Source organism: Bubalus bubalis, chromosome 3, assembly GCF_019923935.1.
Source record: "Bubalus bubalis isolate 160015118507 breed Murrah chromosome 3, NDDB_SH_1, whole genome shotgun sequence".
NCBI lineage: Eukaryota > Metazoa > Chordata > Mammalia > Artiodactyla > Bovidae > Bubalus > Bubalus bubalis.
The window spans coordinates 13,017,154-13,582,973 of record NC_059159.1 but is presented as its reverse complement, the minus strand read 5'-3'; the positions used below and the strand labels follow the sequence as shown (position 1 = coordinate 13,582,973).

Below are 565,820 nucleotides of genomic sequence, written 5' to 3'. Positions count from 1 at the left end.
TTGAATATGCTGTCTAGGTTGGACATAACTTTCCTTCTAAGGAGTAAGCGTCTTTTAATTTAATGGCTGCAGTCACCATCTGTAGTGATTTTGGAGCCCAAAAAAGTAAAGTCTGACACTGTTTCCACTGTTTCCCCATCTATTTCCCATGAAGTGATGGGACCGGATGCCATGATCTTTGTTTTCTGAATGTTGAGCTTTAAGCCAACTTTTTCACTCTCCACTTTCACTTTCATCAAGAGGCTTTTGAGTTCCTCTTCACTTTCTGCCATAAGGGTGGTGTCATCTGCATATCTGAGGTTATTGATATTTCTCATGGCAATCTTGATTCCAGCTTGTGTTTCTTCCAGTCCAGCGTTTCTCATGATGTACTCTGCATATAAGTTAAACAAGCAGGGTGATAATATACAGCCTTGACGTACTCCTTTTCCTATTTGGAACCAGTCTGTTGTTCCATGTCCAGTTCTAACTGTTGCTTCCTGACCTGCATACAGATTTCTCAAGAGGCAGGTCAGGTGGTCTGGTATTCCCATCTCTTTCAGAATTTTCCACAGTTTATTGTGATCCACACAGTCAAAGGCTTTGGCATAGTCAATAAAGCAGAAATAGATGTTTTTCTGGAACTCTCTTGCTTTTTCCATGATCCAGCGGATGTTGGCAATTTGATCTCTGGTTCCTCTGCCTTTTCTAAAACCAGCTTGAACATCTTCAAGTTCACGGTTCACATATTGCTGAAGCCTGGCTTGGAGAATTTTGAGCATTACTTTACTAGCGTGTGAGATGAGTGCAATTGTGCGGTAGTTTGAGCATTCTTTGGCATTGCCTTTCTTTGGGATTGGAATGAAAACTGACCTTTTCCGGTCCTGTGGCCACTGCTGAGTTTTCCAAATTTGCTGGCATGTTGAGTGCAGCAGTTTCACAGCATCATCTTTCAGGATTTGAAATAGCTCAACTGGAATTCCATCACCTCCACTAGCTTTGTTCGTAGTGATGCTTTCTAAGGCCCACTTGACTTCACATTCCAGGATGTCTGGCTCTAGATGAGTGATCATATCATCGTGATTATCTGGGTCGTGAAGCTCTTTTTTGTACAGTTCTTCTGTGTATTCTTGCCACCTCTTCTTAATATCTTCTGCTTCTGTTAGGTCCATACAATTTTTGTCCTTTATCGAGCCCATCTTTGCATGAAATGTCCCCTTGGTATCTCTAATTTTTCTTGAAGAGATCTCTAGTCTTTCCCATTCTGTTGTTTTCCTCTATTTTTTTGCACTGATCACTGAGGAAGGCTTTCTTATCTCTTCTTGCTATTCTTTGGAACTCTGCATTCAGATGCTTATATCTTTCCTTTTCTCCTTTGTTTTTTGCTTCTCTTCTTTTCACAGCTATTTGTAAGGCCTCCCCAGACAGCCATTTTGCTTTTTTGCATTTCTTTTCCATGGGGATGGTCTTGATCCCTGTCTCCTGTACAATGTCACGAACCTCATTCCATAGTTCATCAGGCACTCTATCTATCAGATCTAGGCCCTTAAATCTATTTCTCACTTCCACTGTATAATCATAAGGGATTTGATTTAAGTCATACCTGAATGGTCTAGTGGTTTTCCCTACTTTCTTCAATTAAAGCCAAACTAGCAAACACTTATCCCGACACTGTAAAGTCATCTGCCCTTTCTCCCGTGGATTTGAAGTCTCTCCAATACATCAAGTATGTTTTTATAGAATCAGGGATCTGTTCTTGGATTTCTGTTGTGGTCCCAGTCCAGGCTGCTTTGTAACCCTCTGAACACATCCTGATTCCAGGTGCCTTCAGTTGCAATGTTTTGCTCTTCACACCTGGACCTCAGGGAATCAAGGATTTGATGGCCATAGAGTACAAACAGCACTCCTGATTTCAAATTTAAATTCTGAAAAGGGAGTTCTTTATCTAGCATCCTTGGCATACCCCTACAAGTGTTTTCAAAAACTTGGGCACGTGCATTTTCCTGTGTGATTTTCCCACATTTAAGCAGATTCTCAAAGGGTTACTTGCCCTCCCCAAAATTGTTGAGCTGAGGCTAAAGGAAACTGGTGTGGTTTCTGGTCAGCCTCTCTTTGGGGGCGCTGGGTGGCAGCAGAGGAAAGTGCAAACCCCAGCTCAGACTCACTCAAAGGCCGGGGAGGCCCCCTGCGTTCCTTCTGTGCTACAGATCTTAGCTGTGTTTGGCTGTTTTGCGGTTTATTGGTTTGTGTCGTCTCTTCCTCTTGCAATGAGCTTCATCAGGAAAGGCTTTGGACTCCAACACCTGGCTTTAGCGAAATGCCCCGAGCCTGGAATTAGAAGTGGGTTTAACAGAGGTACCCGACCACTGGGGTGTGGTCAGCAGCCGTGCATGGGATTCTGTGTGAGTTACTTAGTGCCTTAGGGCTCTAGGGGATCAAGGTCCCTGACAGGCAAGATCATTAACATACACAGGACCTGTTGCAAGGTGGGTGACTGGCTATAAAAACAAATTCCTTTCCCTTCATTGTAACCCCCTTCCCCGAGGGCCACACAGTATTCCTCCTGGAACTATGGCCGGCACAGGAGGAAAAACACGAACTCTCCAACAGGCTCCAGGAACTTGAAACCTTGGGGTGCGGTGAGGGGTGAGAACCCATTGGACAGTAATGAGGTGTTAACAACATGCCGTTTGTGCAGAAGCGCCACAGCCGGTGTCAGTGGCCTAAGTAGCACACAGTGTCCTCGGAGCGGCAGCACTCAGCACTCTCGGGCACAGGCTGGCAGAAGCACCCTCTTGGCATTTGCCAGCCAGGACTCATACCTCTTTGTGCACGGGGCAGCTGCTTTCGGCTTGATGAACACAGCAAGTCACCAGGGCAAGGGGTGGGCGGGGGGTGCACAGAACACCTGAGGCAGTCAGTCCCATGGCGGGAGGCCCCTTTCCATCAGTGCTGTGCTTGCGCTTAGTCACTCAGTCGTGTCCAACTCTTTGAGACCCCATGGACTGTAGCCCACCAGGCTCCTCTGTCCATGGGGATTTTTCCAGGCAGGAATACTGGAGTGGGTTGCCATGCCTACCTCCAGGGGATTTTCCCAACCCAGGGATTGAACCTAGGTCTCCCGCATTGCAGGTAGATTCTTTACCTTCTGAGCCACCAGGGAAGCCCCAGAATACTGGAGTGGGTAGCCTATCCCTTCGCCAAGGGAACTTCCTGATCCAGGAATTGAACCGGGTTCTCCTGCATTGCAGGTGGATTCTTTACCAGCTAAGCTACCAGGGAAGCCCAGTGAGGGCTGGACCCATGAGGAACTTTGCTGCAGCCTGGTCAATACCGCCCCTCAATCACCCAGCAGGTGTCTAGGAGCCAGGTACAGCAGGGAAGACCTCCCCTTTTGGAAAAGGGTGCCAGTTCATGCAACTCTAACTTGTCTTAACACTAGCCCCTTGGCAGAGCTGCTCCAGACTCTCCTCAACCTCAGACACAGCAGTGATGTGGAGGACAATCAGGTGAGCTTGGCCAGGAGGTAGAAGCAGGGTTTGAATAGAAGAAAAGAGGGTCTGTGAAGAAGGAAGGTGAGGCTGCCCATACAAAGGTCAGAGAAAGCAGCCGGGTGGTCTGTATAGTTGGGCGTGGGCAGGGGCTGAGCGGGGGCTCAGAACACACACCTCTGGGCAGGACACAGGCTCCAGAGCACCCCCACACTGCGGCCCTGACCATTCACTAATTTATCCATAACTCATGTTACTGAGTACCTCCAATGTGCTGGCCATCACCCCAGGGCCTGGGAAAACAAGAGGAAAATATGGTCCATGAGCCCTGGGAGCTTCAGTTCTTATAAGGAGGCAGATGATAGACAAGTAAGATGAGCTTTGGTGTAAATTAAGTGGGATGGGCCATGCACATGCCTGTGGGAAGAGCTTTCTAACAGATTGATGGGACGTGCAAAGGCCCTGAGGCAGGGGTGCTTGTCTGAGGAGAGTCAGAGCCCAGAGTATCTGCAGAGCAGTGAGAATAGAGGGGACAGCCAGGTCCTGAAGTATCCTGAAGCTTTGGATTTCATTCTAAGTGAGATGAGAGAAGAATGTCATAGCCTGGAAGACAGCAGGAGAGGTTGGGAGACTATTTACCTTAATCCAGGCCCTGGTGAGGTAGTTTAGACCAGCGGGAGGCAGGGTGGTGGTGCTATGTGATGTTGCTATTCAGTCGCTTAAGTTGTATCCGACTCTTTGCAACCCTATGAGGGAGCACGCCAGGCTTCCCTGTCCTTCACCATCTCCCGGAGTTTGCTCAAATTCATGTCCATTGAGTCGGTGATGCCATCCAACCATCTCATCCTCTGTCATCCCCTTATCCTCTTGCCCTCAATCTTTCTCCGCATCAGGGTCTTTTCTAATGAATCAGTTCTTCACATCAGGTGGCCAAAGGATTGGAGCTTCAGCTTCAGCATCAGTCCTTCCAATGAATATTCAGGGTTGATTTCCTTTGGGATTGACTGGTTTGATCTCCTTACAGTCCAGGGGACTCTCAAGAGTCTTCTCCAGCATCACAATTTGAAGGCATCAATTCTTTGGCAGTGATGGGAGTGTGTGAGGGGAGTGCTGGGTTTGGAATACATTGTAAACTAAGAGCAGGAAGAAATCAAGGAAGGATGTGGGATTTGTGAGAAAGAGCCAAGCGGAGTTGACACTGCGATTTGGCCTGAGCATTTAGAATAACATGGCCTCTTACTGAACAGGAAGCCTGAGGTTTCAGGATTGAATGGAAGGCTCTTCTTTGGATGTGACATGAGAGAGGTGACATCAGAGTCTTCAACAGAGGAAGCAGCTGGAGCTGGGGAGAAGAGGAGCTCTGTGGGGAGATATGGGGGAGAAGCATGGGGGAAGAGACCACCCAAGGAGGTGAGCCCAGGGGCACCCAGCTTCCAAAGGTGGGGGTAGGTACCTCCTGCACAGGACCCTGAAGAGGTGCCGTGAGCAAGGTCCTGAGACCAGGTGAGGAAGTGTTCAGGGGCTTAATGCTGTGCCATCAGGCTCTTATGTGCCCTGCCCCCACCTTCTCCCAGCACGGTGCACAGTCTGGGATCTCTTGTTTGCCTCCCCTCCTCGCCCCCTCCCCTCTGCTTATTGGGTTTCTGGCTGGAGTCCCCAAACAGGACAAGCAGGAAAAACTGGCCTGGTGGGGGGTGGGGAAGGTTGGGGGGAACATCGGTTTCTACTTGGCTACTGGGCTTTGAGGAGGGGAGGTTCCTGGGCCACCCTCTGGGATGTGGAAGTTTCAGGTGTGACCTCCAGGAAACTATCCCCCTGCTTATTATTTGAGAGCCTCTGCAGGGGCTCAGCCTCCTCCAAGAAACCCTTCCTCTCAGGGCCACAGGTAGAGAGATTCCAGCAGGGCACAGTCCGTGAAGGGCAATTAATTTTGTCATTTGGATTTTTATTTCAAGAAAGAAAAGATAAAGCGTTGTACTTGTCACCTTTAGAAGCAGGCCCACAGCACAGAAGCACGTTGTATGATGTACACAGCCTGATCAGCAGATCTGTTTTGGGCTGTGGTTGGTCTGGGCGGAGCGTGGGGCTCAGGGTTAGAAATTCTGTGGAGGCCGTGGAAAGGGAGGCGGACAGGGAACATGGCAGTGGAGAGGGGGTGGGAAGACAGCAGCTCACAACTGCCCAGAATGTCGGAGCAGAGTCTAGTGAGAGGCAGAGAGAGAAAGGCGGGCCTGGGACGGAGGGAAAGAAAACCAGAGCCTGAAGTGAAAAGGGACACACTTGGGAGGAGACTCACCTTCTGAGTCTTGGCACATTAGACGTGGCGTCAGTCTCCGGCTTTGGATCTGTCGACCACAGCGGGTCCTCTCCTTGGAGGGTTCCTATAAAGAAAGTTGAGCACCAAAGAATTGATGCTTTTGAACTGTGGTGTTGGAGAAGACTCTTGAGAGTCCCTTGGACTGCAAGGAGATCCAACCAGTCCATCTTAAAGGAGATCAGTCCTGGGTGTTCATTGGAAGGACTGATGCTGAAACTCCAATACTTTGGCCACCTGATGTGAAGAACTGACTCATTTGAAAAGACCCTGATGCTGGCAGGGATTGGGGGCAGGAGAAGGGGATGACAGAGGATGAGATGGTTGGATGGCATCACTGACTCGATGGACATGAGTTTGGGTAAACTCCGGGAGTTGGTGATGGACAGGGAGGCCTGGCGTGCTGCAGTTCATGGGTTCTCAAAGAGTCGGATGTGACTGAGCGACTGGACTGAACTGAACTGAACTGAAACTGTTTCTAGACCCCAACCTCCACTTGAGGGGACAGGGACATTGTGGGGGGTGGGCAGAGCAAACTCAGGCCTGGTTCCCTGGCGCCTCTTCTCCTCCAGGCCTCATCCTGGGCCTGCTGAGTCCGGTCCCAGCCAAGAATCCCCCACCCTTGAAGCTAACCAAGTTCCTCTTAGTAAATTTGCATTTGCATCCTCACCTGGCCATGGGCTGTAACTCTTCACTCTCTGTTATACTGGGAGTTGAAGTCAGTTTCTTCCCACACTTGCCAGAGTCTTGAATAAAGTCTCTCTTGCACTTTCTAACAAGTGTCCAGTGAATAATTTGTCCTTAACAAGGGTTGTGAGAGGGCAGCCGTGAGTGTCTAGTGGGGGCCTAGCAGGAGTGAGAGCTGTGTACACAGTTGTATATATTCCCTTGTGTAGCCAAAGAAGTGGTGGGACAGGTGAGGGTCAGCCCCAAGACATGAACCCCAAAGCTGGGCACCATACTGGAGCACTGGGGGATACCCAGTAGTGGCACTGGTTGAATAGGCACTATGGGAAGAGCAAGAGGCCTGCTTGGACAGGAGGAGCAGCATCTCAGGCAGGGTGGCTGGTGGGGTGACACTGGGGTCCCTTGGGAAGCACCACTGACTCCAGTTCTCAGAGGGGCTGCAGGAGGGCAGCGTTCACAGCCTGTCTCCCCTCTGCCCCTCCCTTCTTCCTGGTTCTTCCCTTTCACTCTCGTAACAGGGAAATCATGTTTGCATCCTTTTTGCCAGGATCATTTGGAGTCAGGTGCCTGACTTTAATGGAGAAGGCGATGGCACCCCACTCCAGTACTCTTGCCTGGAAAATCCCACGGATAGAGGAGCCTGGTGAGCTGCAGTCCATGGGGTCGCGAAGAGTCGGACACGACTGAGCGATTTCATTTTCACTTTTCGCTTTCATGCATTGGGGAAGGAAATGGCAACCCACTCCAGTGTTCTTGCCTGGAGAATCCCAGGGACGGGGGAGCATGGTGGGCTGCCGTCTTTGGGGTCGCACAGAGTCGGACACGACTGAGGCGACTTAGCAGCAGCACCAGCAGCAGCCTGACTTTAAAGGTGATGCAGGAAACATGCTTCGTGTCACTCAGAAAGTCACCAACACATGCTCCTTCCCAGTGATGTGGCCTCAAGTGTTTTCCCCTGGGTTTCTGGACCTTGAAGGCAAAGCTGGGTCTCCCCCTGTCTGACCTCTGATGTATTTCTGAGGCCCGGAAACCTAGGGAGGGTGTGAGGGTCTGAAGCATGTGTCTGGTTAACCCCTCATTAACACGTCTGAAATGCAGTGTCTTGGAGCTGCCACACCAGCCATCATAGGCATCCACCCGGCCCACCTGGCTCTGGCCTGCCTGTGCCTGGGGTGGGCTCTCCTCCAGGAGTCAGCTCTGGACATTGCTGGACGGATGGAGCACCTGGGCCTCATCCCTGTTCTCCTCCCCTGTCCAGCCCCTCCCCAGGGTGTGAAATCTGGTATTTTTCAACTCCAAGCGGCAATCCAGGTAAGGCAAAAAACTGTTCTCTGGAGCTGGGTTGAGAAACAAGTTGGGTGAAGTAATGAGTTGAAATGGACTTGACTAAGTGCCAAGTTGTATCTCAGCTGAGTGTCCTGGAGACTGGAGATCTGGTTCAATTAAGCTTTAATGTATTTTTTTTAGGTGAGCTGTTAACACTCCTGTATTTAGTTAAGAGTCAGCTTTTACAAAGAATGACACCAGGCTCCTGAATAACAAAGGAGCAAGACCCAGGAACACCCCCAGTGTGTGTGTGTGTGTGGGGGGGCGGGGCTGCTGTCACCTGGGTGTGGAGGAGCTGTGCAGCCGAGCAGAGGCAGTGGGAATGCAGAAGCCCAGAGGCAGACAGATTGTGCAGCTTGGTGAAAAGGCAATGCTCTATCTCGAGTGGAATTCGAGGTACACACTCATAAGCCACACAAAACTTGTAGCAGGTTCCCCCAAATATTCTTTCGCACCCTCTGCAGCCTGTTCGCTGACTTGGGGTGTCCTGCCAAGGGTCACCTCTTGAACTAGAGATCAGGCCATGTCCTTGGAGCTCTGGGTGCATCCAGAAATCAGCTGACCCATTCCATGGGAGCCTATGTCCTTACCTGAACCCTGCTTTATCAAGGAGATGCCTCAGCTCTGGGGCCTGCGGAGGACTGGGGCAGGGAGCCACGGTCACCGTGGCTCAGCGTCCAGCCCTCCTGCGCTCGCCCATTTCCAAGAGGAAGTCTGGGAACGGAGCCCAGCTCCTGGCGCCAAAGCTTTGCTTCTGCCCTTCCTGACTCGAGAAATTGGGGGCCAGGTCCCTGGCCTTGCCAGCCTACACCCCTACCCACTGTCTTGAACCTGTTGGGGGGCTCCAGGAACCTGGGCTAATGCCCAGGGCTTGTGCGGGGTGCACACCGAGGCTCCTTGTGGCCAGCAGGTGGCGATGCAGGAGCGCTGGAAGGGCAGCGGTCTGGGCTTCCTCCCCGTGGGACCCCCACTCCCTGCAGCCTTCGCTGCAGCCCCAGGTGGTTGCTGAGCCTCCCCTGCTGGCTGGGGAGTGTGCACTCAGGGTGAGCGGTCAGGCTGCAGTGCTGGGAGGGCTGGGTGAACCAACGCAGAGGCCAGAGCTCTGGGAAGCCCTCCATCTCTTCCCTGTGTTTTCTGCCCTCCGTGTTTGATGCTTCAGGGGTGGATCCACTTAAGCAACCTGGTCAGCCCTTGATGCCTGTTTCATGGATCAGAGAGTAGAGGCTCAGGTCAGGGGCAGGACCCAGGGTGGACACGTGGCAGCCCTGAACGGGCGGAGGCAGAAAGTCAGCATGTTCTTGCCATTTCTGTTCTAAGCCCTGGAGTCTCAGGTCAGCCTGGGGCCCTCGGTCTCCAGCCTGTCCATCAACCCAAGGGTGTGTGCAGGGCTGGCAGGGTGGGTGTCAGTGAGCGTGCAGGGGTGTGAGGTGTGGATGTGTTCCCTGTGAGTGAGTGTCTGGGTGTATCTCACAGTGTGTGTGCGCGTGTCTGTGTATATGAGTGTGCAAGCAGTTCCTGGGTCCTGTAAGCTTCATCTCTTCCTCGATCTAAGATACTTAGACAAGTTGTCTCACAAATGCATCCGCAAAACGGGTCCAAACCATTTCCTCTGCTCAAAGGGAGCACCCAGTGTCTGCAGGTGGAGATGTCGCCACCCTTCATGTGACTTCACTCAACCCTGTCCCCGCTGACCCTGGAGGTGCCCCCGGGATGGTGACCATTCTCGGAAGGAGACGCTCGGTGAAACTCATCAACTCCCCGTTGCTTCTAGGAAACAGTAGTAACTTTGCTCATATTCAGCAAGTCCGAGTTGCCTCAGCTTGGAGGTCATGCGGCCAGGCTTCCTGGTGCCAGCGGGTGACTCAGCTCGAGAAGGCACCCCACCCACCCACAGCCCTCAGAGGCTGGCCACGTCCCGCCTCTGCAGGCCCAGCATGCGGGTTCTGTTCCCTGGCTGCGTCACCCAACCTCCTGGGGTACATCTCACCTCCCACTACCCTATCCTGGGGATACATGGGGTGTGGCGGGTGGGGCCCACAAAGCCCCCCAGTAGCTGATTAAAACAAGCTGGGCACTGGTAGCAGCTGACTCAAGGAGCTGAGCAACTTGAGAAGTGACAGCCATCAAACACGCCAATGGCCCTGGCAGGTCGAAGGATGAGAGAGGAGGGCTGGAGGGCTACAGAGCCGGGACTTGGGGGCCGTGGGGCCCGGCCAGCTGCTGGCCTCTCCTGGGATTTCCAATGTCTGTTGGCACCCCTGCAAACCTGTGTGGGAGCAGGAATGCTGAGTCACAGGCCCTTAGTCAGCTTATAGAGACATTTCAACACGTGCAACATGAAAGATCCTGCTAAGAGAAAGGGCCCGGGGTGTGTGCATTTTGTTGACAGAAAGAGGCTTGGTGGGGACAAGGGGCCATGAGCAGAAACCTGAGTGGGCCCACAGGTCCCACCAGTGTGCCTATAAAGTCAAAGTCTGGAGGTGCTCCCAAGAGTGCCCTATCTGTGCCCAGTTAGACTGTCCTGAATGTCCCTGTGGGCAGCGAGCAAGTCCCCAGGCTTGAGTGCCCTGTGGACCTGCTGTGGGGCTGTCTTTCCAGACAGTGAAACTTACCTGCTCTCAGGGCAGGGCTGAGCCCCAACCTACCTGTTCTGATCATCCCAGGTGAGGGTCCAGAGCTCCCACAGGCAGTGTGTGAGTGGGGTGCGAGGCCTTGCCCAGAGCACCCACCCTTGGTCCAGACCCTTGTCACTTACATGTCTTGTTGCCCAGACCTCTGCCCGCACCCTCCCAGGAGGATTCTCAACAATGGTTCTTGGCTGCATGTCCCGTGTTCCAACTCAGCTTAGATGTGCCCCAACCACATTTAACCAGGTGTCGCTGAGCAGGCTGTTCTCCAGGGAATGCAGGAAGGGGTGTCTGAGCCCAGAGTATATACCCTCCTCTGTACAGACAAGAAAACTGCTACCCCACCGGTGTGGTGCTCTGCATTCCTTGGACTTAGGAAGCCTCCTGTGATCCTGGTTGCCCCAGTTGTTCCCTTCTGGCCTCTAGAAAGATCTCCCATACCCCCAATCCATCCCCTGCCCTTGTTGTTGTTGTTTGGTTACTAAGTCATGTCCTACTGTTTGCCAGGCTCCTCTGTCCATGGGATTTCCTAGGCAAGAATATTTTAGAGTAGGTTGCCATTTCCTTCTCCAGGGGATCTTCCTGACCCAGGGATCAATGTCTCCAGGTCATTGATATCCATTAGCAGGACAGGTCTGTTAGCATTAGCAGGTGGATTTTTTACCACTGAACCACCAGGGAAGCCCACCCTCTGCCCTACTGCCAGCCAAAGTCCACTCAGGGGGGCCCAAAGGGATGCTCAGCACCAATACCATCTCCATCAGACTAACAGAAGTCGGTGCTGATGGCCTGCCCTCTCTTGCAGAAAGATGGGTGGGGGTACTGGTGAGAAGTGAACCCTTTGGTTTCCATTCAAAGCTGTTTGGTCCACACGAACTCAGCAGGAACCGGCTGCATTCACAGCACAGAGCGAGATGCCCCAGGGCGCTCTGCAGACTTCACCTCCAGAGATTCCATCCCCCTGCCCTGGGAGCAGTTGAAGTCCCCACACCCAGGAAGCTCTGGCTTTGAGGGTCCCTGGTAGGTTCTGACGGGCCTCAGCCCTCCAGGGGTTGGGGGCCCTGCAGAGGAGGGTGGGATCAGCACTGGGAATCCTGCTCCTCTGTCTTGGGTCCGTGAGAGCTGAGACAGCAGAGAAAGGGCGAGGCTGAGGGAACTGCTTGTGGACAGGGCTGGCCGCCCCACTCCAACCTCCCCACCGCTGGCTGCCGCCTTGACCCACTGCTGCCCAAAGTCTAAGGCCTCTTTGTTGACAAGCCACCATTCTCTTGCTCCAGCCCTAATCCAGCTCCAATTAGAGAGAGAACATGTGCTTTGGCTGAATGGTCTGACTGGTTGCAGAGCCCGAAGGCCTGCTTACCCGCTGGCCGGCTGGCCTTGCACAGGGGCCCTGCCTTGCTTTGCGGAACGTGGCTATGAGAGCTGTGGCCACTCCATACAGAAACCAGAGTGCCCGAGGAGCACGTCTGCAGGCTCCGGGCACCGCACCCTGTCTGCAGCCAGAGAGAAGGGGATGGAAGGAGTGAGTGTGTCTGCAGGATGGAGGAGGGTCAGGTCACACCAGCCGGCGGGTCAGGAGTGGGGCAGCCTCTTTCTCTAGGCAAGGAGGACTTGGAGGGGCTCTGCCCAGCTTGCCAGGAGAGGGTCTCCTCGAACAGGAAAACTGACTTTTCAGTGAAGTTGTAGCTTCTGGAGGCACAAGTTGGGGAGGAGGCAGTGATCATCAGGGAGGGGTCATGCTAGGGTCTTATCCATGTCATCACAGCCTTGCCCACCCAGAGCACCTAACAGGATGCTCCCAGCCACTCTGGGTGGGCTGGGCCCCCCTCACATTGGCCAGGAGGCAGGCAGCCCATCTTTTTCAGGATGCCAAGCTTGCCCTGCCTGAGCCTGTCCTGCCCTGATGGCTTCTGTGGCATCTCATTCGCTGCTATGTGGCATCAGGCAAGTTCCCCAACCTCTCTGTGCCTAAATTGCTTCACCTGTAAAATGGGCACGATTGCAGGACTAGCAGCCCAGGAACCGTTGAAGACTCTTCCTTCCTGGAGCCAGGCCGGTCCATGAACTCTGTGGCATGAGCCCAGGAGGATGAGGAGGTGGTGGCCAGCTGTGGCAGACATACATTCCGCGGAAGAAGCCTTTGGGGACGGCTCCCTCCACATTCTGAGCTTTCTTCCTTTTGTGCATTAGCAAGTTGGCACAGAAATAGCCAGAGCTTCCTAGACCTATGTAATGTAGGTTCAGAGCCTTAAATGATGGGCTCTGGGGCAGAACTGAGCAGCCTCTGAGGTTCAAGGATGAACCCCCACATAGTGAGTGTTCAGCCTGGGGCAGGCAGTTGAGGATGCGGTGATTGAGCAACAATGGAGAAATGGATGACAAGAGAAGAAAGGGATGGGGACAGGCTGGGTGGACACTCAGCGCCCCTGGGTAAGGTTGTCACCAATACCCAGAGGGAAGGCCAAGGCCACCCCCAGCTCTAGCCTCTGTGGCTGCCCAACCCGGTTCTGGTGACTCCAGTTTGTGTGTTAGTCACTCAGCCGTGTCTGACTCTTTTCGACCTCTTGGACTGTAGCCTGCCAGGCTCCTCTGTCCATGGGATTCTCTAGGCAAGAATACTGGAGTGGGTTGCCATTCTCTTCTCCAGATGATCTTCCCAACCCAGGGATCGAACCCAGGTCTCCTGCATTGCAGACAGATTCTTTACCTGTCTGAGCCACCAGGGAAGAAGCCCTGCTTGGAGTCTGACCTTATTAAAGTTTGTGTTGCTCACAGATCCTCTTCAGGCAGTTCCATGAACAGAGTCCTGAACTGTGAGGACCAGCCTCATAGGCTCAAGATTCAGGTTCACAGAGACTGGCTCTGTCCAGTGCACTGGTCCCCTCTGGGGGAGCTGGGAGCCTGGGGAAGATTTTCAGTTTCTAACTGTGTTCAGATGCTGTGCCTTGCCATTAAACACTTTAAAAAGAAATCCAGCTATTCCAATATTTACCTTCTGGTCAACTCCATGGCCAGAGAGGGCAGCATGGACAGGCAGGAACTGGGCCTGCAAGATAAGAAGTTTGAGGCTGAGCCGAGAGGCATCCAGGTGGATGTTGATGATGCTTGACTGCTTCCATCACTTAAAGCTCTGCATCCACTCACAGCATCATCACAGGCTTGAAAAGAGCAAGACATTCTGCAAAACTCAAATGCACACTCCATTGCTGGGTCAGTGAGGGCAGGACTGGCTCTTTGCTGAGCCCAAGAGGGGCCGTGGGAGGTATGGACTGGGGAGGGCTGGCCAGGATCAGATCCTGGCATCTGCCCTGCCTGGCACTGCCCAGCAGGAGGGACTGGAGGAGACGGTGACCCCATGGGAATGGTTTAGCAGTCAGACTCAGATGCGGGGGTCTCGGTACCACCCAAACACTGGCTGACCAGGGACTGACCCCAACTGGCCAAACCCTGTGCCCACTCCCAGAAGCACTTCCCACCCAGTGTCTCTAGCCTGGATCCAGGTACCTGGGCTTGTTATGGTAATGTGTGTGTGCTCAGTCATGCCTGACCCTTTGGGACTCCATGGCCTTTAGCCCGCCAGACTCCTGTCCATGGAATTTTCCAGGCAAGAACACTGGAGTGGGATGCCATTTCCTTCTCCAGGGCATCTTCCTGACCCAGGGATCAAACCTGAGACTCTTGTGTCTTTTGCATTGCCAAGTGGATTCTTTTAAGATAAATCACAGCCCTGGCCTTGTGACATGCCCTATGTCCGGTGGACGCCCCACAGGTGTTTGTTTGGGGGATTTCTGGGGAAGGGCGTATTCCCAAACATGACTCCTTCCCAGCCAAGGTTCCTTCTCCTCTCCCTTCATCCCTGCCACCCCAGGACCCCACCCAGCCACGGGGCAGAGAGATGTCCTGACTCAGGCAGAGCTGGGCCAGCTCAGCTCCCGCACCAGCTTCCTGCCGAGCTGACCCGGATGTCTGGAGCACTGCCCGTGATGACCTGGACCCCTGAGCCACCTCCACAGCCACGTGCCTCAGGTCTGGGGCTGGGGGAGGAGGTTTAGCCCAATGTAGGCCCCCAGGGAGGTGCCCCCACCCCAGGGAACGGGGGTAGAAGGCACAAGGGACTTCCTCAGCATGTAGAGCCTTTCAGTCAACACTGAGCTGAGTTTTCTTCTCAAGTTCACATTCAACATGGTCTTAGGCTCACGAGGCAAATGATGTGCCTGCCGGCGCGGCAGCTGCCAGTTGGAGTAGGGTGGCCCTTATCCTCCCTGGGTTCTTCTCTCTCCAGCCCCAACCCTGTAAGTGAGAAGCCTGTGTCTAGTTAGTGCTAAGGGTCCTCGGGCTCATATTGTGAAAATGCTCGGTGGACTTCAGCCCCCAAAATCACTTGCGGCCGCACTGGTCCATTCCCTCTAAGCTGTCCCTGGCCTGCAGGTTCAGAGCCCTTCTCCATAATGAGGTCCAAGGCCTCGGTCTGCTCCTGCTCCCCTGACCAGCAGAACCACAGGGGTTACTGTCACCGCAGCTGGGGGGCAGGGGGGGCGGTGCTGACCTCCTAGGCCTCTAGCAATTGTATAGATCAGGTGAGAAATTTCTGCTTATTCGTGTGAACACATAGATGTAGCTCCTCACAAGAAACCAGAGGCCTTGTTGGTGCCCAGGCTCTGGGGGTGACGCTCACCATCCCCCACCAGGTTGAAGGCAAGGGTGGACACGGGTTCTGTCCCATGTTCAAGCAGACCAGCCTGAAAATCCACCCGCTGTGCTCTGTCCCCAGGGACCAGGGTCCCTGGCAGGGATGACCCAGGAAGCCCTTGTGTGTGTGTCACTGGTTGGTAAGGTCCTGTGGTTGGCAAAGAAGTTCTGAACCAAGAATGAACACCAAGCAATTAACATGCGCAAAAGTGCAGCCAGCGCGGGGGAGCTGGGAGCCTCTGCCTGGGCTGGGTGTGCGGTGTGGCCCGAGTGGCCTGCCTTGCCGAGCCCCGCGAGGAGCAGCCCAAGGACCACGGACTCTGCCTCTACCCTCCTGTTACCGGGGACGAGTCTGACTCATGTGTTTCCTGTGACAGCCGCTACATCATCACATCCGCTCCGAGAACTATTTTTAACTGATTTATGTATTTCTTATATGAGGAACACATCGACTTCTGTTTTAGTCCTTTTTACAGGAAAGTGTTGCAACCGTGCTCAGCTCAGCAACATTCATCGCCACAGAGCGGTAGGGGAAGGCCGTCTCCCCTCCACAGTGTCACAAAAATTAATAAAGTTGGAAATGCGAAGGCAGGCTCAGATGAAAAGGGGAAAACTCAACAGTTTTCCCCTTCTGTGGAATTCAACATGCCTGTTTCGAAAAGAGCACGCTGTTTCTTTCCATTCCTGTGGCAGGTTCTCGGGGCCTCTGCCATTGCTGCCAACGCTCCCAGACTGACCTCCCCGAGGTGTCCTATCAGGAAGGCCCAGCCCCCTAGGTGCCCATCCTTGAGGTGGTGGCCCTTGGGCGGGCAGTATGGGCATCCAGCACAGCCCCTTCTCTGTCAGACGAGGTCCCACGATGGTCACTGAGGCGGTTTGGTTCTGCGGCTCTTGTCTCCTGGCCGAGCTCCGTCCCTCAGTGGCACAGGTCACCCGGCTGATGCTCACAGCTGTGGTGGCCTGTGGAGGGTCCTGACTCAGCTCCCACTCTCAGCCAGGCCACTCTACTTCTCGGTTTTGTTAACTGCTCCCCTTACATCCCTTTCTGGCTTTCAGGGCCTCCATGGGCTTTGTCAAAGCCTGGTTGGACATGACCACATTGTGGCCATTTTCTCTCCAGAGGCCTCCCAGAAGCCTGGCAGGGCCGTCTCCACCCTGAGGTCACCAGGGGGAGGGACACCCCACCGAATGTAGGTGTTGGTCTCACTCTGGCCAAGTCACTTTGGGGGCTGGGGATTTTCTTCCCCTTCTTGGCCCTAGCTTCCACCCCTCTTTTCTAGAAAAAGCAGGAAGAGGTGGGGGGACCCCAGGCTGGGGAACCACTTGGAAGCTGTGGAGTCTCCCAGGACCATTTGGTCTCCTGCAGACCATCTGGCTCACTCCTGTCATTCACACACAGGTGCTCATTAATCTGCACAGGAACCTTCTGGAGAAGAAGAAACTGAGGCTCAGACCGGCTCAGCAATACAACCCCCTCCCGCCCTGCCCAGCAGTGAGGGGCAGGGCATGGATTCCAGCCTATGCTCCGTGTCCCCACGCTATAATTTGTGTCCTGCAGGGCTCATGATATCTAAGACTTAATGTGGAAAAACGGTTCCACTCTGTCTCACCCCATACCCCAAAATAAACTCAGATAGATTAAAGGCAAAATGCATAATTAAAAAAGCACTGGAAGAAAATACAAGAGCGTATGTGCACATTCTCAGGAAGGCAGGCAAGATGCAACATCCAAAGGAAACAATTGACAAATCTGACAACATAAAATTCAAGGACATCTATGTGATGAAGGGGCTTCCCATGTGGCGTGAATGGAAAAGAACCTGCCTGCCAATGCAGGAGGACATAAGAGACGTGGGTTGGATCCCTGGGTTGGGAAGATCCTCTGGAGAAGGGAATGGCAATCCACTCCAGTATTCTTGCATGGAGAATCCCATGGACAGAGAAATCTGGAGGCTACAGTCCATGTGGTCACAGAGAGCTGGATATGACTGAAGTGACTTGGCATGTAGCACGCACACGTGTGACAAAAAAACAAACAAACAAACACAACAACCCATTATTAATAAGGCAAAATATTAAGCAACAGAATAGAAACAAATATCTGCAGGGTAAATACATGGGCTGATAGTCATCACATATAAAGAATTCCCACCAATCAGTAAAGAAAAAACCAACAACCCAACTGAAAAGTGTCAAAGGAGAGAAGCAAAAAGGATATAAACACACCTTAATGAATACAACAAAATAGTCATTCTCCATATTAATCACAGAAGTCAGAAGCTGAAGACTACTTGATGATGAGAGCCAGTGTTGGTGAAGTGAGAAAAAGGGGGTCATTCACAAACCATACACACGGGCATGAATCAGAACAGCCTTTTTTTACAAGGTGACTTGGTGATTCCATCAGAAATTTAAATGCACCTTCCCTGTGACCCCTGCCCTGTGGAAAGAGTCTGGGCTGGGATGTTAGAGGCCACAGATGGAAACAACCCCTGAGGGATCGAGCCCTGAGCTTTCACCTTCCAGGAAAGCCAGTTGTCATGGAGAACTCAGAGCCCTGGGTGGTGGCCACGGGATCTGAGACCTTCGAGGGACCAGTGGGCTGGGAGTCTGGTAGGGAGGCCATGTCCACCCCCAGACCCTGTGCTGGCTGGGTCTGAGGGGCTGTGGACATGTGGCCAGGACCTGTGGCCTGTCCTGGACTCTAAGGGGCCACCGTCAACCCTGGCAGAGACACGGGCTGGGTAGCAGGACCAGGTTCTGGGGATGGGGAAGTAGGGCCTGACTTTCCAGGTCTCGAGGAGGTGCATGTCCCTCTGCGGCACCCCACTACCAGGACAGGTGTTCAGGCTCCCCACCCCACTCCTCCCTAATTTGTTTCAGGATCCCTTAGCCCCCAGGTCTGGCTCCCATCCTGGCCTTTCACCAGTGGTCTCGCCATCATCTCCTCCCTCCAGCCTTCCTGTGCACCCACCTCGCCACTGTGTATCCCGCACCCCTGAAGTCCTGGACCTTCCCGGTAAGCCGCCCTCCCCTCACCAAAAACACAGATCCAAGGTTCACCACTAGGGTCAGTCTCTGCTGGATTCTCACAAAACCTGAGGAAGAAAAGGAGGCCTAGAGAGGGTAAGAGACTCAGCGAGGTCACACGGTGAGCAGGGAGTGGGGAACACTCAGGGTCTGGCTCAGGGTACTGACTCGGTCGTACTCTGCAGGTAGGCCCGTCTGCCCACCACGTGGCCTGCCAGCTCGGGACGAGCTCCTCCCCCCACTGGTGGGCTGTGCAGCCACTGAGGCCATGCTGATGTGGGCGGCCCTGCGTCTCTTCTCTCTGGGGTGACTTTGAATCCCAGGGAGCCACAGCCCCCGCTGCGTACGCTGCCTCGGCATGAACTGTGCTGACCCTGCCTTGCGGAGAGTTCCAAGTCTAATTCATACTCGCCATCAGCCGGTTATTTGATCCAGATGCCTATGAAGTGCGCTGTGCGCTGGGAGCATCCTGGTCGGGGGTGTGTGTCCCGGGCAGGGTTCCCGTCTCATGACTCAGGGAGTGGGGTCTCGGGAGGGGTGCATCCCCTTTCCTGGGAACAACCTGGGACTTGTTCCAGGTGCTTTTCCCACCCCCGCACCTCGGGGCCCAGGGGAGGCACAGAGGAAGGGCGATTGGCTATGGTGGGGGGGCTGAGGCATGCGGGGGTGGGGGGTGGGGGTGGTCTTGGACACCTCCCCACCCTTCTGCCCTTATCCAAGTGCCCTGAGGATCAGGTATCACCCAGGAGGGGCCCTCTGCCCACCTAGGGACTGAGGCCACGGGCCAGCAGAGACCTCATTCCCCCCGGGGCGAAGTACTCAGAGGTAGCCAGACGTGGGGTGGCCCTGAGGGTACCTGGGGGGCTTGGTCACCTCAGGCCCTCCTGCCCCTTGGGAGCTGAGGCTCCCTGTGTGAGACCCCTGGGCCTGATGAGACGCTGCAAGGATACCCTCTGCTCCTGCTCCCCCTCCATCTCCAATCTGGACCTTGGGACTCTTCTGGAAGTCACCCCCTCCATGGCCCAGCCCATCATCTCCTCCTGGTGGCCCCATGGAGTCTTCTCCATGGGGACACTCGGTCAGATGGCGCCCCCTCTGCCGGCTGCCTCCCTAGGCTCCCAACTGAGAGTCAGAGCCACGTCCCCTGTGGCCCGCAAGGCCCCCTCTCACCACCTTACTGAGCCAGGTCAAGAAGGACAGGCTGAAGGCCGCTTGCTCTCCTCATTACAGAGGCCGACCCCAACCCCATGTGGGGCTCTCCTCTTGAGCACACTCGCCAGCTGGGGTTTGGGGTGGCAGAGGCCCTGAGGGGGCCCAGGGTCCTGATTACCTGCTGAGGCCTTGTTCCCACCCTCTCTGGATGCCTCCCTCCTTCCTCCCAACGTTTGCCCAGCTCACCCTCCAGATGGGACTTGCCCCCTCCTCACAATCAGCCCTGTCGTAGGGACGCGTTCCTAGCTCTGGAATGATCAGCTGCAGCCTGGCTTGCCCACCCTTGGGGTGACTCTCTGGACAAGCCCCTGCAGGCCCACTGTGTGTGCATACCTGGCCAGAACAAGAATGCCTGCGCGCAGAGCCCAACCCAAGGCTGCGTGGAGATCCCCTTGGGGGCCAGGGCGTCAGAAGGGACTGGAGGACTGGATGCCCCCCAAGCACATCCTGGCCCTGCCCAGAGGAAGGCATATTCCTTCCCTCTGAGTGGCACCAGGTCTCAGCCTCTCTGCCAAGCAGCCTCAGTGGGTGGGGGATGGTTGGCCTCCTGCCCACCCCCAAGTCATGGTGGCACCCCAGGCCACCTCACTCGGGGGTTCTCAGATGAGCCCTGAGTCTCAGAGCCACCAATGGCAGGGAGGACTGGGCCTGGCTTCAAATATGACTCTGGAATTTTAAGAGCAAAATACTAGTTAGGTCAACATGGGCCAGGGCCTATTTCCCACCCCAAACCAAGGTCCAGGGGGACCTCTCATCCCCAGCATACCGGGTGTGCCTGCAAAGAGTGACCACAAACCAGAGTCATGTCCAAAAGACACACACTCCGGCGTCCTCCAGGGCCTGGGGGAGGGGCTGGGAAGTCTTGGGGAGGCCTGTCTGCGGGACACAGCCCAGGCTGGGAGCAGAGCATGGGGCACAGCATGGCCTCCGGTCCAACCAGGGTGGGGTCCGGGCCTCTGAGGACCACAGAGCTGAGAGTCTGTCCGTGTGGATCTCACAGAGGCTGGGAGTCCCTGTGGCGCTCATCCTCCCAGCGCATAGGCTCCAGGTGGGCGGTGGGCCTGGGCCAGCCCCGCCCCGCAGGAAGAGCCCACGCCAGCAGCCCCGCCCAGGCCAGGCCACGGTCAGGTCCCGAAGTCCATCAAAGAACAACAGACTGACGTTCAGGCTAAATTCAGCCAGCCTAAGTTTCCACCCTGATGCCCACCTCAGCTTCCCTGTTCCTAGAGGAAGATGCCCGCCCTGCTGTGGCTTCTCCAGGCTTGGGTCAGAAACACAGATGTGGAGCTGTTGGGGCCCCACCCCCAAGGCCCCTCCTGCCCCTCCTGTCAGCCTTGCTGTGACCCACAAGTTTCTCAGGAGACCCAACACAGCCTGTCCCAGGAAGCAGGTCTTCCACGTACCTGTTCCTGCAGACCTTGCTCCTCATGCCCAAGGTGAACTATCCCCCCAGCAGCCCCATGAAGAGTGCTCACAGCTGCAGCCCTGTCCCAGTCTGTGGACTCCTCTGCTGCCCCCCAACTCCGAGATCCCCAAGAGGTCTCTGTGAAGCCCCAGCCTCCTCCTTCCTCCACCTTTGCTCTGTCCTGAACTCTGAACCCCGCCCTCTCTGGCTCCCACCAAGAGCTGTCTTTAGGCAGAAGCTGACTTACCTGGAGGTTTGCAGGGTGGCTTGGGGACATTCCCTGGTGGTTCAGATGGTAAAGAATCTGCCTGCAATGTGGGAGACCTGGGTTCGATCCCTGGATCGGGAAGATCCCCTGGAGAAGGGAATGGCAACCCACTCCAGTACTCTTGCCTGGAGAATTCCATGGACAGAGAAGCCTGGTGGGCTACAGTCCATGGGGTCGCAAAGAATCAGATAGGACTGAGCAACTAACACTTTGGGGACATGCACAAGCAGAACCATAGGGCCCGTGAGTCCTTGCTGTTTGTGGTAGGAGCTGGGGTCTGGACACCAATCCCCAGGGCACAGAGCAAGGCCTGACTGACCACAAGGCAGCCTGATGCAGGAGAGTATCGGAGCCCCCTGGGGTGGTGTGAATAAAAAATGTTGGTCCTGAAGCAGGAGAGCCTCCCTTGACACCCTTCGCCCTCTGACTTGGGCAGCACCAGATCCCCTGGGATCTTCTCGGAAGATCCAAAGAAGGGGTTAAGGGAACACAAGGAGTGAGGAGGCCAAGTGGGCCTGAGGCCCATGGAAAAGACCACCCTCTTCAGGGGCTCCACCTATGAAGCAGGGCAGACCAAATATGGGGTGTTGGTCCTGGGCCTGTGCACCCACTCTCTGTGGGAGTCAAACAGGGAAGGACAGAGCCCACAGCCAGGGAAGCACCCCCATCTCCAGGACAGCAGCTCAGGAGGGTTTCAACCCCAGGATACCTGCTCACCCTCATGGGGCCCTAACAGTTTTTATTTCAAGACATTCGCATGTGTTAAAACAGGAAATAAAGTAGGTGAGAAGCAGCGTCCCCCACACTCTCCTGGGGTAGCAGGCTCTTCCTGTGGCCTCAGCCCCACCCGCCCCCACACAAGCCTGGGAAAGACCCCCCAGACACAGCCTACATCCCGTCCAAACCCTGCATTCCCAGCTGCTGTTTCTCGGAAGCATTTTGACTTACTTGTGCATGTGAGCACACACACACGTGTGCACACTTATGCCCACACACAAGTACACAGGCACAGAGCTGGGCTCAGAGGCTCTACTAGGTGACCCATGCTGTGCACTGGCAAAGGGGAGGCATTTGGAGTCTGAGGACAAAGCTCCACAGAGAGAACGTGCCCAACGGACACCTGGTAGGAGGAGGGAGCACCCAAATCAGAAACAGCCTGAAAGGCCTTAGTGACAGCTGCTCAGTCGTATCCGACTCTTTGCAACCCCATGGACTGTAGAGTCCATGGAATTCTCCAGGCCAGAATACTGGAGTGGGTAGCCTTTCCCTTCTCCAGGGCATCTTAACATCAAGCAAACAAAATGGCTTTACTTTTGCTTTTTGCAAGGCAGTTTCTGCAGCAGAAAAGTGGAAGTGCCTCCGTCCCAGGAATGATGTTGATTTTTGTTGTTGTTCAGTCACTCAGTCGTGTCCAACTCTTTGGGACCCCATGGACTGCAGCATGCCAGGCTTCCCTGTCCTTCACCATCTCCCAGAGCTTGTTCAAACTCATGTCCAGGGAATTGGTGATGCCATCCAACCATCTCATCCTCTGTTGTCCCCCTTCTCCAACTGCCTTCAATCTTTCCCAGCATCAGGGTCTTTGCATCAAGTGGCCAAAGTATTGGAGCTTCAGTTTCAGCATCAGTCCTTCCAATGAATATCCAGGGTTGATTTCCTTTAGGATTGACTGGTTTGATCTCCTTGCAGACCACGGGACTCTCAAGAGTCTTCTCTAACACCACAGTTCAAAAGCATCAGTTCTTCGGTGCTCAGCTTTCTTTATGGTCTAACCCTCACATCTATACATGACTACTGGAAAAACCATAGCTTTGACTAGATGGACCTTTGTGACGTTGACTTTAGAAGTTTATTAACATAAAGATATGGCTGAAGTCACGTGTGCATATTTTAATCCAGCTAGGGGAGGCCCCCACCTGTGGCTGCCCTCAGAAGGCCTCGCCCCCAGGTGCCACTATGTCGGTCACCTGTAGTCCAGGACTCAGGCCCTCGGGTGCTGTGACAGCTGAGCCAGGATCGGGAGCAGGACTCTGTCCATCACAGTCCTGACCAAAGGTAGAGGCCCCTCTCAGCCTCCATGCTTTTCCTTTACCACCACCTTACCCTCACTGCAGGAGTAAAATTGGAAGTAAAGGGCCTTATCCTTTCAGTTTCTGTAGATAAACAACACCTCCACCCGGGGTGGGGGTGGAGGGCCAACGGGAACTTCCTGTTGGCGATGTTACATGGCTTGGGGTTGATGATCTCTGTGATGTTGACAGGCAGGAAACGGGCACCAAGGAGAAGTTCTTTGAGAGGGAGGCCTAGTCCCTCTATGGCAGTGGGGCCAGCACAGAGGGGACACAGCCAGAAGAGCCAGGTGGGGGGCTCTCCCGGGGGCAGCAGGAATGGAGCAGGAGACCTGGGGCTGTCCATTGAGGGCTTGAGCAGATGCAGGGGGTAAGCTGGCCTGGACGAGAGGGGTGCTGATACACTCAGGGATTGAGGAGTGGGTGTGTGCGTGCGTGTGTATCTGGTTGTGTGGTGGATGGATGAATAGAAAGATGATAGATATTCAACAGAGATAGGTGTGTAGCAGGATAAGTATAGGTACAGAGATTGTGGATGGCTAGACAAACAGATGGGCTTCCCAGGTGGCGCTAGTGGTAAGGAACCCACCTGTCAATGCAGGAGATGTAAGAGATGTGGGTTTGATCCCTGGGTCGGGAAGATCTCCTGAAGGAGGGCATGGCAACCCACTCCAGTATTCTTGCTGGGAGAATCTCATAGACAGAGGAAGCTGGCAGACTACAGGCCCATAGGTTCACACAGAGTCGGACATGACTGAAGCGACTTAGCACGCACGCAGACACACAGAGGGACAAAAGGGGAGAGGCAGATGTGTGTGGAGACGTGTGTGTGTTAGGAGGCTGTAGGCTCCGAGAAGGCAGTATCTATGGGGATTGAAACTGACAGAAATTGGGTCCAGCATCAGGGCTACCCATTACTGGCCATTCAACTATGAACCTAAGTGACCCCTCTGTGTGCTGTAAGCGGGTATTCATGTAGCACCAGGACCCACGTGTGGAAGGTCACTGTGAGTGTGAAATGGCCCTTGAGCAGCACAGTAAGGGACTGAGGTTTGCTACCTGGCTTCTTATTCTGGTCTGATGGTGGGCCAGCCATGGCTCTAGGGCTTAGGACATGTCCATAAGAGATGGACTCAGACCCCTGCCCACCTGTCTGTAGCAGGGAGGCTGACAGCACAGTCATGAGGTGTTTACAGGTGCAGGTCGGGCAGGGGTCAGTCAGCAGGTACCAGCTGACCTCAGCGAGAAGCGCCTGGAAGAAGAGCAGGGAAGAGCATTTGCAGTTCTGGGCTCTAGTGAGTGAGGAGCTGGCGTGCAGAGGAGAAGCAAGGAGGCTGGGGGTGTGGGTCGGTGGGGAGGAGCACAGGGTCCTGAAATTTCTCAAGACCAGACAGGGGTCGGCCCCCTCAAGGGCCCAAGACTCACGTTTCCACCATCCCAGGGGAAATGGGACTCCAAGTTGGCCTCAGCTTGATTGAAAAAAACAAAATAAAACAAAAAGCTATGACACGTCTGGCCTGCTGCTGATGTGGTGAGAATTGCCCGGAGCAGGCACTTGAGGAGCGTGGAGAGGGAGAGGGACCACCCTCAAGGCTCTCAAAGGCGATGAGCAGGACCTCTCAAAGGAAGGCCAGGGCTCTGACCCCAAGAGGCATGATGCCTTGGGGAACACAGACCCCTGGGGACCTGACAGGCTGGCGTGGAGCTGCTGAGGAGCCTGGGTTCCTGGGTTCTCACGGCTGGTCTCTAAGGAGAGCGGGGGCAGGGGGGGCGTTGCTGACACGCGGGGCAGGTGGGGCCTGTTTACATCCAACAGGCCAGCGCGGCCCCACTTGAGTCAGAGTGTGAAACATCCATCAACAATGCTTCAGAAACACAGCTCGACGGCGGCTTTCATGGGCTGTGACCAACAGTCCCAAACCTTATTTTCCACAGGCACCAACAGATGTTTAAAATTGGGGCGGAATCTCTAGGACCCAACATTTCTCAAGCGGGGCCCTGGAGCAGCTCCAGGGAGCTGGGCCCAGGGCCCTGCTCTGCTGTTCTAAAGCCGCCCTTCGCACGTCAGGAATGTCAAACAGAGCTGACCTCAGCGCCGTCCTCTCCAGCAGCAGGCGGGCTCCAGGGTGTTTGTCTAATTAAAACAAACTAGTTGGGCGGTATATTATTTCTCCAACCAAACAATATTGAAGCTGCATGTGCGATACATTACTATTGCTTCCTGCTGGCTCCGGGGCTCCTGGGTGAAGCGCACTCATTTTCAAGCCTGCTCAGCACATTTAGCAAGTGGAAAAGAGAGACAATTGTTTCCTATTTCGCTGAGGAAATTGAAGCAATCAGAAAAGAACTTCCATGTGCTCCCACCACTGCCATGGCATCTCCTGCCCCAGCCCACCCCCATCCCATACTCCCACCCCCAGCCAGCCAACTCTGCCGGGTGCCCTGGATCTAGCCCCCTCCCCCTACTCAAGGATAAGGCTCCCCACCGTGAGTTTCCTCAGGACCCAGTCCTTCTCCACAGCACTCATGCTGCCCTACTCTGTGGGCCAGTGGCACCCTAACAGCTCAACATCTTTCTGTTTTTCACCATAAGCCCCTCGGAAAAGAGCCTGGCCCCCTACATCTCCTGTCTTAGTCTTTCCTATTGTTGCTGTTCAGTCACTAAGTTGTGTCTGATGCTTTGCAACCCTGTGAGCTGCAGCATGCCAGGCTTCCGGGTCCTTCACTATCTCCTGGAGTTCGAGCAAACTCACATCCATTAAGTTGATAATGCCATCCAACCATCTTATCCTCTGTTGCCCTCTTCTCCTGCCCTCAATCTTCCCCAGCATCGGGGTCTTTTCCAATGAGTTGGGTCTTCGAATCAGGTGGCTAAAGTTTTGGAGCTTTAGCTTCAGCATCAATCCTTCAGTGAATATTCAGGGTTGATTTCCTTTAGGACCGACTGGTTTGATCCTCTCCAATTCTTTTCTCTCCCCTCGTCCACCAAAAACACTTTTGCTGACCTCCACTTTGCTAAATCCAGGGCTACCCTAGTGACTCAGTGAGTAAAGAATCCACCTGCAAAGCAGGAGACACAGGAAACGTAGGTTAGCTCTCTGAGTCAGGAAGATCCCCTGGAGGAGGGCATGGCAACCCACTCCAGTATTCTTGCCTGGAGAATCCCACGGACTCTCATGGCCAGAGGAGCCTGGTGGGCTACAGTTCATGGGGTTGCAAAGAGTCACAACTGAAGTGAGTGAGCATGCATGCATCTTGGAAGATCAGCAACAGCCAGAATAGAGCATTGCTCCCCTTGGGGAAACTCCTTCTTCCTGGGATTCCTAGGACCCCCCTGTCTCCCGGTGCTCCTCCTCCATCATTGACTGCTGTCCTCCACTTTGCCGTCTCCGTTACTGACTCTCCTTGTCATCATGGCCCCTGTATTAGTTTCCTACTGCTGCTATAATAAATTACCACAATTTTAGTGCCTTAAAGCCACACATTTTCATTGTCTTACAGTGCTGGATGTCAGAAGTCCAAAATGGATTTCTTTGGGCTAAATCAAGGTTGTCGAAAAGATTGCCTTCCTTCTGGAGACTCCAGGGAGAGTTCACTTCCTTGCCATTTCTAGCTTCTAGAGGCTGGTCTCTTTCTCCAGCTTCAAACCAGCCACCTCATCCTTCTGATCTCGTTTCTATGTCACATCTTCTCTAACTCCAATGTTCCTGCCTCCCTCTTATCATGACTCGTGATTGCATTGGGTCTACCTGGGTAATACAGGCTAATCTTTCCATCTCAAAGTTGTTAGGTTTCTTTAAAAAATTTTTTATTTTATTTTTGGCTGTGCTGGGTCTTCACTGCTGTGAGCGGGCTTTCTCTGGTTGCAGTGAGCAGGGGCTACTTCCTAGTGGTGGTGCCCAGACTTCTCATCGCGGTGGCTTCTCTAATCGCTGAGCACGGGCTCTAGGGCACTGAGGCTAGGCAGCTGCAGCTCACAGGCTCTAGAGCACGGGCTCAGTAGTTTTGACACACGGGCTTAGTTGCCCCTTGGCATGTGGAATCTTCCTGGACCAGGGATCACACCCCTGTCTCCTGCATTGGCAGATGGATTAACCACTGGACCACGAGGGAAGTTCTCAAAGTCCTTAACTTAATCACATCTGCAAACTCCTCTTGGAGCTATGAGAGCAGGTTCACAGGTTTGGGGAATTGAAATGTGAGTATCTTTGGGGGCCATGAGTCTGCTGATCATGGTCTGCCCTCTGGCCTCCAAAGGTTCACATGCAACATCCCATGTGTAGAATACTTTCATTCACCCCAATATCCTGGGTCCCTGGGGAGTGGCATCCTGAGTCACGTTCCCAGTGGGGAGCTGTAGCTCCAGAAAGTGGCCCACTGGGTCAGGTTGTGAGAGCAAGTAGGTGGCAGCACCAGGCTGGCCTACTGTGTGCTCTGTCCTTCTCGCTTTATCATGTCAGCTGAAGGAAACCAAGGGTTTCAGAAGCAGAGGGCCAGGGGCAACTTTGAGGCCACGTCTTGTGTTAACTTTGCCTTAGTCCTTTGGCCAGTCCTATAGCAGACGGCATTGTCTGCTCACAGTTCTTCCATCTCTCCTGCCCCTGTGTCACAGCCTGGCTTCGTGTCCAGCTATGAACAGTGGACCATGGGCAGTTATGCACAGACGTCTCAGAGACAGGACAGACAGGACCCTCTGCACCCCTGGTCTGCTCCCCTCTTCCATCAGGGTCCCGGGATGAGAGCTGAGAGGCAGACCTGACCCCACCTCAGCCTGAAGCAGATTCTGCCATCCACACACAAGCATGAGTGAGGAACACACATTTGCTCCTAAACCACTGAGACTGGCGAGGTCTCTTGTTACACGGCATTGTTGCAGCAAAAGCTGACTAGTAGAGAATTCGGTACTGGTCGTGGAGTGCTGCCATAATAAAACCTAAGATAGATAGCTGATAAGCCGGGTGGTGAAGAAACTGTTTTAGAAAGTTGGAAAATGTCAACCTATGTTATGTAATGGTGGAAAAAAAAAAAAGTCACTCAAACTGATTCCCTCAATAAGCTAGTAAACAGGAAACATACCTAACGCAATTCTGGGGTAGAGCTTTCCAAGCAAAATATCTCTAGAGTGGATTAGGTGTTAGTGCTGCGTTTGATCAAGTACCTCAGGGGCAACTTTGAAGAAAAAAAGATGAGCTCAGCAAAGAATGGACAAATCTGCTGCAGAATTGAGAGGAAATACAGGGAGCCCAGAAACTCTAGCCTTTGCAGGATTAAGAATTGGGCCTGTTCCTTCCACCAATAATGAACAGAAGTGAGTAGCCACCTTGAGTCAGAGAAGGCTTTTAAGATGCCCTGGAGTTGAGCATCCCAGCACAGACCCTGGCGCCCACATCAGTCTATTCAGCACCAGATCTCTGCGTGGCAGCCGACCACCATCCAAGACGACTGAAAACAGGGAGACCCACTCCCCAAGCTCCAAGGACACAGCCTCGGGGACCTCTGCCGCCACGGCGCTTATCTCGATGTTTTCAGTCTTTGGAACAGCCCCGCGGTGGCTGCCATCCTGTTATGAAGGAAATATGCTGAGGGAAAGGGAGTGGGAGCTCGGACAAAGACAATAAACAGAGGTGTGCCAGGAGGGAAGCATGGTGCTCAGGGAGGCTCCAGCACTGCCCATAGACACCAGCATCCTTGCCCTGAGCTAACCCTCTGTTCTCCACCAGCCAGGGTTTCGACTTCAAACTCGCCTTCGTCAGGTTGCCCCAAAGCAGGATGGGGCAGAAGGGTATATGTCCTGATCCCAGGGCCCTTTGCCCTCTATTCTTGTACAGGGTCGCCTTGTGGCCTCGGCCCCCAGGACCTCTACCCAGAAGCTGGTGTCCAACACCTTTGCCCAGCTGGTCCTGTGAACATGGCTCTGTGTGATAAGCAAAAGGAAGTCTGAGATTTGGAGCCAGATCTGGTTCAAGTCCTGGCTCTGCCGCTTTACAGCTGTGTGGCCCTGAGCAAGTTTCTTAACCTCTCTCAGTCTCGACATCCACATATATGAACCAGAACTACTACCAAAACCAATCTCAGTATGCGATGGAGAGGGGGCATTCCCCAGAAGACAGCCTGAACAACAGAGGTACCTTAAAAGCCTCCCTGGTGGCGATGGGGGAAGCAGAAGAGGTGATGAAGACCATGACAGTATTATTAATATCAAGGAAGTGAGACCAGTGCCCACAGAGCCTCTGCTTGTCCGTGCGCCTGATGGCATTGGGGGGACCCTGGCCAAAGCCTGGCAAGGCGCTGGGACATCCTGACACAACACTGATGTTTTCACAGCAAGAGGCTTTGCCAGGATAAAGGGGAGACTGGAAACCAAACGGTAAGAAAAAGCACAGGCAGGCCCAGGAACCAAACCGCGAAGATACATGGGGCTGAAATGATGAAAGAGGCTGTGTCAGGATGCATTTGAAGAAGCCCAGTTCCGTCCCTTACATAACAACAGCAGCATCTATTATCTGAATGAAGAAACACAAAGCCTACTTTTCCTGAGCGTCTCTGTGCTCGCAGTGCAGCCAACACTCCTCCCTGCTTGGCCGATAGGGTTTGAAATCAGTTTGGATGCCGGCAACACAAGTTTTTTTTTAACATTATCATTTTGCATAGCAAATGTATCCTTCTGCTTCTCTTACGCAAAATGTGTCCCTCTTATGGCAAAAGATAAACTCCAATCTGATGCAAAGAGCCGATTCATTAGAAAAGACTCTGATGCTGGGAAAGATTAAAGGCAGGAGGAGAAGGGGATGACAGAGGATGAGATGGTTGGATGGCATCACCGACTCAATGTACAAGCTCCAGGAGATGGTGAAGGACAGGGAAGCCTGGTGTGCTGCAGTTCATGGGGTTGCAAAGAGTCGAACACGACTGAGTGACTGAACAACAACACGTCCGTCTAAACTATCACAAATTCAAGTAGAAGTAGATAGTCTTTACATTAACAGGACTGTTATTTTTCTAGGCTCACTTCTCCAAACGGTAGACACCCCTCCCCCCACCTCCACTCATTGTGTGACTTCCCTTTGGACTCACGCCCTCCCTCAGGGCTTAGCCAGGGGGCCTCCACGAGGGGTGTGGAAGCTGGAAACTTCAGTAAATACAGAGGCCAGCCGGGCTCGGACTGTCGTGAGCCAGTCTCATCACTTCCTGTTTGTGTATAGGGCTGGACCTCAAGGAGACCACAGGCTCTGAGCCTCTCTGCCTTGGGCTGTCCTGGCCCCAGTTGGAAGGATAAACCTGATCCCATCGGCTCCCAGGCACTCCCCATGAGCCCTGGGATGGCTCATCTCTGCCTGGATGAAGGCAGAGACCAGTCTGCCTCACTTGAGTGGACCCTTGTTCAGGCCACATGGGCCTTCTGAATTCCTTCCTGTTCAGCCATGAGCTGAGCAATGGTGGCCATGAGCATTAGGACAAGGGCTTCTTCCTTTTCTCTCCACAGCAGGTGGGAGCTTCAAGCAAAGGGGTCTGAGCTCCTTGCCGACAGTTCTAGATCAAGGTGGTCTGAGTTGGCCTCTCCACCCTGTATGCATTTCAATCCCACCTCCACTCTTCTCTCCAGCACAAAGGCAATTGTTCTGACCTTTAATACATTATACTTTCTGCAAGGGCTTCCCAGGTGGTTCAGTGGTAAAGAATCTACCTGCCAAGGCCAGAGGCTCAGGAGATGTGTGTTTGATCCCTGGGTTGGGAAGATCCCCTGGAGGAGGAAATGGCAACCCACTCCAGTATTCTTGCCTGGAGAATTCCATGGACAGAGGAGCCTGGTGGTCTACAGGGGATCTATTATGTTTTGGGGTCTCCAAAATCACTGCAGATGGTGACTGCAGCCATGGAATTAAAAGACGCTTGCTCCTTGGAAGAAAAGTTATGACCAACCTAGACAGTGTATTAAAAGCAGAGACATTACTTTGCTAACAAAGGTCCGTCTAGTCAAAACTATGGTTTTTCCAGTAGTCATGTAGGGATGTGAGAGTTGGACTAAGTGCCTAAGAATTGATGCTTTTGAACTGTGGTGTTAGAGAACACTCTTGAGAGTTTCTTGGGCTGCAAGGAGATCAAACCAGTCCATCCTAAAGGAAATCAGTCCTGAATATTCATTGGAAGGACTGATGCTGAAGCTGAAACTCCAATACTTTGGCCACCTGATGCAAAGAACTGACTCATTTGAAAAGACCCTGATGCCGGGAAAGATGGAAGGCAGGAGGAGAAGGGGACGACAGAGGATGAGATGGTTGGATGGCATCACCGACTAGATGGACATGAGTTTGATTAGGCTCCAGGAGTTGGTGATTGACAGGGAAGCCTACCGTGCTGCAGTCCATGGGGTCGCAAAGAGTTGGACACAACTGAACTGAACTGAACTGCCCACTTTTTGTTGTGGTTCTCATCTTTTCCTTGTAAGGGATTTCTTGTACATTCAAGATATTAGTCCCTAATAGATTTTAGAACTTTAAATGCCTGTCCCAATCTGTGTTGGCCAGTGGGTTTTGTAGCAACACTTCCACAAGCACCCAGTGTGATCCCCAAGAATAAATGAAGTAGGCACTGTTTCCAAGCCTGCCTTGTTGATGAGGAGATGGGGGCTCAGAGGGGCTAAGCCCCTGCTCCAAGTTCTCTAGTCAGTGAGGGAGGCAGGGTTCAGACACCGGCTCTCTGCTGTGGCTCTGCACGTCTCAATTCTTGTCCTTTTTCCATGGGACTTGACTCATCAGTCTCCCAAACTAACGGCAAATACCAGGATCTACAGGGCCACTCCGGCCACTTCATGTGAATCATCTACAGGAGAGATCAGTGTTTACTGAATTCAATTTTTGATGTCGTGAAAGGGGCTTTTGTTTTCACTGAAAGGTTCAAAAGGTTAAATTCAGTGAAACCACTTTAGAATGTTCTACCTGATGTCATGTGAGCAGCTGGACCAAGCACTTCAGTTTTCACTCTGACTCTGCAGCCTTGGTGACCTGCCTAGCAGGCTAGTGGCCTGCCTCGTGGCCCACACCAGGGTCTGTGCCCCCACCTTCCCTGGGGAGTCTGGGGAGAGCTGGGTGTCAAGGAGACACCCCCTGCAACCCGCCACCGGGCAGACAGCCAGGGTGCACCTCGTCTGACCTCTGGCGTTCCGGCCAAGCTTTGGAGCAATCTGCTCCACGTGAACACCACCGGGAAAGCCGGCTTTGCTTTGGAATGTTGCTTCCCTCCGTCCTTTTGCCCAAAGCCAGGCACCAAAGCGGGTCCTGATCCTTTGCCCGGATCCCATGCTCAGGGAGGGAGCCACGCCAGGCAGCGGCTTGCAGGGTGTGCGTGGGGCAGTCAGCGCAGACTTGCACTTTACCGACAGTGGACAGCTGGACATGGCCCTCACAGGGGAGAGGGAATCTTCTGGAATAACTCAAGCCCCTTGAGACTCCTGACCCAGATGGAGCCTCAGGCTGCAAAGGACTCAGGCCTGTCTGGACCTCAGAACCAAAACCAGCTTTCCTGTCCTGTATTCTCCAAAGATTGGCTCTCGAAAGCGGGGTCACCTCCCAGAAAGCAAATGTTTTCCACCACGCTGACAAAAAAAAAATAACGAGTCTGGCACCCGGGTCTGTGCTGCTCCCAGCCGAGTCACTCGCTGGCCTCTGTACCCGAGGTCGACTGAGGAACCAGGGCTGGAGCGTTAACACGGAAGGCGGCTGCCAAACACGGCACCCGGTGCCGGGCAGAGCTGGTGGGGGGGCAGGGGGCAGGGGGAGGGTGCCAGGGGATGTTGTTTTTCAGACTGTTGTCAAACAGTTTTTTCCAATAAAAAATAAAAAGCCTTCCAAGGAAGAGAAGAGAGGAAGCTGGAAAGCCTCTACCTCATCCATCCTTATACATTTAGAAAAAAGAGACCAGAAGTGGAGGAAACCAAAAATAAAAACACTTTGGAAGCAGCACACTGTGCTGGCATTTCTGCCCGCCCAGCTCCATTCTGGAGACCGTTTCCCCGGCTTCACCCCCAGCTCCTGGAGACTTTGGATGGGTTGTCATATCCCAGAAACTCAATTTCTGAAGCTGAACGCACAGAGCTGTTTGGGGCTTGAAAATACAATCCTGGGACGTCGTTTTGTACTACTGCTCTGACTGCTGTTGACTGCAAAAGGGGCTCCCCTTCTTCACCCTCCTTAAGGGGAACCCATGCACAGACCCAAATGGGTTTGGAAAACTTGTCCCCATTTCTCTCTCCCATGTTTGACTCGGGCCAAACCCAAATTTCTTTGGCCCAAACCCTCCTCACCTCCTCCAATGTCAGACCACGTGCTTCCAAGAAATGAAATCCACGTGTTTCTGAATCATTTCCACTTAAGTCATCCAGATGAAGCTCAAGAAGCAGGTTTTGTCCCGGAGACGTTTTCCGAGTATCCCTGCATGCCTTGCCCGGTCTCCCTGAGTGACAGGAAGCTCCTTTTGGCCAAGAGATACTCTACCAGCTTCCAGAAAGGCTCCAGCACAGTTGAGGTGATGAAGGTCCTAAGTCTGATGGCCACAGCACCTGGACGTTCAGAACCCATGGAGCTCGCCCAAGGGGATGGTGGGTGACCTGGACATAGATGCTCGTGGTTACATCACCTCCACATGCGATTTCCTCCCCAAAGCCACTGAGTATTTTTCAATAAGGCTGCAGGGTGAGACCCTAGTGTCAGTAGCAGATTCCTCCCTGAATGTGATTGCAGATAAGATCTCCCCTAAATATAGAAGCAGATGCCACTTGGCAGGAGCATCCTCAGCTTTCATGTCCCTGTCCAGCCAGTGAAGACTTTACTCACTTGCATTGCCAGACCAAGTGCTCTGTAAATAAAATTCTCCCTGGATGTGGAGCCCAGCCTGGGTCGATGTGAAATTTGATAGCCTCAATGAAAGGGCCTCTATTAAAAAATATCTCCTCTCACCGGCTGGTATTTCACCATTAGAGATTCATCCCTTTGGCTTAGATGTGTTGCTAACATTTCCTATGAAATGCAAGTATCTGGATGTGGAGGACACCAGTATGTTATCAATCACCAGATCCTCTGTGGGCTTTGTTTGGCTGACACCATGCCGTGGAGAAGGAAGCCATTGCAGAGATGGAAGGAGTGGAATGGTGGGTGATAGGATGCCAAATGGTCAGTGCAATTGGCAGAGAATAGCGAGAGCAGTAGACACATCTGAGATCAGTAGAGAGACCCCTGTGAATGTTAAGTCGCTTCAGTCATGTCTGACTTTTTGTGACCCTTTGGACTGTAGCCCACCAGGCTCCTCTGTCCATGGGGATTCTCCAGGCAAGAATATTGGAGTGGGTTGCCATGCCCTCTTCCAGGGGATCTTCCCGACCCAGGGATTGAACCCACGTCTCTTATGTCTCCAGCCAGGTTCTTTACCACTAGCACCGCCTGGGAAGCCCTAGAGAGACCTCCACTGGATAGTAAAGAGGCACAAGTTAGCTGTGGGTGCACCAGGCAGGGAAGGCAGGCAGAGCCGAGAGATATTCGTGTACCCCAGTTCTCAGCCCTCACTGCAAGGCATCTGCACACCCAAGGCTGCCAAGACTCCCCAGGGACCCTTGCTCAGCTGACAGGAGGTCACAGCCAAGTGGAGGCATCTGGCCACAGCTGAGCACACTCGCTGAGCCAGCGCAGGGTGGGGGATGGGGGCTCTGATGGCTGGAGGAGGGCGGGCATTTACAGCGTGTAGGGCTTTAAGGCAGCCAAAGTAAACCCACGTGTGTGCAGTTACATAACCTGCTCAGCCAGCCTGAAACAACCTCCCGCCCCTGCCCCATGACAGCAGGAGCCAGGACCTGGGCCCCTGCAACTTCCCCTGTGAGCAGGCGAGGGGGCTCAGACCCTTCTCGGGGTTCGATGCATGAACAGCGAGGCTGTGGGGGATCCACGGGCTTCTGGAGAGGGAAAATGCTAAATGAAGGCCAGAGCCTACAGTCGGTTCCAAGAGGGAGCTGACGACTTGTCAGCAAGCCCAGGTGAGGGGCTGAGTGGCCAGTGCCGGAGACCGGGGCCCACGCCAGCCAGCAGAGCCCCGGACGCCCAGTTCTCAAAGCCCACTGTCCTATATAGACTGAGAGAGTACTGCAGACAATCACACGCGTGTGAGTACACACACACTCACACACAGACATACACATAGAGAGAGACACAGGTGGTTGTGGAGGAGAGCCCTAACCAGTCCAGAGTGGTCCTGACTCACTGGTCTGAAGTGCTTTTCTGCTCGGGGGACTCAGGTTTGTGGACTCACAAAGGACACATTCGGGGGCCTCCCTGCCTCCTTATTGCAGTTCTGACCCCCATTGACTGCACCAGTCCCGGAATCAGAGGGGGTTCACCGATTGCTATGCGACACGGTCCGCCTCAGCCCCCGAGGGACCTGGTACTGGGAGACGTGTGATGAAGGATACACCTCCCCGCCCCCCCCCCACTCCCCTCACTGCTCCCTCTCCAACTCCCTCCAAGCCCTTCCCAGGCCCCCCAGGCCTTCCTTGGCCCCTCCCAGCCCCCCTCAGCCCTTACCTCAGCCCTCTCAGCCCCTCCTCAGTGCTCTCACCTGTCGAGGAAGGGTCTTTTTTCTAGGGAGCAGGACTCTTGCCACAGCCTGGGAGGCTCCAGCATCGTGAACCCTTCCTCTTCCCTTGCTGTGTCGGCATTTCTGAGCCTCCAGGTGATGGACCCTGGGTGGCTCCTGGACTGGGTGGAGGGGAAGCAGCAGACCTGCTACCCCAGCCTTCCTCCCCGCTGACCTGCAGGCACAGCCAGGCAGAGTGTCGGAGGGGCCCATCCCACTGGGGCACATGCGCCCAACTCAGTCCCAGCCCAGCCCTGTCGAGGCTTTCTGCACCTTCAGCCTGGCCCACCATCCACTCCAGACTCTTCTGTCCCAGGAGGGTGTCAGCGTACTATTTGAGAGTATGTAGTTTCCCCTCAACTAGACTATAAGTAGATAAAAAGAGCACTTGAATGAAGACCCCCGCCTTGACATCACCTCCAGGGGCCACAGGCTGACTGTGGCCGGCACATCTTGGAGGCCCCGAGTCTGCCTTGAACTGGCTCCCCAGGCAGATGAAGAAACCAAACAGCACCTTCTCTGCTTCCGACTCCAGAGCCACGCCTGCTGGTACCCGCACCAGGCCTGAGCAGCAGGGATCATTGCCTAGGGGAGAGACCTTGTGGAGGGCTGAGACCACCCACCCCCTCAACTCCTGACAATACCCACCCGAGTTTCAAGGCAGGAGAGGCTAAGGCAGAGACACCTGACCTGAGTGTGCGCTGGGCTGGCCCAGCAGAGAGCAAGGCCTTGACAGGAAGGCCAGGAGGTGGCCATGGGGAAATGGGCAAAATGGCCTTTAGCCACCCCTTCCCTCTGTGGTCTAGCCTCTTCTAACCTTTTGTTCTGATACGGGCAAAATATCTCTTCCCTCCTGTCTTCTCCAGCATTCACAAAGAAACTGATGTTACTCTATTCAATGCCAAAGAGCAAATATTTATTCAGTAAACATTAAGTACTTAGCATGTGAGAAAACAAAACAGTAACTCCCCACGTGCGGTGAGAGCTAAGTATGCCAGGTGCTTCCTTCTGTCCAGGAGAGATTGGGAGAAGGGGACCATGGGCCCCACCTTGGGCCTCAGTGTGGGGATGGGTGGGCACTAGAGGGACAGGTGAGAGCAGACTTGAGGCTGACAAATTGGTGGGGCCAGAGCAGGCCCATGTCAGTTAAGGAAAGAAGGCAGTGTAGCTTTGGGGGAGCAGGGGTAAAATGTTAGTGACACATTCTAACCAAAGGAATGAATCTCTAATGGTCAAATATTAGCTGGTGAGAGAAGATATTTTTGACCAGAGGTGCTTTCATTAAAACTATCACATTTTAGGCTAGGGTGCAGTCAGCGAGTATAGCCAAGAAGTCAAAATCAGGGATCTGGGGAGTTGGTAATCATCCTGTGATTACTAGGATGTGGAGCTAGACTTCAATTCCACAGGTAGATAAATCAGAGATCCTGGGGCAGGGCAGGTGCAAGCTAGTGGGCCTTGGGTGCTGTAAGAGGCCATGCTGTAAGGGGAGGGGCAGCAATTCAGGCTGGAGGAGCCCAGGCAGGGGTGGAGGTCTAGAGGAGAGGTGCGGCCAAGGGTGTGGACAAGTCAGATGGATGGGTTGAGGAGGGGAACGAAGAGGCCAGAGCAACTTTACAGCAACATTAAGAGACATGCAACTTGGTTCGGTAAGGTCAGTTTTACACGAAAACTGCACTTTTATTCTGTATTACAATCACTTATGATACAGGACAGCACAGCAGGAGCCCGCAAGCCTGCAAGGGGTGGGGGTGGGGAGGGTTGCCCAGGGAGGCTGGGGCAGCTGGGGGCGGGGCTGTGCCCATCTACTCAGTTCCACCTGTCTATGAAACAGGGCCTGGCTTATTGGTAGATTTTTTTACCTCTTACTGTTTTAATTAAACTCTCCCCCGACCCACCCCTGGTTATAGAGTTTTTACCTGCCTTATTTGTTGCCAAGGTCTGCTGTGACAAATTGTCACAACCTGGGGGGCTTAAAACCACTGAAATTTACTCTCTCACAGTTCTGGAGACTCGTGCTCATTTGTGTCCAACTATTTTGCAACCGCATGAATTGCAGAGCGCCAAGCTTCTAAAATCCCTGCAGATGGTGACTGCAGCCATGAAATTAAAAGACACTTGCTCCTGGAAAGAAAAGCTATGACCAACCTAGACAGCATATTAAAAAGCAGAGACATTACTTTTCCAACAAAGGTCTGTCTAGTCAAAGCTATGGTTTTTCCAGTAGTCATGTAGGGATGTGAGAGTTGGACTATAAAGAAAGCTAAGCCCCAAGGAATTGATGCTTTTGAACTCTGGTGTTAAAGACTCTTGAGAGTCTCTTGGAATGCAAGGAGATCCAACCTAGAGGAAATCAGTCCTGAATATTCATTGGAAGGATTGATGCTGAAGCTGAAATTCCAATCCTTTGGCCACCTGATGCAAAGAACCAAGTCATTGAAAAAGACCCTGATGCTGGGAAAGACTGAAGGCAGGAGGAGAAGGGGACAACAGAGGAGATGGTTGGATGGTATCCCTGATGTGATGGGCATGAGTTTGAGCAGGCTCCGAGAGTTGGTGATGGACAGGGAAGCCTGGTGTGCTGCAGTCTGTGGGGTTGCAAAGAGTCGGACATGACTGAGCTACTGAACTGAACTGACGCTTCCCTGTCCTTCACTCTCTCCCAGAGTTTGCTCAAACTAATGTTCATTGAGTCGGTGATGCCTTTCAACCATCTCATCGTCTGTCGTCCCCTTCTCTTCTTGCCCTCAATCTTTCCCAGCATATACTTGATAGCCATTTGAATTTCACAGCTCTGAACTACCCATGTTTGACCTTTGCCCATTTATCTATTGGCACAAGATTGTGCTTTAGGGAAAGGTAACTGCGATTCCCCAGGAGAGGAGACTGTCCCCTGGGCTGTACCCTCATTGTCACCAAGGCCTGGGAGCTGCTCCACTGCTAGACCTGGCCCCAGGCATCAGGATGGGCTTCACTCACCCCTCCGGACACCTCTGATCGGCTCCCCCAGTTTAAGGTGGAGATAACATTGCTTGGCTGCTTCTCATGAGCCACCCACTGAGAACAACATTTTTAATGCAGGAGAGACTTGACCATGAGCGCAAAGAAAACAAGAATGCAAAGTTGCTGTCAATGTGATGATTGAATGCTGAGATCCTCCCTGATTAATTAAGCTGCAAATCCAGTATTTGGATACCAGGACTCTCCTCCCCAGTCCCCAAGCCGCATAACCACCACGTGGAAACTGCTGGATGATGGATTGTAAACAGCTGGTGGGATCACGCCTTCACTGCCCAAGGAACTGCAAACCAAAAAAATCCACATGTTTAATAAACAGTTGATGATTCAGAATGTGAATGGAAAAAAGAGATGTGAGCGCTGCCTCTTGGATCTAGAGCTGAGCTGGCTGCGGGCTTGATTCTCACCCTCAGGCACAGGACACCAGACACCCTGCTTGCACGAAGGTTCCCAGGGTCGGAGCCATAGTCCATCCTGAAACAACATGGATGTGGGCACCCCCCTCTGATAGAGGCCGAAGTCACAGAGAGCAGGGCAGGGGATTTTAGGGACACTAAGCACCCAGTCGGCCCTGAGAAGGAAATCAGCCCAGCCTCCCCAGCCCCGCACACAGTGCTGCTTAATAAACATTAGCACATAGGAGGGGGTCCAGCAGTCACTGGGGCCAGGATGGGAAGCTGGAATCCAGGTGGGGCCCCTCTCAGAACCACCGGTCTCATCTTCTGTCCAGGCGGGCGTGCCACGTGTCTTGGGCAGTGACCTGGAGACTTGAGGTGTGCTTAGGAGTGCAACCCCCATGGAAGGTGACAGGGGAAGGTATTGAGAAGCAGGGTGAGGGACGAGGGAGGGCGGGGCTCCGAATACCAGGACTGAAGGGCCGCAGAGGGTTGCTGGGCCCCCGTGAAGAGAGCCCAGACAAAGAGATGCAGCCGGAGCTGGACGCGGTGGCCGGTTGGGGACAGAGGTGAGGGTGGCCGTCTGTGGCAAGGAAGACACATGGGAGTCTGGCCAGAGGACTCGGGGAGGCGAGGGCCATCGCTGGGCTGGGCGGACCTGAGCTCGTCTGCAGACTGAGCCTGCAGGAGTGGGGCAGCGGCTGCAAACAAGGGCGGGGAGAAGTGTCAGAGACAGAGGGGACTGGTGGGGGTGGGCAGGAGGGGGGTGACCAGGGCCACCAAGAGAGCTGCAGCACTCAGGAGGGATGCTGTGAAAAGAAGTCCTTTATTTTTACATTTTTATAATTCTGTCCTGACCATTCTGTTTAAAGTATAGCCCTCATCTCATCATCACCCTATATTCTTTTTTTTTTTTCTGAAAACACCCAAAGTTTATAGTCTCTCTCTCACTCCAGTGCAGGGTTAAGGAAGGCAGCTGGTTTTGTCAGTGACATTTTTCCATCTCCTAGAAATTTCCTGACATATAGAAGGTGCTCAGTAAACACTTACTGGGTGAGTGAATGAAGAACAAGGCAGAAACACGTGCCCTATAGGGTTATCTAGACCTGTGATCAGTTTCAGGGTCAGGATGGTGTTGGCCAAGTGGGCAGAGCCCAAAAGCAGATGGAAGCTCCAGTGCAGACCAGTGAATGGTGCCAGGAGCTGGTTATGCATATATATAAAAAAAGTGAAATTGGATCTGTATCTTGAACCAAACACAAAAGATTGCTTCCAGATGGGTAAGCACTTGTGTTTGAAAATCCAAACTATGAAAGTAAAGCTACAGGACAGTATCTTTAGGTACTCAAGGGTGGGAAGGGTTTGTTAAGATAGGAAAGGGAAAAAGCACAGGGGGAAAGGCAGACAAATTCCCACCGCATCCCAGTCAGGAACTACATCAAAAGACAAAAGGCAGGGACTTCCCCAGTGGTCCAGGGGTTAAGAATCTATGCTTCCACTGCAGGGGGCACAGGTTTGATTCCTGACCAGGGAACTAAGATCCTGCGTTGTTGTTCAGTCGCTAAGTCATGTCTGACTCTCTGTGACCCCATGAGCCGCAGCACACCAGGCTTCCTGTCCTTCACTAGCTCCCTGAGTTTGCTCAGACTCATGTCCATTGAGTTGGTGATGCCATCCAACCATCTCATCCTCTGTCCTCCCCTTCTCCTCTTGCCCTTAATCTTTCCCAGCATCAGAATCTTTTCCAATGAGTCATCTCTTTGCATCAGGTGGCCAGAGTATTGCAGCTTCAGCTTCAGCATCAGTCCTTCCAATGAATATTCAGGATCCTGCATGCCATGGCCAAAAAAAAAAAAAAAGACCAAAGGGTGGAGGGCAGAGGTGAGGAAAGGTCTGTGCAGGAACAGGGCAGGGAGCCCACTTGCAGAGGAGGCTATGGACAGATGCAGAGCTCATTATCTCATTAATAATCAGTGAGATCTCAATAAACCCCGGTGAGAGACCAGTCCATACCCACCATTTTCCCTCAAAAGAGCAGACAAGCACAGCGGACATGAGCAGTTACTTTTGCCTTCCATGTTTATTCCCTGACCAGGCAAGTAGGGGCAGAGCAAAGTGTGTTTGTTCTATTTTCTTTTTTTTAAAAAAATTGAAGTATAGTTGATTTAGTTGAAATTAGTTTTAGATGTATGACATAGTGATCCAGTTTTGTTTTTTACAGTTTATACTCCATTAAAAGTTACCACAATACAAACTATTAGGTATAGAATCATCTGCAGGGATATATTGGACAATGTGGGAAATATAGCCAATATTTCACAATAATTGAAATATAACATTTAAAAATTGTGAAACACTATATGCTACACGTGTAACTTATATAATATCGTAAAGGGGCTTCCCAGGTAGCTTAGTGGGCAAGAATCCACTTGCCAAAGCAGGAGACACAGAAGGCATGTGTTCCATCCCAGGGTCGGGAAGATCCCCTGGAGGAGGAAGTGGCAACCCACTCCAGTAGTCTCGCCTGGAAAATTCCATGGACAGAGGAGCCTGGCAGGCTACAGGCCACAGGGTCACGAAAAGTTGGACACAACTGAGCACATACACACACACAGCAGCTATATTTCAATAAAAAAAGTTAAAGACACTAAAAAACAGTTACCATAGATAGTGATTATAATTTGGTTTTCTTTAAGCTCTACATGTCTTTTGGAATATACTATTCTTTCTGCATGTATGACAACTTTTTAAGGAAATAGAAGTTTCCATCCTTTTAGTTAGAGAAAAATAATTTGAAAAATAGGATTCAGAACTCCAATCTCTGTAGATTTTACCTAATTTATGCTCTGCTTTTCCTTAAAGATCAGGATCATGTCTTGTTCATACTTTTATTCTCAGTACTTACTGCGTGTATGCATGTGCATGCTAAGTTACTTCAGTCATGTCCCACTCTTTGTGAATAATAGGTGTTAAATAAACAATTAGAGGTCTTTAAAAGAATGGAGAATAAGCTTCCCCAAAGGCTGTGTCCCCAGGAACCCTGTAACTCTAGAGAATTCCAGGGGGTTCAAGGGAAGTAAGTCCAGGATTGAATTAAGCTGTGACTGAAGAATTAATAAGAATGACACTTATGTGTGTGTGTGTGCTCAGTCATATCCAACTCTTTGCAACCCCAGGGACTGTAGCCCGCCAGGTTGCTCTGTCCATGGAGTTTTCCAGGCAAGAATACTGGAGTGGGTTACCATTTCCTTCTCCAGGGGATCTTCCTGACCCAGGGATTGAACCCACATCTCCTGCATTGACATGTGGATTCTTTACCACTAGTGCCACCTGGGAAGCTAATCTTTATACAGATGTTCTTTTTAAAACACCAGGACTTCCCTTGTGGTCCAGTGGCAAAGACTCTGTGTTCCCAGGGCAGTGCCCTGAGTTTGATCTGTGGTCATGTTGCAACTAAGAGCACTTGCTGAAGCTAAAGACACCATGCAATGCGACTAAGACCCAGAGCAACCAAATAAATATTTTTTAAAAACCCACTTACCAATATACATCACCTCTTACTACAAAGTTTTCTTATTAGTTACACTTAGCTATTCCATGGAAGAGCTTCATGTATATTTAATAAGAATCATGCTGACCTGAATCTCAGGTGAAATTTGCCCCAGGAGAAGGCCCAGTTGCCTTGTGTGAGTCCTGGATGGAGATGAGGGTCTCTGAGGAGCAACAGGGGACACCCCGGGGACTGGACTCAGGTTCAAGCTGATGCTCAGCCTGAATGTTCACAACAGTTCAGTTCAGTTCAGTTGCTCAGTCACGTCCGAATCTTTGCGACCCCATGGACTGTAGCACGCCCGGCCTCCCTGTCCGTCACCAACTCCTGGAGCTTACTCAAACCCATGTCCATCGAGTCAGTGATGCCATCCAGCCATCTCATCCTCTGTCGTCCCCTTCTCCTCCTGCCTTCAATATTTCCCAGCATCAGGGTCTTTTCCAGTGAGTCAGTTCTTTGCATCAGGTGGCCAAAGTATTGGAGTTTCAACTTCAGCATCAGTCCTTCGAATGAATATTCAGGACTGATTTCCTTTAGGATGGACTGGTTGGATCTCCTTGCAGTCCAAGGGACTCTCAAGAGTCTTCTCCAACACCACAGTTCAAAAGCATCAATTCTTCTGCGCTCAGCTTTCTTTATGGTCCAACTCTCACATCCATATATGACCACTGGAAAAACCATAGCTTTGACTAGACAGACCTTTGTTGGCAAAGTAGTGTCTCTGCTTTTGAATATGCTATCTAGGTTGGTCATAACTTTCCTTCCAAGGAGTAAGCGTCTTTTAATTTCATGGCTGCAGTCACCATCTGCAGTGATTTTTGGAGCCCCCCAAAATGAAGTCTGACACTGTTTCCACTGTTTCCCCATCTATTTCCCATGAAGTGATGGGACCAGATGCCATGATCTTCGTTTTCTGAATGTTGAGTTTTAAGCCAACTTTTTCACTCTCCTCTTTCACTTTCATCAAGAGGCTTTTTAGTTCCTCTTCACTTTCTGCCATAAGGGTGGTGTCATCTGCATATCTGAAGTTATTGATATTTCTCCTGGCAATCTTGATTCCAGCTTGTGCTTCTTCCAGCCCAGCGTTTCTCATGATGTACTCTGCATATAAGTTAAATAAACAGGGCGACAATATACAGCCTTGACGTACTCCTTTTCCTATTTGGAACCAGTCTGTTGTTCCATGTCCAGTTCTAACTGTTGCTTCCTGACCTGCATACAGATTTCTCAAGAGGCAGGTCAGATGGTCTGGTAGTCCCATCTCTTGAAGAATTTTCCAGAGTGTATTGTGGTCCACACAGTCAAAGGCTTTGGTATAGTCAATAAAACAGAAGTAGATATTTTTCTGGAACTCTCTTGCTTTTTTGATGATCCAACAGATGTTGGCAATTTGATCTCTGGTTCCTCTGTCTTTTCTAAATCCGGCTTGAACATCTTCAAGTTCACGGTTCACATATTGTTGAAGCCTGGCTTGGAGAATTTTGAGCATCACTTTACTAGCATGTGAGATAAGTGCAATTGTGCGGTAGTTTGAGCATTCCTTGGCCTTGCCTTTCTTTGGGATTGGAATGAAAACTGACTTTTTCCAGTCCTGTGACCACTGCTGAGTTTTCCAAATTTGCTGGCATATTGAGTGCAGCACTTTCACAGCATCATCTTTTAGGATTTGAAATAGCTCAACTGGAATTCCATTACCTCCACTAGCTTTGTTCATAGTGATGCTTCCTAATGCCTACCTGACTTCATATTCCAGGATGTCTGGTTCTAGGTGAGTGATCTCTTTGTCTCCCCTGGGCCTCCATCATGATTATCTGGGTCAATCATACTATCGTGATTATCTGGGTCGAGAAGCCCTTTTTTTGTATCGTTCTTCTGTGTATTCTTGCCACCTCTTCTTATATCTTCTGCTTCTTTTAGGTCCATACTGTTTCTGACCTTTATTATAACCATTTTTGCATGAAATGTTCCCTTGGTATTTCTAATTTTCTTGAAGAGATCTCTAGCATTTCCCATTCTATTGTTTTCCTCTACTTCTTTGCACTGATCACTGAGGAAGGCTTTCTTATCTTTCCTTGCTATTCTTTGGAACTCTGCATTCAGATGGGTATATCTTTCCTTTTCTCCTTTGCCTTTCATGTCTCTTCTATTCACAACTATTTGTAAGGCCTCCTCAGACAACTATTTGGCCTTTTTGCATTTCTTTTCCTTGGGGATGGTCTCGTTCCCTGCCTCCTGTACAATGTCACGAACCTCCATCCATAGTTCTTCAGGCACTCTGTCTATCAGATCTAATCCCTTGAATCTATTTGTCATTTCCGCTGTATAATCATAAGGGATTTGATTTAGGTCATACCTGAATGATCTAGTGGTTTTCCCTACTTTCTTCAATTTAAGTCTGAATTTGGCAATAAGGAGTTCATGGTCTGTGCCACAGTCAGCTCCCGGTCTAATTTTTGCTGTGTGTATAGAACTTCTCTATCTTTGGCTGCAGAGAATATAATCAATCTGATTTTGGTATTGACCATCTGGTGATGTCCATGTGTAGAGTCTTCTCTTGTGTTGTTGGAAGAGGGTGTTTGCTATGATTAGGGAATTTCCTTGGCAAAACTCTATCAGCCTTTGCCCTGCTTCATTCTGTATTCCAAGGCCAAATTTGCCTGTTACTCCAGGTATTTCTTGACTCCCTACTTCTGCATTCCAGTCCCCTATAATGAAAAGGACCTCTTTTTGGGGTGTTAGTTCTAGAAGGTCTTGTAGGTCTTCATTGAACTGTTCAACTTCAACTTCTTCAGCATTACTGGTCGGCGCATAGACTTGGATTACTGTGATATTGAATGGTTTGTCTTGGAAACAAACAGAGATCATTCTGTCATTTTTGGGATTGCATCCAAGAACTGCATTTCAGACTCTTTTGTTGACTATGATGAAGAGACAGAGCCAAGCAAAAACAACACCCAGTTGTGGATGTGACTAGCAATAGAAGTAAAGTCCAATGCTGTAAAGAGCAATATTGCATAGGATCCTGGAATGTTAGGTCCATGAATCAAGGCAAATTGGAAGTGGTCAAACAGGAGATGGCAAGAGTGAACATTGACATTTTAGGAATCAGCGAACTAAAATGGACTGGAATGGGTGAATTGAACTCAGATGACCATTATATCTACTACTGTGGGCAAGAATCCCTTAGAAGAAATGGAGTAGCCATCATAGTCAACAAAAGAGTCTGAAATGTTCACAACAGATCTGGGCTAAAACAGGGGCTCACACATCAAAGATTGCCCAGACCTCACCTGGCCTTGAGGGGTCGGAGGGTACATGGGGAGTAGAGGCAGGGACCCCAGGGTCACCTGGTATTGGAGGGACCTCTACTGGGAGGACAGATCTGGGCACCTGGATCCCCTGCAATGTGGGCAGTTCCTGGGGGCTTCGGGGTTCTTCAGCTGAGAAAGGTGTTTCTCATGAAGGAACTGGAGGGTTGACCGGGGGACATGAAGGGAGGGTGAAGCACAAACGGAGGGAGGTGGGATTAAAACCCATCTGTCCTTCTCTAATGCAGAGAACATCACCTGGGCCCTGTGGGTCCCATTAGTCCCTGGGAGAGGGCTGACAAGATTCAGGGGCTCACGAGATCCAGGTGATTCTTTGGACCGAGTCCCAGAGGCCCCAGAGGCCCCTTCAGGCTCCTGAACTCTGGTGACTCCCAGTATGTGGCCTGAAGTGGAATTGTTGCAGGTGTAGAAAAGGGGGATCCCTTTGGAGCAGGTTTGGGAAGAGTTGGTAGAGAGATGGGATGGGTGTCCCAGATCCACTGATCCCCCCTGCCGCCCCCAGGCTGGAGGAAGGGCAAGCCTGACCACATCCAGCTTTGTCTCTCCTGGGCCTCCGCTCACCCTGAACTTCAGCGGGCAGAAGCCCCCACAGCCACGAACCCTGTCCAGGCTGGATGTCTAGGGAAGGAGGCAGGACAAGCAGGGCAGTCACTGGTGCTCCAAGGAGGGCCCCAGGGGATTGAAACCAGCAGTGGGTGGGTGGGGGAGCCCCAGGGCAGCATGTCCCCCTGTCTGGGTCCCCACTGAACTCCCAGGAGTGGCACCAGCAGGAAGGTGACCTGCCATGACCTCAGGACCCTCACACCCTCCCTCCTGCCCCGAGGGGTGAGGACGGGGGTACAGATATGACCCAGGCATCAGGGGCCAGCCACCTGCAAACATACTTTAAAAATGAGGTGTTCAATTATAATTTTTTAAAAAGTGCCAGGCCGGACACAACCAGAAACAGGACGCAAGAAGAAAGTAAAAGGAAGAAGCAAGCTGAAGAATCAAACCCAAACTTAAGAAGAAGTGGTGAGAAAACAGGGAACAGAGAAAGCGGGGGTGGGACCCAGCATTTGTGTTTCCAATTAGCCTATTGCGGTGATGCTCTGGGGAAAAGGGCTGGTGACAATGAGCAAAACGTGGCTGGAGGAAAAGGAGCTGGCCGGGTGGCGAGCAAAGTGTGTCTCCCAAATGCAGTGAATTGTTTTCACAAGTAAAACCTCTCTCATTTCAGATCACAAGGGAAAAGTCTTGGATAGCAGCCTGTCTGATGGCCCTGGGCCCTCAAGTCACACAGCCTTGAAGGTTGACCCCAGTGGCCCTGCTCCGAGCTGTGTGCCCCTAACTGTACTCTCGCCTGCCCCTCCCTGCACAGATGGGGGTCTCCTCTCTGGTTCTGACCCAGTTTCCTCTCCAGGGACCTGCCTGGTGTTCAGTGCAGACGAATTAGGTCAGACTTGCAGCATCACTCCTTCCTGTCTTTTGTAAAGGCCCGGGGGACCTGGAACCATCTCCTCCTCACGCGAAGCTCCCCACACGCCAGCCTCACCCCCAGGACTGTTCCTTCTCCATTTGCCTCCCTCCCACTCACTTTTCTGTCTGGATGTTCTGGCCCTCTACCCTTTCTTCCTCACTTCTAGTTGAGGTTTCCTGACCTCGCCAAATAGCCAAAGCACAGTCACCTTCTCGGGTGCTTCCCCAGCAAGGCTGCCCCAGGTCTCCTTTTCCGAGGTCCCTTCAACAAGAGTAGGTGACCAAGACAGGGTGTGTCCCTGCCTCCTGGCCAGACCTGGAGAGAGGGATGAGCCTCCTACATCCACGTCTTCACCCCCCGAGTAGAGGGAGAGTGTGCTGACCATCCTGAGACTGTGGCCAGGCCTGTCAACCCTGCAGGTCCGCCTGCAGACACCCTCCGCTCGGCCCTCCGGGATCCAGATTCCTCACTGCCTGTGGGAGCAGGGGATGCCATCACCTCCCAGGTCTACTGGTGTCTGTCTGCACCGTAGTCTGTTCTGTCCGCGGCCCTCGGTGAAGTCCCAACATGGATGATGGGGGTGGGTTTTGAAGCTCCATGCTGGTCTGTGCTCCCAAGTTCCCAACAATTTAAGGAATGCCGGAGGTCTGGGGTCAGAATGTAAACAAGGCATCACACAGCATCAGCAAGGGCAGTGACCTCGCCGTGAACCGCGGGGTGTCCCTCACGCCTCAGAGGGCCGTTTGTGACTTCGGTCTCATGAAAACACAACAGCTCGGCTCTTACGAGTGTGAAGTTCAAGTCTGAAGTTAACCAACTTTCAAGTTCCAGAAAAATTGCCTACTTGTTATTTTTTCTCATGGAGTTTTTTCTCTTCTTAGGCATGTGGCACGGGTCAGCAACCCTCACATGGACCATCTCAGCACTGCTGCCCGGGTTGCAAGAGGATCAGCCCGGAGGGCAGCTGCAGGGCCAGGACGGGACCAGTGTCTGTCCCCGAGAGACCTCACTGGCAGGCCCCAGAGGCAGAGGGACAACAACTCTGAAAGGGGCTCCTCTGAGGACAAGGCTGCAGTGAAGAAAAGGCAGCGTGCAAATGTCAAGGGGGAGGGAAAGAAGCTGGCTTTGTAGGAGGATATTCCCGAGGAAGAAAGCGGGGATTATTTGAGATCTGATGATTCTGCCATAAGAAACAGAAGCTCTGATAGGAAAATATATACACAAGGCCATGCCGAGGCAGGGTAGGGTAGGGGCAGAGGTGGTGGTGGGGGAGTGGCACCCACGTCCTGAACTTTCATACTGTTTCCATTTTCTCAGCTCGCTTGTGCATTATTCGTAGAAAAAAGTGAAGTTGCTCAGTCGTGTCCAACTCTTTGCAACCCCATGGACTGTAGCCTACCAGACCCCTCTGCCCATGGGATTCTCCAGGCAAGAATTCTGGAGTGTATTTCCATTTCTTTCTCCAGGGGATCTTCCTGACTCAGGGATTGAACCCAGGTCTCCTGCATTACTGGCAGACACTTTATCGTCTTAGCCACCAGGGAAGCCCAGAAAGGAAAAAAAAAAAACAAAAAAACAAAACTGATATGAAGAAAGTTATTTGGGAAGGACTGAAGCCCGTGGATTCTGCGTAAGCAGGGCAACTTATTATCTCCGCAAACCCAGGTCATGGCCCCAGACACCGCCTCCCAGGCTGTGAGCTGGACAGTACCGAGAACATCAGGGTCACCTCCTTAGTCCCCGAGAACCTGCAGGCTCTGGAGCTGCAGCTGCGCCCCCTGCCCTCCCGGTCGCTGCCTCTGGTGCGAGGGCTGGGGGACTCGCAGTACCAACTTGTCTGAGGATGGATTTCCCGGATCCCAAGAGGAGCAGTTGTTCTAAATCACAGAATTAATCTGACACAAGAAAAGAGAGGGAGTAAGAAGAAAAGTGGGTTCTAGAACAAAAGTCATGATTCTTTAACGTGGCTCAGGAGATGCAAAGCCAAACCCCTACCCTGCTCGAGGGTTAGGATTGCATGGTTTTTGCAGGATGGCCCCTTCATGGATCACTGCCTTGTGATTCATCTGGCATGCTGCAGTCCCTGGGGTTGCAAAGAGTCAGACACGACTTGGTAACTGAACAACGACTTGCAGGATGGAGAGGCGCCCTGGGGGACCCAGCCCTGTCCTTTGGGAGGGTGCCGGGGCTCTGACCACTCACACCTGGACTTCCCTGGGCAGAGCAGGCACCTGGAGCCCCCAGCGCCCCGTGTCTGATTTCCTCTGAGTCTCTAGAGGGGAGGTGGGTTCACCTGGAGCTGGGCCACCAGTGGGGACAGAACAATCCTGAGATGAATCCAGAATGTTCCAGCCGCTCTAGCAGGAAGAGGGAGGGCTGGGCAGGTGGCCAAGCCATGTCTGGAAAGCCACAGGGCCTGTCACAGTGGCCACCACACGAGGGACACATGGAAGCCCTGCCTCCTTTCCCAGAGACCAAGGCCAGAGGCTGCAACGAGGAGCCGAGAAGGGGACTCACTTCACAGTTGGTGTGGGCCCGGTAGGACAACGTGCCTTCCCTGCTAGGGTCCCTGGACATGGACCAGGGGGCCCCGAGAGGGTGAAGGAACCAGACTGGCCTCTGCTCACTGGCGACACCACCAGGAGCTCAGCCAGGAGGGTGCCCCAAGGCTGTAATTTAGAGTGCCTATGGCCTGGGCTCCTGGTGTCAGGACTTGGACAGGCCTCTTGGGGTGTGTCACTAGAACTGGCAGGGTTCTGAGCCAGACTCTGGAGAGCAGCCAGTAAGACTCCCCCAAATCTTCACAAGCAGCTCGCAAAAGTTGAGGGGAGGACCCTGCAAACAGTGCCCGGTCAGGACCCACATTCACTGGTTTTAAAACAAAGCACTTCTCTGCTCTTGCTGAAAAGATCACTTGAGCCCCCCAGGCAAGGCCTCCTAACAGGCCATCAGGATCCCCTCATCTGGGGAGTTCCTGTCCCACTGTTTATGCTTAATTGGTTTAGATAGGAATAAAAATGTTAACAAGGAGGGCAGCAGCCAAAACCCACATGGTTCCAACCAATGAGCAAGAGTCTGTAGGCATGTTTTCATCTCTTACTAGCATTTATAACTAGATTGTATTTGACTCCAATAACATTTTTCATTATGGCTCCTTAAGGGAGAGGAAAACAGAAATGCCAAGAAGGGAGGGTCTGTCTGGGTGGCCCTTGTTTGTAAAGTACATCTCCCAGATCTGACTGGGATCCTCACTGCGGCCACTCCCCATTCCAGAGGCTGGGGTCAGCAGGAGCGAGTCGGGGCCCTAGTTCAGTGTGGCCTGGGGCCGACACAAGGAGGAAGGGAAGACAGACACAGCAGCGGCAACTGGCCAAGCCCACCCTCCGACATCCACCCTGCCCTACCCTTCCCTGGCTCTAAGCTGTGCCCCTGGAGATGGGATCCCCGCAGGCTGTCTATGCTGACACACTCCAGCCCCAGCCCCGCTCCAAGCATCACTCTTTGTAGGAGACACGGTAGAGAAATGCCGAATACTGAGGAGTCTGGACTCCAGCACACTGAGCGTTTGTCTTTCCTGTGGTGGAGGAGGGCATCTCTGCAGTCAGACTGGCTGCCCTCCAGCCAGCATCGCAGGAAAGAGGTTGGAACTCTTGTATCCAGGCCACGTGGGGAGTTCACCAAAGTCCAGATAGGTTCAGGGTCAAGGAAAACAAAAAAGGGAAGAAGCTAAGGTTTACGGAGCCCTTTCTAATGCCAGCCATGTACCAGGTGCACAGCTGTGTTATCGCACGTGACCAAAAAGCCCAAGTTAGACGACCACCCAAAGGGAGCTACTGGGCATCAGCTTAAGAGGCAGGTCCAAGGCAAGGAGCAGATGCTATGAAGCAGAAGCAATGTGAAGGGGCAAAAAGGACAGGAAATACCAAAATCAGGAATAAAAGAGGAGTCGGTTACCACTGACCTTACAGACATTAAAAGGAATAAAAAACAACACTATGAACAACTCTATACCAATCAATTAGATTGGACAAATTCTGAGAAAGACATAAATTACCAAAACTGACTCAAAAAGAGATAGAATCTGAACATATAAAGACAATCAATTAATAATATCATCCCACAGGAAAAACCAGTTGACTCCATTGGTGAATTCTACCAAATATTAAAAGAAGAAATGACACCAATCGTTCACAAACTATTCAAAAAATAGAAGTGGAGGGAACGCATCTCGATTCATTTGGTGAGGTCAGTATTATCTCGATATTCTAACCAAAGACATCACAAGAAAAGAAGACTATAGCCTAGTAAGCCTCAAGAATATAGACACAATAGACTTCCCTGGCAGAACAGTGGTTACGGCTTCACCTTCCAACGCAGGGGGTGCAAGTTTGATACCTGGTTGGGGAGCTAACATCCCACATGCCTCGTGGCCAAAAAACCAAAACATAAAACAGAAGCAATATTGTAACAAATCCAATAAAAACTTTAAAAATGGTCCACATCAAAAAGAATCTTAGACAAATACTGTATGACATCACTTAGATGTGGAATCTAAAAAATATAGCAAACTGATGAATAGAGCAAAAAAGAAGCAGAATCACGGATACAGAGAACAAACTAGGGGTTACCAGTGGGGAGAGGAAAGGGGGTGGGACAGTAAAGGGGCAGGGGATTAAGAGGTACACAAACTGTTGTGTATGAAATAAGCTACAGGATATATTATACAATGTGGGGGATATAGCCAGTACTTTATAATAATTATAAATGGAATATAATCTTTCAAAGTTGTGAATCACTGTGTTGTACACTTGTAATATATAATATTATACATTAGACTTTAATAAAGCAGTTAAATGTATTTAAATGTATAGAAAAACTGTACTAAGTACCTCACGTTTGTGTGTGCGTGCTAAGTCACTTCAGCCGTGTCCAGCTCTTTGCAACCCTATGAGCTGTAGCCTGCCACGTTCCTCTGTTCGCTGGTTTCTTCAGGCAAGAATACTGGGGTGGGTTGCCCTGTCCTCCTTCGGGGAACCCAGGAACTGAACCTGCATCTCCAGCAGCTCCTGCATTGCAGGTACATTCTTTACTGCTGAGCCACTGAGGAAGCTCTAAGTACCTCACATATTCTGTTATTTAATAAAAAATTTTTAAAAAGTAAAAAGTTGTCAATGGCTTTAAGCACATGAAAAGATGTTCAGTATCCTTAGTCATCAGAGAGCTGCAAATTAAAGACCACAATGAGATACTACTCATATCCACTGAAATGACTATTATCAAAAAGACACAAGAACAAGTGTTGGCCAGGACACAGAGGAACTGGAACCCTCAAAAATTTCTGGTGGGAAAGAAAAAGTGGAAGAGTTATGTCGGAAAACAGTTTGGCAGTTTCCTTTAAAGTTAAACTTACTGTTAAACTTCCTTGGTTAAACTTACTGTTTAACCAAGTGATTCCACTCCTTGGTACCAATCATGGAGAAATGAAAACATGTCCTCACAAAGACTTGAACGTGAATGTTCACAGCAGAATTACTTATAATGGCTGAAACCTGGAAACAATTCAAATGTTCATTAGCTGGTGAATAAATAAACAATGTGGTGTGGCCTATCCACACAATGAGATTCAATTCAGCAATGTAAAGGAACAAACTACTGATGAATCTCAAAACAAAAGACTACCTATTTTATGATTCCATTTATAGGAAATGTCCCTAAAGGGCACATTTATAGGGACCACAAGCAGATTAGTGGTTGCCTGGAGATGAGAGGGCTTTGGGGGATTGACTGCTAATGGGCATGAGGAATGTTTTGGGGGTAATGAAAATTTTCTAAAACTTTCAGGGTTATAGTGATCACTACACAATTTATAAATTAGCTAAAAAGCATGCATTTTACAATGAAATGAGTTTTATGCACATTATACCTCATTAAAGCTTTTTTTTTTTTTTTTAGTAAAGCTATTTGTAAAAAGCAACATCAGGGACACTACAGACCAGTGTTGCTGCAGTTTGAAAGAAGAGTACACAGTGAGGACCGGAGGAGGCTAGAAGGGTGCCCCTCTCAGGGGACTGACTCACAATAACCAAACCCCTAGATACTGATGTATAAACCCAAAATGCTGATGCTTCAATTTACTGCTCATATGTTAACTGCTAAGTCACTTCAGTCGTGTCCAACTCTGTGCAACCCCATAGATGGCAGCCTACCAGGCTCTGCCGTCCCTGGGATTCTCCAGACAAGAACACTGGAGTGGGTTGCCATTTCCTTCTCCTATGCATGAAAGTGAAAAGTGAAAGTGAAGTCACTCAGTCGTGTCCGACCCTCAGCGACCCCATGGACTGCAGCCCACCAGGCTCCTCTGTCCATGGGATTTTCCAGGCAAGAGTACTGGAGTGGGTTGCCATTGCCTTCTCCAACTGCTCATATGCCCATCAGTATTTTCTCATTCAGTAGGCAACAAATCAAAGGAAGCCAAGTTATAATCAGAAAATTAACAGACAATCAGTACTAGGGGAATAGACAAATGAGTCCAAGAGAAGAATTGTTAATATGTAGTGGGGATGCCCACCTCCACCACAGGACTGTGCCTCCCATGAAGTTCTGAATCCCACATTCAGGGCCAAAGCACCCTCCTTCCAAGCAATGCTGAAGAACAAAGCCAGATCTGTCTTCCTGCACTCCCTTTTCTAGGTGTCATGTAGACCACACCGAACCATTTATACATCTTCCCTTCTCCAGGGGATCGTCCGGACCCAGGGATCAAACCCAGGCCTCCTGCATCGCAGGCAGATTCTTTACCATCTGAGCCACCAGGGAAGCTCCACTTTTCAAGCAGAGCAATACAATGCCTTAGAGAGGCACTTCTGTATCAGCACATATAACGTAAATACCTCACTGCTGCTGCTGCTGCTAAGTCACTTCAGTCATGTCCGACTCTGTGCGACCCCATAGACAGCAGCCCACCAGGCTTCCCCGTCCCTGGGATTCTCCAGGCAAGAACACTGGAGTGGGTTGCCATTTCCTTCTCCAATGCATGAAAGTGAAAAGTGAAAGTGAAGTTGCTCAGTTGTGTCCGACTCTGTGCGACCCCACCTACCAGGCTCCTCCGTCCATGGGATTTTCCAGACAAGAGTACTGGAGTGGGGTGCCATTGCCTTCTCCGAAATACCTCACAGTCAGAGCCAATCTGTTAGGCCATTTCCCAAATGGTTCAAATCTTACATTTGGATTCTCCTTAACCTCATTCATTTGGGGAGCATTATGTGCCAGTCTGGGTCAGCATCCCTGCTTCAGGATCACTCTCCCTGGCCTGGGCTGTGGATCTTCAAGGACTCGACATTTCTCTGTTGGAGTTTCTCCAGGCGGTGAGCCAATAGCGCCAAGGAAGTCACTACATGACAGCTTAGCCAGTCCCCAAATTTCTCAGGGGCCCTGTGGTGTCCAATGAGCTAAAACACACATGCCCCCTGCCCAGTCCTCCCCCAGACTCCTGTTCGCACACAAAGGGTCACAGACCAAGCAGAGTATGAAAGATGTCCAAGCCTCCACACCTAGACTCCTCTGCTTACTCCTACAGCAGGAGTGCTGAACAACGCTTCTGTGATGGACGGATAAGTGGCCCAAGTAAGTGGCCCAAACAGGAACACCCCAGAGTTGGGGTAATCGGGTGGTGGAGCCCTGGGCTTGTCTTCTGTGTGGTGGGTAATGGTCCCTGGACCACTCGCCCACGGCAGCTGCAAGGATGGGCAGCCGGCTCCACTCCTGCCAGGGCCACTGATGCCCTGGAACTGTGGCTGTGTGTGTGCTGGGGTCCGGAGCTCCAGAAGCCCAGTTGGTCTGAGGCTTGTAAGCACCGTGTTGGCACCTCTGGGAGCTGGGCGTGGTGTGGATTGCCCAGCGGCCAGCAAGCCCCACAAAGGTGCCTGCCCATGTAGCCTGGCAGCGGCCAGCTCTGCTAGGCAACTACTGCAGCCTCATCTCCTGGTGGCCTCTGCTTCTTAGCTTTGTGTTGCTGGGGGCAGCCACTCAGGGAAAAATGCAGGCATGACCCGTGTCAAGCCATGCAGATTATGCCTCCCCGGTGCTCACAGAAAAGTCTCCAAGCAGTGTTTACTAAGAGCCAGAACCACCAGCTGGGGCTCCCAGGTCCCCTCTGAGCTGGAAGGGAAAGGCTACACCCCCAAATGCCTGGGAGCACAGACAGCTCTTTCCTCCTAGCTGACTGTCCAGCCTGCTGTGAGGTCACTGAGAGCCATCAGCCTTCCTGGCTTCTACCATGGAGGCAGCGAGGCCAACAGGAACTTTCCCGTGGGCGGCCCCGTGCCCGGCAGCGGGGGTGTGAAGTGAGGGCTTGGCTGCACTTTGCTCAGCACCAGCACCACTTCCTGAGGGTTACGTGGGGGATCTGGAGAGGGGATTAAAGTCTTCTTTTAATTAAAAACACAGAAAACTTCTAAAATACATACAACAAACACTAAAGACCAGCTGAGGTGGAGAGATCAAAGGAAAGTGGAAAAGAAAAGAAAAAAGTAATGGAAGCAGAGAGAAAATTGGCAGGATGGGGAAAGGAGGAAACCAGCAGAGAGAATGAACAGAAATTGCAGGGACCAGGGCAAGTCAGTGAGTGTCCACAAACCAGCCCGTCCCACCTGTGTCCAGCCATGCTCTGCAATCCTTGAAAGGTTTACCCCAAGGGTTGATCCTGGATCCCTAGTTCACCAGTTAGCTGAGCTGTGGCCAAATTCACATCCAATTAGCTTTTATCAAGCACTGAATATGTAGAGCTTTGAACACACAGTTCTGCCTGGGCAGATTCTAATGGAAGGAGCCCTGGGAGATGACGATGGGAGACGTGTTTTGTTTTTAGAAGTCCTGTGGTTGACTATGACCCGAGGAGACCCACACCCAGCTGGCCGGAAGCTCACCTGTGCTGTCCACTCAGCTAGGAGGTGGGGGCCTTTCTACGGTGAGGAAACTGCTCCTTAGCATAAGGACTCATACAACCAAGGTCACAGACAGCAGGCTGCAAGAAAAGATCCCAGTCCAGGTCTTCTGACCACGTTCAGGGATTTCAACTGCTCTACACGAGGGGCAGAAAGGATCAGACTGTAGCCCAGACCAGCCCAAGGCCTGCGGCAGACTCTCACCTTGGGAGAGGAGATCCAGCAACGGCTTTTGGAGTGTCTAAACCTGAGTTCGGTGTGAAAGTGTATGGCTTTCTGGGAAGAAAATCTAGAGCTTTGAAGATCTTTTCCTCTTTTTTTTTCTTTTTGAAATTTCCCTTTACTTAAATGCACATGTAATTTTCAATGAAATGTCATCCGGTGTTATCACATTATGAGTCTGTAGTGTTTTGTTTCCTCTTCTTTTTTTTTTTAGCTTTTAATTTTATATCAGAGTATAGCTGATTAACAATGTTGTGGCAGTTTCAGTTCCACAGCAAAGGGACTCAGCCATCCATACGCATGCATCCATTCTGCCCCAACCTCCCCTCCCATCCAGGCTGCCACATAACATGGAGCAGAGTTCCATGTGCTATACAGTAGTCCTTGTTGGTTATCTGTTTTAGATATAGCAGTGTGTACGTGTTGATCTCAAGCTCCCTGACTATCCCTTCCTCCCATCCTTTCCCTCCTCCTCTGTTTTTGCCCTGCTGATCCTTCTTTCTTCCCCTACCATACCAACCCCAAGCCCTTCCTAGGTAACCCGAGTTAACAAAAAATTGTGTGCACCCCATGTTTAACTTCATGTTTATATACATCATATGCAAATACACAGTGGCTGAGTGAGACAGGAAGCAGTGGCAGCTGTGCCCGCTGGCAGGGAGAAGCATTTTATCACTAACAGGGTTTAGAATTGCTGATGCAAGGTGATACTAAAAAGGAGACAAACTTCTAGGCACTTGTATTATTGCTTTAAGATTCTCTACAGACAAGGTACCCAATTATGGTCTACGCCTGCGACAGACTGCCCCATCTTCCCACCTTGGTATCACTGGAAACACACACACACATGCAGACAAATAAATGAGAACTTGTCACCCCATTTTTGTAAAACTGTCACCCGTTCCATGTCAACATTGTTCTCATTCATGTCTTTGTGTGAATAAAAGTATGTGTTACATTTGATAGATGATCTATTGTTTCTCAACCGTGTTGCATTGATGGGATCCATATTGCTTTTAGTGTTTATTGTTTCTTGAAGACTATTTTCTCTTTCATCCTGTTTCCCAGAGCAAGCACTCCCCACTGGGTCCCTACTCCTTGGAAGACTGACCCAGGGAGGCTGAGTTTTCCCCCCTCATCTCCAGCCCCGAGATCACAAGCCCAGGATGCCTGCAGCCTTTAAAGCCTCTTGAAGATACCATTTATACTTGAGCCTCTTCCTTGAACTTTTAGAGCCTGCAGATCTTTATCAGCAAAGTTGTTGTTCTTGTTTAGTTGCTAAGTTGTGTCCAACTCTTTTGCAGCCCCACGGACTGTAGCCTTCCAGGCTCCTCTATCTATGGGCAAGAATACTGGAGTGGGTGGCCATTTCCTTCTTCAGGGGATCTTCCTGACCCAGGGATTGAACTTGCTTCTCCTGCGTTGGCAGGCGGATTCTTTACCACTGACTCACCAGGGAAGTCCTTACCAGTAAAGGGTTTCAGGTAATTCTCCCTTTTCACATTTTTTTCACCTTTTATTCTTAAAACAATGAGCTTCCACAGGACGCAACCTTAAGAAGAGTGTGTGTTCCAAGCAAAGATGGGGTGCCCTCTCCCTCCCCCATTCCCAGACTTGAACCAATGGAAAATCTCCCAGTGACATTTCCTCCCTCCACAGTGGATCACCCACCATATCCCAAGATGACGTGTGTCATGCCAAGGTTGGCCTGAAAATAAAGGCTGAATGTCCCTTTGAAAAATAATTGACCTGGAAATTTCAGAAGAGACACAGTCCACAGCCTGCCATCACCCTATCCTCCCGAAGAGCTTGTGGATTTCCAATACATCTCACATCTGTTCTCTCCATGAGCTGAAATACGACTGTGCTACACAGGAAACCTAGAACCAGACCCAATCTTGGAGGCTGTTTGCACCTCCTGTGCCCATGAGGGCCTCATTTCAGCAGCGTGAACTTCCCTTACCTTGTTTCTTCCCTTTCCTTTTTTTTTTAATTAAAAGTATTTTTTCTTTCTTCCCTTTCCTTTTCTTCCTCACTTTCCCCCATCATAACCCATGCGGTCTTCCCCCAGGTTGTTCAGTGAAAATTGCAGGGTTTGGAGGTTGCTACCAGCACAGAGCTGAATCCAAGCAGGTCCCTTAAGATGAAATTGTACTTTAGAAGGCGAGGAGTCAGGGCGCTGGAGCCGATGCCCTGGTCCTGCTCTTCCTGGCTCTGACATGAGGATGGTCTAAGCATCACCTTCCTCCTCCAGAAGCCTCCTTCTCACCGCTGTCTCTGGATGGGGGAGACTATATAGGCAAAGCAGCCACAGTGTTAACACAAATCAGGCGGTCAATGAACTTATCTACAGACTATAAAGCCTTTTCCTGTTTTTATAATGTATTATATTCAATTTATAAAACTAATAGAAAACACTTTATGAGACAGTAAGCTGGTAGTGTGGAGACCAGCGATCTTTGATGGGCACTGTGGGTGATGCAAAGACTTCTCAGGGGACCCCTGTACACTTCCTCTGCTCCTGTCCTTGTCCTGCCTGGCTGATCCCAACCCCAGCCACCATGCAGGTCCCTCCCTCCACCCCAGGGCTCCAGCCACCTCCTGGGGCCTTGCTGTGTCTATGGGTTTACTCTCTCGGATAGCAATGTCACTTGATTCGAGTGGACGAGGCCACCACAGGCAGCCAGCTCCTAGGAGAAGCTGTGAGGTCCCACTCAGAGGGATGAAGCTCTCAAGCAACATGAGAAGAAGAGGAGAAAGTGAACTCAGAATAAGCTCCACATGATTCTGTGGGTGCGGTATTAAGGACCCTTGAACAACCCAGACTACTCTCTTTCATTTGCCGGGATCCTATTCAGGTGTTCTTCGGGGAGAAAGGCACACAAAAGAGTATTAATCACCAGGAAAAGTGCATCCCGGTACATCCTGATGTAGTTCATGTGTAGCTACGTCTCCCCTCCAACTTCCCTTTCACTCCCTAACATCTCACCACGCAAATAACAGAACAGGAAGTGAGAGTGAGGGACGGGGACCGGGGTGGGGTTTCCTGCCTATGATCTGAGCCACCCTGGGGGGACCTTCCCCTGCCCAGGACAAATCCCCATTCTTTCATCACCGCCAAAACCCCAGCATCACAGGTGGAAACTTCAGAATTCGTCATCACTCATTATACCATGCAGCTTGGTATTTTGACTATCCCTGACATATAACTCCCTAGCAAGATAAAACTATGTGAGGTGAAGGTTGCTCCATGGTGTCTGACTCTTTGCAACCTCATGCACTATGGCCCACCAGGCTCTTACTCCATGGGATTCTCCAGGCGAGAATACTGCAGTGGGTTGCCATGCCCTCCTCCAAGGGATCTTCCTGACCCAGGGATCAAACCCAGGTCTTCTGCACTGCAAGCAGATTCTTTACTATCTGAGCCACCAACATGAAGTCAGTTATCACAGCATGTAACACTATAGCTTCTCTTTATATTTCCCGTCATTGTTGCCTCCTTCCACCGTGCTCCAGGGCAGTGAGACAGCACCAGGGCACAACAGTCCTGACTGTGAGGTCACAGGGTGTGGCAGGATCCTCTCGCTGTGCTTATCAGGGATGCATTTTATGGAAGTAACTTACTCGAGTGACCATGTCTCTGGAGACAGCCCCCACGTGCGCTGGAATGTGGCTCCTTGCAGGGTTCTAAGGCCGCAGCCTTCAGGCCTGGCATCTCCTGGTCTGTGCACTAGATTAGTGACCCATGGACATCAGGGTTTCTGTGCGACCTTTGGGAGCAGGTAGATGAGGACGGCCTCTGTTAGACTTACAGCCTTTCTCTCACTGACTGCGTATGATCCAGGCCCCCAGGCTCATCAGGGGATATTCCACAGCCCTGACCAAAGACCACGGGCAGACTTCAGACACCAGGGTGGGTGGTGTGCCTGGGTTACCCCAGGCAATGGGGTGACTGCAGCCACCATGGTGCACATGGATCCAGTGGGGATGTGGGCTTGCACTGCCCTGTATGGACCCATGGCTTGATCACAGCCAATCAAGATGGAAATTGTTGTTGTTCAGTCGCCAAGTTGTGGCCGACGCTTTGCAACCCCATGTACTGTAGCACGCCAGGCTTCCCTGTTCTTCACTATCTCCCAGAGTTTGCTCAAATTCATGTCTGTTGAGTCAGTGATGCTATTTAACCTTCTCATGAACATGGAAGGTAGGGGTGTAAAGGACTGCATACAGCTCCTGGAGGGCCTCGTACCTGCTTGTCTCAGCTCAGCTGTCTGAAGCTGGCTGGGCAAATGAGTAGGGTGGAGGCACTTACTGATTTTCTAGAATCTCCTATCAGAATACCCATATCCTCAGGAAGGAAAAGCCTCTAAGATCTAAGTTGAGACCTCACACATTCAAGGGATTTGCAGACCGTGAGTTGGGGGAAAGGGAAGGAAGATGCATCCAAGGGGTATCAGGAGGAGAAAGAGGAGCTTTGGAGAGAATGACTGATTTACTTGCTTTGTAACTTGCCCAGTAGGGGCTTTGGTGGGTAGGGTGTGGGCACACAGGAGTACAGGGACAGTGCGGGGTAGGAACTCAGGATTGCCACACAGACTTCCCCAGTTCTAGAAACTTCTGCGCTGTGACCAAGGATCTTTGCTCCGTGGCTACAGAGAAGTCAGAGAATCAAGGCCATATACTGCTAAGAACCAAGGCACACGCTGCCTGGTTTAGAACTCAAACAGCTGTACATACACGCAGCTTGTCCTAGGCCGAAATGAATATTAGCATTCATGAACTATCCTAAAACTCTCAACACCCCTCAATTCACTTCATGAGCCCTGTGGGCTAAGAAGAGACTCCCAGCCCTGACTTCCAGGAGCTCAGAACTCAGATAAAGATAAGCAAACACTTCCCTGAAGTTCAGGGATGATGCCTGGGAGGCAGAGTGGTCCAAGCAGGATGCAGTCACTCTGCCTGGGGAAGGGGAGAGCAGTCAGGAAAGTCTCACCTGAGCAGGTAACACATGCTCACAGATAAGAGACAAGGAGGCTTCCAGCAGGGATCGGGCAGCCTTGCCCACACACAGCTGGGGAGGAGGGAGGAAGGACCGGGAGCTGGCACCATCTGAACTTCACTCTCAGGTCAAAAAGTGATCTTGTGAAACCCTAACAGAACCTTGTTCCTCTCTGAGACCAGTATTGCGGCCAGCGGGCTGCATGGCGCCTCTGTGAGCCCCAGATAACATGGCAGCTTCTGAGATCTCAGCACACAGATAAGGAACCTGGACATTTTGTCTTCTGGTCATTCCTGTTTAACTCACCCCTCGGGAGGGGGGTGGGAGGATGGGGGAGTAAGACGAAACCCTGGTGAAGAAACAGGCTGGCAGAGCCACCTGCCCAGGGGACCTTTGGAGGATACTACTCCCCGGGGCCTTGATGTTCTAATCAGCAAAACGGGACATGACATGACCTGCCTCCTGGAATACGCCTAGCCAGAACATGGAACAGAACAGAGGCCAGAACAGGGGATGCTGCTGTGTGTAAAGGTGGTGCCAACAAGACGTTATGAATAGATGCTCCTCGAACAACAAGGTGACCAGTTAGACACACAAGTTAGACACACACCTCTCACCAGACACCAGCATCATTCCAAAAGGATCAGAAATGTAAATGTAAATGTAAATGCAGGAAGACCCTAAAAGGAAAGCATTAAAAAAAAAAAAAAAAAGCACCTTTCATCACCTAAAAAAAACAACCCAGAAACAATAAAAGAGGAAAATGTTTTAGTTAAAAAACTTTTTTAATGGCCAAAATAACTATGACACAAAGTGCAAAGATGAATGATACCAGGCTATTCATACTATGTAGGAAGGACTAATCTTTATATTCTAAGAGCTCTTACAGACCAGTGAACAAATAGTTCACCAAAAAAAGAAATACAAATGTAGCCCCTTCAAACACATGATATGCTCAAACTCATTCATGATAACAGAAATTAATTTCAAAACGATATCAAGAAACCGTTTTCCATATATTGATCAGCAAAAGCCTAGAGTTTAACCGTACACAGGTGGGCAGCACAGGAACACTTACGACCCTGCTGGGGCTCCAGGGCGGGAGGGCGGTGAAATGGTACAAATTCCAGTAGAGAGAGGGCTCTTGCTCAGCAATTTCACTTCTAAGAGTTTATGAGATCTATGTAAAAACTAATGTTTGAGAGGAACTGATCACTAAATAGCGTGTTTGGAATCTACACCGTTATTTGAGCCTTACTTTTTAAATATCTCTGAACAGTCTTAAGCTTTGTCAATATTATCACTTACTGATATTTATATTTAAAATATGGCATTGTATATTGCATTACTGCCTTTCACAGTAATGTTACAATGAGAAGATGAATTTTTTCATTATTTTTCCTGATGGTAGATGTGAAATGGTGCTTCAAAAAATTGTCTTTATGTATGTTCATGTGTGTGAGTGTGTGTGTACTGGGACATACTTTTTTTTTTTTAGAGAAATAATATGGTAAATGTTTTAACATTTTAACATTTAACATTCCCCCCTCAAGAGATGGGAGGCCCAATTCTTTGGGAATAGGGGCGTCGAGGTCTTTCTGGCTACTTCCTGCTGAACTGGGGCGGCGAGGGGTATTGGGCCTCCCCCTTTTGCTAGTCTCAATCTTCAGAGTCCTTATAGCGGTGTCCAAGGGTGTGTGATATTTTCCGTGGTCAGCTGTAGTTTTATATCTTTGTTGAACTGGCAGTGCATGTTGTAGCTGGTTGACCTGGTGGCAGAGGCTTAGCCTCTATGGTCTCAAAATTGGAGACTACTGCATACCCGGCTCTTCTTTTTCCATCCAAGACAAAGCTGCTTCCATCAGTGTACCAGATTTCTTCAGGATTGGTCAGAGGATCTTCTGACAATCCCTCTCGGGGTTTTGTCCAATGGTCCAAGGTTTCTAGACAAGAGTGAAAGGGGAGAGAGCCCTTAACCGGAGGTCTTCTGGAATCTGAGACTGGGCCGCGTGAGCTTTCTGCTGAGTTCATTTTTCGCTGTCCCGGTTTCCAGCACGATGGGCCTTCCCCTGCGCTGGGTTTCTTCGCTTTCGCTTCTAGTGCGGGAGCTTCGCTGAGTTGGGCTCCTGCTGTGCTTGGCCTCTTCCACGCAGAGGTTGTTTCAGCCAGGTTAAACCCGAGTCACGGCACCATAGATGTCACGCGAGTGTATGTTCCTCGGTTCTTTGTCTCGTGGGACATACGTTTTAAGTATAAACTGGCTCTTTCAAAATAGCGCTGCCATCTGAAACCTGCTAGGGTGTAGAAGAACTTGATGGAGGGTTTTTTTAAAAGCCCTAGTGAAAAAAAAAAAAAAAGCCCTAGTGAAGTTAATAATGAATTTTAAAAATATATATTCAAAGTTCATGTATTGGTTTTGAAAACTTTATTAAAATTAAGAGAACAATCATATGTACTCACATTAAAAATAGACCTAATGTTTGAAAAATTTTGTATGTTCACATTTGGAAGATGTAAGTTAAATTGCCAGTTGGTACTATGCTCCAGAGTAAAAATCTGGGTGTTTAAAAAGCCAAATTAACAAAACAAGGTGAAGTATTAGGCTAAAAATATAGGATAATATATCTATAATCCTGGGATAGGCAGGCTTTTTATGTCTTTAGTTTTAAAAATCTTTATTTTGAAATAATTTGGAGATGTTACAAAAACACTTACCAGATTCCCTAAACAGTTAATATTTTAACACAGTTGCTTTTTCTCTCTCTTCCTTTCTCTCTCATATATATGTGATGTATATAACCATATATTTATTTGTATGCTGTGTCCTTCACAGTGTATCATATTGAGATAGGCTGGGACCTGGGATCCTTTGCTTGAACTTACATCTGTCTCCTGGAGCAACAGAATACAAAGAAACTACAAGGGAATAAAAGTAACTGCCTACCTGCTCAGTTGGGGTCCAATCATGAACAAGATACAAAAAGGCCACAAACCAACTGGCATTTCTGAGGGGCTAGGAGCAAAAGCTGGGTCCCCCACAGGATCTCTGCACACAGCATCACCAAGAGGGTGGACCCACCACCTAAGCACCCCCTCCAACCCAACCCACTGATCAGCCCCCACTCTCACACCATTTAAGGAACCAGCTCACCCTCCTCAGAGAGCAGGCAAAGGGCACCTGTTACTTATTTTTATTCCCTAGTGCTGCACGAGTCCCAGTACAGCTTTGTCTGAATTCCTTGTCTGGCTTCTCAACAATTTTTATTGATTCAAGAGCTCAAGGACCCTGGTCTGTAACAGTATCAAGAGGGAAGTGATATCTATTTGTCTCATTACAGATAATGTCAACTTGGATCACTTGCTGAAGGTAGTATCTGCTTGGTTTCCCCACTTTTATTCTTTTGTAATTAATAAGTATTATGTGAGAGATAATTTGAGACTATTAAATACACTGTTGGGCACGAAGCGTGCCCACACTTAGTTGTGATCCACACTAAGCCTTTGACTGTGTGGATCACAATAAACTGTGGAAAATTCTGAAAGAGATGGGAATACCAGACCACCTGACCTGCCTCTTGAGAAATCTGTATGCAGGTCAGGAAGCAACAGTTAGAACGGGACATGGAACAACAGACTGGTTCCAAATAGGAAAAGGAGTACATCAAGGCTGTATATTGTCACCCTGCTTATTTAACTTATATGCAGAGTACCTCATGAGAAACGCTGGACTGGAAGAAACACAAGCTGGACTCAAGATTGCCGGGAGAAATATCAATAACCTCAGATATGCAGATGACACCACCCTTATGGCAGAAAGTGAAGAGGAACTCAAAAGCCTCTTGATGAAAGTGAAAGTGGAGGGTGACAAAGTTGGCTTAAAGCTCAACATTCAGAAAACGAAGATCATGGCATCCAGTCCCATCACTTCATGGGAAATAGATGGGGAAACAGTGGAAACAGTGTCAGACTTTATTTTTTTGGGCTCCAAAATCACTGCAGATGGTGACTGCAGCCATGAAATTAAAAGACGCTTACTCCTTGGAAGGAAAGTTATGACCAACCTAGATAGCATATTCAAAAGCAGAGACATTACTTTGCCAACAAAGGTCTGTCTAGTCAAGGCTATGGTTTTTCCTGTGGTCACGTATGGATGTGAGAGTTGGACTGTGAAGAAGGCTGAGTGCCGAAGAATTGATGCTTTTGAACTGTGGTGTTGGAGAAGACTCTTGAGAGTCCCTTGGACTGTAAGGAGATCCAACCAGTCCCTTCTGAAGGAGATCAGCCCTGGATTTCTTTGGAAGGAATGATGCTAAAGCTGAAACTCCAGTACTTTGGCTACCTAATGCGAAGAGTTGACTCATTGGAAAAGACTGATGCTGGGAGGGATTGGGGGCAGGAGGAGAAGAGGACGACAGAGGATGAGATGGCTGGATGGCATCACTGACTTGATGGACGTGAGTCTCAGTGAACTCCGGGAGTTGGTGATGGACAGGGAGGCCTGGCATGCTGCGATTCATGGGGTCGCAAAGAGTCGGACATGACTGAGCAACTGAACTGAACTGAAATACACTGTTTCCCATAAAACTTCTACATCCTGGTTTTTAAAAAATTATGCAAGTTCAATATTCTTTACATCCTAAATGTATACTAAGGGGAAAACTGGTCAAATTAGTGATGGCAGGTACACACAGTGGAATACTATGCAGGCGAGGAAAAGAATACAAAGTTCTTTAGTAACAAAAGGAAAAGCTCTTCAAGAAACAGCAGTGAGGGACTTCCCTGGCAGCCCAGTGGTTGTGACTCCATGCTTCCACTGCAGGGGGCACAGGGTTCCATCCTTGGTCGGGCAACTAGAATCCTGCAAACCACATGGAGTGGCCAAAAAAAGAGAAAGAAACAGCATTAAATTAAAAAGAATTGTGCATCCCTTAAATGTGGGCTGTGGTAGTGATTTCCTAGGATGGAAAGGGAGAGAAAAAGGAACCTGTCTACCACATGCTCAAGAATTTGGGGGTGGGGGCGGGGGCAGGGCCCCATGGGTCAGGCTGGGTGGTCACCTGAAGTGCTGGCAACCCTGCGCCATCTCCCGAGTCCCTTTGTGATGACCAGGGTCCAAGAGCCTAGTGGCTGGGGAGAAGGACAAGTGCAGTGAGCAGAACAGAGAGTGAAAGGCTCAGCACATGGGCACCAACATACATCTTCCAGGGATTCTTTCACTGTAAAACCCACAGCAAAGCGTCCTTGCAAAAAATCACAGATCCGACGGTAAATCCTGAAGCAAACGTGGTCACCATGTCAGACATCTGAGACTTTCACGGTGAGAGGACCGCCCACTGGGCTCAGGGGCCCCTAGACTCGCTCAGAGCCGGATCCGCCCCTTCTCACTGTGGCTCCTCCCTTTCGCACCGTGGCCCCGCCCCTTCTCACCATGGCTCCTCCCCCTACGCTCGGCTTAGGCTGCTTAGTTGTCGGAAACCCAGAGAAGCCTTGATGGCCTCGAGCAGTGTGACGTGAGCCTCAAGAGACGAGTAAACAAAGGTGGTTGTTGAGGTATCCACTGCCGGACACACATGCTCAATCATGTCTTAAACTCCACAGGCAGGTGAAATGCGCACATGAGTCACAGGATGGTCCTGGAGCCCCAGAAGGTCTCCAGGACCCTATGTCCGTGGGGTTTAGGACCACCCTAGGGAGGGACACCTCCAGCCCCTGCCCTCTCAGGGGAGTGGGGTGGAGTAGAGGTGTGGCTGAGCAGGGCCCCCTCCCTCAGATGGGCTACAGGGGGAACGTCTTTCTCTGTGGGGCGGGGGGTGGGACTTCTGTCATGACCACAGTGTCCCTCCAAGCACAGTTGTGACTTTTTCCATCAGAGAGAGAGAGAGGCCTGGCTCCCACCCACCCCAGAGGAGGACACATCGTGGAGTGGCTTTGGGGAGTGGGCCCCTGAGTGGGCAGCAAAGGGAGTGACCAGTGACAGATGTGACCACAGTCTTTCCCAGGAGAGACCAGGCAACCTGAGTCATTGCAGGCAGCCTCTTGAAGGACACAGCACCTGCCGAGGGTCCTTTTCTTATACCTCTCAGTGCTCTGAGGTCTCAAGGGGCCTCAACTTGTCAGTGACCTGGTCAGGGAAGCGGGGCAGAGTCTTGAATGTCTGTGCCGGTGAGGACTGACCACTGCACTGAGCAGTGTCTTTTACTCTGCAACTTCCTCCTTCCTCATTTCATTCTCTTCAGTGATGACAGTGGTGACTTTTGCCATTGCTTTATTTTTAATTTGGGGGGTGGGGTGGGGATCAGGCAAGACTAAGTCAGTTTGATCAGTCCTCAGACTTGGGGGGGATCCTTAACTGGTCCCTGAAATTCAGAGCTAAAATGTTGGTTTGCTAGATTCTGGTTGAAGCTTGTTCTCCTTAAGGAGCCAGATCGTGTGCAGCTGTGAAATAGACCAAGTTATAAATCACACAACATTAAGTATCCGAAAACCACAAACAGGCTATTTCCATAGACACCCAGGCATCCATCAGAACGCACAGCATCACTTAGAGGAGAACGGGCCCTGGGAAGCCGGCCACCTCGGATGAGGCCAGAGCCCTGCACTCTGTTCACAAACACCCCAAACAGTAAATCTCACTGTGGTGTGAGATGAAGTGGGATAAGCTCCGACCTCCTGTGTGAACTATGAAACCCAAGCTAGCTGGTGTAGGTGGTGGCAGTTGTCCCTGGTCCTGACCTCTGACCCTCACTGCCACCTGCTATGAGCGCCAGGAGGTGAATTCTCAGTGACTGTCCATGGCAAGGAGTATGGATAAAGGGACTGATGGCTGTCAGCTTATCACAGAAACCTTGGGTCAGAGGTGGCGGAGAGCCCAACTGAACCGTGGAGCCCTGAGCTGGTGCAACCTCACCAAACGCTTCACCATCTTCCCACAGCTTCTCGTCTATGAAACAGGGACAAGGAGCTGTTTCGAGGAGGAGACCCCACCTGGCCACACCACCCAGGCCTGGCTGCCTCCACAGCTATGGGGCTGTCATACTGGACATGCTGGCACCAGTGTCCAGCAGCACCCAGAGCTCAGAGCAGGAGCCTAGGGGTGTTTGCACAGGAGCAGATGGACAAGACAACCTAGGGATGAGCCCCAAGATGCTGCCTTAACAGGAAGTTTTGCTCACTGCCCACGAGGGGCTGATCCTCCTACCAAACTCACAGGGAAACAGAGCTTCCGGCAGGCGCCTGGGCCCCCCTGCCTGAGTGGAAGGACGGAGACCAGACCTGAGTAGCCCACCCGAGGTTCCCTACCCTCCCCACTCAAGCTCCACTGCAGGGACCCTCCTCCCCGGGCCAGGTCAGGCTGGGCTCCACCTGCTGTAGGAGCCGTGTCTGAGGGCGCGGGACTGTCTCTCCTGGCAGCCCGTCCCCACCCCATGCAGATGTTTCCTGCTGATGCTGCACATTTCTGCTTTAATGCGAGGCCTGCCCAGCACTGAGCACGTGGTGGAAATATGCCGACACAGCCATTTATCTCCCTGTGTTGCAATTCACCCTCTTGGGGCAAAGTTCCAGCTGATGCCTCCAGAGGCGCCGAGGCTGAACTAGAATCTCGGTTCTCCAAGGACCCAGGCGGCCCGGAACCCAGGGCGCGGCAGGAAAAGTGGTTGGGAGTGACGCATCGTGGGCCAGGGGAGCCGTCTGACCACAGTCGCTCAGAGGATGTGAGACATGAGGGCACTGCAATAGCCCCACGCCTGCAACAGGGGGACGAGCATGGCTGGCCCTGCAGGGGCCACTGCCCCCACGCAGGTGGGAAGCAGCTAAAGGACCTGTCTCAGAGCCCTCGGGCTGCTGCTTCATCCTGAAGACTTGGAAGGTGGCGGCAGTCGCCCCCTGAGTATTGCCAGAGGTGCGAGTGTGTGGAACAGAACGCAGAGCCAGAGGAGGAAACTGCCACCATGGGGGCGGGGCTCCAGCAGGCAGGTTCCCCTGAGTCTGACCCCTAGGGTGGCATCTGGGTGACGCCCTTCTTCCTTGGGCTTCTCAGAACTTAGCTCCACACGCCACCACCAGCCCTGGACCAGCCCTATTTGCTCTGCCTTGTTCACCGACTTGACTCCAGTCAGCTGATCTGCACCCTTGGTCTTGATCAAGCCCACAGATGGTGGTACACTTGCCAAGCCTCTGCCAGGGGCTCCACATCCCCCCCACCTGACAGCCGAGGTCTCTCTAGGATCCTACCCCTCCCCTTGGATGGCAGGCTGCTCCTTTTGCAGCCTTGGCCTTGGATGTCCAACTCCTTGGCTGGACTGATCTTCACCCCCACCCACCCCTATCTCCAGTCACTTCCTCAGTGAGACCCGCCCCACAACTTAAATCGTAACGCCCGCTACACATACCCTCCCTCCCCCTTGAATTAATACACGGTGCAGCGTTCTCACTTATCTGCCTCACAAACACGGACAGCAAAGCCAGTCTGTAAGCTCCATGGGGGCATTGATTTTTAATGTTTTTACTATGGAAAATTTCAAACATAAATGCAAAAGTAGACAAAACAGTATGATGAGCCCAACGTCCCGTTACCCAGTTTCAGCAACGCTCAACCCTTGGCCTGTCTTATTCCGTCTCTGCCCCACCTTCGCACGTACCACATTTGCCTGTAAATGCTGCCAAAATAGATGCACTTTTAAAGAATTTAACCACACTACCATTATCACCTAAAAATTTAGTAGTCTTGAAACCAAATAAACGGCCCATGTCCAGAATTCCCCAGTTGTCTCATTTCATACAGCTGTTGTTTTTAAACATCAGAATCCAGAGTCTAAAAAAGGCAATGTGTTAATACGCCCCAAGCTTTATGAATAACACTCTCCTTCGTTTTAATTTCTTGTTGAAGCAATTTCTTGTTGCTTACCCTGTAGAATGTACCACATCCTGGCTCCAGCGGGCTGGGTCCCCAGGTTGCCTGGCTATCCTTCTGTGCCAGTATTTCCTGCAAGCCTGTAATGGACACAGAGATTGCCCCACGTCAGGTTCACTTTCAGAGAAGGCAATGGCACCCCACTCCAGTACTCTTGGCTGAGGGTCAGACACGACTGAGCGACTTCACTTTCCCTTTTCACTTTCATTCCTTGGAGAAGGAAATGGAACCCACTCCAGTGTTCTTGCCTGGAGAATCCCAGGGACGGGGGAGCCTGGTGGCCGACTTAGCAGCAGCAGTAGCAGCAGATTCGCTTTTCAGCAAGAGCACATCCTCACTGGGCTTCCCGGCATGTCTCCTGGGGGCTTCCTCAAGGATATTGCCCTTGACCAAGGGTCCAGGGCTGTCCAAGGCTGCTTTTACCTTCCCTACCTCCCTGTATCTGTCAGCTGGGTGTTTCTCTAAGAACCTTCTTGACTGTGTGGTTACTGTTCATTCAGGAAAAGCAGGATAAATTACTGCTGCTTTCCTTTCCTTACCCATTTTTTCGAGTAATGAGTTGGTTTCCGGCATTTCCCAAAGGTTACTGAGAGCTCCTTATGTTTTTTTTCCCCCTCCAAGTTTTCATTCTTTTCTGGATAGCCGTGGACTCATGCATTGTAATTTATTTATCGTGTTTCAACCCATTTTGGTCACTATACTTCCTGATGCTCTCCTGTCCCGCCTGTGGCCAAGGGGGCCCCTTCCCATCAGCTGCGTGTCATTGGACGAGAGTCAGGATGGCCCAGGCTCATGTGGGCGCCCAACCCTGGCAGCCCAGGCCCCAAAGAAGGACCAGGGCAAGAGTGGGCTGTGGCCCCAAGGGGACAAGCACACGTGAGAACCTCCTTTCCAGACAAAGCCCTGTGCTTCTGCAGGAGCTTGCGAGGGGCTCCTGCAATGCTCTTTTTTCTGGAGGTAATAATGCTTGCTCTCAGCCCCTCAAAGCTCCCCTCTCCCTTTTCAACCTGCTGTGACGGCCCCTGTCCTGTTTTCCTGGTTGTTACAGGGTTTTTGGTTCCAAGGGCTCCACGGCTTCCCAGCCTGGATCCCAAGGCCGGCAAACCACCCTCGACACCTGTGCCAGACCTCACGCTCCATGCTCTGTGCTTCTGAGCTTCCGATATGTTTCTAAAGCCAAACAAAACCAGACACTGGCCCTGGCACTGCCTCCTTGATGCCATCCCGATGTGTCAATTCACTCCTCCCGCAGGTGCCATGGTTTCAGTCACAGGGGTGCCTACCATCCTCCACCACGTCCCCCCCACCTCCAGATTCCCATCACACTGTCAGCCTCCAAGTCCTGTCCCAGGGACCCTCCTCCGCAGGTATGTTGGGCATACATCTGGGTGGACCCCTCGCCTCCTGTCTGGGCCCCCTCCTCCTCCATCAACTCCTCCACTGTGTCTTCCTGGTTTGGGAGTTGCCTCGGTCACCACCATCGCCACCATCACTCAATCCAAGCCATGCTCTTCACTCCATAAGTCCACAGACCTCTGGGCCGCCAGCCCCACTCCCATCCCCTCTTCCCAAATAAAGCAAAAACAATTCGCATCTCCTTCCAGCACCACCTTTGACAGGACACATTGCCGTCTGCAAGCAGTTTTCCCCATTTCGCTTGTGGGAAGGACGTACCCATTCAGAAAGCAGACCTTTCTGCCTCCTCTTTTAAATCCAAAATAATCTAAGAAAAGAGCTGGGCTCCACGGAATAGTTTCCTAGCACCCTTAACGTTGATGGTTAAGCAAAATGCTCCAACACACACGTGTGTTCCCTTACCTGCTGGCTGGTGAGAAAAGCCCAAAGCTGTCTTTTGTGCAGAAGCAGGCTCTCTGCTCCCTCAAAGTGAGGCTGTATCAGGTGAGGCTCATTCCCTACAGACACGGGCCCCATTTGGCACTCAGGTGAGATCATTTACCTGCGGACATGAACACTACTCTGGTGAGGCTGTTCACCTGCAGCGCGGGGTCCCCCCTCAGCACTTGGCATGGCTTCGTGGCATCTAGGTCCCACCTTCCTGTCTGGAGAGGCCCATCTACGTGGATTCTTGCCCTGCGTGTTCCTCTTCCCCTTCTCCTTTCCCTTGACATCTGCCTCTCCTTCTTTGTCAAACAGCTTCATTGAGAGAGAGCTCACACACCATACAACCCACCATCTGAAGTGTACAATTCAGTGAGTGGTCTTCAGCCCATTCACAAGGTTGTGAGACCAGCACCTAATCTCAGCACATTTTCATCACACACCAGAGACCCCACACCAGCAGTGGTCACTCTCAGTCTCCCCCTCGCAGCCCCTGGCAAACACTCATCTCTTTCTTTCAGTGGATTTGCTTTTTCTGGACATTTCACATAAATGGAATTGTGGCTCTTTTTCACTGAGCATCACATTGTCAGGGGTCACGCACGTTGCAGTCTGGTTGGCAGTTCATTCCTTTTGTGTGGCTGAATAACTGTCCACCGTGTGGACAGACCATGTTTTGTTTACCTGTTTGTCCACTGATGGACATTTGGATTATGTTGTTATTCCTAATGGCTTCCCAGATGGCACCATGGTTAAGAATCTACCTGCCAGTCCAGGAGATGCAGGTTCTATCCCTGGGTTGGGAAGATCCCCTGAAGGAGGGCATGGCAACCCACTCTACTGTTCTTGTCCAGAGAATCCTATGGACAGAGGAGCCTGGAGGGCTACAGTCACAGAGTCAGACGTGACTGAAGCGACTGAGCACACACACATACATTACTCCTGACAACACTCTGGGATTAATATGAATAATGTCATGTACAAGGTTTCGTGTGGATGTAGGTTTTCATTTCTTACAGGCTTACTCCTAGGAGTGGAATTGTTGGTCCCATGGTCACTCCATCTGACACTTTGAGGAGTTGCCAGACTGTCTCCCACGGCAGTGACCAGGGCTCCTGTTTCCCCGGCTCCTCCCTCACCAGCGCTTGTTATCCTTTGTCTTTGTTTGTAGTCAGCAGACTGGTGAGGACCTGCGTCCACTCCATGCTGCTCTCAGAGGCTCCCTCTGCACTACCCAGCTGTGCTCAGCCTCCCGAGCCCAGGCCTCCACCTTGGGGAGGCCGGAGCCTCCTTGCCTCTCCGCCTCCCCATGGACCTGCCCCTCTGCTTCCACTGGGGCCTCAGGATGCTCCTTTCTGCTGCCTGTCCTGTGACCCCTCCCCCACATAGCAAACTTTTCCACATTTCTTTGTTAAAATAATTAAGCATGAATATTAAGAACATGTTTTTATGTCAAGTGCACTGTAATGACAGTTGATCGGGGGAAGGCTTAGCGCTCCTCTGAATCCCAAGCTTCACAAACCTGGTCTCCCAGCACCACTGGGGACTGAGGACAGGCCTGGGAAGGATCACCTTGGGTCCAGAACATTCTCCCCGTCCTGCTCTTGCTGTCCCGATGGCTTCTTTTGCTCTTTTCTGGTTCCTCATCTTGATGTTCCTTGTACCTCCCACACCTCCCCATTTCCAACAGGACAAAACCCAAACCTGTTTGCCAGCTGTTGCTACAGGGCTTCTTGATGGCTCAGGTGTAAAGAACCTACCTGCCAATGCAGGCGGCCCCGAAGACACGGGCTTGATCCTTGGGTCAGGGAGATGCCCTGCAGGAGGAAATGGCAACCCACTCCATTACTCTTGCCTGGGAAATCCCATGAACAGAGGAGCCTGGCGGGCTATAGTCCAAAAGATCGAAAAGAGTCGGCCACGACTGAACGGCTAAGCATACATGCTGCAGAACAAGAATTAGTGACTTAAAACACTAAGAAGCACTTACTAGCCTCATAGATTCTATGGATCAGGAATTTGGAAGCCACAAAGCTGTGTTGCTTTGTGGTCTCAGCCCATCTCACCTGAAGACTTGACTCGGGCTGGTGGTTTCCCTGCCAGGGTGGCCCTTCTCATGGCTGGGGGCTGTTGCTGGTTGTTGGTGGAGGCCCATTCCCCTAGGACAAGCCTCAGGCTGCTAGAACGTCCTCTGACCATGGCAGCTGGCTTCCCGCAGAGTGTATGTTCCTTGGGAGAGCGGCCCTTCCTCTGGCCAAGCCCCAGAGAGCACACAGCATCCCATCCTCCACTTTCTGCTGACTGGTATCAGACCATGAAGTCCAGCTTGCACTCAGGAGCAAGGGATTGGTCCCCATCTTCTGCACAGAGTAATGTCAAAAACTTGCAGGTGTTTCCACAACCATTATGCCGACATCCAAGGCCCCACAGCTGGTCCCGCTGCTTAAGGAGATTCACAAGAAATACAGGCTAAGGTTTCTGACAAGTCCTCGCTTGATTTTTGTTCAATTCCAAGGTCTCTAAGGAAGGACAGGCAGGACTGGGGTGAGGCTGGTGTGGGCTGGCACTCCCCAGCCTCCACGGGAGATGGTGCCCATCCTTGGGGGTGAGTAGGCACTGCCCCCCAGCCAGTGCTGCCTCCAGTCAGCACAGGGTCCAGTGAGAGCTGGGGTCGGCGTTCATTCTGTTTGCCCTTCTTGGCCTTTTCTCAGGCTTGGTGCCTCCTTTTTTTCATGTTTGGTCAACAGTCCTCCGCTCCCATCACAATTTTCTCAGTGTTTGCCCACCAGGGCTGCCTGTCAGCTGTAAGAGGGCCCATAAAGCCACCCGGCGCTGCAAGGCCATAGTCGTCCAGGGGCCCTGGCTGCCCCCACACACATTCTTCACCTGCCTTTAATTTACTTTTGACACTGGGGGTCTGAAGTCTCCGGCCCCAGAGGCCCCTTGGGTCCCCAGCTCCACAGCAACCCCACACGGGTCCCTGAGCTAACGAGAGCTCCGGAGTGGCATTGGGAGGGGCTGCTGCCGTGGAGACAGCCGGCAGTCACCCAGTTACTGCGACGGCCAGCCGCACCCTGGGTTGGCCGAGGGAGTCATCTAGAAATATCCTGCTCATCTTGTTTGCACCGAAACTCTGCAGTCAAAGCTCTGCCCCTGAGCTAAACCCCCACAGCGTTACACAGAAGGTCTGAACCAAGCCCCTTGCCCAGCTCCGCAGCCAGAAGGCCTCCAAGCCAGGCCCCTCCCAGCCCCTGACATGCCCTGAGCTTGGAAGGACCCACAGAGCTTCAGGAAGGGGAGGGCTCAGGGCAGCGTGGACCCTGGATGGCAGGGCGACGTCCTGAGGGCTGGGACAGGAACCCACTCCGTCCTGTCACCCCTAACCCATCTGTCTTCAGACCCCACCATGGAGAGACCCATGCCCTCCCCTTGCCAGCCTGGCTGCCCCCACCCCTGGGCCATAGTGCCCCTGAGGATGGCACCCTTCTGTCCACATCAGGGCCCCTCAACCCCCTCCCCCCCTTCAACCCCCTCCCCCCCAGCAAAAACACCTTCACACAGGAGTGAAAGTGGAAACAAGGAAGCAAAGGGAGCTGTGTGATGAAAGCCCACTCTATGCCCACCTTCTCTGCTCCCTGAGGAGCCCAGAGAGGCCAAGTAACTGGCCTAAAGTTGAACAGCCTTGAGTGGCAGCCCTGATGTGAGCTGAGAACCTGCCTTTCTGACTCACCCTCCCCAAGGAGAACGTTTAAGGAAGACAGATGCCTGCCTTAAACGGACAAAACAGAGGACAGTCACCCACTAGAGCGTGAGCACGTTGCTGTCCTTGCGGCTCCAAGATTCCAGGACAGGCTGATTCCTTGAGTCGCACAGGACAGACACCAGCAGCCTCTGTGGTGCGGTGCTCAGCTCTGCTCAGGGTTGGAGGCATCCCCCCTCCACCTCCTGCCCCAAGATGCCGTTGAGAATGAATGAGAGCTAGCTTCATCTCAGGGAGCACCCCACTGGACAGCAGGCACTGGATATAAAGCTTCCAGGGTCCTTCTGTGTCCGGGTTTTACTGTTGACAGTGGAGCGTGGGAGGCATGCCAGACCTGCTCACCCTTGAACTTCCAGCAAGTTCACAACACAGCTCATGACCCGGGGTGTGTGTGTTGCGGAGAGGAGGCGGGGGAGGGGGAGGGGTACTGGGGGTGTGGAACGGAACTGCCAAAGCTGAAAAAACTTTCTCCAACACTTTCACACACCTCCCCATGTTTAATGTCACTGTACAAATACTGGACAGGGACTTGGGGCTAGGACCACCCAGCCCTGAACAAAAATTCAGAAAAATTCACAGAAAACGCAGACCCCTGAGTTTGCCTCCACCATCCAGGCTTCTTCCTGCACTCAAGCCTAGACTGCTCAGATTCAAATGGCATCTGATCTGCGCCCCCCCACCCCACCCCCGCAGCCCCAGAAAGTCTGCCTTGCCTCAAACTCCCAACATGATAGGGCTTGAGGAAGATTGACAGGAAGGCAGACCAATGCCGCCCCACCCTCAATGAGGCACACCCCCGTCCTCAATGAGGCACACCCCTCTCCTCCCTTCCTGCCCATCTCGGATTTCTTTGGGAGAAAACGGTGGAAATTCTAGAGGTAATTCCTGTGAGGCTTTTGGTTTTGCGGGAGGCATTGGTTTGTGGGGTGAACTCTTCTCTTTTGCTGTCTCTCCTTCCTCCTCATCCACTTTGTGAACCACGATACAAAAGAAACATGATTTTTCGGAAGACTGGAATTTACAATGGCACACAGTATTGCCTACAAGACCCTTTCGCAGCTTCCTATCGAAGCCAACCCTTGGCCAGCGTGTGTATGTCTGGGGTGAAGCGGGGCTGAGCATGGAGCCTGGCGCTCAGGACCGAGGCGCTCGCTGCCACAGGGAAATCTTCGCGGCTCATATCGTCAACACTTGTCACTCAGGACTCTTGGAGTGTGATGTCACTCTCCCCGACCCTCACCACCTGCTCCTCTCCAAATGGATGGCACTCTCCTCCCACGATGGTCATGGAGACCCCCGGGCTCCTCATGGGTGATGTCTGGAGGAGGCGGAGGAGAAAAGTCCTTGCAGAGCCACTGGGTCCTCAGCCCAGGGCAGTGTTGTGTGTAGCGCGGGGTGGGGCGGGGGGCGGTGGTTGTCGACCCACAAAACACGGATGGAATCACTGGTGTGCCTGAACCACACGGGCACTGAGAGGTGTGTTCTTTACCAGAAACGTGAGGAGTTCTTGAGCATTGTCCTATAAGTGATACAGTTGATCGGTTGTTCAGTTCAGTTCAGTTGCATCGGTTGTTAAAAATCTAAAAAGCATTCTGCTGGATGTTAGGGACCCACGGTGTTTGGACCCTGAGTCTCCAGCCTCCAGCTTAGCCAGGACACAAGCCCAACCTGCTTAGGCTCAGGCCAGCGGCCAGAGGACAGGGGTGTCTGTCTGACTCATCGGCTTGCAGTTTGGCTAAGCTGCACCCTGCTGCTCGTTTCAGACATGAAACCCTCTTCACGGGGAGGGCTGTGCAACCCCGAGGAGAAGAGGGAGCTGGAGGAATATCTGGTCTTCAAGCTGCAGTATTTCTCATCCCGTTGGACGTGACTGGAACTCCCCAGACTCTTCTAGAACTCTGCAGAAGGCTCCATACAAACCAGAGCGGTGTTGATTATCACCCTATGCTTATCGTTTGGGTCGTGTCCAGGTTCTTGTCACTTCGCAGCTAATTACAGGGCAATGAAATGGTGCTGGCTGTACTTTGAATTTGCAAGCTCAGAGCCAAAGTCCTGATTCCTCTTGTGTCCCTGGCCTGCAGCAGGACATGGTGCTAGCAAGTGGAAGAAGCTGCAGGGCCTGGCTTTTTAGCCCAAACAGCCAAGGCTCTCAAAGGTAGGGACACGTGGTGACCCATCCCCTAAAAGGGAACCCAAGGGAATCCGACCTCAAAAAGAATTCCTCCCTCTGGGATGCTGGGCAGCAGGGGGCTGTCATGCCCTAAGCTGACCCTAGGCTTTGGAAGTGACTCAGGCTCAGCCGCCAGCCCTAACCCACAGGGTCCCCTCCCCTTTCCAGGATTGACTACTTTTCCCCATCTCTTCTGAAGACCTTGGCTGCAGCCCTGGTCCACCTGGCCCTCCTATGAATCCCACTCCACACCCTTGAGATTTAATCATGTCTGATCAGGGGACACATTCTGAATGATTTCCCTGGACTGCCATTTTACTCCCAGAACTTTAAACTCTGTGTGTGCCTCTCACAACCAATCAGCTCTATTTGTGTGAGGGCCGTGCCTAAGACACAGCACTGGCACAGCTTAAATCTCAGAAAATGAATGCAGATGAACAAACATGCTTTAGTTATTCTTAATATACTTACTTATGAAAACAGTATAGCATAAACTTTTAGAAATAAGAGATAGTTTTAAACCTAGTATATTTTTACAGTGGGGTTTCCCAGGTGGTGCAGTGGTAAAGAATCCACCTGCCAATGCAGGAGACTCAAGAGACGGGGGTTTGATGCCTGGGTCTGGAAGATACCCTGGACTAGGAAATGGCAACCCATCCCAGTATTCTTGCCTGGAAAATTCCACAGACAGAAGAGCCTGGTGGGCTACAGTCCATGGGTCCCAAAGTTGGACATGATTGAGTACACACACACACACGTGCGTGCATACACATATTTTATAGGCGACATCTAATCCGAGTTCCAAACCTTTCTCATTGCTTTGGCTCTTCCTTTTCCTATCCTGGCCCCACCTCCTTCCATCCTGGCCCCACCCCCTCCCCTCCTGACCACACCCCTCCCCTCCTGGCCCCACCTCCTCCCACCCTGGCCCCACCTCCTCCCATCCTGGCCCCACCCCTCCCCTCCTGACCACACCCCTCCCCTCCTGGCCCCACCCCCTCCCCTCCTGGCCCCACCTCCTCCCACCCTGGCCCCACCCTCTCCCCTCCTGACCACACCCCTCCCCTCCTGGCCCCACCCCCTCCCCTCCTGGCCCCACCTCCTCCCACCCTGGCCCCACCTCCTTCCATCCTGGCCCCACCCCCTCCCCTCCTGGCCCCACCTCCTCCCACCCTTGCCCCACCTCCTGCCATCCTGGCTCCACTTCTTCCCAAGCACCCAAGTGCCATTGGGAGGGTCAGGGCTGGAGGGGAAGGGGCACATGCCAATGTCACACCCTGAATCTGAGATTCTTTCTTGTTGTTCAGTCGCTCAGCTGTGTCTGACTCTTTTCCACCCCATGGACTGCAACCTGCCGGGCTTCTCTGTCTTTCACTGTCTCCCGAAGTTTGCTCAACCTCATGTCCTTTGAATCGATGATGACATCCAACCATCTCATCCTCTGTCTCCCCAATCTCCTCCTGCCCTTAATCTTTCCCAGAATCAGTTTCTCTCTAGTTTCCAGTAAACAAAGGTGTGCAGCCCTGGAGGACTTTGGGCCTCTGGCCTCAGGGAATTCTCAAACAGCTTTTTTTTTCTTTCAATTAAGGTAAAAATCCACATAGAAAATTATTTAGTCCTTTCACAATGTTGTGAAACCATCACATCTAGTTTCAGAATATTGTCATCACCCCAAAAGGACATCTTGTACCCATTAGCAGTCACTCCCCATCCTCAGCTTTATGCAGCCACCATTCTGTCTGTAGGTCTGACTGCTCTGGATGCTTCGTATCAATGGGATCATAAAAGGTACAACACGTGGCCACATGTCAGCAGCGGGTTTCCCAGGTTCCTTGTGCTGTAGCACGTACTGGTGGGCCCTTCCTTCTCAGGACTGAACAGTGCTCCATTGTGCCCACCCGCTTGGCCCTTTCTGAGTTTCTGGCCCACAGGCTGCTGGGTTGTCCAAATTAGGGAGTGTCCAGAGGGACCCTGTAGGAGCTGGGCAGGCAGGGAGTGTCTGACCATAAGCATCAGGGCATTGGATGTCCGATCGTTTTCCTGTGCAGCCACTGACTACTCTGGAGGAATGTGATCCATCTAGAGAAAGGGGAACTGGTACCCGGTTCTCAGGACCGACATCATGGGGATGGCCAATACTCGGCAGGAGAACAAATGGACCAGAACCTGTCCGTGCTCAGCCCCGAATAAAGAACAAAATTGTACACTTAGTTTGTCTATGTAGGAAAAATGGGCTTCCCTCGTATCTCAGTCGGTAAAGAATCTGTCTGCAATGCAGGAGACCTGGGTTCAGTTCCTGGGTCGGGAAGATTCCCTGGAGAAGGAAATGGAAACCCACTCCAATATTCTTGCCTGAAGAATCCCGTGGACAGAGGAGCCTGTCAGGCTACAGTCCATGGGGTTGCAAGAGTCGGACATGACTTAGCAACTAAACCACCATGTAGGAAAAACAGTAGAGCAAAATCTTCCTAAAATACACACACAGACACGAGAGAGAGAAAACCAATGTGGAGGCCCTTCTAGATCAGACAGTGATCTACAAGAGGGATTCCTGCGCCCCACGCCTGTCGGTTGGTACATCTCTAGCTGCACGAGGGGAGGGGGATGGAGAATGTGTTTGCCTCCCTGAAGGCGACAACACACACCCAGGCCGCACACCCTTCCTGGTCACTTGCCCAGGGAGCCCCTTGCCGGGACCACGTGCCTCAGCTCTGGGCTTTTCACCCACTCCCTGAAAGCCCCGTGAGGTTCCTGGGCCTTAAAGAGATGCATGCCAGCCCAGACCAGCCCCTGTCATGAGAAACAGGCGGCACCTTCTTGCAGAGAATGAATCTCCATCTGTTTCACCTCCAACCAGCTTCTCCCTCTCAGCCAGCCTTGGACACTCAGCAGGCGTCCGTCGTGCAGGCCCCCGCTGCCCATGGAGGGGGAGTTGTATTTGAAGTCGCCCTGAGCCAGATGAATAAGCTTTTCATGGTCCCCCCCCCCACCCACGCTGGACTCAGCCAGAATGTCAAATGGTAATTAGCAGCAGACCCGGCTCTGTCCCGGGCGATATTATCATCAGACTTCTTGGGTTTCAAAGTGAGCAGCCGACATGAAACGGTAGGCGGACTGGTCTCCAAGACGGGCCTGATGGGGCCCGAGAAGTCTTGGAACCAGGACAGGGAGGAAGTCCCCCCACCTGTGGAGCAGGCCTGAGGGTCTGCATGGATGACAGTGGCCAGTGTGATGCCCTTGAGCTCTCAACGCCCGCATTCCTGGGGCCCTGCACACTGTGCCCCCCACCCCTTGGGCTTTGGCCCTGAGGTCACAGAGATCAGCCACCATGGCCTCTCAGGCTGGCCAGTGAGCGGGACTCCCTGGGTACACTCTGATCCTAGCCTTCTTGAAGGTGGTGGGGGACAGGCTGGTGTCCACACAGATGGGCTGTGACCAGGAAGGGGAAAAAACTCTGCAGGAGAGAGAGGGGCTGGGGAGAGGAGGGTCTGGCCTACAGTGAGGCGAAGCCTCCTTTTTCCTTCTAGAACCTTCTCTGTACCAGGAAAGGGCTTTGTATCTTAGAATGCAACGAACTTCCCTGGTGTTCAGGGACAGCAACAAACTCCACGCCCTCAATGGGCCTGGAGCAGTGGGACCTCAGGAGCCCCCTGCCCTGTGAGCCAGTGGCTAGGGCCTGGGGGCCAGGCACATTCTCTCACTCCAACACTAAGCTGCCTCTCTGTTCCCCAGGCTAACACTTCTGGGAGTTTGTGCAAAGGACAGAATGAGAGAAGGGTCAGATGGTCACCATGGCCTTCCTTATCATTCAAGGAGAAAAGGGAGACTTAAACCCTAAGTGTCCATCAACTGTATTTGCAAAATAAATCTGATGCAATTATTAGCCTTCATTTGTGGTCACGGAAATCTGTCTGCAAGACATTAAATTTTAAAAATCAAGCCAGAAAACAGTAGATACAATGTGATCCTAATTTTGAAAAGCCTGAAAACATATCTGTGTGTATTTACAAGTGAAGAGAATGATCTACACCAAAGATTAAATAGATGATTCTGGGGTGTAACCCCAGTGGGTATTTTTTTTACGTAGGAGAACAATAGTCATTTTGTGGTTTTATCTATTTAAAAAATTTTTAAATATATTTTTGGCTCTGCTCAGTCTTTGTTGCTGTGCATGGGCTTTCTCTAGTTGTGGAAAGCAGTGGCTACTCTAGTTGCAGTGAGCAGGCTTTTCATTGTGGTGGCTCCTCTTTTTATGGAACACTGGTTCTAGGTATGCGGGTTTTCATAGTTGCAGCTCGCAAGCTCTAGAGAGAGAGTTCAGAAGTTGCAGTGCATGGGCTTAGTTGCCTGCAGCCTGTGGAATCTTCCTGGACCAGGGATCGAACCCATGTCCCCTTCATTGGCAAGAGGATTCCTAACCACTGGACCACCAGGGAAGTCCCATTTTGTGATTTTAAAAAACAAGCCCCTCAAAATCTGTTCTCAAAAGTGTCGAAGAAGAAATCTCACATCCCCTGACTCAGGGAAGGCCGAGACACATTCAGAAACAAGTATCACTCATTGCTGGAGATTCCCTCGGTCCCACTCCTATGCACACCAGAGCTAGGGTGCAGCATCTTGTCTCGCAGGAAGCAGAAGCCTGAGGGAGGGACAAGGACCCCCTCTGAGGCTCCACACAGGTTCCTCCAGGGCGCCCCTGACTCTGACGTCTCCTGGGGACTCACAGGTTCCTGTACCCCATTCTCATCAAGCACTTCCCCCCATGCAGACCACCATGGGCCTCTCCCAAAGCCCTTCTGCAAACCTTCTCCTGTCCAGCTTCACAATACATCTTGTAAGTCCTCCTGTTGGTTAGACTTTGGTCTAAAGTCTAACTTCTGCTATTATCTGGTTACTTCTATCTCAACGTTCTGCCTGACCACATTCCTTTTCGTAAGGAAAAAAGGAAATGAATCCTTCACACAATCTATCCTCATGAAGAACTCACTGCCAGAGTGTGCAGGCGCTGGAGAAACAAAAATGGCATAGGGACCAGCTACGCTGAGGGCCCCAGGCCCTAGACCGGCCGAGGCCCCTTCCCTGCAGGTCAGGCTTGGCAATCCTGTGCCTGTCTTCCCTTGGGAGTCCCAGCAGAGGATGGAGTCCTTACCCTCTTCCTCTCTCGCTCTCAGACAGCAGAGAAAGCATCAGATGAGGAGGGGAACCCCAGCACCCTGCATTCTGTCTGGGAGTCTGTGGGCCTAAAGTGCCCAAGGGCAGAAGTGGAGTCTTCAACCAAGGAGCAGAGTTTGTAAGCCCAGCCATCATGCTGTCAGAGTTAACTGGCACACACGTTTATCGTCAGAAGATGAAACAAAGAAATGGACTCAGGCTGGCGGTGAGGCTGGAGAGAACTTGACCTCCAAACGTGAAACCCTGAAGACCCAGGATATCATGGGTTCCAAGTGCGCCACTTCTGCCAATTCCTGGTCCCTGGGATGCGACAGGAAACAAGAACATTTTGGAAGAGAGGAAACGTGTTTTGTTTGAAACAAAACATTATACCATATTTACACACCCATGTTCATAGGGTAATTCACAGTAGACAAAATGTAGAAACAGCCCTAGAGTCCCTCGATGGAGGGATGGGTAAACAAAATTTGGACAATGAAATATGATTCAGCTTTAAAAAGGAAGGAAATTCTGGCATACGCTACAGCGTGGATGAACTTTGAGGGCACTGCGGTCAATGAAAGACAAATAGAGTGTGATTCCACTCACATGAGGTCCCTAGGGTAGATGAAATCATAAAGAGAGAAAATTAGATGGGGGGTGGGAAAGGGGAATTGGTGTTCAATGGAGACAGAGGTTCAGTTTGGGAAGATGAGAAAGGTCTGGAGACGGATGGGGGCTCTGGCTGTCCTGCAGTGTGAAGGTCCTTAATGTCACTGAACTGTATACGTTCAAATGGTAAATTTTAGGTTGTGTGTATTTTACCACAATAAAATAAATGTTTAAACATATACATGACCCTTGTCATGGGAATACACGCACGCATGCATAAACACACACAGAGACATATGGTTTAAGCGATTCTGAAAGAAACGTACCAGCAGGCTGACGGTTGTCAGCTCTGCTAGTGAGACCGCGCTGCTTTCCCTGCCTGATCTTTGCTGTGATTTCCAAGTTTTCTGAAAGGGGCAGCAGCATTTGCACAATGGAATAGAAGTTATCAAACGCACATCTTTCCCCACTGAGCCCGCTCTGCTGGCCTTTCAGCCTCCACACAATGGGTCATTCAGCTGCCCTGCCCACTGCCCGCGCACTCGGCCATAAATCAGCCTGACGCTGAGCGCCGCCCGCGGCCCCCGCGGCCTCTCTCCTGCCGCAGCAGGGCCCCGTGTCACGCCCACCTCCCTCCCACGCATCCCCCACCCCCACCCCCAGGCCGCCCATACCCAGCCCCTGGAGGACAGTGACCCACATCAAGGCGGGTGCTGGGTACCCGCCAGCATCTTTCATCTCCTTGAGGGGAGAGACGCTTTCCCAGCTGCGCCACTTTGCCGTCGCCTCGGCTCTTGGTAAAATAAACAGAACCGGTGGCATCTACCGGGTTTCTTACGCATATTCCCCAAACGCATAATTATCTTTCTACGAGACACATTCTTGGTGCATTGCCATGCCTCCATGCCAGAACCCCAGACTGTCTTCCTGCATTCCTGGGCCATGACACCACCACACCATGGCCTGCTGTGCTCGGCCAGATGTGCGCAGAGTGCCTGCCACGCCGGCTTGGCCATGCAGGCTCAGCTTGGGGCAGAGGGACGCTGCAGGTGGGCACCGCAGCCACTGGGGTGAGGGGCTGCCCAAATCCACCGCTGGTGGATCCACCGCCCGAGCCCGGCCTTAACACTTCCTGCCTGCTGCAGGACCTGGACTCGTGGTGGTCATTGTCCAGCCAGCCCCGGGGTGACTGCCCTGTTTCCGGTTCTGCAGAAGAGAGGGCCCACTAGGTCTGAGATCCAAGAGCGGTCAGCAGGCCTGGGGAGGACCTTCCCTTCTGACCCTGAGCTCTGCTGTGAGCGGCCAGCCAGGGACGCTGTAAAGTGAAGCCAGATGGGTCAAAACAGCTTTCAATCTGCTCCAGCCAGCTGGACTGAGACCTCTGGGTTAAGAGACTGGTGGGCCAGCTTGGAAGGGACAATTGGACCCCACAAGCACATGAGGGGTCCACAGGCCAGGACAACACTCACTTAGAGATCACCCCAGGAGCCACTTGGAACAGCCCAGCCCTGGGGCCTGGCAAGCCAAGGTCATTTTCCTCTGAGCTGCTGAGGAGTCCGGGAGAGGGGAGACCTCTCACCACAAACTCACCGAGGGCAGCAGAGACCTCAATTATTAGAGTCGATCAGGCTCCGTCTCAACCATTATGTGTACAGTACCTGTTGTGAATGTTGCCTGAAAATTCTGAGTTACTTCCTCAGCTGTGTGGCCTTGGACTAGCGGCTCACCCTCTCTGTGTTATGGTTTCTTCACTTGTCAGTGAGGACGTGTGTGCATGTGTGTGTGCTCAGTCGCGTCCGAGTCTTTGCAACCTTGTGATCTGTAGCCCGCCAGGCTCCTCCCTCCACGGGATTACCCACGCAAGGAGAGTGAAGTGGGTTGCCATTTCCCAGTCCAGAGGATCTTCCCAGTCCAGGGATCGAACCTGAGTCTCTTATGTCTCCTGCATTGGTGGGCAGGTTCTTTGCCAACTGAGCAAATGAATATGACAATACTGCATGTTTCATTGAGTGGTTGTGCCGTAAGCAGAATGCAGGTTCCGGTATGTGCCCTGCACGTGGTGTTTCCATCGCACAAATGAAGCTCGGATGATTGAGGAGATTCCCCTTGACCAGGAACCTCACAGCCTCCTGATCCCCGTGCTTCCCAGCCTTGCAGCCCAGGCCCCTCCACCCCCCACCATCTCCCACACTTGCCTCATCCTCCTTCCAAAACCCCAGCCTTGTCACTAAATCCCCTGTTCGGAAGTCTTAACCAGGAAGCACATGGGCCACGGGGATGAGGGTCCCCAGAGCCGTCGCTCAACTGGCTGCAATGAAATGTCATCAGCGTGACAGGTGATGGGATGATGGCTCATTTCTCTTATTTTTACTTTTATGACTTTTTCATTTTTCTTTCATGGCACACTTTTCACATGTTGTTTAAGACTATAAAGGCTTTGTTTTCAAATCCTCAGCACTGGCCCTCTCCTTAGTACATCCTCTCTGCTCTGGTCAATTTGACCCAGGCCCGCCCCCACCTCTGCCCGGACTGCCTACCATCTACCTTCCTTTTAGTGTCTCATGTTGCCCCCACCCACCTCACACCCTCCATCTGGGGGCTTCTCAGCACAGCTGAGCCCACCTGGACGTTCCTCATTTTCCACGGGGCCCCCTGGAGGGGCGACAGGTGACGGCAAAAGAGGGAAACCGGGCCTGTGGGAAACTTCATCCCTTCCCACGCCTCCCCTCCTTTGTGACAGGGACATCCATCACCACTGGCCATGGGACCTGAGTCTTCTGGACTCTGTCCTTAGGAGGAGCCCTGGGAGGAGAGCTGGGAAGGAGGACTGGGGAGGAGTTTTGGCAGGAACCCTAGGAGAGGAAGAGTCCTAGGAGAAGAGTTGGGGGGAGAACTAGGGAGGACCCTCAGGAGGAGGATTAGGGAAGAGCTCTGGGAGGAGCCCCAGGAGGAGACCTCAGGCTGGGTGGAAAGAATGAGGGGAGGGGCCACCTGAGGCTCAGGTCTGTGTCCCAGACAGCCTCTCACCTGAGGGGAGATGGAGACAGGGTACCCTGCTCCCAGCAGTGGGTCTCACCAGAGCTCCGGGCTGGCTACAGACCCAATTAGGTTTCTGAGGTTCCCAGTCAGAGGACTCAAGACACTGTCGTCCTTGGTCTTAAGGCTGGCAGAATCACAGAGGCAGCCTCTTCACCATGCCCTGTGCACAGCTTCTGGGGTGACCTTGGAGTCTCAGGGTTGTTCTGAAGTCCGGGGGTGCTGCCTTTGGACTCTGAGCTGCCTGGAGTTGCCATGGACATCCCAGGCACCCATGGATGACAGGCCTATGCTGGGGGATAGGAGGCGGGGGCCCACTGTCTGCCCCCCTCCAACCCCTGAACTGTACCAGGCTGACCAGCCCAGGGACAGGAAGTGTGCACTCTCCAGCCCACCTCCTGAGACTCCTGCAGCCTCAGCAGCCATCCACACTGTCCCAGCCCACCATGACCTCCCCTTCCTGACCCTCTCTGCCCCTCTGTTCACACTCCATGAAACTGTGCTGAAGCGATTCAGTTCAACAAAATGGCCCTTGAGCCTACTCCAGGTTATCCAAAGATGCAAGATCACTTGCTCCCCACATCCACTCTGCACGGACCATCTTCAACTTCCTCCCTGACCCTGGACTCCCTGCAGTTGCCAATTCACCCAGCCCAATGGCCACATTTGCTGACAAGGTTCTGTATATATCAAAGCTATGATTTTTCCACTAGTCATGTATAGATATGAGAGTTGGACCATTAAGAAGGCTTTCAAACTGTTTTCAGACTGGTGTTGGAGAAGACTCTTGAGAGTCCCTTGGACAGCAAGGAGATCAAACCAATCAATCCTAAAGGAAGTCGGCCCTGAATATTCATTGAAAGGACTGATGCTGAAGCTGAAGCTCCTGATGCAAAGAGCTGACTCATTTGAAAAGACCCTGATGCTGGGAAAGATTGAGGGCAGGAGGGGAAGGGGACGACAGAGGATGAGATGGTTGGATGGCATCACCAACTCAATGGACATGAGTTTGAGCAAACTCCAGGGGACAGTGAAAGACAGGGAACCTGGCATGCCACAGTCCATGGGGTTGCAAAGAGTCAGACACAACTTAGCTACTGAACAACGAACAACAACAATGACCAAATTCCCTCCTGTTTCCTCCCATGTCCGGGACCAACAGTCCTGGCCCAGCCAGGCCAGGGCCGTGACAGCCAAGACCGCCCACAGCAGCCCTCAGTCCAGCAATTGTCTCCCCAAAGGATCCAGCAAGTTTGTTTCAATTGCTCTGATTTTCATTTCCTTCACAAGGCACTTTAAATCCAGATTTTAAAATCGCTCCAACATTTGTCATCCTGACAGATGCCAGGAGCAAACACGAACCAGGCCTGAAGTAGGGCATCCTGTGGGCTGAGGGTCTCCACCCAGGACGGGTCTGGTGTCTCGCAGGCAGGGGTGTTGTCCACTGCCCGGTGCCGAGACCCCAACAAAGCTGGGTTTAAATCCTGGTGAGAGATTCTGATTGTCAGGCTCAGGTCATCCTCTGGTCCTGGTGGCAGGCGGCAAGGGTCTCAGGCAGGAGTGTGGGCAGGCGCCTGGGGAGACATCTTCATGGGTTTGTCATGCTTGACCTCATCTCAAGGCCAAATCCAAGAGCTCTCTGGCCAGAGTTGACTGCTCACAGACACACCCTGCTGTGAACTGAACAATTAGTCCACCCACCTCTTCAGCCTTTGAGGACCTGAAAATGAACTCAGGGAAGGGGCCCAGCAAGGGTTTTGTTTTTTTTTTAAACATTTATTATTAAAAACAATTTTTTTTAGCCACACTGTGTGGCATGCAGGATCTTAGTTCCCTGACCAGGGATCGAACCTGCACCCCCTCCAGTGGACGTGTGGAGTCTTAACCACTGGATTACCAGGGAAGCCCCCGGAAAAGGCTTTCCTGAGAGGAGAAGCCTGGTGTCCCAGAACCAGGAGGGAAGGTGAAGAGTTCCCATGAACTCAGTTCCACTTGTTTCTGTCTGTCCACAGTCACTGCTCAGGCGGTTGGGCTCATTGCCCTGGGATGGGCTAGGGAGCTAGACTTCAGTCCGGTGTGCTGGGCTGAGAGACAGGGGGACTCCAGCCCCAGGCCCACTAGTATCGACACTTGTGAGTCTATTGAGATGGAGTGGGAGAAGGCGGAGGCCCTGGGAGCAGCAAGGACATGGGGAGCAAGGCAGTGGCCACCTCTCTGAGCCGCAGACTTTGTGGGCTGAGGGTCATCCTTCAATCCTTGCACTTTGGCTAAGATTCCCCAGGCATGGGCCCTCCTCCTCCCTGGGCGGGACAGTTTGCCAGGTCCCCCCTCCAGGGCCTGATATTGGTCCCCAAAGTGCCTCGTGCTAGGCTCAGGTGTCACCAGTTAGACAAGGGACACAGAGGAGTCTGCTCGCCCCTCTTACCAGCAGGGGCCTCTGGGGAGGAGTCCCATCTCCTATGATCCCCCCATGATTAGACCTTCAGGGTCTGCCCCACCTGGATCAGCGCAGACTCCCCCTGAATCTGTAGCCAGTCCATGTGGAGGCCCTTCCAGAGGTGGAAGGTAGCTGCCAGTGCCCAGCTGCCAAGAAAAACAGGGACGGTGGGGTTCACGTCCTCAGCCCTCCACCCCCAACCTCCCCCCAGAGGCCAGGCCAGTTCACATAGGACAGGAAGCCACGAGTCTGATGGCTGGACCGGCTCCCTCACATCTCACCAGAATGCACTCGCTATCTCATCAGGAAACGAAGGCCGGTCCTGGGTTCGGCCTCTTCTACGTGGGTGGAGGCAGAGGCTTCTCGCAGGCCCTGGGGGCCCTAGAAGGAAAGTGCTTCCACCTGGGGCCAAGGGGCCGCCCGTGGGCTTGGCTGACCTTCCTTCAGCCTTGAGAGCTCGCCCCTCACTGAGTGGGATTTATAAGCTCATAACCCCGCGATGATAGCGACTTGCACATGTGTGATCAGCGTGTGTCCCGCCTTTCGCTTTGATTTGGTGTCAAATGCTAGAGGAGGTGGGCGTTTGGTGGCAGAGGGCCGGCGCCGGTGAGCGACAGCCTCCTGTGGGGGCTGGGGGCAGAAGTCACATGGTCTTTGCTATGAATGGTGTGATCTCATCGAGTACCCCTGGCCCGGGATGTGTCTCCTCTCCTCTGTGTCTGAGTTACACTGAGGTGTACCAGGCAGATGCCCAGGTGGAAACAGAAAAGATTGGGTTGAAGGGAGGTGCCTGCCTGACACCAGTTACCTGTGATCAGGAATGTGCCCTGGACTATTTTTACTTTGTCTGTATTTTCTTTATTTCCCTCCTCTTCTGGTAGAGCTCCTTTTGGACATTTGGTCCAGTTCAGCAGAGCTAAAAGGGAAAGAGGGGTGAAGGCCCCCGTGCTTCTTACCACGGTAGGATGCTGGCATGGGAACGTCCTTCTGCACTGCCCCCAGCCCTGGTCCACAGGACTACCGAGGACTCAGGTCAGGAAGCTGAAGAGGGGCCGTGGGGCCCCCGGCTCTGACACTGCAGGGGTCTAGCTGGGACCACAACACACACACACACACACACACACTTGCCTTTTCTGGGTTCAGGTGTGAGGGCCATAACACAGAGACAGACAGACAGACAGATACACACACACAGACAGACAGACACACACACACACACACACCTGCCTTTCTGGCCCTGAAGTTTTGTTTCTCTGCCTTCCCCTCTCCATCCCTCACACAAAACCCACAGAGGCTTTTTTTTTTAAGCATTTTTTTCTTCTTACCCCAATCAAATTGATGACCAGGAAAGTATGTGGCTTGGTAAGCAAAATTCTTGTGAAGACAAAATTCCAAAGCCCTTGGCAGCCGTGACCTCACCGCACGGATACGCGGCAGATCACGGCTGTTTTTATAAATCGCCGCCCGCCCGGGGGCAGCACACAATGGCCAGTGTTGACACCAGATTCCTCACGTTCCCCAGGCCCCCACTCTACGTGCTTCTGCTTGGGGTGCGTCCCCTGTGTGGCTCTGCGTCCGTCCCCAACCCTGGAGCCCAATCTGTCCTTGGGTGGACGCTCACCCGTGACTGCATGAGGAAGGACAGGCTGGACCCTGGGGCAGGTGTAGCCCCAGGAGCACTGGCCATGGCCCAGGAGGAACCAGCCGCACTGGGAACTGAGGTCCTGCCCTCCTCCCAGGGCTCAGAGCCTCCCTGGGAGACCCAGACCTGCATCCTGCATCACCGGCTGAGTTTGTCCTGGTGGGAAGGTCTAGGGGAGGGGAGGTGGGGGCGATGGGTGTTCAGAGTGCTCAGGGCTATGGCTGCATGCCCCTCGCCCAGAGGACTCTCAGGACCCCTCGAGGTGGCTTCCTTTGGCCTCTGCCCCAGCACAAGCCCCACAGACACCACCAACCCCCTACTACCATGTACTAATTTTTCACAGCACTTAGCCACCTGCCATCCCGAGTGGAATCGCCAAGCAGGCAGGGACTCCGGATTGTGCCGGCACAGAGCGGGCTCTACTCAGAGTGAATGTCAGCTCACACCTCTGGGGGTCTCACCAGCTCTCTGGGGGCCCCCGCCAACTATGACCACACAAAACAGCCGCTCAGAAGGGCGGCCTTGGGGGAGGGGACGGCACCCAGGCCTGCATGACTGATCTCACGGATCCTCTGTCACATGACGCCCAGAACCACTGCTCAGACAGAAAGCTGCCCCAAATCTTACTCCGCAGAAGGGAATGCTGACAGCCTGGCCAGGCCAGTTCCCACCACACAGGCCTGAATTAAACAGTTTAATCAATTAGTGAGATGGAAGCCTCTGTGTCAGCTGCAGCTCTAATGAGGGGCTCCCTGCCCCCACCCGTGGGACGCATCAGCCTTCTCCCTGGGCGCCTCGACAGGGCCGGATTCAGCCCAGGTCCTCCCCAGGCGGTCGCAGCCCCAGGAGCTGGTCTGGGAGCCAGGCCCCAGGGCCTCAGCTGGATGCTCGGCCACACAGGGCCAGGCCCTCCCTGCAACCAACTTTCCCTCCACAGCCCAAGCAGCAGAGCCAGGAAGGCCTGGGGTGGGGGCAGTGGGGGCGTGGGGGAGAACTACGCAACTGTCTCCGTTTGTGGATAAGGACACAAAACTCCTGGGGACCTGGATGTGGCCCAGTGGGACTGAGGTCACAGGGACGACAGGTGGACGAGCCAGCCCACCCCGCTCCCTTCCCATCGTTTCTCAGCCTCGAACACGCACACGCACCACAGGTCCATGCACAGACACACGAGTAGATGCACACGCATGTGCACGCACGGGCTTCCAGGCTGCAATCTCCCAGTAGTTTCAAAGGGTCGGCATAGGACCCAGGCACCCTGCAGAGACTCAGGCCTGGAACCTCCCCTTGATCTGTCCAGGTCAAGGCGTAGGGTCAGGGTCAATGCCAACGTACATGTGTGATCATGTGACATGGTGGGGGCATGTCTTTCTGTTTCTGCCTACCCTCACCCCACCTCCCAGCATCCGCAGCGTGAGGGACTCTGGGCACTGACTGCACCAGCCTGCGTGTGTCCTTCTGACAATCAGGTTGGACTTTTCTCAGTGAGCTAGAGATAAAGCTGCCAACCCACTCATGATCACTACAAAGTTCCTCATATATTTGCAGTGAGGGGGCTGGACGTTTCAACGCTTGGCTTCAGTGAGCAGGAAAGGCCAGCCAGAAAGAAAGCAAACCTCAGCCCAGCCCAATGTCCTCCGACTTCCGTTCTAAAAAAGACAGGGGCTGTGGGTCGCTGAACTCGCACAGGGACTGGGCAATAATCTGGTGTAAATCTCTTTTCTTCTCTGGGCGCTGACATGTCCTGGGATGTAAGCTTGCCCTCAAGCGTGGGGTCAGGCTGCATGCCTATCTGGCAGGGGGACCCTCACCCATACCACCAGGCCCTGGGGTAGCTAAGGAGACAGCTAGGGAAAAGGCCATTTAACACCCAGGGCAATCTCCGCTCTCCACAGAGAGGACCCTGCAGAGGGACACAGGAGCCCAGGCTCACACATGCCGGCTGTGGACTCTATACCCCGACACCGCAGCACCGCTCACCTCAACACACTGTCCTTTGTCCACTGAGGTGTTGAACGGTGGTCCCACCTGGGGGTCCCAAGTGGGGGTCCGGTACTGACGTACCCACCACAAGGATGCAAGCAGGACAGCTGTTGTGCCGCTGCTGCTGATAGTTGCTAAGTCGTGTCCAACTCTTTTGTGACCGCATGGACTGTAATCCACCAGGCTCCTCTGTCCGTGGGATTTCCCAGGCAAGAATACTGGGGTGGGTTGCCATTTCCTTTTCCAGGGGATCTTCCCAACCCAGGGATCAAACACACGCCTCCTGCATCTCCTGCTTGGCAGGTGGATTCTTTACCACTGCGCCACCTGGGAAGCCCACATATCCATGTCGTGCTCAAAGTCACCAAGGGCCGTGCAGGCCGGGGTGCAGGCTTCCTCGACCTCTGGGAGCTGGGGACAGATCCTATAGTGAGAGCCCTCCACCAGCCTCCTGGGTGCTGAGCACAGTGGACACAGGGACCAGGGAGCCCTCTCAGGGCAGGGATGTACTGTCCCACTCTGCCCTTCTTCCCCTAATGCTGTGGGGAGGGCAAAGGACAGAGGGACCTTCGGGAGGGGCCTTGTCTCGTAAGTGCCTTGGTAACACTTTGGAGCACACTGAGGGTCATCTTGGAGGGTGAGAAAATGCCATCCATCCATTCAAGGTGGCAGGATGCAGTGTTTGATGGGGAAAACCCCGGGCTGGCCTTCCTACTTACTGTACTTACTCCCATCTCAAAGTGGGCCCACTCCAGGGGCAAAGCCATCTGAGGCCACGACAGGACTCCCGTGGACCAGCAAGGAACCAGTGAGTCCAGACCCGTCCCACCCCCAGCTGTGCCTGCAGCTGTCCCAGTGAGACTGTCCCCGCCCTTCTGAGCCCACCCTGTCATGCCACATCTGTGTCAGCTGTGCAGGTGAGTGGAGCCCAAACACAGGGCAGATGGGGCATTTTGCAGGGTGGGGCTGGGGGGACAGGTGAGGTCCCAAAATCCAGCCAGAGAAGAAGAGAAGCTGGGGAAGATGGGATGGGCAGGGGGCGGGGGGTGGGGGCGGTCCACAGACAGGACAGGAGAGAGCAATGGGGAGGAGGCATGTGCAGGGCCTGAGAGGGGCCACCCACAAGGAAGAGAGGCCCAGGACGCTGGGCAGAGGGGGGCTGCAGGTGGGCCTGGTAGGTGGTCTCTGGGCCACCGGGGCCCGTCATCACCCTTGGTGCCTGGGGCAAGAAGGTGACTCAGGACAGGTAGTGCTGGAACCACACCTGGACTCTCCTGGCAGTGAGCTCAAAGGCAACCGGTTGCAATGTAGCATCGGGTGGCGGAGTCAAGAGGGAAGCACCTGGGATGGGGGGTGAAGGGCAGAGAGAGAAGGAGAGACAGAGAGACGGACGGGATGGGGATGTCCCTTGCATCAAAAACCACACCTGCCCCGTGGCTTCCGCCTACACGGAATCACTGAACTCTGCGAGTCAGATACAAGTTGGGGGCCAGTTTTCTAAAAACGCAGACACAGGCACATACACGGCACACTGCACACAATTTTAGGGGGACTTCACAAGCACTCAGGCTGCCTGGGGACCCCGCCAAGCCCCCTTCATCCCAGCTAAGGAGGTACCTGGGTGCGTTTGTCTCCTATAGATGTTGCAAAAAATTCCCACAAACTTGTTGTGGCTTAGAAAGCAACACAAGGTTATGATCGCCTGGCTCTCGAGTGTCGGGGGTTGGTTCTCTCTGGAGGACCCTCCTCCACCTCCACAGCCAGCACACTATGTCTCTCTGGTTCTCGCTCTTCTCACTCTCTTCCTTAGAAGGGTTCTTTTACAGACCCCTGTGATGACCATAGGCTTCCCCGGTTGCTCAGCGGTAAAAAATCTGCCTGCAATGCAAGAGCCGCGGGAGCCTCAGGTTTGATCCCTGGGTCAGGGAGATCCCCTGGAGGAGGGCATGGCAACCCACTCCAGTATTCTTGCCTGGAGAATCCCATGGACAGAGGAGCCTGGAGGGCTACAGTCTATAGGGTCGCAAAGAGTCAGACGCGACTGAAGCGACTTGGCCCACATGTACGTAATGACAGTAGGCCCAGCAGAATAATCTCCTCATCTGATTAGCAATCTTAGTTCCATGTGTGGCTTTAAGTCCCCTTTGCCATGTCAGGTAACAGGGATTATGTGGATAATTATTCCACGGATCCCAATGGGACACCTTTGGGAGCCACTAGTCTGCCATCCCCGCCACAGTGGGTGAAGACGACAGACGGGATATGGACCACATTCGTGGAAACACGGCCCAGCCAGCAGGCGGTTGAAACGAATTGTCTCCAGGAGACCCTGTTCCTCCTCCAAAACTGAGTGGTTTCCTCAGTGCCCAGGAGACAGACCCCAAAGGGAAAGGTCACGTGGTGTTCCATCACTGTCCCCGCCCACCGCCCCTCCCTCCCACCGCCCCTCCCTCCCAGACCTGTTTGCTCCTCCCACACACCAGCTCCCCATTTCCTCAAGGCCTGGCTCAACCCCCACCTCAAACACCATGGATAAAACGGCAGTTCATCCGCCTCTGCCCCCCCACACTGCATCCCAGACCCAGCTCTGCCCTTTGTTTCCCTCCACACCAGCGGTCACCTCAGTGTGATTCAGCATCTGTCAGTTTACATACTGACAGTCTCCAGCTCCGGGGCAGCCTCCTGGTGCTGGAGCTGGAAGGGAAGCCCCGCAGGTGCATCTGACTCTAGGCTCCACTCTCACCCAGCAAAGAGGAGGCTCAGAGCGACAGAGCATGTGTCAGGCCATCCAGTCTGGCCTGGGATGTCCACAGGGGCCCTCACCTGGGGGCCAGCTGGCCTCTGGAGGCCAGGACAGGGACTCCCACATGCAGCAGTCTGGAGGTTTCCCTGGGTCCCAGTGGACCACACAGGCAGGTGTGGGTCAAGGGTAAGCCCTGGTGAGCACATGGCCCCTACGCCTGGGGTCCATCCCACCCCGGCTCCTCCGGGCAGGCACCGATGGTGCTGGAAATGAGGTCTGGGGCATATGATGAGCAGCCCCAGCTGGAGGTTGCAGGGTCAGCCTGACTCCTCAGGTGGTCGGGACAGGGGAGAGGTGGGTGGTCCCCTTGCATTGGGGTACAGGGGCCTGAGGCTTCAGGAAGCCCAGACCAGCAGTAGGAGAGGGCCAGGGACCCATATATGTCCTAGGAAAGCACAGGATGGAGAGGAGGAGAAAGCACCCTCAGCACAAGGGCGTCATCAGGAAGCAGGAGAGCTGCTGCCCGCAGACGCCATGGTGGCCAAGAGGCTCAGAAAGTGTTTCCTGACCTTGATGCTATTGGACGGCCCGGGACCTGGGGCTCCCACCAGCGTGCCCAGTGTCACAGAGGCCAAGAGAGTAGGGATATCACTTAGGGTCTGCCAGGAGGAGGTGTTTCTCAGGTGGTTCCTGGGCTTTGGCCAACCGGTGCAGAGTGTGCAAGATGGGAGGGAGTGGACACGAGGGGTGGGGGTGGGGGGCACCACTTGGCAGGAGGGAGGTGGGATCCAGGGCACCCCGGGCCAGGACTCAGGGCTCCTCCACACCTCCCCTTCAACCTCTGGGTGGAGCCACAGGGGGCTGCCGGCCTCTCCATCCACAGAGAGACAGGGGTTGCCCAGAGCCAAGACAGAGACACTGGGCCAAGGGCCCCTGGTCAGTCATAAGGACCCTCCAGAGAGCCTCGGGTGCCTAGTCCCCTCAGGGCTCCACAGTGTTGAGGGGGCAGGAGTTCTGGTGTTAAGAGAGTGGGCTGGTGCATGCGGGGGCCTCAGACCCCACAGCAGCCCCTGGGCAGCAGGAAGGCACAGGTTGGGTGGAGGTGGGGGCTCTGCACCCCTTCAGAAATGGTGACCTTTCCAGCTCCTCCCCAACACCCAGGGGCCCTGGACTACTGCCAGGGCTCTGCTTAGCTAAGGAGAGAAACCTCCCACGTGCCAGCACCAGGCACCCACCTGCGGGGCCGCACTCTCAGCGCCAAACCCCACCCTCTCCCCAACCTGTCCAACACGCTCCCTCCAGCCTCTCGCCAAGAGGCCTCCACCCCCAGGCACTTCCTGCAAAGCTTCAGCCTCACGTGGAGGAAACGCTGCTGTCCACCAGACATCAGCACATGGGGTCAAGGCCCCGGATCCTCCTGGGGCAGATCCCGGCGTCCCTGTATTGACTGACGTGAGGGACGCCAGCCCAAAGCCCGACAATCTGGTTCTGCAGCATCCGCGAGCCCAGCCAGCCCAGAAAACCCAACCCGTGAACCCAGGAGCGGGTCAGCTCCTCCCCCGCCTTGGGCCAGGCACGTCTGCTGCTGTTATAGGCGTCCTCCTGGCGTAACACATCCCAGTGACTAGCCACAGTGGGACCTGTGCCCGTCACCAGACCTGCTGCTTCAGGTCATCACCCTGCTTCTTGCTGGGCAGGTATTGAGCACCTGCTTCTTGTTGCGACCTGCAGGAGCCCACAGGCCTGAGCCAGGGCACACCTGAGCTGACCCACACAGGCCTGAGCCGGCAGACAGCCACTCCTCATGGTGTGCCTGAGTTTTCCGTGCAGCTGGCTGGGTGTTCGTTGATCAGTGTCAGCCTCTCCCAGGTCCTTGGTGTCTCAGCAGTTGCTTGGGAAGAATCACAGACTCGGGTCTGATTACATGAAAAACCTGTTAAGGTGAAGCCCTTAACAGGATGAACAGAGTATCTCCTGAGATTCTGATCTTACCCAGCACCTGTGCATGTGAACTCATTTGGAAATGAGGTCTTTGCAGGTATGATCAAGATGAGGTCTTACTGGATCAGGGTGGGCCTGGGTCCAGCAATTGTTGGGCGAATAAGTGGAGGGACACGTGGACAGAGATACTCAAGAGGGAAGAAGGCCAAGGGAACAGAGACTGTGATGTGTCCACCAGATCAAGGACCAAGGACTGTTGGCAACACCAGAAGCTGGAAGAGACAAGGAGGGGTCTCCCCTGGCGCTGTTCCAGGGAGCGCACCCCTGCCCACACCTTGATTTTGGATTTCTGGTCTCTCGAACCGTGAGAGAATAAGCACCTGTTGTTTAAACTCCTGGGTTGTGGTCATCTGCTTTGGCAGCTGTAGGACGCTGACATCCTTGAGGATCTGGGGCTCAGAACAGCCCCTGGGTATCTAGACACTTGCCCTGGGATCAGGCATTTGGGGGAAGTTGAGGTCAAAGGGCAGGATCTGGGTTAACAGGAAGGGGGTGGGGTTGGTCCACCAGAAAGGCAGGGGTTGTAAGTATGGAGGTAACAGCTTCACTTAGAGTTGGGTCCAGTATGAAAGGTCCCTAACGCCAGGGCTGGCGGTGGGGGGTACTGACCCCAGGAGAAGATCTGACCTGGACCCCCAGCTAAGGGCCACACACCCCTGACCAGGCCCGAAGACAGACGCACCATTGATCCGTCAGAGGCTGGTCTTTATTCCCTGGAATGGAAACACCCTGCAGTCCCAAAATGATGGTGGCTGGCAAAGCCCCTCCTTTAAAAATTCAAAAACAAAATGAAAAACCATTAGGTGTCTGGCTCCATAAATTTCCATCATAAGAAACAACTTTGAACAGTACCCAAGCCTGGTGTCAGGCGTCCGCAGTGGGCTACGGCCCCCACACTTCACCCAACACACCAGCCAAACACGGTGACTTCAGATGCTCAGAAAACAGTATGAAACGGAACACAAAGGCATTTTGCGACACGGGAGTTTGCTTCCTATGGACATTTCTTTTTTAAAAAAAATATAATAACTTAGTTGGCATGTTACAGCATCTCCGATCAATCTGTCAGGGAGTCCTTGGCTGGAACCTTGTGGGGCCGCATGCAGCGTGTGCCTACCCAGCTTGAGCGCCAGGCACCCAGCACAGTGTGAGTGTCCACTGCTGCGGCCGCGGTCACCTGGTGCTCACTCCGTGCCCATCTCGCAGGGGTTCAGCCCCCTCTCCTCAGCGTCCCTGTACATCCTTTGGAAATCCTTGAAGCGTGGGGCGCAGCCAAGCCAGGCCTCCCCAAAGTGCATGTGGCCGGTGAAGAGAAACTCGCCATGCCCCGGCCGGACACCGCACTCCAGTAGCGTGGAGACGCGCCCCCGCCAGCCGCCGCCCTCGCCCTCAGGGGCCGGCCGGAACACCCTGCTCTTCTGCCGGTAGAGCCGGCTCACGTTCAGGTGGATGGCCGACTCCTGCCGCTCCGGCTCGTGGGTGACTTTCTGGATGGAGCCTCGGACAACTGTAGAGGAAGGAGAGGGGAGTCAGCAGGGTGCTCACCAAGCCAAGAGCACACCCCGCACCCCGCAGCAAAACTGGGAACTGATCCTGAATGTTGCCTTCCAGAAATTCTCATTAAAAAGTGAAATCCACACCCAAGAGGCTGCCTAGGGGCTGCCCTGCCACTCACACTGTCGGGGGGCAAAGATGTACTTCTCTCAAGGTCCAGTCACAGAAGTGGGGGAAAACAGAAGGTACAAACCTCGCCGTGCACCAACTTTTCAAGTTGGAACAAGAAAAGTGATTGCAGTTAATACCCAAGATCTGCTGTGATCCTGCATCAAGATTGGACAGAAAGGGTGAAGCTTGGAGAGGAAGGTGACAGGAAGGAGAAGGACAGAGCAGGCACAGGCTTGGGGACCCCTAGCCTGGCCCCAGATCCCCTCTGTGTGGGGCCAGAAAGAAGAAGGGGGATTGCACTTCCACTCCCCAACTGCCCTGGGAGCCTAGAGGGCAGAGTCAGGTCCCGCTGGGCCGGTTCCAGCAAACTCATACTGAGTGTTGCCACCCTTAACCCGAGAACGTTTGTGCCAATGTCATAAACAGGCGGAGGCTGAGTCCCTGACCTCAGCCCTGGCCCCGCCAGTGCCTCTAACTCCCTCTTCGGTGCCTGCAAGGGACCTGGGTGTGGGTGGGGCACCAGGACTTGGGCTCAAGCGCAAAGCAGGAAAATGCTCAATATCCCCTCAAACAGGAATTTCCACCTTAAAGAGGAATTCCCAACTCTCGCCCAGTCCTGCACACAGGTCCCTTCCCTTGGGCTGGGGCTGGGGTCACTCTAAATGAGTGGAAAGGAAGGCATTTTCCCATGACCTGCAATTGGTGATGGAAGGAGGAGCCAAGCCCAGTCTTCAGCAGAGTCTCTTCCCCCCAGGGGGTTTATTTCTCCCACATGGTGGGACCCTTCAGCATACTCACCAAAGTCGCTGGTGCAGACGGCCAAGAGAACCTCTGTGTGGCTGCAAGGGCGGCATGGGGCTGCAGGGAGAGGAGAGAGCCAGGTGCGGGGTCAGATGGGGCCTGTGGAAGCTCGAGGAGCACAGACCCTCCCGCCTACAGCTCACAGGCCATGTAACATCCTATAAATCCTCTGCTATCAGCGGCAACTGTCTAGACCCGGGGGCCTCTGCCATCAAGGTGCCAAGAGAGAGCGAGCAGGCGGGACCATGACCTCTGCCTCGTGGGTGGGGAGATGTCTCTAGGAGTTCCAGGCTCACCTAGGCCACCTGCGATGGCATGAAAATGAAGGGCAAGTGGAGTTTTGTGCTGGACTGCACTCAGCTCATGTCTGCAGTCACACTTGGCAAGCAACCATTGGGCTCTAAGTCGCTTTTCGGTGCCGAAACCAACCCGAGCTTATCTGAAGCCGCATTCCTGACATCAGCCTGGCCAAGAGCCTTGCATGGTCTCGGTGGTCAGGCCTGGAAATGCCAGGGCCTCCCACTCACACTGCCTGTCCCCACAGTCCCATCTGCCACCTCCATTCCACAGGAGGTCAAAGCACTGTCTAGAAGCACCACGAGGCTGTGGCCCTGATAAACGCATTGGTGGGAGTGAGAGACGTGTCCACCTGCTTCAGTGGTGGGGGCCTTGTCTAACCAATGGGACTGGGTGACCACCTCCAAACCCCTCCAGACACCTTTCACAGCAAGCCCAGTTCACAGGATCCCCTCTGAGATCCCTAGATGTTGGAGGGGGCTGATTCCTCCAGACAAACCAATCCCTCTCGGTGGGCCTCTGGCCCAGGTCAGTCCTCACTCTGCCCTCCACCTACTGACTCAGATGGGCAGGAGCCCTCCAGAAAGGCTGGGGACGGGGGAAAGAGAAACCTCGGGACTCGGGGGACCCCCGGGGACCACGGCGCTCCTAACTCAAGAGTGGATGTGGGGAGACACGAGTTTATTATTTGGCTCTGATGTTGCACTTTTCCTCACCTGTTTCTATGGGCCCAAACTCCCTAACAACAGAAACATTAGGTATGAACGCTCACCAGGACAAGCTTCCCTTGGCTCTTTCACATTCTAAAGGCCCCACAGGGTCTCCAGCCTTGACGCTCACTGGGCCTGGACAAAGCTACAGCTGTCTGCCTGCCTGGCTGTGAACTGGGCTGAGCCATCACCTGCCAGGGGCTGCAGTCACTCAGGGCCCTGAAGGAGACAGGGAAACGCGGAGGAGAACAGGAGGGGCCTCTGGGACCCAGAGTGTGTGTGGGGGCAGCCAGAGATGACCCTGGAGTCTCCAGCGTCCTGGGACCCCCTGAGGATGGACATGACGTGTCCAGAGAGCTGGCCTTCCTGTCCTGCTCCCGGCGGGGGTGGGTGCATGCGTCCCAGTCCAGTCTGGCGAGTGCATGACTCACGGGCACGTCTGTCAAGTTATCAGGAAAAAGGAGAAGCCGCAGAACAAGAACAGCCTGTTGGAGCATCGGAAGCATCTGAGAGGACTGAGCACCTCCTGCCCTAGCTCCAAATCCTGTGCCTTCTGCCCACCTGTGGCTCTTTGTCACGAGTGTGGACCCCCAGCCTTGAGGGCCTCCTCTAAAAAAGAGGGTGGTCAACTGGGGGGTCCCCCACCTCTTAGCCTGCTGGGGGCCTGCTGCCCACAGTGGGCCTGACAGAGGTCACTATGGTAAGGAAAGTGGGTTGCACGGCCTCACGTGCACTGGGGGGACTTGCATCTTATGAGAGGCAGCTCATGGCAGTGGGGAGACTTCCCATCCTGGCGGTGCCCCCAAGGGGCAGAAGCCCCCACCTGGGGCCCGGGGCCAGGCTTTGCAAGCTCCAAGGTCAGGGGGATGAGAGGTGAGGTCTGCACAAGCTCTCCAGAAGCTGAGACGGGCCCAGGCCACGCACCCTGGTCGGACTGCAGGCCTAGGTATGTGTAATCACCAAGCCCTGGAGCCTCACCTTCTGTGGGTCATAGGCCCCAGGACCTTGGCTGACTGCTGGGGAGAAAGGTGGCACGAGCTTGTCCCGGGCCCTGACTCAAGCCCAGTCCCATGGAGGATGTCCGAGGACCCGGTGGCCCCAGGGGCAGGTGGGCAGCAGCCTGCAGACCCTCCTGTCAAAGCCTCAATGAGCTGGCGTCACACGGACAGCTGGAGCTAAAAAATCCCGCACCCCCTGCGACTCTCTATGACCCTGAGCTTTATGAAGTCTAGGCACCTTCGTGGAGAATCCAGGCTGCAGATGCTAACAGCAGCAGTCTGGAAACAATTATTAATCGGAGTCAGGCCTGTAAAGGCAGAGTGGAATGTGCTGGTTCCTGACACATCGAATCTCGTTTCCTTGTGGGGAAGGTGGGGAGGGGGTGACCCAGGGGCCGGGTGGAATTCTGGCCTGTGGTTCTCGGAAAAGGGGAGGGGCAGGGGAGTGTGGACGTGGAGCAGATTACTCTGGAATGTGTATAAAATGAACTGAATGAAGTGGGGGAAAAAAACAGGGTCGAGGAGACCAGCCTGGGGGTGGCAGGGACGCAGGTGAGAATGGTGGGTACAGATGGGAAGGGCAGCCTCCTATTGTCAGGCTCCGGGCAGCCCGACGCCCAAGGAGATGTTTGCAGATGGTGGGATGCTGGTTCAGCAGGTGGGATGGCCCAGGTAAGGATGACTGGGGTGGGGATCTTGTGTCAGACGCCCTCTGGGGTCTCCAGCACAGCCTCGCCAGCTGGGGAAATGCAGCATTTTAACAGGGAGGAAAGTGCAGGTGGCAATGTGGCCAGTGTTCCCTAAGCCGAGAGCCTCCTCTGATTGGCATGACAACCCCGCGCTCACCCCAACTCCGGGCTGCAAGGTAACATTGCCCCACAGGACCCTGAGGGACCTAACTCAGGCTGGTCGCCCCCTGTAGAGGCCCTACAAGCACAGGGAACTCCCCCCTCACCGGCCGTCTCCTCCACACCTGCTCTCCTCCCTTCCTTTTCCTGGTGAGCAAGGAGTCACACCTTCCACCCCAAGAGCCCGGCGCTGGATAAGATGAAAAGTAATCTTAATAATGACTCGGGGAGCTGGAGAAGCACTGGTGCAAGAAACTAAATTTTCAGGGAAAAAATTAAGTTCTGTTTCCAGGAAATAACCAAGTTTCTTCTCATTTCTGCACACTGTTGTTTATCTCCCATGGCCCCTCAAGGCCACTCCTATATTCTAAGGTGCCTGAGGCGGGGAATCTCAGCAGGGACCCCGCCCCCAAAAAGGGTCATTTGCCTCTGATTCATCAACAGAGCGGTTTCAAAGAGGACGGGGAGGTGAAGCCCATCAGAAACTGAGGTATCCAGGCCGCCTCACCCCACCTGACACCCACAAGCAGCGATGGGTGCCACTTTGGAGCCTTCCCGGCCGGCACAGGGTGAGTCCTCCTGCCCCTCCCCACCCTCCAGCTGTGGGTCTGAAACACCACTGCTGTCCCCCTTCACCTGCACACAGGGGGCCAGCTCTGGGTGGGCATCACACACAGCCCTCCCCTGCTTCTCAGCTCCCTAAGCAGGAAAAGAACAGGCTGGAATCAAGGGTCCCAGGAGAACCCCAAAGATGGGGTCTGCCTCTGTCCCTTAGAACCAGACCGAGTAACACCCCTGCCCTCCCTTGCTGGCCACCTCGATAGGTCCCCCAGCCCACTGGGCCACGGGGGTACTACCAGTGCCCGTTTACCTGAGTGTACTGGGACCCTGTGGAAGATGGTCGGCCGGGGCCACAGTGAGGCCTCGGCACATGGTCCAGGCGTGGCCTGGAGCTTCTTCCACTAGTGAGTTGCATCTGGCTGCTCGCCTGCCTTTTATATCCTGCCAGACTTTTCCAGCACCAGAGGAGGGAGTGCTGGGTTCCTCAGGTGCCTGGCGAGGCCCTAGTGGGAAGGGGAGGGGAGGAGGCAGGTCTCCCCGCTCTAGCCACGTGGCAATCCTGAGTCCCCCAGGGCTGAAGGACCCCTGCCGCCCGCCTGCCCCTCTGTCTCCGCCTGCCTCTCTGTTCTGGCCTTTTCTTTGGCTGTCGGCACATCTCAGTTCATACGAGGCAGCCGATTGTGCAACATGATGAACACGAGGCTGACACGCTTGCCGTAAACACGCCCGGCGGAACCACCCAGAGCTGCGGCCGGCGAGGCTCATGCACACCTTCCCTCCTCCAGGATCCCGGCCCACAGGGCCTCTACTTTTCATGTCAGCACAAACTGGAACTCGTGACTCATCGGCGAGGGAGAAGGCTTGTCCACCTCCGCAGCAGGTTGCTTCCTGGGCTGCTCGGCCCCAGGACGTGCGCTCACCTCCATGGCCCACGCACCAGGGATCTGGCTTCACCGGGGTCTCCCAGATGGAGCCAGGGCCAGACAGGAGGGCACTGCCCTCTGAGAGCCTGCCCGGTCCCAGGGGAGGTCACTGCTGCCAGATGGCTGGGACCAGCATTCCACATTACGTACCCATTCCTTTGGCATTAAAAGCTTAGGGATGCATCCCTGGGGAGAAGGGATGGACCAGCCTCCCCGGATCCCTGCTACCCTCGCCTCCTTCAGGACAGAGAGGTGCTGGGCCCACAGCTGCCAGACCCTGGGAGCATCTTGAGTCCCCATCTCAAGTTCTGACAGTCACTGCATCTATACTGCCCCAGGCCAGCGCCCCAGCCACTGGGCAGATAGATGGACACTCATGCCCCACTACCCCCAGGGTCCCTGGGATCCCTGCAGGCCCCAGATTTAAAGTGACACTCCAGGGCCAGGCAAGCATATGGCTGGGAGTAACAAGGGCACTCCAGCAGCCCAATGTCCAGCCGCAGCCATGCAACCAGTGTGGGGCCCTGGCTAGTGACCAGATGACCCACCTCATCACATGGGGCCTCCTCTCTGGGACTCCACAGGGCTCTCCCAAATCCCCTTACTGCCCTAGTCTGGAAACATGGACCTGGGGTCTGGGGAAGCTCAGAGCCTGGACCCAGAGAAGGGGAGAGAAAGTCTTGGGTCCCCAGGGCTGAGTCACAGGCTGAGTCACCCCAGGTTGCGACCACATGGTGAATTTTCCACCAGAGACTCCAGTCTGTGCTGACCGGAGCACCCAGGTGGCATCACAGAAAGACCTTTACGCCGTGGCCTCTGAGAATCTGGTGGGAGCCGCACGGCAAAGAAGAACAAAGTTCCAGCCGGAGAGAACAAGTGACCAGTAGCCCAGTGGTCTCAACCCATCAACATCTTAATCAGTAAAAGGAATGCTGGCGAGTTCCTAACATCTGCCCCCTCGGCCAACCATCGCCGTGGTCACACACATCAAATTTGGTGACTGGGTTTTTCCAGATTTTGTTTTTATGGCGAGTTTATCTCCAGTGGCTCCCCGCTCCATACGTACACACGCCAGAGCGAGCCCCGGTGATCACTTGCTGGTGATCAAGATAAAGGCTGTTGTGCTTAAAGTTTTAGTCAAGTCCTGGGGTTTTATAGCCACTTTCAGCATTCCTGACAGGGTCCTACCCAGTCAGGCCCTGGGGGGAGGGGTCCTACCTGGGCAGCCATACGCTGAAGCTCTATAACAGACCAGTTTAGGTTGAGAGAGAGTTAAGGTTTTGGAAAATCATGGGAGTCAAGGACAACAGGACAATATACTGTAGATACACACTCAGGAGAAAAGTCTACATTTCAAATTCTAGGAGGTCTGAGTTTTCCCAGTGGAAGATTTTATTCCCTAAAATGTGGAGACTATACTATTCTTGGGGCTAATCCGCCCCTCACGCCAGGTGTTTCGACCTCAGCAGTGCTGACGCATGGGGCCAGGTCATCCTCCAAGGTGGAGGGACCATGCCAACACCTGGGGCCAGCTCATTCTCCGTGTTGGGGCTGCCCCATGCACTATGGGGTGTGAGCAGCACCCCTGTCTCACCTCCATTACTTGATGCCAAAGCACCCGCCAGGGCCCATCATCTCAGCCAGTCACTGAAGAACAGCTGCCTGGAACCTGCCCCCAAGATTATCCGAGCTCCCACCTTCCCCTTGGGAGGCATCTTGCTACCGACTAGTTTTGGAATTGAGGAAGATGCTGCAGATGGCGCACCCAAGTGCTGCCAGCCCCCGCCCCACACACTCGGACCCTGCAAAGCCATCTGTGCCTCTGGGCTAGAGCCCCCGGGCCTGGTTGTCCCTGATGAAATGACAAGGACCCTGAGTTTGCCCTGTGTGGGAGCTCTTGGGGCCACACACTCCTCTCTGCCCACAGAACTTTCCAGAGACCAACACTGCTCTCCCCACAGGGTGCAGCAGAGCTGTCTGCTGGCCTCAAAGAGAAGGAAGGAAAATCTGAAGCCAACACACCGGCCCTCAGCCACCCAGAGACTCCCTTGGGGACCTCGCCCGGAGTCCCCGGATCGTCACAGCCACTCAGCCGCCCCGCCTGGCACAGCGCTGGTGCCCTCTCTCCACACGGACGAGTCCTCACTGACACCCACACATAAATCGGCTGGGGAACCTGGGACCGGCTCACGATTCAGGACACCTCAGCTCGGGAACAGGAATCAGCCTCAACTCCCACCCAAACTCAAATGTTCAGGGGCTGCAGCCGACACCCAGAGCACCTGACTGACTCGTGTGTCAGGAGAAACTTTGGAGGAGTTTGGATGGTAAAAGCACCCATTTCAAATTGCAGTCACAGCTGGTCCAGGGGAGAAGAGTATACCGGGGGCCAGGACCATGTCACGGCTGTGTTCCGACCCACGGCCATCGTCCTGAGTCCAAACTGCCCACAGCACTCCGGGGGCAGCCTCGGCCACCCTTGGGCAGACCCACCAGGTCTGAAGCCCAGACTCGGGTAGCGTGTTCTTGCCTGGAGATTCTTCCGCATGAGAGGAGATGGGGGCAGGAGATGATGGATGGGGGGCAGGCCCAGCAAACAGGAGAGGAACCCCCTGAGGCCACCCCCGCACTCTGCGTGCCACACTCACCCGCCAGGGCGTGCAGGTCCGGCCCCGTGCGCCTGCTGGTCAGCTCATACTGGAAGCCCGTAGTCCTCCTGCTGATGTCTTGCTGTGGCGTCGCCTCCACGAACAGGCCCCCCTGCTCGAAGCCGAAGCACGGCGCCTGGCCGGGCCCGAGGTCCCCGTCCCGCACCAGCAGTTTCAGTTCTCCAGTCTTTTCCAAATAAATATTGGCCCCCGAGGAGCCCCTAAGGGGCTTGATGCACAGAGTCAGGTTCCGGGAGGGCGAGAAGGTGTTGGGCCGTAGGTTCACGATGAGCGCCCCAGTCGGGTACATCCACTCGACGGTGCCCGCAGAGCAGCGCAGGTAAACTTGCTCCACCTCCTTCCTGTGGGCCTCGTGTGTCAGCCCGCTGCGGAGGGGGAGAGACACGTCAGTCGGGAGACGCACCTGAGCACCGCAGTAAAGAATCCGCCTACAATGCGGGAGCCGCAGTAGACATGGGTTCGATTCCCAGGTCAGAAAGATCCCCTGGAGGAGGGCACAGCAACCCACTTCAGTATTCTTGCCTGGAGAATCCCCATGGACCGAGGAGCCCGGCAGGCTCCAGTCCATAGGGTTGCAAAGAGTTGGACAATGACTGAAGCAACTTGGCAGGGCACGGCAGCACCCCTCACCCACAGACAGGTGGGTGCTATCACCACCATGCAGCTGAGGGCCCATCTCCAGGGAGGGGGTGCGGCCACGTGCTCCCACCCGTCTACTCTGAGCACTTTGGTGCATGTGGGAGCTCCTGGGCCCTCTCAACACCCCGACACTCCGCTGGCCTCTGAGCCCAAGTCCTTGGGGTCTCTCCCTGAGCTGGGATGGTGACAGGTGCAGTGGAGGTGGGAAACACGGAAGGGACGGATCTTCCAAAAAATAAACAGGGAAACACCAGCAAGACGTTGGCACCAACCCAGGTTCCAGATGACCAAATGAGGGTCAGGAAGCTCATTTGATGGGAGATTCCCATTGAGTGGAGTGGAGACCAGGGAGCAGATTCAAGTGACAGGAAGCAGGCTGGAATGCCATGCACAGACAATAAAGAATGCACTCCAGGGAGCAGCTTTTAAACCAAAGGGAACGTTAGCAATTTGTTTGGGGGGGGGGTTGTTGGTAAGTTTTGTCTTTAGGGTCCCTATTAGACACAATGTTCCTATTGTCTTGAAGGCAATGATGTGACCGCTTTGTCATTCATTTGTAAACCTGAAGACCCTGCATTGTGAATCGTTTTTTTTTTTTTTTTCCCCAAAACAAACTCAAATATCATCAAAGCAAGATACACAAGTCAAGAAAAGGTCCTCCATGGGGAAACACAGGAGGGAACTGTGGAAGAAACCACAAAAGATCTGTGGATGCCTGTCTTCTCGATGGGGACTGCTGAGGAGTTCAGCGGGTTTCAGTCCTAATAAATGCCAAACAGGAAAAAATGAAGTGTGCTATGCTCTCGGGGTGGCAGGTCTTGAGTAAGTTGTAACGCTATGTTTTCGAGAAATTGAAACCATCAAAAACGTTCAAGTTTCCCCTACTCAAAACTTGTAATGTAAATGTCAGCTTGTGGTGATGGTTACGTCATGACCACCGAGCAGCCCTGGAACTCAACCCGGTGACTTCAACTAAGTGTTTTATTGCATGAAATTTGGTTCTGATCAGATCTCAGACAGGTTCACCCACATTCTTAGGATTTTTATGTGAAATAAACAATGCTATATTCAGAGCCCTGGCCTGAGTGAGTTACCAGAAACCTTTTCTGCAGAGGAGAAAACACATAACATATGGTTTGCATTTACTGTTGGTGACTCATGCTCTGGGCCCCGAAAAGCCTCGCTTTTCATACGACGGCCAGCTGCAGGCTGGGGCTGCACAGTCACCCTGCAGACCACATCAGAAGGAGGTGTCAAGGAGGTGAACTCCCTCCTAACCCCACTCCCCACCCCCAAGGCCTTGGGTCATAGGCAGCCTGGCCTCAGACGCCTACCGGGGCCGCACACGCAGAACAGACTTACAAATTACAGCCACATAAAACTCACACGAGCTCATCTGACACACAGGAGGGGATGGGTGTAATTACAGTGCTGGGCGACAAAATTAGACTAAATGGTGTGTGGTTGCCACAGATGACTATAATCGGCCCTGCTCTTATGCAGCCAAACAAACTTTATCACAGTGTCCCTCCTCTCCTGGCTCCAGCCTCGAGGGGCAGCTGGACACTTGCCCCATGCCCAGGAACCAATCCTCAACTCTCTCTCCCACAAAAACCATCCCGTTAAAGGCTTTGCTTCCCTCTCAGTGGGAAGAGGGGACCCTAGGGGTCGAGGGAGTGGAGAACCCACGGCAGAGGCTGTGGGTACCTCTCACTACGTTGCCTTAACCTCAACAGTGGAGGGGGAAAAAGGGGTGGGCTTACCCTCCACCCACGTCTTGGCAGGGGTGAAGGGGGCCCTCATGGGGACCGATGGCCAGCCCACGCTGCCCAGGGGGAGGTGGACCCGAGGCCCCAGGGGCTGCCACCACCAGCCTGTGCCCATGACCACACGCATCCATTTACTCGCAAGTCACTCGCCACCTAAAAGAGGACTAGGAACAAAAAGACAGTGGACGGACAAGAAATCACTTGGCACCCATCACTTTACCCTCTAGCAGGTCCACCCCATCCCCAGAACCTGCACAGGCTCTGCTCTGCCTCTTCTCTCTTTTTAAAAAATTATTTATTTTTATTTACTTATTTGGCTGTGCCAGGTCCTACTTGCGGCACACGGGGTCTGCCGTCTTCGTTGTGGCACACAGGACCTTTAGCTGCACGATGTGAACTCTTAGTTATGGCATGTGGGACCTAGTTTCCTGACCAGGGATCAAACCCGGGCCCCCTACATTCTGAGCACAGAGTCTTAGCCACTGAACCGCCAGGGAAGTCACCACCTCTGCTGCTTCTCTCTTGTTCTACTCAAGCATCAGGACCAACAAGACTCCCACTAGGCACCCAACACAGGAGTGTCCACAGTCACATCACAGCAAGAACTCCATTCAGACAGACATCTGCTCGGTTCAGCCTGGGGCCAGCTGAAGAAGATTCACGGTCTACCTAGTACCTACCGGAAAATCTAGTCACCACTGAAAGACTGAAAAAAACTTCTGTTAATGCAAAAGTGCTGGAGATGCAAACACACAACACATGGGTAATGGTCACTGGTGATGGTATTTAACGATTTTCATATGACATGCAAGTGACATCCTAACCAAACAAAAATGAAATAACTATGCCCTGATGTGATGAAGCTAAAGGATGCAGGAAAAAAAAAAATATATATGGTTCTATTCAGCCTTAGGAAACTGAGAAAACTGAATTGATCTTGGATTATTTTAACTGAATTAATGCATTGAAAAGGCGGGGGGGGGGGGAGTTGGCAAGTGTCACTCCCCAGGAGGACACACACCCGTGGAGCACCTTTATGGGAAAGATGGCAAATTCCAAGTTGCTACAGCGACCCTCTGACAGCGTCGGTGCAGTGGCCGCAGAGCCCACACCACTCATACCCACAGCCCGGTCCAAACCTTGAGTCACCAGAAGGAAGTGATGGTCTCTGGTTGACTAAAGTCAGGAAGAGCTTCAGATCAAGGGCGAAACCAAAAGGCTCTGCTTCCTGGAGTTACCTTTCATTTCCCCACCTCGCAGGAGAGACAGCCCAGGTGTGACATACTGGCAGTGCCCAGCCCGTCTCAGTGGGAAAGTTCATGGTCCACCTTTATGACCAGGGCCTAATAAAGATAGGACGCATCCAGCCCTGGCCGAGGGAGAGGGATTTCAAAACCTTCTACTTAATTGTTTGGATACACCCAGAAACACATCCAGCCTGTCAAGTGTGAGTGGCCAGTGTCATAAAAAAGCAACTCCCTTCGTATCAGGGGATCAGAAACTGCCCGGCGCATTGGGGCTTGCACCACCCTGTGCTGTCTTTAGAACAGCTCATAAAAAGTCATAAACGCTACAGAATCAGCAGGCAAACCAGTGCACCAGGGTAAGAATCTGTCAGCTGATCTGTGAAAAAAAGGTAACTGGAGGGGCAGTGATTACAATGCTGGCGTGGGGGGAGGGGGGTCTTATGCTCCTGGAATGTGACTTGGACCTATCTCTGCTCCGATCCTGCCCATAACTTCTACAGCCACTGCAGCCACCCTTGACAAGTTTCTACCTTTAGGGTGAGTGGAGGACATTGGAGGGTGTCCAAGACCAGGGGTTCATTAGCAATGATGGAGGGAGAGGGGGTACAGGCAAGTGGCTCTGTTTCTCCAGGTAGATAAGAGGATGCACAGGAAGAAGAAGGGATTCCTCTACCCCCTACAAACACCTACATGGTCCCCAGCTCCCTCGGGTCTCCAGGGGAGGCATCCTCTGCACACTTGTCCTCCAAGAATGTGAAAAGGGTGTCAGCTCCTCTGGAAATTCAAGCTCACAGGGGTGGGACTGGGTTTCTGTTTTTGATCTGCTGAAGCAGGACACCCCAAGGCCTCATTTTGGGGATGCACTGATTCATCTAGCAGAGGCTGCAAAGCAGGGAGTTTAATTACCAGCAAGGGGGGAAAGGGCAGCCCCAGAAGAGTGTGTCAGAGTCAGAGGCTCCCAGCCAGCTCTGTGCTGGCGCCAGCATTCTCCAGGCCAACCCTCCCCCAGAGCTCGGATCTGCTGCGCAGGGCCCAGTCTCAGCTCCACCAACCCCTGCTGCCGGGAGACCTTCTGTAGCCCGGAGGGCGGGTGACACCAGCCCAACCTCAGGAGCTCGGGACCTTCACTCTGGGATGGGTGGGAAGTAGAAAGGAGCAACGTAATTGCCAATTTCCACAAAGAACTGGGGGCTTCCCGGGTGGCTCAGCAGTGAAGAATCCGCCTGCAACGCAGGAGACCCGGGTTTGATCCCTGGGTGGGGAAGATCCCCTGGAGGAGGAAACAGCAACCCACTCCAGTATTCTTGCCGGGAAAATCCCACGCAGGAGCACGCACACTGGGTCTGGACGTATCCAAGATGACCAGCAGCTGCCCTGCTGACGCACAACCCAGCACCCTGGCACAACTCTGCCCTTCTCGGAAAAACCGTCTTCACTCAAAATAACCCCATGACACCCCCACAGCATGAGGTGTCTGCCAGCGGGAGTCTTCCAACCAGAAGGCAGGGTTTTAGGGGCCCTGCACGGTGGGACGCCCGGACACCCAGCCCCCAAGGGAGTCCCGGCCCACTGTTTTCGGAGAAGACGACGCTAGCATCTCCCTCCCTCTGCAAACTCTCGAACCCGCAACTTCCGAAGCACATGCCGTCTTCTCCGACAGCGAGGTGCCGGGCTCAGGCCGGCGCCCTGGTAGACGGCTGTTCTCGTCCTGAGTAGCTGCGCTCTCACCAACCACCCCCCCTCCCCGCCCACGCTTGTGACTTGCCTGTCACACTGCAGTTAAAAAAAAAAAAGTCCTCGGCTGCCTGCCTCGGCGGAGGGCGTGAAGGGGGGTCGCCGAGCCCAGCGCGCGCTGCCAAGGGCGGCCTGACCTTCACCGGGCGGGGCGGGGGGCTCGACCAGGCCCAGAACTCGCCCGGCGCAAGGTGCCCGCCCGCGCGTCTCCGCCCGTACCGACGTGGTCAGCGCGCGGTCAGCGCCACGGCCCCCTCTCCGACCACCGGAGCCGCCGCTCCCTCCTACCGACCCGTCAGTCCCTTCCCGCTCGGCCCTGAGCGCAGGCCCGGCTCCTCCCGGCCCGGGGCGCGCAACTCCTCGCCGAGGGCAAAGCCCGGGAAGGACAGAGGGCTGACCCCCGATCGCCTCCAGTGAAGGGTCGCGGGGTCGGCGCTGCGGCTCTCTGGGAACCGAGTGGGGACCCGTGCGATCCTGCGCCGGGAGAACGGGCTGCCAGACGGAACCGACCCCACCGCGCTGCAGGCGCGCCTTCCCCTGGGCGTCCTCTGGGCCGGGGGACCGGGACGCCGCGGGCTCTTTTGTTCTAGAACCGGGGGCGGGGGAGGGCGGGGACCGCACTCGGCCTGGAGAGCGGGCCCCCGGGCCCCCGAGCCCCCGCGCGCTCGGCCCGCGCGGGAGGGGAGTGGACGCGAGGGCCGGGCTCGCGCCGCGCGGACTCACCTCCCCTTCCAGCTGCACAGGTCGCTCGAGTACTGCGCGCCCGCGCCGCCCAGTAGCACGGCCAGCAGCAGCAGCAGCGACGGCGGTCCAGGGCCCGGGGCGGGGGGCCTCGGCCACAGCTGCCCCGCGCGCCCCCCAGCCGCCCGCGTCGCGCCCCGCATGCTCTGGCTCCGGCTCGGCCGCCTGTCTCGCGTCCGCGCCAACCGAGCAGACCCTCGACCCGGCGCGGCCGGGCGGCCGGGCTCCGAGTCCAGGCGGTCAGGTCGCGCACCCCCCGCGCCTCCAGGGCGGCCGCCCGCCCATCCCCGCCGGAGTCGGGGCCGCCCGAGCCGCTGGACCCGTGCGCACAGACCCGCGCCCGCCGCCGCCGCTAGAGCCTCTGAAGTCTGCAAGTCCGCGGTCCCGGTCCCGGCTCAGCTGGGGGGCGGTGCCCGTCCCGCCGCTCCGCCCCCGCCCCGGGTCCGCCCCCGCGCGCCGGAACTCCGCCCCTTGCGCCCGCGCCCCGCGCCCAGTACGCCCGGCTGGACGCGGCGGATACCCGAGTCTGCGGCGTGGCAGGGGCGCGGAGCGCCGGGGGCGTGTGGCCCAGGGGTGGGACAGGCTAGGACGCCGCGGAGAGGAGAGGGCTGCGCGAGGGACGGGGAGGAGGGCCCGGGAGGGAAGAGCCAGGTTGGAAAGTGGAATTTCGAGCGGGAGGGGGAAGGGCAGCAGCGCGTCCCGGGCTTGTAAGGTGCGGGGGCGGGGTAGAAACCCGAGACCCGGTGTCTTTGCAGACCGTAGCTGAGCGCCTGGTCGGCAGGTCCCTCCCGCCGGCAGACTGAGTCCGGAATGGCCTCTGGGATGTAGCAGGGGCGCCTGGCCGTGTCACTGCTGTGTGACCAGCCTGAGGCCGTCAGGGATGTTCCTGGCACCCACCCTCCACGGGATTTGAGTGTGCTTTGCGGAAGTTCAGACTGTCACGGGGGAGCGAAGGCCCGGCTGTGGCCGGTGATGTGGCTGACTCAGAATTGAGTGTGCGGTGGACCCTGGGACACCCATTCCACAGAAAGGCTGTGGATTTGCCGGCCAAGGTCACCGCTCCTGTGCATCCCTCCCCCTGGTCACCCGCCGCCCCATCCCTGCTCCAAAGTTAGTCTCCTGCCCAAGCTTCGCGCTTGATTTTCGTGGTGGGGACCTTCTTGTGTACTGTAGGATTTTAGCAGCATTCCGGAGTAGCAGTCCCTGCACCGCCAGGCTTGGCAACAAGACCTGTATGTCTCCAGATACTGCCAAATGCTGCCTGGGTGCAAGGTTTCCTTCTGAGCTCCCTGTTTTCGCAGCACCCAGCCTCGTGAGCACAGCATGAGGAGAGCCGCTGCCTTCCCCAGCTGGTCACTGGGGCCAGCAAGTGCCTGACATCCAAACAGGAGGACAAAGGCAACTCAAAGGACCCTAGCCTCTGGAAGGATGATAAGGATCTACCAGGTGGAGGGAGGGAGCCCTGGCACGCCAGCCAGCCACCCCAGGAATCAGAAGCAGGTTTTTCTGCTTCCTCAGACTCGGGTGTTGATTTGAGTTCCAGAGTCTGAAACTCCATCAAATAGTAGAGAAATCTGACCTGGTTTTAGCATTTCTTTTCTGGCCAATACACATTTCGGGAGGAATTGCAAATCACCTGTGAGGGAGGGGAGTTACTTCCTATTATTTTTGCATTACACCCTTTGATTTGGTTAGAGTTTGGAAGTCTATTCACCCTCTGGAGAAGCCGGAGGCTACAGGGTCCAAAACAGATGAGTCTGGGAGACAGCCTCTGGAGTGCTGGGGCAAGGCTGGGGACGTGGTTCACCCTTGAAAGGGGTTACAGTTGAAGAATCTGCTTAAGAAAGCCCCGAAATAGCAGGTCAACCCACCCAGCCTAAGCCTGGAGCAAGGACCTTGCCTGGTCATAAATGGTGATGTCATCCCAAGACCCAAAGTCAGCTTTAAGGCTGGAGGACTCTACAGCCTGCACCCCTCACCTCACCCCCTTGGAGTGTGTGCCCACTCTCCCCCTTGCTGCAGGTACCAGGGTGCAGAACTGCGCTGAGAAGTGAGTGAGCCAGGTGAAACTGCCACCCAGGCGCAGGGGAGAGGGTTCTGCTGCTTGCAGGTCTGGAAACTGCAACTACTTCTGTGCACGCCGAGCATGTCTGCACAGCAGCACCTCTCACCCAGGGCACTTTGGGTGGTAAGGAAAAGCTATACAAGCAGCCTGGCCCAGCTCATCAACCCCTGAAGGGCCTTGGGGCTGGTCAGGGTCCAGGTCTTCATACAAAGGAAGGTGTGGGTCGGTTTGAGGGCCCCTTCTTGTTACAAATGCAGAGACTGAGTGCTGTGAGCCTGAGTTATCTGCTCAGGGTTTCAGAATTCCATAGTGACTGCTGGACCAAAGAGGAGAGCTGTTGTGGGGGGGCAAAGTGGAGCTGATTCCTGTCCCAGGCTCAGGACTGTGACCTGGAAAGCTGCCAAACCACCTCTGCCCAGGTCCACTTCCCTAAAACAAGCTCTGCACAATGATGCTTGCCGGACCAGTGGAGCAGCAACCAGGAGCCAACTCGACAGCGTTCAGTTAATAATATATCCACATTGGCTCAGCGCTTATAGCAGCAGTGCACATTAATGCAAGATGTCAGTAAGAGGAATCGGGCAGGGCAGGGAGTATATCGGAACTCTCTGTGGTATCCGCTTAGCTTTCTGTAAGCCTAAGAAATTTAAGACAATTGATTAAAGACAAAAGTTCTAGCAGCATTCTTGGGAGAATCTGATATGCTCTTGGGACTGTCCAACCTAAGTCTCTGTGACAGGCCCTCACTTCTGGGGACACAGGTACTTCTGGATTCCTGGAGGGTCCCTGAAGCAGGAATTTCCAGATTTCCCTCCTCATGGCAAGCGCCAGCCTTGGGGTGGGGCCACAGCAGCAGAACTGGTTCCTCACTCAGCTCTGGGCCTCCTGGGCACCTCTTTGTCCTGCAAGGTGGGGCTGATGACCCCCCCTGGCCGTCCAGAGCCACCTCCTGGTGCTCATGGTGTCAGCTCTTGGGGGGCATGTGATGGTGGGGGTCAGGGCAGCACAATGCAGTGGGTAATGGCTGGTTGAGGCTCCCCAGCAAAGACGACCTGCCCCACTTCATCATCCCCTGCCCCACCAAGCGGGGAACAGGGAAACCCTGTAGGAATCCAGTCAGAGAAACTTGGGGTGTATAAGTCCACGGATGGCTGGGGTCGGGGAGTACTTCCCAGTGAGACTTTCTCCCAGTTAAACCCAGGAAGGTGGTGTCCCCACCCCCACCCATAGTGAGAAAGAAGATGGGTGTCGTGGCATCTGAGAAAAGCTGGGTGCTGCATTCATGGTCCTCCCAACACCAACATGCCCACTGGAAGGCAGAATGGAGGACCAGACCCACTGCGATCAGACAGCAAAGCTGCCCATCCGTACACCCAGGTGACAGCCCCACCGTCTTGCCTGAGTTCTTTCCACAGCCCCATGAGGCCAGAGGAATAGGGCTCAGCAATGACAGACCACACAGCACAGCTCAGCGTGCCCTTGAGTGCACACCTCTGCTGGGCCTCGCCTCTGCAGTGACGCAGGGCACTTAACCACAGAGTCGCCTGTCCCACCTACTGGTCCATGCAGGGCATGTAATGACGGAGTCCACGGCCCAAACTCAGGTCAGTATCAACCTTCACTCCTGATCTGTCCATTCACTTAAAGAGATGTTTCCCAGGCGCCTGCCTGGCACATCTCTGGGGTGAGTTCCAGGGCCACAGCCCCGGACCTCGGCCAGGCTGAGAGGCAGCAGCGATGGCCTCCAGTGAGACCACGACGATGGTTATGGCCGGACAACTGCAGCTCTGAAGTGTCCACCTGACCTGCAAGCGCCCATGTGCTCCAGCCGCTCCAGTTGTTCCTTTTAAGTGCGGCAGGGACCCACCACCTGAGGAAGGAAGCTCGCTGGGGTGGGATCTGTGGGGCCAGACATGCTTTACCAGCGTCTGAATGTCAGGGTGCAGCAGGCCCTGCAGGTGCTGGATGGACCACAGACATGGGCTCCGATGTGGCCCCCCCTCCATGGGTCACACAGGCGGTGGAGTCAGGTCTGTTTCTGAGTCTTGTTACCTGCAAAGTAGGTGGAATCTTGATTCTCAGGGGGACATAGAGTGTGTGACATCATCACACAAAGACTTATATAAGGTGGGCGTGATAAAACTCAGCTCCACACAGATGCTGATGCGGGGGTCAAGGTGCCACCCGACTCTCAGCAGGGCTCAGGACCTCGTGGGGAAACCCTCTCCCCAAGCACCGCCCCACCGCTTTCATTGCATTGTGAGTTCTTTGAGCCAGTAATGCTCAGTCCCTGTATATGCTTTCATTTTCTGCCCAGTCTTGAGGTTTTCAAATGTGTACTGATGATCATTCTATCACGCATAATGTCCAGTCACTTCAGTCTGCTCATTGAAGAATCAGCTTCCTCCCCTAGAAACTGGACACTTCCAGAAAAATGTTAAAAGTTTTCCCAAAGGTGTCCAGGGAATTCATTCTTTGGCATTCGAAAAACACACGTTGCTGTTGACATTGGTAAGTCATGTCTGATTCTTTGCAACCCCATGGACTGCAGCATGCCAGGCTTCCCTGCCCTTCACTATCTCCTGGAGTTTGCTCAGACTCATGTCCATTGAGTCGGTGATGCCATCCAGCCATTTCATTCTCTGTCACCCACTTCTCCTCCTGCCCTCAATCTTTTCAAGCATCAGGGTCTTTTCCAGTGAGTCAGCTCTTTGCATCAGGTGGCCAAAGGACTGGAGCTTCAGTTTCAGCATCAGTCCTTCAGTGAATATTCAGGGTTGCTTTCCTTTAGGATTGACTGATTTGGTTCACATGAAAACACCCAGACCCCCATCTGCCAAGGGAGGTTTACACGTGGACCCAGCCCTGTCCCTCCTCAGCCCCTGGATCGCTGTCATTTCTGCCACGCCGCTTTCCCCTTCCAGGTCATTTTTGCTGACCTTCTCATCGGGACATAATTATTGTAATCGTGGTGAAATGATGGATCACGAGCAAACGGTTGTAATTTAACATTTAGCAACTGTACCCAGCAGTGTGTAATTACAATGTGAAACAGCCAGGAGAGTGCTGGCTGGCCCCAACCCAAACACCTTCACCCAATCACCTCTTTAACCTAATTTACTGGCATGTTTGCCGTCTGTGCGGTTGAGAAAAGTGGGAGGGAGAAAGAGAGGGGATCCTGCCAGTCAGCCAGGTGTGTGCGTGGGTCAGCAGCGAAGGTGGTATGATTATTCCTGTGCCCTCATTGCCGTTGTTTGCAGCCGCCACCTTGGTTCAGCCTGGGCTTGGCAGCATCTCACTCTGCCTGGCCGTCAACAGACCACACGGTGGTGATCTCTGGTGACCCCACGGCCATCACATCGGCAGGAACGTCTCTGTTCTCTGAGTGCCTTGAGGCAGCACCCCACAGGGGAGAAGGACCCCTACCCTGGCACCACATATTCAGTGAGTACATGCTGCCGGTGGTTTCACAACCCTCCTCCTCACCCAGCTCAGACATCACTTCTCCTGGGGAGTCGGCTGAACTCCATCTCATCGACTCTGTCCCAGGCAGCTACGGGCCAGGCCTGGCAGTGCCCCCAAGCAGGTACACGTTTCTACAATCCAGCGGCTGCACCCGATCGGTCATCAAGGCTCCTAAGCTGGGCTGGGATCATCCTAAAGGCCTGGCGACCCCAGGGTGGTAACACTGAGAGGGCAGTGTCCTGGGTGCTGAGGGTGGCGTGCCAGGGAGCCAGGCCCAGAGATCCTGCTTCTGTGCATGGGTGCTAGCCTCACTGTTTGCATCCTTACCTGCGCCAGGCTCACCGCCCCGCTGGAGCTCCCAGGTGTTCCCAGGAGACGCTCCTGTATCCTCCAGTCGCTGCTCGCGTGTGTCTCCTGGTAGGTGTGCCACGTGGGCTGCTCCCCACTCAGCCACCCCGCTGGACAGCTTCTGAGGAAGGACTCAGAACCACACTGTCTCCCTGAGGAGCAGAAGTTTCTGATACAGCAGTTACCAATGTATATTCCAGTTGGGCACTTTCAAACGTCTGAAGCTGCCCAAGTCAGGTGCTGCGTGCCCAGCACCACACGCCCTTTGATTCACCCCCTGTCAGCTCGGGCGCATCTTTGTGTGTTTCATGTATGCACATTTGTTCATTTTCTGCTGGGCCATTTATGAGTGGCAGAGGTCATGAGTTTCACCTTTAAATTCTGGAAGAAGAGTCGCTTGCTCCCTGGATGGTGCCAATACCCCTGTGGTTCCGATAGCAGGTGAGGAGCTCACAGGGAGATGAGATCCCTCTGAGGAGAGGTCCGAGTCCCTGTTTTCTCCTTTGTCCCCAGAACATCCAGTATGAGGGACAGAGTCTTTCTCTGCCCCTCCCCCAGCCAGCAGCCCTGTGCTGGATGCACCAGCGGGGCAGGTGGCCCTGGGGTGTGGCACATATGAATTCCCAGCCACACCTGCTGACAGCTGGTCACTCTTGCTGGTGGTGGCCTGTCTTACGTCTCTGGGCCCAGGAATCCAGGCATGTGGCATAGAGACAGTGACCAGGGGCACTCTGGCCTTCAAGTAACCAGGTGTGGCATCCTCTTCCTGCCCAAGAAAGGAGAAAAGGAGAAGGCAGATCCTGCAGAAACTCCATGTGCGCTCAGCGCTGCCCCCCCCCCCAACCCCAACGAGCTCTCCTCTCCCAGGTCCCACGGGTGCCAGCACACTCGGGGACCCCTTTGTGGTCTCAGCCGGGAGCCCCAGCGACAGGCTCCTGAGTCAGTTCTGGGTCACCTGCACCTCTGTGACTCAGCCCGGGCAAGCAGGCGGGGGTGGCTGTAAAACACGCTTGTCTGGAGCCTGGGGGGGTGGGGCTTCGTCCCTTAGCTTCTCTCTCACTTGCCCCGCCCTGGGGAGAGGCCACAGCGGGCTGGACGACTCAGAGCTGCCCCTGCTGGAGGGGCTGAGGGCAAGCCTGCGGGCCCTGCCGTGGTGTGGGGGTGGGGGGACGCCCCAGTTACTGGAGAAGGCCAGAGGTGGTCACTGCAGCCGTGGGCCATCATCCACTTGCCTAGAGGGTTCCATCTGGATGGACAGTCCCACCCAGAACCAGGAGAAGCAAGGAAGCTAGCCTGGGAGGACAAGTGAGAGTCACTTGCTGAGTTAGTGGTCTGTACCATGCAGATGTGCTGGGACGTCCCGTGTGCCAAGGGGGCCTCACCTTCCCTGGGCCCCAGAACCCCGCAAAGGTTGGGTGTGGAGTGTGGGTCCTGGGGCCTTGGGGAGGTCCGGGGGGTGATCACATGGGCTGGGCAGACCAGGAGACAGGCAGACAGTGTCAGGAGGATGATGCAGGAAGGGGTAGGGGAGGGGAGGGACAGGTGCTGGGACCTGGGGCAGAAGGAATGTGGGGGCAAGGCTGGTGGCGTGAGGAGTGTCAGGTCGGGTCACTGGTGTGCTCCCCCCAAAATTGGACCTAGATGAGCTCACCAGGCAGCGAGCTGTTTTCATTACAGACTCGTTCTTCTGGCCTCTGAAGTCATAGTGGATGTGTCCAGTCCTTAGAGAAGGCAGAGGAAACCTATTCAAGAAAACACAGGACAGGAGCTGGGAGGCGGGCCAGGGTGATAGTTTGTCCCAAGTTAATGAGAAGATGTGTGTGGGGCACTCAGCACCCAGCCCCGCAGGTGGGCCTCCTTCTCCCAGAGCAGGACCCCCACCCCCAGTGATGTCAGCCTCTCCCCCCACTGCTGAAGAGGTCAACCCCACACTGCCTGGGTGACCAGTGTCGGCCTCCCCTGAGGCTACCGAAGGTGGGTAAGAGGGAGGTGTGACCCACGAGGAGGAGGAGGGCTATGCTCCCAGAGAGGGGCTTGAGTCTTCTGATTTATGGGAGCAGCAGCCCTGGACAGAGGAGGGTATGGGATACAGTGGGGGGAAGATGAAGTTGTCAGACACGGGCCCCACTGAGTGGAGACTGCAGCGGAGGTCGTGGTGCCAGGGCAGGAAGGGCTCTAGTGGGCTGTTTGGCTGTGAATGAATTGGAAATGCAGGACTTGCCTGTTTCCTGCAGGAGGGGTTCAGAGGCTGGGAGATGGCCCGTCATTTGAGACCTGCTCACCCATGTGGGAGGGTCCAGAGACACAGCTCTTCCCACAGCGGTGAGGAATAAACCTGAGAGGGGAGCCCTGGCACCCCTGAAGGGCTCCAATCACTCCTCTGTGGGCCAGAACTTATAGTGGGAGCCACAGCCACTCAGTCTGGAAAACGGAGTGCCGTGGGAGTGACTGGCTCCTGGGGTGGTTGGCCCCAGGGCGAGAGGGGTATGGTCACCATGATGGACAGCAAGGAAGCAGGCCACCTGGCACAGACCGTGGCCTTGGTCTTCCTGGGAGTGAGACGGATAGGAAGCCTGTTGGATTCTTACTTCATCTGTGTAAGCAGAGAAGTTCTAGGTCAAGTAAACAAAAGTCTAACCCGATTCATAATAGCAGACTCATGGCTTTCCATCACTTCCCAGACAAGAGCCAGTTTACAGACTTCAGAAGCCCCCAAATGAAGGGGAGGCCAGGTCCCCTTAAGGAAGAAGCCCAGTAGAGTGCCAGCAATTCATATTATTACTCTTTCTCCTCATATTCTCTGAGGGACTTGTGACCTTTCACCAGGGTAACTGTGCCTTTAGAAAATGTAACTTTTTTGGGGAATGAGTGCATGCTGCTGACTCTGGACTGACCCTGATTCCAAGACCTGAAACATCACAGTCAGAGTGGGGCTGGTGGAGGTCACGTGGTCAGTGGAGGCTTCACTCAGGTCCACCTCACAGTGAGTCCAGTAGGTCCTGGAAACCACCCTGTGTTTATTTCCCCGGTTCCAGGCTTGACTGGCATTCTCAGCAACCAGCAGAATCCCATGTTCCTTCCCCAACCTGTGGAGTAAAGGCTTTTCTGGTGGGAAAGGCCAGGTGAAGCCCCTATAATAGCCTCCACCTAGTAAACCAAAAACATCTGCTTTATTGACAACGCTAAAGCCTTTGACTGTGTGGATCACAACAAACTGTGGAAAATTCTTAAAGAAATGGGAATACCACACTACCTTACCTGCCTCCTGTGAAAACTGAATGTAGGTCAAGAATCAACAGAACTGGAGATGGAACAACAGGTTCCAAATTGGGAAAGGAGTACGTCAAGGCTGTATATTGTCACCCTGCTTATTTAACTTACATGCAGAGTGCATCATGCAAAATGCTGGGCTGAATGAAGCACAAGCTGGAATCAAGATTGCTGGGAGAAATATCAATAACCTCAGATATGCAGATGATACCACCCTTATGGCAGAAAGCAAAGAGGAACTAAAGAGCCTCTTGATGAAGGTGAAAGAGGAGAGTGAAAAAGCTGGCTTAAAACTCAACTTTCAAAAAACGAAGATCATCGCATCCAGTCCCCGCTTCATGGCAAATAGATGGGGAAACAATGGAAACAGTGATAGACTTTATTTTCTTGGGCTCCAAAATCACTGCAGATGGTGACTGTAGCCACGAAATTAAAAGACACTTGCTCCTTGAAAGAAAAGCTATGACAAACCTAGACAGCATATTAAAAAGCAAAGACATCACTTTGCTGACAAAGGTCCATATAGTCAAAGCTGTGGTTCTTCTAGTAGTCATGTATGGATGTGAGAGTTGGACCATTCTGAAGGCTGGACACCATGGAATTGATGTTTTTGAACTGTGGCCTTGGAGAAAACTTTTGAAAGTCCCTTGGACTGCAAGGAGATCAAACCAGTCAATCCTAAAGGAAATCAACCCTGAATTTGAAGGACTGATGCTGAAGTTCCAATACTTTGGCTACCTGATGCAAAGAGCCAACTCATTAGAAAAGGCCCTGATGCTGGGAAAGATTGAAGGCAGAAGGAGAAGGGGACGGCAGAGGATGAGAGGGGTGGATGGCATCACTGACTCAATGGACATGAGTTTGAGCAAACTCTGGGAGATGGTGATAGACAGGAAAGCCTGGTGTGCTGCGGTCCATGGGGTTGCAAAAAGTCAGACATGACTTAGCGACTGAACTACAATTTGGCGGAAGACAATGGGTCTTGGAAAATGACAGTGGAGTGTCATAAACTTAACCAGGTGGTGACTCCAATCGCAGCTGCTGTTACAGCTACGGTTCCACTGATTGAGCAAATTAACGCATCCCTTGGTACCTGGTATGCAGCCAGCGATCTGGAAAATGCCTTTTTATCTATCCCATTCCATAAGGCCCACCAGAATCAGTTTGCCTTCAGCTGGCAAGGCCCGTGACGCACCTTCACTGTCCTAGTCCAGGGGTACACCCCTTCTTTAGGCCCACATCACAGTTCAGTTCTCAGGGAATTTGAGCCATTCCCTTCCACCAGATAGCACATTGGCCCCCTGCCTCAATGACATCATGCTGATTGGAAGTACTGAGCAGTAAGGAGCAATTAGACTTACTGGTCAGACACTTGCATGTCAGAGTGGGAGAGTTAAATTGGACTAAAATTCAGGGCCTTCTCCCTCTGTGCGTGGGACATGCTGAGACATCCCTCCTAAAGTGAAGGATGTGCTGCTGCATCAGCCCGTCCCAGAACCACGACAGAGGCACAAGCCTCGTGGGCCCCTTGAGATGTTGAGGCAACCTGTCCCTCATTTATGTGTGTTACTCTGCACCTTTTTCTGAGTGACCTGAAAAGTTGCTGGTGTGAGGGGGGCCCCGGGCAGGAGAAGGCCCTGCAGCAGGTCGTTCTGCCCTGCAGATACACTGACACATTCTCTCCGTGTTATTGGGGGAAAACCATCTTTGCTTCGATTTACCATTCCCCATCTGTAAACAGATGGGCTTCCCAGGTGGCGCAGTGGTAAAGAATCCGCCTGCTGGTACAGGAGACGAAGGAGTATTGAGTTCGACCCCTGGGTCAGGAAGATCTCCTGGAGTCGGATATGGCAACCCCACTCCAGTATTCTTGCCTGGGAAATTCCATGGTGGGCTACAGTCCATAGGGTCACAAAGAGTGGGACACCAGTGAGCACAGGCACATCTGTCAATGGACCTGATGAATTCACTGTGTGGATTCTGCAGGGGCTGTGGGGGCCCAGTTGGTTTGTGCCTAGGTTCCAGGATGGGTGAGGGTCCCATTTTCCTTTGTAATTCAGGAGCACTGACCCTCCCCTTTCTCATCCTCCCCGCTGTCCAGTCCTGACCCCCTCTTCCTAGGGTGGCAGCGTGACTGCTGGAAACTGCTGATGTCAGTTTCAGCCTGGAGGCTGGAGGGGCTGATTCTGGGTACCCTGGGCCCCTTGCTCGCTCGTGGCTGGTGGGGAGGTGCCTTCCCACCACCCTTCGACTCTGCTGAGTAGCCGCACGTGTGATGGAGAAAACAAGGTGAAAGATCATGATTGAGTCTAGAAAGCTCATTGAAATGTTTACAGTCATTCTTCATTTTGAAAGTAAATCCACTTACTGAAAGAAAGGTGAATTCTTCTGGAAGTACGGAGAGAAAAGGAGGGGTTTCCCCTTGGTCCTCCCAACTATGCCGCACAGTTGGTGTGTTTGCCAGTGTCCTCTGTGTGCTGCAGGTGTGTGTCTGCACACACACACGTATGTGTGTGTGTGTGTGTGTACGGGGATTCAACAAACTAAGTAAGGAACATCCACACTGGGCCCATTGCACCTTCAGCCCTGGCAGGAAATCTGCAGGGCACTGTAGGAGCCACGCGTCTGGTTCCTATGTCTGTGGGGCAGGGTCTGGATTTCCAGCCCAATTTTAAAGAACAAATCACTGCGCCAAGCTGTGGCTGATGGCGTGACTTTCCTTCTTGTCTTCTTGTGGTCGTGTTGTCGCCTGGGGGACGCAGCGCCAGCCGGGGCGCCGGCGTTGGGGTGCGAGGAGAAAAGACTTAAGCCTGTTGGTGTCAACAGGAAGCCCTTTTGTTGGCGTCTTTGAATTCTGCCTGTTCTCACTTCTTTCAAGTCCGGCCGAGGGCGGGCAGAGCGGCTGCCATCTCCCTGGGTGACCAGCCTCTGAATGTCCACAGTCTCCTTTGCTGGCGACCGCCCAACCTGCCCACCCCACAGTCCCCCCTGACCCTTTCTAGGGTCTCAGATCCCTGCCTCCCCCCTCCGCCAAGGCCACAGCCAAAGGCAGGGATGTGACATGGCCCTTGGGGTGTGGGCCTCCTGAGCCCGGTCCCTCCTGCCCACCCCCAGCCCCCACCACCTCCACCCAGTGAAGGTCCCAGGTGGGCCCTCCCTGGGAGGACGTCAGACTGCCATCCTCAGGGTGGTGGTCAGGGCACTGCTACCAGCTAGGGAGGTGGGAGCCCCCAGGCCCGGCTCCCTGAGGCACCATGTCTTACCCAATCCCATACACAGTAGGTGTTCAACAGGACTTTAAACCAGTGAAGCGTTCTGACCTCAGCAAAAGCGTACTTGAAAGGCCTGGGGCGACATCAGTCTCCAAGATATCCTTGGGGGAAAGTGTCCTGCATAGGAGCCCGTGGCTGTTGGGTTCTGCTCCTCGTGACGCATTGCTCAGGCCACGTGGGGCCATGACCCAGACGTCCCCCATCTCCCTTGTCCTCGGCACTGTCTCCCGGAGGGTGTGAACCCCAGTCCAGACCCTTCATGTGGGCCAACTTGGGAGGCTGACTCCAGCCTCCGACACCTCCTTCCCTGACTTGGAAGAGAGGCGAGAAGTCCCTGGACTAACTGGCATGGCTTGTGTGCCCGTGAACGAGGGCCATGAAGTGGAAGGAGGAGCGGGCCCTGGTCTCAGCCTCAGGTCATGATCGATCCTCCAGGGCTCATGCCACACCCACATTAGCTGTAGGGGAGGGAAAGGCATCACCTTCCAGAAGGGCCTTCTCTGGCTGGCTGAAGGTCCCAGGGCCAGACCCCATCACCAGCATTCACTGCCGAGGGCTTGCTGCCGAGAGCATGGTGGGCATGCGTGGCTCATGGGTTCCCTGTTCTCAGCTCCACTGTGGGGGCCATGACTCTGTGTCCCTGCACGTGTCATGCGGCGGACGATGGCGGCCCCTTGGGGTGACCCCAAGAGCCCCCCCCCCCAACCGGGATCAAGCTGGTGTGCAAAGCTATTCGCAGTGACACACTTCTGTGCTCTCTCGTTTTGTTTCGTTCTCTGCATTCCCGTGCTTACAGGGGTGGTTTCTATGGATCATCAGTAGCTTTGCCCATTTCCTAAAACATCGCCATTTTGGTAAACTGCAAGGATTTTTCCTTCAGAGAAAGCCGAAGTTAGAAGGGATCCTTGAACTTCCTAGCAAAGCAGTGGTGCCCCGTCCAAGTCCGATTTGGGCTTTTGTTCTCCGTCACCTACGTGTGAAGGGCCTCAGCCCCACTGGGCACACTCCCCGTGGAAGACGAAGGTTTCGGAGGCCCTTTCCCTTAGTTAAACCCCATGTGTTTCCTGTACTTCCAAAAATGTCCAAGCAGGAAGGACTAAACCTCAAAAGGCAAAAATAACTGTGTCTCCCCCGCCCGAGATGGCCCTCACAGCCACAGAGCACCATCTGGGCTGCTCGCGCTTTTAGGTCCTGGGTAATGTTTCTTCTCATTTTAAATCTGAGCCGAGCCAACCTAACCTAACCCCACCCCATTCCCCCAAAGACTAAAGTTTGCTTTTCTTAGCCAGCTCAGAGGCCTTTATCTATGGCCTGTCTCACTGAGACAGGCTTCCCTCATGGCTCAGATGGTAGAGAACCCACCTGCAATGCAGGGAGACCTGGGTTCAATCCCTGGGTTGGGATGATCTCCTGGAAAAGGAAATAGCAACCCACTCCAGTATTCTTGCCTGGAGAATCCCATGGACTAGAGGAGCCTGTAGGCGGGCTACAGTCCATGGGGTTGAAAGGAGTTGGACATGACTAAGCGACTAACTCTTGCGACTTGTCTCAGTGGGATCCCCAGGAATCCCTGCAGGGCAGCAAGAGAAAACACAACTGCAGATACCCGAGCAGAGGGAAGGGAGTGCGGGGGTCAGGCCTAGTCAGTGCGGGCTGTCCATGCCTCCCAGGCCTGGGACCAGGAGCAGCCAGTGTGGTCAGCTGGATGTAATGGCTGGGCTCAGAGTGTCTATGGGGTGAAACAGCTGTCCTGGGGATATTAGGGGGATCTGAGAGAGGCCTGGCCTGGGGCCTCATGGTGACCCCCACCCCAGCCAACATGGCATTCTTGTGCTTTTTGTAACGTTTGTCCACGTGAGGGCTGACGAGAAGCCAAGGTGTGAATCAGTGAGGATGACGGGTGACTCAGTGTCACCCTTCTCAGAGGCAGCCCACCGGTTTGTGCCCTCACTGGGCCCTCCTTTTTCAGTCAGGAAGCAGGCTCTGTGTCCCACAGGCTGGCTATGGGGAAGCCGGTTCCCCCCTGCAGCTCCGAGGGGTCCTCCTGACCCAACCACCAGCCTCCCCTCGGGTCACATGAGGCCTGGACTCTGACAGTCAGGACACACACATACTGTCGTCGGGGCAGGACCTGGGCCAGGCAGTGACCGGATAGAGGGGAGGGCAGAGCTGAATCTGAGCAATGACCCACCACTGCTGTTGAAACTGTTCTTGTATTAATACTTTCCTGATAGAAACGGATAAAATGGAGAGGAGGAATTCCCACAGGAAAGGGCAGCCTGGTGACATTTCAGGGTGTCCTCAGCAGGGTGGGGATGGAGGGACCGTGGGAGAATCCCTGGCTGTGAACTCGGGAGCTCCTCACACTGGACATGGCCCAAGATGCCCAAGACTGTGGTCCCTCAGGAGAGCATGGCATCTGTCCCCGGTGGTATGGCTAGTAAGGCAGATAATTTCGGGTGTCTACAGGCAGGGCTGGCTCTGCAGGGGTGCTGACGGCCACAGATGGTCAGGAGTCCTAGCCTTCTTACCTCCCAGAGTCATCCTGAAACATTCTGGGCCAGAAAACTCTCCCAAGGTGAGCCGACCAGGAAGGGGTGACTGGGTTCCCCACACCCTGGGGTGTGAGAGCATCCTTGACCCCATCTCCTGGGGGCTGGGCAGGCCTGCCTGGGACGAGGTGCCCCTCCCTCTCATGGGCCCCCGTGTGTGCCCCTCAAGCGTGTGCTGTGCCCAGGTCCTGTCGGCCAGACACTGGTTCTTGTTGGAGCTTGGTGACCAACAGTCCTGATTTTCTGGGACTAAGGGGGTCCTGGGACATGGGACTCTCGGAGTTAAAACCAGAACAGTTTTAGGTAAACTGGGATGAATTGCTCAAGGCTGATTCTGCTGAAGCCGGAGGGAGGAGGGCTCTGACCTGGGTGTCCACACTGGCAGGAAGCTCTGCTACTCCTGGTCACGCAAGCCTTTAGAGGATAGTGGGGCCCATGAGCCAACAGGGGCCACATCCACTGACAATACTGGCAGGGCACGGACTCAGCTTCCCTGACACCAATCTTACCGGGACACTGACAACCAGCCAACCCTATGATTTTTTGTTTTTTTAATTAATTTATTTTTTACTGAAGGATAATTGCTTTACAGAATTTTGTTGTTTTCTGTCAAACCTCAACATGAATCAGCCATAGGTATCCCCAACCCTGTGTTTTTTAAAGTCAGGAGTTCTGATTCACACATACTCCAAACTCATGCGTTGGGTGATGCCACAGAGTAAGGTCAGCAGGCAATCTGAAAACCAGATTTGGGCTCCATGAGAATGTTCCTCGAAGCTTCGTGGACCACACCCCATCTGGACATTTCCCCTTGTCCCCTTGCATGTCCCCGTGACAGCTCCAGCAAGGGCCCCATGTGGACACTTTTCTCTCCAGCTACCCCTGCAGCTCCTCCATGGTCTCCCTGCCCCAACCCCTCCCTTGGGTCCTTCACATCACTCAGGGATACAGACATTATTCGTCTGCTTTGAAGGCAAGGACGTGAAGCTGAAGGGAGGCTGTGATGAGCTGAGATCTACATTGCACCTTGGTGTCCGCCCAGCACTCTGTGTGGGCCAGGACCTGGCTGGAAATGCTACTGCCCTGGGGTGAGATGATTCAGGGGTGCCAAGCAGTCAGAGCATGCCTTTCTCCACGGCCAGGTCACTCCAGGGTGGCAGGGCTGAGGCAGGACCTGAAAGGCCATACAGAAGCCGGGCAGCTCCCAGCTCAGCTAGGGGTAACCGGGGGCATCTCAGAGGCACTGCTGTGGCCACCGGTGCAACCCTCAACTCCAGGGGGAGTGAACGACCCACCAGTTGAGCATGCATGCTGTCGCTTCTGTTGTGTCCAACTCTTGGCGATCTCACGGACTGTAACCTGCTGGGTCCCTCTGTCCACGAGATTTTCCAGGCAAGAATACTGGAGTGGGTTGTCATTTCCTCCTCCAGGGGAGCTTCCCAACCCAGGGCTCAAACCCGGGTCTCCTGCATTGGCAGGCTGGTTGTTTACCGTCGCATAGAGTCGGACACGACTGAAGCGACTTAGCAGCAGCAGCAGCACCACCTGGGAAGCCCCACTGGCTGAGAGTTGAGGCCAAAAACTCTTCACCTGTTCATGGCTTTGTGGTTTGGGCCCTGCATAGTTCTCTGTAAAGACCCCTTGCGCTTCCTCTTTCTTGGCCTCCTGCAAGTCACCAAGACTTACCAGTCCAGTCAGCATCCAGATCCTCGTGCCAGGAAACCTGCAATTCACGAGCATCAGCACACAGTTTATGAGCAGTGCCTCTCATTCCATTTACTAGATCTCCCTATATTTGTAGATCTTCTCAGGAGAAAACCCTGACTTATCTTTCAGCCAGTCGGCTGTGGGCCGGCGGAGGACTGATGGAGATCTCTCGGCAGGCTGGTTGCAAACTTGGGATTTGTTGAATCGCTGGTTGGAACACCAATCAGACTGGGACAGACTGGCAAGAGTCAGTGTTCTGGGGCCAATGCTCCTTCCTTCCGAAGTTTGGCAATGCTCAATGTTGCTGGTTATTATTTCTTGTTTTTCCGTATCATTAGTTCAGGAAGCTCAACAGTCATGCTGACAGGCACAATGGGCAGTGCAGAAATGCCAGACATGGCCTCAAGAGACAAGTTTTGCTTTAAAATACTCTTACATCTGAGTGAGTTTTTTTTTAATTAAATGCTCCTATTTGATTAGGGCTCTATCCATTTTAATAGAATTTTAGAACTTTACAGTATGTACAGAAGTGATGCCAAGCGCCCTTACAGAGGGATCTTCTTGCTCGGGAAAGGCAAATAAGTCACGGACATCGGTGACCAGTGAGGGGGCTCGACTCGGGGAGGGTCCTCAGAAACTGCAGCTGTGATGATGGTCCACTCACTTGTCCTGGGCAGTAGGGCCTGGCAGGACATGCGAGAGAAGAACCCCCACCCAGTTCCCAATGTGGATTCCAGCAGGGGACGGCATGAGCCCAGGGCTGTCAAACAGTCCAGTTCTAAGAGAAGCCAGGACCCAAACACTGTGGGACTGCTAAGAGGCTGGATGTGGCTACGGGAGGGGGAGGCTTATAGCCCCACCCCCAGCCTTGGAACTGGACCATGTGAATTCCAGGAGAGCCTGAGTTATCAACTGACTTTACTGACCACACCAATCAAAATAACCAGCTGTTTATCCAGACAGAATATACCTTGTTCAGTTGCTAAGTTGTGTCTGACTCTTTGTGACTCCATGGACTGCAGCACTCCAGGCTTCCCTGTCCTTCACCGTCTCCTGGAGCTTGCTCAAACTCAAGTCCATTGAGTCAGTGATGCCATCCAGCCATCTCATCCTCTGTCGTCCCCTTCTCCTCCTGCCTTCAGTCTCTCCCAGCATCAGGGTCTTTTCCAATGAGTCAGCTCTTTGTATAGGGTGGCCAAAGAATATAGCGGGGGTTAGGCAATTTCTACACCGACCACGTGAAATTTTGAATTATTTGATAACATTATTAAGGACTCTAACTGGGCTCCCCCAGTGGCACTAGTGGTAAACAACCCACCTGCCAACATAGGAGACATAAGAGGCTTGGGTTTGATCCCTGTTTCGGGAAGATCCCCTGGAGAAGGGCATGGAAACCCAGTTCAATATTCTTGCCTGGAGAATTCCATGGACAGAGGACTCTGAGGGGCAATAGTCCATAGGGTCACAGAGAGTCAGACATAACTGAAGCGACTTAGCACAGCACAGAACTCTAACTAGATCCAGTGTAGGCACATCTCATTTTCTAGATTTTGTTATGGGTAGACTGTCCTGCATGTATTCATTCATTCTTTCTTTCCTTCTTTTGTTCCTGGTCAGGTACCCTATGCCGTTCTGTTCTAAGTCAGAGGCTCCAGTGAACAGCTGAGCAGTGTTTTCATGGACCTGGCCTCCCAGAGCGAGTAAATCAACTTGGGGATTTCAGGGACAAGGGTGAGTGGGGAGCAGGGTTGTGCGCTCTGCCTGGGGAAGCCCCCCCACCTCTGCTTCACTGGGCTGCGGGCTGAGGTGCCCTGGATGCAGGTGTGCAGAGCCAGACAGGGGCTCGCTCTTGGGAACCAGCTCCCCCATTTCCCAGCCTCCCATCCTGGCCCCGCATCGGCAGCCGGCTCACGTGGCTGCTGGCCTGTGCCAGCCGCAGAGAGCTGGCAGTGGACAAAAAGACAGTCCCTGCCCCCACCAAGGCGGCAGCTTAGAGGGAGACAGTGCAGTGAGCACTTAGCGTAAGGACCCACGCAGATGGGCCAGGGGGGTGGTGGGGTCTCTGAGGAAGTGAGCCGTGGGGGAGGCCCGAAATTGAGAAAAGATAAAAGTGCGTCAGTGGTGGTACTTGCCCCGTCATGCTGGGGTTTTGTGCACTGATTTTCCTCCCTGCCTTTCATCGGTCGGGACTCCTCAAGCTGGTGGGTCCAGGGCAGGTCCCTGGAAGGGAGGAGGGGGTTGTGAGGGTGGGACGTTGCCCAGAACCGTGAAGAAGTCAGAGCTTTCCCTCCACTTCAAGCTAACGGGATGGCCAGCTGGTCACATTCTTCAGGTGCTGACTGAAAATACAGGCTCCTGTGCATATTGTGTGTGTGTGTGCGTGTGTGCTCAGTCATATCCAACTCTTTGTGACCCTATGAACTATAGCCTGCCACGCTCCTCTGTCCGTGGAATTCTCCAGGCAAAAATACTGGAGTGGGTTGCCATTTCCTCCTCTAGGGGATCTTCCCGATCCAGGGATTGAACTGGCATCTCCTGCATTGGCAGGTGAATTCTTTACCACTGAGCCACCTGGGAAGGCCCCAAAGGAGATTATTACTTGCAGGAAAAGCAGTGGTCAGAGGTCAAGATTAGCATGTGTGTTCCTGGAGCCTCCATTCTCCCAGGGGTGACACAATGGAGCCCTGATGGACACTGATGTGCAGGGGGAACAAGATAGAGGCAGCAGGCAAGCCCGCTCTTCCTCCTGTAGGGCACCATGACCTCATTCCTCAAGGCTGCTCAGGAAACAGCCCAGGTAACCAGGGCACCCAGCTGAGGGGGGAGGAGCTCGGGAGACCCATGCAGGAGTATCTCCCAACAAAGGCCAGTTAAGGAAGCTTTGAGATCCAACCTCAGGTCTCAGGGTTCTGGGAGGCAGTGCTGAGGGCCAGACGATGTGTCCTCAGTTCACATACAGGCCACCGATTCCTTGGTGGTTGCTGAGAGCTGTTCCCTCTTCAGGGTCAGGGTCCTGCCTACCTCTTAGGCCTGATGATCTGTGTGTGGGCAGCACCCCGGTGCGGAGCCAGCCCTAGAAAGCAGGAGGCCTGGCTGTGGGCTGAGGGGACAGACAGCTCCTCATGGGGAGGGATGGCTAACGTTTCCCTCTTTGCATCCTGCAAACTCTCACTCTGCCCCATAAAAGGGGAAACTCACTGCTGGACCTGGGCTTCCCAGGTGGCTCAATGGTAAAGGATCCACCTGACAATGCAGGAGATGAAGGAGATGTGGGTTCGATCCCTGGGTTGAGAAGATCGCCTGGAGGAGGAAATAGCAACCCACTCCAGTATGCTTGCCTAGAGAATCCCATGGACAGAGGAGACATAGAGTCGCACAGAGTTGGACATGACTGAGTGACTGAGCACATACACAGGCACTGCTGAATCCAGCCCCACGGTGCACCCCACTTCTGGGGTGGTCTCCTCACTAACAGCCTGGCCCTGGCCTTGACAGTGACGTCAGCAGCACTGGCAGGTGGCCCCTAAATCCTCTGGTGTGCCTACTCTTCCGCCAAGTTCTATCAGATGTGAATTTATCCAAGCCTCTGCTCCCACACATGACATTTTCCTGTTAATATTTAGGAGGAAGATGTCTGGTTGGCCTCTCCTGGGCTTTCACTGAGTACCCAAGGGCCTCAGGCACTAGCACCCTGTGCTGTGCACGTAGCTTCCGCAGGCACCTGGCACCCACCCGTGCATCATCCCAGATTTGAAGAGCAGTTGCTAAAATCACTCCAGAAGGATCCACATGTGCTAACTGTACAACAGGGCGGTTGGAGGGGATGCTATTTTGAGTTTCCATCTGCCTTCCTGATGGCACATCAGGCTCCTCTGGCCCCTTGTTCCACCCTTCCTACATTCCTCGTCCTGACTCAAGTCCAGCCACTGCACACGGTTCTGGGCAGGTCTCACCTGGCCTACAGAGTGCTATGCACACCAGTGCTGAGGGCCACCTGTGGGATCCTGAAGTCACACCCCAGAAGAGTAGGAGAGGTAAGGTTTCCTTCCTTCTCACTCAGGTGGTCAGCTCTCCAGGTCTCAGGAAGGGTCTAGGGGCTCAGCTCCAGTGTCCATGATGGGGGCTGCCTCAAACACAGCATGCTGGTCCTGGACTCTCTCCTCCCCTGCCTTACTCCCCTGCTGCAACTTCCTGGGAACAAAAGCCCAACTCAGGCTCTGCATTCTGGGCTAAGGGGGTTGGCATCCAGGACACACAAATATTCTATGTGATACTTGAATGCTCCTGTTAAATCCATACCAAACATTTGCCCAACTATTAGTTGAATGCTTCCTGTGATGGGAACCTCATTACTTCCCACAGCTGGTAAAAAGTCCAGCTTCAGTTTCTTAACTCAACACAGTGAGTCTCAACTAGTCATTAAAAAAAAAAATGAGAGAGAAGACAGGACACTGGTGCGCATGACACAGTCACACGCCGGCTGCTCTGCTGTGAATGGATTCATTATCAGGGCACTTTGGCCACCACAGGCAGCCTGTCTTCACCCATTCAAGTGCACTGTCCTCCATGGTGCTGGGCAGTTCCTGACCTCCCAGCAGTATTACTGCCCAGTAGAGGTCCAGCTGGAGCACTGTTGGGGTCTGTCCCCTCAGGAAACTTGGACAGGATGCTTGCTTGGTGGCCTTGCAGTGTGGGCTGTAGGGAAACATCCAGCGGCTGGCTTTAAAGCTTGACTTCACTCTTCATGGGCACGCCCAGGGCAGACACATTCTGACTCTGGGTCCGGTGTGGTCAAGCCTAGACCTCTTTGCTGCCTACACCCACCTCATAAAAGGGCTTTTAAATTTTGGAGGCCCTGGCAGTTGGCACTGGGTTTTCTGAATATAACCAGGATTTGCCAAGAGTCTGCAGAAACAACATTTAAAAATAAAGAAAACTGTCACTCATGGGGTGAGCCAAGAGTGACAAGAGCTTTGGGAGACCTGCATCACTTCCTCTCCAGAGGCCCATGACTTTGTCACCTCCTCATCCTCCCCTATGTTCATGTCCCTTGTGGTGGGAGGGATGGGGGTGGGTTGGTGTCAGGCCTCATAGCCTGGCCCCTCTGTTGAGAATCTTCCTACCATGAAGAGAAGAATCTAAACGTCACCCCACCCCCATCCCCAGCCAAATCCTGCACTTTTGAAGTGCCTCTTGGCACTCTGAATGTTTGCAAAAAGCAGACTCTAGCCAAATTTTTATTAGGGGGAAGGCAGTGAAAAGCAAACTTCTGGCAGCAGGAGATGTACAGGAAGCAAGACAGGAGCAGCCAAGCCCAACTCTGATAGCATGTGCTGTGGAGTGGAGGTGCCAGACGCCGTGGGGACCCCTTATCTCTTCCTCCCACTGATTACTGAGACAGTCAAGCTCCAAAGCCCACAGTACGATCTGGAAGTTACAATGTGACTTTTTACCGAGTCCCTTAAAATGGAACTATTCCTAACATACCAACCCTTGGAGCACACCAGGTCCTTGGAAACAAATCCTCAGCTTGCTTTTGTCCCATTGTAGATAAGGACGCATTTTTCACTCATCTGGCCTAAGCGTTCCAATTTTTACAACAGGCTTTGAAAACACTGATGCAATTTAAGGAACAATTACATTTGAAGCAGTGCTTGCAAGACATGAAACAGCAGTTCGGCTTTGTCATAATTGCTGGTTTGTCGAATGATTTGCGTTCAACGTTAGTTTGGGTGGTGAAGGTTATGAAGTTGTCACTGACCCAGATGGGTCGGGACGCCCGCGTGACAGCCGGTGCACTCGGGCGCCGCTCAGGCGCCCCGTCCCCCGAGCAGGGAAGCAGTCACCTGCTCTTCATATAGAACCTTTCCATGTCAGATGGCGCAGAGTCTTCCCACCAACCCCACCTCCTGCACAACCCAGGCACTCCAGTAACACAAGTGTCCCTGAGGACAGAGGAGCTGACTAGCTCTTTCGGGAGCCCTCCAGCCCGACTAGACCGCTCCTCTCCACTGCCCGCGGGTCCCCGCTTGATCGGCGTCCCTCTGCGCCAATCGGAGGCGCTCGGCCTCGGTCCCGCCTCCCGGCGAGCCGCCCGCGCAGGCGCTGTAGCCTGAGGTGGGCGGGGCAGCCCGAGGAGCGCGCGCCATGCATGCCAGGGGGTACCCAGCCGCCCGGGCGATCGGCCCGGCTCGCGCCCCCGCCCAAGTGGTAGGTGCCCGGCTGGCGGGGGTGGGGGGTGGGGGGCGCCCCGCCCCTCCCCGGCCCTCCCCGCCCCTCTGCTCCAGTTCAGGTCCCAGTCTCTCAGACTCCCGCTTCCCCTCATCCGCTCCTCACGTCACACCTCGGTCCCCCTCACCTCCATCCCTCGACTCTCCGCCCCTTCTCTCTTTTCACCTCCATCCCTCTTCCCTCCATCCTCTTCTTCTCCGCCCTGCTCCATCCCTCCATCCTTCTCCCCTCCGTCTTCCCGGGTCTCCGTTTCACACACTACCACCACCTCTTCTCTTGGGCAGCCTGTGAGGATTTCCGCCCAAATAAACGTTTAAGCACCAACAGGCCTGCGGACAGAGTAATCCAGGCTCATCTTTGGCAGAGATTCACATTATCTTTTGTATTGTAGATCTTGAGAACAGTAAAAATATTCTGTCCTTTTTTCCTTTAAAAAATAATTCCAAAGTAAATATGTAAGTAAGTTAGGGAGCTACTTTTGTGGATAACATAAATCTAGGAAGGGATAGCACTGTTGAATTAGATCTTCAGAGTAAAGAACTTGCCTTGACAGAACTGTATTTTCAGTACTTTTGTATGTGAGCTTTGCATAACCATATTCAGATTTAGCATTTAAAAATCCTATCTATGTTTTGTATAGATGTATTTGCACATGTGTACGCATATATGCATATGTACACACTCACTTGAATGACCTGTGTTTCTGTTTTCTTGTTTAGAAATATGTCCACTCTTCTTTAAGGTATAAACTCAAGAGTGGGGACTGACTGTAACTTCTATTTTTGTACCCAAAGTCTGTATTGCTTAATGTGGCAGTATACAGAAGATAAATCCTGTAATCAGTTCTTTTGCTGGCACTCAGGTTTCACTGTTTTTACTTTACACACTTCAGAAATGTTTGCTTTATGTGGGCCCTGTGAGAAGAGGACAGTGCCAAACTGTTGTCCTAAACTGAATAGAGCAAAGGAAGAGAGTGCTGGAGGGAGGTTACCTCCCTCTTCCCCAACCCTGTCCCCATACTTTGTTAAACAAAGTATGTGTATATTAGTTGCTCAGTCCTGTCTGACTCTTTGGGACCCCAGGGACTGTAGCCCTCCAGGCTCCTTTGTCTATGGAATTCTCCAGGCAAGAATACTGAAGTGTGGGGGGGGTACTTAAAAGGGTTTCTTTGTTGCAGTTCCTCCAACATCATGGTTTACTGAAAATGCTTATTTCATGAGTGGGTTCAAAGATACACAGATGCTTGTTTCAACCAAAATGATGATGTTTCTGACCACTGATTGGGAACCACATGAATTTGCCATTGAATTGGGAACATTTTTGATGCCTTTCAGATTTTGTTTCCTTTTTAAAAGCAACCAGAAAGACCAATTCAGGGAAATCTAAGACAACAAATCTTGAGAGGAGGCGTAGGCACCTTTTGTTTGTCAGGTGGTACTCTCCCTGGAATCCTTATTCTGGGTTGTTCTGTAAGTCATGTCTTGAGCTTGGAAAATGAGCATTGTGCAGATGGTAATGGGGAAGTAAATTAGAGTCTTGGAAAGAGAATTCAGTTTCCACACTTGTTTCTCAATTCATTTGTTTTGAATTCCAGTCTGTTATCCTCCCGGTCCATGACGCTGAACCGTGGTTGGACGAATGCTTGGGGTCGATTTTGCAGCAGGACTTTGAAGGCTCCATGGAGCTCTCCATTTTTAATGATGCCAGTAAGGTATTTACAAACTTCCTGTTGGTCATTTAGCCTTAGTGTAAGTCACCTCTGACCGTTTGGAGGAAAGTTTCCTGACCTGCCAACCTCCTTGTACTTTCAGGACAAGTCCATGACTATTATCGAAAAATGGAAAAAGAAGCTGGAAGGTTCCGGCATCCTCGTGGTCATCGGAGGGCATGATTCTCCTTCTCCCCGAGGAGGTCAGTAACCGTGTTTAGTTTATTATTCTTATCAACTTATGTACTTAAATAGTTTCCTGTTGTTCAAATCTTGGTGAAAAGTATGCTAAGTAACATTGGAGTGTACCACTTATTAAGGACCCGGTAGGCCTGGCTTTCTTGTGCTTCAGTAAGGATTTGTGTACGACCTCTGCTCATTCTTGTTCTTACTTTTTACTTTGTATTGGGGTATAGCCGATTAACAATGTTGAGATACTTTCAGGTGAAGAGTGAAGGGACTCAGCCATACACATATGTGTATCCATTTTCCGCCATACTCCCTTCCCATCCATGCTGCCACATAACATTGAAACCCTGCTCATTCCTTACTTATTTAGCCTAACAGAAAGCCCTTAAGTGTTTTTATTCCTGGTGTGATTGGTCATTATTGATCATTTCTAATTCTTTTTTTTTTTTTTTGGCTCTACTGGGTCTTTGTTGCTGTGCGTGGACTTTCTCTAGTTGTGACCATCAGGGGCTGCTCTTTGCGGTTCACAGGCTTCTCACTGCAGAGGCTTCACTTGTGGAGTATAGGCTCTAGAGCACACGGGCTTTAGTAACTGTGGTCTGTGGGCCCTAGAGCATGGGCTCAGTAGTTGTGGCCCATGGGCTTAGTTGCCCCTTGGCATGTGGGATCTTCCCAGATCAGGGATAAAACCAGTGTCCCCTGCATTTCTAGGCAGATTCTTAACCACTGAACCATCAGGGGAAAAAAAGTGAAAGTTGCTCAGTTGCCTCCAGCTCTTTTCGACCTCATGGACTGTAGCCCACCAGGTTCCTCTGTCCATGGAGTTCTCCAGGCAAGAACACTGGAGAGGGTAGCCATTCCCTTCTCCAGGGGATCTTCATAAACCCAGGGATTGAACCCAGGTCTCCCGCATTGCGGGCGGACTCTTTACCATCTGAACCACTAGGAAGCCCTGGACCACCAGGGAAGGCCCCTCTAATTCTTAAAATTCTTTTCTTGTGACATTAGATTTGTTTTTGTCCATTTAAAAAACAATATTCTTGAGGAATCAGCTTTTGGTTTCATTGATTGTTTATATGGTTTTTCTTTTTCCTCTTTTGTCTGTTTTCTATTTCCACTCTGAATTGCATTATTTTCTTTTTTTCTGCTTACTTTGGGTTTAATTTATTCTTTTTTGGAATTCTTAAGGTGAAAGCTGAGGTCACTGGTTTGAGACCTTTCTCATTTTCCAAAACAGATATTTAGTGATATAAACTGCCCCCTAAGTATCGCATTAACATCCCACAAATTCTGATATATTGTGTTTTAATTTTCATTCAGCTGCAAAATACCTTCTAATTGCTTCCTTTGATTTTTTATTTGATTTATGGATTATTTGAAGTAGAGTATTTAGTTTCCAAATATTTGAGGGATTTTCCAGATATCTTTATGTTATTTATTTCTTATTTTAATTCCTCTGACGTAAGAGAACATACTTTTTTGATGTGAATCTTTTAAGTTTAGTAAGATTTACTTTACAGTCCAGGATAAGGCCTATCTCGGCAAATGTTCTGCGTGCACTTGAGAAGGTTGTGTATTTGCTGGTGTTGGGTGGAGTTCTCTGTAAACACAAATCCAGTTGAACACAGTCTTGTTTAAATCTTCTGTATCCTTGCTGATGCAAGGTCTGCTTGTTTTATCAGTTACCGAGAGGGGGTATTGAAATCTCCACCTCTAATTGTAGATTTATTATTCTTTCTTGCTGTTCTATCATTTTTGGCTTTATGCATTTTAAATTTTACGCTGTTAAAATTTGAGACTGTTGTGAAGAATTGACCCCTTCATCATTATGAATAGCCCTCCTAATCTCTGGTAATGTTCTTTGCTCTGAAATGTACTTTGTTTGCTATTAATTTAACTGCTCTGGCTTTATTTTGACTAGTGTTAGCATAGTGTATCTTTTCCATCATTTTTTCCCTTAACGCATTCCTGTCTTTATATTTAAAGGATGCCCCCTTCGTTAGAGATTCTTGTAGGGGCTTCCCAGGTGGCGCTAGTGGTAAAGAACCTGCCTGCTAATGTCGGAGATTTTAGAGCCATGAGTTCGATCCCTGGGTCAGGAAGATCCCCTAGAGGAGGGCATGGCAATGCACTCCAGTATTCTTGCCTGGAGAATCCCATGGCCAGAGGAGCCTGGTAGGCTACAGTCCATAGGGTCACAAAGAGTCGGGCATGACTGAAGCGACTTAGCATACACGCACACGTAGACCGCATATGATCATGCTTTTTAAATCCAGTCTGACAATCTCTGCCTTTTAACTGGGATGTTTACATTAGATACATGTACTGTGATTATTGATGTGGTTAGATCTGAGTCTCTCTTCTTGCTATTATTTTGTTAGTCATATCTATTCTTCACTCCATTTTCCTCTTTTTTTGTCATTGTTTGGGTTGATCAGATATCTTTTATAACAGTGTTATTGAAATATAATTTATACACCACGTAAGTCACCCATCAAAATGTATAATCAAGTTGTTTCTAAGTAGGTTCCCAGATGTGTGCACCCACCACCACAGTCGATTTCAGAACATTTTCATCACCTCAGAAAGGAGCCCTGCATCCTTTAGTTGTCACCCATGCCCTATCCCTCCCAGTTCCGTGCAACCATGGACTTACTTTCTGTTTATAGATTTGCCTATTTTGGACATTTCAGATAAACTGAATCATGTAATACTTGTTATTTTTGTGACAGGTTTCTTTCATTTTTCAGTGTTTTTAAGGTTTATGTTGAGGCATATATTAGTACTTCATTCCTTTTTATGAGAGAATAGTATTTAATGGTATAGGTGTACCACATTTTGTTTATCCATTCACCAGTTGAGGCACATTTGGGTTGGTCTACTTTTAGGCTGTTGTGAAGCATGCTAGTGTAAACATTTGTGTATAAATTTTTGTTTGAACACAGGTTTTCAGTTTCTTTGGGTATATACCTTGTAGTTGTATTGCTGAGTCATACTGTAATTCTTTGCTTTAACACACTGAGGAACTGCTGAACTATTCTCCACATCAGCTGCACCATTTTACAGTGCCACCAGCCACGTATGAAGGTTCCAGTTTCTCCACATCCTCATAAACACTTCTTATTTTCTGGGTTTATTTTTGTTATGGCCATCCTAGTGGGTATGAAATGGTTTCTCATCTCATTGTAGTTTTTATTTGCTTTTCCCTTCTGACTAATGATATGGAACCTCTTCTTGTGTTTGTGTTGGCCATTTGTGTATCGTCTTTGGAGAAATGTCTATTCAAGTCATTTTAAAATTTGATTGTTTTTTTCTTGTTGAGCTACAAGTTCTTTACATATTCTGGATACTAGACTCTTATCAGATATATGATTTGCAGATATTTTCTTTGGGTTGGGCTGTCTTTGGGTTGTCTTCTCATTCTGAGAATATCCTTTGATGCACAAAAATTATAATTTTGATGAAATCCAATTTATTTTTGTTGTCATTACGTGTACCTTTGGTGTCATATCTAAAAACTCATTGCCAAATCAAAGTCATGAAGATTTATTCCTTTGTTTTTTTCAAAGAATTTTATAATTTGAGCTTTTCTATGTAGGTCTTTGTTCCATTTTGAGTTCATTTTTTATGTAGTGTAAAGTAAGTATAACTTCATTCCTTTGCATGTAGGTGTTGAGCGGTTCTGACAGTATTTGTTTCAGACTATTCTTTCTTCATCGAAAGTCTTGGTACCCTTTTGAAAATCAGTTCAGTTCAGTTGCTCAGTCATGTCCGACTCTTTGCAACCCCATGGACTGCAGCATGCCAGGCTTCCCTGTCCTTCGTCAACTCCTGGAGCTTACCCAAACTCATGTCCATGATGAGTTGGTGATGTCATCCAACCATCTCATTCTCTGTCATTCTCTTCTCCTCTTGTCTTCAATCTTTCCCAGCATCAGGGTCTTTTCAGATGAGTCAGTTCTTTGCATCAGGTGGTCAAAGTATTGGAGTTTCTACTTCAGCATCAGTCCTTCCAATGAATATTCAGGACTGATTTCCTTTACGGTTGACTGGTTGGATCTCCTTGCAGTCCAAGGGACTCTCAAGAGTCTTCTCCAACAGCACAGTTCAAAAGCATCAATTCTTCAGCACTCAGCTTTCTTTATAGTCCAACTCTCACATCCATGCATGACTATTGGAAAAAATGTAGCTTTTACTAGATGGACCTTTGTTGGCAAAGTAATGTCTCTGCTTTTTAATATACTCTCTAGGTTGGTCATAACTTTTCTTCCAAGGAGCAAGCGTCTTTTAATTTCATGGCTGCAGTCACCATCTGCAGTGATTTTGGAGCCCAGAAAAATAGTCTGTCACTGTTTCCATTGTTTCCCCATCTATTTGCCTTGAAGTCATGGGACCAGATGCCATGATCTTAGTTTTCTGAATGTTGAGTTTTAAGCCAACTTTTTACTCTCCTCTTTCACTTTCATCAAGAGGCTCTTTAGTTCTTTGAAAATTAGTTGCTGGAAATGAATGCCGTTTCTGGACTCTAAAGCCAGTAAGTATCACACTGCTTTGATTACTATAGCTTTGTGATAGGTTTTGATATTGGGAGGTATGAGTCTTTCAACTTTGTTTTCCTTTCTCAAAATTGTTTTACAATTTCATATGGACTTTGGGTGGACTTCTCTGGTGGCACTAGTCGTGAAGAACTCACCTGCCAATGCAGGAGACACGAGTTCGATCTCTGGATCATGAAGATTACCTGGAGGATGGCATGACAACCCACTCCAGTGTTCTTGCCTGGAGAATCCCATGGACAGAGGAGCCTGGCGGGTTACAGTCCATAGGGTCACAAAGAACTGGACACAACTGGAGTGAGTTAGCATGCACACATCCATGAACCTTAGGATCAGTTTTTCCATGTTTTTGAGAAGGACCATTAGAATTTTGATGGGGGATGGCTTTGAATCTGTAGATCTATTTGGTTTGTATTATCACTTTGGAGCAGGAAATGGCAACCCACTCCAGTACTCCTGCCTGGAAAATTCCATGGATGGAGGAGCCTGGTTAGCTATAGTCCATGGGGTCGCAAAGAGTCGGACATGACTGAGCGACTTCCCTTTCTTTCTTTCTGTAGTTCCTTTTGGAGAAGGAAATGGCAACCCACTCCAGTGTTCTTGCCTGGAGAATCCCATGGATGGAGGGGCCTGGTGGGCTACAGTCTGCTGCTGCCGCCAAGTCACTTCAGTCGTGTCCGACTCTGTTCGACCCCATGGACTGCAGCCTACCAGGCTTCTCTGTCCATGGGATTCTGCAGGCAAGAACACTGGAGTGCGTTGCCATTTCCTTCTCCAGGGCTACAGTCTATGGGGTTGCAAGGAGTTGGACACGACTAAGCAACTAACACACATCACTTTAACAGTAGTAAGACTTCCAGTTCGTGAACGCAAGAGTGTCTTTCCTTAGGTCTTCTTCGGTTTCTTTTATCAATGTTTTGTAACTTTCAAGGTACAAGTATTTCACCTCTTTCTTCAGCATTTGTTTTTTCATTGATCTTGTGAATGGAATTGTCTTTTTAATTTCCTTCTCAGATTGTTCATTGTTAGTGTAAAGGGAAATTGATTATCCTGCGTGTTGATCTTGTATCCTGAAATTTTGCTGTACTTGTTTATTAGCTCTAGAAGTTACTTTGTGTGTGAATTTTTAGGATTTTCTATACTTAAGAACATGTCATCTGCAACTGAAATAGTTTTACTTCTTCCTTTTTAATTGGATGGCTTATTTCTTTTTCTTGCCTAATTGCTCCAGCTAGAACTTGCAGTGTTTAGTAAGAATGGGAAAAGGAGACATCCTTGTCTTGACCCTGATCTTAGGAGGAAAGTTTGTGGTGTTTCACCTTTGAGTATAATGTTAGCAGTGGATTTTTATAAATACGGATTTATAATCATGCTAAGGAAGTTACCTTCAATTGCTAGTTTGTTGACTGTGTTTTTCTTAATCATGAAAGATTTTGTCCATCCTTTTTTCTATATCAGTTGAGATGATCATATAGGTTTTTTTCCTTCAATTCTATGAACGTGATATGTTAACATTGATTGATTTTATATGATGAACTACCCTTGCATTACTGGAATAAATCCCACTGGGTCATAGTGTATAATCTTTCTAATATGCTGCTAGATTTAGTTTGCTAGTATTTTGTTGAAGAGTTCTGTAAAGATTCATAAGGGATATTGGTACATAGTTTTCTTTTCTTTGGATGTATCTGCCTGGCTATAGAATCAAAGTAAGCTGGCTTCATAGAATGAGTTAAGAAGTGTTTTCTTTTCTTCTTCTTTTTTATTTTTGGATGAGTTTGAGAAGGATTGTTGTTAATTCTCTAAATGTTTTGTAGAATTCATTAGTGAAAACATCTGATCCTAGCCTTTTTGTTGGGGGATTTTGATTACTGATTCAGCCTCTGTTTTTGTTATAGGTTTGTTCAGATATTTTATTTCTTCTTGAGTTAGTTTTGGTAGTGTGTTTATAGAAATTTGTCCTTTTCATCTAAGTTTCTAATTTGTTGGCATGTAGTTGTTCATAGTATTCAATTATAATCTTTTTAGGCGTCTGTTAAGTTTAGTAGTAATGTGCACACCTTTTTTTTGGGCTGTGCTTCACAGCTTGTGGGATCAAACCCACACCCCCTGCAGTGGAAGTGCAGAGTCAACCGCTGGGCTGCCAGGGAAGTCCCCCCCGCTTTCATTTTTAACTTTAGTGATTTGAAGCATCTTTGTTCTTAGTGTCGCTAAAGATTTGTCAATGTTGTTGATCTTTTCAAAGAACCAACTTTTGCTTTCATTGAGTCTCACTTTTTTTTTTTTCTAAGTCTCTATTTCGTTTTGTCTCTGCTCTGAACCTTTTATTGTTTCTTTCCTTCTTGCTAGCTGTTTGTTTAGTTTGTTCTTCTTTTTCTAGTTCCTTAAGGTGTAAAGTTAGGTTGTTGATTTGAGATCTCTTATGTAGACATTTATAGCTATAAATTTCCCTCTGAGCACTGATTTTGCAGCCTTCTGTAAGTTTTGGTGTGCTGTATTTTTATTCTGGGGCTTCTCTGGCAGCTCAGCTGGTAAAGAATCCATCTGCAGTGCAGGAGACCTTGGTTTGATTCCTGGGTTGAGAAGATCCCCTGGAGAAGGGATAGGATACCCACTCCAGTATTCTTGGGCTTTCCTGGTGGCTCAGACAGTAAAGAGTCCATCTGCGATGCGGGAGACCTGGGTTCGATCCCTGGGTGGGGAAGATCCCCTGGAGGAGGGCATGGCAACCCACTCCAGTATTCTTGCCTGGAGAATCCTCATGGACAGAGGAGCCTGGTGGCCTACAGTCCATGGGGTCACAAAGAGTCAGACACGACTGAAGCAACCAAATACAGTGCGTTAGGTCTTTGAGCATGTGTATAATGGTTGCTTTGAGGTCTTTGTTAAATCAAACACATGATGCTCTCACTGGAAGTTCCTGTGCCTTCTTTTTCTTTGGTGTCTGGGTCTTGCTTTCTTGTTTCTTCACATGTCTCCTAATTTTGTTAGAAACTGGACATAGTAGATAACATGTCCCAGGTTGTGGTTTCCCCTCCGTCTAGGGTTGTTACTCTTATTGACTTGTTTGCTTGTAAAGTGACTGCTTGGATAGTTTTAGTAAAGTCCGCTCCCCTGTGGCTGCAGTGTGAAACCTCTAATGCTCTGTCTCAGGAGTGCCATGCCAGGCGTGCCCATAGTCATCCTGAGGGGGCAGCAGGGCTGGCCTCTCTTTCCCTGACCACACCCAGCTGTCAAGCTCCACTGATTGCTGACTGCTTTACTGTTTTCAGCAATACCTAGGGGCATAAGAATGATTCAAGTGAATTCAAGCTCCTTCAAAGGAATAGTTCTTGAGGTCAGTGTTTGAAGTTTGTTCTGACACCGGGAGGGCTCTTCCCAGCTGTCTCTTACCAGTTTATGTTTGACAAACTAGTCGTCGCACAGCTTAACCTGTGTTGTTGATGAATCTATCCGTCGCTCTTTGGAAGAAAAGCTGTGATTTCCTCTTCCAGCTGCCTTTACTTCTGTTTTGAGTGTACCCTAGGGCTTAACCTTGACACTCTATTGCAAGTGAAGTAGGGGAAGGGCAGCAACCCTTTATCTCTCTTCATATGAAGCCCCTACCCCACAAGCCAGGGCAAGGGCATTTGGGTCCTCAGTTTTCTTGGTGATACCACACCCAAGGTAGACAGAGCATCCAGTGCAGCATGAGGGCTGGTGGGAAAAGGAGGTCCCACTTTTCGACTGCACTTGCCTGGGCCTCACCCTCAGCAACAGGTACCTGGGGTCAGGACGAGAAATGTCGATGCCCGATCTCTTCCAGGAAAACAGCTTTTGACAGGCCAAGCAGAAGAGGGAAGCTTGTATTTTTGGCTATATCTGTCTAGGGTGGGTTTCCGCCTTAGGGGGAGGGAAGTAGCAGATCTCAGGTCAAATATCTTGTTGTTGTTGTTCAGTCGCTCAGTTGTGTCCAACTCTTTGCAACCCGATGAACTGTAGCGTGGGCTGCAGCCAGACTTCTCTGTCCTTCACCATCTTTTGGAGTTTGTTCAAACCCATGCCCATTGTCGTCAGTGATGGCATCCAATCATCTCATCCTCTAACGCCCTCTTCCTGCCTTCAATCTTTCCCAGGATTCAGGCTCCTTTCCAGTAAGTCGGCTCTTTGCATCATGTGGCCAAAGTATTAGAGCTTCAGCTTCAGCATCAGTCCTTCCAGTGAATATTCAGGGTTGATTTCCTTTAGGATTGACTGTTTTGATCTCCTTGCAGTCCTAGAGACTCTCAAGAGTCTTCTCTAGCACCACAGTTCGAAAGCATCAATTCTTTGGCACTCAGCTTTCTTTATAGTCCAACTCTCACATCCATGCATGACTACTGGAAAAACCATAGTTTTGACTAGATGGACTTTTGTTGGCAAAGTGATGTCTCTGCTTTTTAACACGTTGTTTAGGTTGGTCATAGCTTTTCTTCCAAAGAGCAAGCATCTTTTAATTTCATGGTTGAAGTCACCATCCACAGAGATTTTGGAGCCCAAGAAAATAAAGCCTGTCACTGTTTCCCCATCTATTTGCCATGAAGTGGTGGGACTGGATGCCACCATATTTGTTTTTTGAATGTTGAGTTTTTAAGCCAGCTTTTTCACTCTCCTCTTTTACCTTTATCAACAGGCTGTTTAGTTCCTGTTCCCTTTCTGCCATAAGGGTAGTGTCATCTGCATATCTGAGGTTTTTGATATTACTATTACTGAGTTTTAGTAGATTTTCTTGAATAAATTTTTTTTCCATTTGTTTGGTGCCCTTAGGGCCATTTCCAGAGACTGTAAATGGTTGGGTTTTTAAAAATAAGTTTCACCGGTTTTGCTGGCAAGCAGCTGTGGAGCTCTGGTTACTATCATACCAGCTCCAATAAAAATTCCTTATGGTTCTTCTTCATCTTCTTTGTTGGCTTATTAGTTACAGTTCCCTTTTTTGCTATTTTAATGATTGATTTGAGTTTATAGTATATACAACTTAGCAAGTTCAATCCCTCAAATGTGTGTAGAACTTCATGTATAGTGTGAGCACTGGACAGTGCACGTCCGTTTCTCCCTTTCTACCTTTTTTGGGGGCTGTTGTCATGCATTCTACTTTTACATGTGCTGTAGACCCCACAAATGCTGGTATTAACTTAGTTTAAGCAGTCAATCATCTTTTTAAGGAATTGAAATAATAAGAAAGAAAATTACTCATTTACTCATATAATTATGGTTTTCAGTGCTCTTCATTTCTTTGAATAGAACCAGATGCCCATCTGCTTGTCCTTCTGCCTGAAGGACTTTTCAAAACATTTCTTGCAGTGATGGTCTGTTGACAATGAATTCTTACACCTTTCGTATGTCTTTATCTGGTGCATTTGAGTGTTGGCTGGTGAATCCTGTGATGAAGAAATTTCATCACAAGCTTTATTATCCTTCCTTTAGTCCCTGAGAAGGAAATGGCGGCCCACTCCAGTACTCTTGCCTGGCAAATCCCATGGATGGAGGAGCGTGGTAGGCTGCAGTCCATGGGGTCGCAAAGAGTCAGACTTGACTGAGCGACTTCACTTCTGCCCCCAGAGCCCTTCCCCATTCAGGTGAGCCTGTCTCTTAGGTAACCTGCCTGTACTGCTTTTGTCTTCCTCCCTTTTCTTCCCTTCCATCTTACTCTGTTCCTTTTCAGAGTGGACGGGGAGAAGAGAAGGGGAGGCCTTAGGTGGCTGGTCTTGTGTATTTGTGGGAGCAGCTTCTCCCATCCTGTGCTGCCTCCTGAACCTGCAGTTCTTGTGCTTCGCAGAGATGGAGTGACGGGTGGGCAGTCAGCTCACCAAACAGCAGTGGGTGGAGGAAAGACCACAGTGCAGAAGTTCTTGCCAAGCAAGGCCCCGAATTGTGGTGCTGGGTTTCCTTCCACACCGGCGTCCGACCTCTTTCTGTCTCCTCTTGAGGCTCCTACAGTTTTTCAGTTGGGTGTTCAGAGCCTTGTGATCTCTTGATCCAAGTGTTGACTTGGGTAGAGAGGGAAGACTCCCAGTTTCTTTGGTTCCCTGTCATATCCAATGCCAACAGTTTATCACATTATCTTGGATTTTCTAGTTAGGCAATCTAATCCTGAATAAATATTTTAATTTTGTTTCTTTATTTCTAATTTATTCTTTATTTTCATAAGTAGTATTGGGGTAGGAAGTCTAGAAGAACAATGTGGGATCACATTAACTAGTCCTTTCATTGTGCTGGCTTAGTGGAAATGTGTGTAGTGTTTCTGTGTTACAAGCATGATACTTACTATTGCTTTCTGATAGATACTTTTATCAGGTACCTTGAGATCTCTAATTTAGTAAGCCTTCAGAAAATGAGGTGTGAGTATAGAATTTAATTAAATGTCTTTTAGATATCTGTTAAGGTGATTGTTTTTTTCTTTCCTCCTAACATTTTTATTGTGGTAAATTACATTAGTATTTTTCTTAATAATGAATCACTCTTACAGTGCCAAAATTAATCAACAGTGACAGTATAGTGTTTTTATGCAATGAAATTGATCAGCTTTCTTAAGGATTTTTACATCTGTGTACATAGAGAACATTGGTTTGTAGTTTTCTTGTGTGAGTTACATGTCTGGCTCCATCTGGGGCTTGATAATGTAGCTTCGTAAGAGCAACGACTGCATAGAACATTTCAGTCCCCCTTTGTTTCAACCTCCCCAGTAAACTAGCTTCCAGCCTGCATTTAGATGGCAGGAAAACCATTTACTTATTTTCACGAATAAATGTCTGCTTTGACTAATTGCAGATATTTTTAAAATAAAGAAAATGTGGTTTAAAAAAAAAGTAGATGTATAGGAAAGTCTGCAATGAAATGTAAAAGCCCCACGCCCTGGGAGCAGCCAGTGTGTTTTAGTTCCTACTGGATTTATTTAACTCACAGAATCAGTTGATACTTGCTATGAAAGAGGAAACATTTAACCCACTGAAGGGACTTCACACTTCCCTTTCTCTTTTTTCCTCCCTCAGAGTTTTAGTTTGTTGTATTTATATTGTCAGCGTTTATAATCTTCACATTCTGTTCTGTAACTCTTGTTGTTTTATATACTTGATTAATAAGTTGATTCCAACAGCTTAAACCTTGTGAAAACAGCAGTAGTGGTTTTTAAAATAAGTGACTGTTCTTCACTGCAGACTACCTAGCGGATTAGACTTGGAAGAGGAACTGAAATGAATCTGCTGCTAACCCCGTGCTGCACACTGAGGGGATTCCCAGGTGCCAAGATCTATGGAGCCTTTAAAAAATCTTCTGCTTTATTCCCTTCTATTTATATGCACGTGCCACTGTTTGTTTTTTTCCCTTTGCTTTTTATTTAGTTTTCTTTTTAATATGTTCCTTTTCATTTCTCTGGAATACTTCTTCAAGTAGTTTTTCCATATCTGGTATGTGGATGGTAAAATATTCAGGGTATTTACATGTCTGAAAATGTCTTTATTTTGTACTATGGTTATTTGACAGTTTAGCTGTGTATAAAATTCTAGGTGGAAAATATTTTTCCTCAGAATTTTGGAGTAATTGCCTCATTATCTTCTGGTGTCCGCTGATTCTAGTAAGACATCTTATGTCAGTCTGATTCTTATTATTTTAAAGATATCTTTTCTGAAAGTATGTAAGATTTTTCTTTATGTTTTGAGTTTTGAAATTTCATGAAGCTGGGTCAAGATGTGGTAGTTTCTTCATTTACCCTCGTTTCTATACAGAATGATTAGCTTTGCATTCTTAGCCTTAATTGTAATCTATTGTGCTTCCAGTAGTTTGACTTTACAATTTTCATGTAAAACTTGAGAATAAGTTTATATGCCTGCACAGACTGCTAGAACTGAAGGTGGAGGCAGGACAGATGATAAGACTGGCTGGTGGACAGGTTCCTATAAGTTTTAGGAGTCATGTCTTTCTTTAATTTTGGCTGCATGTTAGAATAGTCTAGCGGGCTTTAGGAAACCTGATGCCCAAGTCCTACGCTAAGATTTTCTTGTGTAATTTGTCTGGGGTACAAACATAGCAGGGGATTTGTAAAGAATCTTCCCAAGAGATACTGAGGTGCATCCACTCCTTTAAAACCCTCAGCAATGTGCAGCTTCACTCTATGGTGGGCTTGGTCCTGAGGGAGTCTTGTTAGCTCCTGACACAGCTGAAGATTTGGGGTCCTCCTGGAATACGCCTCAGATGAGATCCAAGGGGGTGTTCGCTTTGAGATCCTGTTCGGATCCAGTGGGTGACTTGCCAACACACAGGCTCGCCGCTGCTCAGATCCTTTCCCAGTGAGGGGGTCAGTAGGGTTTGGGTTAAGACTGGAGCATTCAGGATAGTTCTCAGGGGAAAGGTGTGAGTGGGAGAGATAGTCCTGCTCTCTCTACACCTCTTGTCCTGTAAGCCCCCTTCTCATCTTCCTGCTTTCTCTCTGGTCCTTTATTCCAGCGCTGGGTGGTCAGGGGACCATGTCACTTTCACTTGATGATTCTTGCTTGTGCCCCTTGCAAGTTCACGTGGTTCTTGCCTGAGTTCTGGGAGGACTGTGTTGCTACCCCTGGGGGACTTGCTGATTTACCTGGAGTTCATCCCCCACCCCCGAGTTGAGCTCTCTGGGGCCTGCCCTCTAACGGGTTTAAACATCCCTGAACACTAGCTCTTAAGGAATATGGTGTACTGTTCTGTGAAGGCGCTTATCCTCCCACCGAGGGCAACCAGGACGAGTGCCCTTTGCTTTGCCTTTTGTAGCTTCCAGCCAGTATTTTTGTTTTTGTTTCTTGGCGGAGGGGGACAAGTAAAGGGTGAATGTTGGTGAAGGTGAGTTAAGAAACAGTTGGACTTTTGCGAATGAAACAAACTTCTCTCCCAAAATATGCTCCCCTGCCCTGCCTCGTGTTCCTCACAAATAGCAGCCAGTGCCCTCTACCTAGGAAAGCAGAAAACTGTAGAAAATATTTTAGAAAAAAATTAAAAATCAGAAATAATTTAAAAATCTTGGTCCTTTAAAAGAAGAAAGCTCTTTTTTTTTTTTCCTCCTTTTAGAAGGTTCATATGGAAAGACTGTGTTGTTTGACGTTGCACAGTGACCCCATGCAGAGGTGCCTTTTGGTGGGTGAGGGCTCCATGGTTGGGTCCACCGCACCCAACCTATGCCTTGATTTCCTTCTTTGTGAACAAGCCGTATCAGTAGTGCCCAGGTGGGTGTTGGCAGGGCATAGGACAAGCTGATGGGAGCAGGCTTCCAGAAGAGGCCGCATGTGATGGGCCCTCAAGAAGTCTAGCAGCTGTTCTGTTATTGTCTTCTTCCTCCTCCTCCTCTTCATCACCTTGTGCACATTTTTAATATATCCCCCCAAATATTTCTTGTTTTCATTATCTTTAGTCTGTTAGAAATTGTTTATAAATCAGTTATTGTGGAACATCTGTTTCAACTTCCTTCTGAAACCTGCCAAAGAATTGATACTTTTGAACTGTGGTGTTGGAGAAGACTCTTGAGAGTCTCTTGGACTACAAGGAGATCCAGCCAGTCAATCCTAAAGGAAATCAGTCCTGAATCTTCACTGATGCTGAAGCTGAAGCTCCAGTGCTTTGGCCACCTGATGCAAAGAGCTGACTCACTGGAAAAGACCCTGCTGCTGGGAAGGATAGAAGGGAGGAGGAGAAGGGGATGACAGAGAATGAGATGGTTGGATGGCATCACCGATTCAACGGATGTGAGTTTGAGCAAGCTCTGGGAGATGGTGAAGGACAGGGAAGCCTGGCGTGCTGCAGTCCATGGGATGGCAGAGTCAGACACGACTGAGCGACTGAACAGCAACAACTATGAACAACCTTTGAAGATTTTTTAAAATCAGGATGTTTTGTATCTTCCATAGTGGAATGAGAGTAAATTAAAGGCATTTTGATGACACCTGTGATTGGTTGTATAATCTCTACTTTAAAAGCAAGTTTTATTTTTTTTAAAAAAGCAAGTTTTATCTTTCATAAAATGCTTTTTATAGAGTAGATATAACTTGAGCCACATCACCTTTGTATGTTTTCTATCAATAACAAAAAAGTAAATTGTAATATTGTGAAGAAATGATTCTGCTGTCTCTTTGAGGTTGGATAAGGCGAATTCGTGGGAATCCTGTGTTACACATTAATAAAATGGAGTTAATTTGATTATGTCTGAAAGGACACATTTTCCAATAATAATATTTTCTTAAATAGGCAATGTTATATCGACTATTGGATACTGTAGCTCCAAAGTATCTATTTTTAGAAGTGTTGGGTATTTAAATTGGGTTAAGATTCATTTACTATTATTTCATATCATAATAAAGCAAAACATTTCTTAATAATGTGATCACTTGCTAAAATTGAAGTAAAACACAATCCCACCCTCTTCTCTCCAAGAGTAAGGAATGTTAATATCGCACCGAGGCGGGAGTTTTTCCTGCTGTGACCATGACAACCGACTCCCCTCACAAAGGGATAGGCCTCCCCAAACATCAGGCCCTGGCACAAACATTTGACTTTTCAAGGCAATAATATTAAAGCAAATTCCTTATCTTTGCCAAACACAAGACTCATCGTGAGAAACTTTCAGCTTCCTTGGTAGATGCGTTTTCCTTCATTACCCAAATTCTTGGGGTCAGTTTTTCCCCTTCTAAAACCCAACACCAATAAAACCACTTTCTTGCTGATTTCCAAGTGATTATGAAAAGTCTCTTCCCGTTTTTTTTCGTTTTGATTCCATGCGCGCTCTCTCTAGGCCTGCCTTGCTTTGCAGTGACGATGGAGATTCAGCTCTAGCTGCTAATCCATCCCCAGGGGTCAGGAGGCAGGCCCCTGCCTCCCCTTCTGTGCTTTTCCTTTGCTTGCTTGTTATACCTGTGGTTCTTTGAAATCTGTGACAGTCCCACTAACTGGTTTGGGTTGGCCAAGCTTTAGGGTTAACACTGGAAATTAAGGTGCTACCTCACATGATAATAGCCAGACACAGCTCTGGGTCATACCCTTTGACGCCCTGCGCGAGGGCCGCGGTCCATCCTTGTGGCTGCAGTGCGATGTGCTCCAGAGCGCGGCTGAGTAACAGGAGGGACCTGCTTTCTCTTCCTGCTCCCCTTACTGCAGAAAATTGGGGAGCACCTGGGATGAGGCCTGGGGCAGACCTTTGCTGGTGTCCCCTGGGACGGCCACAGTCTTCAGGTCATCTCAGCTTTGAGTCAAAGGGATTTATTGTTTTAATTCTGCACACACCTGTTGTGCTTTGTGTGACTTTCCAGGGTGGCACCAAATCTAAGTGTCTCTGTAATGCGATTAGGGTACCGGAACCTCTTTTCTAGGGACGTGGGAATTGTGCCCCTCAAAGGCCCCTTGGCTCCTTCTTTGGGACTCAGTGCCTCCTCTAACCTGCCCTGCCCTCGGCATGCAGACCGGGCCTGCTGTGTATTGATTTCTGCGCTCTGTTCCTGTTCTGAAGCCTTTCCTAGCTGCCCTCCCTGCGAGTGCTGTCTGTGCTCCCCATGCGGCTCACTGCCCAGTCCATCACTCGGAACCTCATTCTCTGAATTTAACTCGTGTTGCCTCTCTGACCCCCTCTGCCATGGTCTCATCTCCTCTCCATAAGCCTCCCTAGTGCTTCCCACCGTTCATTTGGCACCTTACATAGGTTTTCGGTTACCTCTCTTTCCAACTCAGTTGTAATCTCTTTGAAGATGAGGATTTTAAACCATTTATTAAAATGTAATATCCATGTAGGAAAGTACACCTATCATCACAGTACAGCTCAGTTGTTTTTCCACAAACTGAACACACCCTGCAGCCAGCTCCCTGAGGCAGAGCTGACCTCACCGGCCCTGGAAGCCCCCCCATCCCTGGGGCACCGCTTCCTTGATTTCCAGGCACAGGTGCATCTGCAGCCTTGGTGCTCCACGTGCCGTCCCGGTGCTCAGCAGTGCAAGCGGCGCCAGCTCTGTGTGCGGCCAGGATTTTCATACACGTGGTCTATTTTCTATTCTGTGAGGGGTTCTTGTGCCAGTCATGTCTTGGTGAAGTTGGGTCTGTACCTCCTGGGGGAGCTGGGGGGTCCCAGGACATGTAGGAAGAGTAGACACTGACAGGGCCTGTAACTCATCCCTGGAACACGTGTTCAGTGAAATCTGTGCCCATGAAGCGTCCAGTCCAATGAGCTGCTTCTACCAGCCGATCTCTCGGCTGTGTTTGTGGCCCCATCTGTCAGGTAACTGTATCGTGACTTTTATCAGCAGAGGCTTTAGAGAAAGTGTTTCTGCCAGTTCTATTCAAGTCCTTCCATTCAGGGACATTGTAATTTTGTGTTTTAAAAATACTCCCCAGGGTTACATTAGTGCTGTGCTGGATAGATGTTTGCTGGCTTTATTTTCCTTCTGTGAGCACATTCTGCCTTAACACTAGTACTGGGTGGACTCTTGTCTGTCATCATTATATTTACTGCATCAGTTTCATCTAAATTGGTCTGAGTTTTTACTTGGCAGTGAGGAGTGTTCCTAGCTTTCCTACCGTGTACCTCGCAGTAAGTTTTATGCAAGAGAATCCACTAAAACTGAGTTCTAAAAGAGCTTTTCCTTTTCTCTTTTAAACAGTCGGATATTCTAAAAATCAAGCAGTAGCACAGAGCTCAGGGTCTTACCTTTGCTTCTTGGATGCGGTAAGTAACTGTTTTATTTAAAATGTCTGACTGTATGTTGGTTCAGTAATTAAGAGATATTACATTTTAGTGTAGTTCTTTAAAATCATTGTTCTAATATGTTGCAATCAGTCTCTAACGTTGGCAAGTTGTTTCTGTGTAACTGCTGTAGCACCTGTTGAGGGGATTGATTTTTGATCAATGGGGTTACATAAAAGCAGAAAATTGCACAACAGAGAAACATATAAACAAAGTGAAGATAAACTAAGGAGATGTTGACAGATAACAATACTTAGAAGATTAATAGCCTTTAATAGAACTAATTCATGCAAGTTGGTGAGAAAACACAAAGAGTAATGAGTAGTAGATAAACAGAAAAGGACAGGAGTGGAGACTTTCAGAGGCAGATATGCAAGCAATGAGTTTTAAAGATGTTACATCATTTGTGATCAAACACAAATTGAATTAGTTTGGTGCTATGTTTAAAAATGAAATTTAATCGTGTAGTGTTTGGAAATGCCATGTGAACTGGTAGCGTTGACAGCATAATTTTGCATTTTGTGTTAAGAACTTTAAAAAGGCTTATGCTCTGGACCCTGAATTTCACTCTAGGTATCCTTGAAATTCTGAAAAAGATATATGTACAAAGAAGCTCTAGTGTTATTAATTATAATGGAAAATTAGTTAATGGAAACAAGTTAATACTGGACAGGAGAGTAATGATGAATTGAACTGTGGTCAGTCTGTATGAGAAAATTACTGTAATGTTCATAAAGAATTTTTAATAACATGACAAATGATGATTGTGGGTGAAAAAAGAACCCATGATTGTATGTGTTGTGTATACTCATGTGTAGATTTTCTCTTTAGTGGCACTCTGAGAACATTTATCTGTAGGCAGTCTTCCTTGGGCCCCTCCAGGCCTGGGGGCGCAGGGTGGGCTGCACTCCTTTTGTCTGACCTCTGGCCCTGGGGCTCCTTTTCCTCTATTTCTGTTTGTTTCATTTCTTTGATTTTTGATCTTTGTGGTTTTGCATCTGGATTCATCCTGGTGCTCCACCTCTGACACCTGATATTGGACCCTGGCCTCCATACTTGCAGCCCTTCACTTTTCTGAAGTGCAACGTAAGACGGTTGTTTTCTTCTCATGACAGCTGTGTGGTGTCCCGTAGGTTCTGAGCAGAAATCTTAGCTTATTTTCCAGTGTCCATGGTAATTCCTTTCCCTCTTTGTGAACGTAGGTCCCCGGGTCTCAGGGGCACAGAACTGGATGAACCCTGACCCTGGGTTCAGGACACATCTTGGTTGCTGGGCCGTGCATCCATCTCCTCGTTTGTTTCTGCGCCCATGTCTCTTTTGCTAACGCTCAGCACCCATAATCCTGCCGTCCAAGACTAGTGCTAACTCCTGCTCCAACCTTGTTTACACTGCCTTCCACTCCTGGCGACCACCACACAACGCCCTGTCCCCACCCGCTGCTGAACTTTTTGGTGTCTAAGCAAATCTGAAAAAAAAAAAAAAAAATTAAAAAATTTTAGTTGTATTTAACTTTATAAAAAGGGTACCAGGCTGTATAAAATATTTTGGAACTTTGTAAACTTATATTGTTAAGGTCCATCCATATTGTTGCACGTCATTGTAGTTCATTCTCTTTTGTTTTTGTTTTTTAATTGAGGGAGAATTTATATACAGTGAAATGCAAGATTTTCATTTTGCATCAAAATGTGAAAATGGTGTACAAAATGAGCCACGTGAGGGTCCTGACACCCGTACACACCCCTGTCACTCACAGTCGAATCAGAGCAGACGATGATTCCATCAACCAGAGCTGCTCCCAGACAGGCCACGCGGTGTGGGCACCTGCATTTAGCATCCACACCACATCGTGGGCGCCTGTGACTGCAAGTGCTGGCGGGCTGTTCTCTGTTTTAATCAGTGGTGTGAAGGTGCCATGCTGATCATGCTACCACTGGTCAACATTCAAGCAGTTACTAGTTTGGGTTATTTTAATAAAAGTGCCATCACCATCACGATGAAAGCGTTCCTGTGGGTGTGTGTTCTGTTTCTCTTGGGAAGATAAAAGGTGCGGGGTTGAAGAACCACAGGTAAAGGGACCTGCCGGGGCAGTGTGGCCCTGTCTGCTCCACATTCTCCCAGCACTGATGAGTCAGCCTTGGCTTCAACCCCTCTAGCAGAATCGAAGTGCATCTCATTTGTGTTCATTTACATTCCCTGATGGCTAGTGATGTTGAGCACCTTCTCATCGCTTTACGGGCCATTCATAAATCCTTTTTGGTGAGATATCGAAATCTTTGCCCATTTTTTAAAAAAAATTGGAATGTCTTATTGGTTGTCAGTGTTTGGTATGTATTCTGGATACAAGTCCTTTGTCAGATACCTGCTTCCTGAGTATTTTCTCCCCATGTGACTTGCCTTTTCATATTTTAATGGTGTCTTTTGATAAGCAGAAGTTTTAAATCTTGATGAAGTTCAAATCATTGATTTTTCTCTTTTTATAGTTAATTTTTTTTATCTGAGAAGTCTCTGCTTACCCCAAAGAAGTTATTCTCTTGTTTTCTTACTTTCATATTTAGTCCCATGATCCACCTTGTGTTCATTTCTGTGTCTCCTGTGGTAGGAAGCAGGGGTTAATTTTTTCATATGGATATTAAGCGGCACCAGTGCTGAAGAGACTTTCTTTCGTGCTTGTATTGCCCCGGTGCTTTGTTGAGAATCAATTGGCCGTGTCAGTGTAGGTTTGTTTCCAGACTTTCTGTTCCGTTCTGTTTCTCTATTGTCTGCAGCTCATTCATTCGTCTGCTGTACAACATTCCACTGGGCAAGCACACTGCGCGTATTCACCCATGCTCCCACTGACGGGCACCCGGGCCGTTTCCACGCTCTTGCCCTTGTGCATAGCTGCTGGGGACGTTCTTGCATGCACCCCCTGTTGTACACACATGAGAGTTCCTCTGGGGTTCACACCCAGAAGTGAGTGCCCAGGCCTCAGGGGATGAGCAGTTTATCTACAGGGGAGGAGCTGTGCTGCTGCCATGCGGCTGGAGACGTTGTCCCTCCTGGCAGGTCACTGTGGGTCCCGAGCCTCCCCAGCTCTGGGTGCCCTCAGGCTCTTCCATCTCGACCAGCAGGCGGGAGCAGACTGGAGCCTCACTGTGCTTTGATGTGTGCGCCCTGATCTCGAGCCATGGTTGGCATCAGCCCACGTTGATTGGCCCTGTGGGTTTCCTTTCTTCATGACGTGTGTTTGCATCTTTTTGCCCACTTCCCTTTCCAACTGCGAGGAAAGTTGTAGGGATAGTACAGAAAACTGTTTTCAAGGCCAGCATCGCTGACCTGTTCCTCATCATCCCTGAGCCCGTCTGTGTGTATTTCCTGTAAACAAGGACATGTCCTCTGACCCAGAGCAAGGACGTCCTGCCAACAGGTGGCTGACCCTAGTGCCCACCTCCCTCACAGTCACCGAAGGGCCCCAGAATCCATGTTGCCTTTACCTGGGAGTCTCTCGTTTCCTCATCTGGAACATTCTGCAGGCCCTTACTGACTTTCTTCATCTTGATGTTTTCAGAGATTCCCAGGCACTTTTGTAGAATACCCTTTAAACTGAGTGATGGTGTTGGGCCAAGTGTCTGTCCAGAAATCTCAGAAGGGGCAGTGCCTTCTTCTCATTGCCTCCTTGGGTACCTGTGATTTGTGCCCCAACCCTGATGAAGCCCACTGGTCACTTAATGAAGAAGGCATCTCCTATGTGGGATGGCCCACAGGGCCTCCTGCAGAGACTTCTCCTTTGGCCTGGCCTTCCTTGGACAGGGGGTGTGGGAAATGGGCCTTGGCCCCCTGAGCATGTGCTTTCCGGAAGAAGATGGTTGTGGTCTCCAGTGAACATCTGGCTTGAGCGTGACCAGTGTGTTCTGTCTCAGTGCAGGAGTGATGCCAGCGCCGCACGACCACAGCCTGTGTCAAAATGGACCGTTTCTGTAGGAAGATTGGGTTCACGAGGCCCCTTTGCTGGGGCTTTGAGGCTGTATTTTGACTTGTTAGCTTCCTGGGATGCAGTCTGGTGACTGTGTCTGGATTCAGAACATATTTCATTAGGAGCAATAGCATAGCTGGAGGCCAGCTCCCATGCTGCTCCTGGACCAGAGCTCATTCATTCATCAGATCGGTACCTGGATGTGCCAGGTACATCAGCAGGTGCAGGGCATACAGCAACAGAAAGACAGATGGAGACAGCACAGGCCAAAGCTCAGGCAACTTCAGGCCCTGAAGTCGCTGCCTCCCCAGCCTCCCCTGTGGGAGCAGCTGCTGTGCCTCCGGCTCCCACATCCCCCACCCACTACCACCCCGGGCCCTGCCAGCTTTGTCTCTTTCTCAAGTACTTGCGTGGCCCACCATCCTCTCTGGCTTCTCAGTGATACGCTCACCCCTCTGCATATGGTGGGACCTGCCTGCATCTGGGATGTCCCTGCCCCTGCACTTCAGTTCTGCACGCAACATTTATCACCTTCAGTGCTGCATCCTTTATTATCATCTTTGTTTGCCTTCCCTCGTAGAATATCAGCTCCACACCGGAGGGAGTAGGGCTTGTTTCTTCCCTGATGTTTCTGAAGCACCTGGAACTTGGCAAATAGTAGATATTAATAGATGGTTGTGAAATGAATTAGTGGGGTTTGGGTTTATGTGTTCAATATAAATGGTTACATTAGATTGAATTAGTTACTTCTGTATACTTACCTTGGAACCCAGCCATCCTGTTGGCTGTCATTTCCATGGAGAGCGATCTTGAGTGTGTTTACAGATGGATTTTCGGCGCCCATCACTGTGGTGCAGCGGTTCAGAGAACGTGCTCTTAGTAGCCGTTACAGACTGCTGCCTGGGGCCAGTAGTGCCTTTCTAGTGGGTTGGAAGGGCCACCCGGGGCAACCTCAGTGTCACTCCCAGTCCCCGATGTGTCCAAGGATATTCATCTTGGAGAGAAAGTGAGTCACACAAAGATCCCAATTGTCTCAGAGGGTGTCCATCAGCAGTGTTTCTGGTGAGTGGGAGGTTGATGCCCATCCCCTCATGGGAAAGTGATGTCCTCAGGCACAGTCCCTCCAAACCTGAGAGGCAGAGCACAAAGCTCAGGGACTCAGGGACTCGCCCCAGAGGGAACCCATGCAAAGCAGGCCTGGCGTCTCCCGCGAGGGCTTGAGGGCTCCGTCTACAGCCTTCAGAGGACCCACACTTTGTGACCTGGGCACCGCCGTCAGGAAATAAATTCCTACTTAGAAGGGGGTGTCTGTGTCCTTTCCTAAACATATGTTTTGCATTTGCTTACATCATCTTTGATTTCTTTCATCAACATCTTGTGGTTTTTCACAACACAGATCATGTACATATTTTGTTAAATTTGCACCAAAATATTTCATTTCCTTTGGAGCACCTGTTCATGAACATAGCATCTCTAATTTCTGTGTTCATTGTTAGCATCTAGAAATGTGATTATTTTATCTGTTGATCTTGCAGAACTCACTGGTTCTAGGTTTTTAGAGTAGATTCCTGAGGATTTTCTAGATGGTCAATTACATCATCTGCAGACGGTGGGCAGTTTGATTTCTTCTCCTCTGATCTCGAGGCCCTTTTATTTGCCTTCTTGCCTCATTGCTCTGGCTGGAACGTCTGTCGCTTCTGAACTGGGAGGAAGCACCAGCCTTTCACGTTGCATGTTGTCTTCCATTCCTAACTTGCTCAGAATTTTTATCTTGTGGACAGGTGTTGGATTTTGTCACATGCTTTTTCTGTATCAGTTGGAATTTGTTGGTTTTTAAAATATGGTTGTTACCAAAGATTTATAAGATTTTTTTCCATCTTCTTGGAATTTGGGAATTTTTCTCTGTGTGTCAGGAATCATTTCTGGAATGTGGTGAGCTCTTTTAAAATGCAGACTCAAGGTTTTTTTCAGATGAAATGAAATTTTCTGTATTGGCTGTTAATTCCTTCCTTGTACCTTGTTTCTTCCTTTGGATTCTGGTGTTTGAATGCTGGGTCTTATCATTTGCTCATTGCCCTCTTGATTTCTGTTTCTCTATAACTTTGCATTTTATAGTTTGACCCTCCAGTTCATTTACTTAGTTGTGAGCTGTGACCACCTGTTTTGTCTTCGCCTTTGCTGTCAGAAGTTAGATGTATACTTTCCATTCCTCCATGTCCTAGGGCACCTTTGAGAGCTCTTCTTTTTTGTATCTTCCTCCAGCAACTCTAGAGGACTGCCGCTTTGTTTTGTGTCCTGGGTCCTCTCAGGTTCATTAATGGTTGTTTATGGCTCTCTGCTCCATTGGAGGCCAGACCACATGGTCCAGGGACCATGGCAGCAGGCGAGCCAGGAGGTGTGGGGCCTCCTGTCCTGGGATTGAGCCCTTCTGTCCATGGGTGGGTAGTCTCTGCTGGGTCTGGGAGAGACCTGTTTCCAGATGTCCTATGTTTTTGGCCAATTCAAAACCCAGCTCTCTCCCAGCCTCAGGGGTGAAGAGAAGCTTAATCATTTGGTGTCCCTTTTCCCCATTCCTCCCAGCAGCTCTGCAGACCTTCCTGGTGTGCCTGGGCATAACGGCCCTCCCCAGGGCATCTGCGGCTCTGCAGGGTCCTGGAGCTTGTGGTCGGTCCTGGGCTGCTGCCACTCTACCCGGGAGTTCCTGTGCCATTGTGGCCTTTTGTTGCATTCTGGGCTGGCCATTTGTTCCAGGAGAGACTGTCCTCATGTTCTTGGCTCTGTGCCACCCTGCCCCCACCCCGTTCACCTTTGGGTCTAAAAGGAGATGTGGGACAGGGGGCCCTGGGCCAAGCTGAGTCCTCCCTGTGCCATGCCCACCGCAGTCTGGCTTTTTTAATTTATAGGATCAGAGAAGGAACTGGGTTACAGAATCTGGTTGGGGGAAGAGGGGTCTTTTAAATAACTGATTTACAGGTGACTGGAAAAGTGATTTCAGCCTCTGTTGCCGTTAAACATTTTTTCCAAACTTCTGGTAAGTGGAAATATTGACTGGTGTAGATATTAGTGGTTTGTATTTCTATTTCCCCTCCAGTTCTTCCCTGCACTTGTGGGGAGGGGGAGGAATGTGGACACAGGAGGGAGAGAACTGAGTGCCTCCCGCCATGTACCTCCTGGGAGTGGAACTCGAGGCCACGCACTTTACTTTGAGGTTTCTTGAGAGCAAAGCTTTTGACCACAGGGCATGGTGGTTACCACAGGGCTACTGAATAATGTTATTTTCACTATATTTGGAATGGCATCCTTGCCAGTAACTTATTAAATGCAGATGTTGCCAACAGAGTGAGGAAGTTTGTTTCTCCTGTCTCTACAACACATGCCACCTTACTTTTTAAAAAAATTTACTGAAGTATAGTTGATTTACAATGTCGTATTAATTTCTACTATACAGCAAAGTAACTGTATATTTATATATATATATATTCTTTTTAATATTCTTTTCCATTATGATTTATCACAGAATATTGAATATAGTCCCCTGTGACCACCTGATTTTTCTGTTTGACTTGCCAATTTTAGTATGGGATCATTCAGAAAAGAATATTATTATCAGCTAGAGAGAATCTGCTACAACTTTAGAAAACAGTTGAGAAATGTGCGTTCAGGTCTGGAACAGGTGGAGGCTGCTGCTTTCTAGGTGTGCCACCTGGGAATTTCAGCTCCACAGGTAAGGGTTGCTGCCCCTTAACCCCAAGCGGAAGACATGTTGCTTGGAAGCCCCAGGAAAGGGGCAACCAGGCCGGGAAGAGCCAGAGCATGAGACGCTGGGGACCCTCCAGCTCCCGTCTCTTGGCATCTCGCTGTCCCTGAGTCCTCTCCCCTGCCTTATAGCTGCTGGTGCAGAGGAGGTTGTGTGTTTTCATGTGAATATGTTTATAATTGAGCTGAACTTCAGTGGTTTTCACATCAAAGATACTTCTGCCATGTTTTAAAGTTATACTTTGATTTGAAAACCACTGAAGTTCAGCTCAATTATAAACATCTAAACACACCACTCACTTTCCTTTCTGCTCCCCCTTGCCTCTTCTTTCCTTAGAGAAAAATTATGGACTTGGTTGGACCCAAGACCTGAAGGGTATTAGTTAGCTCAGGAGCAGGGCCGTGTGCTTTAGTGATGGCTGTTTCCCAGGAAGCTCAAGCAGCACCCCTGGGAAGTAGATTAGGACCTTGGTTTATTGAGGTGGGGGAGGAAGGGGTGACCCCTTATTTAATGGCAGCTGCAAATTGGTAAAGATCCATGTGTGTAGAGTCTTCTACTTCTGTTCTTTGAAAGAAGAGATAGTCCTTATTCTTAACACTTCTGTTCAGAAGGGTTTTTCTTGAACAGAGGAAAGACATAAAAGAGTTGAAGAAAGACCTGAGAAATCTTGGCATTCTTGCTACTTACACTTCCTCAACGTCAGTCACTCGGTGCCCTACATATTCTTGTTTTGTCGGCACCATAACCTGTTGTGCTTGGAAAGCTATAGTTCTTGCCAGGTGCCACCGAACTTGGTGTTTTAAAAGAGAAGATGCTTCAGACACTGAGCTTTTGGGATATTTTTTATTTGTGCAGAGTGTTTTCATTTTAAGGCTTGGGGAAGGGAAGTGACCCAGGTATTTGTTGGGCTGCTGCTCCCCAGCACTGGTTCCAAAACCTGCTGGCCAGGGAGAGAGCCTGTTAGAAACGCAGATTTGGGGCCCGTTGCTGCAGGGGCTCAGACTCCAGGTCTTCTCAGCAGACCTGGCTTTAAGGAGCTCCACAGTGGTTCTTCTGTATCCAGCCCAGATGGCATGCATGTTTCTATTATCAAGTAGGTCGGTGCTGGACCGTGTTGTCCCAGGTGCTTCATCCACTGGGCTCCCGAGGTCTGAGTGGTCATCTTGTCCACTGCTGTGTCTGGCCCTTACTGCCAGTTTCACTGTCCCTCTCTATCTTACCAAACTGTGGGCACTGTGAAAGCAGAGGCCTCTCTGCCTCCTGCAGTAGTGTCCTGGGCCTGGTGGGCACTAAATTCCAAGCTCCTGCCCTGCAGAGCCTACCACCAGGGTGGACTTGCAGAGAAGTGGCAGAGTTGTAAGGAAAGATGGTGTGGATTCCACCCCAGAGAGGGCGCGGTCTGCTCTGCATGCGTGTGCTCTGGGCAGACCAGGACCACGGACAGTGCCAGGCGTGTCCTCCCCCTCCAGACTCCCTCTGCCCGCCTTCCTGCCAATCTCCTGCTGGTCCGAGGGGATTCTTGTCTTTTCTCCCAATTAAAGGGAATTCCTTCCTCCACCCACCCAGTACAGAGCAAGAACCAGGGGCAGGGGCATTGGCAGCACTTAGGTTTTGGGTTCTGTTGGGAGTGCTGTCAGCAGAGGGAAACGCACAACTTGAATTTTTGTGTATATAGTAAAATTGCATGTTTGATTCTAAGTTATTTTTGTGCTTTTCTTATGCTATAATTATAGCTGTTGAAAAATTATATATGCATATAGATGGAGACTAGAAGGGAACTTAGGATGGTGAAAATAGTATGTTCAGAGGATGATGATATTGTGTAATATATAATACTGAGCATTTCTGGTATTCCTGCTGTGGAGCTTGTGCAATAAACCCAGAATTATAATATTTTCGAAAAGTGCCATGGAATGAACTCAGATTCATTTTTTTCTAAACACTGAGTGCACTTTTTGGTGGGTCCCAGCAGCCTCTGTCGATGGTTGTGCATCAGATAGTTGCAGCTTCCGTGCTGTCACAGGAGATGAGTGCACATCCTTCTGCTCCACCATCTTGACCCGGAAGCCCAGCGCTGAGTGTACTTTGTTAGAGACATTATGCTTTAAAAGGGCTTCCCTTGTGGCTCAGCTGGTAAAGAATTGGCCTGCAATGTGGGAGACCTAGGTTCAGATCCCTGGGTTGAGAACATCCCCTGGAGAAAGGAAAGGCTACACACTCTAATATTCCGGCCTAGAAAATTCCATGGACTCTATAGTCCATGGGGTCACAAAGAGTTGGACATGACTGAGTGACTTTCACTCACTTAAGAATCAGTATTACTGGAATAGTACTTACATATAATAAATTACACTCATTTAAGTGTACATTCCATGGGTTTGACAAATGTATACACACATATAAAAGCCAACTTAGTCAAGTTTAGAATGTTTCCGTTGCCATAAAAAGTTTCCTCATGCCTCTTTGCAGTCATTCTCCCACGCCTTGAAGCAACCGCAAATGTGATTTCTTTAGGTTAGTAATCTAATTATATTATCTGTTCTTTTAGTACATTAGGTTTTTTCTCCTGTTCTAGAACTTCATGTCAGAGAAGGCAATGGCAACCCACTCCAGTACTCTTGCCTGGAAAATCCCATGGACAGAGGAGTCTGGTAGGCTGCAGTCCATGGGGTCGCTAGGAGTCGGACACGACTAAGCGACTTCACTTTCACTTTTCACTTTCATGCATTGGAGAAGGAAATGGCAACCCACTCCAGTGTTCTTGTCTGGAGAATCCCAGGGACGGGGGAGCCTGGTGGGCTGCCATCTATGGGGTCGCGCAGAGTCGGACACGACTGAAGCGACTTAGCAGCAGCAGCAGAACTTCATGTAAATGGAATCATACAATATGTACTCTTGTGGTTGGCCTTTGTTGGCTCAGCATATGTTTTTGAGATTTATCAATATTGTTTCTTATACCAGTAATTCAGTCTTTTTATTGCTGACTAGTGTATCCTAATGCATGGATAAACCACAAATTGTTTATCTATATAGTCATCCATTGATGGACATTTAGGTGGCTTCCTGTATTTGGCTATGATGAGTACAGATGCTCTGAAAATTTGTGTACAGGTCTTATCATGAACATATGTGCTCATTTCTCATGGGTAAATATCTAGAGATAGATTGCTAAATGATACAATACATGTACATTTAACTTTGTGAGAGACTACAAAACTATCTTACAAAGAGACTGAATCATTTTACACTCCCACCAGCAGTTTGAGAGACTTCCAGTGGTTTCGTGTTCTTCCAACACTTGGAATTGTCTATATTTTAAATTTGAGCCCTTGTAGTGCACGTGTGTTTCTATCTCATTGTTTTGGCTTTCATTTCCCTGATGACTAAATATGTTGAACATTTATTTGGGTGCTTAGTGATCATGCTGGAGAATCCCAAGGACAGCGGAGTCTAGGTTGCTTCCATGTCCTAGCAATTGTAAAAAGTGCTGCAATGAATATTGGGGTACATGCGTCTCTTTCAACCCCGTAGCAGCTATAGTGATAAAGCTACAGTGTCATTTTATTGAAAAAAAAAAAAAATCAGGTATTGTAAATCTTCCAACTTTGTTCTTCCTTTTCAAAATTGTTTCAAATCTCTTTAGCTCTTTCAGGATTTCTGCAAAATTTTAGAATCAGCTTGTCAAGTCTGCTTGGATTTTTTTATTGAAATTGCATTGAATTTATAGTTCTGTTTGGGAATCTTAATATTGAATCTTCTAATCTATAAACATGGTATATCTGTCAATTGATTTGGGCCTTCTTAAGTTTCTCTCAGAAATATTTTGTAGTTTTCGATATACAGGTCTTACATAAATTAAATAAAATACTTCCCAAGTATTTTATGTGTTTTGGTGCTAACAAAAATGGTTCATCTCCCAGTTTTATTGCTATAAATATACTATTAATAGATTACCTTATTTGTTTTAGTTGGTTTTGTCTTGCCTTTTGTTTTTTTCAATTAAGAACTCAGTGTTTAGTGACCATGGTATCTGTGAGTAAAGACTGCCTCTTTCTCTCTGGTCCACATGTTTTTCTTCTTTGTTCTTGGCCCATTCTGGGCTGGGACACCCCCATGCAATGTCAAATAGGAATAGTTGTGGTGACAGTCCTTGTCGTGTTCAGATTTTTATTTGTTTCATCATTTACATCATGGGGAAAAAAGCACATGTAGAGAGGAGCATAAAACACAAAGGTACAGCTCAGTAAATCATCACACGGCAAATGTTTCTGAACTAGCATAGAAAATAGCCGCCTCAGTAGCACCTTTCTTGCCCTTTCACAGTTACCTTCTTCGTCCTCCCCAAAGCTAAATATTGCCCTGCCTGTTTTGGAAGATTTTATAAGTGGAATCATGTATAGTCTTCCACATCTGGCTTCTCCCACTCTGTGGCTTGTCTTTTCACTCTCTGAAAGCTGTCTATTGATGAATAGAATTCTTTAAGGAGTTTGATTTAGTAATCTTTTCCTTTATGGTCAGTGCTTTTTGTCTTCTTCATGAGTTATTTTCTCTTACCTGAAGGCCCTGAAGTTATTCTTTAATGTTCCAGATGCTTTTTTTTTTTTAACCTTTTCTATTTTGATGTAAACCCCACTTGAAATTGATTTTGCTTATTTCTGCTTAACATATAAACACAGCACATAAGTGCACAGTCTGTTGAGTTTTGAGGAAGTGAACGCTCCAGTGCAGCCAGTGGCCCAGCCCGGGAATGGAACATGGCCGGTGTCACACATGCCCCCTGTTCCTTGTCAGTAATTCCCCTTCTCTTCTCCACAAGACAGCGGAGATACTAACACCGTAAGTTAGTCATTTTGACCTTTATGTGATTCATCATGTGTTCTGTGCCTGCCTTATCTCACACAACATTACATTTTGGAGACTAGTTCACATTATTTTGTGAAATGGAAGTCACTCTTTTTCATTGCTATGTAATATTCCATGATATGAATGTGCCCAGTTTATCCATTCTGCTGTTTGGACATTGGGGTGTCTGAGTAATGTGCCAAGAAACCCCTGTGCTTATCTCTTGTCGCACGTACAAAGGCACGTGTAGGGACGGGACTGGGATGTCCTCAGGTGCCTATGCTCGGTTTTGCTGGTTGCTGCCAGGTTCCCATGGAGGCTGGTCAGTTTGCACTCCCTCTAATGAACAGATATCCTGGCCGATTTGTATCCTTCCTTGCAGCTCTGTGAGCTGACTTCAGCCCAGCGTGAATGTGAGTGTGGCCTGTTTATGGCCTCTGTGTTCTGTCTAGTTGGGTTGTCAATCTGTTCTTTTGTCTGCTGATACAACAGTGTAGCTTTATAGAACATCTGATTTCATGCTATATGTTCTCTTGTTCATCTATGTAGTAGTTGGGACTATTTAAAAAAAATCTTTTTGCATTGGATAGATGTTAGAGTAATTTTGTTCATTTTCACAAAATCCGCTTTGAGTATTTTGATTGGATTATATTGAAGCAATAGATCAATTAGGTGAGAATGGCTTCTTTACAACATTTAGTCTTCCTAACAATGACTATATGTTTGTTGATTTGTTTAGATCTTCTTTAATTTATCTCAGTAGCCATGAGTAGTTTTCATACAGAGGGCTTATAGTCCTTTGTTAAATTGATTCCTTGATTTGATTTAAAAAAACACAGTTTTATCAGCTCTCTTGAGATGCAATTCACATAAAATCCACCCATTTAAAGTGTACAATCCAACGGTTTTTGGTATATTCACAATGTTGTGCAACTGTTACCACAGTCTAATTTTAGACTTTTTCCATCACCACAAAATTAAAGCCCGTACCTATTAGTAATTACCCCTCATCCCCCCAGCTCCCATCTGTGGGCAGCCATAGCCTCCTTTCTGTCCCTGTGGCTTTGCCTGTTCTGGACGTTTCATATAAATGGAATCTACATTATGTGGTCTCTGTGAATGGCGTCTTTCACTTGGCGTGATGTTTTCAAGGTTCGTCATGTTATAGTATGTGTCAGTACTACATTTCTCTTTATTGCTGCATAGCAGTCCTTTGTATGAATATACACTTTATCTGTTTGCTAGTTGATGGACATTTGGGTTGTTTCCACTTTTTGACTGTTACAAATAGTGCTGCTATAAACATTCCTGTACAAGTTTTTGTGTGGCTAGGTGTTTTCAGTTCTTCCTGGACTGGAATTGTTGGGTCATATGGTAACTCTATGTTTAACATTTTGAGGAACTACCATAATGTTTTCCAAAGTGACTATACCACTTTACATTCTCACCAACAATATATGAGAGTTATTTGACCTTTCTTGATACTACTTTAAGAGACATCGTTGTACCTATATATAAAGAAATTATTTATTGATCTTGTATCCAGAAACCTTATTAAATTCATTTTTAATTCTAATATTTCTCTGTTGATTATCTTGGGTTGTTTATGTAAGCAGTCACTTTTCCTCTTTCTACTAAGCCTTGTAACGTTTATTTTTAATGCTTCTTTATTTGGCTGTGCCGGGTCTTAGTTGCAGTGCGCAGGATCTTTAGTTGTAGCACCCAAACTCTTAGTTGGGGCACGTGGGGTCTAATTCCCTGATCAGGGATCAAACCTGGGCCCCCTTCATTGGGAGCTCAGAGTCTTACTCACTGCACCACCAGAGAAATCCCAAGCCTTGTATCTTTTCTTTTTTTTGACTCAAGTCTCCAGTGAATTGTTAAATAGAAATCATGATAATAGGCATTCTTGTTTCCCTTCACAATCTCAGAGAGCTGAAATCTTTCACTGTTAAGCATAATATGTTGTTTACCATAGTTTTTTTTTTTCATATATAGCCTTAATAAATTCTCTCCCAAAAGCCAAAGAAATATAGGGTACCCTGAGACAGAAAAAGTGTACTGGGATTGGGTGGAAATGCTTCAGAAAAGTGTCATTTCTGTTTCCCTCCATTTTAACTGCTCTCCTGGCACTGTGAGCTCCATCCCACTGTGGTCATCACTCACAGGACTTCCATTCAGGATCTCTCCTTCAACTAAATGTAGTAACACTCACCTCTGCAGTAGACTAAAAGATCTTAAATGTCAGGAAGGAGGTCGTGTCTTTAGGGTGATAGTGGTTAGTGCTGGATATAGAATTTTCAAATGTTTTCCCAGTCTATGATAGTCTTTTTACTTTCTTGATAAATTTATACCTAAATTCAGTTCAGTTCAGTTCAGTTGCTCAGTCGTATCCGACTCTTTGCAACCCCGTGGACCGCGGCACGCCAGGCCTCCCTGTCCATCACCAACTCCCGGAATTCACCCAAACTCGTGTCCGTTGAGTCGGTGATGCCATCCAACCATCTCATCCTCTGTCATCCCCTTCTCCTCCTGCCCTCAATCTTTCCCAGCATCAGAGTCTTTTCAAATGAGTCAGCCCTTCAGATCAGGTGGCCAAAGTATTGGAGTTTCAGCTTCAACATCAGTCCTTCCAGTGAACACCCAGGATTGATCTCCTTTAGGATGGACCTAAATTAAAACACAAAATTTTTAACTTTTGAAGAAGCCCAGTTTGTCAATTCTTTTTCATTATTTGTGCTTTTGTTTTCATATCTAAGAATTCTTTGCTTAATTCAAAATAACTAACATTTGTTCCTAAGTTTTTTTTCTGAAGATTTTTTTAGTTTTAGCTCTTACATTCAGGTCTGTGGTCTATTTTGAGTTAATTTTTGTGTGTGGGTAGGGTCTTATTTACCTTTTCCCTGTGGTGATCCACTTGTCCTAGCAGTTGAAAAGACTGTTTTATTCCTGTTGAACTGCCTTGAATCAACTGTAATTGCCAAGGTATCTCTCTATTCTCAGTTATGCTTTACTGATCACTGTGTGTATCTTTAGGCCACCACTGTAGCTTTCCAGTAGTGAGTTTCAAAGTCAGAAAATGTGCAGAAGCTAACACAACACAATTGTGGTAAAGCAGTTATATTCCAATTTTTTAAAAAGTCAGAAACTGTAAGACCTCCATCTATAATATTTCTTCCTTTCTCAACATTTTTTCCATTCTGGATCTTTTATATTTCCAAATGAATTTTAGGGTCATCTTGTCATTTTTACAAAGGAAGCAAGTTGAGATTTAGATTTCAATTATATTGAGTCTATAGGTCAATTTGGGGAGAATTGCTTTGCTGAGGAATTGAGTCTTCCAGTCCATAGACATGAGATGTCTGGTTTGCTTATTAGGTCTTTAATTTCTTTCAGCAGTGTTTTGCAATTTTTACCATACAAATCTTATACTTCCTTTTGTTAAATTTATACTTCAATATTTTGTCCTTTTGATGCTATTGTGAATGTATTATTTTCTTAATTTTATTTCAGATTGTTCAATGCCAATATATAGAAATAATATTGATTTTTGTGTCTTGATCTTATATTATGTGACCTTGTTGAACTTGTTTGTTTGTTTGTTTTTTGAACTTGTTTGTTAATTCTAGTAGTTTTTAGATCTAGTAGTTTTTGATTTCTTAGGGTTTTCTAAATACAAAATCTTATTGTCTGCAAATGGAGGCAATTTTTCTCTTTCCAATATGGATGCCTTTTATATCTCTTTCTTGCCTGATTGCACTGACCAGACAGAAGTCACAGGAGCAGACATCTTCCCTATTTCCAGCCTCAGGGAAAGCATTCCATCACTCACCATTAAAATGTGGCTGCAGGGGTTTTGTAGGTGAGTTTTATTGGGTTGAGAAAGTTCCTTTCTTCCTACTTTGTCAAGAATTTTTATCATGAATGAAAAGTGAAAGTGGAAGTCACTAAGTAATGTCCGACTCTCTGGGACCCCATGGAATTCTGGAATCCAGGCCAGAATACTGCAGTGGGTAGCTCCCTTCTCCAGGGGATCTTCCCAACCCAGGGATCAAACCCAGGTCTCCCGCGTTGCAGGCGGATTCTTTACCAGCTGAGCCACCAGGGAAGCCCAAGAATACTGGAGTGGGTAGCCTATCCCTTCTCCAGCGGATCTTTCTGACCCAGGAATCGAACCGATGTCTCCTGAATTGCAGATTCTTTACCAACTGAGCTATCAGGGAAGTCCATGAATAACCATTAGATTTTATGAAATGCCTCTATGCACATACTGAGATCATCATGCAGTGATTCTTCTTTTTTTTCTTTCAATGTGATCTGTGACATTAATTGGCTCTCAGATAGTAAAGCAACCTTGCATTTCTGGGATAAATCCCACCTGATTATAGTGTATAATCCTTTTTATATGTTGCTGATATTTTGTCAAGGACTTTTTAATCTCTATCCATGTGGGATATTGTTCTGTACTTTTCTTGTGATGTTATTTTCTTCAGTATCAAGTAATATGAGCCTAAAAGAATGAGCTGGGAAGTGATGTTTCCTCTTCATTTTTTTGGGAGACTTTGTAAAGGTGGGATGTTCTTTATTCTTTGAATGTTTATAGAATTCACCATCTGAGTTTGGACTTTTTTGTGTGGAGATTTCAAATTACTAGTTCTTTTTTTTTTTTTTTTTTTTTTACTTCTTATAGACCTATTCAAATTCTGTATTTCTTCAGTCAGTTTTAGTAATTCATATCTTTCTAGAAATTTGTTCATTTCATTTACATTGTCTAAATTGTTGGCATGTAGTTACTTAGAGTACTCTCTCATAGTCCTTTTAACTTTGGTGAAGTCAGAGCTGCTGTCTTATTTTTTCACTCCTGAATCAGTTATTTGTGTCTTCTGTTTTTCTTGGTCTGTCTAGCTCAGGAGTCTACAGACAGCAGCTCATAGGCCAAACCCACTGGCAGCCTGTTTTTGTATAGCCTCTGAGCTAAAATCCTGGTCTTTATATTTTTAAAGTGTTGTAAAAACAAGACAACAACACAAAAGAATATTGACAGAACCCATGTGTGGCAGAAAAGCTAAAATATTTACTATCTGACCCTTTACAGAAAAAGCTTGTTCATCTCCAGTCTAGCTAAAGGTTTGATACATTTGTTGATGTTTTCAAAAGACCAACCATTATTTTAATTGATTTTCTGTTTTTCTTTTTTTTTTTTCCTGCTTCATTGATTCCTGCTATAATCTTTGTCTTCCTTCTGCTTACTTTTGGTTGAGTTTGCTTTGTGTGTGTGTATGGTTGGTTCCTAAGATCTTTCTTTGTTACTTTAGACATTAACAGCTATAAAATTTTCTCCAAGAATTGCTATAGCTGTTTTGTATTGTGTCCTGTTTTCATTTTCATTCAAATACCTCAGAGTATTTTCTAATTTCCTTTGTGATTTCTTCTTTAACCCATTGCCTATTTAGAAGTACATTGTATATATCCATATATTGGTGGTAGATTTCCCCAAATCCTATTTTTGAATTCTAACAATTTTGTGTGGTCAGAGAACACCCTTTATATGCTTTTGTGTGCTGTGGCTAGTCGCTCAGTCATTTCTGACTCTTTGCAATCCTGTGGACTGCAGCCCACCAGGTTCCTCTGTCCATGGGATTCTCCAGGCAAGAATACTGGAGTGGGTTGCCATGCCCTCCTCCAGGGGATCTTCCCAACCCAGGGGTCAAACCCAGGTCTCCCTTATTGCAGGCGGGTTCCTTACCAACTGAGCCACCAGGGAAGCCCAAGAATACTGGAGTGGGTATCCTATCCCTTCTCCAGGGGATCTGATCTTTAAAATTTTACAATCCCTTTTTTGTGGTGTAGTATACAGTCTGTTGTTATAGGGTAGGAGTTCAATAGGTAGATGTCAGCAAGTTGATGTTATTGGGTGGGTGTCCATAGAGAGAAGTCAGCTGGTTGATGTTGTTGGTTGGTGGTGCTCATATCATCTGTAGCTGCACTATTTTGTCAAAGTTATTCTGTCCATTCTTTTTTTAATATATTTATTTTTTTATTGAAGGATAATTACTTTACGGAATTTTGTTTTCTGTCAAACGTCAACATGAATCAGACATAGGTATACATATAGCCCCTCCCTTTCGAACCTCCCTCCCATCTCCCTCCCCATCCCACCCTTCTAGGTTGACGCAGAGCCCCTGTTTGAGTTTCCTGAGCCATACAGCAAATTCCCGTTGGCTATCTATTTTGCATATGGTGGAAGTCATTTGAGCCTGTTCTGTCCATTCTTGATGGTGGGTTCTTGAAGTCTCCGACTCTTGTTGTTGAATTGTCTATTTTTCTCTTCAGTACCATTCATTTTTGTTTCTTTCTGTACCGCTGTTGTTAGATACATGCATGTTTATACTTGTTGATCTTTCTGATGGATTGACCATTCTGTCAGTGTTTAATGTCTCTCAGTTTCTTTTAATGTTCTTTGTTTTAAAGTCTGTTCTGATTCATGTTAGTAAAACTACATCTCTCCTTTGGTTATAGTTTGCTTGGTGTATCTTTTCCCATTCTTTTACTTTAATCTATTTGTGTCTTTGAACCTGAATTTTTGTCTCTTGTAGATAGCTTATGGGTAGAACTTGTTTGTGTGTGTGTGTGTGTGTGTGTGTTTTATTGCAGTTTGACAACTTTTTGATTAGAGTTTTGAATTTATTCACATATTTAAGGTTTTTACAATTGGATTTATGTCTGCCATTTTGCTATTTATTTTCTTTTCTATTTTCTATGACTCATATTATTTTTGTTCCTCTGTTCTTTATTTACTGCTTCCCTTTTAAAAAAATGAAATAGATATTTTCTAGTGTACTATTTGTAATAAATTATTGATTTTTAACTCTTTTTAAATTATTTTCTTAATGGTTGCCTTGGGAAGTCTTTTATTATCTGTTCTTTTGTGTGTTTTTACTTACATGTCCAGTTGTCTTTGTGTATTGGTCATTGTATTTGAATACTTCTCTGTGGAGTTAATTTGAGGCCATGGATGAAAGTTTTTTCCCTCAGAGATTTTCCTCTGCTTCTTCCAGGTGCTTGGGAGAACCACTATCCTGGGACCCTTGTTATCCTGTTTTGAGGCTTCTGGGCTCTTTTAGGCTACATATCCCATTCACCTTTTGAGGAGGTAACCTGCCTTGGCCTGAGCTCAGAACTGTTGTGGGTTGAATAGCAGGCCCCGCCCCCACTCCCAGTCTTGAGCAGACCCCTGGCTCTCATCTCCACTCCCTGCAGCCTCGCAGGGTTACCAGAACCATGGCTCAGAGTTTAGCTCTTTCTTGTAGATCAGTGAGGACTTGCGGGCAGAGGTGGCTTTCTTCCTCTCTCAGCTGATGATTCTCAGGGATTTGGGCCCAGTAGTCCCCACTACCTTGTAACTCTCTGTTTAAGACTCTTTCATTATCTTTGGGAATTGTTTGTGTGCCATTAGCCTGTCATTTCTGCAAGTGGATGTGGAGGCATTTTGACCTGCCTGGGGGTCCTGCCCTGCCATGACTTAGTTACCCAGGCTAAGTAGCAAATCACAGAAGACAGCTTCTCTCAAGCAGACTCGCTTGCCCTCAGTGTCTCAGGCTTCGGGAAAATGTAGGTAGGTCACGTGTGTGAGTCCCTGATGCTGTGCTTTGGAAATCAGCTCTCGGCGTGCAGGTGGGGCTTCCTCTGCTCTCTTCCCTGTCCTTCAGGGTCCTCTGTGTGAAGTGTGCGTCCTGAGGTTGAGGTGTGACCAGGGAATTGCTACCTGTGTCTTCAAATCTTGTCCAAAAGTCAAGCATAAGGAGACTTTACAGAAACCACAACATCGACCTTGCTATCTTCACAGATCTTCTTGGCTGTTATTTCCTTCATCTGCAAGTGGTTCCTCCTGCCCCTCACCCATCCTGGGAGTTGGTCATCCCTGGGGGTCCACAGCCTTGCTCCCTCAAACAACCCTCTATTCAGAAGCTACTGAACTCAAAGATGCAGGTTTCTTTTAACTCAAATTCTTTGACCAGATTAGTTTTTCTCTACCCAACATTCTTATGGTCAGAAAGGGAACAGTGTTTCATCTTGAATTAGTGTTATTTTTATAATACATTAAAATTCTTTCCCCTTGGCTGCCAAGAACATTTCTTACCTGGTAATCATCGTGGAATGTTGCACACTTTCGGCAAATAAATCTGAAGGTTTTGAACCCTCCCTCCTGTGGTAGGGAAAATCTGTCTCCAGATACACCTTGGGATCAGGACACGCAGACTCTGGGTTTTAGTAGTTCATGCTTGATGACCTTTTATATCCTTCCTGTAGGCCCCCTCCTGTTTGCATTGCAGATACCGGCTGACTTTTATTAAAACCAGCTCCTGGTATTGGGTACCAGCTGTGAGCACAGTGATCTCGACCAGAGCGGGCCCCTCCCTGGGATGGACATCAATGAAAGGCAGTGGGATCACAGCAGAAACACATCTGGGCTTGTTATTAAAATATCACATCACTTTTCATAGATAATAAAGATCTTTTCATGCTCCCATCTTTCAGCAAGTTTTTCCTCTTTCAAAATGGTCTTGGGAGAGCAAGTTGCTTATCTATAATCTGCAGTCACTGTGCAGCTGAGACGGTCTGTTACCCTGCTACGCTATCGCTTTTTGACTTGAATGTTTACTCATTGTGTTCATCCTTGACCTTCTCAGCTTGGGGTCAGGGGTGTGTTAAATGTCTCCTGTATTCTCCTTGTACTTGCAGATGTTCACTTTATTCAGACACCTAGCAGCAGAGGTGATGGAAGACTGTATTAGAATGTTCTTGAGAGCTAGGACTTTGGGGGCAATTTTGCTTTTTGTGTAAATCCTTTAGCTGTAAAACTGGACCTGCATTCAAATTTTAATCCTGACATGTAATTGCTATGAGATCTTGAATGGGTTCTGTAGAGATTCCAAACCTTGGTTTCCTTGGCAAACAATGGGGATAATACTAGCTGCTCTGCCTCCAGCTGTAGAAGATGGTGATAAATAGCACACACACAATAAAAGAGTGTTGTGTAAATGGTGAGGTGAACTGAAAATACAATTCCGCCCTGAACAGACACTTCATTTACTCGGCAAATATTGTTGAGGTCCAGCCAAATACAACAGCTGAGCTGGTTCACACACGATACCATTGCCGTGGATGTCTTGGTGTCATTGAGGATGTATGGGAACTAGAGGCCAGAGGCTTGTGGTGGTGTTCCCGGGGTTCTCACCTGAGTTTGGAGGAAGTGGGGCTTGCGTGTATGGTGCTGCTACTGCACAAGGTCCCAGGGGAGGTCATGCCGTGGGCAGAGGCCAGCCCTGACCCTGACCCTGACCCTGACTGTGGCTTCCTCAGCCCTCCCCACTTTCACTTTGAAACACTCCTCACCTAGTCCTGTGCTGACCTGTGTGCCCCTTCCCACTTGTAACCAGGAGTCGGGGCTGGTTTAGGAAACCCTCAGAATTTCTAGGATTCAGCATGAGGCCACCAGACACGGGGTCACTTTTCAGGAATTTGATCAATAGACCTTCCCTTTCAGGGAAATTTCCCTCTTTTGTCTCTGCCCTGCTGCCTTGCTGTACCCTTTGTGGGAGAGAAATAGGCTGAGCTCTAGCATAACTTCTTTTTATTCTCCTCACATCGCACACCCCACCCCCTACCCGCTACCCCAACCACCACTTCAGTTTTCCTTTTTACTGTCTGAGCAGCCAGGGAAGCCCCCCTGGTTTTCCTTTTTAAGATTCCCAGCTGTGGTTGACCACGCACATGCCCACAGGCATGGTCCTGATGGGAGCCCGGGAAGGATTCGGGCCTGGAATAGACAACTCCTCCACTCCTGTTCTGACTGCTTCCTCCCTGCATTTCTGTTCCTGCCTGCTGAGGGCGCCGCTGCGCTTGGAGGGGCCCCTGCCCTGCCAATCGCCTTCTTCTCCCCGTCCTCTCCCTCCTCCTCCCCCCTCCCTGCTCCTCTTTTATCACCTCCTTCCCCCTCCTCCCCACATTAGCCACAAGCTTCCTCTCAGCTTACTTCATCTGCAGTTCATTTGATTAGCACGTTAGCCCATGTGGCCATGTTGAAGAAATGAGAGACACAATGCAGGTCTTTAGTTTATCTCATTGCTCAGTTTAAAGATAAATATCTTCCCAATGACATTATTTTTAGGTCTTCTATTAGGCATATTGGTACCATATTTGAATTTTTATCAATTTAAGGCAGTTTTAAAATTGTGAGATGAAACACACCTATAGAAAAATACACAGAACATACCTGTACACTTTAAAGATTAATTAGTAAGTAAATACACATGTATTTACCTCCCAGCAAGTAACTGCATTGCTAATACTTAAGAGGTATACCCTGATCCCCTCCCTACAAAATCACCACTATTCTGACTTTGGGATTCTAATTTTCTTGCTTTCTTTATGGTAGTTCATATTATATGTATGTGTGTATCTTAAATAATCAGGTTAATTTTGCTTGATTTTGAATGTTAAATAAATGGAGTAATACTACATATATCCTGCTGCCTTGCCTCTTTCCCTCAGCTGTATCTGTGAGATTCACTTGTGTGCGTGTAGCTGTCATTCACTCTCAGACCGCAATGGTATCTGACTGTAGAGATGCACACAATTTGCTTACCTTTGCTGGTCTCTGTGAACATCAAGCTGTTCCCCATTTTGAACAACACTGTGGTGAACATTTCTCTACATCTCTTTGGTGCGTATGTGTAAGCCTTTTCCTGCCCACGGGGTAAATTAAGTTACTGGCTCTCGGGGATCAGAGTCTCCATCTTGCTGGACACGCCCCACTGTCTTCCTCAGACCCATTCCTCCCAGCTGTGTGGTTCTTACTGGAATTGTCCAGCTTCTCACTCATGCTCCACTGCCTCCTGGGCAGCTGAGTTTCCCGGGTGACTGATGGGGTCCTGGGCCACTGGGCAGTGGCTGCACTGCCCGTTCTGGTCTCCTGCCTGCTTTGCTGTCAGGCTGTCTGTCTTCTTGCTTGTTTGTCAGAGTTGCTTCCTGGAGTTTTCTTTTTTTTTTTAATTTATCTATTTTTAATTGAAGGATAATTGCTTTACAGTATTGTGTGGGTTTCTGCCATACATCAACATGAATCGGCCATAGGTATACATACATCCCCCCCTTTTAAACTGCCTTCCCCACGTGCACAACTCTTTTTTTTTCTTTTTTCTTTATTTCAATTGGAGGCTAATTACTTTACAGTACTGTAGTGGTTTTTGCTGCTTTGCCGTCAGGCTGTCTGTCTGCTTGCTTGTTTGTCAGAGTTGCTTCCTGGAGCTTCAAGTGTGTTCTCTCCTGCAGGATGACGTGATGATGCCTCAGAGAGTGAGGCTGCAACACGAAGCCGCTTTGCAACATCCGAAAAGTGTGAGTATGGATGTTTGTGCATGTCTCTACAACTTTTGGTAGAAATGCCATTACAGGTTTTTTAGATTAAGGGCCTTCCTTAGAACTGAGAGAGTCAGTTTGTAGCCAGACTGGCCCTCGGAGAAAGACGTGTGCCCGGGGTGGCCACATGCTCGCGGCTGTGCCCGGTGTGCCCGGTGTGGCCACACGCTCGCGGTTGTGCCTGGTGGCCACACACTAGCGGGTATGCCCAGTGTGGCCGCACACTTGCGGGTGTGCCCAGTGTGCCCGGGGTGGCCACACGCTCGCTGGTGTTTTCCTTTCAAGAAAAATGTGCTTCTTGTTTTGAGTAGCACTTGTTACTTTCAAATGGGTCCAAAGGATTTTTAAATTTATTTTTTGGTTTGGTTTAGTTTTATCAGCATTTTTAGAAGCTGTGTATCTTGGACATGAAAACAGATTGAGAGCTGTAGGGTGTATCAGTTAAAAAAATCTTATTATCTGCATAACCTCAGACTACACTCTCATCTTTAGAATGGCTTCCTCATTGGCCCCCATGAGTGAGGCTCCCCAGGACCCGTCCTCCAGGGCAGGGAGGCTCACGTCCTCCCGCAGGAGCCCCGTGTATGGGAGCATCTCCCACCCACTTAAACTTGGAAGGACATCTCAGGCCCGTGGGTCACTTGCCCCCTTGAAGCTCAGGGTCCAGGGTGGCCCAGACCTGGTGTCTGACCACAGGGCACTGCTCAGATGTCTATCTTGAAGTTTTAGTAAAAACAGCTTTGAATCCCTGGTTTTGAAAGTGGGAAGGAGAAGGTCCAGGACTGCCTTAGGGTGCATGTGCCTGGCTGCTGAGGAACAGCCCTGGGTTTTGCTCACCTCTGTCCCTGTGCTGTGTCCACACACCAAAGTGTCTCCAGGTCGTGAGTGCACGAGCCCCTGAGATCTGATCCCTGTTGTCTGTGAGGCCTGACGCTATGCATTTCTATGCAGGTTCTATATTTGAGGTCTGACTGTTGCCACTTGGCCTTCATGAAGGAGAGAGCCGGTTCCTGGGACAGGGCTCAGGGCTCAGAGCGTGCACCCCATGAAATGTGTACTGAGTTAAGACAAAGGTTCAAAAACACACTTCCTTCAGATGGTTTCTCAAGGAGTTTGAAGGATTTTTCTTCATCCAGGATGAATTCTTTCTCTTCCAATAGCCCCTAATTTAAGCTCTGAATTTAATCTGCTGATTTTCTCCTTCTAAGAAACAAAGATCTGTATAGTCAAAGCTATGGTTTTTCCAGTAGTCATATATAGATGTGAGAGTTGGGCCATAAAGAAGGCTGAGAACCAAAGAATTGATGCTTTTGGACTGTAGTGCTGGAGAAGACTCTTGAGAGTCCCTTGGACTGCAAGGAGATCAAACCAGTCAATCCTAAAGGAAATCAACCCTAAATATTCATTGGAAGGACTGATCCTGAAGCTGAAGCTCCAATACTTTGGCCACCTGATGCGAAGAGGTGACTCACTGGAAAAAACCCTGATGCTGGGAAGGATTAGAAGGCAGGAGGAGAAGGGGATGACAGGGGACAAGATGGTTGGATGGCATCACCAACTCAATGGACATGAGTTTGAGTGAGGTCCAGGAGATGGTGAAGGACAGGGAAGCCTGGCGTGCTGCAGGCCATTGCTTCGCAAAGAGTCAGACACCCCTGAGTGACTGAACAGCAACAACAACAAAGAGATGTACCCCTCGTGCTGTGTCTGACGGCCTAGCCCCACACACGTGACTAGGACTCTAGGACTTGGCTGTCCTGTGAACACACCTGCACGCTCCTCCTGAGAGCTTTTGTTGTCTTTTCATGGAATAAGTGATTTTCACAACCTTAAGTTTGATGTTGAGGATTCTTATTCCCTAAATTGTGATTGCACTTATATTGCTTACATTTAAACATTTTTAATATAAACATGTCCTTGAAATATGCCTGTAAGAAGATAAAAACAGCTGTCAGCTATGTCTTGAGAGTCCACGCCACTGCTTCTCAGGCTGAACGTTTCCAGAAGGCTGGACTTGAGGGAGGCTCAAAAGTGCCCAGCTGCTCCTTTATTGACAAATGGCCCTTCGGCCAAGGTAGCATCAAGGGAACCAGTGCGTGGCCTGGGGGCTGGTGTCGCCAACTCACCAGGGCTGCTAGAATCCTTGGGCCGGTTCCTCGTGGCCCAGAGTCTGTTCTGTGACCAGGAGGTCAGGGGTGGCGGTAGCTAGAGCAGCCTTTAGAAAGGAACCCACGTCCTCTACTCTGGCCCAGCAGCCAGCACTGCCTACCAGAAGCTGCTCCCAGTGCTCCCAGGTCCATCTGCAGTGTCTCAGAGGTCTGCTCTTCCCAGAAAACTCCCCTGCATGCTGACCAGGGCCTGTGGGTTTGTATGTGTCCTTGCCCTAGCCACCTCCCCGCTTCCCACAGGTGGACATTCCAGGCTTCCGGGGCCTTGGAACTGTCCGAATGGGACCAGGCTGCAGTATCAGTCCCTTTTTGGGTTGTGCCAGCGTATGATACTAGCTTGCCTGCAGACCTGCTCTATCCGTGGGTCCTAGGGGACCCCCATGATGCTGTGGGTACAGCTGAGGGAGAGGTTGGAGCCACAGGTGGGTGACCTGGGACCTCCACCCTCGTCTGCATAGCTATAGAGCCACTCAACCTCATGCTTCAGTGTGGTCTGAGAGTGCCCAGCTGCTGGTGGGCAGTGTGACCATGTGCCCCGGCCACATCACGTTGAATGGCCCACAGCTCTGTGTCACAGGGTTCTGGGGTTTGTGCTGTGACAGGCCCGTTGGGGCTGCCGGTCTCCATGTTGTTGACCACCACCAACTTCCTGCAGGGCTCTGCAGCCTGAGGGCCAGACAGCAGGCCTGTGCTTCTCCAGACCCCACTCTCAACGAGGGTCGGGGTAAACAGGACCCCAAGAGGACCAGGGAGACCTGCCCAGTCCTGTGCCTCTCTCTGCGTGGACCCTCACCTCAGAAAGGGAGACGTGGTGCCCAGACCTCTGGACCCGAAAGTCTTGCTCACCAGGTGCCACAGATGTCCTCAACAGGGTGGCCATTGCGGGAATGTCCAGCATGCAGAACACTGAAAGATGTGAAGACAGCAGAGAGGGTCCCTAGTGCTGACTTGCTGATGCAGCGTGTGAGCGAGACAAGTGCTTCTGCAGGGGTGTGTGGGACCAGCACCCCCATCCTTCAAGCCTCCGGGATGGCCCAATCTCTGCCTTTTCCTCAGAATGTGATACGGTGTTCGACTTCCACTCACCTGGCCCTTCTCTTACACGCGCCCCTAATCACATTCCGGGGAACCCGTGTGAGGGCTCGGCCAGGCACTGAGCCTGCGCTCTCTGGTTGCACCTTCAGGAACCCGGAAGTGGTCGCTGGTAGGGCCTGTGTGCGCACGAGCCCAGGTTATCACTGACCCATGGACCCTTACTCCTGTGGGCATGGTGGGCCTGGTGTCACCTGTGTCCTATGTCCAGCTGCCTCACATGATCGGTGTCACCTCCTAGCCTTACATCCTGCATCCTGAGTACATCGCCCTTGGCATCGCAGGTCCGTCCTCATGGGTGGGGCCTCTCCCTCAGCTGGCGGGTGAGAACTGGTCCAGGTCTGGAAACATTAGAGGTGATTTTCACATAACTGGAAATGACACACAGTTTCCAAACACTGAGAACATATTTTGCATTGAAAGAATTTTGTGTGAAGAATTTTGTAACCAGTGTTGACATTGTAGAGAGTGAGATACTTTTAGATATATTATTCCCCCCACTTTTTTGTGATTGGCTCACATGTGAAGTTACTTTTGGCGGTTCTCACTGGAAAAGATCAGTTTTCATTCCAATCCCAAAGAAAGGGAATGCCAAAGAAGTTCAAGCTACTGTATATTTGCGCTCATTTCACATGCTAGCAAGGTAAGGCTCAAAATCCCTCACGCTAGTCTTCAACAGTACGTGAACTGAGAACTTCCAGAGGTAAAAGCTGGGTTTAGAAAAGACAGAGGAACCAAAGATCAAATTGCCCACATCCGTTGGATAATAGAAAAAGCAAGGAAATTCCAGAAAACATCTACTTTTGCATCATTGACTACACTAAAGCCTTTGACTTTGTGGATCACAACAAACTGTGGGAAATTCTTAGAGATGAGAATACCAGACCACTTTACCTGCCTCCTGAGAAACCTATATACAGGTCAAGAAGCAACAGTTAGAACCAGACATGGAACAATGGACTGGTTCAAAATTGGGAAAGGAGTACATTAAGGCTGTATACTGTCACCCTGCTTATTTAACTTATATGCAGAGTACATCATGTGAAATGCCGGGCTGAATGAATCACAAGCCAGAATCAAGATTGCCAGGAAAAATATCAACAACCTCAGATATGCAGTGATACCATTCTAATGACAGAAAGCAAAGAGGAACTAAAAAGCCTTTTGATGAGGGTGAAAGAAGAAAGTGAAAAAGCTGGCTTAAAACTCAACATTCAAAAAACTAAGATCATGGCATCTGGTCCCATCAATTTATGGCAAATAGATAGAGAAGTTAGAAACAGTGACAGATTTTAAATTTTCCCAGGCTCCAAAATCACTACAGTGACTGCAACCATGAAGTTAAAAGATGCTTATTCCTTGGAAGAAAAGCTATGACAAACCTAGACAGCATATTAAAAAGCAGAGACATCACTACCAACAAAGGTCTGCATAGTCAAAGCTATGGTCTTTCCAGTAGTCATGTATTGATGTGAGAGTTGGACCATAAAGAAGGCTAAGCATCAAAGAATTGATGCTTTCAAATTGTGGTCTTGGAAAAGACTCCTGCGAGTCCCTTGGACTGCAAGGAGATCAAACCAGTTCATCGTAAAAGAAATCAACACTGAATATTCATTGGAAGGACTGATGCTGAAGCTGAAGCTCCAATACTTTGGCCACCAGCTGACTCATTGGAAAAGACCCTGATGCTGGGAAGGATTAAAGGCAGGAGGAGAAGGGGGCAACAGAGGATGAGATGGTTGGATGACATCACTGACTCAATGGACATGAATTTGAGCAAGGTCCAGGAGATGGTGAAGGACCGGGAATCCTAGCATGCTGCAGGCCATGGGGTCCCAAAGAGTTGAACACAAACGAGCAACCGAACAACGACATGTAAGTTCAAAGACCTTGAAATCTAGGCATATATAAGGAATTTGGGGAAAATAGAGGCCGTGTCAGTTTATCTTGTGAAGGTGAAAGTCACTCAGTTGTGTCCAACTCTTTGTGACCCCATGGACTATACAGTCCATGGCATTCTCCAGGCTAGAATACCTTTCCCTTCTCCAGGGGATCTTCCCAACCCAGGGATCAAACCCAGGTCTCCCACATTGCAGGCGGAGTCTTTACTGTGTGCAATACAGTAAAGCTTATCTTAATCTTCCAGTTTATCTTAATCTTAATTTAAACACATTGTCTTGTTCGAGGTTCGAGGTTAGGCTTTTCTCGCTAAGCTTGTGTTAAGTGCACTGGATACTCTTCCAACAAAGGAGAAGCTTTTCTCCCAGCAGTGGTGCAGCTGTGCTTCCTCCCGCATCACAGGTCTGCAGTGAGACCAGGGATTCAGAGCAGCCCTGCTGCACCAGACAAAACCAGCTTGAGAAGGGTTGTTACTGCAGAGCTGGGTTTTATGAAAGTCATGACCTACAAAAATCTTGATTTGCAGTTGCCAGTTGGTGGTTTTGTTGATTATATCATATAGTTTGTTTGGAAAGAATGAAATGAATGCTAAGTATATGTTTGTCCTTGGTCATTACTTCTTTAAGCCCATTTACAAGAAAGCCATTTGATTATGAGGGTGGCAGCTCCCATAAATTGTGCAGCTGCATATTCTCTGCAAAACTTCCGAGATGGTATAACAGGCGTTTCCCCACCCACCTACTGAGCATTGTGGAGCGGGGGTCCGCTCTGGGACAGGAGTTGGGTGGGGTCAGGGAAGCCGCTGTGTTTGCTCCGGGCCCCTCCCTGAGGGTCGCCTGTGATGGGCGGAGGTGGGAGCTCTGCATTCTCAGGAACATGGAGGCACTGAGGGTGAAGGTGCGGAGGAGGCAGGGAGCACCCTGCAGAGGTTCAGGGCGGCCCAGAGCTTTTCCAGCACTCGTGGGCAGGTCCTTCCCTGTGCTCTTGGACAGGGCGATGGCAGGACTTCCCTACATCCCGTATGTGAGTCTCCAGGGGGCTCGGGAGGAGTCCTCGGTGACCTGGCCTTTGCCCACCCGGCCTGGTGGGAACATGAGGCGGGAGGCAGGCACTGTGGGCCAGTCTCCATCTTCAGGTGACACCAGGGCAGTCATCTCCCCTCTGCGCAGTGCAGCCTCTTCCTGCCCTGTGGGTGTGGCCACTGTGACCTCTGTCCACAGAGAGGCACTGACTTGGTCAGGCTGAGTGTGTGCCCGGGAGCGGTGCCGGCGCAGCAGAGAGGGCACAGCTGTTTGAAGGGGCTGGGAAGGAGCTCACGCTGCACGAGGCTGGGAGGCGGGTGGGTCTGCTGTCAGCACCTAGAGCCCAGTAGGCGCCGCCTCACTCTGGCTCGGTCCTCACTGCACCTCGCACACAGTGGGCACCATCTGTGTACCCAGCAGAGGCTGGAAGAAGTGGGTGCAGATGGGGGCTTCACTTAGTCACACAGGACGGAGTCTGGTGGCCAGACCCCATGGTCCAGCTCTGCCTCACAGCACGAGAGACTGGCTGGGGAGCCCTCTGGCCTGCAGCGCCTGGGGATGGGTTTGCAGGTGGGCTTGGGGGCCTCTGTGTCCATGGCTGGCCCTGATGGAGCCTGGGGAGGGGGCGTGTTGCAGACCAGGCACCCATCTCTTGGTATTTGGGAGGTGGGGTGAGTTGGGAGGGGGAGAGGGTGACTGGGGGGCTGTGGGGAGGCTACAAGAGCCCTGCTGAAGATGGACCTGGTCCAGTGCCCGGGAGATTTGAGAGGCAGAGGCGATGAGGACACCTCACCTCCTACCATCCGGAGAAGTTTCTCGGGTTAAAAATCACAGTGATGGAGCGGTGTTCTTCCGCATTTGCCCCGTGTTGATGTAACTGCCGCACGTGGACAGCACATGTCTGTGTGTGTAGGTTTCGTGGAGCGTGGCCGCCCCACACCCCGTCATACCTGATACATCCCGCTCTTGATGAGTAAGCACGGGTGAGCCTCTCGGGAGCTAGGGGGGCGTTTGAATGGCCCTGTTCCCTGGTGGTGGTTGCTGCCCAGGTTGTTACACGTTGATCTGTAAGTCATGATTCAGAAAAGATTTTTGATGACAGTAAGCGTTTGGGAGTATGAAATAAGGAAAATAGTTCATCTAACTTAAAATAGTAAAGCACTGCCCCCATTCCTAAATGTACCCACTTTAAGTATTTTGAGGATTGGATCCATAAGGCAATTAGTTCTTAATGAAATCTAATTTTTGTTTATATTTTAGTCATCTTTAAACTATTGATGAACATAAATTAGGAACTAATTTCATAAATGTAGTTAATAAAATTTTATGCTCTATCCTTCCCCCCACCCCCAGCCCTTACTTTTCATCCTCAGGCCGCGGTTCTGAGAGGCCTTGCGGGAGGGGCCCTCCAGCCACACCGTGAGGACAGTGGGTGGGGAGGGGGGCTGCCTTCCTCTCAGAATTCAAGGTGCAGGTCCTGGGCTCATTTTACAACTTCCTATTCAAGCTTGTTGTCTGGTTTGTTATGTGGGTTTGCAGTATCAGTTCTCATTTCCATGAAGAACTGAGGTTAGTGAAATTTAAAAAATTCAGTTTCTGGGACTTCTCAGATGGTCCCAGAAACTAAATTTTTTGATGGTCCAGTGGTGAAAACTCAATGCTCCCAATGCAGGGAACCCAGGTTTGATCCCTGGTTGGGGAGCTAGATCCCACACGCAGCTAAAGATCCCATGAGCCACAACTAAGACCCAGCTCAGCCAAATAAATAAAAATAATTAATTTGTAAAGATAAATTAAAAAATTCAGTTCCTCAGTAAGAGCTTGCATGTGGGCACTGATCCCAGCAACAGACAAGCCAAGCCACCTTGCAATGGCCCCCTTCCTAAATCAGCCACATGCCAGTCCCTTCCCCCTTTTTCTTTTTCTTCTATTTTACTGACTTTTGCGTTTTATTACTATGTTCCTTCTGTACTTCATGTAATTGGTCTTCATCTTCTGGTTTGTGTTTTGCCTCGAGCCTCTCTCCTCCTGGTTCCCCCTTTCCGTGTTTGCCCTGGGATCCCACTTTACCTGTGCTGTTGCTCTATCCGCTACGCCTCTCTGTTTCGCTTGTTTTCAGTGGTCGGCTTCGGGCCATGTGCAGTGTGTACCTTACCCCTCACACTCTACCGCAGATAGATGGCAGAATCTCACGTGGAGCATAAGATCACAGAATCACATCCCATCACACAGTTTATGCTGTAAACCCCATGCTATTTGTTTTTCTTTTTACCAAAATCAACTGTCTTATAAAGAGGTTACACATGGCAAAATGTCTTCTGCTTTTACACACGTTTACCATAACTGCCACTTACCATTCCTTGTTATCAGTCAGATCGTCTTCTTTTCCCCAAAGAGCTTCCTTCGTCTCTTTTGGTAATTTAACTCTTCTTGTGATGAATTATTTTGGCTTTTGTTTTTCTGAAAAAGTCTCTTTTGCTTTAATTTTTGAAAGCTATAGCAGCTGGCTAATGAATTCTAGGTTGAAGTCCTTTCTTTCTTTAAAGATGCCTCTCCCTGGCCCTTCCCTGGTGGTCCAGTGGCTAAGACTCTGTGCTCCCAATGCAGGGGGCCTGGTTTTGAGCCCTGGTCAGGGAACTAGATCCCGCATGCCACAGCTAAGAGTTCGCATGTTGCAACTTAAAAACAGATCCTGCATGACGCAATGAAGATTGAAGATTATGCATGCCACATCTAAGACGAGGCTTAGCCAAATAAACACAAATAAAATATTTTTTTAAAAAGATCCCTCCCCCTTGTCTGGTTTCCACAGCTTCTGCCAAGAAGTCTGCTGCCTTCCTTATGTCTCTCTGTGTAATGGGTGTTTTTCTCTTGACTGCTTTTAAGATTTTTTCTTTAATATTAGTTTTTAGCACTTTGATTATGATGTACAAACCTGTTTTTTTTTTTTTTTTTTAAAGGTTGACTCTAATGAGGCTTTGTTGAATTTCTGGAATCTGTGGTTTTATAGCCTACATCAAATTTGGAAAAATTTTTGACCATTATTTCTTGAAGCGTTTTCTCAGTCTCCCACTCTTTGTGTTCGTTCAGCCTGTGCATACTGAGCACTGACTGTGTACGGACCCTGTGCTGGCGTGGTGTCCACAGCGGCCTGGCATGAAGGCAGGGCAGGCAGCTCAGGAGAGGAGCTCGGCGCCCTGCCGCAGGCGCCTCTGTTTATGGGTTGCCTTTGTCTGCCCTGTGGCCCAGGCCAGCATTCTTTTAAAAAGTGTTAACGCAAACAAAGGACTTCCCTGGTAGCTCAGATGGTAAAGAATCTGCCTGCAATGTAGGAGACCTGGGTTCAATCCCTGGGTCAGGGAGATCCCCTGGAGAAGGAAGTGGCAACCCCATTCCAGTATTCTTGCCTGGGAAACCCCATGGACAGAGGAGCCTGGCGGGCTACAGTCCATGGGGGTCACAAAGAGTGGGACACGACTGAATGTCCGACTTTCACTTTTCACTTTCACAAGGCAAACAAAATATCCTTTCATTCTTTGTAGACCAACACTCGCATTGATTGAAGCCTCCAAGAACAGCCAGCCTCTGAAGCTCCAGCTTCATTTCATGTCCTCCCAGCCCTGCTCCCTGTGAGACCCCACCCAGTGTGGTTCAGCCTTCCTCAGAGGCAGAGTGGGAGGCGTGGTTTGGGAAGGGGGCTCAGGTGTTCACTGTGGAAATAGCGTGAGTCAGCTCATGTCCCAGAAAGGCCATGTTCTCCTGCCCTCGGTCCGGCTAGAAGTGTGTCTCTCAGCGTGGGCTGGGCTGTGCTAGGCTGACCCTCCACCGCCAGCAGCTGTTCATGACACAGCAGTGTGGGGCCGGGGCCTGGCTGTTTATACAGAAGTTAAGCCTCTTCATCTTCATGTTTGGGAATACTTTTGAAACAGAGGGTTTCTATCTCACAGCTTTGATCCACATGTTTCCTTTTTTCTTCAAAACCTTTTCTGTTCAGCCATCAAATGCAAGCCAGTGTCAACGATACCAGAAAACAGATGGAATAGACAGTTAAAAATATATGCCTTGGTCACTTCAGTCCTGCAGCCTCGCACTGGGCAAGCTGCTCATTCAAGAGCTGTTCTGATTTGTAACTGTGTTTAGTATGTGCTTTTAGGAGAAATACATAAAAGGTTCAAAGAATTCAGTAATATGTAAAAAAAATACACACCTATGGCCAAGTGTGTTTTATCCTAATCAGGAAATGGATGAAAGACACTTCTCTGGAGGGTCAGGCAGATGAGAAATAAGCCCCCGAAAGGAGGTTCAGCCTCACGAGCCACTGGGGATGCGTGTTAAAAGTGCGAGTCACCGCATACACCTGTTGGAAAAGCTAGACCAAGACACATGGCGAGGACGCGGGGAAACTGGTCACACGTGCTGTTGTGGGGATGGAAGTGGTGCTCAGGGAATGAAACTACTGTACGCCCCGCAGTCACACTCCTGGGCGTTCATCCCAGAGAAACGAAGACTTCTGTTCACACAAAAGCCCCTACATGAGTGTAGCAGAATAATAGTAACAGCTTCAAACTGGAAATAGCCCAGGTGTCCTGTAGAGGGTTAAGCTGTGGAGTATTTTTCAGCCAAAAAAAAAAAAAAAGGGAACAAATCTCCAGGGAATCACCCAATTGCTAAAGGCTACACACAATGTGATTGCATTTTTGCAGCGTTCTTGAAAGAATTACTGCATTGAAGCAGCAGGTTTGTGGCCTCGAGCTAGCAGTGTGGGCACGGGGCAGGGCGGGTGGGGTGGGTGTGGGTGGTTGGGGGGGCGGGAAGCAGCCATAAAGGCACCAGGAGAGGCCCCTGTGGCCGTGGAAACGCCCAGTGTCCCTGAGCCCAGTGGAAGCCAAGTGATGGTTTTTCAAGATGTTACCATTAGAGGAAACCAAGTAATAATACACATGGGATCTGTGTGTGTTATTTCTTACTGCTACATGCAAATCTACCATTTCTCTCTCTCTGTCAAGAACAGATTAAAAAACCACAACAAACAAGGACCTACTGTATAGCACAGGGAACTCTACTCAGTATTCTATAATAACCTGTATGGGAAAAGAATCTGAAAATGAATGGAGATGTGTGTATGTATAACAGCATCACACAACACAACCACAGCAACAAAATTCAAGCAAAGCAGACAAAAACCTTCTGAAAACTCTTGAGTAGCATAACTGAATTAATATAAATTAATCACCATGTGTAAGTGTTGTGTATATTAGAGCAAGTTTTAAGAAACTCATGAGGTGACTTTTGTGCATTTCTCAATAAGGAGACTTAGGCAGTGACATAAGTCAGCCAGCCACCCTTGACCTTCCTCACTGTTACCTGATGGTCGGGAAGGTGGGGAAGACAAAGCCTGGGATCAGAGGTTAGTGTCATCTTCCAAGGTCAGCCAGCCTGTGAGAGCCTCATAGGACCCTCACCCAGGGGCAGGCTTTCTGCCATCCTCGGACACCCCAGCTGCCCTCCCCTGGCCAGAAAGGGGGAGAAAGGCCTCCTCCTGCGCTGCGAGGGGCTCCTCCCTCGGAAACCAGCCCATTCTCTGCGTCTGAGCCCTTGGGCTGCTGGTCTCTGAGCATCAGGACCCCTGATATCTGCGGGAGGGGCCAGCCTCCCTCCAAGGCTGCCTCACTGACGGGAGGGCTGGACCCTTTACCTCTGAGCAGTCTTAAGGGTGTTTAAATGCACTGCAAGCAGATACCCGAGGAGAGCATGCAGGGGGGCTTCCCTAGGTGTTGGGTGCTGGGAGTCAGCCTGCGAAGCTGTGGGGAGGGGATGGTGTCCATGGCCAGGAGGAGGCAGGGCCAGGTTCCAGAACCAAGAGCAGAAGGAGGGGTGAGAAGTAATCCGGCAGGGTACGGGAGAGGATTTAGATGGCAGCTAGCATGGATTCTTCCTGGGGCGGAGTGCCTGTCTGATGGCATCACGGTGGGGGCTGCTGTGGCAGCCTAGACAGAGGGAGCCGGCGGGGGCGATGGGCTGTTAGGGCTGCAGCTTTTGTTTATTTAGAAGCTGAATGGAGAAAGTTAGCAAAACACGGGGCTGCCCCCAAGGCTGCATGGCTTTAAGTCCTGTTTGTTATTGTTTCACAGATTATCGGTTGTCAAGTGACGAGGGAGCCCCCCAGTTCCACCGAGCGGTACACGCGGTGGATCAACCAGCTGGCGCCCGACCAGCTGCTCACCCAGGTATGTCTGCCGTCTGGGGATGGGAGGGAGTTTCTGTGCTCTCAGCACCTGTGCCTGCTGCCTCCTGGGTGCCAAGCACCGTCCTGGTAGGCGCTGCCTGGAGGAGGGGGAAGAGCGTTTCACAGGAGCCTGGCCTGGGAAGAGCTGGAGCCAGGAGGCAAGTGTGGAGGGTCTGGCTCAAGACCAGGGAGCAGGACCCATGCAGCCCGGTCACACGGGCTGAGGTGGATGGAGGCAGAGGGCAGGAGGTGGGGGCCTGGGCAGTGCTGAGCAGCTGCAGGGGTGGAGGTATCCAGGAAAGGTCTGAGTTTCTAGTGGAGCAGGGCCACCCCTGAGCAGAGCAGCTGGAGGGGGCCCGGGTCTGGGGAATGAGCTGAGATGCGCTGTGCAGGAGGTGGACCGGATGGGCAGGTAACAGAAGTCCACGGAGCTGGAAATGGGTGTAGGCTGAGGTCAGACTAGAAACCACGACAGGGCAGGGCGCTGGAGGAAGAGGTCAATAAGGGTCTCAAGGTCTCAGCCTGGGGGGTGTCCTAAAGTCCATGGGACGTCGAGGGAATCCTGCGAACTGACCACATGATGAGGTGTTAAGTGAGGATGAGAACCAAATATTCTCTCTTCGTCCAGCTTTGAAAACAAGCCACTGCCTCAACGTGTCAGCACCCACTTTAAGCTCTGTAGCAAGTTACCCCAAAACAGAGACCTAAAGTTGCCCTGGTCTCTTGGGGATGGGCCCAGGCCTGTTCTGTTTGCCTCCTGGTCTGGCCCTGGCTGCCCCACCGACAGCAGACGCTTCAGGCCCCATCTTGCTGGACAAGTCCTTCCCAGGACCTAATCCCCCAGGGCGGGAGAAATGTGTTCCTCAGGGGCTGGGCCACGTCAGAGTGGGGAGCAGCCCCCCAAAGCCCAACCAGGAAGAAGCTGTAGGAGGCGTGGAAACGTTCTCCTCGCAGTGAGGTGCTGGGGTCTGTCCCACATTGCGATTCCTTGCGATCCTGCTATATGATGAAGTGCTTTTTTCTAAACTCTGAGTTTTGAAAACTGAAATCTCAGTATAATGGAGTGATTTATAATGATAATCGGCTTCTGAAATTAGAGCCGCTTATAATTCTGGCATCAAGCGTTCTGTTTGCTGAACTCAAAGTGATGCTGAAGAAACCCTGAGAGTTGAATGGTGCCTGGGACCACCACGTCCCTCTTGTGGGCTATTTCACATAGTTCTCTGGATGATCTGAGTTCTTTACCCTTTCTTCTTTAGTTTTGGGTTTGCCTGTTGCTTCTGTTACCAAAGCTGCTTCACCAGCTTTTAGGTTCTGTGCCATTCATGCTGGTCCACACACATAAAAAGTTCTTTTGCATTTGGATTTACTTTTCCAAATGAACTTTTTAGAGATGACTATTCCAGGAGTGGCCCAGTGGCCGCGGGTGGTGCACTCAGAACAGCTGGTGATAATAGATGCACTAGTAACCGGGGAAGGTGGCGAGGGTGCCGGGAGGCTCAGTGGTTTTCCTGCTGCTACTCCAGCCGTGAGGGCAGGAGGAGAGCCAGCGTGCGTCTCCCAGGAGCCGGCAGGGTCTCTGGTAGTGGTGGGAGCACTTGGGTTGATGTTGACAGTCACGCAGGACAGGGGCAGCTCTGTCCTGTCTGCACTGGGCGGTCCTGGTTCACCCACAGCCACACTGAGCGCCTGGTTGTTGCAGAGCTGTTGGGAGGCTGTCCTTCCCCTCTGAGGGATGTGTGAGCTGGTGGAGCTCTGAGTCCACGGCAGCTTCAGGTCTCTGAAGAGGACGGAGTCTTCTATCCTCCAGGTTGTGACCTGAGCATCCAGAGTCAGGAAGCCGAGGGCTCTGGGCGCACACTTGCATCACCTTGCATCTCAGCTGGCATTTGGATATGAATTTGCAAACCATTACTGGTGCATGGAGAGTGAGCACCGGGCCTGGGACTCCTGGCGCCACCCCGGTCCTTCCGTCCGTGGAGCACGTCCAGCCCGCGGGTCACGGTTCTGGGATGTGCCTGCCCTTTTGCAGATGCTTTCCCAGCACACGCACTGCTGGTTTTAGAACCAAGAATCACAGCCACTTCAGCGGAGAGCTAGTAAGAGCTTTCATATCCTAACTGGGAAATTAAAATGTCCCATTGCGTGTGAGAGTGTTGGCCGGCGGTCAGCCCCAGGGTCCCCTGCTTTAGCGCCCTCAGATGTGGAACTCTGCACTTGCAAGGGGTCTCTGGACACGCTCATCTCAACCCTGAGCCTTCAAGGGTCGGTGAGTCAGTGGGGAGGTGGCCTCGTGAGAGAAACTGCTGAGTCGGCTTCTGCCGTGTGCTGGATTCTCTGGGAGAACCTGAGTCACGCGGAAACTATGTGACTGAATACTGAGGGTATAATTTACATGCAGCACACTCTCAGCCAGAATGACGAGTTCTGAGCCCAGGGCAGACTTAACTGTTAAGCGTCATAGAAATAATTAAGGGAGGATCTTCCTCAGCAGCGTTTCTCTTTAGGAAGTTAGGGGAAATTAAAGAATAAGGTTTCTCAGAGTGAAAGCAGGTATCTCTGTTTAAGCCATTTCTCAACTGTTACAGTCGCAGGAATCACCAGCACTCTTTAGGGTCTTTGTTCATAGTCTAAACTGAGTCACATTTGTGAGGTGGGGAGCAACGTACTTTGGTTTGATTTTTTGTTTTTAACTTTTTATTTTGTATTGAAGTATAGCCAATTCACAACATTGTGATAGTTCCAGGTAAACAGCAAAGGGGCTCGGTCATACTTACTGATTTGATATTTGTGTGTCTACTTGAATGTCTGATTAGATACCAAGGACAATGTTAAATCAGAGTTCAATTCAATTGCTCAGTCATGTCCGACTCTATGCAACCCCTTGGACTGCAGCATGCCAGTCCATCACCAACTCCCAGAGCTTGCTCAAACTCATGTCCATCGAGTCAGTGATGCCATCCAACCATCTCAGCCTCTGTCATCCCCTTCTCCTGCCTTCCATCTTGCCCAGCATCAGGGTCTTTTCCAATGAGTTCCAATAAACCAGAGTACCATAAAATTAATGTTCTGCTAATTCCAAACGTAGCCTGGACCAATGGCCTGGGGCCTGTGCCAGCCTGTGCCACCTGTTTCAGGCAGTGCCCACTTTACACCTTCAGTGAGAGGCTGTTCCCAACAGACCTGCACCTCCTGGATGGGGTTGTGGTGGGGAGAAGGGGAGGCAGGGCCAGACCACATCCCTGCCTCAGAGGCTGCCCCTGGAGGGTCCTGGCAGCTCCAAGGAGAGGTTGGGGGTCAGGGCAGCTTGCATGGGTAGCTGTGATCAGCTCTGGCTGCCTGGAGTAGGTGCTCAGGTTCACAGCGCAAGGAAGACAGCAGGTGTGGGTGTGAGATGCATCCCTCATCCCAGCCCCACCTGGTCCTCAGCCTCCACACCTGCTCCCAGCTCCCCTTGCTCCTCTCTCGGGGGTCTGTGCTTCCTTGGTGTCTTAGCCCACTCACACTGCCACGGCACATACAACAGACATCTGTTCCTCACAGTCTGGAGGCTGGACGTTCGAGGTCAAGGAGCGGCAGGTGGTTCCTCCTAAGGCCTCTTTCCTTGGCGTGCTGATGGTCGTCTCCTCCCTGAGCCCTCTCATGGCCCTCCTTCTCTGTGCTTACTCACTCCCAATGACTCTTGGATCAGGGCCCCACCCTTATGACCTCATTTAACCTTAATTACCTCTTCAAAAGCCTCATCTCTGAATACGGTTTCGGGGTGGGGGGTTAGGGCTGCAGTGGACTTTGGGGGACACAGTTCAATCCGTAGCATTTGGACACCCTCCCTGGCTCCTCCACAGCCCCCTGTGGTCCCCTTGGCCTGGGCCCACAGGACACAGTGGTATGTGGACAAGCGCTGCACCAAAGAGAATGGCCCGCCTCCTGTACAGCCTCTCCTCTCATTCATGGCCCCGTGTGTTCAACAGGGAGGGTGTCACCCAGCTACCATTTCCCTGCAGTATCTGAGCATCCTGAACATGAATGAGAAAAATGTACAGCCCACCTGTCAGTGCTAATGTACAAGCTCTCACTTTATCTAGCATCCAAGGACTCTAGACAAGCAAAATTTCTAGATGATTAAAGTTTACCTCTGCCTCCGTAAGTATAGTCTCTACCTAAACCAGTGCTCCCCAAACTTGTTTGATCATAAAATAGCTCAAGAACTTGAAAACAATGCAGATTCCTCATCTACTTCCATAGTTTCTGATTTAGTGGCTCTGGAAATGTGCATTTATAACACATGCCTGAATATTTTTGATGAAACTCTTTGAGAATATTATTCCTGCTTAGAAAAACTGCTTCCCTATAGATCGTAGAGTCATTTTACGAAGTCTGCCCAATTTAAACACTGCATTGACTCACATAAAAGTTTCAGAAATAGAGTCCTGTGTGCCCTTCACCCGGATCCCCATCCTTGATGTCTCACACCCATAGTATGGTGTTCAAACCAGAAGATGCATGTTGGTACAACCCTGCTCGGAGTGCACACATTCTTGCGGGGTGTGGAGTGTATGGAATTCCATCACACTTCTGCATCATCACAACCCCTGCCACAGTCAGGGTATGGAACTATCCTTCACCCCAGAGAAACTGACACCCCGGAGAAACTGACCCTGACAACACCTTATCTGTCCGCTTCACTGGAATCTTGTCATATGAGACAGTTACATTAATGGAACTGTGACTTTGTCATTCCACTTGATGCCTTGGAGATAACAATTCGTTCCTCTTGTTGCTGCAACATGCCGGTCGTGGGGCTGTTGCTAGAAGGGCTGCCGTGACCCTCATGGACAGGTTCCACTTCCTGAGATGAGCACAAGGGTTGGATTATGCGGCTGTGCTCCAACTGAAGCCCGTGCGAGGCTGCCCGAGCAGCTGCGCCGCCCCCTCCCAGCACTTGTGTTGTCAGGTTCCTGCAGGCCGCTCCAGCCTGTCTCATCAGTGCACTGCCTTGTGTTTCCCTAACGGGGCTTTTCATGATCTTTTGCCCATTTTCTTATTGGACTATTTGTTTTCTTACTGTTGGGTTTGAGTTTCCTTGTGGACAAAAGTCCTTTGTTGGGTGTCAGTTTTGCAAGTACTTTCTCCTCATCTATGGCTTTTCTTTCATCTACTTAACAGAGCCCTTCACAGAGTCCAAGTTTTTAATTCTGGTGAAGTTCAACTCATCTACTTTTTAAATAGATTGTGCTTTGGGTACCAATGTCTCAAGATGCTTTATGTAACCAATGGTCACAAAGATTTTCTCCTGAAGTTTTATAATTTTACATTTTACATTTAGAGCTATGATTCATTTTAAGTTGTTTTTTTGCAAAAGAACTGAGCTTTGGATCCAGGCTCTCCGTTCTTTCTTTCTTTCTTGCTTACAAATGTTCAAGTGCTTCTACACCATTTTTGTTGAGAATACTAGCTTCCTCATAGACTTGCTGTTGGACCTTGTCAGAGACAGGTTGGCTGTGCTTGTGTGGGTGTGTTTCCAGGCCATTCTGTGGTGTTGATCTGTCTATCACTCCATGGCCGCACTGTCCTGGTCACTGCAGCTATGGAGGAAGTTTGAGATCAGTTAGTCTGGGGCTTCCAACTTCATTCTTCTTTTTCAAAGTTTTGTTACTCTAGTTCTTTGCCTTTTCCTCTATGTGTTTTTTCAAACACTGAGCAGTTCTTCCATCCTGAGCAGACACTGAGTCAGTGTCCTACAGTTTCACTCAATTCTGACTCCATCTGCCTGGAGACAGTGTCAGACCCCACAGATTAAGAGCTCTGCCTCACGAGACTGCCTCACTTCAGCCCAGTCACAAGTCCAGGCTGTCACCTGACTGACTATAAATCAGGGTTCCCACCGACCCCCTCCTCTGTTGGTTAATTTGCTCCAGCCACTCACAGAACTCAGAGAAACATTCATTTACACTTACAGTTTACAATCATGGATACAATGAAAAAGGCAGGTGAACAGGTGCATGGAGAGGGGGTCCGAAGGGTCCTGAGCACAGGTGCTCTGTCCCTGAAGAACATGAATATCCACCCACATTGCGTAGGTGGGGAACCTTTCATGTATCACCCCCATCACTGCTGCCTAACCACCGTAACTCAGGGATGATGGTCCTCCTTCCTTCTATCCCAACCGCAGGCAGGTTCCGCTCTAGTCTGGCTCTAACCTGGATTCCCACTGAGATGTCTGGTGCCCAGCTCTTGCTGAGTTGACACAGCACAATCCAGCGTAGTAAGATTTCTTTTTAAGTGCAGGAGAGTAAATTAGCTAGGAATAACTTTGCTAGAACCAAAGATATGGGCAGTCAGATTAAAAGGGCCCTTGAGTATCTTGCCCAGGAGATGAGAAGACCTTGCCCAGGGAGAGAAGAATGGCAGGAACAAATTTGGTCTTGGATTTCTCAACAACTGCAGTGGAATCTGTAAAACACCAGGACACAGATTTCAGAATTCTCACAGAAATGATTTTGAATGTTGAATTCAAAGCCTAACCAAATTGTCAGTTGTGTGAATATACAACTAGGACTTTTTCATGTAAGGATTCAAAATCTTTGCTCCTGAAAAATATTTGTGTCCTTCTCAGAAATGTACTGGAAGACACTCCATAAAATTAAGAAGCAAATTGAAGAGGAAGAAGATAGAAGATCTAGGAAGCAGGTCTCTAACATGGGCCAGAAGAAGCCCAGGCAGGAGTGGGGAGACAGGAAAAGTGCTTCACACTCAAGGAGCATGTGTATTTCCACACTCAGGGAGAAAGGAAAACGAGGGAGAGGCAAGGAGGTGTGTGCGCCAGGAGATGTGACAGGGGTGAACACACGGAACCGGTTCCCAGTGCTTGAAGGGGGCTTCCTTGGCGGCTCAGTGGGTAGGAACCCTCCTGCCAGTGCAGGAGACACGAGCTTGATCCCTGGGTTGGGAAGACCCCCTGAGAAGGAAATGGAAACCCACTCCAGTATTCTTTCCTGGGAAATCACACGGACAGAGGAGCCTGGGGGGCTACAGTCCATGGGGTCACAAAAGGGTCAGACACTACTGAGCAACTAAACAAGTGCTTGAATGAAGGCGCAACAGCAAAGGAGCATAAAGGCGCCAAGAAGAACAGGGAAATAGAAACACATCAGTTGAGGCAGATTACCTCTCGAATGCAGAAGGAGAAACGCAGCAGCAGGAAGTACCTGTTTTTATTCTAATCTGGTACCTTTGACATCCCGACTGCACGCTCTGTGCCCTCGTCTCCGTCTCCCGAGGCTGCCGGGCTCACCCTGGGTCCCCAGCGGGTTATATCCAGCCTGGTACCTGGCGCAGCAGGCCGCTTGGGTGTGTGATGCTCTGGTTGTTCACAGAGGGGCCCAGGCCACCCTTTACTCTGGTCACCCCTCCCCTAACAAGAGCAGCCCCCAACCATCTCCTCTTACTTGCTATTGCACATACATTTTCTTTAAAAAAAATAGAAAAAGGAAAACTTTTTTAAAAATTAAAATATTCCAGGTCTACAAAAGTGCAGAGAATACATCATCCTACCCTCTTGCTGCAGTGAATGCCCTTGGGTGACCCCCTCGCTGCTGGGTCTCATGCGCAAGCCAGCCCCTCCTCTTTCCCTGGACAGTGTGCCCAGGCCCCCCTCTTCAGATTCTGCTGCTCACACCCATGAAGGTCCCAATGTGAGTGCTGGGTCCCAAGGCTGCGTGCTGTTCCTCACCCACAGGAGACCCTAGGGCCCAGGCAGCTTCAGTGTCTCCACTGCCAAATATTCACTGTCGACATCGCGTTCCTCAGTTTACACTCCGAGGCGGTCAGCTCCGCAGCCAGCAGCCCCACTCCAGGACATCTGCCTTGGTCACCAGCACCACCTCCCAGCTTCCTGACCCGACTTCCACCTCCCTTCCCCGGATGGGGCTGACCAAAGTGGGAACCTCGGTGATCTGTGTGGGAGCCACGTGATCCTTCTCTCTTGACCTGGGAAGAGTAAGAGAGTTTGATAGGATGCTGTTGAGCGGCTGAGAGTCAGGGTGGGGAGGCGGGGAGGCGGGTGTCTCCACCCTGGGGGAGGGCAGCAGGGCAGAGGCTTACCCTGTGGGGTCAGCGCTGCAGGGGAGCAGGGCGGGCGGGCCTGAGGTCCAGGGCTCAGGCCACACTGCAGGTCAACAGCAGCCCTGGTAAGAAAGCACTGGTGTCCTGCTCCCTGAGTCCTTGCTGGAATGGGTTCCCCCAACGGGTCGCTGCCCCAGAGGCCCCAGCCTCTGTCACCCCTCCAGCCAGTGCTCAGTTTCATTATTATTGGGAAAATGTGAGAGTTAGCAGCAGCTCCTGGACTCCAGGACCAACCATCTGTGTGACCCACGGGTTAGAAGATATTTAGCAGAACTAAATGAAGGTAACTTCAGCTAACTGAGAAGACAGGGTTTGCAGTGGACTTGGGGTCGCAGGGATTCTTGCCTGCCCATGGGGCCAGGCCTCCCATGAGCCTGCTCGCATCTGCTCTGTCATAGCTGCTTTGGAAGACCTTTCCTGTCATCCAAGCAGGGTCTCTACAACCAGGCTGTTTGAACCCACCCGGGTCACATATTCATTCAGCTCAGTGTGTCTTTCCCTTGAAATTTTGTCCTTCACATCTCAGTGGTGTTTACGTCATTCTAATCAGTTAACGTACATGAAATTTTAAAAGTACACATTTCAAAACAGATTAAGCTGTACCATTTTTATTCATTTTCTTCTTTAAAAGGAGTATCAGAATGTGGCATCTATGTTATACATAGTAGAGCCACAGTCCACTAGCAACTTTTACCACTGTTAGAAAAGTGGTTACTTACCCACTTTCTCTAAAACATACTATCGAGAAGGGAAACTTTGTATTAAAGTCTGTGTCTTTATTAAATCCAGAAGCCATAGGTTTTGGATTTCACATCAAAGTTTATTCTTGTTGCTATGTGGGTGTTAAAATGTCAGAATACTGGAAAATTTGTTATCTGTCTAAAGATAGTCTTCCAACAAATTAGAATTTAGAAATAAGGATAATAAACCACAGGAATCTGGAAATGAGTCATATAAACTTTGCTCTTTTTCTCTAAGAAGAATTCGTATCACTTCCTGGTAAGATATAACTAATGAGGTCTATAAATTTCATTAAATGCTTCATTTTCTTTAACTCAAGAGTTTCTCCTTTCTAAATAAAAACTGAGCTCATTGTAAGTCTATCATCTTTGATTTTGTATGTTTTAAGCACCAAAAGCGTTAAGAAGTGTCCATCCGAACCTATACCTTTTCACATGCTTTTCTTGAGAACCAAGGGTGGACTCATTCAGGACAAAGTATGGCCAGGAGCTTAGGGAATGTTTCGGTTTGTGCTGTAAACTCCCCGAGGCACACTGGAATCAGTTTTTAACTTGTATGAGCTGCGTAGAATGTCTTTTTGCAAAAGGTACTTTCGGTTGGTGGCAAAACGAGGGGAGAGTGCGAAAGCAAACTGCCAGGACCCAGAACAGTGTGACCCTGAGCCTTCTTCTGCTTCACAAAGTTCCAAGAAGCTAGATTATCTAAATCAGAAACTAGATTACTAGATTATAGAGGACATTTGGTGACACATCAGAACCAGAAGCCGCAGTGACAGTATGAGACAAAAATGGATGAAAGGGAATCTGCTATAAACTTGATGCCCCTGGGGAGTCACCATCTGCACTCTCACCTGTGTGCTCACCTCCCCTCACCTGTGTGCTCACCTCCCCTCACCTGTGTGCTCACCTCCCCCTCACCTGTGTGCTCACCTCCCCCTCACCTAGGTTCTCACTTCCCCCTTACCTGTGTGCTCACCTCCCCTCACCTGTGTGCTCACCTCCCCTCACCTAGGTGCTCACCTCCCCCTCACCTGTGTGCTCACCTCCCCTCACCTAGGTGCTTACTTCCCCCTTAACCTGTGTGCTCACCTACCCCCCACCTGTATGCTCACCTCCCGCTCACCTGTGTGTGTTCCTTCGTTTTCCTAATGAACTAATAGGCCATTCTGCTTCTCTTCAGCTGGGACCGTCCCCACCTGCACACATGACCTATGTTCACAGCAGGACACCTGCAGTGGCCTAGTGACCAGAAGCGTTGTGTCCCTTGTCCCCCCACCTGGGTCCTTCTGCCCCTTGAAAACTTGCCTTTTCTCATCCAGACATGAGCCAGAGGAGCTCATTGGTCCTCTGGGAACCACGGCCACTGCTGCTGCCTTTGTGTGGCAGGGGTTGCGGTTTGGCTCCACTGTGGAGAGGTTTGATCCTCCGGTTGGTTGTGAATCTGCTGTGTTTGGGAACAGACTGTGACTCATACTTGGGTATGAGAGCAGGGGTGCTGTTCGGCCCTGAGTTCCAGCTGCCACCTTCACTTCAGGTACCACTTGAGTTCAGGGGCTTCCGGTGTCTGCGTACTGAGTGAACGTCATCCTTGAAGGTCCAAGAAAATCACTGAGATGTGTCCTGAGGTTGCAGACAGGACCTGTTGTCTCAAACAGGTCTCATCCCGCAGAGGGTGCTGGCCTCATCTGTTCACAACAGCTTCTGGTCATCTAGGGAAAAACTCTTCTTTCACATGCTCACCCCTCCTCAAGTAAAGAGAGCTCTTCCCTGAAGACAAACTTTATGGTCCAGGGGGAGGCATGCAGTCCCCATAGAAATACAAAGTAGAGGCGAGGTGAAGAATGTACTTGTAAAAATATCACTGAAAACCAACTAAATGACTTCCCACATGCTGGAGACAAAGGCCACTCGCTGGGACCCCTGGACAGAGGGCAGTGGGTGGGCCAGGGCCCTCCTTGTGGGTGAGGAGGGCAGAGAGGGTCCAGCCACCTGGCACAGGTGGGAGAACAGGGGGCGAAGCCAGCTGCGTCTCTTCTTTGGGGGGATGGAGGGATGGAGGCAGGAGTGGGTGGGAGGGAACCGCTCCCCTTCAACCTGTGAGAAGCAGCCAAGACGCAGGTCCACACCCCGCCAGGTGTGCAGCTTCACCGGGCACCTCATGGGGCGCCTCTGAGCAGTTCGCTGGCGAGGTGCGTTTGTGTTCCCAGGTGGTGTGTGGTCAGCCACGAGGTCTGCCGCTGCCGCTGCTGCCCGTGGGTCAGCTCCCTCCTCGCGGCCCGAGCGCCCTCTGCTGGGGCTCTTGCACCCACACTGCACAGTCATCTGATAATTGCACTTCTGTCACTACAGAACAGGGATAGGACAGTCCCAGGGGAAAGGAAAGACCACCACGGCTCTTGTGTGTGTGTGTGTGTGTGAGTCATTTAATTGACTAAAGGGATGATCTGGAGCAAGCCAGCCCCCGCCCGGGAGCAGGAAGGTGATGGACCGAGCCAAGCCCACCCTGGTACTGGCTAGAATGTGCTGGTGAAACTCCTGGTCCCACGAATATGTGATTTATTCTTATCCTGGTCTCCTCATTAAGAAGGAAGCCATCTTGGGTGTCAGCTCTGTGTTGAGTGGCCGTTTCCACATGCGATTTATTGGAGGTAAAGAATGAAGATAAACTGCTCGTTGGAGTCAGATGTAGGCTGGTCTGGAGAATGACAGCAGGCGGGGACCCTTGAAGCAAACAGGGAGATTGTCCTCATAGTTCCTTTGCTGTAGCTCCCCGGGGGCTCAGATCCAGTGGAAAGCCAGCGTATTCTCAGGTGTGTCCAAGGCTTCATGTGAGTATTAAGGCACAGGCAGGACGCAACCCCTCAGCTGTTGCTAGTCTGAAATCATGGGTGGCTGTTGGAAGCGGGAACGAAAGAAAGCTTGAAAGAAACCATCATGACGAGCCAACTTCTCTTTGAATTTTGAAAATAATTGCCTTGTTCTGATGGGACCAAAAGAAGCGGCCGCCGAACTTGTACTTTCTTCTATCTTTTCTTTGTCCTGTTTTATGTTTTGTTCCCATTCTGCCTTCAGGCAGTGTAGGGTGGTGGCAGTGCCTGTGTCTGTCACAATTTCATGCCTTTTTCTTACTAAGTAATAATCCATCATATACCACGTTTTGTGTGTCCATTCATGTTTTGAGGGCCACTGGGTTATTTCCACCTTCTGGCTTTTGTGGCTAATGCTGCTGTGAACACTGCCCTACTCTGCTTCAGTCCCTGTTTCTGATTCTCTGGGGTATATACCCAGGAGTAGGATTGCAGGATAGTTACATGGTTAACATTTTGAAGAATGGCAGCCGCAGTGTTTTATATTCCCGCCAGCAATATAAGAGAGTTCCAGTTTCTCTACATCCTCGTCATTACTTACAGTTTTCTGGTTTCATTTTTTGTTTTTGTCTACTTTTTTATAGTAGCCATTTTCACAGGTATAAGGTGGTATCTCATGGTTCTGATTGGTAGATCCCTAATGATCAGTGATGTTGAGCATCTTTTTTGTGTGTTTATTGGCCATTTGTGTATCTTCTTTGGGAGAACATGTGCTCAAGTCCAAGTGTGCAGGGTCGAGTGTTGGCGTACCTTCTCCTAGCCCTGTTGTGCAAAACCCCACATATTTCTTTTTTTCCAAAAACTGACTCTTGGGGGGGTCATTATATTTTAGACTACTTGAATCAAATATGTGTCTCTTTAAAAGAAGAAATGTTTAATGATTTAGGGTAAAAAGTCAGGTGTCTTCTGGACATTCATTTTAAGGAAGGTTTTTTTCTAATTTGGCTTCTCTTGTTTGTTTTTAATTCTACCTTTGATTGTTAAAAAAAAAAAAACAACCCAGGGAATTCATCATAAAATTGCTTAAGAATTGCACTTGATTTCCATGGGTCTTGATTGGAGAAGGAAGAGAGGAAGCCAAGAGCTAGGAGGCCGCCTGCTGGCCCTGCTGGAGCACCAGCGGGTCTGAGTCCCCAGCACGGTGACTGTCTCCACACCCGGTGCCGGGACTGAGTCAGATGACCTTCAGCAGGACGCCAGGCACAGCCAGGCCACAGTGAGGAGGTCTGCAGCCCTTTCCGTTGGAGCCCCCAGGCATGGTTCAGGTCATTCAGGATGAGAGGTTTCCTGGAGGAGAAGCCAGTTCACCAAAACGTGAGAAAGAGGTGAAAAGGTGAGAAAGAAAGAGGAAAGAGGTGAGAGTGAGGAGCAGCAAGTGCAGCCCCAAGAAACAGCCTGCCCCTCGGGGTTTGGGGGTTCGCAGCCCCAACAACGCTCAGTGAGAGGCATGAAGGTCGAGAGCTGCCCTGGGAGTGGCAGGTGGGGACAGAGGCCTCTCGCTTTGTTCTTTGTAGATCGAGAGAAACATTACGAAATGCTTTGGAAACTGTTCTGTCTTGTTCAGATAGGATTGGGGCAGGCGGGGGTCGATAAGACAGAGAAAGTATGAAGCTTTAAGAAATGTCTGGGAAGGAGCAACCCCCCCCCCAAAATTATAGGTGTTCTGCTCTCGATGATTAAGTATAATCTGAAATGATTCCTTGTAAATTGGGTGTTAAGGAATTCTCCGTGTTGGGTTGGGGCGGGGGGTGGGGGCTGCCCTGCAAAGCCCGCTCTGGATGGAGGCTTTGTTGCACATTCAGAAAAAACTTCCCTCCTTCCCTCCCCCAAGGGGAGGTTGAAATGTGAATTTGGAGATCAAAGCACAGAGCCAAGAAGATCCTCCTGCGATGACCAGTCCCAGAGGGGGAGTCCAAATGCAGCCTTTCCCTCCCTCCCTATCTCTCTCCTTTTTGCCCTTTTCCTCCCTCTCTCCTTTCTGCTCTTTCCCTCCCTCTCTCCTTTTTGCCCTTTCCCTCCCTCTCTCCTTTTTGCACTTTCCCTCCTTCTCTCCTTTTTGACTCTTCTCTTTCACTGTCATCAAGAGGCTCTTGGGTGCCCCCATCTCTGCCAGCAGCACCCCAGAACAAACGTCTCTCCACCCTCCCTCCACCACTCCTGATCCTTGCTCACCTCCTGGGCACCCACCGTCCTCTCCTGCCTAGGACGCACAGGCATGAATGATTTGGGTTGGGTTCCGCAAAGCAGAGCTTGAGACCATACAGACATGGCAGGGGAGAAGCCGGCCCGAGGCCAGCCCCTGCCAGGCCCACGGGGGTGCTGGACCATGAACCCACACCCAGCTGGAGGGATGGCACTTCCGTGCCCCCCACATCGGAGGTCCCCCAGCTTTGCCACCTCCAGGGACACAGAGTACCCTTGGCATTTCTGGAGGACAAGTTCATGTTCCTCTGAAGGGCAGTTCCCCCAAGGGGCAAGCTTGAGCTTAATGTCATGAAAAGGATAATTCTTCCTTGTTGTTGCCCATTATCAACAAAAGGAGTTAGTTTAACAATTTCCTCAAATAATGACAGACAGGCTTTTCCTGACATTGTCCTTTTTATCATTATCACCAACCCAGTGCTGGGTGGCCGGCAGCCAGCAGGGCCACATGGGAGCTCAGGGCAGAGCCAGCCTCAGGCTGCGCAGTGCCCTTGGCCCCCATTCCAGGGAGACCAGGGGTGGGGGTCCTCCTGGTCCTCGCTCCCTCCACTGACACAGGATCCCTGGCGTCGGCTGTGTGAAGGAGCCGTGTCAAGTGCTGGGCTGTGTGCTCGTCAAGGCCACCCAAGAATATGGTTGACACATGAGCCGTAAGGCTAAGGGGGGGTGGCTGTCAGGGCAGCACGTAACTTCCTGGTGGTGCCAGTTGGTATTGTGTGGCCACAGCCCCTGGTCTGGGGGCAGCCGAGGCGTGCTGAGGCCCCACGGCCCGCGGCGTCCCCACACCCAAGGGCCCAGCCGGCACAAGTAAGGTCCCCACAGGCAGAGCTGCGAGCGGCCGGAGCTGTGGCAGTGCTGCTGGCCCCTCGCTCAGGCTTTCCTTCCTCTCACCTCTGTGGGAAGCTGGCGTCTGGGGGTCCTGGCTGCTGCCCTGTTACCCATCTGCTGCTCCTTATCCCCAAATTTAGGGCCTTTTCACAGCCTTGGTGCAGGCCATGTTCCCCTGTGGAGCCCGCCCCTCTCACTGGCCTGGAGACTCTCCCAGGCCTCCCGCCGCTATGGGTCAGCATGAGTCTGACCTGGAAGGATTTATGGGACCTCCAGCCCCTCGTGGCCTCATCGTGTGGTCTCTGCTGGCCGAGGGCCTGCAGAGCCGAGGGTGGGACAGTGAGGCATACCCAACAGGCACTGGGCTGCTCCACTCTGGGGACCCCAGTTGAAACAAGTGTGTGTGTCCTGCCCAGGGCGCCGCGTCCACCTATGCCCACGCAGATGGGGCTCCCTTGGCGCGCTCAGCCCCAGACAGCGTCCACTCACTCCTTTCCCGTCACAGTGGATGCCTGCAGCCGTGTGTGCCTGCACGCGTGTGAGCAGAGCACAGGCACAAGCTGGATTCCCTCCGGTCAGTCCTGCCCCTCAAGCTCACCCACTCACCCACTGGGCAATCGCTGAGCCCCTGGCGAGCAGGACACCGCTGGATGCCATGGTGCCAGGGCACCGCAGGATGGGCACCCCTGCCCTGCCATGGGAGTCCGGGTGGCGCCAGGCTTGCTAACTGCCCTGTGCGATGACTGGCACCTCAGACACAAGGGATGGGGTCTGAGTCAGAGGCGCCTCCTGGCCAGACCTGGGCTGGACGAGCGCTGCGCAGACGGCAGCACCAGGCCCCGGGAGATCAGAGCGGCTCAGGGCCAACACTGGCTGCTCGCAGTCGAGGGGGGCACATGGTGCTGCCCGCCCACATCTACCCCCAAGTTGGGAGCAAGATGAGGGATTCTGCAGCAGCTGGGCCCCCAGGTGGGCTGGCAGCTGGCCGGGGCAGCGTGTGCCCGGTCGCCGGGCCAGACTCTCCTGCAGAGAAAACCAGTCCAGCCACCAACACCTTTCCTCCACTACGACAACATCGGAAGTGGCTCAGCAGGTGTTTCTGGAACCAGGAAGTGCGGTAAATTGGGCCCCATCCACATGGGATGAGTGTGCATGTGTGTGAACAAAGCCGCTGGCCCTGCTTGGGCATCCTATGGACAGAACTGCCCACAGAGAGCTCTTGGCTATGGCGTCTCGGTTCAGCATCACCCGTGTGGACGGACATGCATATGCTCTGTGTTGTCTGTGCTGGAGGCATGTTGACAGAGCCCCCCACCCCACCCCGAGGGGGACGTCATGAGGCCACGAGGCCACAAGGCCACAGAGTGCAGAGACGTGTGAGGACACGTGGGGTGTCGTGGTCGACACGGTCTCAAACACAGAGCTGCTTCTAAACCTGCTGTAAACCCTTTGTTTCTCTCTCATTTCAGGGGGAACCCAAGCGTTCTGCATTTCATTCTCATGTCAAGTCAGTTTTATATAAAACGAGTATCAATTTTCTACTCAAAATACTTTAAAAAGTGTGCCCATGGTAGGCTGTAGTGTTTTCTTGCTTAATTCCATTTAATAAGTGACTTTTTAGTGTTTTAGTCACAGGGGAAGCACTGACCACATATCTGTGAATGGATGTGGGCCTTCTCTCCCTGTTCTCTCTGATTAGGATTTCAGATTTTAAGGCCTGTCTGAAATCTATTAATTCCACCCTCCATCCAGTTCCGCCCTAGATTCAGATTTAGCGGATGGGCCTCGTTCCTCATTCCTGGTGCTGGAACAACTCAGAGAAATAAAATGGTGATGGTTGAGCATGGGCGAGAAGGGTTGATGAATCCGATGGCTTCCCTGGGCCATATGTAGCCAGTTTTCGTGTGATGGTTTGTGAGTGAAGGGGTGCCCGAGCCTGTGGTCATCTGTCCTGCAATAATTCCAGAAAGTTCAGTGATTCAGACTGATTCAGGCCCCTCAGGGCCTATGAGATGGCCATCCGTTGCAGATCAGCTGCGGAGACCTGACCCTTGGACTCCTTGAACCAGCCACCCATGAGAACATTTCCCAGCAGCGTCCTCATTAGCTGTTGCGTATTCACATGCTGGAAACCTTGGTGCCTTTTTTGAAAGAGCTGCTGGCAAATCTCTCTGGAACTTCGAATGATTCTTTCCATCATTCCTCCAGCCCAGCACTGGAGCTGCAAGTGGAAAACATTTCCCGGACATGGAGGTTTCCAAGGGTTCAGTCTGGAGGTCAAATGCCAAGGTGGACAGGCCCCACCTCATGGAGCAAGACACCATGGATAACACAGCAGTGCCCACTGCGCATGCGGGCACTGGGGCTGGCGGGACCGGGGAGGCCTGCTCTGGGCCCTGGGTGACTGTCCCTTTGGGGGCCAGTATGCAGTCCACAAACAACACGACTGACCCGAGGAGGGTTCACTGGGTCCTGCTGCTGTGACGACTCAGCCATGAAACTGGAGGAAATAGGTCCACATCTTTGCCTCTTGGCTAGCAGCTGCTCCATAAATCTGCATTCAGAGCCCTCATCCTGGATGTGGGGTTTGTGGGACCCCAGACACCTCTGGGCCGGTGTCCTTACTGGGGACACGTGTGGGGGGTCCCAGTGGCAGCTATGAAGGACCGTGGCCCTGAGGGCTCTGCTCCGTCTTCCAGCTCTGGGGGTGGTCCTCTTGCATCACTCCCTCCACACCAGCCCTGGACTGAGCACGGCTGCCTGTGGCATTTCTGGCTTCTCTTACCTTCTGGTCGTGGTATCTCCACCACTTAGGCCATCCAACAGACACTTAGTTGGTTCTAGTTATTTACTGCTGCTTAACCAGCGACTCCATTGGAGAAGGAAATGGCAACCCACTCCAGTGTTCTTGCCTGGAGAATCCCAGGGACGGGGAAGCCTGGTGGGCTGCCGTCTATGGGGTCGCACAGAGTTGGACACGACTGAAGCCACTTAGCAGCAGCAGCAGCAGCAGCAACCAGCGACTCCAAACTTAGGGCTTGCAACAACTTGCTGTCAGTGGTCATGGTTTGTGGATTAAGTGGGCAGGCGAGTGTCTTGGGCTTATGGTGGGCTGGGGACATATGTGGCATTTTTCCTGCTTCCCCCCAGATCAGGCATCTGGTCTCCTTGGCTGGAACATCTGAGAATTTGTCCATTTTATCTGGTCATTGAATTTACTGGTATAAACTTAACAATGTTCCTTTACTTCCTTATTAACGTCTATAGTTTTGTAAAAGTGACATGTTCTTTTATTTCTCATATTGATCATTTGTATCTATTTTTGATAAGGTAGATATTTATCAATATCACTGGTGTTTTTTTGAAGATCAAGCTTCTGGTTTTATTGATGTTCTTGATCATTTTCTATTTCACAGATGTCTGTTCTTGTATCTGGTCTATCCTTTTTCTGTTTACTTTGCTATTTTCCTCTCTACTTAAGGTAGAAGCTTAGATCATTGATCTGAGACCTTCTTTTCTAATATAAATGTTTCAAGCTATAAAATCTTCTCTATTGTTCTGACTGCTTCCCACGATTTTAATATATTGTTCTTTTCATTTTCATTTGGCTTAAAATATTTTCTAAGTTTCTCTTTTTTTTTTTCTCTTCAACCCATGGAAATCTAGAAATACTTTGTTTTAATTTCCAAATATTTGGTGGTCCTACCAAAGCAGCAGGCAATGCAGGAGGGAAGGCTGGTGCTAACAAATTCCACAGCTGCCCAGGCCTGACCCTTGGCCAGTCTGGTGATGGCCTCGCTATTTGCTGACTAAACTCCTTCCCTCCCACCGGTACTGCCCATTGTCTGAACTAGTCTTTGCTGTTTCTGTGCATTTCCTGCTACCTCATGGGCCTATGTCACTTAAAGAATGGATTGACGGACTTCCCTGGTAGTCCAGTGACTAAGACTCCATGCTCCGTTCAGGGGGCCCAGGTTCGATCCCTGGTCAGGGTACTGGGTCCCCCTAAGAGTTCTCCTGCTGCAACTTAAAAAGATCCTGCATGCCACATCAAAGATTGAAAATCCCACATGCTACAGCTAAGACCCAGCACAGCCAAATAAATAATTTAAAAAGAGAAAAAGCGACTCTGAAAATAAACTGTTTTTAAAAAGAAAGAAGAAGAACGTATTGAACTGTTTGGGGACAGATACTTAGAAATACGATGTGATGCAGTGGAAGTTGACACAACATTGTGGATCAACTATACTTCAAATTAAAAAAGAAAGAAGATGAGTCACAAATGGAAGCCAAAATACAGTTTTTTAAAATTTAGTAGTTACATTAAAAAGGTTTAAAAACAGATTAATTATAATAATATCTTCTTTAGTCTAATGTATACACAATATTATCCTTTCAACATGTGATCAATATGAAAATATCAGTGAGATATTTTACATGCTTTTTTTATACCAGGTCTTCAAAATCTGATGTGCATTTTACACTCAAAGCCTCATTTCATGCACCCGTGTGTCTGGGGACTGGGTCTGTTTTCTCTGGTAAGTCCCACAACCGGGGGAAACAGCTGGAACATCAGGTGTGCAGCTGTGGAGTCACTCGCCAGAAAATGCGTCTGGAGTTTTGGCAAGTCAGCGTTGAAAACAGGAAGCTCTGTTTTGCTTTGTAATGGTTTCCAAATAATAGTGTGAAATCAGCTTTTTTCTGTCAGGAAATTACGGAGCACGTTTGTTGGCACTGATGTTTTTGTATTTGCTCTATAATGCTGAGTCCAGAGGGCCTCAGGGGCCCTTCTGTGGCATTTGTTGGCTGTAGACCTGGCTTCACAGACCTTTTAGACCCCCTCCCAACCCCCAAGCATGCCCCTTCAAACACCCAGATGCTGAGATGCTGGGAGTCACGGGGCTCAGGTCTGTACTGATGGCTTCAGGACGCTCGTGCCAGCAGCTTGCTGCGTGGCAGCAAAGATTTTGTTAAAGACTTTTTAAGTTTGTGTCTTTGTACCTCGACTGCAGGCACCACTGACCTTATCTCTGTCGCTAGTGGTTAAAACTCCCATTTTTAGGATTCCACACAAATAAAATTGTAATGGCCGCACTTGGCTGACGTTCACCTGTGTTGCGTGCCTATCGGTTGCTCTTTTGCTGGGGGCGCATGCGTTGCGTCTGCACTATGGCGTCCTGCCATACACGGTTGATGCATAATGTTTAGGTTCTAATGTGTTTTGTCTGCTGTAAAGAAAGCCGCTTGGAACATTCGTGGACAGGTTTTGTGTGGTGTGTGCCCAGAAGCCGAGCGACTGGTTGTGCAGAAGGTCTGAGTACCTGCTCAGCTGCTTTGCAAAGTGGTTCTGTCTCACTGTCCTCCCCGAAACCTGTGCGATTTTTCACTTGGTGGTGTCAGTCTTTTTAATTGCAGCAACATGAGGGTGTAGTGTGTTTCCTCCCAGTTAAAACTTCATTCCCCTGTCCCAGCTAGATAGCAGGAGTGCCCCTCTCCGTCTCCTCACGCCTCCCACCCCCAGGTGTAATCTCTGCAAAGGTCTGTAAACATCTGACAGATGTCCCCTGGGGATTGGGGGTTACACTGGAAATGTTACTTTAAATGGAAAAAGTGTCTTTGCGGATGTGATGAAGGACTTCGAGATTGCCCTGCCATTGTAAGTGTCCTTATAAGAGGAATCAGAGGAGATTTGACCCAAACAGAGGAGACACCAAGCCGCTGGCTGTGAATACAGGAAAAGGGCCCTGAGCCAGGGAGGGCGAGTGGTGCTGGTGGCCTTCAGAAGCTGGAACGATGGTCCCCCCGCCTCTGAATGGAGCAAGGCCCTGCTGACACCCCGATTTCACACTGCGAGACTCACTTAGAACTTCTGGCCTCCAGAACTTTAAGAAAATAAACCACTGTTGTTTTAAGTCACTAAGTTTGTGGTAATTTGTGACAGCAACCACAGGAAACCAGTACAGTTACTGCAAGAAATAAGCCTTAAGTGAATGGGGAGATGCACGGTGCTCATGGGTTGGAGGACTCAGTGTTGCTGAGATGTCTGTCTTCCCCAGACTGATCTGTATGTTCATCATGATCCCAGTTGATATCACAGCAGGGTTGTTTGTTGTTGTTGTTTTTAATGGAAATTGACAAACTCATTCTAAAATTTGTTGGAAATGCAAAGGATTTAGAATAGTCAAAAATTCATCCGAAAAAGAAGAACAAGGTTAGAGAACAAGCACTACCCAACCTCAAGGCTAATCCAGACAAGTGTGTTGGCATAAAGATAGATCAAAGGAATGGAGTAGAGTCCAGAATTGACCTGTGTGTGCACAGACAACTGATCTTTTATCAAAGTGCAAATGCAGTTCAGAGGGAAAAGAGCATCATCTTCAAACAGATGGACACCTGGATATCCATATGCAATAAAATTGAACTTTAAAACTTCACACTATGTGTGAAAATTAACTCAAAATGGATCCTAGAACGAAATGTAGAACTTAAAACTGTAAAAATTCTAGAAGAAAACTTAGGAAAAAAAATCTTTACATCCTTGGGTTAGGCAAAAAAGTTCTCAGATAAGATACCAAAATCACAATTAATAAGAGGAAAAAAATGGGTCAATTGGAATTCAAGAATGTTGAAAACTTCTTTGAAAAACATTGTTAAGAGAATGAAAAGACAGGTCAGGGGAATGGGAGAAAATATTTGCAGATAATTTCTGATAAAGGGCTTGTGCCCAGAGCTCTGTAGGGCTCTCAGAGCTGAATGATAAGAAAATAAACGTCCCCCCAAAAAATGGGCCAATGATTTGAATAGATGCCTCATCAGATAAGGTATATGGATGGCAAATCAGTTCAGCATGGTTCGCCATTAGAAAAATGTTACGTCCTCAGTGAGATACAGTGCAGACCTGTTAGCAGGTCTAGAAGAAAAAGGCTGGCCATCCCACGTGTTTGCAAGAACGTGGAGCAATGGGAACTCACTGCTGGTGCGAACTCGAATGATGCAACCACTTTGGAAAACAGTTTAGCAGATTTTTTAGAAGCTGTCCATTCAACTGCCTTTTCATCCAGTCATCCCCTCTGGGTGTTTACCTGAGAGAAACAGAAGCCTAGAGACTTACACCCAGATGTTCGCCACATAAACTAGGAGCAGCCCGCATCCAACAGGCGAAAGGGAAAACAGCTGTAGTTTAGAGCGAACAGATGGTACTGAGTGCAAGAAACCAGAAAAGACTGCATGACTCTGAAATCCTGGTAAATGCAAGTAATTTACTTGTGATAGAAAGCCAATCAGAGAATCCCCTGGTGGTCCAGTGGTTACAATTCCACACTTTCATTGCCAAGGGCCAGGGTCTGATCCCTTTTTGGGGAACTAAGATCCTGAAAGCAGTGTGTGCCCGCCCCCCAAAAAAGGAAGTTAGCAATTGCCTGGGGGAGGGAGGTGGGAAGCTCACCCCGGGGGACGGACAAGGGCACAAGGAAGCTGGTGATGGGGTGGTTGGGTGTGTATATTTTGGTCACATTCATCAAACTTTAAATATGTACCATGTGTTGCGTGTTGATCATGCTCAACAAAATTGTAAGTCATTGGAGTTGTCCCTCATGCAACTAAGGGAAGACGTTAGTGGGCAGCCAGGTTTGTAGTCTGGAGCATGGGGTCAATTAGAGATGAGTGGTCATTGCTGATGGGCTCCTGGGTGCGAATGCCTATGGATCAGAACTCGGGAGCACTTGCCACTGGGGGACAGGGCAGAGCTGGAGGTCTGAGAATGGGGTGGACCTGTTCTGGGCCGAATGCCCATGTCCTCCATCCTTGTCTTCAGGTCCTGAACCCTCAATGTGATGGGACTAGGAGACGGGGCCTTTGGGAGTGACTGGGGTCAGCTGAGGCCGTGAGGGTGGAGCCCTGTGATGGGATCAGACCCCAGAGCTCTTGCAGCCATGTGGGGCCACACGGAAAAGGCCGCCTGCAGGCCAGGAAGAGGCCCCACCAGACCGGCCCCTGAGCTGTGGTGTGAGTCGCCATCCACGTGAGCCTCTCAGCAGCTGCAGCCAAATGAAGTGGCACAGGGGAGCAGGGCCTGTGTGTACTATCCAAATGTTCAGCTTGGTGGTCTCCAGGCCGAGTGTGTGTTGTTAGAATCAGGAGCACACGCCGGTCACTCTAAGCCAGTGCCGTGGCTGGACACGGCGCCCAAGCTCAGAGGTGTGGGTAAGCATGGCTGTAACCAGGCCCAGCATGGGGACGCTAGCCCTCCTCCCAGGGCCTTGCCTGAGACACCCTCACCCGCTGAGGCTTCTGCACTGCTGGACGGGGGAGCTCGTGTTCTGGGCTGAGAAGGGTGGGCCCGGTGCCTGCCCTTCGCCCCTAATGAAGGCGGAAGTGAGCTGACTTCAGTACTGCCGCTGCTGCCAAGTCGCTTCAGTTGTGTCCGACTCTGTGTGACCCCATAGACAGCAGCCCACCAGGCTTCCCTGTCCCTGGGATTCTCCAGGCAAGAACACTGGAGTGGGTTGCCATTTCCTTCTCCAATGCAGGAAAGTGAAAAGTGAAAGGGAAGTTGCTCAGTCGTATCCGACTCTTTGCGACCCCATGGACTGCAGCCTACCAGGCTCCTCCGCCCATGGGATTTTCCAGGCAAGAGTACTGGAGTGGGGTGCCATTGCCTTCTCCAGACTTCAGTACAGGAGTCTTCAATTCCTGCAAATCCCCTTGCAGGTGGTGGGCTTGCCCTCAGAGCCCGCCTGCCAAGGCAGTGGATGTGTGTTGTCTATGTGTGTAGGTGTGTGCGTGTGTGAGGGGCTTGTCTGGGTTGAAGGCTCTGTGCCCAGAGTCCAGGGCAGAGAGAGGCAGATGTTTGGGTCTCCCTGGAGACCCCTTTGCTCCTGGGTGCTGCCTCCTTCTCCCTCCCTGCCTCAGACTCAGTGCAGGCAGTACAGCGAGGGAGGGAGGGGGGCCCGGTCCCCTTTGTATTTTCCCCACATCCTTCGTGCCCCAGGGTGTCAAGGGAAAGAGCCCTGTGTTCTGGTCTCTAGTTGTTGGCAGAACCTCCATGGCCCAGGCCAGGTGTTGTGGCTACAGGCAGGGCGAATCCCAGGAAGCCAGGAGCCCCTCTCCACTCCTTGTGGGCTGGCAGGACCAGCCTGAGCTCGTGGGAGCAGTGGAGGCAGAATTGTGACTGTGCCAGGGAGCTGGCCCTGAGTCCTGCTGACCTGCTTGACCCACACTAGGGCCTGACCATGTTTCACATCCAGGAACACGTGACCTGAGTGCAGGAAGTGGCCGCAACAGGCCATTCATCGAAGAAAGGGTTGTTTTTCTTCTAAGACAGTTTTGCTCAAGGTTTCTTATAATGAGCCCCTGGGGTTTTAGAGGTGGGATATGCTCATTAAGCCTACACCACCTTCTCCCGAGGGCTCCATGGCTCCCCTGGTCAGGGGCTGGTCTGGACAGGACCTCAGCCCCTGCTCTGCTGCAGGACAAGGAAGGGGCACCCACGGGCAGCCTCAGGTGACAGACGGGGGCACCTGTACACAGAGGGGCTCACACGCTACACATCACACACCAGGTTAAGACACGACATTCCTTCACCTACACACAATTCAAACAGTGACTAGAACTGATGACTGGCAAATTTCTAAGAGGATTGTTAAGACCCTCACGAGTTCTGTCTTGCTGGAAACCACATTTAAAACTCAGAACCCACACGTCAGCAGCCGCTCCACTTCTTAAGCCCAGGGTGGGGTGGGGTGCAGGGGGTCCCATGTCAATCACCAAGCCCTAGTCACCGCAGCAGCCTCGCCCCTTCCCTGTGTCACCAACGAGAAAGTTCCACAAACAGGTTCCCCCAGCCACCTGTGGTCGGTGAGGCTCCTGAGTGAGCAGAAAGCTTGAGAGGCGGGGGCTAGGCAGGGAGTAGTCTCTGGTCGGTGTCTCAAAGCAAAAGTGCAGAAGACAGGCTTGCTCGGGGCTGAGCAAGCTTGGCAGGTGAGGGCTGCGTGGAAGGGGTGGGCTGTCCCAAGTGACTGACTGCTGCTGGATGTTCACAAACCATAACAAAGTACAGAAGAAACTTGTCCCAGGCACAGAGCATGGGGGTCTGTCCGTCCCATTCTGTTCCAGCTCAGCTTCTGGGCGTGACTCCCTGTCCCCCAGACGTGCTCACAGCCTCTCACTGTCCATGATTTGGCTGCAGGTCAGGCCTGACGTCAGGCAGGTTCTCACAGAGTCCATGGCACAAGTGCAGACTTTATAACCTAGTAGAAATAAAGAGCTCGGAGCCCCCAAGCCCAGCTACCCCCCAGTCAGGCAGACAAAGCCCCCCGTGGTGGACACGCAGCTCCTCTCTGTCGTCGCTCTTCCTTTTAGGCATTCCTTTTCATTAGGGTGTAGGTGAAGCTCGATCAGGGAGTGATTAGAGCACAGCCCCGAGGAGCTGGGGGTGGGGATCCCCCTTGTCTGTCCGCCTGGGGAGCCGGACACCATTACTCTGCCTCTAAAGCCACTTGAGCCTTTGTACTGACAGGGAAGGGGCATGCACGGTTTATCACTTTCTGAGTGACTTTCTGGGAGATAACCCGAGGGGTTGTGCGACAACTGTTCTTCCCTGTTAATTGTGTCGATGCTAATTGTTTCCAGGTGTTTACCTCCAACGGCCCCACCGTGATCATGCCCACCTGGTTCTGCTCCCGAGCCTGGTTCGCCCACGTGGGCGCATTTGATGAGGGCGGGCGGGTAAGTGTGGTCCATGGATCCCTCCTCTGGGCATGCGGGGAGGGGCTTTGAGGGCCTTCCCGGCGCTCCCTGGGGCTGCGTGTGGGTGCTGGGCCTCCCCGGGAGCAGCGGGTTTCTGTGTGAAGACCGTGGGCGTCTCCTCTGGGCTCACACCCACGCAGCCACCTCATCCCGGTTTAAGGGCTGTTTGTGGGAAAACGCAGGACACGGGCAGTGCCGCCCTGCCACCCTGGGCGGCAGTGGGAGAGGGGCGCCCCTCGCTCCCCTGAGGGCGGCGGCCCCGGAGCACTGGGGGCCGAGCTGGCCTGGGCCTCCCCTGCAGGGCAGGACCCACGCTGGCCTCTGGCTTAGAAACGGGGACGCAGACCCCGACCTGCTCTCCCTCCTCGACGGCCTTAGAGGGAACACTCCGACGGAACACTCGTCAGAAGGTAAACCAAGGTTGATTAGTTTGCTTTCCTTTCAGTCTCCTTAAATTGGCTCTGAGACGTGTGTTCTGTTCTCATGGTGGATGGAGCCTGTGGGCCAGACGTGTTCAAGCCCATTAGGCCAGAAGGTGGGGGTGACACAGGCCCAGGCTAACCATCTGCCCCAGGACCTTGGCCCTCCGTCCAGCCCGCTCAGAGTCTTCTCTCCACTTTGGAGGGGACTGTCACCCACTGCCAGGGGCCCAGTGGATCCTTGGCTTGGGGCCCCCCTCCTCCCTGACCCCACCCAGCATTTCTCTGACCACCCCCCAGGGAGAGGCCAGCTCCTCAGCTGCCCCCTGTGCTGGACCCTGGCCAGACAGTCCCTCCCATAACTACCCAGACATGCCCTCCATGCTGGTCTCGCGTGTACAAACCAGGGGCCCAGCCCGCCTGTCCTCAGGACTGGCCAGACTGGGGAATGTCTGCACCTCAGCTCCACAGGCCCTCCCTGTCCTGGAGGGTCTCGTGAGCGCGTAGCCACACTCTGCCCAGGGACTCCCACCGGGGGCTGCAGGGGGCCAAGGCCAGAGAGATGGCAGAGTGTCCTCTCTGCCAACAGATTCTCCTTGAAATCAAGGCATGGGGGGAGCAAAGGGACACACCATGAGTCTCCCCACCACTAAGCAGGTGCTGCAAAAGCTGCTCTCACTGGTGCTGAGTCCAAGCACCTGTTCTCATTCCTCTGTGGCAAGTGGCTCCAAGATGGTCATCAGGAGGCATTCCTTAAATTGCAGCCATGACCAGCTTCAGGACGGGAAGTGCGTCAGGCCTCTTAGCACAAGTTAATTCTTCCTGGAGAGAGAGCTGCGGAGGGAAAAGAAAGTCCATCCCTCTCTTTGTACAGGGCTCAGGGACCAAGGACCTGGGCTGGGATGGGGCCGTGGCTGCAGCAAGTGAGGGATGTGGCATGAGGAGGGGGTCACAGATGGCCGTGAAGCCCACCGCCAGGATGAGGACATGAGGTGCTTCCTGGTTCCTTCAGGCCCTCCCCCAAGAAAACAGGTTGAGCTGAAGAGTTCTTTGTGGAATGCATTTGAGGGAGCACCATGTGCTGGGGGCTGGTCCTCAGCTGGTTGTCCGGGTCCGGGAGGCTGCAGTTCTCACCCGGAAGGGAAGAGCAGGGAACTGGAGCCGCCGGGACAGTTGAGGTGCTAAAGGTCCCAGAGCAAGATGGCAGCGAGACTCGGGGATAAACGAGGACACAGTGGGCATGAGCTGAGCCCGCAAGGTGCTCAGGTTTTAAATCCGGAAGATGCACTCCCAGAGTGAGGTGGAGGGGAGAAGGAGAGTTGGAGGAGGGCGCGGGACGGCACCCAGCTTGAGGGGTCTGGATGTTCCCAGGAGGCAACTGTTTCAGGCCCTTAAACCAAAAAGAAAGTGACCAAAATGGTGTTTGTTGGTTCAGAACAGAGCTCTTCTGAGGGCGGGGATGGCAGGGAGGGGATCGTGGTTCCTCAGAAGAGCTGCTACCCGGCACGGCAGACACTTTTCAGAAGTGCCTTTGCACCCCTTGGAAAGATCCTCAGGTTTGGAGCGGCCGTGTGGCTTATGAGCTGCCACCCCCTCTCTGGAGGTGGGGGCCCCAGCCTCCTTTGCATTTCAGCCATTCTGACTGGAGTTGTGTGGTTTCCTGTTGTATTTTAATCTACATTTTCTAGATGACTTACAATATTGAGCAATTTTTCATGTGCGGATTGGCTGCTCCTATGTTTTATGAAGCATCCAGATTTTTTTGCCCAGTTTTGGGTGGAGCGTCTTATTTATTTGGCCAGGGAGGTCTCAGTTGCGGCACACAGGATCTTCCATCTTTGTCGAAGCATGTGGGATCTTTAGTTGCAGCACTCAGACTCTGTGGGATCTAGTTCCCTGAACAGGGATCGAACCCAGGCCCCCTGCATTGGAAGCCCGGAGTCTTAGTCACTTGGATTTGATGCAGGGGGCCTGGACCGCTGGAGAAATCCCTGTGGTGTCGTCTTGTTGAGGTGTTGGTGTTCTGGGTCAGGTGCGTGCTCGTGGGTATTTCCTCCCATCCTTGGTCTCTGTGTTCTGGGATCTTCCCTCACTCCCACCTGTGCTCGCCCAGGTTCTGTCCCGAGGACGTCAGGGCAGCGAGGCTGGGGCGTCCACCTCTGTTTTGTGGGTTTCATCTCCCTGCCCCGGCGCCCCCCGCTCTGAGCCTGGGCCTCACAGGTACTGCAGAGGTTGGCCTCTCAGACACCCAAAGCCAGAAGCCAGCATCTTCTCTCGTGCCTTAGAAACCTCTCTCGGTATCAAAGAAGGTTTGTATTTTGTCATCTCTGTATCGAATGCCCTTAATTCCATATGCTCTTCTTAAACCTTTCCTGCTCAGCTTTTTGTGTTTGTTTTTGAAGGTATTCTGACTCCTACCTGTTGCTTGGATGGCAGTCAAGCCTATTCCCTCTCTCTCTCCTGATTTTGATGTGTGATTTCTGCTCACATCAGAAGGCGGGCCCACATGCTGAGTCCCCAGGTGCCTGTCCGAGTCCTTGGACTCAGCCTCACACGTCAGGCTTCCCCATGTCTGAAGGGCCATGGCATTCCTTGTTCCTGCACATTTACACTGTGGTTTTGGACACACGAAGGAGGGATGGACTGCACAGAAAACCCTGGGCCACACCTTCCCTCCCGTCCTGAGGACACAGCTCTTCATTGCCTCTCTTTGCCTGACACTCCTCAGACTCACCTGGAGGTAACAGGGGAATTCCCCTCTTGTTGTTAAAGACTCTTGGTTTCACTGGGTTCCGACGTGATCTGGTTCCGATGTGGGAACCAGGTCTGCTCTTATCTCTTTTTGGCTTATAGTTTTAAGTTTTAGCTGTCCGCTGTTGCTGTGGTTTTCTATTTCAGTATTCATTATACATTGGCTAGATTTTCTTTGTCTTCCATTTCAACAACTCTCTCTTAAACCCTTTTTTATTATTTAATTTTCTTAATCTTCACTTTCTTGTTTATTTTCCTACATTTCTTCAGTGCCCCTTATTTTTATTCAGATCTGTTTTCCCTGGAGAACTTTCTAATTTCGTCTTCATTTCTCACATAATTTTTATCTTTTTCTTCTATTTCTATTTTGAGTTCAGTCAATCCTCTCTTATTTAAAAGGTTTATTGGGGTATAATTCGTATAATTCACCTGTTAAATGTGCAGTTCAGTGTATTTCAGCACATTCACGGGGATGTACAACCATCACCACCGTCTGATGTTACGAAAGAGCTTCACCTCCCAGAGAAGCCTACCTGTGGTCACGCCCCCAGCCCAGGCTAGTCCCCCCTCTCCTCTGTCTTTGCACGGGTCCAGCTCTGTTACGGAATTTCTGGTTCAAGATGGCCTGCCCCGTTCTCAAGCCTTGTGGAGGACGTGTGATTTCACTTGGAGAGTTGTTCACAGAATTTTTTTCTCCTTGATTTTTGGTGGTGGTGTTTTTGTTTGGGGTTCATGTCTGTTCACAGAAGTGTTTGTTTTCTGTTTCCCGTCACGCTGGCTTTGTGTAGCCTCTATTCACAGGACTCCTGCCCCAGGGTCGCCCCTTGTGTGACCCCAGGGAAGTACAGCAGCGTTGAGGGAAGGAGGGGGAGGAGAGTGTGTCTCCTGCTTCTCCTGTTTCATCCCACAGGGTCCTCATCCCCTTTCTCCACACCTCCGAGGGCACACGCCCTTCCACACCCCAAGAGCCCCCAAGGCAGGGGTGACTCCCCCAATCTTCTCAGGCCCCTGTCTCCATGGAGGACTGGGCCTCAGGACCTGGTTTTCTACCTCCTCTGGCCAAATCCTCAGTTGTCTCTTTGCCAGAAATAAGAAAACTCTGGGGTTGAGTTCCTACTGGTCATGAGCAGAGAGGACATCTTCTCTCCTTCCTAAATCTATAAAGCGCAGAGTTACAATGTGCTCTGGAAAGGTGCCTTTGAAAATGCAGAAAATTAGCAAAAGGAAAAATATACAAATCACCTGTGAGCCCATCACCACACATCTGCTCTGAACTTTTGTGTGGGGTCCTTTTGTCTTTCTTTAACCGTGGACGACTTTTAGCTGAGCTGCAAACATTTTTTCTTAATTTGGCTGCACTGGGTCTTCATTGCCGCTTGCTGGCTTTCTCCGGGTGCGGCTAGTGGGTGCTCCTCTCTAGCTGCAGTGTGCGTGCAGGCACGATTGTGAAAGCTGACTTTTAACATTTTGGTATAAATCCTTTCATGACTTGTGTGGTCTTTGTGAAAACACTTCAGCCACCACAGTGGTCCATCAAGTCACGGAATGACTCAGCAGCTGACGCTGGAAGTGAGGCTGTTCGCCGGCTCCTGAGTCGCTTTCCTGTGCAGCCTGCTGCCCCGTCAGTCTCCCGTGTGTTGAGACCCCCTGGCAGCGATTTCCTGGGCAGGGGTGGCTCTGTGTGGGGACCGATGCGGCGCTCAGTGTGGCAGCTCAGGAGTGAGCCCAGTGGGCTGCCCACACGGTGGCTCTCAGTCCTGAGCCAGGAGGTGGCAGAATTCATGGCCGGGTGATCACAGACCCCAGAGGCTGGGTGCATAGGGCCCAGTCCAGGGATACACTTGGGCCAAGAAGCTGGCCAAAAGTGGCCAGGAGTCCCCTCTCTCCCCAAGGGTAATGGCCACGGGGCTTTACCAGGGCGTCGAGACCTCAGAGGCCAGCCATGCCGCCTTCCCCTTGGGGTGGATGAGCTGGGTGAGCAAGAGTGGCTCTACCGGGAACAGTCAGCCCCACTGTGGTGCTGGCGCTGCCCTGACCTGAGCTTGGGCTGAAGAGGCAGAACAGGCTGGGGCCGGCGCACAGCAGCCTCTTCACTGTGGGGAAACCAGCCTCTGCCCGGAGCAGGGGTCCTGGCAGCTTGCCCGGCTGTCGCTGGGCTCTGCTCACCAGTCACGCCCTGGGTGACCTCCTGTCCAGACCCTCTGCTTTCTTGGTTTTCACCTTGAACTCAAGGAAGTGAAGGAGCTGCGATTGTTATCCCCGTCAGGACTGAGGCCCCCCAGCCCCAGACTGACCAGCAGGGCAGCTGCAGCCCCGCCAGCCAGCCCTGATCTGGGCCCTTCTCCAGAAGAGGGTGGGAGGCCTGGGTTCTCACAGGACAGGAGGACCCCGTGGGACCCTGCAGACCCTCGGAGCAGCGTGCCCGTCAACAGGGAGGGGGCAGTGGGGTCCGGGGTCCAGTTGGAGGCCGTAAGTGAGAGTGACTACGGGGCTTAGGTCTACTCCTCGGGCACCTTCTTGTCCCAGAGCCACCTCTTAAGGTCACGTTTGCCGAGCTCTGGCCATGAGCTGGGGGCAGCTGGATGTGTTGTTTTCCAGCTGAGGCCTCACCAGTCAGGCTGGGCTCAAGTGTGGGGGCCCCGGGCCGACCTCCATCTCCCGTTGCCTGAACCAAGGCTCTGTTCTGAGTGGACACATGTTTCTTCATCCTGCAGGGTGTCCCTGAGGACCTGCTGTTCTTCTACGAGCACCTGAGGAAGGGCGGCGGGGTCGTCCGTGTGGACCAGAGCCTCCTCCTCTACCGCTACCACCCCGGCGCGGCCACACACTCCGTCCTCGAGTACGTGGTCCTGGGGTCCAGACCGGGCGGGGTGGGGGGGACCCAGTCAGGTCTCTGCCCCAAGGTGGGGACCTGGGAGTGTGGCTGACACCAGGGCCCACAGCCTCCCAGGAGGGAGGTTGTCCCCAGTCTGTGGACCAGCGTTTTCCTCAGGATCAAGGCTAAATGTCTGCTCTCACTTTTTATTATTTATTTCAGTTGCTTTGGGTCTTTGTTGCTGCACAGGCTATCTCTAGTTGCAGCGAGCAGGGCCTGCTCTCTAGTTGCTCCTCATTGTGGTGGCTTCCCTTATTGCAGAGCGCAGGCTCTGGGCGCTTGGACTTCAGTAGTTGCGGCTCAAGGTCTCTAGAGCATGAGCTCAGTAATTGTGATACGGGGCTTAGTTGCCCCATAGCACATGGGATTGTATTTTCTGGACTAAGGATCAAACCCGTGTCCCCTGCATTGGCAGGCAGATTCTTAACCACTGGATCGTGGCTCAGTGGGTAAAGAATCTGCCTGCAATGCAGGAGACACAGGAGACGTGGGTTCGATTCCCTGGGTCAGCAAGATCCCCTGCAGGGGGCATGGCAACCCACAGCAGTGTTCTTGCCTGAAAAATTCCATGGGCAGAGGAGCCTGGCAGGCTACAGTCCAAAGACTGGACAACTGGACACAACTGAGCAACTAGACACACACACAATTCACATGTGGATGTTGTCTGCGGGTCTTGTTCTCACTTGATTTGAGCTGAAAGGACTCAGAATGAGCCCAGCCCACCACTGATGTGATGACAGGTGGGCTGGGGGCGTCCTCTTCCTTCTCTGCCCACCAAGGGGAGGCCGGCTGGGGCAGAGGTTGGGTCATCCCCTACGTGGGCCATCGCAAAGGTTGGCCCCCTCCTTGTCATGGCTCACGGCCTCCCAGGTTCCAAAGCTGGAGATCGACTGCCAGGGGTAGGGCAGGGGAGGTGCCCAAAGTGCAGGCTGGGTGAAGACGAAGGAGCTGTGTGTTTTCTTTCTTTAGTTTGAACTCTGTGCATGTGCACATGTATGTTTGTGCAGGTGTGTGCGAGTGTTTTGTTTCAAACCACCACAAGTGTGGAGACCCTCGGTGCTCCTGTGATGCTGCTTACTTGGGGAAAGAGAGGAGTGGAGCCCTGAAACAGGTCTGTGATCAGGGCATCTTCTGAGTGGAAAGAGTGTGATGCAAAGACATGCATTTGAGTTTCTGGACACAGAGGAGACTCTCTTCTCCCCCAGAGGGTATGAGACTCGTTGGAAGGCGTGGCCACTCAGCTGCTGTCCAGAGAGGTCTCCTGTCCACTGTCACAGCGGGCGTGATGCTGATTGGAGAATGTGTTGTGGGGGGATCGCAGATTGCAGTATTCATATTCATTTGGGAGATCCTTGAACTTTTGCACGGGTGCTATTCCTTACTGAAGCTTAGCTTCTTTGTTTTCCAGCTTTAAGCAAAAGAGCTTGATTTCTCTTGTCTTTTGATAGATCTGAATTTTGATATAGTAGCTCTAGTGAAGCGTCATAGGGAGTTTATTGTCATGAACTCGACTCAGTGTGAGTGCGATCTGCACGCATGGGGTGAAGGTCTGGGGGACATAAGAGTCCTAAGTGTGTATATCCCCAATCACAGAGTTTCAAAGTACACAGGCAAAAACTGGTAGAAATAAAGGGAGAAGTAGACAAACCCATAGTTACAGTTGAAAATTTTAATATTTGTATCTCAGTAATTGATAGAAGTTGGGAAGTCTGTGAGGATCAGAAGATTTGAGAACACTGTTAATTAGCCAACATTAGACATTTAAGGAACACTATAGAAAGAAAGCTAGAATCAAGATTGCTGGGAGAAATATCAATAACCTCAGATATGCAGATGACACCACCCTTATGGCAGAAACTGAAGAAGAACTAAAAAGCCTCTTGATGAAAGTGAAAGAGGAGAGTGAAAAAGTTGGTTTAAAGCTCACCATTCAGAAAATGAAGATCATGGCATCTGGTCCCATCACTTCATGGGAAATAGATGGGGAAACAGTGTCAGACTTTATATTTTTGGGCTCCAAAATCACTACAGATGGTGATTGCAGCCATGAAATTAAAAGACGCTTACTCCTTGGAAGGAAAGTTATGACCAACCTAGATAGCATATTCAAAAGCAGAGACATTATTTTGCCAACAAAGGTCCATCTAGTCAAGGCTATGGTTTTTCCAGTGGCCATGTATGGATGTGAGAATTGGACTGTGAAGAAAGCTGAGTGCCAAAGAATTGATGCTTTTGAACTGTGGTGTTGGAGAAGACTCTTGAGAGTCCCTTGGACTGCAAGGAGATCCAACCAGTCCATTCTGAAGGAGATCAGTCCTGGGTGTTCTTTGGAAGGAATGATGCTAAAGCTGAAACTCCAGTACTTTGGCCACCTCATGCAAAGAGTTGACTCACTGGAAAAGACTCTAATGCTGAGAGGGATTGGGGGCAGGAGGAGAAGGGGATGACAGAGGATGAGATGGCTGGATGGCATCACCGACTCGATGGACGTGAGTTTGAGTGAACTCCGGGAGTTGGTGATGGACAGGGAGGCCTGGCGTGCTGCAGTTCATGGGGTTGCAAAGAGTCGGACACGACTGAGCGGCTGAACTGATAGAAAGAAAGTGAAATTGCTCAGTCATGTCTGACTCTTTGTGACCCCATAGACTGTAGCCTGCCAGGCTCCTCTGTCCATGGGATTTTCCAGGCAAGAATACTGGAGTGGGTTGCCATTTCCTTTTCCAGGGGATCTTCCCGACCCCGAGATCAAACCCGGGTCTTCTGTATTGCAGGAAGACGCTTTACCATCTGAGCCACCAGGGAATCTCCAAGGAACACTGAACTCCAGAATATACATACTTTTAAAGTACAAGATAGATATTACTTTGGGCCAATAAGCAAGTCTGAATACGTTTCAAATGATTGAAATACTGGGTATGTTTTATAAATTAGAAATCAATAAGACATCTTGAATATCCAAAATATTTGGAAATTAAGCAACCAAGGGAAAAAAATCACAAGGATACTAGGGGGAAATTTTAACTAATGACAAAACAGTATGTAAAAGTTTGTGGGATTTAGCTAAAGTAGAGTTTACAGTAAAATTTTATGGCTTTAAAAGCTTATGTTATTAAAGAAAAAACTCAGCAATTATCTAAGTCTCCATGTTTAAAAGTTACAAAACTAACAGCAAAGTAAACTCAAATAGAAGAAAAGGAATAAAGAAGGTAAAATTGAAAATGGACTATCAATAGGAAAAAAATGAGTAAAACCAAGAATTGGTTTGAAATAAAATCAGTGCAATTGAAAAACCTGTCACAAGATTGACTTTTAAGAGAATACAGATTGCCAGTATACTGAGAATTAAAGAGAGGACATCGCTACAGATCCAAGAGATACTTAAAGTATAAATAATAATTAAAATTAGATTTGTAATTTTAAAACTTTTCATAAAGAAAAGCCAAGCCAGATGGCTTTACTGATATATCCTATCAAAAATGTAAGGGAGACTAATACTAACCTTACATGAATTCTTTTAGGAAATAGAAGAGGAGAAAGATCTATTGGGTGTTGGGAGGGAGGAGCTTCACACTTACTCCCTAAGACCAGCATGACTCTGAAGTTTAAAATGCTACAAGAATATTACAGGAAAATAAAATTACAGACCAATATCCCTTATGAGAATAGGTGCAAAAAATCATTCACAAAATATTGCCAAGTCAAATTCATAAATATATATGAAAGGATAATACATCATGAATACAAGTCTGGTTTAACTCTCCAAAATCAGTATGATTTGCTACAGTAACAGAATAAAGGATAAAAATCACACACAGCCCAATAGATGCAGAAAAAACATTTAACAAAATTCAATATCCCTTTATGGTTTTTAAAAAAAATCTCAGCAAACTAGAAATAGAAGGAAACTTTCTCAGTCTGACAGTATCTACACAAACCTATAACTAACCTTATATTTAATAATTAAAGACGGAAAGCATTCCCTTCTAAGATCAGGAGGAAGCGATCTCCTGATTGTTCCTCTCACTACTTCTATTCAACATAGTAAGGCAAGTCAGTGCAGTAAGATCAGGAGGAGAAAAGATACAAATGATGCCGTCTTCCTTCCACTTCCTAATGCTTGTATCAATAGACGGCATGATTGTGTCTCATAGGAAATCAAAACCAATAATATAGTCAGTTTTCCAGGATACAAATTTATAGACTTGGAATAAAACAATTGAAAAAAAAATGCAGTTTAAAAAATGTACAGTGACATCAATGATAAAATATTTTTAAGTAAGTGTAACAAAGTATAGCTCTAGCTGCTAAAATCCATTCCAAAAAATGCTGAGGGAAATTAAAACCTATACGATAGATCGATGGAGAGAGATACCACGTTCATGGATTGGAAGATTCATTATTGGTTTTTTTTTTTACTTTATTTTTGGCTGTGCTGGGTCTCGGTTGCTGCATGCAGGCTTTATCTAGCTGTGGCGGGTGGGGGCTGCTCTCTAGTCGCCATGCACAGGCTTCTCCTTGCAGAGCACGGGGTCTAGGACACGCAGGACTCAGGAGCTGCAGTCTGCACTGTCGAGAGCTCAGGCCCAGTAGCGGTGCACAGGCTTGGTTGCCCCGCGGCCTGTGGAATCTTCCCACACCAGGGGTTGAACCTGTGTCCCTGCCTCAGATTCTTAACCACTGAACCATGAGGGAAATCCCAAGACTCAGTATTGTTAACATCAGTTCTGCCCAAATTGATCTGTAGATTCAGTGCAATCCCTGTAAAAGTCCCAGCTGGCTTCTTTGTAGAAACCGATCATCTGATTTTAAAATTCACAAAAAAATCAGAGGACCCAGACTGGCCTAAATAATCTTGAAAAGAGCAAAATTTGAGGATCCATTGTGCCTGATTTTAAGACTCACTCTGAAGCTACACCAATCAGGAAAATGTATTAGTAGCATAAATGCAGAAATACCTATCAGTGAAGCAGAGCAGAGAGTCCAGAAATAGACTCACTACTGATTTTCAACAAAGTCTCCAAAGGCATTCAATGGAAAAAGAAAAATATTTTGAACAAATGGATATGCATATGGAAAAAAGAACTCACCCCCTTATTGAAGAATTAATTCTAGATGGCTTAGATGTAAAAATAGAAGCAGTTAAATGATAAAGCTTCTAGAAGAAAACATCAGGGAATATCTTCACAGCTTTGGGATAGGCAAACATTTGCTAGGACGCCGACTCTTCAGCCATTTAAAACTTGACGAATCGAACTTCAGAGTTAAAAACTTTTTGCTCCTAAAAAGACACCATTAGGGAAATAAGTAGACAAACCGCAGACTGGGAGAAAATACTCATAATTTATGTATCTCACGGAGGACAAGTATAGAGAATATGTTAAGAACCTCTACCACCAAAAAATAAAATCTAATAAAAATAAGCAAAATTCTTGAATGGACATGACACTTCACAAATAATATATAAATGGCCAATTAGTCCATGAAAAAGGTTTCATCACTATTATCAGAGAAATGAAAACTAACCTCTGCACACCCACTGGAAGGGTTAAAAGTAATGTCTGAAATTCCAAATCATGGGGAGAACGTGGACCACCAGACACACATTCATTGTTCTTGGGAGTGTAAACACGGTGCATCCTCTCTCGAAAGTTGTTAGACCTTATTTTATTTATTAATACCTGCCCCATGACCCAGCAATTCCATGTCTAGGTGTTTATCCATGAGAAATGAATGAATTGCTCAACATTTCTCTATTAGCAGCCAAGATCGGGAGCAACCCAGATGCCGGTCAGCAGGTGATCGATAAGCACCGCTATAACGGAGCACTGCTCAGCAGGAGAACAAACAACTGATACTTGCCAGACCAGGATTAATGTAAAAAAAAAAAAAAAATATATATATATATATATATATATATATATATATGTATATATATATATATATGTATATGTATGTATATGATTAGTAAGAAATTAGAAACCGGATACAAAAGCACACACTTTTGCAACAGGCAGAACTAGTCCACAGGGACAAAAACAAGACTGCTCTTCTCAGGGGACGGAGGTACCAGAAACTTTCTGGGGTGATGGAGGTGCCCCACCTCTTGATAGGGGTGGGGGTTACCTGGATACATGTTTGTCATAACCACCTGACTTGTATGTACACCTAAGCTCCTTGTTCTTATTCTATGTGGATCTCATTAAAAATTATCAAACTGTCTGGCAGGTATACCTCAGGGAAGTAACCACGTTCCCACCATCCATAAAATGGAGTTGGAAACACTGGGTGAATAAAATGCAAAGACAGTTTTTCTGGACACAAGTCTTCTGCAGAGCTGAGAAGTGCTTGGACACCTTAGATGCTCTGCAGGGCTAAGAAATGCCTGGGCCTCTGGGGTCTCTTCCACTGTCTCCTGAAGGTTCACGTGCGTGTGTCCTCATTTGAGCTGCTGTGAAGCAGGTGATGTGGAGGCGGGTCTGTGGCGACCCTGGTGGTGGCCGTGTGCCTGGGGGCAGCTATCCAGCCAGATGGCTCGTGCCACATACACCCTCCTCCTGTTCTCATGCGATAAGTCTTTTATGCCGGGACTCTTCTCTTTTCGCAGCGTGAGGCTTTGCCACCCACAGTGTAAAAGAGGTGATCTCATGTTAGTTTCTGTGTCGGATTAAAGTCTTTGAGCAGCAAAACCTCACAGAGCAGTGAGCGCTAATTACACCTTCAGGCTTGTCAATAATTGAATTCCTTCAAAGTCTTTCCCCAAAAGCCCTATGAGAGACTCCCTGAATCTTGTCCTTTACATTTTAAATTGAGAATGATCAACATTTATATCACTTAACAGTTTCATATGAAATACTTCCAACAGCCAGAGGCATGGAGGAATCGTCTTTAAGATGAAGTCACCCATTTCCCCAAATCTCCTGCATCTCCCAGGTTCCATTTCCTGGTGTCCCAAGCGGGAAGTTTATTTGCCACAGGACCCATTTCTTTATACTTTGACCACGTGTGATGTCCTCTAAACAGTATACTTTCTCTCTTTAAAAATGTGATGTTGGTGGCACATTCTGCCTCATTGTTTCTGAAAGTGGCAGGTGCTGGACACCAGGGCGGCCAGGTCTCCCTTGGACTCCTGTGCCTGGTATCCCCCACATTTCCTGAGCACGTGGACATGAGCTGGGCATGTCTGAGGGTCCATGTGGAGCAAGGAATGTGACCTTGTCTTCCAGGCTCCTGGGTTCAGTCACTCAGCCAACAGCTGGAGCGCTGCCGCTCCCCCCAAGCCTCAACCCAGACCAGGGGGACTTGTGGGCGGGCTCTGGGTCGGGGAGGAAGGCCTGGGGCATCACAGGCCCTGCCCTCCTAGCTCACACCCCTCACCCACCCCTCACCCCGGCAGGACCACCATCTGGGACCACCGCGTCCGCTTTCTGGAAGAGCAGGCCCTGCCCCACTGGGCGACCTTCACCATCTGGAACGCCGGCCGGCAGGGCCGCCGGCTCTACCGCAGCCTGACGGTGGGCTCACAGCGCAAGGTGGGGGCCCGCCCCTGCACCACGCCCGCCCCGCCCTGCCCCAGCCCTGCCCGTCAGGCAGCACTGCCCCCGCTGCCCGAGGCTGTGTCCTGTGTCCTTCCCAGGTGGCTGCCTTCTGCGACGTGGACGAGAACAAGATCAGAAAGGGCTTCTACTGCTACGAGGGCTCTCAGGTGCGGGCCCCCCTACACCCCCGCCCGGGACTCACTCACACCACACCTGGCCCACCACTGGGTGCCATCCCAGGCCTTTTGAGTGGACACTACCCAGAACCTTCCTCCTGGGGAAAGGCCATCTGAGCCCAGACAGCTGCCAGGCTTGGAGAGGCAGCCCCCAGGCTCCCGGAGTCTCTAGGACCCCAGAGGGCCCCTGTGCCTGCCCCCCGCTGCCCCCAGCCCCACTGAAGATGCCATTCACAGGCCTGGGTCTGTCCACTGCCTGCCTCGGGAGTCCTGGGGCAGCTGTTGATGGCTGGGCTGGGGTTTTGGGGAGCAGGTCCAGTCCTGGGTCCGGCTGTGGCCCTGGTGCCCATCTGAGGGCGTCAAACTGTGAACAGGGCAGCTGTGGGGGAGCAGGGAGCAACACGGGGCAGCCCATGACCCTCCTCTCCTCTCAGGAAAGGCCCAAGCCCCGGATCCCAGTCCTGCACTTTCGAGCTGCACAGCCACCCTTTGTCATCTGCGTGAAGCTGGTGAGTATCAGCTCTCCTCCCACATGTGGCTAGGACAGCCCCAGGGTCAGGTAGCATGGCGTGTCCACCAGGAGGGCATGGGCTAGGATGGCAGGTGGCAACCGCTGCTCTGGGGGTGGGGGCAGGAGGGTGGCCTGCATGGGGCCGGGGACGGGAACAACAGGGCCACCTCCAGCCAGGCCCGGGGTGTCGGGGAGGCAGCGGTGCCCCATAAGCAGGCTGCATTTCCCACGAGGCTGCCCAGCTGCACCCATGTGGCCCTGCGTGCGTGCGCCCACTGGGTGACCAGCGTCCTGGCGGTTTTCTCTATCACACTCTCACCTTTCCTATTTGCGGCCGCATGGGACAGGTGCTTGTTTCTCAGCTCCAGACTGGACACTGGGGTCCTGCAGGGAGGGTACGAGCTGGGTCCTTGAACTACCCTCTCCTCGTGGGGGTCTCATTCCTGGTGTGCGAGTTTGCATCATGAAGCCCGCTGGTGGGCTCTGGTGATGGCAACCTTCTCTTGGCTTTGGAGCCCTCAGCCAGCTGGCCTGCCCATCTCTTCTCCTTGGTTTCTGGGAGCCTGGCATCGAGGGGCGCTGGCCCTTGGTTGACTGGTGTTCAGCACATTTTCTCTGAACAAGACAAGTTGTGACTTGTCTTTTCACAGGTTATTCCCAGAAAAACTTACTTTTAACACAGTACATTTATCAGCTTTTCTCATGATGAACAGTTCTAGTGTCCCCCCATTTTGGAACTTCCTCCTTGTGGTCAGAAAGATAGTCACAGATGCAGGTGTAAAGTGTCCTTAACCCACCTGGACTGTGGGGCCAGTCCTGTGGGCTCGTGTAGGATGGGGCTGCCCCAAAGTGTCCCTGGGGGGGGGGGCGGGCAGTGGTGGGTGAGTGAGCAGGGCCCCGTGCTGTGCCCTGGGGACGTGGCACGGTGCACAGATGTGCACACAGGCGGCTGCTTCCAGCCTCTGAGGTTGGAACTTCAGTAACCAGGGTCCCAGGCCAGAGGCCTTCCTGGAGGCAGCAGCTTTTGCAGAAGGGAGGCAGTGTTCATTCAACAGTTAGGTAGCAGCAGCAGGGAAGCGGGCAGGACCCGCCTCTCACCCTCACCTCAAGTGCAGACGCTCGCTGAGTCTTGGGCTCAGGGAGCCCATGGGCCCCACACACTTGCACAGCAAAGGCGGCCCGCTCCGCATGTACGCAGTGGACAAGCCCGTGGAGAGCACCGGAGAAAGGAGAGCCCTTCGCTGGTGACTGGTTTTAAGATCCCAGGCCTCCTCCTGTGCCTCCTCCTGCACTGCAGCGCACTCACAGCTTCTAAGTGCAGTTTACTGTGTGGTCCCGGGGTCCCCCAGACCGGCCAGGGCAGCCCACGCTGATGGAGAATGTTGCTTCCCTGAGGCTGTGCTCCCGCGGGGCTTGAGCTGACATGGGGGGCATTGAAGCGTGTTGGTCAGACTGGGGGTCCCGTGCGGGGCTGGAGCACAGGCTGGGCATCCCTATTCTTCTCATCACTCAAAGCACCGCTGTGGTGAAGTCACCCAACTGTTGGGAGAGTGGGCGTGAGGACAGGCTGAGCCCAGGAGCCTGGCGCAGGGAGTGGCCTCAGAGCACCAGCTGGTCCCGTGTGGCCGGGCCCAGCCCTGGGCTCCAGCCCCACAGAAGCTGTGAGGCCGTAGAGGTGAGGTTCCTACTGCTGTCGGTGACTTTGCACCACGGGTGAGCTGAACACGCGGACCAGGACAGAGCTTCAGGGGCACAACAGGCTCTGTCAGTCTGAACACGGCCACGTGAACGTTCAGGTCTGATTTCCGTGGGGTGTGTTTTCAGTTCTCTCAGACACAGACCTGCGGTGGAATCGCTGGTCTTGGGGCAACTTACGCTCCACCCGTCACCCAGAGGTCCCAGTTTCTCACATCCTCACCCACCTCGTGACGTGGGTGTTCATCACAGTTGTCCTGGTGGGTGACATGGCTGTCATGGTGGTTTTGATTTGTGTCTGACAACTGAGGACTCAGAGCATCTTTTCATGGGCTTGTTAGACATTTCTCTGTCTCCTCTGGGGAACTAACTGTCTGTTCAAGTCCTTTGCCCATTTTCCGATCAAGTTGTCTTTTAATCGAGTCTTGAGAGTTCTCTATAGTTCTGGATTCAAGTCCCTGATCAGATGCTACAGCAAAAGTTTTTTCCTGCCCCGTGAGCTGTCTTTTCACTCTCTTAATGGTGTCCTTTGGTGCACAGAAGTGCTTAACTTTGACAAAGTCCATTTTATCAAATCTTAAAGAATGCTATTTATTTTTGGCTGGGTTCGGTCTTGCCTGTAGCCGGTGGATCTCTCGTGGTGGCACCTGGGCTCAACAGTTGCAGCAGGCAGGCTTAGTCGCCCCATGACCTTAGTTCCCCAACTAGGAACTGAACTCAGATCCCCTGCTTTGGAAGGCAATTTCTCAACCACTAGACCACCAGGGATGTCCCCATTTTATCTATTTTAAATTTGACTGCTCCTGTTTGGTGTCACAGCTAAGAAAACAGCACCCAATCTGGGGTCATGAAGATTTACCCGTGTGCTTTCTTCTAAGAGTTTTATGATTTCTGCCCCTTCATTTAGGTCTTGGACCCATTTTGAGTTGATGTTTGTGTGTGGGGTCAGCAGGGGCCAGTTTCATGCTTTTGCTGGTGGCCGTGCAGTGACGGTCCTGGGGCCAGGTGGCCAGATGGCTCCAGTCCCAACCTGTCACCCTGAGGTTTTCTTCAGACTGTTTGCCAGGTTGAACCTGTTATTAAACTAACGCTATACAGCAAGCTACAAACTTAGCCTCAAACAACACACATTTACTATTACCTCACGTTTCTGTGGGTCAGAGGCCCGGGCACCACAGGTGGGCCTCAGCTCCAGGTGAGAGCGGTGGAGCCTGCCGGGGACGCGCTCTCGTCGGGAGGCTCACGTGCGGCAGGTTTGCTTCCAGACTCGTGGCCACTGGCAGCAGTCAGAGCTCAAGGATGTTGGCCAAGGGCCTCAGTGCTTTGCTGGCTGTTTGCCACCCGCCCCCACTCCCCCCATGACGGCAGCTTGTTCTGTGAAAGCCAACAAGGGGCTGGGTCTGTAGCAAGATGCCCGTCACAGTCATGCATGACCTAATCATGGAGTGTGTCTACCAGAAGCAGGGGCTCCACGGGGTGCGGGTGCTGGGTCAGGGGCATGGCCATCTGGGGCCTGACACAGGGACGGACTCGCTGCTCCTGTGGCCCTCACCCACCTGGTCCTGGGTTTCCTGGTTTGAAAGCAGTTTCCTGAGAGACCAAGATAAGCGATGTACCAAGTTGCCAGGGACACTGGATGAATGATGATGGGGTTGCAAGGAGCAGTTGTAACGTGAAAACTTAAAACTATACACAGACAATACCTAACTTTTCAAAGAAGATGGGTTCTCTTAAGGGTCTACTTCTCAGGGACCCAAAATAGCCAGGAAGCAGACACCCCACCCATGCAAACCCTCCCTGGGGAGCAGACGTTGGGTGGGGAGGGAGCACCGTTCCCGTCCCACCACCTGCTCTGTGCCTTTGGAGGGTCTAGAGGCAGAAACACAAACACAGACGTGTAAGTGATTTTTATTTTTGGACACACCACACCACATGGTGTGCAGGCTCTTCCTCAACCAGGGATCAACCCCTTACCCCCTGCACTGCGTGTGTGTGTGTGTGTGTGTGTGTGTGTGTTTTAAACCAACATCAGCATGTTGTACATACTTATTCTGTATTTTGCTTTTTCACCTAATGGTATATCTTGGAGTTAATTCCACATAAACCCCCTGGCGCCACCTAACCCTGTTGTGCTCGCCTTCACTATGAAGGGAGCTTTCTTTCCAGCACATTCGGCCAAAGCATTGAGCCCCAACTGCTGTCCTGAGCCCCAACTCCCCCAACCTGCGATCAAGGCAGATTCTAGCCTTGTTTCTTCATTGTTTCCTAAAAAAATTAAAAGCTTAAAAAAAAAAAAAAAAAAAACCTACCCAAACAACACTATCTCACCCCAAATTTCCAGATATCCCATCAGTGTTGAAATCTGCCCTGTAGGTGTGTTTTACCTTTTCATGCTTGTGTGCTGGAATGCAGACCCGAGGTAACCTCTGTCTCCCTCGCTTTCTTGCGACCTGTTTGTTGCCGAAACTGGCTTGTGGGGTAACGTGTTTCTAGGGGCTCAGGTCCAGGGTTCCTTGTGCCGGCAGGAACGCCTCCTTCACTGCTGGCTAGAGGAGCTTCTGAGGGAATCACGTCCCTTGTCCTAAAAATATCTGCATCCCACTCAATTATACAGATGTTTCATACATTTATTAATCCAGATATTATCTATTATTATCTTACAGAAAATGTACAGAATGTAGCACCCTGCAGACCTTTTTGGCCAACCCAATACTTACTGATGTAGCTTTAGGCCATTTTTACTCTTTGCTGTTAGAAATAACGCTACATATCTTTATATATGCATAATTTTGCTCAAGTGGCTACACGCTTGGCAGAAATGTTTGAAAGGTGCTGGTCAACGAGCATGCCTGCCATCAGCCATGAGACCAGCCATTCCATCCCTGGAGGCTGAGCCAGTTTACACCCCCACCAGTGACCCTTCTCCAGTGGGACCTGACGTCCTGTCTTTGCAAGCTGCTGGTGAGAAACAGTAAGTTTATGGTTCCAACCGGCAATGTCACATTGTGGGTAAGGAGGGCGTCTCTTCACACATTCGTAATCATCTTTATTTCCCTTTGGTACATTATCCTTTGCATTGGCCTGTTTCTCTGATGGTCTCAGTATTTTTCTTTATATAGCAACAAAAACCAACCACTGTCTGTGAAGAGCTGCCGATTCTTCTGTGCCGTTTGACTAAATTTGTATCTTTCGCCACTTGGAAATTTTTTATTCAGGTATAGTCAAAATAATTTTTCAAGACTTTTAGATGTTTTATTCATTCTAAGACAATCATTCCTCATTATGAAACTTTATAAAAACATTAAATCTGGTCCTCAGACTCCAGTATTTTCCTTATATCTTCGATACAACTGGAATTTATTTTGCTATAAAGACTTTCTCTTTCCATGAGGATCCTCAGTTGTCCCCACGTCGTTTGGTGAGACGCCCACGTCCTTGCCTGTGGGGAAGTGCCATCTGTGTGTGTGAGGTGTGAATGTGTATGTGGAGCTCCTTCTGGAGTCCTGGCCTTTTTCTCCTGATCTGTCTGCTTCGCATCATTACTGACTGTAGCTTTATAATGTTCACCACCGAGTGCAGCTAGTCTTCCTTCATTATTCTTTTTAGAACTTTTCTCGCATTTCTTCTATTTACTCTTCAAGGCTGTGCCAGGTCTTAGCTGCGGCATGTGGGATCTGTTCCCTGACCAAGGATTGAACCCAGGACACCTGCATTGGGAGTGTACAGTCTTAGCCACCAAACCATCAGGGAAGTCCCTCTCACATTTTCCTTTGATAAACTTTATTGTGAACTTTTCACACCTTCAGGAAATGGCCAAAGTGTGGCCTATCAGCTGCATCTGTAAATGTAGTTTTACCAGAACAGAGGCAACAAAGGCATAAATACGAACCACCTGCCCTTGAAGAAAACTGTGGCATTCGTTCCAGAACCTGCCGCACAGTTTAACAGATGACGAGCCATCCCCCAGCACTGCCTGGTTCTGTGGTTCATACTTTCTCAGCTAGTCCTTCCAGGCGGAGTGCGTGGTCCTGGCTTGTGTGATGGAGTCGGCTGTGTCCTCTGGGGTCCGGCCTCCTCCACATCAAGCTAGAGGCCGGCTGTTCTCTTCTTGGTGTTGTGGGATCCAGCCATGAGCGTCACACCAGAGCTTCGTGTGGAGGGTCCTGACTGCTGTCCTCGGCTTGTGGGGTGGCCACGTCTTCTGCTTTGCTAGACAAGGCCTAGGGAGTGGCCAGGCCAGGGGACACGCCTGGAGGCAGGAGGGTTCCGAGGCCCCACAGCTAGACGGTGGGGTTCGTTTCTGTCTGATCATTGGCAAGGCTGAGATCTTTCCCACATCAGGTGTGTGGATTTCCTCCCTTGACATTTCTGATCAGCTTGTCTACAGGATTGTGTGTTTCATGACCTATAGAAGTCCCCTGTACCCTCTGGATTCTCGTCCTTGGTTTTGTCTGACCTTTCTGTTGTCTTAAGGAGGTCTGTCCACTCATGGAAGCATCTAACTTGAACAGTTTTGTGAAGTCAGTCCCCTCCCCAGGTTAGGGACAGGCCTGCCTGCCCAGGGGCCCCTCTATCAACCCAGGTCTGTGACCGGGCTGGCCCTGAACCCACATGTGTTTCCTTTGAAAATTGGAGATAATGGGAGGAGAACAGGGGGGCTGAGACCAGGCAGCAAGTAGGGAACAGAATGTGGAAATTCCAGTTGTTTTCCAGGTAGAATGGTTTCCATTCAAATACTTCTAGCAAAACTTACGTAATAGCAGTAGCTGTAGAAACGGCCAAGGACAAGGGGGAGCCTCCATGTGGGGTCCCAGGAGAGGTGACATGCAATGGGAGGAACGTGGTGGTCAGGTCACCCCTCCCACGTCCGGCTAGAGACGCCTGCCCTGCTGGTTATGGAGGCAGGAGGGAACCTGGCAGGTGGCGCTGGGACGAAGGACAGGCGCCTGCAAGCGTTTCCCCATACCCGCTGTGGCCCACACAGGAGGGCTGGGGATCCATGGGGTGGCCACCAGGCAGGCTTGGCCGAACGTTTTTGGACCAGCGAGTCCCGTGCCAGAAAGGTCCCAGGGCGCCAGCAGGGTTCCAGGGCAGACGTGGGCGGAGCCTGCCTCCTGCAGGGCCCCGGCTTGTCACAGCCATGGGGACAGGCCTGGGGTGGGGGCAGGAAGGGCTCTGCCTGCAGCTGGTTGTGGAGTCACAGGCTCCGTCCCTGGGCCGCCTCCCACCTGTGGCCCCTGCAGAGGGCGTGGGGCAGGGGGACATCAGAGAGACCCCAGGATCAAGTCAGGAGCGGGGAAGCTGGGTCTGCCCTGGACCCAGGCATGAGTGAAAGGGACTGCCCACGTGAGCCTCACCGGAGTCCCCGGGGTGGGTCAGCCACCACCTGCAGCGGGGGGCCAAAGGCAGGGTGGGTGGAGGCCCCTCAGAGGACCCCCTGCCCCCCATCTCCCTGGTGACCAGTGAGACACAGTGGCCAGCGGATTCCCTTCAGGCCCCTCCATCCTCTCAGCCATGGAACAGGAGTTCATAGGGAGCACCTTGGGGTCCCCGGCACAGGCTGGACAGAGCTGACCTGTTGCTCCTTCCACAGGACCTTACGGGGGGCGCGTTTGAGGACAACCTGAGGTCGCTGAACCTGCAGGAGGGCCGGGACTTCCTTCACTTCAGCTGACAGACCCGTGGCAGCTGCTCCCAGGTAGGTACGAGGCCCCCAGCAGCTGCAGCCCAGGGCTGAGGGCCAGCAGGGAAGGAGGGCCCCACATGCATGTGGCGGGTGGTGCCCAGATGCCCCACAAACCCCACTCACCAAGAGGGTGCTCAGTGTTTTGACCAGGCGTGTTTTACGTGTGGTCTGCGCCCCACCATGTATTTCTGATGTGTCCACACATGTGTACAAACAGACTAAGACCTGGAACAGCTCCTCTGCTTAGGGCAGGGGCTTGGTTGCCCACCACGCCCTCCTCAGCATCCCTCATGTCAGTGGCACCAGCAGCCTGTACTGGTCACTCCCAGCTCCCCATGGCCACGAACCCCAACGCCCCACTTCGTTCCCAGCTCTGCCCTCTGTGCGGTCCGGGTGGACGCGCAGCTCTGTGTGGGGTCAGCCTACGTTAGAGACGTGGGGCTGGATGAGGCCCCCCAGGGGACAGAGACTGTGCGCTGACGCTTGTCCGGTGGGGAGTCAGCCCCTCTCTGAGTGTGGCGGAGACCTGGGTCGGGGAGGGAGAGGCCCGCAGTGCCTGGCAGGGGCCGCGGGTGTGAGTGGGCAGGGGAGCGCCTCTTTCTCTGGTTGGTCCTATGTTGGAAGTGTGACCAGAATTGGGGAAGGTGGCAGTTCTGACCATGTCCTGGCCCCCGGGAGCCCGCAGCTACAGCAGTCCTGAGTTGAGAAATGGCCTGGCACTGCCCATTTCTCCATTTGGTCTCTTGGTCTCGGGAGCCCAGTGGCTCTCCCCTGAAGGTGATGCTGGTGCCACTGGGCTTGTCTCCTTGATCCAAGAAGAAATCGTCGACGTGTTGAATCGTTAGTGTCATTGATGCCGGAGTGAGTGATGACTCCCAGGGATGGAGGCCCTGCCCTAACAGTTCACATGAACGAGGCAGTAACTCCTGGCTCTGAGGAGGGTCAAGGGGGCTTGAACAATCAGGAGTGGCCGCATTGTGAAGCCACGTCTGGGTCGGAATTCCCAGCCTTGGTGATTAAAGCACTGTGGTCCACGTGCAGAGGGTCTCGGAAGACCCTTCACAAAATACAAAGGTGTCAGTCAGAGGCAGGAGAACTGGTGTTCTGGCCACAGAGCTCTAAAACCTAAAACTGCATGTATTCACACTGCTGCTACTGTTGTCAAAATTCTACGTGCTTTTGAAAATCCACACAGTAGCTGTTATTCTTGTTACGTGGTCACTGTTTTCAGGAATCTGCCTGAAGGTGTTTTTGTCATCACAACTGGGAGGGGCTCCCGCCGGCATCTAGGTTGTGGCTAAACGTTCTGCGATACACAGGACAGTCCCCACAGCAGCTACTCGCCCTCAGGTGGCAGCAGTGAAGACTGGAAACCAGCTGTGCACCAAGGTCTGCGTGCCCACAGGGCCCTGTTTGTTCCTGCCGCGCGGGCTGAGTCCACATGGCCCCACGCGTCCCATGAGAGGCAGTCTGTCCTGTGGCCTGGGTGCAGCGGCACCATCGTGGCTCTACGGCTGTGCCTCACGTGTTCTCACCTGTCCGTCCACATCTCTGCTGCATCCAGACCTCACCCCGGGAGGCGCCGACCCCCCGGCCACACAAGTGCCCAGGTGGGGAACCTTTACGCGCACTGGCCTCTGGACAGGCCTGCGTGGAGAGAAGCAGCCTGTCTGCTTCACAAACCCCGAGTGAGTGTGTGCCCCACTCTGGACAAATGGGAAAAAGGTGCAGACCGTGTGGTTCTTCCACTTCCTGGAGGTCACACGCGGCACAGCTATGAAGCTGCTGACCACACCGTTTCAGTCCAGGGTCTGAGCTACCATCACAAGTCCCGTGTGTGGATGAAACTGGTCCCCGCAGCATTCAAAACAGTGTCAGCTCTGACTGAACAAAACCACAGGAAGGCAGAACTAGCGATGGCCGTGTGCACGGGATGCCAGAACAGGGTGAGGGGAGACACTGTCACACAACCCCTCAAAAGGGCCTGGGGCAGGCGCCCTCTCCCACCCCGGGGCGTGGCGCCTTCTCTGCCCTGTGATCTGACGTTAAGTGTGAGTCTCCTAGAGCCTGTCAATGGGTAAGACCAAACCCAGCAAGGCCACAGCGGCCGTGGTGACGGGACAGCTGGGGGCTGCAGCCGGTCTTCCCAGGCCTGTGCTCCCGGGCACCCCTCCCTGTGGGTCTCAGCAGGGGTGGGTGGGGAGGGACCTTACACGCCTCTCTGGTTCCAGCTCCCTGACCAGACATCCCTGCTGGCACCAATGGCAGACACAGGCGGGGAGCTGCTCAGCAGGGAATTTTATTAAACGTGGGTTGGGGATGAGGACAGAAGCACCGACAGGCCAGGGTGCTCGGGCTCGGGCGCAGGACGCATGTGAGGAGACACCACCTCCAGGTAACAGACGCCAGGTCCCTCGCACACACCAGCCAGGCTGTCGTCCGTCTGCATCTTCTCTGTCAACCGTGCCCGGGCTCCTCCTCCCGGCCAGGCAGGCGCGAGTTCGCCTCAGCGGACAGCAGGCTGCGGGGGACACGGGACAAGGCCAGCCAGTCAGTGCTGTCTCCCCAGCCGCCCCTGCACCCCATTTCTTGCGAAAACTGCATCTGTGCCACTTCCCCGAACATGCTGGGAGCCCCCCGGCCGACACCACCTCTGCACAGAGAGCGGGTATGGAGGGTAACTGTCCTGTCCCCACTGCTTCACCCATCTTTACAACATTTTCCTAATGTTGAAAGCGCGTTTCCTTAGGAAGCTGGTGGTGTGCTTGGCCATCACATGAGGAGACAGAATCAACACTCATCTGGCCACCCTGTCACCAACAGCATCACCTGGGGACCGACTGGTGCTGCCCCTGCCTCACATCTGAGGGGGGTCCTGCAGGGCCCCCAGAGAAGGCAAGGGCCGTACCCTTATATGGCAGGCGGGGGTGGGGGAGACTTCACCTCAGGAATAACTCTGCCACAGAGAGGAGAAATGGAGAGTTAAGAGCACAGTGAACTGAAGGACAATGAAGGGAGAAGTGGCCGAATGGAAGGCACGCCTGGGCCCTGGGCAGCGAGGGCACCACAGCTGAGCCGCGGTGCCGCAGTTCTGAGTGCAGTACATCAGGAAGGAGCGCCGCCGACAAGCAGCCCCTAACAGAACAGCAGGAAAACTGCAGGAAGTTAACAGAAGGGGAAGCGAGATGGTAAAAACATCATTAACCACTGCCAACGATGACAAGAAAGCAAAGAAATGACTGAAAAGAAATTGGCAAACCAACCCAATAAAGCCAAAATCACACATTAAATGCAAGTGGAGAAAACACTCAAGCTACCAACAATGGTTAAACTGGATTAAAAGGAGATAAGACCTCTCTACTGTTTATAAGAACATACAGAAATTGGAAGTGAAATAACGAAAAGAGATACACTACATAAACACTAAACAAAAACTCCGCTGTGGTGCTTGACATCACACCAAGGAGACTTAAGGCACGAGGTATCATCATAGATAAATGAGAATGTTCCCACCGATGTCAATCCGCCAGGAAGACGCCACAGGCTTTAAAAGCTACAGGCACCTGTAGGGAGTGAAAGCGGCTCAGTCGTGTCTGACTTTGCCAACCCTGCTGACTGTGTAGCCCGCCAGGCTTCTCTGTCCACGGGATTCTCCAGGCAAGAATACTGGAGTTACGGGTAGACTATCCCTTCTCCAGGGGATCTTAACAACCCAGGAATCAAACCAGAGTCTCCTGCATTGCACATGGATTCTTTACCAGCTGAGCTACAGGGAACACAGCTTCAAATGCATCACAGAAGTTGAGAAAACTGAAAAGAGAAACTGAGATTTTTCTCAATAATCAACAAAATGGCAACAAAGTACAGTCATACACAGACTGAAAACCAGTCACCTTTCTCAGCCCCCACCCCAAAGCTGGGAAACAGAAAAGATCTAGAAGACAAACTTAAACGGTGACTGACAAACAGCTGGTGGCTGAGCGTGGCCGGGCACAAGGATGAGAAGCCCTGGTGGCCTCTCCAAGGAGCTCATACTCCTGCGTGGTTCCCCTGCGGACCAGGGCCAGGAGCAACTCGGCTTCGGACCTGCTGCTGCAGCAAATTCCTCACACTCCGGTTATCTCATGCCTGTTCCCCTAAAAGGCTGGCCCTCGACAAAAACATTGGAGAAGGCAATGGCACCCCACTCCAGCACTCTTGCCTGGAAAATCCCATGGGTGGAGGAGCCTGGTGGGCTGCAGTCCATGGGGTCGCTAAGAGTCGGACACGACTGAGTGACTTCACTTTGACTTTTCACTTTCATGCATTGGAGAAGGAAATGGCAACCCACTCCAGTGTTCTTGCCTGGAGAATCCCAGGGACGGGGGAGCCTGGTGGGCTGCCGTCTCTGGGGTCGCACAGAGTCGGACACGACTGAAGCGACTTAGCAGCAGCAGCAACAAAAACATACAAAATACAGAAAGGCGAGAGAAAGCAGTCTGAAGAGACAGTGCACATGTGAGAAGCAGACTCAGAAATGGCAGAGGTACTGCAACTATCAGACCAGGAGCTTGACACAACCCAGATTAGTACACCAAGGGCTCTGGTGGACACCGCAGAGGCCACGCAGGGACGGACAGTCACGCAAGCAGCGACGGAGGGGCCACCAGCACTGCGGGTGAAACAGGTGCCTCCAGTGGGCGCCTCCTAAGGCCAGATGGGGCCAAGGACAAAATCAGTGAGCCTGCAGACAGGTCAACAGAAACTTCCTAAACTGAAAGGCAAAGAGAAACAAAAATGGGGGTTGGAGGGGTGGAAAATCCAAGAACTGTGGGACAATTACAAAAAGACATGCAACATCTCTGCTCCAAAAACCATAAAACCCTGAGGGGTCCATGGATGGACACACCGTGTTCTCGGTCAAGAAACTCGGAGCAGAGACGTCACTTCTCACCTAATGGACCTTCAGGCTGCAGGCAACCTTGGCCAAACTCCCAGCAAGTCTATCCTACAGGGGTGGTGCGAACCCAAGGACTGGGAAGAGAAGACGACCGTGAAGCAAAAAGAACCGTGAGGCTGAGATAACTGGGCACTAGGACCCACTGTGAGACCCCAGAGCCCTCCCTGCATCTTGAGGCCTGCATCCGGGGCTGTGGGCTGGCTGGCTCATGGATGGACGATGATCCGAGAATGGAGCCACGCGTGTGGCCTGACGCCACCACGCGGCCAGGAGGAGCTGATCAGGCAGATCGTAGTCCAAACGTAGAAAGTAATACAGTAAAGCTCTTAGGAAAAAGACTGTCAACCCTACAGGAGGTTGAGATACCCAAACAGGACCATATTAAGTCTAAGGACAAGGAGACATTTGCAGGACACACGTCCAGAAAAAGGACCCTGAAGACAAAAGTATAGAAAGATGGGCAACCTGGAGAGAACACAAAAGGTCTGACACGCAAGGAAAGACAATGTCCCAACACTTCAGATCTCATAAAAAGTGGCCACGTTCCTGTCACCAGGGAAACCAGGGAGCGCCCATCGCAGACGCCACACAGCCCTGAGCGCAAGCAGGGAGCACCGTCATGCTGGAGTCTGCTTCAGCACTGCCCGCCCGAGTCCTCGGCCTGGCGAGTCCCCCGGAAACGGGCACTGGTGCCCCGGCAGCCTGAGGCGCACGCCTGGGGTGGCCAGGGCAAACACTGGGGTGCCTGGAGACCTAGAGCTTCAGCACCACGCTCTCCTGCACACAGGTCCTTCCTCAACAGCCTCTCCAGAGCAGGGTTCGTGCCCAAGGTCAGAGGGACACAGCTGGTGGGGACAGGAGGAGGGCACGGGCCCTCCCTAGGACCCCAGCCCAAGCTGCTGCGACCCACCTCCACTCCTGCAGGACCCACAGACTGAAAAGAAATAGAGCCCTGATCCTCTCCAGGCACACACGAAACAGTCTCAAGTCTCCCAATGACACAGAAGCTGCAAGAGCGGCCTGGAGCCCTCAGCGTCAGAAAACCGCAGCGACGAGGCACACGCGCCACAGAGGACGGCGGCCGCGGCGGGCGGACGGCAGCCGGCTCTGGGGGGACAAAGGCCCGGGGGGCAGTGGACACAGCGGAAGACTGCTGTGCTGCTCTGAGGGCAAGAGACGGGTGCTCAGCGGGCCAGGCCTGGGTGCTGATGCTCCACAGGACACACGTGAGACATGCCTGGCGGAAGAGCGTGGGGGGCAGGGGGAGCAGCGGCAGGAGCACCGCCATCGCTCAGGACGGCCCCAGGGCTCAGGGTGGGCCCATCTGGTGGGACGGGGGGGCAGGTGGGAGAGGAGAGTGTGGGCCTCGGCTCTGCCCCCATTCCACAGTCCTGCTGTGCTGCCTCCTGGGATCCTGAAAGGGATCGACATGGAACGTGTGGCACGCAGCTCATCCTGGAATGTTCTAGACCCTGGAACTCAGAACAGGAGCTCATGGAGCTGTGTTTGGAGGTCTCACAAGGAAGGGACCCCAGGTCCCCCAGGTGGCCTGAGGGGCAGGTGATACCTTGGGAACCAGCTGCGGTCTAGGCACGCCCAGGAGGTCACACAGGTGGTTCCGCTGGGCTCTCACGGCCGGGAGCTCGGCGTCCCTGGGGAGGAGAAGGCAGGGAGCAACGTCAGCCATGGGGACAGTCCACGCGGGTAAATCTGCCAAGATCTTCCTGTCGGGTGTGCAGAAACCCCAATGCCCGAGATGAGGTGAAATCAGGGAAAAGGATGCCTCACCCACACTCACACAAGGCCTTGCTCCTGAATGCTTTCTCAGGAAGCCCCACCCTGGGCCAGAGCCAGGAAACACCAAGACAGCAGGGAGGTGGAGGCTAGGGCACAGATGGGTTTTATTTGACTTTGAAAGCTGTTTATTTACAACTTTCATTAAAAATAAAAATTATATTTAGCAACACCATAAAGAAAACTGAGCATGTTTTTCTTTTGTTATAAGATAAAAAAGTTATCCATAAATCCTCTGGAATTTTTTAGCAAAGGAATTGGGAACGCGCCCCCTCTGCCTTGAACTGTGAGAAGAGGAAGGCAGGTATGGGAGCTCAAGGGGACCCTGGGGCCCACCGGGCGCTGGTGGCTTCACGTCACCTTCCCTTCACGGTCCTTCTCAAGCATGGAGGACACGCCTCTGTGCTGTTATCACTGACATCGCAGACAAGCGTGCCCTGTCCAGCGGCTCGCAGAGCAGAGGCGTCCCGTCTCCTGGGGCCATGCTTTCTGCTCTGGAATTTTCATCGCGGGGCCTGCAGCATGTTTACCAGAACGCCCTCCTCCTGGAGGCAAGGGTCTCCCAAGGAAACCTCGACGAGGCCCTAAAACCCGAGGCCCTGCCCTGTCCTTCGGGGGAGCTGGGCTGCCAGGTGGGGGCGGGAGCTGCATCGACGCTCGGTCTCCATGCGCAGGGCTCGGCCCTGCAGGAACGTCACTGTTTTGAGGGAGGGCCACGTGAGGACATGATGCATGTCCCTCCCTCGTAAGCAGGGTGACCCGACCTGGACGGAACCCAGTCCTGGGGGCCTCACTGCTGCTGCCTGAGCAACCTCTGAACTTTGGTTCTGTGCCCAAAATGGGGACGAGGAGCGTAGTCACCTTGAAGGAGCACATGCAAGTGCCCGAGGGTGTGCGCATACGTGTGAGTGGTGCCTGGAGCGGGACAAGCGTCACCCCCGTCATCCTGCGCTGCTGCCCGCTGGACCCTGCTCGTGGGCCACCCCTTCCCTGCTTCTCCATCAGCGCCTCCTTGCCCCACTCAACACCCCTTTCAAACCTGTCATCCAAACCCATCAAGAGTCAAGGAGCCAACAGAGATGGCAGGAACTGTGCTTAAAACAACCCTGGAGCCCTGACCTGGAACGAGGGGTGGCCCTGGGCGCCAGGAGGGAAGTGAGTGTCTGGGGTGGGAGGGAGACATTCCCCACGGAGGGAGACACTGCCCGCCCCGCCACGCCTCCCTGCACTTCTGACACCATAGTTCAGGGGGCGGGAGCTGCCATTCTCAAGTGATTTCAACCCCAATAAACTGCAGAAAGGGCGCCCAGAGCCATGACACGATCAATGGAAAAGTGGCCACAAAAAAATAAGTTAGGCTCTAACCAATCAGTGCTCGGAACAACCCAACTTTTCACTTTAAAAAAATGGTATTTGGTAAAAAATAATTTCACTTCGAGGATCTTCCAACCCAAACACCCCAGGAGCAGGAGGCACCCTCTCCTTCCTCATCCTCTTGGGTGGGAGAAAATGAGCCTGCGCGACAGAAACGCAGACACGTGGGTGAGGAGGGGTCGGCCAGACACCACTGCCGCCTCGTAACCCAGAGCTGAGCCGAGGGCTGGAGCCCCCCTTTCCTCTAACCTCTGGAGGGTTCTGGGAGAGACCACGACACGCTCCGGGGGTCCCACTTGCCGAGGTGCCGCACCCGCCACGCTCCCGGGAGAAGGCTGGGCCACACTCACCAGGCCGTGCTGCTGAGCACAGCCATGACCTCGTCCAGGACCGCAGCGGGCACCACGTCGTAGGTCAGCACCATCTCATACACCTGGCTGGCCGTGTTCTTCCGGATCTGGCAGGATGGAGAGCAGAGCTGATGGGACCTTGGCTGGGAGCAGGGATGGGGGCCAGGCAGCTCCTGAGGGCCCAGAGTCCCGGGAAACCAGGAAAGGCTGGCTGGGCAGAGAGCTAAGAGGAGCTGACCTCTCCCCACTCACCATCCATGGCCACAACCGCCATGGCCACCCCGCAGCCCCCAGTGGCCCTTATCAGGAGGAGGCCGCACAGCTTCCAACATGCCCTCGCTAAAATGCTGCGCTAAACCCTGCCCCTGATCAGAGCAGTCCTCTCACCCGTTTTCTCGTCTAGCCGTGCCTGGTGGGGACTTACTTCATGGAACAGGTGCCCTCAGAACCCCCAGGCCCACCCCCGGGGTCCTGGCCAGCAGCTCAGGGCCTGGAACCTGCATTTCTGATCATGGGGAAAGGGGCATCCAGTGGCCCTACTAGGAAGATGTCACCTTGGGGTACCTCTTCTGTCAAAGGAAGAGAAGACTGCCTGGGAACCTGACTCTGGGGTGGGGGCTGTGGGGCAGGTGCTGCCCCAGGTGGGGGTAAAGCCACTGAGCTTGAGCCTTCCAGAAGCCTCAGAACCAGAGCCCGCAGGACACTGATAGGCTGAACGCCTATTCTCGGTGGGGCACCCAGGCGTACCTGCGGCCAGGATCCCAGGGGGGCAGGGATCCCCCTGAGTGTGGGCGTTTCCCTGGCACCCGGGCCCATTGCCTGGGGCCCCAGGGGAACATCAGGACCCACCCCCAGGGGCAGGGGCCAAGCTCAGCCATCACACGGCAGCTGCTGCAGCCACCAGGCACAGGGCACCCCGCCCACCGTGACGAGGCCCACCCTCCACTGAGGGCCGCCCACGCCAACACCAGGAAGCATCAGCCCCCCAGCACCGGTGTGGGGGCCGGGACACTCACCACGGGGAAGGGGTGACAGAGCAGGAGAAAGAGCTGCAGGAGGACCTTCCTCCTCACGTCTCCGGGGAACTGCACCAGCCCACAGAACCTGCGGGGACCCCACACTCCAATGAGTGACCCACAACACCCCACACCTTCGCTTCCCGGGGGCAGGAGGGGACCCAGGTGCTGCCTGTGAGGACCCCCAGGCCTCAGGGCCGTCTCCCTGCAGGGAGGCAGCCCAGGTTCAATATCCACTTTCTCTCTGTCGGTGGGGGCATCCATACCTCCACTGTCGGGATTGAGTCTTGTTCTATGACAAGGCTCCCTGACCCAGTGCCCACTGACCTGCCTAGGAGGCTGGCCCAAGGGTGGGCAGGGTTTGGCAGGGCCCCCCTGCTCTGCCAGGAACACGGAAGCATCAGAACGAACATCCCCAACCCTGTGCTCAGCTGCTGGGCCGGCCTCCCCCCTTCCCGCCTTAATAAGTTCCTTGGAACTCACACCGCGATGCTGGACCGCAGTTTCTGGACGTCTTTGGATTTCTTGATCTCTTCCTTACAAAGCGCAAGCAGCTTCACACAGAAGGGGTGACTGAAAGGAAAGGACAGGACCTGGAGGTGGGCTTCCGGGGAGCATCTGCCGATGGCGGCCCCCAAAGACAACTCACCCCTGGGGATGCATGCCAGGGCACCCAGCTGGCCCCTTTCCAAGTGCAGCAGGGGACAGAGCCCCATTGTCCTGTTCGACAAGCCACCTTCCCCACGCACCTCCCTGTCCCACAGCCCTGCAACAGGAGGGCAGGCCATGCCCTTGCGGGGACTCGAAGTAACAGGAACACCCAGAACCCCCACCCCACTGCATGCCTAGCCGACGTGGGCCATGGCAGCAGCAGGCTCAGCCCAGGATCAAGGAAAACGACTGCACCGTGACTGGGTCCCAGGACTCCTGCGTCCAGGTTCTTGGAGGGTCAAGGAGGGACCAGGGGCGCCCCCCACCCAGTTCTGCTTGACCGAGGAGAACGTGAGGCCATGGCGACCACGACCAGCATGGGTCTCCATGAGAGGAACATGCTCCTCTCCGGCAGAGCCGCGACCCCAGGCCGGTTCTGGACGCTGAGGTCCCTCCTGTTCTCAGCCTATGTGGCTGCTCCCCAACTCTCCTTCCTGGTGTATTTGCTTCCCCTCTGCTCCCCTCTGCCTAACAGTGGGGCACCCCTAAGGCTCTGCCAAGGCCCTGCTCATCTACATGCCTGCCCCAGCCACTTGTCTACTCCTGCCCCCCCGTGACCTCATGAGATCACATACCACCTGTTTACTGAGGACTTTCTACTGAGTTCCAGCCTTGATGATCCATCTCCTCTGGACGAGATCTATATAAGCACCTTAAACCAAACATTTCTGCTATGAACTGAATGTTCATGTCTACTATGTTGAAGTTCTAACTTGGAACGTGAGGGCATTAGGAGGTGGGGCCTTGGGAGGCTGACGAGGAGCCCATAGGGGATCAGTGGGCTAAGAGAAGACGTGGTCTCTAGTGGTCTCTCTGCCACCTGAAGACACGGGAAGACCACGTCCCTCTGCTGAACTTGGACATCCAGCCTTCAGCACTGGGAGGAATGAGTTTCTGGTGTTCAACCACCCGGGCTGTGGTATTTGTTACAGCATCCTGATCTGCTCGGAGAGCCTTCCAATTCGACCCCCAGGCCTCTCTGGTCCACACCTGCTCCGTCCAGCCTTCCTGTCTGAGAACCACTGCGCCCTCCCAGAGGCCTGCCCAGGAGCCCACAGTCCTCCTCGGCTGCCTCGTGCCCGCACACCCACAGAGATCTGCTGGCAAGCTGCTCCTCTCCAGCACCAGCAGCCACGAACCCCCAGCTGGAGATGAGCCTGACAACCTGGAGTGCTGCTTTCTCCTACCATTTCAGTCTGAAAATCTTCAAAGCAGGAAAATAGGTTAAGATCTGAAACAGAACGCTTAGCAAGTACAGCCATGCAATGTACACGAGGATCACACGGCGCAGCCCGTGCACGCACAGGCCATTGCTCAAACAGGAGGCGTACAAACACGCAGGGCTGCACCACCCGCGAATTAAAGGAGAAACCCTTCGATGTTACAAGAGCACTTGAGAGTCTCAGCAAAGGCAGAGCAACAGGGACCAACCAGATCCACTCCCGCCTGGAGGAACTGACAAGGAACAAGACTCAAGACGGCACCACCGAGGCCTGAGAGGCAAAGGGGGCAAGCCTGCAGCTGCCCAGCTTCCTGCCTGTGGAGGGGGTGTGGCGGGCACACAGAGGGGACCGGCGCAGAACCCGGTGCCACCCTTTTTCAAATTGCAGGCCAGAGGCCTTGAAAGATTCGCCCGAACCCTGCTCAGCACAAGGAGGCTGCCCTGGCTGTGGAAGAACCCCCAGAAATAGGACCAACGACTGTCACCGTCAGCCTAGGGGAGCTCTGAGATCAAGTGACCGAGAGCAGAGACCTCAGAAGTGGGAGAAGATGAACCCCAGATGCCAGGGCTGCAGACGGGGAGGCTGGCGGAGCGGCTGCAGTGCTCCGTGCTCGGCAGCTGAGCAGCCTGAACCCAGTGGGGAGGGGAGTGGCCTCGCATCCGCCCCCTGTGCCCACCCCGCCCGCCTCCCAGTGGCCCCGCTCTGTCTGAGATGGGCTCTTCACCTGGCCCAGGTCTCAGCACCGTGACCATCACAGGCCCTCTGTGATCCCGTTCACCATCCAATCCACCGTCCACAGCGGTGCTGACTGCAGGCCCCCGTCAGGGGCAACGCCCCACCTGCTCCGTGTCCCAAACGGACAGCAGGAGCCCCCAACCCCCACGGGAGCAGCTGATGTTCTTGGTGGCTCTTAGAGTGTGTATAAAAGCTGACCCTGAACATACCAGGAAACTATCTCCCAGAAGCCTGATCTCTGGATCTGATCAATGGTTCTCTGCAAGGTGAGCCCGAGGCTAAACCACTGAGGCAGCAGAACACAGGGAGCACTCACTTCTCCTGGGCGGTGAAGATGTCGAAGCACCCGTTGGCCAGCATCTGGTCCAGCGTCTTGAGCAGCGGCACGGACACCCTGGGGGGAAGGCAAGTGTGAGACGCCAGGTGTCAGAACAGCGGAAGGGCAGACCCGCGCACGTGGGAAACTCAGTGCCGCTGCCTCGCGGGCCTCCCTGGACGGCCAACAGCTCAGCCCCAACCAAACTCCTGGCAGGACGTGCAGGAAACGACAAGCCAGTCCCGAGGCTAATGTGCAAACACCGAGGATGAAGGCAAGCCCACGCAGCGACGGGAGGAAAGCGCGGGCCTGGAGAGCTAGCACCGCTGCCTTTACATAATCGTGGCAGAGCCCAAGTGATCAAAACCGTGTGATCCTGGTGTGAAGACAAGCAAATACTTCCAGGAACAGAAGAGCTGCAGGCTGGACCACACACCCACCATTTCTGAGAATGACGCAAAAGCAACGCAGTGGGAAGGCCAGTCTTTCGCACACGTGGAGCACGGGGCGTCCACAGGAAAACCAGGACACAGGCCTGGACCTGTCGTCGCATCGCACAGAAACCAACCCCACTCAGACCCGAGGTCTGAGCGGAACACTCAAACTACGAAATTTCTAGGAGAAAACGTAAGAGACAGTCGTGGAGCCTTGAGTCACGCAGAAATTTCTTAGACAATGACACAAAAAACACAATTCATAAAAGAACAAGGATACAAACAAGTTTATCAAAGTACAAAATGTTTCTCCTTAACAGAGAGACTGTTACGAGTGTGGAAGACAAGCTAGAGACTGGGAGGAAACGTGCAAATCACATCTCACAGAGGACTCGTCCAACATGTGTAAGGAAACCTCAAACTCCAGCAGCATGTTAAAAACACCCAGTTAAAAAAAAAAGGTCAGAAGATCCGATAGACACCTGACCAAAGAGGCTCTGCAGACAGCCCACGAGTGCCCAAGAAGAGGCCTGGCACCCTCGGTCAGCAGGGGAGGCAAATCACAGCCACGACAAACACCGCAGCCCGTCAGATCAGCTGCAGTGAAAGGGCCGACCAGGCCAGCTGTGGTGAGGCTGGGGGCACCCAGATTTCTCAGTGACAGAAAGCAGATCAGTGGTTACCTTGGGGCCGGGGGGTCACAAGGGGTGGGGGCGGGGGGTCAGGAGGCGAACTGTGGGTGACAGATGTGCTTGAGTGTTTCATGGATGTTGGCATGAGTCACAACTTCTCAGACTGCACTCTTTACGTGCCTCTCGTTAGGTGTCACCCACGCCTCGGAGCGGAGAGCTCTGGGTCGGGTTCCTGTTCGTTCAGACTGTCTGGCTCCCAGGAATACAGCCTATGTGAGGGGCATGCAGTCCAGCCACAGTGACCGGTGCCCGGCTGTCCTGGGCCAGCCGAGCACCGAGCCCAGGAACAGCCCTCTTAGAAGGTGCACGAAACATCCCCAAGTCTGCAGTCAGGGCTTTGGGGTCTACACTCCATTTTCTTGGAAAAGCAGTTAACAAAATGCTACAGCAAAAACGATGAGAAGACTGGTCGCTTTCCAATCCTTGTGGTCACAGTTGTGCATGAGCCACGTGTCGGAACAGCGGCCATGACATGCAGGCAGGCACGACTGGGAAGCACCCAGGCCAGAGCCGGACAAACTGTCTTGGGATCACAGCCTCTGGCACTTTACTTCCAACATACACAGCCGGCTCAGAGTGCAGGCTCCGAGGGGCCTGGGAGGTGACGGCCAGACCCGGGGACGCGTGCTTGGGTCACGCCCTTGCCTGGCTGTGCCCACCTTACCTCCCCACAAAATCCTGCTGGGCAGTGAGACCCTGGGGGTCTGAGAAGTCACTGGGACAACAGCGGCGCTCACCTGTCGTTCAGAAGGTTGTCCTCAAAGACCTGCAGAAGGGTCCCGCCGAGGTCCTCCAGTGCTGCCGGGTCGTTCCGAATCTCCTTCATGTACTCAAAGAGGCCCTGTGTTGAGTACCTGACCTGCCACACAGAGAAGCGTTCTCGTAAAAGGGACAAGACCACCCTGCTCCCAGCTCCCCCTCCCGGGGCTGCCTGTGTGACAGACTTTCGTCTGCTACACAGCATGGGGATCCGGCAGAGGCTGTCCAGGCCGGGCGTGAGGAGCCCATCATGGGCGTGTAGACACCCATATCAGGGAAATAGTTCTGGAGGCAACCCAAGCCCTCACACACTGTCACCAAATTTGTAAGAAGCACCACTTAGATGCCTGGCATCTGGGCGACCACTGCTGCTGGGGAGCAAAAGCAAAGGCACCTCCCCTCAGGATAACACCAAACCCCATCACACAACCAACACCCAACAGGTGAGTCCTCAGGGAGGAGTCAGCAGAGCAAAAGAGCAGGTGCAGGCCTCCCTCCGACAGCAGACACCAGCTCGTGAAACGGAGTGCAGGACAGTGGGTGATGATTATTAAAGAAAATGCAATCATGAGATGTGCAAGGAAAAAGCACAAGAACGCTTCAGATCAAACCGAATGTTTGGTAATGAAATATACAATTACTGAAACACCAAACATTCATGAGTTTGAGCAAGCTCCAGCAGACAGCGAAGGACAGGGGAGCCTGGCGTGCTGCAGTCCGTGGGGTCACAAAGAGTCAGAGACAAGTGAGGACTGAACAGCAATGACAAAATACTCAACCGTGGGAGGGAACAGGCAGGCTACACAAAACTGCAGACACTGGAGTAACTTAACAGGAGCATGAAGGAGGAGAGGATGGACAGTGAGCAGGAATGAGGGGGGCAGACACCTTTCCAGAAGTGATGAAAACCACGAACCCACTGAATTGGGGCCAAGGGAGGGATGAGAGGCGGGGGGGGAGTCACACAGGGGCGACAACAGAGCAGAACAGACAACAAACCACCAACAGAACACACAAACAGGGGACAGGGACCTGGAGAGACCGGCTGGGGAAGCACGGGGCCCTCACTGTGTGGGGGCGTGAATCCAGACCCGAACAAAAGCCAGGGAGCGGGCTGCTGAGCTCCTGCCTCAGGTGCCGTCAGGTCAGGGGAACACCACCCGCCCACCCCCAGAGGGTCCCGAAGGAAGGAAGGAGGTGGCGCTCCCTCACAGGGCCGCCACCCAGGCGCCTGCTCACCGTGGACTCGGTCAGGCCGCCCACGGACACGGCCAGCCCCAGCAGTGTGTGGTAGCGGTAGGCAGGCAGCCCCAGGAGGCGGGCCATGCGCGGGAAGGCCTGGGAGGGCGCGCCCCAGTTCACGGAGGCCACGGCGGCCCTGCAAGACAGGAGCGCGAGCTGGAGGGGCTGCCCCGCGGGGAGCAGGGCTGTCCCCCCGCCCTGGAGCGGGAACCAGTACCTGGGGAAAAGCCTCTCCAGCTCAGGCCGGGCGGGCACGTGGGGGATGGCGGGGCTGTCAGCGTGGAGCAGCGCCAGGAACACGCGAGCTGCGTGTGCACGGAACCGGTCGATCTTCTCGCTCGCCTGCTGGGCTAAGCAGCACATGAGCCGCTGGCAGCTGCAGGCCAGAGTGCAGGGTTAGCTCATCTGGAGCCAGAGAGCGGGCACCTGGGCCAACCCGGCGGCAGGTGGGACGGGACCTGACGCCTCGGAAGCCCACGCGGAGGTCTGGAGTGGAAGCAGTGGGCCTGACATGACCATGGGCTCCAAGAAGGGGAAGAGATGGAGGAAGGGGCATCTGCAGCCAGAGGAACTGGGCTGGGGGCTGCCGGGGAAGCCAGCCCAGGTCTCCTCAGGGGCCTAGACAAGAGCAACGGAGGGGGCACGGTGACTCTGTGCTGGCAAGGTGCCCAGAGGCAGCCCGGTGTCCAGGGCACCAACAGAGCACAGGATGGCCAATCCCCAGCAGCAGCAGGCACGGGCACAGGGGCCCTGAGGTCAGGAGCTGGCTGTCCTCCAACAGGCCTGAACCCCAGGAGAGGCCGAGCCAGGGGCAGAGGCCCTGGTGTCGGGAGGGAGGGCCTGGGCTGCCCCTCTCCCTACACGGGGAGAACAGACTCACAGGGGGGCCTCGATCAGCTCTGGCTGGTTCCGACCCAGCAGGAGAGTCAGGTCCATCAGACTGGTCATGGCTGCCTCGCGGACCCTGCAGAGACACGGAGGGGCTGAGGAGCCGGCCTACTGCCCCAGGTGCTATGTGACCATCAGCCACTCAGCAGGGCCTGGCACCCTCAACCCGGGACAAGAAACACGCAGGAGGCTCGACAAAGGCTGCTGGCAGCCCTTCTCTGAGGATGCTTCCCTCACACATTACCTCAGAAACACCTGACACCCAAAGACAAACGGCCAGGGCCCAGAAAACTCTCCCACAAGTGCACATAGAAATAGCGCTGGTTTCCCCTTGAACCTTTAAGCACAGAACATACCCACTCTACAAAGTCGGTTTGTTTTTTCCTCCTGGCAAAAAAACTTTTAAAGGCTTTTTGAGAGATAAATGTATGTAGAACAGCTCCTGTTTGCTGGTCTAACTCCAGAGTGAGAGCACCATTTCAAACTTGGGACAAAGAACACTCAGTCCAGCTGGGCAATGGGGACCACAAACACGGCCCCACATCACCAGGGTCAGCAGGGACTGCACGCCCGGGGCACCCACCCTCCCGCCAAGGAGTGAGCGCCACCCAGGAGGTAGCACGTGCCATCACGCGGTCAGAAGCCCAGACCCTGAGCAGCCGCCTACACCAGGCGAGACGGAGACCCCGGCTCTGCATTCAGGGCAGGCCCGCTGCCTGCTGCAGAGCCGTCAGCGCCCTCTGGAAGGACGAAGCAGAACAAGAGCGTCCTCAGTGTCCAGGATCCGCTCGAGAGCCACACGGCACACAAAGAACCAGGAAGACGGGCCCCGTGTCCCGGGCAGACGTGAGCCCCGGCTGCAGGCAGAGCACCATCGCCCACACTGCCCTGGGGATCAAGGGCCCAGCCGGGGTCAGAGCCGAGGTCGAGCACCTCTGGCCTTGGTGGGACACTCGTGAGGCGAGCGGGGACGAGGACAGCGCGAGCGCCTCACCAGGCGCCCACGTCCCCGCGGCTGTCGGTGGTATAATCCTTCAGACAGTCCAGCAGCGTGCAGTAGATCTGGGAGACGTTCTCTCTGCACACAGCTTCGTCCGGAGGCCCTTCTGCCCGCACACCAACAGTCTGGCAAATCCTAAAATTAAAAACGTGTGAAACCCAGCTAATGTCTGAGAATTCCATGCAAGCTCTCCTGCCGTTCTTATCATTTTGGCTGGATGTGTCTTTCCTGCCAGGATGCCCTCAGAACAGACCCATAACCTCAGAAGCAGACTCGTAACGCTCCTGCACTAACGCGATGCTGAATGACACGTCGCCGAGCCACATTTCTAGCGTCTACAGTTTCAGGGTGCACCGGGGGCCGTCTGTGGCTGGCCCCTCCTACCCCGCCATCCCACAGAAGGCACTCCACGGAGCTTGTCAGAGAAAGGGCAGCCCCTCCCAACGTGCATGTGTGTGACTAACGTCAGCATTCCCTCCACACAGGCAACCGGGGGGCCACGGTCATGAGCAGAAAACTCAGCCCCAGTCCCTGAGCAGGCCCACTGTCCCCAAAACACAGAGGTAAGTGCACTATGGGTTTCATTATTCATTATGACAAAACCGTAATGATCCTCTATGAGTTGGCATGTTCTCAGACAGTCCTCTGAAAAGAGAAGAAACTAGAAAATAAAAATGTTTGCCTCAAAGTAGATTCAGCCCCTGACACACGGGGCTTCTCACACAAACTGCTGTGAACATCCCTTCATGCTCGGTCGCTGGCTTTTGAGAGGACAGTGACTTTGGAGAGAAAAATCAGCAGGGCTCACCTAGAGATGGCCTTCAAGGCATCCCGCCTGGCCTCAGCAAAGCTCACGTCCTTGGGAGAAATGTGGGTAACGGCCCTCAGGCCTGCTAGAACCTGAAAAGCAAAGGCAGAACTGCTGGCCTAAAGATGCATGTCCGTGCATGCAGAGGGAGACCCGGCTTGGCACCCTGTGCCCAGAACACAGCACAGCATGGCTGGTGGCTTGTCCGGGTAGACCGCATGCCCTGGAGAACACACAGAGCCCTGAGTGGGGCAGGGGTGCCCCCAGCATTTCCCACGGCTGCCTCCTAACTACCCTCCTACCCACGCCCCCATCACTGGCACTCAGGCAATCTCTGCAAGTCTGCCTCCTCCCTCCAGGGCAAGACCCTACACCCAAGGCCAGCCATTCCCTCCCGCTCCCTGCTTGGAGGGGAGCCCTCAGCACATGAAAGTGCCCAGCTGCTCACATCTTCACCAGTTACTCTGGAAGTGACAGTTTTGTTCTAAATGCCAGGTGTTTCAAATAGAAAAGCCCCCGGGCAGGGTTTGGATGGTCTGCTCCCCATCTTGATACCTAAGTTGGTCTGGTGCCTTGGATCCCAAGGTGTCAGGGGCAGGGGAAAGCGACACAGGTGAGGGGCACATGTGTGCCAGGCACCTGGCCACAGTGACACCTGGGAGGTGGGCCGCCAGGACCACGACTGATGTTTGAATTGAGGGAAAAGGGAGTACAAAGGGAAGAGTTGGGTGGGCTGAGGCTGGCAGGGTCTCCTGGGTCTGACTCTGGCACCCACTCTCCCAGGGAGTTCAGGAGCTGAGTCAGGGTATGAGGGGAGCTGATGGATCACCCTGAAAGGAGACAGGCCAAGGATCATGGAGCTCAACGGCAAGCAGAACCCTGCCCCCCGGCCATGCCAGAGCATAGGACCCCGTGCTGGGGAGAAAAGGCCCCTCCCCAGGAGTTCTGGGGTGGGAGGCCTGGGACCCTTCACGTGGCCACGAGGGCAGCCTTCCCAGATGAGGCCGGAGACATTTGCTCCTAATGCAGAAAAGGCTGGATGGCACGCCACAGGCAAGGAGAGGCCGGGGGTGTTTCCACGGAGGCCGAGGCTCCCTCCTCAGCCAAGGAGTCAGCTCCCCCGAGCCTCCTCAGCTAGACTGCTCACCACGCTCTCACAGACCACTCACTGCCCTGGGTGTTCCCCTCCCCTTTCTTACGGATGCACACGCTGGCCTGCAGGAATCCCTTCAGCCTACATACCCCGCTCATGGGTCTGGTCCCACACGACCCCCGCCATGCTAGGCCAGCCTCACCTGCCGGAGCCGGCCCTTCAGGAAGAAGGCCGGCAGGGCACCCAAGGCCAGGGCACAGCCACAGCGAGTCATCTCCTCGGGGCTCTGGAGTTCGGCGAGATACAGCTTCACCAGCTCCTCTGAAAAGAAGGGACCAGAGCGTGACTACTGTTGTCCATTATCCACAAGACACACTCCCCAAGCACAGTCCAGAAGATGAGCAAACAGTGCTGAAGGAAGAAGGGAGGGGCGACTTAGATGCCTAGAGCAGACATGTTTTCAAAGCAGCGAAAATCAGCCAGATTGAAGAAAAGAGGTTTTCAGTAGGTGGTTTTAAGGTTTTCATAAGCAATTTTAATACACAATTTCACTCTTGAGAAAATAAAGCCAACAGTTTTACCAGTAGTCAACACGGTCAAACTTCTGTTTTTTATTCACTAAGAACACAAATGCTTTCCTCAGAAGATGAGGATACTTCCTCAAAGACCGAGAGCAAATGTGGTCCCAAGTGGGACCCCCAGGCTAGGTGCTCAGGCGCAGCAGGGGTGCAGGGGCCACTCCACACAAGACGCCCACGGCCGGTCAGGCAGAAACAGGCAGCGCAGTCAGTCAGGCTGAGAGAGCTCAGGGCTGGGAAAGCAGACCTTCCCACACGGGAGAGGCCAGTCATGGGAACTAGAGAGCAACCGAAACAGGAGGTCAAGTGGAAAAACCAGCTCTGTTCTCTGGAAAGGCAGCTCCGAAGTCGAGGAAGGCCAGACGCCCTTGCTCTGCACCCACCACAACCGAAGAGGCCGTGCTACCGCCTACACTTCAACACAGCAAGGCCTCTGTGATGTGCACGTGAAAACCTCACTCCTCACACCTGAGGGTGGGGGAACTGGAATTCCACCTGCACGGACGCGAAAATGACACCTTTGGTGGAACTTACGATAACACACTTCAGCTGAAAATCCTCTTTCTAGACGCGGAGTCTGCGGATACAGAGGACCAACTGCACTGGCTCTTTAGGTAAAACTGCGTATGGTACGAGGACACAGTATAACACCACTAATTCAGAAAGTCTATCAGAAGATCAGATGACAAAGTATTTTCTAACTTTTGGAAAAATTCCCCAAAAGTAGATTTAGACTACCGCATCCATGATTCCAGATGTACAAGTTGGATTTTAAAAAGGCAGCGGAACCAGAGATCAAATTGCCAACCTCCACTGGACCATAGAAAAAGCAAGGGAATTCCAGAAAAACATCTATATCTATTTCATTAACTATGCTAAAGCCTTTTACTACGTGGATCACAACAAACTGCAGAAAATTCTTAAAGAGATGGGAAAACGAGATCACCTTACTTGCCTCCTGAGAAACCTGTTTGCAGGTGAAGAAGCCACAGTTAGAACCGGACATGGAACAGACTGGTAGAAAGTTGGGAGAGGAGTATGTCAGGTTGTATACAGTCGCCCTGCTTATTTAATTTACATGCAGTGTATATCATGTGAAATGCTGTGCTGAATGAATTACAAGCTGGAATCAAGATAGCAGGGAGAAATATCAACAGTCTCAGATATGCAAAACGCAGAAAGTGAAGAACTAAAGACCCTCTTGATGAAGGTGAAAGACGAGAGTGAAAAAAACTGGCTCAAAATTCAACTTTCAAAAAACTAAGATCATGGCATCTGGGTCCAACAGTTCAGTTCAGTTCAGTCGCTCAGTCGTGTCCAACTCTTTGCGACCCCATGAAGCACAGCACACCAGGCCTCCCTGTCCATCACCAACTCCCGGAGTTTACCCAAACTCATGTCCATCCAGTCGGTGATGGCATCCAGCCATCTCATCCTCTGTCGTCCCCTTCTCCTCCTGTCCCCAATCCCTCCCAGCATCAGGGTCTTTTCCAATGAGTCAACTCTTCGCATCAGGTGGCCAAAGTATTGGAGTTTCAGCCTCAGCATCAGTCATTCCAGTGAACACCCAGGACTGGTCTCCTTTAGGATGGACTGGTTGGATCTCCTTGCAGTCCAAGGGACTCTCAAGAGTCTTCTCCAACACCACAGTTCAAAAGCATCAATTCTTTGGCGCTTAGCTTTCTTCACAGTCCAACTCTCACATCCACACATGACCACTGGAAAAACCACAGCCTTGACTAGATGGACCTTTGTTGGCAAAGTAATATCTCTGCTTTTTAATATGCTATCTAGGTTGGTCATAACTTTCCTTCCAAGGAGTAAGCGTCTTTTAATTTCATGGCTGCAATCACCATCTGCAGTGATTTTGGAGCCCAAAAAAATAAAGCCTGACACTGTTTCCACTGTTTCCCCATCACTTCATGGCAAATAGATGGGGAAAATATGGAAACAGTGACAGACTTCATTTTCTTGGACTCCAAAAATCACTTCAGACAGTGACTACAGCCATGAAATTAAAAGATACTTGCTCCTTGGAAGAAAAGCTATGATAAACCTAGACGGTATATTTAAAAACAGAAACATCACTTTGCTGACAAAGGGATGTAGAGTCAAAGCTATGGTTTTTCCAGTAGTCATCTATGGATGTGAGAGTTGGACCATAAAGAAAGCTGAGCACCGAAGAACTGATGCTTTTGAACTGTGGTGCTGGAGAAGACTCAAGAGTCCCTTGGACAGCAAGGAAATCAAATCAGCCGATCCTAAAGGCAATCAACCCCGAATATTCATTGGAAGAACTGATGCTAAAGCTGAAGTTCCAATACTCTGGCCACCTGATGCGAAGAGTCAACTCATTGGAAAAGACTTTGATCCTGGGAAAGATTGAAGGCAGGAGGAGAATAGGGTGACAGAAAATGAGATGGTTGGATGGCATCACTAAATCAATGGACATGAGTTTGAATACACTCATGAGAGTCTCCAGGACAGGGAAGCCTGGCATGCTGCAGTCTATGGGGCCGCAAAGAGTCAGACAAGACTTAGCGACTGAAAAATAACCCATGATTCTTCCATACTTAAAATAATTTTTGAAGTGTTTCATATATTTTTGAAGTAACTGTAATAAATATTCTGTATTACGATACAAAGGAAAGCTCCAGGGCCACATAACGTGTAAATACAAAGCTTTTTAATATGAAACTAACACTCCGGAACTAGACCCTACAAACAGGACCGTGTGATGTGTCAGATCAACTGCAGCTTAGAGGCTGGTTCTGGAAAACCCAACTGATGCAAGGACATGCAACAAGACAGCTACACCAACGCTGTTCACGGGAAGAGGAAAAGATAATAACACATGAAGGACACGTGCCAGAAAAGCACTGTGGGTCACACAAAAACTCTAAATGCACTTAACCATGAAACAGGTCAGTGAAGTAACCACTGAATGGACAGACTCCAGGGAAAAAGCATGAAATCAGGAGGGCGTGGAAAGGCAGCAGAAGCGGACAACTCTGAGCTGACAGAGCCTGGGGGACGAGTGCGAACGACCATCCCCTGATAATGAGGGCTGGGCCCCGAGGAAGACCAGGGACAGGACAGAAGAGAGGTCCTCCCAGAGACAGAGCTCCACCACAGCACTGGGAGCCTCCAAAGTCCAAAACAGGGCAAAGTGGACTTAAAAACATAACTTAACAAAACACTGCTGAAATAAGAGTTGATTCTACAGTAAAGTGGTAACATCCGGGAAGTGGACCCCACGTGGCCTTAGAGAAGTCTGGCTCCAGGTGAGGATGGGAGGGGCTGAGGAGGGGCGGCATCCCCACGGCCTGCCGCCCACTCTCTCTACCCCCCAGGCCCGTCCACACTACAGCAGGAGAGGCAGGCACCCCACAGCCACCCACCCCCAGCCCCACTGGATGCAGGGCTGAGTGCAGACACCCACTCACCCTGCGCAGCAGCCTCTGCCTCCCCAGGCTCCGGGGCGTGGTACTCGCTGCAGAGGGCGGCCAGGGCCGACACAGCCGCCTCCTGAAACGGAGGAGACGTGAGTGAGCTGCAAGCTCCTGGTCAAGGAGCAGCCAGGTGGCCCTGCGGTCAGGCCAGTGACTTGGTATGAAAGACCCAGAGGCTGATCACATCATTCTTTCTGGTATGTCTGCTAGACACTGTCATCATCGTCAGTCAGATGTGGTCGTAAGTTTACTATTCTCTGCAACTAATACACTGGATATAAAAGTTATTTTCTCCATATAGTGCAAATGTCACGTCTTTCCATGTGAAAGGCAATAATGAAATGTGGTGTTTTCTTCTTTCCCAGCTGAAATAATCATGGAAAAGTGTGTTAAACACCAGAAGCAGCATGGCAATGCCCCTCAGGTGAGCCACAGAGAGGCCTAGTATGCAGTGGAGCTGGGGTCCCAGGACTGCTGGGAACAGGGCTGGCTGGACAAGGAGGAAGGGCTGACCCAAGGCTGGGGCACCTCAGGGGACAAAGCGCAGGAATGGGGTTCACACCACACAGAGGTGCTTGGCCCCTCCTGTCGGCTCCACAGTGACTCACCTAAGCCTTTCTCCATGGTCAAGACCGCATGGGGCAAATGCTGGGTTCGTGTGTTCTTTCCAAGTGAAGGTCGCTTGGTCGTGTCTGACTCTTTGTGACCCGATGGACTAGACAGTCCATGGAATTCTCCAGGCCAGCATACTGGAGCGGGTAGTTCCCTTCTCCAGGGCATCTTCCCAACCCAGGGATGGAACCAGGGTCTCCTGCACTACAGGGGGCTCCTCCACCAACGGAGCTGCCAGGAAGCCCGGTTCTTCCCAGGGCTCTTCACACCAGGGAGCGCCAACGGAGGCGCTGGGGGAGGGCATCCTCGTGCAAATCAGAGGGGCAGACCAAACCACGATCACGACTGGTGTGACTTAACTATGGATTGTTTTTAAAAGGAATTCTGACACCGATCATGAAGAACTCAAATTCAACTAGTAAAACTGTACCTGGATCCTACAGAACGATAAACTTACTTATAGAAAAAGGGATGAAGACTAAAGATATGTCCTATCCACCCAACAGAAAAGCTGAGACACAGGAGGCTGGAGAGCTACAAGAAAGACCAATATCTACTTCCAGTCCTTCATCCTCCACATCAAAGCCTAGTCATTATCAATACCAAGGCTATTATCTCTGCACGGGGGTAGGGGCTGCAACTCTGTTAGTCCAAAGTTCACGTGTCCTGAGGCAGGACAGCAGTGGCCACGGGGATGGGGACACACGCCACACACTCTTGCTCACTTGACGTGGCTGACACTGACATGCTGTCACGATTCTAGCAGGTTGCTCATCCGCACATGAGCATCACAACAGGAGCCTCCAGCCCTAAATTCTACAGCTCAATAGGGAACACGTTTAGAAGGCAAATTAATTAATAAAACTAGAAACAATAATAAAAAATTTAAATATTCTGGTCAATGATGGCTGCATTAGTTGTCCCGATCATAAATTACATAAACAATATCATTCAGAATTCCAAATATAATTACTGGCATTTATCAACCATGTTGGTCTACAAAATCGACTCATAATGCACAGAGACCTTTGAAACACTCAAATATTTACACACAGTGCAAAAGCCAGAGAGCCCTTGCTCCCCACACCTTTATATGTTGTCGAGAGTGACTTGAAATGAGGTGGAGGTTTTTCAAGGTGTCGTTTATCAGCCACTGCCAACCATCTGTCAAAGAAACAAATTCATTCAGCTGGTAAAGAACATTTGCATCAAATTAAAAACACCACCACACAGATCTTCTACCTCTCAAGTCAAAGTAGACGGTGACGTTTGAGAGGAACCTGCAGGAAATCTGAGGTACATGCTCTCCAGGTCGAGTGAAATTCTAAAGGCCTTTGCCCTGTCCACCTATAGGGGTAAACTCTTCTTTCTGCTGTTGAAATGTGAAAACTGTCACGATGGGCAAGTTTTTGTTCTCCTTTTCCACCTGCAAGCTTCAAGTGGTCTTTGCCTGTACTTCTTCCCTGAACAATCCCCCCACCAATAAAAATCAAACACAAAATTCAACTAGATCTAATACTTGGAAACAAACACTAACTCATTTTTTGCTTCTTCCTCAAGTTACAGAACTTCTGAGGCTGTAGAGCACAGAGCCAGCACAGCCGGCAGGGGCGGGGACCCCAGGGCTTTTCTTACTACCTCTCTGTGACCAGCGGCCACAACGTCAGAGCCTGGAGACGCTCCAGACCAGCACCGGGGCCTGACTGCCACCCCTGGAAGAGCCAAGGCAGCTGCTGGCCCTGCCCTCATCCTGCGAGAGCCTGCCCCTCGGGCTGGCACTGTCCAAATGGGAGAGGAACAGCCAAGAATGCCTGGTGCTGGGCACGGCCATGACAGGCAGAGCCCCAGTCGGGAGCCCTGAGGAAGGACCTTGAGCCCTTGGAAGAGAAGGAAGAATCTCTGCTTCTGTGGGGAGAGTGTGGGGGATGCTCCCTGTTTACAGTGGGTTCTTAACAGCAACTTAAAACAGATTCTAACAGGATGGAATTTACCATCCACCCTAACAGGCTGGTCTTCACTTTTCAAGCTGAAGTAGTTCTGGAAGAAAATGCCACAATGTGAGCCACTGGAGAGGTGCACTTACCGATCACGGCGTCACCTCTGAAGGGCATTTTGGAAAGGGCCGCGTTTTCTATTAAAATGCACACTAGGAAGAAAAAGGATGAACGCAATGTCATTTTCCCAAAAGTGCCCATCCCAGCACCCACCCTGACGCACCTGAGCCCAGCGCGGCCAACACCAGCCTTCCCGCCCCTGCCCCTCAGCGCAGGTGTCCGGAGGCGAGCCCCCAGCATGTCCTCAGCACCAGACCTGGCCCAGGCTCGGGGGCAGTGCCAGGAGCCACGAGCAGCAGCATCACGCTGGTGCCCTTGGGGAACCCTGCCCAGACAAGGGAGCGACACATGGAGGCCGCAGGTCTGACCCCATACAAACCCCCAGGGACAGACAACTCAGCTCTCAAACCACGGACACCCATAAGTGACCAGGCGCTGTGGCTGAGCAGCAGGCACCTGCCCGATGAGGACCACGGAGAAGCAAGTTCCCCTGGAGGGGGCTCCCCCACCTCAGGTCAGCACCAGGGTCCGGACAGGGTCAGAGGAGGTAACACGTATCACCCCGACGGGACAGTCCCCAGATGAGCCACAGTGCGCAAAGCTCTGGTAAATTCCTGACCTCTGTAAATAATGCAGTGTTCGTTTTAATAAACTACCACTTCTGCGCGTGGAAACACAGCCCAGTGGGGCTGCTCAGCGGCCACCACCACAAGGACACCTGAGCCTCAGTGTGGTGGCCTCACATGGCTGTCCTGGCACCAAGGAGGCTCTGACCTACCCGGTGCCTGCCCACAGGCCACGTGCCTCTGCCCATCCCACATGGCTCCTCACGCCGCCCATTCACACAGCAAATGCACCCCCACCTCGGTCCCTACAACAGAACAGCCTAATGGTTTCCTCCTACTGAATGAGTAGTTTGCATTTGCTAGAAAAAATCTAACACTACAGAAAAATAAGATAGAAAACCACCACTGACATTTTGGTGGCCATGTAATTTGGGGGTCCCACCACGGACCTTCACAGGCTAAGAGAGCACAGGCGCCCCTCCCGTCAGCTTGGTGCCCTGACCCCATCTTCGCCACCTTGCTCCCGCCTTGACCCCGAAACTAAGCTGAGCTGGAGCATGGCTCCCACACCTCCTCCCACGCTCAGAGGGTCACAGACCATAGGCGCCCCCCGCCATGGCCAGGCTAGGCTGGGCTGGCAGCAACAAACCCCAACCTCAGCGCCCACAGCAACAGAGGCTCCCTGTGCCCGCTGCACAGCCGCCATGCCTCAGCAGGGGTGCCCGTCACTGCCCCCCAGGGACCAGTGACCGGTGGCAGCTGTCCTCTGAAATGCTGCCAGGCCAGCGAGGAAGCCAGCTCTGCAGTCTCCGCGAGCATGGACGCCATCCCACCTCCTCACACTCCCGACTCCCACCGTCCTGAGCACAGATGTGACCTGCCAGCACGAGGGGGCCTGGGGGCCGGAGGAGGGGTGTCCCAGCAGAGCCAGGACGCACACAGGCCCCTCCCCGGCTCCAGCCACCGAACTGCTTTTCTTCTCAAACAACATAACTGACCACGGGAGACCCCATGCTCTTTAGCAGACGGGCAACATCCCACACTATGGTTATGAAACTGTTAATCCAATATTTCCTGTTGGGCTCAGCTCTCCTTCCAGTTTCTGTCATGTCAGACAAGATGGCCACACACATCCCATCAGCACACAGACTGCCTGTCTGTCCAGCAGGATGCCTGTCACCCCTACATGTTTTGGGGGTGCAGAGTCCTAGGAGTGGCCCTGCAGGGCAGAAGACTGCACATTTTTAATTCTAAGAGACAATGCCCTTCGCAACCGGAAAATGCTGTAACAACATATACTCCAGAGCAGGCACTCCATCGGCAGAGGATCACCCAGCTCTGATGTAGCCAATATGATCGAGGAGACATGTCCTCCTCGTGGAGCTAACCAGCATCTCCCCAGCAACCAGGTGAGGCTGAAAACTTCCTGGGTAGGAAGTTTTTTAGGGACCAATGTGATCATCTAATTTCTCCTAACATTTCCTTAAGTTTTAAAAAATGTACCTCTTATACTTAAGTTTAATCAGAAATTAATCAGTTAAGTATCCGTTAATTAGAAATTTAGTTTTGTGTATGTGTGCAGTGGGACACAATTTTGTTTCCTTCCACATGGTTCCTTGGGACATCATCAACCGCTCTATCAACTGCCCTCTTCAGCGAGGTTGGAAACACGTACCTTCTTGGTCACATGTGAAATCCCATGTACGTTTGAAACTTCTGATTCTCCCTTCTGTTTTATCAATCTATCATATTGAAGAGGGAAAGAGGGCAACATTCGCATTCCTAACTGTATCACCCCTTCATGGTACACTTACCTCTACTCATCCATCCCACCCCAGCAGCTGCCAGCCCCGTGGCTACTAAAATGTATCTAGACCCACAGAAGCTGATAATTAAGAGCCTGGAGTGCACACACACGGGAGAAGCAGCGGGCTGAGCGGGCAGCCCTGGAGTTGGGACGTGCAGGCCAGGTGCACCGCCATGGTAACTCTGACCAGAAAACGGCCCGGCCACTTGTCCCTGCAAAGGAGCCCATCAGGGAACTTTACAAGGTGGAGAACAAGTAAATAAATACCCTTGGGACTTTTGTCTTCCTTCAGTGGTGGGAAGAAAGGACCTTGCCCCACAACCTGCAGCCTCTGTTGCTCAGACCTACCTGCTTGTCTCATGAGCTCTCCTCCCAGACCCCTGAAAATTAATGAAAACAAAGTTAAAACTCTTGTTATACAAAACAACGTAAATATTTTCACCAAGTAACAGATGTAACTTCAGGCTCCAAAAAATATTAAGACGACGTTAAAGAGCTGCATTCATTGTTGGCCACGTGAACTACTTTTTATGAAAAGAAATGAAAATACGTGCTGTGACCGCTTATGAGATGATTTTCAGTTTTCACTGGAGACTCTAATCCCTGGTATGAATTATATCACAGACTCACATGTAACAAACTCCAAACACTGTTCAACTCTTATTTTGTAAAAACTACAGGAACTTAAGGCACCAGCAAGATATCATCACCCAGCAGGATCGGGGAGAGGGGCTGCCCGCCTGGACCCCCGACTGACGTGGGACGCTGACGATGGGGAACTGGTGGACATGAGTTCAAGAAACACTCCGGGAGAAGGCAGGAAAGCTATGAGACCATGGCTTCCGGCCCAGGCAGAGGAACAGGATTCGAGTTTGCCCTCCTGCCTCAAACAAGTGGAAAACTGCACAAACATTCAGAGGCTTGCAGACAGAGGTGTGGGAGGAGGGAAGGAGCAGCCAGGGCCCAGCAGGGAGGCCCCCGCAGATGGAAGATGGGGAGGCCAAGGCGGCCAGAATCTGAGGGGCTGCGGAGCAGCACCCCCAGCACTGACCCTGAGCTGCACGTTCGAGAAAGTAAACCGCCTGAGTCTGAAAGAAGAAAAACACTCCTAAGGAGAAGGCGGGGCACGCGTGGGAACCCATACAGGCGGGGAGGAGCCCCCTCAGGCAGAGCACGGGCCTCCTCAGGCACGAGGCACCAGGAGACCCCCACAAGGACCACCTGAGCGGCCGGCCCACTTGTTTTGGCCCTGCCAAGCCTCCAGAGCTGGCTGTGAAAGGGTCCAACTGAGCCCACCAAGCGAGCAGCACCGGATAACAGCAGCCGGCACCCAGCGACAAAAATACCACAGAGCCCAGCTCCCCGCTGAGAATCAGAACACCCCCCACGACTCCAAGAAAACAACCCGCACAGACCCAGCAGCCCCCCAAGACGAGGGGATACACACACAGGGTCATCAGAACAGCTCTCAGCTCATGCACGTGTCCCAGGAGGGGAGGAGAGGGACTGAGTCACAGCAAGACACAAACAGGACCTCAAGAAATAAAAACACAGACCTGAAAAGAAAAACTACACCGAACGCAATCAATGATGATGGGAACAGAAACCAAAGCAATAAAAACGAAGAGGTTAAAGAGACCCTGCTCAAAGACAAGCAAATCACGTAAAAACGACAGAGTCCGTTTAAATAGCCTCCGCTGGACCGAGTACGGGGCAGTTTAAGTCACAGAAGGAATAACAAGGACGTTACTAAATTACAACATGGTGTTGGGGAGGAGGGCGGTGCAGGAGTCTATAGTGATACATCAGACAGACAGCAGGGTGGGAGTGGGCAGGGACGCTGCTCTTTGCAGACAAGTCCCAGAAAATGCACATGGAAAGAACGAGGGAATCAGCCAGGCACCCAATGGCAGACCGCAGGGTGATGGCTGACTCAGGCAAGGCCGGCGCTGGAAACCAGGATCCACGAGTCTTGAAACCACCCGTCAGGCCAGTCGCTAGCTGCAAGGGGGTGCATGCCTCTCACCGGCACGTCTGACCTTCTGGAGGTCGTCCCTAAACCCAGGGGTCAACTCAGCGTCTCCACCAGGGGGCAAGCACACCGACGTCACAGGCAACACAAGGGTCTGCGCGGCCGCACCAGCCACGCCACGGGCAAGCCAGAGCCGGCCGCGCCGGCCACGCCACAGGTGAGCCAGAGCCGGCCGCACCGGCCACGCCACGGGCGAGCCAGATCCAGTCATGCAGGGAGTACCCCAGCAAACCCGGCATGTGCAACGGTACACAGCACACCTGGCCTGAAAAGAGGCTGCGTCATGGAAAGCAAAAAGGGGGCTAACTGAGTAACACCAAACACAGCACAAAAACTTGAGTAGGTCCTAGTTCAAGGGGGAAAAAAGGCTACGGAGAGCATTTGAAGACAAGCTGAAGGAACCTCCACTTACAGGTCACGGAGGTCACATGGAACCTCCTGGGTGCAGTGGAGACGCTGGTTGTTATGTGGTCACACAGGAGAAAGTCCCTCCTCTTCCCTGATCCTTTCTTAAGTTTTAAAGAGGAAGTAACAGGCCCACAACTTACTAAAGAAAACAAATAATACACGTATACAGGGAAAAAGAAAACAAATGGTCAAGATGTTATGAATAACTGACTGAGGTGGGGAAGGGTGAACAGGCATTCGCTGCATGATTCTTTTAATTTTATTTAGACCCCAAACTCAAGATAAAATGTTCGGGTTTAGGGAAAATCAGTCCTTGCTATGTCCTCCCCCAGGAAGATTTCTGAGCACAGTCCGCCCAAGAGAACGCAGTTCCCAGAGTCACTCAGATCGCTGAGAAAGCAAGGGGGCCCCAAAGAGACCAGGCGGACCCAGCACCCCTGAGGCCACAAGGCCGTGGCTCCCAGGACAGCAGGTGGCCTCCCAAGGGCTGACTTCTTCACTCACAGAGGGGCAGGAGCACACCCCCCAGGGGACCAGAAGAGAGGGCTGGTGCAAACCCCACACACAACTCACATTTCCCTCCGAGATCAAGATCCAGCTCCCTCGACCACATGACCTGCCGTTTCCATTTCCCCACAGTTCACATTTCTTTAAGACTTTCTGTCCTGCAAAGGATGGCCTGTCACCACTCCTGCAGGAGGGCCTGACGCTGCCAGGTGACACATAGGGAGTGGGACATGGCCATCACAAGCAATGAGCCCCCCACGCACTCAACTGTCAGAGGAAATTCAACGAGGGCTCCCCAGAGAGCTCCAGGCCCGCTGACGGGAAGTGCCTGCCAGGTTTCAGAGCTTGGGCATTCCCAGTCAGGAGCACCACGCAGCCTGGCCAGGAGTTCTCACCCTCCTGCCCCTCCCCAACAGGGATTCTCCTTCCAACCTGCCGGACACAGCAAGTGCTCAGAGCTCCCACTGCACACGGTGGTCCTCCCAGCACAAGCCCCCCACAGCCAGCCAGCACTGACCACCCCTGGTGTCACGGGGCTGCCCTGTCAGTCTGTCAGAACCTGTGAGATGCTCCAGCCCTGTGTCCTTTGCCAATGTAAGAGGGATCTTCAGGTCACGTGGGACCCAAGGTTCTAGCACCAGACTGACTTAAGGGGTCCCTTCCGGGAAAGATTTACTTCCATAGGCGAGGCTGCTTCCTGGAGGTCAGGGCCAAGAAGGAAGGGTCTGGAGCTTTGTCCCAGCTATGGAGGTCCGAGCCTGAGAAGGCTCTGCCAGGCAGGATCCTCCGTTTACTTGGGCCGGGGGCCCTGTGGGAGGTCAACACTGGTAGTGCCATCTGTGGTGGGGCCTCACATCACAGAGAATCAGCTCAACCCAATGGAAAGCCTGGATGCCAAGGCTGGGGGGTGGTCTCCCTGGGCGGCAGAAGCTGCGTGTCACAAGTAGCCATTAGGAGGGTTTGGGTTGACTCCACGGGGACAGGACCCAGCCAGGAAGCTGTGCCTCATCTGCCAGAGACTCTGTCCTCGGGGCCTTTTATGTTGCCGATTTGAATGACCACTTCTGCAGCAATAAGCCACAGTCACAGCATCAAGAGCTCAGCTGGTAAAGAATCCGCCTGCAATGCAGCAGACCTGGGTTCAATTCCTGGGTTGGGAAGATCCCCTGGAGAAAGGAAAGGCTACCCACTCCAGTATTCTGGCCTGGAGAATTTCATGGACTGTATAGTTCATAGAGTCGCAAAGAGTCAGACATGACTGAGTGACTTTCACTTTGATTTTTTTCCAGAGCATCAAGAGCTATGCTGAGTGCCAAGTCCTTCTGCCAGCCCAGTCCCTGAGCCTGGGAGTGGTCTCGAGGACCCCCAAACTCACAATCAGAAAACAGTCAAAGGAAATGGTGGGGCTAAGCTGGATCTCACAGGTCAGGACTGGACTCTCGGATTCAGGCCCCTGCAGTCTGGTCCTGTGGGGCACGTGCCCTCCCTTCTGTGGTCTGTGTGGGAGTCATACCTGGGGAACAAACACTGCTGAGGCGCCAGGCCCGTCCCACCCAGAGCCCTTGCTACACCAGACGCCACGCGCATCATCTCCCTACGCTGGCCTCAAGGAAGGGGCTTATTTTCTATTACTTTTGAGATTTATCACTAGAAAAGAACATTTAAAGGCAATGAACAGACGTGCATTTGGAATTTGTAAAATGCTAACGATATCATCAGAAGCCTTCAGCTCCAAAAAAAAGCCACACACGACAAAAGCACAATGGCCCTAGGGTGGCCAGGGGTTCACTCCTCAGTTCACTTGGCACGCAGCTCACTCCCTGCTCATCCATGGTTAGTCCAGGGGAGTTCAGGCCACTTCATCAGGAAGAAGTGAACACGTTTTCATGTATGAGAAAATGAGTCGTTCCTCTCTATTTAAAGCAGATGAAAAGCAGGCAGGCAGCATTGGTGGAACAGCCAAGAGCGCCCATGGGAACTCCCTCCAGGCCTCCACCCAAGAAGCAGGAACCGGGAGGCAGAGCCACACCCACGGGTCCAGGTCCACACCAGGCCCCACCCACCCAGCAGGAGACTCGCTCAGCAGAGTTTATCACCTGCAGGATGCCTCTAAGGGAAGGACCATTAAACAGGAAACAGACACCACCAAGAGCCCAAGGAACCTCGTCCCATCTCCACACTGACCACAGAGGGTCCTGACACAGGTATTCACCCAAGAAAAACAGAAACACACGTCCACACCAAGACTCATATGCCAATATGCACAGAAGTGAAGATGCCCATCACCTGGCAAGAAGGTACCAAGCACACAGGTGGCTGACCACCGACAGCTCTACGGGAGAACACACTGCTATACACCAGCCACACGGTGAATCTCAGAAACAGCACTCTCGGGGAGGAAGACCAGACCCTAAGACTGCACAGTAGAGTTCTATCCACACGATAGTCAGAGGGCGGACCACAGCCACCAGGGCAGAGGGGACCTGCTGCAAAGGGCAGAAGGCAGATCCAGCCGGTGCCGCTGCTGCGGGTGGTCTGTCCACAGCCACAAGCCTGTCAGGCTCCACAGTCAAAGGCGGAAGCTTCTCGTCATGTCGTCTGTGAAGCTCAGAACCCAACCACGCCTTTCACGGCTCTTCACTCGCTCAAATACGACACACAAATGACTCAGCAAGGACCACTCAGGAGATGCCCATGACTAGGGGCCCAATGTTTTCTTCACAAAACATAAAACTTCAGGTATGTAAATCTTACCTGTATAACTGACGATCGTAAAGCTAAAAATAAAGAATTGAAAATTAGTCATCTGAATTACTAGGATTTAAAAATATAACACAGCAGGTATATAACATCAACGAGCATCAGAAGGAGAACAGAGAGACAAGCACAGGTGGGCGTCTCACAGGAGGGCTGACAGAGTGCACTCCACTCTCCAGGAGTGCCTTGCTAAGAAGCCCCTCCCTCGTTAAGACCCTCCGGCACAACTGTGCTTGATCCCCAAGACAGCCCAGATTCCTCCTTCCCTGGCCTGGTATGGAAACCGAAGGTCAGAGCAGGGAGGAAGAGGGTCACCAGCCAGTGACAGCAGGGAGATGCCTGGATACCGGACCTGCCCCCAACAGCCCCTCAGGCAGAAAATTAAGCCTGCCAGCCCTTCTCCTGGCAAGGAACTCAGAGAAGCACCTCAGCATCCCACTAACTACCGTCCCTGCCCCCACTCACTGAAAGCTCATGCTGTGCCAAAAACTCCACCCAACTCTCCAGACACATTCTTCAGTTCTCACAGAAACTCAAGCAAGTAGGTTCCGCTATCATCCAGGCTCTACAAAAATAGGAAGCCGAGGACAGGGTGGTCCCCACACTGAACCTTCTACAGCACCACTTGGCATCAGCCTGGCTCCACCGTGTCCAGGTAGCACCAGACTCCACTCTACAGTGAGAAATGAGGGCTTCTCTGGTGGTCCAGGGGTTAAGAATCCGCCTTGCAACGCAAGGGACACGAGTTAAATCCCTGGTCGGGGAAGATCACCCATGCACCACAACTCCCGAGACCAAGCTCCGGAGCCCGAGTGCCCTGGAGCCCACACTCCAAACAAGAGAAGCCATCACCATGAGACGCTCGAGCACTGCGACGGAGAGTAGCCCCCGCTCACTGGGATGAGAAAGCCCGCATGCAGCAACGATGACCCACCACAGCCAAAAACATACACAGAGACACCCTTAAAGGTGAGAAATGCACCTAAACAGATGAAATGACTTTGCTAAAACAGAAATGAAAGCTAACAGCACCAACGGGATGAGGGAAGGACGTCAAAATGGTCAATTATCACATAAAGAAAGATCTTAAAACAGAACTCAGCCCAGAACAACAAATGGTAAAGCCATTTAACACCCAAGAGTGACTTTCATGCTATCCTATAACATTCAGACCCACAGCTCGTACTTCACCAATTTTGAGTCACAAAAAGCCTTTGAGAATCTCAAAACCCAGAAAACACACACATACCTCCTCCCCAGAGAAGTGCATACACAAACCCTGGGTGTGACTGCAGACGTGGAGCCCCCCGTGGGGGTAAAGCTGGGGGCGCAAGGCCTTCTGTGAGCCACCACCCACCCACCATCCCGCGAGGATGCCCGGAGCGAGGAGGGCGGCCAGGCAGTGCAGCAGGACCAGACGAGAGGCGGGCACTCTCTGCCAGGCCCAGCGGGGGACACTTGGCCACACGGGAGAGCCAGAGCTCACCCCCAGGGTTCGTGCCCAAAGCCCCAGGACTGACTCCAGGCTGCACTTGGAGCTGAGGAGCGGGAAGGGTGTGGGGGCAGGGAGGCCCCCAGGCACTGGGAGACCTAGGAGGGGGCGCCCCGGCGGCTCACACTGACCTGCTGGTGGATCTGCTTCAGGCCATGCATGGCTTTCTCATCCAGGAAGTCCGAGACGGGCCTGCAGGAATTCAAACACGACATGTGAAGACCATGATTTTGAGTCTGGGGCAGGGGGCTTGAAATTCCCAGGAGCCCTGGGGAGAGAAGTAGGGTCAACTCAGATCCCCTATCATCGTGCCTCCAGGGAACCACCTCGAGGGACAGGAATCGACTTTATATAACACAGTATTCCTCAAGGTGGAGTTCAGGAGCCATGGCACAGACATCACAGTGTGTGGTGAGCTGTGTCTCTGAGGAAAAGTCAGTCAGAAAGTAAGAAGATGGAGCAGCTGCTTCACAAAACATTCTCGACGTTCAGACGTTCTCAGCCACCCCATACTGCGTCTGTTGTTATTTATACCAACTGCTCCAACAGAAGAGGCTCCTAGTTGAAACTTTTACATCCTCTGGTATTTTAAATTATTCAAAATGATAAATGAACACAGAATACTGAATACACGGGCTACTCCACACCAAGTCTGGAAAACGTGTCTTTGCTTTACCATCTGTTTAAATCTCGGAAAGAATGAGGTGACAAGAGAAGCCCAGTGAGATGGGATCCCCTAGAGAGGACAGGGGACCGCTGACAGATGTTGTCAGATGCAAATGAAGGGGCTCCTACCTGCCCTGCTGCGTGGCCAGCGTGTGCAGGCTGCGGGCGACCTCTGCGCAGGCAAGCACGGCCCCATGCCGAGTGTGCAGGTCTGAACTCTGTGTCATGGACAGCAGACGCGGGAACACTGCCAGGACACAGCGGGAGAGGCACACGGGGTGACTGTCAGACGCGCGGGTTCAGGATCCAGGGGAGAACGCACCCGCTCAGTTCTATCATCATCTCACAACCAGGGCGAAACTAAGGCCTCCGACACGCCGAACCCCATCAGCAGACGCATGAACAGGGAAGATGAATGTGACTTAAGAGGATACTTGTCCCAAATAGCACATATCTCCGGGGCCCCAGACACAGGGTGGTGACTCAGGGTGAGGACAGACAGCAGGGAAGAAGGAAAACAGACTGTTTTCCAGGTCCTTCCTATTGTTCAGGGACCCCCAAGGCTCTGCTGGGGGGCAGGGAGGACAGAGACTGGGCTGTAGAACCCTTCAGCCACCACACATTGACTCAGCCAGGAGTTCCCTCCTTGCTGCTTAGAGCAGAGAAAACCTCGGAGCCTGTGCTCTGGGGACAGAAAGCCGGACCAGAGTCCCTGCAGCTTGGCCGGGAGTACAGGTGAGGAGTCACAACCACAGAGGCTCTGTCCTTCCAGCCCCACCAGCCAGGGAAAGCACGGTCACAGCCATGCAGAGGCCACGGACGCCAACAGCATCCTTGCTGGGAGGGGGCCGTCACGGGCGCTCAGATGTGGCAGTGGTCAGTGTTTAAGAATCCTAGAGCAGTCAGCACTCCTGAACTGGGAAGAAAGTGTCCCCTTCATTCAGGCGGCAGGATCAGCATCAAAGGAAAGTAAACACCAGGAGAGATTTCTGACATTAATTAAGAGACCACGAAGGACCTTCACAGGCCCCAAGTCCTCATGTAAAATCCTAGAGTGTCTGCGTAAAATCAGTAACTCCAACTGAGCAACCGTAATCCAACAACAGTCACTTCTCTAATAAACATCAGTGGGAGTAAGTACAAATCGAAGAAACCTATGTATTGTTTCCTGAATTGAAATCAGATGCCTACTGATTCCAAATAGAAAAGCCATGATGGAACAAATACAGAGTCTTTTCTTAACGATAAGGGCATGTCATTAACTCAGACTGGCCGTCTTGTTCCTGAGTAGAGCGCACTCAGGCCCAGCCCAGGAAGTCAGCAAGGCCCCCGCAGCCCCAGGGAGGCGCTCACTGTTTTGTGTGTTACATCACGAGCTGCTTCACTTGTTTCAAGGCTCATCCTGAAACGCACACAGTGCACAGCGGATCCTCCCTTCTGGCTGGGATGGCAGAGGAATGAACCCTGGGGCTCCCGGGGACATGCACACCTCAGTGCTCACAGCACCTGCGTTCCCAGAGGCTGGGGCACCTGGTTTATGTTCTGTCCCCAACGAAGCACAGACCAGTTCTTCACACCCTTCCCAGCAAGAGAGAAACCCTCAGGTCTTAACATCAGCGTTCTGCTGGGGGTGTGTGTGTGTGTCTGTGGCGCACACACTTGTGCACGTGTGAAGGCATGTGGGCAGCACCTACCTTCGCGGGCGGTGTGCTCGGGCGCTCGCTGTGCCAGGTTCCGCAGCGCCTTGGCGGACAGCTCCCTGATGGTCCTGGGGGCGGGGCAGACAACACTGTTAGTCCTGCAGGCTGAGGAGTCTGGCCTTTCACTCAGAGAGAACAGTGTGCGGGAGCTGTCGCCTGGCCACTTAGCCAAACACTATGAGAAAAGATACAAATAAACTAGCAAGTAAGAACCTCTGTTCGTAAACGAGGGACAGAGCCTTCACCAAGAGGCAGCACTACACGCAAGCCTGTGTCAGGACAAAGCTGCCATCTGCGTGGCGCTGGATGGCCACGTGGGTCTAACCTCCTGCACCCCGAGGGACACAGAGGACAGCAGTACCGGGAGTCTGGGAAACACCACTGGGAAGATCATAGGCTGAATGAGGGAAGTTCCAGTGGCTCAAGCTAATAAACAGGAGGTACACATCACATCAGTGCAAATATCTCCAATCAAGGCACAGTTGGTACGTTCTCAACACAGAACAGGACGACCCCAAGACTGGGTAAAAAGCCAAGCCTGCCAGGGGCCAGACAGGCTCTGATCAAACCCAGAGGGCCACTTGTGAGACGGATGCCTGCCTCCATGCACGACCCCCAGCCCCATCCCAGCAGTGATCTTCCCAATTAGTGCACTTTGAAGATAAGCTTTCTGTATTTAAAAAGAATATTATTTATCATCTAAATGTCAGACCTCATTTATAAAACTCTTAGGAAAAAAACATAAGGGGAAAGCTTCATGACATTATATTTGGCAATGTTTTTCTTGCCAAATCTAAACTTTTTTAGAGCTTTTTCTAAAATGTTTTCCAACACCAAAAGCACAGGCAAAGGAAAAACTATATACACTGACAACAGATAAACTGATTATAGTTAAACTGGACTGTGTTAAAATCTAAAACTTCCGAGTATCAAAGGATACAATCAACAGAGAGAAAAGGCAACTTACAGAATGGGAGAAAACATTTGCAAATCATGTATCTGATGGGACTAACATCCAGAATATATAAAGAACTCTTAAACCCAACAACAACAACAACGAAAACGAAGTAACCCATAAAGATCAACACTTTAGAAAAAAGCAGAAGGTAACAAGTACTGGTGAGGATTTGCACAAACTGAAATCCTTGTGCATTGGCATTGGGAATGTTAAATGGTACAACCATTATGAAAAACTATGGATCCCACTTCTGGGTATATACCCCCAAGACAGAGAGCAGGGTCTCAAAGAGATATTTATACATCCATATTCATAGCAGCATTACTCACAATAGCTGAAATGTGGAAGCAACCCAAGGATGATGGATAAAGAAAATGTGGCAAGTATATAGAATGGACTCCTGCTTGGTCTTATAAAGGAAAGAGATTTTGACCCACACTACAGCATGGATGAACCCCGAAGGACGTTATGTTGACTGAAATCTGCTGGGCACCAAAGGACAAATCCTGCAGGCTTCCATATGAGATTCCTACAAGATTCAGATCCACGGAGACAAAACAGGGTTGCCACAGGGAGGGGAGTCAGTGATTAACGGGTATGGAGTTTCAGTTCTGCAAAGATGAAAAGGTTCTGGAGACTGGTTGCACAGAAAGGGGAATGTACCTAACTGAACATGAAAAGTGATTAAGACATTAAGATAAATATTATGTGCATATTATCACAGTCAAAAATTTTTAATTATGTTTATCTTGACACATACATTATGTGGGGTATGGCCAAGTTTCAGAAAATGTTTATTTTTTTTTAATTGAAGCCCAGTTGACTTACAATGTTGTGTTTATTTCTGCTGTATAGCAAAGTGACTCGGTTATACGTACGTATTCTTTTTCATATTCTTTTCCATCATGGTTTATCAGGATATTAAATATAGTTTCCTGTGCTACACAGTAAGACATTGCTGTTTATCAAAAAATGTTTAAAAAGAAACCCAAAACACTGGATAATACCTTTCAAAAGTATATACTATCAGAGGTGTAACAGGACACCTACACTAGTGGAGAATTCCGCAAGGCTCCCCATTTTCCACAAGCCGTGCATTCACAGGAAATTGAAGAGACCCCGTTTATCAACTGTTAGCTCATATCTCTTGACGGATATAATCCAGGCCAAAAACAGAGAAAGGCAGAAGTATCTCCACCTCTGAAGAATCATTTAAAAATTAGGCATAATCTTGTTCCATGAACCCTAACATTTGAAAAAAGTCTGAGCAGGTATTACCATGAGGACCTTCAGATCTGACTGCAGTTACCCTTCCATTCATGAATCTTGGAAATTTCAGGTTTTTAGAGCTTATACTAAAAAGAATACTTCCACAAAGAATGTTTTAAATAAAATTAACAATTTAAAAAATGAGGAAAAAACAGAAACCACATAGTAAAATGACAAGTGTAAATTAAACGACACAGATAACCACATCAGATGTGAAAAGACTAAAGCCCTCAAATAAAAGGCACTGGTCGCCAGGCTCGACGTAAAGGAGGGACCATCTGCCGTCCCCCAACAGACAGACAGGGATGCGAGGTGTCGGGGGCTGTGACAGGCCTCTTTTTGTAAGGCCCCAAACTTAAGAGTGGTTTTCATATCTTTAAAGGATTTTATAAAGGCCAAAAAACAATAAAATACATGGGACAATGACCCAAAATATTACTCTCTGGCCCTTACAAGAAAAAGCTTGCCAACCCTTAAGCTATAATCATATCAAATTACACTTTAAGATAAGAAATCTAACATGAAACAAAAAGAGACAATACATTTGGAAGATACCAAAAAAGTTAGAAATGTATATGCACCTAACCAGAGAGTCTCACCCAAAATACACGAAGGAAAAAAGACAGAATTGAAAGAAGAAATAAACATTTCAACAACAGCTGGCGATTTCAATAGCTAAAAAGTTTAGTTTAACACCATGGGTGACGCAGTTGCAATTTTGGTTTTAAATGTCCTATTGACTACAAGCAACAGTCACTATAAGCTGGGATTCCAGATGTAGAACCTGGAGAAGCTCCTTACGCACACAGGTGTCTGTGTCCCTCAGACCTTGGCCTGAGCGCCGGCAGCTACGCAGAGCTTCCAAGAGAAAAGAAGCTGTCTTCCCAGAGCTGCGGACAGCAGGGCTGACAGCCCGCGCTGCTCACACCGCGGCCCTCCCCACTGCACGGACACGCTGACCTGCTGCGAAATGCGAAAACACCTTCACACTGCCCCGTAATCGGGAAAAATCAAAGGCCTGCCTGGCTCCAGGAAGGATGGAGGAGACGGCTAAGCGGCCAAATGGAGCAGATGCGAGGTGGGAGGCCGTGGCCATAGAGGGGTGAGTGGATCCCACAGCCCAAGTTCCCTGCCCTCATGACATGGGAATGTTTACACACCCAGCATATGTCACTGAGGTCTCCAGAAGTAAAGCTAGAGGTAGACCATTAACCAACATATCAGGTGTGAAGAGTGGAGCTTACATTACTTCTCAAGTGTTACTTCAAAAATACGAAATCTATAATCAAAAAACATATTAAAGGCTTACGAGTTCAATTTAATCTCTCCCTTGGGAAATAACAAGAATTCTTATTTGACAGATAAATTACTTAGGCAAACACAAAAACACAAAACCTACCCGTCCCAGTGGCCAACCTTCATGGTGACCAGGTGCTCTATCATGGGTTGTGTGTACTCAGGAAAGCCGGCAATAAACATGCTGGAAAAAACAATGTTCAGAGACGGTGAGAATGTGCAGGAACAGGCACTCACACACTGCTTCTGAGAACATAAGGAGATATAACCACTTTCAAAAACTGTTTGGCAGTTTCCTATAAATCTTTTAAGTTTCCTATAAATCCCCTTTTAAGTATTTATCTAAAACAAATGAAGATATAAATCCACAAAAAGACTTCTAAATACATAAAGACTTCAAGCAGCTTCATTCATCACAGCCCCAAAGAGAAAACTCCCTAAATGTCTGTCTATAACAGGAGAACTAACAGATAAACGGCAACAGTGACAGACTCAAGACAGCTCAGCAATCAAGAGGAACAAGCTACCAACACACGCACAGTAAGTGTGACTCTCTGAAACCACTGCGCTGAGAGAAGCCAGGTCCAAGAATCTGTTCTTTCTGATTCCACTTGTGCGACATTCTACAAAAGGCATCAGTGAGCTACGGTGATGGGCAGAGCAGCGCCTGGGGCCAAAGAGCTGAGCTCCTCACATCTCAGTGGCAGTGCTAGCCACCCAAGTGTGCAGGCTGCCAGCACTCACCGAACTGTACGCTTCATATGAGGACAGCTGATGAAGTGTAATTAAGCCTTAAAAATAAAAGTTACATCTGAAAATACCATAGGAGAACTTCTAAAAATAATTTCCAAGTGGGACACGCCTTTCTAATTATGACTCAAAACCCAGAAGCCAAAAAAAGAAGAAATTGGTACCTTCAGAATACTCAACCAAAGGAGAAAAATGCTGCCGGGAAAAACACACCATAAAACAAAAAAATATCTGCAACTGCTATCACAAACAAGAGACTTCTATAACATGGAGTATTTCCAAATCAATAATATCATCACCTAGGAGAAAAATCACCGAAGTTTATAGAAAAGATACAGCTCAAACATTCAGCGTCATTCAATGGGAAACAGAAAGAAAAATTGGTCCAAAGTTTTTGGCAAACTGCCAAAATCAGGGTTTTACAGCTACCGCTGGTAGGATCTAGAAGCACCCAGAAACTGCTGGGGACAGCATCTTGGCACAGCCTCTGGAGACAGCAAGTGGCACTGCCCAGGAAATTGAAAACGAATACCCGTTGGTTCAGCAGTTCCACTTCTATTAATTCACTCAGATATAACTACACAGGTGAGAATATACACAAGAATATTCACTCCACATCGTTCATAACAGCAGAAGACAGAAGCCAATGGTAGGAGGGGGAGACGTACAGGTCACACTCCACATAAAGATATGGAAGGCTCTCCAAGATGCAGGACGTCACAGGCAGCAAACGGCGTCCAGGCTCTGCTGTGACGGCACACGCAGAGCTGCTCCTTACTACTGACAGCCAACTTGATTGCTACAGGCTGACCTCGTCTTATTGTACTCCACACACACCGCATATTTTACTAATTGAAGATACATGGCAGCCCTGCATTGAACAAATCAGCATCATTTTCCAGCAGCATTTGCTCACTTTGTGTGTGACATTTTGGTAATTTTTGCAACGTTTCAAACTTTTTTTTTAATATTATTATATGTGTTATGGTGATCTGTGAACAGTGATGGCTCATGTTATTATGACTCGCTGAAAGCTCAGATGATGGTTAGCAGTGTTTGGCAATAAAGCATTTTTAAATTAAAGCATGTACATTGTTTTTATAGACACCTAATTATTATCCCCTAACAGACTACAGATTTGTGTTAAGATAACTCTCATATGCAGTGGGAAACCAAAAAATTCATGTGACTCACTTTAACGCAACACTCGCTTTGTTCAGCGGTCTGGCATGGAACCCACAATATCCCCACGGTGGGCCTGTATCCGGCCAATCCTCCGTGGATGAGCACTTCAGTGGCTCCAACCTTGTGCACCGTGTGCCACTGCTCAGCATGGACAGAAGGAAGTCAATACGCCCACAGACATGAACCAAATCTCTCTAGAAGACAGAGGAACTGGGGGGCAACAAGGACCCCCAGGGTAGAACCAGGTGCCTCAGAGGAGAGGGGAGATGCCCTGGTTTTCCCTAAACAACTCCTGCACCTTCTGAACTTTATACCATGCACATGTATTACTTACTCAAAAAAATGCACCTTTATACTTAATGCCTCTAAAACACCAACTGCTTACACATACTGTCTGAACCTGCCACACCATCTACATAGCCCCACTATGGACCTGTCCATCACCCATGTGTTACACTTGTCCATCACCCATGTGTCATCCAAATACAGTGGATGACACAGAAGGCCAAGAAGGGGGAACAGGATTTTACCCTGTGTGGGCACAGTGCATGTACACAGGTGAACACGGGTGCCAGGTGGGCATGCCTGTGCTACAAGGCATGAGCTCTGGGAGAGTCAAGTCAGGGAAAATCTGTGCTCCGGGCATGAGAGGAAGAAAAGCAGAGGCTTCTCCAGCAGCGAGCTGGATTGAGAGCCCCTCTAAAATTCAAGAAATCACTTAAGCGAGAGTCAGAAGAAAACAGAAAAGTCAGGACAGTCAAAGCTGTCAGAAATGGAGTCAAGATGTGACTCCTGGTCCCACATAACCTATGGGGCCCTGGCCCCACCCAACAAACAGACCCAACCCAAGCCAGCAACCTGGAGCTCCCAGAGAAGTGGGCAGACAAACCAGCAGCCTCACAGGAAGAACCAGACAGGGGCTGGCCACCTGAATTCTACTCTGAGCTTGGGCACTAACTAGTGGCTGACCTCGGAGAAGACGCACTGCTGGAACCACCAGCCCAGGCGGCGCTCAGCACTTACAGGGACTCAGGCACGGAGGCCAAGTGCAAACTACGAAGGGCATCCACCACGAGGCGAGGACTACAGGGAGGAGAGCCAAGGAGGGTGCGTGACCCACTGGGGGCCAGGAGGCAGGGCGGGGCTGTGACAAAGAGAAAGCATTCCGTCCTGCACTCAGACAAGTGAAGGGGTGGTCATGGAGGCTCTGCAAGTGTACAGGACAGTGAGAGCAGGGCTACGGTGACAACTGAGCTGACACGCAGAGGGCATGTTTGAGGGTTGTTAGGAAGGAAGGAGTGACAGAACTAGGTCACCAACTGGACATGCGGAACGAGAGAAGGAGAAGCAAAACTGAGCTGATGATGTGGACAGCACCATGTTCACTGAGTTAGGAAGTAAGAGGGAAAGTTCACTCTGGGGCTTCCTTAGTTTGAAGCATTTACGGGACAGGAACATGCAAAACGACTGGAAAGCAAACCACTAGAAAGCAAAATATGACAAAATCCATCTTTAGAAGGATGCACAGCGCTGTGGTGCCAGAGATATGTTAACGAAGTTTACAACTGCAAGAAGACAAAACCAACAAACAGTGCTCACAACTGCTCGTTACACTACAGCAGAAAATAGCTGGGCAGAGAGAAGCACCACCCAGACACACACACCCGAAGTCAAGAGCCTCAAACGGCCACCGGCTGGTGAGCAGGGGACAGGCCCGTGCAGGGGGCTGGCGCTGCAGCACTCACGGGTGACGGCACACAGTGACAGGACCCACGCGCCACGCGACTGTCCTACACGTTCTAGAAGAGGTCAGCTCCAGCGACAGAAGGCAGCTCAGAGGCTGTCGGGGCCTGGGCTTGAGGGAACTTTCTGGAGTGACAGAAACGTTCCCCGTGTTGACTGCAGAGGTGATTATGTACCTGCCAAAACTCCCTTTTTAAACTGGTGAATTTTACCGTATGCAAATCAGGAGGAGTGTCTACGTGCGTGCTCAGTACGGTCTGACTCTTTTAGAACCCACTGAATTCTAGGCTCCAGGCTTCTCTGCCCGCGGGATTTCCCAGGCAAAAACACTGGAATGCGTCGCCACTTCCTACTCCGGGGATCTTTCAGACCCAGGGACTGAACCCGCGTCTCGTGTCTCCTGCACTAGCAGGCAGATTCTCAGCCGCTGGAGGAGGGGCACCCGGAGGTGGAGCCAGGTCTCTCGCCATCTGTGCTCTGGTGGCAGAGATCTGTGCCCGCCAACACTGCTCGGAATCTACATGTTAAACACGAGCGATCTTCTGCGTGTCACCAGTACGTGACAAAGCTGAGCCAAAGGAGAGGCAAGACGATGTCAGTCTCCCCACCTGATGGTCCTCGTCCGCAAGTTTCAATTCTGTGTCAGACTCTCCCATCTCCAGGAGAACCATCCACACACCAGCCCATACATCCGCTCAAGATGTGCCATGAGCCCCTCATGTTTGGTGAAGCTGAACTCCAGACCTTCCCCAAAACCCAAGGCATTGTCTCCCTCACTGGTGCACCCAACACCCCAATTCTCCTGGTGACCCAACTCCTGCACCCTAGCTGTCTCCTGACCACGTCCCCCCACCTCAGGAGGGGCCCTGACCTTCCCCTGACTGTCCCCCACCTTGTGAGGGGCCCTGTCTCCTTGCTTCCAGTTACCAAAACGTAACTACAGTGATATGTTCAAAATGCAGATTTGACCATCAAACCGTGTTCCCTGACCTGAGGACAACTCAAGGACCACTGTGGCTCAGCAGCCCCACCCCGCCAGGCCGGGCCCCGCTCTCTGGACTCTCTCCTGCAGGGCTGTCCCCCCAGCCCCACCAGGCTCCTTTGGCATAGGACCCTGGGTGTCAGCCCTGCCTTGGGGCAAGAGCAGAGCTTCCCCAAAGCACCCTATGGTAATGGGGTGCAGCCACAGCCCCCTGGTCCATGACTGTTGGACCCATCTGCACAAACTGCCTCTTGTCCAGGCAAGTGTGCAGAACCCTCTGTAAAAAAAGACAGACCTCAAGCCAGCCCATCTATGAAAAGCAGACCAACTAAGAGACCTCAGCCACAAGAAAAGCATGCCAAGGCCAAATGTTGCACGTTTTTAGCCAGGAAACTTGGTCAAAGGTGGGAGATTCTCCATGTATAATACATGTTCAAAGATTAACAATCAAAGAAAACAGAAGTAAAACATGAAAGAACTGATAAGGCAAAGAAGGCCATTAAATGCTGAGGAAAGGTGGAAAGGATGCTAAAAATACAGAGTCTGTTTGGACAAAGATTGTTTCTGGGAAAGAGGCCAAATGCTACATCTTTTTTTAAAAAAAAATCTGTCCATGCTGGTTATGGAGAAATGTAGTTTCTGCACGGTACGCACAGCAGGGGTGTTGGGGAATTTATCCTTCAGACACATAACGGGTAACAATTTAAAAAGGCATTGGTGTGCTTCCTCTCCCAATTTAAGGCAAATAAGTCACTTCATGAAATCATGCCCATCCTGTACTAGTGTTGCAATGGGTTAATTAACTAAGACACTGGACTCCCTGCCCCACGACTTAGTACACTTTGAAGCGATTTCTGTAAAACTGCCGTTATGGACGTTAAATATTTATTCCTTGACCTGATTGCTCAAATACCTCTGTTTTACTCATAAAGAAGCTAGAGATAACTTCCACTTGGGAAACACTGCTTCATTGAAACAATAAAGGAACAGTCACTTTCAATCTGAGGGTTTATTCTGAGAAGCTCCCCAGCGGAGCAGTGGCCACACAGAAAGCAACACACGGTTTTGGCTCCTGGCTGTTCCCTGTAAAAGACCATGCTCTCAACGAAATAGTGGTTTAAGAGAAAAATCACCACCACAGCAGTGCTCCTCACACCGTTAACACCTCTTTAAAAGGTGAGCACTCCCTTCTCCAGGCCACCCCCGACGTGCTGTCCTCCTTTGGATTCTTTCGTATTTCGTGAAGTTTTATGTAAACGGACTCACACACTAGGCACTCTGTCCCATCAATGAGAAAAAAACCTTTTAAAACAGTTTTCAATCTTTTCACACATAAATTTACTTTCAATGGATCTTCCAGGCTCAAGAGACCAAACGGTGGAAACTGATCTGTGATTCAAAGAAAACATTGTATTTTACGATGACTATTAAAACCTACCTTATAACCAGGAAACAGTTAGATCTGTTACCAACAGCAAAGTAGTCAGCTGTGGTCAAAATATCGATCCCATGAGGGAAAGTACCCTAACAAAAAAATGGGGGAGAAAAAAGAGACGAAAATTATTTCAATGAATAAAAAAGGCATTTTCAAAGTTTGATAACCATATGCACATGAGTTAGGTTTATAAACAAACTGAGAAGTGCTGGGGAACGCAGACTTGGTTACTAAACTGACAGCTAAAACTACACGTCTTTACCAAGCTCATCCCAGGACTTTCAAGTCAAGGACTACTGACTGCCTCTCCGAGGCTGGACACTGTGCTAAAATTATTTGAAGCACTTAAATAAAATTTTTTCCTAACAATACTAGCATTTCAACTTTGAAATACTCTAAGAGCCCTTTCTCTAAACCACATACCACAGAAAGACATCAGATTTCAGCAGAACTCAAGTTCAGATTTCATTCTACCAGTTCCCCTCCAGCCAGAAGGACCCCAGAACCCCTGAGGGGGGCCGGCACCTGCCTGCGTTGTGAATCCTGGATAGGAGCCCACCCCCACAGCTGGTGGGAGAATGAACAAGACACAAACTGGGAGGTCAGGTGTGGGGGCCCGACAGCTAACACCCAGGACCAAACTCTGAAACAAGCAGTTGTGGGGGGGAGGGGGGGGAGGCAGGTCAGGGACACTGGCCACACCCAGCCACACATTCCCAGCCTAGGCCCAGGCCCCACCCCAAAGTCTGCAAGTTATTACTGAAACCACTCTCTGGTGACAATACTTGAAAATCTGACAACATGACAATACGTTTTCTAAAAGGACATAAACGACAAACTTGCAACCAAGGAGCGAATGCTGTGCTGTCACTAACCAGGAGAGGGTCTGGGGAGACCTGGGTCCCTGGCACCCTTCCTCACTCTGAGCAAGCCCTAGGCAGAGGGACCCATAAACCGCTAACTTTCCACACTATCTTTTTGAGGAAGCCCCACACATGAAGAACTGAACTTGAAATCTAACTCTAAATTGTCAATGGACCTTGGCAATTTTGTCACGGATACGACCTCAGGATCAGAGGTTTGGTTCTCAAGTGAACCTAAAAGTCAATCCATCTCCCTACACAGCTCAGTGCAGGGGAGGGCCCCCCAACACCCCAGGGGCAACCGCGCACCAGGCTGACTCCTGCTGGACCCCAGGCCACCCACACCAGCCTGAGGCCGAGTTAGAGGCCCCTGTGGCTGCAGGAGGCGGCGGCGCCCTCTGCTCCACTGCGCAAGCCTGCCGCCTCCTGGCCAACGCTGAGACGCCTCCCGACGCCCCAGGGTCTCCTCCGGCCAGCCACCCTCCAGAGGCTGGTAGCTGCCGAGTGACCAGCTGCTAGCTGCCGAGTGACCAGCTTTCTTTCTTCTAAGTTTTCGGGGTTCCAGGCAGACAGGACTAAGTGACACTCAAGCACACTGGGTCTCAGTCACCTCACAGCAATGGAAGAAAGGCTGAGCCCTTACTAGGTTCCTTCCTCGGAAAAGCACCCCCGAAGGATGCGGCAGCACCTCAGCAATCTCAGTGTAGCACAAATTCAAGTTCAAGCTGCGTGATTTGGTTCCCTCTACCTTTGGCAATGACTATGGAATTAAAGTCTTCGTTTGAAACCACCTTGGCATCAGTTTAGCCTTAACACTGCATTCAGAACTGGAGAGCTCTCCTCAAGGCCCTAACCCCTCCACATGCAGGGCCACAGTTCACAATACAGGCTACAGGACTCCCAGTTAACCCACCCTCCTCACTGCCCCTTGGCGGTTCTATGGCCTTCGATGGAAGGTGAGCAGGTCGGCTGCCTTCACAGACCTGGTCCAGCCTGAAGCTCCACTAATTCCTTTCCCGGCTCCACCCTAAGGGCTGGGGGACCCCTCCAACACCCGGGCCACATGGATGGAAGCACCTCTACCCATGCCCAGTACCCCAGGCTTCCAGGAGACCCTCCCACCATGTACCAAACGTCATCCCTGTGGAAGCTGCAGCATCAGCCCTCTCACCCTGGTCCCTCCCTGTCAGCCTGGGAATGGCGAGTCAACCCAGAGGCCGTGGGCCCAGTGCTGCGAACACAGGCTCTGGTCCAACAGCAAGGCTGACCCTGCTGTGAGAACCCTGACGGACTCGGGGTCACCCAAGGCAACAGTTCTGCACATACAGTTTCTCCCAGATGTCCAGGCAAAAGTCTTAGAATCCCATATTCATTCAAGTCTTCCCTCTCAAGGACAACCACCTCTCCCACCTACCCCCTCTCCTGCCCTCCCACCTGCCAAGCAGCCATTCTGTGTGGGCTCCCCTCAGTCCTGCAGTCTGAACTGTGCCCCTCAAGACCCCAAGGCCCATCACTGCTTGTCCCCAGTATCCTCACACCTGCAACTCACTCACCTCCAGCCCAGATCCCTCTCCTGGAGCCCCTCTCAACAGAGCTCAGCTTGGTATCTCCCCTAAGAAGACCTCTCCTCCATTTGCCACCAGATTGGCCACATGTCCCAGGGTGGTCATCGTCACATACAGTATGAATGACTTGGGGATAAATGCCACACTCCCAGCCCAGACTGACCGGCGGTAAGAGATTCAGCAGGATGCTGCGTCAGGAGGGGCCGTGGGGCGCTGGCGTGAGGAAGCTGGCTCCTTCCACAAAGGGGATAGGCAGGGGTCATGTCTCTGCCCCTGCCCAGCCAGGCTCCTCTGCCCAAACCCCTTTGGCGCCCAGGGGCAACTGCTGACATCAGAAGGGTCTCAGCAATGCACGAGGCACGGATTTCTGACGTTTATGAAAATTACACATTCAAGTTGCCTGTAAAACAGCTACTAATTGTTTAAAACTCGTGTCAACACTCACCGAATTATGAGTGAACCTGTGGCCAGAGTCCCCCTGTGAAGCACTGACTTATTTTAGGTCAAGTCTTTATCCATGTCGGTGGCTGTACTATTTTTACTTCTACATCTACAGGAAGTTTTAGGAATGAAGATATTTAAAAGTAACCATACCTGTCGTCCCACATTCTCCTGAAAAGCAGCCTAAGGAAGAGAAACGCAAACAGAGTGGTGAGTTAGGTGTGCACTCGCTGGCCAGTGGTGGACGCGCAGCAAAGCCGGTGCAGAACAAATAAGCCACGACTTTATTTTTTTAAAATAAAGGTCTCATTGTTGGCCAGTCAGAGCCTCAGGGGTGGTTTTATCTTTCTCTTTTTACATCCTGGTGTGCTCTCAAACCACAGGCTAAGAATTCAAGTTTATAAAATCTGCTAAGCGGCCGATGCCGACTTTCACACCAAAGCCTGATTCAAGGCCCTAGATATAGAAACAGGAATAAAGCCAAATCTATTAGGTGGACTCAAGGCCCAAAGCCCAAGTCATCTTACTGGGGATCTGTGATGGCAGCACAGCGGGTGACACTGAGTGCCTGGCCTCCCCACGCCGCCTTCCCCAGGACTACAGTGGACATGCTCCACGTCCCGCTCACAGGCCCAGAGCGGGGCTACTCAGAAGGTCCAGACCCTCACTTAGAATGAGGTGTCCTCGGATGGACCTTCTTGTTTGTCGTTTAGTCACTCAGTCGTGTCCGACTCTTTGTGACCCCACGACTGTAGCACACCAGGCTTCCCTGTCCTTCAGGGACCTTCTCATCACCAGCTATCAAATGCACACAGTGCAACCTCATTGCCACGTGCCATCCACCAGAGACAGGTCAAAGAGCGGAGGTCAGGTGGCCAGTGGCTTCAGGGAGCTCCTGGGAGGCACAAACCTGCTTACAGACACAGGCTGAATGCCTGGAGCGGGAGCATCCTGGGAATGAGGTCATAACCTCCAGGACTTTCATCTCATGCACACCATCACCATCCCCTGGGAGTGCTGGGAGGAGCATGCCTAGTCGTGCACAAGGAATCAAGACAACAGAACACAAAGACCCCACATAATGTTTAAATGGGCGCCTAAAACCTCCCGCAGGTGACAGAGGAAAGCAAAAACTTGGCGGTCTCCAAGACCAAGCATTCGGTGGCCTCAGGGAGGTACAGCTAGAACCGCCCTTCCCTGAGGGCCCTCGGGCAGCTTTCACACTGGGAGCAAGAAGACCGGACTTTTGCTATGTACCATTTTTCAGCTTTCACAATAAATTCATTAAAGAAAATAAAAAACAAAAATGAAACCAACGAAAAGGCAATGAAAAAAAGATACAGTGTCAATTTATGTAATATGCAATATTTAGGAACACATTTACTATACTGGTGACATCGTTTAAAAGATAAAAAAAGTACAAGATTTATAGGAGAAAGCACAAGCCCTAAAATGGTGACACAATTTGGGGGGGAAAAAAAGGAAATTAGAGGACTCACTCTATCCAGTATTAGGGTTAATATGGAGCCATGGTAACCCAGACAGAAAGGCAGACATAGATCAATGGGACAGAACAGGGAAAACCTTTAGGATCGAGAGCTAGGCAATGAATTCTCAGATTCTTAGACTTGACACCAGAAACATGATCCATAAAAGAAAACAGTAGTGAGTTGGATCTCATCAAAATTAAGACTCTTGTTGTTGTGAAGACTTGTAAAGAGGATGAACAGAAACCCACAAACTGGTAAGAAGAACATGCAAACCACTTGCCCAAGAAAGGACTCGTATCTGGAATACAGAGACTCCCAAATTCAACAAAAAACAAACAACCCAGTAAAAAAGGGAGGCAAAAGACTTTGTTGGAGCTGAAGGCAGGCCACCCAAGCCACATATTGTTATATGAGTTAAAGTTACTTGACAAATGGCCAGCGGGGGGGATGGTATTTAAAACACCCCGACTCTGAAAGCAAGAATAAATGTCTCATGTGAGGGTACATTCCCCATTTCAGGAGGCAAGAAAGCATCCTCATCACCAGTTACGGAAATAAATCTTGTCACTCCTTCACCAGCCCCGTCTGTTAAATCTTCCCAAATAACCGTTTCTTTGTCCAAAAATGATATATAAACAGCCTGCTTTGGTCACTTCAGGGGGCCCATTTTATGAGACCGCCGTGTGTACGAATTAACTTGTTTTTTCCCCCGTTAATCTGTCTTGTGTCACTTTAATCACTAGACCCACCAAAAGCACACAAGGAGCACTGGTGGTTAAACATCACCAACCAACATCTCCCTGAAGAGGATACAGGTGGTAAATACCACACGAAAAGATGCTCGACATCCCTAGCATCACCATGAGAGAAATGCAGATTAAAGCCACGGTGACCTATCGCCACACAGCTAAGCCAAGTAACTAACACAAAAATAACAACACCCAAATGCTGGGGAGGCCGTAGAAAAACCGACCACTGACAGATGACGGAGGGCAGGCTTACAGTGGTGCAGCCCCTCTGGAAAACGGCAAGGCCCTTCCGTGCAGATCTAAACGTGCAACTACCATATGCCCCCCAAATCCTACTCTTGGCATTTGTCCCAGAGAAACAGAAATTGTATTCACACGAAAACCTGTACATAAATGGTCACAGCAGCTTAATTCTTAACAGTTCCAAAGCAGAAACAACCCAGAGGCCCAAGAGCAGATGAACAACACAGGCAGCTGTGCACAGCCAGACGGAACGCAACTCAGCCAGGGGTGGGCCGGAAGCAGGGGCTGCCACTACTGCCAAGGCCTGGCTGGGCTCTGGGAATCGTGCTGCAGGAAAGGTGATCCTAAAGGTCACACTGTATGTTCTTGTTCACTCAGTCGCATCTGACTCTGCAACCCCATGGACTGCAGCACACCAGGCTTCCCCGTCTTTCACCAACTCCCAGAGCTTACTCAACCTCATGTCCATTGACTTGGTGATGTCATCCAACCAGCTCATCCTCTGTCGTCCCCTTCTCCTCCCACCTTCAATCTTTCCCAGCATCAGGCTCTTTTCCAATGAGTTGGTTCTTCGCATCAGGTGGCCAAAGGATTGGAGTTTCAGCTTCTGCATCAGTCCTTCCAATGAATAGTCAGAACTGATTTCCTTTAGGATGGACTGTCTTTGCAGTCCAAGGGACTCTCAAGAGTCTTCTCCAACACCACAGTTCAAAAGCATCAATTCTTCAGCGCTCAGCTTTCTCTATAGTCCAACTCTCACATCCATATATGACCACTGAAAAAACTGTCTAGCTTTGACTAGACGGACCTTTGTTGGCAAAGTAATGTCTCTGCTTTTGAGTATGCTGTCTGGGTTGGTCATAACTTTTCTTCCAAGGAGCAAGCATCTTTTAATTTTATGGCTGCAGTCGCCATCTGCAGTGATTTTGGAGCCCCAAAAAATAAAGTCTGTCACTGTCTCCATTATTTCCCCATCTCTTTGCCATGAAGTGATGGGCCCAGATGCCATGATCTTAGTTTTCTGAATGTTGAGCTTTAAGCCAACTTTTTCAGTCTCCTCTTTCACTTTCAACAAGAGGCTCTTTAGTTCTTCACTTTCTGCCATAAGGGTGGTGTCATCTGCATATCTGAGGTTATTGATATTTCTCCCAGCAATCTTGATTCCAGCTTGTGCTTCATCCAGTCCAACATTTCTCATGATGCACTCTGCATATAAGTTAAATAAGCAGGGTGACAATATATAGCCTTGACATACTCCTTATCCTATTTGGAACCAGTCTGTTGTTCCATGTCCAGTTCTAACTGTTGCTTCTTGACCTGCATACAGATTTCTCAGGAGGCAGATAAGGTGGTCTGGTATTCCCATCTCTTGAAGAATTTTCCACAGTTTGTTGTGATCCACACAGTCAAAGGCTTTGGTATAGTCAATAAAGCAGAAGTATATGTTTTTCTGGAACTCTCTTGCTTTTTCAATGACCCAGATAACCACAATGGTGTGATCACTCACCTAGAACCAGACATCCTGGAACGTGAAGTCAAGTGGGCCTTAGGAAGCATCACTATGAACAAAACTAGTGGAGGTGATGGAATTTCAGCTGAGCTATTTCAAATCCTATAAGATGATGCTGTGAAAGTGCTGCACTCAATATGCCAGAAAATTTGGAAAACTCAGCAGTGGCCACAGGAAAAGGGCAGCTTTCATTCCAATCCCAAAGAAAGGCAATGCTAAAGAATGCTCAAACTACCACACAATTGCACTCATCTCACACGCTAGCAAAATAAAGCTCAAGATTCTCCAAGCCAGGCTTCAACAGTGCGTGAACCATAAACTTCAAGATGTTCAAGCTGGATTTAGAAAAGGCAGAGGAACCAGAGATCAAATTGCCAACATCCACTGAATCATCAAAAAAGCATCCAAACCACAACAGCGCGAAGACGGCAGCTCACCACGCTCATAGCGCCCCCTCCGCCTTGGCACCAGAGGAGAAGGCCCCAGGTCACTGGGTGTGGCGTCCCACGGAGTGCACAAACCAGAGCACAAACCGGAATCCAAGAGGACCAAATACATCGTCACCAGGAAGCAGCTTTGTGATAGGAGAAATTTCATTGCCAGTAATTAGGTAGTCGATCCCTACCTTTTCAAATGAGCTTCAAACAGAAGCACCTTTCACTGAGATAGACATGTGCCACTAAGGAAGGAGGGGTGACTTAGGTGGTGTTTAATGCAAAGAACTTCCACTGATTTTAAAGGATTTTAATTGTAACTTAGAAAAAAAAATTCTGTTCTTCTATTCCACCTCTTCCCTAGGATATCATAAAAGCATCAGTGCTTTGATTTTATTACTGCTTCCCAAAATTAGTTCTTAGGTTCCAATAAACAGAAAGAAAATATAAAAGGCAATTTCTAAAAAAAATAAATAAATAAATAAATAAAAGGCAATTTCTTTAAGGCCTTGCAGCGCAGCTTGCGAAGATATTGGGGATCAAACCCAGGCCCCCTACAGTGGAAGCCCAGAGTCCCAACCACTGGACCACCAGGGAACTCCCCAAAAAGCAACTCTTAAACACAGATTTAACAAGAGTCTTACTGTATTCCAAGGAGTCTTACAATTACTGCCTGGGGGAAAATATCAGGCACAAACGTGAAGATTTCTCAAGGAATCACTAGGTTTCCTACTAATGCTCCAGACAAAAGAAGAGAAAGTGCAGGACACAGACAAGGTCTTGGGCTTTCCTGGGAAACTTTTGCTTGAAACAGTTTCAAAGACCCCACGTACTTCAAAGAACAGAAACAGGCAGGCAGTGGGGAGCTCTGTGACCTGACGCAGCCCCTACATCTGAGGACAGAGGTCGTGATTCCACATCACCCACAAGTAGAGGGCACGGCTGCAACATGGATCCCAGGCCCCACCTTCACTTAGATGGCAGCACCCACTGACACTCGCCCCTCCGGGACCCCCTTGCACCTCCGCCTGGAGGCCGGCAGCCCATTGTGACCCACCCGCCACAGGCTACAGCCCACTTTCCAGCTGGGACCCAGAGGGAGTGGGAGCCACCCTCCCCCCGCCCCTGGGCCTCGCTCCTGCTTCATAAGCTGGTGACAACAGCCTCTCAGGGGAGGTGGTCACGGGTAAGAGCCACCCACACCGTCAAGAAAAGGACCAAACAGGACAACTTACAGAGGCTGCTCTCCTGCAGTTTACATCTCGGTCGAAAACAGTGGCAATCACCAGCGCGCTGTGAGGAAGAGAGGAGGAGGTTCATGAAAGGGACTCTCCACAGACCCCTGGGACGCTGACCCCACAGTCTCCCTCCTCCACGTGCCCAGGAGCCCGTCCATAGCTCGTGGCTTCAGTGGTAGATATGCTCATAGGGCAGCGGGGGTGGCCAACCCCAACTCCACCAGAGCCAGCAGGGGCTCACAGGGAGGGTGGCCTCGTGCACAGGCCTTGTAGGCCAAGACGAGGACAGCAGTATTGGGGGTAGGACCACAGGTACAAACAGAAACAAGAGGGCCCAGGAGGCCAGCGAGAGCAGCGATGAGCCCTGCGCCTCCCCAGAAATGGCAGCCAAGCAGAGCTGCTCTGAGGGGCCTATTTCCCAAGTCAAACTCTGACCACAGTTGGCAAGAAGGAAGCTCCCCCCGGGCTCAGACTGTCCACCAGCTTCACTGAAACCTCCCTTTGCTACATCGTCACCCTCAACCATCAGGGACATATCAGGAGGAGCTCAAGTGCCTACTGGGCTTTGGCAACAACAGAAAGCAAACTGGGACAGAGCGCTGCTGCTGGTGTGACCTGTGAACTGATCTCCCAACAGCCCCCAGAGGAAATGCTTGAAAAGGGGTTATTTCGGACACACAGAGATCTCCTGAAAGAGATGCTGCCCTCCTGTCTGATAGCCATTCTGTTTGGTACTGAAACTGGGGGACCCAACTCTACAAATCTGTCAACAAGTGGTTCATGACGGGTGAATTTTCCCGAATGCAAATTAAAAAGTATAGGCAGCGGGGCCCCTGGGACAGTGGAAATGTGCCTGTGTTAGCCAGGGGCACCCCACTCTATGGACGGGGAGGACACAGAGGAGCACTCTCCCCTGGAGCGGTTGTGTTTCTCACAGGGAGGGTCGGCAGTGTTGAAACCACTGCACACAGACTTTGGGGAGGGAGCTGGGATGAAGAAGTACTGTGCACAGGAAGGAGGTCAGGGGACCGGGCAGGCCTGGGCTGGAATCGCAGGTGTCCACGCAGTTGGCCAGGCTGGAGGTACAAAGGGCAGTGTAGGAGTGGGTGTGGGCGTGGAACCCAGGTCTTGAATTCTAAACACCATTCTCCACTAAGAGGAACAAGGACTCCTGGAGGTGGTTGACTCTAAGGCTGGGGCAAGGAAAAAAGAAAAGCCTGGGCATCTTGTCGTGCTAGAAATTGAGAAACCATTAGGAAAAATGAAAAAACGCACAGAAGCCAACCTGAAGTTGTTCGCAATAACTAAACGCACTGCAATCTGACAACAAAATAACCAACAGTGTTAGAAGACAAGGCGCGGTCCACACTGATGTAAGTCAACAAAGGAGCAGAAAGCAGAGGGACCCGTTTTCCTATGAAACCACCACCGTCGCTGCTGGGCTAGCACAGGGGCTGATGGGCACTGAGTGTGAAAACTGGATAGTTATTACAGAGTCTCAAAGCACCCCCAGAATGCTTATCGCTCTCTAAACATTAATTTTATAGGCTTCAACGGGGGGCAGTGAGTTTGGGACACACTCCAAATGCAACACCAAGATGGCACATCACCAAACAGCGGCTGTGGTTTAATCACTGGCCCCACACAACACTCACTCTCTGGTCTCCTTTGTGAGATGTCAACGTTCAGGGAAGCTGATGAAGGGCTTTTACGGGAACTGCTATTATTTTTGCTCTTCTTCTTTAGGTCTAAAGTTAGTTCAAACTTAAAAGCAACCTAATATCTAAAGATTTTTAAAGATCCAGTATTATTAGTATTTGGGGTCCTTTCACCAGTTGAAGCTGAAATGAATTTCAGCAAAACTCTTATTAAAGGGAAGAACCTTTTCCTTTAATAAAGGCAACAGAGAGCGGTTTCCTTTTCCTCTCTCAACTCTTTACTATATTATAAACTATAGCCAAGATGAGATTTAAAAAAAAAAAATACTAGTCTTAACACTAAAGGAAATTCTTTGACTTTAGCGGGACCATTTAAAGATTGATTCCATTTCAACATCTAAATGCTTTTGTTAACAAAATTTCAGAAATCATTAAACTGACCAAGACATGTAATTCTGTGATCTTTCAATAACCAGCAATTATAAAACTCCTGGTTTTTCTTTTGTGAAATACAGCTGACTTACAACGCTGTGTTAGTTTGGGGCGCACAGCAAAGTGATTCGGTCACACACAGGTTGTGTATCTATTCCTTCTTCAGATCCCTTCCTCTTACAGGTTATTATAACATACTGAGTATAACTCCCTGTGCCACACAGGAGGTCCTGCTGTGACTGGTTTCTATACAGTAGTATGCATAATGCCAATTGCAGCAACATGGATGGACCTAGAGATTACCAACTAAGTAAGGCAAAGGCAAATATCATATGGTATCACTTACACAGAGGGAAAAAAAATGGTACTAAGGGTGAGATGTATGGCAAGAGTAACGTGGAAACTTACATTACCACTTGTAAAATAGAGAGCCAACGAGAATTTGCTGTATGTCTCAGGAAACTCAAACCGGGGCTCTGTATCAACCTAGAGGGGTGGGATGGGGAGGGAAATGGGACGGAGATTCAAAAGGGAGGGGATATATGTATACCTATGGCTGATTCATATTGAGGTTTGACAGCAAACAAAATTCTGTAAAGCAATTATCCTTCAATTAAAAAATAAGTAAGTTTAAAAAAAAATGGTACTAACAAACGTTTATACAAAACAGAAATAGACCCACGGACATATAAAACAAACTTACAGTTACCAAAGGGGAAAGGTGGCGAGGGATAATTTAGGAGTTTGAGATTAACATATACACGTGACTGTTCTTAGTGACAACATATTTGATATTTTAACTCTAAATATACTATCATCAATGGAATTTTAAGTATTATATTTACATATGAATAAGTGCTAAAGCTAAGTCATTTCAGTTGTGTCTGACTCTTTGTGACCCCATGGACTGTAGCCTGCCAGGATCCTCTGTCCATGGGATTTTCCAGGTAAAGAAACCAGAGTGGGTTGCCATTTCCTCCTCCAGGGGATCTTCCCAACCCAGGATTAAACTCGTGCCTCCAGCATCTCCTGCACTGACAGCCAGGTTCTTTACTACTAGTGCCACCTCCATAAGATCATATGTATTTTAGGAATATATACTAACCAAGAATTCCCGCTTTCCTTTAATGTCTGACATAAGAAATATGTGGACATGTTTTCACTGACTCTGGGTCCAGCCAACACTACCAGAAGTTCACATTACACACTGAATTCTTGAAATTTCCCGTCAATCTATTTGTCCTAAATTACAATTTTATAATTATTGAACACTTATTAATAGAGAAAATGGAAAAAAATAGAGAAGAAACTTAGAATCACCTGCCAATCTACAGTCCACCATAACCCCTGCAAGGTCACTGCTAAGTTATACATCAAACCCCTCTGACCCCCAGACCGCCCCCGCCTCCAAGCTGTGGACACGCTGGCTCTGCCCAGGACAGGCTGAGCCCAATTTCAACCTTGGTGCAGCCAAGACCACTGAGCCAAGACCAAGTTCCACTCTGTGCCACCTGCCGCGCCATGCAGGTCAGCCTGGGGGGCCTGCCCTATGGTGCCAAATGGAGATAGTTGGGCTTTAAGACTGTATGTTTACATTGTAATCAAGCCAAAAGAGTAATCAACTCCTGTGTTGAAGGGCCCTTCCCAGCTTCATCATGTGTGGATTACCTCCTTCCAGCCATGGGCAAGGGGCTCCATCTACTTCACTCTCTTTGCACCTGCTCCCCCTGGTTACCTGGTGGTTACGAGGGGCGCAGCAGGGGCTGTCCCAGTCGAGCTCAGGCACTCAACTGCAGGACATTCCTTTTACACTCATCTGCAGACACCTCTCTGTGTTCGCCCTCAGGTGAGTCTGTGGGCACACCCCCTCCCCCCAAGGTATGGTCCAGCCCGATTGGCTCAGTTCCTGTGGTCACTAGCCACACAACAGTCATTCCTGGAGAGACTGTGTGTCATGGGAACCCCAGCAGAAAGCCCCCTGAATGGCAAGCAGCGGTCTACCTCTGGGTGCAAGGCCCCTGTTCCTTCACGGTGAGCATACCTTGGCCTCGTGGTCACAGGAGCAGACCCCCACAGCTCATGAGGGCCCCGGGGCCAGGCCACCGACTCAGCCAGGCAGGGTGAGGCTTGTCCAAAGACTGGTTACCAAAGGGCCGGCATTGGCCACTATCAGCCGAGAACCTGACCCTGGGGCACTACAGACGGGCCCACACACCTCCATCAGGTTGCTTCTGCATTCGTGAGTAAATGGCTTCAAGTATTTACTGCTTTATTCACATTCTACCAGCCTTCACAGAACACAGTAGGACAAATATAACAAAACCACTTAAAAAGCACAGCTTTTAAGTATAGACTCAAGTTAATTCAACAAGTCCACTGTGTATACCTCTGTGAATGTAATAGGTTTTTAACACTGTTCTGGTGTGGACTCAATTTTGAAAATTGTTCTGATTTCACCCTTTCAGAACAAAACTGGCTTATCTGGAAATACTAGCATGTTTCAAATAACAGTACGTGAGACAACACTGGTTACATGCAGTCATGAGAGGGCCCCCGGGCCCCCACGTCCCGTGGCTGTGAAGTTTTCCTCAGCAGAACGGGCAGAGCATGACTCTGCGCTCTCTCTTCCCATTTCCGAGAGGGGTGCAGGGGCCAGGCTGCAGCCAGCCAAGGACCATTCTAAGCACATGGCAGCCACTGGGCCTGGAACGCTCTCGGTATCTTCACCTGTTTGCTTTCGCTGGGAGAGTTCAGGTGATACTTCACCAGGATTTCCCAACACAGAAGGATGGTCTATGTCAAACAGAAAGGGATTTTCTTTCTTGTCCGTGTCAGGGGAGCTGCATGCCCAGACCTGCTCCAAGTTCCAGGCACCTGGCTTTTAGCAGGTACAGCAAAGAGCAGATCTTACCCCAAACTCAATTTTTGTTAGTTGGTGTAATATTTTTTTGGCAATAAAAAACAAAACATCCTTTTTACCTTGAGTAACAGTAACCCTGTCATTTCAAAATATCAAAATGTCATTTCAAAATATGCTTTTCAAAATATCAAGATGGATGATTTCTTACCCATCCATGCTTAAAAGCTACAAGTCACACTATTTGGGAAATAAACTGCAAGACCCGCCTGTGGCTAAATTTTTCCCTAAATCAGAAGAATCAAAGCTCAGGAGCCAGCTGACATGATGGTGAAACACAAGACACCTGCAAAGTGCTTTCAATCACAGCAGAGCTAAATGGAGGCCGAGGGGAGACCTAACAGGTGGACGGGTGGGAACACTCTGGTCAGTAACTGCCACTTAATTTTTCTCAAGAAACAAAAAAGGTTATCTTCCCCCTGGAAGTCTGCCATCAAGAAACGCTGAGTGGGAACAAGACGTAGCTTTGAGCAATGCTTGCCATTTCCTGATTTTTCAGGACAATCTTGCCCTCGAGGAAGAGATCTGGGAGCCAATCCCCAGGCGCTGCCCACGCTGCCCTGCTCGCCCAGCTTGCTCTGCGAGGCTGAGCCGGGCACTGCCCCTAGCACGGGAGGGGCCCTGTAGGGTTGATGTCAACAGGAGCTCGGTTTACAAAAGAGTTTCAGGTGAGGAAATCGCTAGAAGGTGACAACCAACGCATATGCTCGCAACAGGGCTTTTTTTCTTTTCTCCTTTTCTTCTTGCAAATTAGCTTTTGATTACTGGTGAGAAGGCTATTTCAAAATAATACACGACCATCCTCTACCATTTTAACTCTGTGTTTCTCTGTCCCTAAATTACGCTTAGCTTCTCAGGAAGCCCGATTTACTTATCCACAAAATAATTATTCCATCTCTTAACCTGCGTATAACACTTAGGAAATACAGGTTTTCAAAACCGACCAACACTAATTCAAACTATGTTGTATACTGACCTAGAAACTTTCTTTGGGGTATTTATAAAACAGAGGTGGTGAGCATATATCCATGGGTGAAGTGAAACGACAGTCCCTCACGTTCCTCTAGGAAGGTGAGCGGCTGGCCCGAGTTCTTCCCTGCCTGGCTGTCTGAGCTGGGGGCTGGCCACACTCTGACCTCTCCCTCTGTGTGGGCTGCGCCCAGTCCTGCCTCGTTATTACCACCGCCTGACTCTCTCCATCAGATGTGTCTAGTTCATTTATAGAATTACAGTTTGATCTCAACTGTCTACTTTTGCAGGATCCAAACTGAAGAGTTTGTGAAAGTATAGTTGAAGATCTCAAGATTTTATCATGTGCCAGGATGAATGGGCTTAAAAGCTGACAATTAAAATGTGGTCACTTATTACAAACCAAGAGAGGCAGATCTCGAAGGACACACCCCAACCGATACTTCTGAGGCAGGGAGGCGAGCACCAGCAGCGTCCTGAAGGCTCACGTGGCACCGTGACTCACCTCCAGCCCGCCTGCTCCACCCCCCAGGCCTGCCATGGAGATGGACCGGGAAGGGCTGGAGCACAGGCTCCCTAGGAACCTGCCAAACTGGACTGAGAAAGCTGCCAGGCACAGCTCCAATGGGCACTTGCCAATCCAGTCCTGGGATGGGCGCAGGGGAAGAGGACAAGAGGGGCCCCCTCTGAGCAGAAACTCCACAAGGCACCAATTCCAGGGTCAATTAGGAGAAATTAGGAGCGCTGTGAAGCAGGAGTCTCTGGGCTCCCCTGCCAGCTTGCACTTTCGGTGAGTGTAAACTCATCAGCGATTGCTTGGGCGTGCCCAAGACGTCAGGGAAATTCAGCCTTCCCCGAGATCAAAGGTCCTGAGTGAACCACACGAGTTTCTGTGGATGGACGAGTTTCTGTGGATGGATGTGGCCACCAGTCCCTGCAGCTGTGATCTGTCCTTCAACCCAAGCACCATTTATTAAAAAATCCCACCTCAGAAAGCCTGGCATCCTGACCACCCACCTCCACTCCATCCCCCCACATTTCAGAGCCCTTGGGGGTCCCGTGGTAGGGCCTGCCCAGGCCCTCAGCTACAAGCAGACTTGCAGCACCCTTGCCCTGAAGGTTGGCCACAGAGGCCTCTATCCAGTGGGGTCACTGGTCTCTTCAACACCCTCCCCAGACAGGCACAAGCTCCAGGATGTGACCCCTTCACCAGATAGGGTCTTTCCTTTTCTGAGTAACAGGGGTCACCCTGGAGTAAGATGTGTGGTGCCCCCTCAGCCTCCTGGAGAACTGGATGGGAGTCTGTGAAGGATCGCCCACACCGGGACACCATGCTTCGAGTGTCACATGTTACACGAGGGCCAGGCTTAACATTCACCAGCACTCCTGCGCACCCTCACTGGCTGGTACTCTGCATTAAAACCTCTGCTGAGATGAACACTGCAACGGTGTCTGCTTGCAGCTGAAAGAGCCTCCGTTCCCAAGTCAAGGGCCTGCACAGAACCCTGCTCTCTGGCTCATCTGTGCCCACAGGGCTCAGGACTCTTCACACTATGTCTCTCCAAGTTGGCAATGAGGTCTTGTGACTCTGATGCTCTCACCTATGGGGTGGCGAGAAGCTTCTGCCCCAAGCAGAGGACGTTATGAGTGGTGGCCACCCACCTCTGTGCCCAGTGCCTCTGCTGACCCTTCAGCCCTCAGTCCTGATTCTCTCTTTGGCTGGGCTGAGCCAAAGACAGTCCCCAGAGAAATGAGGGGCCCAGGTTCCTGCAACCTTCATCGCTTTCAGCCACAAAGGTTAAACTGAAAACAGAGGCCTGCCGAGATGATTTCACTCTGAAATGGGAATGACCCTTTGAAGCCAGGTCCCCCGAGGTTGGGGCATGCCAGCTTCTGGCAGTGGCGGTGCGACAGGCGCAGAGCTGGGCCTGCCTGGGCCCTGGCACAAGACCTCGGCTGAGAGGGACGCCGCCACGACTGTGAATTAGACAGCTCCCATCTAGAGGCTCACCGTGCTGTGACTGCTGAGGGAAACAGTGAGCAAAATACACCCTGCGCTTTCATTCTAGTTACAGAAGCAGCTTCCAAAAAGCTGAGGAGCAGAGCAAGAAAGCAGTAGGCAGAGCCCTCCCCGAAGCTGTATTAACAGCAAACAATCTCACCTTTGTAGACCAACAGGAGAGTGGGGAACACACATGAGGGCAGGATCAGGGGACAAAGGCACGGGCAGCCTGGTCTCCGCAGCCAGGCCTCAGGCCGCAGACACCCACCACAGCCTCTCCAGGAGCCTACTGCCCTCCTGCCCCTCCCGGGGTGGACATGGCCAGGAGAAGTCAGACACTTTTACGACTTCCTAGGAAGCAGTGTATCTCCCTGAGCAAGGATCAGAATCCCCAGGCTGCTCTGCAGGCCTTCCCTTCACATGAGGGTCAAGATTGAGAGATACAGCCTGGCCACGCGACCTGAGTAGTAAGCGAGCCTGAGAACCCTCTCCTGACCCTCGAGCGGCCCCCGTCCCCTGCGGCTTTCCCCCAGGCGCAGCTGGTGCTCAGACCATGGGGAAGCCCATTGCACTGGCCAGAGGAGGAGACAGAGCTGCCCTGTGGATACATTTTGAGGCCTGAGGGTCTCCCACTCTTGTCAGGGCACCTCCTTGGTGGAAGGCAGCTTCCAGGACTGGAGATCATGTTAAAATCCATCTCTGAGTAAAAGTGGTCAGGTCAGTGTTACAACCGTGACCAACCCAGCGCTCAGCTCCTCCTCCAGCCTGACACAGAACCAACAACCAGAAGTGGACAGCTGAATTCCCTTTTCACGTCAGAGGGACTCACTTCAGTCTGACAGGAGACAAGGAGAAAATTAACATCACTATACTAGGGACACATCTCTTTCGAATTTTCCCGGGCACAGACGTTGGATCTTAAAAGTGGGGCCCACGCCCATGTGGCTGGCACAGCCCGCTGCCCTCAATGCTCTGCCCAGGAAGCCATGGAAAAGGTATTTTTCTGACGTCATGAGGCTGTGCTGGTTTTCACTGCACAGGAGCAGACAGTGAAGCAGGCAAGCCAATGCTGTCACTAGTCCAAAGTGACTGGAGGACCATTCAACAGGCTTTACCTTGAGATTGCCGCGACGAAAGGCTTCAACTCCTGAGGCTCGTAGGCACGTGCGAAGGCCCAGCACACGTAGCAGGCGGCGTCCCGGACATTGGAGCCCACGCTGCAGGCGCCCCGCTTCTCCTCGTACGTCAGCGCCCTCAGGATCACGGGGACAACTGCACACAGGGGAGAGAGGCTGTGAGGCGGCCCTGAAGCAGCGCTCCTGGCTCCACAGACACTGCGTCCGCTGTACCACCACCCCACCTGCACCTTGGCCCCGCAGAGCCTGGTGCGAGCAACACACACCGCGGTCCCACCCCAAGTCACTCGGAAACTCACGACCTGCTCAGGAAGTCACTCACGAGTCCACCACCTCGACTCAGGTGAGAATGTTTCTGAAAAGTTGCCCCCAAACTCCTAGAGGATGGCACAGACATGCCCGTCGGCCACACCCAAGGGACGCTACCAGGTCCTAGAAGACGCAAAGGGACACAGGGGCCACCAGGAGCGAGGGAAGGCGCTGGCACATCAGGGCAGTGAGAGGAGGGTGGGCAACGTCACCCAGGACACTGTCCAGTGAGCAAAGGACACCTGACCCAGAGGCCACCTCCCCCAGAGTCTTGTTGTCAAGGGGACCACGAACAATACACGGGTTTCTAATTCTGGCCAAAAGCAGTCACCAGCTGGGGAGTGAGCGTGGACACCGCTACACAGGTGTGCTAACTCTGCTCAGAGGGCATCTGTGACCTCGCTGAGCTTTAGGGCTGAGAACTAGGATGACAAAGGAAGGCAAGCCCAGGGTCATTCTGCGCTAACTTCAGGAATAACCCAGATATGTTGAACTACGTAAATCATCTGTGATATTTAAAATAATCTGAAGTACATACAGATATTCTTTCTGGTTCCATTTTAAAATGTCTCACTGAGTTTCTAATACTGCATATGTGGTTTTTTATACAAAGAGACAAGTGAGTTTAAGAACCCTGGGGAGAACACTGTACTGTTTAAGGCAGCTGAAGTGGTACGGTATTTGCCTATTATCACATTCATGTATTTCATGTATATGGGAAGGGTTTGTCTATTAGAGACACGTAAATTACTTTAAAAGAAAATAAACTATATAACACTCACACACAGTTTTATGCTGGCGTGCTGCCGTCCACGGGGTCACAAGGAGTTGGACTCCGTGACTAAACAACAACAAAGGGGGTTTAAAAGTAAAAGAAGTAAGCTCGAGTGCCCAAACTACTGAGCCCACGCTACGAAGCCCTCCTGCTGCAGCTCCTGGAGACCGTGCGCCCAGAGCCCGTGCTCTGCAACAGAAGCCCACGCACCACAGCCAGAGAGCAGCCCTCGCTCACGGCAACTTGAGAGAGGCCAAGCACTGCAACCGAGTCCCAGAGCAGCCAGAAAAGCTTTTAAAATAAAAATAAAATAGAAAGCCAGCATGGAACTATACTCAGTATTTTATCATATCCTTTAGGGGGAAAAAAACCTGAAAAACATATGTGTGTGTGTGTGTATATACGAAAAACTAAACCACTGTGCTATACATCTGAAACTAACATGATATTGTAAGTCAATCATACTTCAATAAAATAAAATACAAAGCATGTATAAATGCCAAACCAAACCAGAGGACACTACCACAGCTATTTCAGATAAAGTAGTTAAATCTAATTAGCCATTTTAAAAATTATTATCTCAACTTGAACTAAAGCTGTAATGCTTAAAATTGGCCTTCATTTGTCTTACCTGGGGAAGTTCTACTTTACCTGGAATTACTCCTAGTTTTCTAGTTTTGTTCATACTCTCTGTGCTAAGAGGGTAGCCTAGTCACGGCCCAACGCATGTCAAAACTAACAGGCTGTGGCACCTTGACGGGGCGCATGGTATAAACTCAGCGTCACTGCCTCGCCACATTCTCTAAAATCACCACTTTACCCAGCTGCCCAGACACTTCTGGGGAAGACTGTTCAGCAACTCTTAGCCTGAGGGGAATCTGGATGCTAACTGCTGAGTCCCAATTTATCGGTCCACTGGACAAAATCAATTTCCAAACAGACAGCTATGAGTGACAGCGGTCAGTACCGTCCACATGCACTTCAGGTGGACGTCACATCCAACCACTACCCTGAGACAGGCTCAGGGACCCCCGGGAGAAGCCCACCTCCACAAGGACACAGCCTCACCCTTGACCAGCGGGCCCCCAGGCCCCTGAGCGGGTGGGGGCGCCGGACACCGGGGTCAGAGTGAGATGGGTCCTAAGGTCAACCAGTCACAAAGAAAAGGACACCCACTGTGACCTGTGCCCACTAACAGAGGTCTGCCTCAGCACAGTAAGAGACCTCACATGGCTGACCGGCATTTGTTGATGGGAAAATCGACACACTCGGAGGTCCGAACACAGGGCTATCTGGCCCACTTCTCTGCCTCAAGGAATGGAAGGAGGCCAGCTGTGAGACGGCAGTGGGAGCCGTATGCTGCACTCAGGCTCAGCCCTACTTGAGAGGAAAAAAGCAGTACAAAGCATGGGCTCTGAGTTCTGTGTAGCAAGGTGGCCCCCACAAACCCCAACTTTGGTCCCTGGCACCCACATGTGCCCATGTGATGTGCTCGGGTAGCTACTGGCCCTCAAGACACAAAGGCTCTGACTGCTCTGCATCCGCCCAGCTAGGTCAGAGAAGCAGAGACCTGAGCCCGCCTGGGCCTCAGGGCCTCACTGCCAGCCCTGCCCACCCATGCGACCAGGCTGCTGCAGCTCTCCTGGTGGATCCTACCCCAGTTCTCAGCACGGGCAGTTTCAAATTCTTTCTCTCGAAAGCTCCGGTGACCTCTCTATTACACCTGCCACAAACACCAGTGGCTGAGGCCCAAGTACAGGTGAAGAAGCGCTCAGTTCAGTTCAGTTGCTCAGTCATGTCCGACTCTTTGAGACCCCACAGACTGCAGCACGCCAGGCTTCCCTGTCCAACACCAACTCCCGGAGCTTACTCAAACTCATGTCCATTGAGTTCGGTGATGCCATCCAACCACCTCATCCTCTGTCGTCTCCACCTCCTCCTGCCTTCAATCTTTCCCTGCATCAGGGTCTTTTCCACTGAGTCAGCTCTTCACATCAGGTGGCCAAAGTATTGGAGCTTCATCATCAGTCCTTCCAATGAATATTCAGGGTCGGTTTCTTTTAGGATGGGCTGGAAGAAGTGCTGCCAGCAATAAACGCAGGCCTCGCTGCTGGACTGGGGTCTGAGAGGGGACTACACGCCACCGAGAGCAGCGCCAGGACGCTTGCCTCGCGGTCACTGAAAAGGGATTTGATTTGCCTAATGTGAAACCGCTCAGGAGGATTTGCCTAACGTGAAACCGCTCAGGAGGAGAGAGAGAGGTGACGGGTTTCTTCAACAAGAAAATTGGAAAATGAGGCTCTCGGCTTCAAGTCATGCCCCAGGCGGGTAGAAGGATGGGGTCGGGACTGCTGCTGCTGCTGCTGGGCAGGGCCTGTGGCTGCCCCCGACCTCTCGGCCCTTCATCACCAGGCTCTTCTGTGCAGAAGGATGAGCTGGGCTTCCAGTTCAGATATCCGGGACGGGAAGACAAGAGACAGATCAGCCCCGGTCCACGCAGGGTACGGAGCAATTACTGAGCCTTGGGGAGGTACATGAAGGAGACACAGTCTTTGCCCTAAACTTTTATAAGAAGCCATTATCAGAGGAAAAAATTCAAAAACTAACAGCTCTTTCCAGATTCAACAGGTTTAAAATAAGGAAACTCTTCAATCACACTGAACAAAAAACCTTTCTCACAGTTCCAATTACACACTGCAAATACATGTCAAATATATAAGGTTCCCCAGAGGGCTTCCTTTTGGCAACCCAGAGTCCAGCAATGTAATTTAAATACCCTTCTCTCTAGACAGCATGTCATTTGTCTAACACCAACTGCCTAAGGACAAAGCAGCCTCTAGGTGAGAGAAACGAGTTAACCCTCAGAACACCAAGTCCCCACTGCAGGGCTTTACAGATGCACATCCAGGGGTCGGGAGGAACTCAGACGTTCTCTGCAGCATCTTTAAAAAATAAAAAAATCACCACACAGCCAGCTCAGAAGTTATGAGTTTTGATAAGTAATGAATTATCCTAATTAAAGCAGTCCATGGTATCGCAAAGAGTCGGACACAACTGAGCAACTGAACAACATACTTCTTCAAAATCAAACTCAGCACGTGAGGAATATCACCGCGTGGGCCCAAGTCTCCCAGAGTCACTGAGCCATGTCCCGAGATGCACTTGAGTATCTACCAGGACGCACTGTGCCACATCTCCCAAGTAGTACTAGAACGACACCTCCCAGACGCATTTGGCTGAGTCTCCCGAGATGCCCCTGAGCCTCGGCACATGATGGAACTGCCTATGCAGCCAGGAGCCTGCCTGCCCAGTCTGAGCCCAGGAAAGCACCAGCTTCCCGGGAGCAGGTGTGGCCAGCACCACTGAACTTCTATTTCAGCCACCAGTACAAACAGCCATCATACCTTCCTAAAGAATGCAGTCCAACTTGCTCGGAAAAAAACATGCTGAATTTGCTGGGGGAAAGGAAATGATGGACAGAAAATCTGGTTCCACAGACATTTAGTTTTTAGTTCCCACAGGACATCTGAGAAAACTATCCCGAAGGCTGACCTGTGGGCAGCACTGCAAGCCACAGCACCAACCACTCTGCACTCGGGGGCAAGTGCAGACTTGGGCACCGGCGTTTCCTGGAGCGTGAGGGATGCCCCCCCTACAGACCCTGGGAGTCCTCAGCCAGGGCTCGCCTCCACAGGTACGATGGAGCGGGATCCTGGGGCATCCTGTGTTGCTGGGGTGGGCACCTGGCCCGCACACCACCGCTTTCCCCTCTCCCCCAGGTGCTCCCAGCACACACACCCTGCCACGGGGGAGCACCCATGAAGCCCTCTGCCTCCCTTTCCGCAGGAAAGTCACGTGGCCACGCTGGTCCAAGGGCCCTCCCATGTGTCCTCCCTGTGAACAAGACCCCCCCCTCCACTGCCCATGGTGCTGAGGCTGGGAGGCAAGGCTCAGCTGTCCAGAGGCCAGAAACGGACATTCCCTTTACCAGGTGCCGTAAAAACACGAGAGGCCCTGATGTGAAGCATGCAGTCCAGGATTTCCTGGGATGCATGTTTAGCTACAGATAAAGGCTCTCCTCAAAAGAGAAACACAATGGCAAGACAGCAGGAAGTTACTATTTTAGGGCAGGAGCCCATAGTCTTGGGGCAGGACCTTGTGAAATGCGTAACACAATCGCAAAGCAAGACTGGGGCAAACGAGAAGCACCTACTCTTCCATCTGACGGCACCCTGGCTCCTCGGTGTGCAGGGCAGCTCCTGCCCAGAGGAAGAGATTAGCAAATATTCCTACATAAAGCATCTCAAACCTCAGTGGATCAATACACTCAATAAAGTTTTAAAGCGAATAACAAACAAGGTAAGTGTGGTACGATGGATAAAGATGTGATGGCGATTACATGTAAAAAACTCACATACGTATATCATGGGAATATTCCAACCTAAAAAGGGGAGAAACAGCAGACGGGGAAACTTGGGGAAAAAACAGGAATGTAAAAGGTAAGGGACAAGAGAGCCGTTTCCGAAGATCACACGAGCAGAACCTGACTTTCAACAAAACCTCCAGACCTGTGCGTTGATGCAGTAGGCCGTGTGGCTGTGACCCACCCACAGGGCACCTGTCCAGAGGGCAGAGTGCGGGAACCGCTGTGTTCAAGCCACTCACCATGGACGCAGGAGGCATGGGTAGCAAGGTGACAAGGGCAGTGCAGGCAGACGGCCCTGACCCTGTGTGCCTGGGCCTCCTGGGGTGCGTCCCCAGCCTGTCACAGAGGCTGCACTGAGGCCACCACGGTTCCTAAGGGCAGAAATAAACCCTGCCATGACGGGACGGGGGTGTTGTTCAAATACAACAGAGCCACTCAATGCAACTCATGCTGCTACCCAAAGAATATTTAATGACAGGAGGACACTCAGAACCTCAAGCAGGGTGCGTGCCATCAGTGGCTCACGTGCTGATATTGGTGACAATCAGCACTCACTATGGGCCAGGCCTTTGTCTGATTGACCCTGGAGGTAGGGGAACCGAGGTACGGAGAGACGGCCCAGCCCCTGGACTGCAAAGCCAGCCCAAGCATCACGCTGAGAGCCCCAGGTGCTCACAGCCCCCACCTGCTACAACCTCAACAGTGCGACCTCCAGGCAGCGAGACTCCAGGTTTCCTTAGCTGCTGCTTTATGTCACTGTCCCAAATGTCCGCAATGATCACTCACGATCTTCATAATTATTAACAAAGGCAATACCACACTTTAAAACGTGGTTTCACCCTTTCCACTATTCAGAGGACACCACTTAGCCACTAGGCCAAGAGCAGGTGAAGGACCCTGGGACCAGGATAACTGCTCCTTGGGGTCCACCAGCTAGCGTGGGTCCCAGGAGTCTGACACTTCAGACAGGATCACAGCGGGGTCCTTCTCAACATCAAACACATATGCTCCATTTATTAACAGGAACCATTCCTGTGTGGAACACGGATCAGAGAAGAGGACAAATCAAAGAAGAGTAAACACTATAACGATCTGAGAGCTTGCTTCAGCAGCACATATACTAAACCTGGGACGATACAGAGAAGATTACCACGGTGTCACTTGTATCTAAATCTAAATACGACATAATCTAAAATAGAACACAAATGAACCTACTGTCAAAACAGAAACGGTCCCACAGACACAGAGAAACAGACTTGTGGTTGCGAGGGAGAGGGGCTGAGGGAAGAAGGGGTGGGAGGCTGGGGTTAGCAGGTATGAGCTGTTACATACAGAACGGATACACACGATCCTGCTGTGCAGCACAGAGAACTATACAGTCGATATCCTATGATAAACCATAATGGAAAGAATATTTTTAAAAATTAACACCACATCGTAAATCAACTATACTTCAATAAAAATAAATAAGAACGACCAAAAACAAAAAAAGATCTGACATCAGCCAAGGCCACAGGGAAGATAAGTCCTCCCATAGCGGTAACCCACCACACACACAGGGGTCCTCCTCCAGCCCACAGCAGTCCCCCTACCCAAGCGGTAGCCCCAGCCCAGAGTGGTACCCCTACCTCACCACTGGGGTGGCCATGGCACAATACCAATGAAGCCGAGTAACTGAGAACCTTTGAGCCCTGGCTTCCTCGTCACCTGTGCTACCAGAACATCCACCCAGGTGACATCGGGTACCTCTTTCCTCCCCTCCAGCTCCCTGGGCTCCCAAGAGGGCTCAGGAAGGTGCTGACTGAGAAAGCAAGTACCCAGTATAGGAGATGCCCCTGTGACTACCATGTTAAGTTTCCACCAGGCTGGACGGGCAGGTGCTCTTTCCACGGGAACTCCTGGTTAGACTGCTTATACTAAACCTCTGGTGTCCACCTGGTACAGAAACAAACCGTTCCAAACCAGAGGGCTCCAAGTCGCTCTGCGTGTAACCTTGGACTCTGCGCTCAGCCACGTTCCATGACCTGCCACGATGGAACACGACTCCAAAAATAGGTTTCACATGATTCCAGGTCTTCAAAACTTAATCAAGATTTCAATCAAGAGTGCTTTTCTTTAAAAATTTAGTTTTTTTAAATGTCACTTTTTGGACTACACTGTAAAATAACCTAAATGTGTATGTTTCCTATTTTAAGAGACAATTACATGTCTTTAAAAAAAAAAAAATCAATTAAAATACACTGACGTACTAAGGTATCAATAGAATGTAAACAAAAGCACCTCCTCTCTTCAGTGCAGTAAGCATCCGAGGGGATAGTGGTGGCTGGTTCTAGAATCTGATTCCCCCAGGGTGCTGCCGCAGAGGCCCTGCCCCAGGACGAACTCCGGGGTGTTAAGATCTTTAACTTGCCATGACTGGGGACAGGGGCTGACCAGTGTGGCCTGGCAGCTGACCTCCCAGGTCTGTGCCCACGTCGCCACCACACCTTGCCCCCTGGATGGCTAACGTGTGGCCATCCCCAGGGGTGGCATGACAGGTCTGCACACCATGAGACAACCCAGTGCTGGCTGGCCCTTCTGACTGTGGTGGGGCCAGCTTTGAGTAAACAGATTATCTCCACGGTACCAGCTCTCTGGCGCAGGGGAAACGAGCTGCTGATCCTGCTGAATGAAACACGACTTCCACAGGATATGAAGACGACACTGAACACGAGGCGAGTACGAGAGACAGCAACTGAGCCTTCGGGGGGATGAAGGGCCTCCAAGGAGGAAATGGAAATCGTGCGGTTCCCAAAGTCCCTACCACCAGGCCCAAAAAAAAACAGGATGACGTGCACCCTTTTTGCTGCCACCATCCACACAAATGATAAACAACAAGGCAAAGTGACAAGGCTTCCCTGAAGCCACTCTTCTGGGGCCAGCCGTTTCTGAGCAGGCCAGAACAGGAGCCAACAGCTGGACCTCTGTCAGGAAGCACCCACAGGGCTGTGTGCCACACGTGGGGGCTCAAAGAATTACTGAAGAAGGGCAGGAAGCGTGCCTGCCGCGGAAGGTGGGCAAAGATGGCTGGACGACAGCTGTGAGGGCGACGTCCCAGTAAGACGTCAGCACAGGACACAGCGGGTTTTACATTCTGAGGACAAACTGCACTCTCCACGAAATCAAGATGCCGGGTCCTTTCAGAGAGGCCCGGGACAGCAAATGAAGTTATAAGGCATGCGGACGGTTCCTCCTTTTCTACTCACTTTCTCCAAGAAATGAGCCTATGAAGAAGACCCCACGAGAAGAGGAAGGAGACCGTGTAGCATTTACTTCACTTAAGACGCATCTAAGAAACAACTCGCAGGGAGCTTCCAGCATCGAGAATCGGGATGTGTACATGGCAGACACATTTCTCCATTTAAACCCGATGGGGCTATGTTACATGTCAGTTCACTGAACTGCCCCTGAAGGTGAATCAGCATTTCAAAGGCTTGAGGACCACACCTCCGGGTGAATGCAGGTCCCCCCACTTAACCCCTCCTCCCCTCAAGTCGGTTCAGGCATGCATCGAGGGTGCCAGCATGTGGAGCCCAGCCTCCTAGCAGCCTCCCTGCCCACACTATGTAGAGCATGCGCTGCACACAGTAGGCACAAAACGGAGGGAACCTAAGTGTTTCTCTCATTCCTTCTCCAACAACACACATCCTTTGAAATTTTTTAAACTGCTTAAGCCATTCCTCCTGGAAATATTTCCCTAATGTTTGCCACAAACATAATCTTCTTTATAACTGAAGGATAACAGACACCTTTATACCCCTCTTGAAATACACTTACCATGACAATCTTTCAGCCTCTCCAAATTTTATGTATATCAATGACAGTCTAAAGCTTTGGAGGAAAACCTCTTCCCTACTCCCACCCCCCGACCTGTTGCCTAGCCTAAAGTAACTGTGACCATGAGTCTGATCGGTGAATAAGGCCAGTGCCTGGACGCTTTGTGGACAATACAAGTGTAGGGACAGGCAGAACTGCAGTTTGGTTCTCTCACCACAGGCCCCTGGACTACTGGAAAGTCACAGCAAGAGATTAAGGTCCAATCCTCGCGTCTCCCAACACATTAACGAGCCTCCCCAAAGAAGGAGCACGAGAAAGCAAGGAGCTACTTTACATCCAAGTGACCGGCCGCCACATCCCAGTCATACCACCAAGGAGAAGAGCCTTCCCCAGCTGGTCACAACCCACATGCCCCACAGCACATGGCAAAACTGCCTGCTGAGGAGGGTCTCCAGCCTGGGGTGGCCACCTGGACGTTTAGAAACCTCCGCAGGTGACTGATTCCATGGCCACTGTGGGAACTGACTGCTTTAACTCTTAGCTGGGAAACAAAGTTTCTAAACTGAAACATCACTCCACTATGCTAAAATTCAAATACAACTGTTTGCTTAGAAATTAACCCTCAGAGACAAAATAGCCTTCTACTGACAGACTGAGTCCCTTTTTTCACCACTGAAAACCCAAAATTTCAGACAGTTTCTCTAAGATCAAAACACCCTACACCTCCTCTAAGTCCCCGCAGCCCCCCATCCCTGATCTGCGAGGGGGAAGCGCACCCCAGGAGGAGGGAGCAGGCGGCCCTCACACCTCGTCCCCGCTGGCCCCGACGCGGGCCACCCGCCCTGCAGGGCCTGCGGCCAGCACTCCCGCTGAGTCAGGGCCGTGCGCGAGCAGCTGTCACTCTGTCAGCGGCGAAGACAAGCAGCACAGTGCCCGGAGCAAGGCCACTGAGCAGGGCTCTCTCCTCGCCCGGCTGCGGCTTACTAAATTCGAGCTAGAGGACGCCAAACGGTACCCAGGGGAAGCTGTCACCGGGAAAACACAGGCACAAAACCATTTCACCGGTGCCGCCCACACCTGGTCCAGGTGCCCACTGTGCACGCCTGGGGCCAGGACCTGGGGACAAGCAACACACTCTCCCGACACCCCAGAACTGAGGTGAGATGTGAACCCCCAGGGGGAGGTCCCATCCTTGGCAGACAAAAGCGTTCCCCTGCTTTGGCAGTAGCAGCAGAGCCAGAGTGTCTCCTGGTTCTCAGTTGTCACAGGGGGTGCTGGCTCCCCAAAGGGCCTGCCTGGCCTCAGTCTACAGAACTTTCTTTTCAGGTCACCTAAGTTATGGCTCTTGTCAAATTAAACTCTTGTGATCTCTGAATAACCCTCCTCGGGGAAAGACAACAAAGGCTCTTTCCATCTCTCTGCCCCTGCCTAGGACACAGCACAGGGGCCCAGTGCCTGCCCACCCAGTCCCTTTGCCAAAGGCCACGCATGAGAGGGGGCGGGGCAGAGGAGGGGGGCGTGGCGCTGCCGCTGGCGCAGGAGACGCCCACGGCTGCTGGCAGAGTGGCCCAAGCACAACAACTTGAAAGCAGCAAAAACAAGCATTCAGGAGAATTAAAGGCTTCACCAGGAAGTCAGGGACCAGTTCTGCCACTGACTCACAGCCCTGGATTCCTGGCCACAGTGCCCAGACTGCCACTGGCCCCAAGAGTGTCCAGGGCACAAATTTCAGGACTGGCAGGATTGGAGGACCATGCTGCCAGAGATCCGCCTTCACTGAGCTGAGGGTCACTGAACTGGAGGCCTGGCCCAGGGTCAGACGGCCAGAAGGAAGGAGGATAAATGTCAGACGATGGGTCACTCGTGTCTGATTGATGACACGTCTGCACCTGGCTGAGGGTAAGTTCTCTGAAGAGTTTTCTTCTCTCATCTAACCACCTGGGTCACCGGCTTGGAGAGCTGGGACAGGGGAGTGTGGATGGCAGACTTTCAACCACAGGCCAAGCGTCTCACACAGCCACACTGCCTGGCCTGCCCCAGTGACCTCCCATGTTGACCTCCAAGGGTGAAGGCAGACCCTCGGGCATGGTGGTGCCCGCCCAGCAAGGGGCTGTCCCACCAGGGAGGGGCAGAACTTGGCCCCATCCTCCCTTTGCCCAGATAACGGCGGGTATCCCCACCAAGGGCCCCTCCTCAAGACACAGCCCAAGCAGAGCTCTGCCCTCACTTCTTGGGCCCCCTAGCACTCCTCTGCTGCCCACCATACCCCCTGAAGATCTGGACCCACCCCAGAGCTACGCTTCGACTCTCACGGCACCCAAGGTGCAGCAGCACCAGGCCTGCCGGGCGAGAAATCAGGCCTGAGCATCTTCCCCTGGTGTGACCACTGGGCTGCTCCCCAGGGCACTCCTGCGGGCTCCCTTCCCAAAGCCTGGGACCAGTTTGGGGCCAGGGACAGGCCCACACTGGCATGAAGAACAGAGAGGCAGCCCCGTGGCTTTCACAGTGGGAGCCAGGCAGGGAAGCACATGGAGCCGTCCAGCCCCAAAGAGGCTCCTATGGGAGCAACAACTGTTGTGTGCCGGGCAGCCTCGCCCACAGGGGCAGCGAGCACAGGGCCACACGGAAAGGGCACAGTAACCTCACCCCAAGCACATTAAACCAACCTCACCGTGTCCTCATCCTGGGGCCATGGTGCCCTTCCAGACACGTCACCTGCTAACAGGCTACTTCCATAAGCAAACCTGAAACTCAAGTGAAATGAACCCACCAGCTGTCTTCCTGGGTAACAACTAGCTCCCCAATCGAGTCAGCCAACCTGCATTGGACTTCAAACACCAAACAGGCTTGCTGCTAGCAGAAGCAGGTGACAAAATTAAGGACAGATAGAAATAAATTAGTGGACAAAGGGTTTTTCCTGGTAGCAAAATTTCTCATTAAAAGATTCAGAACAAGATTTTCCATTAAAATAGCATAAATATTATCAAAGCGTCTAAAATAATAAACTATGGACAGACATGACTTTCTGAGCACACCGCATATAACTGACACACAACTAAATCACTTTATGATCACAAATGTCACAATCTTGGTTTTGAACCAAGCTATGAATTTCAACTCTTAAAAATAACACACAGTAATATGATACAAGATGTTTTGTAATTTGCATGGCTCCATACTTGTGTCAAGTATAAATTCTAAACACATACCACTCAGGCATGCTTAATACTTCCTTCAAACTATGAATTCTTTCATAATTTCAATACTAATTTTAAAAAGTTACCAAATTTTAAAACCAAAAAAAGATACTCTTTAAAAAACCATACATATACATGTATATACACATTCCCATCCCCCAAAATTGCACACATAAAGAGAAAAAGAACTCAAATGAGAAAATCAAAGCAAAGATGAGGGAATTCCCTGGCAGTCCCGTGGTTGGGACTCTGTGTGGTTAGGACTGATGAGGGTGGAGGTTTAAGCCCTGGGGAACTAACATCCCGTAAGCCACACAGCACGGCCGAAAAAAAGGGCCGGGGGTGAAATTTCTACATCAAAAATGACACAGTATAAGATCAAGAAAATAGACAACCACAGAACTGGAGAAAATATTTGCAAATTGTCTACCTGATCTAAGAGTCTAGAATCCAGAAAATACAAAGAGCTTGTATAGCTCAACAACAAAAAGACAACCCAATTTAAAAATGGGCAAAGGACTTGAATAGATGACAACGTTATTAGTCATCAGAGAAATGCAAATCAAAGCCATAATGAGATACCCACTAGGTTGGTTACTTTTTTTTTTTTTTTTTTTAATGTAAAATGACAGGGGCTGGTGAGGATATGGGGAAACTGGAACCCATGCCCTGCTGGCGGGAACATAAAACAGCAGCCAAATCTCCATCCGTTGACACATGGATAGACAAAATGTGGTCTGTCCTTCTGCTAGGAACTGAATTGTATCCCCCCAATAACTCATAATGGGACTGCATTTGGAGACAGGGCCTTTAAAGAGGTAATTGAAGTAAAATGAGACCCTATGGATGGGCCAGAATCCAGCAGGGCTATTGTCCATCCAGGACACAGACACTGATCAAAGGGCAACCACGTGAAGACCCAGCAAGCAGGTGGCTATCTGCACGCCAAGGAGAAAGGCCTTGAGAGAAACAGCCCTGCCAGCACCCTGATCTCAGGACACCCAACCTCCAGAACTGTTGTTCAAGCCACTCAGCTTGGGTACTTTGTTATAGCAGCCTGAGCAAACTAATACACCATACTAAGCAGTAATCCTCAGCAAAAAAATGAAATGAAATACACACACTACAACGTGGATGAACCTTGAATCATGCCAAGTGAGAGAAGCCTGTCACAAAGGACCACATATTGTATTATTCTGTTTATCAGAAACAACCAGATTAGGAAAATCCACAGCAGTAAGAGGTAGATTAGTGGTTGTGCATCACTGAGGAGGATGGGGTTCCTTTTGGGGGTAATGAAATGTTCTAGAACTGACTGTGGGGCACAACTGTGTGAATAAACTAAAGCCACTGATCTGTAAACTTTAAACGGGTGAGCTGTACAGAACTAAATTATATCCCAATGAACCTATTTTTAAAATCTCATAGATAAGCAGATACTATTTCAAGTAATCAATAAAGATACTTCAAGCACAGATAAGTTAACTTTCTACTTCTATTGGGGTCAGTTTTGATAAATTATATTTTTCTAAGAATGTCTATTTTTGTCTGAACTATCAAAGTTACCAGCAAAAGACAGTCTGAACATGTGGCTTTTATTCTCTGCAAGACCTGTCTTATAGCCCCCATCCGGGTGTCTACTATGGTTTATACGCTTCCCCTCCTGCTCTGTTGATGAGCCGGAAGTCTCTTTGGGAGGCATTTTTGGCCAATGATCCTTGCAAACCTGTGTCTTCTCCCTCACTCATTTCCTGTGCTCCCCTTCACTGTCTCCCCTGCTACTACCCTCGCTCTTTCCTTGGCAGTTTGAGCCTTTCTTCTCCTCCTTACAACATTAGAAGAGGGATAAGGTAGGGGTCTGGAGAAGGCAATGGCACCCCACTCCAGTACTCTTGCCTGGAAAATCCCATGGATGGAGGAGCCTGGTAGGCTGCAGTCCATGGGGTCGCTAAGAGTCGGGCATGACTGAGCGACTTCACTTTCACTTTTCACGTTCATGCATTGTAGAAGGAAATGGCAACCCAGTCCAGTATTCTTGCCTGGAGAATCCCAGGGACAGAGGAGCCTAGTGGGCTGCCATCTATGGGGTCGCACAGAGTCGGACATGACTGAAGCGACTTAGCAGCAGCAACAGCAGCAAGGTAGGGGTCAGCAGCAGTTTCTACAAAGGGCCAGGGCCCAAACAGTGAGGTTCCGCAGACCACTGACTGCTTCTCTTTTCTTTAAAAAAAGAAAGAAAGAAAGAAAACACTGTTGGAAAAAAAAGGAATAACCACTCTTGCCTCCAAGGCCATACAAAAACAGGCCAAGGCCAGCTTGGGCCCGCGGGCCATGGTTTCACAATTCCTGCTTAAGGTTTTAGACTGCCCTGTAAGTACACTGCTAGCTGCATCTGGAGAGTTCTGATATACAATTGTGTTACTGTTCATTTCTATCTTTAAAATTTTATTGCAAAATTTCTATTGGGATTTCTTCTTTAACTCCTGTTATTTAGAAATCTATATATTTTCAAACTAAATACTCATGTCATGCCTTTATCTTTCTGTATCCAACTTTCAATTTCATTGTTTCATTGGTCAAAGAATGTCGACTGTACACCAGTGGTTCTTTCAAATTTCTTGAGACTTGTTTTACAGCCTTACTAGTGAATGTGCAGCATTTGTAAATGCTCCTGTGTCTAGGCAAGCATCCCCTCAGCCACAGCGGCACAGCCCTACATGAACCCACAGAATCAGGCCTGTCTCCTGCTGCCTAAGTCTTATACAAGGCTGCCTGCTATTCCAGTTCATCCCACTATTCTCTTTCATAAATGAACTGTCAGCAATGGAGAGAGGTGTTCTGAGTTCTCAGGATGACACCAGATTCGTCCATTTATCCCTGGAGCCCTACGATTTCTGCTTTTCATGTCTTCAAGTATAATAGCAACTTGTGTCAGTCACGGATGATGCCAAGTGGCCGGGCTACCCACATCTGTTCCCTCTGTCTCTGCTACTGGTGTCGGCGGGATCTGGGCATGGCGAGGGGACAGAAGGACAAGGGGGACCTCTGGGCACGTGCTGCAATGTTCACATCCACCCTCTGGCCTCCCAGCCACCAACACGGAGGATGCAGTCACGTTGCTGAAGAGCTGGCACACCTCACCACGGAACTGCCTCTGGGTCTGGATGAGGCGAGGAGTCCTGGAGGAGGGGGAGGAGCCGTGACAGGACAGGGCGAGGGGAGCAGCTACATCATGGTGTCAGCACACCAGCGTCCACACACACCATGCATGAAAGCATTGCCACAGGATCTGGCCCAGGAGTGCATGGCCACCGCCTGACTTCCGCCTCATGTACACCCTTCCCGCAGAACCAGAAGGGGAGGGGGTCTCGGCAGAGGGACCCAGCTCAGGCACCGTGGCAGTGTGGTGGTGGCCTGTGGACAGGAACCTTCCAACACAGGGCTGGAGAAGAGGGGGCCCTCGTTCCCTTGGTTCTAAACCAGCCCTCCTCTTCTTACCTGAAAGCTTCGGTCCCCAGGGTGACCAAGAAGACTCACAGAACAATGTCTGGTGCCCAGGAGGTACTCAATAAAGATTCTCAAATTGCTGTTTTGGTTATTTCTAGCAAGCATGCCTGGGAGCACCACTTGCTCTACAGCCAAGGGCTGGGCTCTGACGCCCAGGCCGACTTGGGACACGCGGCCTTGGGCCTGCTGAGACCCTGCACGGCTCCAGGCCACCCAGCCCGAACTCCTGGTGGAAACAAGGACAAGCACAGCTGCCAGCAGGGCCTCGCGCCCTCCAGGGACCTGGAAGAGGGGAAGTTCCATGAGGAGTCAAAGCCCCGCCTGGGCCACATGAGCCACCTTGAGGGGATGAGCCCGTGCTGAGAGACACACAGGAAGCCGGCTCCAGCTGGCCCCCAGGTTCTGGACAGACATCATAACCAGCTGCCTCGAAACAGGTGGAGCGAAAAGCAGCCATGGTAAAATCACACAAGAAAAGCACACATGGGAGGGAGAGTCTTCAGATGCCACAACGGACAGAAACCCAAGCACTCCAGATAAAACCAGAACCTAAAAGATAACACTGGAGGGGCTTCCCCTGGTGGTCTAGTTGGTTAGGAATCTGCGTGCCAATGCAGCAGACAGTCCCTGTGGGAAGATTCCACATGCCGCAGGGCAACTAAGCCCGCGCGCCCCAACTGCTGAGGCAGTGCTAGGGCCCATCATCACACCGGAGAGTAGCCCCACTACTCGAGAAGCAACCAGAGAAAACCTTCGTGCAGCAACACAGGCACGGCGCAGCCAAAAATACATACATAAATCTTAAAAAAAAAAAAAAAAAAGATAACATTGGAAATGGAGGCCTAGGATACTAAACATATAAGAAGAGGAATGAAAACCACAGTGAAGGACCCGAGGGAGATTTTAAAAAGAACTGAAACAACGTCTGGAAACAAAAGGAGAAAAGATTCATGCCACGGGTGGAGCTCTACAGTGGCCTTGGAGGCCAAGCTCAGGAAGTTAGCCAGGCCGGCGGAGCAATGCAACACCACACGCATGAGGGCTGGCAGCCCGTCTCGACCAGAACAAGGGAGCGACTACAGGGGCCTGTTCCCCACTGTCTTTAGTCTGTACACAGCTCCTTTATTGCTATGTTTTCACTGATGTTAATTGTAGAATGAGACAAAAACAAATCGGGGTGCTAATTCTTTTCCTTGGCCTTGTTTACTTTAACTAAGCAACTTCTACATGTGGTTGTGAACATATCCAGAGACATCAGGTAAAAAGCCCTTTTAAAACACAAATTCAGGGAATTTCCTGGCGGGTCAGTGGTTAGGACTCTGTGCTTCCACTGCAGGGGGCATGTGTTCGGTCTCTGCTGGGGGAACTAAAATCCCACAAGCCACGTGGCACAGCCGAAAAAAAATTTGTTTAATGAATAAATAAACACATACACACATACAAATTCAATAAAAGGAGGTAAGCACCGCGTCACTTGCCCCCAGAAAACCATAACGAGCCTGATGAGGGACCAGCAAGGACCCTGAAACATCGGCAGACACTGTCGGGCAGGCAGAGGGGAAGAGGAGAGGAAAGCTGTGGGAACCCTCGAATCTTGGCCCAAGTTCACAAACCTGAATCAGTTTCCCAGCCAAAGACAAAACAAGCCGGAGCTCACGGTTTCAAGTTTCACTTGAAACACAGAAGCCACAGCCCAGATCACGCTGGGCTCGCTGGGCTCGGAGACCCTGCCCAAAGCAGAACCCCTCCTCCCTGCCCGGGCCCCAACGCGGGCTGGCCAGGTGAGGAGGAGCCTTGGGTCCAGCTCAGCTCGGCTGAGCTCCACACCTCCCTGGGGGAAGGCGTCATCAGGGAGGAGTTTCGGGAGCTGCCGGCACAAAAGCTGCCCACAGGCCACAGACACCGAAACCGGAAGCCCTACAGCCACCGTCCGGGAGCACAAGACACAGGGTAGCCAGGCTGGGAAGTGGCCGGTACGCTCCCTTCCAAAACACAGAGCAGCTCCAGTCCACAGACGTCCCAACAGCAGCCTTACTGGGATCATAAGCAAATTAAAATTCAAGTAATGCATTACACATCTCAGACTTCAGGTTACAAACGAAGCCGTCCACTTACTCATCAAAGGAAGGTAAAGGGCCAAAAATAAAACTTTCCCCGGACACTCCCACATCCCCTGGCCTGCCTCACTGGACAGCCAAATAAACTCTACTTTCATTTCCATTTTCCAACTATTTGATAAGCAAGAGATCAGTTGATACCCTCAGGACTTTTTTTTTTTTAATGAGACACCAAGTACCTCACCTGACAAAGCCCCCACCTGGGCCAGCATGCGCCCCATGCTCCCTACACTTGGTTTCGCAGGCCCAGCTCTCACATGTTGACGGGGAGGACCCCGAAGACCCAGAGGGCACAAGTCCAGCCCCTGTACACACTGCACTCAGCTCAAGCGAGGTGGATCACACAGGCCAAAGGCTTGAAACTGGGGGTTGGGGGAGGAGGGCAGCACCACTTGGTCCTGGGCCTCCTGGAGGAGTCTGGGAATGTGTCTGTCCTGATCCCCTGGACTCATTCTCCAACCAATGAACAAAGGCCTAGTGAGCACATGTGCATGAACATAAGCTACCAGGAAAGACCTTGGGCCTGCGCTCCGAGGCCCACAAGCTGCAACTGCTGAAGCCCGTGTGCCTAGAGCCTGTGCTCTGCAACAACCCTGCACCCCACCTGCCACAATTAAAGAAAGCTGCATGCGCCAACAACGAAAGCCTGGCACAGCCAGTAAGTAAAAAAGAGCACGTTAATCTCTAAGAACTTAATGACTGTCATCTCGGCAGCTGGTTAGGGCTTACTGTCCTTAACGACAACCAAAATTCGAGAAACTGAAATTATGCTTAGGGTTTTCTGTAGCGTTTCCATTTCCTTTTCCTTTCCTCCGGATGCCATATCCCAAAGGAGCGCTAACTAAAAGTAAAACTATCTGGTAACGTCGAAAGTATAAATGATCTGCTTCCTTCATCAAAGATGTTTTGTTCTGTGACACATACCATTCCCACTGTACAAAGGCAATTTGGTGGGATACTGTAATTAACCCACCAGGTTCCAAAAGATCCAGTAGAGGCCTCCAGGGTACCTTCTACACATAGGAAAGCTGAGGCCCAGGTCAGATAACTACTCTAAGTCACAGGAGGATGAAAGAATGGAGCCAAGACTCAGAAGCGGCCACAGAGTACAAGTCCCTGATTCAACTCACAGACATGGCACCCCTCCCCCAGCGCAACCTTTTCAATGCCTAGAGGACTCTGGTCTGTTGTCCTTGAGGCTGGGTGACCTTGGCCAAGTTACTTACCCTCTCTGTGCTGCTTGACTCTGCAAATCAGGCTCCTGAAGTTCCCATTTCAAAGAGTTACTGCAGTGATTAAATGGATTAATAGAGATAGAATGTTACTTCAGCACAGGGCCTTACATCGAATAAACACTCAATAAGTGCCTAACCACCCCCTGCCCCACCAAGAGAGTAAACTCTGGCGATAAGCAGGTGAAGGAGGGATCACAATGAAAAAAGAAAACCTTTGTGGAAGAAACGGAGACTGCAGAAGGAATAGCACCACCTGTCAAAAGCCATCATTAAAATTCTCAGAGAAATAAGAGAAGCCTATTGCAACTACTACCTAAGAATACGATACTAAGAAAGGAACACTCAGAGAACACGCATGAACTCATGGAAACCAAAAATCTTAATAGCAGGACAGAAGGGTCGGAAGAGAAAGCTGAAGAAGGTGAGAACAGAAAAAAGAGCCTACAGGAAAGAAACAATGGCATGTGAAGAATCAGGAATCACCACTTACACCAAAGTTTACAACAGGTAAAACTAATCTATAATGCAAGAGAATCCAGCCAGCAGCTGCTTCCGAGTAGTGATCATAGTGCTCTACCTCCCAACAGAAGGCATGCCCAGGATTCATGGAAGGGTACTCTTGGGACCTGTGCCCTCAGCACATGTGACTTCTACTTTCAAAAGAAGTATTAATAGTTAACAACATGCCTGTTGAACACGTCTGTCTTTGAAATGCAACAAATGCTTGAGATAGAGCAACATGTGGAAAAGAGGAGGGGGTGTAGAAGACCCTGAGCGGCAGGTAGGGCAGAGAAAACGCCCACCGCAGAACCAGTGCTGGGTGTCTGAGCACTCACTTATGTGAATTATGTGACTCATCTATGTGTGTCAAGTTTTTTGTACTAAAATGTTGCAGGCAGAGAGTCAGGGATCAGAATCACATCAAACTTTTCAGAAGCAGCACTGAGGACCAGATCAACAGAAAACACTTTCAAAACACTGACAATAAATACTTTTTGGCCTAGGGTTCTATACCTAGCCAAACTATCAAGTAGATAGAAGGGCAGAAAAAAGACACTTCCAATCATTCAGGGTCTCAAAGATTCGCCTCTCTTGCATTCTTTCTAAGGCGCCTACTAAAGGGCTGTGCTTCATTTATACTCAAACGAAGGATCAACCCGAGAGAGAAGACAATATGAGATCCAGGAAGCCTGGCTTCGAATTCAGGAAAGAGGCAGAGGGAATCTCAGATGACGGAAGGCAGGCGTGGAGGTAGAGGAGTTAAAGGGCTACACTCTCATTTCCTATAAAGGCAACAGACAACACCCAAAACCCGGAGCAGTGAGGGGGGTAGAGGCAACAAAACAAGCAACAGAATAATGTTACTTGTAATCAAGGAGGTAAACTTCCAAAATCATCAGCTAAGAAAAAGGTCCAAGTGGGGCCCCTGGCAGGGGGGATGGGAGGGGAGCAGCCAGTGACACCCTCCCACTGAGAGGTTGGGACCCCTCCCCTCCTTCAAACCCAGAGAGCCAAGTGGGATCCTAAGGTGCTTTGTGCTCTGAGTCCCACATGGAATAAGAATGACCACCCTCCTGGAGAGGCCTCTGGATGAAAACAAAGGGAGGAGTAGGGACCAGCTGCTCCCCCAGGACATGAGGCAGCTGAGTGCCCACTAATGCCATAGCACACAAGGCCGGCCTGGAGCAAGCTAGACTCTTGACCCGAAAAATCTTGAGATCATAAAAATGGAAGTGTTTTAAGCCACCTCTTCTGGGTGGCTTGTCATCAGCAAGAGGTGAGGGGAGCAGCAGGAACCACTGTGTTTTTGTGGTAAGACAGGACTATTTTTTTTAAGCTCTAAATCATGTGGACGTCTGATTTGGATGAAAGTAACTAAAAGACCTTTTTTTCAATTAAACGTGAAGGTAAAGCCAAGTAAAATCTTAAGCCTAAAAAGAAAAAACTAAAACAGCATCTGGGCTGGTAGGCTCACCCTGGCACCCACGCCACACACACCGGTTTCCCCGTCCCCACACCTGCACCACATGCGGCCTCCCGGAGAGCATGGAGGCAGCCAGTGACTCAGCAAGCAGTTGAAGGGGAGTGGGGGTGCCCCGGATCACAAACTAAGTGTCTTAATCATCTGGAGAGAAAAAAAGGGGGAGCAAGGAAAGGCATGGAGGCCGTTCCCAACGGCAGCACACAGCCAGGCGGCAGGACAGCCTCGCTCAGGGCTGGTCCTGGGCGTGCACCGGCAGGTCCCCACGGCGGCCCAGGCGGGCCCCCTCCGGCTCTCCAGGAGGACCCGGGCAGGCCTCCCAGTCCCCGGGGTGGAGGGTGACAAAGGTTCCGTCAAACCCTCACGGGGAGGACACTGGGGCTGTCGGCATCCGTTAGAAGAGATGCATTTCAGGCTAAATGTCAGCGTTGGCTGCCGCCGCCTGCACACACTACAGCTCACCTGGGAGGCCTCTACCCTCACCTCGAACGTGTGCAACCCCCGAGCTCACAAAGAGCCAGGCGGCACTACCCTGGCACTCAGGAAACCCGGGCAGGGAGCTGCCGTGAGGCATGGAGGTGGCGCTGGCTGGCCGGCTTGGTGGGTGCAAACACATGAATCGTAGCTGCGGGCGGGAGGAATATCAGGTGCATCTCTACGCCCCGAGGGCTCGACTCCTACATTAAATCCCTCCCACTGGAACAGCCGGCTCCAGTTTCAGCGAGAGCGAGCGTGAGAACAGGTCCTGCTCCGGCCCGGCAGCCACAGCTTCTACCTCCCCACCTCTGGTAAGTACCTACTATTTGTACCTACTATTTCTTCTCAAACGCAAGTTTTCTTTCAAAACTCCTCTCAGATATATCTTAAAACTATCTCTCAGTGAATCACCTGCCCAGAGTCTCTCTGCCCTGGTCTTTTCTCTGCGGATTACTCAGGACCCAGCAGGTGCACTGCTGGGAAGGAGACCCTTATTACAAAACTTTTAATAAGGCTTACGCTTTATTCTAAGAGTATAAACGAGTTTATTTGGATGTGAAGTTCTCAATTCTACCATAAAATTCAACAACTTTAAATCCAAACTCAATTTGATGTTATGCTTATCTGTTCTTCACCTTAAAAAATTAACAAGTTTCAACATAAAAGGACCACATATATACATAAATAGTTGCAGATCTTAATTTATAATTTAATTTTACAACCTTTCAGATTAAAAAAATGATTAACACTGGTAGTCCCTGGGGAAGAGACCTGGGGAGCAGAGGTGGGAGTGAGATTTTTTTTTTACTGTGCTGTCGTTCACGCTTTTTGAATTCCAAACTTTGTGAATGTATTCTCTCTCCAAAAATTTTAAATTAAAAATTAAAGAGGAAAAAAAATTCAAACCTTTTGGAGTTCAAAATAAGTGCTGTTTTGACATAAGCTTACCAAGAAAACAAAAAACATCTTAACTGAAAAGGATCTCTGTACATACAAAAAGGGAATTTTCTTAAAAAAGTTTCTCATAAATTTGCATGAAAACAATTACTGATCAAATTATTGGTCAGACTGGCCAACATCAGACTTAAAGTAATGAAAACCTGTCTACCTGTTATCCTGATTTTTATTTTGTATCAGCCAAATCCTTCCAATGCTTTAACCTGGTGCTTTAAGGAGGAGGCGGGCAGTTTGGGGCTCTGGCTCTAGGGAGGTGTCCCGAATGTTAAAGCTGTGTGTTCACTGCTGAACACTGTCTGTAACCCAGGGTCTCTGGCTGAAACCAGAAAGAGCCCCTGGTTGTCTTCCTGGATCCATTTCTCCAAACTATATTCCAGAAAACTATCTTTTACCCTAGGTCATGGTTGCCTTCATGTTTATCCTTCATTTAAAGAACTTAAAGTCTGGGAGGGAGTGGTGGTTAATCACTGGAAAAGCTCAATTGGGAGTAAAACTCACAAATCTCGTTCTTGCGACACCCCAGTGGGTAGGCGACAATGGCGTGTCCTTGAGTTATGCAATAATGCCACATCACAATATTGTAATTATAGCATGCCCTTCAGAACGCGCTACCTGGTGAGGCTCCCTGCCAGGCAGCTGGACACCACCGGGGAGGGTGGAAGATTCTTCCAGTGCAGAGGTTAGTACGCATGACATGCATAGCTACCCGGCACGTCACAGCAATGCCCCATAAAGTTAAGCTATAATTACCTCTATTGTGTCCTATCAAAGTTCAAAAAACATCTTTCTCTTGCCTATTTTTCAGAATTCAGACTCTCTAGAAAATTGTTAAACATACTGGCCACTCACTATCACCCTAACGACTGGCAACTATGGAGACACTTGTCCACACTTAGGAGGCTATTGAGAGACGTGCACTGGCACCTCAGTGCTTCTGAAACAGGCAGACAAAACCCCGTGGACACGAAACCACAGGTGGCTCAGCGCGCCATGTGGGCAGCACCACCCAGCTGCCCAGGCCTGTGGGAGGGGACGCCACAGCTGGCTCCCCGGTCTCCAGGTGGGACGTGGGCAGGGGTGGCAGCACGTGAGGGGTCACGGGAGGGTGTTTTGAAACAGAGTGGGCTCGGGCCAGGGGCCACGGAGTCCCTGTGGCCCTGCTCCCTACCCACACCCCTCAGGGTGGGACCCGACTCCGCTGAGGGCACAGCTGAGGGCAGGCCTCGTGCCAACAGCTGCTCGCAGGCAGGAAGGCAGGCGGGGACCCCCTCCCGCATTCAAGGACAGCACCCTGACCTAACATGCAGGGCTCCCCACGCCTCCTGCTGACCCAGTGAGAGCTGTAAGAAGGCTGAAAGATGCTGTCCCACAAATAACCTTCTAGGACTAGGCTAACATCTGCATTTTCAACTAACATGCTAACGTTGCAGTTCTCCCAGGAAAGCCAAACCGAGGACCCTGGTTTGTTAACCTCTCCCTGTATGCCCCCCCTCCCCAGACTGTACCAGCTCTCCCAGGACAAGGACAGTGAAACACCCATATCATCCCCTTCAGAAAAAACTTCACCTCTGACTGCTAATCTAAACCTCCTATTTACAAACTTAAATTCTGGATTATATTGTTTTGGCAACAACACCCTTTCTTTCCCCCATCCCCACCCCGCTGCCAGCCTGCACCAGGTCTGGCAGATATAAACTGACCAGAGATGGGTAAACCCTGTTTCTGCGGATGGCCAGACTGACGAAGTCCTGGGCACTCAGCTTTAGCTTCTCACCCTGTAAACTTCACCTGGGCAAGAGAGAACCCACGGACTGACATCATCTTCCTAGAGGCTGTCCCCTTTGGAAGCTTACAGAAGCCTCAATCTTACCCCGTTTATTTCTCTGACATGATTGCATTTTTATAACCCAGTGAACTAGCTCGTCTCCATCGGCGTCTGAAGCGGCTGCACTCCCTTGTTTTAATTAGTGAATTGTGCAACCCTGGAGAGGTCAGTTTACTCAAAGTTACTAAAACTGCTGCCCCTGTGACTGCATCCAGGCTCGCCTTCCAACAGTTGCGCCCTGGAATACTCTCACCTCCCAGAACACTGGCACTAAGGGAACCATCCGCTGAAAACCGGTTCACTGTCCTTGTAAGATAGCCGACAAAGAACAAAAGGTTCAGACCCAAACTGCGGGCACAAGATCATCTGACTGAAAAAAGTACATGTTAACATAGGAGCAATTAATTCCCAAACTATTATTTTGAGTAACGCTGTGAAAACTTACATACAACTGACCTCCTATAAACCTTTGAGAAAACTTAACCAAAGTGAGCTTCTTTTATATTTTGGCCTCAAAGTATGAGCAACATCAAACAATACTGCTTTTAAAGCTAACACCATCGTCATCTTAAACCCGAGGGGTTTTCGGCTGGTTTGGGCTCGCGGGTCCGGGGTGGTGCAGCAGGTGTGTGTGTGCTCACTCCTGGTGCCACCAGGGCTCTCGGGCTCACACTCGATGCCACGTTTTGCAACTGTCATCGTTTTGATCGCCGTGCTTCCAGCTAGTGATGAAATCATCAGTTTTCAGATCTCTGCCATAACATATCCTATACAATCATGGGAACCTGACTTGCAGAGGTTCTCACGCCTTCAGAATCAGGGAGCATAATGGGACGTGCCAGCACAGGTTGCCCTGACTTATCAGGCTGGCCCCGAGCTGGCTGGAATAGCTTCCTGACGGGAGGCAGGAAATAATGCTTTTATAGCCCAGGGCACACCTGCCCCACAAGGTATGGACTGAACTCGTAAACTATTTCACATTTTCCCTTAATAAAAGGGGAAATTAGGAACACGCAAAGCTGTGACCACATGTTTAACCAAGCTGGGCTTTCACACTGTGCGTAGTTCCCGCAAGTGTTCCCAGGGGGAGAGGAGGAATACAGGCGAGAGTCAGGCACCAGGTGCCGCCAGGCTGGCCACTGCCCACCTGGTACCCTACCAATGAACACCCCCAAAGACGGCCTGCGGAACCCGCCTCTCCAATTAGGGGGCAGCCAAAAATCTAGTTTCTCGTCCAAACTATGCACCTGAGCAACCCTGCTCTCCAGAAACCGTCCCCATGACAGAAGGCAGCAGGCCACCCAAACCACTTCTCAGAAACACGTTTTCAAGGGGATGGAACAATAAAATAGGTTAACAGAGGCAGCTTGGTGCGGGGGAAGAGTGGTTCTTTGTGTTTTTAAGAAATATGAAAATAATGAGCAGAGGAACCAGTCTGCTAAGAGTAAGATCAGAGTTTTTTTTAAATAAGATATCCAAGTGAAATTAAAATCCCACTCCCTCCCCGCTTAAGCCCTCCTCTCACAAACTACCCATTACCTCATCGTCAACGTGTGAGACGGCACAGAGGGTAGCTACGCTTTATTCTGTGAAAACAAGTCTCTTAGATTTCCCATGCATATTTCTCTATTTTTAAAGGGCTGCTTTCCAGCTCAGTGTTTTAATCAACCCGACGTCTAGAAGGTGATGCTTTATACAAGCAATTTCACAAGGCTCAGAACTAATCATATTTACTCATTCCTTAAAACTGCAGTTGCAAGTTATTTCCTTTATAAGTTTATTTTTTAAAGTGTTTAAAAATATTGAGAAGCTAAGTCCTTTCGACACTCTTTTATGCAAATTAAAGTGCCGGCCTTGATTCCTCACCACCACCGCCCCCAGCCCTCCCCACCCACAGGCTTTCTCTAAGACACAGTCACCCCATGGGCTGGTCCTGGACACGCAGCCGCACCCGGCCCTGCCGAGATCCTCCCAGACCTCACGTCTTTTGTTCTCAGCTTCAGTTTATGAAGCAGAGTGAGAGCCCAGGGGTGTGCAGAGCAGCCTCTGAAGGAAATTCGGGAGATTAAGCTTGGGGGGTGGGCAGGGACAGGAGGACCCTGGGGAAGAAATCTGGAGGGCCCTTCTACAGGTTAAAGGCTGGGCTGAGTTCCTCCCAGAATCCATTCATTTCTAAAATTAGGCACCACTCACTCTGGTTTCCTCTTGCCAGGAGGGCTGCTAAGCTTTTCTGCCTTCTGGTAAGGCCAGAACAGGCAGGGATGGGCTACTACCTGAGGTGGGCAGTGGAAGGCGAAAGCACATGAGGACAACTGCTTACTCACAGGCTCATCACATCTTAATATCATTCAAATCAACATAAACACAGCACTTATGTTTGTATGCTGGCCAACACAAACACTACTCAGAAAGCTGACTTTTCATTTGTGAATTTAGAAGCGGGCGGGGGGTTGGCCGGGAGGGGATGTCGCATTTTTACTTGTTCTTCACTTTTAAATATTCCCTCGTAGAACAGAACACCGTGATTAAATAGGACAGATGGACTGAACGTTGCAATCACACTTGCCTTGCTCTCAGTGAGCACAAGTGTGAATGTCACAGGCACGCGTGAGCCCAGGCTTTCTCAGGTCGCATTGGAGCTCAGCACTTGGTCCAGGTAACAGGACTCGTCCAGAAACCCCAGGCACACGGACGGGGGCGGGATCTCAACAGTCACTCGGTCAGCTGGGTGCACAACCTTCCTGATACATGAGGCCTCAGATCATAGGTTAAAGACCCAAAGAGTTACAGGTATTCTGTGAAACGCCACTAAACCCTCCTGCAACCACACTCCCCCTACGGTAACAGAGAGCACTGTGGGGGTGGCACCTGGGGCATCGTGGAGGGGCAGCTGATGCCCGTCTCATACCTGCTCCTCCTTCAGCAGTTACATCACCTGCAGGGGCCCTTGCTTCTCCTCCTCCATGAGCCAAGGAGCTCAGGCTGGTTCTTCATTAGCCTGTTAGCCAACATCCTGACACTAAGGCTCTGCTCCTCCATTTCAGCTCCTGGTCCCCAAATGAGCAAGACTTCCCTGGTCACACCCACAGCCTGTGAAGCCGGCTTCAAGTAGAAGTGCTCAGAAAGGAAAGCAAAGGAGAAGCGGTGACCTGCTTCCTTAAAAACAAGGCTGAACTACACAGGAGCCAGCAGGGCTCAGACGCCAAATCACAGAAGGAAAATGAGCCTTCTCAAAGAGCGAAAACCAAAAAAGCCACATTACATCCCCAGGCCCCCAGGAAAGCCGTTCAAGTACAAGTGTTTCCAGTGTCCCTTTACTTGCAATGAAAAGTCACATCTTTTCAACCACATGAAATACGGTCTTTGTAAAAACTCCATCACTTTAGTGTCCGAACAAGATCGCGTTCCCAAGTGCTCCAAACCAAACTCTTCGGACCCTAAGCAAACCAATCAGCCCGACCCTGTGGTGAAGCCCACCTCTTCCAAGCCGGTCCCAAGCGGGCTCTCACACCTGGATGCCAAGCTCCAACACGGCCTCGCCAAGGACGACATCAAGGAAAACCTGGACCTGCACGCACGCGGGCCCCACAGGTGCCTCGGACAGAAGCCCACTCCCCACAAGGAAGCAGCGCCCCCAAGCCCAGCCCCAGAAGCTGCCGTGGGCACCCAGCCTGTTCTGGAAGGAGCTGTCCGGCCTTCAGCATTCGTTCCAGTGGGGGAGCACAGACTCAAAGGGCAGGAGCTCATGGAAACTCCCGAAGCGCTGGCCCTGACCCACGCCCCTGCCAAAGCCTCCTCCTTCCACACCAAGTCTGCCTTCCACGCCCCCGGCTACCCCTGGAGAGCTGGCTCACCTTTCCTCACACCCGAGTTCCCACATAAAATCCCATCCACAAAGGGCTTTGGAGCCGCTTCCCCGTATGTGCACCCCAGCATCACGGAGTACCCACCTCATTTTTACACGGAGCACGGACTGGCCACCATCTACTCACCCTACCTACTCGCAGGGAACTCGCCCGAGTGTGACAGCCCCCTGCTGTCTGTCTATGGGGCTCAAGACCAAAGACACTTCCTGCCTCACCCAGGGCCCATCCCTAAGCACCTGAACCCGGCTCCATCCACATACGACCATTACAGATTCTTCCAGCAGTATCACTCCAGCCTGCCAATTCCTTACGGATTTTACAGACCCGAGTCTGCCTTCTCCTCCTACGGCCTCAGACTCCCACCCGTGGCTGGCATTTCACGGGACCAAAGCTCACATCTACTGGAAGAAGCTGCCCTGGGTTACCAGGCCTTGAGTCCCTCCAAGTTAAACTCCTCCAACTCCCACAAAAAACACACAGAGTTGGAGAAGCAGAGTCCAACTCCCGAGGCTAAAGAACCTTCCAAAGATGGGCAAAGGGACACGGAAGGGACCAAAATGAGCCCACGCGCGGGCAGCGCGGCCACAGGCTCCCCGGGAAGGCCGAGTCCCACCAACTTCACACAGACAAGCCAGCCATGCACTGGCCTGTGCGGCCTCTCAGATGCGCCCGCGTCCGGTGCCCCAGGAAGGATCCCACCACCTGAACAGGGCCTCGCAGCCTTCAAGCCCATCAAGAAGAACACAGAGCACCCACATTCCCAGGACCCAGAAAACAGAGCGGCATCTCCAAAAAGGTAAGCAAGTTCATTTTCCAAACCTCTGAAGTAATGTCTCTGGTTGGGCTCAGTCAGAGGGGATGGCAGTTGCCCAAACTCCCTGTGGGCAGGGTCCCTTAGCAAGGTCCCTGTGACGCCCTCTGTGTCTCTTCCAGCCTCGAGGCCTTGAGCACAGACGCTCCAACTCAGCTGGGGAGCCTGGAGGCCGCCCCCTCCAGCCCGGAGGACGGCTCCAGGGCGGCCCCGCTGAACCTGTCCACGAAACCAGAGGCTGAGCCGGCTGCCACGTGCAGCCCTGCCCATGGAGGATTCGTGGAGCCACAGGACGCGCCCCTCAACCTCTCAGTGAAGGACCCCTGCAATGCCCTGACCTCAAGGCCCTCTGTGTGCAGCCCGCCTCGAGGGGCCGAGCCCGCCGCTGCCCCCAGCCCCTCTCCAACTCAGCAGAGGGAACCTGCAAGTTCTGGGGACGGGCCTGACCCCAGCTCTGTGGAGGCCCCGGTGCCCAGCCCCACTGGGAAGGCCCAGGATATACGTGCAGCTGACAGCGATGAGCAGAAGCAGACGGCGGCCGTGGCCCTCTGCCAACTGGCAGCCTACAGCCCGGGGAATGTCGAGCCCGCGGCCCAGGAGCCCACCTGCCGGCCAGATGCACCCACCCCCAGGGCCCCAGAGAGCCAGGAGGCTCAGTGTGACCTCAGACCCAAAGGGCAAAAGAGGACGAGCCCCAGGGAGGTGGGGAAGGGCCAGCATGGATCCAAGAAGGCGAAGCCCAGTGACACAGCCAGAGTGTTCACGCTCCGGAAGAGAACTCGAGTGTCTTAGAGCCACTCCCAGGCAGCCAGAGCTGCAGCCACAAGACGACTTGCAATGTAGGCAAGACAGCAGCAAACCCCCACCTGGCCCTCACTTTTCTCGTCTGGTCAATTTTGACAACTCAGTTGTCTTCTTCACAAAATAGGGGGGAAAAAAAAAAGATAAAACTGCAACTCAACCCAGTTTTGTAAATATTAAGCATAAATGTTAAAAGGTGCTTCTACTTCTGGCTGTAAAATATTTGAATGACTCACACTTTAGGACCTGATGCAAAATGTCAAATGAAATGCACAGGACCGAAAGGTAACTTTTAAGTGTTAGCATCTTAGAGGAACTCTCTTTAAAAATACTTTTCTTATTTTTAATTGTTTTTCTATTATGTCTACTATGTATTTCCAAGTAAAGAACAATTACTGGGGGGAAAAAATGCCAGGAAAAGACATTTCCGGTACTAGCATTAAAGTGCTATATGTAAAAACGCTGTTTGTTATGACTGCATCACAGACAGCAAAAGGCTATTTATACAAGTAATTTATTTCCACCGGGAAGAACGCGTTGCGGGGAAGCCAGTCTCCACGCGCTCGGTCTTCACTACATTACAGCGTGTCTTCTGACACACTCGCCTGGTTTTCCACTCCCTAAAATGATGTATGTGTTGCTAATTCTCCAATAAACTCGTAGGTAAAATTCGAGGTTACGTAAGAAGAAGAAAAGCATAAATGCTGTGTTATATTTTGCCACAATAAATAAACTCAATGAAAAAGAAAAAGAACGGAGGCAGCAGCAATTAAAGCTGAGGGGAGGATGCTTCAGCGTGCGCATGCGTCTGCTGTGCACCAGGGACCATCAAGCCTGGGTGAGGGCACATGCCTGGGGTACCTGTGGAGACCAAACATCCAGGGCCTCAGTTTCCTAAGCCGCTGCCTAAACAGCGATAGGGCCCCTCACCCTTCACAAGGGCCATTCCCCACTGTCCAGAGGATGCCTCTCAAAAGCATAACATGTGGGGAGAGGGGGTCAAGAAAGGGCCTGGAAACGGTGGCATGGAGCTAAGTTGACTGGACTGAGTGAGCTCCCTCCACAAGATGGGAGGTTTCAACACAGCTCTGACCAACACAGGGGCAGTCCCAATAGAGCCATCCAATGAGAACGAGCACTGCTAAAGCTAACACCTGCCGTTCCCAGTGACACACACGCACAACAAGGCTTCTCAGCACTTACAGCCAAAAACTTACAAGTTTTAAATAAAAAGTTGCCTTGTTCTAGATATAAGCACTATTCACCGAAAGACTGTTTAGTCACTAAGTTGTGTCCGACTCTCGCAAACTCATGGACTGCAGCCCGCCAGGCTTCTCTGTCCATGGATTTCCCAGGCAAGAATACAGGAGTGGGTTGCCATTTCCTTCTCCAGATCTATCCAATCCAGCGATCAAATCCGCATCTCCTGTACTGGCAGGCGGATTCATACCACAGAAAGACAGCCTGAACTAAAAATCCATCTGGTTAATAGTTGCATTTCAATAAGATATTATTTTCAGTTGTTTTGATCAAGATTATACTAATAACTAATTCTGTAAAAACTCAATCTAGAAAACTTCTTAAGCAATTAGTATCTTTTGGTAGAACAAAATGTGAAGAGCTGATGTCTGCGTTCACAGACATCCTCTGCTGAAGACACTTGACAGAGAGATCAACAGAAGATTCTCAATCACAGAAACATGTTACATTAGGAAAAAATCCTCTGGGAGAAGTAAATGGAAATACAAGTTCAAGGAGATGAAGGATAAAGTCCCTGCATTTTAGATGGAGTATGGTGTATTCCAAGGCATCATGATGCCTGGATCCCACCAGACACATCCCAAGCAGTGATGCAGTAGCTGTGTTAAAACGACAGCATTCATGGGACTTCCCTGGTGGTCCAGTGGTTAAGACTCTGCTCCCGAGGCAGGAGGCTGGGGTTCAATCTCTGGGTCAGGGAACTAGATCCCACATGCTGGAACTAAGACCTGGTACAGCCAAACAGTTTTTACAAGAAATTTGTTTTAAATAACAAGGACTTCCCTGAGGATCAAGGGGTTAAGACTCCACCTGCCCATTAAGAAGACGCAGGTTTGATCCCTGGTCCGGGAAGAGCCCATGTGCTGCGGGGCAACTAAACCCATCACCACAACTACTAAGCCTGCTTTCTAGAGCCCACACACTGCAACTACTGAAGCCCATGAGCCCTGGAGCCCGTGCTCCGCAATAAGAGAAGCCACTGCAATGAGAAGTCCGTGTGTTGCAATGAGATAGCAGCCCCTGCCTGCCACAACTAGAGAAAAGTTCACAGGCAGCAATGGAGACCCAGTGTTGCCAAAAATAAAAATAAAATAAAAATAATTTTTAAAATCCTCCTTATTAAAAAAAAAAAAAAAAAAGACACTATTCAGTATGGCAAACAACCGGCTTTCCAGCAAGTTAGATTTATATAAAACCACTGATACCAACTCACATACCCCAATACTTTAGCCACCTGATGCAAAGAGCCAACTCATTGGAAAAGACCCTGAAGGTGGGAAAGATTGAGGGCAGGAGGAGAAGGAATGACAGAGGATGAGATGGTTGGATGGCATCACTGACTCAATGGACATGAGTCTGAGCAAGCTCCGGGAGATAGTGAAGGACAGGGAAGCCTGGTGTGCTTCATGGGGTCTCAAAGAGTCAGACACAGCTTAGCGACTGAACACCACCAACCCACAACAGGGATGTAGAGCTGGTCTTGATTCTTTTAAGGTAAATAGGAAGCTGCTGATACAAATTGTTATAAATCATCAAGGATGGCCTGTGAGTCCCTGCCCCACACCACCAATCCAACACGTGTTCTGTCGTGACCTGAAACCAACACACACATGCACAGCCTTCCCTGGCAAGCCTGGGCTCTTGTGTTTCTGTACACCAATATGCTTACAAAGACCAAAAACAGGGTACCCCTGCTTTCCAGCAAGTCAGTACCCTGCAAGAAGCAGAGTGTCAGAAGCTGTTCTAGGCTTGGGGCCCAAAGCCTCAGGCCCTGGAGATAAGCTCTCACCTCGTGCCTTACAGGCAAGAACATAAAACTTCCATTTTGGGGACCCAAAGATTCTAAGCTCACCCAAGAATGTCCACCACCATCTTAAATGACAGCAAAAAGAAACGGAGACAGTTAGTGACTGTTCAGAGCCCTGCAACCACACAAGCCAGGGAGCCCCAGCGCTGCCTGCAGATGTTCACCGGGGAGCCACATGTGCCTGCAGCCCCATGAAATTAACCCGCCTAAGGGAATTCCTCCAAAAGGTCATCTGCACACGTACAGCCACAGAAACCATGCAGGCTCTCTGCAACTACCTTTACAAGCACAGTGGGTTCTGAGATCTTAGCAACAGCAGCAAAAAAAATTCCGTCTTGCTGATTTATCAATGACAGTACCTTTTTTCATTCACATATAACCCAACTCCAGAGCTGTCTCTAACCTTCATGTATAAAAAGCGGTAAATCCTCAAAAATTTTAGTACAGAATTACCATGTGAACCAGCAATTTCACTCCTAGACATACACCTAAAAGAAGTGAAAACCGGGACTCAAACAGATGCAAGCGCCCAATGTTCACGGCAGCATACTCAGCATCGTAAAAAGACAGAATAACCCAAATGTCTACTGACAGACGAACACGCAAACAACAGGTCGTCCACACGCAGAGGACTGTTACTCAGCCATAGAGAGGAATGAGACTTTGGCATGAGCTACAAAATGAACTTAACCTGGGAATCCTACACGAAGTAAGTAGGACACAAAGGACAATCCTGCACAATTCCACTTATGTGAGGTCCCCAGAGCAGTAAGCTCACAGAGGCAGACAGATTTGTGGGTATCAGAGGCTGAGGGGAGGAGAAGGTAGGGGGAGTTAAGGGTTTAAGGGGACATGGTTTCTGTTTGGGAACATAAAAAAATTTGGAAATAGACAGTGATGATAATGGTTATACAACACTGTAAATGTAGTTAATGCCACTGAACTGTACACTTAAAAATAGTTAATATGGCAAGTTTTATGTCACATATGGTTGGATGGTATCACCCACTCAATGGAGATGAGTTTGGGTAAACTCTAGGAGTTGGTGATGGACAGGGAGGCCTGGTGTGCTGCAGTCCACGGGGTCACAAAGAGTCAGACGCAACTGAGCTAATGAACTGAACTGATGTCATATATATTCTAAAATTTTTTTTGAAAATCGGTAACAAACCAAAGCCACTGAATCAGACACTTATAATAGGTAAACTGTATGTTTGGTGAACTACACATCCTGGTAAAGCTGAAAATAACTTCTAAAAAGGATCCTTGTATTCACACTGAAGAAACAAAAGTACTGACAACCTGCTTTGTACCAGTCTTACCAGCAGCCCACAGCCATCTACCTCTGCTGCTGCTGCTGCTAAGTCACTTCAGTCGTGTCCGACTCTGTGTGACCCCATAGACGGCAGCCCACCAGGCTCCCCCATCCCTGGGATTCTCCAGGCAAGAACACTGGGGTGGGTTGCCATGTCCTTCTCCAATGCATGAAAGTGAAAAGTGGAAATGAAGTCGCTCAGTCGTGTCCAACTCTTAGCGACCCCATGGACTGCAGCCAACCAGGCTTCTCTGTCCATGAGATTTTCCAGGCAAAACACTGGAGTGGGGTGCCATTGCCTTCTCCGCATCTACCTCTACCCCTGGTTTAATCTTCAACCAAAATGCCCCCACTCCCAAGACAGGGAGAGGAGTGAGTATGAAATGAAGTACGCACGCACTCACTCAAGGGGAAAAACATTTTGATACAGAAAAATACAACCCCTACTCCACACACTAAGCCAGAGACGTCTCGGTATGGCCATCACTTTTCTTACAGGCTGGAATGTTCAAGATTGCACAAAGGTTAAAAATCAGCAAAGCGCATAGTCGTCAGAAGAACAAGAAAGTGCTAGGAGAGGTCAGGAGCAATGGAGAAGGAAAGCCAGGCACACAGGCCCATGGAGAGGGAGCAGTAAGGAGACAAGAGAGGTCAGCACTCTGCACATGAAGGCTGTGGCCAAGGCAGGCCTCACCCACAGGCACAGGCTGACCCCAGGCGCCATGGCCACTCCACCGAGGCGGCAGGGCAACAGCCATGCCTAGACCATCCCAGGAAGCCGAGAATGTGTCTGAGGCTGACTCTGGCTTGAGGACCCCCACTTCCCTAGAAGCCCTTCCTGAGACAACACGGCCCACCAGGACTCCGCCACCCACACCCCAGCCCCACAGCACTTGGGGCTGGATGGTGGCTCTGCCAGCCTTCCCAACATTTCCTAATAAAAGAACCTGCACACTTAATTCTGTCTTGGTGTCCACACATCTTCTCAGAGGACCCAGAGTAACGCTGGAATGCTATTCAGATGCTGGTTTTTGGATGATGTGACAGAATATGGCCATAGGGAGCTCCACGAATTGGTCCCTCTACCAAGGAAACCAGTAAGCTGGTAAAAACAGAATCTAGCTTTTCAGCATTCTGGAATCTAATAAAAAACCTGCATCAACCAACAGGTTGCCTAGTGAACAAAGAGGCTACTATATTTCAGCATCTAAGAAGCCTCTGTTAGGTCGCGGGCGATACACTAAAACAACAGAAAAGAGACCTCAGTGACCAAACAACAAGGAATAAAGTCATTGCAAAAAAAAAAAGTCTGGGAAAAAGTCACTAAATAGAGAGACAACTAAACAATCTTCAACAGCAAGAGCAGCAAACCTCTGACAAGGTAGAACTCGATTTCTAGAGTTACCACATCATATGTCAGAATGCCCAGTTTTCAATAAAAAAGTAACAAGGCATACAAAGAAAGAAAAAATTATGGTACAGTCACAGTGAAAAAAAAAAAAAGAAACTGACAGAAACCACCTCTGAGGAAGGCCAGACAGCACCTTACAAGACACAGACTCTGAATCAATTATCTCAAATATGCTCCAAGAGCTAAAGGAAACAAGAGAACAATGTCTGTACAAACATGGAGTGTCAATAAAGAAACAGGCTGTAAAAGAGACCACAGAGAAATTCTAGAACTGAAAATATAGTCAATGAAATGAAAAATTCAGCTGAGGAAGGAGAACAAACTGCAGGTTTGAGCAGATAGAAGGAAGGATCAGAGAACTTGAAGACAGGGCAATTCAAACGGCCCAGTCTGAGGAGCAGGAGAAAGGGTTAAAGAAAAGTGAATGGCGCAGACCCATCACGTCTGGAGCCTGCTCCAGGATAAGACCGCAGTTGCCTGCACAACCCCTCCGAGGCAGGAGACAGCGCAGCTCCACAACCCACCAGCCACACAAAGGTGGCGGAGAGGCCTGGCTCACCTGGAGAGCATCACAGGCGGCAGTACCTAAGACCACAGGCCAACTCACCACATGGGACGCCTCACAGTGTTTTGGCCCCATCTTGACACTTTTCATCTACAACACATTTGTCTACAACAATACACTTCATCCAGCACTCTACGTTCTCACTCTGGCTGCTTGCGGCTGGTGGAGGCTGCTGACGTCATGATATATGACAGACACAGACACTGTGCCAGCCGGCCTCAGGCACGAGAAGCCTTGAGGGCTCTGGTCTCCTTCAAGTTAAACGGAAATCGGCACCACAGAGGCAGAGACTTCCTCTTGACCCGTGACACCCTTGTGCACACACACCCTCTCACACGTCTATTTTCACAAATAAATGTGTAAGTCACTTAGGACGGAACAAGAGTAAGTAAAAGTAGAGCAGCACATCTCCGTGGCCTTGGGGCAGGCAATGACTTAGATATGCAACCAGGGGCACAGGCAACAACACAGGAAACTGGTAAGTTAATCAAAACTTACAGCATCAGTGCATCAAACTCCATCAGCAAAGTGACAAGACAACCACAGAGGAGATAGAATATCCACAAATCATGTGTCTGATAAAAGGCTTATATCCATTAAGAACTCATAACAATAGAAAGACAAACAGCCCAACTTTTTAAATTAACAAAGTACCTGACCATATCCAAATGGTCAAAAAGCACATGAAAAGATGCTCAACACAGTTGAGATGCAAATCAAAACCACAGTAAGATACCACTTTACACCCACTAGGATGGCTATTAAAAAAAAAACAAAAAACAGAGTTGGAGAGGATGGGGAAACTGGAACCCTCATACACAGCTGGTAGGAATGTCAAGCGGTGGTGCATGGTACAACCATCTTGGAAGAGTTTGCAGTTCCTCAAAAAGTTGAAGACCAATTTAGCCTTGATCCAGCAATTCTACTCCTAGGTCTACACCTAGTGATTTGAGTATGAGAGCTCAAATCACGTGGCCACACAAAACTTGTAGACAAATGTTCAGGGCAGCATTATCCACAGTAGCCCAAGGTGAAAACCTAAATGCCCATCACCTATGAGAAGATTAATAAACGCGCAGCCATACCATGGAATATTATTCAGCCACAAAAAGGAATGAAGTACTACCGCTACAGGTACAACGGGGCTGAAGGTTTAAAAACATTCCACTAAGTGAAAGAGGTCAATGCCAAGACCACTACTGGAGATCCCATTTACAGAGACAGAAAGAGATCAGCGGTTGCCTGGGACTGGGGGTGCTGAGGGAAAATGGGGAACGACTTCTCCGGAGTATGGAGCTTCTTTGAGGAACAATAAAATTAGACTCAGGTGGTGGTGGCTGCACAACTCTGTAAATATACTAAAAACTACTGAACTGAACTCTTTAAATGGGTGAACTTCAAATATGTTAACATAAACTGTATCTCAGTAAAGCTGCTACAAAAAGAAGCTGAAAGAGCCCATAGAAATCAAGGGCCGAGCAGCTCTGCACGCGCCTCATAACACCGGGTGCACGGCCAGCACCTGCAACGAGCCCACCGCTGGGCTGCTGAGCAGCGCCTTCCCTGCACAGACGTCATCCCCAGGGCGCGTGCCATCTGTGGAGACACTCCAGCAAAGGCCCCTCTTCATCCCTCCCAGGTATCCATCCCTTCCATCCACAGGCACCGGTGCTCCCAGGGACATCCCCACCCACCACAGACAAGCTTCTTGTGGCCCTGGTCCTAGGCTGCACCTCCACGTGGCCGGGTCCGAGAGCTGGGACATGCAGGCCTTGAAATCAGTGGTCCGTGTGCACCCGCCATGCTGTCCCCCTGCTCAGACCCACTGAGGAGCTCCCGCCCCATCCCCTCACTGGCATGAGTCTTGCTCCCAGGAACCATGATGTCACTGCAGGAGAAGAACCATGGCCATGCACACATTCTTAATGGGAGACAGCACCCCCACGAGGGTGAAATTGGTTCTGGGGGACAAGACAATCCCAGACATCACAAGAGCTCACGACCCTCCAAACTGGGACCGACAGGATACTGAAACTGCACAGAAGGGAGAAGAGACACTGGGACTCAGAAAGGCCTACGTGAGAAAGAAGCCTGAGGGCACAGGCCTAGAAGGCTCTCTCCTGCAACACTCACAATGCTCGCATCATGCCAGGGAGTGGGCCGCGCCAGGATGGGGCTGGATGAAGCACCACAAGGTGCACACACAAACTGAGCTTCATACTCACCGTCTGAGAGCCGGGAAGGGAGCAGCAGGCCTCGTCTGCCCAGTTCCGCCAGCGCCAGACACCCGCCATGCCAGGCACTGTCCGTCTCCTGGAAACTGAAAATACAAGAGAGCCTGAGACCCCAGCACCATGCCAGCTTGTCCCCCCAGGACCCAGAGCACATGTCCACCCACTGGGGTGAAAGCATCACTAAAACTCTTAGTAAGTTTGTCAAGTATCAGTCAGCTAACGAGGTAAAGTACTCCAAACCAACTGGAGACGACAGCCATGTTCAGATCTCCAGAGAAAGAGTCCAAGTCCTAGGTCAGCCTCACATGCCCCAGAAACACAACTCCCTCTGTGATCTCCCCACACACCTGAAACAGTCCAGCACCGACCCGGTCACGTCATCCGCCAGCTCTTTGGGCAGTCTTCCGGCCATCCTACCAATTCTGAACAGGAAAAGCAGCGTCAGCATCTGTCAGCATCACCAGCCCGTCGAGGGCCCATGCTACACTAGGAACATCCCGAGAGATTGTCCTTCCCTCCAGAGAAGGGCTAAGTGGCTGAGTGTGTTCCACAAAGGCCACCTGCCCCATCAGGGGGCCCATCACACTGACATGAATACAGGACAGATATCTGGGGGACCCAGGCAAAGGGGGCCCACTGGGCACGTGTTTGTCTCGGACAGTCAAGGGTCCTAGCTCAGGCCACCAAGGTCTGCCCGGCAGGCTGTCCCACCCCCATGCTGGATGCCAACTGGGCTGGCTCCCATAAGGTCACCTGCCTGGGTTGTGTCCCGGCCAACAGCACCCCAGGAAGACCCACCCTCCCAGCCCATCACATTCCAAGCAGACAAGACTCTGGGCTTCAAAGTTACCCAAAAGCCTCTATGTGCGCCCCCTTTCCCTGCTGCTTGCTACGTGAATTAGTTGGCACAGAAACCCAGAACTCTCGGGGGAGGGCCCACCAGCACTTTCATCAATTTTACTTTTCCCCATAACCATTTCCTTTGTACTCTGTCCCCCATGTCCCTCTGGCCCACCTGGGTGGGCCTGGGCACCTCTGCCGGTTGTTCCCTCAGGTGCAGCAGAGGGGAGATGCCAGAATCTGGGATTAAGCGGGGCTGTGCAGCACCCCTTCCTACATGAGGGGTGTACCCCTGGCCATGGGGGCAGGAAGTGAGGGTCACGGCGATGAGGACATGGACGAGTAAGAAAAGGAACACCTGAAGGTTAAAAAAAGGCAAATGTGGCTCACTCCAGCCAAAAATGCAAGAAAATGAAGGAGCCACTGACCAATCTCAGCAATGTTCTTGAAAATTAGGACATAAAGCAATAAATATAAATTAGGGGAAAAAAAATCAGTCTACCTTTTAAAACTCTCAGAGCTGTTTACAGCTATCAAATTCCACAAGAAGTTCTTCATGATTAAGAAGACCCAACAGATCCGTGAGTATCTGGCAAGTAAGCTGCCAGCCCCTAGCCCACCCCTGGCCTGAATTGGGCACCTACCCTTTGGCCGCAGACCACCGCACGATCGTGTCCTTGTCCTTCAGCCCAACCAGCAGCTGCTCTGGAAGGACAAAGGAAGGCCAGTCTGTGAGCTGCATGGAAGCACTCGGAATTCAAGCTGAGCTCTCAGTTACCAGCTTTAAGGTAACCCACCCTGCACATCACTCCAAACTGTACTATGAAGGGAATTACAAGAAGAACCTTAAGTCGAATCATAAGAAAAGGACATTTCCTCCTGTGTGTTTTCAAATCATCATTTAAGACCAACTTCTGCCATAGCTCCTAAACAGTACATCCACCCATCCTCAAAGGCACTGGGCAGACAGCACCAGTGAGGGAGGCTGCCCAGAAAAAACAAGTGTCTGCTGGAGGCTGCAGAGAGCAGTTCTCCTGGGGACCGGGTCCTGGAAACGGTCAGCCACTAGGAGAGGCTGCTCAGAGGCCTTGTGAGCACGACGGGCCTTGCAGGCCGGTCAGTGGAGGCCCTGCTAGAGAGCAGAGGCAGCACAGGAAGTGGACACAGAGGCAGGACAGAGCCTGTGGAGGTGTACACACAGGGGCACCCTGACCACAGCAATCTAGGGCCGCATCAGAGGGCAAGGGGGACTGCGGGTGCAGGAACCCCCAGCCTCTCCTCCTGCCCTGCAAAGACCGGAGGTCGAACTGGGTGCCCTGCAGGTGGAGATGAGGCGGGCCGCACTCACCGATCACACTCTCCACCTCCTCGGGGACGTCATCCTGTCCGTCGCTGTCGGGGGTCTCAGCCTGTGTCACGGGCTCTCTGGGATTCTGAATGGAATGCTGTAAGCTCTCGGCCAAGGAGCGGCAGCCCCGCTGGTACCTGCAAGGAGCAAATGAACCTCAGACCCACTGGGACACCTTGGAGCTAGAAACTCCCGACTGATTCAGCAATTTATGAATAGCATCACTGTGAAAATTCCATGTGCTTTCCAGGGACGGAATGGACAGGAAGGAAACTGAGCAATAACAGTTTCCAGCATGGACTGTCAAGGAAAGATGACCACCTCATCTGAGCTTCAGAACACAGATTCACCCTCTAGAGGACTCAGAAACCCTCACGCGTTAGAAAGCTTTCTTAGCAGAAAGGCAGATGATAAAGTGTGACAATAAGAAAGCCTGTGACCGAGATGGCAGGAAAGGCATATTCGAACCCACTGGCCTTGGCCCCATGTCCATAGGCTCCGCCTCCAGGTCCCAGCTGAGTACAGCCCCACCCCCGTCCCTGGGCCAGACCCTGCCTTCCGCACCCCAGGGGCCACAGCCGGTCCTCTCCAGCTCCCAGAGCCCGCCTCCTGAACGGCTCTCATTACTTCCTGCCCACCACACCCCCTCCTCCACCTACTGAGGTCACCAGCATGATCTCCCACGGCGCAGTGAAGGGTCCCACAGCACAGGCCAGCTCAGCTGTCTGACTGCACAGTCCCTGAACTTCCGGTTGCCTCAGTTTCCCTGTCTGTAAAGTGAGGGCAGATGGGAGGATGCGCACAAAGCACAGACCAGGGCCTGTGCAGAGCGAGGCCCATAAACACTGCCTCCCTTCCTGGAAGCCGGCAGGCACGCTTGGGCCTGACTCTGGGGCAGCTCCATCTCAGGACAGGGCCTGGGGCACAAATGGTGACAGGCGGAGTTACAGCAGGACCACTAGGGGCCGTAGCCTAAGGCCAAGTCCGGCAAGAGATAACTGGGGCTTTGGAGATAGAGGCAACCTGGACGCTGTTAGCTGTGGCCTTGAGGCCTCAGATTCCGTGGGGCAGTTCCCAGGATGGAAGGTCAATCAACCACCAATGGCCAGTGATGGAATCAGCCCTGACTATGCAATGAGGCTTCCAGTAAAACCCACGGAAGCCCCATGCCCTCTCCCTGAGCCCTGCCCTGCCCTCGGCATCTCTTCTACTTGACTATTCCTGAGCCTTTTGCAACAAACCAATAATCTCGTAAATAAAATATTTCTGAGTTCTGTGAGCCACTCTAGCAAATTATCAAACCCAACAAGGGGGTAGTGGGAACCGCCAACCTGTAGCCCAGCTGTCAGGAGCACAGGTGACAACTGGGACTTGCAACCAGCGAGGGGAGGGGTTGAGGGGGGAAGAGACAGTCTTGGGGACTGAGCCCTTAATCTGGGGGATCTGGTGCTGTCTCCACGGAGACAGATTCAGAACTGAGTCCACACTGCAGGTCACCCAGAGGGTGTCTGACAACTGCCTGGTCTGGGGAAAAAATGCGAAAGAATCAGAGCAGCAACAGGTAACTGAATCAGGGAGAAGGTCACTAGGCGCCACAGGACTGTGGTCATAAAGCGCCCAACAAGCAGCAGGCACGTGGTGACAGCTGGGGACTCTGCCGCTGCTCTCCTCCAGTGAGGACACGTGCTCACCACCTCACAGGAAAGTCCTCACCACTGTCCAGCAACCAGAGACCAGACGGGCTGCCCCCAGACTCCCCCTCCCGCCTTAACCAGAGACCCAGACAAAGTGTATAAACCAACCGCTGGCAGGCACAAGACACCCACGGCAAGGCTCCAAGCCCTCACAGCAGAGAAGCCCTCAGGCGCACCCACTGTCCCCTCTGCTTCCTCCCAGAGGAACTTTCTAAACCACAGCACAGGAAAGTAGAGCCCAAGCAGAGAGCCACTGTCCTGACGGGCAGAAAAAAAAAATTGTGACGAGATGGCTACTAAGTGGGGACAGACACTAGAGGAAGCGGACCTGAGAAAGCACCCCAAATTCTGCATGAATCTCCCTGAATCCTCAGGCAACTGTGAGGCGCGTTAAGATTCAGACGCACCATCAGAGAGCAGGTAAGAGGCCAAGAGCCAGAGTCCAGAGGTACCCACGTAACACCGGGCAGTCACTGAAGTGTGGGTCCAGCAGGAGGGACTGAAAGGCCACACATAAGACACGAGCAGCTGCTGCGGGAGCGAGGGCTGCATCCCAGAGGATGGGAGGAACTGACCGGGCCCAGGCAGACAGCAAGATAGCAAAAGGGGCGGTTCAGCCAGTTACCCGCCTGCCAGACAGACGCACTCCTAAGGGGACGATAACCAAAAAGGAAATGAATCTACAAGAGAACGTGGAAGTGCATCAGAGGGGATAAAATGAAAAAAAAAGACGGAAGAGAGAGAAAGCAAACAACAGGCCGGAAGACTGAAGCCACCACGTTTAACGATCACACTCCACGTCCACGTTTAACGATCACACTCAGTGTCCAGGGAGGTACAGCCTGAACAACGTAACTGTGATGCTGAATTACTCTCCTTCCCGAGTAAACGCTTAGAGTACTTGTGGCGGTTCACTTGAACGTGTCAAGTTGGCCAGGTCACAGGGCCCGGATATTTGTTCAAACGTTATTCTGGGTGCGCCTCTGTGGGTGACTCTAGGTGAGATGACATCTACCTTGTAGGCTGAGTAGAGCAGCTTGCTCTCCCCAGTGTGGTGGGCTTGCCCAGCCTGGTGAAGGCCCAGGGACCACAGACTGGATCACTCTCCCCTCGGTGAGGGATTCTTCCTGCCTTAAGACTCAGACTGAAACATCAGCTCCTCCTGAGTCTCTAAGCCTACCAGATCTGGACACTCACAACCAGGAGCCAATTCCTTGTGTCTCTTAACACACATACACACACACCCACTCCCGCACTGGTTCTGTTCCTCAGGGGAACGCTAACATGGTACAGAATGTTAATCTTTTACAGCGTCTAGAAAGCAGACACTAACATTAGTCTCATAAAGTTTCCAGAGCATCCTTACAGTATGCAGAATACTCAAAAGGTATTTCAGTAAAACATCACTAAATATAACACACTTCTCTGCAATTCCCTATAACTAGAAACATAATCAATGATTCCTCATAATCAAATAATTCCTCCCAAAACATACATATTAATACTTGAAATAAAACTGAAGACTGGGTGGGAGGGGGGTTCAGGATGGGGAACTGATGTACACCCATGGCTGATTCATGACAACGTATGGCAAAAACCACTCCAATACTGTAAAGTAATTAGCCTCCAATTAAAATATATTAATTAATTTTTTTTTAAAATACTGAAGACTGTTAAAAATGTAGTACCCCAGCACAATAGAACAGGCTGTTTCCATGGGAGCCACTAGGACCATTAAGACATCTTTTCCATCCTCAGACAGAGACAGCTCTCTCTGAGTAAACCCTGAGGAGTGAGTCTGAAACCCAGACTGAAATGACCAGAATAGAGCTTCCCCTGTGGTGTGACCCGCCAGTGATGCTGCCCTACACTAGAATAGGCACTTTCAGAACAAAAGACAAGCTTTCCCTCTCATCAGCCCCACTTCAAAATTCTACCTGGAAGATGTGAAGTCAGAAAATTATCCAAAGAAAAAAAGCTGTTCCTTTCAAAATCAGAAACGCTCTTGAGACTGGGGGGAAAAAATGAAAGCAGGAGGACACGTCGATTAGCCCACTGTGGCCAGATGCCTGAAACCCCGGGCCCCACACCAGCCTCCAGATACCCCAGGCTGCATGGCCACTGTTCAGTCTACCAACCTCCATTTGGCCACCTGGGGCTTCAGGAAGGTCAGGCCCAGCCGCTGCACGAGCTTCACCCCGAGCTTCCGGAGCAAGGTCTGGTTGCTGTCGGGGAGCCTGCAGCTGTCCAGGCACTGGAGAACGGTGGCAGCTGCGAACACAGAACATCCTGCTCAGTTTGCTGGGAAGGGTTTGTGTGATCTCCCGAACCCACCAACCCCACCTGACATGCACAACATCAAAACTAGACACTTCCCGGGCCCCCTCCTCCAAGTCAGTGTGAAGGTCCATATCAACGCTGTACCCCTTGAGCTCTGCTTCATTAAGACCCCGTCATCTCATGCCCATATCAACGCTGTGCCCCTTGAGCTCTGCTTAAGACCCCATCACCTCATGCCCATATCAACGCTGTGTCCCTTGAGCTCTGCTTCATTAAGACCGCGTTCACCTCATGTCATTTAAGCGTGGAGTCGGACCTGCTCCACCAGGCATCCAGAGGCGGGACGCAGAGGAGCCCAGGGAGCGACGAGCACCTTGAGCAGAGGGGCTGGGTGCACGCATGGCGGTGGAGCACACGCTAAGGGCCACGAGGACCAGCAGACAGACTTGGGTATGAGGCTGTAAGAACAGGGAGGGATCTCCACAACCAGGGGAGCAGTGTGATCTGGTCCCCCTGCCACTAAGGCTGTTCAGGGCAATAAGGAGAGCGTCAGAGAAGGTGGAGGCGAGGAGAGCACACGAGACCATGTTTCGTGTTAAGACAAGAGCAGGGCGGTTTTCAAGCCAAGTTGTGATGGCATCTGGGTAACTCCCCAAAAGACCCAAACGTCATACAGTGACCAACCTGGGTACAACTGATGGTAACTCAAGACAGACTCGGGGTCTGCGTGTGCAAGTCTGTTGAGGACAAACGTGTGATGATGCTGAGTGTCGACTGCTCACGTTCTCAGGTGTGACCATGACATCAAGGTTATGTTTCTTAAAAGAGTGAACAGATGCCAGTGGGATGACAGTGTGTCTCGGGCAGGGGGGAAGGTATGTGAGGGGGAGCATGGATGAAACAGGATGCCTATGCATCAAAAACCTGACGCTTGTGATAGAAACATGAGAGTCCACTATACCAGTGTCTCTTCCATTGTGTATATGAAATGTCCCATGATGACAATGTCAAGATATAAACAGACTCTACTACCCAAATCTGATCCATGCATCTTCTAATGCACAGACTAAGAAATTTCTCTTGTTCCAGGTAGTAAGCCTCCCTGCAGCCAGAATGACTATATAGGTTTTCATAAGTTGAAGTTCAATCTAAAATTAAGAGAATGCGACAAAAAGGGCAAATGATGTAGCCATGGTGCCAGCAAGAATGCAGCTGGGCTCCCAAGAAGCGAGCTGAAGACCTCAGGGCTAGGTCTACATTCCAAGTCCCCAGGATCGAGACCTGTCAGTCAGGAACCCAGACCTCCTCCCGTACAAGGCCTGAGGCTAAAGAGTTAGATTATTCACACATACACACTCTCTGTTACACATGCACACATACACACACAGAAGACCCCCCAAAAAAAAAAAAATTTTTGACAACAAAAAAATACAGCAAGTCACAAATTTTTGTGCCTATGAATAATCTTAGTGAGACACATTTGATCAGAATTTGGGCAAACTCATGTCACAAACACATCCTCACTTACAAATAAATCTTACCGTAGGGTAAACAGTCTTCACGTTTTCCATGTTTAAATATTTGTGCCTAAAAAAAAAAAAAAAAAACTATTAAAATATTACAAAAACCTTTACAAATTTAAAACATAAATTATCAAAACAACTCGTTGCAATCTTTCAAAATTTTTATCCTGAACACTCGCCATGAAGTAACAAGATTTGCTATACAGGAAAGAAATTATGAGACTGAAAATCTTCCGAGTGGGCAGCATAAACCAGGGATGCAGCCTGAGGCGGGGCTCACCAACGCACGCCCGCGTTGAAGGAAGCGTGCCAGCCTGTACAGAGAGCAAAGAATGGCACTAGGTTTCCAGGACCGGCGTGTAACTGAAGGTACCAAAGGATAAGAACTACAGGTGAATTATCCCACACAAAGGTAAGGCTCCCACAAACTCATCCGCAATCCGAGTCAACAAAGGAGAAAGGGCCCCTCCTGCACCGCACACACGTGGGGCCAGCAGGCCATCAAAACATCAAACCCTGAAGTCCTCAACCTGAAATTTTACCCTCTGCTTTCAAGTCTGCAAAGTGAAAGTGTTAGTCACTCAGTCGTGTCCTACTCTCTGCGGCCCCATGGACTGTAGCCCGCCAAGCTCCTCTGTCCATGGAATTCTCCAGGCAAGAACATTGGAATGGGTTGCCATTTCCCTTCTCCAGAGGATCATCCCAAGCCAGGGATCAAACCCAGGTCTCCTGCATTGCAGACGGATTCTTTACCGTCTCAGCCACCAGGGAAGCAAGTCTGCAAGACTTGTGGTAATTCACACAGGTACCCAAGCCCTTAAACAAAGAGCTCTAAAGCTGAGCACCTTTAAGAAAACAGCTAAGGAACTCCTCCTCCTTCAGGAATAGTATTTAACTGGCACAGGAGACCGCTTCTTAGACCATCTGAAGGTACGTGGGCCTGACTTCCCAGGACCCTGTCCCCCAACACCAGGTCTTACCAGCCAATGAGCTACACTGAGTTGAGATGAAGAGGGTGAACACCATCCCCGACACTTACTCAGTGGCGTTTCATGTGGAGACCAACCACCCGGGAGCTCTGGACGCACCAAGGCAGGCACACAGAACAGGCCACAGGGGCTCAGACCCACAGGCCCAAGACATCCCAGTACTCAAAGCACCAAGGAACCTCCCAACCAGCAGCCCACAGCTCCACCACCATGTCCCAGCATGTGGGACAACATCCTGGCCACGCCAGCCCTGCTCTGCACCTCTGCTGCGAAGCCCCTCGGCAGAAGTCACGCTCTGCTCTGCACTTTCTGCCCTTCTGTCCCCATCAACGCAACCCCAAAACCATGAGCCAGCCATCAGACTGGGACGTTCAGGGCACTTCACTCCTCCGTGACACACACTAAAATGCAGAAGGACCCCCGGACACCCACAGGTCACATCTGAAATATACCCATTTCAGGACTGGTAAACCACTCCCCAAACACTTGAAATCTCTGCCTTTACAATCTGCATTTATGACAAGGGGGAAAGTCACCCAGATCCCCGAGCTTCTTCCTGGTGAACTTTGGAAGCAGTCAGGGAGGTAGCTCCATGGAAAGGAAGGAGGAAACCATCTAGCAGCTGGATGAGTCTCAACAGGATGTGGAAGCCCCCAGGCAAGCCGCCCACGGCCCCGGGCATAGCACTCCGCACCCTGTTCCAGCAGCAGCGGCCACAAGAGCCACCCTCTCAGTGCTGGCCGTCAGCCTCCCGCCCAGACTGCCAGGACAGGCCCAGTGGACTGGCTCAGAAGGACAGAGGCCCAAGCTGGTGGCCGTGGCCTGGTCTGGGACCAGGAGTGAGTGGAGGGCAGGCCGCACCTCGCAGCCCACTGCCAGCCCTCACCTGCCTCGCATCCCTCCAGCTCTACCCTGGCCTCCCCAGGGACCCAGACAGTTCAGACCCCAACAATAAAGCTTACAGGACACACCACTGTTAGATACCGCTAACTTTAAAAAACTAAATGTCAGAGTTCATAACAATAACCTGGCCATGGTGGTCTCAGCTCTGAAGTGCCTCATACAAACCAGGACAGAGTACCCAGCCAAGGATGGGGCCTCACTGAGGGTCCGGTTTCTCCTCCAAGCAGAGCAGGGCTGGGGGGAAGGGGTACGGGGTGCTCAGGGCTGGCCCAGCCCAGGTCATGGTGCCAGCGCACCACGGTCACACACCACCTCCCTCTGTCCTCGGAGCACAAGGCCATCCACACGGCCACTGCCGCTGCACACAAAGAACCGGAGCCTCTAGGAAACAGCCGACAACACGACCAGCACAAAGTTATGAAAACCACTCAGGTCTCAATCGACTTTCAAAGTGATAGCAATTATACACTTCAAAACACAAATAAATGTCTTGGTATAAGAATAACTGCCGACACAAATCTTGCCGAAATTTTCTAAAACCATGAAGACGGTCTCAACTTCTGAAGCACCAGAACCACTGACGGCTCTGAACCCTGCCCCCCCAAGCTCCGCGCTGAGCCCAGGTGGCAAGAGCGGAGACCCCGCCACACAGGGCGGCGCGGCGGGCAGACACAGCCAGGTTAGCAGGCACGAATGCGTGCTGGGCACCGCTGAATTCAAAGTACCCACCCTCCGTTCTCTTCCAGGGGCTCCTACCATCAGACATACTACCACGTGGGCATGAAAAAGGACAAATCTGAGCCAGTTCTAGTGAGGCAGATGAACCTGTTAAAGTGAAGGAATTCAGAAAAAAAAATCTCCTATATTAATGCACTTATGTGGAATCTAGAAAAATGGTACTGAAGAACCTATTTGCAGGGAAGGGATGAAGACAGACATACAGACAACAGACCAGTGGACACAGTGGGGGAAGGCGAGTGCAGGATAGAATGGGGAAAGTAGCATCAACATACATATCTACATATACAAGAAGGGAATGGCAACCCACTCCAGCATTCTTGCCTGGAGAATCCCATGGACAGAGGAGCCTGGCGGGCTACAGTCCATAGGGCCACAAAGAGTTGGACGTGACCGAAGCAATTTAGTAGGCATGCATGCTACATATACATGTGGAGATATATACACACACACATATATCAACATATATACTGATACATACAAAACAGATAGCTGGTGAGAACACAGGGATCCCAGTCTAGCACTCTGTGATGACCTAGACAGGTTGAATGCAGAGAGGGGAGGGAGGTGATATATGTATTAATTATGGCTAATTTGCATTGCTGTATGGCAGAAGCTTCTGATAGCTCAGTTGGCAAAGAATCCGCCTGCAATGCAGGAGACCCCAGTTCGATTCCTGGGTCAGGAATATCCGCTGGAGAAGGGATAGGCTACCCACTCCAGTATTCTTGGGCTTTGCTTGTGGCTCAGCTGGTAAAGAATCCGCCTGCATACCAAGAGACCTGGGTTCGATCCCTGAGTTGGGAAGAGCCCTTGGATTCGGGAAAGGCTACCCGCTCCAGTATTCTGGCCTGGAGAATTCCAGGACTGTATAGCTCATGGGGTTGCCAAGAGTCAGACATGACTGAGCAACTTTCCCTTTAAGCAGAAACCAACACAATACTGAAAAGCAATTTTCCTCCAGTTAAAAAATAAGTTACAAAAAAGAATTATTACCATGTGGGGAAAAAAGCTTTTGTTTTAAAAATCAGTCCTCAAAAACAGCATGCTGATTATGTGGAACACCCACTGAAGTACTGAGAGGCAGTGGAGCGATTTCAAACAGTTCAACAACACAAGCGTGTGTGGTTGTGTATTTTAATATACACACACAGGTGCACACCAACACATACAACACGCATACATAAAGTCAGGAATTCAAGGACTTCACAAGAGTCCACAGAAACCAAAAGGATAACAATGGAATTTTATAAACTTTATGACAACAAGACAACTCAAAGGAAAGCGACAAACTATGAGATTCCAAATTAGCAGAAATGACTTAAGAAACAGAAAATCTGAATGGACCTGGATCATGTAACAAAACAAACAAAAAAATTAATTAGTACTGCAGAATCTTTCCAGAAAGAAAACCCCAGGCCCACATGGCTTCATAACAAATTCTAGCAAACGTGTCATGTGTAACACGTGTGGAGAATCCTCAGCACATTAGAGGGTAGAGAACGAGGAGTCCCCTTTGAAAACTTCATTTTTATTCTATACTTGGTGATGAGATCAGCAGTTTAGGGGCTGTGTGTCTGTCCCGTAAGCTTTACTGTTGGGGTGTGAGCTGTCTGGGTCCCGTGCGAGGGCCTGGCCTGGCTTCCAGGGGAGGCCATGGTAGAGCTGGAGGGATGCGAGGCAGGTGAGGGACAGCAATGGGCTGTGCGGTGCCGCCTGCCCTCTCCTTACTCCTGGCCCCAAACCAGCTCCATGGCTGCCACAGGCAGACTCTGTACACACGAAGGGAAGGGTCATAGGAGTTATGGATTCTCCTGTTAATGGACTCAGAAGGGCAAAAGGCGTGAACAGGAACAAGAATCACAGAGGGCCAGGGCTTTGGTTTTGTTGGTTGGTTTGCTTTTCCACAGGAAACGGGGCCGTCTTCACTGGCTTTCCCTCCTGAAAACACACAGTCCAACCCAGCGTGCGCAGAGGACGGTGACCCTCAGCAAAGGGAAGAAGTGGCCCACAGAAACAGTCTGGTCTTTAGATGGTCAGGAAAAACCATCAGCCAAGCCACTAAATGGGGAGGGTATCCCACTTTTCGTGGATGCATAAGACACGAGCCAACTGAAGACCCCTGAGGCAATCACCCCACATAGAGACAAGGCCACAGAGCACGCACATCTGAGGCGGGATGACTGTTCCTGCTCTTCTAGAAACCAGCACAGCACAAGATGCAAACAGACGCGTTTCTCAGTAATCGCTCTCAACCACCACACCTTCCAGTCACCACCCACCCAAGCCGGCTCTTCTGCCCGCTGTGCAACCAGCTTCCCTCCCCGGGGCATGTTCTCTAGCCGTAAATCACAGGCTGTCAGCTGCTGGAAGCAAGTCTGCCCGGCTGCCGAGCAGGAGATGCTGGTCTGAGGCCCCTGAAGGCACCACCGAGTCAAGGCCAAGAAAAGCAGCTCCACCCCAGGCTCCGGGAGAAAGGGGCCCACACCACACAGCTCAGGGGTGCCACGAGTACCCGAGAACTGTCCTGCGAGCTGAGGAGCACTGCGGGACACCTGGCTGTACCACGGCCCATTCCCCGTCCCTCAGGGAGACGTGACATTGCCAGCAGACGGCACAGGGCCAGGAAGGGCAGCCTCCCCTGTTCTGTGCTCCTGAGTCCCGTCTCCGGGCCGAGAAGGGCACCGGGCCCCAGTACCACTGTTCCTGATGTGCGCACACAAAGGGGACAACATGTGATCGGAAAGGACCATTGGCACCAACACTTCAGTTCCAGGCTGGATGCCACTCAGAGCTTAACCCATGGTCCTTGTGGGAGCCACAGAGCCCAAGCAGGGCCAAACCTTCCATGGAAGGCAACAAAGGCTAATTGCTGAGCACCCTTCACGTAAACCCAAAGGCACGGTACAGAGGGATTCTCTCAACTCACACTCCAGGCCCCCTCCCACCAGGTCAGAGAAGAAACCTCACCACCACCTCTCTTCCACCACCCTCCACTCGCCCATCCACACACACACACACACACACACACACACACACACACACACACACCCCTGAAAGCTTGCAAAAATAAAAGTGGGGGGAACATGAAAGATGCCATCATCTCCCTAAGAAATCAAAGTAAGCTGAAACTGGATGAGGGAGCACTAACAAATACAGAGGAGAACTGACCTGAAGGCCATGCCCAGCAGGCTACGCTGAGGAACAGGCCTGAGGGAGGGGAGCGGGCAAGCCAGCCCGCCCAGAGGCACCTCCAGCCTCAAGCAGCAGGGAGACTTCTGCTCCCCTGAGAGTTTGCCTGCTCTACGTCCTCAGGGCTATATACATTAAAGGGAAAAGAAAAAAACTTCCTCAACTATGGAAAAATTCTAATTGCTGAAGTTGAGTTTTCAATGGTTGGGATAAACAGCTGACTATTATCGGCTAAAACCCAGAATGAAAAACTACAATTCTGATAAAACACATTTATTAATACATCAAGTAAACTTAAAAGGATTTTAAGTACATAAATATGTAAATAATAGTTAACAGTTATAAAGAAATGTTTAAACAATCAAAACAATCACATCTAGCTTTATCTTCCCACTGTGAGTTCAATCTTTCCCTAACCTAACAGTGAAATCCCAACCATAAACACATACCTTCACAGGCAGGCAGATGGAGCCCCAGCCCAGCCCCTGACCGCACATTCCAGGGTCCCACCTGGAAGAGGAGGCTGCACAAGAGCTCAGAGGACACCGGACAACCATGCCCTCCTGTCTTCAGACGTCAATCTGCTTGTGATGATGCATTCTACCACCTTATTAGCCGCCGAGCTTTCTCAACCGCTCCGAACAGAACATGGAGAGGTCAGGATCCTAACAGCAAGCTGCATTTAGATGTTCCCATTTAAATGACCCCTCCCCAAACCCGAGCACTTGGGCCGCCTCTGGCCTCACCACCAAGAGGGGCCATTTTTCCAGGCAGGAGGCAGACGACTGGGAAGCCACTCAGGTGGCTCTCACCCGGCCCAGCCACCCCGACAAAGCCTGGTCAGACACCACAAACCATGGGCAGCTGCACAAAGGCACAGGCACAGGCAGGCTTTCCACCACCCCTAATACATGAATTTCAAACACCATGAAGCTAAAAAAGCTCAAAGCTCTGCTCTTAAGAGGATCAGAATCAATCTAAAGAGCAGTAAAGATGCTGCTGCACCTCGACCTCCATACTGGGAAGATAAACCCCAAGGATGGGAAAGACCAGAGGAACAGTCTTGGAGGCAGAACCAGACCAGCGGACTTCCGATCCCTCCCAAACGGGCCTCACTAGGACCACTGACTTTACTGCTGAAGATTCTTCAGATGAAAACAGACTCTCAATTGACTGATGAGTATCAAAAATACTGACTGCGCAAACTATTTGCCTAACACATGGCATACAAAGGATACAAAACACACGATTCCTATCCCAGAAACTGAGAAACGATCAACACAGAGCTTGCACAGCCCCCAGACCAGAGGTCAGAGGAGGGGGCTGGGCTCCCCAGAGAACAGTCCCAAGCAGAGCTGGCTAGGATGCAGGAAGGGGCAGAGGCCGAGCTCTGGAGCCGAGCCCGGCAGGAAGACAGGACTATGTGCAGAAGTGAGACAAGAGGAGGGAGACACAAGGAGAAAGGGGAGAAGAGCCTCGCCTGGGACCAGATGGGCAGAGCTGAGCCTACTGAACCGAAGGGCTTTGACGGGGCAGGCCACATGGGAGCAGAAATGAGCACGGGATACAGAACACCCAGAGGCAGCGCACCTGCCCAAGGGACCCTCAAGACGGGGTGGGCCACTGACTGGAGGGCAGACAGCAGCGGGCAGACACCCGCGCTCAAGGCGAGGACCTGGGTGGAGGATGGGGGGAGACGGGGGGTCGAAGGGGGCAGCAGCCAGCGTGGCCCAGTGAGCACTGGACCAGTAAAGGAGGGCTGGGCCGGGGAGACACTTCATGTCACGTCCCTGCTGTGGGGCTCGGCACTGGACTTGGCCTGGGAGGGCACAGACAGCACCGGCCGGCACCCTCCTCTGCTGCGGGGCCACACTCAGAACTCAGGTGGGAGGAGGGCAAAGCCACAGCACAACAGACACTGCCTTGAGCTGTGGAGCCTGAAGCACCAGAGGTGAGCAGAGCCAGAGCTCTGGGAGCGAGGACAGAAACCAGGGACGAAGGTCAGGGAGACTCAGGCACACACAGAGCGCGCTGGAGGGCAGGGAAGGGTGGCCAGGCAGCCGGGTGGGTGGGGGCTTCGAGGTGGGGCACCACCACCTGAGAGGAGGGACAATGGCTAGATAGTCTGCGTCTGTCTCCCACAGGGCACAGCGCTCTGTGTCTGTCTCTCATCCAAGGGTCGGGGTGGGGGGCGCGGCGATGGCCGAGTCCCTTCCCCTGCAAGCGTGGGCCCAAGCTGGGCCGCCGGCGAGGGCGCACCTGTCCTGCCGGACACGTCACCCCATCACACAGCAGGTGTACAAACCAGGCCACCGGGGAACGGAGGCCAGCCTCACACCGTGCGTGTTCTAACAAGACCCGTGCACTAGGCCGCCCGCCGAGCACAGAACAATGAGTCACGTGAGACGAAAGCGGACTCGGAGTTGGCTGCTCCACATCTCAGACACACGAGGAAACTGAAGGTGCCTTATTTCTGCTGAATCTGACAACAGCACACGAACCTTTCATAAATGTGCACACCCTGAAAATGGCCACATTCAAAGGGTTCTTACCCCATGTTCCTCCACCCAGAACCTTGCTCCAGGCAAGTGCTGTGACTAAAAAACCCAAGCAGGTTTGTCTGTCCTCTGGCCAAACACCTTAAATGAAACCACTGGGTGCTGTTTCCAAAGAACCCTGAACGGACAGGCATCACGTCCGCATGAGAAAGGTTCTGGGTGAGCCAGCGCCTTCTCTTCACTTCCCTGGTTTCTCGTGTTGTCTGTGACTGTTTCACCCTTTAACAAGGTGTACTTATGACAGCGATAGAACGGACAGAAGCAGCCTCACTATGAAGGGGGGACACACCCCAGACGTTGGCAAAGAGGACAGCGCGCCCCTGTCCAGTGCCAGGGTGGGGGTCACGGAGCGGCAGGGCGGGGCGCACAGAGAGCCACCCGTCGGTCTGTGGACCTCCAACCTGCAGGGCCCGGGCGAGGACGGCACAGCTGCCGGTGTGAGCAGAGCGCAGCAAGTCCAAATGGCCACCAGCCTCCATTTTTAATACTGTGTTTCCTTTCCTTGAATTTCCTAGATTTCCACTAATCCTAATGCTTAAGGAGGGCCTAAATCAAAGGCTGTTTCAAAGAGCTAGAATTAAGGGGCCTTCCAATGACATGAAGCCGCCAGACACGTTTCCCTCCCACAAGAGTTAAAAAAAAAAATCACCGCTGCAAGAGAAATATGCTTCAAGGGAAATAAAACTCAAGGCCCAGTTTCGACGGTACTTGTTATGAGTCCACCTGTTTCGCCTAACCCACACTAATGAGCAGGTGGATAGAGTGAAGCCAAGTGCATCAGAGGAGGCAGATGGAATCCTGAGGCGCAGCACACCTGCAGGATTCGTCATGCACAGCGGACGCCGAGCCTCCCCGTTCAGGTCTGACGAGCTCATGGCGAAACCGCTCCTGCCCGGAGAGCTCAGCACCAACACTGCTTCCTCCTGTCCGGGCGGGCGGCGGCAGCAGCAGCGGCAATTAGACCAGATTTCTCCTTCAAAAGAAAGGAAAGGAAAGAAGGCACATGACTCCAAAGAGACCCTAGGGCTTTTTTTTTTTTTCTCCAGAGGAACCACCGGGCTTCTGAGGCTGCAGAAGAGATGGGCCGGCCCCCAGGAGCACAGCAGGGTCACCTCCCCTGGCAGGACTCTCGAAGCAGGCCAATACCCTAGCCGAGGTCACATCTCCCCAGAGAGCACCAGGGCGTGGCTGCCAAAGCACCTCAGCCTGCAGGGCTTCCTCCTCTGGGCCAACACGGGGGCAGGGACGTGGGGTTCAACTTTGCTAAGGCTTTGAGAAAATCACTTTACTCTTCAGGAGGAAGACACAACAGGCCTTCACTCTTCCTGAGTGTAAAACGGGGAGGCCTCCCGGTATAAAGCCCTTCCCCCACTCGAGGCCAGTGAGGGCCGGCAGGAGGGCGGCAGCGGGCTCGCCAACACCTGTGCCCCACGCGGGAAGGAGCAGCAGAACTTGGGAACAACCCAGAAACAAGCAGTGAGAGGATCAAAACTGTTCAAAAAAAAAAGAAAGGACCTCTGGGCCCAGCCACAGCAGAAACTGGGAAGTGACCCCACAACCCTCTCAAGCCAAGAGGCCCCAGCATCCCGAGGACTTGAGTTGGAGGAGGCCACAGGACCGCTCGCTGGTGGCCTGAGCACAAAAGCCACCGCCACCAATTCTGGGCGAGGGCCACAGAGGCCCTGCCAGCTGCAGGCCCCCGGGGTGGTCACCGCTGGCTTCAGCCCCCCAGTGGAGGCGCCCACAGCCCAGGTGCCCTGACCTGAGTGCAGCAATGGCCTCAGGAGGGGTGGCTTCCAGGCCAGGGGGCGCTGCCAGGAGACCCCAGGAGCCTGTCAAGGACGCAGATTCCAGACTGGGCAGAAGAGGTCTAAAGCAGGACAAAAGTGAGTGAGTCAGGAAGCGGCACCCATGTCCGGACGGGCCTACCCTGCAGGCCCAAGTGGACTGGCAGGCTCGGCGGCGTTCGTCAGACCCTTGTTTCTCTATGACCTAAGACTTCTCAGTGTGACTCACGCCAAAAAACTAAGAATCCACTTACACTCAAACCTTCAAATAAACCATCTCAGCCCTATTCACCCCATTCTTCACCAGGACTCGACGCCCTGCACACGCCCACCCAGGAACCCTGCAGCAAGAGCATGGTGACCAGGACCACTCCCTCCCCTCTACTCCATGCTCAGCACCGTTCTTGGCCAGCCTCCCCCAGCACCGAGCCCCAACAAAGCAATAAAGTCCTCCTCAAGCACCTCCCCACACACGCGGCTGGAATGAGAGTTGCCTGCAGCCACAGGCTGATACCCATGTTTTGTCAATATGACAGGTGGGTATGGCATAAAAAATTTCTAGAAGACCTCAGAAACACAGGAAGTGTATTTAAATTGTTACACTTAAAAAAAAAAATCTACTGCTACTATTGTAGCAAGGAAGTTGAAAATATATACTCAAACAAAATCTGACACACACATTTTCAGATTAGCGTTATTCAGAGTATCTCAGAATTCTGAGTAACTACAAGGGAGTATTAAGAAGGAAGGAAGCACGGACAGGCTGCGACACGGAAGTCCTGTGGGAACACGACGCCAAAGAAGCCAGATTCAAAAGGCCACACCGTACACGACTCCGCTTGTATGAAATGTCCTCGATAAGCAAATCCAGAGAGACGGAAAGTAGATCACTAGCTGCCAGGAACTGGGGGTGCCCGGGGGCGACGGATGAGGAGGTGCTGCTCATGTGTGTGGGGTTTCCTTTTGGGGTGATCAGAGTATTCTGGAACTAGACAATGGTGACAGGTGTTACCTTATACATGTACAAAATAACCACTAAACTTTAAAGGGTGTATTATGCAAATTGTATCTCAACTTATTAAAATCCACTGTAATAACAATCACATTTATCTACAGAATAAAAGGCCACAGGGAGAAACAGACATCACCTCAACAGACCACAGGAACTCAGGACAGGTTTTGTTTTTCAAGGTTTTTGGGTTTTTTTTTTTTTTTTTTAATGTCTTAGATAGTCTCATCATTTAAATGACAGTCCTCCCTGAAGATACTGTGAATGAAAAGACACAGATGAGAGAACATTCTAGGAGCGGAGGAGGCAGGGCCGAGTGCTGTCCTCTGCTTCTCCCACCTCCTGTCCCTCCGCCCCGGGCCATCACGCCATCAGCCCCGCTTTCCCCGGGCCCTCTCGCCTCCTACACCCCGTCAGAACCTGCCACCGCCAAAGAGAGAAGATGGGATGACACCCAAGAAGATGACATCACACTGAGTCACGGCCCAAATGCCCCCATTTAAACACAGCCCCAAAAACCCTGCTCTCCTCTAAGCGGGCCCTGGGCCCGCCAGCTTCAGAGACAAGGACAAAGTCGCCCACTGCAAGGACCACAGGGCCCAGGGAAGGGAGCCATGACCCCAGAGCTTCAGGTGCAGCAGCCTCCCCTCCCCCGAAGAATTTAAACTAACCTTTCCTCCCCGTCTACACTAGAAAAAGTACCACCAGACAAGCAAAGAAGGCAGCCAGGAAAGGGTGTGGGTCCGGTCTGCACTTGGTGCAAACACCCAGAGCATCTGAACAAGAACAAATTCCAGATCACCTGCCTTGTTTCCTTTACGCTGGTTCTAACCATTTTCCTCTGTAACATGTCTAAGCAGCAGGAAGCCCAAGGAGGACACTCCCCTGCCCGCCCACTGGTTCTGGCTCTGCTCTGTAGGCACCAGTGCCCCCTGGCGGCGACGCACAGCATCACCAGTCCATCCTCTTCACCTGGGCAGAAAGTCGATCACCAACGTCACAGGGCCCAGTGCAAAGCAGCAGAGGAGAGAAACCGAGGTGATCATCTTGTCGGGATTCAACGTCTCCTGTGTTCCAGCCACTTCACAATGAAACCAAGGTATTAAATAGGGCTTGTCCCTGCCGTTCCCACAACCCCACAGACTGACTGCTGAAGCCCCACTGGGGCAGTGTTCATTTTACCAGGGCCTGCAGCGTCCCGTCCATGGCGATGACCCCCTCGATGGTCTGGAAGGAGGAGCGGGCCAAAGTGCACAGGCTCCAGTCCAGGAAACTCGCCATCTTCTTCTGCTTGACGTCAGGCCGCGTGACAAACCTGCCGGAAGGGAACAGACAGGTAGTGACAGCTCAAACCTGGCCCCGGCTGACAAGAGCCCACCCTTTCCTGGCCTACCACCGCTCTCCAATGAAGACCCTGGCCCTCGGGTGGCGATTCCCACCATCTCCTCTCAGGAGTCTCACACAGTCCCTCCCCTCCCAGGTCCCGCCTCCTGAGCCCCCGCTCATCCCGAGGCCCCATGAACCACAGGCCCACCTTCACCCGAGCCCAGCAACGCCCACTCCTTGACCCGACTCGGGATCCCTTCCCCGTGGGACTCCACGCTGCCACCTGCGATCCCCGCTCCGCACCTCCCTCAGGACGCGTTCCCCGTCCTCTCTGCCTGCTGCACAGCCCCACGTGGAGCGCGGGCTGTGTCCATGGCCCCACTGTTCCCATCGCAGGTGCGTGCTCAGCGCTGCCCTCCCCATGTGCTGGCTCTTGCCCACCCTCTTGCATGCTGGTCTGGGCCGGCAGCCACCCTCGGGCTCCCACACTGAAGCCTGGGCCCCCTTCGCTCCTCTCCAACCAGCGCACACGCCCGTCCCCCAGCTCCAGGACTGAGGCTGAGCCCCCGTCCTCCAGGGGAACCTGCAGTCTGGAGGCAGAAACACAGGAAGCAGGCAAACAAGGAAAGAGCTGAGGGGAGGACAGGAGGCCCAGGGACAGCATCAGGGAGGTGACCTGTGAGGACTGCTTGCTCTGCCAGGGGCTGAGTGCCTGGGCACCAATACGACAGAAACATGCAAGGTCACACTCGCCCCAGGAGCAGCATTTGGCAAGCCCAGCACCATCATTTGCACCCTGCAGGAGCCTCTCATCCTGACCAGAAGCCCCCCAGCCGCCCCCCATAAGCCCCTCTTCTCTCAGCCACCACCGCCCTGAATTCTATTGCAGCCACGTGGAAGGTCTTTGGGTCATAAAAAAACAAAGCTGCCATTACTGTCTTCTGCCACCCCCAACAGGGAGCACACCCAGAGACATGGTCACGAAGGAGTTACCAAACTTTAGGATGCTGGTTACAAAGGAAAACTCACATGCCACACCCTCAAGACATCTTGTTTCGGTGGGTCTGGGAAGAAGGGCCAAAAATTTCACAAAATCTGCACTTCAAGGGATTACCTAAAATGGATAATTGGTGATATATACCCATCTCAATGTCCTTGCTGCTGCTGCTGCTAAGTCACCTCAGTCGTGTCCGACTCTGTGTGACTCCATAGACGGCAGCGCACCAGGCTGCCCCGTCCCTGGGATTCTCCAGGCAAGAACACTGGAGTGGGTTGCCATTTCCTTCTCCGATACATGAAAGTGAAAAGTGAAAGTGAAGTCACTCAGTCGTGTCCGACTCTTAGCGGCCCCATGGACTGCAGCCTACCAGGCTCCTCCGTCCATGGGATTTTCCAGGCAAGAGTACTGGAGTGGGGTGCCATTGCCTTCTCTGCTCAATGTCCTTGGCCCTGTTTAAAGCCCTTGATGAGGGGGAGGGTGCAGATAGGATGAGGGCCACACATAGTGATCTGATCCTCAGCCTGACCTCTGATCAGCCCACAGGCTGAAGACAACAGCCAGCCGCCAAGCACCACACTACAGGCGCAGAATCCGCAGTGGGGCAGCCCTCGGGACAGGCAAGGGTACAGGCAGGCACAGAGTGGCCCACAGGGCCGACAGGCAGCCCGGCTGGAACTCAAAGCCCTACTGAGAGACACAAGTCACAGCGCCAGCCACTCGGGGTCACACTCCCTGCTTCCTCCCCCCGCTGGCCTGCAGAGTCGGCAGGAGCCCGATGTTGTGTGTGCATCCTGCAGCAGCTGACTTCCGTTCCCAGGCGAAATCATACAAGGCGAGTTGCCAAATCACAGTAGAACACCCAGGGCTCCTTTGAAAGACTTAAGCAAGATTTTTTTTTTTCTTACTAAAAATGTAACAGCAGCAGAGGTCCTAAAGTACAGATAAGCAAAAATGGAAAACATCTACACCACAGATGTAACGCCCAGAAAAAGATCCTTCTGCACACACTGAAAGATCTCTGAATCCTATGCTTCCTTACTTTTTAGGAAAACTTACATCACAAATTACGTCCACTGTCAATGTGGAGCCTAGAAAACACATGCGGGTGTTCAGAGACCCCCCCTTTTCCTTCTCTCAGAAAGGTAAGCGCCAGAGAGTGAGCAGCAAAACCTTATAACAGGACCAGACCTACCAGGGGGACAAAGTGCAAAACCCTGGTGGGACGGACACACCGCTCATCGGTGCTGTTACCACACGGCACCTGGCCTGAGAGTGAAACAGCACAGGTGAAGTGACGAACCCTATTTTGTGTATTTTAAATTAATTGTGTATTTTTGTGTATTTTTAAATTAATAAAGGAAAAGTGAAATGTTTGTAAAATGGTGACTTTAGTTACAAGAGGGGGAAACATCTGTTATATAACCTATGACAAAAGAAATTCCAAATGGATTACTAATTCTATATGAAACAATAAAAAGGTAGAAAAATATCAGTCAGTCCAGTCGCTCAGTCATGTCCGACTCTTTGTGACCCCAAGGACTGCAGCACACCAGGCTTCCCTGTCCATCACCAACTCCCTGAGCTTGCTCAAACTCATGTCCATCCAGTCAGTGATGCCATCCAACCATCTCATCCTGTCGTCGCCTTCTCCTGCCTTCAACCTTTCCCAGCATCAGGGTCTTTTCAAATGAGTCAGTTCTTCGCATCAGGTGGCCAAAATATTGGAACTTCACTATCAGTCCTTCCAATGAATATTCAGGACTGATCTCCTTTACAATTGACCGGTTGGATCTCCTTGCAGTCCAAGGGACTCGAAAGAGTCTTCTCCAATAGCACAGTTCAAAAGCATCAATTCTTTGGCACTCAGCTTCCTTTATGGTCCAACTCTCACATCCATACATGATTACTGGAAGGAAAAACCATAGCTTTGACTAGACGGACCTTTGTCGGTAAAGTAATGTCTCTACTTTTAACATGCTGTCTAGGTTAGTCATAGCTTTTCTTCCAAGAAGCAAGCGTCTTTTAATTTCATGGCTGCAGTCTGCAGTGATTTTGGAGCCCAAGAAAATAAAGTCTCAACTTTCCGGTTGAAAAAAAAAAAAGAAAAGAAAATAAAGTCTCTCACTGTTTCCCCATCAGATGCCATGATCTTAGTTCTCTGAATGCTGAGTTTAAAGCCAGCTTTTTCACTCTCCTCTTTCACTTTCATCAAGAGGCTCTTTAGTTCCTCTTCGCTTTCTGCCATAAGGGTGGTGTCATATGCATATTGATTATTGCAGGTTATTGATATTTCTCCTGGCAATCTTGATTTCAGCTTGAGCTTCATCCAGCCTGGCATTGTTCATGATGTACTCTGTATATAAGTTAAATAAGGAGCTTGACAATATACAGCCTTGACATACTCCTTTCTCAATCTGGAACCAGTCTGTTGCTCCATGTCCGGTTCTGTCGCTTCTTGACCCGCACACAGGTTTCTCAGGAGGCAGGTAAGATGATCTGGTATTCCCGTCTCTTCTAAGAATTTTCTACAGTTTGTTGTGATCCACACAGCCAAAGGCTTTAGCGTAGTCAATGAAACAGAAGTAGATGTTTTTCTGGAATACTCTTGATTTTTCTATGATCTAACAGATGTTGGTAATTTGATCTCCAGTTCCTCTGCCTTTTCTAAGTCCAGCTTGAACATCCGAAAGTTCTCGGTTCACATACTGTTGAAGCCTGGCTTGGAGAATTTTGAGCATTACTTTGCTAGCATGTGAGATGAGTGCAATTGTGCAGTAATTTGAGCATTCTTCTTTGGCACTGCCTTTGGGACTGGAATGAAAACTGCCCTTTTCCAGTCCTGTGGCCACTGCTGAGTTTTCCAAATTTGCTGGCATGTTGAGTGCAGCACTTTCACAGCATCATCTTTTAGGATTTGAAATAGCTCAGCCAGGATTCCATCACCTCTGCTACCTTTGTTCGTAGTGATGCTTCCTAAGGTCCACCTGACTTCGCATTCCAGGATATCTGGCTCTAGGTGAGTGATCACACCGTTGTGGTTATCTGGTCATAAAGATCATTTTGGTATAGTTCTGTGTATTCTTGTCACCTCTTCTTAGTATCTTTTGTTTCTGTTAGGTCCATACCATTTCTGTACTTTATTGTGTCCATCTTTGCAATGAAATGCTCCCTTGGTATCTCTAATTTTCTTAAAGAGATCTCTAGTCTTTCCCATTCTATTGTTTTTCTCTATTTCTTGGCACTGATCACTGAAGAAGGCTTTCTTATCTCTCCTTGCTATTCTTTGGAACTCTGCATTCAGATGGACATTATCTTTCCTTTTCTCCTTTGCCTTTCACTTTGGAATGCAGAGTTCCAAAGAATAGCAAGGGGAAATAAGAAAAATATGATTCTTTGTAAAATCTCTTATGACAGTAAACATTTAAGCATAAAAGTAAAAAATAAATAAAGGAAAATAGCTACCATGTTGACATTAGAATTAAAAACTTCAGTCCAAAGAAGTAAAAGGCTACCATCCAGGCTTCCCAGGGGGCTCAGTGGTCAAGAATCTGCCTGCCAATGCAGGAGTGGGTTCAATCCTTGGCACAGCCAAGACCCCACATGCCATGGAGCAACTAAGCCTGTGCACCACAACTACTGAGCCTGTGCTCCAGAGCCCGGGAGCCGCAACTGCTGAGCCCAGGTGCTGCAGCTCCTGAAGCCGGAGCGCCCTAGAGCCTGTGCTCCACAAGCTCTAGGGTGGAGCCACCACCACAAGAAGCCTGCACACGGCAACTAGAGAGTAGTCCCCGCTCACAACAGCTTGAGAAAGCCCGCGCAGCAACACAGACCCAGCACAACCTTAAATAAACAATTAGAAAAAAAAGGTTACCAATCACCTGGAGAAAATAACACACCCTCCTTGAGCTAACATCCTTCAGAGAGAAAGTGCACACTAGCAGAGAAAAAGCACCAAGAAACCCACAGATATTAGAAATCAGATTAAAACACAGGACATAAGATGTCTGAAATAAGATTAATGTGTTGAAACTCACCAGCGATCAGTGAAATACAATCTAAACATTAGTAATAAATAAAACAATGCACAATCCAACTGGGGGAACAGGGTTGTGCTGAAGCCTGCCTGTGGTGGCAGAGATTTTGAAAACTTGCTCCCAAGAGTCACTGGTGTACAGATTCAACAATGTCCTTGTGTCCTGTGACTCAGAAGGCCACCCCTAGGGGACTATCCTAAAAAAAATAATCCCAAATATCAAAATAGGTTTACACCGAAAGCTAGTCGTTACATCACTACTGATAAGAGGAAAACCTGAGGAAGCTGGTTAGAGTTAAAAACAGTGGAATATAAAGGTGCCATTTAATCAGTGGTAATGTGAAATTAAGTGAAAAAAACAAATGTTAATTCAAAGAGATTGTGCTACGCAAATTCCATACAGTGACAGCACAGAAAAACAAAAAAAATACAACACATTATTGTGTATTATTATTATAAATAGGTGGGGTTTTCCCAACTTTCTATGTTCCAACTTTTCCACATGGAGCATACACTGATTTCATAGTTAGATAAAAGCATCTGCTTTTTAAAACTAATATAATCAGGAAGAATAAAGACATATTTTTCCATTGATGCGTTTCTGTACAATCAGGAAGAATAAAGGCCTATTTTTCCATTGACAAGTTTCTGTAAAGTAACACTCATATCCAAATGTCTTGGCATCAAAGTAACAAAGTTACAGAACTTGCATGTTCTGGTTAATGAAGGGAAACAGATGCAGCTGCAGATGAACTGCACATGGTAAGGGGAAGCCTTCAAAGCTGACAGGGCAGACAGGCAGCTCCCTCACGAAACACCAGAGAACAGATGCCAGTGGGTCAAAGGCCACAAGTGACCACTCTGCATACCCAGGGTCTCACTGTTAACAGCTCACCAAAAAAGGCGAGTCAGAACCCACCTGTGAGGCAGGTTACCTAGAGCAGCTCTAGACCTGAGGTCATCTGCCCTTTCTACGGCTAAAGGAAATTGGGTGACCTACAGCCTAGCTAAATCAGCCGGAGCTCTTTTAACGCGCTAAATAAAAACCTGGCCTCAACCTCTCGAACGCCAGCTTGTCTGACCACTAGATGGCGCAGGAGCAGCCAGTCAGCAGCGCGCAGCCCACCAGGGGTCTCTGGCTACCACCTTTCTGGAGGACACCTGCCACCGAGGGAAGAAGGGTTTAGGGTCTCAGCCCCCTCACCCCACCGTGCAGTACTCCACCAGGTCAAGCTCAGCAGAACGCTACCAAATCAGTACTGCTGATAATAAAGACATTATGCTTCATTTAACAAATTTAGCAAACATTTGGGAAAAAGGAGACTTTCAACTTGATCAACCTTTCCAGTAGCTGCATTTAAAACGCCTAGAATGTTCATTCCTCTTCTAGGAATTCATCCCTAAGAATCAATCAGAAATCAAACAATCTCACAGAAAACGAGGTCAGACTTATGACTACCAGAGAAAGGGGTCAGGGAGGGAAATGGAGAACAGCAGTCAAAAAGGTAAAAATTTCCAGCTATAAGGTGAGTAAGTACTAGAGATGTAACATGAAACATGATAAATATAATTAACACTGATATATGTCATATATGAAAGTTGCTGAGAGTAAACCCTGGGGGGGGCGGGGCGATAACAGGCATAGAGAAAAAAACGAGTTATTATGAGATTATATGAAATTATGTGTGTGAAACTTCTGAAAACTGGGAAACACTACAGAATATGACAAATCTTTCATTCAATTAAAAAAAAAGAGTAAATCCAAAGTCATCACAAGGAAAGAGTCATCACAGGAAAAAAAATTTTTTTCTGTATCTTTTATTTTGTATCTATATGAGATGACACCTGTTCACTAAGCCTACTCCGATAATCATTTTATGATCAGCTTCAGCAATACGTGAACCGTGAACTTCCAGATATTCAAGCTGGTTTTAGAAAAGGCAGAGGAATCAGAGATCAAATTGCCAACATCCGCTGGATCATCAGAAAAGCAAGAGAGTTCCAGAAAAACATCTATTTCTGCTTTATCGACTATGCCAAAGCCTCTGACTGTGTGGATCACAATAAACTGTGGAAAATTCTGAAAGAGATGGGAATACCAGACCACCTGACCTGCCTCTTGAGAAACCTATACACAGGTCAGGAAGCAACAGTTAGAACTGGACATGGACAAGACTGGTTCCAAATAGGAAAAGGAGTACATCAAGGCTGCATATTGTCACCCTGCTTATTTAACTTATATGCAGAGTACATCAAGAGAAACGCTGGGCTGGAAAAAGCACAAGCTGGAATTAAGACTGCCGGGAGAAATATCGATAACCTCAGACATGCAGATGACACCACCCTCATGGCAGAAAGTGAAGAGGAACTAAAAAGCCTCTTGATGAGAGGAGAGTGAAGAAGTTGGCTTAAAGCTCAACATTCAGAAAACGAAGATCATGGCATCCGGTCCCACCACTTCATGGGAAATAGATGGGGAAACAGTGGAGACAGTGTCAGACTTTATTTTTCTGCAATCCAAAATCACTGCAGATGGTGACTGCAGCCATGAAATTAAAAGACGCTTACTCCTTGGAAGGAAATTATGACCAACCTAGATAGCATATTGAAAAGCAGAGACATTACTTTGCCAACAAAGGTCCGTCTAGTCAAGGCTATGGTTTTTCCAGTGGTCATGTATGGATGTGAGAGTTGGACTGTGAAGAAAGCTGAGTGCAGAATTGATGCTTTTGAACTGTGGTGTTGGAGAAGACTCTTGAGAGTCCCATGGACTGCAAGGAGATCCAACCAGTCCATTCTAAAGGAGATCAGTCCTGGGTGTTCTTTGGAAGGAATGATGCTAAAGCTGAAACTCCAGTACTTTGGCCACCTCATGCAAAAAGCTGACTCACTGGAAAAGACTCTGATGCTGGGAGGGATTGGGGGCAGGAGGAGAAGGGAACGACAGAGGATGAGATGGCTGGATGGTATCACCGACTCGATGGACGTGAGTTTGAGTGAACTCCGGGAGTTGGTGATGGACAGGGAGGCCTGGCGTGCTGCAGTTCATGGGGTTGCAAAGAGTCAGACACGACTGAGCGACTGAACTGAACTTATAAGTCAAATCTCCATGCTGTAAGCCTTAAACTTGGACAGTGCCATACGTCAATTATATCTCAACAAACCTGGAAGGAGAAAATAGAGCCAATCAAAAGAGTACGAAGTTTCATGTTGAGTGTCTGAGGTGGTGCTAATTTTACTAACAAAAGGTCTCCTCGTGCAGTGGGGCTGGAGAAAGAACACACCACACCTCCATCGCATCTGGAAGACTGACCAAAGGTCTAGGCCGGCCTGCCGGCCCCTGGAACAAACCTGCGAGTGCAGCCACGTGCCAGGGATCAACACGCTCACTGGCAGCAGAGAACAGAGGACCCAGCGGTTACACTTCTGGGGATGACAGTACATGTGAGTCTTATTTTGCACTTTTTTTTATCTTCCAAAACACACATGATTACTTTCACAGTTAGAAAGAAACCCATGCTTTTTCATTCCTTGTCAAAACCATGAGAAAGCTCTGTCAGTGACTTTCTCCTCACCCAGGGGAGGTATATCAGACATGTTCAGCTGCTTCCTTCTTCACTCCTAAAATCAGCCTCCTGAATTCAGGCTCTGCCCAATGGCTTAGCAAGTACTTCCACAAATACTTCCTTCAATGTCCCTGATGCTGCTGCTGAGTCGCTTCAGTCGTGTCCGACTCTGTGCAACCCCATAGATGGCAGCCCACTAGGCTCCCCCGTCCCTGGGATTCTCCAGGCAAGAACACTGGAGTGGGTTGCCATTTGAATGCCCCATAAATCAAGCACATCTCTTCCCACCTTGCACAAGATCATGGCTACACACCTAAGACAAGGTGATCCTGAAGTGTTGCCACAATCAAGACATCCAAAAGCTCTTACAGCCAGTTTTCAACTTTCATAAACATGGAGGAGGGATAAAAGTCAAAATTTTTAACTCGTTTACACTCTACACTTACTTTAAATCGCATCATACAAAAGATTTATAAAAACTGCTTTCTTCCATTCTCATATTCCATGAAACAAGTTACTCAGTTTTCATACCCATCTTTGGCCCCATTTTTTTCTTGAGACTTCAGGCCCTGCTGCCTGGGTCATCTTACTCAGCTCAACAGAAAACTCCATCTTTGCCTGCTTCAGGCACAGACTGTTTTTAGTTAACATGCAATGTTTGGGGATTTTTATCATTGTCATTGCACAATGATGCAATCACAGCCCATGATCTCCACAAACCACAGTGTAGACTGCTAAGTGACTTCCAAAGGCTCTTTTAACTGACACCCCGCTAGAGGAGAGATATGGCCCCATAAAACTGCTATACCTGTTCAAAATCTGCACTCCCTTGATGGGCCCACGAGCCACTAACCTGGCATCAGGTAACCCTGAGCCCCTGACCAGCACTGATGGTGGTCACATCGGGTTCAGGGTTCCTTTACCAGTGCTGGGTTCCCTCAGGGAATGCAGCAAAGTCCTCAGGACAGCAAAGATTCCCCAGGCCTCGCAACCAAGTGGCCTCTCTGATGACAACAGAGACACAGGTAACAGACGGCAAATCGTCTCAGAAAGCACTTACTTGGACACGAGGACAGCAGCCGCGTCTCGGGCCTTGTCGCTGACGACCAGGTAAGACTACAGGGAAGGGTAAAAAGACAGGCATAGTTACACACATAATATAAACATCAGGGACCCGCTTGGCCGTCTGGTCCCTCACTTGGCAGATCCACTGCTCAGGGTGCAGGCTTAATGGCAGAAGCCAGACACTCAGAAGCTGCACGAAGCACTCACAAACGTGAGCTCAGGGCTGCAGCTGCCACACATGTGCTCACCCTCAGGGGAGGGCCCAATCCCCATGCAGCGTGTGGCCACACTCCTTGAAACATACATCTGCAAAAGTGACTGAAAAATGAAGCATGTGTGTTGCCACCCAGAGTATGCACGGGACAGGCCTGGGCCCGCCAGCTCCACGGCATTCAGAACAGCCGGGAAGCCCTGCTCAAACCCAGGAAGGCTGCAGTTCACTGCAGTGACTCCGACACCTCTCAGAGATTTCCAATTGTCAACTGCTTCCCAAATAATATACTTAGAAGACCTTTCTTCTGAAGGACAACTCTCTAGAAACTGGGCCTCTCCTTGGGCAATCCCACTTAGGAGACAAGCACCCAGAGGGTAACCAAACTCAGCTAGAAACAAACCACCCGTCTAGAAAAGACTATTAATATTTTAGAAATAAGGATACAGTGGTGCACCTTTTCCCGTAACGACTCTGAGGGAGATGTCTACTTACTGACATGAGACATTCAGACCAAACTGCTCCAGGGAAAAGCAGGTCCCAGAGCAGCAGGACACCCGGGGCCCTGTACACGTGGGCCACAGGGAGCAGTGTGAGGAACAGGCTGGGAGCCAAACCCCTCGATTCAAATTTGGATCCACCATGTGTGAGAAAGAGAGCTGGCAAAGGCATTTATTTTTTATACATGTTGCCCCCTCAGTAAAATGAGGATAAACAACAGCAAACTGTCTCATTAAGCAAGATGAAAGGAGTTAATGTATGAATAGCCTCTTAGAAGAACGTCTGGTGCAGAGCAGGCGCCCAGAGCAGCTTAGTTTAAGTGTGGCAGGCGTCCTGCCCACCAGCGCCCACGCCCTGTGTAATCCCTCCCATGTGGGTTGGACACAATGACTTGCTTCTAACCAAGAGAATTTGGCAGGAGGTAGGATGTCACTTCCATGATGAGGTCACACGAACGTGTGACCTCTGCCTTGCTACAGACCCTGCCCCTTGCTGGTTTTCACAGAGTAAGCCACCGCTGTTGTGGGGGGGCGGCTGCATGGCAAACAGCCAGCAAAGCACTGAAGCCCTCAGCCAACACCCTCAAGATCTGGCTCCTGCCAACAACCATGACAGCTTGGAAGCAGACCTGTCCTAGGCGAGCTCAGCCCGCAGCCTGGGGAGACCCTGAAAGAGAGGGCCCAGCGAAGCCACGGCCAGATTTCCTGATTCACAGAAACTATAAGATGATGAACGTGTGCTAAGTCATTCAGGGTAATATTTTCCACAGCAGAATATACAAAAACCTGTATCTACACACATGAGGCATGCACCAGGAGAACCTTGAGGAAAAAAAATACAAGTGTTATCTCTCAACACTAGTAGTTGAGAGATTTCACTTTAATATTTTTCCTGCTTTTCTGATTTTCCTATGATGATCATGTATTATTTACATAGTGCTAAAAATTAAAAGTTAGATTTTAAATGGACCTTTAATTTCTCTTATCACTGCCCCCTTTTATGCTATCATCAGAGTATCTGTATTATCTACAGAGAAATGAGATTTGCTGAAATAATACATCCTGATCCCTGTAAGAATTATCAGTTTCATGTTAAGTTATGAAATGGAATTCCACCTCACTGAAAAAGAGTAACAACAGCTGAAGAAATATCCAAATGTCACAAGTGTACCTAATTAAGTTCCAGCAGCAGGATGGCACGAGGAAGGACACCGGTCAGCGGCTCACTACTGCAGGGCCACACTCACCTCCGCTACCTGGAGGATACGGTCCATGGTGGACGCTCGCTCTTGCCCAGGCTGAGAGAGGTTTCCGTCGAGGCGGGAAAAATCAAACGGGATCAGGCAGGTCACAGAGAGCCATAGCAGCAGCATGTAGCGGGTCTCCCAGGTCTACGGGGGCAAGACAAAGCGACATGATTCCTGTGTGGAGGGCATCCACGCAGCCCCACCACCCCTGCCACTCAGTGCCCACCCAGGACTCCAAGCACAACGCTCTACCACACGACCTCTGGGCACACAGCCCGGCTGCGACCTCGGCAGGCAAGAGAGACGGCAAAACGAGCAAATAAAAATCATTAACATGTCAGTGTGACGGCTTCTTATCCCTTGCACCCTTCAGCGTGCAATCAGCATTTCAAGAAAAATGGAAAACAGAGTCAAAGATGAAAAAACAGAAGACTTAAGAGTAAAGAAAAAAATTCTCAACTTCTTGTCACAGAGGAGTCAACAAAACAAGATTCCGCTTTGGCTCCAGACTCCCTATCGGAGGCATGAGAAACAGAGGAGAGCAGGCCACATACACGGCAAGACAATTTCCTGAGTCTGAAGTTACAATCCATGTGCCCTTCTGAATGAGTCCGGCGCCCGAGCGCTCTCCGCAGCACACACAACTGCAAGGCTGGCCGTCGGCAGCCATCTGGGAGCCTCAACTGTGGGAACATTCCCACTGCCTCCTAACTGATGAGGGTCACTTTGTGCTCAGACTGCTGGCACACACCATGTGGCTTATGCTGAACACCTGCTCGCCTTCCGTGTTTTCATATGTGCCTGGCAGAGTTCCCACATGACCAGCCTCCTAGAAATCGTGGGTGCTGGCCCCTGTGATCTTCCTGTTGGGACACCTCATGTGTTCTCACAGCTTGGTGCTGTGGGAAATCACAAGTGCCTTGGGTGACCCAGTGTAGAGAAGACTCTGGAAGGTCACGCCTGGTTTCCCCTGGACTTCACCCCATATGCCTTCTCCCTCTGCTGATTTTGTTGGAGTTAAGTCATAGCCATGAGGAAAACTAGATGCCAATTCTTGTAGTGGTCCTAGGGAATCACTAAACTTGGAGTGGTCTTGGGGAGCCCCAACATAGCTCTATTTTAAGTTAAAAAAATTTTAGATAATAATATAGTTATCATCACACCGTATTCAGGTATAGCTTTCTTTATAAAGGACATTTTGAAAAGAAAATAATTTAAAGCAACATACGGGAAAAGAGAAAATCAAAGAAACAAATGAAAAAGAGGGAATGAACAAAATAACACAAGATAAAATTGAAGGAAACAGGAAAGGAACCTGCCAGTGTAGAAGCAGGCAAACCAAGGAAACAGCGAGGAGTGGGGGGAGGAAAGGGACACTTACTTCATGGTCTTTAGGATTCTGGTTTGTAAACATGTCTAAAACAGGCTGCACATCAGCCACTTCATGTGGAAATAAACGAAGAAATGTTTTATATCCTCGAACCTATCAAATAAAAAGATACTGAATCATACAACTAGAAAATACAGAAAGTAGCAAAATTACTTCTCTATTATCAAAAATCACCAACTATGCCACCCAATGATCAAAGAAAATAACATATTACAGTGATACAACTTAGTAAGACTAAACAATAAGAAAGCCATCTTTGCTTCTTAATCATTTCAGAAATGTGTTCTGTTCCAGTTTGACCAACCAATCTTGGTTCATCAGAAATACAGGTATATTACAAACTAACAAGTTTTGCATCTACCTTGATTATGAGGAATAAGTCCTCAAGAACCCAAAAGGTCCCAAATTCATTAAGGCTTCCATGAAACGTGGCGCTACACCTTCAGGAGACCCTGCACTCAACCAACCGAGGGCAAGGAGTGTGCACGCAGGCCTCTCCACCACACGGCAGGCACCAAAGAGGCAAAACCCCAGCCGGGAGAGCTGAGTCTCTCCCATGGTGCGTCTACAGGCCAGCACATACGTCATCTGGGAGCCTGCAAGAATGCAGAGTACCAGGCCTCATCCCAGACCTACTTAACTTGAAATCTGCATCCCACAAGATCCCCAGAAAGCCATCTGCACATTCATGTCTGAGAAGCATTTCTGCTTCCAAGTTTGTTCGCCTTCTCCTCGTAGGAATCTTTTCTCAGTTACTCACACACATATACATGTATGTATGTGTACATATATCCTCTCCCTCCCTTTCTGGTTAGCTGATGCCTGATCCATTCAAGTGCAAGATGATGAAAACAATGCTGAAAAATGCTGTTGCAGCCAAAGGACCCCCTGGGTCGCTAACAACTGATCCCCAGCACATGGTAAAAAGAGAAACGATGAAACCCACAACTTTTGTGTGAGAACCATCTTTCCTGATAACATTTTGGAAGGTACTTCTGGACCAAGTTTATCAAGAAAGTGTTTTGTCAGCTACAATGTGCCATCTAAATATTACCTTGGAGATGATGTAAAGAAATTTAAAAGCCAGATGTACAAGGTCTGCCGGAGATGTCTTATTTTGCACAAATTCCAACAACAAGTTCAACATCCATTCTAGGGAAAAACAAACATAAAACATTTGCTATTAAATTAAACATCAACATGACATTAAAACAAAATGCCCAAAGAAAAAAGAGCTATTTAGAAATATCAGAATAGTTTAATATTAGTAAATCTCTATAATCCAAATATCAACAGAGCAAAAGAAAAGGTTTCATCTTCAGTTTCTAAAAGGGGATTAGAGTTAATCTAACATTCACTCCTGCTTTTAAAATGTAGGAAAAATATTATTATTCAGTTCAGTCACTCAGTCGTGTCCAACTCTTGGCAACCCCATGAACTGCAGCACGCCAGGCCTCCCTGTCCATCACCAACTCCCAGAGTTCACTCAGACTCACGTCCATCGAGACAGTGATGCCATCCAGCCATCTCATCCTCTGTCGTCCCCTTCTCCTCCTGCCCCCAATCCCTCCCAGCATCAGAGTCTTTTCCAATGAGTCAACTCTTCGCCTGAGATGGCCAAAGTACTGGAGTTTCAGCTTTAGCATCATTCCTTCCAAAGAACACCCAGGACCGATCTCCTTTAGGATGGACTGGTTGGATCTCCTTGCAGTCCAAGGGACTCTCAAGAGTCTTCTCCAACACTACAGTTCAAAAGCATCAATTCTGCACTCAGCTTTCTTCACAGTCCAACTCTCACATCCATACATGACCACAGGAAAAACCATAGCCTTGACTAGATGGACTTTGTTGGCAAAGTAATGTCTCTGCTTTTCAATATGCTATCTAGGTTGGTCATAACTTTTCTTCCAAGGAGTAAGCGTCTTTTAATTTCATGGCTGCAGTCACCATCTGCAGTGATTTTGGAGCCCAAAAAAATGAAGTCTGACACTGTTTCCACTGTTTCCCCATCTATTTCCCATGAAGTGATGGGACCGGATGCCATGATCTTCGTTTTCTGAATGTTGAGCTTTAAGCCAACTTTTTCACTCTCCACTTTCACTTTCATCAAGAGGCTTTTTGGTTCCTCTTCACTTTCTGCCATAAGGGTGGTGTCATCTGCATGTCTGAGGTTATTGATATTTCTCCCGGCAATCTTGATTCCAGCTTGTGCTTCTTCCAGCCCAGCATTTCTCATGATGTACTCTACATATAAGCTAAATAAGCAGGGTGACAATAGACAGCCTTGATGTACTCCTTTTCCTATTTGGAACCAGTCTGTTGTTCCATGTCCAGTTCTAACTGTTGCTTCCTGACCTGCATACAGGTTTCTCAAGAGGCAGGTCCGGTGGTCTGGTATTCCCATCTCTTTCAGAATACTCTGTCTCAAATCAATATCTAATACCATGCTTTACAGAGGACACGTCTACAACTACTATGTTTAGAACAATCTGGTTCTAAACAACAAATAAGACAGACAAAAAGGATTAAAAGGATTTCCACTTTCAGTTATAAAGGAATAACTGATATGGAACTACCTTTCCACCAACAATTAGACAACCCAACAATTGTACTGGGTCGGCCAAAAAGTTCCTTTGGTTTTCAAGTAAAAATAAAAGACATATTTTCATTTTCACCAAGGATTTTATTGAATAACATATTCACCATTTTGTTCCACTACATTTTGCCATGTTTCAGGCAACTTCATAATTTCATCTTCCCAAAACTCTTTTATCTTTTTGAGCAAAGAACTGTTCCAGGTGCCTTTTACAGCCTTCTAGGGAATCTGAAATCTTTTCCATCAGGAGAATTCTGTAAAGACCTTTGAAATAAACAGAAATCCAAAGGTGCAATGTTGAGGCTTCCCTGGTGGCTCAGCAGTAAAGAATCTAACTGCCAATGCAGGAAACACAGGTTCGATCTCTGATCCAGGAAGATCCCACAATCCATGGAGTAGCTAAGCCTGTACACCACAACTACTGAGCCTGTGCTCTTGAGCGAGATCCGCAACTACTGAAGCCCGTGTGCCCTAGAGCCCAAGCCCCACAACAGGAGAAGCCACTGAAATGAGAAGCCCACACACCGCAACTCAAGAAAAGCCTGCGCAGCAACAAAGACCCAGCACAAGTCAAAAATGAATTTTTTTTCCAAAAAAAAGGTGCAGTGTCTCTTGAATATGGCAGATGCATTAGAACATCCCAGCCAAGCTATAACGGTTTTTGCCAAATCATCAAAGAAACATGCAACCTTGTGTTATCCTGATGGAAGATTATGTGTTTTCTGCTGACTAATTTCAGATGCTTTTCATCCAGTGCTGCTTTCAGTAGGTCTAAATGAGAGCAGTATTTGTTAGAATTAATTGTCTGGTTTTCCAGAAGCAGCTCATTAAGAGAGGACTCCCTTCCAATCCCACCATAAATACAGCATCACCTCCTTTGGTGTCGTTCATTCAGTTCACTTGCCCCATAATCTCTTTTGTTCCACATTACTGTACAATATCCACTTCACTGCCCATCACAATTTGTTTTTAAAAACAGAACCCTTTCATTATGTTTCAGTAGAGCATCACATGCACAAATAAGGTCAAGAAAAAATTTTTTCACAACTTATGTGGGACCCAAACAAAGCAATAACATAACCAAGCTGGTGCAAATGATTTTTTTTTTTTAACATTGTAGATTATTTAATGATATAAGAAAATAAGTACAAATGATTTTCAACACTTGATTTGGATATTTTGAGTATGTAGGCTATCTCCTGCATGGCACAACATTGACTATTCTCAATTAATGTCTCAATTTGATTGCTATCAACTTCAACTGGTCTACCTGACCATGGAGCACTGTCCAGTAAGAGATCTCCAGCATGGGACTTTGCAAACCATTTCTGACAGATCAGTCACAGTCCTTTCTCCATACACTGCCCAAACCTTTTTTTTTATTTCCACCGTGTACCTTTCTTGAAATAATAAAGCATAATATGCCAAAAATGTTGTTTTTCTTCCATCTTCATTATTTAAATGGCTATATAAATACTTACCAATTTTGATAAAAATTTTTTTAATGGATGCTGGTAAGACAGCTGTCACAATATAATCTAACAAAACTGTTTCAAATGAACTTAAAGATAACCAAGCACTACTAGAGCCCACTTATGGAAAAAACCAAATGAACTTTTTGGCCAACTCAGTATTTTCAGGTACTAGGACGACAGCGACTTGTAACCAACCCACCGGACTCTACAGCTGCCCAAGCTGTCTACTAGAAAATAATTTTTAGAACCCACTACAGAGAAGGGGGACTCAAGCCGAGCAGAAGCTGCTTTAGCTGAAATCTGCAGGGCAACTTGCCAGAAGACGCTAAGCAGAAAATGAGCTCTGTAAGTCTGAAAGGTCCCCTCAAACCTTTGCGTAAGGATATACATGATACGCATGAATCTTCACATGCACAGTGGTTAGAGTCCACTAGGCTGGGTAAGAACTGCCAGGAAGCTCTAAGGCAGAGTTCCCACAGCCCATACAGGGCTGACATTCAAACTCCATCGGGCCAGAGTGCAGAGTCCTTGTTAAACACCCAGAGCCACCAGCAGACATTGCAGAAAATTCTTTACTTAGACACTTACTCCTTGGAAGGAAAGTTATGACCAACCTAGATAGCATACTGAAAAGCAGAGACATTACTTTGCCAACAAAGGCCCGTATAGTCAAGACTATGGTTTTTCCAGTGGTCATGTATGGATGTGAGAGTTGGATTGTTAAGAAAGCTGAGTGCCGAAGAATTGATGCTTTTGAACTGTGGTGTTGGAGAAGACTCTTGAGAGTCCCTTGGACTGCAAGGAGATCCAACCAGTCCATCCTAAAGGAGATCGGTCCTGGGTGTTCTTTGGAGGCAATGATGCTGAAGCTGAAACTCCAGTACTTTGGCCATCTCACGCAAAGAGTTGACTCATTGGAAAAAGACTCTTGATGCTGGGAGGGACTGGGGGCAGGAGGAGAAGGGGACGACAGAGGATGAGATGGCTGGATGGCATCATCGACTCGATGGACATGATTCTGAGTGAACTCCGGGAGTTGGTGATGGACAGGGAGGCCTGGCGTGCTGCGATTCATGGGGTCGCAAAGAGTCGGACACAACTGAGCGACTGAACTGAACTGAAGACTAAACTAGAGAAAAATGAGAGAAAAAGCTATATCTGCCTTAACAAAGCTTAAAAAGGATTGAAAGGATATACATGATACGCAATTAACTAAACTGTCTGCCAAAATTCATTCTTTAAAGATAAAAACCTTAAAGCCACCCAACATAAAAATCACAATGTCAATCATCCACTCAAAAGTTACTAGACATACAATAAAAAAGGACAAAACAATGCCATTTGCTGAAATATGGATGGACCTAGAGATTGTCATACTGAGTGAAGTCAGAGAAACAGAAATATATGATATCCCTTATATGCAGAATCTAAAAAGAAATGATACGAATGAAATTATTTACAAAATAGAAACAGACTCGCAGACTTAGAAAAGGAACTTACTGTTACCAGGAGGGAAGGGTAGGGGCAAGGGATAATTAGGGAGCTTGAGATATCCACATGTACACACTGCCATACTTAAGATGGATAACCAGGACTTTCCTCATGGCCCAGTGGTTAAGAATCTGCCTTGCAAAGCAGAGGACGCAGGTTAAGACCTAAGGGGCTATAACTAAGACCTGACAAATAAATGGATAATCAAAAGAACCTACTGTACAACACAGGGAACTCTGTTCAATGTTGTGTGGCAGCCTGGATGGGCGGGGAGACTTGGGGAGAGTGGAGACACTACATACATGGCTGCCTTGCGCTGCTGCACACCTGAAACTATCGCCACGTTGTTAACTGGCCACACCCCCCGAGTTTCCAAAATGACAACCTTCCACAGGTATTACGAGGTCATTGTGATGATTAAACTGAAGCATTAAAAATCATTTAGAACAAGGTAAATACATTAAGACTAAATGAGTATGAACGGGCAATTCACAAAGGGGAAAAATATTGTGCAAATGTAATAATATATGTTAAAAAAAATTGTCCTCACTAGAAAACAACAAAATGCAAAATAAAAGCACATGATGCCTTTACCCCCTTTAACAGGTTAACTTTATGTTGGTAAAGATTTCAAATATTCAAATCTCATCTTGGCAGTGATATATATACTGTTAATGAAAACGTACGGTGAATTTGAAGTTAAGTATCAAAAGCCTGAACTGACTGATCAAACCAGTTAATGCTAAAGGAAATCAACCCTGAATATTCATTAGAAGGACTGATGCTGAAGCTCCAATACTTTGGCCACCTGGTGTGAAGAGCTGACTCACTGGAAAAGACCCTGAAGGCAGGAAAAGGGGGCAAAGGGGATGAGATGGTTGGATGGCATCACCAACTCAATGGACATGAGTCTGAGCCAACTCCAGGAGACAGTGAAGGACAGGGAAGCCTGGTGTGCTTCAGTCCACCGGGGTCACAAAGAGCCAGACGGGACTAAACAACAACAAATCAGAAGCACAGCACTTCCACTTCCTGAAACTCTAAATTGTGCAGAGGTGTGTGGATGTCTAGGCTACTTGGAAGAGTACAAAACTGGACAAAACAGGAGTCCACACACATCTGCTTCCTCTTTCTAAGAGCCAGTAAAATAAAAGCACAGCTGCACAAAATGGAAAGTCCTGATCAATGGCAACAATGGGGAGAGAGCAGATGTAAAGACTTCTGGGAAAAAGCCAGCTCCAAATTAAACAGGCAGAGGAGCCCACTTTATAGATGCCCAAATGCAGAACCAAGGAGAGCCCAAAGTCAGGAGGCACAGTGCAGCCCAAGGTGGGGAAGGGCCTGCAATCACTGTAACCCCAGACTCACTCCACTGGCACCAAGCTCCGAGCCAACCCTTAGGAAAATTAAGGGCTCTCCGGAGGAGACAGGAGTGCCCCAGATAAAGCCCTTCATTCTGGCATCTGGAACATCCTCAATGTGATAGAGAATTCTCAACCAACTCAACGGCTCTAAGAGAAAATCTGTCCATCAACTCATCATACTGCCCCACAAGGAGCTGCCTATCAGAATCCTGTTCAGGAAAAGCCCAGATGAAAATGCTCCAACTTACAAAACAGAAGCAGAGAAGCCATTTTCTGCATCCATTTGGTCTGAACCAGCAAGACGAAGGGCTTCCATGGTGGCTCAGAGGTTAAAAGCGTCTGCCTGCAATGCGGGAGACCTGGGTTTGATCCCTGAGTAGGGAAGATCCCTTGAAGACGAAAAGATCAAATTACAAGGAAAAGCTGACCCCAGAGGAAAAAGGAGAACCTGGGGACCAGTAGACAGAAGCCAGGACTTGGCTCAGAGAGACTCAGACAGCACGGCCCTCACCACAAACAGAGGCTAGGAAAGCCGACGACTCTAGAGCTCCCCTGAGCAATGTCCCCTCCAAACTCCAGTAAATCAACAAAGAGAAACAAATCCACACGGAAGAGAAGAAACAGCAGCCAAGAGACTTCAGCATGATGCCCAGGCTGTAACTGAGCCACTCAGGGAAAGCACAGCAGCAGCTCCTGTGCCACAGCTTGAGGCCAGAGCCCTGAGGTGCCAGGGAGAGCCCAGGACAGAATGGAGGCAGGGCTGAAAACAGGAGGAGTGGTCCAAGGTCTCCAGACCACAGCCCTGTGCCAATCCAGGCAGAAAACTAAAGGCTTACTCAAGAGTGGAGAATACTATAGCCACTGGCCACATCTGGGTTTGTTTTGTTTTGTTTTGTTTTTTAACTTAAATCAATTTTAAAATTCAAAGAAGAAAACAAAAAATAAGATGAAATAAGATAAAATTCAGTTCCTCAGACATACGAGCCATATTTCAAGTGCTCAACAGCCACATGTACTTAGTGGTGATCTTACCAGACAGACAGCATGAGTCTAGAACATTCCAGCATCACACAAAGCTCTCCTGGACAGAGGTATCCCAAAGACAGTAGGCTAAAGGGCTTAGAGCTGGAAGCCAGCCTCGGTGCCTGACTCAAAAGGGAATTCTGGGTTAGGAAGCCCACTACAGGACCCTCCCCATGGGCCCATGGGACTCCCCTCCCCACGGGGGGGCGAGGGACACAGCAGCCAGGCATGTGCTCCCCAGGGAGGAAAACCTGACCAGTAAGACAACTATGAAATACACCCAACCAAGGACAAGCACTCTTAGAAAGTAAAAATGACTGGAAAAATAATTCAAGAACATCTTCTATGTGCAAAAACAAAGATCTGAAAGTAGAACTATAAAGGAAAAAGCTTAGGGACCCACAGGATCACTCCTAGAAATTCAATACCCAGGTCACAGGCACACCAGAAGGCAGAGCAGAGAAGCGATCAAAAACACACCAGAAGCAAAGCCCCCTGTACCAAAAGATGCAAGTCTTTAGTGTAAAATTGTCCAGCTAATGCCTAACATAAGAAGAGAATGGAATCGTGGACACAGAGGGGGAAGGGGAGGGTGGGACGAATTTAGACAGGAGCACTGATACATATATGCTACCATGCGTAAAACAGACAGCTAGTGGCATGCTGCTGTATAATACAGGGAACCCAGCCTGGCACTCTGTGATGACCTAGAGAGGTGGGACAGGGGAGGCAAGGTGAGACAGAGGCTCAAGAGGAAACCGATAATTCATGTTGGTGTACAGCAGAAACTAATACAGCTTTATAAAGCAATTATCCTCCAATTTTTAAAAAATTTAATAAAAACACTTAAGAAAACCAAAAAAAAAAGGCCAAGAGTGAGTCACGCCCTCCTAAAATATCAAGCTCCAGAAACTTTCTAAGGCAAAAAAGGCTCCTGAGAAAGAAACTCAGACATGGACTTGGCATAACTAGACGGAGAGACAATGGACCCATGCCCTCCATCCCCACCCAGCCAAAAAGGCATGAAATGCATTTATTCTGCCCAAGACAGCGGAGAGTTCAGAATGCTTACCTTCCACAAAACCTGCTGGTTACTTAAAAAAGACAAATCAACACACACAGCACCAGCCCACTTTTTAAAAGGCACCTGTGTGCACACTGAGGCTAACTGTTGGTGCCTCTCTGGTGACCTGAGATCTCCACAGCCCGGTGGGCAGGCAGCACTGATGATCCCACGTCACAGGTGAGGAAACTCAGGCATAGAGCAGCTCAGCAGCAGAGATGGGATATAAATCCAGGCGGTCCAGCCCCAGGGCTGGTGACCCTAACCGCCACCCCGTGTTTCCCTCAACGTAAGTTACTATCACTACCTTCCTCCTTCCCAAGTTCACTTCCAGGAGGAGGTGTTATTACTGTTGGCCCCACTACCAAGAACAACCTGGGCAGTTTATCCTGATAGTCTCAGCTGGTGCACGTGCACACACACACGCACACACACAATGTTCCAAGGCCTTTGTGATTATCTGTAAATGATCAAAACCTCAGCTTCTGTTCTTACCTAGGTGTGGGTCCAACAGGTGAGGCTGCTCCTGATATTTGTCCATTATTACTAAAAAGAAAAATGTGAGACTTAACATGAGCCCTGGAAACCCTCGAGTTGTCCCATGCGGACTTCCCAGGCAGCTCCCAAGAGCACAGGCCAGCTGGAGTGAGCCCCCCAGCCACCCGCCTCCTCAGGGCCACACTACCCCGGCCTCTGCTCTCTGTTTGCTCAACGCACCTTCCTCTCCGGTCCTCACTTCTTCCTTCCTTCACTGCCTGCTGAGAGCCAAGCTGAGTTCTCCCCTTCATTAGGACACACATCTTCCATGTTCCCTCTGCCACACACATCAAGCCATGTGCCCTCCTTGTCCCCTCATACTCTGGCTTTCTTAATCCCAAGCAGTCTGGTTTCTACTCCTACCAGCAGCTAGAACCGTTCCTATCAGATACCACGCCCACCTGGCCTACGGCAGTTCTCATGAGCCACACACCTCCACATCTGACCACTCCCCATGAATGGGAAAGCCGGCTTTCACTGCTCCCTGGATTTTCATCTCACTCTCAGGACAGTTCTGTGCCCGAGGTATTTTCAGTGCTAACCCAAGCAGCCAGCCAGAGAAAAGGGCACAATCAAGCAACTAGCCCAAGTGGCAGAGTGGGATTTGAACCCAGGGAGGAGTTGCTCGAGTGAGTGCTCCTTCCACTTGTTATCACAAGTCCACCAAGGCAAAATCATGTAGAAATTTCTATAGCTACAAAGGTCCCCAAGGACGGTTTTACTGAATCACAAAACCCTAGTTACCTAACCACGGGATCTTAAGGAATCGTTTGTAAGTTATCCGTTATAGACAACGGCAAGGGTCTGTCTAAACCTGGAGAACCTAGTCTGACTAAGCAACTTGCGCTGCCCGGAGCAGCGCTGCTGCACTGGGCTGCACGCACGGTCTTGGCAGAGCCACGGGGGCTGAGGAGAAGGCTCTGGGTGGGGGCCCCCACCCGTTCCTGCATGTTGGGCCTCCCCTGCTCCCACTGCCCCGTTCACACAGCTGTCTCGGAGGAACTGCGCTTTGCGGTGGTCCCAGGACAGGGTGGGGACAAGGACTGGGAAATGACCCACCCAGGGGCGCTCCACCATCCCTACTCGTGACGGTGGAGGCCCACTGCCCTCCATCTCTTAGGCACGCCCGTGTTTGGGGCCGCAGGAAAGGAGACTTGCACACCCTGCACGCTGTTCCCCGCCTCTGGCCCGTGCGCACCCCGAAATCGCTCCAGGGCGCCCTCCCGGGCCGAGCGGTCAGCGAGCACCGCCGGCAGGCGGCCGAGCAGCTCCCGCGTCTCCGCGCTCTCGCCGAATGACTCGAGGGCGGCCCCGCAGGCCAGAGCCGCGTCCTCCCCCGCATCCTCCACCGGGTCCTCCGCAGGGTCCTCAGCGGCGCCCGCGGCCGGCTCCTCGCTCAGGGCCATCTTCCGCAGCCGGACTACGCCCGCGCGCGAGGTAAGGGCCGTGGGACTAGGGGCGTGGGACACTGGGCACGGGACGCTCAAGACGCCTGAGGCTGAGAAGGCGGCAGTAACGCCAGCCCCGCCCCCACGAACTCCGACCTTGCACGCCAGCCCCCGCTACGGAACGCGCCGGCCACCAAAAGAGTGCGAGCGGAGGCCGTGCCGAGCCCGGGTGGGGCAGGGCCCAGGGGACAGGGGCGGGGCGGGGGCGGAGCACAAGACTCCGGGCCGGCCGCGCCTCCTTCCCCGCGCACGCGCGCTGAGTTTCCCCGTGACCGCCGACAGGTGTCGGGAATCTTTCTACCATACAAAGCAGCCCACAGGTGCGCAGGCTGCAGTGGGAGATAAAAAGGGTTGACTGGGCGCTCGTAACGCCCCGAAATAATTGGTGATGTGGGCGGCTTGGTCTTCAGAGACCCACACTTGGGTGGCCGCGGGGCCCGGCAGCCCCGCCCCTCCACAGTGACACTCCGCTCACCCTGGACACCCCGTGCACCTACCAGGGCACACCCGCTACCCAAGACTCCCGCCCGCCCCGCTCTTGTCGAGCAAAACTACCAACTGCAAAATGGAGCACGGGAGAGTGGCAGTGGCTCCAGCACTTGCGGGGTAAGGGGACTTTCTCGCACCCGCCCACCTCAGTAAGGGTGGACTTGAACACAGCCCCAGAGCTACTGCTCAAGAGTTGGGCCCATTTCATGGTCCCCAATTCTACCTAAGCCAGAAACAGGAGCCCTGAGTCCACGGCGAGGACTGTGACACCAACTTCTGCCTAACTAAACCCCAGATCTGTGTGAATATCTGTACAATTGTCATGAAAGTATCCAAACTCCATGTTCCCCCTAGATTGGACTAGGTGATGAGCCTGGCAGAGAACTTGCGGGTGGTCTGGGCCCCCAGTAAACTAACCCAGCTGCGTGGAGGACAGAGATGCAGGTGAAACTAAGACACACACACAGTTCCGTCCCTGACACCCCCACGGGCTTTATTTGTCCCTGAAACTGCCTTGGTGCGGCCACCCTGGTCCCTTGGCAAGCAGCTGGGCAGGGGACACAGGCGGGCTGCTATTTGAGAAGCTTCCTCATGGTGCCCAGGGATGGGCTCCTGTACTGCCTACCGAAGTGGTTCCAGTGGTTCAGGTAGTTAAAGAGCTGATAGAGCAGCAGCCGCCTGTCGAACCCTGGAGCCTTGGGGACCTTCTGGTGGTAGGCGGTGAAGAAGGGCCTGGGAAACCCCCCGAACATCAAGGCAATCGCCAGTTCAAACTCAGAATGGCCGTAGAAGGAGGCTGGGTCATAAATAATGGGCCCGCTGTCATCCTCTGCCACATTTCCCGACCATAGATCCCCGTGAAGAAGAGCAGGGACAATCTCCAGGCCACAAAACAAATCCGGAATCTTCACCTAAGAAAATAATTATGGTACATAGAGTTATCACAGGCCTGGGAGCCACAGTCTCCTCACCCAATACTTGGAAATACGGTAAAGAGGACCTTGTGTTTACTCAGGGTCCAACTACCACTGCCTACTAAGCCCACAGATAAATATCATCTGACTCCAGGGGAATGTAATTTTGTCTTGGTATTTACTGCTAATTTAGGTCTAAAAGCTCTACAACATTAGTGATTGTCATACAGTAGAGAGCCTCAGAGGTTATGGTTTTACCATTGTGTAGAATATGAATCTGAGTGAAGTTTTTTGTATGTAACTTAGCAAACTTTCTCGCTATTCTTTTATTTCGTAGCACATATATATCTGCACCTCTTTTGTAGCCTGATTATTTCAGTAAGGAGTTCAATAAAATTTCTTTTATGCGTGCTCATGAGGGACTGATATGCGAGTTCTGTTTTTAACATCTTGAGAGTTCTGTTTTGAAGCCAGTCACTCTGGGGCACCTGCTGTTCACACCTGCTCTAAAAGGTAAGACATTTGTGCTTTGGTGGAAAGAACAGCATAAGAGTGGGCAAGAAAGTAGCAGTAAATGCCACCAATCACAAGTCAAACACCTACATTTCACGCGAGCAAAGTTTGAGGTTAATATCTGATGACCCAGGAAGTGAGAGGTGTTCTCAGGGGCCATCCCCTTCTCAGTTTCCCCATCAAACCAATAATCAGGACACTTATGTGTCCATGATTTGCCCAGCCCTGCTCCGGGCTCAGTGATCCCCTCTCTGGCTCTGTTCTAGCAGAGGGGCCACACAAATATGTTGGTAAGACTCATAAGAGGACAGCCCTTCTCCCAGAGGATAACTGCTGTGCCCACCTGTAGCTGTGACCAGAGTTCCCGTGCCTCTCGGTCAGCATAATCCTTCTCAATGAGGTCCAGCTGTGCTTGGAGCCGGTGCCGGGTGAAGAAGGTTGGCCAGTCATCCTGCCATTCGTTCACCTGAGTGACAAGGGAAAGGGAGGGGCTGGTGCTGCAGCTGGTGGTCATAGGACAGAGTTATGCGCGGAAACGGCCTAAACCCTAGAGCAAACGCTAAAAGAGCACAACAAATGTTATCATTGGCCAACAAGGGAGCCAAGATGAAAGCATTAAAAAATACTTAGTTAATTCAGAAGAGCATAAAGAGTAAAGGGGGAACAAAGAACAGGTAAGACAAATTGGAAAAAAAAGAATGACAAGACGACAGATCCAAACCTAACCATATCAATAAGTACATTAAACATGAATGGTCTGTAGACCCCAGTTAAATGACAGATCAACAGGTTGAAAAAATAAAGCAAGACCCAATTATAAGCTGTGAATAAGATACACACTTTATACATAAAAACGGAAACAGGTTAAAAGGATAGAAAAGATAAATTGTGCTAAAAGAAAGCTGGAGTGGCTATATTAATATCAAAGTAGATTTCAGAGCAAAGACACCAACTATAAAGTCATTTCACAATGGAAAGAGAGTCAACTAATGAGGAAGATATAATAAGCCTAAACATTTATGTCCCTAATATATAGCAAATCAGCACCTGAATAGATGCTCCACATCCTTAGTCATTAGAGAAAATAGAACTTCACTGAGATACCACTTCACATTCACTAGGATGGCTACAATTATAGAAAAAGGAAAATACCAACTGTGTGAGGGTGCAGAGGGCCTGGAACTTTCTACACTAGTGGTGTGAATGTAAAATGATATAACCACTTTGGAATATATTTCGACAGTTTCTTAAAAAGTTAAATATCAGGCTTCTCTGGCGGCTCAGTGGTTAAAAAATAAATCCGCCGGCCAGTGCAGGAGACATGAGTTAGATCCCTGATCCAGGAAGATCCCACGTGCTGTGGAACAACTAAGCCCGTGGCCCAGCACACTGCAACTAGAGTAGCGCCTACAGCAATGAAGACCCAGCACAGCTCAAAATAAGAGATAAATGTTTTTAAAAAGCAAAATATGAACCTACATATGACCTAGTCATTGGCTCCTAGGTATTAACCCAAAATAAATGGAAGCATTTGTTCACACAAATTCTTGTACACAAAAGTGCATAGCAGCTTTATTTGTAAAAGCAAAACTTGGAAACAACTCAGATATCCATCAACCAGTGAATGGATAAACAGACTGTAGTTTATTGTACAATGGAATGGACTTTTGACATGTGTAACAACATGGATGAATACTGAAATGACTGTGCTGAGTAAAAGAAGCCAGACGAAAAGGAGCGCACACCATATGATTTCATTTACATTAAATTACACAAAATGCAAACCCGTCTATGGTAACAGAAAACAGATCGGTGGCTGCCGGGGCAGGGAAGGGCAGGAGGAAGACATTACAAAAGGGCAGGAGGACACTTCTGGGGTGACACTTTTTGACACACTGACCTGACTGTGGTTAGGGGTTCACAGGTGTGTACACTTGTCAAAACTTACCAATCTGTACACTTTAAATAAGCGCAGTTTATTTTATGTCAACTATATACCTTAATAGAGTCGGGGTTTTTTAAGATGCAAAGCTTATTTTATACAAAGGGTTACTTAATGAAATTCCTTAAGGGAAAAACTTTCCAGACAACATGCACCAGGTCAGCATCCTGTGCTGAGGGCTGTGGTCGCTGAACCCCTGGGTTCATCCCCTTGGTGTGAGGTGTACCTCAAGAGAAAACGGGAGTTCCCCTCCCCAAACGGCCTAAGGCATATGGGATGGCACGCCCTCCTGCCCCATCTCCTGCCTAGGCCCATGGTGTCCCAGCCTTGGTCTTCCTCCTAGATGACCAGGTCATAAAAGACACAGACTGTGTTTGGAGCTGGAGACCGGCATGGCTAGCCCTCCACCTAGACAGAGGGGCCATGATCCCCTCACCCACAGAAAGACATGAACTTCCCCTGAGCTACCAAAGGCAGGGCCACCTGGGTTCATGGCTGGTGGGAGGACCCAGGCTTCACGTGGACAGAGGACCAGCATGTGTGGTGGTCAGGGTCTGTGCTCTGAAGTCAGACAGGGCCACACTCTGGCCCCTCTGCTTATGCTTACCAGCTGCACAACTAGCACTGCCTGGCTTCTCTGCACACATCGTTTTCCCCATCTATAAAATGCGTCAGTGAAAACCTGCCTCCTGAGGTTGCTATGGAAACTAGGGAGCTGAGTTGGACATGGCAGCAAACAAACCGTGTCAGTACTCTGACCAAGCCAGTGGTCCCAAGGGGGCTCAGCTCAGGGTACCATCATTCAGGGTTGCCCCATCGATGGCTGAAGCCCCTTAGGGCCCACTCAGTTGTCCCAAGGAGCAGGAGGCTTCCTGAAACTTCAGGCTGGACCATCCAGGCTGTGTCCATTGGACGCCATGTTCTGTACCATCTTGTCACAGCACAAGGAGGTGAACCAGGGGTCCTCCCAGGTCTCCCACCCCTTCCTAGCCAGGCTAAAGCTAAACCAAGTTGGTTCAATGATCCTAGACTCCAATGGGGGTGCTCAATGGCTGCCTGTGCCCCTAACAGGCCAGCTCCATCCTCACCAGCTTCACACATTGGGGTTCTGTGTACAAGTTCATTCCTCAGTTCTTGATAAATCAATGTATGAGGTCAACCGAGCCTTTGTAGACTTGCATTCTTAAACTTGACATTTGAAGCAGGACAACAAGCCACATTTGGACACACTGGCCTGGAACCACTATTGTGCTGGTCACTAGCTCCAGATGGGTATGTAACCCCCAGGGGAGCTGGCCTCTGCAGAGATTCATAGGGTCTTAGTAATCCTGGTAAACCATGGGGTACAGTTCTAGGTACCCCAGATCTGAGGGCTGGCCCTTGACTGAGATCCCAAAATCTGCCTCCAGCTTCATAAGGATTTTGCTCCTAGTGACTCTGCCTGGGAGAACAACCCTCTGTCCACACTGTTCTTACCACATGCCCTCCTGTGACATGGCCTTTGCACCTGCTGTTTCCCCTACTTGGAATGCTCTTCCACCTGCCCCACAGCTCCTTGCCTCCTCTGAGCTCAGCGCAGTGAACCTCAACATCAACTCTTCCAGCTCACACACTGCTTTCAGGAATCAGGTAGTCAGACTTCCTGGTGCCCAGGGGACTGGAACTCTGTTATGCACAAGGGGTGGAATGAGCAGCACTGGAGCGCCAAGAGCTAAGCAGGCACGCCCTTGCCAGGCACTCACCTGCGGGATGAAGCCGCAGCAGGTCACTGTGTGGAAGCCGAACTTGGCCACATACCGGGGCCCGGCACCCTCAGCCCTCTGGCCTGTTAACAGAAAGAGCTGCTCATCTTTCTCTTAATGTCAGACCTCAGCAGAGCATCAGGATCACACTGCTAGGATATGGGTGGCTGAGGATGTACTCCAAGAACATCATGGGGGCACACCGCCTGCCACATCCTCCCAGATCCCTGAGCCCCACAACAATCCAGCCTTGGGACCCAAGCCTGCCCAGTTTCCAGGGATATGATACCATGGTCACCCAAGTGTGTGACCCATGGTGACCCATGGTGTCCAAGGTCACCATGGGATGATGTGGTAGCAATTGGTCCACACAAGACCAGCCAGAACATGCCTGTCTCTAGCACACTGGACAACAGGACTGCATATAAAGGAGTCATGAGCCAACTCTACTAACTTATCATCAAAACTCTTTTTTAACAATCTCATTTTTCACACTGCAGTCTGAGCAGGTGGCATGAAACCCAACCCATTACTAAAATGTCCCCCCAAGCACCTACCCAGGGTAGACGTACCCCGGTCAAGGGTTCACAACAGCATTCTGAACATACCCACTCTGTTCTCCTCCTCCCTCAGCTTCTCCCCGAGCTTCTGGTTGTAAAGGTGCAAATCTGCCATCTGGTCTCCAAGTTTTGATGCCTGACTGAGGACAGAAGAAAATGTAGCCAACTGAAATAAGAAACAACAACCAGGGAACATGTTCCCTTTTGAGAAATGTTTTAAATACCTTAAAAACAACTCTCTGTTCTTTAAAAAGTGAAAAATGAACTGCAGGCAATGATCTTCTCCAAAACATCAAAATAGTGTAAAATCACCCAAGAAGGGTAGGCTTCTTCTGTTGAGGCCTATGGAAATATCAGGAATTAAGGATCAAATACTAAAAAAGTTAAGAAAAAAAGCTCCCAATTTTTGTAAAAACAAATGTAAATCACAAAAAAGAAAACGACAGTCACACATCATAGCTGTGACTGCTCCCTGCCGCTAGGATGTCATGTGCCTTTAGTCTTCTTTTCACGAGTTTGCCTCTTCCACCATTTTCTAAACAATAAACATACATAACTTTGGAGCTCCTCAGGTGGCGCTAGCGGTAAAGAACCCGCCTGCCAGTGCAGGAGACATAAGAGACTCAGGTTCCGTCCCTGGGTGGGGAAGATCCCCTGGAGGAGGGCATGGCAACCCACTCCAGTATTCTTGCCTGGAGAATCCCATGGACAGAGGAGCTTGGCAGGCTATATAGTCCATAGGGTCGCACAGAGTCAGACATGACTGAAGCGACTTAGCATGGCATAACTTTAATAATTAGATTTCAGATAATTACTAGATCAGACCTCACTGCCCATACTGAACAGGCACTGGTGTTCACTAAACACAGAGTAACAGATGGTTCAAACGTGCTTATTTGGTGCAGCTCTATGAAGCCAAACTGGCCTCAGACTGGCCCTGCGTGGAAAGCTAGAGCTCCTGTCTCCATCAGGGAGGCAGGTGTGGCTCTCGGCCCTGCCCCTGCTCCTGCACTGAGTGATATGGGCAGCTCAGCAAGAGGCTGTTCCCTCTGCCTCTCATGTCTCCCTCTCTCTGTCCCTCTGTCCCCCTCTCTCTCAAATACACACACACACTACACACACGCACACTCTCTGTCTCTCTCTCACCTCCTCAGGCCCCTCATCTTCAGATGCTCCATCACAAAGGCAGCCCCACCTCCAGGCAGGTCAATCACCTTGATGGGCCGAGGCACCCGCACCAGGCCAGTGCTCTGAAGAGCCTCCAGGCTCGCCATCTCCCCCTCAAACATCTGCCGGGCCTGCGTCCAGAACACGACTGTGAGCTCCGAAGCCAACAGTGGCTCTGCAGCCCGGCTGAAGCCAGGAATCACAAGTGCCCAGGACCTCCAGATGCCGAAAACTGACTGGAGAGCAAGGTGTCAGCCCCGCAGAGAGCGGGATGCAGGTGGCCCCCTTCGGATAGAAAGGGGCTACAAAGACGAGGTTGCACGGGGAGCTTGGGGTGGACAGGATGCTGATGTCTGCAGCAAGCGCCTGCCCTGAGAGGTGAGGAAGCACAGGCCATGGTAGGAGGGCGGGGTGCTGAGGGTGCTGGGAGCACCATGGAGATACCGTGGGGCCTGCTGGGGTACTGGGAATATCATGGGAATACTGTGAGGTGCTGGGAGGCCATGGAGTGTTGTGGTAGACTATGGGGGTGCTGGGGTGCCACAGGGTGCCGTGGGGTACTGGTGGGCAACTTGGAGTGCAGGTTAGTGGAGGATCCAGGGTAGGGCCTGAGTCCCCTTCCAGGTTACCTGCCCCCACAATATCTGGGGCACTTACAGTAAATGAGGGGCAGCAGGGGGCAACATGGGAATGTGACTAGGGCACACACTTGGGGCACGGGTAGCCAGGGGCTGGGGGGGTCAGCTGGGCCTAGACTTGGGTCCAGGGCCAGTCCCCAGAAGCAAGCACCCGGCAGGGCCTGGGGGCTTGTAAGGAGCCATCCACCCCACCCAGGAAGAAGACAGTCATGCCCCAGGGAAGCAGAACAGCCTCTACCAGGACCCAGGGGTCTTCCTACTTCTAGAACATTTTGCACAAATATCCCAATTTTAAATTAGGTGAACTCTCACTTCAGGTACAGTACTCCTGGGTTTGAAATGTGTTTGGTATAATATGATTTGTGACTATCTCTGGCTACAGAATTAACCCTTATGAACAAGTCCAAAACATCTATGTCCACATAAGAAAAGAATTCCATCTTTTAATTCAAGTACCTGAGGGGAGAACCTGCAAGACGTCCTAACTGCCAACCCGCACCTAGAATCATGGAGTGGGGTGTCCAGAGATCCTTAGTCATGCTCCAGGGTGAGCTCCTAAACATAGAGGGGCAGCAAACACCTGGGCTTCAGCTTGCCTACGTGCTGAGGGCTTCACCTGTCCCCTGTTCTCGTGTGTTGATTGAGCACCTACTGTGTGCCAGCACCAAAGCTTTCAAGGGTGAATAGTGGTATCCCAGCCTGGAAGAGCTTTCAGGAGCCAGCTGTGAAGGTTCTAGGGCCAGTGTGAACCTTGAACCCAGTAACGCTTCCCAGTAGGTGGCACTGAGTTATTTGGGTTCTGAAACCAGCGCCAATGGAGCAGGGAACAGACCAACACCAACCCACTGGCCATCCTGGACCATGCTGCAGGGAGACTAGAGGCATCACCCTGGGATTTCCTCCCCTCCACAGCCCGCCCCTCCACCCACTGCTGCATCTCAAAGGGGCTTGGCCCTTGGGGCCTCCCTGGAGTCCCCCACCAGAGTCAAGGGAACACCATCCTTGGCATCCTCGGCACTTTCTGTGGGTGCACACACAGAAAGTCAGCCATACTGACTTTCTCCACCTGTGAATATATCTATGGAAATATACATGGAAAGTATATGTAACAGCAATATTTTAGGCTGGTGATGGAAATCAGGTCCAAACACAAGCAAGGCCTGTGAGTAGAAGAGCAGGGACCTGGCCCTTCAGGTCAGGCAAGGGTCCCTCCTGCCTCTTTCCATCTGCCCAAGAGGACCCAGCCGCTAAGGGGAATGCAGACTAGAGCTGGGTCCCAGGGGAGAGGCAGAAGCAGCTCAGGACCCCAAGCCTCAACTCCATGTTTGATGGGTAGGGAAATTAAAACAGACACTGAAAACGCCTGTGCATCCAGGCAAAAGGGAGTAAATTAACCCCGCAGCAGAGAGAACCGTGGAATCCTGCAGAAAACGCTTGAGCCCTCCTCCCTCAGCTGGTGCTAGCCCTGCAAGTCCGCAAGCTGACTCCGCGGCTATGACGCCAGGGTTGGCCCAGAACCAGACCACAGCGCCCCCTGCCCCTGCGCCCCGGGCCCCCTTGCCCTACTCCTCCCCTCTCCCACTTCCCCCAGCCCTCCCCTCCCCGCAGCCCCTTCTGCTTCCAGCTCCGGAGGCTGACTCAGGCCGTGGGGGAGGAGTGGGGTGGGATGGGATGGGTGAGGGGCACGCACCAGCGTCCTGTGGTTGATCTTGACAAACACGGGGCCGGCATCTGTGTCGTAGGCGCGCCCCTCGCTGATGCAGCCGACCCCCGGGCTCCCGAAAGCGCGCAGGGTCGCTGTGCGCAGCTCGGCGCGCAGCAGCTGCTCCATGGAGGCGGGGGGCAGAATGGGGGACGGAGGACACGGGGACACAGGGGGCCGGGGACCGCGCAGAAAGCGGGCCCGAGCTCAAGCTCACCGCTGACGCTGCCGAGGCAGCTATCCGCCGCGGGGGAGGCTCAACGCTCTGCGCGGCCTACCGGCTCCCAGCGGCTCCCAGCGCCCCGATGTCCTGCCTCCGGGTCCGCCTCCGGCGGGGAGGGGTGGGGTGTGAGGGCGGGGTGCTGTCAGGCCGGGCAAGCGTTCCTTGTCTCGCACCGGAGGGCCAAGCGCGGTGGTCCTAGCCCTGGGGGAGAAGGGCGGGGTTCTCTGATGGGGGACAAACTTGGGGGCGGTGCCCTCCCGTGTGTCCACAGTTCTTGCGCCTGGACCTGCTGGGGATTTGCCCAGGGCTCTGTAGGGCCTGACCTCCCTGCACTGAGGTTCCCTGAACCCTGCCGGGGGGCTTGGCGCAGGCTCCTCCCACCCAGCCATACCCAGGACAGTCCAGGGGAGATTGCGGTCCCTGGGATGCAGGTCCCAGGCCTAGCTCGGTCTCACAGGCTCTGTAGAAGGCTGGGGGTCTCCACCATGTCATGCCAGGCCCCAGGCATGCCTGGTGACACCAGTTGCTGGCACTGGGTTTTCTCATTAGGGCACCTGGTGCCCATCAGAGATAGAGTGTGCCCTTGTGGTTCTGATACCCCACCAGCACCACAGGCAACTGACCCCACCCTGAGTGGGACTCCTGATTACAGAAGCCAGCTGCCCTGGGAAGGGAGCTTCAAAACACACATGCGCCCTATGCACACAGGCATGCATAAACGCATACACATGCCCTTGCACACACAGGCCCAAGAGCAGGTGGACAGGAGATTGTGTGGCATCTGCAGGAAGGGCCTGACTTCCCCCTTGACAGTCTCCTTCCTCCCAGCTCTTCCTCTCATCCTGGTTAAGTCCAATCTCCTATCGCATCTTGAGAAGGAATCTAACAGCAGAGCTGAGCTCTGGCACTTCTGCAGATGTCTTTCTTCTTGATGAGCAGTCCTGCTGGGTAAGGAATTTCGGGCTGTTCTTGCATCACTGAGATGGCTCTGCAACCTCACTTTCCAGCTCTTATGCCATTGAGAAGCTGGAAGCCATTTGGATTCTTATTCTCTGTGTGGACATTGTTCTGTCTCTCTGGAGGTCCTTCGATCCTCTATCACCAGTACCTGACAATTCCTCAGGGAGGTGGCCAGGGTGAGTCTCCTCTGGGCAGGGCAGGTGAGCCCTTTCAGGATGGAAACTTAGGTCCTACACCCCTATGAGGTTGCCTTCAGCTTCTTCTGTTCTCTTTATGATTTCCATTGTTTTCTCTGTTCTTTTGGAATTCCAAATCTTTGGTCTAAACCCAGGCCCAAGGTTGCTGGGGTCAAGTGCCTGTGAGCTCTGCCCTCCAACCCCCTCCTGCCCCCTTTAGGGGGAGACGCTGGACTTGACTGAGCCCCATTCTGGGCCGTGGCCACAGTTTGCCCAAGCAGGGTCTGAACATGCCAGGTGGCAGCCAGGCAGGGGCAAACCATCTTACTGATCCCCAACCCAGGCACTGGGGCTACTCCCCAGGCCTCCCAGCTCCCATCTGAGCAGCCCAGGTCTGAAAGCAGACTCCTCAGCACGAAGACAGGTGTTTAGGAGACCACTCTGACACTGCAAACCAGCCCACCCTCCTTCCACACCTTTGGTTTATGGTCGGAAACTCAAATGGGAGATGTGACTCAGGCACATCCAAGCAGCCCCTGACCCACTGCAGCCAGTCTCCTTGTGCTACTGGTTCCCCAAAAACCAGAATGATGGCTGCAAAGGTGCAGAAGGCACCTCTCAGCCCCAGGTGTAGCCCAAACTTAAGGAGCTGCTGCAAGAGTCCTCAGGAAAGGTGTCTGGGGTGTGGATCAGGGTGGCGGGGCCGGGCCAAGATACTGGGGTCACTAGGCAGAGGAGCAACTGTCCTGCTCATCCAGACCTTTATCATGAATACCAAGTCCAAAGGCACTGAGGAGAACAGAGCCCACAACCGAATGTGTCCTGCCACTCCACATGGGGGAAGGCTCGGGGCGGGGGTGCGTAATGCTATTTAGAAAAGCAGCACCAAGGAGGCAACTGACAGCACGGGCCCTTGGGCGTTGTCATTCTGAACAGTCCATTCTGAAATCAGGCAGCTGGGACAGGGGTTGGGGTCCTGAGGCCTGGCTGCCAGCAGGGCCGGTGGATGCCGTCCAGCTATCAAGGCTAGACTACCATCCTGGCCTCCAATGAAGTGTTCTGGGTTCATGCCCCTCACCCAGACTCTGGGAAAGGGAGGGGAATTCTGATGTCGCTTCAGAATTCAGAGATGGCTGTGATGAGGCGGCTATTCCCTGCCCTTCACAGTTCCCTACCACTCTGATCCCTGATCACTATGTCTGAACAACTCTCAGTATGTCCACATACTTCTGCCTAAGAGAAAACCCCAGCCAGGAGACTAGTTCTCACAAAATGGACTTTTGGAAGCAATTTCACTGGAAGACCAGGAATTCCCTGGCAGCCCAGTGGTTAGGACTCTGTGCTTCCCCTGAAGGGGGCAGGTTCGATCCCTGTTCAGGGAACTAAAATACCACAAAGAGCATGGCGTGGCTGAAAAAAAATGTTTACTAGGAGACCATGAGGAGGAGGACAGAGGAAATTGCCCCCTCACCCCACCCTGGGAGACAGGCTCTAGACATGCTGAGCAGTGCTTACAGGCAAGGTACCCACCAAGGAGTTAATCTCCAATAACCCCTTGGGTATTGCTACCTGGGCCCACTTTATTTTTTTTTTTAATATTTATTTATATATTTAATTTGACTGTACCAGGTCTTAGTTGCAGCATGGGGGTATCTTTGATCTTCACTGCAGTATTTGAGATCTAGTTCCCTGGCCAGGGATTCAACCCAGGTCCCCTGCTTTGGGAACACAGAGTCTTTGCCACGGGACCACCAAGGAAGTCCCTTTACTTTTTAATTTTTTTATATTATTTTTATATTCTATTGAAATATAGTTAATAGATGTTAATTTCTGCTGTACAGCAAAGTGATTCAGTTATACATTTATATATTTGTTTCATATTCTTTTCCATCATGGTTTATTATGGGATATTAAGATAGTTTCCTGTGCTATACAATAGGACCTTGTTGTTTACCTACTTTACAGATAGTTGCTTGAATCTGCTAATTCCAAACTCTTAATTTATCTCCTCCTATCCTTTTTCCTCTTTGGTAACCATAAATTTGTTTATGTCTGTTTTACAAGTAAGTTAATTTGTCCTATTTTCAATTTCACATGTAAGTGATATCACACAGTATTTTGTCTTTGTCTGATTTACTTAAGTATGATAATCTCTAGGTCCATCCATCCTGTTGCAAGGTCATTAGTTCATTCTTTTTCATGGCTGAGTAGTACTCCATTGTATATAGGTACCACATCTTTATTCATTTATCTGTTGATTGACATTTAGGTTGCTTCCAGGTCTTGGCTATTGTAAAGAGTGCTGCTACAAATATTGGGGTACATGTATCTTTTCAAATTAGTTTTCACCTTTTCCAGGTTTTTGCCCAGGCATGGGACTGCTAGATCACATGGTAATTCTATTTTTAGTTTTTTAAGGAACCTCCATACAGTTCTCCACAGTGACTGCACCAATTTACATTCCTACCAACAGTGTAGGAGGGTTCCTTTTTCTCCACATTCTCTTTAGCATTTGTTATTTGTAGACTTAATGATGGCCATTCTGTCTGGTGTGAGAAGGTACCTCACTGTAGTTTTGATTTGCATTTCTCTAACGATTAGCAATAGCAAGCATCTTTTCATGTGCCTGTTGGCCATCTGTATGTCTTCTTTGGAGGTATGTCTCCTTGGGTCTTCTGCTGAACCCATTTTAGAAATGAAGGAGTCAAAGTTCAGGTAAAACTTAAGAGTCCCCTCTCACACTGGTCTCCTGGCCCCCAGCGCAGCTTGGTTTCCATTACACCAGAAGTGGGGGGTCTCCAGGCTTCTAAGACGGTCCACCAGGACGGTTCCTAACTCCTCCAATAGGACGTCATAGACATATAGTCCTGTGTGATGCAGGTTAAGTGTTTGCTAGATTCACGTCTGTTTGGAGCAAAGTGGCACTTTGTTCTGGCAGTTGGGTGCACTGTTCTCTGGAACAAACTGAACTGCTTTCTAAATAGGAATTTTCCTCCCTGATTTTGGCTGTAATATCCCACATTCCCTCTGAATCCCAGACAGAATACATCCCACGTGAAAGTGAAAGTCACTCAGTCATGTCTGACTCTTTGCAACCCCATGAACTAGACAGTCAATGAAATTCTCCAGGCCAGAATACTGGGGTGGGTAGCCTTTCCCTTCTCCAGGGGATTTTCCCAACCCAGGGATTGAACCCAGGTCTCCCACATTGCAGGCTCATTCTTTACCAGTTGAGCCACAAGGAAAGCCCAATACATCCCATAACATCATCCTATAACAGAATCCCAACTATTTACAAGTGTCTTTCTGACACCCTGAAGACGTGAGGCTCAGGACAGCAGTAGACGGGGCCCTCCATGGCCACCAACTTATCTGAGCTGGGGCTTTGCACAGCAAGACAGGACCTGTTAGAATCCCAGCTTTTTACAGTACGGATACCCACCCAGGTCAGACTCTCTTCTACAAACATTCTCTCTCCGTTGTCTCAGCTCATACTCTGAGTAATAACTGAGAATGAGCCCAAGAATGATCTCAAAACCCAAGCCCTGAAGACACACACTTCACTCCCAAGAGACTTCCAGCCCTTGCCTCAAGTCTGTTCTGGAAGCCACCAGTTATATGATTTTATGATGTTTCAGTAGCAGAAAGTTAGAACTGAAGGAGGGGAAGGTGAGAGGATATGGGGACAAAGGGAAGTGGTAAATGAGACAAAGGGAAAAGTTGTAGGTGAAACCTTAATGACGGTGATGACATGCCATAAACTGGGGAGGGGGTCTCTCAGCACCCCACACCCAAGATGCTGTCAAGGGCATAAACTGGGCACACAGCTAGCTAAGGCCCCTTAACATAAACAAATGATCTGAAACATTTTTAGGCACACAGGGGGATGCTTTGGACAATGAAGACTGATCATGAAGGCGGTAAAGGTCACTGGCATCCTCTGTTTAAGGTAGAAAAGCCCATATTTCGGGTCCACTTTCATCAAAAGGATACAAAGTAAGTAGCTTTGGGTAGAAAGCTAAACTTCTGTTATCTGAAGACTTCCTTCTGGAAAGTTGATGCCCTGATAGCAGCAGATAACCAGATGTTTTGATGTAATATTCCTATTTCAGTAAGAAATAGGTGCCACTGTCCCAGAGCCAGCTCCTGCATGGGCACCTGGGGCAGCTCCTACCTCCCTTGGCCTCCTGAGATGCTCGACCACCCCAAAGGGCACAGGCCTCTCCTCTTGTCTCAGTGATCAACGGGTCCAGGAGCTCCAGAACTAGCCCCTGAGGGTCTAGTCATATTTCCCCCTTACTTAAGGGGTCAGCAGGCCACCCTGCAGGGACGCCAGCCACACACCTGGCCCTTGAACTCGCGCCTCTCAAAACCTCCCCCACCCCAATCCATTTGAGCCACCCTCTCCTCAGACGCACAGAGGAACTTTCAAGGAACAAAACACTCCACAAACAGTAACTCTGGAGAGGCCAGTGGCCTTTGGCCTGAGGTCTATACAATTTTGGCAACCCTTTATATAGGAATATTTACATACTTACGAATACAAAATGAGAGGCCAAAATAGTTATTTTAGAATAAACTACCACAGCAAAGTGCAGTCTAAAAAGCTGACAGAAGGGACTTCCCTGGTGGTCCTGTGGTTAACACTCTACGCTTCCACTGCACGGGGGCACAGGTCTGATCCCTGGTGAGAGAACCAAGATCCTGCATGCTGCACAGCGAAAAAAACAGCTGACAGATACTGGCACCATCACAAAAGCTGGGCAACACCACAGTATTGTCACCTGAGTGCCTGCCACAGCTCTGGGATATGCCCCGACATCCTGTCTTGACCACGCTGACTGGCTGCCCCTCTAAGATGCGGCGCCCCAGCAAAGCTCTGGCCTTGGCTCTCATCCCTGGTCATGTTGGGCTGACATGGCAGGGGAGCCACTGTGGGGCAGAAGCAGCTGCTCCCTGCAGCACAGCCCCAAGACGACTCTCCTGGAAGGGGTCCACCATCCTCCTTGTCAGGGGGCCCCAGTGTCCTGTCCCTTCTCCAGGCTGCCTCCCCATCTTAGAACCTGGAGGGTGGAGTGTGGCCTGCAGGAAAGTCCACTGGAGCAGAAGGAATGCCTCCCCGTCACAAGTGACTCACACAATGCCAGTTGGGGCTTCCACCCACTGGATGGTTTGTGTGAACCAAGGGACGTGAAATGGAGCCCCTTCCTTTAAGATCCTCTAACTAAACAAACACACATCCACCAGCGTCTGCCTGCTGACCCTTCTGCTTCTCCCCAGTCGACCACAGAGAAGAAGGAGCACCGGGTTGCAGCTTCCAAAAGGTCTCCCATCACAGAATCTTCTGAGGAAGACTCAAGTCTGGCTACTGCCAGAACCAAAACCATCCAGGAAACCATGTCTGTGTAATGACAGGTGTGAACACAGCAGCACACATGCCATCACGATAAACCTGGTGGTGGGGGGGTGAACCTCCCGTGGAGACAGTCATCAGGTTCCTCAAGGTCAGAGTGAAAGTCACTCAGTTGTGTCCAACTCTTTACAACTTCATGGACTGTAGCCCACCAGGCTTCTCTGTCCATGGAATTCTCCAGGCAAGAATAAGAATACTGGTAGCCATTACCTTCTCCAAGGGATCTTCCCAACCCAGGGATTGAACCTGGGTCTCCTGCAATGCAAGCAGATCCTATACCATCTGAGCCACCAGGGAAGCCACATCAAGGTCATAGTAAAGGTGCTAAAATTCTGGCAAACAATAGTCTAGGAATTACTAGGTTTGAAACTTTTGACAACTACAAGCTCTTAGAAGTCACAGTCTGGACAACTAGCACTCAAGTGAGAGGGACACATGGGGACTGCAGGGTGGTGGGAACTCACTGCTGGACTCCCAGGCACAGCCTGCCTCCCATCCACCTGGTGGGATTTCTCAGCTCAGGGCCGGGGCCCCAGGAGGAGAAAGGGAGCCAGGGATGCCTGCTGAGAGGTGGGAGGGGACAGGTTTCTCCCTAACATGCCTCCTGGCCCAGGTTGGGCCTGATCTGGGGCACCCGATCTTGCTTGGACGTTTCACTGCAGGTGCCCTACTGGGCCAACCTCAGCCCTTGAGCACAGTGAGGAATGTCCTCCGACCAAAACACATTCTTCCCGTGTCATCTTCGGTCAGTCAGACGCCCTTTGTGCATGGAGAAATTTTATTTATGTATTTTCTCATGCCACTGTGCCAATACAGTGAAGAAACATCAATAAATGACACTAATTTTAAAAAGAGTAACAATTAAAATGATTTTTTAAAAGAGGTCACTGGGACTTCACTGGTGGTCCAGTGGTTAAGAATCCTCCTTCCAATGCAAGGGAGGGGGGTTTGACCCCTGGTTGGGGAACCAAGATCCCACTTGCCAAGAGGCCACTAAGCCAGCACACACAATGAAAAGATCCCGAGTGCCACAGCTGAGACTCAACGCAGCCAAAAAAAAGAAGTCACAATCCTCTCCCAAAAACCAAACTCTGAAGCCATTAGTTCCACTTCTGAATTCCACTGAGAAGCCCTGACCCAGAAACAAAAAACAGATGAGGGGCAAACATGGATGTATCCCCTTGGACCTTCGTCATGAGAAACTGTCCCCTCTAACACCAGTGTCCTCCAAGGCCCAAGCCAGAACTAGTAAGGGCCACCCATTGGCTTCTTCCTTGAAATGAAATTTGAGTTACTTTCAACCTCCCTTTGCTGGCTGCTAAGTCGCTTCAGTCGTGTCCGACTCTGTGCGACCCCATAGACGGCAGCCCACCAGGCTCCGCCGTCCCTGGGATTCTCCAGGCAAGAATACTGGAGTGGGTTGCCATTTTCTTCTCCAAAGCATGAAAGTGAAAAGTGAAAGTGAAGTCGCTCAGTCGTGTCTGACTCTTCTAGACCCCATGGACTGCAGCCCACCAGGCTCCTCCGTCGATGGGATTTGCCAGGCAAGAGTACTGGAGTGGGGTGCCATCGCCTTCTCCGCAACCTCCCTTTACCATTAAGCAAATCTCATAAGGTGCCAACGGCAGCAGTTAAACTGGTAGCAGCAAGTCCTCAGGCCACACCTGCCCTTATCTGGAAGCTCTGAGCTATTCTCTTCCTGAGCAAAGCCAAGAAAAAAAAAGTGTTTTTTTAAGAAACAACAGTTGTACTTATTGTCCCATTACGAGTTTCCTGGCAAACAGCTCCAATACACAGAAGAGAATGTAAATGAGGAAAATACAGTCTCACACATCACTGAAGCCACTCGAAGTTTATTCAAATTTGCATGCAAAAGGATTTGTCAGCATCAGTGGCATTCATGGACATTTCTCACCACTGCAAGACTGAGGGAGGGAACCGCTGCTGTAGCTCCGGTTTCTACAGTGCCGACGAACGACAGCTCACGAGCTGGGGACGAGCGGTCCAGCGGCGGCACAGAGAGGAAAGGGGGGGTGTTTGGTTTGGAACTGGTCATCAGGAGGCGCTCCCAGGACAATGCCTTCATGTCCACAATCAAGTCTGACCCACCAAGAAGCATTACCCTGGATACCAGTCACTCCTGCAGAGACGGGGAGCTGGACGGAAGATGCCCTTGGTGGCAGCGCCTGGCACTCTGGCCACCTCCCTTCTCTACCTTTGGGGCAGCTGCAGGTTAAATGCAGCCCACCCTCCACTGGTCCCTTGGTTCACACCAATTTCTAGTGCAGCTGCATCCAGCTATGAAGTCTAACTTTAGGGTGATGAAAGCTTTCTCCTGAGACGTCACATACTTTATTTACAAGGCTGGGAAAATTGGTCTGAAGCTATTCCAGGGTAGGAGAGGCTGGCCACAGGGGTCCGGTTAGGATCTAGCGAGCAGGACTCAGGCCTCCCTCCCGAGCTCAGGTGACGAGATTCCTCATGATGCTGAGGGAGGACCCTCTGTACCCGGATCCAAAGTGATTCCAGTGGTTCAAGTAGTGGAAGAGCTGATACAGCTTCAGGCGCTTCTCGAAGCCTGGAGCCTTGGGGATTTTGCTGTGGTAGGCGGAGTAGAAGGCGCTACTGAAGCCCCCGAACATGCCAGCTATTGCCAGCTCATACTCCGAGTGGCCATAGAAGGAAGCAGGGTCAAAGATGATGGGCCCAGAGGAATCCTCCGCTACATTTCCTCCCCAGAGGTCTCCGTGGAGCAGGGCTGGGACGATGTCCAGATCATGGAACAGGTCAGGGATCTTTAACTGACAAGGTAAATGCAGCCTCAGCAAAGTGATTGATGCGTGTGGGAGGGACACACGGGCTTTTTTGAGTGTGGCTCCCGGTGCCTGGTTGGTACACAGACACACCCACCTCCCATCCTGACCCAGACCAAGGTGGCTGCGTTGGCCACAGCACCTGCAGGACATGATGGACACAGGTCGGGGTCGGGGGGGAGGGCGCGGGGAGATGGACACTCACCTGCAGAGCAGCCCAGAGCTCACGGGCCTCCCTGTCCCCAGACCTCTGCTCTACCAAGTCCATCTGGGGCTGAATGCGCTGCCGGGCATAGAAAGTGACCCAGTCCTGCTGCCAGTCGTTCACCTGTGTGGGTGACAGCAGAGCTCAGGGGAAGGCGCCAGAGCCAGGGTTGGGAGGGCTGACCCCCAGAGGCGCCACTACAGGGACACGTGTGAAGCAGGGGAGCCGACCCGGCAGCCTGGGGTCTGGAGGACATGCAGGGACAGCAGGCTCCTGGACAACCTCCCACAACACCTCAAGATCTGAACCGAGTGGACAGTGCCCTGTAGGTTACTCAGTGCGGCTCTCCCAGGGAGCTGCTTGCTTCTCCTCAGAGGGCATGGCCACCATCCTACCCACTTGGCCCAAGTGTGGCTCCCTGGGCTGGAACCCCCAGGGCAGCCAACCTCAAAATCATAAAACGCAAACTTACAGTTCCTTTCTTTTATGCTACCTTTAAGAGTCTCCTATTTAAAATCAAACACTGTTTAACTTTCTATTTTCAGCCCCCTTGGTATCCAGCATCCTGTTAGTCCTTCCTGGCTCCTTTGAGCTGATCTAACATGTGAGGTGGACACTCTCCATGTCGTCCTCTTTTCATTAGCAAAGAAAAAAAAAAAGGAGCAAATTTCACCAAAAGCGAGGGTGTTTCTAAATGGTTGACGCGACTAGGAAATACGGGCCAAGTGCTGGTGTCACTCACCTGGGGGAGGTACCCGCAGCACGTCACCACGTCAAACCCGAACTGGGCCACGAAGGGCCGTGCCACCGGCTCATCTCTTCTCCCTTGCAAGCAAAAGGAAACCAGAGAGATGACAATCCCCCTGCTCCCCTGGGGCCTGCTCTGGAAGCCCAGAGAAGCTCTGAGGCCTGACCTCAGCATGCCCTTCTCCACTCTGGGTCCTCTTCTAGAGACAGACAAGGGTCCTTGCCTCCACGCACTATCAGGGCCCAGAACAGAGCTTGCCCCATCAGAGTCAACGATCCAGGACACCCACTACTTCCCAAGAGAGACATCAGAGGAGTGACAACAACCCTGTGTCCCAACAAGGGGGGAATCCACCCCATGACCCAACAGGAGAGAATGGCTTCCAGTGGCCGCTTTAGCATCTGCCACTTATGGGATATAAGCCGCTGTGCTTGTAAATGGTCATCCTCTGCAGCTTCCCAAACTCAAAGCAAATCCTGAAGGCCTGAACTACATGTGGGTGGAGACGAGGCTGTCTTTTCTATTATTTTTTATTTTTTGGCCACATGCCGTGAGGGATCTTAGTTCCATCCAGGGACTGAATCTGTGCCCCTTGAAGTGGGAGAGTCTTAGCCGCTGATCTTCAGGGAATTCCCCCAAGACAGTAAGTTCTTGGTCGTCTGTTCCTGCTGTGTCTGCTACTTTGCCTGGCCGAGAAATCATCTGGGCTACAAGTGAATTAACCATCGTCAAAGGATGAAAATCCTGGAAGACACACTCAGTGCCACCACCACACTAAGCTCTCTAAAAAGGTCAGTTGTGGGGGCTCTCATTCTTAGCCTCATGTGTGACTGTTCCTAAAAGAAAAGGCACAGTATGGTAAGCCAGAGAAGTGTCGATAGGCTTTCTTCTGGAGAGTGAGAGATCAAAGGAACTATAGTATGATGGAGTTTCGAGTTCCAGAGATATTTCCTGTCTTTCAAATGCATTTTTGAGACAACACACTAGTTGTATTCACTGTTTACTGCACACCAAATATGCAGCCTTGGGTTTACACTCCTTTCCTGTGGCAGCAACACAGGTCTGCCCACACACCCATACTGGCCAGATGTCTTCCTCTGTCTGGTGGGGGGCTGTCCCCTCGGGCCCACAGCCGTACCTACTATGCCAGCCTTCTTCTGGAGAGTCTCTCCAAGCCTCTTGTTGTCTAGGTGTAGATCTGCCAGCTGGGTGCCAAGCTTTGCAGCATGACTGTGAAACCAAAAGGCAGGCACTAAACATGTGGCACAAATGGGGACCCACCTCTAATTGAAAGATCTCAAGCGACATGAAGCAGGTGAGGCAGTGAAAGGAGAGTCTCTTCTGGTGAAGCAAGGGGGAATGGAGGACCTTTTAGGAGCCTCCTCAGAGGATCTCATCAGTCCTCTATCAGCATCTCAGCACAGGATTCCTCTCCTGTTTGCCTTTGGCCCTCAGAGTACATGCTGCTCATTCTGCAGGACCCAGGGATGTGTGGGGGTCACGGGTTTCTTCTATCACATCCTGCAGAACTGTACCCCCAACTGCAAGCTTCCCACTCAGAGGAAGGACAAAGCCACCGAGAGGTGAAGCTGCCAGGACGCACCTGCTCAGATGCCGCATGTCCAAATGCTCCATCACCAGCATGCTGCCGCCTCCTGGGGCGTCAAGGACCTTGATGGGTTTGGGCACCTTCACTGTGCCTGTTTTTAGGATGGCAGTTAAACTTGCCACCTCACCTTCAAACATCCTTCTGGCCTGCCAGAGAAATAACAAGGGAGGGGAGGAGGAGGGAGAGCAAGGTTCTGTGTGGATGTGTTTTCTCCAGCACCACAACCAAGGCTCTCTGCACACTCAACAGAACGGACAGCTTTTTCGCTTTTCAGTACAGCAGATTATACCTTCTGAAGCTGCGTAGGAATTAGGGATTGTGCTTGCCAGTTTTGTGTATGTTCATGTTGTCGTTGGGCTTCCCAGGTGGCACAGTAGTAAAGACTGCACCTGCCGACGCAGGAGACAGATTTGATTCCTGGGTCACGAAGATCTCCGGGAGAAGGGTGTGGCAACCCATTCTAGCATTCTTGCCTGGAGAATCCCATGGACAGAGGAGCCTAGTGGGCTATGGTTGCAAAAGGGTTGGACACGACTGAGCACATATGCTGTCACTGATCCCCGTCTCTCCAGAGGGAGGAACCCACGCCTGGTGCGCAACTGGACTGTGCATGGGTCATCCTCACACAGCACCTCAACCATAATCCTGTCCCACTGGGCCCTCAGGCACAGGTGGCCCTCAACTGTATGTGCCACCAAGCTGGGGACACTTCTCACCTGAATGGACCACCAAATCCTATGGCATCTCCTAGCACCGGACACCACTTCATCACCATCGCCTTTCCCATTTCTAGTTCAAAAGTCCTTGCTCCTGCTTTTGGAAGGCAAATCTCACCCTAGAACACACTCCACGCAGTCACCCCACTTCCTGAGTGACAGCCCCACAGGGTCTGGCTCTGCCCACTCCCCTGCACCCTCATCTGAGCCCCTACCCAGGCTCCACCCCACACTTCTAGGCAGGCACATACACCCATTTTGCTCCTGGATTACAGCCTCAGTTCCTCAGAGATCCCCAGCCGCCTCCAGCCTGTAGACCTCCAGATGCCATGTCACCTCTGCGTGGAACACCCCTCCCCATTCTTTTTGCTAAGTCAGCCCCCTCCTTGTCATGCTTCACATTTCAACTTAATAAAAATTTTTATTTCTCAGAGAAATCTTCCCTAACTTACCAGGTTAGGTAATTCCTTCTCTTTAAAGTTTTTTTTTTTTTTTTTAGAGTAAAATTTCTACAGACATATATGAAGAAAACTGCCAACTCAAAAGCATCCAACTCTAATTCTCCCAAAATCAGCACATCCACATGACGGCCGCCTGGCACTCCTCTCCGCCCAGACACTGCCGCCCCACCAGCGCATCTGTCCATCTGTTTTGTTATCTACACAGAGGCAGACAGTCAGGCCTCTTCATTTCACGCTGCATTTGTAATGCTGGTGCATCAAGAGAGTTTATTGTCCTTGTTCTGTAGAGCAAAGGTTCTAAAATGTGTTCGTCCAATGAAGGACGCTGGGCTTCCAGTTTGGGTTCACTACAAACAGTGACCCAGGATATTCTTCTACTTCTATCCCTCATAGTTACTAATTCTGTGACCTTGGTTTCCTCATCTGTAAAATGGAGTTAATAACGGTACCAATTTCATAGGTTTGCTGCTGTAATTAACTGAGTTAGCAGCTAACAGTTAACACAGTCCATTCTAAACACTTTACAAATTATTAGTACACCACCTTGGGGAGCTAAGGTTGCTGAGAAGTAAGATAAGAACTGTGTCTTAAGAAGAATTTTCATAGCATTCTCTGAAGATGAAGGAACACACCTGGGCCCAGGATGTACTTTGTACTAAAGCACTGCTATGCAGCATGAAGTAAGGAATCAAATTTAAAAAAATTTTTATTTAAAAAAAAAAAAATGCAGGGAGAGGTGAAGAAGGGTCTGCAAACCCAGCTAGAGCCAAGGCTCCCTCACAGAAGTGTCTACTACCACACAGTCCTAAGTGTCTAACCCTAAGACCACTCCTCCAGAGTGGGACCAGGGCAAAGTAAGCATCAGTTGGGGTGCAGAGTTACAAAAGGTCCAGGACTTAGGAGAGGAACATGAGAGAAAACCCAATAAACAAGCATGCAAAGGACAGATAAGCATAATGAGGAGGAAAAACTTAGACCAGGTCATTTGAGCAGAGAGTGAGAAGGAAAACAGAAGAGCAGCCGTGTAGTCTTCTTAGAAGAGTCCAGTAGACATTTCACCTCCTAAAATACAAAGCATAAAGAGAGTCCTATTTTCCACACAATCAGCAAATGTTTCTGCTATAGCCGGTACATCTGCATAACTCACACAAGTATCTATCCAAGCAAACTAGAAAGAGACCTGTTTGAAACTATCTACCAAAGGATTAGAAAGAACTTATGTGAAGACTAGCAAAAATAAAATAGACCCTGATGACAAAATAAAAAACAACAACTTGAAGAAATAGTAGCAGAAAGACAATGTTTAAAAAGAACTGCTGAGTGGTTCCATTTTAATTGCTGGAAACCATTTGCTTCCCTGTAATCCATACCAAGTTTTGAATTATTACAAATGCTAATGACAGTGAAAATACAGACATGAAAATGACGGAGCCACATAATAGAAAAAGAACTCTGAGAAGGCCTGTGATAGAAAGGAAGGAAGGACACTCCACTACATTAGTACTGCTAGGGGGAAACCAATGGAAAAGAGCAACTTCAAGGACCGTTATTTGCCAAATTCCTATAGAAGGGACGTACAGGATGATATGGAGCTGATCTCTGTAGAACAAAGAGTTGAAAGCTGGTCTTGAGAGAACAGCATCAAATCCAGAAAGAGATCATCCCACACTATGCAGGGTGGGATTCTCTGAAGTGCTGAGGATGTGCAACACACAGGACCCGGTACTCGGGTCACTGCCTTCAGCCCTATTTGAAACAAGGTATTGCCAGTCCTGCTCCCTGCCTACTAGAGCCATCCGGGACCTCCCAGCTAACATTACAGGCACAACCCACCCAAAGTGTGCAAAGAAGGGACATCCCAGAGTAAGTAAACTTCAGCAGGGAGGCTCACCTATTTTTTACGGTAACACCTGAGAAAACGTTCGGGTATAAACAGAATGGAGGGGTGGCCCTAGGGACTGAATGTGGCCCCGGAAAATTCACAGGTTGAAACCTAACCCCCAATGTAATGGTGTTAGAAGGCTGTGCCTTGGGAAGTGACTAGGCCACAGGGGTGGAGCCCTCATGCGAAGATTAGAGCCCCTATAAGAGATCCCAGAGAGCTCTCCTGGGCCCTCTGCCACATGGGGTCACGGGGAGAAGTGGCCTTCACACCAGGATAGGAGGCCTCACCACGTTCTTGGACGTCCAGCCTCCAAGACCAGACCCCGAAAAGCACATGCTCGGGTTTAAAGCGGCCCAGAGTGCGGGAGTGTTACACTAGCCCTGAGGACGAAAGCCTCATTACTGCCAATACTCAGAAAGGGTTTTGATCTCTGCAAGTTCAAATAAACCCCAAGACAAGGGGTTTCTGTTACCTGCCCTTATTCAAAACTCGCCAATCAATGGACTTTCAAGGCAGCAGTCACCTGGGTCGCGCAGGAAAAACCATCCACAGCGTCCCAGTAGTGGCAGAGGCTCGCGCCGGACCGGCCTGGACCCGCACCGACCTCCCGAGGGTTCGAGGGGCCGCAGATCTGAGCCGCGGAGGCCGAAAAAGTCCAAGCCGGCCCGACGACGGCATGGGCAACCGAGCGCCTCCTCAGCCAACGGCCCAGGCTCGGACACGGACCCCAACTCCAGACTGGCCCCCACCCGCGAGCCCGGACGAGGGCCTGGGAACACGCACCCTCGGCCCGGCCCCGCCCCCCAACCCGCAACCGCGGCGACCCTGACCTCCGGCTTGGAGTTCACTTTTACAAACACTCGCCCCTTGTCCGTGTCGTAACTCTGGCCCTGGCTAATGCATCCGCCACCCGAGTGACCCGTGGCCTTGACGGAATCGCAGCCCAGCTCCCGCTTCAGTAGCTCCTCCATGTTCCCCGCGCCGGAGCCGCCGACCCGCCTCAGGCCGCACGCAGGCGCCGCGACGCCACGGCGGCGCGCGGGGATTGGTTGAGGGGCGGGACCGGCCCGAGCGCGCGGGGATGGAGGGGCGGGGCGACCTGAGGTCGGGGCGGGGCCGTGTCGTGCTTCCGCAGCCCCGAGACCCTGGTGACTCTCCCTGCCAGGGGGCCTCGCCCAGACGTTTCCCCTGACCTGACCTGTGACCTGCCCGTGACACTGCGTCCTGCTCCGGCTCCTCATCACTTCCACCGGCTCCAGGTCTGAGCATCACCCCTCCCAGAGACTTTCTCGACCTGGACGCTTCTGTAACACCCTACAGGATGCTGTCGTTTGTTTGTTTGCAGGGCTTCCCAGGTGGCGCTAGGGGTAAAGAACCCCCCTGCCAATGCCAGAGACCTAAGAGACACGAGTTCAATCCCTGGGTCTGGGAGATCCCTTAGAAAAGGGCACAGCAACCCACTCCAGTATTCTTGCCTGGAGAATCCCATGGAGAGAGGAGCCGGGCGGGTTACAGTCCATGGGGTCACAAAGAGTGGAACGTGACTGAAGCGACATAGCTCCCACACATCCAATTATCTTCAGTCTCCCAACTAGATTTTAATGATTTGAGGTTTGAGGGCTGAATAAAGTCTTTATTCTGTCGACTGAAAAAAACAAACAAACACAGCCTAAAAGTTGAGAATTATGTTTTATTGGAGATATTACAGAGGACTTAAGCTGGGAAGCTAGCCTCTCAGGTGGTTATGAGGGACTATTCAGAAGAGGGAAGGAAAAGGCAAGGATGTATAGAAGTTTTTGCAAAAAAACAAACAACCCCTACCAAAAAAAAGAAGTAGTCAAACATGGAAAGACTACTGCTAATTAAAGTAAACCAGACATCTCAAGTAAATGCCGCTGCTGCTGCTAAGTCGCTTCAGTCGTGTCCAACTCTGTGCGACCCCAGAGACGGCAGCCCACCAGGCTCCCCCCTCCCTGGGATTCTCCAGGCAAGAACACTGGAGTGGGTTGCCATTTCCTTCTCCAATGCGTGAAAGTGAAGTCGCTCAGTCGTGTCCGACTCCTAGTGACCCCAAGGACTGCAGCCCACCAGGCTCCTCTGTCTATGGGATTTTCTAGGCAAGAATACTGGAGTGGGGTGCCATTGCCATGAATCTGGTACTATTCTGTGTATGGGTGTGTGCTTAGTGGCTCAGTCATGTCTGACTCTTTTTGACCCTTTGGACTGGAGCCTGTCAGACTCCTCTATCCATGGGATTTTTCAGGCAAGAAATACTGGAGTTGGTTGCCATTCCCCTCTCCAGGGGATCTTTCTGACCCAGGGATAGAACCTGTGCATTGCAGGCAGATTCTTGACCTGCTGAGCCATCAGGGAAGTCCTTTTCTATGTCTAGGAAGATGCAACAGTCTGAGCTTAGTGAAACCGTTCCTTTGATACATACACCCTAACTATCTAGGGCCAGTATTCTGTGTTCTCCATCCTGAATCTCCTCAGGGTACACAGTTGTGGGAAGCGGGGTGGCTTTAGTGGCTAAGGGCTTGATGGCCTCAACATCTTTTGCTTACTGGTATGGCAGGTGGCATTCTTTGTCTACAGATCCATGTGTCAATCAGCAATCTCCAGAAAAATCAAATCAGCATGGAGTGGGAAGGCCAAGGGAAAGCTCTCACACAGTCCACCCAGACCCGGCCTGAAGGTAAAGATGAGTCAGCAAGTGCCATTACCTTGGGGCCACTCAGGGTCAAGAACAGGAAAAACTGTCAATTACAGACCCCAACAAGAAGAATCATCAACAGGCAAGAATCCTCAATTGCACACCTCATCAGGAAAGGTGTTCTTTTTATCTCCTGCTGCTGCTGCTGAGTCGCTTCAGTCATGTCCGACTCTGTGCGACCCCATAGAAGGCAGCCCACCAGGCTCCTCCATCCCTGGGATTCTCCAGGCAAGAACACTTGAGTGGGTTGCCATTTCCTTCTCTAATGCATGAAAGTGAAAAGTGAAAGTGAAGTCGCTCAGTCGTGTCCGACTCTTCTCGACCCCATGGACTGCAGCCCACCAGACTCCTCTGTCCATGGGATTTTCTAGGCAAGGGTACTAGAGTGGGGTGCCATCGCCTTCTGCTTGTATCGCCTACAAGAAATTAATTACCCAGTCTACTCAGCCAATGAAAACCAGTGATTACTCTCAACTCTCACTTTCTTCCGTGATGAAGTCGATCAGTCGTGTCTGAGTCTTTTTGACCCCATGGACTGTAGCCTGCCAGGCTCCTTCGTCCATGGAATTTTCCAGGCAAGGATATTGGAGTGGGTTGACTTTTGTTCAAAACAACCCCTCCAGCTTCCTCCTTTCTGTCTGTAAAATAACATTCCTCTCCTTTGTTTGTTGGCTTTGTCTGCAGCTTTTTCTTTTTCCAATTGCAATGCTTTGCTGTTCCCGAATAAACCCATTTTGCTCCTATACCAACAAGATGTTTTCTTTTTGGGGTTAACAGGGCTCCTACAACTGTGGAGGCGGCACTGGTGTTGTAGTGTTAGTTGCCCCGTCGTGTCCGACTCTGCGACCCCACAGGCTCCAGGCTCCTCTGTCCATGGTATTCTCCAGGCGAGAATACTGGAGTGGGTAACCATTCCCTCCTCCAGAGGATCTCCCTGACCCAGGGATCAGACCTGCATCTCCTGCGCTGCAGGCAGATTCTTTACCGTCTGAGCTACAGGGAAGTCCTTAATTGTGGGGAGACAAGATCAAAATCTGCAGAGTAGACCAGCAGGCTGGAGGCCGAGGGCAGAGTCCTGTTGGCAGAATTCCTTCTCCCTCACGGGAGGTCAGTGTTCTCAGCAGGCCTTCAGCTGAGCGGACATGGTCCACCCACCCTGGAGTGGATAACTGGCATCACTCAAAGTCCACTGGTTTAAATGTTAATCTCATCTAAAAAACACCCTCACAGAAGCATCCAGAATAATGTTTGACATCAAATATCTGAGCACTGTGCCCCAGCCGAACTGACACATAAAATTGACCATCACATTCCCCATTGTTTCCCAGTGCTTACTTAGCATGATGCACCAATGCCAGTCATGTTGTGGGCATTCACTGAGAATGTGCTAAAACAATGGAAGAATGAATAATAATTGAGGTTCTGAAGTTTGAAGAATTAAGGAAAAGGCAGATAGTTCGGCTCAACATTCCTGCTAAAAATAACTAGAAATGCTGACTCAGACAGCTTCAGTATGTATACAAAGCACTGGAGAGATGACAAGATAGCAAGGAACATTCGCCCCTAATCTCTCTTCATACATACACCGGGGAGCTCTACCCTGAACCAGGGCTGCTGGCACCCTGACATCCAGCCTCCAGAACTATTCGAAAATACATTTCTGGACTTCTCTGGTGGTACAGTGGTTAAAAAATCCACCTGCCAATGCAGGGGACACAGGTTCAATCCCTGGCCCGGGAAGATTTCACATGCTGCAGGCAACTAAAGCCAGGCACCTGAACTACTGAGCCTGTGCTCCACAGCCTGTGAGTCACAGCTACTGAGCCCAGAGTCACAAGTACTGAGTTTGCATGCTGCAACTACTGAAGCCCGAGTGCCTAGAGCCTGGGAATGCCTAGTGCTCTGAAATGAGAGAAATTTCCACAATGAGAAGCCTGTGCACTGCAACAAAGAGTCGTCCCCATTTACCGAAACTAGGGAAAGCCCACTCACAGCAACGAAGACCAGGCGCAATCAAAAATAAAATAAATTAATTTTTAAAATTTAAGTAAATAATTTTTAAAATTTAAATAAACAATTTTTAAAAATGTGTTTCTGTTAAGTGCCCAATCTCAGATTCTATAAAGAACCCAAGGAAGTAAAATTTATGTTTTAAGGCAAAACAAGAAAACTGAGGCATAACATACTTCCTGCCCATATTGGGTCCTCCGTAATGTACATCTGCATTATATCGATACATTAACTGTGCATGCTCAGTCGTGTCAACTCTTTGCAACCCCAGACTGAAGCCTGCCAGGTTCCTCTGTTCATGGGATTTCCCAGGCAAAAATACTGGAGTGGGTTACAATGCCCTCCTCCAGGGGATCTTTCCAGGGATGGAACCCACGTCTCCTGCAGCTCCTGCATTGGCAGGCGGATACTGTGCCTCTGTGCCACCTGGGAAGCCCATACATTAACCAGACCTCCTCAAAGCTAGCCTGACTGTAAATATCATTTTTTTTCTACTTCTGATGCCAGTAATGTAACTCTTTGGAAGATTAATTTTTTCCTTCCTTAATTCTGTAAGGGATCATGGGTCTAATCTGTTGAATCTGTTCATTAGGCTTTAAATTTTTAATATTATGTTTTTATCTCTAAAAGCTCTTTTTGGTTTGTCAACAGCAACAAAAAATTAATCAGCAGTCAATTTAAAGAGGAAATAGAGAATTCTAATTGCGCCGACCTGAGGACTATAATCTGAGTCCTGTTAGAAGTTGAAGGTGTAGTCCACATACACAAGCCCTAGTGCTTGCCTGTACATGCAGATCTGGACTATATATATTTGGTGAAGTTTATGTCTCCTACACTGCTGGCAGATTCTTTACCATCTGAGCCATCAGGGAAGTCCCTGATAACACCATAGTCTTTCACAAAAGTCAGGACAGTGGTTGGAAGACATGGTGTTGGTACCCCACGCATGCGCCTTTGACATTCACTGACATTCACCAGCCCAGGGATTCCAGGATCCGGCTCCTGGGACTGTGCAAGAGTTTTCTCTACCCCTGGTGCTGGCCCAGTCCAGTGCCCCCAGGAGCAGCTATCTCTGAGGCTGACCCACTGCTAAAGTTCCCCAGAGGGATGCATTCCAGTCGAATTAACATTCTTTTCTGGCCTCCTGCTTCACTTTCCCACTCCCATGAAGGCTTCGCAGGGTCACCCTCACGTAAGCTATTTGCACTTGTACCTTATCTGTTCCTGAGGGAGCCCATCTCCGAGACAGTGGTTGCAGTCACGCAGGAGGGAGGGTGTTGTACTGGGGAGGTATGTGCGCAGTCTCTGGTGTACCAGCCATGCTGTATTTCTTGACCTGTGGGGGTGATTTACAATTCAAGTATTTATAATTATTTATTAAGTGGTACACATGTGTCTTCATACACTTTTCCATATATATATATATATATAGTATTTCACAATTGAAATAATGTTTATTTGTATTTAGTTATCAATATTTGGGGCTTCCCAGGTGGCACCAGTGGTAAAGAACCCACCTGCCTATGCAGGAGACATAAAGAGGCGGAACAGGTTTGATCCGCAGGTCAGGAAGATCCCCTGGAGGAGGGCATGCAATCCATTCCAGTATTCTTGATTGGAGAATCCCTTGGACAGAGGAGTCTGGTAGGCTACAGTCCATAAGGTTTCGAAGAGTCAGACACAACTGAAGCGACTTAGCAAGCCCACAGGCATTACGATTTGACTGCGCTGAGTCTTAGTTACAGCATGCAAACGCTTAGTTCCAGCATTCAAACTTTTAGTTGCAACATGTGGGATCTAGTTCTCTGACCAAGGATTGAACCCTGGCCCCCGCACTGGGAGCTCAGGATCTTAGCCACTGGACCACCAGGCAAGTCCTGTGTTTCACAATTTAAAAAAGCGAAAATGAGCAGATGAAAATCTACAAACGGTAGCAGGTGAACTGCCACTTCAGAGGATAGTAAGGAGCACTTCAAAAATTTTGTAAAGGTTATGGAGTACCTGAATCACATCTGCCCAAGGTAGCACAGCAGCGTGCAGGGCCAAGGCCTGTTACAACCTGTCTTTATCTGTAGTCTAAGTCACTTACTTCATGCCATGAACAGGAAAGTTTTCATCAGAATTATGCCACCACTAATTGAGATTGTGCTGAGAAATTACTTTCAAAGTGAGTTTTATCAAGTCCATTTAATTTCTGACTTCATTGAAATGGTTTATTTTTATAAACCATTTTACTTTTCAATTTTCATTTGGATGAAATTATTGTCATCACATCAATCAAACCCTTCAGTCCATTTTTTTTTTTTTTTCTTTTTTGGCCCACATAAGATTTTGCTGACTATGCACCTACTGTTGTTACAAAGGTTCTCCCACCCAGGGCCATTGTATCTACTGAGTCTAATTTTCCTGAATCAAATATAAAGATGTAAATTCACCGTGTGCTTTTTAAGCCTATGTTATTTAAAAAATTCGTGTTGATATTTGAAGCAGAAATATTAATTACACATTAGATATAAGACTAATCATTTGTATGCGCTTATTCATCCATGAGAAAATGTCCCATGATTGCTCTGTGGTGGAAGATGGGACCATGGCCTTGCTAATCCAACCCTTCCGTACGTTTCCAGATACTCTTGCCTTTGAGTCAAACATCCTGCTTTGTGACATCCTGCCCTTGCAGTTTCTTGGTGTTCCTTCTCTCCAGCTTCTCCCTCTTCTCATCTCAGCACAGTCCCAACTGAAAGAGCAGAGTCGGTGTGACTCCTTCAAATGGCACTCTCTTCTCTGTGTCCTGAGGCTGTCCTCCAGAGGAGGGCTCCAGCCTCCCCTTCTTGGGACCCCGTCTGCTCCTCTGTCTGAGACCTGCCTTGTGCTTGTGTACATGGGCACGTGTGTACCCCAATCCAACTGTCCTGTCTCAATGGCAAGCCCCAACCTCACTCCTCCCATCCCAGGCACCTGCTGCGGAGCCAGGGGCAGCTGGCACTGGTGTGACAGAGGTGGCTGGCATGGTGGGGGTGACTGGTGGCAACATATTTCTACCTCACCTCTCCCTGAGATGCCTCTGATGCACTGACACAGAATGAGTTGGGTGAGCTGCCGCTGTATCAAAAGTTAAAACCATAGTGGACCAGAGTGTGCAGGAGCATGAAGGGTATCCAATGGAGGCTCCATCAACACTCCACAGGGACTCGGCAGATGACACACCTAGGTGCTGGCTGTGTACCAGTCGCTTGCCCCAAACACTTGCCAAGTGTGAGGATCATAGACTTCTCACAAGCAGGGAAGGGGAATTCCCTGATGGTCCAGCAGTTAAAACTCTGCACTTTCTCTGCTGACGGCCTGGGTTCAATCCCTGGTGGAGGAACTAAGATCCCACAAGCCAACTGGCAAGGCCAAAAAAAAAAGAGAAAAAGAAGAAGCAGGGAAACTGAAGCCCACTAAGTAAGTGATCGTTCACCCAAGTTCACACAGCTGGGAAAATGGAGTCAGCATTTCACCTCAGGCAAGTCTTTGACTCCTTCCGACCTCAAAGTCCACAAACCCACTCCCCAGAAGGGTCTCTGAATTGGAGACAATATGGGGACCAGACACCAATGATCCTTCTGCACCACCCACTTGCAAGAGAGTGATCAGTCCTCAGGGGGGCTTCAAGGGTCTGCATTAGCAGGAGCCCTCCCTGTCCTCCAGCTTGCACTTTCCCTTCGGGGGCCTGCCGTCCACCTCAAGACTTCCACAGCCCGCAGGGCCTTGGTGCAGGGACTGGGGGTCCTCTCCTCTGAGGGCATCCTGCTTTGTCCGTCTCAGCACAATCCTAACTGAAAGAGCAGAGTCAGGAAAAGCGCCCTCGGATGAGTCCTTCCCAGCCAGGGAATGAGCGTGTCCCTGCTCTCACACCCACACCCTCCTCCTTCCTGGTGTCCAGCTCCCTTCCTGCAGCCCCCATGTGCCCTTGTTGGCCTCCACACAGAAGCCTCCACCAGATAGCCACAGAGACCTTCACTCTGGGGCTCAGCCGCGGAACTGGGGCAGGCAGGACAGGGATGGGGGCTGTTGTCCAGGGAAGGTGGACGCCAGGACGTCCAGAACGCCAGGACGCCTTCCCCTCCTCCCCAGGCAGGGCTTACTTGCAACTGGAGAACCTGTATTGCTCCAGCTGGCATAACTTCAGAATTACTGTAAAGGACAAACTGGCTTATATTTCAAGAGCTTCCACCCTGACCCCCAATTTCTTTCTTTCTTTCTTTTTTTTATAATTTTTTTTTTTTTTGGTTGCAGTGGGTCTTTCTTGCTGCATACCAGCTTTCTCTAGTTGTGGCAAGCAGGGGTTACTCTTCAGTGTGATGCTCAGACTTCTCATATCAGTGACTTCTCTTGCTGCAGAGCACAGGCTCTAGGCACAGTAGTTACAGCTCGTGGGCTCGGTAGATGAGGTGTGCAGCTCTAGCGCACGTGGACTTCAGTAATTGCAGCACACAGACTCAGCAGGTGCAGCCCACAGGCCCTAGGGCACCTGGGCTTCAGCAGTTGTGGAATGAGGGCTCAGAAGCTGCCGTGCATAGGCTTAGCTCCTCCGCAGCGCGTGGAATCTTTCTGGACCAGGGACCAAACTTGTGTCCCCTGCACTGGCAGGCTGATTCTTATCCACTGCACCACCAGGGAAGTGCCCCAATTTATTTCTTATCTGAATCTTCTCTCCTTGACAACCGAAGAGGGGTTTCCACGTCCTCCAGATACCGAGTTGGAGTGTAGGAGCTGGGGGCAGCTCTGGGCCAGAGAGCCAGGACTGGCTGCCTGGGAGGGGGCAGAGGGGAGCCAGGTGTCCCCTCCATGCCTCCACCAGGTAGGCCTGACGTTAACAGTCCTAAGAATGATGACGACGGGCTACTGTTTTGTGGAAGACGAGAGGGGCAGTGCAGAAGAAGCCTGGCTCAGAGGTGGCCAGAAAGGGACACAAGCCTTGGGGGGCTGGAGCACAGCTGGCCCTGGATGTCCGGCAGGCAGTGGAAGGGCCAGTCGCGCCGGACAGGGGCGAGGTTGGAGTCTGGGCGGAGCTCTGAGTCGGCGGGATAGGATATCAACGAGTGGGCGGGGTATGGCAGTGGGCGGGGCTTCGAGCACGCCGTGCGTGGGTGGACTGACGATCTGGCATGAAACCTATATTATATGGATTTTGTCTCTACAGCTCTGGTGCTTTCTGGGGGCATCCTTGAGGTTACAGTTTTGTCTAAAATAGGTTTTCTTTCCATGGCGTAAGAACAACTGGCACCATGGCTGCGAATTCTTGGTGAGTCATCACCAAATATACACCCAGTGTGAATCTGTGCTCAGCTGTTAGTTTCTATTTACTTCTCGACAGCAGGAGAAAGAAATAAGAAGAGTTAATTGGTGTGTGCAAGTGCCTGGCTTTGGGGAAAATATGGTTAGTCCTTTTTTAGTTCCTCGGTCTATTTTTATTTGAGCATCAGAGAAAGAAATTTGAGAAATGCTTTTCCATAGTCAAATGGCATAAGGTGGCATAAAAAGATTCTTTGCGTTATCACCTGACAATGGCAGACATGCCTTCTCTCCTCTGCCCTCCCGCTTCTAGGCCAGAGGCCACTGCACAGTGCCACAAAGATGCAGTGCAAACTTCATAATGATTTCAGTGCTTCAGAAATTATACCATTGTCTGGCAGTTCCTCAGGCACACACGATAGTTTCTACATGGCCCAGCAATTCCACTCCTATCAGATCAGATCAGATCAGTTGCTCAGTCATGTCCGACTCTTTGCGACCCCATGAATCGCAGCATGCCAGGCCTCCCTGTCCATCACCAACTCCCGGAGTTCACTCAAACTCACGTCCATCGAGTCAGTGATGCCATTCAGCCATCTCATCCTCTGTCATCCCCTTCTCCTCCTGCCCCCAATCCCGCCCAGCATCAGAGTCTTTTCCAACGAGTCAACTCTTCGCATGAGGTGGCCAAAGTACTAGAGTTTCAGCTTTAGCATCATTCCTTCCAAAGAAATCCCAGGGCTGATCTTCAGAATGGATTGGTTGAATCTCCTTGCAGTCCAAGGGACTCTCAAGAGTCTTCTCCAACACCACAGTTCAAAAGCATCAATTCTTCGGCACTCAGCTTTCTTCACAGTCCAACTCTCACATCCATACATGACCACAGGAAAAACCATAGCCTTGACTAGACGGACCTTTGTTGGCAAAGTAGTGTCTCTGCTTTTGAATATGCTATCTAGGTTGGTCATAACTTTCCTTCCAAGGAGTAAGCGTCTTTTAATTTCATGGCTGCAGTCACCATCTGCAGTGATTTTGGAGCCCAAAAAAATAAAGTCTGACACTGTTTCCACTGTTTCCCCATCTATTTCCCATGAAGTGATGGGACCGGATGCCATGATCTTCGTTTTCTGAATGTTGAGCTTTAAGCCAACTTTTTCACTCTCCTCTTTCACTTTCATCAAGAGGCTTTTAAGTTCCTCTTCACTTTCTGCCATAAATGTATACACCTAAAAGAAATAAAAACACATTTTCCTGGAAAAGGAAATGGCAACCCATTCCAGTATTCTTGCCTAGGAAGTCCCATGGACAGAGGAGCCTGGTGGGCTACAGTACATGAGTTCTGTAAGAGTCGGAGAAGACTTAACAACAACAACAATAGAGAGACATAAAGAGAATTCTTGGACTGCAAGGAGATCCAACCAGTCCATTCTAAAGGAGATCAGCCCTGGGTGTTCTTTGGAAGGAATGATGCTAAAGCTGAAACTCTAGTACTTTGGCCACCTCATGCAAAGAGTTGACTCATTGGAAAAGACTCTGATGCTGGGAGGGATTGGGGCAGGAGGAAAAGGGGACAACAGAGGATGAGATGGCTGGATGGCATCACCGACTTGACGGACATGAGTTTGGGTGAACTCCGGGAGTTGGTGATGAACAGGGAGGCCTGGCGTGCTGCAATTCATGGGGTCGCAAAGAGTCGGACACGACTGAGCGACTGAACTGAACTGAGGGGAAAGGGGAATAGAGCCTGAATGATTAATGGATAGGGAGTTCTCTTTCAGAATGATGAAAATGTTTTGGAACTAGGAAGAAGTGCAGGTTGCATAACATTGTCAATGTAGTAAACAGTCACCGAATTGTACACTTTGAAATGGTTAATTTTATATTTTGTGAATTTTTACATCAATAAAAGTATATTTGTAAAGAAAAAAAACATACGTCTGCACAGAAATTTGTACAGAAATGTTCATAGAGGCATTATTTACAACAGCCAAAAGGTGGAAGCAACCCAAATATCCATCAGCTGAGGAACGGATGAACAAAATGTGGTCTATCCGTACGATGGGATATTATTCAGCTTTAAAGAGGAAGGAAATTCTAACACATGCTACAACATGTATGAACACTGAAGACACCCTAAGTGAAATAATTTAGTCACAAAAGGATAACAGATAAATACTGTATGATTCCATATGCAATCCCTAGAGTGGTCAAATTCATAGAGGCAGAAAATAGATTGGTGAGTGCCCGGGCCTGGGAAGAACAGAATGGGGAGATATTGCTTAATGATGACAGAGCTTCTGTTTTACAAGATGACAAAATTCTGGAGATGGATGGTGGTGATGGTTGCATAACAACGTCAGTGTGCTTAATGCCACTGAATTCTAACACTGAAAAATGGGTAAGATGGTATAATAAATTGCATGTTATGTATAATTTAGCACCCTTAAAAAAGGAAAACAGGACAAAACCAGGTCTCTGCTGCCACACTGATCAGCTCCAGCCATGGGAAGACCTAGGCAGGACCTCGGGCCTTGAAGGTTTCTCTGAGCCCGTTTCCCTGGTGTCAGCAGGAATGACACCCCCACTTCTCAAGGTTGCTGTGAGATTAATGTGGGCCAATCACAGACACTCTGAGACACCTTTACTGTCCAGCAGCCACAGGCCTGGACACTGGATTTTTTTAACTCTTTATCAAATTTGTTACAATATTGCTTTTGTTTTACGGTTTTGGTTTTTTGGCCCCAAGGCATGCAAGATCTTAGTTCTTCGACCAGAGATGGATCCCATGACCTCAGCAGAGAGAACAATGAGTCCTAATCACTAGACCAGGGAATTCTCAGTATCTTTAAAAATGTTTAACTTTTCTTGCAACTATTTCATCATCTTGAGTACCCTAAAAAGGCAAGTTTGCTGGTAAAAGCAGACATGTCCTACCAAACACTTCTGAAGTTTAGGGTCTGCTATCTGCTGAGTTTTTGAAACAATCTCTCTGTCTCTGACATCCCTAAATATATTTTCCTAAATGCCTTTGTGTGACGTGCAGAGATTTTAATGCAAAAATTGGACATGGCTTGTTGAAACCTTAGGAAGCACAAATGTGTGGGAGCTTTCACTTAAAAGCACAAGGTTGAGGGTGAAGTTTTGCACAAAAGAAGCTGCTTGTTTTCTTCCCCTGGCATTCTGAATCAAATAGATTTTCTCTGAAAAGAAATGTTCTTCAGGCTCTAGGGTTGAGAAGGGATATTTTCTGTAACTCAAGAGGGGAAGAAGTGGTGGGTTTGGCACAGGATGAAAATGTTCTCTTTCAATAAACTGCATACTTTTTTCCTGGAGAAAAGCACTTTGGGGGCCTTTCTGCGGAGCACTGGGCGGGCCCGCCTCTTGTAGGATCTAGGCTACAGTGTGTCCATGTTGCCTCCCCACCCCAACCCCCTGCCCTCCCACCCCTTCCCCACACCCCACTCCCTGGTGCCCAGAACAGGAGCAGGAAGATGGGTCTTCTCACTGCAGCCAAGGGTGCACGCTAATTCCCAGCTCCAGTTCCTTTGGATTCAGTGCTCAGAGTAACACAGGGGAGATGAGGGCGTGGGTGGGATGGGGGGCGGTGCAGACTGCAGGTCGCTTCTGCATTCACTGCCCTGGGTCCTAGGTCTGCCTTTCCCATCTCTGCTCTGGATCTCATGACCCTGACGACCCAGAGCAGTCAGGGTGTAGGGACCACTTCTTTCAGGGTCTAATTGGTGTGAGACCAACTCCAGCCTTTCTGTAGCCAAGGTGCACACTCCTGCCCCCAGCATCCTTGCCTGGCTCAGGGAGCTTCACACTGAGAAGATGGCATGTGAGCAAGAACTGTGCAGAGGGGCCATGGGAGAGCCCACCATGGCCTTAAGTCCAAGTCCTCATGCAGCCCCTAGTGTTTGTGAGATGTGGAGTGGCTCCTTGGAGAGGGACACAAGGCTCTGTCCCTACACACAGTCCACGACACAGTGACGGGTGCCACAGATGCGACCCCAGGAAAGGGTGAGAGCGTCCCCTGATGTGGGCTTGGGGCAGCCAGCTTCTGAAAGGGCCCACTGTCCCGTTCCTATGGATGGGGAGACAGGGAAGATGCTGTTTTCAACTCACTCACTGAGCACTTTGGGCCTATCGTTGTGTCAGGAAGCTGCCCACTCCCCTAGGTATAGTCACGTTTTCAAATCCCCAACTTAAGCAGTTTGTGGGAGAAGGAATGCCAAAACAGGAACATTCAGTTAGATACAAAGCTGATTAATGCCCTACAGGCTGGTGAAAACTTAGCTGCCAGGCAGGAAAATAAGAGTCTCTTGCTTTTCTGTGTTGTGCCAAGTGTGGATAGTGAGTCAAAGTTCATTCCCAGGAGAATCGGTGACTCTTGAGCAGTTCTTTGGAAATTGCTTGGCCTTTTCCCTGTACTGTGGATAGTTAGTGCTGTTTGTGGAGATGATGGACATGCAAACGGATGTTTTAATTAGACAGGATGAGCCCCAGTGCAGGTCAGGAGGGTGGAGGGAGGGTTCCTGGGAGGAGGTGTCACTGTGGACACTGATCTAGTGGGAAGGAGCAAGTGTGCGTGAAGCAAAGGGCTGAAGTGGCATCAAGTGCTCCGGAAATACACTGGTGTCCCCAGCAAACTGTCAGAGACATGCAGAACACAGAGCTGAGCCTGTGGGCAGCCCCCTGAGCACTGTGGCCATGGCAGGCCAGGGAGTGCAGCTCTTCAGGGAGGGAAGATGTCAGATGTGTGGGTGGCACCATCAACCTTGAAGTGAAACTGCAGTTGGGGTGGAGGTGCGAGGGGATCAGGTGAGGGCCAGATCAAGGTCAGGTCAGGACTGGGTAAAGGTCAGGGAGGGATCAGACAAGGGTCAGGGGCAGACAATTGTTTCATGAGGGTTAGGTGATGCAGTTAAGCAAAATATGATGAGGGTTCATGGATGGGCAGGGTGGACCCTCACTTGCCCTGGAAGAAGATAAAGAACAGTGATGCTCTGCCCCAAAGAAAAACGCTAGAACTAGATACTGGGCATGTTACTGAGGCTTATTTTAACTTCCAGCAACAGAACATCTATCTGGAGATGGCTAGGGCCATGGAATTATTCCAGTCACATGACAAGAAGTCCGCAGCTGGTGGACCAGAGAAGAGGCTTCACGATGCCCTCATGGTCACTAGCTTCAGCTAGAAGTTGGCTCCCTGGTGTCCCTTTTTTTGAAGCTCGCAGCAGACACCCATCATGTTCCTTCGATAAAGTCACATGCTAGGCCACACCTCCACTGGTTAGAGCCAGGGGACAGACAGGTTCCGATCAGCAGTATTCAAGTGTGGTCCATGGGCTCTTTCATGGTCATATAGGATTAGGGTCTACCTTGATGACCTCATCTTAACTTGATTATATCTCCAAAGACCCTATTTCCAAATAAGGTCACATTCACAGGTACCAGGGATAGGACTTCAATAGATCTTTTGGGGATAACCCTCATCATATAGTATATGGCAAACACGTGTCTCCAGTTTTCCACTACAGTGTTACAGTCAAGGCTGAGCAGTATAGCTTTTAGCATTGATAAACAAGGCATGTTATTTAGAAACACAGAAAGAAGCTTGAAGCAGTTCATAAAATTGGGATGGCATGTCATGATGGCATCCTGGCCCCACTATGCCACCAGTGGATCTTCGACATCTTGTGGTCACAGTATTGGTTCTATCTCCACTTGAAAGAGATCAAATATTTGAAGGGGGCTTTTTCTGATTTTTGGAGAAGGAAGACTCTGGCCTTTAAAAACTGGTTTTCTTAAGAACAGTTGGAGGCCTGATGCTATCTTAACAAAAATCAGCTGTAGGGGTTTTGTGGGGGTTTTTTACATTTTATTTTATTTTTATTGAAGTATAGTTGATTTACAATGTTGCTTAATCTCTAACTGTAGTTTTATTTCAGTGAATCCTTTAGAATTTCTGGAGCCCTGACCAGGGTGGTATGTTGTAGAAAAGCATAAATTACAGTCAAGGATCCAGTAACGGACCAGTTGGCGCTCCAGCCTCCTTGACCAGCAGCACAGTGGCCTCCCCCCATCCTCCTAAGTATGTCTTTACCACTTCATCTTCTAATTACCTCTTATCCATGGAGAAGCATCTGTAAATAATCCTGTCTGCCTTTCTGTTTTACTTACATTGTTCCCAGTCAGTGTCTGTGCTAGCAGGAGCCGGGGGCTTTACTTTAGCCTGACCTCTGGAGCAGCTCCAGGACATCAGGAGATGTTCAGGGAGCCAATTTAAGCCTGGCCACAGGAAGGAATTTTCCAATGGTCAGAGGTAGATGGGACTGGAATCCTGGCCTTGAGTTGTCAGATGGGTAAGTGGCATACAGATTCCTCTACTTTCTGCCTGGACTTTGGTTGAAATTTGCCAGGGTTGGGGGGTGGGGCGCAGAAGTCAGTGTCTAACCATGGAATCATCCCCCAGGAGGCTGGGAGATAAATAAACAAACACCTCTGGTGGAGACATTCCAGGCACTGTTGGGTGGGCCTTATTTTATCCTAGGGCAGAAATATGGAAATGTATATGTGGATATAAGCCTTTTCTTAGGTGGTTACTTGTATTTGGGAAGTCCAGCAAAAGGAGGGATCCTGCTTAACTAGATAATTGTCAAGTGGCTCTCAGCCGATAGGGACCGTGGAGCTGAGAGTTGGAGATGGGGAGAAATTCTCCTGAGTTTTTTGGTTTGGTTTTTGCAAGAATAGGAGTGGGGACAGAATTCCACCTCCCGCATATTTTTCCAATGTCCACTTTCCATCTTTCAATCTTACTGTATTTCCTTTTTTATTAAATAGTGGCTTCGCCAGTACATAAACCAACCAATCAATCAATAAGCAGTAAGTTGTAAACTAGTGTTCCAAAGGAAACCTGTTTTTAGGTCCAAAGAAGTTCAAATGACAACGATAAAATCTTAATTGGTTTCTAAATTCTTCTCTCTCTCCTCTGCCCCCTCTCCCCAAGTTGGGGCTTCAGCAGTTCCCTGCACACGCGCAGAGGCGCAGAGGGCTTTTTCCAACATTGGGTGGAAGGACAGAGCAGGAGAGGCTGGGGCCGCGGGCCTCCCAGCCGCTGGAGTTCTTCAGCGAGCCTCAGGATGAAGCCCCAGGGTGGCGTCTCCAGAGACTGAGCGCCATCACGCCGGCGCGCGCCGCTTAGCGCTGTCTGGATTCCGCGCGTAAAGGAACGCGCACCTCGTCAGACACGCAGCGCAGAAGACAGGCCCCCTGCCTGGTGCCCACTGCTCTCTAGATGCGGAAAGGAGCCCAGGAACTGGAGGGTCCTCACCTGGTCCTCTCTCCCAGCTGCACAGACACTTGCACGGACTCACACACCAGCACCTGAAGACGTACCCAGGCACAGGTGCGCAGACGCATGCATACACGCGCGCAGAGGCACGCGGATGCGCACAAACACGTGAACAGGCACTCACAAGCACGCGCACCCAGCACTCTAAGTGGTGCTGTGGGAGGACCTGTGGGAGCGACCGAGAGCCCGAGCTTGCCTGGGGCACGGGCCCTTGACATCAGGCCACCTCCCACGCGTCTGCGACCGGAACCGGCCCTTGCGACGACCCCACCCGGCCCAGTGAGGACTCTGGGTGGGTGGGAGGCGAGCCCTGGCACCCAGCCCAAGAGCCCACGCTGGAGTGTGATCACCCAGCCTCGCCCCCTGATCGCCCCGCCCCGCCCCGCCTCCCGTCTACCATTGGCAGCAGAGGCCGTAGGTTCCCGGGAGGGGCGGATGGGAACTGCCTAGAGGAGGAGACGAAAGCGAGATGGATGGGCAGCCAGCCAATGAGAGCGTACAGCCGCCCTAGCAACTGCGGCCGGCCAATGGCTGGGCGGAGCCCGAGTGCGCGCTGTCAGGCTGCGGGGACCGCGGGGCTAGCAGTGCTCCAGGGACCTCTGGACCCGCGCGGCGCTGGACTGCCAGGCCACCGCCTCTGCGCTGTCCCGTGGGCTGGGCATGGGCTCGGGCGCTGGCGCGGCACGATGAGCACCGGGGGCAGCCCGGTCCGCGCCTACGACTTTCTGCTCAAATTCCTGCTGGTGGGCGACAGCGACGTGGGCAAAGGCGAGATCCTGGCGAGCCTGCAGGACGGTGCGGCCGAGTCCCCGTATGGCCACCCCGCGGGTGAGCGCCGGGCCGGGATGGAGTGGGGGTGGAGCGCGCGGGGGCTGGGGAGGAGAGGGGCGCAGACCCGAGAGCTAGGCGGGGGCGGGGTGCAGGGGAGGAGAGGAGAGAAGAGGGGGTGGAGAGCGCGGGGGCTGCGAAGACCGGTAGCTGGCCCGGCGAGGGTCGCCAAAGAGCCGAGCAAAAGAGGCCGGGGAGGTACGGGATCCCGAAGGGGAGCGTTCCGCGGGCGGAGGGAACAGGGAGATCAGGGAGGGGAGCTGGGGCCGCGGAGCCTGGGAGGGAAAGCAAGGCCGCAGAGGAGAGGGGAGAAGGGGTGGAGCGCGCCGGGACTGTGAAAGAGAAGGGGACGCGGGACCCGGAAGGGGAGCCCCGGGCTTAGGGCCGTCGAGTCTCTGCCTGAATCCCGCCCGCAGGACGCAGGCAGCCCCGGCTGCACACCCCAAACCCTGGACATGGGGGACCCAGGGGACTAGTGGGAGTGAGGCTGGGACGCGCGCACTCCGAGCGTGAGGCGGGAGCGAGCGGCTGAATGGGGCGCTGGGGTCCTCCCGACCTGGGGGTGACTGCCAGACGGAGGAGAGCGTACGACCACACAGTCCGGGTTTGGGGAGGAAGGTTGGCGGGGCTGCTCCAGGGTGTCCTGCCGGGAGGTCGCACTTGGCACACGACGAGTCTGGAAAGGACGAGTGCGGATGCGACGCCGGCGCGAGAGGCTGGGAGCGTGGGATCGGAGCACAGCGCTGGCAGGCTCACAGGTGGTGGCTCTGCGCGTGGGTCGGATGGAAAGGGAGGGAGAGAAAGCACAGAGGACACATCTCGAGGCTTCTTCAGGGTTCCCTGTGTGTGGAGGGGCTCCTCCTCCTGGTGGACAGGCCTGAGAGGGCAAGGAACCCTAGTGACCCTAGGGAGCATGGTCTGGGGTGCAAAGAAGGGAAGGACCGACAGAGAGTGAGGGTCCCGGGGTCAGGGGAGACCAGAGCACCCGATGGCAGCCTACAGGGGGTCCAAGAAGTTTCTGGTTTGAGAGCAGCAGCCCCTGAAAGAGGGTGGACATTAGGAGGAAAAGAAGGGCAGCAGGGAGGAAAGTGGGCGGAACTTGGGCCAAGAGGCGGGAGGACCAGGTGTTCCCGCAGTGCCCGGGTCTTTACCCACCAAAGGCTGCTTGGCTGGTGCAGACTGAGTGGCTGTGGAAGGAGAGCTGTGGATGTTCACCATTGAGATAACATCTCAGGGGCAGGAGCCACATTTCCAATACAGAGGCTGCTGCTTGCTGTCTGGTTCCTGGGTAGCTGAGGAAGGCAGCCTAGGGAATGGAATCTTAATGTTCAAGCCAGCCTGGGGGGGCTTCTTGTCCTGGTCAGCCAGGGTAGGACTGAGAAGACAATGGGCAGCACACTGAGTTGGGGAAGGTTTGAGATGGGGGCATGAGCTGATGGTGAAAACCTGGATCCATTCTCACACTGCAGTGCATGTAACAGTCACCCCCTGGTCCTATGAAAAGGCAGATTCTGATTCTAGAACAGACTGTCCAAGATGATGTCATCAGCTACATGTAGTTCTTTACACTTAAAGCATGTTAGAGGGAAATACAACTAAAAGTGTGCGTGCTCAGTCACTTCTGTCGCATCCAATTCTTTGTAACCCTATGGATGATAGCCTCCACCCATGGGATTCTCCAGGCAAGAATACTGGAGTGGGTTGCTGTGCTCTGTTCCAGGGGATCTTCCCAACCCAGGGATGGAACCCATGTCTCCTGCATTGCAGGTGGATTCTTTACCACTGAGCCACTGGGGAAGCCCTAAAAGTGTGCATTAGCCACATTTATAGTGCTGGACAGCCACTTGTGAGGCAGCAGAAGTGCTGGACAGCGCAGTGCTGGGTTTAAGCTCTATGAGAGTGGGGAGCTGTGACTGTTTCCTCTTCAGCTGGGTCCTCTTGGTCTGGGGGTCAGTGAATGGATGGGCCAGAGATGAAGTAACAAAACATTCAGCAAATACAGTGCTGTGTATGTTTGGGGGAACAGGCTGTGGGATGTTTTCTGTTCTGTAGTAGATGAACAACGTGGGGGCAAAAAGGAACGTGGACCAGCGTTTGCACGAAGGTCCTTCTGGCTGGTGTGAATGGAGGCTTGGTGCTTCTGCTGTTACTTTCATTCTATGTGCTGAACTGAGACTTCTAACAACTAGTTAGGGATTTCTCCTGAAGTTTTTTCCTTGACACAGAGGGAGGATTTAGGCTAAAAAGACATGTTCCACAAAAGGTCTTGTCAGCTTTGCTTGAGACACTGCAGAAAAGAACTGATATGATAGATGCGCCCTCTGTGGGTTTTTGATTTACTAAAAGATTCTTCTTGGATTAAGAAAAGAGACGATGGGGCTTCCCTGGTGGCTTAGTGGTACAGAATCCGCCTGCCAATGCAGGAGACACGGGTTCGATCCCTGATCTGGGAAGATCCCACATGATGAGGAGCAACTAATCCTGTGTGCCACAACTATTGAGCCTGTGCTCTAGAGCCCAGAAGCAGCAACTCTTGGGCCCAGGTGCTGCAGTTTCTGAAACCTGCATGCCCTAGAGTCCATGCTGTGCAATAAGGGAAGCCACCACAGTGAGAGCCCGCACACCAAAACTAGAGAGTAGCCCCCACTTGCCACAACTAGAGAAAACCTGCATAACACCAAAGATCCAGCACAGCCAAAAATAAATAAATAAAACTATTCAAAACTGAAAAGAGATTATGAAAAATTGGAAGAAACTGGAATCATCATGATTATTATTTTAAAGACACATTTCACTCTGAAACAGTGTGGGTGCTTCTGGCAGAAAAGGCGAGGGCCTTTCAGCCTCACCACCCATCTCCCTCCACCCTATACCTGAGTTCAGAGCCTGTTTGTATGTTCAGGTTGCCCAGGTTCCAAACACCCAATTCTGCATAGTAGCTACAGTGCTCACAATTGCTCAGTGTTAATTCAATATTTCAGAGTACTCTGTGCTCACCGGTAATCTTTTATTTTGTTGTCCCTCTGATTGCTAATTTCATTTCAATCATTTTTTCAGGAAGGGCTCATGAGTGTTTCCTAAGCATTTTCATGTCGCTGTCCTTTGCCTCTATCTTTGAACACTGTCTTGGCTGGGTGTAATAATCTCAACTGCTGTTTTCTTTCCCTCAGCCTTTGTAAGCGCTGCTCCATCCTCTGCCATTGGATGTGGGGAAGCCTGAAGACAGCTGATTTTTTTTTTTTTCCCATACTGTGATTTGCATTTTCTTCATGAATTTCTGAAGTGTTCCTTCTTTTTGCTTCATTTCATGAGCTTAACCAGACCATGTCTCAGAGCTGAAAGCTTCATTTTGAATTCCTGGCACACTGAGTACTCTTTCAATTTACAGATTTTTTTTCTCAATTTTAGGGAAATTTATTTTATGTCCTCAAAACATCTTCTGGTGCATTTATTGGTGTTTCTACTTCAGTGACACCAGTTGTATTGGTTTCCTGTGGCTGCTGGGCAAATTGCCACAAACCTAGTGGCTTGAAATAACACAAATTCTCTTACAGTTCTGAGGGGTGGTAGTCAACCCAATCTCATTGGCTAAAGTCAAGGTCAGCAGGCCTGCATTCCTTTCTGGAGGTTCTAGTGGCCAGTCTGTTTTCCTGCCTTTTTCGCATTCTAGAACCTGCCTTTGTCTCTTGGCCTGTAGGTCCTCCCCCACCTTCAGGGCCAGCAGTGGGAGCTGGAGGGGGGGGGTCTTTCTCGAATCTCATCATTCTGAGCTGGACTCTGCCTCCTGCTTCACTTTTAAGAATGCTTGTGATCACACTGGGCTTCCCAGGTGGTGCTAAAGAACCCACCTGCCGATGCAGGAAATGTAAGACATATGGGTTCGATCCCTGGGTTGGGAAGATCCCCTGGAGGAGGGCACGGCAACACACCCTAGTATCCTTGCCTGGAGAATCCCATGGACAGAGGAGCCTGCGGGGCTAGAGTCTGTAGGGTCGCAAAGAGTCGGACATGACTGAAGAGACTTAGCATGCACGCATGTGATCACACTGGGGCCACTAGATAATCCAGAATAATCTCTGTATCTTAAGATCACCTCACTAGCAAAACTTAATTCCCCTTTGCCATGTAACCTAACATATCCACAAATTCTGTGAATTAGGACATGGACCTCTTTGATGGGCCATTATTCTGCCTGTTAGTAGCTCAGTTGTGTCCAGCTCTTTATAACTCCATGGACTGTAGCCTGCCAGGCTCCTCTGTCCATGGAATTCTTCAGGCAAGAATACTGGAGTAGCTTAGTTTCCCAACCAAGGATCGAACCCATGCCCTCAGCAGTGAAAGCACAGAGTCCTAAGCACAGGACCAGCAGAGAATTCTCTAATTTTTCCTTACTTTTAGAATTTTCCTCTTTTTCAATTTTTAAAAACTTCTTTACAAGTTCATTAAAAACAACTCTCCTTTTAACTATTTCACCAACTTCGTGGTTTTATTAGATTGTTCCACTGCATGAAGTAACTGGGATGAATTTCCATCTGCTCCTGGGCTCACATTTCCTTACAAGTTGAGTTGTTTTCCATTCCTTTTTAAACTTTTATTGAAGTATGACACATACATATAGGAAAATGTACCGATTATAACTGCATAGCTCAGTGAATTTTCACAGCTAACAAGCCCATGCAACCAGCACCCCGGAAGCCCAACACCAACATATTCCTGGGCCCCCAACCCTTCCGCCAGCCACAACACCCCAAAATATGACCGCTGGCCGGGCTTCTGAAATTGCGGGTCATTACTTTTTCATTCATTCTGTGTAAAAATTAGAGCTGTACTGTGACTGCTTCTCTTGCTCTCATTGTATAAGACTCCTGGGTCGTATATGGTTGTGGATGGTTTATGATATCCCTGGTGTGAATGCACGGTGATCTATCTATTTACCCATCCTGCTGGGGTTGGCATTTCTGCGGTTTCCAGTTTCTGGTTGTTGTGATTAGCCCTGCTGTGAACGTGTCCACTGTGCGTCTTTGGAACACCAAAGACCTATTTCTGTCAGAATATACCTGGGACGGCTGAGTATTGTGGCACGCATATGTTTAACGTAAGAAGATACACTGAAAATATTTTCAATTTAGACTCTGGCTGCCAAGTTTGGGAGTTCTGTTTGCCCACATCCGTACCAACACTTGGTTCTTGTTCTTTTGCATTCTAGCCCTTCTGGAAAGTAGAGTGTAGTTTGAATTTGTACCTCTCTAATGACTGATGAGATTGAACACCTTCGTCCATTTTCCATTAGGCTGAATTTACTGGGCAGTGTGGGTGTTTGAAAAAATACATTCTGGCTGTGAGTTTTTGTCAGAAATACGTATCGTGAGTATGTACTCATGTGTTGATGTGTTGCCTTTAATCCCTTTAATAGTATTTCTAAATACAGAAACCGTTCATTGTTACATAATCCAAATGATGGGTATTCATGGGGGGGACTCTGGGTGCTGAACAAGTCTCTGTCTGTTCCAGGCTGGGGGTGTCCTCTGAGGCTCCACTGTCTTATCTCTGACATTGGTGGATGCTGTCTCACTGGACTGAGGAACGGTGTGGGGTGGAGGTCAAGACACATTCTTTTCCAGTTGGATACCCAGTAGAGACCCCCTTCCCCCCACACTGCTCTGTCACTTGTCACAGCCAGGGCACCAGACACCCCCCACCTGCAGGCTTTCTGCTTTGCAGGCGGGTCTGCTCGGTGCTCACAGGCGGGTCTGCTGTGTATTCCTCTGTCTGTCTCATACCGGGGCAGCTCCACCTGCATGTAGTCTGTGCTCTGACACAGTCTGGTGAGGCCTGGCTTCTCCACCAAGGACCTTCTGTTTGCCCCCTAGCCTACAGTTGGAGGGCGGGGGCCTCGGGTTCCTGACCCTGTCCTGCAACCCGAGCTCTGGGAGGAGCAGGAGGGTGCATGTGAGCTGTGGAGACCTCTCACTGGGTGGCCCATTGCCCAAGGAGCTGTCCTTCGGTCCCATGGGTGACATGCACACTCAGGGTTCTACCGGGCCCTTACTGGCCCTGGAGCCTCACTTCTGTCCAGTGGGTTGGTGCTCAGTCCCAGCTCTTCACCCCTTGGAAGTCCTGCTCTGGGCAGAAATGGAAAGAAGGCCTCAACAGTCGGTATCCAGAAGGTGGCGAATCAAGGCTGTAGCTGGGCTCTGTCTTCTGCTCATCTTGGGCCCCCCCTGGGCTCAGGCTGGGGTGTTCCTGATGCCAGGTTCATACCCTTTCCTTCCCTGATTGCTGAGTTTCTACATTTTGTTCATTTCCTGAGTGATGGGAGTGGATCAAACTGACATCAAAAGCTACAATCTCTTGCCTTCCAGTTTTTTTCCTTCCCACCAGGAGACTCACTGTTTCTCCGACTACTTTCTTTTGACTCTTTCTCCAGCTTCCTTTTCCCAGCAGGAAGCTCCCATCTTTCTTTCTCCATTTCATCTTTGCCAAGAGCTAAAAATAACACTTCCCACTTATTGAGAGTGTAGAAGAACCATGGCATGAAATAGGTTATTTGTCCTTTCTCTTTGCCTTTGACAGTCTTTCTGCCAGGAGATGCCCACTCTCTCCTGCTACCTTCTAGATGCTGCAGACAGCTTACAGGGACTCTGCCCATCTCCCTGGGCAACCACTTTAGGATTCAAAACACGATTTATAAAGTCATCACTTTCCAGTTTGAACTGAGAATTGAGTCGTGTTTTATCCTCCTTCTTCATGGTCAAACTCCTTCATCTCCCTCAGTACCACTTGTGAGCACTCAGTAAACTTAATGCATTGGGTTTTTAAAATTATGTCATAAATACTTCCACGTATTTGAAAACAATAAAATTGCATTTGTATGAGATTTTCTCGTTAAAAGCCCTTGAGTAAGTCCTACCTCTCCTGTGTCTTTTTGGGATCTTCTCCCTGCAGTGGTTGCAGCCCCTTTAGTCTGACCTCTAATCCCTGCAAGCCCCCAGTCCAGGGTGAACCTGACTTTAGGTGATGGGCAGGGAAGGGCTCAGAACTAGCCAGTCCAGGTTCCTTCCAGTCAGAGACTCAGCTAACAGAGCCAGAGGCCCAGCCACCAACCCGTGTCCTTTGCCACTGTCATGGGATGCCTGGTGGCTGCCAGGTGAGAGCAGCCAGGTAATCACAGCCTCCAGGTCCTGCCCGGGTCCTTCCAGCCACACCTACTTACTCATGGCTGGCCCAGGAGCTCAGGTTCCACATGTCAACTGTTAGGGGTGAAGAGAAGCAGCAAGGTGTATGGAAATGGCTGGCATATTACTGAGTACTTGCAGGCTGTGATGGGCTCACTTCACCTTAAGAGATTGCTTTGAACTTCTGTTTCACACTTTCCAGGCTTCTTTAGCTTAACTGGGGGCAAAAAGTGAATTGTATACAAACAAAAACAGAAGAGCTGCAACGCCCGGGGGCTTGGACCTAAAAATATCAGTTATGTAGATTTTGTCAGATCCACAAAGAAGACAATTTAAAGGGGCTGTGATGTAAGACAGCAGCTTCTGTGACGTCTTCAGGGTTTACCTTCTTCAGAAGTGAGCTTGCCTCCTTGGAGGCCTCAACCAAATTCCCCACTCAACCTGGGTCACCCTCCCCGCTCCTCCTCTCCAGGAGCAGGGTGCCGGTCCACCCACCCATTTGCAGGGGCTCCAGGGGCTCCTAAAGTGGGTCTAACTGCAGCACGCTGGCTTAAGATGCTACCAGCATTTCATCAGTTTGCTAATACAGATGACTTGTCTCTTTGGGTGGGTTTTGTTTTTTTTTTTAAAGTTTAATTTTGGCTGCACTGGGTCTTCCTTGCTTCATAAGAGCTATACTAATTCCTTTCGTTTTCCATATAAAATTTAGCTTTGTCAATCTACCCCGCCCAAAACATCCAACCAGGATTTTTGATTGAATCTATGAATCCATTTGGGGAGAGCTGCCAACTTAACTATACTGGGTCTATCAATCCGGTCCATGAACACATTATTTCTCTCCACTTATTTATGCCATCTTCTCAGTCAGCTGGCTTTCATCATATTCCTTGCCTCAACACCTTGTCTCTTGGATTCACTGACGGGTTGTGCGGCGAGCAGAGGGAGCTTAGACTCAGTAACATGACCACTGAGCCCTGCTGGTGGCCTGAGTCCAGGTCTAAGCAGTGCCCACATTAAGGGGTGATCTCAAGACATGGCAGGGGCAGCCTTGCAATTTGAAGGGACTGGGACCCTCTGATGTGTCAGGGCTCTGGAAAGAAGGGGTAGTCGTTGGGCCATATTGAGTGATAGGGGAAACTCTGGATGACCCCTAATTTTATTCATGGTAGGTGATGTACTGGGTCCCATCAGTATCTGGTCGGTGGAGCTTGTCCTTGCTGCGGGATTTCACAAGGCCTGAATGCAATAGCTTAGCACATAGATCGTTAGGGGAAAAGGTAGGCATGACAGTGGTCCTGTTCCTGCCAGGGAAGGCATGGGAGAGTTTAGCCCCCAAATGGGGAGCCCCCAAATGGGCAGCTCTTAGCTGGGAGCAGCTAAGAGCTGGGAGCTGTGTGGATGAGCTGGGGTAGCCAGGCCATGAGGAGGCTGGAGACACCTGAGTCAAACTACTTTGCTATTTTTTTTTTTTTCTTTTTGTCCACACTATGTGTAGGATCTTAGTTCCCTGACCAAGGATTGAACCCTCACCCTCTGAATTGAAAGTTTGGAGTCTTAACCACTGGAGCACCAGGGAAGTCCCCACTTTGCTATCTCAAAGAGAAAAACCAGGAAGGAGAACTGTGCAAGGAACACATTTTCCTCCCTGGTGATTCAGACGGTAAAGAATCCGCCTGAAATGCGGGAGACCTGGGTTCAATCCCAGGGTTGGGAAGATCCCCTGGAGGAGGGCATGGCAACCCACTCCAGTATTCTTGCCTGGAGAAGCCCCATGGACAAAAGGAGCCTGGCGGGCTACAGTCCATGGGGTCACAAAGAGTTGGACACGACTGAGCGACTGAGCACAGACTCTGAAAAAGAATGGGACTGGTGTGGACTTTGGTAGCTGCTCTCTGTGGGATTCTCATGTGATGAACACACTTTAGATCCCCATTTAAAACATGACACTTTTAGAACTACCTGGACACGTGAGGCAGCACCACAGGAACTGAGCCTGTGGGTGAAGCTCAGCACCCTTCTGAGCCGTGGGTGAAGCTTGGGCCTGTGCCTCAGCCCTGGGGTCTTGGTGCTTCTTCCATCCTGAGCCCCCTCAGTCCTGTGAGGCACCCCAACATTTCCCAACAAAGTGCCCTTCTAATCTGAAAAGCCAGGCAGGGTACATCTTGGGATAGGACATATGTATTTAAGGTGAAATTCACATAATATAAAAGTAGCCATGTTAAAAGACTTTTCCTGGCGGCTCAGCAGTAAAGAATCTGCCTGCCCTGGAGAAGGAAATGGCATCCCACTCCAGTATTCTTGCCTGGAGAATCCCATGGACAGAGGAGCCTGGTGGGCTATAGCGCACGGGGTCACAAGAGTTGGACATGACTGAGCGACTAACACTTTCACTGCTGCTGCTAAATCGCGTCAGTCATGTCCGACTCTGTGCGACCCCATAGACCAGTAACTAATAAGAACCTGCTGTATCACACAGGAAACTCTACTCAATACTCTGTAATGACCGATATGGGAAAAGAATCTGAAAAAGAGTGGATATATGTATATGTGTACCCGATTCATCTTACTGCACACCTGAAACTAACTCAACATTGTAAATCAACTATATCCAATAAAAAGTTGTTTAAATAAAGAAGAAAAAAGAGAAAGAATCCTCCTGCAATGCAGGAGCTGCAGGAGACACGGGTTCCATCCCTGGGTCAAGAAGATCCTCTGGAGGAGGGCATGACAACCCACTCCAGTATTCTTGCCTGGAGAATCCCATGGACAGAGGATCCTGGTGGGCTACAGGCTACAGGGTCACAAAGAGTTGGACACGACTGAAGTGACTTAGCACGCACACATGCAACCGTGTTAAAGTGAATCATTCAGTGGCATTTGAGACATTCACAACCCTGTAACTTTCTAATTTTAGAACATTTTCCTCACCCCTGCAAGTAGAAACCTGGACCTTCCCACACCCCTGGCAGCCAGCACTCTGCTTTCAGGTATTTTAATTCAACATAAGACATGTTCTCAAAAGTCAGGTTCTCATGATGAATACGTTCGTCAATGATACTTAGCCAGTATTTACATGTCTGGGTCCTCTAAGTCATAGAGATAGAATTCAGCAGGTGCAGGAGAAGCTGAAATAGATTATTTACACATCCGGTGGCCTCAAAGTGTAAGGAGTGGCTTGGCAGTTGACATTTGCTTTTTCTTTTAGGCTAAAATTATCTCTCTTCTTGTTCTGTTGTTCTGATTCACTCAGTGAACATTCCAACAGGCTTTGTTCAAGGAACTTTTGTGTATTTTTATTTTATTTTGATGGACAGAGCTCTTGGTGAATGGGCTGAGTGCACCAATGTGTATTATACCTTCTGAGCCTAACACAGACACTGCTGCTGTCAAAACTATGAACCAAAAGGTAACAGAGTCAGAGAAGAGGAAGTGCAATAAACAGGCACAGAGCAAACACATAAACAGAGGAACAGTAAAAAAAAAATGGTTCAATAAATAAGTGTATGAAAAAAGAGACCCTTCTTACAATCAGGCTTTGAACCTGGCATGGATAGGTGTGACTTGGGGACTTCTCTGAGGCAGGCACATCCTTGATGGAGGGTTTATCTTCTGGGGCCCAGAGGCCTGGGTAAGAATGGAGCTTGTGCTGATCTGAGGCCACAGCTGGTGGCAGGTCTCAGACATGAGCCATCCGGGAAACTGAGGCACAAGAAGAGGGAGGGAGAAAGAGAAAGATAAATACCGTATTCTAACAAATATATACGGAATCCAGAAAACTGGTACTGAAGAATTTATTTACAGGGCAACAGTGGAGAAACAGACATAGAGAATGGACTTATGGACATGGGGAGAGGGGAGGAGAGGGTGAGATGTATGGAGAGAGTAACATGGGAACTTACATCACCAAATGTAAAATATGTAGCCAATGGGAATTTGCTGTATGGCTCAGGAAACTCAAACAGGGGCTCTGCATCAACCTAGAGGGGTGGGATGGGGAGGGAGATGGGAGGGAGGTTCGAAAGGGAGAGGATATATGTATACCTATGGCTGATTCATGTTGAGATTTGACAGAAAACAGCAAGATTCTGTAAAGGAACTATCCTTCCATAAAAAATAAATTAAATTTAAAAAAAAAGAAGGAGGAGGAAATTGCTAGTCATCAGGAATGGGATTTTCCCAGGTGCCACAGAGCTTCTCCCTGCAGGGTCTTCACAGTCCTACACAGGAAACCTGTGGGGTCCCCGGTGGGCCAGCCCATCCCTGCTCCCACTTTCCACCCTACAGATCAAAGGGGAGGCATGTTTTCTCAAGCTTTATTTCCCATCCCCCCAACCCTCACCCGCAACCTCCCCTGTTCTTCCCCGTCCCAAATTCTCAGCTACAGGGATAAAGCAGGTGCCCGCCGTGGGAGTGGGGCACTCAGCTGCACAGATGGGTCTGTGCAGGAAGAAGGATGGGTCTCAGCACTAAAGGACATTAATACTGATGGAGACCACCTGGGTTTCCAAAGCACACATGACTCGGGGAGGGTGCCTGAGGGTCCCAGGCATCAGGGTTGGTGTGCCGAGCGCAGGTGAGCCGGCAGGGACTGGCCCTGATGAGAACCACCACCAGAGTCAGCGTTCAGTTTGGGTCCCAAATATTAATAGTTAGATCATTATTGCTGAGTTAGATTTTTAAAGTTTATTTATTTTTATTTATTTGGCTGCACCATGTCTTAGTTGCGGCATGCGAGCTCTTCGTTGTGACATGTGGGACCTAGTTCTGCAACCAGAGATGGGCCCCCTGCTCTGGGGGCATGGAGTCTTAGCCACTGGACCACCAGTGAAGTCCCTAGATTTTCTTTCAAATACGTGTTTGGTGTTCAGTCACTAAGTCATGTCTGACTCTTTGTGACCCCACGAACCATAGCCCTCCAGGCTCCTCTGTCCATGGATTTTCCAGGCAAGAAAACTGGAGTGGGTTGCCATTTCCTACTCCAGAGTATTTTCCTGACCCAGGGATTGAACCTGTGTCTCTTGGGTCTCTTGCATTGGTAGGCAAATTCTTTACCACTAGCACCACCTGGAAAGCCCAAACAATTTTTACTATTAGTGAAACTCTGGGATGTAGAGGGCATTATGCTCTGCTTTGGGAAGATGTTAAAAGGTACTTCTGTACCTTTTCCAAGATTTGTGTGTTAAGTTTCCTCTGCCCCTCTCCAGTCACTGCTTCATGGGTTTTCTGTCAGAGCATTTTCTGGTGCAAAAAAAGAATCCTCTCGAAGAAGCTTAAGCAAAGAGGAGTTGTGTGGCCTCATGTAACTGACAGGTTGAGGGGTGTGCCTGGTTTCAGGCTAGATCCCAAAGCTGAGCCACTCTGGACTCTCCACTATTCCTTCTCCTCAAAGCTGCTCTCTGCACATGCCCCATCCCTGCTTCTTCTGTGTTAGGTTAATTTCTACCTGGGGAGGAAGCTGGCCCCGGGCAACTCCAAGCTATACGACTGTTGCAAGCTATGATGCCAATGTGGAGAAAACAGTGAAGACGCTCTCTCTCCTACCTGCTTGGCCAGTCACTCTCCAGGGTTGTCAGCTCACTGGTTTTTATATCATGTCCACTGCTGAGAGTTGTTATCTGCAGGAGGGCTGGTCCAGTAGGAGCTTTGCAGCTGTGACCAGAGGCAAAATGTCAAAAGCGAGAAATCAAAAAACGACAAAGATCGTGGAAATTGCAAATGTGATGGCAGAAATAAAATTTCCAAAGAAAGCCAACATCTTATTAATAAGACCCCAGAGGAGGAAAACATATTTCAAGAAAGTTTCCCCAGGGACTTCTTTGGTAATCCAGTGGTTAAGAATTCACCTTCTAATGCAAGGTGAATTAATCTAATGTTTGATCCCTAGTCTGGGAACTAAGATCTCATGTACTGCGGGGAAGCTAGGCCTTTGTACCACACCTAGAGAGCCTGGGTGCTGCAACTAAGACACAATGCAGCCAAATAACTAAATACGGAAAAAAAAGTTTCCCCAAATTGAAAGATTTGCATCTCCAGATTGAAAGAGCTTGTTGAATGGTCAGCAAAACAAAGAAGACTAAAGATGCCCATACTAAGGTTTGAAGCTGCAAAACACCAGCATCAAGGAGAAGATCCCCTCATACCCTGCCAGAGGAAAGGTCAGATTGTGTTTCTGAAGGAAAATTATTTCTTACCTCAGCTGTGGGCCTATCTAAACTCAATGAAGAGTGAGGACAGCCTAGACACTTATTTATGCTGTGTCTAGGGCAGTCACTCTTCAGTGAGTTTAGATAGGCCCACATCTAGAGATTTAGATGACTAGGGAGATCATAGGGAGGAGTTAGTGATAAATGCAGAGAAAACTAAGCGAGTAAACCAAAAGGCAATCTTTAACTCCAGAAGAAACAAACAAACAAAAAATGGGGACTTCCCTGGAAATCCAGCTAAGAATCTATCTTGCAATGTAGGGGACACAGGTTGGATCCCTGGTTGGGGAACTAAGATCCCACATGTCACATGGTGGACTCAGAACAAAAACAAATCGTACATGAAGGACAAATAAACACAGTATACCACATGGTTCCCTTCTGGACAGTGTTCACTTGGTCACATTGATGTAAAATTGAGTATTGATTTAGCTAAAACAGCAACATAACTAGTCTCTGTCCGTGTGTGCATGTATAAACAAGAGAGAGAGTGTGTGTTAGAGATAGAGGTGGGGGTACGTCAGCGAAAGAGAACTATATTTTCACCTTCTGTAATGGAAAATTGATTAATGCCTAAAACTGAAAAGTCAGGAAGTAGGAATATAAGGACGTTGTTTAGAAGTTTGGAGAGACACAGCAAAAGAAAGGACTAGTGAAGACTGGAATGGGGAGTGAAAGGAATTCCCTGGCAGTCTAGTAGTTAGGACTTGGTGCTTTCACTGCCATGGGCCTATGGTTCAATCCCTGGTCAGGGAACTAAGATCCTACAAGCTGTGCAGTGAATCTAAAGAAAGAAAATGGAGAGTGGAACACAGGTGTGGTACATTTTCCACACCAAGCCCTAGAGAATGATGTGACCCCTGAAGCCATGTGCGTCCACAACTCATGAAAACAAAAACCAAATACAGTTTTAAAAACTCATTTTAATAGTATGCTTAAGAAGACCATCAGGAGCAAATTCTTTCACATTTATGAAAACTTTTTTTTTATTGTGGACCTAAAATATCAGTACGCTAGGAGACTTTCTAAATCAAAGGAGCCAGCCCAGCTCATGTGGTAGATTAACTTCCTTTAGAATAAGAGTGAAACAGCCCTCTAGCCTGTGAGTAGCAAGCATTCTCTCTCATTGTCTGAAAACAGATGTGCCAAAGCCCATGTTGTCTCCAGATGCAAAAATAGATACCCAAGTCTACTTATGTGTTGCTTCAGGCAGACAGTGCAAAACCTTTAAGCATTCCAAGGGAAAAACTAAATATTTGTGTGTGTGTGTGTGTGTGTGTGTGTGTGTGTATGCAAAAAAAGCATTATTCCCCCAGTCGTGTCCAACTCTTTGTGACCCCAAGTATTGTAATCTCTGTCCATGGGATTCTCCAGGCAAGAATACTGCAGTGGGTAGCCCTTCCCTTCTCCAGGGAATCTTCCTGACCCAGGAATCGAACCCAGGTCTCTCGCATTGCGGGCAGATTCTTTACTGTCTGAGCAACTTCAAAATTAACTTTTATGTATGATGGTGGTGGTTTAGTTGCTAAGTCATGTCCGACTCCTGTGACCCCATGGACTATAGCCTACCAGACTCCTCTGTCCATGGGAGTGGGTTGCCATTTCCTCCTCCAGGGGATCTTCTCCACCAGGGATCAAACCCATGTCTCCTATATTGAAAGTGGAGCCTTTACCACTGAACCATAAATATATATTTCTATATTCTTTATATATAAATATGTATCAGTTCACACTCAGTCATGTCCAAATCTTTGCGACCCGATGGACTGCAGCACACCAGGCCTCCCTGTCCATCAACAATTCCTGGAGTTTACTAAAACTCATATTCATTGAGCCCCCATCCAATCATCACATCCTTTGTTGTCCCCTTCTCCTCCTGCCTTCTATCTTTCCCAACATCAGGGTCTTTTCACATGAGTCAGTTCTTTGCATCAGGTAGCCAAAGTCTTGGAGTTTCAGCTTCAACATCAGTTCTTCCAATAAACACTCAGGACTTATCTCCTTTAGGATGGACTGGTTGGATCTCCTTGCAGTCCAAGGGACTCTCAAGAATCTTCTCCAACACCACAGTTCAAAAGCATCAATTCTTCAGCACTCAGCTTTCTTTATGGTCCAACTCTCACATTCACACATGACTACTGGAAAAACCATAGCCTTGACTAGACAGACATTTGTTGGTAAAGTAATGAATGTCTCTGCTTTTTAATATGCTGTCTAGGTTGGTTACAACTTCCAAGGAGTGAGCGTCTTTTAATTTCATGGCTGCAATCATCATCCGCAGTGATTTTGGAGCCCCCCAAAATAAAGTCTCTCAATATTTCCACTATTTCCCCATCTACTTGGCATGAAGTGATGGGACCAGATGCCATGATCTTCGTTTTCTGAATGTTGAGCTTTAAGCCAACTTTTTCACTCTCCTTTTTCACTTTCATCAAGAGGCTCTTTAGTTCTTCTTCCCTTTCTACCATAAAGGTGGTGTCATCTGCATATCTGAGGTTACTGGTATTTCTCCCGGCAAACTTGATTCCAGCTTGTGCTTCCTCCAGCCCAGCGTTTCTCATGATGTACTCTGCATATAAGTTAAATAAGCAGGGTGACAGTATACAGACTTGACGTACTCCTTTCCCTATTTGGAACCAGTCTGTTGTTCCATGTCCAGTTCTAACTGTTGCTTCCTGACCTGCATACAGGTTTCTCAAGAGGCCGATCAGGTGGTCTGGTATTCCCATCTCTTTCAGAATTTTCCACAGTTTATTATGATCCACACAGTCAAAGGCTTTGGCATAGTCAATAAAGCAGAAATAGATGTTTTCCTGAAACTCTCTTCCTTTTTTGATGATCCAATGGATGTTGGCAATTTGTTCTCTGGTTCCTCTGCCTTTTCTAAAACCAGCTTGAACACTGGAATTTCACAGTTCACGTATTATTAAAGCCTGGCTTGGAGAATTTTGAGCATTACTTTGCCACCATGTGAGATGAGTGCAATTGTATGGTAGTTTGAGCATTCTTTGGCATTGCCTTTCTTTGGAATTAGAATGAAAACTGACCTTTTCCAGTCCTGTGGCCACTGCTGAGTTTTCCAAATTTTCTGGCATATTGTGTAGCACTTTCACAGCATCATCTTTTAGGATTTGAAATAGCTCAACTGGAATTCCATCACCTCCACTAGCTTTGTTCGTAGTGATGGTACCTAAGGCCCACTTGACTTCACATTCCAGGATGTCTGGCTCTAGGTGAGTGATCACACCATTGTGATTATCTGGGTCGTGAAGATCTTTTTGGTACAGTTCTTCTGTGTATTCTTGCCACCTCTTCTTAATATCTTCAGCTTCTGTTAGGTCCATACCATTTCTGTCCTTTATTGTGCCCATCTTTGCATGAAATGCTCCCTTGGTATCTCTAATTTATGTATAGCTTATATAAAAATATATAATTATAACTGTATTTATTATGTATATATATATATATGCATTCATACCTATTTATTATGCACATATACACTCTATTTAGTAAATGTGTATATATTCTATTTATTTATTGTGTATGTGTGTGGGTGTCTCATGCTACATATGCCCCAGTGCTGCCTATTGCAAAAGGAAGGACATAAGCATTTGAAAGGACTTAAAGGACTGTAAAGAGGTCCTTGGTAGTCGCTACAAGATGTAATTTCAGGACTTCCCTGGTGGTCCAGTGTTTAAGAATTCTCCCGCCAATGCAGGGAACACAGGTTTGATCCCTAGTCTGGGAGGATTCCATATGCTTCTGGGCAACTAAGCCTACACACCACAAATACCAAGACTTCGAACTCTAGAGCCTGTGCTCTGCAACAAGAGAAGCCACCACAATAAGCCCACTTGCCACAACTAGAGAAAGCCCAAGTGTAGCAGTGAAGAGTCAGTGCAGCCAAAAATAAATAAAATTAAATACATAAACATGTATTTTAAAAAGATGCAATTGCCCAGATCCAAAACTACTGACCTAAACACTCTCTGGAATCTATACTCTGTCCTAAACACTTGGATGATGTGTCCTCAGAATGTGAGGCTGTATATTCTGCCATGCCCACCAGACACATGACATTGCCCTTAACCTGCTTTAAGACAGGAGACTTATGAATAAGCCTCTTTTTTGGTTGTGTCGGGTCTTCATTGCAGCCGGCGGGATCTTCATCATGGGCTTGGGCTCAGTAGTTACGGGGCATGGGTTTAGTTGCTCGGCAACATGTAGAATCTATCCTGACCAGGAGTAGAACTCTCATCCCCTCTGTTGCAATCTGGATTCTTAAGCACTAGACGTCCAGGCAAGTCCCCCCTTGGGGCTTCTGCATACAGATTAAAACAGGTACAATAGTTTAAGATGAGTCTTTTGAAATTTTGACAGTTAGGAGCCTTTCCAATTCAAATGATCCAAGAAACTAGCCCCACAAATATTTTCTGCTGCTAATCCAATTTTAAGGCTTCCCAGGTAGCACTAGTGATAAAGAACCTGCCTGCCAATGCAGGAGACATAGAGATGCAGGTTTGATCCCTGGGTCGGGAAGATCCTCTAGAGGAGGGCATGGCAACCCATTCCAGTATTCTTGCCTGGAGAATCCCATGATGGAGGAACCTGGTAGGCTTCGGTCCATAGGGTTGCAGAGTCAGATATGACTGAAACGACTTAGTACTCATGCATGCAATCCAACTTTAGAAAAAAGAGAAGCTCTTATCACTCTAGTTCCCAGGAGACCCTGGAGGCAGAGGTCCTGGAGACTGACTGACATAGTAAGAAATTATCCTCTGCTGGCTTCCTCTGAGTGTTCACACAAAAATCGGTTTTGGAATGCCAAAAAAAGAATCCCAACTTGGTCATTTCAGGGCAGGATTTCCTTTAATTCCCAATTAAGTAAGCACTTGCAAGCATCAGTTCTATATAAACCCAGCTTGTGTCCCCATCGGTGGCTGTCCATCCATGAGCTGTCTGGCCTCTGAAGCAGTTTCCCATTATCGATTTGGTTGCTTAATTCAGAGATGAGATACGATCTGAACAACTTTCTGAGGACAGTGTGGTTGATGAGCTTTGTGCTGCTTCTGAGTCTAGCTCTCCAAGGAGTTACTCCCAGGATCGGCTCGACTTCTTTACTTATCTTAGTTTCACCCTCTTGACAGTCTAAAACCACCATGGGTGCTTGGAGTACTCGGTGATCAGCTTTTATCCCGTGTGTCCCCAGAAGAACAGTGTTTACTTAATCCTTGTAATGGGATCTGGGATCTGCTGCAGCACTGCTACAGGTCTGGAGGATCGATCCTCGGACATCTCCGTTAGGTTCTCAGCCACCTGAGGACACCTTGTGGTGGGCAGAAGCTGGTGTCCCTTGTTCTTGGGGCTGAGCAGGCTGTCTCGTGTCACTGGCAAACTGTTTGGTCAGACCATGTATCGACTTGGGTTTTTTTTTTTTTTCTTTTTTCTTCTTAATTGAAGCCAAATTTAACAAAACTCCAGCTGCCTATGTTTCTTTGGGCTTCCTGCCCAGACCTCCCTGGGACTCTACCAAGGAAATTCACTAGTGCCCCTTAAGACTCCAAGTCAAGTACAGAAAACCTTAAATAAAAGTTGTAGGATCATCACTTAAACAGTGAGATCCGGATATCAGGAGAGCTCACCAGAACACCTGAGGAGTACTGAGGAGCTGGTGGGGCTCAAAAGGCTGATACCGAGCGCCCATTCAGGGTAGACCCCTGGTGGCCTCTGGTGGGTGTCTCTGATATCACGCCACTACACCGTGAAAAATTAATCAATTAGTCTAAGAAAGAAAATGAAGGGTTTCCCTGGTGGCTCAGATGGTAACAAATCTGCCTGCAATGCAGGAGGCTCAGGTTCAACCCCTGGGTTGGGAAAATCCCCTGGGCTAGGAGATGTCAACCCACTCCATTATTCTTGCCTGGAGAATTCCACGAACAGAGAAGGCATGAGGTTGCAAAAAGTCAGACGTGACTGAGAGACCAACGTTTTTCAAGAAAGTAATGCAAAATTTTATTTGCACCAACCTGTGGATTATAACCTGGGAGACTGTCTTTCGGAAAGCTCTGAGGACTGCTCTGCCTGTCACAGGTCAAAGCACAGTTATAAACATTTTTGAGACAAAGGGATATACATCAAAAGGCATGTTGACGGTTTACACAATCTAGGTCTGCTCATCCAAAGCAAATCTGGGTCATCATGATCCCTCACAACATTACGAAAGACGGTTATCTCCTGAGGAGTTATCAAGTGCTGACCAGGCCATCCTGATGGTTTACAAAATTAAGAAGGAATGTTCTCTCCTGTGGGCTTCCCCGGTGGCTCAGCAGTAAAGAATCTGCCTGCAATGCAGGAGATGCAGGTTGGATCCCGCGGTCGGGAGGATTCCCTGGAGGAGGGCATGGCAACCCACTCCAGTACTCTGGCCTGGAGAATCCCATGGACAGAGGAGCCTGGTGGGCTACACTCCATGGGGTCACAAGGAGTCGGACACAACTGAAGCGACTTAGCAGGCACGCACGTTGTCTCCTATGGAGGTGTGGTCAACGCAGATGTCCAATACATAAAGCGGAGGAGGGAGGCAGTCCATATGGGCAGAAAAACTATTTATGTCTAAGTTTTTCTCATCTCACCATAGAACAGGAACTTTATTTCATCACCCTTGTGCACGTAGGTACATGTTTCATCTTTACATAGTTGAGAAAATACTTCATAACTAATTTCTTTTTCTACACATTTTACCTTACATTCACAGTGGGATAACTTGGAGGAAAGGAGCGCCACATTCTAGCCCTGAGTCCAGCAGAGACAAGGGTGTGTGGCTGGGCTGCCCACAGTCTCTCTGCAAACCTGGGGCCAGCAGGCCATGTGTAGAGCCAACTGCAGAATGGTTCTGGGGGCTCCTGCTGCCCACCGCTCAGGTAGTGGCAGGGGCCTGGGCACTGAGCTGGAGGCAATGGTGGTAAGGGAGGAGCAGAGGTTGGAGACCCTGCTTCAGATAGAAGGTAGGTGAGGCTGGTGGGCCAGGGTCCAAGTAGGGCCCAGTTCAGCTGCCCCGTGAGTGCTGGATCCCACCACTGGGAAGTCCTTTCTCCCCCAGCATGAGATTGTCTCTCTGATCTGCACCTTTTACCTGAACAAGACTTTGTGGAAGTGCTTAGCACTTAAGCTGCCTCGACCCTTTTTCACAGGCATCGACTACAAGACCACCACCATCCTGCTGGACGGCCGGAGGGTGAAGCTGCAGCTCTGGTGAGTCAGGGGTCCCTCCTGACCCCTGAACATGGGATGGGGGGAGCTTTCCTGGCCCTTGGGGACTCTGGTAGCACCCGAGGGAAGATCCACTGCTTCAGCCCCAGCCTGACCCAATAGCTCCCTTGGGAGCTGAGATCTGCATGGGCCTCGGAGTTAGTCCAGAGCACATGACCTTCTTCTTTCTTGCTACTGCCGAGGGGCCATACGCTGTGACCAAGCTCAACAGGGTGGAGGGTGGACAGGGGTGGGGGTGTAAGAGGCCAGGGTGTCACCCAGCTCTGGATTGGGTCTCTTTCTTGGTCCCTACTCCAGCAGCCTTGGTTCTGATGCTCTGGTGTGATACTCCTGACCCTCCAGCTCCAGCGGTGGGTGACAAGGGTTTTCCTGCTGTGACTGACCCCTGGTCGCCCCCATGCCACGTGGCTTTCCTGACCGCCATCACTAGCTCCTGTGTTGTCCCGTCTCCTGGGCCACCTGCATGGTTCCATTCTCCCACCTGACCATGACAGACCTCTCAAGGCCATAAGTGTCTCCAGAGGGCCCAGAGCCCCTTCTCCCACCCCCACCCACCCCTAACCAAGAGCAGTAAGCTCCCAAGGCTGACCCGGGAAGCCTCTCTCCATGATGTCCATTCGATGTCCCTGTCCCTGCTGACTCTCAAATCTCTTTTCCCTTCCTTCCTCCCCAGAGACCTCCTGAGGGCTCCCCTCTCAATCCAAACTTGTCCTGGACTCAGAAGGCTGTTGTAACAGCTGCTCCTGTTTCCTTGGCATCGGAAATGCAGCCCCTGTGCCTGGTTGGGGTGGTCGGTCCATCTCAGTAAATGCCCTGAGACAGGGTGGAGTCCGTCCCAAAGTGCTCTTCTTCTTTATCCTGATGAATGCATCCCAGGATCACTTCCTCATATTGAGGAACATAGGGATGTATCCACAGGGCTGGCTTCATGTGATCTTTTCTTACCAGATCTTAGTTCCCCGACCAGGGATTGAACCAGCGCCCTTGGCAGTGAAAGCAAGGAGTGCTAAGCACTGGATGTCAGGGAATTCCCATGATGTTTTTGAGCTAATTGGAAGTGGAGTGACCCCACCGAATCCTCTGGCCTGTTTCTCCCTCAGTGTAGACTCACATTCCAAAGATAGCTTTATCTCCAAATTATACAACTTGTAAAAAACCTAAATTAGATTTATTGAAATGTCAGAATTATTATGTGAAAACCCATTACTCTGGAGAAGGGAAATGGCAACCCACTCCAGTATTCTTGCCTGGGAAATCCCATGGACAGCAAAGCCTGGCGGGCTATAGTCCATGAGATCGCAAAGAGTCGGACACAACTGAGTGGCTAACACATCACACTTCAACCCATTACTACTTTCTCTAGTTGACTTTTCAAATAATTAGAAAAGAGAAAGCGCCCAGGACATCTCAAGGTCCGGATCTCTCCAGGGAAAATGTGCCCAACATTTCATTGGGGGCTTGGACTTTCCTTTGGCATGGCCACTGACTGACAGTGATACAATGTACTTGTTCTGGCTCCCAAGTTCAAAAATCTTGTTGTCAGGAAGCAGTAATTTCTTCTTACAGGCCTCCAACATCTTTTCCAGGGACACGTCGGGTCAGGGAAGATTTTGTACCATATTCCGCTCTTACTCTCGGGGCGCACAGGTAACATCCCCTGAACTGGGAGGTCAAACTGACTTTAATAATGACTTTCGGAATGCTCTTTAATGGATACTTGGAGGACAAAGCAATTAGCTCACATATAAATTTATGCCAGAGTCTAAAGTTGTGCTGTGGACTGTTTGGTGACTCCCAAGCCTTGAGCATCGGGGGCGGGGGGTGGTGGTGGTTGCATGTTGCATTTGTATATACGTGTGCATGAGTGGTGTGCATTCACATGCATTTATGCATGTACATAAATATGCAGACATGTGGGTTGTGTGTGCACCACATTCACATGAGTGTGTGTCTGCACGTGTGTGGGAACTCTGTCCAGGTGGGTGGGCTCTGCAGTCCCCCCACATTCCATGTCCCTGGACCAGCTCATGAATGTGGGGAACTGAGTTCCACTACCCAACTCACCTTCACATTTGTGGGTTTCTCCATGAGCTTATGAAATTATCACTGGAAATGATCATATAGCTGCTACATTTGGCACATAAATTTTAAAAAATGTGTTTTGCGTTAAAATAAGTAGAATGACTGTTTGGCTCGTTGTGAGTGTGTGCCTGAACGGCCTGCGTGCTGGCCAGTCTGTCCACAAGTGACCGTTGCCTCCCCAGGGTGTGATCCTGGTGTACGACATCGCAAACCGCTGGTCCTTTGATGGCATCGACCGGTGGATTAAGGAGATCAATGAGGTACAACAGGGGCAGGGCTCCCTCCTTGTGGGCCCACGGTGGGGATGGGCAGGGGAGCCAGGGCACAAGGCTCCAGCCACAGCGAGGAGGACATGTCACCTCCTAGCACAGGATGAGGCCCTGCACACAGTCAGGTGGGTGGACCAGTGGTGACTAGGCTGCTCCCTGCTGGCACCCTGACCGGCCCAGCTGTCAATGGGGACATCCAGTGGTCAGTCCCACCCACCGTTGTGAGTGTCCTGGGGTGGCTGTAACAGCTCACCACAGACTGTGTGGCTGAACACAAAGGAAACTCATTCTGAGTTCTGGGGTCAGAGTCCAAAATCAAGGTGTTGGCTCCCTCTGCTTGAGAGGAGGATCCTTCCTGCCTCTTGAAGCTTCTGGTGTTGCTGACAGTCCCTGGTCCTTGATGTGTGGACGCCTCACTCCATCTCTGCTCTGCCGTCACGTGCCTGCTTCCCTGTGCGTCGTCCTGTGTCCTCTCCCCTTCTTATAAGGACACAGTAACGGGATATCGAGTCCACCTCAAGACCTCATCTTAACTAATTCCACCTGCAAAGCCCCTATTTTCAAAAAAGGACATATTCTGAAGTTCTAGGTGGATATCACCCCAGGGCACCTGTCATTACAACAACAAAGCTTGCGCCTGACCCTCTTCTTTCCTTGCCTCTCCGTCTCCCTTTAGCACGCCCCAGGGGTCCCTAAGATCCTGGTGGGGAACCGCCTGCACCTGGCCTTCAAGCGGCAGGTCCCCACGGAGCAGGCCCGGGCCTACGCGGAGCGCCTGGGTGTGACGTTCTTCGAGGTCAGCCCGCTGTGCAATTTCAACATCACTGAGTCCTTTATGGAGCTGGCCAGGATCGTGCTACTGCGGCACGGGATGGACCGGCTCTGGAGGCCGAGCAAGGGTAGGTGCTCCTCCAGGCTGCCCGGCAGCCCCTCCAGCGCTCAGCCTCCCAGGACCTGGCCCCAGGTCGCTGTCTCCATTCTCATAAATCAGAGCTTCTGCCCCTTGGCACTAGAGGCACTTGGGATGGAATGTCCTCTGGTGGGGACGTCCCCTATGCTGTGGGTGAGCTGCATCCTTGGTCTCCCTGCCCCCGTTTGTGAAAAGCACAAATGTCTCCAGACTTTGCCAAATGCCCTAGGGAGTCAAAATCGCTCCCAGTTGAGAAGCACTGTTCTGAAAGTTGTTAGGACCTTGATTCTAAAAGGAACCAAAACCCTGGGTTGTGTTTCTTCTGTCTGATCCTCCAGGGGTTGAGGAGTGCCCTGACCGCACCAAGGGTGAGACGCAGTCTCTGCTCCCAGAAGGCCCCTTGGGAGCCCCGCTTTATCTGAGCAGGGACTCTGACTCATAAAACAAACTATGTAGGTGAAATATAAGTGACAGCATTTGCTTTTCTGGTGTGTTCTCCAGTATGTCTTTATAAAGCTGATAACACATTATTTTGGGTCAGCTACTCAGTTGGGAAGCATGTTTCCTGAAGCCCTTGGCCTCAAGCCCCAAAAGCTGGTTGCATGAATCCTGAGGAGACCTCATTGGCCATCGCCAGGCAGGACTCATCTCTCAGACCCAGTGCGAGGGACGGTGGTGGTCTCAAGTTTGGAGGCAAAGTGGGTTTAAAAAGACGAAAGCAGGACCACCCATTTCTAATTGCCACCCGTAGGCACAGGGTGGGACACTGGGCCTTGACGTCTTGTCCCAGAGTCCCAGAGCGGAGGGTGGACAGGTGTCCTGCTGCTCTGGTTCTGGCCCCATGCCCAGGACAATGCAAGTGAACCGGGTTTTCTTTCCTTTCCCAAGTACTGAGCTTGCAGGACCTGTGCTGCCGGGCAGTGGTGTCCTGCACGCCTGCGCACCTGCTGGACAGGCTGCCGCTGCCCACGGCCCTCAGGAGTCACCTCAAGTCCTTCTCGATGGCCACCGGCCTGAGCGCCAGGATGGCGCAGGGCCGCCCCTGCTCCCTCGCCTCCGGCTCCAGCCACAAGAGGACCAGCCTCCGAAAAGCCAAGGGCACCCACCTCCCCCAGAGCCCCCCCAGACGCTGCTCCAGGAACAACTGCAAAGTCTCTTGAGGACGGTGCAAGGCAGAGGAGGGGCACAGACGGGAGGGGGAGGCTGCTCTGGATCTAGATGCCCGCTAGTGTCGTGGTGACCATGTGGCCCCGAGCAATGAAACCGAGGCTGGTACCCCGCTTACCAGATACTTCTGCATGGATGGGCATGGGGCTCTTATTTCAGACATGTGTTTATAAAGGGAAGAACTCTTGATAACATGGAATTTTGAATGTAACGTATCATGATTGCAGTGCAACTTTTTTCTTAAAATAACTACTTTTTATAAGAATGGTGATATGTTTGTGATGAGTATAAATTCTAGGGACTACAAAAAGTGGAAATGGAGAGAGAAATTAAGAGTTTTCGATGCTATGAGGGGTCTTTTTATAAACCTCCTTTTTAATGTCAAAGCACTAATTTATAAAACGCCATAGATAAGTTAGAGATTACGCACAGCCAATTTGTCCAGCTTGTGTATGAAACGGATCTGATCAAGTTTTTGCTACGTTATTTACTACATTTTAGGATAAGTGATTTATATGCATATTTTCTGCAAATCTACATTTTTTTGTACAAATGTTTTACGAGTTATGACACTAAAGGGAAGAAAATGCCAAAGATATTTCTAGTTACAGCAGACACACTGCAGCATGGTTACACCACGTCCAGACTGGCAAGAGAATGGCACTCGGAGCCATTTTCAGCTAAGAGTGAAGCGAACACTGTTGTTTAAGAATCGATGTTTCTTGACAATAAAAAGTATACTCATTTCTTGGTAGACTCGTGGGCTGCTTCTTCCTGGTTTTGTGTACTTCCATCATCCTTGGTCCCATTTGCCAAATAGGTTATTGCCTATTTCAGTTACCACACCCTAACCCTGACTACAGTCAGGGCTAGAACCTGGCACTGGCAACAGGGCTGTGTCCCTGACCTGAATCACGGAGTAAAAGGATGCCTTTTCCTGAAAAGAACGCAGAGGCAGACAGTGGGGCCTGAAGGGCCAGCTGTCCAGCCTGTGTCTATACAGGAAGAGTGGGAGGTGCTCTGGCCCCAATGCATGGGGCATCACTGCCCAGCATGAGTGACGTCAAGGTTGGAGCTGACTCTGCCAACACTCCCGGCAGGGCCTCCTTCCTGGTTCTATGGTTTGACTCTGTGGCAGATGGAAGATGCAACAATGGATTAAAAAATAACTTTCAGAGAAGAGAAAACACCCAGATGTCCTTGGTTTCTGTTAGTAATTTATAGTTTTTGTTTGCTTTTGGGGCTGTACCACCTGGCCTGTGGGATCTTTGTTCCTCAACCAAGGATTGAACCCACACCCCCAGCAGTGGAAGTGTGGAGTCTTAACCACCGGACACCCAGGGAAGTCCCGGATTTATAGGTTTTTAGAAATTTAAAGAAAGTGACACCTTCAGAGATGGTGGAGGTGTGGCCCAGAGGGGAGGAATGAGCTTAGCTGCTGCTGGTCACCCAGTCTCCTGGGCATGAAGGGGGACAAATGTCCACACGGGAGCAGGTGAGGGCACAGCAGGTAAGCCTGGAGGGGATGGTCCCTCTGCAAGGGGCTTCGGGCCTGGGAGGACTGTCACATCCTTCTCTCTGTTGGGCAGTGGATGGAGAAAGGAGAGTGAAGGGCTGACCTGCTGACCATGAAGCCAGACAGCTGAGGTGGGGTGTCACTTCCCCGACTGCGACCAGCAGAAAGGAGGAGGAGTCCATCCTGAACACAAGCCCCTCTCCCCACCCTTGAAGGGTACACAGATATACAAGGGGTAGGATCCCAAGGTGGAGGGGAGGAGGCTGGGGAGAGAGGCCTGGTCTCAAGGCTAAACCAGGCCCCTTTTCATTGTTTAATTGAAGGACCCCTGGGGCCACCAGAAGCTGGAAGAGGCAGAAGAGAGCCCTGCTCACCCCTGGATTCAGACTCTGGTCTCCAGAACTGTGAGAGGCAGATCTCTGTTGTTTTAAGCCCCCCAGTTTGTGGCAATCTGTTAGAGCAGCTCAGGGTTCACACAAGAAAATAAGTTATGCTTCATAGTAGAAAGTGCTATCAAAGTGGCATCCCTGTGAAATAAAAACAAACCCTAATACAGTGGCGCTAGTGGTAAAGAACCTGCCTATGAATGCAGGAGACCTCGGTTTGATCCCTGGGTTGGGAAGATTTCCTGGAGGAGGGCATGGCAACCCACTCCAGTATTCTTGCTTAGAGAATCCCAATAGACAGAGGAGCCTGGCGGGTACAGTCCATAGGCTCACAAAGAGTCGGAGATTACTGAAGTGACAGCTTCACTTGTGAAATGACAGCATGACTCATGCGATGTAGAATGTATTAAGTACAAGCATGCATGTTTTGGTGGTGAGCACACAGAAATCATAACTGAAATGTAAACTGAACCCTGGAGAAACTGTTCTCAAACTTCACCATTTTCTCCTGTGGCTTCTCCGCTGGCAAAATCCACCCCCTAGTAGAAACAAGAACACCAAACTGTGTCCCAGCTGTTTGTAATTGTCTTTTCAAGCGTCTAGATTCAAAATGTATTATGTACAATTATGTCTTCAATTGCCCTGTGAAAATTACTGCAATGCAGAATAATTTCCTAGACACAGAGTTTACAACTTTGATGAGAGATGATCCAGGCAAATATTGAATCTGCAAAAAATGTCAATTACGGGCTTGATAATATTTGTTTTGCCAAAGAGAAGGAGATAGAGATGCTTCCCTTTGCAGAAGAAGTGTGTCATCAAAGTAAATGTGGATTTGAAAAGCAAGCATGAAGCTGCATGTATTGGGGAACTGGAGGGAGGTAGCCGAGCTGTCATGGGGAGCAGGGGATATGCCCTAACACACCAGGAGGGTGGAACCCCGTGTTCACTCCCTGCGCCCAATGTGCTCTCGGACCTCTCTTCCTGCAGGGCCCCAACTTCCACTGGGGGTGTCGTCAGTGTGCTCTTGGACTTCTCTTCCTGTGGGGCCCCAACCTCCACTAGGGGTGTCGTCAATATGCTGACCTAGTGGTTGAAGCTGACAAAGCCTCAGAACAGGGTGGTTGTTATTGCAGATGCTCCTGCTGGCAGCCGGCAGATGGGTTGATGGTAGTAATGGGAGCCACCTCTCACACAGGCAGTGGGTGCCCAATAGGGATCCCTGCCCTGGGGAGGGTCGGGCTGGCCCTGCCCCTCCTCACCTCTGACCCTGGATCCCCAGCCTTTGCTCTCCAACCAGCCTAAACTCAACAGTCAGGGTCTGGCTCCATCTGTTCCAGCTTGGATGGACTATTTAGGTCGGTGCCCTCCTTCTTCGGATCTCTGAAATCTCACATATTGCTCTTCTCAAATAAGGCTGATTTCTGCCCATCAAGTTTTGGCTTTAAATCCTACTGTCCCTTCCCTACCTCAGTCTAGAAATCAAGTGTGGACTATTGCTTCTTTCACTCTACTTTCCCATGAGAACAGTGGAACCAGCCCAGGCACAGAGGCCTCTGAGTCACTGCGGAGAGGAAGACAGAGACAACAAGGAAGTTCCATGGTCCACTTTGGTCCGAAGGTAGTTGCTCCAACCTTTGCCCTTCCTAGGCAAGGCAGGCCACAGGTGCTGTCACTGCTGTCAATCAGAGAGCATCAGGAGCCCAGCTGACTCATCACACTGAGAGAGACGGCACAAGGTCGAGAAACAGGGGCATTTCCAGAGGATGCTGGAAAGGATTCAGACTAACTTGTGCTAGAACACTTTGCTGTGTTCAACGCTCTCGGGGAGCAGGGGTGATTCTGGGATCACTGTCTTAGTAACTCTTACCTAGAAGGTATGAAGACTGAGCCAGGTTGAAGCTGTTTCTGCGAAGAGCAGCAGCAGCTCCGACTCCAAGATGGGGTCTGGTCTTTGCTGGCTCAGACACTGCTCCATTCTGGACTGTGTTCATGCAAGGTTTTGCTTTTATGCTGTGCCTATAAGCCAGAGTGGCCTTGTCCAGGGAGCTGTCATATCCTACGAGGCCCGCTATGGCCAGACTGTGTGTGTCAGAATCTCTGGTGCTCTTTCTGTGCCTGATGAGATGACAAGAAGATGACTGTCTCGGCCAGGAGTGGACTTGGTACTCAGGTCTGGAAAACACCTGTCTGCCCTGGCAGAAGCTGACTTCCTACTTCTACTGGAGGACAGTGCCTTGTGTAGCTCAAAGCCAGCCAGCATTGTCTGCTGGTTTCTTCATTCCTTGCCCCCACCCCAATTTTATCTTTGTTCCTTCGTCCACTTCAGAAATTAGGGGTAAGGATGGTAGCTTTTTGAAGGTTCTCTAGATTATTTTCGGAGAAGGCAATGGCAACCCACTCCAGTGTTCTTGCCTGGAGAATCGCAAGGATGGTGGAGCCTGGTGGGCTGCCGTCTATGGGGTCGCACAGAGTTGGACAGGACTGAGCGACTTCCCTTTCACTTTTCACTTTCCTGCATTGGAGAAGGAAATGGCAACCCACTCCAGTGTTCTTGCCTGGAGAATCCCAGGGATGGGGGAGCCTGGTGGGCTGCCCTCTATGGGGTCACACAGAGTTGTACAGGACTGAAGGCACTTAGCAGCAGCAGCAGCAGCTAGATTGTTTTACTAGTGAAACACTGTATCATATGAAACAACTTTATTTCCAAAGCCCTCTGCTTGTTGTAATAGTTTCCTACTGCTCTTGTATTCTGAGTTTCCTGTGGCTGCTGTAACAAATTTACCAATAGTAGAAATGTATTCTTCCACAGTTCTGGAGGCCACAAGTCCGAAATGGGTACCACTGGGCTGATGTGAAGGTGTGGGCAGGGCTGTGACCTCTCTGAAGGCTCTAGAAGGATCTTTCCTGCCTCTTCCAGCTTCTGTGACCTCGGGTATACCTTGGCTTGTGGCTGCATCATTCTGACCTCTGTGTCCGTCTTCACATGGCCTTCTTCCTAAGTGAATCAAACCTCTCTCTGCTTTCCTCTTCTAAGGACACATGGGATGGCACTCAGGGCATATCCAGATAACCCAGGGTCATCTCCCGATCTCAGGTCTTTAATGGGGGAGGCTGATGGGCTGCCATCTATGGGGTCGCACAGAGTCAGACACGATTGAAGTGACTAAGCAGCAGCAGCCAAGATTCTTTTTCCAAAACAAGGTAATATTTGCAGGTTCCAGGGATGAGGACCTGATATCTTTGAGGGCCAGTCTTCAGCCTGCTACATGATGTACTGAATCACTGGCTGTGGTGATTTACAATATATATTTATTCTCTCACGGTTCTAAAGGTCAGAAGCCCTTAGTCTTAAGGCGCTAAGATCAAGGTGTGGGCAGGGCTGGTTTCTCCTTCTGGAGGCTGCAGGAGAAAATCAGTTCCAGGCCTCTTCCAGCTTCTAGAAGCTGCCATTATTCCCTGGCTCATAGCCACACCACTCTAATCTCTGCCTCCAGGGTTCCAGGGTCACATTGACACCCTCTCTTCCTCTTACCAAGGGATGGCATTTAGAGCCCAATCCTCTCCCCATCTCAAATTCAATAATCCCATCTGCAAAGTTGCTTCAGCCATACAAGGGGACACATTTACAACCTTGGGTGGGGGGGTGTCTTTCAGCTGACCACACAGGCCCCTCCCCTCTTGCAGACGACAACCCTGCTCCTGGAGAAACCACCATCTCCAGTTCTGATGGTTCAGCAGGTAAAGAATCCGCCTGCAATGCAGAAGAGATGGGAGATGCAGATTTGATCCCTGAGTAGGGAAGATCCCCTGAAGGAGGGCATGGCAACCCTCTCCAATATTCTTGCCTGGGAAATCCCATGGATGGAGGAGCCTGGACGCTACAGTCTATGGGGTCGCAGAGTCAGACTGACTGAGGGACTAAGCACAACAGCACAGCCAGTTCTGTGCTGTTTTTCTTTACTTGTCTGCATCCAGGTCGGTATGCATCCCTGAACAGCGGGTTCCTGAGTCTGCCTGCTTTGAGCTTTGTGCAGAGTGAACTGCACATGGGTCTGCTTTTCAGTAACTTGCTTTCTTTGCTCAACATGTTGATAACTTACAGTGAATGATGTCGGATTTGTGATCTCTGAAGATTTAGCTTCGGGACCAGTGACCAGGCTTGATCACTCAAGAGCTTTTGTGTAGCAGATTTTTATTAAAGGGACAGAGAAAGCTTCTGCCCGGGGGCTCCGCATGCTGCAGCTGCCCCCAGGCACCACCTCCTCCCAGCCACTGCCCTTGCCCCAGAGCCGAGCTCACGAGCTAACCCGAGCCAACGGCCCAGAGCTAGCGGGGGTCCGGGAGGCGGCGGCGCAAGGAGGGGCCAGAAGGAGGGGCCAGACGCGCACGTGACCCCGCGAGGGACGCGTTGGCGGCCCCGGCCTCCAGACCGGACTGGGGAGTGGCGGCCCAGGGCCCCGCCTCCACTTTCAGAGTCACCCTAGGGCTGCAGGTGAGGGCTCTGGCGGCGCGGACGACGAGTGCCCAGTGAGGCGCCAAGGGAAGGTAAGGGTCAAGTATGACGGTAAGGAGCTACGGAAGCGCCTCAACCTGGAGGAGTGGATTCTGGAGCAGCTCACTCGCCTCTACGACTGACAGGAAGAGGAGATCCCGGAGCTGGAAATCGATGTGGATGAACTCCTGGACATGGAGAGCGATGATACCTGGGCTGCCAGGGTCAAGGAGCTGCTGGTTGACGGTTACAAACCCACTGAGCCTTCTGGAAAAGATCCGGGGCATGCAGAAGCTGAGCACACCCCAGAAGAAGGGTCGTAGACCCAGCTGAACGGTGGCTCCACAGGACAGTCGATGCCCGCGCCCCCCTCCCCGACCTCGTAGCAACAGCAATACCAGGGGGCCCTGAGGCCAGGCCTGGTGCCACGAGCAGGGCTCCCTGTGCCCCTGGCCCAGGGGCCTCTTCCTTGCCCCCTCAGCTTTCCATTTTGGGGTTTTTTTTATTATTAAACTGATGGGACTTTTTGTGTTTTTATATTGACTGTGGCCCTTTAATAAATCTAGGATACGCCTCTGGTGCAAAAAAAAAAAAAAAAAAAAAAGAGCTTCTGACAGAGACATCAGAAGGAGGCCAGAGAATCTTGCTGCTGCTGCTGCTAAAGTCGCTTCAGTAGTGTCCAACCCTGTGCGACCCCATAGACGGCAGCCCACCAGACTCTGCCGTCCCTGGGATTCTCAAGGCAAGAACACTGGAGTAGATTGCCATTTCCTTCTCCAACCCTGGTCTTATCAAGGCCTTATTAACCAGACCCACTCCCACAACATACATCTTAAATTAACAAGATTAGAACTAACAATAGAAAGGTCTTACCAGACCCACTCCCACAACATACTTCTTAAGATAACAAGATTAGTCAGAAGGTTCTTGTTAAGGAGAAACATGTCCTCGAGCAAGATACTTTGTTATATTGACTAATACAAAGCAGTTTAGGAAAAAAAGGTTGTCCTTTTCTCCTCCTTGAGACCCCTGGACCCCTTCCTCCTCAAGGGCTCCAGACCCTTTTTCCTCCTCGGGGACTCCAGACTTATCAACCTGCCTAGGATTTGACTCTCTTGATTTGATGTTCATCCACGTGGACATAAGGGGCTCTGGTGTTCGCTTCTTGCCTCTCTGGTGTTGCGTATCTGTCCATTGATGGGTAGATGGAGTGCAACTCTTTTCCACTGGTGGCTAAATTCCCTGGCCTTGCTCAGTGTGTTTTATCTTTTAAAAGAAACTCTTTAATAACCCCTCAGTAGACAGACAACTCACTGGATGCCCAGCCCCCAGTGGAGGCATACTTGGTCACAGGGACACAGACAGCATTCCAAAAGCATTCTGAGAAGTGTTTCTTCCTGGGGCCTACGCTGTTAAAACGTTAGAGGGTGTTTTTCCTCTTAACAAATAGAAAGCTGGGTTTTAGTACAGAACAGATTAGTGCCTGTTGGGGGGGCTTTGTGTCCTGGGGAGCCCTGTGTCCCTGTAGGAGGTTCTGCGTGTCCTGAAGGGGGCTTTGTGCCTTGGGGGTTCTGTGTCAGCTGTGTGTCTGTGGGTAGCTCTGGGTCCTGGGTTGGGGGGCAGTCTGTGTCCCTGTGGCGAGGGTCTCTCTATGGGGAGGTGGAGGGTGGGGGTGGGAGAGTCTAGACATTCGTTTACACTTGACTCTTGAACAACACAGGGATTAGGGACACCCGCCTTTCACACAGTAAAGAAATCTGCGTCTAATTTATAGTCTTCCCTCTTATCCATGGTATCTACGGTTCTGCAGCTGCGGACCTAACCAACCAGGGTCGTGTAGGTAGGCCCGAGGCGTATACTCTTGAAAAAAAATCTGCGTGTTAAGTGGCCCCGCGTTGTTCAAGGGTCATTTGTACTTCCATTTCTTCACTTCCACCCATTTTGCTCTTTTCGCGAACATTTTACTAGCACACCTGTTAAAAACTCCACAAAGCATTATTTATACTGAGATACTTATCCTTTTATCAATTAAAAATAAGAAAATCTCTTAATTTACATGATTTCCGGGGGGCGGGCTTGAGTTAGTGTGAGAGTCTGGGTCCTGCCTGCTCCTGAGGTTTGAGGAGCACGGCTGGGGTACCCAGTCAGGTGGTTCCCACTCTTAGCCCCGCGCTCCAGAGATGCGACCCCACCTCTCAGGTCAGGCCCCGCCCCCAAGCCGAGTCGACCCGCCCTCTTCGGACGCGGCCCCGCCCCCCCCGAGACGTGACGCTCTCGGCGTTCCCCGCCCCAGCCCCGGCAGGCCGTGGTTGGATTGCTCGGCACTCCGCGGTTCCCTGGCTGCGCGCGCAGGCGGTGGGCCTTTCGCTTCCGGCCGCGGCAGCGTCGGCGCTGGCCAGACGGATCCCGGCGGTCGACCTCCCGGAGCGGCATGCGGCGCTGAAGCGCGGTGGATCCCGCGGCACCATGAACCTCCTGCCCTGCAACCCGCACGGCAACGGGCTGCTCTACGCCGGCTTCAACCAGGACCATGGTGAGGAGAGCCCGTCAGTGGCCCCGGCCCCCCCTGCCGCCGTTTCCCCTCCGAGCGGGGTCCCGCCCTCAGCCCTGCGGCGGCGTCCTCACCGGGTTCAGGCCTCATCACCTGCCCCTGGCATTCTCTCCCCTGCCCCTGAAGCCGCCCTCCTCTCCCAGGCCGCCCCTTTCCCCCCGGCCCAGTCCGCCTCCCCCCGGCCCTGACCCCCACCCCCATCCAGGTCGGACAGTGATGGGATTTTCCGGGGCGGCGTCGGTTCTTTCTTGCGGGTTTAGGGTCCCCAGCGGCCGGGACGGGGTCGCATCGAGGTGAGGATGCCCCTGCAGGCCCAGGACCTCGTCCGCGAAGGTCCTCACCTTTTCTGCTGATTGTCGTAGAATATGCCTCCGAACTCACTTTTTTTCTTTTGTTGGGTGGCAACCGGACTCTTCAGCCCGGCTTTTCGGGAGATGGCCTTTTTCGCCTTTCTGAAATCCTGCGTGATGCGGGACTGCGCCCCGCTCTAGCCCAGGGAGGGGGACCCGCGTCTGTTCTGAAGGTTCGCTTTGGAAGCCTGTTTGGAGAGGATCCAGAAGCAGGAACTGCAAGATCCGTGTCTGTGGAGCCAGTTTGGGGTAGAGTTACGTAGGCCGGGCGGGGGTCGTCCAGCTGTGTCAGCGCGTGGGCGCGTGGGGTGCTGGCTCCAAGGTTCTGACTGTAGGGCCCCGGGAGAGTGAAGTGTGTTCTGGGAACCGAGGCGAGGCCGGGATTTCCTACAGGGAGGAGCCCTGAAGGGCGGGAAGAGTTCTTGGAGGAATGGAGTTGGACGAGGGGAAAAATGTGGGATGCGGGCGGCTGGGCTGGGGACCGCAAGGGTTGTGGGGGCTGCTTTGGGGGCCAGAAGTTGGGCATCGGGCAGTGTGTGGCTGAACACTTTGGATTTTGATTTCCAGAGGAGGGCCAGTGGGTTTCTTAAAAGGTTCTGATAGCTGAAAACTCATTAAGGAGTTAACCGTGGTGTAGCAACTTCTTAAGAAATGTGCTTTCAATGGAAAGAAGTGACTGACTGATATTAAGGGCAAGGAGAGGCAGTCCTAAAAAACAAACACGGAAACACAAAGCTTACTGACTCTGTGGCCTTTAAATCCAAGATCTATACCGACACGACTGAGCGACTAAGCACACACATCTGTCTTAGGGCCAATGAGGAATCCTTGTAGTAGGCTTCGGTATAATAATTGAGGCTCACAATAAAGCTAGTTATTTTAGAAACCAGTGAAGTTTATAATTTTTTATAAAGGTTTCATCAAAGATTATTTAGAAAATACAGCTCTGGCTTTTAAATGGATATATTTCAGTTGTCTGAAAAATACACTCTCACTTTTGTAAAACCACCTCATTTGGTTGTAATAGTTAAAAGGAAAACTTACAGTGTTGCTGAAAAAAAAATGCATTTATACTTAACCTTCTGCTTACCCTTAGCTTAATTCCCTATAATTAAAATGTATGCCAGGTTATTGAGTTAGTTACATTTTGTTTTTATGTTGACTTTTAATTTTTACTCAGCATTTTTAGCACTCTCATTGAAACTTTAGCTTTAGAAACCTTTGCTCATAACTTTAAATTGTTCAAGCTTTTGACTTATCTTCTCCCAAAGATAAGTTGTATTACAGTTTCGAGATTCTGAAGTGTTGAGCTGTGTGCGTTTCTATAATCTGGCTGGTGTTTTTCTTTCTCTTCCCATGGGAAGGTTTGAGTGGACACACTTCTGTAGACTAGCTTTAAGATAGCAGGGACGGGAAGGTTCATGCCAACTGTTGTGTGATAACCAACTAAAATCAGTTAATTTACTTCTCCCACCCTGCAAAATAGCAAAGATAATGCCTAGCCTTCTTAGAGAGTGGTTTCCAGTCTTGTGTTTGTAGGACCTTTTTTCTAGCTTTTTACTGAAGTGCATTACTCTTACAGAAAAGTGCATGTATCCTAAATATTCAGCTTGGTGAATTTTCCAAACTGAACACACCTTCCGCAGCACCCAGGTTAAGAAACCAAATACCTTGGCACCCTGTGCTCCTTCAGGCCGCTCGCCCAGTCTAACTTGAGCGACATAGATTAGTTTTGCCTGTCTCTGTACTATATTTTGTTTGTGGCTTTTTTATTCAGCATCGTGTTTGCAAGAGCTTTTCCCCCATGCTGTTGAGTGTAATTGTAGGTCGTTCTCATTGGTGCAGTATTTCTTCGTGTGACTACATCACAGTTGGTTGGTCCAGTCAACCTTTGGTAGGCCTTTGGGTAGGTTTCCTGGTTTGGGGCCATTTTGAGCATACGGGTGCTGCTGCGACCGTTCTGTTATCTGTCTTTTCGTGAATGCGTGTTGTCATTTTTACATGGCTTGTACACCTAGGAGCAGGATTGAGTGGCAGTCATGCAGACAGTTTTCTGCAGTGGTTGTCCTGGTTTGCCCTCCATTCCCACGCCTCGGCACACTTGTTTTGGCCATTTTGGTGGATGTTTAGTAGATCTCATTGTGAGGTATGTGTGAGATTGTATTTGCATTTCCCTGATTCTGTAGGTTTAGTAAGCATTTGGATATTCTCTTGTGAAATGTCCAAATCTTTTGCTAATTTTTCTATTGGGTTGTCTGCCTTTTTCTTATGGATTTATAGGGATTGTTTGTGTATTTTATACAAGTCTTGTCAGAAATATGTGTGTTCTGGTGAAGACAAGTAAGATCAGTGCAGGCTTAAAACTTGTGGAAGGTGTAATAGTTGAGAAACAAAAGGAAAACTTTCGACTTTTGTATTTCCATATTTTCCGGAAAGCCAAGCTCTGATTCTTCTGTCCAGATTACATAATTCCAGTAACACAAAGAGGGAGTTACAACCCAGAATAAGAGATAATAAGTAACATTGCACTTCCCAGTGAGTGTCAGACTCCAGGCCCAGATAAAGTTCATTTCAGAGCCTGAGAGTAAATTACAGAACAGATTCCAACTCCTGGGAAAGCTATTACGGTCCTTGTAGTTTTATGCCTAACTTGGACAAAAAAAATAGAAGCGTGCTTTTCACATTGGGGGGATGGAGTGGTTGATAGAATAGAATAATGTCATCCCAATGCTGGAACAGGGATCAAAACCAGAAGAGACTCTGAGGGTGGCTTTGGCTTTCAGGTCAGTGATGTGTTGTGGTGAGGGTCCAGCCACTGCAGCTGGTCTTGGGGAAAGAAATGAAAGGTTTGGTGTTTCTCTTTCTGGTCACAAGCTTCATATGAGCCAGCAGTCGAACTTGGTGGTGTTGATGGAGATTAATGTGGTCTTGATCACACTTAGGCAGGTGAAGTCCAGATCACAGGGTCATCTTAAAACCTGAGTGCTTCCTTCACTTCCTCACAGCATCTTCAGTTGGACCATTAACAGTCTGGTGTGTGCCTTGGGGATGGTGACTGAGACGGGTTTAGGGAGTTAGGATTAGTTCCCGGTGTGAGTGAGGTCATGGAGACCTCAAGCTGCCTTCTAGAAGACACTCTGTACTAGCCCTTCCACCCCTTCTCCAACTGGATGTGTCCCTGCTTGCTGAGGTGGCCTGCTTTGTGGCTGTCCTTGCGGACTCTCTTGTTTGTCGTTGCCTCTCTAGGGCTTGGTGCCTGATACAGCCCTGGAGAGGTGTGTTGGGAACAGGGAGGCCAGTGGTGGGCATCAGAGGCTGGAGTTGAGGGACACATGGGGTGGCAGAGTGGCTGGTTCGGTAGCTGCTGAGCCCCTCTTGCGGGAGTTAAGTGTTGGAGCAGAGAGCCTGGTCCATGGGATGCCAGAAGGGCCCTGCGGGGGCAAGTGGAGTAATGTGCAAGCCCTTTGATAACAGTCCATGAGGAGAGTCATCATGACACATGCAGACCATGTCCGTGTGGCCTGAGCATCCACAAGAGTTCCTCAGAGAGGCCACTGTCTCTGGACCCCTTGCATGTGCTGCTCCAGGCCTGGGGTCTTCAGCTGAGACCCCAGTGAGGTGATTAATTTGTCTCTCTTACACTTTAGGATGCTTTGCGTGTGGGATGGAAAATGGATTCCGAGTCTATAACACCGATCCACTGAAGGAAAAAGAGAAACAAGGTAAGAGTAACACATTCTTGGTTTCTGCCTGTTCCCAGTCCTCAGAGTCTAGGTGCTGTCCTTCAGATTGGAGAGGAGTGGGTTGTGAGAAGTTGTTCATGGGCCTGTCAGCAGCTCTTCTCTTCCTTGTGTTGAGCTTCTACGAGCGCTGGGCTCTGCGGACTGGGTATAGTAATAATTCCGTGGGTCCTGGTGACCCTGGTGAATCCAGCACCTGCTGGCCCTGCTGAGAACCAGGTGTGGCTGTGCCGGCCTCGCCATGCTTCGTGTCCAGCATGAAGCTGTGGGGAGCTGAAGTGAGAGGCTTGGATACGACAGGTAGGGCTGACTCTTAAAATAACTCTTTCTTCGAAAATACTATTGTGGTGATAAATTATAGTTGCATTTGTTTTCTTATTTCAGTGTCTTTTTTTTTTTTTTAATTTCAGTGTCTTAAATTATGTTTTCATGGAATACAAGTTTTCACAAGCTGAAATCAGGAATTCTTTTCATAAAATAAAATAATGGTGGTCCTTTGCCCATTTGGCAGGAAAAATGAGTAATTTAACGGGTAGACTTTTCCCATTTGCTTCTTTCCTGTGGATTTTTCTTAAGCTTTTAGTGACTCCTAGTCCTTACCTGCCAACAGATGAACAAATCTCAGATAAATCATAAACAGTGAGAAACCTCCTTTTTCTTCCTCCAGTTGTGGTTTTGGTTTTTATTCAGTGTGCAAGTTCTATTTTCTGATGCAAGAACCATTTCTCATCTGTAAGAGGAAGTCCCTGCATTCTTATGCTCCCCTGTCAGCCCCCTTCCGTTTTGACAACTAACAGTCTACATCAGGGATTTTCAGATTTTTTTTTTCCAGCAGTGAAACCTCTTTGTCAAGTAAAATCTTCTGTAAAACAGCAAGTGATACTTTATTTCTAAATAAAGTAGTTTGTAAGCTGAAGTCTGTTCAGTTCAGTTGCTCAGTCCTGTCCGACTGCAGCACTCCAGGCTTCCGTGTCCATTACGGTTTCCGGAGCTTACTCAAACTCATGTCCATTGAGTTGGTGATGCTGAAGTCTGTAATTTCTATTTATTAGAGGAAGCCCAGGGCAACCAGGTGGTAACAGGCTCAGATCTGGGCCCACACTGTGTAGATTCGGTCCTGCCCTTCCCCGTATCAGGCTGCCGTGTGGCCTGGGGCAAGAGAAACCTTGGGCAGGTTACTCACCTTCTCTTGGCCTCAGTTTCTTTTTGTGTAAAAATGAAAATGTTAACTGCCGACCTCCTAAGTTAATTGTGAAGATGGATGAATTAGGATGAGGGAGACACACGGGCTAGTGCAGCGCACACACCGCAAGTGCTTTGTAAGCTCATTCGCTCCTCATTGGTGGCAACAGTGTTACCTTTAAAAGAGTGAGTCTTTGGAATTAATGAGGGTTACCCATGGTAGTGGGAGTCTCCTCTCAGTCTTTTATGCTTCTGACTTCTATTTAATTTGTTTTGGTTGCATTGTAGATTAAGACAGTTCTGTTTTGTACAGAAAAATAGTTTTAAAGTATTTTGAAACTGCGTGCCTTGCAAATTTCCAGATGCCTTTTACCTAAATTGACCTAGAAACTTAGGAACTAGACTTCAGTGTCAAAGTTGAATCATTAGCGGCATATTAAAAGTTGCTTTCTAAGTAATGAAATGTTTACAGTGGATCTAGGATTTCTTATAACAGTAAGTGAAAACAAGAAGTATCTCAACCTCCAGGAAGGCTTGCTGTTGTCATGTTGCAGTGCTGTGTCTGATCCCCGTCCCTGCTCAGCTGCACTGTATCTGGCTCAGAATGTCACTGAGCTTCACTTGTGGTGAATTTTGCACTTGCCAGGGATCCAGCAGGGCTGTGTGGTGCTTATTGATGGCGTGTTTAAGGACTCCACCTACATGCGCTTGCAGGCTGGTCTGCTGCTTTATTTCTGGCAGCAAACTCAAAACAGGCAGACGACTTGACCTTGTTCCTATTTTATCGCCGAGATTTGCTTTCTGTGTGAGAAGGGAAGTGTGCCTGCATTGGAGGGTCATTCCCAGATCTGGGCTTTCAGCCTTGTCTCCGCTGTGACCATGGCTGTACGTAGGGGGACTGCACGACAGGCTGTGATCCGCGGGCATCTTGCAGTCACACCCACTGCTGGATGGAGCTGGCAGTGCCAGGAAGCCGTCTTGGGCATCCTGGGCCCCCAGTGGAGGCAGCGTTCTCCTCCAAGGTGTTGGAGGTCCTGTGTCCCATGCACAGAGCTGAGTGGCTCGCTCAAGGGAGGAGTGGGAGCCCTGGGAGCACAGCCTGTGTGGCGTTCTCACTAGGGTGCTGCAGGGCCAGAGTGTAGGACTCTGATTCACACTCTGTATATCACACACACATCCAAGCATATCCTGGCAAGAAGGTTCAAGTCATAATTTGAACAAAGATGTGTCAGGAGTAATACAGTTGGATAAAATTATGTCTAAGTGGTTATAAAAACAAAAGGAGCACTAAAAGGTTAACTCCAGTCTTCATTTAGAAACACAGCCCTCCCACATTCCAAAGGTGCCTAGAACTTCTGTAGCCCACGCTTGATGAACTTGCAAGGTGCACAAGCCCCTCGTTTTCGGTGCTGCCTGACTCTTCTTCCACACCGCCAGTGCTCACACGTGTAATGTGGGCAGCCGTGTGTGGGGAGCAGAGGGCACACGGAGGCCTAGACGGGATGACTCGTGACAGATGGGACAGCAGGTGAGGCCACTTGTTTCTGAGCCCACTAAGCGCTGCAGTGGGGGTGGAGGATGCAGCGATGAATAGTGTGGGCAAGGTCCTTGGCGAGACCACTCAGTGACTGGAAATAACAGGTGGCCTGTCTGCATAGGGTCCATGATGCCGCCCAGTTCAGCACCTGCCTGACCTGACAGTCTCTCAGGGTCTTACCCAGGGCCCGTCATCCTCCAGTTTGAGAGCAGGTCGTGTGGGCTCCATGCCCTGTGTGGTCAGTCAGTCCAGCGCGTGGTGGGTAAGGGAACGAGAAAGAAGTGGGAAGCGTGTGAGAGGGAGGGGCTGAGCTGATGTGGGTGTAGGGGAATGGGGTTGTGTCCAAGCTAGCGATGGCTCTGGGGAGGGTGTGGAAAGGCACATTCCTAGCCTTGATGGTACAAGTTTAAATTGGTAGAACCTTTTTTGTAGAATTTTGACAAACAGTTCATCTTCTATATTTGCACACACACACACGCTCTGATCCAACAATCACACTTAAAAGATTTTATCTGAAGGAAAAAACGGAAAAAGACAGTAGACGGTCCATGCTGTGGTCCATGCTGACGTGAAGGCACAGCTGTGACGGGCCGTAAGAGCAAACAAGTTGGAAACTAGTGTGATGGTACCATTGGTTTGAGTTCAGAAGTACACTCGTGATCTCGTTTACAGCTGTTCCTACTTTATGCTTTTCTGTGTTTCATTTTTATAGTGATAATATGTGATTTGTAGAATGAGAAATAATTAAGCTATTTCTATTAAAACGCCTGGGAAATAGGAAAGAAGAAGCTGAGGGTTGCGGGGCAGATGCCGTGGGAAGAGGCTGGGGGGCTAATGTCATGCTGGAGGGCTGACTTCTGCCCCTTCAAACAAGAGCCTCTCAGTGGAGGGAAGGTTAAGCCGACACTCAGGACGTCCCTCTCCCCCATTTTCTTTCAGTTTCTGTATGTGTGTGTTTATTTTGGCCAAGCTGCTTGTGGGATCTTAGTTCCCAGCCAGGGCTTGAACCCAAGCCCTTGGCAGTTGAGAGCTCAGATTCCTAACCACTGGACCACCAGGGAATCCCTCCAGTTTATCACTGTGAGGCAGATTCTATTGGAAGAGTGGGACATGTCAGCTATTGCTTTGTGCCTGAAGCTTTCATCGGTCAAAGTTTCCTGGGAGCCTGTCTTGTGTTCTCTGCCTCTCCGTAGTTTTAGTCTGCTATATAGCTGGCCACTGGGCCTGGCCGCTTTAGAGACATGGGCGCGTCTCTCTGCTTTTTCCACCAATTGGCGACTCCTGTGGATCTTTCAGGACTAGCTCTTGGGGTCTGGGGTTCGGGGGCTCTGGTGGCAACCTTGGGCTTCCTTTCAGGAGACCCCCTCCTCTCCAACTACTTGGGGGCTGTGGCCCTTGGTTTGGGGGAGCTAAAATCCTCTGATTCTCCTGGAGTTTGGAGTCTCGCTTTTGATTGCTTCTGCTCTTCCCAGGAAAGCTTCTTGTTTTTCTTTCCTTGCCTCATTGGTTGATGCTGAAAAATCTGCCCTTCTCTCTTTCCAAAGTTAAATCCCAGAGGCCACGACTGTTTCCAGTGGTTAAAACTGCTTCTCTGTCTTAATTCTTAACCCTTAACATCTTTGTAATCTTGACATTGATTAAAAAAAAAAAGGCATCAAAATGTTAGCCATAAATTAGGCATCCAGGTAATACAAAGTAATTCTGATTTCATGTAACACTGTTTTTTTTGTTGTTGTTGTTAGAAAGAGGCTTAGAGAAAAATCACAACCTATATCATTTAAATTAAAATTAAAAAAAAAAAACCCTTTGAAACAATGTAATTTCCTTTTAACAGAAATTTTGGTGTGATTTCTTTGTGTGAAGTACTTCAGTTTTTGTTTTTTTTCCCTGATTGGTTCACTGTGCCCAGGTCACATTTCCGAGGCTGTTGTGCCTCCTGGCATTTCTTTATTCTCCCGTTAGCTTGGTCACATCTGCTAGTGACTCACTGCTTTTGGAACTTGAGAAGACTTGCAACTGACAAATCCAGCAGTAATGAGTTCGAAGTCTCAGTGCTCACGTAGTGTTGTTGATATTAGTCTGAAACATTCTCCCTTGGTTGGATAGCATTTTAAAAATGTATTAGTTACTTCTTGGCATAATTTACAGGTTTCTCCTGATATATTTGATTCTAGAACTTACTGAACCTGCGCTGAGGAAATAGTTGCACTCCTAACAAACCCCCAGAACTCTTCATCTTGCAAAACTCTGTCCCCATTAGATACTGACTCCCCCACCCCCCACCCCCAGCCACCACCATCCCAGTTCCTATCTTTATGAATTTGTCTACTCTAGGGACCTCATATAAGTAGACTCATGCAGTATTTGTCCTTTTGTGACTGGCTTATTTCATTTAACATAATATTATGTAAACATAGAGGCCGCTTCTCCCTCTTGGCTATTGTGAATAATGCTTCTGTAAACAGGCATGTAAAAATATTTCTTTGCACCCTCGATTTCAGTTCTTTTGAATATACGCCCCCAAGGGGGGCTGCTGGAGCATGCAGTGGTCTGGGGGACCACCATACAGTCTCCTGGAGCACCTGCACCATCCTTGCCAACACTTGTTATTTTCTGTTTTGTTTTGATGGTGGCCTAATTAGTGATTGATATCACACGAGTGATATCATATGATATGTGTCTTTGTCTTTGACTGACTTCCCTTGGTATGATAATCTTTGGGTTCATCCATGTTGCTGCAAAGGGCATGGTTTGTTCTTTTTTGTGGCTGAGTGATATTCCATTGTGTGTATCTGTCCTATCTTCTTTATCCATTTGTGTGTTGGTGAACAGTCAGGTTGCTTCCGTGTCTTGGCTGTTGTAAATAGTGCTGCTGTGAACATTGGGGTGCATGTATCTTTTCAGATTAGAATTGTCTCTGGTTATATGCCCAGGAGTGGGACCGCAGGTTAGTATGGTGACTCCGTTTTTAGTTTTTAAAGGAACCTTCATACTGTTCTCCATAGTGGCTATACCAGTTGGCATTCCCACTCACAGTGTAGGAGAGTTCCCTTTTCTCCACACCCTCTCTGGCATTTAAACAAATAACCCTTATTTGGTCTTAGTTGCGGCACCCAGGGTCTTGCATATTGGCCCAGGCTTCTGAAGTTGCAGGGCTTACTTGCTCCACAGCATATGGGATTTTAGTTCCCCATCAGGGCTCAAACCCACGTCCTCTGCATTGGGAGGTGGGTTCTTAACCACTGGACCACCAGGGAAGTCCCTCCAGCATTTAATATTTATGGACTCTCTGATGATGGCCATTCTGACTGGTGTGAGGTGGTGCCTCAGTGTAGTTACTGCTTTGCATTTCTCTAATAACTAGCGATATCTTGTTGGCCGTTAGTATGTCTTCTTTGGAGAAATATCTCTTTAGGTCTTCTGCTCATCTTTTGTTTTGGTCGTTCGTTTTTGTTATTATTGAGTTTTATGAGTTGTTTGTATGTTTTGGAAATTAATCCCGTCTTGGTAGCATTGTTTGCAAATGTTTTCTTCCAGAATGTAAGTTGTCTTTTTGTTTTGTTTATGGTTTCCTTTGCTGTACAAGAGCTTTTAAATTTAATTAGATCCCCTTTGTTTAGTTTTGTTTGTATTTCCATTACTTCAGGCTGCTAAGTCACTTCAGTCGTGTCTGACTCTGCGCGACCCCATAGACGGCAGCCCACCAGGCTCCCCTGTCCCTGGGATTCTCCAGGCAAGAACACTGGAGCGGGTTGCCATTTCCTTCTCCAATGCATGAAAGCGAAAAGTGAAAGTGAAGTCGCTCAGTTGTGTCCGACTCTTAGCGACCCCATGGACTGCAGCCTACCAGGCTCCTCTGTCCATGGGATTTTCCAGGCAAGAGTACTGGAGTGGGGTGCCATTGCCTTCTCTGATTACTTCAGGAGATGGATCCAAAAAAGTATGGTTGTGATTTGCATCAGAAAGTGTTCTGCCTGTGTTTTCCTCTAGGAGTTTTATAGTATCTGGTCTTGCATTTAGGTGTTTGTTTTTTCTTTTGGTTTGATTTTTTGCTATACAGCAAGTGGGGTCTTAGTTCCCCAACAAAGGACTGAGCCCACACCCCCTGCAATGGAAGTGTAGAGTCTTAACCACTGGACCACCAGGGAAGGCCTACATTTAAATTTTTAATCCATTTTGAGTTTATTTTTATATATGGTTTTAGAGAGTGTTCTGATTTCCTCCTTTTACTTGTTGTTGTTCAGTCATTTAGTTGTATGCAACTCTTTGTAACCCTGTGGACTGTAGCCCACCAGGCTCCTCTGTCCATGTGATTTTCCATGCAGAAATACTGGAGTGAGTTGCCAATTCCTTTTTCAGGAGATCTTCCTGATCCAGGGATTGAACCCAAGTCCCCTGCATTGGCAGGTGGCTTCTTCACTGCTGAGCCATCAGGGAAGCCCCTCTTCTATGTAGTGGTCCAGTTTTCCCAGCACTGTTTATTGAAGAGACTGTCTTTTCTCCATTGTATTTTCTTCCCCCTTTGTCATCTGCCTGCCAGTGCAGGAGATGTAGGAGACCTGGGTTCGATCGGTGGGTCAGGAAGATACCCTGGAGTAGGAAATGGCAACCCACTCCAGTATTCTTGCCTAGAAAATTCCATGAGGTTGCAAAGAGTCGAACACAACTGAGCAGCTGAGCACACTGCACAGTCTCCCCAAACCTGGTGAGTGCCAGGGAACCAGGTGATGCCCCTGGTGGCGGAGGCATGTCCTGGCCTGTGGGGTGGAGGATTCCTGGGCTGTCATGGGTCTGAGGCCACACACCAGCAGGGAGCTAAGGACTGAAGCGCTGTAGTCCTTTGAGTTTGGGCTGTGGCCACATCCTGTTACAGCCAGAGTTACTTGAGGTGGCTTGTGTGTCACAGGACAGTAAATTGTTTATAAGGAGAGCTGTGTTCCTTGTGGATAGTATTAAATACAGAGTCCTTTCTAGGGTTTCTACTAGGCCTTGAATTTGAAACTTCTCAAGTGAGCTGATGGACTTTGGGTCCATCTTGTGTGGCTCTGACTAGACAGGTAGGAGTCAATTCTTAGTTTAACTTCTGATTTTCAAAGGTTTGGGTTCCTTGCTTGCCCTCTGCTGTACCCTCACTGTGCCAGGAGCCTGTGGTCAGGACAGACCAGAGTAGGGGCTGAGGGGCCAGAGTTGGGGCGCCCAGTTGTGGCGTGAACTGCTCGGAGAGCAGTGTGTTCCTCTGACTCCCCACACTCCTCGTGGGGGTTCTGTCACTCCCCTGAGTATCGGGCTTCTTTCTGTCATGGAGCACAGCTGAAAATCGGCTGACACACTCCCCTTCACATAATTTGTGAACATTTGTGAACATTTTGGACTTCTAGGGGAAGAAGTATTTAAAAGTGGTGAAAAGGAATTCCAGCTTTTGCATCAGACCATTTGAAAATGATGCTTTCTCAGATCTTACATACTTTGCTGCACTTTAAATTATGAATTCAGATATTTCATACATTTTGCTATATTGGCTTCTTAGGTGCTCAGTGTTTATACATGAAAATACAGTTCTTGATGCTGAGAGGTTTGAAGCTAATTATTTTCCTAGCTGGTCACCATTTTCATTTCTGATCGTAGATACAGATTGCTGATTAAAAATCAAATGCTGACTGTTTTTACCTTTTTTTTTAACCGTAAAATATACATACTGACTTCTTTTTATCATTTCAGAATTTCTAGAAGGAGGAGTTGGCCATATTGAAATGTTGTTTCGCTGCAACTATTTAGCTTTAGTTGGTGGTGGGAAAAAGCCAAAATACCCTCCGAACAAAGGTAGGTAAAATAATCCTGCATTTAATAATGCGTCTCACATGTAGTCCTATCTTGAACTTTTTAGAGTATCTTTGTGTCTGGCCACACTAGATCTTCCCTGGTGGCCCTGTGACTCCTCAAGGGACAGAAGCATCCAGAAAGAGAGTGCTCTCTGCTGTTCCCAGGAGAAGAAACATGTGACCAGAGTCACTCTTCCCCGTGGACAGAGAGCACATGCTTTTCATTCGGGTTGACTGGATGAGGGCCTTCACCCCCATTTTGTCCTGGGTGTTCTTCTGCGGTGGGTGTTCTGTGCTGTGAATTCCGTTGAAAGCCAGGTGTGGGGAAGCGACTTCTGCAGAGAGCCATGGACTCATGGAAACGCGTAGAACAGAGAACAGCTGGGCTCTGGGTTGAAGAATGTTTTTCCTGGTGTGCATGTGTGAGCCTTTGTTCAAAGAGACGGCAGTGTAAAGGGTGTGGCTCTTTGAAAGTAAGGGAGAAACAGGAACTTTACAAGTTCAGCTGAATATCATGTGTCTGTAAATGTAGGTATCATTTGGGGCACAAGGAAGAAACCCAGTGAAGGAGAGTAGAGCAGGGGAAGAAGGTGGGGACAGACCCTGGGGCTTTGGGTGCCAGGTGAGGGTGTGGTTGGGAAAGCAACGCCAGCAGTTCTCAGGAACAGTCTCAGGAAGCAGTTAAGTATAAGGCTCAGCAGACGCGGCGGTTGGAAGAGAAGAAAGGGGAGCCGTGTTCACAGAAGAGGCAAGAGAGGGAAGTGAGTGCGGGCATCAGGCAGACGCGAGAGACGGGAGGAGGCCTGGGTGGCCACTGCAGCCCTAGAGGGCTGTTGAGTTGGAGCCCACTGGTGACAGGCTCCACCATGTCAGGGGCCATGGAGACCAGTCTCTTTTAAAGCTTGGTGGCAGAGGAAAGGAGTATAGCAAGGGAGGTCTCCCTATAGAGAATAAAGATGGGGGTGAGCTGGAGATCTGCCTGAGACCATGAAGTAAAGAAAGAGGGCGGGCACGGAAATGCACAGAGTTCTTTGTGGCCCGGGGCAGGGTTGGGCCTGACTGGCAGTTTCTCAGTAGAGCCTGGCGGGTTGTACGGATGTGATGTGGGGAATGGAACCCACTCTCAGGTTGAGGGTTTCCCTGATAACACGGGCCGAAGGGCAGGAAGCCTGCCTGCTGTCCAGGTCATTGCCAGCATGGCATGGATGGGCAGGACTGTGGCTGTGAGTCCTGGAAGAGGCCCCCCAGAAGTGACAGTCCTGCAGCCGTGCTGGGGCCAAGGGTAGGTCTCTCAGTGGAACAGGAATTACCTGACCTGGGCTCCGTGGGAATAGGCACAGATCCTGCTGTTGGATCAGCCTTTGTCATATGAAGAATTTCATCCATCACTGGTGTGGAGTCAGGAGCCTGGCCCCACCTGTGGCACTGTTAGGGGAGGAGGGGGTCACTGCTCCCCACTCCCAAGGAAGCAGTGGATTGGATAATCTGAGGTCTCTCACCTGTAGCATCTTATTGTCAGTAAAAAAAAATTCTGAAGTAAGAGAGCCTCAGGAATCTTACAGACTTAGAAGAAAGCAATTTTCTAACTGCACATTTTTAGTAAAATGTAAGCTTTTTGTAGTGTGCTAAAGGTGATTTTTAAGGAAAGAGCTTGGTCTTTATTAAACTTTTTTTTGGTAATGTCAAAATTACTTCTAAATATTTTCTTAATTGCCAGTTAAGATACACAGTGTTACAGTGTAAAGAATCTAGCTTCTTTGGTTTGTGAGAACAGAATAAAACAGGACTGGAGGAGACTGGTTGTCACGGTGACTAACAGGGTCCAGACAGGGTGCTGTTCAGGTAGCAGAGAGGCCCTTTCCTTTTTAGAAGGGAGTCCAGAATTTTGAAATACTGTTTTTGCTATTAACAACTATATTATTAAAAGACAGAATCCCACCCAGTACATTTTAAATTTCCAGTTCCCTGCAGCAAAGCAGCTCGCAGCCTTCAGAGGCCACAGGGAGTTGGCATTAACTGGTGTCCTTGGATTTTTCTCACTACCCAGGTCTCTCTTGTGAGTGAAAATTCATGCTGCTGCCTCTGGGGCTTCATCACGCTGTTTCCAAACATTTCTGAAAATGGGGTTCACCTGTTTTTGTGACACCCTTGACATCCTTCTGTCTGGACTTGTGTCTAGTTTGAGCCAGTTCATGTTGAGTTACAGACTTTCTGGTGTTAGGCTGCAGGGCCAGAGGAAGTTCATTGAATCACCTTTTGTGTTCAAGAGTAGAGTGTCCTTTGCCCAGAAAAGTTGTGAGCATTTGGTTTTGGAAAGATGTTATTTTCAATAAGGAGCCGTCTACTCACATGTTGGTGCACTTTGAGGAGGAGCTGACAGGAGAAGTTTATCACAGATGGTGTTTCAAGGAGCAAGAAACACTGCTTCATTTTTTAGTGGTTATGAATTATAACTAACCTCTTCAATAGTAAATACGTTCTATGTTAATAATTTTGGCAGTTCTGGTAGGCTGGTATTCAGTTCTTTCTTGATTTGAAACTTAGATGACACTTACCCACTCTTAACAAAACTGACCCCTGAATCCCACGGCCTGGACTGTTGTTGGTCACGTGTTGAGACCTTGAGGGGAACATTCTTTTCCTTCCATCCTCAGTCAGCTGTGACCTGACTGTGGAGGGAGCTTATTTCCCTCACCCCACTTGCCTCATACCCAGCTTTTCAAGTGGAGGGGAGGAGAGAAGAGGTCTGGACACACACTCCAGGGTTGTCTGTAGGTTGTCTCAGCCCTTCGGACGTAAACTGCTGATCCATCCTGATGGAAGCTTGTGGTGTGAGCAGAAGGCATTCTCCAGCTTGAAGCAGAGCGAGAACTCGGGGCCGAAGAACCCTGGCCCGGGTTTTTATGTGTCTGATTGCCTTTCTTTTCTTGATCCAGGCTTATCTCCAGCACTTGGTACCTGTGGTAGGGCTTGCTTTTCGGCTCAGTCTAATGGGACCCAGGAGAGAGAGGTGGAGAGAAGTTCGCCTGGAAGCTGGGCGAGGGTTGTTAGGGAAGAGGTTCGCGTGAGTATGTGCAGAGAGGCAGAGGCTGGGCACCTGCGTGAGCAGGCGTGCAGGAGAGTAAGGTGGGGGGCGGGAGCAAGTGGGTGAGCAGGAGGCGTGGCTTGAGGCCTGGGGGCGGGGCCTGGGAGAGCTTTCTATCTAGGAGCCTATTTTTGTAAGCTGGTTTGTAATTTTTATTTATTAGTGAAAGACCCTGTGGCCGGTGGTGGAAGACTCTGGGCCCACACTGTTTAGATCCCAGCCCTCCTCTGCCCTTTGCCAGGTTGCTCTGTGACCTTGGGCAGGTTGCCTTCTCTTGGCCTCAGTTTCTTCATGTGTACAGATGCGGAGGGTAACTGCCCCCACCCCCACAGGTGTTCCTGATGCGGAGACTCCCTCAGGAGGGCCTCTAGCAAGCCAACCCCTGGCCTGTTCGTTGTCGTGTTCATAAATTCTTTCTTGTTTCAGTGATGATCTGGGATGACCTGAAGAAGAAAACTGTGATTGAAATAGAATTTTCTACCGAAGTCAAGGCTGCCAAATTACGGCGAGATAGGTAGGTTTGGTGTCTCATTTTTCAAGGTAGAATAGTCACCTTCTCTGAAGATGGCTGAAATCATTTTATATTGAAGGAAGAGATGTGTTCGGGAAAACAATGTATAAAAAATAAGGCTGTAGTTTTTGACTCAAGAACATAGGACAGTGAGTTTCATTTGCCTCCTGGGATCATTTAGAGGTGAGCAGTCAGTGGGTGCACCTCCTTGGACCCAGCCCCGGGCTGGCCCTGCCCTCCAGCTCTCAGGCCTTCAGGGGAACCGTCCTCCCCGTTAGGTGCAGACTGAGGACGCAAGTTTTGACCCCTGAATTGCCTCCCTCTTAGCCCACGCTTGTCCACATCATGCCTCATAAATGTTTCAGTTTGAAGGTAAAGGAAAACTCAGGAACTGCTCACAGAGAGTGTCATTGAATCTCACCTGTTGAAAGTAGCCAGTCTCTCCCAGACATTGCCACCTGTGTTTAGTAGAGCACAGGAGTTTTTCCTAGTATATTGATCACAGTGGAGCAAAGCTTCAATTTGTATTGTGGCGTGGGGTGTGAATGGAGTCTGTCATCCTGCACTTGTAGGTAGACTTGATTCTTCCAGCAATGTCAACATTTAGGGCTTGTAATAATGCAAATCCTGGAGCCAAATCAAGGATCTGCTTTCTCACGTTTCTGAATTGTCAAGACATGTCTAAAAGTGTGTTAAGATAGAATTTCTGGCTTTGTGTCCTACTTGGTTCTTGCTCTATAGATAGAATTCCCCACACCAGCACCCTACTTTGGGCTGTACCTGCCTCTTCCTGGGTGGGAGCCTCCTTGCCCTTGGGTTCCCTGCCAACCTGCTCCGCACACCTCGCTACCCTGCTCCCGGGGTCAGGAATGGGAATGATCTTCTTGTATGTGGTTGTTGGAGGGTTTCTGTTTCCAAATAATAAGAACAAAAGCCACAAAATGTTTGAGTTTCACTTTGGGGGAGAGAACATTCTGATGGTGTTTTCTTCTTTCCAGAATTGTGGTTGTTTTGGACTCTATGATCAAAGTGTTTACATTCACACATAATCCCCATCAGTTGCACGTCTTTGAAACCTGCTATAACCCTAAAGGTAAGAATCCAGAGGAGGACCGATGGTGGAAATGGGCTTCTTGAGTCCAGACCAGGTGGGACGCAGACCCGTGCTGGGCGCCTCTCCTCCAGGTGGTCTTGGAGTGACGTCACCCTCGTGGTGGGTCCTGGAGCATGTGGGGTGCTGGGGAAAGGTCTGAGAGGTGCAAGCTCCCCCCACCCTGCTGTGAACTTGCCCTGGGTCACAGCCCAGCCTCCTTACTGTGGAACTGAGACTGCACCTCTTACCAGAATCTTCTGGGTCTCTCTTGGGACTTTTCACAGTGACTGTCAGCCATTCAGGAGCTCAGTGGTGAGCCTGGAATCCATGGTTTCATTAAGTTCTGAGGCCTTTCCTTCTTGTTTTCTTCTTTGCATGTGGCTTTGTTACTTATTGTATCATCTTTACTTTGCTTTGAAACTTTTTGGATTTTTCTTCTAGCTTTATTGAGATATACTTTACATAAAACTCACTCATTTTAAGTGCATCGTGTGATAAACTTCAGTCACTATAAACAGTCATGCAGCTGCCACCGCAGCAAGAGTGGAACAGCCCCATCACCCTGAGGCTTCCCAGGCGCATGCTTCCCCACCTGACCTTCAGGTTTTGCCTTTTCAGATGTCTCTGCTATCTTTCTCTTAGCTTACTATGTTTTAGATTCCTTCATTTGTGTGTGTGTGTGTTATTTTCATTTTTATTGCTGAGTAACATACTATCATATGGGTATACCACAGCTGTTGATCCACACCAGATTTTTTGGCTGTTAGGAACAGAAGCTGCTATGTATGTTTACATGCAGGTCTTTGTGTGGATATATATATTTTTTTCATTTCTCTTGCATATATACTGAGGAGTACAATTGCTGGGTCATACTGTAATTATTCTTTAGATTCCACATTGTGTTAACGTACAGTATCTGTCTTTCTCTGACTTTAGCAAAACAGCCTCCATGTCATCCATGCTGTTGCAGATGGCAGGATTTTATTCTTTTTTTTTTTTTTATGGCTGCATTGTATTCCATCAGGTATATATCCACTCTCTGTGTTTGATTGGAGCATCTAGTCCATGTTGGAGAAGGAAATGGCACCCCACTCCAGTACTCGTGCCTGGAAAATCCCATGGGAGGAGGAGCCTGGTAGGCTACAGTCCATGGGGTCACAAAGAGTTGGACACGACTGAGCGACTTCACTTTCAGTCCATGTACATTTAAAGTAATTATTGATAGGTGTGTACTTATTGCCACAAATTGTTTTAGGTTGTTTGGGTAGGTCTTTTTATTCCTTTCTTCTTTTGTTTTCTTCTTTAGTGTTCCGTTTGGATTCCTTTCTCTTCTTTGTGTGTGTATCTATTATAGATTATTGGTTTGTAGTTACTATGAGGTTTATGTATAGCAATCAGTATGTATGTGTGTGATTATTTTAAATAGCTGACCTCTTAATTTCAAATGCATTTTAACGGCCCTACATTTTACTTCCCTCTCCCCACGATTTCTGGTTTTGGCATTGTGTTTTACATCTTTGTGTGTGTCCTTCGCTCCTTGCAGATGGAGATGATTTCACTGCTTTTGTCTTTTGGCCTTCCCGCTGGCTTTGTGTGTGGCTGATTTCACTGCTGCTCTATATTTGCCTAGCCAGCGAGCTTTCCCTGTAACAGCTTTCATGTTTCTACTTGTGACCTTTGCTTTTTAGCTTAGAGAAGTGCCTTTACCATTTGTTTAAAACTATTTTTTCTGCATTGGATTACTTTGATACCTTTTTTTTTTTTTTTTTTTTTTAAGTAAGTGTAAGATTTTTCTGGACTCTATTCTGCTCCAGTGGTCTGTGTTTCTGTCCTTATGCCAATATCAGGCCACCTTGATTTCTGGAACTTGAAGATAATTCTTGAAATTAGGTAGAATAAGTCCTCTGATCTTGTTCCTGTTGTGTAAGAATTGAAGGAGCTGTTCTAAGGCCGTTCACTTTCCTTGTAACTTGGGGACAGCTTGCCTGTTTCTTCAGAAAAGCCTGCAGAGCACTGTGATTACAGGTACTCTGTGATGGAGGGAGGCAGGCTCCAGCCTGAGGTCATAGGGCAGCTCTCCCGCTGCCAGGCCTTTGGGTGTGTTACAGTGTTTTCCATCTATCGTTAAATTTATTGTCGAGTTTTGGGATTTTTTAATGTATTTGTTAACAGATTCATTTCTAGATTTTACAATTTTGCATTCTCCCAAAAGACAGACATTTGATAAAGTTTATTTAATAATAAGTTCAGCAAATGTTTCCAATTATGAAGGCATCTCGAGGGAGCGAACTCTGCTTGGCTCCCTGCTGCCCTTAACTGGGAGAGGATTTTGTGACTAAATCTTATTTTTTGGTGAGACCTGAAAGGCAGAGAGTAGGTGTGGTTGTTTAAAAGCAGAAACATTGGGACAGTCCTGAGTCCTTGACAAGTTTCTTGTCTCTCTCTAGGCCTCTGTGTCCTGTGCCCCAATAGTAACAACTCGCTCCTGGCCTTCCCGGGCACGCACACAGGCCATGTGCAGCTTGTGGACCTGGCCAGCACCGAGAAACCGCCAGTGGACATTCCTGCCCATGAGGGCGTCCTGAGCTGCATTGCTCTCAACCTGCAGGGAACAAGAATTGCGACCGCATCTGAGAAAGTAAGTGGGTGTCCCTGTCCCACTGGAGATCATGCCTCTAGAGTGACCTCGCCTGCTATAGGGTGCGGGCTCCTGGCAAACTGGCCCTTCCCTGAAGATCTCAACTCCCTGAGGTTCTTTGCTCAGAAAGCAAGTCATAGCTGACACAGAGGGTCCAAAAGTCATTGTGTTCAGTTGTGCTCCGTCTGTTTGGCAGCGGAATTAGTGTTTCTCTTTCTGACTGGCTGTGGGAGCTAGAATTAAGATGCCGTTTCCTGGGCGGTGAGTGAACTGACGGCTCTCGGGGCCTCAGACAGCCTAGGGCATCTGCCAGGGGAGCACGTGCACGGGACTCCGAGAGGGCCGCATGTGGGCTTGGGCTCTGGGCTCCCTGACCCTCTCTCAGCCCCTGCCGGCTGCTGTCAGACTAAAGAGACTTCGGTTTGTTCTCAGTGACAACGGGGAAAGTTGAGTTTTAGGTTATGTGGGCGAGTTTGGGAAAGACTCTGATGGGCTAATGGGTTTGTGAATAAAAATCATTTCAAAAAAAACTAAAAAGTTGTGAATCTTTGATAATGAAACACTTCACTGTTTTTCAAAGGGGACCCTTATACGAATATTTGATACTTCATCAGGGCATTTAATCCAGGAACTACGAAGAGGATCTCAAGCAGCTAATATTTATTGGTAAGAAAGCACGTTGTTTCACCCTAGAGAAGGGGCCCTGTGTGATCTGGCGGGAGAGGCAGGACCACCCACATGAGGCGGGCGGGCTGCTGTACTGGAAGGGGCTGGGTTTTTAGTGCACTTTATTATTACTGATTTAACTCTTTATCATGGGAATACACACAGAAGTAGAATATTACAGTTACCATGGACCTGTCATCCTGCATTTGTCAGAATTTGCCTGTTTGATTTCATCTCTCCACTGTCCCTCCAGTTTATTTTTTTGGTAGCGTCTTCAGGCAGACACTGGAGGCTTTGTTAGCCCATCCCTAGTCACTTCACCTCCAGTGAGGCTGACCTGGTCTCTCTGTGGTGGTTGTTACCACGTCTCACGGTGTCTGTAGCTCTGAGGGGGCTGCACCCCTGCTTGGGCAGGACCTCAGTCCTTGTGTCTGTGGCTTTTGCAGGTGTGGAGCTGCACTTGGGCTTAAGTGATACAAATGTAGCCAGTATCTGCATGTCACGTCTGTGGGGCCGTCATGCAACCCACTCTCCCATCTGTCTGCTCTGGGGCCCATCCAGCCAGTCCGAGTGACGCCCCCCACCTCGGGGGCCAGATCATTGGAGGGGAGTTTTTCTCTCCCTGGCAGCTTGTTGCGGTGGCCTCAGGGCCCCTGGGGTGGCAAGGTGGTCTGCTATTGGCACCTGAGGAGGGGCTCTGCCCTGGTTTTGACTCTGGTAAAATGACTGTCTGTCCTGACCACGGGGGTGTTGGAGCGGGGGAGCCGAGGTCAGGACTCGCTCCTGTGTCCACACAAGACCGAGACCCAAGCCTCATCTGCTTCCTCTGCAGCATTAACTTCAATCAGGATGCTTCCCTCATCTGTGTGTCCAGTGACCACGGCACGGTGCACATTTTTGCAGCTGAAGATCCAAAAAGGAATAAACAATCAAGGTAGGTTTCCCAGTTAGAAGGATGAAGCGTTGGCTGAGTGCTCGCCCACTGGGTCTGAGTCACAGGCAGGATGCTTCTCATTGGTCATTCATTTGATTTTCTAAAAACCAGTGCAGATTACGTGATGCTAAGACTGGCATCACAACTCACCCTGCCATTAGCTCCTTAGGAAATCTGATGAGGTTCCAGGCACCTTCTAGGGAGGTAGAGCTTGGTCCTGGACTCCAACAGTCCTCCTCGTGTTTGCTGTTCAGTCGATTTGGTGGCGGCAGCACCCTGTGCCCCTTCTGGTGGTGAGGGTTTCTGGGTTTCCAATAGAGCCATTTGTAACAGCTTAGTTATTTTGTGTGAAAGATAAAAATTAAAAGCAAAAATAGAATTTAAACCATTAAGGCTAAGCCGACAGTAAGGAGAGCTGTGTCTCTAACTTTGTCATGTGACCACCACTTCCTTTCTTTGCTTCCTTGTCCTCACAGTTTGGCATCAGCCAGTTTCCTTCCAAAATACTTCAGTTCCAAGTGGAGTTTCTCCAAGTTTCAGGTCCCCTCAGGCTCTCCATGCATTTGTGCCTTTGGAACAGAGCCAAATGCTGTCATTGGTAAGTGGCCCTTCCAGGGGAGAGTGGCCCGGGTGTGATCAGCGCCATACCGGCCTCACTGGTGTTCCTTCTTCTCTTCTGGGGGTCCTGTGTGTCCCTCTCGGGGCTCACGCAGCTGCCTGCCTTCTGGGGGTTCCTGGGAAGTTGATAGGGCAGATCATTTGGTCTTGGAACCAATGACCTAAGAGGGTTCTCCCGTTGCTGCACTAGCTGAGTAGGTGCAGGTCAACACCCCAGAACAGTGAGCTCGCGGTCGAGTGTGCCCCTACCATGCGCAGATCCCTGAGGGCGGCTCAGCCTCCACTCAGGCTGCGCGGCGAGCTCAGTGCAGGCTGCTTGCTTTTCACCCTGAGTGACGCGGTCTCCTCTGCCCAGCGATCTGTGCGGACGGCAGCTACTACAAGTTCCTGTTCAACCCCAAGGGAGAGTGTGTCCGGGACGTGTATGCGCAGTTCCTGGAGATGACCGATGACAAGCTTTGACCCTTCACCGGGAGCACCGCGGCCCCTGGGTGCCCAGCGGCCCCTCGAGCTGGGCCTGGTGACGATGGGCTGGAGGGACGGCCCGGGACCTTGCGCGAAGCCACTTGTGGCTGTTTTCCGAAGCCAGGCCTCCTGAGTCCAGTGTTAAAGGAAGAATCAGCAGGGCACGGGGACACTCCTGCCTGACCGCCGGCTTCACCTTTCGCTTCAGTGGTTCTGCCGCATCCGCCACCTGCAGCCAGGGCTCCAGACAAACTGGGGGCACGTTGAGAAAAGGAGGGACAACGTGAAATCGTTTGTGACGCCAGATTCCATCCTTTTTGCTGAGTCTGTGATGGAGAGGTGAACACACGTGCAATCTTTGGTTCTTTCTCACCAGATATAAGTGGGATTATCACACCGGCAGCCTTAGGAGGAGGAGGGAGGAAGCAGTTCTCCCGTCTAAACTGAAGAAAGTTTAGAGTTCACAGGCTTGGCGTCTCCCTCAAGAGTCACATATCACATGTCCCCCTCTTATTGGAGCCATTGGAATTGAGGCAGCGCCAGGCACACCCCGTGAGCCGCACCTGTGGCCTTCTGGCGACGCTCTGGGTCAAAGGGAGTTCCCCTTTACTTGTAGGGAACAGAGTAATGCGTAGACTTTAAAACTGAGTCATAGAAGAACGCATCGCTTAATTCGGAGGATACGAAGGGAAACCGGCGTCTCAACAAAGCAGTGCCCGGTCCTGTGGGCCTCGGCCGGCCGCTTCCACTTCCCTCTCACCGTCTTCTCTCCCCGTTTTTAAGAATAGCTGCACACTAACATTCTGGGAATGAGAGGCACATACTTTTTTTAACATTTGGTAACTAAAATAGGTTATGGGCTCTATATTGTTAGTACTACTTGAGGTATATATTTAATTTTCTTAAATTCCCTTTAAACTTAATTTTATGTTAATTTCAGGTTGCAAACATTAAAATCTGCAGCTGCAAGTTCTCAGTTCTGCCGGTTCTTTTACTGTCGTGTAATCAACTAACTTTGTCTGTGGATTTCAGTGTAAAGTATGCATGTTACTTTTATGTGTATTTAATCATGAAATTTAATTTTGCACACTTATTTGTAACATTTCTTTTAAATAAACGTGGCTAATTTTGTTGTATTCTGTACCCAGCAAGGGAAGAGAATCGTATGTTTTAAAACCACAGCCCCAGTTTTGTTGGACTGCAGGCTGCAGGAACGGCCCAGTGTGCTTCGTGGCCTGACCTGTCCACGGCTGAGGGGGGCCGGGGCCCGGTGGCAGTGCAGCTTCGGGAGCAGAGAGGAAGAGAGTGGTGTTGCCTAGCAGTGTCCATCGTCTCTGGTCAGGAGGCTCTGTCTGAGGTCTCCTTGGGGGAAAGCCTGGTGTTGGGCCACCCGTCAGTGTCTCAGCCTTAACTCTGGGCCCAGGAGTAAGAGGGGGTATTTCACATCTGTATGATCACTAGTTTATATTTTCCACAGCACAATGCCTTTAGTGTATCTAAATATACATCAAAGTAGGAAAAGAATTTTGCAAAGGTTGGTGTCACGGTGTGTGGAGATGCTGCAAGCTGGTGAGGAAAGCTGGGCTGAGTGAGGAGCCAGCCCACTGGCCCTGGGAGAGGCCATACCTGGGAACACTCCATATCCAGAATGTTCTGGCACGCCCATTAAGAGCCCACAGTGTGGGAGCAGGTGCAGGCCCGCCACCCCGGGCACAGCCTTGCATGCTTTGTAAGGTGACGGCACAGGGGCGCCCTGGGTGGTGTGTGAGTGACCCCCACCAAGAGGTTCTGGTTTGTCTTCTCGGGTTTCCCCTTGGGATGGTGGCAGTACCAGTCTTGCCTGGGAAATGCCCTGGTAAGGCTCCTGGAGGGCAGGCTGAGGTCTGGAAGGCCGAGGGAGCGTGGCCTGTCCACCCTCCTCAGGCCTGGGCGCGTGGCCTCACTTCACCCTCTCAGGGAGGTGGCAGGAAGCTGTCCCTGGCCAGTGGGCTGTTGGGTGAACCTTCCTCGGTTCATTTAGGGACAGTAGCAGACTTGGTTTCTCAAACTGATAACCACTGATTTGTTGCCTAATGTAGGGAAAGCATGTTCTAAGCCAGGGCCACCTCTAATACCCCCCCTGGCTGAATCCTGCCGGCCCCTGAACATGGGTACAGAGGGGCAGACATGAAATTCTCATGTCCAGGGCTTCCCCAAGCCCTACTTGGTGGCTAGGCTGGACCAGCCTGATGCGTTTGTCCCCCACATGTCTGTGTGAACATTCAGGAACCACCTCTTGGGGCCCCGTGCACTGGACTCTCCTGCCTGCTCTCCAGGCTGTGAACGGGGGGTGGAGGGAGGGCTCCAGTGTGTCAGGTGGGGACAGAGCCCTCCGTGCCCTGCAGCCTCGCCCCTGCCCGTGCCCCCGGCTGTCCCGTCCGTCTTCAGTGCTCACCACTCTGCTCACCATGGCCTGGTAGGTGCGGCCCACTCCCCTCCTTACTTTGCAGCTTGTGAGACCAAAGCTTCTCATGTTTGCATTTCCTTTCTGCAACCAAACCAAGCTTGTAGGTGATTTCACACAACTTAGTCCCTGGCCTCTTTTCTTTGTGTAAAAAGTATTTCATCAATTTTAGTACTTTTGGAACTTGTGCTGAAATTTTGGTCTTCATAGTGGATCAAAAAGCACTAATCACAATGCAAAACGTTCATTGTAAGGTGAACACATACAAGAACATGACGTGGGAATCAACATCACCCTGAGCTGCCGTCTCCAGAGACGACCTTTGGAACCCCCATGCCTTCGGGGTGAAGTCTGTGATTCTCAGTCGCATTATGGGGACCATTCTTTTAACAGTTCACAATTCAAGAACGTGTCAGGACGTACTATAATTGCCCAAAGATGCCTACTTGTATTTTTTGCTTTTATAAACATTTTGGAAATGGAAATCCTTGTGCATACATGTTTACACACTTGTCCACCTATTTCTTTGGATAATAGAACTGGAATTGCCAGGCCAGAGGATCTATATGTGTAAGATTTATCATGCCCGCCATGATTGTGTCAACTTCAATAACCAACACCTCATCCTCACCAGAAGGCTCTGAGCACAAGCTTTTTAATCTTTGATAGAGAAAAAAGAGCTCTGATTTTTAACCAGGTTGAGCGTTTTGGAATACATTTGCTGGCCATGTGAAATTATTTTGTATATTGCTTACTCATGCCTTTACTTATTTTTCTGTTGGTGTATTTTGTTTATAAGGACTTTAAAAATAATCACCCCATGTCATTTTTTTCACTTTGTGTTTGTTTCAGTTTGAGGGGTTTTACTTTGCTGTGTATCTTGAATCTTTACATAGTCTGATTGATCAGCCTATTTCCTTTATGGTTTCTAGTATTGGCTCGTGATTAAAACAGAACGCTTTTCACTGGCGTCAATGTACGGGTCTTATTTTCATCATTCAGTCTGGGCCTGATTTCCCAGCGTGTAATGAGGAAAGGGCCTCATCTTTCTGCACCAGATGGTCAGGCACTGCTCAAGCCAAGGGTGACTCAACCCCAGCTCCTCTTCCTGCCCCAGGTAATGGTGTCTCATCCACCTTAACCTTCTTTTCTACTTTGGGTGAAAATTACATAGTTGCCCTACTACACGGAGAAGGCAATGGCACCCCACTCCAGTACTCTTGCCTGGAAAATCCCATGGAAGGAGGAGCCTGGAAGGCTGCAGGCCATGGGGTCGCTAAGAGTCGGATACGACTGAGCGACTTCACTTTGACTTGCCACTTTCATGCATTGGAGAAGGCAATGGCAACCCACTTCCAGTGTTCTTGCCTGGAGAATCCCAGGGACGGGACAGCCTGCTGGGCTGCCATCTCTGGGGTCGCACAGAGTCGGACACGACTGAAGTGACTTAGCAGCAGCAGCCCTACTACAGTTCCATCTTTCAACTGATTCATTTATTACCCAGGGACTTATACTGCTTCATGAAGAACTATGTTGTGATTACATGGCTCTGCTGATCTTAAGCATTTTTTTTTTCCCAGATGAACTTGAAAGCAAATGGAATAATAGCTAAAAATAAAATTTTAGTGGAATTCCAAAAACTCAAAAATGATTGTTTCTGTTTCTGAAGAGCTGAGGGACAGAGTGTATCAGGACGTGATAAGGACTCTCTCCCCATCAGTAACGCGTATCACAGAGGGCCCCAGAAGTGCACTGCTAATCATGTTTGCTTGTTTTAATGGCAAAGCTATTCAACTTGTGTGGGAAAAAGCTGTGAGTCTTCCTTTTGTCCTTCCCATGTCCTCTGTTTCAAGAGGATAAGAATTATTTTATGGAATTACAGCTTGGAAACTATGATGTGTTTACATTTGGTTTTCTTTGTGTTTATCACGCACGGGGCTTCCTAAGCTTCTTGAATCTAGATTTATGTCTTTCATCAAATTTGTGGGATTTCCCAGCTGTTCCCTCAAATAATTCTTCTATTGTTGTCTCTTTCTTGTTGGGATTCAAGTACACATGTATGACACCTTGTATTACCTCACTCAGTGATTATTAAGGCTGTTCATACAGTTTTTAAAGTATTTTTTCCTGTTTAAAAAAATAGGACCATGTCATTGAATACCACTGAATGACCTGTTACTGCCCACTCTTCTTTAAAGACTTCACAGTATACTTTAAACTTGAGATCAATCTAAAACTAGTTTCTAATTCTTAACTAAGCTTTTTCATTCGCTCACGCACGTGAACGAGTTTTACATCCTGTGCATACGTATAGTGCAGGAGTTAAAATCTTCGGTCATTCTCACATTTGGATCTTCTCAGAGCAAGTCTTCATTGATTTTCTTTCATTCTGTGTACTAGTCGTATGAACCTGTGTGTCCTAGTACTGTGGGGTTGTATCTTGGATGTTGGAAATGGTATGTGTGTTGTGGATTCTGTTTCGTTTCTCTGCGGAATGCAGGGTTTTTTCACTTTAAGCATGTAAGGGCTCTGGACCCACCTGAACAGTGCCCCGTGATGCAGTTGGGTGGGGTCAAGACGAGAGGGGGCAGAGGAGCTGCTGAGAGCGCCAAGTTGAAGGAGGTGTGACCACTCAGCTTCGTGCTGCTGCAGATGGGTACGTGGTTTTGTAAGATGGTTACGTACTCTGTTCGCGTGATGAATCACACTGATTTCTGAGTGTTCAACCAACTCTGGCATCCTGAGATAAAACCCCAGTGGGTCGCGGTGCATTGTCCTTGTTCAGTTACTGTTAGTTACTGCCAGTCGGACTTGCTGTATATTTAAGGATCCGTGTGTGTATGTGTGTATAAGAAATATTCGTCTGTAATTTTCTCATAAAGTCCTTGCCACATTTTGGCATCATGGATTTCGGGTTAGTAATTTTATAGTTTTGGCATCCATTTATAAAGTATTTATACCACAGCCACCAAAATAGAAACATACAGTGGATTTTTACAAAAAGGATCTGCGGCAACACCTAGTGAAATTTATATATATTTTATCTGTGAGAAATGTCACCATGAATAAAGGCTGTTTTCACCTGGGCATCTGTTCTGACGGTGCTGCGCACAGATGCTGGAGAAATATCAGACTCTCGAGAGTCCTCATCCTGGCTGCCAGTCAGAGCTCGGTCGTCGAGCACGGTCTGCGTGACGGTGAGTTTGTCTTCTGGGGGGGTGTGAACTGATGAGGGCTAGTTACCTCAAAGGGCCAGTTACTTTCTTGGGCAGGTGCTACGGAAGAAGGTGTCTTGATCTCCAGAGCAGACGTGTGACTCCAGAAAATCAGTGATTGCGCTGTTCTGACACACACAGGAGGGCTGGACTTGGGTCCACCACGTCCAGGGGCCAGCGCCTGTGCCCACAGCACCTGTCCTCCCCGTGCCTGCTGGGCGTGGCCTTGAGATTGCAGATTGACACCCGCTACCAGTCCAGCCCAGAACAGTCAGACCATCTGAACACTGAGCAAGAATAAGAGCCACCAATCAAACCACTTTTCTAATTCCAAGAAAAGAGTTGTCTCCTGTTACTCCATTGAAGAGTTCTTCATGTTAAAATCATTGTAACACCCACTCTTTTGAAGGTCAGCCTGTGTCTTGGAGGACACCATTCAAAGCCTTCCGAAAATGGTCCACAAGGGAGGATGGGACGGCTGTCAGGCACCCGAAGTCCCCCCCAAGCAACCTCATAGCTTCAGGGAGATTAATTCCATCACAGCCCAGTTGGGGTCAAGACGGGCAGGGGCAGGACGTCTGTAAGAGGCCAGGCAGTCTCCCGAATCTGCTCTGTACGCAACGGCCAGCATATAGTCCATTTTGATTGAGGCTCCAAAGAAAATCCAGCTGGCATTCTGTGAAATTCCGCTTTAGGGTGCTTTCAGTTGTGATGTGATGAAGGGCAGACACACAGCCTTTGCAGCCCGGTTTCTGCAGTCATTTCAAGGCCTAGGTGTGCCTGACTCGGTCACATGCAGCAGCCACCTCTGGGCCCGGTGTTGAGCGGATGAATTTGCTTCCTCCTTTAGCAAATTCCCCAGGCATCCTGGGCACAACACGGGTTAAGCTCCACTCTCCTTTGCACTCCAACCCCTGAACCCTTCAACCCCTCGTTCTGCTCAGTGGCTATGTTGGGTCAGATCTGTAAGCTCATCACATAAATCATATTTTTTACCCCCACCTTCTTCCAGGTAAAACTTTTAGAAGTTGTACAGTATGCATAAAATAGACCATTTAAATCATTTTACAGAGTACAGTTCATGGCACCGAGTACATTCACAGTGTTGTGCAGTCTCCCTAGTTCCAGAACCTTGCATCATCCAGTACCGAAGCCCCATTCCCAATGGCAGTCACTGCCCATTCTCCCCACCTCCAGTCTCTGGCAAACAAACATCCTTCCTGTCTCCACTGATTTGTCCCAACCAGGGTTAGGACTTGAGCATATTTAGCGGGTAGGAGGTACAATTCAATCCCCAGCATGCAGTCTGCGTCTTGAGTCTGGAGTCTTCATTCCGTGGGAAATGCTTCAGATTCACCAGTTGTTTCAGTGGGTTCTTCCTTCGATCTCCATGGGGCCCCACTTAACAAGCATAGCGTGTTTACCCCTCACCTGCTGAAGGGCGTCGGGAAGGCTTCCAGATCTGGGCGATCACCAGTAATGCTGTCACCGGAGCTCCCCACAGCGGCCCTGCTCGCCTCCTCAGTGGTCACTTGTGTCCTTTTTTTTGGTCATTCCAGATGGAGTTAATCTGCTAATTTTTTTCTTTTCAAAGAATCAGTTTTTATTTCATAGGTATTTTTCTTATCTCCTTTTTCAGTTATATTGACTGCTCTGGGGTTAGTTCATTCTCTTCTAGTTTAACGTAGAATCGTAGATGACTGAATTTTAGGTTTCCTCTTCTATAAGCATTTCTTGCTATAAAATTCCCTGTGAACTTTTAGCTGTTTTCACAAATTTGATATATTTTCATGTTCATTCTGCTCCAGTTTTCTAATTTCTTTTTGTAATTTCTAAGACCTCCTCTTTGAATCATGGATTATCTCAAAATCTGTTGTCTATGGGACTTCCCTGGTGGTCCAGTGGTTAACACTCTACATGTCCACTGCAGGGCACACGGGTTTAATCCCTGGTCCGGGGACCTAAGATCCCACAGGCTGTGTGCTGTGCAGATCAAAAATAAAGTTTTTTCCAGTATCCACAAACATTTGAGAATTTAAAAAATACCTTTATTATTGATTTCTACTTTGATTTCCCTAATTGTCAAAGAGCATACATACTATGTACGGTTTTAATTCTTTAAGTCTTGAAAAGATTTATTACCCAAGATTTGGTATATATTGGTGAAATGTTCCATGTGCATGTGAAAAGAATGTGTATTCTGTTGAGTAGAACACTCTGTCAATCACAGTTACATTGACGGGTTGTTCAGGGCTTATAGACTTGCTTTCTACTTATTTTTTATCAGTCACCTAGAGTTGAGTGTTGAAGTGTCAAAATGTAATATGGATTTATCTGTTTTAGTTCTGTCAGCTTTTGCTTCATTTAATTAATGTTGTTTTGAAGAATTGCTCCTTTTATCATGATACCATGCCCTTCTTTATTGGTGATAACTGTCCTTGAAGTCTGCTCTGTCTGAAAATAAAGTAGCTACTCCTGGGAATTCCCTGGCGGTCCAGTGGTTAGGACTTTGTGCTTTCACTGCTGCAAGTCTGCAAGTTCAATCCCTCGTTGGGGAACTAAGACCTCATAAGCCACGTGGTGTGGCCAAAACAGAAACACTACTCTTTCTTTGATTAGTGTTAGCATGGTTATCTTTGCCTGTTTACTTTTAATCTATATGAAATGTCTTCATATTTAGTTTCTTTTAGACAACATATAGTTGTGTTTTTTGATCCACTGACAATTTATGCTTTTTATTGGTGTATTTAGACCACTGATGTTCAAAGTGATCACTGATATAGTTGGATTAATATCTACTACATCTGTTTCTGTTTTGTACTGTCATCTTTGAAAATGTTATGCCTAAGTAGTTGGTTGTGGGGTTTTTTTGCATTTATCTTGACTGGCATTCTCTGAGCTTCCTGGAACTGGGGTAAATTCTTACTCATTATTGTTTCAAATATTTCTTCTGTTCTTTCCATCTTCTCTGGCACTCCTGTTACACATAGGTTATATGCCTCATGTAGCTGCCCCATGGTCCTGGGATATTCTGTTTTTTCCCCCTAGTCGTTCTCCTGTTACCTGTTTCTACTGATACCTCCTGAAGCGCAAAGATTCTCTCAGTCGTGTCCAGTCTACTAGCAAGCCCATCAAAGACATTGTAGTTCCCTTACAGTGTTCTTCAGTTCTTTTTAAGGATTTCCATCTTTGTGCTTATGTCGCCTATCTGTTCTTGCATGCTGTCTACTTTATCCATTCGTCCTTAGCATATTAATCCTTGTTTTCAATCCCATCTGCTAACACCAACACCCTGTCACATCTGGTTCTGATGTTTGCTCCATCTGTATGAATTGTTTTCCTTTTAGTCAATTCTTGCCATTAAAAAATTTTTTGTAAAAAAAAAAAATTTTTTTTTTTGTTTATTTACTTATCTGGCTACTTTGGGTCTGTTGTGTCATGCTGGTTCCTTTGTTGCAACACTCGGACTCTCAGTCTCCACGCTTGTATTTTCTCTTCTTTCTAATCTTGGGGCTAGTGGTTTGCCCTGCATCCTCACCTCCCTTAGATCTGAGATGAGTTGTTGATTCTCAGGCTGTTGTGCAATTTGTGTGTTAGGATGGATGGAGTGACGACTTCCCAGCTCCATGGAACCAGAAGCCAAAGTCCCTGCTTCATTTGAGACCGTTGTTGGGCGCTTGGAACCTTAGGGCTGTTGTACATCTTGGCACGGTGACCTTGTACCATTATGCAGTGTCCTTCACGTGTAATTGTCCTGAGTTCTGCTTGGACATTAATATAGTCCAACTTTCTTTTGAATGTTTGCAGGATTTATTTCTTATATCCTTTTACTTTTAACCTATTCATATTATTTAAAGTAAGTTGGGTCTTTTTGATCCAACTGACACTCTGAGTATGCTTAGACTGTTTATATTTAATGTAATTATTGATAAGATCCTACCATATTGTTTTTTTGCTTGTCCCCTCCACCTTGGTTTCCTGTTCTCTCCCTAAGAGAAATTGAGCATTCGATTTTAATTTGCCTGTTGGATTTCTCCTGTATCTTTGTTACCAGTGATTGCACCGGTGGCTATGGCACGCAAAGCTCCTTTCCGGTCTACTGCAGAACGTTTCACCATTTCAAGACGGAAACGTAGGGACGTGTAGACCTTGGCCTTCCTCCTTTATACTGTACTTTTGTCGATACATATTATGTATATACACTGAAAACCCTGACAATGTTAAAACTTTTACATTGGAAAGTTAGGATATTTTAAAGAATTTAAGAAGAAAAACTATTTTATTTCCCCAAATATTTACCATTTCTGTTGATCTCTTCCTTCATTCCTGAAGTTCCAAGGTTTCTCTCTGCTATTACTTTTTGCCTGAAGAACGTCATTTAGCATTTCCTTTTGAGCGTCTCTACAGGTTAGGAATTCTCTCAGTTTTCTTTCATCTAAGAATATCTTTTAATCTGCACTCCTGATAGTTTCTATGGATATAATATTCTGGATTGACAGTTACTTTCAGCCCTTTGAAAATTTTCTAGGCCTATGGCCTCCATGGTTCCTGATGAGAAATTTGTATTCAGACTGTTGTTACTCTGTATGCCACCAGTCACTTTTCTATGGCTGCTTTCCAGACAAAATGTCTTGTTTCATAGCCACTGGTAATGCCTTGACAGGGTTTTTCTTTGGGTATATCGTATTTGAAACTCTGTGAATCTTTAGAATTATATTTGGGACATTTTCAGGCATCAATTTAAAAAATATTTGTTTTAAACATTAATGTCTTCCTCCTCTTACTGGAAATTCACTAAGCCAGCGTATATTAGATCTCTTTATATTATCCCACAGGTCCCTGAGCCTAAGGTTTGTTTCCAAGCATCTTTCTGTTGATCCACTGGATTTTTTATTTATTATTTTTTTGTTATTTTTTAAGTTCTATAGCTCTTGGTTCATTTCAAGAGCATCTGCCTCTACTTCATGGAGTTTGGTTACAATAATTAAAGCCATAGAAAGCTAATGTCCTTTTCCAATTATTCCAACATACTTCAACTGACATGTTAACTTTCTTTCCCCTTAAGAGATTTTCCTGGCATAAAGAGATTTTGTGCATTCTGGACATTGTTCATTTTATGAATCTGAGTCCTGTTTAAATCCTCTAGTGAATGCAGCATCTTTTTTTTTTTTTTCTAAGCAGGCAAATAACCTAGCTAGATTCAGACTAAACAGGCTGACCTGCCCTCTGCAGGCTGTAGTTTGGGGTTAGTTGTTTGCCAAGCTCTGCAGTGGTATCTGGGGCCAATCTTTATGGGAGTTTGTTCAATTAATGAAGCTTTTGCTTTGCTTCCTCAAGGTCAATTCCAGGCATGTGCAGCTGAGGGTGAGCCCAGAATGCCATACCTAGCCCTAGGGAGTCTTCCTCTAATGTCCTGTCTCCCACGTACCCCCTTTTCTGGCCTTTGGCTAAAAAGTTCAGGCTTTAGCCTGTGTGTGATGGTGTACACTTCTTGGGGCCAAAGATAAGTATTTCTACCCTCCTCTCTCCCTGACCTTCTTTGGACTAGAAAGAAGTCCCCTTGCCTAGTTCCTCTTTTGAATCCTCAGTGTCTCCAGGGCTACTGCTTACAAGTGTAGTTTTGTGACTCCCCTCCCCATGTCCCACAGGGGTCCCCGCTTTCCTCATGGGGAGAGGGCTTCTCTTGGGTATTCTGTTCATTCCTGAGATGCAGCTCTTACATTCAGGCTGTCCTGGAAGTTGACACTAGGAGATACAAGAGGGAAGAAAAATTCAAGAAAAGAGTCACCACACTGGTTGTTCTTACAGTTTTAATACTCCTGCTATTTCTTTTTTCAGAGAATAGATATGATAGATGCTTTATTTATTCAGCTAATGGTTGAGACATAGGGCAGAGTGTGGGACCTCAGGACATTTCTAAAATCAGAAATTTTGTGCCTGATCAGAGGTCACCTGAGACCCGTGTTAAAATCTCATTTCGTACTGCTGTGCACATAAACGTGGAGGGAGAGGTTGCAAGAGACGAGTCAAGTTAGCACAGTGTTCCACGAAGACCTGCGCCACCATGTAAGCCACTCCATCCACGGAGTCTCTCCCCTCCCAGGCTTAGGCCTCAACTCACCATATGGTGACCAGACGCAGGGTCATGACGCGCCCCAACGCCTGCCTTTCTTTCTCCTGCCTGGGCTGTGCCACACTGCATGCAGGATCTCAGCTCAGTGATGAGAGATGGAACCTGTGCCCCTGGCAGTGGAAGCGTGGAGTCCTAACCACTGGGAGCCAGGGAATGCCCCCCAGTGTCTTCCTTACGACAAAATATGGCCTAAATGTGGGCCTCCTCACAATAGCTTGGCTTTTGCTACATGAAGAAACTCTTTTATCAGTTAACTGAATTGTTTTCTATACCTAAAGGCTTCCTTCAACATCTTCCTTAAAAAGTATGGAATTAATTTGGCTGCGCTGGGTCTTAGTTGTGGCATGCGAGCTTAGTTATGCCATGTGGGACCAAACCAGGAAAGAAGCCAGGCCCCCTGCACTGGGAGTCTCAGCCAGGTGAGACCACCAGTAAGTCCCTTACAACATCTTTTCCTTGGGTAAAGGTAGGTTATTCTCTAAGATACCTGTCCCCTCTTATTTGACTCAGTTTAACTTCAACAAGGTGATCCTAATAACTATTGGAGTAGCTTTTCCTGAGTGAGAAGCGGGAGGTAAGACCTAACACATCCTAAAGCATCTATTAATACAACATGGACAAAAGATCCGAAAAATATTTAGGGATGCTTCTGTTAGTTAGGAAAGAGAGTCAGTACACGAGGAGCAGTTCTTTTATGCTAATATAACTGTTTTTACATTAGGACATGAATGTCAAGAACAAAACTCCCTGTGAACTCCGTCCTTGAGCTTCAGTTATCTCCCAGAGGCCTCTGTGGCGCCATTTCAGGATTCCTCCTCCTCCTCCCACCCCTTAGGACGTCAGCAGTCTGTGCCACAGACTCTTCAGTAGCTGGACAGTGTCAGTGCTAACAGTGACTTGCGGACTGGAGCACCCGTGTGCCTCTAAATTTAGACACAGTTTCCATCTCACGGGAGAATGTATCTCAGGCTCAGGAGCAAATCAGAAGAAATGGCAGCTACACCATAACCTCAAAGTTAGTTTTAAAACTCCAACAGGATGGATAAAAGCCAGCAGGACTTTGTTGGCACTGCCTGTGACCCAACTCCCTTTGCCACGCAGACACTCGGTGCCCCCTCTCCCCGGTGGAGGCAAGGCGCCTGCTCTGCTGCTGTCAGCAGTGTCTTGGCACAGGCGCTCCAGTGCCACCTAGGCCCGTGGCGTGCTCGGAAAAGAGATATAAAAAAGCAGTGCCTGCTTAAGCTTATCAAAAGGACAATGATACTCTGTATTCAATTAAAATTAATAAAAATATTTTATTGAATTTCAGGAACTTGGTACTTTTAAAATTTCAAACCTTTGCACACAAATCACCACTATCCTTTCTAGAATAGTGGAGGTTAGGACTTGAAGATTGTCACTTGTCTCCTTGTAGTCACATAGCACAGAAATCCCAAGTCCTGACACGCCCGCCCCCTTCCGACCGTGGCCTCGCCTACTCTGTTGTTCTAGGAGAGGACGATGTGAGGGGTGATGCATTTAAGGAGCTCAACTGTCTGAGTGGAGACTCTACTGACACGAGAGGAAGATCAACCCCAAATCATGCACAGACACCTTGGGATACGCCACATCACTTGGATCACATGTGAGTTTCCTTTTTGTATTTTTGTCTGGTTCGGGGCAAAGCTGCTGAAATGAAGTTTGTCGTCCCTGAAGGAGCTCAGAAGTTTGGCAAAGGTCAAAGCAGAGACCTGCTGAAATGACACCTGTAGGAGCCACCAGTGGCTACTGGGTGGGAGGGCAGTGCCCTGTGACTGCTGGCGCAGCACGGGCACCAAGTGGGGCCACGGGCACAAGCCCAGTGACTCCCAGGTGTCGAAGGGGATTCACAGCTAAATTCTAACATTTTAAAAACTGCCCAGGACACGGCAGTTTGTTAATCTATGTTTTTTCCCCCTGCCTTTTCCATGATATTCTTAAATATCTATGTGCCAATGAATGAGCCAAGACAGCAGGAAAAAGGAAAGAGAACGCCTCGCCTTTGAAAAAGACATGCTTTAGCTCCCAGAAGCAAACACTATCCTTCTCCCTTTAGATTTGAGAACACGGTACTTTTCTTACCTATAAACCCAGCAGAAATCAATCCCTCCAAACCCAAAAAGTCGACATTTTAGGCTCAGAAATAATCAACTGATAGACTGGGCTTACACAGGGAAAGTCTACCTGGCCTTTCAGGATGGTGGTGGAGCTGCGTCTCCTGGGCCACACGCGAGGCACCTGCTTAGTGCCGCCCGAGCCGCCTCCCTACCAAGGCGGTCGTGTCCACTCACCTCCCCAGAGCCCACGGCCAGGGGGCTGCAGTGGCCCGTGACCGACAGGTCTGGAGCACTCAGTGGAGTGACCCGACCCCACAACAGGACACATCACACCTGAATTATTTTTCAAATCGCAAACCTTCTGTGTAAAAAGACAAATAAAAACATACATTCCAAGGCATCTGTGAAGTGCCTGGGAGATGCGGACTGCTGCCCTGAGGCGCTCTGGCCCGTCCGTGCTTCAGTCTGCAAGTTAGACTTTGCTACTGTCACACACGTGGTCTCATTCACATGATGGTTTTGTTTTTATTGTTTTAAATGGCTGAGTTATAAATCCAGCTAGTGTGCAGTAATTTCATAATTTTAATATGCATAATCTGCAGTAACATTGCGACAGCTCCATACCGTGGATTGACACACAATACTTAGAACAGATTTATCATATTTGGTCTTTAGGTAAATAATAAATGTTTTAAAATTGCCTAAATATACCATTCTGAGCCATTTCATTCCACCAGGAAAATACAGGGGTTTTTTTTTTTTTCTCTCTTTAAAAAAAATTAAATACCAAAATAACTACATTTAAATAAATAATGTTATGATGATGACATTTAAAAATTCACAATAAGGCCAGAGCCCTCTTTCTGTTTGCATGCTGCTCAGCTCTGACCCCAGAAACCTCTGGAAAGGTGAGTGGCTTTCTTCCAGAGGAACGCAGGCTGAGGCCAAGCGGGCCTCCGACTTTTCATTCTCTCACCTTTGTTTCCTTTTCTCTCGCTTTTATTTTTTATAGGAGAGAAATCAGCTAGTATTAGATTCAGTTCTAAAAGGTTGAGGGGAATTTCCTATTACAAATCAAAAAGCAACCTAGGTGTTTCCAACGCTTACCGGACGGAGGGTGCCTGCTTCCAAGACCCTTGCGTTAACAGGCAGCTTCTGCTTCACCCCAGCAGCTGCTTCTGCCGTGAGTGGGCAACCACAACATCACGGTGCGGCCGGCTGGTTGGACGATGCCGAGAGCTGGGGACGGCACCTAAAACAGTGAACGTGTCACGGAGAACTCTGTGACCTTTGCTTGAAAAAGGTGTGTGATAAAAGATTGAATCTTTTTTCCAAATGACGAAGTAACAGTTCTGTCGTTTTAAACATACACAATACGTAGGAGACTTGTTTTACTTAGAGTGGAAAATTATGCCAGGGACAAAGTCAACACAAAGAAACAACAACAAAAAGTAGCAAGAAAGAGAAATGGGTAAGTGCAGCTCCAGGAGCCTGGCAGCGCTTTCCGTCAGGGTTACAAGTGGCCCGCGGGGTGTCCGTCTGTATGTCCGTCCTACACGTGGAAATGGAGGATTAAATTCATCAGGTAACTGCTCTAACGTGGGAAATCTGCAGATGTCAAGTAGTTCCATCTGACTTAAACAAGACAGACAAAAGTAAATCATTCCATAGGCTGAAAACAAACAACAGAAACAAACAAAACTACGCTTCTGCTTCTCCCCAAATGAAATCCACACAAAAGGTCCTGTGTGATTCCAAAATTTCCAGAGTAGAAATGGAGTGATCTGAAATGTCAAAGACCCCATTATTTTGTAAAGAAAGAAAGTACACCTCAAAATATTCTAATTCCACATGTGAACAACAAAATACTGTCTTGTCTACTGGCAGCGGGCGGTGGGGTGGCTCCGGCCCAGGCCCAGCAGGTCTGCTCGCACCGGGCGTGTCCTCCCTGGGAAGGACCGTGAGTCTCTACTGGGAGCTGAGCTGAACGCTGGGCGGGGAGACACTGCCGGAGCCCGGCTTTGCTGTTTGTGGTTCTGATGTTCAGGGGTGACTTCAGTCTTTTAACTTAAGGAGTTTTAAGGCCACCTGGGTTTGTGTTTCCAGTGCTGAGGTGAAGTCCAACCGCAGGGCCCTCTACCCACCGAGGGAACACGCTCCGAGCGTCGGTGAGAGGCAGTGTCTCCTTTTGGCACCACAGAGTTGACGTTAAAGTGAGAAATGCTCTCCCGGCCGCTAGTTCTGGACGCCCTTCTCCCGCATGGCAGCCTGCGGCGCGTCCACACTCAGGGCGATGACGAGACCCTCGCTGTCTTCCGTCTTGACCCGCTTCAGCTCCGGCTGCTCTGCTGGGTCACCGTTCTGGCGCTTGGTGGGCAGGGAGGCGGAGGCGGATGCATGTGTCGCCAGCATGTGCAGGGGACTCGCTGCTGCTGCGGAGAGACAGTGAGTCAGAGCCCATGCGTCTGGGTGGACGCTTGTCCCTGCCAGGCCCCTGGGGATCAGAAACCCCACCACATGCTAACTGTGTGAACAGTGAGTCTTTCTATGAATGCACAGCATCTGTTTAATGCTTCCAATAGTGGGCTGCCTTGCTGAAGTGGGAAGGGGGGAGAGTGGACGACGGGAGGCAGAGGCAGGACACAGCAGATGGCTTTAGTGCTGTGGCCAAGGGGCTGCTGCTGGCTTCTCCTCGATGCAGGGCCCGAGCCCAGGAGGGGACTGGGGTGTAGCAAGCTAAGCCTGCATCTGAGCCACATACCTGCTCCAAGCCTGTCACGGGAGGGATCTCCAGCGAGCCCTAGGCTGGCTTCCCCACAGCCCTCCACCCAAGCCCATCCTCTCTCTGGTCTTCATCACCGAGAGGCCCTTCCTCCTCCTGGACTCCTGCTGGCACAAGGGCCTCCACCACCACTGATCACGCCTGCCTCATGCTCTGCATAACCAAACCACAAGGGATGAACCGAAGAAGGTCATCCCACACCACAAGTGCTCTTTCTCCAAGTGGGAAGGCAGACTGGGCCTGGGCTATTTACCACAGCGGGGGTGGGGGTGAGGCAGGGTGTGTGCTGGAGGAGCGACCTGGAGAGGCAGCATCCTGTCCAGGAAGACCCCTGCCCCCCTACCCAGTCCCTTCGGGCCCCAAGGGAGGCTTAGGACCATGGCAGCAGGTGGCCAGATGGAGAATGATCTGCACACAAAGACCCTGGAACAGCGGCCTCAGCTCAGGAGTATGCCCGGGTCCCAGCAGTGACGTGTGCTGCCCCGCCTCCCTGATGCTGGTAACTTGATGTTAATGCTGTAGCAGCTCCTGATAGTTTGCTCTACATGCTGCGTAAGAGCTCTAAGCATAAGGGGTTTGTACCAAGCTTTATGACTCTAGGTATTCTAATATATTGCTTTAGCTAGCACAGGGGGACTACAGAATTTCCTCCCAAGAAATGGAACTTGAAGCTAAGTGAAGAGACAGGGTAGGGGGCAGTTTGCAAAATGAAACAGATGGGAAGCCACAGAACACACACTGAGGTCAAAGAAAGGGGAGTTCCAACACTGCCAGGACTCCAGTGCCCCCACCCTCCTTTCCAGATTCAACACCATTCCAATTAAATTCCCAGTACGCTTTTGTATAGGAAAATTCATATGATCATGTCTTCAGGGAACAAAGGGACTGGCAGCTGGACCTGGTTAACATGGGGCTTCTGGCCATCTCCACTGTCATCTCTTGAGAATGACCGCTGTGTCACTTTCAAGAACAAGGACCTGTGTGGTGCGGAGGCAGCACTGCAACGAAGCCTGGGTTCCTCCAGCAGGACACACACTTCTCTGCCGCAGTCCGTGGTGGAGACACAGAGCCCTGGCGAGTTTGGGAGACGTCCCACAGAATTCTGGCTTGAATAAAAATGCCATTTCAGGAGGCTATAGCAATGGTTCGGAGCAGAATGAAGTTAATGGTAGGCCAGGACAAATGGTCAAAGCCTAAAAAATTATGTGACTGGAAGAACAGGCTGGTGCGGCAGGGCAGGGCAGCAAGGCCTGCTCTATGGGAGGCATGGCTGTAGGTGGGGCCCGGGGCCCAGATTCTCAAGCAGGCAGAGTGTGGTTCCTAGGCCATGCTGAGCAGGGTCTTCCACTAACTGATCTGCAAACCCTTAGGAAAGGTAACAGGAAAAGAAAGGACCTGGGCAGTAAGGGAGCCTGAGAGTGGGCAGAGAAGTCTCAGAAGGAAGACGGCAAAGGGGCACTTAGGCCCAGCGAGCAGGTGGGATGCCACCTAAATACGCAGTGTTGCCCCAGGACTCCACATCCAACCCAAATGAGTCGCTGGAGAAACAGCACAACCATAACCACACTGGTGAACCGCAGGTGTGGGCCTGGGACTGAGGCCTGGGCCGAGAGCCCGCCTCACAGCCAGACTCATCCCACCTCTCTGCCCCTCCGTGAGCACCAAGCATCAAAACGTGCCCTCCCTGTGCCCATGGCGGCAATAACCAGAGCTCAAGGCAACTGCCTGGAAAGACAGGCTTCCTTTTCTAAGGGTGGGAGGGCGGCTGTGATGATGCACTACACTGAGCCTCTCCCCTGTGAGGCCACACGGGCGCCCACCCGGCAGGAGGGGCACTGTGTTTCTGTTGGGGTGCCTGGCCCTCAGTCACGTGGTGCCTCAGCAGGAGGGGGACTCAACTCCAGGGTCACCTTTCAAGCGGACGCCAGGCACCGTCCTGAGCCCCCACGCTCCCCACCCATCCATTAGCATAGTCCGCATACAGGCAGAGGCCAGCAGCTACAACCTGGATGGTGGCGCAGCCTCCAGGCCGGTCCTCTGCAGCCTTGTTGTGGCTGTGAACACCCACCCCCAAAACACCTCTCTTTGTCACTGGCCCCCAGCGTGCCTGCTTCCCGCAGCAGGCCTGGCCCTGTGGGTCTCCCTGCCTGTCCACTGTCCTGCTTGGTTCCCTGGCTGTGTCCTGGGATGCCCTCCCCACTCAAGCAGAGGCTCCACTCCTGTCTGAGTGTAACTCATAGACACGTTTCCTGCTACAGCCCAGCACCGCTGCTCCTGAGAGGTGCCTGACATAGCTGTGAGTCGATCAGAGTCCCGAGCTGAGCCAGACCAGACAGGACATCAGGCTGGCGGCTGCCGAGCCACTGTCTCAGGGGGAACACAGGGTGGGGCTTGTCAGCTGATCGACACATACCCTGTCTTATGTGTTTTTTGATTAAAGACAACTTAACTTATACTGTTTATCCATTAACACGGAACTCATGCCTGTATTTTCCCCATGAGGCACATCACAACCTTTGTGCCTAGAACACCCCAGGCCTTCTCAGAACCAGGCCGGGAGCCCGCTTTAAATAGCAAAACCTCTACCAGGAAGCACAACACATGGGACACACAGCCCTCAGCAGCAGTGGGGGCTTCCTGATGGTCCAGTAGTCAACCTGCCCGGCAATGCAGAGGACACCAGTTCGATCCCTGCTTCGGGAAGAGCTCACGTGCCGTGGGGCAGCTAAGCCTGTGCACCACCATTACTGAAGCCCACTCCCTGGAGCCCGTGCTCTGCAACAAGTCACCACAGCAAAGAGAAGCCAGCACACCATAACCAGAGAGCGGTCACCATTCGTAGTAACTAGAGAGAAGCCCAGGCAGCAACAAAGACCCAACGCAGCCAAAGATAAAATAATTTTAAAAAAGAAAGAAAAGTGGGAAAGACACATGTTCAAAGCAGGAGCTGAAACAAGGAGATGGGCGCTACCACATCCTGCTCTACTGGGAGCCAGCATGCCGAACTCAAATACCTTGCTGCTCTGCACAAGCCCGCAAAGGGCTGTAAAAGCGCAGTGCCAACTTGGGAGTTATAAGTAAACTTCAGTGATCTGCAAGAAATCGGCAAACATTGCATCCAAGTACGGAGACTCAAGTGCGTGTGTGGGACCACCTCCCAGGGGTCCTGCCAAGCAGCAGCTTCACACGGGGCGGGTGCTGCAGGGAGAGGCAGAATATTGCCCTGGAGGTGATGCTGCCTCAGTGCTAACCTGGCTGCGCCCCCAAGTCCTGGCCCAAGTCTAGGCAGCTCCTGCCCGTGCACCAGCAGAAGGCCATGCTGGCCCAGTGGGCGTCCTGCCTGCTGCAACCACAGCCTACACGTGGTTCCCGGAGGAGGAGGCCGGGGGGAGTTCAAAGAGCACACCACTGGGCAGACAGCCCAGGTTTCCACAAAATGCTTTTGCTTCCTCAGCACCAGGACCTGGAACCAGCGAAGCACAGGCTGGAGGCCGGCCAGGGCCAGTTTTTGTGAGACGGGAACAGTACCTGTGAGCATAGCAGAGGCTCTTTAGGATGACGAGTGAAATGCTGGTCACAGGGGAACACTGTCAGCAGGGTAAAGACTCCTTTCTTCCCAAGACCACCACCCCACAAGCTGGAGGTCAAGGGCAGCAGACTCTCCACAAAGTTGGACTGAATATCTGTGACCAGAATTGTGGTCCAGTGCAGAAGAGGCTGAGAAGTGACCACAGCATGTTGGGTTTTTTGGAGCAGCATGACTGGCCCCAGAAAGTGCCAAGAAGAGGTTCCAATACACAATGGCCTGAGCCTGACTTCCAAATTCATTCTACGAGGCCAGCACTACCAGATACCAAAGCCAGCCAAAGACCGTATGGAAAACTCAAACCAATATCCCTGATGAATACGGATATAAATATCCTCAAACTAAATACTAGCAAACTGAATCCAATAGCATATTAAAAGGATCACACCCCATCACCAAGTGAGATTTATCCCAGAAATGAAAGGGTGGTTCAACATATAAAATCAACTAACAGAATACACTGTTTTGATAGACTAAAGGACAATATAATAACATGTATGGTAACCCACAGTTAGACAGCGTCAATGCTGAGAGACTGGATGCTTCTCTCAAAATCAAGGATGCTCATTTGCCAACACTAATCCACACTGTACGGGAAGTCCTACGGGCAGCTGGGCAGGAAAGGGAGATAAAAGGCATCCAGATGAGAAAGGAAGTAAAACTACCTCTACTGGCAGGTGATGTAATCTTTATATATAGAAATTCTAACAAATCCACATAAAGAAAACCCTGTGCAGGGTACAAGATCAACATGCAAAAAAATCAGTTGTATTTCTATACAGTAGCAATTAACAATCTCAAAAGAAAATTATGAAAACAATTCCATTTAGAAAAACATTAAAAAGAAATAGGAAGAATTTTAACCAAGACTTCAACACTGTAGGACTTCTATAGTGAAAATTATAAAGCACTGTTGAAGAAATTAAAGAAGACCTAAATAATTATGGACAGATATTTCATGCTCAAGGATGAGGGAACTTAATACTGTTAAGATGGCAATAGTACCCAAAGCAATCTACAGATTTAATGCAATCCTATCAAAATTCCAATATTTCCCCCCAGAATTGGAAAAGCCGATCTTAAAATTCATAATTCCTGACCCCAAAACTTCCTACCAAGCTACAGCAGTCAAAACTGTGATTATGGCATAAGGGCAGACACACAAATCAATGAAAGAGAACCAGCAGAAATAAACTCATACATCGGAGGTCAACTGATTTTCAGCAGCGGAGCCAAGACCATTTAACGGGGAAACAACAGTCTCTACAACAAGTGGTCCTGGGAAAACTGGATCTCCACATGCAAAATATAAAAACAGGCGCGTGCATGAGATACAAGAATTAACTCAAAATAGATCAAAGATCTGAATGTAAGAGCTAAACTATAAAACTCTTAGTAGAAGAAAACACAGGGGAAGGTGTAAGTCTTCATGACCTAAGGTCTGGCAATGAATTCTTCTCACCAAAAGCACAAGTAACGAAAGGGAAAAGAAACTGACTTAATCAAACTTAAAAACTTGTGTGCATTAAAGATACTACCAAGAAAGTGAAAAGACAAACTCACTGAATGGAAGGAAATATTTGCAAATCATATACAAGTATCCTCCCTACACCCTTCTGTAAAAGTTTCCTTTATGCCACTTTGCTTTTATGCAATAACAACATCACTAACCATTTTCGCTAATGGAAAGAAATCTAAAGAGGATTTTCACTTCTATGGAGAAAGGGGAAAAGCAAAAATAATGTTTACCACTTGTTTTGCAGCAAGCAACGTTTACACTTGTTTTTACCACTTTGTTTCTGCCGTTAGAGGCAGCAGCACCCCAAGCAGTGAGTGGCACTGCCAAACTCCTCCCCAGGAACCACACTCCATCTCAGCATCAAGACAGCAGAGCTTTGAACTGTGTCTGTGAGCATTTCTGCTCTATCTTGACTCATTCTGTACATCCGTTAGCTAGACATGTTCTCAGGTTTCATGGGAACTCTCTACTTTTGGATGATAGCAGGGGATACCTGTATCTGATCAGGACCTAGTATCTAGAATATATAAAGAGTTCCTATAACTCAACAACAAAGACAAACAAGCCACTTTAGAAAAAAATAGTGTAAGGATTTAGACATTTCTTCAAAGATGCTATAACCAACGAGCACATGAAAAGATGCTCAACATCATCAGTCACGAAGGAAATGCAAATCAAAACCACAATTAAGATGACCATGATCAAAAATAAAAGGAGAAAACATCAAGTGAGAATGAAAAATAGAACCCTTATACATCATTGAGGATGGAATGTTAAATTGCTGTGCCTGTTGTGGAAATCAGTTTGATGGCTACTCAATAAAGTAAACACAGATTTACCATATAACTCAGCAATTTCACTCCTAGGTATACACCCAAAAGAAATGAAAACAAGGATTCAAACCAATACTTTACACAAATGCCATAGCATTATTCCAAATAGCCAGAAGGTGGAAACAACCCAAATGCCCACCAACTGATGAATGAGTAAACAAAATGGAAACATTCAGCTGGGAATGATGGACCGACGGCACACTGCAACATGCATGGACCTCAAAACATTAGAGAGGCCAGTTAACACAAGCCACAGTTCTTATGATTCCATTTATAGGAAATATCCAGCACAGGTAAATCCAGAGACAAAGTAGATTAGTGGTTACTAGGGACGAAGGCAAGTGGGGAGTGAGGAGTAACTGCTTAACAGGTATGAGGTTTCCTTTGGGGTGATGAAAACGCTTTTCAACTAGTTAGAGGTGATGTCTTCAAAATATTGTCAATGTACTTAATGCCACTGAACTGCATACTTTAAAATGGTAAATTTTGCATGTATATTTTACCACAATTTTTAAAAAGTACATATGATTTGAATCCTAAGAAGAAAAGAATTTATTTTTAAAACTATAATAATGGTATTGTGCTTATGTATTAAAAGAGAGTTCTTATCTTTTAGAGATGCATGCTCAAACAGGGAATGACATACCTGGGTGGGAGCAGACAGGGCAGGTGGGGAATATGAACAAGGTTGGCTATGACCTGATTTCCAGAATGTCTGTCATTTCCCACAATAAAAAGTTGAAATATCAAACCTTCTGATTTTCAAAATTCATTAGTAACAGGCACTACTTCCCTTTCTCAAGAGTGATTTCCAAGAGTAAAAGAGGCCACAGCTGGGTCACACAGCATCCACCCAACACCAGTTTTCAGGAAACCCACCATCTCCACTTGCCCACACAATCTTCCTAAAGCTGATCTGCCACCTCCTCCCTCTTCCCCTTTCTTAACAGCCGCTCTCTCTAAAGCCACTCAACTGTGCTGGTTCTGGGAATGAAAATGTCAAGATGGAGCCTGAAACAAAGGAAGAGTGGAAACACTGGCACTGTGAACCCGAATTACTACTGACTAGGTAGCAAACTCTTCTGGACCAAGTGATTTCTAAGTAAAAGACTGAGACTAAACTGACGGAGAACCAATAAAATTTCCCACTAACAGATAATTTAAAATAGTTTTTGCTGAAAGATGACTAAAGCTGGAAGGAGTTTCAGCATTTCTTCTATCCTTCCTTCTTCTAAGTAGGAACAAGGTCTGTGAGGGCTGACCCAGCACTTTGCTTCCTGTTGCCAGCAGCGATCATCAGTATAATAATTGTTTGGTTTTCTTTAAAGCCCAGATGTACTGAGAAATGCATCTTTACTAAAAATGAATGAATGAATAAATGGATTTATTTGACCATGCCGTGCGGCTTACAGAATCTTAGTTCCCCAACCAGGGACTGGACCTGCTCCCTCAGCAGTGAAAGCTCAGAGTCCCGGCCACTAAACTGCAAGGGAATTCCAAAATACAATTTTTAAAGAATTAAAATTTTGGTTTTGGAAGGACTGATGCTGAAGCTGAAACTCCAATACTTTGGCAACCTGATGCGAAGAACTGACTCATTTGAAAAGACCCTGATGCTGGGAAGGATTGGAGGCGGGGGGAGAAGGGGACCATAGAGGATGAGATGGTTGGATGGCATCACCGAGTCAATGGACGTGAGTCTGAGTGAACTCTGGGAGTTGGTGATGGACAGGGAGGTGTGGCATGCTGCAGTCCATGGGGTCGCAAAGAGTTGGACACAACTGAGCAACTGAACTGAACTGAATTTTGGTTTTGATCAATTCCTCAGTTACAACAATTGATAAGTGAATCCTTATAGTCACAGATAATTAAATCTTTAATGTTTCTACATTTTGCTGTTGCAGAGAAAAGACATACTCAGTAAATGACATTCAATCATAAAGAATATGGCATTAGCACAAAATCTGTGGGGGGCATGGGACTTAGCCATGAGGATGCGTGAGCCTGCCTATCTGTGTGCCGATATATGGGTGAAGTGAAAAGTGAAAGCCGCTCAGTCGTGTCCACCTCTTTGTGACCTCATGGACTATACAGCCCACAGAATTCTCCAGGCCAGAATACTGGAGTGGGTAGCCTTTCCCTTCTCCAGGGATCTTCTCAACCCAGGGATCGAATCCAGGTCTCCCACATTGCAGGTGGATTCTTTACCAGCTGAGCCACATGGGAAAAGTGGGTATCAAATCAGGACAGTATTCAGAGCCAGCACATTTAAAAGAATGATGTGTTATTTTAAAACATCAGTAATGGGAATTCCCTGGTGGTCCAGTGGTTAGAACTTTGTGCTTTCACTGCTAAGGGAGAGGGTTCAATCTCTGGTCAGGGAACTAAGCTCCTGCAAGCTGCAATATGCAGTGAAAAATAGTAGTAATAAAAATTAAACATCAGTATTTTTAATAGTGGAAAATTTAATTCCTTGCTTATTAAATTTATGAAGAAAAATTTTAGATACCAATTTAAATATGTGAAAGGGGCACTCAGTTTTTTAAACTCCTTAGGTAGACATAAAAGGTTCCTGACGTGCAGTCCTTCTTGGAAGGTCTGGAACGCATGAGAAATGTACATTCTTGAGCCCCAGGCCAGATCTGCTCAACTGGGGACTCTGGGACAGAGCCCTTGAGTGATTCTAAGGCACATGATGTCTGGGAATCACTGGCCCACACCATGTCTTCATGACTTAAAACAGAGAGGAACAGCTCAGACCAGAAACGGACCGTCCACCTCAACACCATCTGCTCCCAGCCACGCCAAGGGTCACCAGGTCTGCCACATCTGAACCACCTGTGACAATGAAGTTACTCACAGAGCCAAGAAAAATGAGGCCTGAGCAACTCTTACTTAGGAGACACATGGCTTGAGGAAGAAAGCATTTTAAATGGGCAACTGGTTGCAAATTTCCCAATTTATCCACAGGTGGCATGTTATCTATTACTTTAAAACAAAAAACTCTCAGTGGTTAATCTTCTCTAGAAAACATTACAGATCTTGTCTGTAATGTTACAATAGAGACCTGCCTACAGATCTCTATTAAATTCAGGGAGGAGCAGGGGCAAGTGGAATCACATGAGGTGTCCCAGGTCTCCATCCCTTAATAGCTCACTCAGTAAGGATTCAGAGGTCAACACAATCAAGCCTTCTGTTCCCCACCCTCTTTCAGAGAAACTATCTCTGGGCACAGAGAGCTAGTTTGAGCCAATAGCTTCTGATTCTACTGCTTGAGGTCCTGCAGCTGAATCACAGCAGCCCACACTGTGGACAGCACACACTGCACACACCTGAGTGAAAACCCACTGCTAAGATGTCTGAACACAAGCTCCAAGGACCCACAAATCTTGAGTTGACTCAATAGCCAGCCGGACTCCTACCCTTCACAGTGCTCCGTGGAACTGGATGGAAGGAAGTTCTCTGTTTCTGATTTAAAAGCCAAGCTCCCTTAAACTCATCTATGTCAGAACATCCATGGGGAGCCATGTCAACAGGGCTCCTGAGGGCCTTCAGAACAAAGAGCACAGCAGACCGTCTTCCGCCCTCAGATACTCTCAAGCAGCCCCTGCCCCAGGGGAGGGCACTGCCTCTGGAGTCAGCTGGGACGCCCCCAGGGGCAAGCACGAAGTCAGGGTTCACCGTCCAGCTGCCAGGCTGTTTCCAGGCCACACCTAGATGGCTACGAAAGGCGGGAGTGTTTTCATCTCTCTAGGTACTTAGAAATGCTTTCCTCTTCAGATAGCTCCTCCAATGGGAATTACATGGGAGCCAATTCCCACAGCTACTTCCCAGCTACTTCCTATTCCGTTTCCAATAGTTTAGAAATGCAAACATTTCTTCAGAAAAAATAAAAATGAGACTGTAATAGAACAAAAACTTTGAACACCACGCTTCATAAAAGGAAAGCAGTGGACCTGCACTCACGGTATTGGCACCCAGTTACCCGCGGAGGACACTGCTTACCATTGTTCACCTGGCCGTGGACAGCGGCGGGGATTGGCACCACGTGAGTCCCATTTTGTGTTACAGTTTTTATTGGAAGCTGGTGCTGACCTAGAGGTGCCTGCTGCACTATGGTGACCGTCTGGACAGGGGTGGTCTGTGACGTCTGAATGATCCGGCCAGCAGCACCTAATGTGGCATGGCTAATCGCAGGAATAGGTTCTACTTTCACTAAATTCAAAGAAAAGAGAAAAAAAATGAAATTAACTAATATTACTGGGTAGCTTACAGAACTCTCACTAATTTAAAGTAAAGCAAACCAGGTGGCAAACATCCCTGCTCCAGCATAACGTTACGTAACATGTTAGCAAAGGCTCAGGTGGACAAGGCTGGCAGGTTTTTAAAAGCTTGAAAAACTGCCCAAAGTGACTGCTGCTGCTGCTCACCTTTTACTTCTCTGTGGTCTCCATTCTCTTGTGGCTCCGCCTTCGGGGGGGCCAGCACAGCTGCCTGAGTGACCACAGCCTGCCCTGCGACGGTGTATGTGTTTGCTGGGGCCAGTCCAGCCACGCTGGTGACGGACACCGCTGGGATCTGGTGGACGACATGAACTGTCTGCACCACGGGCTGCTGGGAAGTCGAGGTCGTCACAGGGGCGGCGACAGTGTAGGTGACAGGCTTGATCGTCGGTGGCAGTGGTCGCTGCACGGCGATTAAGACGGGCTGACTAGACAGAGGTGAACCTGCCGAGGACGGGAGCGAAGGTGAGGCTCAGGTATCCTGAACCAACTAACTGACCCCTCAGTCGCAACCTACAGGCTGATTTAAGAAAACAGGAGGTGGCCCCTTTCATCGGGTAATAATGCAGTCGTTCACAATGAAAGAAATGACATATTTAATGGGGATAGTTAATATATATCTAACTGCTAAAAACACAATCTCTGCTTTGTTCAGATTTTCTTTTTTTTGGCCACACCTTATGGCATGAGGGATCTTAGTTCCCCAACCAGTGATCAAACCCATGCTCCCTGCAGTGGAAGTGTGGAGTCTTAACCCCGGGACCGCCAGGGATATCCCTGTTCAGATTTCTTACAACACTTCTTCCCACAGTTCTCTCCTCATGAAAAAGAAAACATCAACACAGGATATGGGAAGGAGCTGCCCAATGAGGCCTGAAGGAGGGGGCCATGCTCCCTGGTATCGAAGTCTCCATCTTATGACAGGTGTGGAGAAGCAGGAAGCATGGAGAGAGAGCTGTCCACCAGCAGCTCTGCCAGCCTCTGCTCTTTCTGGTTTGGGCATTTGGGCTCCAGCAGCAGGAACTACAGATGGGGGCTGGCAGGGGTTGTTGCCAGCATGGCCAGGAACTCCAAAATATCAAAATGCACATTTTGCCAACCAAGTAGGAACCATAACAGAATTACCTTGAACACATTTTCACACTACTTTTTTTTTAATTCCTCAGGGCACACATTTTTATTCCACGTTATGACAAATATTCACCTACCTACTAAATAGACATTTATTTCCTGACAGTGTCTACTTTGTCTAATTTATGTTATTTCTTTTTGAGGGAATTCTTTTTCATAGACTTATGAATGATGAAACAATTGAGAAACAGGTTAATTCTAAAATTCTTCAGGTACCTACACATAAAAGTCACAAAAGAATGTTAACTGATTAGAAAAAAAAAAACAAAACATGGTGCAGTTAGCTTTTCAGAGCCTATCAGGCACAAGGTTCAAAGGCTCCAAGGCCTCTGGCTCACATGCTCATCTGACCATCCCTCTCCCACCACACCTGCCCTCTGCACATCTTACCTGGCGCACTCTGGGCAAACCGCGCCTCCTGGATGACAGCGAGTTTGGGCTGTGAGGCACCAGGCTCGGGCTCCAGAGGGGCTGGTGAACCTTCCCTGGACAGGCTCTCAGGGGTCTGGGCACCACTGGAGTGAGCAGACAGCACTCCAGCATGATTGGGAGAGGCTGGAGCACTTCTGTACGACCAAAAAGAAGACAATGGATTTTTACGATAAAGCACTCATTAAGCTGCCCTGTTGTTTTTAGTAAGTGTATATTGCAAAAAGGGGTGTCATTTGTCTTCTGCCAACCAACTACAGTTGTTAAGTCTTACTTTCTGTGTGACGCCTGTGACCCGAGACAGACACTCAACAAGGCTGGCACGGCTGGGACAGAGCCACCGTGTGCAGGACGCTGCTGCTCCACGCCCAGCATGGGCCACGCAGCGTGGGGCAGGACTGGCTGCCTCTCTAAGCAGCTCCCACCCACAGCCAGGCAGCAGGAGCCGGCAGCCTGTAAGTGCAGCTGGCTGGGTCTCAAGGCTTACATTATAGTCATTTCTTTTCTCATTTAAAAACGCAGAGTAACTATTAATGAAGCTAAAAATGAAACAGCAAAGATGTAGCTTTAAAGAGCTTCTCACATGCCAAGGAAAAGGAAGAAACTATCAACATGGCATCGTCATATTGCCGACTCATCATACTGACAATATTCATTCAATGAAGCAACAATGCTACACAAGAATACAATTTAAATAAAACTTTATAATCTGAATTGTTTTAGCACTAGAAACAAAAATACATAAGAGGCATCCAACACTTCTTTTTTTTCCCAAATCCCCAGCCCAACATTTAATCATAATGCATTTGGTAATTCCTTCATTTTCAAAAGGAAAATTTACCAATACATCAAAGGTAAATCCACTGACCATTAAGAGAGGTCTTTTTGTTTGTCTTTTTTCCTTACCTAGACGAGAGCGGTCCCAGAGGGGTTCTAAAGCAAGGCACGCCCCTAGGCCGTCTTTTCCTAAAAGCCTGCTCTATTAATTTGCTTTCAGAGGCAGGATCTATCCTCCAGAATGAGCCTTTGCCTGGTTCTTCCTGGGAACGTGGTACTTTGATGAAATAACGATTCAGAGAGAGATTGTGGCGAATTGAATTCTATGAAACATAAAAAAATACGTAGAATTCATATATTTCTTTGCTGAGAAATAAAAGTGTGCCCCAGTTTTAGTGCCCTGAAAAGGTCCTGTAGCTTTGTGCTGGAAGAAACCGGCCCTCCCCGAAGTGCAGGAGGAGCTGTGGGCATGACCACTCAGAGGCTGCCAGGCAGCTTCTACAAAGGACATGGGGCACTGTCAACAGCATGGCAGGGTGGGCACCGGCAGGCAAGGAAGGGAACTGGGGCATGGAGAAGGGGAGAGAAATCTATACCACACGAAAAGAGGCTACTTCCAATGGGAAAAGCATCAACTTCTACCTTTTTACCAGGTAGGAAATCAAGGGCCATCACTGTGACCTCTCTCCTTTTGGAGATATATGAACAGTGTCGAGAACAGCCATCCCTTTAAAATATTTTTTTTTATCAGTACAAAATTAACTTATAGAATCCATCACAGCTTTTAAAATGAATTAATCCGCTATAAGGTATTTGGCAAACCAGCAAAGGAGAAAAAAAATGAGCCAAAGTTTGAGAAATATTATTGACACCATCTTCCAGTCAAAGAACTTCCATATACTTTGATCCGCAAAATAATCTCATGAAGCACATGGAGAAACTTTCTCAATTCCTAAGTCCATTCTTCTATTACAAAAAACTCAGCTCACAGTTTACGCATGACTTGAGGAGACCTCTCTGCTGCACCCAAATTGGAGACCTCCAAAAGCTCAGGAAAAGCTGGATGGAAGTCATGCATTCAGATCATTTTGTGCACTTACATTAGTGTTTAAGTTGAAAATTAATAGATTAAATTATTAAAATTTCAACTCAAACTAAAATTCTGGGTTATCAAAAAGTTATTTCTAAGTTCTCCAATTAACTTTCTACGAGAACTGCCAGCCATAACCTAAAATTCTGAATTGCCAGAGGTGGCTCAGAAATCCAAATAAGTCAAATACTACTTTGCAACCAATCTAAGGGACTATTCAAGAACCACACCAGTCACAGGCCACAACAAACCACCAACACCTATGGACGTCAGTCATCTCATTGGCAAGATGAAGGGACAGGCTAGGCTGTGTCTGATTTGTGAGACTGTTTATAAGGAGATGTATTATATTAGATTCAGAATATTTCCATAACCACAAAGATACTTGCTATGATGTTTTATTACAGAGTCTGGCTGATAATCAACCAAGACCTACTGACAAATCCCTCCAAAAATCAAATCTATTATTGGTGTCCCCATCAAGACAGAGAAGGCAATCCTCTGTCTGCACTCAGACCTTTCGAGTGTGGAGTAGAAGGCAGATCCTAAGAAAAAAGACTGAGAAAAGCCAGCCCAGAAAATGAGTGGAGGACACTCGCACTGTGAGCTGGACTTGAGGGTCCAGAGTTCTGGACTGCACCACGGGAAGCCGGCACTCAGACAGGAGCTCAGAAGTGACTGCCTAGCCACCGCGCTGGGTGACACGTGACGAGGGCGGAGCTGAGCCCCGTGTGAAGGCGGGAACTGCGCTGACTGGGAAGCAGGTTCACGTCCATGTTGTTAGGGGGAGAAAGGGAGGTTAGCACGGTGGGAATCTGAAGGCAGGAAACGCTGCTTCAGGGGTTGCGGTGCAAGGGCTTCTACTCACTGACAAAGGTCAGGACCAGGTCAGCAACACAGTGGCTGTTACCCCTCACACCACCACAAGCTGTATGGTCAGTTCTTAGGTCAGGGAGTTGTTATTTTCTGTTCTGAACCCAGTCTGCACCATCAAAAGAGGGCCTAAATTCTCCACTCTGACAACAATCCCACTGACAAATGAGCCCAATTAATGGTCACCTGTGATTCTCCAGCCAACAAGACTCTAGAAAGAAAATATGATGAGGTATTAAGAAATATTTGACACATACACAGAAATTGTATTTCTAAGATAAGTAAAGGCCTTCGTAATTTAATCAAATCAAGCTACACATATTAAGACCACACTAATTTGATTCCAGTGACTCAGATTGTTATGAAGTATTCAGAGAAAAGGTGGGCTATTATTTAAAACTAAATATGAAGAAAAGATCTGCAATACTTTGCACATACTCTTTCCTCCAAATTCTCCCCAGTAGAGACTGCTTCCCGGAACCCAGCTGAGGAGGGAAGGGCGCAGGGCCGGTCACCTGTGCCTGTGGTACTGCCCTCCCCGAGGCTTCCAGCCTTCCTGCCCAGAACGCAGTTTGTGTCTGTCAGCCCCACTCAGCACTGAGCACTTGCCAGTGTGTATTCTGTGTAGTAAGAACTTGTAAAGAAATTTACAGGAAGAACTTTCTAAAGGAGAGTCCAATGTGTAGGGTGCAGGTGAGCACAAGTCACTCGCTCGACTCTCGGAAACCAGCTCTGATCCTTCGAGGGGCCAAGAGAACCAGAATTCTCAAACTTCTCAGGCACAACAAATACCTCTGTTCTGGGTAGGGTAAATTTATAAGTCATAACAAAATAAAACATTTTGGCATAAGTAGGCAACCAAAGTAGATAAATATGCCATCTCCCCAGCTAGTGGCATTATTCAGACCATCTTGCTCTACCGTCAAATTTGCTCCAGATTAATCAAAAAGCTTTGCCATGGGTAGACTGCAAAATACATAAAGGAGCCATGGGCTTCCATTAAGTGCTCAGGATTGGTATAGTGGGAAGAGTCCACACACGTCATCTTAGAAACTGAGGTAGAGGGAGGGATTCAAGCGCTAAGAAGCACAGCACTGCTGCAGCCTCTGACCCACTGCGGGTGGCAGGATGCAGTCTGCAAACCCCCAATTGAAAAATGCGCTGTTTTGGTTGACAGTTGGGTTTTTTTTTTTTTCCTTAAAAGAAAAAGGATCTGGGTCTTTTATGAAACAAGGCTGCAAAACTCCCTTTGTTTTCAGCTAGGAGAGAGGAAACAGGAATGAGCCTTCTGTGTAGAGACTGCAAGTGCAGTCCCTAAGGATGAGCAGCTGAGTCCAACGACAGAAAAGGACACAAGCAGGCCTGCTGGGGACAGCAAGGACTGCTGAGGACAGGAACCTGAGTGCACGCCCATCAACTAAAGAGGGCTGGAGCAGGAAAAGGCATTTCCTGCTGAAATAACCGGAGCAGGTGCACAGGGTCTCGGGAGCAGCCTTTCACAGGCAAGAGGCACAGTCATCCTTATGACCTTTTTCTGGGCAGAAAAGAAGATGTTTCAATAAAAAGTGTTACTGACAGTTTGTAACTCTCAGTTCTAAGCAGGCTGTGAAGTCAATTTAGGAGCCAGCAGCAATCTGTGCTTAGGGGTCACCTCCGTGGGCCTCACCTCTCTGTGACCACAGCCCCTCCTGACCTGACTCACTCCCCAGTAGACTAAGGCCAGGAATAGGTTGCCCTTCAGCCTTTAACAAGAAAACCTTGTGATGCACAGTATCAGTTCTCGCATAAATGGATGCTACAAAGCACAGGAAATACAACCAGGAGGGAAACAGAATGTTGGAAGTCTGGCCAGGTTTTTCAGAAACACTCCCATTACAGCCCAGCTCACTGGCATTTCAAATTATCAAAATTCTACACACAGTGAGCTGCATGGAACTCACTGAAGACACTATGTGAGACCTCACCTGCCTGTGCACAGGAAGCTGTGTTCCATGGACACAGACTATTGTCTGCCTCTGCTTCGTTTGTTTTACATTTTCTTAGAAGCACAACCTCATTGTTGCAGATTAAAATATGGTAGTAAATACTGTTGGGACTAATTGTACATCATCTTAAGGGACCTGCCAGGTAGCTGAATATGCAAGTGTTTTTCCCGAGCCAGCATTTCCTTCATGGCCAGCTAGGAAATGCCACCCGGCTGTGAACAGGAAGGCGGGCAGGACACAGATGCTCCAGCCCAGAGGAGTAGCCTTTACAGACCAAAGACCCTTTACAAAGGAAAATAGTCCGGATTTTTATCATAACATGTTTATAGATCTGCAGATAGAAGAAAAAAGTCTTTACCCTCCATTAAACAGAAAATAGCTCACCCCCCAACCCCTTGGCCATATTACTTGATTGTGGTTATGGGTCAACAGATGTACTTGTCAAAGAATCATGTACTCATTAAGACTCGAAGGAATTCTGTGGCCATTCCTGATTACTTAATGAATTCAAAATTTGTAAATGTATATTTTTTCTCTCTTTTGATATGCTTTTACTGTTCAACACTTCAAACTTACCCTTTCTTATACTGTCTGAATTAGTGAGGCTCTACTAACTGCCTAGTAAATGTCTACACACACACACACACACACACACACACAAGGAGGAAAAACATATATGAGGCAGAGGTTGAAAAACTAAATTAAAAAGCTAAACAATGGAAATACTATGCACTGACTTCCAAATGTCCTCTGAGGAGACCCAGATTCACAGACAGCCTGGGAATAGGCTGTGAGTGCAAGTCAACCAGCAGGCAGGCGCCCCAGCTGAGGAGCACTGTGTTCATGTTCTGTGTACTGGCTACCTGGAGGAGCCATCTTTTGAAGAAAGGGCTCCTCAGTAACAGTTTGAAAACCATCTCTGTGCAAAATTCAAAAAGCTATGTATGTCTTCAGAAGTCAATGAGGAAGACAGAAGACCACCAAAGTAAAGGATGGGCAGGATTTTTAACTCTCCCTCCCTCACTGGTCCAAGAGAAACATCTCCAACGACCCATGCCTTTTCCATCCATGAAGACCATGACAGCAAGCAATAGGGCTGAGGCTTCCTCAGAGCCACTATTCCTTCTACCATGTGCTAAGAAGGTCAGAAAGAGCATGGCAACAGCGGGCCTCTGACACTCCTGCTCCCTCAGCACCAGAGACCCTCACTCATCTCATGTTACCTACGCCCCAGCTACATACACAGCCACTCCACGCCCCTCTCAGCTGTCAACCAGCATATACAAGACATGTAACAGAAACATTTAATAACAAACTGAAAAGGATTTACCTGCCAGCCCTTGTCCGCAGTCCTGTAGTAGGGATAGTTTTTTGTGATGTGCGTATAAATTCCATTTAGGGTGAGTTGTTTATCAGGAGCCATTGTAATCGCTTGTACAATTAATTGTGCATAGGAATAAGGTGGCTTTGAATCATCCTGTATTAAAGTAAAAAAAAAAAAAAAAGAATATTGAAGTAAAATTTTTACTAAACTTACTTAAGTTCAGGATTCTTGACATTTTTAAGCATTTCTATAATACTTGTCTTCCTTCCTATGAAAGTAATATATGATGGGGAGAATTCCCTGGCTGTCCAGTGGCTAGGACTCTGTATTGTCATTGCCCAGGGACTGGGTTTGGCTGTGTGTGTGTGGGGTGGGGTGGTGGTGGTGGTGGAGGATATAATATGATGGGAAAGCATTTGGAAAATTTGGAGGAAACAAATGAAGACATGTAGAACAGTATAAAAAAGAACATTAAAACCACGTAAGTAAAAAGTCCAAAGAGCAAAAACAAAAAGAATAAGAAAATGAGAAAAGCTCAGTAGAACTTCTGGACCTCAGTAGAGTCCAGAGCATGCATGCTGATCCATGTCATAGGCTCATCATGTTGATCTCATGGTCAGGTGAAGAGCTGGGCCAGGCCAGTGGTGGCAAGGGGTGGGGTGAGCTGGCATATCTCCCAGGCCCTGGTGGGGGTTCTCATGCACACAAGGAGATGGGGCAAGAGCGGTGAACACCAAAGCAGGAGAGTGATGTCCACTCAGAATCGCCAAAAGTCCATCAAGGAGTGCCTCTTGTAAGAAAACCCAAGCAGACAAGAGTACCAGGAGCCAGACTCAGGGTTCCTACACCGGGGTCCAAGGCATCCGGGCAGCACTGCTCAGGTGTGCAGGGCTGCCATGCACAGCGCAGGATGCTGGCACTCCTGGTCCCAGCGTACTTAGACACACCGGGGCTCTTTGCCATTGGGACAACTCCGAACCGCATACACATGCACAAGCCCACTGGGGAGAGGGTGTACCTCTCTCTGGCTGTGAACTCCAAATATCAACAAAGCATAACATTGAATGCAAACAGTAAACTGCAAAACAATACATTCAAGATGATACTCCTTATATGAGGTTAAGAAATGAACAATTTAGATTTTGTTTAGAGATAAACACAATAAAGGCAGACAGGCAGGACTGCGGCATGGGCAAGGAAGGAAGGCAAAGAGCCAAAGAAGGGGACGCAGGCTTCACTGGCACAGGCTAAGCTCAGTCCTGACAGCTGGTGGAGGATGTTCTCTGCACAGAGAGACTGAATCACCCAGCACCTCACTTGCAAATAGCTGACATTTCCTGAGCACTTGGGTCAGCCACTGCCCTGTCTGTCCTCTGAATGAGCTCACCCTGAGTTACAGGACAGGGATGGTGGAACGACTGAGTTGGAGTCCTACCAGGTAAGAGCATAAAGCCTTCCTCACTGTGCTTATGCTGATGTGTGGGTTTCTTTTTTTATCTTTCTTCTATACATTTCCATTAAAAAGAAAAATTGTAATAGGCAGGAAAGCTCACAATATATCCGTATCAGCCGAAAACAAATTTTTCTAAAGTGACCAACAGTACAACCAATGCTAGGTAAAGAGAGAACACAGCCCACATCCCAGAAGCTTCCTCATGCCCCGGCCCCCCCCGTCAACCTCCCAGAAGGCCACCACTTTTCCTGACATTCTGTACTAATCAGAACCCAGCTGTGACTTAAGTTTTACCACCTAAGAATGTATCTGAAAACAATACAACTTAGTTTTGCCTGATTTTAAACAGGGAAATGGACAAGAATGGATCATACAGAGAGCGCCCCTGCGTCTGCGCCTGCCCAGTACCCTGTGTGAGAGGCTCCTGGCTGCTGTGGACAGATGGCGCACAGGCACGACACAGCCATTCCCATGGGTGTGACCTGTCCTACTACACGAGTAGACCCCATTTTATGTAAATGCAGACTTAAAGTAACACTATGTCTGGTTTTCTTCTCTTTTTTCACTTAGCGTTCTACCAAGAGCACTTTTGTATCAGTAACTGTATCATATGAGATCCCCTTACTTAATCAACCTTCCTTCATTTAGGGGCATTTAGGTTGTTTCCAATTTTCTGTTTTGTCTGAACTTTAGTTTGATTTTTCTGTCCATCTCCCTTAAATGAAGTCCTAGAAGGGGCATTACTGGGGCAAAGAATAGAAATAGGCAGGGTCCTACCGTAAGTCATCCAGTAATTATCATCCAAAAGGGACTGACATGTCCTCCCCAAGGTGTGTGTTCGTGTACATATGTGTGCGCACACATGTTCAGACATGCACATGCGCAACCTTCAGCATTTGGGACAGCCCTATTGAACCCCAAGAACCGTCTCCTAGGACACCAGGCACTTGACCCCCATGAGGACCAAGGGTTCAAACTCTTAGCACCTGGGCCCACGGCTGCCACCGAGGATGGCCCAGGGCTGAATGATCAAAAGAGTGCATCTCTGAGAGCCCAGCACTGAACACACTCAGCAATCACCTGCACCCACGCAGACGGGCACTTCTCAAAAGGCCCTGGGCGGGTGTTCCTTGACATGTAGGTGAAGATAGCTGCTGCCCAACAGGCCCTGGGTTCTGTTTCAAAGCTATGAAACATTTATTTACCTTTGGGCTATCTCCACCTGAAGCTTCCTTCTCGTTTTCCGGCTGTGAGTTGTCGGCCATTAAATTGAGGTCAGATGGTATCACACGGCCCATTTTGTACCCTGAAGACCCTGCTCCCCGGGGGCTAGAAGGACAGGAGTTCGCAGCACTGTGAACAAAAAAAAGGTTGTTCCTATCAGTCTATTATAGAACATACCTCACACCGTATTTCGGTAACTGGCTCTTATTTCAAGGAAAACAAAATTTAAAAGTAAGAGAACTTCAGTATTTTCACTGGAAAAATGGACTCATTAATCTTTGTGAAATTTAAGATCACTCTAAGAAATCAGGTATTTGCTTCCATACATATCATCTTAGGAACTTACCAAGGACACAGAGCCATACATGATGGCTCTCGGGCTCAGCCTGGAAGAGGAGCAGAGAGCACCACTCTGCTCGTCCCCCTCCACCAAGGAGCTGAGGACAGGCAGCAGCGAAGGACAATGGCTTCCAAAAGGTCAAGGGAAATTTGGAGAGAAGGGAACAGCAGCCAGGCTGAAGACAGGACACACAAAGAGGGAAGGAGGCGGTGGACACAGATACACACGCAGGCAGGCTGTGCGGGGCTCACAGGAAACACAGAAATCAGAAAGAGAAACCCGCTTTTTAATACGCACTTTTTTTTGTCATGAGGTAGGGCTGGCCCATGACACTGAGAATGTTTTGATTTTTGATCTTTGCTGATTAGAAGACATTTCATTTGTAAATTCACCAAGTTACGTATTTAATTTATGCTCCCTTTTCTGTACAGTATTATTATACTTTACAGACAGAACAAGCTACTGAAATGGAAGGATGCCAAGAAAAGATTGTTTTAAAAATCCAGTAAGTTATAGAACAGTATATATGTTTAGCTCTCATTTGTATTTTGGATAAAAAATAAGTATTTAAAATGTTTAAGAAATTTCTGGAAAAAATACTTAAGAAACAGTAGTTACCTCTGAAAACTGAACTGGAAAGGAATGGGCCAGAAGGTGGAGCAGCACACTACTACGCGGTGCCTCTGAAGCACTACTGGCCTCTACCAGGAGCGCGCACCGCCAGTGTCTGCACTCACCCTCGAAACAAGAGCTTACTGCACGCCAGCAACAACTCAAAGCACTGGAGAGAGAGGAACAAGACAGACGGCAGAACCACAAGCACGGAACTCTCGCTCTATGATTTTAAAACTAGCTAGCACTTCAGAAGGGTCAGCGTGGGGCAGGTGACTTGTCCCCCTGGCTGGGTGGTGGTGGGTTCCCCCATAAGTCATCTCAGCAGCAGAGACGCCGTGCTGCTCAATGCTGGTGGAGGGTCGTGGGGTGAAGATGAGCAAGGAATACACGATGAAGACAGGCCAGGCTGGTCCGATGGTAGTGGGTTACCAGAACTTATTAACGTTAGTGTCACTAAAGTTGGTATACAACCCCCCACTGCTAAATTTGACTGGCTTAAAAAAAAAAAAAAAAAAAAAAGACAGGCCAGGAGGTGAGGAGAGGTTGGGTCAGGAGCTGATCCAAATTCTGAGGTTTCCAACAACCTCCGGTTGCTTGAGCACCTATGGGCAGTGTGTCAGTGGCCTGACCTCAAGGCTGCTGCTTCCACTGTGGGCCGCTGTCCCATGTGGGTACACAGGGGTGTTCTCCTCTTCCTCCGTGAATTCTGCACATTTTTCATGCAATGCTGAATAAAAATCTGGCCACGTAGCTGCTGTTATTTGCCTACTCACTGCCACACTTACTACCTGATCCATCTAGTCACACAGAGACAAATTCAACCAAGTGGGCGAGACAGAGGCAGCATCCTCAGCAGAGCGGCCATGGCAGGGGGCAGAGAAGGGGCCCGACCAACAGCAGCTGCGCTCACACGGAGCCAAGCAGCCAGTCTACCTGACACTCCCTCCAGAGGCCTTTCCAGAGGGATACCTTTCTGTCTATGCTGGTTTTTAAGAAAAGAAACAGAAGTGTTGGACTGAAAGCTACAACCCAGAGCTGCAGCGTTCCCTCTGTACCCTCCCCACTCAGCTACATGTGGGGTCAGCCACAGTGGACAAGGCAAACAATGTCTTCTCTGCCTCCCAGCCAGGCCCTGTGGGCAGCAGGAGCTAGGCTCGCAAGAGAAGCAAGTGTGTTCGTCTGCACCTAAGTCTAACACTACTCACATTGAAGAAGATGCCTAAATACATATACTTCACCCTTCTAACCGAACAGAAGAAGACTGACCATCTGAGCCTTATCCCAGGGTCTCATCTGCAGGTCCTGGGTGATTCCTCAACTACTGCCCCCTGAAAGCTCAGCACAACGTAAACATCTTGCACTGGATTCCGTGGTGAAGAGTAGGCCCGGAAGGCACCATTCTCTACTTCCCAACACTCTTGAAACATTAGGACAAACACAAGTTTGTCACCTTACTGAGGTCAAACTCAGAAAACCAAACTATAAGTGATCAGAATTTACATTAAGTTGTAGCAAACCAAGATACTCTTGGTATCAAACCAAAATGCAACTGAAAACATGACTCACACTTTAGACTAATACCACAAATCACCTATCCCTAAACTTACACTCAAATGATTCCACAAGTGAAAACCAGGAACATTTGGGAACTGCATTTCACATGCAAGAAACCAAGAGTAAGTAGTGTTCAGAAACTGAACGATATTTTAAGTGCCCTCAACATCTCTCTCTCCGTGCAGGTCAGCGCCTGGGAAGGAAGGCATGGTCACTATGCACTGCTGTCCACTACTGTGATGCATGACGGCTTCTGAATGTCCCAGAGCCAGAGGCAAGGACTGAAACTTGGACAGTGTCATGCCCACACGCATACCCTGACGCTACGGGGACCCCCATCCCCTATGGAAGCTGCTGTATACCTGATGGTTCCTGTGGGGGAAGGGAGGGGGCTGATGAGGTGGGCCATGGTGTCTGGAATGTTGATGGTCAGCGGTGAGATGTGAGCCTGCACAGGCTTCACCGGGGACTCGGGCGCCTCCTGTTTCTCCCTCTTCTCGCTGGACAGGGCAGTGAACGTGATCTTGATGTTTGTGCTCGGAAACCTGAACGTGCACCTAAAAAAGAAAAGCCAACTGTCAGCACCTGTCTGCCAAGCGGCGGGGCAAGATGCCCAACCCACAGCAGGGGACAGAGCCCACATGTCCCCAAACATACTGGAGCCTCGACTTGTGTTGAAGAGTCAGTGAGAAGCCCTTTTCAACCTCACCTCAAGTGTTACAAGTTGCTTAACGCGTGACGCCACAAGGAGACATCGTCTCATGACTTAAAAACACTAGGAAGCAAAACCCTCATTTAGACCAGCCCACCAGGGGAAGAAATGGTAGAGCAGATTCAAAAATGACTCAAATACCACTTAATCTGCACCAGGCAGGGAATGAGACAGGCTCAGGATCGGGAGACGAGCCCTAGGCACGGAGTGGGGAAGGCCAGGCAGGAATGCTGCTCACCCACAGGGCATGGACGGCCCCATCATGAGAAGGAGGAGCCCCAGGTCCACCTTTCACCTGCTGCCGACCTCCGAGGACATCTCCTGCCCAGCCCTTCTCTTAGGTTCCCACCCTGGTCTGTCTGCAGCCAAGATCTGCATGTGGTGTTCAAAGACAGAAAAAAGCCAGCCTCTGATTCTCCTGCACTCAGGCACAGCCCTTTCTCTCTTGAGGTCCTTCTCACATGAGGTCCAGGGACCCCACCCCACTCTGGGTCAGACCCCACATCGCAGCCTCTTGTCTGCTCTTCCCCTCGATCACTACCCAGGGGCCCCCTTCGACCCCTCAGTCACCTATCCAAGGGTCTCCTGATCGCCCTGCACCCTGCCCTTGCTGCCTTGTTCATTTCACTCTGGCCACATGACTCTATGTTACCCCATTTCTGCTTGTTGTCACCCAGTAGGATACAAGCTCCATTGGAACAAAGTCTTTGCCTGCAGGGTTCCCTGCTATAATCCAGAGACCAGAAGAGACCTTGACAAATGCAGAGAAGGGCCTCAGTACACATTTGTGGAATTAGTGAAAAAGTGCCCCATTTTATACATTAGAAATGTAATTAAAATAAGCAAATCACATGAGTAAATGAACAAATGGTAAGCCCACAACTGCCTCTTTGATGCTAACATGAGATTCGAATAATCAACTCCAGGCCTAGAAAAGAAGGGCATTAAGACTCTTACTGGCCTTAACTTGTAATACAACACAGGTAACAGTGATAAGAGTGAGGCAGTTTCCTCCCTCTCCTCCCCTAGGCAGCTCCTGAGCCCCACCCTCAGGCGATGGTCCCTGCTCACCAAGAAGGCCGGCTGTTAGAACAAGCATTTTCACCAGCACAAGGGCTTCCGATCCTGCAGAGCAGTTACCTGGCTATGCTTGTTTCCTCATCCACAGAACAGATGACAGCATCTCCCTCCGCGAGCGCCATGAGGATTAAGTCAGATACTTCTCACATTCAAATGTTTATCAAAAAACCAAACTACCTTCAGCCTCACGGTAAGATGTCAGTACTCGCTTTTCCTACAGTTGGACATTCACCATCCACTGTGCTGCTTGTTTCACTGTCACCCAGGAACTCACAGAGGCCCAGCCCAGACCAGCGGAGCAGCACACGCACCCGCCTGTCCTCCACACGCCGTGGAAGCAACACAGCCCTGTGCGTAATTCCAGCACAGGAATATGAGAATGGGACTGGGCACCTCCATGTCCCCAGAGGTTCATGTCTGCTTTTCATAAGATAGGACCACACACTCCACGCTGGTCCTCGGCGTGTGCGTTCCCTCAGTGTCACCACCCATAGGGTCCGTTGCACAGACGGACTGAGTGCTGCCTTCAGGGCGAGCACCATCACACGGAGGATTTCCTTCCTTTGTATCCTATTCCCGAAGTCCCCAATTAAAGACAACAATGATCTCCTCAGCATGGGCATCATCTGTAAACCTCAGGCTCCAAGGACACACAGGGCATCTAAAGCGACACCAAGTACCATCAGGCCACCTGCCAACAACCTCTGACGAACAGCATGTGGGAGTGTCCTAGCCATCAGTGGACGCTGCCCAACCCCAACCCCACCTGACAGGTGAAAATGGTATTGTTGTTTATAACATCTATTTCTGCTTTATTGGTCGACCATGCCAAAACCTTTGACTGTGTGGATCACAATAAACTGTGGGAAATTCTGAAAGAGATGGGAATACCAGATCACCTGACCTGCCTCTTGAGAAACCTATACGCAGGTCAGGAAGCAACAGTTAGAACTGGACATGGAACAACAGACTGGTTCCAAATAGGAAAAGGAGTACGTCAAGGCTGTATATTGTCCCCCTGCTTATTTAACTGATATGCAGAGTACATCATGAGAAACGCTGGACTGGAAGAAACACAAGCTGGAATCAAGATTGCCGAGAGAAATATCAATAACCTCAGATATGCAGATGACACCACCCTTATAGCAGAAAGTGAAGAGGAACTAAAAAGCCTCTTGATGAAAGTGAAAGAGGAGAGTGAAAAAGTTGGCTTAAAGCTCAACATTCAGAAAACGAAGATCATGGCATCCGGTCCCATCACTTCATGGGAAATAGATGGGGAAACAGTGGAAACAGTGGCAGACTTTATTTTTGGGGGCTCCAAAATCACTGCAGATGGTGACTACAGCCATGAAATTTTTTCCTTGGAAGAAAAGTTATGACCAACCTAGATAGCATATTCAAAAGCAGAGACATTACTTTGCCAACAAAGGTCCATCTAGTCAAGGCTATGGTTTTTCCTGTGGTCATGTATGGACGTGAGAGTTGGACTGTGAAGAAGGCTGAACACCGAAGAATTGATGCTTTTGACCTGTGGTGTTGGAGAAGACTCCTGAGAGTCCCTTGGACTGCAAGGAGATCCAACCAGTCCATTCCAAAGGAGATCAGCCCTGGGTGTTCTTTGGAAGGAATGATGCTAAAGCTGAAACTCCAGTACTTTGGCCACCTCATGCGAAGAGTTGACTCATTGGAAAAGACTCTGATGCTGGGAGGGATTGGGGGCAGGAGGAGAAGGGGACGACAGAGGATGAGATGGCTGGATGGCATTACCGACTCGATGGACGTGAGTCTGAGTGAACTCCGGGAGTTGGTGATGGACAGGGAGGCCTGGCGTGCTGCGATTCATGGGGTCGAAGAGTCGAACACGACTGAGCGACTGAACTGAACTGAACTACTTCTCATATGTGTGTAAGCCATGAATCACAATTAAAAGTTACCCAGGTAGTCTGGTAACTTTCTATTTTTTAATCTGGGTTCTGATTACATGAGTGAGTTCCTATTAGTGAAAATTCATTGAGATATACTATACACGTATGAAGCATACACTTATCTGTACATGCAGTATACTTCAATAAAGAGAATTTCTCAAAAATTCTTTTAAAAAAGCCATCTGTAGATGGATACAGAGATTGATAAAATGTTGATAACGTCAGGAGGTTCACAGTCCATTTTGCGTTAACAATGGCATACTTCTTTACCAGGATTGTGATTACTATGGGTACCCAGGTTATAATTGTAACTGATTTTTCTATGTTTGTTACATTCAAAGCCAAGTACTTCAAAATGTTTTTTGAGTTCTCTTTGGGGTTCAGTTAGTAAAGACATTCTTGTTTCCCTTTAGGGGATGCAAAAAGCCACTGCTTGACTTTTCTAAGTCAGAAATAAAAAACCATGGGATAATTTTAATTAACTGTGTCACAAAAGGAAAAAGAGCAGCAAAACATTAAAACAGCAGACAAAACAAGGTGGGTATCAGCACTCTATCTGCCCCATACCACCACCAGAGGTTGTTTACGTCTGGGCACGCTGGTCCTTGTTCCCATGAAGCACCTCAGGTCATCTAAGAGTTTAAGAGCCTGTAAGATACTATACTGATTTGGAAAATTAAGAGCACGCTGTTGTCCATGGCTCATGCTGCTTTGTACCATCACAATGCCTAAAACTGCTGCTGCTGCTGCTGCTAAGTCGTTTCAGTCATGTCCGACTGTGTGCGACCCCATAGACGGCAGCCCACCAGGCTCCCCCATCCCCGGGATTCTCCAGGCAAGAACACTGGAGTGGGTTGCCATTTCCTTCTCCAATGCATGAAAGTGAAAAGTGAAAATGAAGTCGCTCAGTCGTGTCGGACTCTTAGCGACCCCATGGACTGCAGCCCACCAGGCTCCTCCACCCATGGGATTTCCAGGCAAGAGTACTGGAGTGGGTTGCCATTGCCTTCTCCATAAAAACACTTTAACTGATCCCAAAAGATTTGTAATAAAGTCTGTGTGGGCTCTGAAGCTGTGGTGCTTGGGCTCAGCTGCCCTGTGGGCATGTGGCACCTCTGTTCCCCAACCAGGGATGGAGCCTGGGTCCCCTGCATGGGAAGGCAGGCGAATCTTTAACCAACTGGACCACCAGGGAAGTCTCAGGGAAAGAATGTAAAATGAACAATAAGAAAAGCCAGACAGCAGAAAGCAGAACCACAACCCCTAAGCAAAAACTGAGCAGGCACTGAGCAAAATCTGACCAGATACTGAAAAGTCACACATCTCAAGTCACAAATCAAAACTGAAGCAACACAACAGTGGATGGTTTCAAACTTAGGCAATGACCCTGATAAAAAGTAAGTTTCTTTTACTTGAATAAACTAATAATTTTAATATGGATTCAGAATTGCAAATACCTTTCTCTCCACCTCTCTCTTAGTCTCCTGTACTTGGTGACAGGGATCTTTCTTGGAGTGGAAACTCTTTCAAATGAGACACACAAGCCAATGGCTTGGATCCAGAGGTCTGAATTTCCTGATTCACAAAGAAGCTCTAAAGATTCTGAAAATCTGTTCTTTATGTACAAAGCCAGGCCTTGCTGCAAATACTGAATACTAACATCATATAGCTAGGCAGAAATTAGCCATATTGGAATCTCCAACCAAATGGAAAGTCAAATTTAGTGTTATCTCTATGCAAAGCAAATTTAAACAATTAACCAATCAGGATAGGACAGGCAGGAGCAGTGGTCTGGCCCCACAGTGCCACTGGGAAAGGAGCAGAGCAGAGCAGCCTTCCACCTTGAGCTAACAGTGACTGGAAGCCCCGGGGGAACAGCCACCATGTTCCCCAGCCTCCTGTCATCCTTTGTCGTGGCACAGATTAACTACTCAGACAGACACACAATCTAAGTTGGGAAAAATTCTCCCTACAAGAGGGTTCCATTTCTAGCTACTCCAAAAAAACATGTCTGAATTGCATTCAGACAGTCGTCATGAGGATAACTCTGGAATCCCTCGGTTTTTGGAGTATTTTAGGAAGTTTAATGGGCGAAGGCCCACAGATGCCACCCCCATGGCCATGGCACAAAGCAAGAAGAGTGCCCCTGCCACAGGTGCTGAGAAGACAGAGCCTCACCTCTGGATTTTCTGCCGAAATAACAAATCTGGATCTCACCAAGAGGAAACATCAGACAAGTATTCTACAAAACAACTGGCCCATCCTCTTCTAAAACATAAATTCACAGAAGACACAGGCTGAGGAACAGTCACAAATGAGAGGAAACCTCAAGGCATAGGTGACCTGAGTCTAGAAAATGGGCGTCAGTAAACAACTGCTAAGTCCAGTTAAGTCAAGTATTGTATCAACGCTAAGTGGTGTCAGTACCTGGGCGATAGCTATGGAAGATAATTTTTTAGTAAATAGACATGGAAATATCTCAGAGGTAAAAATGCATCATATATGTAGCTTATTCTCAAAAATTTCAGGGAAAAAATACAGCAGTGAAGCAAATGTGGTCAATGTTAATATTTGGGGAATCTGGAAAAATTAGAATATTTGTTCTATTTTTGCAATTTTTCTATAAATCTGTGTAATTTCAAAAAAATAAAAATAAAAAATTTGGAAACTTCCACGACATCCAATGCAAAGCTTGACAGATCACCCCAGGGGTCACTGGGCCCGTGCCAGGCAAGGCTGTGCACACGGCCCATGACAAGGTGAGCACAGACGTAAAGAGCTTGGAAACCACCCGTTCTTCTGTCAGACTGCACCTTCTCCACGGTGGTCTGAGAGCCCTGTTCTGGGATACACCCTTGTCATTAGCTGTCTTCTATGCAGTTCAGAATCCCATCAAATCCTGAGAATAATCTTGGGGACACCTGAGAGTAACGAAACATCGCCTCACTGCAGTTCTCATTCCTCCTCCAGAGCCTGTGTCCCTGACGGTCAGCCTGGAACTAAGCAGGGGAGTACAACCCCAGTTCTGCAGTACACAGAACAGAGTCACGGCCACGTCTACAGAGCGGACTCTGACTTCTGTGCCCTCACAGTCACCCAGCACAGCTGATGTCTGTTAAATCTACATGCTGTCCCGTCACTGGGCTTCCAGACTGTGACCCAAGAAGCTGTGGTTTGTGGTAATAGCATATTCTATAGTTTGTATTTCTTCTCTCCTGGGAAGAGTATCTGTCCCATCCTACATGTATCAATATTCACACAGAGCAGTATGTCCCAACCATGTTCTCAGAGCATAGCACTAAATGTCCTGACACCCAGCACAGGCCCAGCAAACGGCCCCAGCTCTCTGCTGCTCGCACCAAAGGGCTGGGTCCAGCTTCTGCCATCCACTCACCCCATAAACACGGCTGCTCTGCGCCACTTTTCCCTCACTCTGGGGTCCAGGCTGATGCAATGACCCCACTGAGGACACCGATGATTTCCAGACAGACAGAATAAATGAGTCCTGTGGCCACGCCTGCAGTCAATGAGCAGGAGGGCCCCCAGCAAGAACCCTCCTCACACAACATCACCTCCTTAGTGTTAGCAATCCCAAGAGACATCTGGAAAAGATCACGTCAAGTCCTTTCAGCTATCCAACTGGCCACAGAGACATCAACTGAGCTGCTCTTCAAGAGAAGAAGTAAGAGGCCAGTTACTCTGTCACTCACCTATGACAGCTGACAACGATCATCTACTATGAAGAGGAAGAGAATCCGATCCTTTAATCTCAGGATTGGCAAAGGAAAGACTGTGATAATAAAAATAACGTGTCACACAGGGTAGACAGAGCTCTGGGGCCATCAGTGACTTGGGGTGGGCAGCAGTGACTGCCAAGGAGGAGGGCAACAGGATCAGTTACACCCAAGGGTGGATCAGGGGGTGGGGGGAATAAGGAATGAGTGAGGAGGTTCCCAAGCAGCCGAGGTGTGTGGTGTTCACACCGCAGGGTCTGTGAGGACAGAGAGCGGAGATGAATCTGATTGGCTTGGGAGATGGAGATGGAAACGGAAACAGCCCTGCTGACACACCCATGCGGGCACAAAGGGGAGAGGCCGCAGGAGGACGAGCTTCACAGTCTGGCTTCTGACTGAGGGAACGCTGATGCCAATTACTGAGGTGCAGATAAGGGGGATGAGGAACAGGCCCCGGGGTGCAATGTCTAAGTGGACACATGGCCTATGAGGTGCCCATTCCCCACAATCCCATAGGGGGCATCCAACCAGCCCTTCCTGAACCTAGACAGAGACACACTTGGTGTCCTCAGTGGTCAAGAGGGTACATGCGCCACATCACAGAAGGAGCCTAAAAAATTCAGCCCACAAGTCTGGTTTTAGAGAACAGCCTTCAGGACTCAAGCAAGCATCACCTTGAAGGAGGAACACTATCATGGGAGTTTTGACGATGTGCTCCAGTCCCAACTCAGCTTCTATGACAAGCCATGCCTCTTTATCTTTTGCAAAAATGGAAGAAAAATTCCTCTTCTTTCCAAACCCTAAGGAGGCTTAGACAAAAAGGCACTTTAAATGGACCCATATATACATTTTCATCATTCTCTTCTACTACTTTCCTCTAATTTATAACAGAAAGATTGAAACTTTTACTACAACCTTTAATAGACTGTGGCCCTTAACAGTCATATTTGTCAGTGACTGATAAACCACCCCCCACCCCAGGCTGCCTTTTCTGTGGCTCCAGGAGCAACATGTCCACACCACTTGTCAGTCCTGCCTGCTGGTCACCCTGAGCTGCCACCACATGGGTCTGAATGGGCCACCCAGAGCCTAGCAGGTGCTCCCTTCATCCCAGAAGAGGGTGTATGGAGTGGCAGCTCACCAGCTCATGAGAGGGCTTCCCTCAGAGGAAGTGGCTTTGGGAGGCCAGTGTCCACCCATCAAAGACAGCAAGTCATAGGTCAAGAACTTGACGCAGTTTAAGATGGGTAAGGACGATGAAGACCATACTGAACCTGAAACCCTAAACAGTCCATGCTTTTCTTTGCTGGACCTCAGCAGTAAACCTCAAGCAACACCTACTATTACCTCAGCTTGACTTCTTACCCTGACAAACACGAAAACATTCTATGACAATTCATGAAACACAACGGCGTTTTTATTAAAGGAGCTCACACTATTGTAGGTTTTGTTGGGTTTAGCATGAGTTTCTAACCAGAGCCTCAAAAGCCTGATTCTGTAAGACACCTGCAACCTGAGTTCAGGTCCTGGCCTGTGAGTTTCATCTCTGAGTGAAGAACTCTCATTCCATGTTTAGCCTTGAGGTGACTTAGAAACCACACAGCACATGAGTAGACAGGGGCACTGTGGGCATGCGGGTAGTTAGTGAGTCAAAGAGGAGCTGTGCTCAGAAGGGCCCACACATAAGGCTGGATTTTGTAGCCAGCACCTTGTAATCTCCTTAGCCATTACCTGAGTCTGTGTTATGTAAGTGAGGCCCAACAGGTCAATGGACCACAGCTGTGGGCTTGGAAGCTCAGCTCACACACATCTTGCCTCTTGCAACCCCTTCCCCTCCGTGAATACCCACTGTCCAGGACAAGTCCTGGACAGGGGCACCTTGGGCACCTGGGAGAGTCTGCACTTGCCCCACGAGTACCCTTCCATCTAAAAAAGCTTGGTATCAAATAACAAAAATACCATGGCAGGTTAAGAGAAACTACAGAAGAAATGAAAAGCTTTTGCAGCTTTTTTTAAAAAATTGAGGTGTACAGTATTATTTAAGTTTCAAGTGAATGACACAGTGATTCACAATTTTAAAAGATATGTTCCATTTACAGTTATTATAAAATATTGGCTATATTCTCTCTGCTGTAACAATACATCCTTATAGATTTCCACAGTTTCATTTTGCACTGGACCCCATATAGTATGGAGCTGGGCTTGTATCCTAAGGTACAAGAATACTAGGAAATGGTACATTTCCATAGGCAGATCTGCCTTTGTACCCACAGACCAGGAAGCATGATTGACTGATTTCAGAAACATTCCTGACCCAATTTAGAGGGCTAGTGTTGGGTTTTCCAGCAATGCATGTGACAAGCACCTTCACAATTGCTTCTGAGTTTTTCTTCGGCTTGGAGAAAAATTTTGTCTGTTGGCCATTTGTTGCACTGTGATTCCATTAACGAAGGTACTGGAAAGAACTGCCTTATCTACTACTCTGAGTGGCAATTTGCTGTTTGGGGGAGGCTGACTCAGGAGCACATCCATTTAAAACCCTGATGCCAGGCTGAGGGTGCCGGTAGTATCGGATATCAGTGTAACCAATGTGATGCTTTGTGCTTCCAGCAGTTTTACAAAAAAAAAAAAAAACAGTACAAATTCTACTTTAATTTCCAGTCATTCAAAACATGTTCTAGACTAACGAAGATTTCCACCAGTATAGAAATAATCCCGTGAGGCTGCTCTCACCTGGATCACAAGTCGCCACACCCAGGCTCGGAGGGGCCTCCGGCTGTGCCGCTGGCAGCAGCACACAGGCACGCTCAGCACGCGGCAGGTGCTCAGAGCAGCGCGTACTCCCGGGGGCAGCACTTCTGAGATCACCCCAAACTTGCCCAGATGACACTCACATGGAACCAAAGGGGCTCTCCAACAGACACCTCACCAAGACAAAACTCGTAAGCAGAGCCGTGCACAGGGCCTGCGCTCCCTCCTTCCTCTCCCCAGTTCACAGCAATTTCTTTTGCCAGGGAACAAGAGCAACAGCCTCCACATATTTTTGATTGCATGCTTCTAAGTGAAAAATTAAGCAGGAGTTAAAATATGAATAATATATAATCAAGAAATGAAAAGGCAAGGGACAGAATCAGGGAAATATTCCCAATACACACAATTTACAGCTGACTTGCATTTAGGATATATAAAGAATTCTTAAAATAAAAACACAAACCCATTAAAAACGATCAAAGAGAAATTCACTAAAGAAGATACAGGAATGGGTAACAAGCACATCAAGAGATGTTCAACATCATTAGTAATGCAAATCAAAGACCATGATACCACTGCACATCCACAGAATGGCTAGTATTAAAAAACTGATAAAATCAAGGGCTGGCAAGGTTATAGAGCAACTAGAACTCTCCCACACTGCTGGTGGGAATATAAAATGGTGGTACTGCTTTGGGAAAGTCTGTCAGCTTCTTAGGAGCTTCTTAGCCACTTCACCCTTAGGTGTTTGACCAAGAGAAATGAGACCCTCTGTCCACACAGACTCTTTCACAAATGTTCACAGCCATACCATGCCTAATAGTCCAACCTGGAAAAGACCCAGGTGTCCGGCAAGAGGTGAATCAATCAACCAATGATATTAAGTCCATACAAAACAATACTTCTCAAACATCAACAATCACAAAGGAAAAAAACTGCCCAAAAAGCAACAGGGATGAATCTCAAAAACATGTTAATCAAAAAAATCCAAACTGAGGAGTATACACTGCATAATTTCTTAAGAAATCCTAGGAAAGATACAACTAGTCTACAGTGATGAAAAGCAGGGCTTTCAGTTTCAGAAGAGGGGCAAAAGGGCAGGAGAGAGATTCTGGGAGACAGAAACCTTCTCTTACTTTGAACTGGGGTTTCCATTACACAGATATAAGTACCCATCAAAACTCTTTGAAAGGTACCCTTAAAAGAGTTTTGTTTTATCCTATTAAAGTATATCTCAAAAAATGTTTTTTAAAAGAAAAAGTTAAAATGGCAATAATACATTCACATACGTATAAATTATATTACTATTTTACACACTAAAACCCACAAAAATAGCAACCAAACAGGATGAGAAAAACAATCCGAAGTATATCTTCTTCCAAACTCTAAAAGATCATCTTGGTCTCTTTCTGGAGTAAGTACACACACACATTCTAGAGACTAATAACTAAAGAAAACATTGCTTTTGTTTTACCTCTGAGGTTCCAAACAAAAGGAATACAATGTCTAGAACAGAGGGATTTTCTTTTTGCTATATTGAGATATAACATGGTTTAGGTTTAAGGTGTACGATGTAATGATAAACGCATATAGTGCAGAAAGATTCACATAGAAAAGTTAGTTAGTATCCATCAACTCATTATAGTTACAGTTTGTGTATGTGTTGAGAACTTTTAAGATTTACTGTCTTAGCAACTTTCAAATTTACGAACAGTATTATTACCTACAGAGGTACCATGTTGCACATTATACCCCCAGGACCTATTTATCTTACAGCCAGAAGTTTGTAATGTTGACCCCAATCCTCCTTAACCCACTTCCTCCATTCTATCTTTTATAAATCACTGATAAAACTGCCAATTACATAGCAATAAGAGACATGACTGGACCAAGCTCCTTATTAAATGGAGAGTTTTTACATACGTTCAACCCTGGAGTAAGGCATTCCATTCTTAAGGGCACTTTATAAAATGATAGCTTTTATTTTAGGGGCAGAAGAACAAAGGCATAATCCATGAGGTGTGTGCTCTGAATCCACAGTTCTAATGCAGTGTCACCCTCTACCACACCAAGGTACTGCTGACGGTGAATACCTGCACGTGCATTTAGTCTTCGTATCAGGTGAGCACACAGGAGGTGTGCATTCACTCAACCTGTAGCAACGTCTTCTCAAAATACTCTGCTGAATGGCCAATATGCACACGAAAAGATCAACATCATCAATCACCAGAGAAATGCAAATTAAAACCACAATACAATATACCACAACATACCCATTGAAAATCTAAAATGAAAAAGAGAAAATACCAATGCTGATGAAGCTGTGAAGACACCTGAACTCGATCTTACCCAGTGTCAAAGAGGTGTAAATGTAGAAAGTGCTTTTCCAAAGTGGTTGTACCTACGAAAGCTGAACATACATGGATGTGAGCCACTGGAGCCCACCCAACAGACACGTGCACGTGCTTGTCAAAACACGCTACCAGAATCTCAACCAGCTGTTCAACTAAAAAGTCTTCCAACTTAAAAGACTCATAGCAGCATTATCCATTATAACAGCCTAAAATAAAGCTACCTAAATGTCCACCTTGGCAGAATATCAAATTGGCATATATTCACATTATTAAACATAACAATGACGATGAATGATCCACAGCTAAGTACAAAAATGTGGGCTAATCTCAAAAACATTTTATTCAGTGAAAAGCCAACATCACCTTCTGAACTCCATTCTGTATAACCCCATGTACATGAAGTCAAAAGAAAACAAACACTCTACAATTTAGAACTGAGGACAGTGGTTCTGTGGCTGCGAAGAACACACGGCAGGCTCCTGGGTGTTGACAGTGCAGCGTTTCTCAACTCGGGGCAGGTTACACTGTGGTTTCTCACTAAGCTTTATACTTAGGATCTATATTGTAGATTATACTAAAAACAAAAATATAAACAAATTGTGGAGGGTGACAAGACTAGAGACCAACTAAGAAAGTGCTCCAGAAGGCCACGTGGAAAATACCTAAGGCAAGAGCTATGCAGCAGGAAGGGTGAGGGACAGATCTGAGAAATGTCCAAGTGGAATGAAGGGGACAGAAAAGTAACTGTATGAGTTCAGCAAAGCAGAGCAGGCTGTGGAGAGGGTGAGCCCTGGTCCTAGATGGACATCAGCTCACAGGAGGAAAGGAGGACACTTGAGCAGAGAGAAACAGCAGGACTGCAGACTTCAGACCTGACCTACCAGCATCTGACTCAAGTCTGTAATATTTACCTATTTATTTGGCTATGTCGGGTCTTCATTGTGGCACATAGGATCTATCTTACATCATGGGGAATCTTTCCTTGGAGTATTCAGTTCAGTTCAGTCACTCAGTCATGTCCGACTCTTTGCAACCCCATGGACTGCAGCACACCAGGACTCCCTGTCCATCATCAACTCCCAGAGCTTACTCAAACTCATGTCCTTTGAGTTGGTGATGCCATCCAACCATCTCATCCTCTGTTGTCCCTTCTCCTCCCGTCTTCAATCTTTCCTAGCATCAGGGTCTTTTCAAATGAGTCAGCTCTTCGCATCAGGTGGCCAAAGTATTGGAGTTTCAGCTTCAGCATCAGTCCTTCCAATGAATATTCAGGACTGATTTCCTTTAGGATGGACTGGTTGGATCTCCTTGCAGTCCAAGGGACTCTTGGGAGTTTTCTCCAACACCACAGATCAAAAGCATCAACTCTCTTCAGCACCAGCTTCCTTCACAGTCCAACTTTCACATCCATACATGACCACTGGAAAAACCATAGCCTTGACTAGACAGACCTTTGTTGGCAAAGTAATGTCTTTGCTTTTTAATATTCTGTCTAGGTTGGTCATAACTTTCTTCCAAGGAGTAAGGGTCTTTTAATTTCATGGCTGCAGTCACCATCTGCAGTGATTTAAGAGCCCCAAAAAATAAAGTCTGTCACTGTTTCCATTGTTTCCCCATCTATTTGCCATGAAGTAACCGGACCAGATGCCATGATCTTAGTTTTCTGAATGCTGAGCTTTAAGCCAACTTACTCACTCTCCTTTCTCACTTTCATCAAGAGGCTCTTAAGTTCTTCTTCACTTTCTGCCATAAAGGTGGTGTCATCTGCATATCTGAGGTTATTGATATTTCTCCCGGCAATCTTGATTGCTTGGAGTGTACAGACTCTCTGACAGTGGCATGTGGGCTAATAGCGTGGGCTCAGTTTTGCAGTGCTTTGGCTTATTTGCTCCACAGCATGTGGGATCTCAGTTCCCCATGTCCCCGGTTCTAGGGAGCAGAACCTATGTTATTCCCAATTTATTGCATATTTCTGTTCCAACCCATCTGGGGGCTACCTGAAGGGTGATGCAGGCACCTCTCTGTGTTTTGCCAACCTCGGAACTCAAGCTGAAAAAGCTTGAAAACACTGAAAGTGAAATTTTAGTCAGAGCCTGTGGTGAAAAAATTACAGTCCAAATACACAATACACAGCCTAAGGCAAAAGCTGGGGAGAGTTTTTCTGGGAAGCTGCTGCTGCTACTGCTGCTGCTAAGTCGCTTCAGTCGTGTCCGACTCTGTGCGACCCCATAGACGGCAGCCCACCAGGCTCCGCCGTCCCCAGGATTCTCCAGGCAAGAACACTGGAGTGGGTTGCCACTGCCTTCTCCAATGCATGAAAGTGAAAAGTGAAAGTGAAGCCGCTCAGTCCTGTCCGACTCTGAGCGACCCCATGGACTGTAGCCTATCAGGCTCCTCCGTCCATGGGATTTTCCAGGCAGAAGTACTGGAGTGGGGTGCCATTGCCTTCTCCATTCTGGGAAGCTAGGACCTTCAAAAGTAACAGGGTATAGGACTTCCCTGGTGGTACAGTGGTGAAGAATCCACCTGCCAATGCAGGGTACAGAGCTTGATCCCTGGTTCCAGAAGATCCCACATGCCATGGGGCAACTAAATCTCCATGTCATGACTATTACACTTAGCTACTAAAGCCCGTGTGCCTGGAGCCCATGCTCCACAACAAGAGAAGCCACCGCAATGAGAAGCTCATGCATCAGAACTAAGAGAGTAGCCCCCAAGAGCCAAAACCAGAGAAAGCCTGAGTGCAGCAAGTTAGACCCAGTGAAGCCAATAATAAATAAATAAAGTTTAAAAAAAGACACAAAAGGAAAGGACAAATAATCAAAACAGCTGACTATACAAAAAAATCAACATAAAAGAAGGCAACTGGTGAGGATATGAGGGACCAAAAAACTCTAAGACAGAAAAAAGAAAACAAATAGCAAAAGGGCAGAGTCCTTCCTTATCAATAATTACTTAAATGTAAATGGATTAAACTCTCCAATCAAAATACTTCAGACAAGAAATTTAAGATGTTTTCTTCAGAGAACAAACATTAATATTAATTCAGCAACTCTCCTGCATCAGCCAAGGGCGATCCATACATCTCCATGAAGTTGATTCAATAATATCCATGTTTATAGGACAGTGAGGTTAAGAAATTATTAGACAGCTCAGACACCGGGGTAAGGGCTCGTGCATTCCCTCATCCAAAGTGATGCTGTGACACTGTTCCAGTAGACTGGTAAGCACACAGTGCCCTGCCTGGTCATCCTCAGCCCACCCCGAACCTTTCCCACGAGGAGAGGTCTATGGAGAATAACACAGAGGGGAGGAACAAGCAGCCTCTGGGATGTGATTCTTATTGTAAAGCCCCTGGGAAGTTGCCCTCCACAGAACAGGGAGAAGATCCAGGTTGACCCAGTGCCTACTGGGCACCAGGAGCTGAGGGACACTCAACGAACCTTCTGAGTAGAGCTCCACTCCCACCTATAGACAATGCAATGACTCCGTTCCTCCGACAACTATTAACATAACCAAGGCTTGGCGCACTACTCAAACAATGGCTTTAAGTATAGAAGCCAGTCCTTTAACAAAAGTGGTCAAATTGCCATTCCCAAAATACTAAAATCATTTTAAACATTTATAAACACAAAGTTCTTCCCATTAGAGATACGCAGGAAAAGAAACCCTAAACACTGAATGCCTAGTTACAAGAACTCACAGATGTTATAAAGAAATAGATATTTTTCAAAACTGTGACTAATGTAAATTTGCATTAACAAGAACATGGATACTCTGAAAAAAAAACTTTTAAGAGAGAATAAAATAAAAGGTTGGTGGAAAATAAGATACAACCTTCAGAGGTAGGGTGGGAGTGGGGGTTGGACCACTTCATCAGGAAAGGATGTGCTCTGGATCAGGCAATCCCAGAAGGGTCTCCCAGGCCTCTGCAAAAGTCCTCAAGAACCACCAGCAGCCTGGCCCTCCTCCAGCCCAAGGCATGTGGCCGCAGGAGTCAGGATCTGAGTGTCTACTCTGTGGGAGAAGTCACGACATATTTGCAGGGACGTAGCTAGGCAATGGCACCCCACTACAGTACTCTTGCCTGGAAAATCGCATGGATGGAGGAGCCTGGTAGGCTGCAGTCCATGGGGCCGCTAAGAGTCAGACACGACTGAGCGACTTCACTTTCACTTTTCACTTTCATGCACTGGAGAAGGAAATGGCAACCCACTCCAGTGTTCTTGCCTGGAGAATCCCAGGGACGGGGCAGCCTGGTGGGCCGCCGTCTATGGGGTCGCACAGAGTCGGACACGACTGAGGTGACTTAGCAGCAGCAGCAGCAGGTACCACCAGCTCCACCTTGTCTAGCGTGGGGCAACACTGAAGAACAGAACACTACATGGTCTGACTTGCTCCTAGAACAGACCTACAGGTTACCATGCAGCATGACAACAATTATATGATCAATGCACATCATCAAGGACATTTTTATTTAACTACAGGAACTTCTGTTCACATGTATCCAGGTTTCCCCTCTACGTATCAATCCCCCTCCATGTATCAATCAACTTTAAAAAAACACATAATGCAAAAACAAAAAGGACACTTAGGATGGTCAATATAAACAAAAAGAAAATGCAGTGAATTGTAGAATCAAAGCAAGAATTTAATTTTAACTGTTCTAAACTGTTTCCTTTGGTGCAGTATCTCCAAATACAAACCTCGAAGCCTATAAACAAATTCACCAACAGACCCTTGAGGCCTATCACTGTGCTGGCACTATACAAGGTCACTGAAGGTCACGGGCTACATGTCCAGTAAGTATACAACCTGAGGGTGAACGAGCCCAGCCTACAGAACACTGGAGTGCCAAGGTACAGGATATGTGCAATGTTTAACACATGTGGGCAAGTCCAGAGAGAGACTAGGCAAAGTGGGAACACAAGACTCAAGGAGGAACCGGAATGGGCAGGTCACATTTAAACCAATCTTCTTCCACTCAGCTCAAACAGCTGTAAAACTGATGCTCATAATCCTAACATCCTCCAAAAGTTTAGAAATAGCAAAAGCATAGCATTTTTAATATATCACTTTTGCACTCAAAATGCTATTACAGTCTGAAAAAGACCAAAAAAAACACCAAGTCTGTCTCCAATCTACTTGTTTAGGGTTTTCTGTATCCCGTCTGTTTAACTGTCAAAAGACAAGTTTCATACTGCTGATTGTGGGAGACTAAATAAATACCATGAGAAAACAGCATCCATCTGACAGCAGTCTTTCACAGTGCGGTTGTAGTGACACTAATGCACACTCTCTCACACCATCAGTTCATTTTCCAGGAGAACCAAGACAACAAAAAACTGGAACAACTCCACTACAACAGCTCAATGCTTTTCGCATTAACCATAAATGTTTGTTCAGTAATTTGATCAACCTAACTAAAGAAACTGGATACATGTGAGCATACACATTCCACGGTGAGAACATCAGTCTACTCCCGAGTACTAAGACTGATCTCCTTACAACCCAAGTAAGATTTGGGATTGCCTCCTGGGAGTGTCCTTCCAAAGTTGCAAAGGGAGAGATTCTACGACAGACCTCTCCACCTCAAGCTTCGTTTCAGAAAGGCACTGCCAATAAATTAGAAACAAATGCTATGGTACCTTAAAGGTTTAAACAGGTACCATTGTATGCTATTAAGACTCACTGTCTATGGGGCTAGGAATAACATCCTACTGTTACTAACTGCTACGATCACTGTGCTTCAGGGTCTCCACCATCCTACCACTGATGCTTGGGGTGGTATTATTCTCTGTTGAAGGAGGCCTATCCTTCAAAATCATAGAATTTTTACAGCGTCCCTGGCCCCAGCCCACTAGGTGCCAATTGCATCCCCGCCCAGTTGCACCAACCTAACATGTTCCCAAATATCCTAGGGAAGGCAAGGGTATGCCAGTGAGAGTCACTGTTGTACTCTGATCTCTTTCAATGGGTAAGATCCAGAAGCATTCTGCAGACACCAAACTGTAGCAAACGCCAAACAATGTCTAATATCCCTACAGAACTCTCAGCAGAGCACCAAGCATATACGCCATGCTTGGTGTACACGCTTTGTGGAACTGAGGCATGCTAGGCAAGGCAGCTTCCCATGAGGTGCCTTCTAATCTCCCCGCAGCTGTTTCCCGGGATGACGGCAGTAACACCTTGTCGTGGTGCTCAAGCTGCTTCGAATCACAGAAACGGCAATGCGTGCCTTCAACCTGTCCTGACATATTGTGTTTCATTAGCAAATTCAAACAATCCTCATTAAAAACTGGGACTAGAAGTGGGAGCTGACTTACTGTATTATTATTTAAGATATTGTAAACTGCTCCAAGGGCTTCCCAGGCGGCTCAGTGGTAAAGAATCTGCCTGCCAATGCAGGAGCCGCAGATTCTGTCCCTGGGTCAGGAAGATCCTCTGCAGGAGGAAATAGCAACCCACTCCAGTATTCTTGCCAAGATAACCCAAGGACCAGAGGAGTCTGGCAGGCTACAGTCCATAGGGTCGCAAAGAATCAGACACGACTGAGTGACTGTGCACAGAATTCTCCAAAATCCAAACATAAAAGAAAGCAAGAGCTACACAAAAATGTTAAACAGATAAGAATACCATCCAAGATGCTAACAGCTTTGATTAAAAGCTTCCTTATTTTAGGGACTTCCTGGTGGTTAAGAGTCCACCTTCCAATGCAAGGGATGCAGGTTCGATCCCTGATTGGGGAACCAAGATCCCACATGCTGCAGAGCAACAATTAAGCCCATGTACTACAATGAAGACTCAACACCCCCAAGTTAAAAAAAAGAATACTATTTTTAAAAGCTTCCTTATTTTAGAAACCCTCTTTTTTTTTCCATTAAAAAAAAAAATTAGTTTTTCCTTGGCAAAACAAGAATTGCTGAATTTTCACAATGGAAAAATTTCCTGTTACTCTATAGTCTCATCTTCTGGAATATTTCCACCAATTATGAAGCTATACTGTGCTTCTGCAACTGTGGATCTAGATGAGACCTGCTGATGAACAGGGGACCATAAGTGAGGGAACCACATCTAACGAGAACCCTGTCACTAAATGATCAACATCTGAGAATATTAAAACAATAGTAATGCCCTAAATCAGTAGCCAACAAGCACACATATATATGTACCAAGTAATGATGGTTATGTGCCATTACCAAAGGATACAAACACAAGTAGGACCTTCCCTACCCTGGAGGACCAACAGGGGAGAAAGTCAAGCAAGAAGACAAGCTGTAGCACAAGGTGATGAGGAGGGAACATTAACATTTAACCTTGCCTTCCAGAATGGGCTCCTTGACCTACCACTTCTAGTGGGTCCAGAGCACTTCTGAATGTCTGAAAAGCACAGACATTGAGGCCTTTGAGGCCTCCCCTCTGAGGCCTGCAGGGGAGCCCAGCTTCAGGTCCCCTCTGCCTTTAAGAAAGACAGCATGGACTTCCCTGGTGGTCCAGTGGTTGATAATCTGCCTTCCAGTGCAAGGGACACAGGTTTGATCCCTCGTCTGGGAAATTTTCACATGCTGCAGAGCAACTAAGCCTGCCCTCTGCAACTACTGAGCCCAAGCACCCAGAGCCTGTGCTCTGTAACAAGAGAAGCCACCGCAACGACAAGCCTGCACAGGGCAACTAAAGGGCAGCTCCCACTCACCATAACGACAGAAAGCCCTCGAAGCAATGAAGACCCAGCACAGCCAAGAATATAAATAAACAAGAAATAAGGAGACCATGGCCTAGATTTCTAAAGTATATATGGTTTGTTACACTTCAATAAAAAGGCAATTTTAAAAAGAAAAACAGTAAATTGCAAATTCTTTGATTGGACAGAGAAGCCACCCTTCATTAACAAAATAACAGTTTGGCCAATGGCATTAAAGAACAAGAATTCTACAAATCAGACCACAAACAGGACATGACTTTTAACCAGTTCCCTTTCCTGACTTTGCCCCAAGGCAGAGGCACTTTTTCTTTCCCCCTGAAACAGGGAAGGTCTGTGGTGAAGCTGACATACTGGAGTGGGGCGGAACCAGAACGGAGGCTCTAGGAGAGAGGGCACCCTGAAACAGGCCTCTCCCAGCTCAGCCTGGCTTTATCCTCAGGTCCTGGTGGGGAAAGACAACTTTTCTCAGTTAAAGAAATTTCAAACTTTGCTCACTACTCCCAGAGGCCTTTGATCAGTCTACTGCATGCACATGTGTGGAGCTATGAGCAAGTTGGAGAGTGCTGGCCCCTTGAGGACATTTTCACCACGTCACATTTCCTGTGACGTTAGATCTCCACAGGCCCCTCCATACCAGGACACTGTGAAAAAATACAAGCAGCCCCTGATGTCTAGCAAGGGCAAGGGCACAGGCCTGGCGCTAATTATGCCACACAAGGTCAGTTATTATCCCTGTTAAAAGTGAGGGAACTAAAACAGGTTAAGTAGCAGGGCTGGAATCTGACTCCAGTCTGTCCAGCCCCAGTGCCCATTCTTGTTTTCTCCTGATACAATTGGTTGCACAAATAAGCACTACAGGTGACAGGTCCCATCAGGTAGCCCTGTTTCTCAAAAGTGTCAGAAATTCAAACTATTTAAAAATCAAAAGCTACTCCTTAAGTAAACATTTTAAATGAACAGAGTTCTATCACTACAAAAATTACTAAGCACTAGTAAAGTACAAGTAAGCTGGTTATTGGGTTATTTTTAACATAGTAAAGAAAGTTTTATGCTAAAATGGCTGCACTATGTTCCCAATGTCTACAAATCAGGGATAATAAAAATGTATCTCAATTTGCCAAATGAATAAACATTGTAGCTTTTAAAAAATACATAGTGGCTCTTAAAAGCAACTAGTTTGTATACTGAGCACTTTATAAAGTGCAAAGCACCTCTGCTCTGCTATGGATTTGCCATTACATGTTGCCCACTTCTGGGGACTCCAGCAATCCGGGGCCCCAGCTCTTAGCTCTGACCACAAGCTGATCAGAGGCTCAAGGGATAAAATGAAGGTGTTTCAGCCAATCTGGCAGCCCTGAGACAAGAAAACATGCCAGACCTCACTATTGGCTCTGCTTAGGTCTCCAAAGAAGACCTCATTTTATCATCTCCTACTGGGAACTCTATTCTCCACACGTCATCTGTCCAGTCTTTGCACCTTGGCTACATCTCCCAGCAGTTTCCCCCACCCACTTCACCCATGGTTTACCCTCCTTCTAACCCTAATCTCACCTCCGTCCTTCTTATAATATCCATCCCCTCCCCACAACCACTTCTCACACCTCCACTCTCTCCCTCTCCTTCCCCCAGGAGTCCACACCCTGTCTCCTTCCTCACCGCCCAAAACACTCTAATCACCAAGCCCATGCCTTCCCATGAAGGGTGACAGTGCAAGTCATGGTCCCCTTCCCACAGCTCTCCTCTCTCGGCCCTCCCTTCCTATTTCCTTCTTTCAGGTACTGGTATTCTCTGGGAACGTTCATTCTGCCCAATCCCTATCATCTAAGCAGGACAGAGTCACTGTGAGATCCTTCAGTTTCTTTCTTGGGAGTCTTCACCTGCAAAGCTCCAGAAGCCACTGTTTACTCAGTTCTCTCCTATCCTCACCTAAGAGGAAGCTCTCTGTGATTTAATGAGAAAGTCTTCCAAGTGTCACATTACCAAACTTCATCTGCAAGTTAAAACATGCCACATAAGAAAGGGAGGTGGTGTTGTATCACCAACTGACAGGCAGTTAATGCAGCATAGAAACAGGGTCACTTTTCTAAATAGGTACAATGGCAATTCTGCATATTAAATATCTTTATCAGTCTGGATATTACATATTTAGGATCTTACTGATTAAAAAATACATTAGGGACTCCCCTGGTGGTCCAGTGGTTAAGACTTCACCTTCTAATGCAAGGGGTGCAGGTTTGATCCCTGGTCTGGGAGCTAAGTTCCCACATGCCTCGAGATCAAACAAATGTAAAAAAGAAAAACAAGCAACTAAATTGTAATAAAGTCAATAAAAACTTAAAAAAAAAATACACCAAATTCACTTGACAGTTCAAAGTACACACAAATGTTAAAAGAGTTGCTTATTTTTATTTATCAGTTCTACTCAGTTTGCTACCATGGCCACAAGAAGAGCAACAACAGCAAACCCAGACTTTCCTGCCTAACAGATCTTCCTAGAACACTTTACTACTCACTCAGGTGCCAGACCAGGTCCTTAGACAAACAGGGATCCTGTTCCTCAAAAAAAAAAAAAAAAAAAAACTGCATTCTCTCGCTGACCACTGTGGAAATGCTCCCCCACCAGGCCTAGGCAACTTCACACTTCACAAACCTGTCCCCCAAATCCTTTCCAGCCTGAGTTCTACCTCTCCAGCACCAGGCAGCTGGCCCCAGTCACACCTGCAAGGCCACTCCACATGCCCACTTCAGGAACCTGGCCCAGAGCTCCACAGACAACCCCCTCTCCCGGTCCCAATAAGAGCTGAACTTCCAACAAGTCAGATGCTCCTGGGGAGGAAAAAATTGCATTTCTGAACACCCAGCCCTGCATACTTGGTTGCAAATCAAGGATTTTTGGAAATTACTTTTCTTCTGGAAAACCACACGCTTGCAACTCTTCATGTGTTCAGCTTACTCCCCCTACCCCCAACACACCCAGTCATACACCAGTCCACACTATGTATGGAACTTACAAACACCATGGAGAAGGTGCTTGTACTTAGATCTTATCCAAACCATTTAAAATATTCATGACAGCCAACACACAGGATCCCAGGCCTCATCTTCCTCTATTCCTCCCAAATTAATATTTAGTATTTTAATAAAATAGTGAACCATACTTCAAGTCTAAACTGCTTATGTACTCTTCTAAATTTTCTGTATATAAACTTTAAATACCATAAAGTGCAAATTCATTTTAAAGATGGAATAAAATTATTATTCAAATAAGAGACCATCCAGAGATTGTCATATTTTTAAAACTCCTCAGTGATTTTTCAATCCAGTAAGCAAGTCTGAAATAAGCAGTAAGAATATTTCAACCTCTAGGGACTTCCCTAGTGATTCAGTGGTTAAGACTCCACATTTCCACTGCAGGGGGTACGGGTTCGACCCCTGGTCAGGAGAAACTAAGACCACTGCATACCTAGTCACTCTAAGTTACAGGTGCTTTCAAATGAATACAATTTGATTTTTCAATGTTAAAAAGAACTTAGGACATAAAACTGAGTTTAATTAAAAAAAAAAAAAAATTTTTTTTAACAGTTTGTCTGCATTTGGCTAGCACCAATCATCTTTACAGTTTCTTCCATTAACCTGTATCTGTTATCCCTTACACTAACAATTTAGAAATAAAGTGACGTGAAAGTCGCTCAGTCGTGTCCGACTCTTTGTGACCCCATGGACTGTATAGTCCATGGAATTCTCCAGACCAGAATACTGGAGTGGGTAACCTTTCCCTTCCAACCCAGGGATCGAACCCAGGTCTCCCTCACTGCAGGCGGATTCCTTACCAACTGAGCTATGAGGGAAGCCCCAACAATTTAGAAATAATGCCTTACAAAAAGGGAGGTACTACAAAATCCTAACAGTTACCTACTCTTCTCTCACACTATAAAAATGCCAAAACCCCTTTCATGAAAAAACCCACTCCCCTCTGTCAGTATGGGCACAGGTTCCCAGGGCCACAAGAAGTCCAGGGCGGGTGGCAGCCTGGGTGGGCCATGGACTCTTCCCTGTGCAAGAGCAGGAGATAAAGGCCAGAGGCCTGACCTCTACCCCCACTGCCTTTCTTAATCATCTCATTTAAAGGCTCACTCCACCCCTCAAAAGTCTGAATTCTGCCTCCTCACAGAAAGTCCTGGAGAAGGCAATGGCACCCCACTCCAGTACTCCTGCCTGGAAAATCCCATGGATGGAGGAGCCTGGAAGGCTGCAGTCCATGGGGTCGCTGAGGGTCGGAGACGACTGAGCGACTTCACTTTCACTTTTCACTTTCATGCACTGGAGAAGGAAATGGCAACCCACTCCAGTGTTCTTGCCTGGAGAATCCCAGGGACGGGGGAGCTTGGTGGGCTGCCGTCTATGGGGTCGCACAGAGTCGGACATGACTGAAGTGACTTAGCAGTAGCACAGAAAGTCCATTTATTTCCACGTTTGGTATGTCAACACAAATAAATGGTTCTGGTTGAATGGCAAAAATACAATTTTCTTTAAAAATCTCAAACTTCTCAGAGTAAAAGTATAATAATACCCTTTGTTATGACACCAAGTTATTTGCAAAAAACAAACTGCCTAACTAAGAAGAAGCTGTCAGATCCCTATCATTGATTTCAGGTGCTCTATAGTATAAATACACACAAACAGCATTCTGGTTTGAAAAATAACATTATTTGAAATGCTCCCATCAAGGTTTAAAGAATTAGCTGGTACAGCTTTCCAGGCTAAGCAGTAACAGCACATGTGTACAAAAGTCAAGGAATAAAGAAAGCAACAAATCTTACTCCATCTCCAACAACCAAAAGCAGTCAAAATTTTCCGTCTGTGGAAAAAGGTTCTACTTAGAAACAATCTAGAAGTCCCTGAAGAATAATTACCATTTCCTAGACAGCAAGTTTGTTTTTCAAGTAGACTAAAGGCTAACCTCACAAAATCAGAGAATCAAGCTGAAATGCTCTGTAGTGGGACTGATAGTTCCCCACGAAACTCACTTAATTACACTCTATATGACCTTATAATAATCTCTAAGTAATTAAATGATTTTCCAAAAAGTTATGTTGAAAGTACCTAGTTTTCCCAAAAATTTAGGGTTCAGAGCACAGATTTTAAAATTCATCATGCTTCTTCAAGAGCTTTCACTTTCTAGGCTACAAAAAACACAGTAAGAAAAAGAAGTCCTTGGCAGCTTAAAAAACACAGGCTTGAAATAATACACTACTGAAAACAGGTAAAACAAAAAGTAACAGATAATCCATCATCAGTCAAAAACATACAGATTTTTGTTTTGGGCAGTTCCACCAACCAGACCAACGTTTCTAATCCACACTACCTAACATGCTAGTTTTGAAAAATATTGTGCATATTCTCAGAACTGCACAGAGAACCCCAGAAAACCTCAGCCCACGTGGACAGCTGCCTGAGCCTCCAGCTTTGGGAAGGCGAGGGTGGGGGGTCCCGGGCTGGGATTGTAGTCTGCGCTTTGGCCGTGGGTATTAAGGATGAAGCCGGGACACTGGGGTCACGGACTGGGATCCTGCCAGGATGATGGAATCAGGGTCTTGGTCTGATCGTAGGGAAGAACAAGGCCAGATATCGAGATCTAGGTCCTGGTTGTGGGAGGATGGACAAGGGCTCGGGGTCGGAATGAGGTTTAGAGTCTCTGGGTTCTGACTGTGCCCTACTGGAGGCTAGGACTAGGCGAGGTTCGCTGGCGGGGGGCCGAGTCCCTCCCGGTAGTGGGTAGGGGTAAGGGATCGTGGGTCAGAGTGGATTGAGAGTCGGTAGTCGGGATCCGAGTCCCGCCGGCCAGGCCGCACCCCCGCCTGCGCCCCCAGGCCCTGGCCCCACTCACACGCGCGGCAGCTGCAGCGGCGGCGCCCCGCGCCTTTGGAACACCCCGTCCACGAACACGCCGTTCTTGCCGAGGCAGCGCAGGTAGAAGTCGCCGCCCGCGTCGGGCCCGGGCTGCGCCGACGGCTCCGGGGCCGCCCCGCCATGGCCGCCGCCGCCCGGGGGCGTGAAGATCTCGAGGTGGCGCCGCGAGATGAAGCTCGAGTGGCCCATGCTCACGTCCACCGAGCCCTGCGACGAGTTGCGCCCGATGGTCACCGAGCGCTTCTTCATCAGGTACTCGAACTCGCGGCCCTCGAGGCGCGCCACGGCCCAGCCGCCCGGCGGCGACCCGCCGCCCGCGCCCCCGCCACCCCCGGCCCCGCCGCCCGCGGGAGGCCCCCCCGCGCCCGGGAGCGCCGCGGCCGCCGCCATGGGCCTGCGAGGGCCCGGGCCGCCTTCCGCCGCCGCCACGGAGCTGAGGGCCGAGCGAGGCCGCCGGCCGGCGAGCGACGAGCGGCGGCGAGGGGCGGGACACGCGCGGCGCGCCGCGGGCCGGCGCCGGGCCGGTGACTGACGGCCGCGCCCGCCTATAGGGGCGGTGCACGGCAGTGGGGCTACCGGCGGCCGACCAATAGCGAGGCACGCCGGCCGTGCGCTTGCACGTCGGCCGCGGCGCCCGACGCAGGCGCGGCTCCGGGCGGTCTGGAAAACCCGGGATGGAACACGGAGGCCGCGGAGCCGATGCGCGGCACCGCAGCGCGCAGTACCGCGCGTGGGGCGGGGGCGGGAGCCGGGCTGGGGTCAAGGTCGGCGCGGGCAAGCGGCGGGGGCCAGCATGCGCCTCACCCGGCCCAGCGCTTTGCAGCTGCTGTCACGCGCGCACACTCAGGCTTGGCCGGAGCCTGCCGCGTGCTGGTAGCTGAAATCCAGGCGTTTCCACGGTTGCAGTAGCTGTGAGACCCCAGCGTGAGTGTCTGCGGAGTGGTGGGGAGGGGGAGGGGTGAGGGTCCGCAGGGAGGAGGATGGGGAGGGTCCACGGGGGCGCGGGAAGGGATACGGGGAGGGGTGCAAGGGCGCGGACCAGCATCCGGGATGCCAAGGGCGCGGTGGGAGCGGGAAGCCTCGAGGGCCGCAGATCGGGCTCCGCTCACAGAGCCGGGCGCTTGGGGTTCTCTGTGTAACAACCCATTCTAAAGAAATGGAAATTAACGTATCCCTCTGAATGCGACATCTGCCTGTCTCATTGCCGTAGATGTGTTTGTGGTTACAGTACAAACCCCTGGGGGTTCACACTGCTTTGAGCCATAAGTGTGGCAGAGTATCCTAGACAGACGAAATGTCATTTTCGTTAGTCTCATACTTGGGAGAGATTTTAGGTTGTGATGAGACAAGAATGGAAATAATAACGGGGGAAACCTTTCATTCACAAACAAAGCACAATTGATCCAAAGAAAGAGCATCCCGTCAAGTATAACTGACCTGAGTTCGGAGTTTGTGCTGCGTGCTGTTGACCTTACGTAAGGCCGCTCACTAGAAACGTTCACTCGCTTTTCATTTTTTTTTTTTCCATCAACAGCGAGTATCCACCTCATGCAGGGAACCCAAGCCAGAAGGTATGAAGAGGGTGAGCTTGTCCCATTGCACTGATGTGTCTTAAGGATGTCCCTACTATGTAGACATAAAGCTCCTTGATGAAAAGATGGACAGTGCCCGGCAAGTGGAAACGGTAACTACCACATGGTTCTGAGAAGTAAAGCGATTACAGACACTGGCTCCAGATCAGAGGGGGTTTTGCACCATCCATTCCAAGTGCTCGGTGAACACCTGCTGGGTACCAGGCACAGGACAGGGTTGGACAGAGAACAGTAAGCAGGCCCCGGCTGCCACGTTCCAGCCTGTGTGAAAGAAGGACCATTGAGATGTGAAAGAACACCCATTGAGATGGAGGAGCAGCACCCAGGAGATGCTCTCAGGGTCTGGCCGCATTGCTGCTCTTTACATTGAGCTGCAGAAGGAAGAGATGTGAAGGAGACATACCCGAACCAGGGCTTCCAAAGCTTTGTTCTTTCATCCAGGGGCTGCGTCCATGCCCGACACAAATGCGGGAAGAGAGCACGACCACAGGCCCCCTGCCTGGTGAGGCTTATGGAGGACCCACAGTGCACGCGAGCACTTACAGGCACAGCCAGGGAGCAGCACAGAGAGCAGAGTGAGGGGATGAAGAGGCAGGCAGGAGGGTGGGGGTGGGGTGGGGAGGGGCGGACACCTCTGACCTGAGGCCTGAGGGGTGTGACCTCTGGGCAAAGATCAAGGGCAGCAGCCCAGAGGTGGGAGGAGGCCCCTGCATGAGGGGAGAGACAGCCAGGGAGCCGTTCAGTGGCTGCTGCTCCACGAGGCCACATTCTCAGTTTCCTCACCTGCAAAAGGGGCCCCGCACTGGCTGTTCTCATAAGCCTCTTCCAGCTCAAACCCTCCATTCTGAGGGGGCTCTGGGGCTACCCCTCTTGAAAACCCTCTTTCTAGAAAAAAAGATTCGAATAAGGCCTGACACTTCCAGTGTTTCTATCCGAGCTGTCCTGACAGGGGAAAGTGCTATCAGAATTGTCTGTGATTCGGTCAGTAAACCCTCCTGCAGCTTCTCTGCATGCCAGGTACTTCTCTAAGGACTGTCTCGATACCGGCTTGGGCCATCCTCACGATACACCTCTGACTGACAGAAGCTCTGACTGCCCGCATATTACTCCTAGGAGGCAGAGAGGTTGACTAACTTGCCCATGTCAGCAGAGCCAGTCTGCCCTTCATTACTTCACCAGAGAAACAAAAACAAGGCTTCCTGTGTGCCCTTCACAATAGAGAGGATGCGTACTGACAATAAAATAATCATGAACTTTGATACTCTTTAAGAAACAAAAATTCAGAGTTTTCACCAGTACTGGAACTGGTTTCTAACAGAATAATATGAACAATTTGTGATGAGAAGTCCTGTGATCTTGAGAATGTAACACCGGGTTTCATAACTTTTCCTACGGAAAAGCCTTCAGAAGCTCATGGTTAGACACCAGAGGGAAGCCAGACCCAGCAGTCTGTTTCCTCCCTGTCCAGCTCCTGCCCAACTTTCACAATTCTCCCCACTACTCCCAGGTGGCCTGGAGGACCTGTGCCCACCAGCCCCTTGGCACTGCCTGCACCCAGCTCTACCCTAACCACCACTTGCCCATTGATCCCTGCATTCCACCTTTGTTCATCAGCTGCCTGTACCCAGCACCCTCCCCCCACCTATCCAGTTCCTGCTTCTTGCACAAAGTATTCCAGTGCTGAGGCAACTCTGCTAGGCTCTCCAGGGCCCCAGACTTCCTACCGTGTGTTCTGTGACAATTAATAACATACTGCCTCCCTTGTATTGTTACTTACTTTCTGTACTGTTACTTTTCATGAGTTTGTGGTATATGCCTTGTCTCCCTGACTCTGTTACTGCAGACCTTGAGCTGTACGTCTGACTCACTCCCAGTGATGGGCACTCAGCACGAAGCTGCCTCAGGAAATCAGGCCACTGCATCCATCTGACTGGGCTGCTGGGCGCTTTCATCTCTGTCCTTGGCTGGGGGTAGCCTGTCCATCTCCACAAGATGGAAACAGCACTTTGAACTGCATGGAAAAAATGTACAGAGAGGAGACAAATACTCTTGGCCAAGCTTTCAGAGGAAATAGAAGGTATGTTCATTAAAATATGTCTCTGATGATAATCAGCACTGGAAATTCAAAAGGTGTTACCTTGAATAAATATTTTTTTCACATTTCTGACTGTCTTCTTTATAAAAAATACAAATACTATGGAGTAAATTTCATATTACCATAAGCTTTTTGCTACCCAGGATTCTGAGATGAATGAAATATTCTATTTGGGGACTTCCCTGGTGGTCCAGTGGTTAAGACTCTGTGCTCCCAATGCTGGGGGCCTGGGTTCCATCCCCAGTCAGGGAACTAGATCCCATGTGCCACAACTATGACCCAGCACAGCCAAATAAATAATTTTTTAAAATATTCCATTTGATCAAACATCCTTGACTCTGAGGCAGGAATATGGTTGTTCTTATGTTTCTATCTCAGCATCACAGTAGCAAGCAGGTAGTAGGTATTCCATGTATTTGTCAAACCATAGAGCTGAATTGAGGTCCACTTGGTAGAGAGACTGAAATTTATCATGATGATATCACTTATATGTGGAATCTAATATATGACACAAATGAACTTACCTGTGAAACAGAGTCACAGACATAGAAAACAGACTTGTGGCTGCCAAGGGGGAGGGAGGGTGGGGAGGGGAGGACTAGGAGTTTGTAATTAGCAGATGCAAACTATTATATATAGGATGGATAAACAACAAGGTCCCACTGTACAGTCTGGGGAACTATATTCAATACCCTGTAATAAACCATAACGGAAAAGAATAGGAAAAAGAATGTATATCTCTATATAACTGAATTACTTTGCTGTACAGCAGAAATTAACACAATGTTGTAAATCAATTATATATACTTCAGTAAAATAAAACAAATGTATCATATGACTATGAAGTTTCAAATAATTGTGACGCAATCACAACCACCTGACATTAAAACCTTACATGTATTTTCTTGACAATTCAGGAGCCATTTCACGATCTCATGGCGCCTATCATCATGATTATGAATACTGTTTCTTTCACTGCCATGCTATATGCAGAGAAAAGAAAAAGAACGCTTTGTGACCCCATGGGCTATACAGTCCATGGAATGGGGATCTTCCCTACCCAAGGATTGAACCCAGGCCTCCTGCATTGCAGATGGATTCTTTACCAGCTGAGCGACCAGGGAAACCTAAGAATACCAGAATGGGTAGCCTATTCCTTCTCCAGGGGATCTTCCTGACCCAGGTTTTAAACCAGGGGTCTCTTGCATTACAGGCAGATTCTTTACTAGCTGAGCTATCAGGGAAGCCCCTATATGCAGAGAAGAACCTGCCAACTTGAAGTTCATCCTGATTGGTTTAGTTAACTGTATTGGTACAGATCACTAAACAAAAGTAATGTATTCTTTAATATTGATTTGCTAAGTTTGTTATATAGCCCGATTGGTCTATAGAATCAGTATTATCCCACTCAAATCCCTAGTTGGCTTGCTTGTAGGAATGGACAAGCTGATTCTGATATTCATTGAGAGGTGCAAAGGATCAAGATGATCTTGAAAAAGAACTAAGTTTGAAGGATTTATGGCTATATTAATACAAATACAAATAAAGCTATAGTAACCAAGTGACTATAACATGCCTTTTCTAATTCAGCTTTTAACAAAAAGCTAATAAAATACAATATAGCTATAGTTTTTCAAATCAACATAAAGCTATACTAATCAAAATTGTGTGGCATTGGTGTAAGAGTAGACAGACCAGTGGAACACAATAAAAAGTCCAGAAATAGACCTCCACATATAGAATCAATTGATTTTAACAGAGGTGCCAAAGTTGCTCTGTAGGGAAAGGGCAGTGTGATATAATAAATATATACTTGGTCTCTGCCCCTGGTTCCTGACACAGAGCTCTTAAATCTCTTGGAATTTCCTGGGTATAGGAGCATCTTTTGTTGTCATGAGGCAACTCTGGACGAGCTCGTGGATGGGGGCTGGTCACCAGAAAGACCAAGCCAGCGTTAGATGCCAAAGTTTTAGCCCTACCACTGTCCTCTGGGAGAGGGACTGAAGATTGTTAATCAAAGATGACTGTATGATGAAACTTCCATCAAAGTCTAAATTATGGGATTCAGAGAGCTCCCAGGTCAGTGAACACATGCATGTGAGAAGGGAACTCTGATCCCACATGGGCAGAAGCTCCACTGAAACCCCTTCTGAGCTGTATCCCTTGATCTCCTCATCTGGCTGTTGAGTTATATCCTTTAGAATGTCCTCTATAATAAGTCCATCAACATAACTATTTCCCTGGGCTTTGTGAGCCATTTTATCAAATTATTGAACCTGAGGGGGTCATGGGAACGCCTGTTTGTAGCCACGAGGGATAGAAGTGTTTAAGTATGGGGACCCTGTGGGCCTACTACTTACAATTGGCGTCTGAAGTGGGGACAATCTTGTGGGATGGGGCCCTCAACCTCTGGGGTCTGCAGTAACTCCAGGTAGTTCCTGTGAGAACTGAATTAAATTGTACGTAGCCCACCTGGCGTCCACAGAGAACTGGAAATTGCTTGGTATGGAAAATCCACACATCTGGTGTCAGAAGTGTTGTGTGTAGGGAAAGTTTTTCTTTAGGAAGTCTACTCAATAAACTGCTGGAATAACTGGATATCTGAATGATCATAATAATCAGAAATGAGAAATCTGACCTGTATCTTTCACCATACAGAAAAATTAATTTGAGATAGATCATAGAGCTGTACGTAAAAGCTGAAACTATCAAGCTTCCGAAAAGGAAACAGGAAACTATCTTTGTGTCTTTTGGGTTGCAGGACCCCAAAAGTGAAAACCATAAAAGGAAAAAAATGGGTAAAAGTTATGAAAAAATAAATAGGCAAGTCTTTGAACAACTACTTCATAAGAGACGATATATGAATGATCCATATACTCAAGGAGAGATGTTTGATATCACTAGTCATCAGGGAAATGCAAATTAAAACCATAAGAATACTGGAAGAATGGCGAAAATTAATAAAACCAACCTTACCAAGTGTAGGCAATGATGTGAAGCAATGCAAACTCTCCTACACTGTCAGTGGTAATACAAGATGGTACCATCACTGCAAAATAGTCTGGCAGCTTCTTATTACTTTAAGACTCTGAGTTTCCAATGCAGGGGGCACAGATTCAATCCCTGGTTAGAAACTAAGATCCCACATGCCACACGGAGTGGCCAAAAAACAAGTTTTTAAAAAATGAGACATGCTTATTACCGTTTTTTATTATGGTAGAGGGCAGAATCCTAAGCAGTGGGAGTAGCTCATGTGAACATTCTGAGTGAGTGTTGTTCTGGGCCTTTCCTAGTGAGTAGGCGGAAGATCAACCCTGATCATTTTCCTTATTAATACATAAAGTATTGATTAACTAATTAGAGAATGAACGATAAAGAATTATAAAGTGAAGAAGAAAGTGTTAGTCACTCAGTTGTGTCTGACTCTTTGTGACCCTGTGGGCTACAGGCCTGTCCATGGAATTCTCCGGGCAATAATACTGGAGTGGGTTGCCATTCCCTTCTCCAGGGGATCTTCCTGACCTGATCTTCCTTCCTGATCACAGGGAAAGGCCCAGAACAACACTCACTCAGCTGTTCACATGAGTTACTCCCACTTACTAGGATTCTGCCCTTTTCCATAATAAAAAAGAATAATAAACATGTCTCACCTTTTTAACTTTTTTTTTTCCGGTCACACCCGTGATTGAACCCGGGTCTCCTGCATTGCAGGCACATTCTTTACCGTCTGAGCCACCAAGGAAGAGAATGAATGATAAAGAATGATAAAGCGCCCACGCCCCCTGCATTGGAAGCTCAGAGTCTTAACCACTGGACCACTAGGGAAGTCCCACGTGTCTCACTTTCGTAATGACAATTTTAAAATACAATTAAGGTTGGCAAACATAAGTAGATCACTTAAAAATTGGTAAAATGTTTTAAACTCCATTTGATTTTTGGAAAGAATGAGTTTTATAGGTGAATACTACATTCCTAGTTGAATTTCATTCATTATCAAAAGCTTCAGAGATAAATCTTATAACACCAATTTAAAAAATACTGAAAATACCCTTAAATTTACTGATATTAACTGGGCTGGAAAGTATGTTTCCAATCCTCCACCACCAAAAGCTCTTCTCCAGAGACCTCCCTTAGGTGATTTGGAAACTGGTGGGGCTGTATTAATACTTTATGTATTAATTATTAATCCTTATTAATACATAAAGTCCTACACACACACACCACAGACCCCTACCACATAAGTGTAGCTCTAGCCATTCCACCCCTAGGTATTTGCCCAAGAGAGAAGAAAGCAGATGCCTGCAAAATTGCTTATTTAAGAACGTTCATAACAGCTCTATTCATAATAACCAAAGTGAAAGTGAAGTTGCTCAGTCACATCCGACTCTTTGCGACCCCATGGACTGTAGCCTATCAGGTTCCTCTGTCCATGGGATTTTCGGGGCAAGAACACTGGAGTGGGTTGCCATTTCTTTCTCCAAGAGATCTTCCTGACACAGGGATTGAACTCAGGTCTCCCACATTGTAGGCAGACACTTTACCATCTGAGCCACCAGGAAAGTCAGGCTCAAACAACCCAAGTGCCTTCAACAGGCACGTAAGAAACAAATGGAGGGGCTGAGCACAGCGGGGCAGGGGCACCTCCCGGATTCCAGGGAGGTGGTGCAGGCTCTCTTGTGCCCTTTTGTGCTTCCTCGTATCAGCATTTTGTGGAAAGTGTTTTGAGTTTCCACAGATCAGATCAGATCAGATCAGTCACTCAGTCGTGTCCGACTCTTTGCGACCCCATGAATCGCAGCACGCTGGGCCTCCCTGTCCATCACCAACTCCTGGAGTTCACTCATAGACTCAAAGCCATCGAGTCAGTGATGCCATCCAGCCATCTCATCCTCTGTCGTCCCCTTCTCCTCCTGCCCCCAATCCCTCCCAGCGTCAGAGTCTTTTCCAGTGAGTCAACTCTTCGCATGAGGTGGCCAAAGTACTGGAGTTTCAGCTTCAGCATCATTCCTTCCAAAGAAATCCCAGGGCTGATCTCCTTCAGAATGGACTGGTTGGATCTCCTTGCAGTCCAAGGGACTCTCAAGAGTCTTCTCCAACACCACAGTTCAAAAGCATCAATTCTTTAGTGCTCAACCTTCTTCACAGTCCAATTCTCACATCCATACATGACCACAGGAAAAACCATAGCCTTGACTAGATGAACCTTTGTTGGCAAAGTAATGTCTCTGCATTTGAATATGCTATCTAGGTTGGTCATAACTTTCCTTCCAAGGAGTAAGTGTCTTTTAATTTCATGGCTGCAGTCACCATCTGCAGTGATTTTGGAGCCCAGAAAAATAAAGTCTGACACTGTTTCCCCATCTATTTCCCATGAAGTGATGGGACCAGATGCCATGATCTTTGTTTTCTGAATGTTGAGCTTTAAGCCAACTTTTTCACTCTCCACTTTCACTTTCATCAAGAGGCTTTTTAGTTCCTCTTCACTTTCTGCTATAAGGGTGGTGTCATCTGCATATCTAAGGTTATTGATATTTCTCCCAGCAATCTTGATTCCAGCTTGTGCTTCTTCCAGTCCAGCGTTTCTCATGATGTACTCTGCATAGAAGTTAAATAAACAGGGTGACAATATACAGCCTTGACGTACTCCTTTTCCTATTTGGAACCAGTCTGTTGTTCCATGTCCAGTTCTAACTGTTGTTTCCTGACCTGCATACAGATTTCTCAAGAGGCAGGTCAGGTGGTCTGGTATTCCCATCTCTTTCAGAATTTCCCACAGTTTATTGTGATCCACACAGTCAAAGGCTTTGGCATAGTAAATAAAGCAGAAATAGATGTTTTTCTGGAACTCTCTTGCTTTTTCCATGATCCAGCAGGTGTTGGCAATTTGATCTCTGGTTCCTCTGCCTTTTCTAAAACCAGCCTGAACATCAGGAAGTTCACGGTTCACATATTGCTGAAGCCTGGCTTGGAGAATTTTGAGCATTATTTTACTAGCGTGTGAGATGAGTGCAATTGTGCGGTAGTTTGAGCATTCTTTGGCATTGCCTTTCTTTGGGATTGGAATGAAAACTGACCTTTTCCAGTCCTGTGGCCACTGCTGAGTTTTCCAAATTTGCTGGCATATTGAGTGCAGCACTTTCACAGCATCATCTTTCAGGATTTGGAATAGCTCCACTGGAATTCTATCACCTCCACTAGCTTTGTTCTTAGTGATGCTTTCTAAGGCCCGCTTGACTTAACATTCCAGGATGTCTGGCTCTAGGTCAGTGATCACACCATCGTGATTATCTGGGTCGTGAAGATCTTTTTTGTACAGTTCTTCTGTGTATTCTTGCCATCTCTTAATATCTTCTGCTTCTGTTAGGTCCATACCATTTCTGTCCTTTATCGAGCCCATCTTTGCATGAAATGTTCCTTTGGTATCTCTGATTTTCTTGAAGAGATCCCTAGTCTTTTCCATTCTGTTGTTTTCCTCTATTTCTTTGCACTGATCGCTGAAGAAGGCTTTCTTATCTCTTCTTGCTATTCTTTGGAACTCTGCATTCAGATGTTTATATCTTTCCTTTTCTCCTTTGCTTTTCGCTTCTCTTCTTTTCACAGCTATTTGTAAGGCCTCCCCAGACAGCCATTTTGCTTTTTTGCATTTCTTTTCCATGGGGATGGTCTTGATTCCTGTCTCCTGTACAATGTCACGAACCTCAGTCCATAGTTCATCAGGCACTCTATTTATCAGATCTAGGCCCTTAAATCTATTTCTCACTTCCACTGTATAATCATAAGGGATTTGATTTAGGTCATACCTGAATGATCTAGTGGTTTTCCCTACTTTCTTCAATTTCAGTCTGAATTTGGCAATAAGGAGTTCATGGTCTGAGCCACAAGGTCATTCAAATAGAGCAAAGCTGGAAGTGTGGTGTCTTCAGATCTGGACGTTCCAGGTGCAGGAATTTACAAGTTACCAGCACAGTTGTGCTTGGTTGATTCCTGCAGGGTCCAAAATGGAAATTCACATAGTTGTAATGTACATTAGTGGCAGCCGCCTGAATATACTAGGACACCCACACATTAAAGAAATGAAGGGGTGACTCTGCCCAGGTGTGGTAATGGGGATGTGTGTGCCCCATAGGGCTGATCTACCACCTACTCACCAGGAAAGGCCCAGAACAACACTCACTCAGCTGCTCACATGAGCTACTTCCGCTTATTAGGATTCTGCCCTTTTCCCTAATAAAAATAATCAACATGTCTCACTTTTTTTTAACTTTTTTTTTGCCGCACTGCACAGCATGTGGGATCTTAGTGTACCAACCAGGGATTGAACCCATGACCCCTGCATTGGAAGCTCAGAGTCTTAACCACTGGACCACTAGAGAAGTCCCACATGTCTCACTAATGTAATTGCAATTTAAAATTACATTTTCATTAGAGCACTTAAAAGTTGGTAAATGTTTTAAACTCCATCTGATTTTTGGAAATTGAATTTTATAGGTGAAAAATAAACACATTCCTAGTTGAATTGCATTCTTTAAAAAAATGAGAGCTTCAGAGATAAATCTTATAATACCAATTTAAAAAAGAAAATTCTGAAAATACCCTTAAACTTATTGATATTAACTGGACCTGAAAGTGCGTTTCTAATCCTCCTCCACCAAAATCTCTTCTCCAAAGACCTCCCTTAGGTGATTTGGAAACTGGGGGAGGCATGATCACTCTGTACGCCTGGGGGCAGAAAGCAGGTCTGTGGGTGTGTCCCTATGTAATTCTTCACACATATCATAGAAACCATTACATACTTGGCTATGTGTACAGTACTTACCTCCTGGATTACGGCAATGGTCCTGGAAAGGCAGCCCTTAGAAGGTGCCCTGGGGCAGGTGGCCCTGCACAGGCTGCCCCCTATGCCTCTGTGTTCTAAGGCATATTTACCTAAGTTTGAGAAGAACACCAGGGACGGCCTGGAAGCAGGAGATGAAGGTACGAGGCGCATGCCCCTTGTAGTGACCAGTGTCCCAGGGCCAGCCAGGTCAGTTGCCTCAGCATCATCTCCAGTCAAGGACGTTAGCGTCCCCCAAAACACAGAAACATGGAAACGTGCAAAACACAGCAGGACAGAAAATTCAATAATAGCTAAAGGCTGTTTCTGAACAAAGGAGCTTCCGTTGCCTGGACTCAGGGGCCCCAGCTCCAGTACCACTCCACCTGGGCTGTAGCTTCTCAGGGTTTGTCTAAGCATCCCTGGTCCTCTCATTGCCTGAGCTCTAAACCTCTGGGGAAATTTTGATTCATGGGTTACTCATCACCCATTCATGCATTCATTTTTTCATTCATTCATTCACTAGCTTGTCCACTCATCAAACATTCCTCATGCTGCGCCCAGGGCTGGATGCCCTGGCCCACAGGGAGCAAAGGGGACACAGGCCCTGCCTTCATCAGGCCAGGAAAGGGAGGCAGCCTTGATTCAGGACTCCTCACCTGGACCAGCAACCCTCACACATAGCTCCCTTCCCCGGGTTCCCCTCCCCTCACAAGCTAACCAAGCCACCTGAATGGAAGACCCAGCTCCCATGGTGCCTCCGTCAGCCACCCCAGCCCCCTGCCACACAGTGAGAACTGCTCCTCCCTTGGACCTGCTTTGTACCCACCTGGTTTCCATCTCACAGTCTGAGACAGTCATTATGCACATTATCCCAACAGGACTCTGAGCTTGGAGGTGGAGCTCCTGGTTAGTGCTGGCCTGATGCAGAGTAAGTTTGGGAAAGTGACATAATGAGTGAATGATTATATTCCAATCAGTTACTGTCCACTGGCCCAGGCGGAAAACTTCTCTGAGCCTATGGATTGAAACACAGAGGACCAAGATGAAAATCTTGCCTCATCCTGCTGGCCCTGGGTTAGGGATAAGAAATTGAGAGGAAGCAGGCAGCAGCAGCAGGCAGTCAGAACATGAGCACGGAAGCTGATGCAACTCTTCTGTAGAGAATTCTGATGGCAAAAATCAAAGTTAAACATGTCAATTCAACATCAATGCAGAGCTACATCCACAGGAGAAACTGTGCTTCATTTAGGAAATAAAAAGATGCGACACAAACCCTGGCTCTAACAAATCAAATACCACAATTGTTAAAAGTGGGCAAAGAAGATTTCTTATGTTGGATAGTGAGCTACAGAGAAGTAAGGAGGGGCTGGAGGAAACCACGTGTTTCCGGACAAGAGCTGAAAACATCAGTATGAACTCAATTCAACCTTCATATGACACAGCAAAAGGGCCTGAATAAATTCATTTTCCTGTGGTGGAACTCCTTACTCATTCA

General features: G+C 49.9%; 9 protein-coding genes, 2 long non-coding RNA genes and 1 pseudogene across 33 annotated transcripts; 6 read left to right on the top strand and 6 right to left on the bottom strand.

The window, feature by feature from the left end:
* Positions 1–88,176: 88,176 nt before the first annotated feature.
* LOC123332564 lies at positions 88,177–93,349 on the bottom strand. The gene is made up of 3 exons (XR_006549394.1): positions 89,824–93,349; positions 89,604–89,688; positions 88,177–88,679 (listed from the first exon to the last, which is right to left on the bottom strand). It is a non-coding gene; the product is annotated as an uncharacterized LOC123332564 (long non-coding RNA).
* A 5,246-nt stretch (positions 93,350–98,595) lies between these two features.
* Positions 98,596–113,884, bottom strand: METRNL (meteorin like, glial cell differentiation regulator). The gene is made up of 4 exons (XM_025279795.2): positions 113,496–113,884; positions 107,363–107,748; positions 100,375–100,434; positions 98,596–99,418 (listed from the first exon to the last, which is right to left on the bottom strand). The coding sequence occupies exons 1-4, from the start codon at positions 113,654–113,656 to the stop codon at positions 99,096–99,098; spliced, it is 930 nt and encodes a 309-aa protein (XP_025135580.2). The 5' UTR covers positions 113,657–113,884; the 3' UTR covers positions 98,596–99,095.
* A 22,406-nt stretch (positions 113,885–136,290) lies between these two features.
* B3GNTL1 (UDP-GlcNAc:betaGal beta-1,3-N-acetylglucosaminyltransferase like 1) lies at positions 136,291–266,581 on the top strand. 13 transcript variants are annotated; one of them, XR_003107739.2, is made up of 15 exons: positions 136,291–136,402; positions 138,018–138,134; positions 138,235–138,334; positions 155,494–155,558; positions 179,462–179,527; positions 191,861–191,956; positions 217,346–217,441; positions 223,347–223,471; positions 230,901–231,036; positions 231,141–231,209; positions 231,653–231,727; positions 239,018–239,122; positions 257,069–257,146; positions 262,880–262,938; positions 263,506–266,581. XR_003107739.2 is itself a non-coding variant. In XM_044938750.1 (13 exons), the coding sequence occupies exons 1-12, from the start codon at positions 136,340–136,342 to the stop codon at positions 239,096–239,098; spliced, it is 1,089 nt and encodes a 362-aa protein (XP_044794685.1). In that variant the 5' UTR covers positions 136,291–136,339; the 3' UTR covers positions 239,099–239,122; positions 257,069–258,202. The 13 variants fall into 13 exon arrangements, 6 of the variants coding, with proteins under 6 accessions (XP_044794685.1, XP_044794686.1, XP_044794687.1 ...); XR_006549389.1 differs by having other exon boundaries at positions 230,901–231,209; XM_044938750.1 differs by lacking the exons at positions 262,880–262,938; positions 263,506–266,581 and having other exon boundaries at positions 257,069–258,202.
* Positions 241,392–387,390, bottom strand: TBCD (tubulin folding cofactor D). Of its 4 annotated transcripts, XM_044938747.1 has the most exons (40): positions 387,019–387,388; positions 385,779–385,829; positions 377,326–377,423; positions 376,263–376,364; positions 374,882–375,025; positions 372,919–372,974; positions 363,116–363,248; positions 350,776–350,821; positions 349,093–349,225; positions 345,261–345,397; positions 344,557–344,617; positions 343,420–343,494; positions 343,064–343,158; positions 304,360–304,516; positions 295,264–295,321; positions 289,756–289,785; positions 286,737–286,822; positions 280,742–280,822; positions 277,110–277,183; positions 275,545–275,662; positions 274,881–274,941; positions 273,255–273,277; positions 267,902–267,933; positions 265,210–265,272; positions 264,214–264,290; positions 262,509–262,590; positions 258,687–258,805; positions 257,392–257,483; positions 256,578–256,718; positions 255,576–255,659; positions 254,913–255,071; positions 254,693–254,831; positions 253,432–253,553; positions 251,569–251,646; positions 249,067–249,156; positions 248,584–248,671; positions 247,568–247,674; positions 245,848–245,932; positions 245,617–245,701; positions 241,392–241,631 (listed from the first exon to the last, which is right to left on the bottom strand). In XM_044938747.1, the coding sequence occupies exons 1-39, from the start codon at positions 387,224–387,226 to the stop codon at positions 245,654–245,656; spliced, it is 3,633 nt and encodes a 1,210-aa protein (XP_044794682.1). In that variant the 5' UTR covers positions 387,227–387,388; the 3' UTR covers positions 241,392–241,631; positions 245,617–245,653. The 4 variants fall into 4 exon arrangements, with proteins under 4 accessions (XP_044794682.1, XP_044794683.1, XP_025135576.2 ...); XM_044938748.1 differs by lacking the exon at positions 280,742–280,822 and having other exon boundaries at positions 387,019–387,390; XM_025279791.2 differs by lacking the exon at positions 245,848–245,932 and having other exon boundaries at positions 387,019–387,383.
* On the top strand, positions 326,394–335,194 carry ZNF750 (zinc finger protein 750). 3 transcript variants are annotated; one of them, XM_006053360.4, is made up of 5 exons: positions 326,464–326,531; positions 327,768–327,856; positions 331,513–331,658; positions 332,047–333,664; positions 333,802–335,194. In XM_006053360.4, exons 4-5 carry the CDS (start codon positions 332,223–332,225, stop codon positions 334,469–334,471), a joined length of 2,112 nt encoding a protein of 703 aa, XP_006053422.2. In that variant the 5' UTR covers positions 326,464–326,531; positions 327,768–327,856; positions 331,513–331,658; positions 332,047–332,222; the 3' UTR covers positions 334,472–335,194. The 3 variants fall into 3 exon arrangements, with proteins under 3 accessions (XP_006053423.2, XP_006053421.2, XP_006053422.2); XM_006053359.4 differs by lacking the exon at positions 327,768–327,856 and having other exon boundaries at positions 326,425–326,531; XM_006053361.4 differs by lacking the exons at positions 327,768–327,856; positions 331,513–331,658 and having other exon boundaries at positions 326,394–326,531.
* Positions 387,391–388,231: 841 nt separating the features above from the next.
* Positions 388,232–397,373, bottom strand: FN3K (fructosamine 3 kinase). The gene is made up of 6 exons (XM_006053362.3): positions 396,924–397,373; positions 394,575–394,726; positions 393,477–393,568; positions 392,869–392,951; positions 389,528–389,650; positions 388,232–388,668 (listed from the first exon to the last, which is right to left on the bottom strand). Exons 1-6 carry the CDS (start codon positions 397,062–397,064, stop codon positions 388,330–388,332), a joined length of 930 nt encoding a protein of 309 aa, XP_006053424.1. The 5' UTR covers positions 397,065–397,373; the 3' UTR covers positions 388,232–388,329.
* Positions 397,374–405,544: 8,171 nt separating this feature from the next.
* On the bottom strand, positions 405,545–413,173 carry LOC102407309 (fructosamine 3 kinase related protein). 4 transcript variants are annotated; one of them, XM_044938745.1, is made up of 8 exons: positions 412,975–413,112; positions 411,237–411,321; positions 409,372–409,471; positions 409,077–409,228; positions 408,612–408,703; positions 407,468–407,550; positions 406,726–406,848; positions 405,545–406,508 (listed from the first exon to the last, which is right to left on the bottom strand). In XM_044938745.1, the coding sequence occupies exons 2-8, from the start codon at positions 411,242–411,244 to the stop codon at positions 406,170–406,172; spliced, it is 897 nt and encodes a 298-aa protein (XP_044794680.1). In that variant the 5' UTR covers positions 411,245–411,321; positions 412,975–413,112; the 3' UTR covers positions 405,545–406,169. The 4 variants fall into 4 exon arrangements, with proteins under 4 accessions (XP_044794680.1, XP_006053428.1, XP_006053427.1 ...); XM_006053366.3 differs by lacking the exon at positions 411,237–411,321 and having other exon boundaries at positions 412,975–413,108; XM_006053365.3 differs by lacking the exons at positions 409,372–409,471; positions 411,237–411,321 and having other exon boundaries at positions 412,975–413,173.
* A 16,487-nt stretch (positions 413,174–429,660) lies between these two features.
* RAB40B (RAB40B, member RAS oncogene family) lies at positions 429,661–456,155 on the top strand. The gene is made up of 6 exons (XM_006053367.3): positions 429,661–430,326; positions 450,895–450,955; positions 452,560–452,620; positions 453,238–453,315; positions 454,001–454,223; positions 455,123–456,155. Exons 1-6 carry the CDS (start codon positions 429,972–429,974, stop codon positions 455,392–455,394), a joined length of 1,050 nt encoding a protein of 349 aa, XP_006053429.3. The 5' UTR covers positions 429,661–429,971; the 3' UTR covers positions 455,395–456,155.
* A 3,982-nt stretch (positions 456,156–460,137) lies between these two features.
* On the top strand, positions 460,138–462,332 carry LOC102412675 (annotated as a pseudogene).
* A 1,774-nt stretch (positions 462,333–464,106) lies between these two features.
* WDR45B (WD repeat domain 45B) lies at positions 464,107–488,123 on the top strand. 3 transcript variants are annotated; one of them, XM_044938744.2, is made up of 10 exons: positions 464,107–464,331; positions 468,347–468,421; positions 476,877–476,978; positions 480,489–480,576; positions 481,572–481,666; positions 484,114–484,304; positions 484,885–484,970; positions 485,803–485,904; positions 486,381–486,502; positions 487,928–488,123. In XM_044938744.2, exons 1-10 carry the CDS (start codon positions 464,265–464,267, stop codon positions 487,939–487,941), a joined length of 942 nt encoding a protein of 313 aa, XP_044794679.1. In that variant the 5' UTR covers positions 464,107–464,264; the 3' UTR covers positions 487,942–488,123. The 3 variants fall into 3 exon arrangements, with proteins under 3 accessions (XP_044794679.1, XP_025135574.1, XP_006053431.1); XM_006053369.4 differs by having other exon boundaries at positions 464,111–464,331; positions 486,878–488,123; XM_025279789.3 differs by lacking the exon at positions 476,877–476,978 and having other exon boundaries at positions 464,109–464,331; positions 486,878–488,123.
* Positions 488,124–500,053: 11,930 nt separating this feature from the next.
* Positions 500,054–553,227, bottom strand: FOXK2 (forkhead box K2). Its single transcript, XM_006053383.4, has 9 exons — positions 552,800–553,227; positions 527,014–527,208; positions 524,124–524,271; positions 521,472–521,618; positions 516,323–516,516; positions 515,378–515,553; positions 514,004–514,300; positions 513,579–513,788; positions 500,054–503,285 (listed from the first exon to the last, which is right to left on the bottom strand). The coding sequence occupies exons 1-9, from the start codon at positions 553,210–553,212 to the stop codon at positions 503,089–503,091; spliced, it is 1,977 nt and encodes a 658-aa protein (XP_006053445.2). The 5' UTR covers positions 553,213–553,227; the 3' UTR covers positions 500,054–503,088.
* Positions 553,228–553,467: 240 nt separating this feature from the next.
* On the top strand, positions 553,468–556,574 carry LOC102408728. The gene is made up of 3 exons (XR_327090.4): positions 553,468–553,746; positions 554,357–554,916; positions 556,258–556,574. It is a non-coding gene; the product is annotated as an uncharacterized LOC102408728 (long non-coding RNA).
* The last annotated feature ends 9,246 nt before the right edge of the window (positions 556,575–565,820 follow it).

What these genes read in the sequence shown, in the direction of transcription:
- METRNL (XM_025279795.2), bottom strand. Translation starts at nt 113,656, where the DNA reads ATGCGGGGCGCGACGCGGGCGGCTGGGGGGCGCGCGGGGCAGCTGTGG. An exon ending in CTGTGCAGCTGGAAGGGGAG is followed by an intron (nt 107,749 to 113,495) that starts GTGAGTCCGCGC and finishes CCCCCTCCGCAG; the next exon opens with CGGGCTGACACACGAGGCCC. An exon ending in CGTCTGCACCAGCGACTTTG is followed by an intron (nt 99,419 to 100,374) that starts GTGAGTATGCTG and finishes CTTCCTCTACAG; the next exon opens with TTGTCCGAGGCTCCATCCAG.
- B3GNTL1 (XM_044938750.1), top strand. Translation starts at nt 136,340, where the DNA reads ATGCATGCCAGGGGGTACCCAGCCGCCCGGGCGATCGGCCCGGCTCGC. An exon ending in CTCGCGCCCCCGCCCAAGTG is followed by an intron (nt 136,403 to 138,017) that starts GTAGGTGCCCGG and finishes TTTGAATTCCAG; the next exon opens with TCTGTTATCCTCCCGGTCCA. An exon ending in TTTTTAATGATGCCAGTAAG is followed by an intron (nt 138,135 to 138,234) that starts GTATTTACAAAC and finishes TTGTACTTTCAG; the next exon opens with GACAAGTCCATGACTATTAT.
- ZNF750 (XM_006053361.4), top strand. Translation starts at nt 332,223, where the DNA reads ATGAGCCTTCTCAAAGAGCGAAAACCAAAAAAGCCACATTACATCCCC. An exon ending in AGAGCGGCATCTCCAAAAAG is followed by an intron (nt 333,665 to 333,801) that starts GTAAGCAAGTTC and finishes TGTCTCTTCCAG; the next exon opens with CCTCGAGGCCTTGAGCACAG.
- TBCD (XM_044938747.1), bottom strand. Translation starts at nt 387,226, where the DNA reads ATGGCCCTGAGCGAGGAGCCGGCCGCGGGCGCCGCTGAGGACCCTGCG. An exon ending in CGCCCTGGAGCGATTTCGGG is followed by an intron (nt 385,830 to 387,018) that starts GTGCGCACGGGC and finishes TTTTCTTTTTAG; the next exon opens with TAATAATGGACAAATATCAG. An exon ending in CTGGCCACGCAGCAGGGCAG is followed by an intron (nt 274,942 to 275,544) that starts GTAGGAGCCCCT and finishes GAATTCCTGCAG; the next exon opens with GCCCGTCTCGGACTTCCTGG.
- FN3K (XM_006053362.3), bottom strand. Translation starts at nt 397,064, where the DNA reads ATGGAGCAGCTGCTGCGCGCCGAGCTGCGCACAGCGACCCTGCGCGCT. An exon ending in AAGATGAGGGGCCTGAGGAG is followed by an intron (nt 393,569 to 394,574) that starts GTGAGAGAGAGA and finishes TTCTGTCCTCAG; the next exon opens with TCAGGCATCAAAACTTGGAG. An exon ending in GCTGCGGCTTCATCCCGCAG is followed by an intron (nt 389,651 to 392,868) that starts GTGAGTGCCTGG and finishes CTTGTCACTCAG; the next exon opens with GTGAACGAATGGCAGGATGA.
- LOC102407309 (XM_006053365.3), bottom strand. Translation starts at nt 413,115, where the DNA reads ATGGAGGAGCTACTGAAGCGGGAGCTGGGCTGCGATTCCGTCAAGGCC. An exon ending in GCTGCGGGTACCTCCCCCAG is followed by an intron (nt 406,849 to 407,467) that starts GTGAGTGACACC and finishes TCACCCACACAG; the next exon opens with GTGAACGACTGGCAGCAGGA. An exon ending in AGCTCTGGGCTGCTCTGCAG is followed by an intron (nt 406,509 to 406,725) that starts GTGAGTGTCCAT and finishes TTACCTTGTCAG; the next exon opens with TTAAAGATCCCTGACCTGTT.
- RAB40B (XM_006053367.3), top strand. Translation starts at nt 429,972, where the DNA reads ATGGGCAGCCAGCCAATGAGAGCGTACAGCCGCCCTAGCAACTGCGGC. An exon ending in CTTACTCTCGGGGCGCACAG is followed by an intron (nt 452,621 to 453,237) that starts GTAACATCCCCT and finishes TTGCCTCCCCAG; the next exon opens with GGTGTGATCCTGGTGTACGA. An exon ending in GGATTAAGGAGATCAATGAG is followed by an intron (nt 453,316 to 454,000) that starts GTACAACAGGGG and finishes GTCTCCCTTTAG; the next exon opens with CACGCCCCAGGGGTCCCTAA.
- WDR45B (XM_006053369.4), top strand. Translation starts at nt 464,265, where the DNA reads ATGAACCTCCTGCCCTGCAACCCGCACGGCAACGGGCTGCTCTACGCC. An exon ending in GCCAAATTACGGCGAGATAG is followed by an intron (nt 480,577 to 481,571) that starts GTAGGTTTGGTG and finishes TCTTCTTTCCAG; the next exon opens with AATTGTGGTTGTTTTGGACT. An exon ending in TTGCGACCGCATCTGAGAAA is followed by an intron (nt 484,305 to 484,884) that starts GTAAGTGGGTGT and finishes TGTTTTTCAAAG; the next exon opens with GGGACCCTTATACGAATATT.
- FOXK2 (XM_006053383.4), bottom strand. Translation starts at nt 553,212, where the DNA reads ATGGCGGCGGCCGCGGCGCTCCCGGGCGCGGGGGGGCCTCCCGCGGGC. An exon ending in CAGGTGGAGATAGCCCAAAG is followed by an intron (nt 521,619 to 524,123) that starts GTAAATAAATGT and finishes ACTTTAATACAG; the next exon opens with GATGATTCAAAGCCACCTTA. An exon ending in AGACCACAGAGAAGTAAAAG is followed by an intron (nt 513,789 to 514,003) that starts GTGAGCAGCAGC and finishes CTTTGAATTTAG; the next exon opens with TGAAAGTAGAACCTATTCCT.